This window comes from Python bivittatus, unplaced genomic scaffold, assembly GCF_059951505.1.
Source record: "Python bivittatus isolate LINGU-HERP-01145 unplaced genomic scaffold, Pbiv_v1 ctg000190_np1212, whole genome shotgun sequence".
NCBI classification, from domain to species: Eukaryota; Metazoa; Chordata; class Lepidosauria; order Squamata; family Pythonidae; genus Python; species Python bivittatus.
Window position 1 is genome coordinate 19,899,392 of NW_028277042.1, and position 495,349 is coordinate 20,394,740.

Sequence of the window (495,349 nt, forward strand, 5' to 3'; positions counted from 1 at the left end):
AGGAGGCGAAGGATGAAATCAAGATCTGATGTTGTTCCGGAGAGGGAGAGGCAACAGGGACGCTGTTTCGCTCCACACCTGCACCCTCATGTTTTCGGCCCCTTTGCCATCCGCAGCCTGGCTGATTTGCCCCTGCTTTTTAAGCAGGAAGACAGTGCCCTCAAGACAGCTGGTTTGGTGCTGTGGTGAAGGCACCAGGCTAGAAACCAGGAGGCGGTGAGTTCTAGTCCTGCCTTTAGACGCAAAGCCAGCTGGGTGACCTTGGGCCAGTCCCTCTCTCTCAGCCCTAGGAAGCAGCTGAGGGCAAGTCGCTTCTGAAGTTTTGCCAGGAGAACTGCAGCGACCTGCCCAGGCAGTTGCCAGGAGTCAGGACTGACTCAAAGGGCAGATGTTTGCTGTATGAGACTCCCTCAGATGGAAGAACCTTGGGTGCCTCCTCAATGACCCTGTGCCCTAAACTTGCTGGCAGCATTCAGGGCGGTCCAGCAGGGCCCCCACAACATTGCCAGCACTGAATTAAGATTCACCTGGTCACCCCATCAGCATCATGGAATGGAGATACGTCCTGAGGCTTTGTCTCAGGGAGCAAAATGTCTTGGCCCGAGCTGGGATGTGTCTCCTGGATATCTAGAACAGCGTTCCTCAACCTTATCAACTTTAAGACGGGTGGACTTCAACTCCCAGAATTCCCCAGCCAGCAAAGCTGGCTGGGGAATTCTGAGAGTTGAAGTCCACCCGTCTTAAAGTTGACAAGGTTGAGAAACACTGGCCTAGAGAGTTGAGGGACCCTGGAAATAAATAAGATTGGCTGGAGACCAAAAGGCGTCATGGCTCAGGGGCTGAGATTCTGCTTTGCACACAGACTGCCCTGGTTTCGTTCTGGTGCTCTCAGCTGGCAGGTGCACGTGGCAGGAAAGTCCCTCCTGCCATAACTGGGCTTGCAGATGAGCTCCTCGGTTGGCCTCCTTGTGGGGAATCCTACGGCGCTTCCTCCAAAAGGGATCTGATAAATCTTCTGAAGACCTTGACTTCTGTTTAAAGAGGTCCACAGCGTCTCTGTGGCAAGACAGTGGGGGGGCAGCCGCTTCCCCCCCCCCCATTTCTCACCACTTGACAATATTCTGGGTCTGCGTGCAAGGCAAGGTGGAAGAACTCACCTGCGCGACACACGGTTGGGTTCGAAAGCAAGGTGGTGAGAGCTGTCGAAATGGTGAGACTTTCTTCTAGAGATGTTTCGGCCAATCTGGTGTTCTAAAGGCACGATATCCTCCGGCTACGAACAGCAGGATAACTATTCCTTCCCGTTGCCTCGAATCCGGATTCTTTTCCATCTTCCTCCATGCCATGCAGACAAATGCCGCCTTTGTATGCTCCACACGGTAGGAGTTCTTCCGCTCCTTTAAGGAAGAGAATAAAAGGGTAAAGTCACCTTCCAGTCCAGCTTCGCCGGTCAGTGGTCATCTCCATGGAGTTTTATTGACAGTTTCGTCATTGCCTTCTTCTAGAATATTCCCCCCCTGCACAACTTCCTAGTTGATTTCGCAGCGCCAAGATTTCCTGGTGGTCTCCCATCCAATACTAACGCAGCCTGGTTAAAGGTGACGCATCCTCCGATTCAGACTCGACTCCTGGTGAGTTCAAGGAGACATCCAGGCAGTTTTCTTGGCCACAGGGCAAACGTGGTTGGAGGTGGCATTCTTCCAGGATGCATTTCGACTTCCACACCTGGGAATTCCTGGTCACTTCCCACAAGGAGTTTGGAAATGAAATGTTAGGCTGAATCCAAATCCTGGCCAAATATAATATTTGGGCTGCAGTGACCCTGGGAATGGTCATTCTTTGTGTTTTCAGTGTCAAAGTTGACCGCCAGGAGATAAAGGGGAGTTGAACGGAATTGAAGAAAGGGACAAAATAAAAACTGACTTGTCACTCTTTATTTTTTTAAATTTTTTATTTATTATTAAATTTATATGCTGCCCATCTCCCCCACAGGGTGACTTAATATGACACTCTTAATATTGTTGGAAGGCTTTCTTTTTCTACAGCGACCTGACCAATTAACCCCTTGGTTGACCCCATGCTCTACACCTGTTTCTCAACCTCAGCAACTTTAAAGAGTGTGGACTTCAACTCCCAGAATTCCCCAGCCAGGAATTCCCCTGGCTGGGGAATTCTGGGAGTTGAAGTCCACACATCTTCAAGCTGCCAAGTTTGAAAAACACGGATTTATACCTGACCCCTTTTTAATTGGCAAAAAAAAAAAAAAAAAAAATCCCCAGTTGGAAACGTCCCGTCCAAAATCGAAGCGCAATTTTCGCTGCAGAGTCGGTCCAACCACGTTGCTTTTAGGCCCCGCCCCCGCCCCCGCCCCCGCAGGCTTTCTAATGAAATTCTAATACTCGGACCAGTAACCAATCATAAAAGGCGTCCGGAGGACGAGCCAATCAGGAAACAATGCGACCGCTGTCAGTTAGCAGGAAAGGGCGGGAACAAAGGGTTCACTCGCGCAGGTGAGGTTTATGAATGGCTGGTGGATGGGCGGACCTCGTTTTTCCTCTCCTTCCAATGGTAGGTCGTGTTGCCTCGAGTAATGAGAGACAGACGTGGCTGGGAAGCTTGTAATTGGCTAAAAGGAAAAAGAGGGCGGGGCTTCCCTTTAGGTTTCCCTCAATGATAGAAACCGCTGCCTCCGGAGGGCGGGTTTAGAGCGCGCGAAAAAAGCAGACGTTTTCATAGGGTGAGAAGTAAATAGTGGGCGGGGCACGGTTTTCCCTTCCAATGGCAGGAGGAGGAAAAAGCGCGCGCGAGGAAAGCCGAGGCGGTCATAGGAGGAAGCACGGATTGAAGGCGGGGCTTCTTCTTTCCAACCAATAACAGACACAATCCTCGGGGTGGGCGGGGTCGTGGCGGCCATCGTCCTTCTCCTCTCAGTCGACGGCGGGACGTGTTTCGGGGCATCGTCTTTTGGTCGATTCTTCCTTCCTTCCTTCCGGATGGAGGCCGCCGAGGTCGAATTCCTGGCGGAGCGAGAGATGGTCACCATCATCCCCAACTTCAGTCTCGACAGGATTTACCTCATCGGGGTGAGGCCTTCGGGAGCAGAGGGCTCTTTCTCCCGGGTCGACGGACTACAACTCCCATGCTCCTTTGCCCCATGCCGGTGGGGTTTATGGGAAATGGAGTCCAAAAACAAGTTGTCCATTGATGCCTGGAGAGGGGGGGCTGCATTTCATCTCCCACCACCCCAAGCGTGGCTAGTGGCGGGGGGTTATGGGGTTTGTAGTTGCATGCGTTCAGGGTTCCCTCAGTTACTCCCATCAGCTCCAGCCAGGATATATGTTGGCAGGGAATTGTGGGATTTGTGGTCCCCAGGTTTATTCCATTTGATGCCTTTTGTGCGGGGGAGGGTAATTTCCACTCCCATCAGCCGCAACCAGTGTGGCTGGGGGTAGAGGGTTATGGGGTTTGTGGTTGAATATATTGAGGGTGCCCTCAGCTACTCGCATCAGGTCCGGCCAGGATATCTGTGGGCAAGGGATTATGGGATTTCTGGTTCCCAAGAATATTCCACTTGGGGGAGGATTTCCACTCCCATCAGCCCCAGCCAGCCAACTTGGGCCATTTCCTTGGACAAGCCCTTTGTGGGCACCAGCTTTTAAGGGGGGGGGGGTTGCAGATAACATGGGTGCCTGTGGGCCATTTTAAGGGCTGAGGCCCCTTCCTGAGTTTCTCCCTTGTGGATGTTTTTTCCAGGGAGAACTGGGTCCCTTCAATCCCGGGCTGCCAGTGGAAGTGCCTCTCTGGCTGGCTGTCAACCTGAAACAGAGGCAGAAGTGCCGGCTGGTGCCTCCAGAATGGATGGATGTGGGTAGGGTGTGACTCGCTGGCCTCTCCACCTGGCGTGGCTGATGTCCCCTGTGCCAGTTACCCTTCGGTCCTTCCAGCTGCCACACAGGAAGCTGGCGAGCTAGTTTTCCTTCTCCTCTCATTGCATGTTTCGTTTCTTTTGCTAAGCAGGGATTTTAAAACAAGTGGTGCAGTAGGAGTCAGCCGATTGTTGATAAGATCAGGGGAGCTGTATTCTGAATGCACTGAAGATGTTACTTAGCTGGGTAATGAAACGTTTGCAAGAAAACGACCAAGCTCGGAGATCCCCAAGGACTCCACAGTTCATCCCTGAGCTACACATATTCTCTTCTAGTGGAGCCATACCTGCCCATTACCTGCCTCTTCCCCTTTTTTTACCTTCACTGTCTCATGAGTGGCAAAACCAAAATGGCCTCAAAAATGAAGAGCCTAGGGAAATTAGTTTAGTCCTGATTCTGTTTCGGGTTAAAGGTAATCCTTCAGGGTTAATGGGTAGTCTTGTAATGTGCACTACACGCTTATCACCCCTTGTCTCAGTTCAGTGCAGCATCTGGTTGCAGAGCGTTGGTTTTTGCCACAAGGATTTTTAGCAGGTTTCTTGTCAATGGCTCAAATATACTTTTGGTTCTTTTTTGACCGGTTTAATTGGCTACATGGGCACATATGTACTGATATGTTTCTATAGAATCTTTATAGTCCTGACAGAAGTTTTTTAAAAAGTTAATATTTTAAAAATAACAGATGCATTTAAAAAGATTGCCAACAGTTTTATTTTAATCAAATACATGATCAGGCGTGCTTGATCAGTGGGTATCTCAAATACCTATAAACAGATTACATTGCTCAGTTGTAAGTACTGTAGTGACTTTTAAGACATCAGAAGTTGATGTGTTCCACCGTTATGACAAATTACAATTATTTTTTTGCTGCAGTTGTGGCAGTTGTAACACCCTTTCACCTGTAGGCTTCTGTATCAAGGATTGTGCCAGAATTGGTGGCTTGTACGCTTATCATGCCAGAGCTAAATACTGCTAGAAAATGTCTCTTTCTTATAAATGTACTAATTTATTTTAGAAACCTAAACCGTGCATGTAAAGCTAAGACAGAGTGAGAGAGATGAATAGAAGCTGTTCTGCCGAAATTCAGACTCCTTTTTATTTTATGTTTTGTATCTGTATGTTCCCGGCAAATACAGTATTTTTGATCAAATAGTTCATCCAATAGTATTAATAACATTTCTGTTGGGTGTGGAAAACTGCAGCACTGTTCTTTGGCGACTATTCTTATTTTTTAATTGCCTTATAGAAAAGCTGGAGCAAATTCGAGATCAGGAGCGCAAGGAGGACACCTTCACCCCAATGCCTAACCCTTTTTACATGGAATTAACTAAGTTGCTGCTGAACTAGTGAGTAGGGTTCTTATTCTTGACAGTATTATTTGGGAATGCAGCAAATTCTAATTCTGCCAGAGCACAAAGAAACTAGGATTGCCTTGGATCTGAAACTGGAAACCAGCAAGAACTCTACAAACTGCAGATGCTCTAGAGCAGTTTTCTAATCTATTCACACATATTAGTTCATATTATATATTATATTATTATGTAATAATATATTATATGTTGCTTGACTTTTGGGGTTTAGAAGTTAATACTGTTTATATCCAGGACTTTTTTTTTTTACAACATGCACGACTATTAACTCTTTGCAATCTTACCAATCTATTTCTTTTCTATATTAGTGCTGCAGATAATATTCCAAAGGCAGATGAGATAAGAACTTTGGTTAAGGATATGTGGGACACTCGAATAGCGAAACTTCGTGTATCTGCAGATAGCTTTGTCAGACAGCAGGAGGCTCATGCCACGGTAAGAGAAATCTGCGACGAACGGGCTGAACTCATTGGAAGACTATTTGTGTGGTATAAACGAATGCAGCATTTCTGTGAATTGATAGTAAAAGGGATAATCGTATGTCAGTTCTAGAATAGCTAAGAAGGACATTAGGCTTCATTTTTATTACTTGATAGCAGTGGTAGAGGAGCTGTAGTCTTGCAGACATAGTGAAGTTTGGTATACAAACACTTACAAACATACAATTGTTGTGCATACTCAGGGATTGACCACAGCCTACTGAAAGGACGTGTGTTGATTGCGTTGTATATGTAGCTATGTAGAATTCTACCCAAATGCATATTCCTATTGCTTATGCACATAATGTAGGAAGTGTGTGTTTTACAATGTAAATACACATTTGTGGCTCTGCACTCTTTAGTCTAACAAACTAAGATTTACAAGTTGAATCTAATTAGAATGGTGGGTATGTATTTTGTTCCTGCACAGTCTAGACCAACTTCCTCACTCAGGTGCCCTCTAGGTATATTGGACTGCAACTTACATCATCACCTGTCACTCTAAACTGAATGGGCAAAAGCTGGTTTATAACATTTCATTATGGGTGCAGGTCACAACTGTTGATCCACCTTCCAAATTCTTTTAGCCAAAATGGAATATAAATTGATGGAGTGTAATAAACTATGCTTGCAGAAGACTTGTTCTGGTGCATTTTGGGATCAGTTGTTAAGCTCTGGGAATCAAGAGGAAAATAAATGTATAGAGAAGTTTACAAAGTAATTAAAGAGGGTTTAAGGGAGTGCCTCTAAATTCTCTTCAAGTTATTGTCAGATGCTGCCTTATTGTTACCAAGCTGTCTGTCATGGGAACTAAAGACTGGCTTACTTTTAAAAAAGTGAATGGTTCAATTCTGAGGGTTAATTTTTGCCATTTATACTTCTGCAAACTGTGTTGTTTTCTTGTCTCTTATAAGCTGGATAACCTGACTCTGATGGAGATCAACACCACCGGTGCTTTTCTCACCCAAGCTCTGGATCACATGTACAAGCTCCGAACAAACCTCCAGCTGGGAGAGAGTGTCCAGTCCCAGGACTTTTGACAGCAGGGTTTTTTCATGAAGAGAGTGATATTCTCTTAAGCAACTACCTCTCTGGCATTACTGGCTTCCGAGCAAACCTACTCTGTGCCAGATTGTGACGTCATGTTCTTCATAGCATTTGCTTCTGGGAAAAAGACTATCTGCTAAATGATCAACAGCCTGGTACCTAAGCCAGTCTGCCAGTGCTACCAAGGAGTTGGTATTGTCCTTGGCAGGTGAGGAGGACTGTTGACTTTCCTTGGCAAACAGGCTCTTGCCCAACAACACTCCAAGCACTGCACGCCTGCCATTCCAAGATGCATCGGATATAACTATTCATGGCTGCCTTCTGTGCTAGGTTGTTTCACTATCATTTGTACGTTGGAAGAAGGAAAGAAACTACTTGCATCTCTTAGGGATGCTGCTCCTTCATGGCCTGTGCCTTCTGATCTTTGTGGAAAAGAGGAGAGAGACTATTTTAAACTTCTGGCTGTGTAGCACTCAGCGGGCCTACTTGGGAAGTGATTTGTGCCTGCCCTCCCATCTTTCCATCCAACACTGGGTTCGGTGCAGTGTCACTCACTGAAACCTCCTTGTCAGTTAGCCTCAGAGATAAAGGATTTTTTTTTCCAGAGGCCATGACAGGGACCACTGAGGTACAGTGCCTTTTCGTATGTGTCTGCTAAAACAGAAAGAACATCTCTGTGAAGAAATGAAGCCACAAAACCCACGCGGTTTGGCTGAGGTTCCATTTTTCTTTTAAATGCTTGCTGTGACTAAACCAGTTCTTTGCAATAGCCAGACTCTATTTATGTTAATCATATAAGCATTCTCACTGTTAGTCGTAATAACAAACATTAGCCATCTAGTTTTTGAATATTTGGAGACTGCACTTAGGATGGGGGAGGGCGCTAGAGAGGTTTGCTAGTCGCTGTTTTATTAGGCAACTGTAAAATAAATATTTTTAAAAAGCAGTCCTTTACTGCAGTTGTAACTCTCTGACCTCTACTATGGGGTAGCCTGTGGGACATTTCGGATCTAGAAGAATGTACAAGAAAATGAGTTGCTTAAAGTATGGTGATTTGTCCCTCTTAGTGAAAGACTTCTCAAAATCTGGAGGGTTTAATTTTTGTAATGTAGAGCCTCAATGTAAGTTCCACCCTTTGCCTCATACAGATCCTCTTTTTCTTTTATTACTTTCATTTTTCAACCTTGGCATTAGAATTTCAGTAAATGAATTTTACTCAGCAAGTAGCATTTTTACATTAGACTGTGAATTTTTTGCAGGTAAAAAATCTTGTGCATATTAAAAAAAAACCAACATACACCTTTAACTACCCTAAGTGTTCTTAAGCCTGGGCCCAAATTAGCCTCCTCTGAGGAATCAAAGCTTCAAATATTAAGGCAGTGGTTACGTTTGTTCAGATAGACAGATTACATCTAATAATTGTCCTTTCAATTCACTCTTGTATGTTTTTCCACTAACATATTATCTGAAGCCTGTTTGTCATCCAGCTTGACTGGGTGCTGATTGGGATTCCTGTCCCAATTTAGCCCTGGCTATCCTAGTGATGTGAATGTATTTCCATTCCTTCAGAGGAGGAGTACAGTATTGATGACCTACCTTAACGATGTGGCTGTGAGGCGCTGCATAGTAAATTCTTACTACAATAATGTCCCAAGTGAAACTGTGCCACGAGATTTGACCTCTCTTGTCTGAGGTCCCATTTCTAATACAAAGAGCTGATACAGCTTCTATTTAATATTGGGGGGGGGGGGCGGTAGTCTGGGAAAATAATCCTTTGTCATGATTTAGGAACATTTTATTACTTTTTTTTTTTTTTGGATGTTGTCAGAAATTACAGCAATATATTCATAAATACCTAATAACTACATTCAACAAATATATTACATTACATTTAAGTCAAAACAAGTACACTTAAAACAAGTTGAATTTGTTTCACAGCATCTACTTGCCCCAGCAAGGCCCGGGCCTTTGCCCTCCTCCTCCTCTCCCCTCACGCTCTGTGCTTATTCGTGGAAGAAACCCTACACAATACACCAAACAATCAGCGTGGCCCTCGGTCCAAGGGAGAGCAAATCGGTTATTTCTCAAAAATGTAAGCACTGGGCCAGGACATTTGTGAAGGGGGGTGGGGAGAGGGAGAGGGAGGAGAACAAGATTAACGATCACAATTATGGGTAGAAGAAAAGTAAAAACATTTGCAAAGATGGATTGGTCCAAAGTGGGCTATTGTTTTTTTTTTCCATGTTAGCACCTTTTTAATCTCTGTTTTTATAGTTCTGCGTCATAAGCAGGAAAGTATTTCAAATGATGTCGGACCTGCTTTGAATGGGAAATAGGGGTTGCTCTGGCAGTTTGCTCACCAGTGTCTGAAGCTAGATTGGACTCCAACCAAGCTTGACTAAGTGTACATTCCTTCTTTAATACACGGAAATCAAGCCAATTGGCTCTCCTGCGTGTCCTTAAAAAACACCTGTTGGGCTTGCGAAAACTGAAGCGACGTGGTACAAAATATAGCCCACATTCTATTCATTTGAAGGGTTGGGGGGAAAATAGTGCAATTACGTTTAGAAGAATGATTGCAACAGCCTTGCTCTTCCTATGTCCATATTCCCCCCACCCCACCCCCTTCCCTTATTGGGAAAAACTTGGCAGAAACCATGATCACTATCATTTGAAAGACATTGCTACTGTAGCTGATCAGCATGGTGTGAAAATATTTGCTTTCAATGAAACCCCATCTTGGTAACGTAGGAGTGGGGCAGTGGGTTTCATTACTGAGTCAGAAATTTAGAGTGCCATTTTTCTTACATAAGCTTTTTTAAAGGCAGTCTTTACTACACTGTATTACTGCCTCTTAGATATATTTGTTGTACTAATTTTGCCTTCTTTCAAGGCTGGCTTTTGTAAATCCATCACAAAAAGGCCTTCTGGATGGAAGTCCTGAATGTACTGTGGTGTGATCTCATAGTTGAGTATGTTTCAGCAGCCCTGAGACCAGGGATAAAAACTTTTCCAAGTTTTGCTTTTTGGTAAAAATCTAAAGAATGCCAAGACAAAAAAAGTTTTTCCCCCTCTGTTGAAGGCAAACATATGGTAACATCCAAGTTATCATCAGAGGCAGAAAAATAAATTGAATGACTTTCACATTTTCTGTTCTTCGTTCTCACGCTCCATCAGAGCTGATTGTCTCAGGTTATCATGAATGGATGTTCAGAAATGGGCAGGCTTGGCTGTTGGTGGATCATTTACTCATGTAAAGAAGTCAAGAGTTCTTGGCTGCATCTAAGAACAAGACTTTCTAAAACAGGCCACTAAATTTGCTCTTTAATGTTCCTTCCTTGTCACATAGTTTCTTCTGGAGAATGGCGAGGACTTTGGTATTAAGAGTTGCATAGAATTGGGAAGCGTGCCAGGCGAGGCTTGGTCACCTAGATGAAGCAGCTGCCCCAGCTGAATTTGTATTTCTAAGCAGCCATGAAAAGCGTCAGATTATCTTCTCGTGTGACTGATCACACAATCCTATAAGAATGCTCTTTCCATTACCAGTGAGTTTGTTTTAGTAGCGCTAGCAACGCAGCATTGCACATCAGCCATTAAATCAAAGGATAACAGATATGAAAAAAAAAAACCCGGTAAATCTTTGCTGCAAAGAGGCTAAAAATTCCAGCATTCTCTTGAGTGTCCTTTAGGTAGAAAGGTGGGCTATAAACTGAATAAATAATATTCAGAATATTGAGATTTTTATCACACTTTGTCTGCAAAAATTGTTAGGAAAGCCATTTTTAACTTAAATCTCTCCAGACAGTTTATGAATGTATAAAGGGGTTGGGAGACTTAAGAGGGAGAGGTTTACCTTGAAGAGAGCAAGACTAGGAACAGCCTCTGGGAGAGGTGGTTCTCCCATCATGTCTGAAATGTACAATGTGGACAGCTCTCCGTGGTATAGTGGTTAGTCAACACAGGAAAGCATATGACAGCTCAGTATTAGGTAAAATTTCCTAATGGTAAGAATAGCTCAAAAGGCTTGCCTCCACCCAGTATACTGACACAGGTGGGGCAATCATCTGTTGGGGGTCATTTAATTTGGATATTAACCAATCTTTATACACAGGTTGCTTTTGCACATTGCAAAAGACTTGTGCGGCTACACCTAAGAAAGATGTAAAATGAAAAACAGTTTTGACATGAATGAAGGAAGCTTAAATTAGACCTGGAGTTTTTGTTTTTTTTTAAACAGCATATGCCATGCTAACTTACCCATCTTGTCTCTAATGAAAAGATTCTGCTCTGGTACTGTCAATTTCATGGTTAATTCACTGACTTTTGGAAAGCATAGCTAGAAATCTGGATAGGGTTGGTTAAGTAAATCTGTAGGAATGCCGTCAGTTTAAAATGTCACCCAGGTCATACTTAAAGAAGAAACAAAATGCTAATCCAAACCAATTCTTTATAACTATTCAGAAGCATTGAAATGTTGGCAAATGTGAGCTGTAGAGTTAAGATGGCTATACAAAAGTCACATTCCTGTCCTGTCCTGTCCTGTCCTGCATGACCTTTGGGGGATTCTGAATTCACAAGAATAAGGAATTGGACATGTAACATGCTGAGACTCTTAACATTAGAAGCACAGGGCCTGTTTTAACATAGGCAATACTGCAGTATTTACTAAAGGATGTGGAAATATTTTAAAAAAGGTGCTGCAAAAGACACAGGAGAACCTGGAAAGTGTTTCTTTTTGAATCATTACGAGCAGGGGGAGAAGCCCAAAGGGGACTTTTAGAACAGCTTTCAAAGCAGCTACTTTGGAAAAAGACGCAGCTACTTTAACAGGCCCAAAAGAGGTACTTGACACAAGCTCTCCCATATTCCAAAGCACCTCTTCCAAAGAATTAGCACAGCCATACTATATACTTCTAGATCATTTCACTTTTGGGACAGAGGGTTGTAATGAGTACTATGGTGCCGGTGAAATGCAAAATATCCATGGAGTTTGCTGGGGCCCATTTACAAATACCCCATTGCAGAATGGGCTTTTGTTATACCAGCAGTAGCTCCCATGATGCTGGGTGTTTGTGTGCCAACAATTCTAGCTTTAGATAATGTAGCATAATTTTTTTTTCTCTTCTTTTTCATATACTCTTTGATGATTCAGGATAGATCTTCTAAAGGAAAAAAAAAAAAAGAAACCTCAGAAAATCGGTGCCACCAATGTGTGATTTTAGATGTTGCAGGTAAAACAAACAAGTACTACATCCACTAAATGTTTTAATGTTGTAACTAAAATCTTAGCTGTCTCAGATTCTTGTCTTCTCAGTAGCAGTTAATCACAGTTGGTATTCCAAGTGCTTTAAGAAAAGGAGGAGGGGAAGGGAAAAGACATTCCTGGTTTTTAGCAAGAGAATTTTCTGTGCCAGTAACTGGTGCTACACACCACAAAATACCAAGAGGTGATAGCAGTTGCCCCAGCAGAAAGCTTTCCTTTAAAATTCTTTTCAAAAACACTTCATTATTTTTTCAGGTCCTGACCAGCAGCTGTAAAAACAGTAAAGCAAGCCCATTTTTTTTCCTTTTGCCAAAAAAAAAGAGAGAAAAAAAGCAGAAACATATTGAAAATGGCAAGCTTTTTATAATAATAATTAAAGTAATAAAAACATACAAAACTTTTTAAAATATATACACACTAAGGCTGAAGCACCTTTTTCAACTCTTTAATTGCAAAATCTTTGTATGAAAATTCTACCCACTGGGGTACATAATCTATGCATTGTATGTTCTATACATCTTCCCCTCCCCAGTAATAGAAAGGTACCTTCAGTTTGTTTATTCACTTTTATTTGTCAAGTGAAGTGCATTTCCAGCCAAAAAGCTGATTGATGCATGGGAAGTCAAGTTTGGAAGCTGCATTTTCTTCTGCTAGTTTATTACTGTGCAGGTAATTGTTATCCAAAATATCCAGTTCATTCTAACAAAAATGGATGTATACTGGTATTCTCTTGGACGAAGAAACAACGTATTTCAGAACAAATGAAACAGAACTCAAGTATAGCAACTGAACCAATATGGCAACGAAAAGGAGCAGAAACCAGGATACAAACCTGGCGGCCCCTTCAACAGGAGGCGAATGTTAGTGTCATTGATGGAATCTCTGGATTAAACCAAGATCTTCAAAAAAGGCGAGAGAGAGAAAAAAAAGCAGACGAAGATGCAGAAAGAAAATAACCCTTTCAAATGTAATGAAAACTAGAGTTCTTCTAAATGGATCACTCGCAGAGTTTTAAAAAGGTTCAGTTCAGTTGCACTTTTTAAGAGATGGGTTCAGATTTTTCTGGATCCCACCAAATCCTTTGCTCCATGCATGGCACATTCTTTTATTTATTTATTCTTTTATTTATTTATTTAAGCTTCAAACCTCCGAGTGAAAAATATTAAATATTCCAGGTAATAAAATAGACTATTATTTCTATACTCTATGTTTGGCCTAGTGCAAGGGAGTGTCACCTGGGATACCCCTTGAAATAACTCCGGGACCACTGCATTGCAGGCAACGCAAGGCACTTTCTCAAGTGATCTAGTTCGGCCTGAAGTCGTTCCCTTTCAGAGACAATCTTCTGCTTCTGGTTCCTTAGCTCCTGCAAAGGAAGAGAAGAGGCATTTGAGACTGTCACGCTCTCCTCCACAAAGGCACGCTGGATTTAGCCTTCCAGAAAACACAACTCCTGGACTGAGATGCCATGGAAACCTTCCCTGAGACGTCCAAAGTTTCTTCCTTTGCTTTAGCAACCGCTGTGCTGTCTCAAAGGGACCAGCACCCATGGCGCCCAGCTGACCAGGGCTGATCTCAAAAGGAGCTACAGCCGGGATGGGTGGGAGACCATTAGGAGATTCCAAGACGAGCCTTAAATGAGGAAATCAAAACACATCCCCAAAAAAGGCATGGACTTCTGTGTTGTGGCCAAGATAGCTGATGAACGTGTCACCCCAAGTCAAGCTGGACTGAGGGAGTCTTTACCTTTGAGCTGTTTCCCGGGGTTGAAGCCATACTCACCGTCATGGTGTGTGAGAGCTGTTCTGCCGTCAGACTGAGACTATAATGTTGGGCCTCTAAGCGTCTGCACTGAGTCTGCAGCACTTGCCGTTCCAGGTTTTGCTCTGCAATCAAATTTTAACTTGTTAGTCAACTGCTACAACCTCCGGTTTAGGCTGCTGAGACGGGAGGTAGCCCATTTCTCGGCTGTTGGTGAAACTAAATCCATGCCCTTCCTCCCTTGCAAAACTGCGCCCAGAGAGAACGTTTCCTAATCTACATCAGAGCGTTCAGAAGTACCTGCTGGCCTTTGTGGGGGGGAAAAAAATGTCTCTGCTTTCTCCAGCAAGAAAGGAATACTCCAAAGATGATTTTCTCTTTAAAAAAAAAGAGAACGGCTTTTTAACGTCTTGTTCCTTTCAGATTTAGTTGACTGAATATTATTCCGTTGCAAGTGGAATTTGCAGCGGATTGCAAAAATGAAGTTCCTGCCGCCCCCCCCCCCTCCATTAGTCTGCCGAATGTGCACTTGGGGATTATGTGTGCTTCTAAACCCTCCTCCCATTTTTTTTTCTTTTTTTGGTAACTCAGCCAACCGAATGCTCAATACCTAGAAAACAAAGAATTATTGTTCTCCCTGATTCTTTGGTTTACTAGGGTATTGCTGCTGCAATTGCTGACGAATCTAAGCATTGTCTATACCCAACAGCCATAAATCAGTAATCACAACTGTAAATAAATCAGTAAATACATAATTGTACATGTGTTAATACCATCCTCCAAAAACTTAGTTCTTTCCATGTCAGATCCCTTAAACTTTCCTTCCAAAAAGAAAACAGAACCTAGTTATTTTCTATTCCAAAACACTTTAATTTTTTTCCTTCCAAAGAGAGAAAGAAGATCAGTAATAGTTATTTAATAGCCCTTGAGGAAAAAGTTTCATTTTTTTTCTCAACTAAATAAATGCACGCGCACACATTTTCTCAAAGATCAAACAGTACAAAAACAAAATTGCACAATTCACCAATTTTACAAGATCGATTGCAATTCCTAATTTTTCAGCATATGATCTTGAAAGACCAAACCCAAGGAGGAAATCCATAGGGATATTTCTGGTAATTCCTAATTCCTTTACCCAAGACGCAAACAAGTTAGAGCTTTAAAGGTAAAGGAACAACTGTTTTTTTCTGAACACCTAGCTAGAGGTTTCAGGAACCAAAACCTGGGGTTAGCTCGATCGCAGAAGATGCCTGGACTGGGTTCATTTTCAATCACAACACTTTGGGGTGCTGCAAATCTGTCCCATTTGACTATCTTCTAGAATCCAGAGTGCGTCCGTTGTGGGGAAAAACATTCCTTGAGAACTGAAAGGTGCTGGAATTTAAGGTAGCATAATCACTGTCTATGTCTAAGAGTCAGAGCTTATGAAAAGCCTTCGCTAAATCTCTGACGCTCCACATAAAAGACAGTTTAAGTCCTGGTGAAAAGGATAAGGGTGAGATGTAACTTGCAAGAAATCAGAAATGCAAGATTTATGCACGGGGATAAAACTAGAAAGTATTGCAACAGCCAATGCACTGAAAGCTATTTACTTTTTCTATTCTACAGCAGCAGGAATAAGGGCAGAGGTGAAAGGAAGGGAGACCATCTGGAGCACTGTGGATGAAATGCAAGATGAAAACCAGTGAAACTTCAGCTGGACATGGCACAGACATGTAACATGCAAAGCTGGCCCGCTGTCGGCACACAGACTCCTCAAAGAGAAAACTTCCCACAGATTAAAAGTTCCTGATCACAGCTAAAAGTAAGTGTGCAGAAGAACAGCTCTACTTAAGATTCCAAAAAGTTACACATTTCTTCATAAGAATTACCCAACCCCCTCATCATTTTAGTTGCTTTCCCCCCATCTCTGCACCATTCACTTGTAAGGTAACCTGCACACTGTGTCTGAAACATGGACACACAGGAGCTCATGCATTATACAAGAGAACTCTCCAGGACAAAAAGCTCCCTTCAGACCTGGATAAAGAATATCAAGGATGCAACAGTATACAGGTAGTCCTCACTTAACAACCATTTGTTTAGTGACCGTTCGAAGTTACAACGGTGCTGAACAAAGGGACTTATCACCGGTCCTCGCACTTACAACCGTCACAACATCCCTGTGGTCACATGATCGTAATCCAGGTGCTTGGCAACCAGTTCGCATTTATGATGGTTGCAGCATCCCGGGGTCACATGATTGCCACTTGTGACCTTCCCAGCCAGCTTCTGGCAAGCAAAATCAATGGGGAACTGCATGATTCACTTAACGACCATGTGATTCACTTAATGGCTGCGATGATTCACTTAATTACTGCAGCAGAAAAGGTGGTAAAATTGGGTGTGACTCACATAACAACCACCCCACTTAGCAATGAATTTTCTAATCCCTATTTTGGTTGTTAACGGAGGATTACCTGTAATGGAAAACACCATTTGGAAAAGGAGTCATAACCTGCTCCATTTTCCCTGTGTCTCACTGAAAAACAGATATACAGCAAAAACTTAGGGAGGAAAAAAAAAACCTGAACCACTGTAGCTTACCGTCTACATGTTCTTGGTAAGCCTCAAAGATTGCTTCAATCCCATGCCATTTTGGTCTGGGGTACTCCTCTTCTTCCTCCTCTTCTTCCTCCTCTTCTTCTGAATCCGAGATCTTGTCATGTTCTGGAGGAATAAATCCCTTATGCTGGGAATCTTTCTGGCCGTTCTGCTGTGGCAAAGACCCCCAGCTTGAAGTCTGCAATTCTGGAATGTTATAATGGATGGAAGCGTCCACTTTATGGTTCTGCTCTGCCGAATGAACCATTGAATTACCTAAAGGCCAGCAGACAAGAAGGAATGCATTGGCACCAAGCATAACAAGGATTTGATCTGTGTGTCAGGACCAGCTGCATTATAATTTCTGAAGTGTTATATGAACATGTAGATAGGTACGGGAAGGGAGACATACACCAAACCTTTGATTTACTGGACCTCCACTGAGTGGACTTCTAATGCCAAGGACAAAATCCATCCCTGGTTTTACACACGTGTAAAATCCCATTTGGGGTCTGATGGACATTCTTCCCCGGCCCCATTACTTCATTAAACCCAGGGTTTCCTGTATGGCCTTTCTGCCCACCTTACGTATCTGGGATGGGCCATTCCTGGCATGAGAACTGGATGGTTGTACCCATAGACCCGTGGGCACCTGCTGCTGGAAATGCAGTTAATGTAAGCCTAAATCTGCACGAGACCAGGACACGGCGGGAAGCAAATCACGAGAGAGAAAAATAACTGCACAGTCAACCACTTCAACCATGCTCTAGCGTATTAGCACTTCCTTGTAACTTAAACCAACATTTGTGGAGAGATGCTTAGCCACAATGCAGTCATTACCCAGAGGGAGGTACTTAAGGTAAGATGTTGTCAACAGAGGCTGTGTATATCTGGGGAAGGAACAAAGAATGTGGGGATTATTGCTGATGATTGCTATCATCTATCAAACTCGCAGAGCAACCAGAATCTAAAACAACCCAAGTTGGCCAAAAGTACGGTGAAAAGCCTGCTAAACATTCCATCACCTTCTTCAAGACAAGGCTGCCCTAAAGGGTTTTAAGAGCATTAAACGTTTCCACTTAAGGTATGATCCCAACGGAAAACTATGCCAGTAAGATTAATGTTCCTTACTCAGCCCAAGAGTCATTTTCAGGGCGGTTTACTGTCTCTCTCAGAACCAGCTGGTGGAACATTTATGGTCCATGAGTTCAGCTGCTAAACGGGCTGCCACCATTGGCTGCCTTGATTTTTTTTTTAATGCCCTTTATATTCCACACCCACATCCACTGCAATTCATCAGCTTTTCACCAAAGGAGCCTGACTTCCAGCCTATTTCATGAAGTTTGTCATCTTTACCTACTGGAAACTGGTCTGGTTAGTCAGTAAGGGAGGCAAAGGACAATATTAAATGTCAAGAGAATGTTAGTTCCTGATGTTCACCAAATGGAATTCAGCTGGGCACTTGGCTAGGTCCTTTTTTTCCCCATAATGGCAATTTATTTCTTTTGTGGGCACGTGGCCTGGAAGGTGATCTAGAATAAACATACTCCAGCATGGCTGGCTGGGGAATTCTGGGAGTTGAAGTCCACACATCTTAAAGTGGCCAAGGTTGAGAAACACTGCTATAGAGGGTTTGGACTTATTCTCACTTGCTCCAGAGGGTAAGACTAGAATTCATGGGATGAAACTTCAAGGGTATAGATACAGATGAGGCATGAGGAAGACCTAAATAGGAAGTTTTCCATCAGTGGAACAGGTTACCATAGGGAGGGGTTTCTTCAAACAGAGGCTGGATCGTCATTGTTCAGGGATGGTGTAGAGCAGGATTTCTCAACCTTGGCAGCTTTAAGGTGCGTGGATTTCACCTCCCATGCTGGCTGGGGAATTCTGGGAATTGAAGTCCACGCATTTCAAGCTGTCAAGGTTGAGAAACACTCGTGTAGAGAATCCTGCAGTGTGCCAGGGTAGAGTTGGACTTGATGGCCCCTTAGGTGCCTCCCAAGTCTATGATTCTAGGAGATGTTCTTTCTGAACAGAGATGTAGGAAGCCTTCCTTCACATTCCTAAAGGAGCTGGAGTTTTCTAATCCCAGCTTGGGTCCCCTTTTGTCCATAAGCTCCAGTTAGAGCTACTCCTGGAACTAACCGGTCTCTTTACCTCTCGGGTTTAGTGGCCCTCGTTTTCATTACCTTTGTGTTTCTGTAATGCCTTCTGGGTGGACTGCAAGACGGACTCATGGAACTGATGGGCAAATTCCTCAGCCAGGAATGGTTCCCACTGCTTGTTCTTCCCATTCATGCTGTGGGAGAGTGGAACAGGGACATCCTTCGGCAAAGAGCCCCGGACACAATTCAGGATGCTCAGGTTTTTCTTGACCGTGGGCCCGTCACTCAACCTGGACTTCTCAGCTGGGAGAGGAACCAGCTCTTTGGCTCTTGAAAACTCGTGCGGCCTCAGATGATTTGTTCTGCAGGACTCAGCTGTCTTCTGGGCTTCTGGCAGGGAAGCTGGAGCAGCGCTGACCGGTTTATCCAATTCCAATGTTGTTGGCTGCACTGGTGGCTCTTTGGGAAGAAAAAAGCAACATGTCAGCTGGAACCAGGGAGATTTTATACCCCATGACGCTTCTGGAATTCATTTCTTGTCAGGAGATGGATGGCGAAACCCAGTCATGTGGAAAGATACCTTTCCAATTAATCCCCGGCAGAGCTGATGTTCATTTTCTGGCAAATGAAATACAACTGGAAGCAAAGCAAAACGAAAACTATGTTTGCTTCTAACATGGTACCCCACCCTTCCCAAAAATAGTTTTGGGATGAGTGAATTGAGGCACCATACTTCACATGTTACTCTCTTTGGCAGCAATTCAATTTCAAACATTGCTTTGAGGTAGCTTTAAGCCTATCCTTGAACAGGAAAACTGCTACTTGCTGGAAGCAAATACGTGCACAAACAAACAGTGGCGTGTTGGAGCCCAGATCAGTGATTTTATTTGACAAGTGGGTTACTGGGCACCACCCAAACTGCAACTGTCCTCCTGCAGGGGCATTTAGCAGGATTCTCCTGTGCCTCCCATATTCCCAACCTTCGACTGTCTTGGCGTGGTTTCAGAAGCAGTTGGAGATAATGAGGCTCAAGGGGCGTTTTTTTTCTTTTGAAATTTCTGCAAAAATTGCAGAAGGTTGCGTTCCAGAAGACGGTTTCCTGGGAAGCCCCATTGAAGCAAGTGCCCTCTTGCCTTTCTCTGATGGGAAAATTAAGATAGATACACCGCCCTTACCTACAAAGCAACCAGCAGACCAAACAGGTTTCTGTGAACCTACACCTGCCCCATTTATGCCAGAAAAGAGTTAGGTAAGGAGATTGGGTTCCATCAGAAGCATCTTCCAGCCTCAGGAAGCCACTACCCATCCCTTCAAGGTCTTGCCAAGAGTCGCTGCCATTTATAGCCACTTACCAGCGTGAACAATACTAGGACTGTCCCGTGGGGAGCTTTTAACTGACGATGCTGGGCAGATATTTTTTTGTTTCATGGCATGAAGCATCTCTACCAGCTTCTCTTTATCTGCAAGGCAGGAAGCAGAGATGGCTCTCAAAGGACAATTGACAGGAAGCAGGATCACTATTGATACCGTCTACGAGAAGCTCCCAGGTTGTGTAGGTCAATCAACAGGACATACATGTGTGAGTCAATGAGTATTCTGCACTTTCAAGAAATTAGTAAAGCACTTCACAAAGAGGGTTCCTTGGGTAAAACTAGGGCTGGAAGCGTGTTCTAGGTATTTCAGAAGCCATCTGCAAGGGATCAATTATGACTTTTAGCCCAAAGCAATTTCTGTGTTCCTTCCATGAGGAAGGAAGGCGGGGTGAAGTGTAGGTTGTAAGATGGGGGGAGAAAAGGTATTAAAACAAGAGTGGATGGGCCCACCACTTAGGTTAGGAATCACCACATTTGCAATTCTCTACAAGGAAAAAAAATCCTGCCTGTTTGGTAAGCTGTATCCAGTCTCCTGGATCACCCAGGATATCAACAAGAGGGGAAGACCAGTTCAGGTGATCAGTAGTAGCATTCCCTGAAGTAGTTTTCAAGACCCAGTACAGGCAAGCAGACTATCTAAGAGAGCAATATTGATTTGGCTCCTCCAGAGAGCTACGGTGCTTGACAGCCATGGGGAAATACTAATCTCTACAATCTGCAGAACCCTGGACCAGTACCTTTCCTCTTTTCCGCAGTAATGTGGGTTAAATTGAAGGTAGTGAGGAACCTCTTCTTCTCTTCAAAGTTGGGACTGTGGTTCATTTCATCAGGGCTGTAACGGGTCGAGAGCACAAAACGGGGGGAAGGAGTTGGACGTTTATTCTGGATGGTTGGTGGGGAGGGGCTGCTTTCCCGCAACATTCTCCGTCTTTTCCTCCGTTTCTGGATCAGCAGCTCCTCCTTCTGTTGCTGAGTGGTCAGCCCAAAAAGCTGTAGGAACTCCAGCTTCTGGAAGAACAAAATAGATGCGTAAATTTATTAAGACCTTCTCTTTTGCTGAAAAATACATCAGCCAGGGCTTCCATTCCATCAGAGACCTAGTTTTCTTGATAGCAAGGAAGGTCTTGTCATTTGGGACAGATGGAAGAAGAAGAAAGGCCATGATAATACTTTAGAGCATCTCATTTTTAGAGAAATACCTAGCTGGTCAACGCTTTTTAATAAAAAGTGTATCAACTGTGAAGAAAAGGAGATAAATATCAATGACCTAAACAAAGGTCTAATGTTACTCGTGCAGCCACCTGAAAATATGGAAGAGTCCTGTGCTTGAGTAGTGCATGCGCCAAGAATGCGCATGACTACACCACCACTTCAAACTTAGATTTGTGACACTGATGAGAATTTACCTTGTGGTATGGAACATCATTTATCTTTAAAGGCCAACAATGCTCAAAGCAAGCGTGTCTGTTAGAAGAAAGGTTCAAGTCGTGAGCAAAATTCAGATCTCTCCTCAGATCTTTCTTCTAAGCCACATCTTACATTAGGTATAAGGCAATGCAAATCCTACAGATCATACGATGTGCCTGCCCTGTGCCTCCCGGGGTAGTGAATGCTCTGTTACAAGCCAGAAGACTTCGACTTACATCATTACGTGAAACAGGAGAGGAGACTTACCTCAGAGGAAGTATCCAGCTTCAACGGGGGCTGCTCTGCAACGCAGCGCAGATGGGCCCGTACCTCCTCTTCGTCGCTCTCATCATAGGAATCATCCAGATCATAATAATAACCTGCATACAGCAAGTACAGCAGATGTGAAGTTTGATGGCAACCCAAAACCTCCTACTGACTTTTGCCAAGATGCCATCTTCTCCCTTCAAAAACCCAGGCGATGCCCCAAGAAGCGTTGATGGAGGTTCTCAGGGAAGAGCTGAATTAATTCTCATTGCTCTTCTGGGTTCACAGGGCAGCAAGGGCAGCTGGGCCTATTACGCAGGAAAGAAATGGCTCTGCAGTGTGGTAGCTACACATCTGCAAAGACGGGCACAGAACCTGAGCCAGAGGTTTCTGCCCGAGGGAACGCTCAGGTCCTGCAAGGAAGGAATTATGCAGAACAGCATCAGATTTGATGAGAAGGAAGTAATGAAAGGGGAAGCTCGGATAGCTAGCCAGCTGTTCGCACCCATGCTTAGAAAAAGGAAATGGCAGCTGGGACTGTCCCCACAGTTGGACGCTCCTGTTCTTCTGCAGGATGGCAGGCTCTCTCTTGCAGAGCCAGAAGAGACCATCAGGCAGACACACACATGGGCTATTAAGGACCTGGCCTGGGGACTGTATGGAGCTAGTTGCAGGCCAGTTTCCAAAGATCGGTCCTTCCAGGTGTGCTGTGGAACCATCTGGGGCATTAAGGAAGCAGCACACAACCCTTTGGCCCAGGAGGGCACTCACGCCCCCAGGCAACCACACTGCTGGCGAACCCATTCCTACGAGAGAACAGACCGAGGGAGGCAGGAAAAGGACGCTCTGCGTAAAGAGAAGGGAGCCAATGTCCAAAGACAGAGGAAGCTATGCCGGCTTGTGATGGAAGGCTTTAAGCTCCCCCCTTTCCGCTTAAATGCTTTGTTTTCCTCCCTTTTGCGAATCCCACTATGGCTGTACATTCTAGATTAATATTTAAAGCTGCTTTATTAGTCTCCGTTCATCATTTATTAATTGGGCCTGTCTCAGAAAGACAATTTACAGAGCAGCTTGAAATGTGTGTTCAAAGCGAGTTGCAGATGTAGGGAGGGAACCTGGCTACTCCCTTGTTAAGGGCACGGCGTTTTCTGAAAGAGAAGAGACCTCGGGGAGCAGGGGCTCGGCACCCCCGCAAGACTGGGTTCCTTTGATTTGACCCTCATGCTTGGCACAAGAAACACAAGTCTTGGGCTGAACATCGCGCTCTGTCCTGTATTTTGCTTTGTTCCTTTTATCGCATCGTTACGATTTCTTTCCTTATCTTTTTGGTCTTGGACTTTAAATTGGTGAAGTCCATCTCCCTTGGAAAAAATGCTTTTTAATCAGTGGGGTGCAAAGGGTTTCAAATTCCAAGTGCCCCATTTCGAGTTCAAATAGGCTGTTCCAACCTTAACCGCAGGTTTCCACAGGTGGGGTCCAAAAAATCAAGAGGGCAGCTGTGATGCTGCAATCCAAGCACTGCACATTTTCTTAATGTGCCTAAAATGGGCAGAGCTTCGACTGCAGTGCTGTGGCCCCCATCTTGACTTTTTGGACCTCACCCCTCAGCCCCCCCACCGGCTTCCTGAACCAGTCCTGATCTGAAATGGCCAGAACTGGATGGGCACCCTTTGAGAAGCTTGAAGCCACCTGCCTCTAGCCTGAAATTCTCCGCAATCACCTCCTTTTCATCCTGTCTGGACCAGAACCCCCCCCCCCGCCCCCCATCAAAGGGCAGAGCTCAAGATCATCTCAGTGTCTTTGGTCCTGCAGAGAAGGCTACCACGAGCTCCTTTCCCCGTCCTCATCTGAGAGATGAACCCCCGAAAAGGGTTTACTGGGCACAAACCTTTCTCCTGGGCTTCCCGCCGCTTCCTCTCCTCCAGGTCCAGCTTGCTGACCAGCTTGCGCTGCTGCAGCAAGAATTCGTCATAAACGTACATGGGGTCATGGCCCCTGGCCAAGAGGTGCCTGTAAGGGGAACCGGGCTGGTTCTTCAGGGTCTCGACAAACGGTCCGCTTTGTGGGAGGGGCGTCCTCTGCTGCAGGGGCTTCTCCCATTCGCCTAACGAGGGTCCGTGGGGAAACCCACCGTGCTCCAGCCCGCCTGGTTCTCGGCCCGGTTGGTATTTGTCCGAGTGTTCCTTTTTCCGGGCGCCGTCTTCGACCTTCTCCGGACAGTAGACTCGCTCCACTTTCACTAAAGGGACGGCCTGGCGGGCGGACTCATACTGGTTGGTGTGGGAGGGGAGGGGGTGGCTGTCCTGTAGCCGCCGAGCTTCCGAGGCGTTGTCAATCAAGGAGACCGGGTTCCAGAGGGAGGTGGGGACCGGGTGGGGCTGCGGCTTGGGGGATATGAGCGGAGGGGGCCCTCCAAAGTGCTGGGGTTGGTCTCGGCTCCCCAGCTCGGGGCGGCTTGGTCCCAGTCTGGAGAAAGAGGAATGGGAAATGGTATTAACACGAGCCACGCTACAAACAGGTCGCTTTCATTGCGGCCCATCTCATTATCTTCTTGCCAAGCAGTGATCTGAAAAACACTCGGCTGCTCTTTTTCATGCCATCAGCCTTATGGAAATAAAAGATTCTTTAATGGAAAATGCTTTAGGTTGTGCCTGCCTTTTATACATTATGCAGACAGAGCACAGCACTCCGTATCTCAGGTTCTACTCTGTATTACAATTCAGCGCAGCCAGAGCTGGACCTTTTTCCACTGGACCTCACTGTCCAGTAGAGGGCGCCTTGGCCAGAGAAGGTGTCCCATTCATGCCTGTGGAAGGCAGAGTGAGTGACATCTAGTGGGGTTGCCATGAAATGCTGCAGAAACCAGATCTTTCTCTCGTTGTCAAGAGTGTTGTGCTTAATTCTCAGCTGCACAGGGATTATCATTCCAATTTCTCCACCTCTACCACCACCCAAGGCCTGCAGGAACCTCCCAAAGACCACCTGGTAAGTTTCACTGCTGTGTACAATGTGGAAATTCTCCCTGTGAAGCATATTCATTCAGGGAAAGTGAGGAGTTCATCTTCCCCAAACACTGAGATCCACCAATAAAGGCGCTGAATTTATTTAAATTTAAAGCTCAGACTGTTTAATTTACAGAGAGCTCATTCCTATTTAGGGAATAGTACGGTGGACAACAGTGCTTTCTTTGACGTGCAAACCCTTCCTTTTTCTGCGGTTTAATTTACGGGGAGATGCTTCTCAGGAGAGACATTGACCACTCTAATGGAGTCTAAAAGCAGTTTCCGTTTTGGTTAACCAAGCTCAGTTGGCTATTCAAAAGCTTCTTGCCATGTATTTAATATAAATTACTCAAACCATGGTTCACAAACTGTTGAGCATCTGCTTCAAGCATCAAACTGCTGGATAATATGGATTCTATGCTGGCATCCCTTCCAGGTTTTTACATGTTAGCACAGTGTTTTTCAAACTTTTCCCCAGCATACTGGCTGGGGAATTCTGGGAGTTGAAGTCCACACATCTTACAGTTGCCACGTTTGGAAAACACTGTGTTAGCATGAGTTACAGATTTGAGTTTGACTATATTTCCCTAGCACCCCAAGCCAACCTTCTGCCACTGGAAAAATGAAGGTTTCACCTTGATACCCAGCTGGAAGGACACTGACAAACTGGGGAGGGTCCAGAGAATAACCAAGATGGAAAGGGGCCCGGAAGGAAAATGTTAAGGAGAACAATTGGAGTCACTGGGCACGTTTAGCCTGGAGAAGAGAAGATGGTGGGGAGACTGATAACCATCTTCCAGCGTCTGAAGGGCTTTCATGGAGAAGACAGGGCAGAATTGTTCCAGAAGACAAAACAAGAAGCAATGACTCAAATTACAAGGAAGCAGATTTTGGTTGGACATCAGGAAGAATTTCCTAAAAACAAGAGCTGTTCAGCCACGGAATTCAGGAGGTGGTGGGTTCTCCTTCACTGGAAGTGCTGAAGAGAGGCTGGACGGTCATCTCTTAGGGATACTGTAGTTGTGGATCCCCGCACTGGGCTGGGGGTTGGACTAGCTGATCTCCAAGGTCTCTTCCATCTTTCTGCTCTATGATACCAAGATTGTAATACCTGGAGGGTTACAGATTATTTCCACCCCTGCAGCGTATGAGGATGAGGTAGGATGGATGAGAAAAACCAAGTGGCCTTTCCATCAATATTCAGGAGTAAGAAGCTCACAGAAGCAGTGCACAGATTCAAATGTGAGCAAACCCCTCCCAAAAATTACTCTCAAGTGGCACAAAGAGAACGGCACCATGTAATCCTTAAATAAGTAGCAAAAGGACAAAAACGGTTACGCGATAAGCACCCCATTTGCTGGAGCTGCGCATTTAACAGCTTTCCACTCTAAAGCACCAGGGTGCTCGGCGCTGAAGGCGCGACTATGGTTTCCCAGCTCGATCCGTCACACAACTGCTGGGGCAACGGAGTGTCTCTTTACCAAGTGCTTGCAGGAGACACAATTTAAGACGGGGGGAACTGAAATGAATGCCAGCCTTCCTGGGCTCCGCCAAAAGAGTGCTAACTGAATTAAAAATAGTTCCTTAAAGAAAACAAACGGAGACATGAATCGCACTCACGGATCCACCTAAACCGGGTCCCAAAAACACATGCTTAAAGATATCAAGATGGAGAGCTGAGGAAGTATCCACCCGCGAGAACAAAGCCATGGAGATATTGATTTGCAATGGCTCTAGTAACTTGTGGGAAATGGCAGCGTCCGCTGCACCCAATTCCCTTATCCAGCCCAAGGGGTTTAGCAGCCGATCGTGGCTTTTTCTGGAAGCCACCCGAGCTGCTGGGCTTCTCAGCATTTGCGATACAGGTGACCAAGCTCCAGTGCGAGAGGATGAAGAAATGAGAATGTGACACGGCCGTGCACACCAGCAATCCACTCCTCCTTATACCCGATTAGCTTCTCTAATCCCCTGGATACCCAGAACCAACAATGGGCTCCAGCAGAAGTGCTAAAGGGATGAGTCGAATCAGTTCTGCTTAAATAGCAGAAAGAGCAGATCTTAGCAGAGGCTCTTAACCCAACTGTGCTCTTCCTCCCTCAGTGCCCGCTTGGAATCGGCTCAGCTTCAGGCCGCAGCCAGGGCAGACATGGAAGGATTGGCTGGAAATGCTCCACCACTGTTGGGTTGGTGCCTGATCTCCAGCTCTGCATCAAAAACTTCACCCCAGAGGGTCCAAAGAGACTGCTGTCATGCTGAAGAGCAAGCATCTTGCTCTTGGCCAAGCATATAATAACGCTCTAAACTCCAAACTTGGAGCGCTCAACCCCGCCGGGGCCTGCTGTTTGAGGCCAGCAAGCAGCAGTGCCAACCGCGCTGGTAACCCATTCAGATTTAGAAATCCCTCCATCTGCCAAAGATGGCTCAAATTAGTGACAACTGTCTCAGAGACACCTGGTCACCGTGGATGGCACAGAGGCCACCTCGCTCATTCTGCCCAGGCCTCCAAGCAGCTGTCATATGGCATTACATTGTGCCTGCTGAAATCTAGGGCGCGTGGAGCCAAAGGAAGGCTCTGGTCTTGTGGATCCTTTGGAGGCACTGGGTCTTTGGTGGCAGGTGGCTGCTCCCTCCCCAGAAAGCAGCCACCCAGCCGCTTCCTCCTCCCACAACGAGGCCAACGCCACCAGCCGGTACCTGGAATTCTCTGGCCGATGCTCCACTTCCATCTGTCCGGCTGGGCGCCCAATATCCAAATGCTGCTCCAGGACCTGCTGCCGAAACTCAGACACCTGGGACTGGCGGTCCTCTTTCTCTTGTCGTAGCCGCCGCTGGCGTGCCAGCCATTTTTCTTCCTCGTTGGTGCGCTGGATGAGGAGCGCGGTGGCTGTGCTGCTTCCAGGCGGGGGAAATATACTGTGGTTGGAAATCAAGCTGGGCACTGGGTGCTGTGAGGCAGATGGCTGGTGCAATGGAGGCTGGACTGGTTTAGGGGTCTGGGCAGCAGAAGAATCCTTTGGTTTTTCTGCAGGAAAAGAAAAATACTCCACTGCTAACAGGCAAAAGGCACCCTGTGATTTGTTAACATTGGAAGGCTGCTGTCTAGACGTGGAGCATCTGTCCAGTCTGAAAATTGCAGGAGGGCAACTGGGGCATAATCCTGCATATAATGTCTTTGCCTACAGCTGTTCACACAGTTCTGGGACAAATCATCTAGGTTAAGGAAGAAAAGCATGGCTTGGGGCCTACAGATCAATTCTAGCAGCTCCACAAATACACACACACACACACACACACACAGAGCCAATTTGTAGGTGGGCTTCATAATTCAGGTCAACCTAAGCAGAAAAGAGAATAAGTGGGAAGAAAGATGGTTATTGGATGGCCAGTCCTTGGACGTCGCAGCTTCTCGGAGAAGACTTATTAGAAAATGGTTGCCCAGAATCAGCAGAGGTGAGCGCTTAAAGGAAAGTCAAATTCTACAGCAGCAACCAGATTCCACACCTGACTGGCCAATCCATAGATGCACAGGACGCCATAGGCACAAGCAAGCCTCAGGGGACGTTCAACCGTGCATGAAACAGTGCATGAAGTGAAAACAGCCCAAGTGAGATGGACAGATATGGCAAGAACTTCTATGGAGGAATGACATTTCAAATTGCAAAACCATCCCATGGATTTATCCCAATTGAGACTGTTCCCTGCCTCCCTGGAAATAGGCTGGGCGTTTCTGAATGTCCAGTGCAAAGCTGCTGAAGGTCACCTGCTCGGTTTGGCGTTAGCTGTTCCGATGGTTTGACACGTTCTTCAGGTGGATGGGTCCTTGGCCCCTGCAATTCCGAGACAGGCAGGAAGGGGCCTTCCATGGCTTTGACGATGCTCTGCTCCTTTTCCCGGGCTCTCTCGCGCTGTCTTTCCAGCTCCCGTTCCCGCTCCCTCTCTTTCTCCCGTTCTCGTTCCAGCTCCTTTTCCCGCTCCCTCTCCCGCTCCCGTTCACGATCGGCCTCCCGTTCTCGCTCCTTCTCTCGCTCCCGTTGCCGCAGCTCCTCATCCAACTGCAGCCTGCAAATTCAAGAGGAGAACAAAGCTCATGGAAAGCTAAAGAGAAGCTTCCCATCAACAGACAACATATTCTGACATTCCGTACCTTTCCGCAGTCAGGCTGGATATGCGTTCCGACTGAAGTGCAGAAAGAGATGAATGGGACAACTCGGTGGGGTATCTCACTCCAGATAAGTGGAGATGCATGGCTGATGGGTGAAGGGGTGGGAGGGAACCAGGGGTTGGAATTGGGTAGAAAGGAGAGCGAAGAGCTGAAAGGCAGTAGGAGTCATCCATCCTGGAAAAAAACAGAGTTGTTAGGCGACTTTGACCCTGCCACCACCCCACGAAATTTAATCTTGCAGTGTTTCCAGCTAAGCTTCAGCTTGGCAAGATCTGGCAGAAATTATCACTGTAAATTCTCCTACCTCCCTCACTCCTAATTTGTATTGAATATGTAGTTGGATTCTTCCTCAACCATAAAATCAAGATGGCTAAAATAATTTTAAACAACAACAACAATAAAGGAACAACATCACTTAACATCAAATGGATAAAACCACTACCCTGGCAGAGTAGAAGGGCATAATATTATTATTTAGAAGCTTAGATAAATAAAACCTTTTTATCTATTATTATTATTATTACTCAAAATCTGTCAGAGTGGATGTTGAGTGTGTGACCCCAAGAAGGACATTCCAGAGCTGGGCCACCCTGGTGAGAAGATGCAATCCTTGATCACCACTGAGCCAACCTCACTAGATGGGGGTCTCTCAGGGCCGTTTTCAGATGATCTCAAGGAATGAGCAGCTCTTTTTCATGCAGTATCCCTCTGCGTTCTCACGTGCTACAAACCCAAATCCACAGGCTCCAATACACGGCTGACTCACTAACATGGAGAAAAGCTGGAGGCAGATTCTCAGTTTTCTCTGAGGCTCTTCAAGACATTTGTTTCCAAGCCCTCAGATCTCCATGGACATAGCATGTCTTGCTAGCTGGGGTGAAGCTGGGCAGGAGCAGACTCTGCTCAACAGGACCTCATTCAAAGAAGAAATTAGTGGCCCATCATCCGAAGTCCTGCTGCTCTTTAAGTGACAACCTACTGTGCTTTATTTCATTATGTGAAAGCCCTCAGAGAACCTTCTACTCTATGGGCCAAGAGGGTTCATTAGTCGTGGTTCTAAAGGACACGCCTGGAGGACAGACTACTTAACCAACTGTGGCTCCCCTACAAGATCAGGACTGAAGGAGCACAACCTTCTTCTCACACAACTCTTCTCTTACCTGAAAGCTGGATGAGGAAAAGGATGGTGAGCCAGGTAGCTGGGATGGTAATAAGCAGCAGCCGTGGCAGGGTCCAAAGTGATGGGAGGCAAGGACATGCGAAGCTCCTCAGCTGTGTGATAGGGCCGGAAGCTCCGCAGGTAGTCTTCTGTGACAGCACTGGGAGGCACCACATGGTGGACAGGACGCTGGAGGCTGGAAGGAAGGAAGGAAGGAAGGAAGGAAGGAAGGAAGGAAGGAAGGAAGGAAGGAAGGAAGGAAGGAAGGAAGGAAGGAAGGAAGGAAGGAAGGAAGGAAACAAGGAAACGAGAGAGAGAGAGAGAGATTCCAGAAGTCTGCAATAACACTTCCAAGCTCATTTCCCTCATGGACAGGAGGCTCCTCTTTTAGGCATCCATTGTTACATGTCCCAGCATGCACTGAGCCAGAAAGAAAACAGGCAAATGGGAAGCATGATTCCCATTAGGAAAGAAACAGTCTTTACTAGGAGCATTTGTAATGCTCTCTGTTTAGGAGTATCATTCAACTGGGTCTATCAACTTTTATGGCTGCTTGGGAGGCCAAATGTTCCCTCCAACTTGAAAGCTGCTCCTGTTTTCCAAAAGTTCAAGAGCAAAAGGTAGCAGTCCTCTTCCTTCATATGCAACACACACAACACACATACACACATGCTCAGAGGTACCACTATCTGGGGGAAAAAAACTTTTGGGAACTATCCTTTTGCTGACTGCAAAGTTTCCCCTTGATTATGTTATAGGAGGCATATGGCACCCTTAGGCCCCATGGACTGATGGCACCACCTCCTGCCAGTGCAAAGATGTGTGTTTTGAGAATGGTTTAGAAGTAGGTGTGGTGTTGGCACCTCCTAAGGTTTGGCCTTAGCCTTCAGCCAGCCCTGGGAGCCCTTGTATTCTACACAAGTTCCCTTGAAAACAGTCTGCAACCAACGCCATGTATCCTACCCTTCTGATGGACTTGGAGAAATATGACGTGAAGGCGACATCAAGAGCCAAGCAAGGAGGGGTGAGTATTGCCCCAACACTCATCCATCTCACTTACTTGAGAGGTGGGAAGCGAGAATCCTGGACGATGGAATTGGGCGGAATCCCAAAGGAATAAGGGGCCCCAAGCAAATGCGAAGGGACGGCCGGGCCACTGGCTTTCTCCTGGGGCAATGGAGCCTCTGCAATCAGGCGGTCCCGGTTACCGTTGCTGCTTCCGCCACCACTTCGTGAGCCAGCTTCTTGCTGAAAGGAACACATGCCTGATTATGCCCCTCCACAGCACGACCCAGAGGGAAACAGGAAGGATACAAACAGCACAAACAGACCACAAGTTCAGCACATCCTGCAACCACAGAAGGATGCCGGGACAGCAAGTCACCCAAGAATAATCTTGACAGATCAACTAAGAGTGGAGAACTACAGTAGATCTCTTTGGCTCTGCACACCTTTAAATGCCATGACACTCTTCCTGTCTGACCAACGCTCCCATCCCGTCAGCCTTGCAGCATAGGCCAGACAAGAAGCACACCCAGAAGCACTAGCTCTAACTTTATTGTAAGGTTACATTAACAGAATCTTGTAAGTCTGAAAGGACATGTCTCCTCCCTCACCTTTCCAGTCCAAGAAACTAGGGAGGGTCCTTTCTGGGATGTTTGCCATACTCCCGTCCCTTCTGTGGGCTCAGCAGCCTCTTATATGACCGTTGTCTAGTCTGCAGCTCTTCCTCCTGTCTCCCAAGGTCATTCCCACAGACCTTTACAAATACCAACTGGCCTCAGGCCACGAAAATGGGCCAGAGTAGAAAATCCAAACACAGGAAGATGGTACAGCTCTTAAAAATCATATGGAATAGTCTGACCAATTTTCACAAACCAGGATTTTCTGCAGGCCAGAAACTATTTCTGAAACGTTCCTGTTGGCCAGCCCAGTAGAGCAGCAGTCATCACCTGGGCTATCCAAGGGATTCTCACTCAGGACCCAGGATGGTCTCAGCTGTATTCCCCAAATCCCAACCATCTGCAGGCATTCAGCAGGTGGCCTGACAATGAGATTTGGTCACAACTTAGCAGCTTCCTAGTTAAGGGCTGGGGAGGGGAAATTCAAAGTCTCATTAAAATGGATGCCTAGTGTGGAAAAAATGGATAGGGATCATTTTAACTCCTTTCTGACCTAAAGCACGGCTATCCAATAAAATGAATAAGGAGAAGATTTAATATTGGCTAAACTGTACTATTTTCCCCCTAAATTGCACCATTAATTCATTGATGGATTGACCGGTTTCTTTTGTACAATTTATCCACCTCCCTCCTAAGGGTCTGTAGGCCGTTTACAGGTATTAAAGTATCAGTAATAAATAATACTTTATACCCAATCACCTAAAGTACAATAGCAATTACGCAACATGTGTTGTCTGTGAGCCACCCAGTATTATGTTGCATAAGATGGGGGGGGGGGGGACACATAAATCTTTTAAATAAATAAATAAACATTAAAGGGCATATCTGTATATACACTGACAACCTTATCCCAAAATGCACAAAGATGGCTTGGAAAAAAGGCATTCAGTAACTTACAGAGAAAGTTCTTCCCTGGTTTTTAACCATTTAGCGACCTGAAGTTCCCAGCAGCATTTGGCTTAGCACATATGGGACAGGGTTCTGATCTAGCAGGGCACTTCTGGGTCTACTGGGGGCCAAGATGCCTGATGAAACAGCCAGAGAGACCGTCCTATCTTTGGTTCAGCTACAGCTCTCCCCAGGAAAAAAACGGGCCCTGTGCCAGATGTTCTGATGGGCAAGCCTAGTGTCAGCTGAGAAGGCAGCTGTTGCTGCAAACCCAGATAATGCAGTAGCGTACACAAAAGCCGTAACGGCATGAGAAAGCTGGGGTAGAGAAGAATGGTCTGTGACCAGTCATTCCCTGAAGTGGCCAGCTATGGCATCAGCTGTATGAGCATCTGCTTGTCTTTTGCCATTACAGTTCTTCTAGCAATACCACGAGTGATGGAAGTGGAAGAGTGAGCAGCAGCATCTGGTTTGAGCCATAACATGGTGCTCTCTGCTCCCAGCACCCTCCCCGCTTAATCCCAGCCAGATATTCTCTGGGCAGCCACCTGTGAGTGACGGGGGAGAAGAAGAATGAACTCTGGCCTCCGACAAAAGCTGGTGGTGCTACTTTCAGGCAAGGACCTTGTGGATGCACAGACATGTTCACACACATACCCTCTTGCTGACTTCGTGCAGCGGTGCGAAGAACAATCCCAAGTGGGGCAAATTTATGCCAGGGGAGATTAAGCTGAGAGATGACTCAGCGCTGTGCACATGTCTGCATTTCAAGAAGATGAACAGAGGCCCTCAGCAAGCCTCTTCTATCTGCCGTAGCACTTTCTCTCTTGGGGAGGAAACACTGTGTTGAGTTTAGGCTTCCCTTAATTGGTTAACAAGACTGAGCAAGATGGGCAGAGAAGGAAAAACTCCCAACAGCTGAAAGTAGCTGGTATGGTGAGGGCCACCCAGGCTTAGCAACAGAGGGATCCAGCGGTTGGCCAGCTCCACCTTCAAGCCCAAACACTGAAGAATTAAATAGGAACTACCAAATGGACTGTACAACTGACTGCTCTTGTTTTATGGGCTTCCCTCTGAAAGCATATTCCATTCTGGGGGTCCCTTTCTGTTTTGAAGGACCAGACCGAGAAATTGACTGTGGACCTTGGTAGGTCTACAAGTTGAGTCTGTTTAATGAGTGCTCTGCCCCGCAGAGAGCTTGCAGAATGCACTCTGCCCCCTTTAATAGGATAAAAATCTCCTAAGGGTTACCAAGTTCACAAAGTTTTGTGGAGCCAGATGTTTACCTCTATGATCTCTGCTGATCTCTAGTGCACTTCTGGGTCTCCTGGGAATTTATATCTTTGTAAAGTTACAAGTTTCTAGCTCTCCCTGCTCCAGGAAGAAAAGATTTTAAAATACCTGACAAAATCCTGAGTGGAAACTCCTTTAAAGCTTTCTATTATTTCTTTCTATTTGTACTCCTAAGGCTGATATTCCAAATCTCCATGCCCCCTTCAAGTCTCTGCAGTTGGCATATCAATTACAGAGAGACTTCAATCCTGAAAGCAGGATATACAATGCAGATTAAAGAATGTACTTTTGCCTAATTTATTCCAATTGCAGAATGTGTGTACTTGATGAACAAGGAGTATATCCGGTCATGGCTATTTTTTCACAAGAAAACTGGGAAAAAGGAACTTCTGCACTCCAGTGTATGGTATCTCACAGAGAGAATAAGGGCACGTTCTTTTGATTGTTAGTCAAGTAATTCACTCAAAAAGGGGCTGCTCTGAGCTCCTGAGAGTGCCTTCCTGAACTCCCATCCTGTGATAGTTCTGCTGTGAAACATCTGTTTTTCTAATGGCAGACAGGTCCTAAACAGTCTCTTATGTTCAGGGCATTTGTCGACACAGATCATGGCTACATGGACATCAAGCCATAATTATCTCACAGGGAGCCATTGGCAAAGGTTCTTTGGGATGGGATGGGAAAGTCAAGAAGAAGAAAAGTGGAGACAATGACCTGGTCCTGGCCCAGGGTCAAATCTTCATATGAGAGGTGCTAGATATTCAGAACATATGGGCAGTTTAAGATGATCCACCCAGATGACTTAGCAACCATCTACCGGTTGTGCACAGATCAAATCTGAAATCCGTAGAATTCATGACACTCAATTATACTTCTTCACCCCCACCCCCCAGACACCGCCTATCCTGTTCTACGTGCTGAACGCTGATTTATTTACACAGCTATGGAAGCAAGATTTTGTTACGGTTCTAAGCTAATTCCTTGCTTGCCAGTATTCAGGGGTTAGCAGTTGGTATTCCCTGAATAGGAGCTAATGTCTACTTTGGCAGTCTTCAGAGGGGGAAGGGGCAGATGTTGTTCCACTCTGAATTCAGGAAGCTACTCAGCTGGAATGGAAGCAGATGGGGCAGCTCCAGGCAGGGAGCTGTTGTTTTGAGGGATTTGATGCAAGATCACAGAGTTTTTCTGTTTGGTTAAAGCTACTGATAGCACCAAGACGCTACAAAACTCCCCTATTCTCTCGTCAGAAGAAAAAGGGACCACACCTGTTCCCCACTTGGACTTAAAAATGTCCTTTTCCAACAAACTGCCACTAGGGGTTTCATAGGCTTGGGAGCCAAGCCCAAAATAGAGGTAAGACTTCTACTTTGCATTAAATGCTCTTCCAAAGGTGAATTCCCTGTTTCGTGTCACCTTGGAAGATATGCCCTAGTTGGGATTCACTAGCTCCAAGCCAACTACCACGGGAGACCATTCAAGTGTATTGATTAAATATGAATACAACAAACATTCTGCAAGCAGCTGAGAACTCCTCAAGACTTGCAAATCTCCTCAGAAGATCCATGGGCCATAATTAATTCATTGAGATGGGCCACTGATTGGAATTTTTAATGAGCAGGAACATCTGTTTGCTCTCAGAATGCAGCGTGCGCCTGGGGCGCCACACACCCGGTCCTCTCCCACAGCCAGCCAACAGACAAATCCTGACCTTCTCTGTGCGGCGTTGATCTGGATGAATCAGGCATCAGGGCCGAGGGGAGCAGGAGAGGAGCAGAAGATGGCTGCAGTAAACAGGGGCCAGGCATCTGAGCGCGCTGGAGATGGGTGTCAAGAAAAAAGGGAGTGCACTGTGTGTTCGCTTGCAGGAATGGGAAAAGATCAAGGGAGAGGGCTGTCTGCAACTGCACAGACAGGAGCAGAGAGATCTCATCTGCCTTGTAAGAGACTTGATTTGCCTATGCAGAGGATCGCCAAGTTGGAGGTGACAAGTGTGTGTGCCGCCTGCATGCAACCCCCTGCACACAACTACAGCTTGGCTGTAATGAGGAAGGAGAGCCAGGAAAGGAGGGGAGGAGCTGTGTTTTCTCTTGCCTTTAAGATTTACTAGCAGCTTTGTTCCCTGGAGCTATTAATCATTCCAGGAAGATACAGATGCCTAAGGAGACTGCTGCAGCACAGCAAATATAAATCCACTACCCTTTTGATGGTGGCCATAAAATAAACAGGTTAGTCAAGCATTTCATTGGAGGCACAGAAGAAACAACACCAAATTCTGGGCAGAAATCAGGGCAGAAATGACAGAAATTCAGCAGTAAACCATGCCAGAAAGATGATGGGCAGGGAAAATAATTCCACAAGAGGTCATTTCCAAAGGGTGCTAACTATAATTAGCAAGACCCAGCATAAGCTTGTTGCAAGGAAACTGTGCCAGACCAACCTGATCTCCTTCTTTGATGGAGTTACTAGCTTAGTAGATTGGGGAATGTGTACCTGGATCTTAGCAACGCTGTCAACAGTCTCTCAAGAGATGCTCCTTAATAAAATGATTAAAAATGGGCTATAGGATCCTCCTACTAGATGGACTCACAGATGGCTGAATGGCTGCACCCAGAGTGCTCATGAATGGGTCCGTGTTGGCTTGGAAGAAAGGATCAAGTGGAGTGCCAGAGGGCTACACCCTGGGCCTCCTGCTGTCCAACCTTCTTATCAATGACCTGATGAGGGAGTTGAGGAAACACTTATCAAATCTGCAGAAGACACAAAGCTGGGAGGGATGGTTAATACTTTAGAAGAAAGAAAGAAGACTCAGAAAGACCTAGACAGGCTGGAGCAATGGGCTGAAATGAAGAAGGTGGATTTTAGCCAGGAGAAATATCAAGTTCTGTCTCTGGATAGGAAAAATGAAAGACCCAAGAATAAGATGAAGGAGACCTGGCTTGACAATAGTGCCTGTGAAAGGGACTGGGGTCTCCTTGCTGACCCCAAGTTAAACATGAGTCAGCAGTGTGATACAATTGCTAAAAGGCAAATGCAAGGCCACGGTGTCCAGATAATGGAACATCATTGTTCCACTCTAATATGTCCTGCTAGGTGTCCAGCTCTGGGCTCCATAGTTCCAAAAGGGCAATGGCAAATTGGAGGAGGTTTGCAGAAGGGCTACCAAGATAGTGAAGGGTCTGGAAAACCACCACGATTGAAGGATCTGGACATGCTTAGATACCAGAAGAGAAGACTTGAGGAGGGATGTGACAGAAGTCATTGAATAATCTGAAAGACTGTCCCACAATACAGGGAACAGGCTTATACCAGAAGCAGTGGGTTAGAATGATAAGGGAGTAGGTGCAGGCTAGATGTCAGGAGGAACTTGCTGACGATATGAGCTATCAGTCAGTGGCATAGGCTGCTTCATGAAGTGGTGGGTTCTCCTTTACCGTCAATCTTCAAACACAGTTGGTGCTCAACTGCCAGAGACGCACTACTGGACCCTGCACTGAGCAGGGGGTAAGACTAGGTGGCCTTTAATATTCCTTCCAACTCTGTGACTTCGCTCACTAGTGTTATGCAATTGGAATAATCCACCCATGAGCCAAATTCTGAGCTCCCCCCCCCCCCCCCCGCTTTGGCTCTAAGAGAGAGAAAACCTCTTCTTGGGATCCTGGAAAACTGCTAGCAAAGAAGACAAACGGTGTGCTAGGCGAGAAGAGGCATTAAGGTCAGGGAGGAAAAGGAGCCATTTTATGCCCCGGGAGACGGAACTGGGCTGAGCGGGGAGCGAAGGAGCCAAGGCAGGATCCGCTTCAAGAAAGGGGATGAGAAATTCCAGGCCGCAGGAACAGCCCTTCCTGCTGTGTCTCTGCTTTCCATCGTAGCTTGAAATGCACCGGCACCAGCCAGAGGGTGACAAGATGGTGAGCGGGGTGGGGCAAGGAGAACGAGGGCCATCCGTCATTCTCTGGCGATTAGTGTGCAATCTCTGCCAGCTAGGCCACGGGACATGCCCTATTAGCTTTAAAATAGACCATCCGTCATTCCACGCAGTCTTTCAGAAGACTCCGTATGATCTCTGAGAAACGGCTCACCTCTAATGGATTGGCACCGGCAGCCAGCCGCCACTTTGATTCTAGCGCTTCCCCGAGCCTCCTTCCTCTCCTCCCTCCCCGTCTCCCCTTCGACCAGGCGCTCGCCTCTCCCCAGCCACCCGAGAAAGAATTAAGGCTTCCATCAAAGGTCTGTACGAGGATGGATTGGCCCTATCATCTGTTGAGTCAGCTCCCGCGCTCTCATTTCAGAGCGCTCCCTGGTGGCATTAGGGCTTCATTAGCTGCAAATTGTTGGAGCAGATAAATTATCGCCTCCTCTCGAGGGTGACGGAATATTCCACAGACGGTGGCAGACAGCTTCCATCCGAAGTGATGGGTTTTGGCAGAGGGAGGAAGAAGGAGGGGGGACCCAGCCCAGCTGAAAGGCTGGGGGCAATCATGGCCAGACGGTGGACGGTGAACAGCCGCCTAAAGAGATGCGGGTGGCTGGGAAGACGGATTTGGACCACGCCGGGCAAAACGGGTTTGGAAAGTTCTTCTTGGAAAAACGCAAGCAACGGATGGTTGCAACCGAGGGGGGTGGCAAAGCCTCCCGGAGCCCTGGACGCTCCAGTGGCCTCCGAGGGTCACAGCTTAGGAGAGGTTCTTTGGCTCCATCCCGCCTGCCCAAACCACCCTGAGCTTGTTGCTGTGAAACAACTCAGAATATTCATGCAGCTCAGAATATTGCATTTCATTAATCTAATTTCTTTTTTACAAATTAATCTAATTTCTTTTTTACAAAGCAGGTCCGAGAAAGCCACCTTTCCATTTCGACAAGATCAAAGCGCGTGCTGTGTGTGTGTGTGTGTGTGTGTGTGTGTGTGTGTTTTGTGCATGTTTGTTTCTCTGCTGGGGCATCATCTGTGCTGCTTGCAAGCACTGGGGATACGGCTCCCTCGCCCCCTCCCTCTCCTTTTCTCTTTGTGGTTTAATTAGTATTTCCAAGAGCTGTGATCCCGCTGGGAACCTGGGTAAAATATAAGGAAAGGATAACCACCAACAATGATTCTTAATTAGCGAATGCTTCAGCTCTCTGCTACTGTCTGCAAAAGAGTAAGAAAAAAAAAATACAAGCAGCAAATACAGCCAGACTGTCTGGGCCAATCCGGCAAGAAGCCTCAGAGGACGGGGTGTGTGTGTCTGCACAGATGAGAGATGCTATTATCCTCTACTTGTTGCTTAATCCAAAACATGGGGTAGCTGGTGTTGCGTCCTCCCAGCTGGGAACCTTTGCCATAAATACATGATGTGCTTTGTTGCCTTACATTAGGCTTCCACAATCTGGTGTCCCTCCAGATGTGTCGCTGCCCAATGCTCAGCCCCTCTAGTTAGTCCAGCGCTCTTAACCCAACACTTTAAGAGGGCATCAGGTTGAGGCACGCTGTACCAGGTGTTCGATGTGCTGGCTTTGCTCTTCTAGACAATCAATAAACCTTTGTGGATAGAAATGAGAAACAGGAAGCCTTTTGTTCTGAACTGAGCCCCAAACTCCACTTCCTCTGCTCCGCGTTTCCATAGCTGTGGCCGGGGAAGATGCATGAGCCGAGACAGATGGAAACCAGGGCGGGAAGAGCTATGAAATCAGCCTAGTTCCAGAGGACTATAGAACCTATTCTCTTCCATAGGCCCTGAAGCCCCATGAGAAAAAGCTGAAGGACCCGGTGAAGGAAAAAAAATGGAAGGGGGACGCAGTCACACTGAAGATTTATCAGCATAAAGAGAGTAATTACTTGCTCTCTATTACCTGGAAGGTCAGAATAAGACTAATTAAGCTATAGGATGATGCCTTTGGGTTGAATGTTAGGAAAAATACAAAGATGCTTTTTTCTAACATGATGTAATATTAGAAGATGGTGACCTAGAGGATGGTAATTGACTGTGATGTAGAATGCATCAGTTCTCCTTCATGGAGGTCCTCAAGAAGATGCTGGAGAGCCATCACTGGGATGACTCTGGATTTCTTGCATTCTTCAGGGGGGTGTATTAGATGGCTAGAAAGACCCAATGTGAAGATGCTCCGTTCTAGAGCAGGAGTAGGCCACCACAGGCCCTCCAGATGTTTGCTGCAGAGCAAGGGGCCTCGACCAGTGACCCCCAAAGCTCTCTTGATTGCAATTTTTAATACTCTCCACCTTCCTGCTACTTCAGTTGCAAGTAAAGGTGTCCTTGTATTCCCATGTTCCTTGGCAAAGAGTTCTACTTGAGTAAGGACTCCCTACCCCCATGCCCTCAGCTGATCTGCCAATGTCAAATGTCTTGGTTCAACACAGGGAAAAGGATTCTAATTCGCAGAATAATAGAGAAAAATTGAAAAGCGTTTGCTAGAACTGAGGGATATATTATATTTTGACAGAGAAGTCAGGCTTTTGCTCAAATCTAGCTTACGGTTGCCTAGTCCTATCTTGGGACATCAGTTCTCCTTCTCCATGTTCTTCATTTCCCTTTCTTGCCCACACTTTCCCTTTGCCTGTCAAAAACAAGGAAAACCAGCCCCCCAACCCTCTGCCCACGGGAGCATGCTTGGATATGGGAGAATTACCTGTCGCCCTTCGCTTCTCCAGACGCCGTTCACAGTTTTGGTGGGTGCAATGGTTACCACAGGAGGTGTGTTCGGCACACTGTGCCCTCCTGGAGGAACGATGAGAGGCCCCATAGGTCCTCGCTTGGGCGTGCTTGCAGGAGAGCTGTGGTTGGTGGCTGGCGAGGAAACTGGAGAAGACTCGCTGCTTATTGAAGACCCTAAGACCAGGAGAAAAAAATGCATTAGGTTCTTCATGCAGTTCCTAGTCAATACTCAACTGATGGCATGAGAGCAGGATCTGAAACTGAACTCTGGCAAGTTCTTCTACTGGTCAACTGTCAAGATTTGACCCCAAAGAACATCTTCCAAACACAGGTTCAGAAGCATCAAAAGCTATTTGTTAATCAAGTTGATTTCACATCAAGTGTTCCTACTCCACTGGCTTTAGGCATCTGCTGTGATCTAAGGGGAAAAAGTGTTGAAAGCAGTCTGGATTCATACTGGAAAGAGTGATTTGAAACTCCCGGGACCTACTGGCACCTTCTTTAAGGAGCTGCTGACAGAGGCAGCTGGAGTCCTCCTGAAAGAAGGTGCCAACAGGTCCCCGGGAGTTCCAAATCACTCTTTCCAGTATGAATCCAGACTGCTTTCAGCTTAGATTCTTTAACAGTTGGCAAGAGAGAATGGCTTCCACTAGGAAAGGGAAAAGATGGTAAGATGAAAAGAGCAATGGGATGGAAATGCTCCTCTAACACCACAGACATCTCTCTCGGCACACCAACAGAGCATCACAATCTAGAGTTGGTATCTGCTCATCATAAAGGCACTGAAAGAGACAAGATTTTGGATAAACATAAATCCTCCTTTTTTAAGCCTTAGGCAAGACTTAGCCATGAACTGCGCAAAATAATAGATGAATCTGAAGCAGATCCATCTTGGAGGTGCTGCAGAGAAGGACATATATAGAGAAGAGGATGGTTGGAGCAGAAATACTAGCAGGATGCCAATGAGGACACTCCTGCTACATTTCTGTGGGCACTTCAGTGCAAGCACACTGCAGGGAAAACAATATATTCCAAGATATGGTATGTGTGTACAGATATGCGGCACTGAAGTAGAGGAAAAACTGAGAGTTAAAGAAAGATAATTCTCTTACAGAACAAGGAATGACAAATGAGTCACAGAACCGGTTCTTTCATCATCCCACGTATGTACATTCTTGAGAATAAATGCCTTTATAACCAACTCCGATGCCCCTGGACATTTTCAGGACATGCCAAGTTGTAGTTTCCAAAACACTGGCTGGGTCTTCAAGAAATAAAACACTAGGGGGCGCTAGTGGCAATTGACCAGAGATGGCCTGGTCAGTTAGAGAATGGCCACCTTTGCAGAAAGCCTCATCTCCACAAAGCTGGTGGAAGGGCAGTCGCTCCCTCCTGTTTTCAAGAAAAACATTCTGGAGATAGATGGATCAATGGATGGATGGATGGATGGATGGATGGATGGATGGATGGATGGATGGATGGAGATAGATAGATAGATAGATAGATAGATAGATAGATAGATAGATAGATAGATAGATAGATAGATAGATAGATAGATAGAAGATATGGATATGGCAGGTAGGCAAGAAAGCAAAATATGTTGACCCTTTTGACAGAACAAAGATTTTTATTCCCCTATGTAGCTGTGGGATATCTGAAAAGTAAAATTGAGAGAGTGAATGCTCTGAACACAGCTGCTGATGGTACAAAAACAATTTAGTCCTCTGTTAACCCTCAGTCATGTTCAGTCAACACAGCTGAACAGTGGAGGGTAGTTAACCCAAAACAACCCCAGGCTGTTTCGATTAAAATTACTCCTCCCTTATCCCAGTACTCTCTGGGTGATATCATTTGCACGACACACTGACCCCCTCCTTAACCCAGTTGAGTGGGTCACAGGTTCCAGCTTTGGGGAGAGAGCAGGCTATGTCCCTTTCCTTCTTTTGGTCCAGGTTTGGAGAAAGCCCGAGGTGTCCTTGATCACCAGAAAGTGGTTCGTCCCCCTCCTGGTGAAGTCAAGAAAGCAAATGGCAACCTGTTTAGCAACCTGGCCAGCAGACAAAAGGGACGCAAAGCATAAAAGCTTCAGCCCAGGCTGAAAGGGATCTGCAAGAACTACTCACTGTGAAATTACAACAAGCCAGCGTAACCTATAATTGCTCTCTATCAAAGGCCCTCGAGAACTTGAAACCCCAAATCTACAGTGCTTCTCCTAACCCACAAAAACACCTTGCTGGAGATCTAAAAGGGTACGGGCCAGATTTTATACTTCTTTCTTGGGATCTGATCTTATCTGCGGCTGGGGAGTCAGCTCGCCATTCTTTAGGGGTTCCTCCATGTTTGGTCCCCAGCCTCAGTGGAGCCCCAGATGACCACACATGGACATACTTGAGAGAAGCAGAAGACCCCAAAGAACCACCGAAAGCGCAACAAAGGAAGACACGTCGTCAACCCTCTACCAGTGGTGGCTCCAGTGCTTTATTAATTATTCCTGGGCTATTGCACCATACCTTCCTTCTGGAGAGCAACGCTGCTGCTGCTGCTGCTGCTCTTGACAAAGGAAGCCGCAGATATGGATTTGACACCCACCAAAGTCTATCTTGTCAGCGCGAGGCCGACAACAATTAGCAGCCTTAATCCCCTTTGAGCTGGGAAGCCATTACTCACCACACGAGAGCCTTATCAATCAATACCATCACAAAGAACCGGGCAATTAATGAAGCTAAAGTCTTACTTCAGAACCCTTAATTCTCACTGTGTGGCTTTAAAAGAGGAGGGTTTGTGATCGTTATAATTAACTGGCGGTATTCAGCCAGGAGTTATTCAGTGAAACTAATCTGGCTTGGAGATGACAAGAGGCACCGTGTGGCACTGTCACCTTTGTTATTTGACCTCCTACTTTCTATTCAGTGATAGCAGATTAGCAGGCATGGCTGACAGGCAAAGGTAATTAACAGCTGAGACCCTGAGGAAGTCATACAGGCGGGGAGAGGGGGGGGAGAACAAGACCCAGCATGGATCTGAACCTACTGAAGCGCACCATCTGCAAACGGGGGCTGCCCACATTTGCCCCAAATGCCACTCCTCCTAATACGGAACACCTTTCAAAACCCCAGATGTGCTCCTCACGCTTCCAGGAGAAGTCAATCCATATATGGATCTCTGGCCTGGGCCCCTAGAGGGAGGGAGGGAGGGAGGGAGGGCAACCTGTGTCTCCAGCCTCTTCCTTGCCCGCCCTGGACCAAGAGGGCCGAAACTGGTAGCCTTGCAATTGTTCAGAGTGGCCTTCAGGTTGTCCATAAGATGCCAGAGCTCCAGCCCCATTTTTGGGTGGACCGTGGAGCATTTCTTCCCTTCCTCCAGAGCAAGAAATACAGGCTTTATTAATACCAGTTTGAGTTCTGCTCTTGGAGACATACCATGGCAATTCCTGGGGCCAAATACTAATGGGACAATTAAGCCACAGCTTGGAACTGGAGAAAGCCCTGGGAATGTTCTTCCCAGAGGCTCCTGGATAAGCCACACTTTCCTTTGGAGTAGGCTTTTCATACCAGATCGGAATTTTTAATTTCCTGCTTGCTAGGATCAGCAAGGGAGGCTGAGGCCGGGAGAACAGAGCCAAGCCATGTTTCTCCCCCACCGCAAACCCTTGTGTGGTAAGTAGGTAGGTGGAAAGGAAGTGTCTCTCTGTGTGGGTGTGTGCAGGTCTGTGTGTCTCTGAATGGAGGATAACTTTTTCTGAAAAGCATTAAGGACTCCATGTGTCAGAGAACAGAGACCCTGCTGTGTCCCCAGGCCTCCATTTCACAGGTGAAAAAAGGGAGCCCTAGTGCTGAAACCCCTTATTTCTAGAGGTCCAGTGATAGGAAAAAAATAGGGGATTGTAGAGAGTCCATCCCCTGCCTCTCCAGGTCTTGCCCCTCCCGCTGGTCACCAGCTTAGAAGAAAAACACCCCCCCCCCAAGTAATACTTGCTTCCATTTCTTCCTAGCCTACCCAACTAGCAGCTTGTCCCCAGCATCTCATTCTTGGGGAGCAATACTGTATTGACACATTCCCTCTGACAACCCCCCCAACCCACGCAGAAACACACACAAAATCACTTTGAACTCTCTGAGCTCCCAGAACTCAATTAACATCCATTTGATATCAATAAATATGTTAAGCAGCTTCCTGTTTCTGAAAGGCCCCACTCTCTCAGCTGGCAGGGACCCCAGACACACCAACACACGCCTCTCCCTGCTGCTTCAGAAGCTCTGCTTTCTTCCCTTTCGAGATGAAAGAGAATGAATTTGCAAGGAAAAAGCTATGCCCTTCCAGTCCCCAAGAGGTGTAACCCCCCTGGTTGTCGCGTTGGATCTACACGCCATGTTGTGTTCCTGTCTCAAGGTCGGAGTAGCCTTTCTATGCTCAGTTGGGCTCCAGAATGTGCTCTGGACCTCTTTTGACCTTCTCAGAACCACGCAGTAGAGAGTGAAATATCGTCTTCTCTGCCTGCTTCCTTTTTAAAAATAATTTTATTAAAAGTTTTTTTAAAAAGAAGATAAAAGAAAGAAAAAAGAAAAAGAAATCAGAGAGAAAGCTAGAAGTGCAAGAAAGGAAAAACAGAAAAGAAAGAAAAAAAGATATAAAGAAATGGCTTCCAATCTTCTTTACAGCAGTTATAAGTACAATTATAAATTTACCTCTTTCTCTAAAGTTACAACATGTCTCTCTTCTTTCTATAATCTATCCTGTCTAATCATCAAAGCCATAAATCATAAGTTCATTTTTTTCTGTTTTCCACAAAAAGTCCATACGAGGTTTCCAGTCAGCAATAAACATAGATAATTGTCTTTTCTCTAATCAGAGAAGTCAATTTGGCCCTCTCAACAAGTTCCGTCTTCTTCCCCAACCATTCCTCCATTGTGGGGAGTGCTGAAACTTCCCATCCTTGTGCATACAATAACCTTGCTGCAGTTATCATATTCAGAAACAAAGTTCCATGATTTTTTTCCAACTGTTTGTCCATCAATCCCAAAAGAAAAACCTCTGGTCTCAGTTGTCCATTAGTCTCTAACATCCTCTAAATCAGTGTATGTATTTGAATCCAGAGTTTTCTGGCTTTTTTACACGTCCACCAAGCTTGCTAAAATGTCCCTTCTTCTTGTTCACATTTCCAACATGTATCTGAAGTGTCTTTATACATTCTAGACTTCTTCTCTGCCTGCTTCCATTATCTTGGCTGAACCCCTTCTCTTAACTTGGGGTGGTGGTGTACCCTTAATTCCTTAAAATACTCTTGAACAGAAGGTTGGAAAGTGGTTTCATGCTGTCTCATTTTGCTAGAAAGAACTTTTCTTACTGTTGGTGCCCCTTCAAGCTGGAGTTACCAGAACTGAATTGGAACCTTTTTGAGGAAAATCATGTTCTTGGCCCCCAAACCGTGGTCCCCATCCGGTTCTCAAGGGCTTGCCACCCAGGAAAAGTTGCCATTTTTACTGTCATAATATTTCTTAATTGAGGATCAGAATGAGGAAGAAAGAGGGGAAGAGATTCTTGGTTTAAATCCTTACAAGGCCAGAACCTCAGAAGGTTGATTTTAGGCTTAGATGGGGAAAAAGGCTGGTCCAAAAACTTCTGCACTGCACTTTAAGATAAATGCAAACAGGAGATTTGGGGAATTTGGTTTTACGTTCTGCTTTTCATGCTCTCTTTTTCCCCATGCTTTGGGTCCTGGAGGATGCTGAAGTTGGTTTACTGCTCTGTGGTATGTCATCTGGCTTCTGGATTCCCAATCTGTGAAATCCAGAAGTCAAAGTGGGCCAACCACAAAAGGCCTTCTCAGCTGTTCCAAACTCACAGCCTTTTCAGTGGTGGGGCCGTGGCTGCAGAAATGAAATGCGCCGCTCCGTCTGTGGAAACCCATCCAATTCCTTCTATTTTTCAGATGGGATTTGAATCCCCTTCCATTCTGTCAAGGTTTTTAATGATTGATTTTACTCTTTCCATTGACTCTTCTTCTGTTGACTCTCTTGTTTTGTGCTGATGCGCTTTTAAATAATTCGATCGCGAGCCATTTCAAGCTGCTGTTTTATTGTTTTGCTTCCCTTTTTGAGAACCGTCTTGGGAAAGATATATATTGTAAAAGAGGAGGTAACATTCATTAGAGTAAATTAAACAAGCCGTCCCTGGCAAAGGTCTGCTTCTGAAAATGTTTCCTTTACCTTGGGGTAAGGCAGGGAAGCATTTCTTCGAAGTGGCTGGTTTCACACTTGCACAGATACTAGCCGCAAGGGGGTCTCGTGAGTTCACACAGCAAGAATTCCTTGCTCGTGCAGGTCACAAGGGTGGGATGTTAACGCAAGAGGTCCACCTCACAGTGACATGAGACCACCGCTCTGGACGTCCTCCTGTCACCCAGAGTGGCTGTGCTACCAGCACAGCAGGAAAAAAGATGGAAATATGCAAAAACCCTAAAGGGGCTCAAATCTGCATTCTCCTCATCAGATTTACAAGCCCCAGCTTAAGTAACAGGTAATGTACCTGCCAACGATTTGTGCATCTCACTTAAGAGTGGCATTGTTTTACCTGTTTTTATTTTCAAAACCAGGACAACCCCAATCGTTTGCTTTTTTTTTCCTTTTAGAAAGGCTTTTGAGGGTCCTAAGGCAACCCGAGACCCTTCCTACATTTGAGAGGGTCCTTCTGCGCGCCTGCAGGCCCCCTCCCACCCACCACTATGCAGATATGATTTCAGCAACCTCCGCAATCTTTCCTCCCCCTCCTGCTTTTCTCTTTTTTAAATCTTCTCAACCGACGAAGAGTTCTTGGAAATTACAAACGTATTTGTCTAATCCGAGTTGAAATATATGGTCTGGGCTTTTCTGTAATGCCTGTTTTTGCTTTTTACCTGGGATTTTCAATTAAATCAATATTTTAGAGAACAACCTCCCTGTGCTGCAGATACAGTCCCTGAGTACTAATTTCCCCTTTAACGCAAGAGGAAAGGTTAAATCGTGAGACCCCCAAATAAGAGCAAAACAGGATTGACCAATCTGGAGCATTCTCTGCCATATGTCAGGTTATTATCCCTGGATTAGCACCTGAGAATGCAGCTTCTGGATCTTTCTTTCCACCAAGACTTTTAACCTGGCTTGATACCGCACACAAAATAACCCCGTCACTGACCAATGCGCCTCGCCATCCCTTCTCTGCAAATTTCACTCTTACCAACCCCGTCTTCCCTGCTTCCAGCATTCATAATCTTGCATTAAAAGTCCCTAGATTGATCCATCGCCAGAACCCAGACAGGCAGAGAACTCTCAAGGCAGAAAGAGAAATTCTTTCCTCCTTTCTTTGCAATCAAATTACACAGCCATTACATCTAAACCAACAGAGAAGAAAAGCCTTCCACCGCTTTTCATTTCCAACCGAATCTTGCAAGGGTAGATATTTGTATATAGCTTGCAAAGGGGAAATTACTGCATCCGTGGGTCGGTGCTGGGGCTGGAGAAGGGAGGCACACCTCAGGAAATCAATGTCAAAATCCTCTAATGTGGCTTTTGATGGGCTGAGCAGGAAGCAGCGGGAGAGGGAATGGAGAAAGGGGATCGGGAAGCCAACAGCTCGCTGTGGAGAAAATTGGGGAGGGAATGGAAAGATGAGAGATGAAGAGGTGAAGCATCTTCTAATCTATAGCGTTTCACAAATTGATTTCCCCTTTAGGGAGAAGAGAAAAGGAGGGAGGCTGTACTTCGATGATTAACACTCTCTGAAGAAAGAACCGGTAATTTCCACCACAATAATACATTTTCTGCCTCTATCAAGCCTCCCTTTTCCTCTGCTCAGAGCATTTAAGTGTCTGATTAGCTTGGCCTGCTTTAGCCTCCCCTTGGCGGACGGAGCGCTTCAAACCGTTCTGCTTCTTTGCAACTCAGGCGACCGACAGCTCGCGCTCCCATTCTGGGGGTGCAGAGCCAAAGCCACCACGAAGGGGTGCTTCAGAAGGGGGGCAGGGTGCTTTGCCATCCCCTTTCCAAAGCAGAATCGCTCCAACCCGCAAGCTGGGGAGATGGGGAGAATCCATAGAGCGGAGGGGCCCCTTCTCTGCGGACACTACAGAAATTGCTTTCTTGGGGGGGGGGGAAATGGCCCTCTTCCTCAAAAGCCTCCAGGTTGTTCCCGGATCCGTGAAGGTAGCATTTTGCTCACCTGCAAGGAAACCCCAAAGGCTGCATTGCAGCCACTCTTCACTGACTCTCTCCTCCAATTTAGATAATTGCCACACAATGAAACCTCTGCTTAAAGAAAGCCGTTTCTGCAAGGAACAACAAAGCCTGCTGGAATAACAAAGCGGCCCCCTCGGGTGCCAAAACAGTCTCCGAGATGCGAGGGAGAAGGTGGGGGGGTCGCGGGGAATCCCCAACAGGGGTCGGGAGCCACCCAGTTCGAGGTGGCCTTGTTCGTACAATCCGGAAGGAGACAGGCAGCTTGAGCTGGCAACGGCAAGCAGTGGCTTTTACAGAGCCAGGAAGAACTCGATCTCCCATCCCGCCCCTGCTGGGAAAGCCATCTGTTGACTCCTGGGCTCTAAGGAGATGAAGCCTCCAGCTGCAGCCGGCCTATGCAGGACCTCTCGCTCTCCCAAGCAACGCAGCAGCCACAGGTGCATTTCCTGGGTCTCCAGTCCCCCCCCCCAACTTTCAGAAAGAGCAGGAGAGCCACTAACCCTCCTCGCCCCCCCCCCCACGTGCCCAGTCATAGCGTTCTTCCTAGCTGCTAACCTTGGGAACCTGGGGGTGAAGCCTTGAACGATGCGCCTTGGTTCTCCTGCTCCATTCATATCTACACTCCAGAGGGGGAACCAAAGCCCATCCTTTTACCTTCAGGGAGCCCGACAGAGCTCTTAAAGGGGATGTGGAAATTTGCCATCGGACCCCAAGCTGGCAAAGGAACAGCCGCTCAGCGATAAGGTCATCGACTCTCCAACCCTCCGTGCCAAAGATCCGTCGCTCAAGGCTGCTGCCTCCAGTGAGAATGGGTCTCGGGTAGCAAGTTGCCTTTGAACATGGGACCTTGGGGAGCATCTGCCAGGGTGAAGAGCCCAGCCTGGACACTGCAGCTTTCTATAGGTTTTCTTCTAATGTGGCTGCTGCTTGGCATCTCCTCGGGAGCAAGAGGGCACTTCTGCTTTCAAGTGTCATGGCAAGTGATGATTTAAAACTGAACACCAGGCTCTGTCTGACTTGCAGTTCTGGCCTGCACTAGGCTAAATTACTCCTCCTCCTTAAACTATTCTTCCTCCTCTTCCTCCTCCCTAGATCAAATATTCTTCTCCTTCTCCTTCTCCTCTTCCTCCTCCTCCTCCCTAGATCACTAGTCTTCTCCTTCTCCCTAGATTAAACTCCTCCTCCTCCTCCTCCTCCTCCTCCTCCTCCCTAGATTAAACTATTCTTCCTCCTCTTCCTCCTCCCCAGATCAAACTATTTTTCTCCTTCTCCTCCCTCTTCCAAGATTAAACTATTCTTCCTCCTCCTCCTCCTCCTCTTTTTCCCCTACCAAGTTTCTCTCTGCTGCTCCACTGATTTCCTGCTGGCTCCAAGATGCCTGCCTTCAGCCGGGCCCCAGTTAAACAGCCCATTAAAGAGAAAAATATTCCGATGTACATTTCACCATCCCGACACCCAGCAGCAGCCGACTTTTGTTATTTAGCCGAGGAGCTTTCGATGGTGAAAGAACAGATTTAGGAGCCTTAGGAAAAATAAAATTTCAATGAAGCATGGCAGCGGCAACGAGACCTACATTTGCAGGGGAAAGGACAAATTCTTTCCTCTGCTCGCTCCAGACTTTCTCTCGGGGTACAACAAATGATATGGCATTTGGATTACTCTGTCTGAATTGAATTTTTAAACTGCCCCCTCGAGACACAATGCCGAGGAAAGACATTAGCCCATCAAGCGGCGGGGGAGAGAACAGAATTCAGCGGCTAAAAATAAAGCAAGCACTTGAGCAGGGAGGAAGGAGCGGCTGCGAGGAGCTGAACGCGAACAGGCGAGGCGGCTGGCTTCACAAACGACTGGGCTGGAGAAGCACCCAGGCTTGGGCTGCTCCGCAAAACGCTCCTGCTGCCGGCGATTCCGAGTCCTGAACTAGCAATTTCCTTCTTCCAGAATTAGACACCCGAGCGCTGGATGTCCTTCTCGAAGGACACGGCGCTCCTTCGTTCCTGCCCCTCTCTGCCTTCAGAGGTGGGAAAGGCCAGCTGACACGCTCCCCAGGGGATCCTCGGCATCTCGCCATTCCCTTTGGGCGTCTAGATCTATTGGAGAAGCGGGGGAAACCCACTGCGCCTTTTCTAAAGGGCAACGTTTGCCCAAGGAGATGAAGGAACACGCGTAACGACGTGGGCACGGAAAGCCACAGAGGACAGATGCATGAAGAACTTCTTCCCAGTGTGATTAATTAGAACAGCGGTTCTCCAACCTTTTGGTCTCCGGACCCTTTTACGTTCTTAAAATGATTGAAGACCCCAAAGAGCTTTGGTCTAGTGGGTTATATCTATCAATATTGACTGTATTCGAAATTAAAATGGAGAAATTTTGAAGTATCTATTGATTTGATTTCATGGACTCCCTGAAAGGGTCTTGGGGTCTCAGACCACACTTTGAGAACCACTGGCTTAGAATAACTGAGGGTGCTGAAAAACACTAAGGGGTAAAAGGAGGGACAGAGAAGAGAGGTTTGAAACAAGTAATCAAATCTTCCTTAAATCACTACATGAAGACACAGAGTTTCTCTCTCCTGCATCTCTCCTAATTCCTTCTCCTTCCTTGTCAAACCACTTCACCCTCCAGATCCTTCCAACCAAGGTCATCCTCTGGTCCTCACCCTTTGCTTGACACACTCTGACCCTACTGCGCGTTCTCAGCTTGTCTTCTTACAAACCCTTTGAGTTATGTCACATCTACACTGACCTTAACACTTGGCACTCTGAAGCCCTACAAATGATTAACCAGCAATAAAAGATGGGAGTTTCTAGAAACCAGGTGGGAAAACCCCCATATAAAGCAACCTCTGTTCCTGACAAATGTTTTAGGTGATTGTCACAAGTGAGGAGGGGCTTGTGAAAATCCTGCCGGATTTGTGAAGGACTGAGAATGTAGTAACGCCAAAGAAAGACAGTGCTCAAGGGAGGTCCAAAAAGTCAAGATGGCAGTTGTGATGGCCTACCTGAAGCCCTACTCAACTTTTCAGGGTGTTGTACCTGCAACATACATTAGAGAAGGGTAGAGTTTCAACTGTGTGGTCATGACTGCCATCTTGACTTTTTGGACCACCCCCTGCAGATGCCCTGGCTACGCTGCCTAGACGGCTGCATAACCATCTCTAGTTTAGAGGGGTGCAATCTCCTCCAAAGGAGCAGAGAAAACCTGAATGTTCCCATGGACTTGCACGTCTCATGGCCTAGAGATGATCTTTCCCTAAAGTTGGCGTGTGGCTCCCTTTTTAACACTAACTTCTCTTTCAAAGGGTGTCTATAGTGCTTGGCCTCTCAAGGGTAGAGCTCTCGTATTTCAAGTGCACCTTTTGCTATTCATCTTTCAATGCGAGCAACAGCAAGTAGATCATTTGTGAACGTTGAGGACTTACGAGAATGCTGAAGAACGAGAAAGGGACTGTGTGGGCCACCTCCATTGAGATACTGAACCACTGAATTGGTGGGGGGGCTGGGGTCCCTTCTGCCTCTACCAAAGACGCCCTACCTGGCTGGCACCCCTCGACCTCTGAGTCAAAGGACCCCCATCCTCCCTCTCTCTTACCTCTGGGTTCCTCAGCCTGTTTGGCAAGTTTGCGCAAGGCGGCCGCAAAGCTGGAGGAGGGCACGGCTTGGACCGATAAAGTGCTGTTGGCTGCCGGGCTGCCGCTGGGCACAAGGGAGCCATTGAGAGGAGAAGGGGTCAAGGGGCTGACGGTGGCGGTGGTCCGGGTCGCGGTTGAAAGCATTCCTAGAGAAGGTGACTTCGGCTCATGGCTCATGCCTGAAACAACGAGAAACAGAATCCACGTCACATCAGTCACATAGCCCGGAGGGTCCAGCAGGCGCCGCAGAACCACGCAAAGGGGAAGGAGCAAGGGCGGAGGGGGAAAGATAGACCTCTTGGCTACCCAAATAATTGTGCATCGACTTTCCAGGAAACCACTATGCATTTTTAAGGGACAACCTGGAGGAATGTAGCTTGGAAAAGAAAAGGTTCCTTAACCCAAGTTAGGTGGAAGACAAGAGGGCCCATATCTCTGAGTGAGGACTGTACAGGACAGTCCTGCCATCCCCATCCCCACTTAACCTCTAGGACTCTGTCTGGCTCCCACCCTGTCCAAAAGATAGACTGTTCCAATAAGCTGCTTTGCTTGAGGGGATCAGAAGAACATAGTCTGACCTTTCCCCCTGGGATCGAGACTCTTGTTTTTCCATCTGCAGAACCGAGGTTGTAATATCCCTCCTTAAGCCAGCCTTCCCCAGCATGGTGGCCTTCAGGAGGGAGGGAGTTCAGCCCCTAGGATATTGTACAGCCCCTCCCTTTTTCACATACAACACACAAACAAGCCTGCAAGGAAGAAAGACGCCTCTCTGCTCGTTCATTCAAGCCAGGAGAAATGTGTCCAATCTAACGCTGCCCAAGGATTTCCTCTGCCACACGAGTCTCTGTTGGAGAAGATCCATGAGTCTATGGAAACCCTTTCAAAACCTGCTTCATCTACAAAACAATGCCTCAAGTCCAGTCCAACAGGCGATGCAGAAGGAAAATGCCAATTTCAGGTGTGCATGCAGGACAGCAACATTCACAGAGCGCACGGGTCCTGCCACTGTCTCCCAACACCTCACTGGTGCCCTGTGACCTTCCTCCCGCAGCCTCTGGAATCGTCTACATAGCAACGTTGACACCACAGCTCTATCCACAGAGGGTTGCAGCCAGGTGGAAACCCACAGTGTCTTTCCGTTCTGATGACCAGAACCCTTCGGGTGGTGAGCCTGTTGCAGACACAGCAAGAAGGGAGTCCCCCACCTTTCCAGTCAAATTAAGAAAAAAGCTCAAGATGAAACAGCAGGGAAAGAAAACTGTTTGCAGGATTTCAGCCTGAGGCAAGAGAATCTCTCTCTCTCCCTCTCTCTCTCTCTCTCTCTCTGTCTCACTCTTTTCTGGTATATTTTTTTTCCTTTGCCTCCCAGCAATCTTCCTTCAGAGGCTGAACCCTTTTCAGAAAATGTCCCCAAAGAACGGGGGCGGGTGTGAGGGCCCAGAGAACAATGAATCGATGCCTCCTGTGAAGAACTGTGTTAAGGAAATCAAAAGGCTGACAAGGGCTCAGCCTGGAGGTAGCTGATGGTTCTTCCATCTGTTTGGAAGGTAGGAAAAGAAACAAGGCTGAACGCAAGCTAGCGAGCCTTTGATTTTTGCAGAACGTTTGGAATGTAGAGGAAGTGCCAGCCAGCCCAGGTAGTTTCTCCTCGGGCTGAGAGATGTCCCCACGTGCAAGACCAAGTAGGGAGTTCAGATTCAGAGTTGTGTACTGTTCGGGCTTGAAACAAAACACGTATATTCCTAGCATTTCATTTCGGGCACGGAACAAGACCTTCCGTGCCCGAACAAAAACAAAACAAGACTCTTAGAAGTTCCCCACCGCTCCGATTATTAGGGAAAGAATCAGAAATGGCATGTGTGTGAGTGCTGCTTAGAAAACCCAGTTACCTCTCATCTATTAGCTAAACTTCTGGGCTAAGGAAATGGGGAGGAAGGAAGTATGGTGGCACTTTGCAGAATTACAAGCACGGTGTACGTAGCTGGAGCCAGAGAAAAGATGGCCCTGGGTCTTTGCACTACACAGTTGCACTTCAGCAACCACAGCATCTCACGGTTCATTGAAAGAAGTGTCTCGTTCTCACAGCTGGGGAGAACAGCTTGAAGAGAGAGATGTGATGGTGGAATTCCAGAAGCCAGCAAAAAGTAGCCAGTGGAACATGTGCAGGTGTCTTGGGGAAAAGTTGCCTTCCTTAGGTACCAAAGGTTCTTTGGAAACAATATTATTTAATATAATCTAATAAAATGTCTTCTTTTAAGCATCTAGGCCCATAAATCATGGTTTCAGTTGCAGCTATCTAGTTGTCATCTAAATGTAAGGAAAACATTCCTGAGGGTAAGATCTGTCCAACAGTGGAATACTCTACCTACAGAAGTTGTGGGCTCTTCATCTCTGAAAGTTTTTAAGATGCAGCTCGGGACAGCTACCTTTAACTGATTTTATAGCACATTGCAGAGAGTAGGATTAAATGATCCTTGTGGTTCCCTTCAACATCACAATTCCACGGTTCTATGTATCCTCTGGATATGCCATGACTAGAACACCCGGAATTGCCTGGTGTGTCTCAGTCCCAACAAGGGAGCTTTCCAGCCACCTCAACAGTGAACTACTCTCCAACCAGACAATAAATATCCTGCCATTTTCAGCTCTATCAGCTGTTGAAGGGTCACCCCATACCAGATCATCTGCAGGATCCAGATTACCTGCTATGATGATCCTTCCCAGGTTCTCTGCTGGGCCTTGTGACTCTTGCCATCCTTCCTTAGGATGGAGACACTGGCCTGCACCCCCTTTTTTCGCCCAAGGATTCTCTCTCTTGGAACCTTGGGGCAAGATGTGTATCAGAAACTTTTATTCTAACTCTTCTGGAAGCTGCCCCCTGGAGAAGACAACACACTTCTCCCTCATTTCAAACTGTTGAAAATAGAGGGAGGAGATCAAGTTGTAGAAGGTCTCCTAAGGGGATCCAGGAACTTTCCCAGCCCTCCCCAGAGAGGCCCTTAACACCCCAAATTAGGGGCCATCAGCTGGAAGAGCCCCAAGGTTGGCATTTTCAGAACAGATGCCCACCCAATTCTTCTGCAGGTCTTTCCACCAGTTTTGAATTGCCTTGGAGGACACAGCCACAGGCGAATGAAGATTCCACCCAGCCTGGTGCTCACCATGTACAAAGCAGAAGTCCTTTGGATGTGCTGGATTTTGGAGACGATGTATATGGGGAATAACAGCAGATACAATTCAACCCTCATAGAGGGCAACAGTTTGGGGGCGGGGGACGCTGTGACCTAGCTCCCCAGCTGGCTGTCCTTGAAACTCCTGCCACAGGGGACTTCTCCTGAGCTCCACAATTTTCAACGTCCTCCCCCAGGATTTAAAGGGTATGTTCCACCCCCTCCACCTCCCCCAAGCATTGACTTTCTGTAGCACCAGAAGTACCTCCAGACTTGGGATACCAAGAGGTGGACATTGGAAACTCCCTGGCGGGGCGCACCAGTCAATCTTCCCTGACCCCCTTCCACCATCCACCAGCCTCTTGGATATGCTGTTCCTTCTACTCTCGAATGTCAGAGCTGCGGTCTCCTGTCTTTGAAAGAGGAACTGCTGATGCTGGGTCACTTAAAATAGAATTGCCAGTGAACGGCTTCATTAGCAAAGCTAAAATTAGCATCCCTCTTCAGCTTGTGTTGCAGGATGAGGGGTAGGGGGTGACTCCCCCCGCCCTTAGCAAGGGACAAAACAAGTACAGCAGGAAGATGCAAGGCTGTGCTCTGCTTGCACCCTTGCGGCCCTAGACATTTGAAACTCTTCACCCCCGAAAGGAAAAGGGCAGAGCAATTATCTCCCCCATGGGTTGGACTCCAACTTCTACCACTCCCATTCATCTCGGGAGTTGAACCCCTTAGATCAGAAAGGTATCCAATAGGGAAGGCTCTTTTGGGACCCCACATGGATTTGGATGGCAATGCCATCTTTTCTCCCAAATTCGTCTGCTAAAAGAGCGGACGGCCAACTCCTGACCGGCCCTCTTTTTCCACATCTTCGCAGACGACAGCAAATTAGCAGGCGAGTGTTTTCAGATGCACGTTTGAAGGAGGCAGGTTCGCCCAGCAGCAGTGAATCCCCTTGAGAAAATGGCAAAGCCGTCTGCAGGAACACACAGTACAAGATCCTGAATGCTACCGATTCTCCTCCAGCCTTAAGGATTCTGCATGTGTTTTAACTTTGCCTTTAAACCCTGGTTAGGATCATTTATGCCGCCCTACCTCTTCTTCCCATTTCCAGGAGAGCAAACCAAATCTTTGCACCTTTAAAAAAAAATGCATCCTCTAAACAAATTTCATCTACTCAGTAAAGCAGTGTTTCTCAACCTTGGCCGCTTGAAGATGGGTGGACTTCAACTCCTAGAATTCCCCAGCCAGCCATGCTGGCTGGGGAATTCTGGGAGTTGAAGTCCACCCATCTTCAAGCGGCCAAGGTTGAGAAACACTGCTGTAAAGCAAGGAGAAATGGCTTCAATGCTGAGAGACCAAGACTGCAAGAGATTCGAATCTGAGGCCAACCTGTCAGATCAACATCAGGGGTTCTATATATGAGAACTTCAGGTGCTTCTGAAGCGAAGGTGCTTTGAAACAGGTGCTAGGAAACAGCTGCCAGTAGACAGCTCCCCTGCCAAATTCCCAAAGCCCTTGGGTCACCTGCAAAGGTGCTGCACAACGTTTCAGAATCAGCTTCCACGTTTTTGTTTTGAATCAAGTTCCTAGGCCTTGAGACTATGATGCAAACTGGGGAGTCGAAGGCTTGAGAAAGTCTCTGAAATAAGGGCCTCTGGGTTTAGGATGTAGAGCTCTGAAGAATGCCTTCTGCACCCTGTTTTTAATGGGCTTGCAAAATGACTGAATTCTTGGCTTTATTGTACGCCACCCAGATCTCTTCGGGCAAGATGGGCGGCCATATAAATGGGACAAATAAATAAATCATGAACAAACTATCAGGAGCGGGACACCCCAGATGGAAAATGAGAAAATCCGCTTCTCTGGTATTAACAAAGGCAGTCATTTTTGGCCGAAAGGGAGGGGTTCCTTGATTGGGAATTTGCACGAAGGGCATCTGCGCTGAAGATGCAGCTGTGCTCTGCGCAGGGTGATAGATGATAAAAACAGGAATAAATCCTTGGAGCTCAAATCCAGAGACCCGTAAGATGACAAGACATAAGAAGCCATCAATTCACTCGTGATCTAAGAGGGTTCACTGCTTAGCAGGAAGTCCTGATCACGGTTTAGGCAGAGGCACCCCAGTTCTCTCCTCCCTCCGGGGGTCCCCCATTAAAAAAATCCAATTCACTTCAAAAGCCGTCAGGGCCACACAGTATCTAGGTCCTCGGATCCAGCGATGCTTTTAATCTGGGGCTTGCGGGGGGAGCCGCGGTTGGGAGGCGAAAGGAATTGGGCTGGCCAGGGGCCAAGTCTTCCTGTGCAGAAACATATGCTGTGTCTCTGCAAAAGAGGCTTCAGAGAGGCAGTCATCCAAGTGGGCTTGTTAGGGAAAGGGTGGATTAAACTCCACCGCTTCCCCTGCTGGCCAGGACCCGGACTCAGCCTCTCTGCCCTCGTTACACCCAGGCGTTCTTCGGGTTGCGCTCCTGTCTGTTCCTTCCCACCCCAGCTGGGAATAAAAGCTGCACCAGCAGGATGGGAGGGGGGACTGGGAAGTGAAGTTCTCCTTATCCAGCTGCTGGATAAGAAGAACGGGGCTGTTGCGGTTGAGAGCTGCAGCGTCTGTTCTACCCAACCATCTCGCCCAAAAGGTTCCATCTCTGAATGCCACCTTTTCAACGTTGAGTCTCCGGGTATAACTGCAGCTCTACGTAAACATGATACCGTTGGTCACGTCTAGGTTCAGAATGGCCAGCCCTCTCCTCCCACTCTCTCCTTGAAGGTGCCCTCCAAGCTGGTGGCTACAACTCCCCTTGTTTCACCCCATGTGGTCAACGGCTAGGAATTACAGGAGTTGCAGTCCACCCACCCAGAGGATCCTGGTTAGGGACGGATGCTTTAGAATCGAACCGTGCTTTAATGGTTTCTGGATATTTTGAACTACAACTCCCATCGCCTCTTTCTCATTTTCTACCTCCTTGGAAATCAGGGTCCTTCCCCTCTCCCAAGGGGTCCATTGAGGTCCACAACAGCCTGTTGCAGTTCGGTTCCAGATGGTGTCCTCAACTGGTGCGTGCCTTGTTGGGTATGAAAAGAGGACATCCATTTTTCCACGTGCTGGAAGATCCAAGAGCTTCTCCTGAGCAACTGGTGTTCAAGAAGGAATGGGCATGGGAGGAAGAGGTGCTTTCTGGCTGGTTCAAGGCACAAGGCCCAGTGCACTTTCTTCCCCCAGCCCATCATTCGTGGCACATGAAGTTGCCATACAGGTGGACTAAGGACCTTTTCTGCAACAATGGCCAGCTGAAACATCAGCTTGCACATCTGATCCACAGATGCTTCAACCGCACCCCTGGGTGCTGTTGTTGGGAAGCTATTTGAGTCCTTGTCCTTAGAACTCCAAGGACCCCCAAGAGCAGATCTGTGACTCCCCATCTTCGCCTCTCTCCAGACAATGTTTTCCTATCCGAACTCCTCTTGTTTCTCCAAGCTTCTGACCTTCCCCACTGAGCATAAATCGACCAGCATCTCTGGAAAGCGAGAGGCTTCTACTCCGTTACCTCCAGTCCCCATGTCCCTCCCCCTTGCAAGCTCCCAACACCCCATAAATGGCTCAAGAAGCATTACTTATCAGTGCTCAGCCGGCCTCCTGTGGCTTCCATAATTACCTCTGGCTTTCATCTCCAGCTCTTCACAGACACCCAGCTCTGAGTTTGTGACTTTGGTGCTTTGTAATTACCAGTTAATAGCTCCGATGAATTCTCTGCTGCCAGCCCCTTCCCCCCTTCAAGTGCCAAATCCAGCCCCCTCCTTTCCCCCTGACAGCCCCCTTTGGGATAATTATACCTTGGGAAGCAGAGCTCAGCAGGATACAGCCCCCCCCCCCCAATTCAGCTGCAGGCCCGAATCTCCTAATCACCCCTTCTCGGTAATTTTTCATTACTAGAAAAAAATGTTTCTGAACAAGGACAGCTTGCCCTCGGCCACAGGCACTGGGGTCTCTTGTCCCCACAAAGACACATCCCCACCATTCCTTGGGAACACACCTAGCTTCGGGGAGACCCAACACTCTTTCCCACCCTTTTTGCTGCCTGTAGATGTACACAAAGCCACAGAGAACAGCACATGAGGTTCATTTGCATTGCGTCGCCCCACAAGGTGGTCATTCTCTCTGCAGCAAGAGAAACCTGCAAGGTAACACAAGGTCCTATCACAGCCCAGCTGGACTACTGCAATCCCTCTGAACGGGGCTGCCTCTACATTCCACTCAGACACTGCGGCTGCTAAAAAATGCATCAGCCTCTGTGTTAGCTGGCACTAGACACCATGAACACACTACACCTGTTCCAAAGCTGGTTCCCAACAGTTTTCAGATACAGTGGAAAGTGCTGGTGTTGACCTCTAAGCCCTTATACAGCTTGGTACTAAGATACCTCCAACCAGAAATGATCCTTCAAATACAGACATCATGGAAAAGATGCTGTGGGATCCCTCACTTCTGTGAACTGAGGGGGGCTGAGGCTAGGAGATGTTTCTCCATCATGGTCCATGGGCTACGGCAGATAGATTTGCCTCAGCAGCGATGGCCTTCGGAAGCAGGTCAAAACAAATGTCTTCTGGAGGGCCTCTGAAATTTAATTAGGCGATGACCCCATCATATTAAGTTTTTGTAGGCTGCTTGCATTTTACACTGAATATGGATTGTTTCGATTATTTGTTTATTGTACCGTGGAGGTTTTATTGTTGTGCTAGGCATGCTTGTGCTCTGCTTTTTGTGCAGTGCTGAGAGTCTTATGATTAGTGACAGCACAGACAAGTAATAAATAAATTTCTCTCCAAGGTTTTTCCAATTCTGGATGCCAAGTCTCTGTATCACGAAAGTGCTCAGCTCAAGGAGAGCCATCACCAAGATAAGGGGGAGGAAGAATGGTGGAGCCAGAAGACAGGCACTGCCTCAAAACTAAAAGCCATTTCAAAGTGATTTTACTTAGCAAGAGTTCATTTAAGTGCTTAAGGTGTAGTTAGATAGAGTGTAGGAAATTTGGGGTAGCAAACTCTGTCCCTTCCCTTTCCCTGGATAGGTTCCATGACAACGAAGCACCTTGACACAGCACTTCAAAATACCTGATGCGCACAAGCTGGAAAGAGTGGAAACATCATTGCCAGTGTAAAGTGCACCATGGAAGATGATTGTGAGGCACCCCCACAACCATGAATCCCTCTTTTTCCATTCTTCTTTGCTTTCTCTATCCCAAAGAAGCAACCTTTATGTTTGACCTGTTGGCAAAAGTCTAGATATCCTAATCATAAGAAGAGCCTTGTTGGATTAGGCCACGGTCCATCTTATTGCTGGATTTCATTTCTCACAAAGGCCAACTGTGGGACTCTTGCCAGAAGGAGATGGGAAATAGTCCTCTCTCATCACTGTTCCCCTTCAGCTGGTACCTGGATCATGCCTCCAGCTCCAGAGATAACACAGAGAATTCAAGATAGACTTATCCTCCACGAAATTATCCAGTCCCCCTTTAAACCCATGCAAGTTAGTGGCTGTCACCATAAACTGTGATAATGAGCTCCACAGGTTAATTATGTGATGTGAAAAGATGTACTTTCTTCTCCCATTCTAATCAGCTTCACTGAATGACTCCTATTCCTAGCGTTTTGAGAGAGGGAGAAAACCTTCTATTTTCTCCATACCAAATTTGATTGTACAGACCACGAGGGAATCTTCAAAACCCAACTCTTTTCTTCTTTTGGTAATGTCCGTGTCTTCACAGGTTCAGCTCAGGAACTGAATTCTAGTTTATGCAACCTCTGGTCTCCATCCTAAGTCAGTTAAAGTCTCTAGAAAAACATAAGAGTCCATGCCTTGGGTGAGAAACCTCAACTGAAGAAGGATGGCTTTCTCCACCCATGAACAGGTCAAGCCATATTTTGCTACATCTTCCCAAGGCCTACCAAGCCAGTTTGGTGGCTTTAGTTCCTACTTATTCACAGTTTGTCCTAAGGACAGGAGCTTCTAAATCTGCTTCTAGTTGACAGGGTTTCATCATCTGCTCACTGAAATTCCTGGCTTTTCTTGTGCCACAGGCTGCTGTACAGCCATTGTGGTACAGAACAACATACTTAAAGCTTTTCCACCCAGACAAACTGAGAAATGCTGCTGGTTCTTATTTGACAGCAACATAGAATCATCTCTCTCTTGCCACAGATTATCGCAAGCACCCAAAACAACCTCTCCATCAGTTAAGATTTATCTACCCAAGAAGTCCTCCAGGTGTAGAAATTGCCCTGGAACTTCCAACACCATGCAGGAGAAGACATATTTTGGGAAGCCACAGAAGAGGAAGAGAACAAAGACAGCTGGAAATCCACCAAAAGACCATTTAAACACACAGAAACTCGGCTGGTCTGGGCTTGAAGCCACAAGGACTCTGCTGAAGCAACTCGAAATCTGAGATTTAACTTCTAATACAAAGTTTTGTAGCTTCCAGAGTTCCAGTATGTTCTCTGGTCTCTCCCTATACTGGGGCCAGCATGACCCAGGACTTAAGTTGTGGACCTGGGATCAGGGAAAGCCAGATTCATGTCTACCCTCAGCCATGGAAGTTCACTAGATGACTTTGGGCCAGTCTCTCTTTCTCACTAATGTAGTTTACAGAATTGGGTGGAGGTAGGGGAAATTATGTTATATATACCACTTTGAGCGGCTAGAGGAAAGTCAGCCTGTGAATCTAGCAAATCAAAGAATTGGATAAATAAACATGGTTATCCTATCTCTCCAGTCGATAATGAAAGGACAGTTCTACTAAACCGACTGCCTAACGTCTTTCACAGAGTCTCTCCTTGGACCCTCCTAGTCACGTCTAGTCCACTTTACCTTCTTATCTTCCCCATCATTTTCTAGGAGGGAATTTTCTTCTTGGAAAATTCATAAGGAAACTCTGCAAGCAAAATCATACAACCCTTACAAGGCATCCCACACAGGCAGGCACAAAGTGGCTGTTTGCTCTGTACGTGTGTGTGTTCTCCATGCTTTGTGGGGCTGGATTTTTTTTATTCCCACTAAAGGTAAGAAATTCCTGGCGAGGCCTGCAGAACTCTCCTGGCACAGGAGGGGTGGGGACTGTAAATCACCAAGACCCAGCGGTGATGACATCGGTGGCTCTACCAGGCAGCCTCCTCTGCAGAATAAACCCTGTTTTGCAGCCCAGCTGAGAAGTCAGTCTACAAAATACATCCCCAGGTGGGTCCCTCCAGGGATGCCACCACCCACCCTGGTGAAGGCCAACCTTCTGAAGAACTTAGAGAGCCGCATTTTAGTCTTAAATCACTTCCCTCCACTACAGAAGCATGGCGCCGCCTTCCTTTTGTTGAGGAAGAAGGAGCATTTCCATGTCATGTAAAATGATCTGGACTCACTGCTAGCAAAGGGCTTCCCACCTTAACCATGCTTGACTCCCGGGAAACGGTGCTCCTTACTGACCCGTTTCAGAAACCGGGGAACTGGTTGTCCTTTGCAAAGAGAAAGTGTGTGTGTGTGTGTGTGGACACGCTCACATACATGTGCAGCCCATTTATAGGAGTGCAGCTTTACTGCCAGAATCCCAGGTGGCAGGCAGTTCATGAAAAGAGAGAAAGATGATGCGGAGAGCAGGGCTGGGAAGTCACGCTGCCTCTTCTGCAAATGTCACCCTCTCTTTAATAGGGACAGGAAATCACTCTGTGGATGCTCAGAGTTGCTTCCTCCCACAAGCACGTTCATATGCTCCAGAGCCGTCCAGGTTTATTATGGGCTGCATTGACTTGAAGCATTGATTTACCACAAGATGACCTCTGGAAGTATTTCTATCAATTTTGGGTTAGACAAGAGGTATGTAGTGGGAAGCACACACACACGCGCACAGACACACACACACAACCATACCCCTTTAGGAATTAAATCTGGGCTGGGCAAAACATCTGAGTCCATGTTTCTATTATTCCTTGTATAATCCAATGGGAGGTTAGATTTTTTTTCTCAGCACAGCATCAAAACACGAGTTTATTCACACTGAAAAGATAACCTAAATTCTCGCAACCGAACATGATTTAGTTCTGGAAATACATAAGTGCACATGCATACATTCTTCCTGATGAAGACGTAAGCGTCAGGGTTACACAGAGCACCTCATCAACCACGGGGCAAGGTGGGGGGAGACATGAATAACACCTGTGGAAGCGAATCAGCCACATGACCTCTTCATAAAACCCTTAAACCACTGATGGTCAGAAACTCCAAACCCCAGCCCACTTCTGCCGTGCAGTTTCTAAGGCTGAATTATGCAAATCTGTGCGATGCTCTAAAGGTCTAGCCAGCCAGCCACCTCATTGTTCCAGGTAAGCGAGCGAGCGCGGCATGTCACGTGCAAAAAGAGGAAGAATTTCAAGTATGTAAATGCGCTAAAGCCTGCTAAGAGGAAGAGGCAATGCCTTTCATCTCCCACCTTGCCTTTTCTCTTCTGGAGACCTCACTGAAGGGCCAATCAAAAGTCCAAGGGGGGGTCTTTGAATGGATTGCTCCCGCTCAGCCATCTGCGAGAGCAACAGCAGACTTCGGGATGTTCTCACAGGTGACAGCTGTCCAAAAGCGGCTTTGATAGAGGGCAGCTTTGCTCAACGGTAAGGCGATAAGCCCCAGATAATTTCTCTAACTTGTACCCCCCATGCTACTGTTCTTCGACTGCTATTGCATTTGTTCTTGTGCTCCGCTCTGCTGTCATTCAACCTCCTGTCCAAGCTGGCCAACCATCACCCGAAGCCAGAGAACTTAAGAGCTTCGCACAAGCCGACAGAATACGAAAAGGCCAGCCAGCTACCACACGAACCTGGCATTAGTCCTTGAAAAAATGGGAACTGCTCCGATCTGCCCAACTAAAGCCCCACGTAATGGCCCCAGCGGAGAACTGATTATTCTGAGGTCCCTTCTTCTCCATCGAGGAGGCACAGGAGAGGCAACTGCCTCTAAACCCAACGGACACTGGGGCAGTTGCTGGACAGGTAGATATGTATTTCTTCAGGTCTTGACGGGTATGCCCCCCAACCCCGCTGACTCCTTTGTCATGGGGAATTCTACCACCATCTCTGCCCCCATCTGCAAGGAGTGTCCACTCACTGCACGGAGCCCTCCACCAGCAGGAACAGAGGTGTAGCAAGCCACCATCTCCTGTCCCCGGCCCCGGCCCCTGATAGCTCTGGATGGAGGAGGTACCCAACAGCTAGCAAGCCTTCCCGTAAAGCTGGAAGGTTTTGCCTGCGATGAGAAACCTGCAAGTTCCTCAGCAGTTACCTGATGGCCAAAACAATCAGAGGAAGTTCAGCGAACCCATCTGCAGCTCCCTCAGCAAGGGGAGGGAAGGGTTTTGGCTCTGGAGAACCTCTGAACGCCTGCAAGGTCTTGATGCGTTTCAGCACATTCTGGAGTCAAGTATCTGTAGGGCTGCATGTGGGCTATCACGCTGCACTTATTCCAGGGTCCGGTGGCCAGGGCCGCACTCCGTTTCTCATGTCCTGCTGGCGCCGGCGGCGTTGACCACCTTCTGGTCAGGCAATATGATGCCAACCACCTGGTGAAACTCTGCTGCGCTCAATCCAGCTGACTGCTCCCTTCTAAAGTCTTGCCAGCAATGCTGGCTTAGGGAAACTCAGCAATGAGCTCCACAGCAGTTGAGGCTTAATTGTTCTGATCTGCTTGCAAAACGAGAGGAGCTATTTGCGGAGCACGTAAATGGACTTGCAGAACAAGCACAGCTTGCTGCACTCAAGAGCGTTTCCACAGTCAATGGAGCTGGAGGATTCAGTTCAGAAAGGCTGGTCTCCTCCGGTGAACTTCGGTTTATCCTATACAACCATCAAAGTAGACAGAAGGAGTAACTGAGGACATCCACACCACAGTTCATGGTGCCAGCAGGGCCTGACCTAGCACCCTCTAGGTGGGAAGGCCACAAAGCCAGCTAGCCCAGGTTGGCCACTGCAGCCTATCTGGAAGCACCTGAACAGATCCTTCAGAGCAGTGTTCCTCAAGCTTGACTAGTTTAAGCTGTGTGGACTTCCCCAAGGCTGGCTGGGGAATTCTGGGAGTTGAAGTCCACACAGCTTAAACTTGTCAAGGTTGAGGAACACTGCTCCAGACCCTTCTCCAAAGGCACCATTCATTTCAACCCCTCTCCTCGCCAGTGTTTGCAGCCCGGCTGACGCGGCCGCTTCATCACGTTGCCCACAACCGACTTGCAAGCAGATGCATTTCCAGGAAAACCCGCCCATCATCATTTTTATTGTGACATGCAGAGCCACACACACTCCCCCCCCCACGCACGCACGCAAGGTGCCTTTCTGTACAAAGCAGGGCTCTGCTCTGGAACATCTTCTCAACTCGTCTACCGCACACACATTTCTGCAGATGACATCAGGGACATTTTCAGAGCTCAGAGAGGCCGCCCGGCCTTCCCTCCCTCTCTCCCTCTGCCAAGGTCCTTCGATGGCACACGACTCACTCGCCCTGGATGCAACTCGAGATGCTCCGGCTGCATCTTTCTCGCCAAACTGAAAGCTAAAAGCAAACACGGTCGCCGAATCCAACATAAAGGGAGAAATGGCAGAATCAGCTCACCTTTCTAACCAACTTCAACACATCCAGTTCGGGGACGGAGACTTCTCTCCCAATCCAGCCTGCCCTGCCCTGCCCTGCCCGGCCCTGCCCCTGGAGCACAGCCAAACACTAGCAGCTGTTGTCAGTGCCAGGTTGAGATCAGAGGGAAAGAGATTTTCTGGCCATATACAGAACGCTTTTTCCTTGACTTGCAGAGGAAGAAGCCAAGCTGCTTCCTTACTTTACAGCAGTGTTTCTCAACCTTGACCACTTGAAGATGGGTGGACTTCAACTCCCAGAATTCCCCAGCCAGCATGGCTGGCTGGGGAATTCTGGGAGTTGAAGTCCACCCATCTTCAAGTGGTCAAGGTTGAGAAACACTGATTTAGAGCACAGAGATGTCTGGGGACCTCTTTGTGAAATGTAGTGGCCTGCCCCCAAAGAGGAGGAGCGCATGGGAGTCGACACCCGCAAACTGGGAAAGGAGAGTGCGTACATGTGTGTGTGTGCGCGCGCGCGTGTGTGAAACCTTTCCAAACTCACCTGTCCAAAAGCAAGCACCCCTAAATAAGGAAAACTCCTCACCTTTCTCCAGCGTTGGCACCCACCGGTTGTCCCAAGAGCGAGCCAGGCAACAGAAAAGGGGAGGGACTTCCTGTTTGCGTCCCTGGCCAAAAACCACCTGCTGGCGCGGCGAGCCACACCCTCGGTGCCAGTTCAGTTCACTCTCCACCCCCCCGCCCACTTCTGTTCTTTCCTGCATCAACAGTCCTGAAAAAAAACCACGCCAAACCAGAACTGGTGCTGCTTTTCAGCAAACAAACCAGCTGGCTGTCTTTTCTTCTGTAAGCACGCTTTCTTTCTGGCCGGCTGCCCAGTTTCCAACGGCTGCCCGACAGGCAGACATCCAACAGATGAAACTTCCACAGCATGGGGGTGCCGTGTTGGGAAAACAGCCTCCGCCTGCCGCCGCCCAAGGGGAATGGGCGATCGCCGTCAGCACCTTGCGATTTTGCTGAACTTACAGACTGCCTCGTAGCACCTCCTGGAGACAGACTGCCTGTCTCCTGTAATGCAATGCTGCAGTTTTGGCTCTGCAGGAAGCGACGCCTCTAGGCGCACGGAAGGCTGCCTTCCACCAGGTCCGGCTCTTGGCCCACCTAGCCAGGATCACCTGCCTTGCAACACCACCGCTCTGCCCACACTTGGGGACAGGACACCTTCCCTGTCCTTCCACCAGCCCGCCTCCCGCCCCTACTGGCCCTCAGCCAGCCCCACTACCTCCCCAGACCTCTCTATACTCTAAGTCCGTGTTTTTCAAACCTGGCCACTTGAAGATGGGTGGACGCAAGCTTTCCAGGCCAGGAGCAAGACCAGGGTGGGGTGGAGGGTGGGCTCTGAAGCCAGGACGGTGGGGTCCCACCTCCCGTACACTGCAGTCCTGCCATTCACGCACTGGGCAGGAGGGCCAAGTCAGCACAAAGCCATCTTTCCCCAGAGCAACAGCTGTCAGGGCTTCCTTGGGCAGGGAAAGAGACAGACGGGTTAGAAGAAGGAGCAAATCCATGCGGAGAAGTTCCTCGCACAAGCCACCCTGAGGGACCCTGTCCTGCTGGGGTACGGGGAGGCAAGGAAGAGAACCATGTTTCTAAACGGTACCAATTTAGGGAGGTGGTAACCCCTTCCAATGAGACCCCCTCCTTCCCAAAGCCCCTCAACGGGAGGGACATCCCAGGGTCCTTTAGAGTCAAACGTTCCCCAAGGTCTTGCCCAGATCGTCTAACGTGCAAGCGAGGGCGGTCGCAGGCCTGTGAGACTGCAAAATAAAGTGGAAGAAAAGCTTGATTTCAGAGCTGTCTCTCTCTCTAGGGCCCAGGCTGTAGCAGCAGCGTTCCCTGAAAGGCTGGCAGTGCCCAATTAGCACCTGGCTCCCTTGGTATCGCTTTGCCGTTGCAGGTGTGTCTCTCCAATGTCTTCGGCTCCAAGAACCCGGAGCGCGTTTGTCAGCACTTGCCAGGCATCACCCTCAGGAAGGCGCTGCACACGCCCGTGACTCCGCTCTCGGCAGGGAACCAAGCGCTGGGAATCAGCCACCCTCTCCTCCATGGCTGGTGACGCTGGCGGCCTTATGGCAAGGGGAGACGCCCCGGGCCAAAGAAGTGAAACCTGTCTGTCGGCCTTAGGTGACGGGGGAGGGCATGGCTGTTGGCAGCGGGTGGGGGGTGGGAATGGCAAGCTTGCACACCGTCAAGGGAGAAGAGACCGGGTGGGGAGGGAACAGTTCCTCTCTGCAAGGCTGCTTGCTTAGACACTTGCTAAGGTTAGGAGACAACAAAGCATCAATTCTGACGTTCTGCATCAGCCCCCCTGGGATGAGTGCAGTTCAAGGACAGACGCTTTGATTGCTTTGGGGAATGGAGGTGGAGCATAAAGGTCCTTCAGGAAGGCAAGAACATGAGGAGGGAGGGAGGGAGGGAGGGAGGGAGGGAGGGAAGGCAGGCAGGCAGGCAGGAAGGGTTAGGGTTATATTCTAGAGCCCACCCTTCCCTCCCTCCCTCCCTCCCTTCCCTGACTTCACTCCCAGTTGAAGTCCACACATCTTATGGTTGTTGAGGTTGAGAAACACTGTTCTAGAGCAATGTTTCCCAACCTTGGCAACTTTAAGATGGGTGGACCTCAAGTATTTATTAATAATAAGTATCAATAAGTACTTGAGTGGGTGGCTATATTAAATCATCATCATCATCATCATCAATTTTTAGATTTATATCCTGCCTTTCCTCTAGGCCAGTATTTTTCAACTTTAGGAACTTTAAGATGGGTGGACTTCAACTCCCAGAATTCCTCCTCCAGCATGCTGGTTGGGGGATTCTGGGAATTGAAGTCCACCTATCTTAATGTTGCCAAGATTGGGAAACCCTGTTCTAGAGATTCAAGAGAGGCATCCCTCAATCGCCAAAACTTCAAAACACCATCAGGGTGTAAGGACACAATGTTCATCTCAAGATCCAAACTTTTCTATTCTGAAGACATCTGCTCAGCTTTAGCTCACTGGTGGAAGCACAACAAAAGGATGCAAAGGCCCCTGCCAGAAATGCTGGCAACCCTACTGTCTCTGATGAAGGCTTTTCTGCTTAGCTCAGAATACCCTGGAAGATCCCTCTCTGGGATGAGATCAAAGTTCTGTCTTACTCTTCTTGTCCAGCTGCCCACAGCTGGGCAAGACCAAGGAAGCCAGAATTGCAGAGATTTCAAAAGGAGATCTTTAGCATTACATGCAAAATCTTGGAAGTGGTAAAGGAATTTCCCAGCCTCGTTCATAGTGAATCCATCAAGGATTCACTATGGGTGAATCAAAAAGGGTTCTTACCTTAGTTGGGCTAAGTTGCTATTGGTGAGACAAGCTATCAGCTCATTTATCTGCTATCTCTTGATTCAATTTTCCCAGCCTCCCCATAGTCTCTCAAATCTCAGAATCCTGCTTTCCAAGGGTGTTGTCCTACTATTCCTTTCACAACTGACCTGTTAATTTTGGATGATGGGAGTTTCACTAATAGCCATCAATAAAGCTTCTTCCAAGTTGGAATTGTCTAATGCCCTTGTGGTCATCACTAATGACCACAGCTGCAAATCTTGACATGTTTTTGCCTGTATTTCTGTTTGGGAATCCATTGTCCAGCTTGATTGCCTGGCCTAGCAGGTCTTTTGCGGGAGGCTAATGTTTGCATCTGGAATATGGAACACTGTCCGGAGGCCACAGTGTGGTTGCTACAACCCGTCTCTAGGCCCACAGGTCCTTCAAGCTCAGTGGCCCTATTGGGACAAGAGTTTTCTTTCTTCAGATTTTAATTCTTTGGTCCAAATAATTTTGGAGCTTAAAATGGTGAACGGGCTACCTCATATCTAAGATTAGTTGATAGGACAGAGAAGCAGCATTACCTCTAGCCACCACTAGGAGGCAGCGGCTGGCCAGCTGTTGATCTGATCAGCCCAGCAGAAGCAAACCAGGGCAACCTGTGGTCCTCCAAAGGTGACTGAACTACAACTCCCAGGAGCCCCACCCAACCAGACCAACGAAGAGGAATGCTGGGAGATGTGGTGCGGTCACCTCTGGAGTGGCACTGGTTCCCCACTCAAGGTAAGCTTTCTCTCCCTAGGAAGCCCCCTTCAGGAGGGCTGGGTGCTGCTTTCCTTCTGGCCCTATAACTCAGAATGGCACACCCTCATCCTCTGGAAGGCCTGTGCTGTAGATGCTTCTAGACAAGGGTCAGAGCATTCATGCTCCATTCATTGACAGGACCCCCAGAACAGACACACAAGAACTGGGACAGCCGGGATCCCCTTGCCAAGATTCCCTGCCGTAGGGTACGGAAAGGAAGAGCTAGTGGGAGGGAGCCCTGCAACCCCCAAACTGCTCTCTGGGGATGGCACTGTTCCAACGGATGCCACAAGGCACCATTTAGACTAGCATCCCGCAGAGCAAGCTAAGACAGCAGCTTCCTGCACCATACAGAGAGAGGTCATCAGCACCAGAGCCTCCAGGTAAGCAGGACACATCCACACACCTGCAGAGAAAGCCTTGGATGGTGTCAGGGAGCATCACATTTAAAAATGAAAACAGCAAGACAGGAAGACCGACCTTGCTGATTCGGAGAGGGCATCGGGAGGATCCTTACATAGTGAGGTAACATCGGGGCTTCAAAGGTGCAAGACAGGCTGCAACTGCCATGGTCTAGGGCTCACTTCTCCTATTATGCTAAGCCATAAACCATGGTTTCCAAAGCACGACAGGTAGTCCTCGCTTAACGACTGCCCTGTTTAGCGACTGTTCAAAGTTATGACAGTGCTGAAGAAGTACCTTTACCACCAGTCCTCCCACTTCTGACTGTTGTGGCGTCCCCGCGGTCACGTGGTCAGGATTCGGGCGGTCACGTGGTCAGGATTCGGGCACTTCACAACCAGCTTCCGACAAGCACAGTCAATAGAGAAGCTGGCACTAAAATTGCAAGTGGCAGTCATGTGATGTCTTGCTTAGTGACCACATCGCTTAGCAACAGCATAGCCAGTCCCAGTTGTGGTGGTTGAGCGAAGACTACCTGTTTTCATACTACTTGCCAAGCCAACCCCAAACAGAGCCACAGGATTTTGCCTCCATGGAAACGGAGCCACAACACACATTGACCAATGATGGTCAGCTACCTGGACCCAGCCCAACCCAAAGGACATCTAGTCAGTGCTTTAATGCAGGTCCCCCACCAGCCGCTTTGCCACCCTGAGATCTTATCACCAGCCGGTCTGAATTCAGGGCGCTGCCGTTTTGCTTCTAAGGACTCAGGCGTTCAAACAAAGGAGGGTTTGCAAGCAGAATCTGATCCCTGTGAATCTGGCTCCCTTTGCCAGGAATGATCGAGCGGAAGAGGAGAGCGTTTCTCAGCATGCACGGAATATACTTGCCCCGCCGTTAAATCCTGACCCGCCCCACCCACCGAGAATCCAACCCAGCCTTCCGGCCCAGCGACTCCAAGGGACTCTTCAACCTTCCTGGGCGCTCCTCCTCCTCCTCCTCCTCGGCCTCGGCCTCCTCCTGCTGTGCGGCTGGCACCACTTCTGTTTTTTCCTGGGCTTATTTCTCTGGGGGCGGGTCTGCGCCACCTGGCCTCTGGATGTCCTGACAGGCCCAGCACTAACAACTCTCCCAGGCTCATAAAATATGGAGGTCAGGCTCTCCGAAGGCCTGGCATCTGAAGGATGCAGCAATTACCAGGCAGCGGAGACAGGTGCACGGGGAGATTTATGGGCTCTCGCAAGAAGCAGCAAGCAAGGTAAATGTGCTCGGAGTGGAGGGGGGAGGCCATAAATCAGGAGAGCTCCAGTGCCTGCCTTGCCCTTTACCAGCGAGGCAGGCTGGTGCAGCTGGATGGGCCTCAGCCCCTCCAGGAGTTCACAGCTGGCCCCGAAGAGGGGTTGCCAAGAGACCTCGAGCACATCTGAGTTCAGCACCGCCATTTAAACCCCCCGGCTGGCTCGGCAGCTCGCAGGCACCTCTAAAAGCCGTGAATAATAGACAAGCATCCTTCAGGAATCCGCCACTATTGAACCCAACCCGTGCCACCCACCGCCTGCTCCAAACGCAGCTATTTTGAGCTTACAGGAGCGAAAGCAGCGGAACTAATAATATATTACCAAATGCAATGGGGAGAGATTTTCTCTTTCTGGCTTCTAGCAAATGGAGCAGAAAAAAGCAGAAAGTGAGGCACAGAGCGCGGATTTCGCCTGCCACACTCCTCTGGCCGGGGTCTGGAGGAGGGGGAAAAGCCAGGGCCCTGCAGGGAGAAAGGAAGCTGAGTCTGGGGTACGGGAAAGGGCTGGCACAGAGAGTAATGAAGAAGGAGTCCTCCAGATCAGTAGAAAGAGCAGAAGAGGAAGGTGCAGGGGATCTGCGTCTCATGGCCAAGGGTCCGTTCATCTGCCTTGTGGGAAGAAGCATTTCAAGGGACATGGGTTGTTTTGGAAGCAAGAAATGCAGGGGCTCAGGACTTCCCAAAAGCAAAGTAATCCCCAAATCTGAGAAGTGTGTTAGCATGACAATCCTGGCTGGAATAAGGCAGTCTACATTAACTATGGTCTTTGATGCCAAGGTCAACACCCATTTGCTGTATATTCCCAAGGACTTATAAACACACCTCGTATCTTGACAAAGATGGCAAGCTATGCTAACATAGTTTATTGCTAGCAGAATACACCCATAATACTGTGAAGCATGGATGAAACACGCTCCTCAAGTTACCTCTGACCCAAACCTTAAACAGGAGTCTACACGCACAGCCAAGACCTGGAGGCCTCTAGAATAGGATAGTTAAGGCATAAAGGTTTGAACATGAGCAACACTGGGGATCCATGATCCTCTCAAAAACATGGTAGCCAGAAGTGATGAGATCCTTTTGATGGATCAGGAGATGTAACTGGGTGACGCAATGCTTGGGAATATTCATGCCATGAAGTCTTACGAAACTGAGTAACCACCTAGGCATAATAAAATAAAATTATGAAGGAGAGATTCAACACCTAACCATTTTGCCCCTGGATTCTCTACGGGCTTCTGTGCTCCTAGGCAAGCTGTCTTAAAGCCATTCCTGTCCCACAACTGTGTCTGTCCTTAGGGGTGGCTGTGATATAGTGGCAAATCTACTAGACAATGGAGGAAAAAAGGGCTCCCTTCTGTCTCTCACCAGTTCTTTTCTCAACCACATGCCTTCTGGTGTGCAATTCAGCACAAGGAGCTCTTCTCGGAGAGAATCTTCATCCAAAAACTTCCACAGACTAAGCCAGAAGAAGCCTACCTAGGCCCGGTTCTCCCTGAGTTGGTTTCCCTGCATCAAAGCATCACCCCCTAGCATCAAAACATTTCAAATCACATCAAGGAATCTCTCTCTCTCTTCCCCCAACTCTGCCCATCAAAGCAGGAAGAAGTATTACATAAATAAAGTAGATGAGTTTGAACTGGACTTGTGTGGGTGAAATTAGGCAGGAGTACCACCTTGTTGCAACAACAACAATATTTATTATGGCAAGGATGAGGAAGATGGTGATGATGATGATGTAAAGACAATGACTCTTGCCAAGCTGGTTGCATCATTTCAGACTCTTGCTTCGAAGTTCCAAAGGATATCTACAGCATGATTCATTAGCAAATTAATTAGGCGACTGCCTGGAGCCCAGAGATCACATCTCCCCTGATCATGTTCTTCCAAGGAAACTTGGCTGGGACATCCAAGCCAGGGCAAAAGAGAGACCCCAAAGAAGCTGGCAGAAGAGCCGGGGGCTGCTCGGAAGGGCGCTCAGGTCAGGCAAGGTAGCAAATCACCACCCCTTCCAGGCCTCCCGTTTCAAAATTCATATCCTCATAAGCAAGTCCCCCACCTGTTGCAGGTACAAGCTCATGATTGCCTTCAGAACCTGGGAGCTCCTGAGAGTCTGCGATGGCAAGGAGGGCAGCTGGTCAAGCTGGCAAAAAGGCTCAAAAGAGGCAGCGTCTCAGCATCTTTGGGCCCAATGGCTGGCTCTCCCTCCAGCAAGGTCTTCCCTCTCTTTTCAAAACGGAGGTAGCAGGGAACCAGCCTGGAAATCGCCATCTACAAAATGTCTCCTCTTTCGCTCCCCATAACTCAGAGCTAACAGGCAATCTCTTATAGGCAAAACACAGTCCGTTTCCAAGAGATCGGCTTATCTGCCTCCTAGCTTTGAGTCTCTCCAGAGAATCAAGATTTTAAAGGGGGTTACTCAGGATCTCTGGCCTTGCTGCTCTCGGAATACCACAACTCCCAAGATCCCTTGGCCAGGAGCAGGGAGCACAGTGGGTCCCATCTGCCGTGTTGATCCTTCCTAGAAGACTGGGTTTTTCTTCAGTGGGGAAAGGCCAGGCTGATTTTCTCTTAGCATGAAGCAGGACTATGATAAAGCAGCCACCTTTCTCCAAAACTACAAGGAAGTGGGAATCTGGTGTAGTTGTGTAGAGGGAAGAGGGAGCGGCCTTGAAGGACAGGAGGAAGAGCCACTACCAAGGCAATGGTTGGATAAGAGGTGCTTGAGCCCCGGCCGAGAAAATAACGTGAGAAAACATCTCAGGCAAGCCCCTCCCAAGTTCACACAGAGATAAAGGGAGAGAGGGGGGAAGCACATTCAGATTTGCAAGATGCTGTTGCAAGAGCTGTTACAATAAAAGTACAGTAGTTCTGACCAATGTGGGATTGGTTTCTTAGTCTGGTCTACCTTGTAGGGCTGACAAGTTGCTGCATATTTTGGATAATGGATAATCCAGCCTGAAAGACAAGATTCAGGGCACCCTGCAGGCTAATCTAGGCACCTGCTTTAAGCAATATAATCTTGGATAAGTCTCACTTTTCCAACAGGGTTTTCAACCAAAATGACTGGCCCCAGATCACAGAAAGCTAGACAGAGGGTGGCTTCATCCATCCATCCATCCACCCACCCACCCACATAAATCCAAAGAATGACATGGTGCAAGGGGGGGTTGGGTGAGTGTTCCTGACTCCCCTTCCCTTCTCAATCTCTGCTCTGATATTTTCTCAAGCAATATCAAGGAAAGGGCTCCCTTCACTGCATAGATTTTGCCTTCCTGCTGGACCAGGACTGTCAGCCTTGTTTATTTCTCCTCTTCCGGGCACAGCAGCGCTGATCCAACCTTACAAGGGCAGGGAGAAAAAAAAAACATTCTTGGAATAATCTCCCTCTTTAGGCAGGCTTTCAATTAGACAAACTATCGGAGCAGCTTTAATTGACTGCCCGTAAGAAGCCTCCTCATCAGAGATTAACCCGGGGTTTCAGCCGATGGCAAGTTAAGATGCAGCAAACAGCCTTTCTCAACACTGCCACGGGGCCTCCAAAGTGCCTTCTGGTCTGAATGCAGCACACGGCTGATTGTTCTTGGGCTCCCCTGACTTGTCTGTGGTGCCAGGTGAGGCCATCTCGGTTTGGCATTTGCAATCAATCAATAAGAAATCAAGGCAGGAAGGCCTTCGTGGCTAATAGGAGGCAGTGCTGCCTCCTTAAATGCAACCATCTCCCTCAACAACCCTGGCCATGGGCTACATCACTCCAAGCTTCCAACACTGGTGGTTGTACCATCACCTTAGGTACGTATTGTCTCATCCAACAAAGGAGCTCTCCGTATCTAGCTTTAATGAACATCTGCAGAATCAACAAGAAACTTAGGGCTCGGCCTTGGTCCATGCAAATCACTGACCTGGCCTGACCATTGTGCCTGGAGGAAAACAACAGCTGTTGTCTTGCTAAGGCTCCAGGAAGAAAGGACTACCCTACTGAAGAGTCCACAATAAAAAAAAACTCTGTCTTGGGCAAGCATTAGCTGGTGGAAGAAATGGAATTGCAAATCTGGCTCTTGCTGGACAGTACCTAGGGAGACCTCTGAACTTAGCATCTGCTCTGGCTGTTTCTATCCAAATGGACAGCTCTTCTACGGCTCCAGTTTCCCCTGCCAAAACCTGATTTGGCTACCTAGAACCTGCTGGACCCTAATAAAACAGGGCATTGTGTACTGAGGATGCCCCTTGGAATATCCCTGGTTGAAGGGGAAACTCTATCCTGGCTTTAACTCTACTTCTCCAAAGCTGACCTTTGCAGGAAGAACCGCCAAGGAGTTCCTAAGAGGCCGAGATGAAGTTTGGAATTCCTGGGCTAAGTAAACTGCGATCATTACCTCGCCTGCCCTGTTCCTCTCTATGGGAGCTGGGGAGATGGTTCCTCAGACATATCGTGCTATCTGTAGATCCTTGCTAAAAGGCTTCCTGCCAGCCTGGAGAAGAAGAGATGAGTTTTTTCCACCTTCCCCGGGCACAAGCTGGAGTCTTCTGCCTTTGCTGTGCCTCTGGCCACCTGATTAGCCCACTCAGTTTTCACAGGCTCTGTCATTGATCACCCGGCTGTGGATCACTGATCTGCTAAATGACGACAAGCCGGTTTAATAAGGGTTTATTTTGAGAGCACCCGGAAAAATGAGAGTCAGGCAGAATGCCCGTGTTGGCAAGCAATTTGCAGAGGGCACAAGATCACAAGGGGAAATGTAACCACCCCTCCCCACTCTGAGCCCTCTGTATGCGCCAAGGAACAGGCGGGCAAATATCACATTTGGACAGAATTACTCAGATGACTTCTCAGAGATGCTTTAATTCATGTTCCTGCACTGAGCAGAGAACCGGACTCAGGGGCTTCACCCTTTCCCACTTGAAGATTCTATCTTTGCTTTTCAATTATTCATTACTATATCATCAAGTACTAAGGTGCTCATGCATTTAAAAGGGGCAGGTGGGGCCATTTCATTCCTATTCAGGCTGCACCTATTTGCCACTGTTCGTAATGGGAAGAAGGAATAACCTTGAGGAACAGGAGGAAGAGCCGCAACCAAGACAATGGTCTGAGAAAAGGAATCTGGGTCCGGGGCAGAAATGTAATGTGAGAAAGCATTTCAGACAAGACTCTCCCTAATTCTCACTAAGATAATGGGAGGGCGGGGGGAAGCACATTCAGACTTGCAAGACTCTGGGACTTAACCATATAATAAAAGTAGTATTAGCCTGCATGATTTTGGTTCCCTAGTCTGGTCTGCCTTGAAGCGCTGATACCATTTCAGGACTTGCAGCCACAGCCAGGCCCCTGTGCTGGCAACTGGCTGGGCAAAGGCACTATGTCCCTCCCCATCTCCACTTGGCCCACAGCTTGTTCCCTGCAACCACTATTCAACTACAGATTGCCTTGAAACATAGAAGGTCCTACTTAGCTGCCCTAAAAAGACAGAAGAACCACCCCTTTTGAAGAAGAATAGATCTCTTTCCCAACAGAGCACTGCATTGCCAGAGAGTTCATCTGCAAGAATGACAGGCCATCAGTGAACAAACCCTGGAGAGTAGAGCAGCAACACTTAAATGTGGGAGCCCACCAGTCTCAGGGCTTCCACAGCATTATTAGGGTTTCCCAACCTTGGTGACTTCCAACTGGGTGGATTTTAAATCCCAGAATTCCACAGCCAGCATGGCTGTTGATGGAAATTCTGGGCGTTGAAGTCCACACACTTGGAAGTCACCAAGGTTGGGAAAGGCTTCTGTAAATTATACTGAGGAGACTGGAAAGGCGATAGCTACTGGTAGAACTGGCAGGGCAAAACAGCAGGGCATGGAGAAGGAGGAGAAGACAAGGCCCAGGAAGAACTAACAAGATACTCCTAATTCCCTTTGGGGTAGAGTGGATGGACGCTGGGATCGGTTACCGGACTCCAGCCCCAAGGTGAGGAACCTTCACTGTACTCTGGGGCCAGATGTCAACCTGGGGGTGGGCTGCATGTCCGAGCCTGGCTTTCAGGAGCAAATGAAGGACTTCTGAAATTGCTCCTGCTGTGATGCAGCTAATGTTCCAATTTTAGTCCGCATCACCTTGCAGGGAACAAGGCTGGAAGAGAAGCGTTGCGAAAGGCAAACTGGGCTTTAAAAAAGGTCCTTGGTTTGCCAAATTGATTTGGGCAGGTGAATTTCTCGACAGAGAAAGAAATAAGGCTGCTGGAGTACCTTTGTGGGAATCCGGCTGGTTTATTTGTTCACAGAGGATTTTTTGACATGAGAACTTCACATTCCCCATTGAGAAAAGCTCGCCTTGATCTGTTCGTGCTCTGTAGACTCCAAAGCAGAGCCATCATCTTTGTACCCATTACTGCAATGATAAAACTTCTGAATCTCACCCCCTCCCAACCTGCATGTTCAAGCTCCTTGTGCACTTTGCATCACAACCACACCAGTTTTGAGGGACTCGGGCTTTCTGGCCCTTTCTCCTTTGGAGAGGACACGCTGGGAGGTAGGAGACAGTCAGGAAGGGAATACAGCAGATGGGCACTCCAACAAAAGATCTTGGTTTTGTGCAAACATCTGCAGTAATAAATTTTAAAAAGCAGGCGGGGGGGGAGGGAGAAGCGACGAGGAAAGCCAAAGAAATGCACGCAGATCTAAAAAGGAGCAAGACATTTCGAGGCATGAAAAGAGAACGCGCCTCCCTGCTTTGGAGAAACGCGCTTGCAAATTAAGCTGGACTTGTTGAACCATCGCTCCCCCGCCACTCCCTTAAGCTCTTGACCCACATACATGTCCTCCTGGTCTGGCCATCGCTCCGCTCTCAAGAAAGCCAACTCATTGTGAACTCTGTCTCGCTTCTTTTCTCTGGCCAAAGAGGCATCATTAGATGACCTCAGTAGCGAAGGAAGCTGAGAGAGCCCAGGCAAACATTCACTCGGGTGAGTCCTGGCACCCCGCCTGGGAGAAATGCCCCCGTAGAGGAAAGTTTCCCCAAGCTAGGAGCACCACCTGTAAATCTCCCTGCTGGCAAGATCTCAGATGATGGAGAATTGAGGTTAGCAAGGACTCAATGCAATATTGGGAGGGGAGTTGAGCAAACCACAAAAACACTTCCAAAGTCAGCTTCTCGGAAGCCCCAGGAAAGGGATTTCTTTCTTGGCCAAGGCTTTGGGGGACCAGGTGAGGTAACTTTCCACCCAGATGATTTTCACTCCCAGCTGTCTCTCACCACACGCACGCTCACAGAATCTGCCCCTACGGATCCGCCGGTGATGCAGAACTAATAGGAAGACATGAGGGCTATACATTTCCCTCCTGGCCCAGCCGGCCCCCCAGCCCCTGCTCTCCCTTTTATGCAAAGAAGTCAAATTTCTCATTCTGATGCATTAAGCCAGCTCAGTTAATGAATGGCTAATGCCTCTGTGAAGGATGCAAGGATAGGAAACAGCAATGCACAGAGAGGCCGGGCAGGGATCCAGGTTCCTCATTCCCACCCCCACCCGCATCGCCCCCTTTGCAGATAAGAAAGGGGAGGTGCCATCCAAGGCGCATTGTTCTAATCGAAAGGGGGGGGGGCTTGCCCAGCAGATGGCAGGTATAACAAAGCAGCTTGCTGTGGCCAAACCAATTATTTATCTAATTATGATTTACCACTTAACCACATGATCTTTCCGCAGAGTTGTGGGCAATTAAAACCAGGGTGATTATGTGGATTATGTAAATCAGGCTGGAGCTCTAACGAATAAAATTGGAGATTAGACATTCACCCAGGCTTCAGCTGGCACCGGGGATGAAAGGGGGCGGGGGCAGGGGGGGCGGGGGAAGGGGCAGGAAAGAGGAAAGCCAGGGGACCCTGGGGTAGGTGCCCCGAGGGGGCTGGTTCTGGCAAGCGCTTCCTTGAGGGAAGGGCAAGTTCAGGTCAAAATTCCAGGTGGAACGTGCTCTGCGCCTCCTAACAAAGACCCCCGTGCAGCGCCGCGAGCCACACGCCTCCGAGGACACAGCAATGGCACCCCTGCCACGGCTACGCTGTCTGACCTGACCCGGGCTTGGAGGTTCAGAGGGACGTTAACCCCCAGGAGATCTCTGAGCAGTCCACCTGCCGAGGTCAAGGCTACCCGCCCCTCCTCCTCTGACTTGCACATCACTTAGGGGAGCATCTGGCAGCCTCCCTCAAGCCCTCTTGCGTTTCCTGGCAAGCCCCACAGAGCCATCAGGAGAGTGTCGTGTTGGGGTGTCTGACCCTCCCTCTGCTTGCCTCTGTGCCCCCCTTCTCCTCCATTCTCTGGTTGCTCCACGTGAGCCTTCTCCTCTCCTCTGCCAATGAAAGCCCCATCCTGGGTTCGAGCTGTCTGTGAGGGTGTGCACAAAGGTGGGCACACACGTGCAGCACAGATTCTTACATACAGGAGAGCAGGAAGTACCAAGGGCCTGCTGGGAGCACGCCAGCCCGGACTGTGCACCCCCCACCCCACCCCGCCCAGCCAGGTCTGGCTGGGGGCATCGAGGGCAAGAACGGCGAGAATGCCGGATCAGCAGGCTGGGCATCTCGGAGGCATCCCACCGGGGGTGGAGAGGCTGCGCCAGGCAGCAGCCAACCTTTCTGCCTACTGAAAGGCAATCTGGAGCCTGGCTGAAAGAGGCAGAAAAACAGAGGGCAGGAGCGCATCTGTACATGCAAACACACAACGGGGCCTTGACGAGGGAGGAAGATGGTGTCAGCTGCAACTCATCTGCCAGTCGGAGGTGGGGGGTAGCATTCCTGTTGGCCCAGAAAGTCCTGGACCGTCTTGAAATCACTAAGGGGGCCCAGAAGAAATGGGAGATGACATCAGCCCCACGGCAGACATGGAGGCTTCTTTCCCGCCCCCCCAGCCCTGCCTTCCAGCCTGTTTGGCTGCCCCGGGAGCCTCTCTGAAATCCTCGGTCTTCTCCCTGGTGGCCAGCCCCACCAAGCGCTTAGTGAGAAGGGTGGGGCGTGTTGTTAATGGCGCCTGGCAGACCGGGCTGCCTGCCTGAGTTGATAGGAGATTTATGTGTCACACGAACCCAGGGAAATACGGGAGTATTAATGATAATGCTTCCTGTCCTCACAAAGGTCAGCAGCAATCTCTATCAATCTCGCCAGCGCAGGGTGAAAAGGGTGCTGGGAGGTGCAGGAACGAAACGGCCTGTTAATCGCCTCGTTTGGGGACGGGGAGGGAGGAGCTGGCCAGCCAAGATATAGCCTCAGCCTTGACCAGGGAAGGGGGCATTCGCACCCTCCCGTGCGAAGAGAATCCAAACAGCTTGCTCCTGTTTCGGTACCCGTACAGAGAGGCGTCGAGAAGCGCTCGGAGAAAGACCCCAAGACAAAGCGGCATCTCCAAGTCCCCTCGACTGAGCGGCAACACTTCCTATTTTGCACCATGCCCGCCCGAAACGGCCTTGCGTTCAGTCCATCAAGCTGTCCCCGGTCGATACTACAGTGCCCACAGTGGCTGGGAATGATGGGAGTTGTATTACAGCCCATCTGAGGAGTCTGGCTCTCCAAACCCTGAAGCGAAGGCAGGCCGTGCCCAAACGTTGAGGACCGTGCAGGTAGAAAGGCAAGACGCAAATTACAGTGGTGGTGGTGACGATGGTGTCTGTCTGTGGAGGTGCCGAGACCTTTCTCTATGCAAAGCAGATGTTTTGCTACCATGCAACAGTCCTTTTCAAGAGGGAAGTGGGGCGCCATGAAGGAATGTAGACTTGGCCTTGGGAAGGGGGAAGGCATGAGCAAACCTTTAAGGGAGGGGCTTTCAGAAAAGATTATCCAGTCCTGAGAAAGAGGAAAGTGTGAAAAAGAAACTCTACGTAGCCCCGCCTTGATTTTCCTTGGTATAAGACGGAGTAGAGAGAAACTCTGTCATGCTTTCTAGGTTCTGTTATTTCACCCTACAGCAATAAAGAGCGTTCCTAGAATACTTGCCAGGCCTGTTTCTTGAGCTGACCTGCCTTGCAGGCTGACACACGTACCGACAGGGTAGCCCAAACAGGAAACCGAGTTAAGATCCAGAATGTGCAGGTTGGCTGGCCCTTGGCATCACCCGCTTCCACCTCACTCCCCAGCAGGAATGTAAAAACAACTTTCCACTTTTGGTTCGAGGGAACTGAGTCAACACCACTTTTCTGGAGAATTATACCCAGAATCCAATTGCATATTCAACACTTGCCTTTGGCTCCCTGTTGCTCAGAAGCAGGAGCTCTGTACTTCTTGAGGCCCAACTAATTTCTGGGGGCTGTTTGCAACTGCTTGGAATAAGGTGTCAAGAGAGCCCATTGCAACGTGAACCGCGCCCCGAATCTGCTGAAAGGAGTGAGCTAGGAGGACGAAGGCGATGGGGACAAGGGATCTGCCAGAAAAAAAGGCCCAGATTCCGACCAAAATTCCTCCGCTATATTTCCTCACAAGTGTGCTACAGACCAGGCGTGCATGAAACACATCATGCTCACACACAGCCCATCAGTTGCAGCATAATGTATTTTATGAATACGCAGATGGTGTGGTGTAGGCCAGTGGGAAGGTTTTACCTAGGGATAAGAAATTAACTCTGGCAAATAGCAAATTTATTGCATGTATTTTCATTTTCCTAATACCAGCACCATCTGCTAACAATTGCTGCCCCGCATTATGGGGAAATAGTTTTGTGTATTTATACAGGCGCATGTGCAAGCATGTGTTGTTTGCGATTCCCGGAAAAAGACGTGACTAAGATCTTGCCACATCGATTCAGTACCTTGCATCCAGGTAATCATGCAAATCAAATCACCAGCCTGTCTGGAAAGCACAGCCATCTTCAACCGGGTGCCCTCTGGAGGTGTGGGAACTGTATTCCCCAAGTAGTCAGAGAATGCCAACTTGGGTGAAGGATGGTCAACAATTTTCCAGGCTCCCTCCCACCCTCATGGAAGGGTTTTTCCATCCCTTCCAATCTGACTCCTTTCCATTAAAAAAAAAAAAAAAAAAATTGGAAATGCTGTTTACTGAACTCGAGATACTCCACAATATAGAGTCACTGACCTGCTCTGTGGCTAAAGGATTCCTCTGACTTGACATGGCGGCTAGGTTTTGCTGACAACAGCCCTGTTTAGCACCCAGAAAGAATGTTATTACATCTGTAACCTGGTTAATGAAATCTTAGCCTATGCCATGAACTGACTGATCAATTAAATCTGCATACATTTGCATACAAATGAAGCAATCCAATTCTTCTGAAGAAAAGGCATCCTGTTTTTTCCCCCCCTTGGATTTCAAATTATTCATGAGTCTCTGGCAGAAGACGCGGCCTTAAAAGAGGCATTCCGTCCTGCGTATGAGAGAAGTGCAAACGTCTCTTCTGATATGTCCTTTGCCACTGCCACAGGTCTGAGTACCTATCACTTTAAAAAGTGTGGGTGTGTGTCCTCTTCATTATTTAAGTGGCAAAATGCAGCACTTGCAATGCTGTATCTGCTTTCAACAGGGCGCTTGTGAGTTTTTCAGGTCTTCTCGTGCAGTGTACAGTATATTGTGCATGGCTCAGCTGAAGAAGAGGAGGCGCCTAACTCAACTACAGAGCGCAAGTTATATGCACGGGAGGTTGCAGGTTCAGTCACCAACAACTTTAGGTGACTCAGGAAAATTCCTTTTTGAAACTCTGGTGAAAAGCTGCCAGTCTTTATAAACAATACTGGTTCAGATTACCAACCATCTTTCTGGCATAAACATGCCTTGGGCTTGGAAGCGTAGATTGCGTGGGTCGATCTTCTGGGTCACTTGAACAGTCTTGCTTTGCAATGAGGTGGCCTTCCACTTTCCAAACCCAAGATGTTTCATTTCTAGGAAGCAATTCTGCAGGTATCAGGAAGAAGCTGGCTCAAATAGTTCAACAAAGAACTTGGATAATTAATCTGAGCCTGGTTCAAGCAGAAAACCCATATAAAGGGAGGCCCCCTAACCCTTCTGCACTTGATCCCTACTAGTTGCTTCCCTGCTCCACCCAACGGCTTACAAACAGAGATTCTCCAGTAATTTGCAACCACCAAGGATCTAAGCCCATCAGTCTGGAATCCTTCTGCTTGCTTCTTGTGAAACAGTAATCTTCAGCAAAGGACTGAGGAGATGTGGAAGCAGATTAATCCCAACTTTCCTATGGAGGAGAAGTCACTCTTCTCACTCCTTGTCCACACCTGAGATTAAAAGGAAGAGCAGGAAGAAGAGTGGTTTGTTGGCTTGATAAGCGTAGCGTGGGTCTTTCTGCATCATTATGAAGTTCCCTAGTGCACTGGGCAGCTTCATGGTTGACCTGGCAACTCTTTCTCCATCTTGCTCTACAAGGTGGGGAGCACAGTGGTTGCAGTCACAGCAGATAAAAGTGATGGTCCATCTGAACTCACTTCTATGTCCCTGGAGCATACAGCCTGCTGCCCTGCGAATGGTTTGGGCCACCATTCCCATAACCTCCTGTTACTCACTCACTCAGCTAATGGTTGCCTCTTCTTCTCTACTTGATTGTCAGTATCAGTTAGATGAGATTTTTGTCTACCACACACCAGCCCCTTTGTTTTACGTTTTAAGTAAGTTCAACCCATGCCTAGGCAAATAACCCATTGCAATTCTTCTTTGCACATAACAAATTCTGGCTCACAATAGGCATAATTACCCACCCGTGCCAACACATACACACACAAAAATATGAATTTATCTCAGCTCACTGAAATCAACACAGCAAACTTCTTCCTTCCCAACAAAAGCGTTTTGCGTTCCAAAATGCAAGAATGGAGAAGTTCCCCGTCTAAAACGTCCATCTGACTAGCAGCCGGGGAGCAGCATCAACCAAGCTGCCTTGGTGTGCAAATGATGGCTGGAAGCAAAAGGGGGAGGGGGAGTGCAGAGATGGCTCAGATAGGAGGGCCAGATTTTCTCCCCTCCCTCTCTAAAACCACGATGATCCAAGAGCTCCGGATGGCCAACAACGAGCAACAAGAGGCTGCCCAAACTCCACAGGCACGAGAATGGAAAAAGCACGAACCCAGTGCTGGGAGCTGGTCCCCCAAAGCAGCTGTGACTCTTGGCCAGGGCTGGGGCCAAGCGTAGCAGGTGGCGGATGGCTTTGCCCACTGGAGAACATGGGGGAAGGAAGCATTGAGAGAAACTGGTTCTCTCTAGGCAGGAGAGGCCCACATCCAGCACGGAGGGTCTGCCAGGAGGAGGAGCAGATCAGTGGGTGGATTTGGGTAGGGGGAGAGTGTGCAGGTCTGCGTGGGGAGCAGCAACAAAAAAGACAGAGGTTGGCTAAGGTTCGTCCCTGGAAATGCAGGGAGAAAATCTGTTTTAACCCAGTTCTCTAAAAACCAGGTGGATGTAATTGCCACCAGCTTGCTTGCAATTACTGGAACCTGCAGGAACAATGCATCCGTCGCATGTTCAGGGACGCACCTTCCCCATTCAAATGTTTCTTCTGTCCCCAGACATAACACAGATTGGAAAAGGTAGCAATGTGTAAAGAGGATCTGGGCGGCAGGGGAAGGATTTTATTTTGAGCATGGCAAAATAATATTTCAAAAGGACTGCCAGCCCTTCCAGGTAGACAAGGCCAAGACACAGAAGCGTCAGGGGTTCCAGGAACGCTCTTTATCGTTGTAGCGTAGAATAATGATGTTGAAAGTCTATCAAGAGTTTCTCCCTGCCTGCTGTTCCACCAGAGAAAATCAGAGCAGGTTCGGGATTATTTTGTGTTTCTTTCGCACACTTTCCCATTTCTCCAGATTTTTCCTCCCTTAATGTTCCGTTGCCTTCTTCTCCCAGATCTACCTTCTTTCCTCAGCATCCAATTTCCCAAGGACAACCAGAAGCCCCTGAACGAGGGGCAATGAAGGAGCCCCTTCAAGCCCAAATGTAGCCTCCGCTCTGACCCAGAACGAACAGGATTTGCTACAGGGTACAAAACTAGACTGGGGGTTGAATTAGCCACCAGCAAGTAAACAAACCCACACAAAAGATTTGGGCTTTTCACTGAGAGCAATTTGGAGTCAACCTTTTTCTGTCACCAGGGCAACCAAGCCAGCTTCTTGACAGACAGGTAGGTGATCTTGGCACTACATGCAGGAATCAGCAAGATGGGAACTGCTTGGCATTAGTGCCCGTTGGGCAGCCTGAAATCCAACACATTTATTATGGTAGGTGGACACTCCAGTTCTTTCAGGAAAATGAAGGGCGGAAGGGGTAGGTCCACGGGGTGCCAAACAATGTCTCTAGGCATCACAATTTGTCACCACTTCCGTGCCACGAGAAAGTCAAAATGTACTGCTAGCTTCTCCCATGTGCTGTAACAGTGGAGGAGAAATTAAAGGGGCAAGGAGGCCCCTGCAAGGCGAAAATCCCAAATGGGAGTGACAGAGACGAAGAAACCCATCGAAGTATTAGAGAGGATGGCCCCAAAAGCAAGTCCTGTGAACATCACAGACGTTTAACCGCGCATTGGCGAGAAAGGAAACTTCTCTATTACAGGCAAATGGGCAACGCAGACATCAGCCAAAGTGAAACGGGTTTAATTGGATGGTTTTCCCCAAATAAAATACCCTAGAAATTTCTGGCACTCATCATTCACTGATAATGACTTCCTGATCTTTGGTAGAACTGGAGTTCACAGGCAACAGGCAACACAGCAGAGAAACACTCTTAAAAGTGGAGCAAGCATAAAAGGAAGTTTGTCCCCCAAGTAACTCAGCAGGGCTGCCTAAGGAAGGTTATGGGTTTGGGGCTCCTTCAATCACTCTGTGGCTGATTCTTGGCTACAGGCCACCAACGGTCCAGGTGCCAGCATCTCAGATGGCTGAGATTTTGCCCTTTGGACGCACAGTTAACCCTGGCAGCTGAGTATTTTCAGGTTGGCAAGAAATATGTAAGATGGACTGGTGTGAGTGCCTACAGGAACACCCCTCGAGGTCTCTGGGAGAAGACTGGGTAAAAAATGCACATGGAATAATTGTGGGGCCTGAGAGTGCCAAGTGGGTTGTGTCCATTTATAAAGAAAGGCAGTCACACCTTCTGGAACTTGTTAGAACTGCCCCTCTGGTTCAAATGCGATAGAAACAGGATCTCTGGGTATCTTTACTGCTTTGAAATAGCTACACAGCTATAGATCCCACTCGTCACACCAATGTTTCTGATGCGCCAAGCTCCCAACATCAACAATTTCCAGGAAATTAACAGACACGCATTCTAGCAAGTAGGGTATCAAAAAACAAACGTAAATATATAGCTGGGTACACCAATCTGCAAGTTCTAAACCCATCCTAGAACTCCCCCCCCCCCCCCCAATATCACAAGGCCCGATTTATTTACTTGACTCTGCTGGAATGGGACAGCAGAGTATCCTACTTTTCTAGGAACTAGCTGTGATATATACAATACTGTGAAAGGTAATCTGAGAGCTCCTGCAGAAGTTCTTCTCCTATCCAAGTGGTCTTGTGACAACCAGTTCTGCAGAAGCCACCTTGAGTTTCAAGAGGCTTCCAAGGAATGTCCCTTAAGGCCTGGAGCTGTCATTTAAATCCGAGCAGGGCAAACGTGGCCCTTCCTTCTCCTCCCTGACCTCATCCCCAAGCAAAGAGTTAACGAGATGAATTAAATTCGGCCAGCGATCCCTTATATTGGTGCCAAAAAATATCCCCCCCCCTTCACGTGAGTATCATTTCTTCCCATTCGCCTACAGTAATCCTCAGCCTTTAAAGCAAATTATTAAAATTCAACTTATATTTAATCTGCCTTCTGGAATTTAATTGAATTTTTATGCTCAGCAAATGTCACTATTTGCACTGGCTCCAAACAGCTAAATGACAAACTAGCCAACAGATCACACCGGAAGGCCTGGAGAAGGGAGGAAGATGGGAGTGTCAGCAGCACAATGAAAGAGAAATGGAAGAGGAGGAGGAAGAGGAGGAGGAGGAGGAGAACCACAGAGTGGGTGTGCTCTGGTCTCCTCAGTTTGACAGTGTCATTTTCTGGGACCCAGGAAGTGTGCCCTCTCTGTTGTGGCACCTGCCCTCTGGAATGAGGCTCCCCCTGAAATCCAGATGGCTCCCACCCTGGTGGATGAGCCTTGAAGACCTGGGTCTTCACCCAGGCTTTGGACTAGGATGGCTGGAGCTCCTACCGGGGGCATGATATTTGTTTTATGTGTTGACCAAGTTTACCATCTATTTATTATTTTATGTAGATTGTTATTTTCATATTGCCTGAAACTGTGAGCCATCGGGAGTCAGGCAGCATCTAAACTGAACAAATAAATAAAACAAAGGCTGGAGTCCCACGTCAAGCTAAGCGGGGTTTGTTTTAATTACAGTTTACAGAATAAAGCCCAACTGGCTGGTTTTTCACTACATGCTCAGAGATACATCAGCTTTCCACACCTTGGAAATCTTCCAGATACGTAACCTTCAACTCCCAGAATTCTCAGCCACAGCCGAAATGGCTGGAGAATTCTGGGAGTTGACGTTCATGGACCTAGAGGATATCCATGTTGGGAAGATCTGTCACAAATCATTGAGGCAGGATTCGTGCAAGACACTAAGCCAGTGTTTCTCAACCTTGGGAACTTTAAGATGTGTGGACTTCAACTCCCAGAATTCCCCAGCCAGCAAAGCTGGCTGGGGAATTCTGGGAGTTGAAGTCCACACATCTTAAAGTTCCCAAGGTTGAGAAACACTGCACTAAGCGAAGGCCAAACAAACCGCGCTACCCTTTCCTGATCTATTTGGTTGTCTTCTTGCAAATGTGTGGGATTCTTTCATCATCAACATCTCCAGACTGTTCCCTTAATGGAAGCCACTAACAGAGACCATAGAGGACCAAGGGAGGGGGGAAGGTCAGCCAACAAACAGAGCCTAGGCTCAGCCTTTCCCAACCTGATAATCTCCAGATTTGTTGACTGAGCCCCCACACAACCATTGTAGACGAACATCACCACCCCACCTTCGACACAGTTGGGACAGAGGAACGTCTGTTGCAGACATCACTGAGGCACACCTGAGAACTTTGGACACACCAGCCCAAATTGCTTATAAAGCATGCTATGGGGTGGGGCTCCACCCTCCCCGGATATTGAGGGGTTATGAGGCTGCACCTTATCTCAAGTTCTTAATGAATATGCTCAACCAAAAAGCACTCGTGTCAGCTCAAGAAGGTCCTCCATAACGCTTGCTATAGGTCCTTCCACTGGGACAAAGTTTTGCATCCTCAGAAGCCACATGGGAACTGTGAGGCCTGGGTGAGGGCAGAAATCCAAAAAAGCCACTGGGTTTGGGATCAGTTTCGAGCTTTGCAAAACAAAAAAAAGATCTCAGGCTCTTCCTGAGGAGTTGCTTGCAAATCCCCTTTACTGACCCATCCATCATGGGCTGACTTGTAAAGTTGTTAAGCATTTTTGGACTGATTTTTTTAAAATTACAATAGGACAAATCACGACCCAGGCCAATATATTAGATCCTCAGTTGGCCTTGGTGAATTTTTTCGATAGTCCAAATGATACCTCCAAACATAAAGGGTTGATCCTATCGGTTGCAGCCAGACAGGAAGTAACAAGATCCTGGAAAATAGGAAAGGATTTAACTCTTCCCATAGGGTGGCAAATATTGCTGGAAAATTACTCCAATTAGAAACATTGGCCAAAAAAAGATGGCGATGTCACAATAACACCGAAGATGATTTTTACTTCACCTGGTTTAAACTTATTAATTATATGCAACAAAGGCATGATGATTGCTTAGTACCCAATCCAGCTTCCTAGATAACCTTATTCAATCAGGCTATATGCATTTGGTCTCTATGTCTACATTGCTGTATTGTTCGCGGTTAATAAATTTAAAAAATCACAGGCCTGATTTTGGGCACGCAAAGCCAAGACGCCCTGCAGTTTCGTTAAGAGACATCCACTGAGATGTAAGGAGGCTGATTCCATGGCCCTTTAACGCTCGGAAGTTGCACTTATGTGGCCCAGCTGGTGGCCTGCACAGTTCCAAGAGAAGGTCTCCGTACAGCCTCGGAGGGTGTCTTTCTCTGTGGCCAGGGAAAAAAGGGAGCTAGTCGACTGCAGCTGGAAAGTGTGAATCTTCTTCTGTCTTCGACCTGCCCCTGAGTTGAACTCTGGCACACACACAGCAAAGGCCCCACGGGGGTGCCACGCTGAGCATCACCTCATGCCTGGCTCTCGCGTCTCCTGGAAGAAGTCTTCCGCGCTAGATTTGCCCCTTCCAGTCTCACCTTCCAACCGACCCACACGCGCGAGCTGGTTTAGCAATCAGAAGCTAAAATATAATAATAAGATAAAAAGAACGGGGTGCACGCACACACACACACCCCTCCTCCCTGAACCTGACGGGGAAGAGCGCTTCTATTTTTCCTGGCCATAACTAACCCTCGCTAGACGAAACAGGTGCAGGCATTCAAATCGGATTTCCCAACACGGCAAAGGGCAGGCGCTGTCTGGATCCCCAAGGAGCCCATAACGCAACACTTCCTCAGATTACCCACGGCAAAACTACTGTTTGCCTTGAGCAAGGGATGGGAAAGGAAAGGAGCGAGGAGGGTGGAGGAACCAGTCCTTCCTCCACTCTCTTTCCAAGGCTGCAGCCCCTCGCCGGGGTTCGGATCCCCCCATGCCCTCATGCTCTGCAGCCAACGTCTTCTGACACTCAGCCCAAAGGGGAGGAAATGAGGTTAGCAAAAGAATGAATGAGGAGGGGGAAGAGGGAAGAGGAACGAGACTGCGAGGTCTGCACAACAAAAGGGGCGTTGGGTCTGTCCCCGAGCGCAGGGTCTCCTTCCTCTCCACTTCTGAACGGGCTCATAAGTTGGCACCATCAAGCCGTTTCTTGGCAGCATTTGTAGAAGACAAGATTCCCTACTTATTATTTCTCTCTTCATGGGAGCCAAGAGGGTTCACGCTAGATGCCGAGGAAGGTGACCCCTTTGGGGTGGTTTTGCTGGAGGTTCAGTTTTGTGGATTCTCTCCCCCACATTAATTCTTGGGTAGGCTTCTCATAGGGCATGCCTGCATGCACCTTAGAAAAAATGCGTGTTTGAGGAATGATACACTTTCCCTAATAAACAGTAGGCTTTTGTGCACGTGCCCTCTGAATCAACACATTTTTGTGCACACTTCAGCCTAAGACATAGGCAGTGCTTGGCTGAGCTGCAAGCTCCATCATGTAGTTCAGAAAACAGAAAATATTTCGGTATGCCGCACACCTGGAGCTCAGAAGCCACCTTTTCTTCAGACCGGACTGGGGTAGCACCGTTTCCAGCTAACAAAAGGGGTGAAAGCCACAAGCTTTAATTAAAATGGGTTAACCAGAAAAGGTCCTCCTGATTTTTGCTACCACAGACCAACGTGGCTGTCCTCCGACAATGCCTAGGCTGGACTGGTCACCGAAGGAGGCTCCTACAGGGGACTGGGGGGCCAAATGACAGATCCGGGATGCATCACGTCGATTCCTTTCATGACTGCTGTCTTCCTAATTTAGCAAACAGCAGCCAATCAGCCCTCTGCCTCCTGAAGTTCAGAAGCAAGTTTTTGGCATTCAGGGCCTGCCTGACGCTGGAGAGGGAGGCCCCATCATGGCTAGCAGCCACAACTGAAGCCTATACGCCATTTTCCGAAAGAGGATCTGACTCTCTTATCTTAGTCCAATATGAAGGATGGTTATTACAACACAGAGCCTTCTCCCCCCACCCCCCGCTTCAGCCCGCAGGAAACACAGATGGAGACAGCTGCCAGTGCCCCCATCGGCTGGCACTGCTCAAAAGAGCCCCTAGTCCTTGCCCCATCATTCAGATGAGAAGAAATCCCTTGGGGGAGACAAGAACAGGTGCCTCCCAGCCTTGACTCCTTCCTGCCCTCCCCTCCTGGGATTATCATAAATTAAGGCATAATTATTCGGCATACATTTGCAACCTGAAGATTCCAAAGGCGATCAGCAACCCTTCACAATCCACCAGGAGATAAACACGCAGCCACCCTGGGCCACTTCTCCGTCCCTCCTCCAGAACGGTGGCCAACGTTTGACGCCACGTGGTGGCAAATCTGCTGCCCTGCCATTTTTAATTTGGCTCTCTGAAGCAAGAACTCCGCTTCTTCCTCCGGCTGGTTGGAAACTGCAATCACATCTCGATAGGCCTCTGAGGAGTGTTCCCTCACCCAGGCATGCTTTGGTGAAAGGGGGAGGATGCACTTAGCCTGGCCTGGAGCCTGCGCAGGTCCTGAGAGACCACACGTTCATGCTGCTCTTGAAGTAGGTGGCTGTGGAAGCCAATTGTTCCCAAGGTGGTGCCCTCCAGATGTGCTGGACATCTGGGTGGTGCAAAGCAACGCTCAACAAAAACAGTCTCTGTGGAAGGGCAAAGGTTGACCTGCGAAAGGTGCAAGATAAAACCAGCAAGCTCTGGTCCCAAGTACGTGTAGACAGAACCCTTGAAAACAACTTCTGCATTGTAGGAACAGGCTGGGTTCAGCCAACTGATTTAACTATGGTTTGTCAAATAAGCCAGAGTTGACAGGGATCCCCCAGCGCTCTGGGCCCAAAACAAATTCCATCTCAGCATTATTTATTCAATGACTTACTGTTGCTTGTACATCACTCCATTGCAAATGTCTCTGAGCAGTTTACATCAAGCAAAAAAACCCCACAGAACCAGAATAATCAAAACATTCTCCCCTAATGCAACAACACAATGGGGATAGGTCCTCAAATGCTTTCCCAAATACCTGGCTCCTTTTTCAACCCTTCATCTCTCCATACTGGACAGGCAAATCAGTGGTCCATTGATGGAGAAGGGGTGGAGAAGGGCCACCCAAAACCACCTTCCAGCCAACACACATCAACCAGCTTTAGCTCAAATCTAGTGGGCTTCACAGTCTTCTCATGAACTTCAAGTGGGCACATTAATCATCATCATCATCTAATATATATGTGCCAAACATCTCTTAAGGAAAAGTGGTCTTTAGGCTTTGGAAGACCAAGGAATACAGCTGCCTACTTTCCAATTTCTAATGTATATAGTCCTGGAATTTTTTCTTAAGCATTTGGATATTTTTCCCTTGTGTTTGAAAGAAGTTGACAACATTGGCAGCTTGCTACATCGTTGTTGTATATACTAGAGCAACAAAAAACATCTAACAGTTGTGTACTAGAAAAAATACATCAGTACAACCTGTTTGAAGACCAATTTCAACTTAATCATCACCTTAGCTTCTCCAACCAGCCCGGGGATAAAAGATTAAATGAGATGAGGAACCGGGAGTCCTAGTAATGCCTGAGAAGCCGAGCAACATATCTAGGACAGGAATAGATGATGAGGTCCTATCTACCACATCAAAGGACCATTTCAGATTCTCACCATAAATTACACAGGCTGACCAAGGGCTGTCCAATACTCAGACAAACCCAAAGTCGTACTCGTAGTTACAAAAATTTTCAATCTGATCAAAATCAGGGTGATCCCCAGCCAATATTTTGATTGACACAACTACCAGTTTCACCGGCAAATGGGACATTGGAGTAGGATCCTTGGAATAAAAAACTCCATATAAATGATACCTGGGCAGTCTTCTATAGTACAGCAGCAATAACAACAATGCAGTGATAATAATGGATGGATCCAGTAAACAATCTGGTTTTCCTTCTTACAACCAAGACGTCCCTAGATTGAAGAAACGTGTATTTGGATTAACCATGGCCCACTGACCTGGGGGTCCACCTGACACTCCTGTCTCCATCCAGCTGCTGGTTAACGCCAACCAAGAACACTGACTTGCCCAGCACTGGGGCAGAGAGCATATGGTATTGATGTTTTGGGTAGCCCATGCCAATGAATTGGAGAAACTGATGAGAAGGTTATTTACCCCTGCCTACAGAATCTAGATGGTGAAATCCAGGCAGGACATACCTCAGCAGCTATTCCAGGGGCGCGTCCCACTTTCTAGGTGTCAAACAAACATTGCACACACACACCAGTCTACCTGCCTGTCTGGTGAGCTGCTGATGAAAGCCTGCAGAAATCTCCCCTCCCACTGGCAGTTCATGGGGAAGAACAACAAGGTAAGAAGAGAACAACTAGGACTTTCTTCCAAGGGAGACCAGGGTGGAACAGAGGTCCTGTGTCTCTCTGGCCTTCTGAGGCCCTTGGTCCTGATGAAGAGCATCCAGTGACGTGCGCACAAATCCCAAACAAGTTCACCATCCCCACTCCACACTTCCATCTCTCAGCTGCGGCCCTGCAGTTGTGTGCACGGCCACCTGGGCACCCTAATAGGCATTGCAGCACACACAACGCAGGGCCACAATTCAGGTGAGCAGCCTCCTGAACCAGATGGAAATCTGAGTTTTCCCACCAGGCTTCCTCATCTTTCCCACTGTCAAGGGCAGACGAACTGGACAATTGTCCCACTTTGAAGGCCAGATGCTGGGAAAGAGAAGCACCACCTGTCCGTCCCTGCTGACTTACACAAAACAAATAAACAGCCCTGGGACAACAGCAAGCAACCGTTTGTGCTGTTAGCGAGGCACGCTTTCCATTTCGAGAGCACCACCACCAAAATCAGCTTCCAAAAGCCGCAGGGCATGGCAGTGATGCTACAACTGCACTGGAGAGCAAGGCCAAGTGTTGGCAGGCTGCATGGTTGCCCTTCGGCCCCTGGACTGCCCACCTCTGGCGCACAGCAAGCAGCTTCTCCTACGTCCCCGGAGTCAATCGTCCTTTGGGTGCAGCTGGCCCCATTCAGTGACAGCCAAGCCCCCAAAGTTGAGGATCTGCATCTCTGCTCAGCCCCGAGAAGAACTCTTAGGGAAATGGGGTCGTTTCCTGCCCTCTCCTATTGTGCAGGCAAGGGAGATCTGCCACCCCAGCGACCCACCCAACGTTGGGCCTCGCAGGGCCAGACGGGCCCTCGTGGCAGTGCCACTTGCCCAACCACCGGGTTCTGCTGGCAGTTGGTGGATCTCTTCTTTCCTTAACTGCTCAGAGCCTTGGTGGCACCTCACGGTCAGATCAAGAGAAGCGGGCATTCGGGAGGAAGAAGCACCCAGCCCGACCTGCCGGCTGGCCTCCCTCGTACCCAGAGGAGAAGGGAACGCATGGTGCACTGCCACCTTGTAGAAAAAGCATGGAAGCCCCAGCTTCCTCTCGAGGCAATGGAGCCGATGACCCAGTGAAAACCTTTATGTCTCTCTCTTCTTTCAGTAGCTAAAGGAACAGGTCTCTGAACAATAAGCTGGGTGCCTCCTTTTATATCTCCTCTTCAAGCGAGACAGACACGTTCTGCTCAGAGGCTTTCATCTCTTCATGCCGCCTGCGTGTTAGCGGCTCAGCTGTTCAGACTTTTTTGTGCTGAGTGTATGTCGTGGGGAGGGGAGGACGGGGAGGGGAGAAAGAGACGGTTGTGCTTGATTCTTGCCAATAGGATCTGATTGACTGGCTTTTAATCTCAGGACTTTATCTCCCCGCTGCCAAGTTACGGTGAAGTGGATTCTTAGAAGCCGCAAGCTTGGAGCCGTGGGTGGCTGGGATTCGGTTGTTGCTGGGGGTTTTTTTCCCCTCTCCGAGGGATGTGGGGATTGCTCCTGCAGCCCAAATGCCTTGTGCAATTGAAGGCATCTTACTCCGGCAGCTGCAGTTTTGCAAAACGCTTCAAATTGGGGTGAGAGGTACAAGGAGAGGGACTAAGCTGAGAACATGTGGCCACCTGCTTCCCTGCAGAAAACTACCACGCCTCCAGGAAACCCACAATTAGCGCATCGGTGTAGTTGCTTGCTCCTGCCGTGGCTCCCTTGGCAACTGGTGTGCAGAGGTATGCCACCCCTGAACACGGAGGCCCCAGCACGGCTGGAGAGGGCTGGAGCCAGAGGTGGAACCGGCTAGGAAGGGAGCTTAGCCAAATGTCTCCTAACAGCCCCTTAATGGTGAATCAGGCTGCCTTGGGGGAGGCTGGCTCTGTCACTATGGTGAGAAAGACAAGCTTCGCCATCTATTAAAAGAGAACCTGGCTCCTGGGCCCAAATACTCTCTGGGCCACGTGCTCCCCGAATTTACTGAACAGACGCGTCACAATCGGCGACTGTGACACAAGCATAACTCCTCCCTTGGGAAAAGTCAATCCAGAAGGCGCGATCCACAAGCCAGACCTGGACATCTAACACCTGTGCAACCAGCGATCCCAAATGGCTTGTGGATGGAAGTCAACCCAGGTCTTCCTGTGATCGCAGCCCATCACCACCTGTTCAGCTGTTGTTTTAAAAGGGGGCTGGCCAGACACCATGGCAAACAAGTGAGTCCGCAGTCTTTGCCCCTTCTGAGGTCAGCACGGCCCCTTTCCCCCTCGGCCCAGAATTGTGTTCTCCACCAAAGGACTCATAAATCACCTGTTGCTGGATCCTTGAACTCGAGCACAACCTTGAACTTTCTGCACAGGCAGCCTCTGCCTAATCATTGATCTACGCCCCCTCCCTCCCCCGGGTCCCTGTCACTTGATAAGATGATGCTCAGAGGCAAAATTCAGCAATCCTCTAGCAGCTGCCAGGTGCAATTCTAGTAATTGGTGCCTCAGATGACAAAAAGGTGGGGAGGGAATGTATGGAATTCCTGCAGACTAAAACAAACGCAACCATTAAAAAAAAGAGGGAGAGAGATGGAAATGCAAGAAATACGCTTTCTCTCCCTCTCTCTCTCTCTCTGCAATTAAGCAGTTTTCTGCTGTATAGTGATAATCACCTAATTATACTATTAATGGCAGTTCAACCTGCTCAGAAATAAAAGGACATTCTTCCAGAACAAGACGCCAGCTGTTTGTTACAGATGTCAAACAACTTTAAAGGATTATTATTAAAAAGAAAGGAAGGGGGGGGGGAGGCAGAAACTCACATTTTGAACCTTCAGCCGTACCTCCTCTGGGCTCTGTTAACTCGTCAAAGTGTTCTCGGGGCGTGTGTGCCCCACGCCGCCGCGGGGAAAGGAAGGGGGATGACTTCTCATGGAAGCAGGGAGAGAACCCTCCAGCATTTTCCTCCAGATTTGGAAAAGGAGGGGGGGAGAAAAATGTTGGCTGCACCCTTCATTTCTTTCCAATTAAATAATTCATTAAGGAAGGAGAATGTTGATCCAGCAAAAGAGCAGGCTTGATGACTCAGACGGCACGCCCCGGGTAAACAGAAACTGTAAAAGACATTGTCATCTCCAGCCGCAGCCAAAATTAGAGTGCCCCGGGCTATTTGTGGTGGGCCTAAGACTGCCGGGCTTCAAGTCTGCACACATGTTCCAGTTCTGTTCCAGGGCCAGGACCCTGTTTCGACCTCTCTGACATTTGAGCGAGGGAAGGGAAGGAGGGCTTGTTCATGCCTGCACGCAGAGAGAGGCGATGGGAAACTTCCCCTCTTGGATAAGCGATGGCCGGGGTTGAGTTGGAGTGCACCAAAATAATAAGGTGAGGGCATCAGGAAGACCAAGGCCCTGTTTTTCCAGCCTTCTGCATAAACAAAAGGACCCACAACTCTGTTCTCCCTACAACACCGGGTTGCAAATAGCACAGAACGTTTCTCTCTGCTCTGCTAATACGTCCCTGGTGCCTTTGTGCCATTCTTAAGAGTCAGAGGGGTCTGCCTCCTCCTGCTCTCGGAAAGCACTTCTGTTCTTTGTCGCCTGCGTGTCTGCGCGTGCACACACACACAGACACACAGAGCTCATTTGCAAGTCAGCCTAAGCGTCCTTCAGCAGCTTTTTGGAGGTTCAGATACAGGTCTCTCTCCCCTGCTCTCTGATCCTTCTAAATCTGGAGGTAAAACTGGCACCTTTCTGAATGCCAAAGATGTGCTCTGCCCCAACGCCACAGCCCTTCCAAAATGCAAACGTGCTCTACTCCAGTGTTTCTCAACCTTGGCCACTTTAAGATGGGTGGACTTCAACTCCCAGAATTCCCCTGCCAGAATGCTGCCTGGGGAATTCTGGGAGTTGAAGTCCACCCATCTTAATGTTGCCAAGTTTGAAAAGCACTGAATCAGCGCATCATCTATTAAAAGAAGCTCTAAACCCAAAGGTCCAGTGCCTATAGTAATATTGTTCTTGATGCCTTCAACATTAAAGCAATTTTGCCAGGGCCCATGGAAAATAAAAGGTGGTTTTAGTGCTTTCTTCTGGTTTAAGGGATCCGATTCCAAGTGTAATCCTGGTGGGTGACCATTCCAAAGTAGCAGAGGCAGAGGCAGGTGGGGAAAAACCCTTAAGAGTGACTTTTAGTACATGGGAGGACGCATGACCCTGCCTTGATCATCAGGTCAAGTGGACAAGGACATGATGTCTCTCACATAACTTGGTGTGCCCACAGGCAAGGTGAAAGTAAAGGCTGGTTCTCCTATAATACAGATGGCTTTAGGATCTGACCTCGGCAGCCAGCCTTGGCAGAACAGAACAAGTGAGAAAATTCTAGGAATTTTTCAGGATGACGGAAGAGCAGATAAAATCAACTTTGGGAGAGAATGACAAGTGTAATGCTGGAGGGCATTCTTGTCTCTTGATACCTTACAACTGCCCTCAGAAGCCAGGCAGTGTTTCTCTTCCTATTTCCCAGATATGGGGAGAGCATTCCCAATTTCTGCCATGTCTTGTTTACAGCCCACTGTGGGACATAAAAGGAAATACATTCTCTCTCCAGCATTGTTCATATACAGTACAATGATGGTGCCTGCTGCCCTATTTCACAGCAGATGTCCTTGCAATCGTACACCTCATTTATATTGCCCCGCATTTATTTATTTCATTTATATCTGGCCCACTTCCAGGGAAGTTCAACTTTTGATCAAAACTTGCAATCCTTGGATGAGGAAAGACCACTAGCTCAGGGCAGGAACCTAAATTAATATCTTCTCCTTCTAATTCAACCCATTCATCTCTGATCTGAAGACCGAGCATTTCCAAATGTATATCAAACTCTCTAATTATATTTCAGACACATTATACAAAGAACCAGCTCCCTTGAGAAGTCCATATTGCTGGGAAAGGTGGAAGGAGAGAGAAGAGGACAACTAGCAACAAGGTGAACAGACTTGATATAATGGCGATGGGTGCACCGTTGGAAGACCTGAAGGACAAGGTTAGAGACATATGCTCCTGGAGAAGGTTTATCTTTGTGGTCACTAAGAGTCAATGCTGACTTGATGGCATATAAACAATCAATCAATGCAAAGACCCAGCTCCCTTGAGAAGTTCATAATATTGGGAAAGGTGGAAGGAAGGGAAGAAGAGGATGACCAGCAGCAAGACAGATGGACTTGATACAATAGCACTATTAGAAGATCTGAAGGGTCATGTTCAAGGATTTGGGGACAGATCCTGGATAAGGTCTATCTCTGTGGCTGCCAAGATACAACACCAACTTAATGTCCCATCAAGTCAGTCTTGATTTTTAGCCACCACACAGATACATAATCAATCAATCAAGCTGCGTGTAGAGCTAACAACTGTTCTGCTAGATTCTGGGCAGTACAATGAAGCTGGCCTTTGCTTTGTTAGATGTGCATGTAAAACCTGGAAAGAAACAGCCTTCAGTCTCCCCTGAATATGCTGGCAAAAGTGGATATTCCTTGGCCCTAAAAACCTACTGCCCATCCCCAACTGATGGGGGATGCTGGGAACTGTGGTCCTGACCCATCTAGGAGGGAGGCTGGGGGACTGCTTTGAGACGCAAAAGGCCTGAACAATGGTAGATGCCCAAGAAGCCTATGGAGACTGGCATTCCTTCTTCTGCAAAGGCGTGCCAAGAAAGACTTCCACCCTTTGCAAGGCTATTGATTTCTTCTGCCTGACCACCAGCAGGTCACAGCCGTCCTTCTGTCACCTTCCAGCTCCGGGGAATGGGGGGGGGGGCACACTTAAGAGAGAGAGAGAATAAAAGCGACTTCTTCCCTACCCATCTGCCTCTCGTGGTAATTAGACCACTGAAGAAGATCCACTGCTTTTTCCCTCCCCTTCTCCCTTCGCTTCTTCCTTTTATGTTTTCCCCTTTTCTTCCTCTCCCCCCTCCCCTTGTCAAATTATCACAGGGGAAGAAAAGGGGGGGAGAGAGAGAGACCCTCAAAAGTGGTTGACACCGTTGCCATGCCAACGGAATTTAGGACCTGCCGGGAAGGAAAGGATGTGTGTTCAGTGTGGGGTTAATATGGAGCTAATCCTGGGTGAACTGAAGTGGGAGATACAGAATACCTGCCAGAACAAACAAATAAATAAATATATCGAGGGGGCAGCTAAGGGATGCAAAGCAAGATGAAGGGCTGAGGGAGGCCACGTTCCAGTGGCAAAACCTCAGGTGTCCTCAAAAGGGGAAGAACCACATGCATTTCTGGAGAGATAAATGGCCTTGCAATGGACGTTGGCCAAGGGGGGTGCCTTCGCCTTGTCAACCCGCTTCCGTTTCCCAGAAAACCCACGCGGTGGCTCCCCCTTTGCAGGATCAGGAGGCCACCTCCAACTTTGTGGTCCAGCAGGGCCCCTCCAAAACCTTCCCTGGGCCTCTGAGGGAGACAGCTGGACCAGGCTGTTCCGATGGGATTCATGAGCCAAGCAAGTCACCCCAAAGGGGAGACCTCTGGACTCAGAAGGACTTGCACTTACGACCTCTTGTCTACACTTATGGCAACTGGGGCAGGGGGGTGCTTCTGCTTCGGTTGCAGAGGTGGCTCTGTGTTTGTGCGTGCACGTGGGTTACGCCTGCACTTACTGACTCGCACTTCCTAGAGCAAAACACCCCCTTCTTCATCTCCTACCCAACCCCACTTTCTTTTCTGCCCAATCTCCTCCCACTAGCAGGGTTACGGGAGGGAGGGAGAAGAGGAGGCGATCACAGCGGCAAGTCAAAGGCTGTGGCCTAGAACAGATCGCAGCCTTGCAGCCAAGCCTGACCCACAGCAAATTCAGAGGACCAGAAAAGGCAGCTTTGCTGCCAAATCAAATTATCATCACTCTCCAGCTTGCTGGCAACCTTCTATTCTTCCTCAAGAGAGAAAACTTGCAAGCATTGCCTTTGATCTCCCCAGATAAAGGATCCCCCCACACACACACACTTTCCCAGCTCTCACTCAAGCCTTTAGAACAAATTTGGGTCTCTTTGAAACCAGCCCCAGTCAGCATGCTGATGGCATTGTTAATGCTCCCTTCCTCACCCCTCTTGTGCGGAATAGAATCTGATTGCAATTTCCTTTTATTAATGACTCACTGCGCTATATGACCTGGAGTGGTTGGGAAGGTAATTTGAGTACAGCCTCCCTGTGCTGGAGAAACAGTTTGGGGGCTGACAACAGCTCAGAGATGCATTTCCTTGTCACCTTTCTTCTTCTGCAAAGGGGGGAATTGGCTACGAGAAAAGAAACTGGGGGGGGGAGGGAGAAGAGAGATGGAAGCGCTTCGATGAAATCGTTCTTCTAAGAGCACAGTTAAAGCAGAAATCTCACCTCCCTCTTCTCTCTCTCCTTCCGCCCTCTCTACTGTCCAAAGCCTCAGATATCCAAATTCCTTCCCCCATAATGCAGAAAGATGGAAGCAGCTTGGAGAGGGGCACCAGTTTCTAACATGCCCCTCCCAAGCAGCCCAGCTTGAAAACGGGCACTGTCATCAAATGACCCTGAAAACAGGTTGCCATTGGAAGGTTGCCCTACAGTGAAGCAACGTCCCCCCATGCTGGACCACTTGACTTCAAAATGCTCAGAGTTATTTTCCGGCAAAACATCAGATGTGTGGGTTGGGGGGGGGGGGGGAACCATGACAGACTGCACATGAGGACCTGAGATAGCAGTGTCTGAGAGGGGAGCATGGGAAAGGAACTAAAATTGGGAGAAACACAACATTCAACATATACTCTTACTTCAACAAGCCTCTCTAGATATGGTTTCAACAGAAAGGTGGAATATAAACCTATAGAGGCAACTGATAGAAGGTTAGAGTTTATCAAGAAGTACAATAAAGCAGCTTTCACCAACTTCTCCAACTGGTGCCCTCCAGATGTTCTGACGAGAACATCCATGGAGCCAACTCTGGTCTTCGCAGGCTTCAATCAAACCTTGAGCTGCAAGTCTGAGGGCAGGAGATCTCCAAGTTCAGGGTCCACATTTATAAGAATACCAACCATCTAAACCTTCTCTATTCTGTCTTTTCCAAGGACAGAATAACTATCACCAAATAGGTTTTTTTTTTTTAATCTTCAGTCTTTTTTAGCTATTGGTAACACACTTCCCCCTGATGGCTCATAACCTAAAACAAAATGTCAGGATGTTCAGCCTTAAGGAAATCTGGTCTTAAGAGCAAACCAGAGAGGCAAACAAGTCCAGGAGGAGATACAGGGTGGGGGAAAACAGGTCTGTGTCAAATTGTACTTACAGGAGCACAAGGAGATATCCCAACCTGGATACCCTCCAGATGTGAGGAATCCACTCCCAGAATGCTCACCAACAGACAGGCTCTAAAGATCCAAACATCTGTAAAGAGCTCAGCTTGTGGGAGCAGATCTGGTCAAGCAGTGAAGGACCTCTCCAAGCCCTACAACCTAAACTTCTGTTAAGCAGGTCCTCTACTGCTGCCCTGCTGTCTACAGTAGAGGAGCTGCTTAACAGAAGTTTAGGTTGAACATCCAAGTGAACTCCATTTCTCTTTCCTGCCCTTGCCAGCCATGACCCATCAGAGCCCTTCAGCATGCAGTAACAACTGGGAGCTCCAGCCAGCCATTTCCAGCGTTAGCTCTGCCTTTTCGGTTCAGAAACTGCCCCAAAGGCAAAATGTAAAGAGCTGCCCTGACTGGTCTCACAACCCATTTGTAGTGTGATCAGGAGCCCTCACCCTCTTGACCTGCGGGGGTAATTAAGAGAAGGGAGGAGGCCGTGTGAGACGCCCGCGACTGGCTTTGCTAGCTAAACCTCTGAAAAGATGGAGAAAATTACGATGCCTGGTGGCTCTTTCTACAGTGGGAGACATCTCTCATTGTCGCTCCCTCTGCTCTATCCAACCTGGTGAAGGTTGAAATTTCTATTTGTTATGACCCTACCTGTGTGATTAGCATTTCTCGCATCTTCTGATAGCCTGGAATGGTGCATAATTTTCTTTAATTGCTTTGGTCCTCACAGCCTGACACTTTCCCTTCTGCTTCCACTCCACCTCTCCTCTGGTGCTCCAGAGAAGAAACCAGGCTACGTGATGGATGGAAGGAGGAGGAGAAAAGAAGGAAAAGGAGGAGGGGGGGGAGAAGAAGGAGAAGAAGAGGAGTAGTAGTAGTCTTGAATTAGGAGGAGTTTGAGTACTTTAGAGTTTCTGGGAAATTCATTAAAATGGTGTCCTTTCTCCATATAGCCTGACCTCTCTCTAGCTTAAGCACTGGCTGGTTTTAACAGGGAAGCAGAAGTCAACGTTCAACAATTACAGTAGAACAGAGAAGTTTCACACAACAATTCCTGTTGGATTGGAGCGTGTGAATAAAAAAGAAGGATGGAGGAGGTAGCTGGGAGAGCAGCCAGAACGAAAAAATAACAATTCTCATTGCACCTGCCCAGGAGCCTCTCCAGAGCCTTTCCCACCTGGTTTTTACAGGACAAAACCAGGGACAGTCTTCACTGACTTCTGTTTCAGGTGCTGAGAAAGCCAAAAAATGCAATTCAGGTTCTGTCATCTTCAAAGAGAGGAAAGGGTTTGTCAAGACAAGAGAGAGAAGCAAAAGAGCTGTACGTATAACAAACACAGATTTTTCCCTATAACACAAAAATGTTTTTAAGAGGGACGGGATATATTAGCATCAGAATTCCTCTGCAGTCTAGTTCAAAATAACCTTCTAATCGCTGACATAGTAGGTCCCCAACAATAAAGGTGCCCCAGACCCTGCTCCCAAACCTGGCACACCCAGTTTGGAAAGAAACAGCTGTTTAGCACATTCAACCCCCACAGAAAGAAAACCTGCCGGCTTTCCTACTACTTCAAACATGGTGATTATTATGAAATTGTAACAAGGTCAGGAGAAGGGACAGTGGGCATCGTCCAAGCGTGGAACAGATCCCAGTGGCACAGACAGACCAAAGTTTGGGCCCCTTCGCTTAATATTCAGAAGTTGGGATTATCCATCAAGGCAGAACGGTGGGACTTTGAGACATTTAAAAAATGGTTAGGGTATGGAACTCACTACCACGAGTTACCTGGTCACCACCCACGTGGCTGGCCTTCAAGCAAGGGCACACTCTTTCCGAAGAACCACACGGGGCTTCGTGCCCACCACAAAGAGGGAGGGAGAAGCCCATGGAAGGGGTCATTTCAGGGGCTTGAAGGAGAATGGGCAACGCCAGGCTTTGTGGAGCAATGCCAAGGGGCCCCACTCTCCAAGAGGCATGGCCCACACCATTGGGGGGCTGGCAAGTTTTAAGGGACAAAATGAGTGCCTTATGCCATGGCACAGCTTAGGACACTAAGTTTTCTCCTCACTCCCCCAAATAGCCAAGAACTTTGCCCCCACAAAAGGGGTGCTGAGTGCTACAGGTGAAGTCTCTTGGCCCCACTGTTTTAAGCATCTTCAGAGATAATACGCGTAATATTACTTTCAGCATCATAGCCCAATGAACATCAGGAACAGAATACTGGGCCTTTGAACTAATCCAGCCAAGATCCTCTAGTGTCCTTCGTCCTGCTGTGCATACAGCTATATTACGGTTGACTGTTGGTTCCAGCACCAGTTTTGCACATCGAAAACCCCTTCTCCTCCCCATTGGTCCTTAAAATTATTTAAGCATTCTTTAAAAGAGAAAAAAAAAATTGAAAGGAAAAGAATGAGATAGAAAAAGAAAAGAAAATACATAGCAAATACAAAACACAGCTACTACATGGAAAAGCTTGCCGAGTAATCTAAGACAACGTTAAAAGAAAGTACAAACTATTCCACTGGAAAAACCAAATCCTCACTTTTATACTTATATATCCACTTGAACTAAACACATACAAAGATAGTTTCATGACAGTTTAATACTTTAGCACTTTCAGGACTGCCGTATTTATATTTAACTGTTACTAAAATCAAAATTTAGATTAGCCAAGAAATCTAAGTCATAAAAATAAACAATCATAAAATAAGCTGCCCTTTATTTAATGGATCCCCAAAGTGTACAACAGGCTCTTACTGTGATACAAGTGAATTGCAATTCAACAATACCCTTCATACAAGAAGTCTAGCCTACTGTTGGAAAGAATGCAAGGTCGGTGCCCACATACCTCTTTGGGGACCATCGGGGGATATACCACTGTTAAAAGTTTCCTCCCTTTTGTAGATGCGTTCATGTTTATTCCTCCCTTTGGTAATGCAAAGCCAAAGATTCTACATGGCAGTCATGGTAGTTTGGGAGAGACTTTAAGAGAAGTTGGGTTTTAAACCCTCTTGGCCCTTAAGAGCAACTCGTGGTACCTTGACCTGGACAACTAACGATGCCAGTTTAAAACTGGAGTGATAGAATTACCGCCCAATTAAAAGGGGTGCAAAGCACATGGCTTAGGAGGATGAATAGCCCCAGCAATGCTGCCTCCTCCATTTTTTCCCTCCTTTTTTGGATTTTGGAGGTTTGGGGGGGGGGTTAAGAGGTAATATAGGTGTCTGAGCCCCTCCTCCCACCACAAAGAGACCCATGCCCTACAAAACCTGGTTGCAGTCCTTCAGCCAGCTCCTGAATTAACATTTTTGCCAGAGTTCTGCACTAACTGAAGCTTCTGAGTGGTCTTCAAGAGCAGCTCCAAGTAGGTGGCACTGGGTGCCTGTGAGCTGCTTGAGACAGGAATCTATACTTGCCTCTGTATAGATTACTCTATACTGGCATTACTCTATACAGTGGATTCTACTTGGAGCTGCTCTTGAAGACTTCAGCATCCTCACCATCTCACCTGTCTCAGGTGTCAAGATCAAAACAGAGCTGGATTTCATCAGGATATTGACAAAGCTTTGGGTGTCCTCTTCTAGTGTGTGACAGGGAGGGCATCAATGTTATCACCACACCTGGGACTGAGCAGAAGTCCTCCATGCTATTGATTGAAACTGCTTCTGCACTAAGGGCTGAACCACAGGACCATCATGTCCCTCACACTCAATCCGCAGAGACCTCCCAGTCACCTTTTGGGGTCAAGGCATCAAGTTGAGGGGAACTGGCAAGCTGCAGTTTCCCATCAAAGCTGACCAGGTTTGGGAGCCAGGCCTGATCCCAGATTCAGGTAAGCAAGTGACATGAGACCACCTGCTCCATTTCAAGCAGACAGACAGATGGAAGAAGAGCAGTTGCTCTGTCAATGATTGTGGTCCTCATGAAATGGCCCAGCATTAAAAAACATTACACTATTGGGTCAGAGAGCAAGGTGAAGGCAGCAAAAATACGCTGGGACACAAAAGCAAGGACCTATTACAGTCGGGGCTCCAATAGTGGGTCAAATCAGACCACCCTTTCATACTTTTCTCAACCAAGAAACCTCCACAGAAGTGGGGACTCCATCAGTGGCTGTACTTACTGGCATCAAGCCAGTAGCAAAGTATGGCAGCTTATCTCTGGAAGGAAAAATGGTGGTGGTGGTGGGGACCTCACAAGTGCCAGGTTCTTCTACTGAAGTCCTCTGCCCTGGGTAAACCTCCAAGACAGACAGGATTTTTATTTATAGGCCTTCTGTGTAGAAGATCATGGCTTTGCTCACACATCATGTAAGATGTAATATGGCTTAGTGTGCTATACAGACAACCATGGTTTTATTTACCAGTAAATTATGGTCTGAAACCATGGTTTATTGTTGGATTACTAACTTCAATTTCTGTTTAATTCAACCTTTCATAAGGATATATTTCTGTGGCTCATTTTGGTCTCATCTAAGCCTTCCACAATTCCTGACTTGCTTTTGGTTTATTCCATCATGGTTAACACTGGTTTAGCATAACACACGAGTGCAGTCAATACAGAAGCACCCTTGATGATGTCATCTAGAAACTTTCAGTCTTCTCAATTCACCCTCTGCTCTCCTCCAGAATAGCCCTCAACTTGGCAGAGCTGACCCATCCCAGGGCTGAGAAAGAGAACTTCAGTGGATGGTGAGAAAGATCAGGTCCCCCAAATCCAATAATAAAAAACCAGCATGATATTTTGGGTTCCCCGTGAAGATACCCAGTTCCAATCAAAGGTTCTTTCTCTCTTGGCCAGCAGGATAACACCCTTCCCCCATGTGAAAGATGCAACTCACAACTTTCTACAACTGCAGGTTGATTAAGCAAACCACTTTCTAGAGGCCCGTAAGGATCATGTTATAAACACTCTCAGACTTATGGAAAGAAAAATTAAGTTGCAATTCTGTATATTTTTTTTCTGAGCACAGTCCCAGCTTAAACCTCAGTCAGAGACAACAGCAACAACAACACATACAGCCCAGGTTAGGGATAAGCAAACTGTTATATTCCAGATATTTTGGACTGAAACACCACAGTTTCTTGCCAATGGCAATGCAGGTTAGGGCTTAGGAGAGTTGAAATCCAAATAATCATTCTTATTGTTTGCAACAACAGCACACTACTGTTGGAGACAACACATTTAACACTGGGGGGAAAAATAAGCATCATTCAGTAACTACAAGAGTAGCACTACTACAGGACAAAGCATCTATCAGATTGATCTTCCCTAGGGTAAGCTTATAACTGGGAAATCTCTCTCAAGTGAGTTCTGCCAGACGCTGACCCTGCGAATGTTGAGGAACTATGTTAAAAAGATAACCAATTTACACACACTGGGAACTGGGCAAAACTCATTCACTGGAAGGTGGCACACCACTGATTAGAGTTGGCTTGCTACCACAGATTTCATCACGCCCTGACTTTATAGGACAAACAAATGCCATGATACTGATCAAGTACGTCGGTGGGTGGGAAGGGAGAAGGCCTGCCCCATCAAAGCCATTGACATCTTATCAGCTTGCAGGGGAGCTAAGTCAACATGGAAGTTGACCTAGATTTGTTCACCTGCGCACTCCGCTGCATCACGAGCATTGCTTGTTCAATTTGCTCTCCCAAAGGTGGCCAAAGTCGCCTCCCTTAAGGCAACCTTTGGCAAGCCAAAAATGTTATTACGACATGACTTTAATCAGATCTATGACGGAACTGACTTGAAGAGGTGTAATGGTATGTGGGAAAGACCTTGGGAGACTGGGCATGGAGACACTGCCTAAGGAATGGTCAGATAAGAGGGAGCACAGCCCACAGCTGGATACTGGGCAGGGCAAGAGGCTCAGAAGGGGCCCTCCCTAGTTTCTCAGGCTGTAAAGGAGACGGTGGGAGATTTGTACTTTCAGACTTGCAAGATTCTGTGAATGCAGCCGTACAATAAAGTAGAATTAGAACATCTGGTCGTGTTTCCTGTCTGATCTACCTGGTAAGGCTGACAAGAAGCCAAAGAGGCACACGGTAACAGGGGTCACGTGGTGAGCCCCAGAACGAAAAAAGCGCCCGAACCCTTAGCGTGCTTCCAAAGTCTTGTTGCTATTTACAAATTCATCGTGGTTGCTCACCCTGTCGGAAACTCTTCCCCGGCCGCAACGTGCTTTACACGGGGAGAAAGAAAAAAAAGAAAGAAAAGTTAAATTCTTGGAACCAACTGCCACACGGAAAAGGCACTTCCTGATAGTAAGCCTGCACAATCGGCGGGGTTGAGAAAACCACAGCTGGTGTGAGATGATAGGGGTGGCCAAGGAAGGGGGAAGAGCTCCTTCCTCCCCCTCCCCACACCCCCTGCAAAACCACGGAAAGAGCCACTCAGCAGACGGCCACCGAGGGAGGCTGTTCAGCAACTGCTCTAGGCACTCCTGCTGCACCGGAGTGGATCCATTTGGTAGCCAACTCAAGCAAGGGGAGGCGAGAACATTCTCCAGGTTCACTCCCGCCCCTGTGTTTTGTTCCCCCCAAAGCCTCTGCGTTGAAAAGATCCTCTAATCTGCATTCATGGTAGTTGAGACCCAAGCTGTTGGTTCGCTTTGGGGAGAAGAAAAGCTCTCCGCTGAGTATCAGGGCCAACTCAGAAGGGGAACGGTTCAACAGGGACAGCTCCCCCCCCCCCCCCCCCGCCGATCAAGAGGACGGGGGAGGCTGTAGAAGAAAGAAAGAAATACAAGCAAACAAGGAAGGGGGGGAGCGGCGACAGCAACCATCCAGCCTCCAAACCACTTTGGCTCTTCCTGCTTCATGATCAGAGCTTACTCATCCGTGAAACAATATTAGGCACCAACTGGAAAGTAACTTCACACCATGCTTCTTAATTCACCTTAGATTACTTAAAGTGCTTTTTCTGCTCACGCTCCTGAATAAAACAAGACACACCACTTAGGGAGCCAAACATGGTGAACAAAGGGAACAAGGGATGTTAGGCACCCCAAGGGCTGCGTGAACCCCCCAGATGCCCTAATGGCACAGCACTTGGAACGGAAGAGGGCTGGGCTGAGGGTCAGCCTTGCAGCCCCTCTGGGGTGGACCTACGGACACCAGCCCGTCACCTCCGAAGATGATGACCCCACCACACCTCCTCCAATGTACTCCCCCGCTGTGGCACCGGGGCAGGATTATCTGCCACGTCCATGTTCCTGCCAAGGGGACGGCAAGCGCGAGAACACCTTCGTTCTTCCCCAAACCGCCCTTTGCCAAACCCAGAAGAGCAGGCAGCAGGGCACCAAGATGCCCAGCTCGAACCCTCTGCCAACGGCTGCCAATCTGCAAGCCCCTCTAAGCCCGACCATCCCACCCCCCCCCCCCCGTGAGGCTCCCCAACGCTACTTCAGATCAAAACCAGGCTGCACTTCCCAGAAGTAGAGCAGAAAGCATCAACCCCTTACATTCAAGAAAAGTTTCTTTGGGATGACTGACTGAGCCTGCAAAGGACCAGACTGCTGGAAAAATAGAACAGAAAAACAGGAAGGAAGGAAGGAAGGAAGGAAGGAAGGAAGGAAGGAAGGAAGGAAGGAAGGAAGGAAGGAAGGAAGGAAGGAAGGAAGGAATAAAACATCAAGAGCCACCTTACCTGGTAAGTAATAGAGTGGTGGTTTCAGTCCAAACATGGTTTAGGTCACTGACCCAAGGCATCCAGAAGAAAAAATAAACGAAAACCCAAATGCAGCAATTAAAAAAAAAAAAAAGCAGCTGGAGAATAACAAATAATAATAAATGACTCAGAGGAGTCTGTTTAAAAAGCAAAGCAAAAACAAGCTGCACCTGGATTAAAGGGGAAAAAATTAAAACGGGATCACAGCAGATATAAAAAGGGTCTTTTAGTCAATTTTGTGTTAGCCCAACACTCAGCCTCACTTCTGGAAACTGCTCTAGCCAGGCACCGCTTGTCTTCTGGACTTTTCCCTTTTCCCTTCTTTTTTTCTTTTTCTTTCCACCTTCCTCGTTGCCTTTTTCTGAGTCCAGAGAGAGGCAAATAGAGAGAAATAGGCACGCGCACACGCACACGCACACGCACACACCGAACACAGAGAAAGAGAAACTAAAGAACAAGCAAGGGAAGGCAGAGGAAGGTTGCAGCTCGTCTGGTTTTTTTTTCTTTCCTTGTTCTTTGCTTTCTTTAAAAAAATAAAACAAAACAACAACAACAACAACAACAGAAGAAGAAGAAGAAGAAGAAGAAGAAAACCCAGAGAATCTCCTTTAGGGATTACTCATTTGGAGAGCGCCGAGGAAAAAAACAGCCACCAAGGGGAAGAAAAGGAGATCAGAGCCCCTGTCATGTTACTAGCCTTTCCTCCATTCAGTGTCTTGAATGTCAAGGGTAGGGGGTGTGGAGGGAGGAGGGGGAGAGGGAGTCAATGGGTTTGTTTTCAAAGGGGCTCCATGTTCAGCCTCGAATTAGAAAGGAAAAAAGGGGGGGGGGTCTTGTCAGAAGCGAAGGCGAGAAAGGAAGCAAACTGGAGTTGGCGCTCTCTCTCGTGCGCGCGGTGGTTGTCAAGCAGAAATGAGGCTTTGTTTTAGCATTCTCCTTAGCTACTGGTTTACAAAAGGGAGAAGGGGTGGAGAAAGGGTGGCGGCAGAGGGCGGGCGGTGTGGGAAGGATGCGCGGCACCGAAGGGTCTTCCCGGAGGGTCCTGCGGGAGATCGCCAGGTCCGGAGCGAGCCAGCCCCAGAGGGCAGGGAGGACCACGGGTCCCCAAGAAGCAGGTGGCACCGCTTCCCCAGGGGCTGCCTCGGAGGTTTATATGGCCCTGGCACTCCGTCCCACCCGCGACTCGGAAAGGAGGAACCGCAGGAGGAGGAGGAGGAGGAGGAGGAGGGAAGAGCAAGCAGGAAGGAGGAAGGCTGGCAGCCAACGCTCCCTCCAGCTCAAGAAGGCACGCGCGGCAGGAAGAGCGGGGAAGAGAATGGAGCGTTGTGGCGGCGGCGGCGGCAGCAGAGCCCCCCCCCCCCCTCCGATCAATTTTCATGCAAGAATCATTATCGGTAAATTGGAAATCTGGCGAACTGACAGCAAATTTGTCTCTCCTAATGAAAGAGCGAGAGCAGCGAAAGCATCGAGCATCTGTTCTTTGGAAGATGAACCGTCCTGCGCTTTCACGCCGGGGTGGGTCAGCCGGTCTTTTCGCATTCATCTTCTTAATGCTCACGCCAAGGGAGGGGGGCAGGGTTGGGGGGAAAGGGGAAAAAAGGAAGGAAAAAAAAAAAGGAAGAAGGAATGTAAAAAATGCCTCTTGAAAAGAAAAAGGGGAGGGGAAAAAAAGCTGGGGCGGAAGAGGCAGACGGCGAGGGATCGACAAGCAGATGGCTCTGGCGGAGTTTTTTCACTTCTGGCCTTCCAGGGCAAGAGAAGGAAAAACCGTGGTGGTGGTGGGGGGGGGGGGCAAGGCTGGAACTGCAAATAATAGGAAAGTCTTCCTCCTCCCGCCCACCTTCTCCCTATTCCTCCACCAGGGTGTCGTCCTCCCCCCCTCCGGAGCGTCTGTTTTCCGTGGACAGCAGCTGCTGGTCCAGGAAAAAAAAGAAGACAATGCAAATAAATGCCCCCCTTCATACGGGGCACCCCCTAAACATGCACACGCGCACGCACAGAAGTTGCTGCCAGTTCTTCTTCCTCCAGAGTGGCAAACGAAGAAGAGGGGGGCTTGGCTTTTCCCAAGGGACGCCCTTTCTTGCTCGCCCCTTGGTTTGGACACCCCAAAAGCAGCAGGGCCCCCAGAATCCCTGCCCGGCCAGGGAGTGAGAAAGATGCAGCCGTTTCAAAGCAAACCAGTCCCAATTCTTAGCAGCCCGGCGAAACCAACTCCCTTTCAGACTCATCTGCTGTTCTCCTCTGGGGTCACACGCCTTCCTCTTAGCTTCCAGTTTGGCAGCACGAGCCGAGAGCCAAAGGCAGATTTTACCCCTCCATCCGACCTGGATCTCTTTCCGTCTCTCCCATGTACCAGTTGCCCTGTTGCCCAAGCTGAATTGTGTACTATGGGTTTTAAGTAGAGTCACAGAAGGTCCCCAGGGCCCCCTGAAACTCATCTTAAGATGAGCCCACCCGAGACAAAACAGGGCAGGGAGGCTTGTTCAAAGGTCATCCAGGCTTCTGATCCCACAGATAACTCTGTTTCCTTTTTAAAGTTTTGTTTGCAAACCAGGAACCTTCAGCATTTAAATCAGTGTTTCTCAACCTTGGCAACTTGAAGACGTGTGGACTTCAACTCCCAGAATTCCCCAGCCAGCCATGCTGGCTGGGGAATTCTGGGAGTTGAAGTCCACACGTCTTCAAGTTGCCAAGGTTGAGAAACACTGATTTAGAGCCTCTTGGATCAGGCAGGTGGTGGGCCCAGGGAGGAAAGAGAAAGGATATCCTTGAATCTCCAGGCAGAGCCCGTGAAACGGAAAACAGAGCTTTTTTTCAAAAGTATCCAACCTGCTGTGATGCAATGCATTAAAAATGCATTTGGCATGCAGGGCTGGCTAACTGAATCAGCTCCTCTCCATTTTGGCCGGGTGGAAAAAGATTACAGAACTGGGCAAGAACAAGTTCTAGATTGGACCACCTTAAAAGAGCCACCGCAGACATTAAAAAAGGATTTTAAATCCTTTTTTATTTGTTGGATTGTTGGATTTCTCCCCCATCCATCTCCCCCACAATAGGGGACTCTGGGCGACTTACAAAAAACATTAAAACTATAAATATATATAAAATACATAATACATCTAGAATTAAGAACAATACTAAGTATTTTAAGTATTCAGGAGTATTTTAACTGAACAAAATGTCTTTTTCATTTAGACCGCAAGCGTAGGACGCCACATGCGACAAACCCTGGAGCTCCACAGAAGGCTTCAGGTGGTAGCATGAAAAGTTGTGGTGGAGAAGGTTGGTGCACCAGCTAGCATTCACAACCTGCTTGCTCTGGGGACCAAAAAGCACTGTGTTTTCTCTGGTGTGTTGAGTTCTCCCCTCTTAAGCCTGGAGTTCAAGAAGGCGAGCAGTATCTCTGCACTGCAAAGAGAAGCCACATCCTGTGCTGATAATGACCAGCCTTTAGAAAAGCTTTAAAAAGGCAACAGGATAAACTTCAGAGAAACTTAAATAAAGGCCACAAAGCAAAAACTGCTAAGGAGGGTACGTCTCCAGCTGGCCTACAACCCAACTCCCACATTCAGAGGGCATTCTGAACTGGAACGAAGCAGGCAACTTCACGGCATCACCGTTCTCGCCAGTTGGAAAACTCTCCACCCCTCCAAACTGGAGGGCCATTCAAAAGAGAGGCGGGGGGGGGACAGGAAACCAATTTTTGTAACCAAACAGCAACAGAAAGTCAGGAGGGAGGAAATTATGCTGCTTAAGAAGTAGACCTCTGTCCCATCGTAGCCTCTAGTAAACTAGGTTTGCAGGAATCTACCAAACGTTTAACAGCTCTCGGGAGCGAAAAGAAATTGGAAGAACCCCAGCAGTTAACTTACAAATATATTTTGTGGAAACTTCCTCTGCAGAGGGCAAATGGGGATAAAAGAGTCCCCCATCCATGCTGACCCAGACTTGCTTACTTTCGGCAGATGAGCAAAAGGCATGTCCAGAGGCTACAGACTGGATGGGAGGAAAGAGGACTTTGAGAAAAGTCAGAACGTTGGTGAGGAGGCCAAAGAAAAATCCATCCGGGCACCCAAAGGACTTAAGGACCATCCAGATCAGACCCTGAGAAACTAAGTTGGGTCTGTTTTACTCATGAGTCTCTTAGCATCACATCTAACTTGGACACTTCTGTGTGAGAACTTGCCCTTTCACAAAACGTTGACCACCAAGCCGCAAGTGCAGCGGCTTGAACTTTCAGGGAAATGTGATGCACGTTCAAAATGAGGCAGCTGAACATCTTGCATCAGTATTTATATTAAGGAAAGAGTTTCTTGTTCTTGCAGAGGCAACGAAGGATCATGCCCTTGACAGTAAAAACCAAATTTGAAGGGGTTTCTGAACATGTGAATTTTGTTTTGCCCTGTAGTGTTCAATCAGGTGGCACCATCAAGCTGAACTTGGTCCGTCTTGGAAACTAGCAGGGTTGTGCAAGGCGAGTCTTTGGATGGGACCAGAAACTACAAGGCGGCCTCCCTAAGGCACCAGGAGTTGAGTTTGACATGAGGGAGCGAGTCTTTTCCTTAAACAAATAGTGGAACGTATCAACTCCCTTTATCAGATCCCAGGAGAGTTTTACTGAGGGCACCACGATGACTCAGATCTTTCCAGGCTGTCCCTTCAAAACTGATCCCTGGGGCGCTGCCCTTTTGGATTCAGAGAATCCTTAAGATCACACAGAGCAAAAGCACACACACTTCCTTAACGCTCCCTATTTTCACCCCAAGCCCCAAAATGCTGGAGTTCCAGTGCAGCCACAGAGAAATGCACATCCTTTGAGGGGAATCTTCCCATGCTTTTCTCTGTGTGCCAGCCCTGAGACCCGATTCTGGAATGGGCAAATGATTTGGAAACTGATGTAGCCTCTAGAACTGGGCAGTGTGTCTAAAATGTGAACGTCTTACGATGAAGAACAGACAGGATCTTCTTCCCGACGCTGAAGACGCTCTCTGTGTCTAAACGATGCACTAAACTATGCTTGGCCCTTAACTATGACTTGCTGAATAAATCACAATTGGCTAGGCTCACCAAACATGCTCCCCAAAAGCCAGGAAACCACTGAACCCGGGTACAAACTCAGGCGATGAGCAAGCTTAGCAGTCGAGTCACACCGGATCTTCCAGACAGACATCTACTGGGTTGGCTGGGTTCAAGCCACTGCACTAAGCCACTTACCAGTCCACCGGTAAGCTAGCAGACTGTTCCAACCAGGCCAATGATGGTTTGTCTAATAAACCACAGTTTGGTACTGCAGTTGAAACCTTTCATTGGGCGCTGTCTGGGCACATTCCTTCCTCTTCAAGGGAACCTTCACTGGGATGTTATCCAGTTCAGAGCCCTCTGCTTCCTCAAGATGATCTCCATCACCAGGAAGAGAAGCTGAATGTTGCCTTCCCCTGGCACTCCCATTTCACCCACCCACCCACCCAATTGTTCCACCACCAACAGCCACCTCCAGAGCACTTCCTTCAGCAGCGGATGCCAATCATGCACCCATGCTTCCCCACCCACCTTCCCGATCCCGTGGTGCCTTCAACTGTCATCCTTTTATACGTTTTTAATTCGCCAGGATTACCCTAACAACGGTGGTAATTAATACTAACCCCTCCTCTACCGTATATGCTAATGGCATGAGCCATAAAAATTAATTTGCAAACATGTCATTACACAATAGCTGTACAGCCAATAAACCTGCAATTATAGGCCAATCACTGAACAGGAACAGAGGGAGGGGCTCTCTGCCAATTTGGGCTGGCGCCTTCTTCGTTCTAATTACGTAAAGCTCAAGAGGAGACACACTTCTCTGAGGAGGAGCCGACTGATCTCCAACGTGACTCTTGCTTGGCCTAAGTTGGGCAGGGCTCCCGTGCCCATCAGACGTCTGAGCTCAGAAGGTCAAGGAAAGATGGGGAAGGGACGCTCACCCAGCCCTTCGAGCCAGATTCCTGCAGACAAAACCCTGCTGAGAAGTGCACACTAAGTGCTTTCTCCATTATTCCCAGGAACCGCAACAAACCCAAAGGGGAAAGCGCTTTTCTGCTGGAAAGAACTATGGCAATGCTTACCGCTGGGATACCCCTTTAATTAATGCCTTTGTTTATCTATTACAAAAGCTTACAGGCTACTTCAGTCATAAGCTGACTCCAAGGGGCTCACCCTCTGGTCCAAGAGAACCCAATCTATCACAGTATAAGAAGGAACGATTGAGACACATAAATTACTACTTTATGATCAAACACCCTGATTATTAAACACATAATCATGACGCTGCTTAAGCCAAGCAAGGAATCTCCTAAGATCCACGTCCATCATTCAACTTCCTGGAAGACCGGTGTATCCAAAAGGCCGAACCTGGAAATCACTGTTTTGCTACCCCAGAATGCCAAAGCAGGAGGATCCCTAAACTCCTGGGCACCTCTACCCCACAAGTGGCATTGAGGGTTCCTCACGCCCACCTCTTTTCTCCACAGAGTGATCACAGCACTCCCTGAGGGTGCTGCCATCCGTGATGCACGGATTAGCACAATGTCCTCAGGGGAGATGCCAATTGCAGGAAAGCAGAGGACAAGAGGTGGCAACTCCTTCACTTGTTTTTCAGGAATGGCCAGTTTTGCCCCTGTGCTGTGCCAGCTTGGAGCCCTCCCTGCCTCCTTGCTGTATTATTTCACCCAGGCAGGCCTGCCTTCTCTTCCCTTTGCAGCAGGAAGAAGGTTTAACAGCCACCACACAGAAATGAGTTGGTGGGTGCTCAAGGGATGGAGGGACATCCTTGCTGGAAAGCCCTCTGTGGGATGGACCTGAAGGCCAACCAGAAAACTTCCCTTGCTCTTTCCCCAGCGACCTCTGGACATATCCCAAGTGTACTGGAACACACTGCAGGACTCTCTTAGTTGGTAGGCTGCAATAAGATGGTGGCTTGCAAGGTACTCTCTAGATAAGAGATCTGGCTTGCCTAAAATAGAGGGAGCATACTTGGGGTGAAGGTGGGCTTTGGTCACACTTGTGACACCCTGGCCAAATGTGCCCAGAGTGAGAGAGATTGCTCCTAGTATTAGTAGGGAAGGCTGCACGTGGCACGGATATGACTAGACTTGTAATTTAGTCTCCTCTGTGATTGTTCTTCTTCTGACTCCCGCTTGCAGGCTCCGCTCAGTTCACACAGCAAAGCTCGCCATGCGTTGAGGGGCTCATTTTTCAGCTGGCTTGTCACAGAGCCTGACCCTGAATAAGGCTGAGAGGGAGGGACTGGTCCAAGGTCACCCAGCTGGCTTCTGTGGTTGAGGGAGGAGCAGAATCTGGGTTTTTCTACTCCTGGTCCAGCTCCTTTGCCGCTACCCATGTTGGTTCTCAACATTTTCTCTGTCTTATTAAAATCATGTGAAAACTCTTTGGACAGTCGTGGGAACCCTAGAGCACTGTTTCTCAACCTTGGCAACTCTAAGATGTGTGGACTTCAACTCCCAGAATTCCCCAGCCAGCATGGCTGGCTGGGGAATTCTGGGAGTTGAAGTCCACACATCTTAGAGTTGCCAAGGTTGAGAAACACTGGCCTAGAGATTTGAGAATGAGCAGGAGAGAAATGATCATTGTTGCTATTTTTGTTGATGATGGTGATCATGATGATGATGACAATAGTCAATCCCTGACATGCATTTAACTGGGTTCCCTGAGCAACAGCCACAAGCTCCCATCACTTCACAGTCAGCCAAGAGGAGCATTGGACAGCTTGGTCAAATTCTTGAATGTTTTAGGTAATGATGTAGAATGGGTGGCAACCATCCCGCAGAGCTGGAATGGTGGTGTGGTTCAAGTGTTGGACCAGGGACCCTAGAGAACCAGGAACCAATCTGTACCCAACCACAAAATTCACTGGAAGCCTTGGGGGTGATTTCTCATCTTACCTGTCTCAAGAGCTGGTTGGAAGATAAAGCAGGGAGCAAGCGGTCTGTGGCCTTGAGGAAAGGCAGAAGATAAATGTGATGAATCTCTCCAAAAGTCCACCGAGCCAGAGACCAACAGGACAGGGAGGGACCTGACCTCACGTTTCAGATGTGAAGGCTAGAAGTTCTAGTGGACTAAACACAAATGACTTCCCAGCCATTATTTATCCAGTAGACCCCTGCTTGGGATTGTTAGAGTGGGGCAAAAAGATGGGAAGACGACAGAAAATATTTGTGTGACACGCAGAGAGTGGAAGAGACAAGGCAGACATCAACCCAGAGCCACCTCATAAAACTTTTAGGCAACAAGGGGAAAATGCTTCTCACTCTAGATAGAATTAATTTACAGGAAGTGGTGGGGACGGCCACAGACTTACATGGTGTTAAAAGATGAATTCATGAGAGACAATAACCTCCTGCAAGGTCTATGAACTAAGTAGAGCCTCCATGTCCTGCTCTAGATCACCTGCTGGAGAACATCCCAGGCTTCTCTGCTCTTGTTTGTTCGTTTCCTAGAAGTACCTGGCCGGTCATCATGGTAAAGAGACTGGAGGACTAAATGAACATTTTGACCTCAGACAACCAGGTTCCCTTACGCTCCTAGGCTCACAGCCCACTCCTCCCTTCTGTGCTGTAATTAATCACCTTCACCACCACAATAATTACAATATTAACTAGCTTTTCCACTCCTCCTGGCAGGGCCCCCAAGCGCCCTCTGGTGTGGAGGACGGTGCCACTGCAGAAGGGAGAGCAAAAGATCTGGGTGCCGCAGGGGAAAACAGGCAGCAGTCTTTCAGATGGCACACACCTTCTTCTGCAGCATCTGCCTGGCACCTCCCTGAACAGCGGGCACACTTCCAGCCCCTCCTTTCTGCCAGAAGGCCCAGAACTCACAAAAGATGCTATGGGGCTCCCTCGGATGATATTTACAACTCTATCTCTTTCCAGCGACTTGTGGCGGCAAAATGAACACTACAGAATAGTGGCAAACACACGGAACAAGTAGCAACGTTCCTTCAGCACATCTATGCACAAAGCCGATGGGATGGAGAAGCAAAACAAACACTCTTTCTCTCTCTTCCCTCCATCATCAGCTGTCTGAGTTCCCGGAGCTCAGACAAATCCCTCGCTGACCAAGCTGGGCTGGAGTTTCTGCAGAACGAAGCATATCAGGACTCCTATCTGTGGTTATTCAAAGAGCTCAGCGTGACAAAGCTAGAGTAGGCCTTTGTCCAAATCATGGGGAGTCCTCTGGCAGAAGTGAGGGTGCGGAGATGGTGACAGAGCATGCACGTACAGTGGACAACCATTTCAAAGCCTTTACTGGCTTACCAATGCTAGGTGATGTTGAATACTGTTGTTTTTATGGATGCAACCACAGAGAAAGAAGAAGAAAGCTGGCAGGTAGATGCATTTTTCAAAGTCCGGGGTAGATGAGGACAGGGCAAGTTTATCTGCACCCTCCCCCTTCATCGACCCACCCAGCAGTGCCAAAGAGTGGTGGAACAACCAGGCTTTCATCCTGGATCTGCAGAAAGCAGCTTGGCAAGGCCTATGACAGCCTACTCTGCTCTGTTCAACTGGAAGGGAAAAATCTATGAGGAATGGTTGGGGGTGTTGGGTAGGTTTGGCCTGGAGAAGAGAAGGCTGCAGGGAGACACGATAGCGGTCTTTAAATGTCTGTAGGACTGCCACGTAGAAGATGGGGCAGAATTGTTCAGAGCTGTTCCAGAAGAGACGACGAGGAACAATGGGCTTCAATTGCAAGGAAACAGATTTTGGTGGGACATCAGAAAAATGTTCAACCACAGAGCAAGCTTCTTTGGAAGGTGGTGGACTCTTGCTAGAGCTGTTGAAGCAGAGGTTGGATGGCATCTGTCTCGGATGCTGTAGTAATGGGCACCTGCTCTGGATAGAGGGTTGGACTGGATGACCTCTCAGGTCTCTTCCAACCTTTATATTCTAAGTCTTGATCCTTCATCCTTTTCCACTCCCCACTGCCAATCTTTAGGAAGAGCTGCCCAAGGCTGCCTTCTGTCAAGTAAGCCAAGAGGTTTTCAAAATGTTAACCAGCATCGGCCCAACATCCCTGCTCTACTGTAGCCTCTTTATGAGTTTTCTAACTAATGGCTCAAGTCCCATCTAGAGGAGCTAGTTTTCTACAAGCAAGATTGGGGTGGATGCTGGCCTTCCACAGATGGGCTGAAAAAGCAGAAATAGTAGGAAAGGCCTAAAGTTTAGTTTTTTGAGAAGTGTGGTCTCCACCATTTTGCAACAGAACACCTGCTAGCCCCTAAGGTGGCCCAGGCATGGGGGAGGGAGTCATGTAAGTTATTCAGTGGTGGAAGAATAAAATTGGTGGTTGTTAGGCTTTAGTTTGATCATCCCTGCCACTCCCATGATGACAAAACCAGTTTCCCAAAACCGCAAAATAAGCAAAGTAGCACATCCCTCATGCAGATGAACTTTGCACTGAAATCTCTCCAGCTATTTCAGAAGTATTTTTCTTCCTGTGAAGCAACTTCTGTTTTTCTACCTTGTTCTCAGGTTGCTTGAGAATTCTTTTCAAATTTCTTTTAGTTGTGTTTCTGAGTTCAGTCTCTGTTGGAGATGGGAAAAAAGGCTCATGGGAGGTCTCTCTATAGATCTTCCCTCCCAAGAAGTGTGAAAGCTGGGGAAGCTACAGACCCCACTAGTGTTTCTCAACCTTGGCAACTTGAAGTTGTGTGGACTTCAACTCCCAGAATTCCCCAGCCAGCATGCTGGTTGGGGAATTCTGGGAGTTGAAGTCCACACATGTTCAAGTTGCCAAGGTTGAGGAACACTGTGCTAGACAGATCACTGAACAATGGGAACAGGGTACTTGCATACAACCTTTGATTAAATAAGTGCAAGACCCAGTTCTCTTCATGGAAAGAAATGTCAAAAAGGAAATGTCTCTTTTTTCAAACTCGTGAGAACCAGCAGGGGAAAAAATGCAGGGAAAATCTTTCCACGCAGCACCACTGCCTGTATCCTGCCATTTGTTAGCTGGAGGTTCACGCCCCTAGTTTCAACTGATCCAGCAGCCAGAAATTCTGAGAAAATGCAGAATCCCATGAAAAACTGGGAACGTTTTCCCAAGAGGCTCAGGAGCCAACTCTTCCTAGTGAATTTAAAGATGAATCCAGCTACGCCCGGCACCCTGCCCTTCAGAGGGCACCCTGAAGTTAAACTTGCCCTTGCCTTCTCTGACCAGCCCTGTCCTCCTAGTTTTGGTTCCCTGGAGCAGAGATGAAGTCTCAATTGCTGAAGAAAAGCAGATGCTGCTATTCTAATGCTATTCGAAGCCAAAGGAACATGCCATTCGGAGAGAAAGCGAGGGCTCGCCCACACCCACCCTCCTCCCAAAGTTTTCAGCTCCTGGAAGTCTATAATTTGGAGAGGAGACAGGAGCTTCTCCGCTTCGGCGGACGTCCGGGAGCCGACAAGACGGCGAAGATTCATCAACCCGCAAGGGAGCAAGACGCCACCTCGCACGTTCATTACGGCAAAGACGCTGCGCGAAGATTTCTGTCTGCTGCTGACCTCTGATTAAGTCAAATGAAGACATCATCCAGGACTGCTAAATCCAACTCGAAATGCAGCCAGGCCCAGAACGCGACTGGCAGATCTTCAGCTTGGCCAGGTGTCATCCCACGAGAGGGAGGACCACAAGGGTTATTTATATCAATCAGTCCCGGGGTGACCCCTGACCCAGCCCGTGAATAAAACACGGCTGTAATTACGAGATGAAGAGACTGAAACAAGGAAGGAACATGGCTTGTTCGTCACCCATGGTTCTCCTCCAGGAACCCCAACCGAGCCTTGTGCTCCAAGGGGAGCTTCAGAAGCCCTGCAAACTTCACTGTTGAGCCCACCGCAGGAGAAGTGCCCCAAGACCAGCTCCATCCCTCGGCAAACAGAAGCATCTTGGAAAATGCCAATGTTGGGGAGCATCAAGAGGTTAAAGAAAGAGCCCACGAGGGTTCTCGAGAAGCCCCAGGCCATGCTCAGACACCACTGGCTGGGAAGATGGTGAAACCAGTGTGTGGTTAATTTCACCCCATGGCGAAATCCTAAAGGTTCCCCACGCCCCAGGTTTGCATCAGCCTTCATCCTGGTCCCTGAATTGCCTAAACCAATCATGCAGCTCTGTCTTAAAAGCACACTTCAGATGCCTCATTGACAGGAAAAAGATGAAACACTCAGACACTCCAGATAATGCTACAATTTTGAAAAAGAACCCCTCGAGTTCTTTTTTCATGGGTCTGGGAGCGGGAGAGGCAGGCGGAAAGGAAAGAAAATGGTCTGGAGGCTTTGTGCAACTCCTACACACACACAAAGCTGGACCCATTTGCCAGCTGCTGCAAGAAAGAAAAAGGGGGAAATCGAAGTCATTATCTCCCAGATCAAGAACCACCCCCTGGCTTAATAGCCCGTTGAGCAGCAAGGCGATTCAGGATGGAAGATGCCTCCTTTTCTGCATACAAAAGACGGGTCCATGGGAGATAAACTTTTACCAAGTCACTGAAAAACCGGCTCAGCCCAGCCTTTTTTACCCAGATCAGCAGCTGCCAGGGAGTTGGAACCGCGGAATTAAACATGCAGCAGGGAGGGAAGTGCACGGTCCGAGTTGCATACTGCCCACCATTACGGTATATTTTCCAAACTAATCTCCAAGAATGCATTCTTTCCCCCTCTCTTGTATTTGATGTGGATTCAGAGATTTGAGCTGCAGAATCCTGGAACCGGGAAAGGTCCCAGAACCTGCCTTTGCAACGAGAAATGTCTGCGCTTCTCTCCCCGCGAGCCGTGGCCGATCTGGCCTTTCTCAGCTCCTTGGTGGCCCTCCAAGATGCAGTGCAAGCCAATCCTTGGCCTTTGCTGCTTTCGAAAGGTTAGGTCGTCGTTTGCCTGGGCCTCAGCACGGAGTTAATCAGTAGCCCCTACGTCTTGGAGACAGGAAGGGGGGAAAACACTTTCTGATCCCCTAAACCGTCTTTTTCCTTCCATCTTCTTTTCGGTTACCGTGGAGAACCGATAGTGGGTCCTGTGGAACGATGCCAAGGTGAGTTTCTGGAAGATGGCACCTCGTGCTGAAAGGACTAGGTTCCCTACTTCTGAGAGCAAATAAAACTGGCCTGTTCCAGCACATCTGTCCCTCTAGTTCAGTGTTCCCTCTCATGACTGACAACAAGGTTTGGGGGTTCGGGATTGTAGTTATATCTGGAGATACGAGGGTTCAACCCAGGAAGCAGAGATTCCCTCTTGTTCCTTCTCAACTCAGAGACATTTCTTAATTTCTCATGCCCTGCTAGCTCTTTTTTTGCAGCCTCATGACTCCCTCCCATTCCCCTTCCCCAGAAAAAAACCCCCCAAACTCTAAATAATGCATGGCTGCTAATCTCCAGGCCGAGGAGATTGGCCAGGAGGCAAACGCTCTCCAAGGAGCGCTGATGTAATTGCCACCGGATTAAGAAAACACTGGCTTGCATGCCCTTTACCAGCCTCCCTTGGGGAGGCACGCTTCCAGAGGCACCCAGGGTGCAAAAGCAGCTTGGCTGCAATGCCCAATTACAGCCAACGGGTGTGAGTGTGTGTGTGCGCGCGTGCAAAGCTTTCAAGATAACGCTGTGCATTTGGGACTGCTACTCCAAGACCCAGCTTCAAAACAACCCCAGGAGCAGGACGTGCCATAAGGAAGGGGCCCTGCCTGCTTCAGGGCCCACCAACCGTGGCTCATGTTCGGGGTGCAGTGAAGAAGTGAGACCCTTCCCACTGGCTTCAAGAGAACCATCAAATGAGGGCCCCTGAGGAGGCACATTACTTGTTGAGGGGGGCATATGCCCCTCTGGATCTGCCCATGCATAAGAAACCAACTTATTCTAGATAGGTATGAAGTCTTCTTGGAACTGGGCGGCCTCAACCAATTCAATAAAACGAATGAACGAATGAATATAACAATAAATCAGTAAAATGAATACATCAATAAAATGAATGAATCAATCAATAAACAGAAACAGACACGCCCTGCTTTCATGATCAACTGCTTTTGTGCAATAAGCTGGACCAGACTTAAAACACGGTTGGGAGGGCTGGGCTTAACATGGGTATAGTGCATTACGAGCTCAGCGCACCTGCTTAAGGCAGACTGAATAAACCCATCCTTAATAAACCCCTTGCATCATTTGCTGTTTTTATTCTCCAGACACCCCTCCAACTTCCTGCCTCCAAGACTTCAGCCAAACTCTGCCCTTCAGAAATGAACCTCGCCCCCCCCCCGCCCACACCAAACCCCAATCCCTGTAGGGTTGCTCAAATCTGAATTAAAACAGAACTGCACTTTCTGTTCCTGCGTTCAGCTATGCGTGCAAGGGCACAAGCCTATATGTTTGAGGGGGGTCTCTCTGCCTCCCCCAATCTCTTTCTATATCATGCTGGGCCCTCTGAGATGCAACAGCCGTGGAACTGGGAGGTGCTACAACTCTGCGGAAAGCCTGAGCAAAGCATGGCCTCCCTGCCAGTATTTCCCAAAGCAAACCCAATAGTGGAAGGGTGAGAACAAGAACGCAAGGGCTTGGAAACACTTTAACCCTGATCCTGACCCACTCTCCACCCGTGCACCGCCATGGCAATGTCTCAGAAACCCCACCGAGCTGGCTGGCCCCAGCCACTGAAGTGACCGGCGTGCGCTAGGCGGCACAGCCGATGCCACCCAGGCGGGACCCCCAATCTGGGGCTGCTTCTTTGGGGCAAAACGGGCACCCTTTCACCAACCCAGCAAACTGGCCCAATCCTGCTTGGGGGATAAACTAGGCGCTTGCCAGTCGTGAGACTGGTTCATCTATTTCATGAAGCAGCAATAGGGGGGTTCAATTAAGTTAACGGCCAGCGTGCCGAACCAAGGCGCTAAAAGAATAAAAGCCTTTCCAAGTTCTTTTTAAAAGAACCCCGACCCCCAAAGAGATGGCACTCTCGCCAACTGCCAACTTATCTTTGCCCATTGCCCCTTCCTCCCCCACTCCACTTCCCATGTGCCAGGAGGGCGTGAGAGTTGGGTGGCAAAACCAGCAGCACTAACTCTTCAACGTGCTAAATTTTAATCCAAAAGTTGCTACCGAGTTCTGATTTTTAAGGTATGCAATTGTACTAACTGCAATTATGTTTTTTGCCTTGTCTCTACTTCCAGCATTGTCCCACTGTACCCAATTTTGGGCTGCAAACACATGGCCTGTCATTCAAGAGCTGAGGGTCCACATTCTCACATTACGCGAACAGATACGGCCGTGGCCTTACGGCCTTGACATCCAGGGCAAGATTTGGCATGCTTAAGATTTAAGCCGTTGTGTTTAAAAGCAACTTTCCAGATCTCGGTGACATCTTGGGGACATACCAGCCAAGATATTGTGTCTAAATGCTTTGCTCTCCTTGTCTGCCCAAAAGCAGGATAAATGCTATTAAAAAAATAATATTTAAAAAATAATAGTAACTGTGTGCAAATTAGCCCAGTCCCCTGGGTTACAGAATCGTGTACCCATTTAACTTCGTTTCCTTTTTAGCACAGATTCCAATCTATTATCAATTGAACCTGCTACTGTCGGCCTTGGCAAACTCACCCCACTCAAAATCTGTAAAATCTAAAGCCCGTTCAGAAGAATTTACTGACTGCAGAATACACCGAAGAGATCTGGAATAAAACAGCTTGGCCCCCAAAAAATAAAAATTAAAAAGAGAAAGGTGAGTTTGCTAGGGGATGGTGATGGACAAGAAGGAAGCGTGGTGAGGGATAAGGAATGATGGGAGCTGTAGTCCAACAGGAACCGAGGGCTGGAGCTTCCCTCCTCAGCTTTACATCTTCCTGTAAAATCCCAACAAAGCCAAGCTTGAATGGGCCAAGTCCTACATTAAGGGCAAGCCGCAGCTTCCCAGGAAGAGAAAGGCTTTGCAATAGTTGTTTGCAAAGCTGCCAGAGTTTGTGCCAATTAGGGGAGATGGCACTCTGTCCAATCCAAGTCCCAGAATCCTTTCCCGATCTAGAATAATCTCTCTTGGTGGGTGGGTGGGCCATATGCAGCATGCCACAACCCGCCACCCTTCTAGATGGGAGGGAGGGAGGAAAGAAGATGGATGGATGGATGGATGTCTCTGGTGCAGCCTACTCTTTTCCGCATTCCCAGGATTCTTGATCCTCACCCCAAAACTGCATTTTCTCCAGCCAGGTGAGAAGCAGAAAGCAGATTCTGGAGATGGAAGCACAAAGCCCTCGGGAAAATCCATTTCCATCTTCCCCTCCCACCAGACGTTTGACAAAGAAGGCTTGTGGGCTCAGGTTGAAACTAAACCGTTGGTGATGCAACTCCACCAGCCTCATTACAGCAACAGCTGTGGCTCCACTGGCAGAAGCCAGTAAATCATAAGAGTAGGAGATCAGGCCAAGACGTGTGTTGCAAGGCAAACAAACCCAGCCTTGTTCCCACGTAGTAGAGCTTCACTGGCTTCCCCACATGGTGAAAGCTTAAGACGGTGCTTCCAAGCTCTAGGAAACGTAGAACAGCTGAGCAGCATCTTCCAGGAGAAGGCCTTCCTCTTAAAGAAAAACCCAGGGGACATGCAATTTGGTGAGACGCAGCAAGGCAGCAAGGCTAATTTGGTGGAGAAACCCATGAAAACAACTCTAACATCCAACATAAAGTGAAGCTATTTAGGACCATTGGCTGCAACCAGTCTCAGCGCACTCCTGTCAGCTAATTCCAGAACCGCAAAGGCAAAACTTTAATTTATAGAGCTGCAAATAAAGGGACCCTGTTCTTGTTACTGTAGAAAGGAAGGACAAAACCCATTAAAAGGCAGTTTTCTTATCTAACCACGAGTGGGTAAATTGCAAGCTATCTTGCTCCTACTTTAGTGTTTCAAAAAAGGCCCATCCACTGAAGCTCTGATCGCTGCAAATTATGAAAACTGAGCTGACGACAGATGGGGGGAAAGGCTGAGGATCATCATCTAACTAGCAAATGGTCTGCTACTTGTTTTTTTGCAGATTGCAAAACTTAACTTTCCTTTGATGCCGATTTGAAGGGTTTGATGCAGATGTGCGCAGCTTTCTGTCCCGTTTCTGCAGACCCACAGCCTCCCAAGTTAAAGTCACAGGGGGGGAAAGCTCATTTAGACTGCAAGGTGGGACCAGAAGGGAGAGCTGGATTTCCAGACGGGAAAACAGCAGCAGACCAAAACAGTTGCTGCCACATCTGCTCCAAAGCCCCCCCCCCTTAAAAACCACCACTTCCCAGGGATGCTGCAACAGGGAAGCAGAACTCCCAACCCAAAGTTCCCCTGGGGTTTGGGTGTGTACAGTACAAAACTCCACCAGGTAGAGCATGCGCAGCGCACGGTAGGCCTCGCACAGGCAGAGGCAATGCCAGGGGCATCCATCTTGACGCGGCGCACGAGGGCCACGTTCCACCAAATGCCACAAGCAGCACAGAAAAGCAAGCGGGTTGCAACCCGGCGGCTGCACCCAGTGTGTCGGCTTCCTCCTCTCGCTGCTGACAAAAGGCGCTCTACCTGAATAAACGGCCCGGCCACCTTTGCTGAAACAGAAAGCAAAGTTCAGCCAGCCCCAGGCATCCAGCTGGCATTTTGCCCCTCGCCAGCTTGCCCCAAGAAGCGCTGCTGTTGATGAACAAAAGCAACTACCATCCTGGTCTGCGCACCTCACCGCTGTCGGCAAAACGGTGTGGCCTCGTTGTTGGGAGCGATTTACCTACAGTCTCTTTTTGCACAATCGAGCAGCTTGTGGCTAAGGCTCTTTGGGGATGTGGGTGGACCAGCTACAGCAGTAACAAGCGCAGCAGGGAAGGGAGACTCCCAGGCCAATTTTCAAAAGACAGGAGCCACGCCACCTTTGCAAGGAGGGTCGAGGCCTGGAATTCTCCAGTCGTCCATGGTGGCAGGGCTTCCGGCCAGGCGATGTGCCTCGGCTTCCACCGTCAAGCAACCAGCAGCAGGTGGTGGGGCCTGCCAGCAGCTTTGCCCCCTGCCCCACTTCCCCCAGCTCCAGGCTGGGAATCAGAACTTCTCTGCTGAACAGACAGCTGGGAGGCAGGAAGCTCGTCTGCCTCAGGTTGGGCAACCGGGGTGGGATAAATCTTGCAGCTGCAGGTGTAAGCAGGAAGCCACGGTGGCTCCAGAAAACCAGATATTCAGGGAGAAGGCCTTGCAAAAACGCTTTCCCCAAGACGCTAGCTTTCTCACGTGTGAGGAGTTCCGACCTTCCTGTTCAGCTTTCCCTCCCTGGGCAAGGATGATGAATGATTAATGGTCACCAGTTTAATGGAGCCAAACTGAGCCAGGCACCTGCATTCTGAGGAGAACAAACCGCAGCCCCCTGCAATTCAGCCAAAGGCTTCCATCTTTCTCCGAGAGCGGTTTGTGTTTTAGCAGGTTCGCGTTTGTCTCTCTGGAGCCGCACTAAAAGGACAGAGCGGGCACGGCAGGAGTTGCATCCAGCACACCCAGAGGGCTGGAGAAAGCTGGTTAAGCTGCTCCGAACTTGGCACCGGGGCCAAAGGAACCCTGCCAGCTCAGCCATGACGGGCAGGTCCCCTGTTTACTATGCCGTGGTGAGTAATTCCTTCCTGTGCACCACTGCCAGAAGCACTTTAAGCTTATAAAACAAACAAGGAAAGGTTTTTAAAATAGCTGTTTTCCCTCGAGTCACCTTTCTAATCTCCTCTCTGTCCAGGAGCTGGTTGCAGGAGCCCCGCTTGAGATGCCAAGGAAGAAAAGGGAGAGGGCGAGAAAAGAAAGCGGGAGCTGGCGCCATCCTGCACGCGACGTCCATGAAAGGGTGCTGCTGCCGCCGCCGCTGCCCTCTAATCAAAGCGGGCACCTTTGGAAGGGCCGTGGGAGGGAGCCAAAAGCATCTCAGCTCTGTCCGATGCCAAGACAGTGACTCACGGAGGGCCGAAGCCCTGAAGAATAATGAAAAAGCCAGCAAACAGTGGCCCGAGGCATGTGGCACCCAGATCCAAGGGGCAGGAAGAAAGCACGTCAGGGGAGTCTCGAGAAGGCAGCACCGTCAGAAAGGGGGGTTGAGTGTCGCCTCATCCAGGTAGTTGGGAAAGCGACTCCCCTCTTCCTGGCTCGGAGCAGATTTGCTTCCCGCTGGGAAAGGGGCCCGCCAGGAAGATTCCCCAGCCACCTTCTGTCTTGGAAGCATCAAATTGCTCCACCAAACTCTTTGCGGAGGCTGGGCACCCCCGGAACCACACCGCAGATGCAGAACAAGGATGCCAATTTTTTTCTCGTGTCTACAGCTATCCTTTGGCGCTGCAGTTGCACCCCCAAGTTTAGGCCGGGCCAGGCCCCAAATGAAAATGGATTTAATGGGCCAGTAATGGGCATTACATTAATTAAATGACGTTACTATGAGGGATCCCTGGGATTTGATAATGGACTTCTGTCTGTCTGTCTGTCGGTCTGTCTCCTTCCTTCCTTCCTTCCTTTCTCCCTCCCTCCCCTCTCCCTTTCTCCTTCTCCCCCCCTCCCTCCCTCCATAAATTGAATGTATAAAGCTGCCCAACTCACAATGATTCTGGGCAGTGTACAAATTAAAAATACTCCAATGCAATAAAATAGAGAAAAGAAGACAACGATCTGGGGGCCAACATGTCCAACACCAAGGGACATCGTCCCCTAACCCAATTCCTGGGGAACAAGCCAGGTCTTTTAAAGCGCAGCTGAGCTGGGGCTACTCAGAGAAGCGCTGCGACAGAGAAGGCATCTTTAATTTTCACCTTCAATCATGTTAGAAAATATAATTCGTAGGACATTTTTGCAGCGGTTTTGGCCCTCAAAACCCAGGTTGTGCACCCTTGTTCAAAAATGCCTTTCAAATTGTGCAAAATGGATCCAGAAGCTTAAAAATGGTTCTTGATGGGCCACCCACGTCGGGAAATAGTTGGGGCGCTAAGGTAACACCCTTCTGAATTTTTCAGGGAGGGGGGAAACAGGGAAATCACTGGCACTGGGTTGTAATAGCAAAACTCTTATGCAATCGGAGAGCGAGAAAGAAATTCAGCGGACGGACGTGTGAATTAGGACTGCAGAGAGCATCATTTTAAGCCAAACGCTTTTTGGATTATTAAACCAAATTAGGCGTGGTCCTAGCTGGAACACACCAATGGACCCTGATTAGAATCAGATTTTCCCAGCTGTAGCTTTTTAGCTTCTTATTCACTGGAGCCACCTTCCCAACCAGGCGCTCTCCAGATGTGCTGGGAGGATACACCTACAGAACTGGAGGGCACCAGGTTGAAAAGCTGCAGGGAGATTTGATTTTTTTCCTTGCTTGACCCACAGAACTTGTCCAAAGGGTTAATTTGCTGGACTAATTTGCTCTCTCCCAGCTAGGAAAACGCCCTTCCTTACGCCTCAACAGCCCCAAATCATCAGGCCAACGGCAAATTGAAGCCAATATTTTATTTATCACGTCCTGCGGCCTTTGTCCCTCTGGCCTCCCTGCATCTGGTCTCCCTGGAGTAGCTGCTAATATTTCAAAACCTTTGTCCAAAAGAAGCACCGGATCAAGTCTCTTGGGATCCATCCTTCTCCCCACCCCCCCACCCTCGATTCGCCTGGTTCAACCAAATTCAAACCACAGGAACTGCTTACACCACGTGGGAACTGAGATAAGGGCTCTCTGCACGGGGCTGATACTTAACCAGGAGGAGGAGACGGGATTTGGGCAGAAGAAAATAGGGGCACCGTCTTCCCCAGCGCAGGAAGCCGCCGAACAAGTGAAAGTCCAGCTGCAGGCTGGATCCCAGCCGTGCATCCTCTTTGAGCCCTGATAAATCCTTTTGGGGGGGTGGAAACGGAGGGTGGTGGGGAGGGAAGCAATCGCGGAGGTTTGTACACCTGCCCGGGCTCTCATCTGCGTCTCTTTGCAGCGGGGGCCGAGCCAGCTGTATCTCACTCACTCGGTCCCCAGCACAATGCAGACGCGTGTACCGCAATGTGTTCTGATGCTCCCTGCGAGGAAAAATATAAATATATTCATGTCAGCCTGCCAAGGCCAGAATGAAGGCACGCAGCCTTCGCCAGCGCGATAAAGCTTCCCTACCCAGAAGGGGGTGGAGAAAACAAGGGCAAAAGTGATGAAGTTAATGATGCCCCGGGCCTCGCCAGCACCTTTTCCATCCATCCGTCGGGGAAACGCACAGCCTCCGAGGGATGCTCCCAATTCACCCGGGTTGGTACCTGGGCGTCTGTCTGCTTCCTGAGGTGCAGACAAACACTCTCTGCGCCTGGGCCTCCGAAAAGCCACCAAGCCAACTCAGGCAGGATCCCCCATCCATCGGAGCCTCAACCCCCAAGCGCCGACGCTCCAACCGGGTCAGCGCTCTGCCTGTGAAGATGCCGGACCTCTACCGACGCCTTGGCGGTCCCAGCCTGCAAAACTCCCCCGCCCCGTGCAAAAGCGGCCGTTCTCCAGGTTAAACCCATTCCGCGTTGCCCGTCTCCTTTTGCAGCTCAGCGACTTCTATTTTTGATTCTGACCCTTTGTTTCCCTTCGAGGGCTGTGTTTTGATTGATGGTTAATTGCACATTCTTTTGTTACTCCTTATGCATTTGCTACCTGCTTTGGGAAAAGAGGCTACTTTTCTGCAAGAGAGAAATGCCCTTAATAACACGCAGATAAACAGCGCGGTGGTAAAATTAACAACGCGGCAGGCAGATTTTCTCAACACCGATATTCAGCAAGAGAAGAGGGTGAGGGGTGTCGCTTCCACCTGTTGAATTTCCCACCTGTTGCACTTCTGTTGGGAATACCCCTTTAAAAGCCAAGGCCCTTCACATTTCCCAAACTAGCATCCTTCAGGTACTAGGCCACAACTCCCATCCTTCTCAACCCGCATGGCCAAAGCAGCTCTGGATGATGGAAATTGTAGTCTCAAAAATGCTAGGTTGGAGGAAGGCAACTTATAAATTAAAGCAAAGTTTCTCATCCTTCTGTGGAGGAGGATGGTGATTAAAACACACACGTACACACAAACTGTAGGTTTCAACGTCGGCCAGTTCTTTACCTTGCCGTATTTATTTTCGCTGCACAATTAAACTGCTTATCTGTGGCCACCTTCCAACTCCACCGAAGTCACTCCAGAACAGGAGTTTTGCGACGATCCCATGCTTCCTTCTTGGTGGCCCTTGCTTCCTCCAAAACCCAGAAGGGACAGGAAGGAAAACCCTTTGCAAGTTTGCAAGATACTCCAGCAAGAAGCAGCAGGGCTCACGCAGGTGGCTTGCAACAGGTCTGGAAAATGGAGCATCGCATCCATTTGGGTGTATCAAGCGCAAGCTGGGTTTAGCATGTTATGTGAACGCAGCCCCAGAGAGAACAATGATTGGAAACCAGAAGTTGAACACTCCTGTGGGGAACGAGAGGGTGAAAAGATTTACGTATTGAGGGGGCAGCAACATTTTTCTCTGACTGGAACGAACCCAACCCCAACGCCATTCCTGGCCTTCAAAGTCTGAAATGCCCCCCGAAATAGATCGAAGGGCCTCTGAGCACAGCCTTCTTCCCAACAGTGAGGAAATGCAAGGATCTCTTCCCCAAACGAGCAAGAAACAAAAAGAAGTCTTCTTGAATGCATGGTCAAATCCGCCAGAGGAACTCCCTGCCACAAGACACAACAGCCAGCAAAGTACGAGTCCAACTTCTTGGAAGAGTCCTGAATGAATAGGCCAACTGTCCTCCCCATTTCAGAATGGGTTCAATGTGTATATCAAGCAGTGTTTCTCAACCGCGGGAACTTTAAGAGGGGTGGACTTCAACTCCCAGAATTCCCCAGCCAGCTTGGCTGGCTGGGGAATTCTGGGAGTTGAAGTCCACCCCTCTTAAAGTTCCCGCGGTTGAGAAACACTGATATAAAGGAACCCTTACAGTCCCCACGCTGGAAATGAAAAGCCATCCATCGGCTAATCGCCTCTGCAGGAAAACTGGAGAGGGGAGGGACAGCTCTGCAAACGCTCCCATTTCTGCACATATCATTTTTCTTCCGAAAGAGAAACGGAGGGATTAGCATCCTGGGCCTGGGAAGCAGAGAAGGAGCCGCCGATGCTGAGGAGGGAAGGGGCTTCCGAAAGAGAGGAGCAGGAAAATGGGCGCATTCCCCGCAGCAGGGCCCCTGTGCAGGGAAGTGAGACGGGGGGCCTCACCCACCTCACTGCCCGCTTCCAGCTCCGAGCCTGGAGCCCCCAATTGGGGACGTGTCAATCAGGCTCCCTTGACGGCGGCAGAGGCGATGTAATCAGTGTCACGGTGGGTGTGCGCCACGCTTGTTCTGCTAACCTGTGCCAGAATCCCCATGGAGACCGGCTGGCAGGCAGGGGCAGCCTTCAGCTCGCTGGAGATTTAGGGGAGCAGTTGCCACTCCACTCTCCGGCCCCCAACTCAGCACGCCACCTGCCAATACCGAGGCTCACTGCTGGGGAAGGTCGGGGGTCTGTTCGTTTTCTTTCCAAAAAGCCAAAGCTCGGTCCGCCTTTCGCTCACTTCTGACATTCTCCTGGCCTCTCCAGGCGGAGTTGTGGCCCTCTTTTCAACCCGGCTGTTTGCAGAACAGCTACAGGAGGGCAAATGGGGCAGCCAGAAAGGTTTCAAGCCCATCTGGACAGCTGACAGAAGAGGGAACCAACAGGAATTTTAATCAAACTGGGATTTCGTTTACAGGGAATCCTCAACTTACGACCATTTGTTTAAAGACTGTTCAAAGTTATGATGGCGCTGAAAAAGTCAATGGGGAACTGCATTATTCACTTAACGACCGTGGCAAAAAAGATCGTAAAATTGGCCATGATTCATTTAACAATCGCATCACTTAGTGATGGAAGTTCTGGTCCCAATTGTAGTCATAAGTTGAGGACTACCTGTACCTTGGAAAACGATAGGGCAGCACAGACACTTAAAGCTGGAAGGGGAGATAGAGGACTTCCAGTCCAACCCCCTGCTCAGTAGCCTTCGTCAGAACACAGCTAATGAAAGGAAGCCCGCCACCTCCCTTGGTAACGGGCATCACTGCTGGACGGCTCTTACCATTGGGAAGAGTCTTCTAGCGCTCAACCAGAACCAGGAACTTCTGTGTCCTATATAAGAGGTAGAGTTAGCTCCACAGCTTCCGCACTGCAAGAATCACATGCGTGCATGCGCACACACGCACACTGGCCCTGGGATTTAAAGGTCCTGGGGCTGGAATGGGAGATATCCATCTGCAGACATCAATGGTCACCTTCTGACTACTTCCACGACCTTTCCCAGAATAGAAAGCCGCTTTTCCGGTTAAACAAACTGCCTCCACTTGCACAATGCTCTACACCCCAATAAAACAAGGTTACGGCTTTCTGCAAGGCATGAACTCGGCCATCCAGGTTTGTAACACGGATCGCGTGGCTTAGCGTGTGGTGCAACTCTGCCCATAGTGACTTATTCTGCAAACCAGGAGGAAGCCAACTAGGGCTTCGTGTAATGTGTGAACCCAGCACATACAGAGCTAGGCAAACCAATCGTTCTAACACTGCAGAAAAGCTGTGGCCCACATTCAATCCCTCGTGCTTATTCCGTCTCCCAGTGGCATTTTTCTGCTGGGGACAGCACAGAGAAACTGCTGTATCTTCCTGTACAATGGGAACTGGGGGTAGGAGTGACTCTGCAAAGTTGTTAAACAACCCCTGGAAGAACAGCGAGCCAACAAGGCCACATTCATTTATGCACGTGGAACCGGGAGGATGTGCCATCTAAGCGATCCATCAGGGCCACAAATCAGTTGTTTCAAAAAAGAAATTCCTGGACTGCTCACAAATCCTTCAGGCTCATGATGGCCCGCATGCCGCTATCAAAACTCAGCACCAGGGAGCTGCATTGAAGGCAGCTCCAGCCAGGAAGATGCTTCTCAGAAAATCCTAGCCCAGCAAAATCCATCTTCCCAAAAGACAATTCGTGGACTTTCCAGCCTACCATCGTGCTGCGATCCCTTGCATTTTCTGCAACTGGTATTCCAGAAGAGGGTCGCTGCCACACTAGTGACTTTAAAGTGTCTTCAAGAGTCATCCAACCAAAATGTGCCAAAATGACAAGAATGCAGACAGGCTTTATCGCACTTGAAACGGTGGGGTGGTGCTAAATGGCCAAGAAAACTTCAGGGACTAGTCCAGACGGTTGTTAGAAATCCAGGCTGTCTTGCAGGCACAACATTACATAAATGTGAAGCACACTTTGCCTGGTGCAGAGGAGCAAGTGAAGTTGGCCACCTGTGACCCGCCCTCCAGCAACGGTGCCATTTTCAGGGGAGGACCAGACCCCGCAGGCTGATGAAGAACATCCTACTGGCAGGGTTTGTTCAGAGGAGGCCTCACCGACAGGTAGCCGAATCCCCTTGGCACAGCCCGCAGACTGGCAAATTAAAACGTAGCCTATGGGGAAATCAATCCCCTGGCTCCAGGGGACGGGGGGGGCAGCGAAAGAAACGGAGCCAAGGGATTGATTTCCCCAACAGCTAGACATTCGAACAAACCAAATATGTCACCAAGACAGGCACTCTAAAAGCCACTGCAGGAGATTTATGCTCCAACCAGACTCCGATCCATCAACGGTTCCCTTGGATGCTGACGGGAAAGAGAAAAACCGGCAGGGCTGACCAGCAGCAGTTTAACTCTATTGATTCCTAGCAAATGACATAATGAAATTTGCACACAATCTCTCCACCCTCCTGTCCCAGCAGACAGGAGCGGTGCAGGGCACAGAGGGCTTAAGACCCCCGGGCCCACAGATGACCAGAGGGGCGTCCGACTTCAAGCCAGCCTCCGGTGACAGTCAATGGTATGGCACGCGGTGGGTCTAGATGGCTTGTGCATTTGGCTCCCTTTCTGTCCCCAGCCCCCTCTAAATCATCAGAAGCGGTTGCGGTTGCTGCAAGAGGATCTCTCCGGCCTGCGTTCCCTTGGCTTTCAGGGCCTTTCTTTATGCAATCAATATGACACATAACACAAACAATCATGATAATTCGGGCTTTGAGAGCAGAGAGCCACAGGATTAAGCTCCAGTTAAAACAAGAATAATGCTCTGCTCCGTGGCAGCACCTTGCCAACCATGGCTTGTCTTGGAAAGATAAAGAGGATTGGACCTGGTTAGCCCTGCATGGGAGACCACCAGAAATCCCAAGTTTGGGAAGTTAAAAAATAATTTCAGAGGAAGGCACGGGAAAACCCCTTCTCTAGCATTGCAACAAAACTGTATGAATAAGTCTATAACGTCACCAGCAGCTGACTTGCCCTTGAAAAACACAATCTTCATGTCTGAAAAGGAATCAAGTGTGGGCTGGACCAGTCTTTGCCAAGCTGGGCTTCTCCAGGTGTGCAAGGCTGTGATGCCCATAATTTCTGTACCGGAGTACAGAAAACGTGGAGAAAACGTGCGGTGACCGTTAGCAAAGCATGAGCTTAGCTCAGGAAAACGGAAAGTGTGAGAAAGAAACTCAAGAGTGCCCCGCCTTGACTCTCTTTGGTGTCAGGGGGAGGGAAGGGGAAAAGCCCTCAGGTTTTCAAAATTCTGTTAGAAATATCAATAAACCAGAGCTCTGGTCGTGATTCTGTTTCCTTTCTAGAGCCTTTGGCCAATGGACAGATCAAAGGGACATCCATTGGGAGACCCTTGGAGTAAGCACCCAGAGGTGAATTTCAGGCTCTCGGCCTTTTCCCCAACCCCAGAAACAGAGAAAAGGCAAAATAGCCCTACATCCTTTAAACGCAGACAGGAAACAAGGATTCCATTTTTCAGAATCTGGAAGATGGCTTCATCCGCAGAAGTACGAAACGAGGAGCAGCGTCAAGAGGGGGCAAAGGGAGAGAGGACAACAGTGCAGATCAGCAAAAGCCACCGAATTGGAATTAAAACCGCCAGCTCAGCACCGGCGTAAGGAGTCCTGAAACTTCTGCCTAATGAAGGAAATTAAGGGATGGAAAGCCATCCATCTTTTGCCCACAGCTCCTAATTAGAAGGCTGCAGAATTCCCCAACCTGCCTGTTCTCTGTCCTCAGCCGGAGGGGTTATTCACCTGGAGCTAACCCACTGAGCAGCCTCATAGGAGAGACCAGCCTCAAACCCGACCACCTCTCTTCTGACACCTGTAAGGATCTGTCTCCCAGACCCAGGGGGGTCTAATGGCGAGCTTGGTCATCTGCAGACTTCAGCTCAACCCCCACCGTTTCCTCCAGGTGACCCGTCTGCCCGGGTTAGAAATCTAAACATGGCTGCAAACCACTGAGGTTAAAAAGACCAGACTTCAAGAGGCAGGAAATCATCATTTGGGTCATTGTTGTGCTTAATTAATCAGAAAGGAGCAATCAGAAGGGCTGTGTTCCAACAACAGCAGAAGAAAAAGTTTCCAAGAGCCCCCCACTTCCCCCCTCCAAAGTCCTTATGAGTATATCCTTGCAGAAGGACAAAGGTCCCTTTGATCAAGGGATGTGTTTTAGAAGAAAAAAGCGTGGGCCGTACAAAAGTTAAGAGTCCATTAGTTTTGTACTTAGATGATTTTCTCGCACAGGGTGCAAAATCATCACAGCTTTATTTTACTCATCCCAACATTTTATGCTTGCTCTTCTCCACCATCCCACCCCACCCGTGTGCTCTTTCCTGACAGTTTGTCCACAGTAACTAATTAGTTTCACACTGTTTTCCTGTTGCAACACCTTAAGCGGAGTTGCAATATCAAACAGAGGTTTCATTAGATTCCAGAAAGGTAGGCAGCAAAAAAGGAGGAGAATCGAGATAGAAAATTTGACCCAAGGGCCTCTCAAGGTCTGGGTCACGTGCTTTACAGGGACACAGAACCGAAAACGTCAGGCTGCAAGCGTGCAATCCCTTTTAAGTGCTCCTTGTGTTGCAAGCCCCTTGGAAGAGAAGTCCAGCTGGATGTGTGTGTGTGTTTTCTTGCAGAAAGGGGTTTTATTTTGGGCCGAGTTTCCTGATCTTCAGCCCAAGATGGAGACAAAACACTCTTCCAGCCCCAACTATCTTAACCATATCATTTGTTTGCAGTTTACAGGTTAGGCCCTTGGCTTCCAAAAATGTGTGAAGGAAGATCCTTCTGAAAACCACTGTACAAGTACAGTGGAACCTCGAGTTACGAATTTAATCTGTTCCGTGACTCTGGTTGCAACTCGAATTGGTCACAACACGAGGCAAATTTTCCCATAAGGTTCAATGTAATTACTGTTAATCCGTTCCGGCGTCCGCAGACCACGGGTCAGGGGCGGAAAAACGGCCGCGGACCACGCAGCAAGGCGGAAAAATGGCCGCGGACCACATGTCAGGGGCGGAAAAATGGCTGCGGACCACGTGGAACGGGCGGAAAATGGCCGCGGATCTGGTTCGTAAGTTGAGGCGAGTTCGCAAGTCGAGGTAAATTTTTGGGGCCGGAGCTGGTTGTATCTCGAAAAATTCTAAGTAGGGGCGTTCGTAACTAGAGGTACCACTGTATTGTTCACGACTAATACAGCCAGAGGTTTTCTGGGCCAGCTTAGTCTGGCCCTTGGCTCGGAGGCTGTGTGGCAAGCCACTCTGGGCTGCACAAGGGAAGGGAAGGGAGATAAATGATCCCCAGCAAATTTCATTTCTTGATCATCCCTTCGCTCTCCCTGACCGTCAGACAGGCCCCTTGGAGCTCTGGAAAGAAAGCCACAAGCTACTCCTTCGATGAGGCAGGACGGATGATTTTTTGATATGCAGGGGACAATTCTATCTTGGGTGGCCAGTGGGGTGTGTCTGTGTGTGTGTGTGTGTGTAGGGGGCTTTCTGTAGCCCCAGGAACATCGCTCTTCTAACTGTGGTACCCATTCAAGCTCCAGCCAACCCCCTGAAGTGACCCCAGGGCTCTGGATACGGGACCCACTTTGGCAGGCAGGACCCAGGAGCTGGCAAGCAACGAAAAGGGCCAAGGTTGGGCTGGCACGATTTCAAAGCCAAAGCGCACGCGCCCTCCGCCCGGGAGCCAAAAGCAGCAGTTTCTCCAGCCACGAAGCACCTCCACAGGCACTTCATCCAAGGTGGGAAAAAGGCCAACCTTCGCGGCCTGCCCAGGCGGGCGCGGGAGCAGCCGAGGAGACGGGCGGGAAGGCAGCTTAACTGCCTTGTCAATTTCAGCTCCGGTCTTGATTTCTCAGCTTCGCGCTCAGTCACACAAGCGCTGCTGCTGAGCACAACGTCCAGGCAGCAGAAAAGCCTTAAAGGTAGAGGAAATCTGGGGGGAGGGAAGATGGGGGAGGCGGAGGAGAGCCAGCCACAAAACGGGGCAATAACAGCCTGGGATCCGGGCGCTGCCAAGCCATGGGGCTGGGCCCAGGGCAGGCGTCCTCCTGGCTGGCCGTGGCCGTCCAGCTCTCCCGTGGCCCCCTCCCCACCCATAACCCCCCCCCCAGAAGCCAGCTACTCTACATGCCTCCCTGTGCATTGATTAACAACTCGAGTCGTCTCTGTCTCAGCCACGGCTGCCCAGGGAAGAACCAAGTGATTTATTTTAGCCAATTACTGGTACACTGTCCCCCATTCCCCAGGACTGCATTTAATTGATTGAAACCTATTGAAAACAAATTAAGCAGCCACCAGATGCAAAGATCTGTTTATTGCTTTTTCTCCACAAAGAGCTTTCTCCATGCATGCGTCTGTGTGTGTGTGTGCATGTGCGTGTGTGTGCGTGTGAGTGCGCGTTGAGAGCCATATGAGGAACAACATGCATTCAGAAAATGTGAGAGAGAAGGAGGAGGAGAAAGGGACATCTCTGGAAATTGAGCTGCATCAGCAAGAGCGAGCGAGGCCCCCTGCCAAACGCCAGGCAAGGACAGGACCCCCCCGGACCCCTCATTCACCCCTTGCTCAGAGGGCAAGCCCAGCTCCCTCCCCCCACCCCAGCAAATCAGACAGATTAAATCCCCCAAGCGGAACATGCCACGCCATCCGCAGAGAGCGGGTTTAGAGCAAAGGTGGGAAAAACAGAGATGTGACGAGGGACACTCGTCCAATAAGTCCTCCCAAGTTCTGCCTTCTACTGCAGAAGCCCCTTCTGTTCCACGAACATCCCCCAGGACAGACTATTGACCAGGTATGTCCCCCAAGCCCCTTCTTGTGGCCCTCAGAGGTGTGGTGCTGAAAACCAGCAGTGAAATTGCTTGAAAACCAGAGAAAACTGGTACCACCCTGTTGCTTGATGACAATGCGACCAACACCAAGGGTGCTCCCACCACCATGACCTTACCAAGAAGCTGGAAGGGAAGAGAGAGAAGGCTTGGCCTCCCAGCTTTATTTCCCAAATTTGGGGCATGCAGAGTGTGGAGTCAGCTGCCAAGCCCTGCTCTTCCCTCCCTGCCCCCTCCCCAACCCCGTTCGCTTCTCCCTAATGGGACGGGACCTACGCTAGAGCTTGCTAAAGCTGTAATTATAAATAATTGAGTGTGCAAGAGGAATTCAGTCTGCAACGGGTGGGGAGGATGGAAAATGCACTTGGCGATCTGCCACGTGACCAACAACGGAAAGGGAGGCTGGGGTGTGCAAGGAAAAGGAAGGGAAGAAAAGTCAGGCTCCATCCGCAGATCTCCCAGGGTCTCGGCCAAAAGTGGACACACACACCCCCGGCCATAATTTCTTGGAGGCTGCATTCTCTTCCAACAGGCTTCAACTGGTGCTTCTCTGCAACATTGCATGAGTATTTCTGGGCCCCTGGTTCTATTCTGCAGTGGTGGAGGGGGGCATTCTGCCACCCAAATCAAATTCACAGCAAACTTGCTTCACCTTTCATAATAGGGGTACTTCTGCACGTTGCTGGAAAGAGTAAGTACCTAGCTGAAAGTGCATATCCAGACCAGTGCTGGCCTGCTAAGGCAGATCATTTCTTCTACCCAAGCAGGTGGTATCATCCAACGGCTAGAAGAACAGCCCAGTCCTGGAATCCTACAGCTGGAATGCAGCTGTGAGACCTTCTCTTCAGTACAGGAATCCAAATGGAAGTGTCTCAAACACCCAACGAGGGGGGTACCTGCTTGGTTCCTGGTTCAGCCATCAAATTGTTCTTACCATGCAGAAGGTTTTCCTAAAGTTCAGCTGGAATCTTAGAAAGACATGATTCCACCACCCTTGGAAGACAGAAAGCAGGTCGTTTTCTTCTTCTGAGAGACCCTTCAGAGTCAGCCTATCCCGCTGTAGCTCAGAGGTCTCAACCAGCTCAAATGCTCTGACCCACATACTGTCCCCAAGTCCACGGAGGCACTGCCACGGCTGCTGAGTCCAAGGAATAAAGCTGGGGAGGCAGAGGAGCACCAGACTCCTTGGCTATAAATGGAGAACATCCATGCAGCAGTAGAATATGACTCCGAAGCAACTCCATTCCTGCAGCCAATTCTCACCTGCTCAAGTTACGGGAAATGGCGGAGCTTTCCCTAGGTAAATTTCTGCCTGACAGCAGCGAAACGCTGGAACAACTTCTAAGATCACCTTGAATGCATTAGGCTTTGTACCTAATGCTGGCTGTGATGACCCAAATGTCTTGACCGCGGCAAGAATCATGATGGTCCTTCGCTGCTCCACACCCACACCTATTATGGATGCCCAGCAGACTTGGAAAGAGCAGGACCTTGGCCAACTTGTTGTATCCTGATTCTGCTTGCAATGCCCCATGTCACTTTTGACCTAGACTGTCTGACTGTGCGCCACACGCTTACACTGTGGACCCTGGCACAGGACGAGGCTGCATGTGAAAATCCCAAGCTTCAAGGACAGCCATGTTTTGGAGAAAAAGAGAGAAGAAGGATGGGAAGCAACCAGAGGCAGCCTTCACCTTTATCCTTCAGGAATTTTTGTCTTGATGTTCCTGACCCCTCCTTCCTTTCACAGCGCTTGACACGCTGTGGCTTATGGGAATCTCATGGCAGCAGCCCACGGAGCGAACCTGGACGAGCATCAACGTGGCCATACAGACACAGCTCATCAGCTGTAACTGTGGCATGCAGCTCAATCCAAATTGATTTACGGAAGCTTGAAGTGGATACAAATGTAATTAAGGGCTTTTTATTCGGCATAGGGTGCTCTATAAGATGATTTCAGTCACTGCTGGACAGGACCCTGGCGTTATTAGCACTCAGGGGGTGCCCCTCTCTTGCCCAAGAAGACAACAACCAGGCCAGCAAGTGCCCCCAAAGCATGAGAGACACATCAACCAACGATGCCAAAGACCTGAACAAGGATTCCTCCACCTTTCGGTCTTCAGTGCAAGCCAGAATCTCTCTGGGGAGGGCCCCAAATCTCCCCAACCGCACTTCCTACTGCAAGTATTTTATGGGCCTTTGTTTCACAAGGCAGGTTTGCGCAACTTCCTGCTATGGCCCAAACTGAGAAACCTCTAAGCCACCAGCGTGAGTAGGATGAGAAGGACAGGGTTTGGCCCCATACGCTCGTTCTCTGCCCCGATGCATCTGGCCAGTCTCTGGCACGTTTTGCTGCCTGCCCCCTTATTTCTTCCACTTTGGGGGCCTCTGCTCTTTCCTGCTTGCCCAACTTCTGGAGCTTCCGCTCCTTTCTGGGTCAAAAACACCACCTGCTGCCCAGAGCACCCAGCCGCAATAAACGAGGGTCATTAGCCACCCAGCCATGCAGTGTCAGCCCGAAGCCATGAGCAATAAACTAGACCAAGATACGCTACAGTGGAACTCGGTGCCTGGCGATGGCACGTCTGTCATTCTCTTGGCAGTGCCACGGAAACAGCCCGCCACTGCCTTCTTCCAGGATCTTCCCGTTGTTTCTCGGCCCCCAAAGCACCCGCCGCTCTTCCGCTCAAGTCCCGGTGACATTCTCAAGTGTCTGTGGTGCAAAAAGGGTCATCTGCTCTCCACGCACACAACAGAGGAAGCCTGAAGATTCTCACACCACTTCAAAACCGAAAGCCCTTCTCTTTCCACGAAGCCTCGCAAGGCTGGTGCCCGGGGGGAGAAAAGGCAGAGCGAGTGGAATAAGAAAGAGAAATTACGCTTTGCCACAATGACTCACAAGCCCGTTGAGTGAGCCAACCTTGCTGTCTGTTCCTGCTCTCATGGAAAGCAGGGCCACGTCTCTGCAAAGCAGGCGCTTCTGGTCTCCAGAAAGCAGCTAGAAAATCCACCACAGTTGTCTGTCCTGCTCTTCCGCTAACTCTCTCTTTGACCCTGAGCAAGAGTCTCCATGACTCTTACTATGCTGTGTTGTTATTCAGCATCCATTAGTGAATATTTACCAGGCAGGAGGCGCAGGGAGGAGAACTACTTTGGGATCATCCCAGAAGGAAGGGCACAAAATAACGATCTTACATTACAGGAAGGAAGACTCTGGTTTTGAATGTTAGGCAAATCTTCGGAAGGTTGAGCAGTTCAACAGTTGTTGAGCTATGGAGCTGCCTTCCCCAACTTGGATGCTCCAGACTGGGGATTTAAATTCTCCAGAATGGTCAAAGGCAGCAGCCATGCTGACTGGGGAATTCTGGGAGTTCGAGTCCACACATCTTCAAGCTGCCAAGGTTGAGAAACCTTGGTCTCATCATTAGGGCAGGGAGGGGATGAAGGGGGAATTATCTTCACCTTCAGTCCTCCGCAGAGGCCTTTCCCCGGTTCACATCGTCAGGGACGGAGCAGGATTGCCGGGGTATGTCTCGTTGTGTTCTCGCTACAAGAAGATCCCCATCCATGAGCAAAAATGTGGACTTAACTTGCAGAGTGCCCCTGTAAGTCTCATTCTGAGGCCGATGCCTTGACGCCAGCTAGGAAAAGCAATGCTTTCCCCTCCCTCAGCCTTCCTGCCAAACACGTGGAGAAAACTGGCAGAGCCACGGAGACCAGTGCCTCTCCTGTGGCAACAGCTCAAAGCCCATTACACTGAGTGCCGAAGCGTTGCCCGTTGTTCGTCAATTATTCAGACAATAATTGCACCCTTATTTAAAGTCTAGCCTCGTGTCCGCTGCATGCCAGGCTGCCAAGCGCCACATTGATAGGCTTACCCTGCAGACAGGCACGCTCCCCACCGCCTGCCCCACCACCGGAACTTAAACGCATCCATAGACGCATCTGGTGAATTCGTTAAGCCGGCACGTCCGGGGGCTGCATGTACTCAGGTGTGAAGTTGGAGAGGCTGCAATTAAACACTCTTGCTGCTTCTTGTAGCCCCAGTCATTTAATCCCAACCTGATCTTTAAAGGCTCAGGGATCAGTGGAGGATCAGTTGAACACAAGAACACAAAGAGGAAGACGTAAGTGATGGGGGGGGTCCTTTTTTGCCATGGGTTCCCCTGCCTCTAAACCTAGCCACAGCAGCACCTGATTGGGTGCAAGTGATGGAGGAACACATGAATAGGACAGTTGAGGTCAACTGTCCTAAACATCTTCACTTACAGAGTCCCCACTCAACCTTGGCTGGTGTCTGGACTTCAACTCCCAGAATTCCCCAGCCAGCCATGCTGGCTGGGGAATTCTGGGAGCTGAAGTCCAGGCATCTTAAAGTTGCCAAGGTTGAGAAACACTGCACTATGGTTTTGCAGAACTCCTACCAGTTAAATCAGTCCACTTCACTGGGCATCTTCTACAAGGCAGGACAGCAAACACCAACCAGCTTCCGTAGGATTCTGAGCACAGGTCCCACCAACCTCACAGGAAGGGCTTGAGAACTTCAAAACATAACCAATCTTCCCTAACTAAGTCCTCTCCCAAAGGATTGGATGACAACTCCCAACACCCCCAACCCAACACAGCCAGAAGCCTAATTGTAATACAATCAGAGAACATAATGTGTTCTCACTCGAGACACAAATGACCAGGCTCAAATGGTCATTTGGACCCATTAGGCAAAGATCTAGCTTTCTGGAAAAGGCTCTAACGCTGGGAAAAGTAGAAGGAAAGAGAGGAAGAGGACAACCAGCAGCAAGGTGGATGGATTCAGTTACAGTGGCGATGGGTGCTCTGTTGGAAGACCTAAAGGACCAGGTTGGGGCCAGATCGTTATGGAATAAATCTATCTATATGGTTGCTAAGAGTTGACACTGACTTGGTGGCTCATTATCCATTAATCCATTTATCTTCTACATTAAAAAAAGTCCAAATTATTAATAAGCTCATGCCTAAGATGAACAGCACTAGGGATCCATATGCTTGTCCAAACACAACACGTGTCAACCAATAACTTGCTTTCATTTCCCACCAAACATACTTTCTGTGGAAGAACTGAAGCCTGCCTAGCTTTGGTGTCTGTGAAAGTGTGGAGGTTATTCACAGATTACTAGGGTAACCTACAGCATCATAAAATTAAGGATTTGGAAGATATCTTGGAGATCTAGTCCAACACCCAAACTTCACACTTGTTTGCATAATTGCTTTGTGCAGAAGTACAAGCAAGGACAAGAAACAGCACTCACCCAGACTTTTTCTGCTATATTACCTCTGTGAATAGACAAAACTGCATTCACAGGGACAGTTAATTTGCAAGAACTTAGGTCCCCCAATCTTAGCTAAAAACAAGAGTTGACCTCTCTATAAGTGAAAGACGCATGCAGATCCTCAAAAATGGTTTGCTTACACAAGCAAATAAGATCCCTCTTCCCACTTCTCTTCTACTTTTGTGAGAAACCTTCATGACTCCAAGGCTGGAGCAAGTTAAAAATCGGCCTTGCCTTTTAAGCTGTTTTCTTATCAGAATTTGCTGGATAATGGTCTCAGTTACTCCAAAGAGCCGGCAGCACCCACCAAACTAAAGCTTAGGGTCTCCTCATTGTGGACAAACAGCAGAAAATCTCCAGTCTTTATCTGAGCTGCTAAATTCAGCCACTCAAGACCATCCATTTCAGATCCTCCGGTTTGGTTATTATGGCCCTGCACTTTATATCTGAGCATGGTAGCTCTAGGAGGAAATCAACCATTCTTGTTGTAACCCATTTTAATGGAAAGAGGAGGCAGAAGGAGAAACATCTTGAATAAAGAAGAAAGAATAAAACTAACCCACCCACCCTTGCCACCCATACACCATCCTGAGCTCTGAGAAATGGACCACGGATACAATAAATATATTTCTCTCTCCCAATTCCAAATTATGCCCCTAAACCATCAAGTAAGAGCACTGGGTCAACTGCAAGGTGGCCAAGGTAAGTGATGTTTTTTCCAAGACGATAAATAAGGGCCTTCTGCTGATGGTCCCCTGGAGAATTATGGAGTGGGTCAGCAGGCAGCCAAGTAAGAAATGATGGAAAACTTCTTGGTGGTGGCATCTGCATCACTGAAGCTTTGTCTACTGGTTTCTGGAGAAAAGGTGACACAGCTCACCTAATTGGAGGGAAGGCAAAAGGAAGGTGAATTGGTGCCAGGGGCAGAACCCATGGCATCATCTTATAGTCTAAATCTGTTCAGTTTTGCTACGAGGAATTTGGTGATACTGGCTGTTGGTATATAATGTGACTCCAGAGAAATTATCAGAGATGAATAAAGGTGCTTCTAATCAATGCTGGAAAGGTGGAAAACATGAAGAGACATTTTATCCTGCACGGTGGACTTGCGAAAAAAGGGGGGGGGGAAATTGGATATAAATACATATAGTGATACAAAGAATTTTAAAGACCAATATTCAGATGAAACCAGAACTTTTCTTATTGGGACTTATGGATTACCAACTGGATAAGACTTATGGAAGATTGATTTTGTATATGGCAACTGCAGCGAGACTATTATATGCACAAACATGGAAAAATACAGAAATACCCACAACGGAGGAAGGGATTGGGAAGATAAGACAACAAGTATCTTTATTAGAGACTGGAAACCTCTTATGGACTTTTTGCTGAAAATGGGAAAAAAATGAATTGGTGATTTATGGATTTGCTGATTAAAAAGGGGTGACTATGGGAAAAAGAGAATACTGTAATGATGTAATTTGAATGAGGGAGGAGAGAGGATAAGTTTGTTTGTAACCGCTGTAAAGAAGATCGGAAGTCGCTTCTTTATATAATTTTTCTTTCTACCTACCGTCTCTTTTCTATTTCCTGTTTTATCTTTTATTTCTCTTTCTTTCTTAATTCCACTCTATATAATTTCATGTTTATCTTTTACTTAGGTGAACATCTTTAATAAAAATTATATTTAAAAAAAAAAGAATTTGGTGATAGTGGAGGAAAGGATCATCCTGCCCTGCGTCACCAAAATTTGCTTTTTCTGCTTAGCAGGAAAGGGAGGTGGGTCTGGTCTCCAAAAGCTGGTCTCCATAATGAAGCAGGGTCTTACAGACAATGTCCAGGATCTCTCCAGGAGCTGACCTTGACTAAAAGGAGCTTTTATCTTTAATTTTAGGCTAGAAAAGGGTAAGCAAAGCCCCTGGAAAACATCTTCTGACGACCATCCTCTCCTACCTCTCAAACAAAACCTAGGCAAGGCCCTTGTTTTATGCCTTGCCTGCACCCTGAAGAGGAAGAAAAAAATTATAAATGGACGAAGAGGAGAGATGGGACACCTTACAGCAGGGAGAGGCTCCTGACTCTGTTCCCTAGAGGGGCAAGGAGGGCCAAGGAAGCAACTGTCACTCACAGTTCATTCATCAGGGACATATCATTCCAAGCCCAAATATATCATCAGCAGGTCACACAAGAGCTGGCACCTAGGGACTCAGCGTGGCATCCCTTCTAAAGAAACAGCTAAATCAAAAACATCTGGATGACTAAAAGGCTGAATGTATTAATGCAGAGACCTAGAAGCCCAGCACCACCAGATTATCTCCTACCAGGTCAGAAGATCAAGCATGAATAAGGCACCATTTGTGGCTGAATGGCCATGAGGCTCTGGAACACACTCCTTCCTAAGGAGAGTTATTAGGGGACCACCCCCGTCCCCAAATGCATAACCGTCAACCCATAATGCTTTTGCTCAATCTTGGAACTGTAGACAAGAATTGGGCGGGGGGGTGGAGGGAGAACTTTTTTTTCTGGCTGGAACAAATAGACCCCGCCCCCAATATTCACATCTTCCCCCATTGCCTAAATTCTTCCAGACACCCCCAAAACAAAGCTGTTAGGGGTTCTTTCCCGAAGTCAGAGCCTTTACGGACCTTGACCCACCCATTCTTCTCCACATCCCTTCCTGTTCCACCAGCCCGAAATCTTACTTTTAAGTCCCAAGCAGCATCACTTTGTACCTTTGATTCAATTATTCCCAAATATTTATAAATATATTGCTTCTGAGAGAGATGCTTGTTCCTCTTTAAACCTGAGGTTGCTGATGTCAGGAGAGCCCAATGGATCTCTGGAGGCCTCTACTTCAGTCAGGGACGGGCGGTGGGTGGAGCGGCTTGGAGTATTTCCTTTGTTCACTTGCTCCAGGGTGGGTTTAGCCTGAATAAAGATGTCTCTTCCTACACACCAAGCAGGAAGTTTAGAAACTTGACTTTTGAGAGGTCACAGAGCAAGGGTTCAGGAACTATGGACTTGCCCAACCTAGACCAGACATGGGAGACACTACAGTGCCACACAACAAAAGTGGTAATCGAGTATGGATCCGGATCCAGACCATTCCAACCTGGGAACTGGTGTTTTTGCTAGCTGGCTATCAGCCTCAGTTAAGATGGGATATTTTATTAGATTCCAAAGCCAGGGGCTAGACCAACTTTGTTATTTGCAGAGAGATACAAAGGTGAAGACCTGGAATTTGACACTCCCGTGCCCTCATGAGCTTGTGGGAACCAGCAGGTATTAAAATGATTTAGAAGGGCTAGCAGCTTCCTGGAAATCTAAATAGCCCCCTTCCCGTTCCAGACGAGACATCCATCTATACTCTGCAATTAAGGCTTAGTGACCAGTTCATGCTCCAGGCCAGATAACTACTATGGCCTTTGACCCCTGCCCTTTTCCAATGCTAACTCTACAGGTCACTCTGGGACTCATAAACATGCCAAGCACACCCATAACCATCAAGGTGGACCAAGTCCCTAAGAGAGATCTTCTCCTTGAGACCAAGGAAGAGGGTTGTTCTTCAACTATTTAGTCATCTGACTCTACTACAATCTAGCTTTGCTTTTGTCTTCATTGCCCAGTGGGATATGGAAAAATTTAAAGGCAAAGGCCAAGGAAGTCACAGCAAGACGAGGGAAACACAGTTGGGTCCCATGTCCTGTAATAACAAATGTCAACGCAATATTGATTTAACAAGAATTGTGTGCTACTGAGTTAAACACAAAGCGTCTGGGAAGAACTAATCAGCAAATAGGCTGATGGAGGCATTACACGTCATGCGTTCTCAACCCAGGCAAAAGAGAAGCAGTTTGTAGAGCTGATATAGCCTCCTGGCCAAGAGGCATGACCACTGACGCTATCTACTCCTGTCCTTCCTGCTTGCTTATCCATAACCTAAAGAGTATTTCAAACAAATCAAAGTCACTAACTACAAGCGTGTTGTCCTTCAACTGAGAATGGAGGACCTCCGTTTGGAGAAGCTCACATGAACCAGTCTAAATTTGTACAAAATCGCCTCCATTCTTGGGACACTAGTCAAATCACTACCAGGTCTTGTGAGTAAAGATCGGAGAATGGCATACCAGCATCTTGCTCAGAGGGTGTGCAGACCACAAAACATCTGACAGGCATCCAGTTATTTATTTCAATCTACATTTTCCACTTTGCTAGGTAACACAAAGGCAAGACCAAGGGTGCAGCTTAATGAAGGCTTGGCGACCACCTGTCTGGGCCTGCATGGTTCTCCTCATGCCACTGGTTGACTTTCTGTGATGTCACAGACTACAGCCACTGAACCATCCAGTGCGAAACCAGCAGCAATGGAATAATGCTAATCTGCAAGTTCTGCAAGTGAAAAAACAAAAACAAAATGGATAGAGGAAAAACAAATAAGTAAAAAAGGGTGGGAATGTTTGATAAGAAAAAGACAGTCTTAGAAGCTCCATTGCTGGAGACTTCAAGTACACATCCATGCTTTTTTCTTGAAAGCAATAAAAAAGTGTTTCTGGTGGAACGTTGTTTCAGATTGCCTTTCTCACAAACCTGAGGGTCCTGGAGTCATCTTAGCTTTTCACAATCAGCCAAGACTAGCTAGGTGCTGTTCTCTGATGAAAGCAGAGATTCCCTCAAGTTGAATTCAACCCCTGATGATTTCACGGATACATTCATATAGTCTTCAAGCAATAAGGAGATCGTTTGCCACTACTTCTTCTAGCAATTCTCCCATCCAACTACTAACCAGGCCTGACCCTGCTTAGGTTTCTGAAGCTAGTAACCAATGCAGAGGGGAAATGAAGATTGGAAAGAAAAGAGGCAGAGGATCAAATGTTTCCCTCTGGCATTAAGATAGCGCTAATGAAGCCAGATGTTGAATACTCTACATCTACATGCTCTTCAGGTAAGGGTTAGCAGAGAAAAAAGGCTCTGAAGAAGCAGGGAACTTTGAAGACCATGCAGTGCTTGGCTACTTTTCACTGAACTCTGAACGTGCATATTCACAAGTATCACCTAACCCTGTTTAGCATTTGCTTTGCTTCCATCGTCCTAAACTTTCATGGTCCATCTTTGCAAATCTACAGGCTGCTCTTCCTATTTGGATCATGTTGAGTTCTAAGATCTTTGTGGCCTAGTTTCCAAGTAGTCCCTTGTTATGAAAGCCACCATCCTAACCACCAAGGCTTCAGAAACAGTCAATGTGTTTTCTAACAAAGAGTCCTCCAGAAGCTTTGGGGCCGCAACTCACAGGATTCCCAGCCAAAAAGAGAATTATAGGGCTGCTCTTCTCATGCTTGGAGGGTGCTAGCTTTGGGAATGCTTGCATGGAAAAAGAACTTGCAAAAGAACAAGCAGGGGGAATTGAAGGAGGAGTGACTCAGAGGCCCCGAGGAGAGAAAGCAAGAAATGGTCGAAGGTTGGTTGGGGGGAGCCCCTTTGCAAGCCGAGAAGACACACCCTCTAAACCAGGGTTTCTCCACCTTAGCAACTTTAAGATGAGTGGACCTCAACTCCCATGCTGGCTGCGGCATTCTGGGAGTTGAAGTCCACCTATCTTAAAGTTGCTAAGGTTGAGAAACCCTGCTCTCAACTACAGGATTAACAAATGCTGTGAAACCGGAGCACATGTTCTTGCCTCTAGAAAGATGCTGACCCTGGTCAACACACACTGAAATTAGTATACACCATAATAAATTCCTGTTCCTAAGCATTATCTGGAGAGGTTGCATTCTCTCTCTCTCTCTCGCTTTCTTCTGCCCCCCCCCCCCGGCTTAGGATGCTCTGCTTTTTCCCGCCGATGCCGGGCATGAAAGGGCAGGGGGGGAAATCCACTTACTGTTTCAAACTGACACCTAGATCTTGGTTCGCAGTCCTCCAGTAGGCTCAGCACTCTCCAAGGCCATCTGCAGGAGAGCACGTCACCATCTTCTTTCCGGGAGCCCCCCCCCCCAGCCCTTGCCCGGGACAACAGGTCCCAGATGCCCCGTGCCTTAAGCCTCCTACAAGAGGCCTAATGCAAAATTAAACCCTGACATCACCCTGGTAATGGAGAAGCCCAGCACATGATAAAGTTCCCTTATGAAGTCAGGCGGCTTACAGAGGCACGGGCTTGGGATGGGGGAGAGGCGGAGAGAAAGAGGGGGCACTGGGCATCCAGACCCCCACCCCTTTTCCTCGGAAGGTTGCTGTCTAAGCCGAAAGCAGGATTCTCCCTCCTCTTTCTGGACTGGGTGTTGAGCTGTACGCGCGCGCACACACACACACGCACACACACACAAGCTCAGATTACAACCAGCTCCGGATGCGTCTGCCCGACCAGGGATCTGCCTGACCTCTGCCTGCTAATCCTCCCCAGGGGAGGGAACTCTGATGCCATTAGAGCTTAGTGGGCACCTTTTGGCCTTCTCTGCAGGAGAGGGGCACAGCGTGCCCTCTGCCGATTAGCCTGAAGCCCCTCTAATAAGCAGCCCCCTCCCCAGCCACCCACTGGCTTTGTTCGTCAGAGGACCAAGCTGCAGAACTGCTTCATCTCCCGGGGAAGAGCGTTCTCGGAGCTGGCGACGGCCTCTCTCCATCCACCTTTTCAGGGAGGCAGAGGGATGCTTAGCAGCCCCCTCAGTCCGCCCAAGTGCTCGGCATGCCCCCAGCCCCATTGCCCTAGACACTAGAACCCTTAAACTTCTCTGCCCCTTGGAAGAGGTCCCCGTTAAAAAGAAGCCACCAGCAATGACTCACAAAGGAAGGCCCGGAGGCTACTAGGAAGCTGAGAAGAAGCCGGGGGCGGGGAGGAAAAAGGAGGCCCAGCTGCTGAAGGTAGGCCCAGGGGAGCAAAGGGTTTTGCAACTTGGATCAACTCAAAATCCATTCTCATGCAATGAGCTTTATTCTCCACCCAAAGCCTCCTTCGTCACCAAAGGAGACAGCCCCTAGTTGACCTTGCAAAGCTAAGCTGGCCCAGACTTGGCTAGTCTTTGGATAGGAAACCACCCAGAAGTCTTAGGGTTGCAGACTAGACTAGGAAGTTAAAAAAACATCCCAAAAGAACCATTTCTGCTTTGCAACCAGGGAAACAGGAGACGTGTCCAGGCAGTTTCCGGCCCATCTCCGCGTTTCCCTTGTAGGGCTTCTTTCTGTCTTCCAGATTTCTGGCAACATGCTACGTGGTCTTTTCCGCCATGGCACCTCCTTATGAAACCATCTCCCATCTCGTCCAAGCCAGGACTGAACGCCGATGTGTTTTACGTGCCTTCGAAAACCTAGCCCGTTATGTGCGATCCCCTGTCCGTGATGAATTCTGAATGGATTCCTAAAATTCTGCTTCTCCTTGGTTTGCATTATGCTCCTATGGCGTGATAAACTTTAAAGTAAGTTGTGATGTCTAAATGCTACAGTGGAAGAAGAGTGGGGGGCGGGGGGGGTTATCCTTTGGTTCGGGTGGGGGCAGGAATGCCCTATTCTTCTACTGCTACTATGGAAAGAGGAGCGCAATTTCTTAGGGTGTTTTTGCTTAACATCATGGATTGGAAGGGTTGGGAGAGATCTAGTTCAACTAGTCCACCCTCTGCCCAGTGCAGGAATCCGCTACTCCGGCTTAACATTCTGGTTCCTGATGTTTTAGACTGGACCCCCTTTCTAGACACACAGAGGTATTTCTCGCTCCCCACCGACCAACCACGAAATTCCTGCATGTCTAATCTGAATTTAGAAGGTGTGTAGATTCTTTTGGCCCATCGAGGGCTCAGATCCATGTTTTCTGCCAAGGGGCCATCGTGTTGTGTTCCAACTATGCAACTTTCAGCATCACACCACGTGAACCTGTTAAGGACACGCACCGCCAACCTCTCCTAGGCCTTGGCACCGAATTGGGCAGGTAGAAGGCTAAACCTCTTTTGAAGACTCGCAGAATCCCCTCTGACTAATACGGCTGGAAACAGAAGAAATGTTAAGCTAGGAATCAGATGAATAGGACTGAAACTAGGCAGAGCATCCGAGAAACACCCGTTCCCTTGAGGGATGTGGCCCTGCCTGCTTTGCAGCCCTCGACTTCTCCCCTAGTGTTAAGTGCACCCCCTTGGCCATTACAAGATTGCTCCATCTTTAACAGCACAGCGGATAGCTAAGCCCATTTTCTTCAAACGTCTGATCCTGCAGAAGAAGAATTCAGTGTCTCTCGAAAAGCTGCTGGCTCCCCTTGGCATATTAAAAAATGTCGGGGATCATCTGCCATCCAACGGTCGATTTCTTTCTCCACTAACAGCCTCTCCTCCTTTTCTCTGCACAAAGGAGGAAGGGAAAGAACAAGAACCAAGCAGGCCAACTTTCCAGCTCCCGTTAGCTATCAAATAATTTTGCATTTAAAACCGTTCTCTCTCGTTCTCCCCTCACCCTCTTTGCAGAAGGCCAAAGGCCAAGGGGTTAAAAGTGAAGCCCGACGGGGTCAGGAAGTCATCACCCATTGGGACCTTTTTCTTTTCAGGAAATGGTTGGACAGGTAGAGTTTCATTAGTGTGCAATGAATAGAGCAGTGTTTTTCAACCTTGGGAACTTTAAGATGTGTGGACTTCAGCTCCCAGAATTCCCCAGCCAGCATAGTCCACACATCTTAAAGTTCCCAAGGTTGAAAAACACTGGAATGGAGTGACTTGCTATAAAGATTTACCCCATCTTCCTGAATGCAAATCAGACCAGATCATTCTAATTTGGGTGATCTGAACACACTCCGTCCCCCTCTTTCCTGCTCCCATCACACATCACTCACTCACACGCCCACGCCTTCCTGCCACTTTCTAACTCTGCTTCTGACTTGGGGTGGGCAGAACCTAAGAGACTGCCCCGAGCACGCCACGCCACGCTGTATGGGAGAAAAGCAAAGCGCCCGAGGAATTCATCCGTGGGAGAAAGCGAGAAAAGGTCTTGCGTGATGCTGACTGGCAAAACCTTCCAAATGCCACTTTGAAAAAGGAAGGGTAGTTAAAGCACCAGGCCCCTGTGTATGAGACCCTGAGCTGCAGGAAGAGGGTTGCAATTATTCAGAAAGGCACGCCAGGCGTGGGCCTTTCCACCCTACTAATGAAAGACTTCCAAAAATCAGAGGAGCACCAACACCTGGACTTTCCCATAATGCAGCCATCTCCTCCCCAGGAAAATCTCCTGGCAGCACAGAAGACAGTGCTGTGGCCAGGTGGCCACAGAAACCCAGGAGGGGCCACTGCGCTTCCAAATCCAGCCCTGAGGCCATGGTCCAAGGAAGTCCAAGGGGCTGCCTTGGGGCTCCACCCCACGCCAGACGCCGGACGCCCACCTAGCCAAGGAAGAGAACTTTCACTCACTCAGGCTCTGAAGCAAAGAGGACCAGGTCTTCATCCCCAACATGACGGCCTGTCAGCTGAGCTGCGATGTGAGCGGGGGCGCCTGGCCGCCGGGCTCCCCCCAGCCTCGGCTCTCTTGCAGAGGGTGCCCCTTGAAGACAGCAGGGCCCCCACCCCGGGGCCACCTCCAAGCAGCTGTTCCCGGGAATGCTCACCCCAGGCGGGGAGCCCGCCGAAGCTCAGGCAGAGCCGGGGCCCCCATCCATCGTCTTCCCTCTTGCAAGCATGCCCTCTCCCCCTTCCCCCTGCCCGAGCTCTTTTCCTCCCCGGTGCTCGGGGGCCTGTCCTGAGTTGAAAGAGCTCTTGCTCTCCCCCCACCCGCCAACGGCTGGTTTGCTCGCCAGCCAGCCAGCCAGCCTCTGCCTCCGCCTCCTCCGCGCCTCGCACTTGATAGCAACCTTGTCAAGGCTGCTGAGTTGTAGCTGACCCCTCACCCGCAGCTGCTAATTAAGGTTCCTCCGTGACAGTTCAAGTGCGCTTCGCCTCGAGTTTGCAGCACCAAAGCCTCTAATTGGAGGAGATTTTTCATTTCTCAATAGCTCTGGATTCCTCCTCTTCTCGCCCGCCTTCCCCTTTTTGATGGCTATTCCAGGGTCCGGGCAAACATTGCATCTCCTCTTTGTGTTTACCTCTTTGCAAACACTGCATTTCCTCTTTGTCTTCACCTCTGGGAAAGAGAGCGGCAAAAGGAAGGTGGGACCAGAGGATGGGCAGGGGACGGAAATGGGCATCTGCACACTGGGCATGAAAGGAAGGAATGGGGTGGAGGGAAAGGGCCCCTGAGCCTTCGATGCTCTCATTGGGGCCCAGATGCCTAGGATTTTGGAAGGTCTCATCATCCTCAACATCTGCCAAATGCATGACTGTTTCTTCGTATTTGCTTCAAATATATATCCATATATATATTCATATATATATATATGCTGCGCAGAACTCTCAAACTCTCAGGCCTCTGGTAGAGGACCCGAGATTGAGGAAGACACGTACCACCCATAGGGGTGAGAGGGGAAAATTAATTTATATATATATAAATTTTCCCCTCTCACCCCTATGGGTGGTACGTGTCTTCCTCAATCTCGGGTCCTCTATATATTTTTATATATATATAAAAAGTGTGTTCAAATCTATGGGAACAAAGGTCCCAGGATTAAGACAAGGTACTTTTTTGCACATTAAAAAAACTAAAAACTGGATTTTCCTAAGATGCACTGAAGAAAATTGTGACTTAAATCATACACAGAGTGCTTTCTTTCTCCTGGAGGGCCGCATAGGATAGGAATGGGTTTCAGGAAGCCGTGAGCCCTCTGTGGAACCCTGTTCTTTCACTTAAATTATAGAGTGATATCTGAAAAATGCAGTCCTCTAAGTAAGATACAAATTGGAGGCATTGCCCTTTCTGTTTTTATTTTTTAAGTATGTTTTTCACTGTCTTTCTGCTTTTTTATACCCATGCTTTCAGTGCTGGTCTACCAAGCCAACCTCCAATGCTGTTTTCCCCAACCTGGAGCCCATCAGGAGTGCTGAGGACACAGTTTCCAGAACATCCCACCCTGCAAGGCCAAAGGGATTCTGGGGACTGGATGCTAGCTTGGAATTCTGGGAGATACAGCCCTAATAAATCTGAAAGTAACTAAACTGGTGACGGCTCTACTCTTTCCAATCGCTTTCTACCCTTCGTTAACCAGGACAGGCATCAAAGACAAGGAAGAGCCTGGAAAGAAGTCTAGGAGAAACATCTTCCTAACTGACAAGAACGGCAACCCCAAAAAGAAGTCCAATTCTGGTGAACATTTAAGAGGAACTTCCAACACTTCTCTTCTACTGAAGAGTGGTATGGAACTAGGGGGACATATGAAAGAAACAGATGATCTCTAGACTAAACGTGAGTTAGCTAGGAAGAGAAATGCAAGTTGATACAGCTGAGTGGACAATCCAAGAGACAAACTCTCTCCTCTCCTAAGTGACCTTCATTCCCTTTATCTTCCTGCCCATTGTTCTCACTTCGGCACAATGCTGGGCAGGTCCAATTGCTCACGGTCCATGGCCAAGCCTTCCTCAGCTGGGTGCCCATCTGACAAGTGGGCCCATCTCCCAGAACGTCTCCACCAGCATGGCCATTGCTGGGAATTCTGAGAGTTGAAGTTCACACAACGGAGGAGTGTCCTGCTTGGGGAAGACAGTCCTTTAAAGAACTAGGTTCCTAAGTTTGCCTTCAGGCACTCTCTCACAGAGCTAAGTCACCCCAGAGCAAATGGGGACAAGGTTCTTTCACAACCATGAATTTTGGATTCGTTCTACTGAGTGCAGGATAGCATCCTGGCACTTTTTAGTTAGTAAGGCGCCAAGGGCTGCGTGTGAATCTCTCACCGGCCATTTCCTGCCTCCTTACCTTCCCACATCTCCATTCCATCACAAGGCAAGGTGGTTGGAGGAAGCCCTTCCATACAGCCTTTTCAGAACCTGAGCAGTAAGGGGAAGTCCTACTCTTTAGAAATCGCTGAAGAATGTCTGTCTCTTTTGACTTGGCAGTCTTGGGAGAAATCAGCCATCCCGTTTGCCCACAGATTTGGTGTAGAGTTTCGAAAGGCTGCTGCAGTTCAACTTCAACTGCCGTTTGCACAATGGTTGCGAAGCAGAGTAAGTCCCAGGTGAAGAGTTCAACAAAGCAAGAGTGCATGACTGTGCCATTCCCCCGTGCTTTGCTCCTCACCTCCTCTGGCTCCATCTCTCCTCTGTTTCTGGCCAGAACCTGACAGATCTATCGGGATGAGAGATGTTTTATCAGGGAGAGGATGGGGAGAAACGGGAAGAGAGATAGGGAGACCCACTGCACTGACCCCATAATCTGTCCGAGGTGAAACAGAAGAAGGCTTGTCTCATCCTCGGGAGTCAGAGGTCAGCCGTTTCTCCTCCAATGTGGCCACATTCCTGGAATTCATGCCTGGCCAAGCAGCTGCTGTCAAAAGGCCCGGCCCCTCTTCTCACCCTGGAGGGGACAATGGAGCAGGTGGTGCATGTGGTCTGGGGAAAAGGCTGCACTGGAAACATGTGCATGTTTGCACATGCACCAACCAGAGAAACACGTCTGGAGAAGTTAAACTTTCCTACAAAAGTTTATCCCCAAATAGATCTTCCAAAAACCACAGGAAAAGCATCTCAAGGTTCCTCACTGTTTAAAAATGGGTTATGTCAGATGGAAGACCCACAAGGAATCATTCACACATCCCTGCGCCCAAGCCGGATCTCCTTCCTGCAGTAAATCTCCAGCTCTTTATGTCAAAGCCCCACCTTCTCTAGCATGTAAAGCAGGCAACTTTGGGAGGACATCTGAATGTTGAGACAGCGTTGTAAGCACTCTCACAAAATGGCTGCCGGGGCCATCTCCATTCACTACCTAACAGCCATGGGGAACAAAGACCCTTAAAAACATGGATTGAGCGGGATGTGACCTGTCCCTGCTTCTAGTCCCAATCCAAGGCGGGCATACATTCAAACAAAGTCCTGGGGCTTGTAGCTACCCATTGTTTCCATTTCTCAAAAAAACTTTGGAGGCCTATTTGGGATCGAGAGGCATTCCTGAAAATGCAGAAAAATGCTGGAATCTGGGCACTGCTCTATAGTATATGAGAATTAAAATCAATCAATCTATCTGTCTATCTGTCTATCATCTATCTATCTATCTATCTATCTATCTATCTATCTATCTATCTATCTATCAAGCAAGCTTGGTGGGGCAGAAGATGTAGTGGGCATCAAAGCAGGGGTCCCTGAGCACACTGGTGCCCCAACTGCCACATTGAGAAACCCAGAAGGAATTTGCAGGAATCTAACCTCAATTAGAGCATGAAGTTAAAATGCCCAGGATGTGGCGACTGGTAAATGAGACTCCAGTCCTTTTAAAAATGCTGAATGTGATATTCCATATCCTCTCCTGGATACAGAAACTTTTTCCATATTAAAATACCCCTGCTGCTTTCCTTTAGCCATGCTTTCAAGCTTTCAAATGCTACTGAAAATAAAATAATAATAAAAAAAAAAAACAGGAAAGGGCATCACAGGCCTCAGGGAAGACTTGCTCTCCTTGCAAGTGCTGTAGACATATGGGTTAAACTTATCCCTCCTGGTGCCTCATCTTTGGGGTTACATAAGCCCCACAGGGAGACACGGAGCATCAAATGAGCTTTAATTCTGCGTGCCTGCAGAAAAAAAGGGCTCTAACTGGTTCTATATTCTGAATTCTACTTCTCTTTCCAGCCTCACGGAATCATTAATTCACTTTCCAGAAAAGGAATAATTTGGATGGGCGATATTCACTCCCCGCCTCCCCACCGCACATTTGGTGATAGCTCATTTCTGATCAAGGTCTACTGAAGCACCATTCTCATTTTTCTTCAGACATCAAAATCATCTTTCAAGGAAGAGGGGAGGAATCTGAAAAGAGAAAACCTTAAAAATCTTGCAAAAGGTGTGTTGCGAATCAGGACCACCCAGTGCATGCAGAGGCTGGGTAAGAAATCTGGAGATGTCCTTCTGGCACCTTCTCGCACAGATACAGGGCACTTAGGAACAGGCCTCTCCTCTTATTCCTCTCTACCCATAGGTCCAAAATGGTTTTGCTACCCCTTACCCAGCAGATCTGCCAAAAAAAGGCTGAGTTCAAAGAACTCCCGTGACCCTGACCCACCAACGTGCACACACACCAAGCCAAGGGCAAAACGGCTCTTGCTTATGAATATTCTTCTTTCAAGTGGTGAAAACAAACCCTACTCTGCCCCTGGGATGCCAATTCATCAGGAGGGATTCATGGGACCTGCCTAACACGCTCCAACCCTTCCAACTGGAGTCCGGAGAAGATGGGGGATCCCACGCCAGCCTTCTCGCTTGAAACAACAGCAGGAGCTTAACCAAAGTCACTGGACCAGAGATGGGCTCACCGCCAGAGTTTCGTTCCCACAGCCTCCCGGGTGGTATGACTGCTCCTCAAAGAATGGGAGTTTGGCAAGTGAGGATACGTGCCGAGTATCAGCAACGCAAAGGGTAGAATCAGAAGGGTTGCAACGTCCTACCCGCTTCCATCAGATAAGACGGGGTGCAACTCGATGGGGGGGAGAAATAAGGACTGCATTGGGTCCCTTCATCAGTGTAAACTGCTGTTCCCCAAGTCGAGTAACTTCATTCCACATCCTGGAACAGATTTAGACCCTTTTCAGAGTACTCACCGCTGCCTTTCATCCCTGCAACCCCCACCCTTGTTTCATATGTGTGCATGTTATTTTTTTTCGGGGGGGGAGAGCCTTTTGCTGCCTTAGAGCACTAGAGAGATGCCTGAATGTTAATTCCAGCTCTTAGCAACCTCTTGAGAAATGGAATTCAAACAGCTCCTCCTCTTGTCTGCAGCTCTGCAGGGCAGGAAAGGGTGGGGTGGGGGTGGTACATAATATTAGATACATGGGCAGAGAGTCTTGGGCACACCACCAAAGGTGGCATGCAGATGGACCTCTGGCATGGCCCAATGAGAGAGAGACAGAGAAAGAGACTGAGGGTGAATGAAGATCTCATTTTAATGGACCATTTGTGGGGAATTTCTGTTACTCCTGAATGTCTATCCAACATTACAGTATTTTACACCAGTTACATCATGAACGTATTATAGAAATCATGCAAATTGCTGCAGATGTTGTAAATCTGAATGTAATTGCTTCATCTGGATTGCTTTGAATGCAATCAACTTAGCCATTGTTTCCACAAATGTAAAGGCAGTAATGTGACTGTTGCATCAGGTCTGCTAAATGGGGGTCCGTTAAATCAAGATTTCACTGTGTTAACAATGGCTAACTGACATGAGGCCTGTACTGTCTTCAAAAATGACATTTTACCTCATTGGGGCATGCTCAGGTCTATGAACACCCTCTCCCTCTTACTGGATAAAAGTCATGGTTTGTGTGACTGTGGTTTGTTGAATCTAGCTACATTCACACAAAGCGTTCGGCCAGTTAAGCCAGGCTTTTCAAACCTCAATGGTTGAATTTCTGTCTAACCCAAAGGCAAGTAGGCCACACTGTTGTGATGCAACATGCAAACGGCTGCCTTTGCCTTCACTCACACCCACCAATTGAAGGGCAAAGAGCTGAGGAAACAGGACGTATTTCAAGGGTAGGCCAAGAGACTTTAGTTTGATCTCCACAGCTGAGATGACTCCTCTGCATCAGGACGTCTTCTCACCCTCTTTAGATCAATATTGGCTAGAAGTCAAGCCAGGAGGAGCAGAAGCTAAGAAAGCATGGGAATGATTGCTAGGCAACTGCCAACAAGGAAAAGACATGAAGAAGTTGCTAAGGAATCAATTATTACCCCATATTCCACCAATCTGGAAGCCAGGGGGGGTTTGGGGCTGGGAAGGAGAAGAGCAGTCCTCCTGAGAATGGGAGAGAAAGGGAAGTGAACACGGACATCAACCATTGAGGCTGGCATCTTTCTCAGTATCAATCCCACCTCAAGATGGTCCTCTACAGCCCTACTGTATGCTCTTCTGTCCCACACAACCCTAGTTTCAAGCTGCATCTCTCAGACGGGTTCCATCTGGATTTCCTGTCTTTTATTAGTGTAGGCCACCCATGCAGTGAAGAACCATCATCAAGTACAACAAGCCCATTTATGGCTCCAGCTTGTCCACAAACAAGATGCAGGAGGTTACACGGACCAGTCTGCTCCCTTTATTCAGAACAAGGAGGAAGGTGGTAGAAAATGGGCAGGTCCCCAACCTAGACAGCAGCTCACCATTTTTCAGGGGGATCAGAGCCTCAAGACTTTTGGGAAAGGTCTGTACCTCAGCAAGAAGCAGTGATAGAACAAACTGTCCCAAGATTTAGAGATACCAGCCCAAGAAAAAGAACTGTCCCCATCTCGTTTTCTGCAGTTTCATTTTTCTGCGTCTGCAGCTTAAGAAGAGATCATAGAGCAGGTGTACGAGCAAGGCCAATACCAGGGAGCTGTGGTTGTTGATGGACTTACAAGCTCTCCTGGCTTTCTTTGGGCAAAATACCTCATGTCCTAGAAGCTGTGGGGGTGGGGGCTAGGCAGCCAGGATTCTCTCCCACCCTCAAGGGGAAGCATTTGAGCCTTGCTCCATTGTTAATCCTCATCTTCCTCTCCCCAACAGAAGTGACATTTCCAGGGAAGACAGACAGGAGCCTGGCTAACATACTTCCAATTCAGCAAAGTTTGAAAAGGGGAGGTACTACATCAAAGGAACCAGCTGTTTCCACTTCTGGGTCAATTAAAAAAAGAAAGTCAAAGGGACACCCTTCTCCAAAGTAGAGGTTCAGCCTTCTTCTCCCTTCTTGAGTATCTGCCCCCAAGACAATCGAAGGGCCAAAAGCCACTCCTAGCTTCCGAACGCTCCCGATGTTTATCTTTGCCTCTTTCAGCAAGGAAGCTAAATAAATAAATAACAAAGGAGAGGCCATCAAACACTGTCAAATTACGCATGCAAGGAGTTAGACGGCTTGACTGTTTCACGACATAATTGTTTTAATTGCAAACCCACATAACAACCAGGGATGCAGACGGTGGCTGTTGAAGGATCTGATTCTTCCCCATTGCACTCTCCCCCTCCCCTTTGATTACACCCTCACTAATCTCTCATGTGGCTTTGTGGGAAGGAGCACGCCTTTTCAATCAGACCAAATGCAGAAATGCATTTGCACGATCAGTCACTGATCGGCTCCTGGGAAGGGAAGGCTTGATGGCGTTCATCTCCTGATCCCTCAAAACCAGTGCTGATAAGCCAAGATTTGCTTAAACACGCTGGACAGACAATACCCCACAGGTCTGTGTTCACGCATTCAACTATAATGTTCTGGTACTGGGCAATGTGTGAAACCAACATGTGACTTGGACGATGAACCACGACTAGGCGCGATATGGGATTTGAGGCACGGGGTCTGCAGAGAGGGATTGTCAAGACCCCTTGGGCATCAGCAGCCACAGCCTGCCAAAAGCTGGTCCATTGTATTTGTGTCTCTTCCAGCTTCAGAGCCTGTTGAGCTTTTAAGATGAAAGAGATGGAGTGGAGGGTTGAGGGAAAGGGGAGGCAGAAACACGTCTCTCCCCAGCTCCTAACTCTTCCATTCAGTGTCTGTGAAAGCAGATGAGAAATTGGCTTCCTGACCCCAAACCCAAGTTTAGAGCTGAACTTCACTGCAGACTCGGCCATCCAGCAAGGGCACCCCTATTAGCAGCAGCTGTTCTTGGGCTTGGAGGGACGGGGTTGGGGCAAAAAGGATTGTCATGGAAGGAAAAGAAAATGGTCTGAATGTGGAAGAAACACAGCTGGGCCAAAGCTTTCTGAAACCATTTTCTGACAAGGAACCAGGCCTGCAACTCTTCCAAGTTTTCAAGGAACAGAACCTCTGTGAAAGGATGGCCTAGCTCTCCCTAAAGTCAGGGCCAGCCTTCCTCATCCCAGATGGGTTGGGGTACTCCCAGAATTCCCCCCAAACCAGCTTTGAGTTCTGGGAATCATCCCACCTATCTAGAGGGGCCCAGACAGAGGAGGCTCCTCTATTTCAACTGAAAACATCGCCAGGCGAAGAGAGAGGAAGTTGCTTGTATCCAGGCAGACCCTGGTCTGTCTCACCCAGGACCTTGGACAGAAGAGATGCTCCTCAGGACCTGCTGAAGATCAGAGTTGGGGTCTTCCTGCAGGCCTCTATACAAGGTGCTGGAGAAGGATGGTGGATAAGGGCCAGAGCCCCTGTCCAGGTGGTGGCCCTCCAGAGTGGCCGGCCACTGCGTCATACGGAGCGTGGGATCTGATGGAACTTGGCCTGACTCATCCTCCTTCCTGCTTGTAAGAGGGGATCGACTAACCCTTCAATCACCCACCTAAACAGACCTGACCCAAAAAATCCAACCCGGGAAAATTCTAGCCTTTTCAGGCTCTTAGCACTGGGTGGTTTAATCCAAACAATAAAAGCATCATTTGCCACTGCTGACCTCCGCACTTCGGCTCCCGTAAATGTCTTGCAGGGACAAGAATTTGCCGAGATCAACAGAAGGGGAGGCGCCACCCTGCCCTCTCTTTCCCAGCCTGGCATTTAACAAGACTTGGCAAGGAGCGGCCTTTCAAAAGGGAGAAAGGAAAACCAGGGTCCCCGCCCCACCGCCTTTCCAAGCTCCTGGCTGCCCTCCCTCCTCCCTCTGCATCTCAGAGCAGGTCCCCACAGGGCAAACACGCTGCGGAAATACAAAGGAAACCGCCATCCATTTCATCTGCAATTTTCTCTTCTTTTATTGACAAACAGGCTGCTCCTTGCAGGTGACGCTCGGAAGGCCAGCGCAGGCGCCCTGGAAGCCGTGGGGGCGGCGGGGAAGCGGGGACCCTTGGCCCGCCGTCAGGCCAGCGGGCTCTTCCCTTCCCACTCAGAGGCTGCTCCCTTCAGGAGAAGAAACAACCGCAGGGCAGCACAAAGGGGTGGAGGGGTCTGGATTAGACAAGCGGGGTCCCTGCTTGGCTCTGGAGAAATCACATTTCTTCAGCCTCAGTTTTCTGTCTGTAAACTGGACTGGGTGAAAGAAAAGAAACATGACATTCGGAAAGGTGAGGAGGAGGAGAGGAGGAGGAGGAGGGGAGATTTTTTTTCATAAAGAAGAAGAGGATAGAGAATGAGAAAGAGAAGAAGGAAGGGAATGAGCTAGCTAGCTAGCTAAAGAGGGGTAATGATCCCCCTTGGCCAAGCTACAGAGAAGACAAGCACTTAGTCCTTCTACAAAAAGCAAGACCGGGCCCACAGAGTCTTGGTCTGTCAGATCTGGGGAGCACAAAACCAAATACAATAAAAACCACCCAGCAGATCACACGGGCTTCTCATACCGCAGCCTTCCTTAACCTGGGTGCCTAATTCCCAGAAAGCTCAGGGAGGGACCCATGCTGGCTGGGGAATTCTGGGAGTTGAAATCCACACACCGGGTGGACCCCCATCTTTGGCCGTGCGGCCACCGAGGCCCCAGGCAGGGGAAGGAAGTAGATTGAGGCACCTTTTGCCTGGGTCCTTCCCCCACCCTCCATTTGAAGGGGGGGGAGAAGAATCAAAAGGGGTAGATGTGGACTCCCCTCCTGTCCTCGTCTGCACTCCAGGGGTCCCTCGGTCTTATCAACAGCCTGCCCCACCTTTGCTTCCCACCCACCCCGGTTGCTGGCATCCAGCAAGGGTGTGTGCACGCGCGCGTGTGTGTGTGTGTGTGTGGAGTTCCTCCAGCAGGCTGCAGCCCGGGGGGGGGCCCCAGGGCTGGCTTTTGCCCCCCCGCCTCCGTGCTCGCTTTCGGAGGAGCGCCATGCTCTGGGGGACTCAGCGCCCCTCCTGCGGTGACTCCCCCCTCCCCGGAGGAGCGCTGCTCCAGCAGCTCCTCCAAACAAAAGGGACGGCGCGTGCATCTCGCGGCGCCCAGCGCAGCCCAGGCAGCCTGTGGTTAGCGCCGTGCCAAACCCAAAGTGGCTGCGCCAATCACGGCAACCCAATAAAAGTGCTACTTGTCTATTTATCATCCGCGGGCTTTTTATCGCAGCGGCAGATGGCTGCTACCTTTAGAAAGCACGGCGGCCTGCTGGCATTGGCGTTCCTCTCGCTTGCTTCTGCCCCCCCTTTGCAGAAACAGCTGAGCTTGCCAGAGATGGCCCCCGGCACCTGCGAGGAGGCGGAGAGCCAGCTGACCGCTCCGGCAGGCCTGGGCCGGGCAGGCCCCGCCGATGGGGAGGAGGGGAGGAGAGAGGGGGCGACCTGCCCGGCGGCCCTCGTTTGGGGGCGGCTGTGCAAAGGCCCAGGCCCCCACAGAGGGGGCCCTGAACCCGGCAGGGCAGCGCTCCAGCACACCTCAGGGCAACGGGGCTGCCAGCGAGCGCTCGATGGAGGGAGATGGCAAAAACCGGGCTCCAAACGGCCCCTCCTCCCACTCCTGGCAGGCCAGCCGCAGCCACGGCTGGAACATCTGTTTCCAGGCCTTAAATTGCCCCGAACGGGAAGGAATCTGTTCCAGAGCACGGCCTGGCAAGGCGTTCTGAGAAGCCGGGCCAAAAGGTGACCCACGGAGGGAGGGGGCAAAGTCGGAAAAGGCGAAGGGGGGGAGCAAGAGAGGAGGAGAGATGCCGGGGGCCTTTTGGGAGGGACGGAGAACAGAACAGCCCTGAGCAGCCAGCGGGGCAAGAGGGCGGCCCTATTCTCCGCAGCAACCCCCCCCTTGGGAAGGGCCTGCCTCCCCCCAACCAGGTTAATATGCCCCCACCCTTTTATTTTCCAGAAAAAGGGAGACAACAGTCCTCTGCAGGGGGGGCTTGGGATAGGAAGACCTTATCGAATGACCACAACCTTTTTTATCTTTATGGTTTGATTTATCCTTGGCTGTTTTTACAGTCAGCTGATTTCTTTCTTTCTTTCCTTCTTTCTTTCTTTCTTTTTTTTAAGCTTCACCTATCTTAGGAAGCTGCCTGGCTTACTAAGGTATGCAGATAAAAGCCGTCAGTTGGGAATCCTGATTGCCACGTGATGAGCAACAGGTCAGAAAGGGGGGAGGCCGTCAAGGACGAGAAGGTGATCGATATCAAGAAAAGAAAACGAAAAACAGAAAGAGCTGAATGCATCTTTGTAAATATAACAGGCAGAGGTGCTCACGCATAATGCTTCAATACACCTGCCTGGGAATGGTAAGAGATGCATTCCCTGCACATCTGGAAAACAGCAGCGCAGTTAGCACAGCTGTACAACTGTTCTAGGCCAACAGCCACTTTTTTTGCAGGAAGCCGACTTCCCCGTCCACACTTCCCCCTTTGCTCGCAGCCGTGCTTCCCAAGCGCACGGACACGTTCCGGAGGGCGCCTCTATTTGCTCTGCATGAGGAGGGGCAGACCGCTGGCCAGCCTGCGGCCCGGCCCAGCTCTCTAGCTGAGCGGGGAGGGCGGCTGATCGCAGTGGAAGGCTTTGGGGGGGCAGACCATTCAGTGCATGGCTGCCCCCTAGCAAGAAGACTCAGGGAGTCCCTATCCCCGCCCCCCCATGAAGGACTGATGCACTTGAAATGTGCATGGAGGCTAAGCAGGAGAAGCAAAGGAAACCTGGTCACCGTCCCAGCTGCAGGGACGAACCCCCCTTGTTTTTTCTCTCTCCTCTTCTCTCTTGCTCCCTTTCTCTCTTCCCCACTTTCCGCCCCGCCCTCAAGGCTCCCTCGGAAGAAAATGTACGCTCTGCACCTCTAGGAGCCCACCGCCATCTGTGCACAAGTGAGCCAAGGCGCTCGAGAGGCAGATCGCTCTGTCCCGGGCAGATGGCGTGACGGGGAAGGCCTGTCCTGCGCCCCCCCACCCGCATCCATGTGCCTAGCAGCCTAATGGAAGGCGTGTCGCTTGGGGTCTTCACCGCCTCTGACCTCCCCCTCCCCCTCCTCCCCAGGCCGTCCATTATCCGCCCTGCCCAGCAAATAACCTCCCCACCTCATTATCCCAGATGCCAACAAAGCACCCCCCATGACTTTTGAACCGCTGTGACCCCTGCTGCCCCCTGCCCCTGACTTCCAACCTGGGGGAGGGGATTCTCTTTTTTAGAAACAGGAAGGGGAGCAATCAATCACACTGACCGTGACAACCCCAGCTGGAGGGGTGGGACGACCGTCCCCTCGTCTGGTACTAGATAGAATCATCTCCTGCCTTTCGTATTTCTGTTTTTTTTGCTCAGAGACATGGGGGGGGAGGGAGAGACCTGGTAAATTAGCACAAGCAGACACGACCGGCACAATTATTTTTGCACACATTTTTCCCACACTGTGACCTGTGACAATTAATCAATCGGTTGACTGATTGCATTTAAATATATTGGATCTCCCCAAAATTTAATCTCTGCAAATGCAGGGAGTCCCATTGACTCGGCGAGCCTATTTCTGAGCAGACCCACCGCTTTTGGAGACTATCAGAAGCAGGACCAGATAAATTAAGAGCAGAAATGGCTGGTACCCCTAGGAGCACAGGGGGGCTAGAAAATACTGCCCCTCCTTCTGTTTTTCCCCAAGTAATCAGCCCGTTAACAGAGAACCTTGCTGCTGGTTTTCCCGTTAACAGAAAGGAAAAGGGCCTACTCTTGAGTAGGAACAATGAGGCTTTCTCCCCCCCCCCCCCACACCACTGCAGAGCATGTTCAAGACCACTGGTTTCCCAGGGCCACCCAGAGCTTTCAGCAAATTGATTCGCTTGTACTGAACATCCTGGTGTGTTTGCAGGTGAATGAAACGGTGCCCTGATGCACGCAGTTCACAACTGGATCGCCCGTGATGTCTTCGAGGCCAAAAAAATTATTCCTGCAGTTCAATCCATGAAAGAACAGTAGCAAAAGGAAGATTTTCTCTGGGTTCTGCCTCATGATGCCGGAGTAAAAACACACACAACGCACACACATATGTATCGGCAAATGCGTGTCTGTGTCTCACATTATTCATAAGTGGGATAATACAGAGGTAGTGCCACCACAGGAATGCTAAACTATCCAAAATTGCTCCTTTTCATCTTTTTTTTTCTTCTTTTTTTGGAAAGCTGCTGCATCTTTGCACCAGTCTGTACAGACACAGCATTAGGAAGCCACGAAGCAAAGGATTCAACACTGTCTTGGATTAATCACCGACTCCCAATCGAGAAGATTCACGGGAAATTGGGCTTTAGCGAGCATTAGCCGCGCAGATGGGCCAATCAGTTCTGATTTGATTCTGACAACTAAATCGATTCGAATAATCAACCCAATTTGACTCGGTCGTCCATTCGAGCCTCCAAATCCTACCCCGTTTGATTTCACCTAAAAAAAAATGAGCCCAAATCAGACATGCTCAGTCTGACAAATAAAATCAATCTGTCAATTCGATGGGTTGAATCGATTTGATGCTCCGGATGAGTCCAAGTGGGTTTAGAGCAAAGGAACGGCAACGGCCACTGGCTTTCACTGATTCTAGTTCCTGCACCTTTTTCTAGCCATCCTCCTTCAGTTCCTTTCAAAGAAAGAGAGATTTTGCTAAAATTCTCCCGGGTGGACTCCGGTGGTCCTGAGCTTCCCTCTGTGACAAGGGGGCCAAGGAGCCTGTGCGAATGTCCCATCCATCATTCTCTTTCTTTCCCCCGCAGTCCGTGGCCTCTACGATTCCCGCATTTCCATTAAATCCCAAGAGAAACCATTAAGACGGAACGTCTCCCAAGGCTTTTTCAAGAGTGAAAACGTGGGCCTCCAGAAATGGAACGACGCAGAAAGGAAAATCCACCCCAGGAGCGCCTTCTACCACTTTCCCCAATAAACGAAGCTCAAAAAACCGGCAAGAGAAACTTTCGAGCCAGAGCAAAAGGGGCTGCCTGGGGTTACTTTCACTATCCAGACAGGGAAGGGACTGGCTAGTGAAGCCATAGAAAGTTCTGGGGTAGAATTGGAGGATGTTCATCCGGGGCCCCTTAATCTGCATTCCTTTCCCGTAAAAGGAGCCAGAAATGGGGGAGAGGAAACAGAAACCGGGAGAAGATGCTCTGATCAGCCTCTTGTTTCTTAGGCCAGCGCCCCATCGTTGGAAGCCTACTTGTAGGAGCGTCGGGGCCTTCTTGGACCCACACAGAGCTGTCCGTTGTCTTCTGCCGAGCTCGCTCTCTCCCCTTCTCAAGGTTTTGGGCTGGGCAGCCACGTCTCCCCAAAGACCCTCCCGACGCTTGAAGGGGGGGCAGGAAGCCCACCCCGAGCCAGCCAGGAGAGGCCTTGGCCTCCTAATGGGAAATTTCACGGCTGCGCTATCGCCGAGACAGAGGCGTGTGACAAAGCCATCTGCTCTGGAGCCAGAAGTCACCCGCGCCCCCAGCCGGCGTCGGAGAGCCCGCTGCATTGCAACAACCTGGGCTCTGAAGAAAAGACTGTTGGCAGAAGCAGCTGTCGCCCCCTCCCAGGACGACAAGGAGGGAGCCAGGCCGTTTTTCTGTGGCCACAAAGAAGACCCCCAAATTCTTCCATTGCAAGTCACCTGCCGTGCGAACCCCCCTTTGGGGAACGCGTCCAGAAGCACAAGTTGTTTCCAGCCCCCGCGGGATCTGTGCCAGGGCCTTAAGTCACCTCCTTCCATCACGGTGAAGTGGGATTCGTCCCCCAACTTTCCATTCTGGAAACCAGCGGGCAGGACCCCCCGACTCGCAAGTGGCCTTCAAGTTTACTTCCCGCAACCCGCAGGGGAGACCTCTGCAAGTTGGCGCCGGGGGAGCAACGAAGGGGCGCCCGGAAAAGCAGAGGGAGTTCTTTTGGCTACATGGTGCTTGGCTACGGCTCGTGCCAAGAAGCGAGCCAGCCTCCAGAACTGGAAGGGCGAAGCGGAAAAGCAGGGCCGCGTGCACGACCCAAACCACCGAGCGGTGCACAATCCCTGCCAACACCTCTGGTGCCCATTATGTCGCGGCACAAAGAGGAGGACTCTGAAAAGGCAAGTGGGCCCGTCATTAGAGAGAGATGCTCTTAAAAGGTGTGAAAATCTCTGTGTTCCAGCAGGGCCATTTAAGGAGCTCGTGGTCTCCAATCAACCCCCCCCCCCTTTTCAGAGCGAGCCTCGGATTATTCTCTCTCCTAGATGGCAGCAAGCCACCCCCCCGCCCCACCCCACCCCCCTGCACCTTCTGCAAAGGCTTTTGTACGTTTGGGTGTTTGCCCAACCAGATGAGAAACCCTCGCTTCCTCTCTCTGCCCCTGGATTTGCCAAAAAAGAGTCACCCCTCCTGTCCCTGCTCCGGCCCCGGGTTCCGTCCCACTTCCTTGAGCCCCCACAGGAAAATCAAGGCACCTTTCCTGGGTTGAAGCCCCCTTCCTGCCAGGAGGATGCAGGGGCTATAGGGGGTGCTCTGGACTCATTAAAATGCGTCCTGCCTGTCTTCGGGTGCAACCTGGGTGAAATTGCTGAGCTCTGTATCAGGAGGGAATTCGTGTCTTTCCCAGAAAAACTCACCCCATCCTTGTTGCAAGAAAAGGAGGGGGGCCGGGCTGGGGGGCCCTCCAGGAACAGAGGGGGGTGTTACCTCAGCCCCAGCTCCCCACTCAGCCAAGCCAGCTCCCACCTTCCGTTCCCTGCAACGCGGCGGCCCTCCTGACAACTGCCACCACTCATTAATCTTGACGAGTTTTCTGCTGAATATTGTTCCACGGGCTTTCAAACTGTTCACTAATTGCAATTAATCACTTACTGAAACAGATGTCAGGAACAATGGAATTTGGAAATCAGGAGCCTTGATAAAGCCGTCAGGAGGAGAAGGGGGCCTGGGTGCGTGGCTCCCCACGCCAGAAAAAGGGCGCCGGTCGCAACCTTCTCCCCCTCCCCGCTCGGCCAGAGGACTCACCTCGCCCTCCTCACCGCTTGCAAAGACCGTTGGCAGCTCACCCTAGAGCTAAGCGTGGGGAAAGACAGAGCAACAAAGCGAAGTGTCTCCTGGGCGAAGATGCAAGCTCCGTAGAGAGACATGTGCACACCCACTGCTACAAGGTCTTCACCCTGTAGGAAGCCATCTGACATTTTTGTGTCCGGCTTACTTTGAAACAAGTCTCTGCTTCACGCGTTTTAGCCCAGCAGCATCCAGAGAATCAACCCCTTGGGAGTTTCTGGACCACAATGGGCCAGAGGAAAAGTACTGAATTACTTCTACCCTCCCCAAGTAACTTTACTGGAGCAAAGTCTGGAACTGGCAAGTCGCAAAAGAGAAGCGAGAAGTGCTTTTCTCCCTGCCAACCCCCCGTGCCTTTTGCCCTCCCGTTTCCATCACTCCCCAGCCAACCACCAGCCACACGGCTAGATAGTGGCGACTGAAGTCTGGGTTGTGCAGAGGGCACTGAGTTGGAGATGCACACTGAGGGGCAACAGGGCCCAGGATGGCTGTGTGAATGCTGCAGGCTAATCGGGGCCTTGGAAAGCACGGGGAATACCAGCCCAGGACATGCTAGGTCCTGGATTCTATATACCACAACAATCCCATCTGAACAGTGGCAAAAACCACCTCTCAGTGAACCATCAGAGTCTCAGCATGCAACAGCACCTGGCTGACTTGGGGTGGCCCTGGAAGCCAGCCTGGTTGATATGTGGATGGGAGACCACCAGGGGAACCCAGACTCTCAGCTAGACCAGGCAGTCCACAGGAAAAAAAGGCAGTGCCAATCCCCTCCTGCATTATTGCCAGGAAAACTGCATGGATGTGTCAGTGCTCCAACCTTGCTTATTTCTTCTTAACCCAGAGATAGTCAGTCTCCTGCTGGAGTTCCCCCGCACAGCTAAGCACCAGCGCTGCCAGCACGGAGAAAGCAACCTCCCACTGGTTATGCGCGCACACCGCCTTTCCTGAAGGCTCCGTGAGACAAACAGAAGCTTTAAAGCCCAGCACCCTTTGTTCAAAACCCACCAGCGCACCAGCAGGACATTTGGGGTCAATGCCACCCACGCCAGGCCAAGAAGAGAGGTGGAAATGTGGTGGGCTCCCCAATCAAGCTCTTGGTGGAGGAAGTCAAGCCAAAAGAGTTTGGCAACGGCCCCCAAATCTGCTGTTAACCAGAATCCTCTTCAAAGACACCTCCTTCCCGGATGGCTCAGTGCATTTATAGCTCTTTCCTACTTCATCTTGGAAGAGCTATATTCCTGGGGATGCCAAGAGGGCATCACCTAGGTGGGCAGACTAAGATTTCTGGTTTGTTTTTCCTGGCTTGGAGAAGTTCTTAGAAGGTTTTAAGCCGGATCAAGCACTCAGACGTTGTATCTGTTTCTTCCACCCCAAAAGAGTAAGATCACCCTGGCACTTCCTAGAATTTGGTTGCTGAGACTGGTCAGGGTGATGGTATCCCAAGCGGTTGGTCTTAAGGTGACAACCCAGTGGGGGACCAAGGATAAGAGAGGCATGGTTGCCAGTTACTCAAAACTCAACGTCTCTCTCCCTCCCACCCTCCACAGCACCTTGACTCATGTCTGATTATCTTGGCTTCAACCATCACAACCACCTTGAGTTGAGATGGCCTACTCCTTTAAACACTTAGTCAGCAGGACTCTTGCACGTCTCTCCTCTCTCCATGAAACACACCAGCAGGAGAACCGCACACTACCAACTCCGACAAATCATCCAAATTTACATGCTGCCCCCTGGCGCTCATGACAGGACATGGACATCATGAGATTTCCATGCTGAAAACCAAGCTTGCAACCAGCCATGAGAGAAGGGGTTCCTGTCCTCATTCACCCAGAAAGAAGCCATGAGGGACGTTTCTGGTGTTGACCATGGCTTGTTCAACCCACCAAAGTTAAGCTAAGTACAGCTTAGTGCAGGGTTCCTCAACCTCAGCCACTTTAAGATGGGTGGACTTCAACTCCCAGAATTCCCCAGCCATGCTGGCTGGGGAATTCTGGGAGTTGAAATCCACGCATCTTAAAGTGGCTGAGGTTGAGAAATGCTGGCTTAGTGCAATGTATGAACCGAGTCTTTGGGTCCATTCAGATGAGCACTTGCGACGTCATGAAGTCTACACCTCCTTTGTAACATGATTGTCCCCAACACATTCTCTGTGTCTCCGCCATGGTGTAAAAACCAACTTGGCTCGACCTCACCCCAAGGATCCACACATCTTCTTTTACCAATAGGAAGGGGAAGAAGAGAAAGGAAAAGAGCAGAGAAATCAAAATATTGGTCCTTGCAGCTCCCTGGAGAATGAAGCCCAGTCCAACATCTGCAGCTAAAAAGTTTCCCTGAAGTTAGAGAGGGAGGTGTCCAAGTCCTGGACCTGGTTCTCCCGGGTGCTTCTCCCAGTCAGACAGTCATCGCCCTCCCGGGTTCATGGGTGGGCTGCAGTGCAACTCCCAACAGGCCAAACCATACCTGACCTTCTTCAAATAATGCAGCGGAGGCAACTTTGGTGTGATCCAACCAGTAAAGCCCTTTTCAAGGGAGCATCCTACAAACTAGGCATGAACAGAAGATTAAAAAACCAAGTTTTCCCCCAAGTTGGACTCCAGGGGAATTCACAGACACAACCACTTCGTTTTTGGGGAAAACCATTTCATTACTTGTCATAGTGTTTTTCCTGGGGTGTTTTTCCAACTTCCCCGTCTAGCCTATGACCCTGGGATTTCCTGCCTAACCAGGTCCAATCCGTCTTAGCTTTCTGAGATAAACTAAGGTTGGCTATGTGCTACTTAAATAAAGATTACCTGTTCCCCAAACGGAGTGGCCCCAGACGCTCGGTCACGCTAACTCCCGTACAACCGGCTGTAAATGCTTCCCACTGAAGCCCCACGGCTGGAATCTGGAGGTCATCAGAAAAGGTTTGGAGAAGCCGCAGAGCAGCTAACAGATCCTGAATGCCCACGTTGTTGTTTTTTTTGCTAAACTTAACCTATATTACTGGGGAATGGAAGAAAGGGAGCAGCACGCCAAACTTATTGCTGATGCCTCAAAACTGGAGTATTTTTTCAGCACTGCAGCAGAAGATGAAAGCCCAGGCAGTTAGCAAGTTGGATCCGTATTTTGGAAGGTCACTTCTGAATCCAGGCTGCAGCCTATGTCTCTCCAGGCTGTGGAGGAGAGAGACCTTATATATCCCCCCCTCCCGCCAAGACGCCTCTGCATAAATATTCTGTCCCCCTCGCATTCCATATGCATGACTGGGTGGGGTGATGATTTTTTCAATGACGGCGGTGGCAAGTGACAGATGCGCGGCACTCGAAAGAAACACAACCGGTGCTCTTCCCGGTTCCACTCCAGTAGAGAAATGATAGCCGGATACGGGCGGGAGCATCTGGCGGCTTGCACAAGGCGTGTGGAACCAGGCGGTCTGTTAGTGTGCAGGAAGGGGAGATGAGAGATTCTCGGGGACAAATGAAGCAGGTGCTCGCACAGAGCCTGTTCGAGAATAATTATATGGAGGCTGCCTTGGCACGTTCCAGAAAAGATCTGGGAATTGGCGGGGGGGGGGGCGAGAAGAAAGGAACAGAAAGGGGAAGCTGGACTCCAGCGAGCCTCTCGTACCCTTGGAGTCGTGTAGGGTCAGGGCCCTAAAGACTTGGGTCCTGCAAAATAAAAAAAAGGAAACCTTCATGGTGGGCGCCCGGAGGTGCAACCTTGTGCTTCTGATCGCAGGCGTGGTAAATCACGGGGCTTCGGGGCTGTGGCATTACCACCGTCCTCCAAGAATGCTTAAAAGGAGAACAATTCCCGGGCACTGAGAAATGTCATGCCGCCCTGCCTACCGAAAGAACTGGCTGAGTTGGCTGGCGACACACGCTTCCTCCGCTTATGGAACTGACCCATTTTCTGCATTCACGCAACGGCCTGAGTCATAAACTAACAGGCTAGGCTGAAGCCCCACGGCATGTGAAGCCCTCCTCCCAAGCAGCCAGGATTAAAGATTGGCTAATCTCAAACAAGAGTTAGATGTTGTTGCTGCTGTTGCTCCGAGGCGGAGGACGGGGCTACGCCCGACTTGGTGAAAACGTGGCTATGCGGTCCAGCCAGCTGCCCTGCAGAAATCCGAACCGTATTTTCTCCAGCCTCCTCAGGCCGAGCACCAGGAAGCAGCGCACCTCCTCTGCCCTCCAGCGACCCAGTTAGGGCCCCACGGCTTGCTGTGGCTGAAGACAAATGATTCCCTCCCCCCTCCTCTAACACCCCTCGGTTGGTTTCCCTCCCGGATACACAGGACCCCAAATTATGGGCAATGGGCTCTATTCCCCACAGCTGGGGGGAAAAAGTCTTCATAGCAATGTTTGAGTGGAGGTTTTGCCTCTCTAATTTTGTTCCAAAAGTTTCTAGCCCTCATGGCTGCAGGGAAAGAGAGATGCGCACAGATTTTTTTTTTTAAGCAATAATACTTTCTCTGGTCAAAGGCCACCTATCTGGACAGACGCAACTTCCAGAACAGCACACCTGTTTCCATAAACCTGAGGCACCTGGAGACATGCATCTCGGTCCCCCGCCTCCCTGTCCGAAAAGGCCGGTGCAAACGCGCTCAAATGACACGGAACTGAAAGGTTCCGATCTGTCGCACGTCTCCCACAGCCCCAAACCTGATTTCAACGGGAGCGCGGATGCCTTGCTCTGACACCTCGCCTGGAGCAATCCAGCCAGATGGCACTTAGCCGGGGCCCCAAAGTTCGCACACTTCAGAACAGCCAGCCTGGCCAACACCTGTTCACTAACATCTGACAGATGTCCAGGGAAGGGAGATGTGAGCCTCGTTTGCTTTGTTTCTGGAACGCCCAGCCGGGCCCCATATTTGCACTGGATTTGCAAGCCCCCGATAAGGCCCAGCGTGCGGTTGACACGGGTGGGGCAAGCGCCCATCCGGGTGAATGATTAGCCGGGTACATGCAAATCCTTTCTAGGTGGGACGCCAGCGAAGGGCACAACTCTAGAGAGATGAGCAGGCCTCTTCCTGGTGCAAAAGCCCCCCCTCCCCTGTTTATTTAGCTGCTTTGAGAATCACCCACACACACGCACGCACGCACACACACACAAAATCAGCCTTTTACTGTGAAGCAACAGGAGAAGCCTTTCTACTCAGAAGGAAAAACACACGCCTGACAGCTTCCCAGGCACAATCATCTTTTATTCATACCCGTCAAATAAACTGCATTACCTCGGAAACAAAGGCATTTAACCCGGGTTACCTGGGGCTGGGAGGCGGTGGCATCACGCGCAGAAAGGAAAAGAAAAGGCCAAAGGCGGGGAAGGACACGCTCCCGCAGCACCACAAGGCCCTTAGACCGGGGAGGGAGAAAGGAGACGGCTTTTGCAGTTTGAGTTTTAAGGTTCAGCTGCCTGGTTTCTGTGCTTTGCCAGGCATGGCTCGCTGAGTCAATTCACATTTTGCACCAAGCCACAACCCACAGCGGGCAAACCACAGTGGCTGTGCTCATGCAACATCTTAAACCTCCATCAAGCCAGCTCCAGTGCAGCAGTGCGTCCGGGCCTTGATCCCGGGCTGGCGACGTTTTGAAATGGGACTGTACGCCACCTTGAGTCACATCCACGGGGTGGCCTTATGACCTGAACTAATAACAGCAACTATTACTGTACTGCTGTATCTACTGCGGGTTTTCCAAAAAAACAACACTTTGCTGGGCAAATGTTTGCTGGGCAAACTGATGAAGTTACCTGGATAATTCTTTGGATAATTTCCAAAGAACAATCTAAGATGTGTTTCTTTGGGTTGTTCTTTGTACTGTGCTCCTCGGTGTAACAACACCACCATCGAACAACATCTGCCTATCCCAGGTCCTTGGGAAAGACTGATAAGTGGATAAAAATGCCAGATCCAGTCTAAACATCTGGCTGACTGTGTGACCAACCATTATATCTTAATTCAGTTATAGTTTTCCCTTCTGCAACTTACAAAGTCTACAGATGCAAGCAAAGCCCCCCCCCCTCACACACTTAACAACTCTACTGCCTTCACAAACTGACGTGCAAAGTACACGCAGCGGAGCATGGCCGATCCTGAATCACCGCTGGATTCAAAACCAGGAATGGGTGCCTTGAGGAAGAGTTTGCCCGGAAGGAAGGAAGGAAGGAAGGAAGGAAGGAAGGAAGGAAGGAAGGAAGGGAGGGAGGGAGGGAGGGAGGGAGGGAGGGAGGGAGGAGAAAGAGAGAGGGAGGGAGGGAGGGGGAAGGAAAGAGAGGAAGGAGGGAAGGAGGGAGGGAGGGAGGGAGGGAGGGAGGGAGAGAAAGAAGGGAGGGAGGGAGGGAGGGAGGGAGATGTTGTGTCGATATGCCCTCCCTCTGAACAGGGTCAGCAAGGCCTCTGGCCTCCTCACCCCACCTCCCAGGTTCATCCTCACTGCCTCCCAAGGCACAGCAGCAAGGCGTGCGGCAGCTGTTTGCTGATTATTCTCTTCTGCCCTGAGCAGGAGTCAAGCAAGACGGTGTAATGGCTGCATCAGAAGGCTCATTATGGAGTGCTACCTAAGAGACCGTGCAGCCGGAGTTGCTGCCAAGAAGCAGGTGGGCTCCCGGACCTATTTCCTTCCTTCCTTCCTTCCTTCCTTCCTTCCTTCCTTCCTTCCTTCCTTCCTTCCTTCCTTCCTTCCTTCCTTCCTTCCTTCCTCTTGCTATCCTTCCTTCCTTCCTCCCTTCCCCTTCCTCACCTTGCTTCTCTGGCTACGCCCTCAACCCTCCTCTCCTAGAGCAGTCTTATATTCAGGAGCATCTTCACCCTAGGGAAAGAAGAGGACCAGGGTTTAGCAGCTCCAGCATCCAGGCAGTCCCTGGGAGCATCCAATGAAGTGGGCATCAACGGCCCCAGAAGACAGTGACCTACAGCAGCCTGGTTGGGGGTTACGTGCCTCGCAGAGGCAACGTGGGGTCCTAATTTGGCTGCCACGGTAAGGGTGATAAACAGCTCTCGTTGTCCTCGTTGCCAACAGAGACGGCGCTGGATCTAGGAGAACGTCTAAGCTACGGACGTGTTCTGCAAGGGCAGCAGATTTCCAAAGTCCTAGTCTAGGTCCCCTCATTAGCCCATCTGCAACCTTCCAAGTCTCCAGCATGCCAACTTCTCCCAAGCCTTGGGTGAGGGTGGTTGAGGCCCTTGCTGGACTGTGTGTGGGTGCGGTTGCCAGCTCCACCATCTGTTGTTGTCCTTTACTCTTTTATTCTTTTACAATTACTGTATTCTCCTTTTACGTTTTATTGTACACCACCCACAGTCGGTTGGAGTCGGGCGGTGTCTAAATCCAATACATTAAAATCAAACCAAGCTTCTAAGGAGTCTTTTTTCCTCCACAATCCTAGATGCATGTTCCACAGGGGGGAGCCTCCTGAGGAGGCTCAAAGGGGATGGGGGAGCATGGCAGGACAGTTTTGCAAATGCAAAATTCCTCACAGCCAGGGGAGTTCACTGGAGTGAAGTGTCCAATTCTTTCTGTGGTAGTTTCGATCCATACCGGAGTTCATGGAAGAAGAGTGATGCCTCAATGGCTCTTCCATGGCCATAATAATGGGTCCGTCCAGGGTATGGGGGCATGCGGGGGCTCCTTGTGAAAAAGCCGCAACTGTTCTGCTCTCCGAGTGACTTTAAAAAGTTCTCACTGCTTCCCGACATGACACCAGCCAGCGCATTACAAAAGAGGTTCATATTTAATAATGCAATTTATATTCTCTTCTCCACATAAACTATTGTAAAGGCACACTAATGTAAAAATACATCTGACTTGTCAATAGTTTATCTTCTGGATCTGCATCTAAACGCCTGGACAGTCTTGACTTATGGCCGCTCCAATGTCTAATGAATAAAAAGGTGCAAATTATAGGCCCGGCTTTAATGCCCATCATAAAATTAGATGATAGTTGCAAAAAATGCATTCTCCAGCCCACAGTACAACAACAGTCAGCCATAAATACATGGTATTTAATGTATTCCAGCACAGGGTGAAGCTAGGAAAGAGTGCTGTCGCACAGCCCTTCAGTGGATCTGCCACCAGCTCAATGAAGTGATAACCGATCCATCATGTGAATTTATATCCACTGTCTGATCACAAAGTCGTGGCCTCAACGCTCTAAACAGCCTCGACGCTTCCAGCTTCTCCGCACGCCAGTAAACCTGTCAAATTTGAAGTAAGCACCTTCAGGAGCACAACTAACCCAGATCATTCTCCTCCCTTCCAACTGGGTTTGCACACATCCACAAACCCCTCCTTTGCTTAACCGTGGTTTCATCAATAAGCCACAATGACACAGGCCCTACCCAGCAGCAGCCCTTTTTCCCATCCCTCCTGGCCTCCGTGGACTTTGAAGAAGCAGGACAGGTAGATGTCTTTGATGTCTTTGAACTCTGGTGTTGGAGAAGATCCTGAGAAGACCGTGGAGAGCCAAGAAAACAAGCCGATGGATCATCAAACAAATCAACCCAGAGTTCTCACTCAAGGCACTAATGACCGGGCTCAAATGATCCTACTTTGGACACATGATGTGAAGACCCAGCTCACTGGAGAAGGCCCTAATGCTGGGAAAGGTGGAAGGAAAGAGAAGAAGAGTGGAAGGAAAGAGAAGAAGAGGACGACCAGTAGCAAGGTGGAGGGACTCAGTTACAGCGGTGATGGACGCACTGTTGGGAGACCTGAAAGACCAGGTTATCTATCTATGTGGTTGCTAGGAGTCAAAAACAACTTGATGGCCCATAATCAGTCAATAACCAACCCTGGCCTCTGATGCTGCTTCAGAGGGTTCCCTTTCGCATGCAGAATCCAGAGCCTTTTGCTGAGCATTGGATTCTGAAACCCAGCCCAAGGTCTCACGCTGGGCAGAGAACTTAACTGGGTAGGACACACGATCTCAGTTCTTGCCCAAGGACAGAAACTGCGTCTGCCGAGTCCACCCTGGTCCCAACACGGAGGAGAGCTCAGCTCCACCCTGCACAGAACCCAACCCTCTCCGGCCAGGGTCAACGCATCAGGTCAGCGTCCCCCGGTGCTAGAAGACGCAAAACCACAGGCCAACCGCGCGGTCCGTGTCAAATGGTTCAATTTTCCATTAGCTGTTACCGCCCAGGATTACTTAAACCCCATTCCGAGGCTGCGCCAAGGCTGCAGAGGAGGAACCGCAAATTAAAAACAGCTCCTGGGGACAACCCAAAATAGATGGCTCAAACAGAAACCACCTCAAGTCAGATGCATGGGCTCGATTCAGGCAGGAAGTGTGTTGGGGGGGATGAAAAGCTTTGGAGGAGAAGGCAAGCGTTGGTGAGGTCTGCTCTGCGAAGTGCCAAGCAAGCTAGACCCGGATTTCTTCTCTGCACAGATCAAAGCACAGGAGGGAGGAAAAGGGGCCAAGATGAACTGCAGAGTCCTACAAAGCTACCTGAAGAGCAAACTATTGTTAGTTATGGGGAAAACAAAAACAGCATCCATCCATCCATCCATTACTGGTATCTGATTGCAAACCTGAGACATGACTAAATTAGATAATAAGTTGACCTAATCCTTATTAACCCATCCAGAGCTAACTTCTGGGAGGAATTAATTGCAAAAAGCTATAAATGCGCACACGTGCAGCAAAACATTAGCAAGCCTATTTTAATTTAATCCAGGTTTGTGCTGCTTTCTTTCCATAGCAGCCTACAAAGATTAAAAGCCTTAAACAAATTGAAAGAGGTCTCCTGGGGTCCCCCCTTCCTTCTGCATTTGAGGACACCGGGACCCCTCCCTGAGCAGCCACTGTATATCCTGCCCACCAGTTCAGGCCCATCCCTATAAATAATGTAGAATGTTTTTATTTACCGACAGGTTGTAAAAGTATCACAGAGAGAATAATGTGAAATCAGGGGACGGTGAATAATTCATCAGCCTTCAGACTCCCCTTGCTTCACCTCTCTGTTGCCTTTTCAACAGGATACCACCTTACGCCCCATCTTTTAATAAAACCAAGACTAACAACTTAGAGCTAATCCTCTTTAAACGGGGACATTTATGAGTTACAGAAAGAAGGGGTAGAATTAAATGCAAGTCCCCACTGTGGTCGGGTCAAGCGTCTGCAGAAATCCCCAGGAATGCGCGGTGTCGCAGACGCATGGAGTGCAGAAAACGGGCGAGCCTTCGTGGCTTCTGCCCAACTCCAGCCGCCACAAGGTTGAGAAGCAGGAGGGGAAATGGGCCATTTCGTGAAAAGCCTCATAGCAGGAATGTGTCAGAGAAGGGTTTAAGCACATGAACCCTGAAAAGCTGCACACCCACGCCCACACACACACACTCCTGGTTTCCATGAAGCTCAACCACAGAAATCTTCATTAGGTAGCAAAACGTAACCCAGGCCTCTTGTCTCTATCAAACCCCCTTCCGAGGTGGCCCTGAAAGGCACAGGCACGCCAACGTCCAAGGTGGTTCAGCCCACCGCTGACCCACAAATCCTACATTCTGCCTGCAACTGTGGGAGATGTGGGACAGCGGTCCAGGATGAGCAATTCTGTTCCAGACTGAATACAGCGAACAGAAACTGCAACCAAAGAATAAAGACCTAGATAAAAACAGCAGATTTCCTGGAATATAAAATGGAGACTTGGGGGGGCGGGGGTATTCCCAGACAGTTCTTCTCCCGGGCCATAACTTCTGCTTTATCTGAGAAAGAGAAGCCTTAGAAGATGATTTTATATACCTTCCCCTTTGTTGTTTGCGCCCCCCTTTTTTTCCTTATTTTAAGGAGTTCTGAAAAATTGCCATCCGATCTGTGGGCAGGGCTGCAACCCTGTGCCTCTCGATTGCTGGAAGCAGGTCCTTGTCTTCTCCCTCCGTGCTACAGATTGGAAGATCCTCTGTCTTCTTCTTTTCCTCTTTGTTCAAGCCCCTGCTGCGAATTCCGGATTCTGCCTCTCCAACAGGCTGGGAAGCAGAATGCAAAAATGAGCACAAGACCCTTTAAGGAGGGAAGTCCGCTCGAATCCCTGCCCTGGGATGGCCCAAACCCTGGCAGAAGCTGTGCATTCAGCAGACGCTAACAGGTTAAGAACCCCAAGATTGGCGCAGCCCAAGGGGCTTTCAGTTGCATGCAAGGGGCAGCTCCTTCTGTTGGAAATTAATTTTAGATTTCACATCTGTCCTCCCTCCTTTTTATTGAAAGAGGCAGGCCAAAGCCTGCTTTTTTGCACTCTGGGAAAAGCCAGCAGAAACGCTGCCCATCTGTAGCCGGGAGCTGGTCCATCACGTGGCTGCTGCAGTTTGCTGCTCTGTGCTCTAAAAGCCCTCCAGATGTGTCAGCCGTTGCCCCCACCATCCGCCGCCGTGCCTGCATCAGCGTTTAAGCCGCAAGAGGACCCCCGCTTCCATTTGTTCAGACTTCTCCGGGGGATGACAAATGGAAGGGGGAGCGGGGAAAAAAAGACGCTTCAGGCTGTGGAGACGGCTCACATGCGCCTGCCTGCATCGGGGTGTGCACGCGCGCAGACACCACTTGTCAGACACGCACAGGTATTGGCTCTGCGTCTTTGGAGAGCGCTGCAAATCCCAGGGAAAAGGAAGAGAAGATGCTACTCCATCTTTTTCCCAGGGCAGAGGGGAAAAAAGAACGCTGACCGGGAGAGCCCTGCTGCCGGAGGGGCTTTGATGTCCAATGCCAGAGGTGGCTCCTTAAGGGCAGTTGGCACATCACCAGGAAGAGAGCAATGCCAGGGTTTTCAGAGGACGCTATACTTGGGTACAACTTGGTGGCAGGACACCCACGTTGTGTGCCAGAAGTCCTGGGTTCCAGCCCATCTTGGCCCCTGAAATGGACCACGCAAGAAACCAGGGGAAGGCAGCTGCCTGGTGGCACTGGGGCTAGCAAGAACGTTAGAGGGCTCAAAGAAGCGAGCCAAGCCACATTCTAAAAAGAAAGGCAAATGAATGAATTCAGTAAAACCAAATCTGAGCTTCTTTTGCCTCCCACAAAGGTCTCTGGGAAAGGTCAGACGCTGCATTTCCTGCAGCCCCGCGACCATCGTGTCGACGACGAGCTGAGATTCCCTCAAGCCATCCCTCATCCGTGCCAGAGAACCGCGAGACATCCTCACCACCCTTCTCAACCCGAGCGCCCTCCAAACGACTTCAGCTTCCAGAATTCTCAGCTGGAGAAATGGCCAGCTGTCCAAAACGGTCAGCAAACCCTGCAGAGGAGAAGCGCCAGCGTGGGTTGAGCTGGGTCTCGGGCCTACATCAACTGGGCAAGGACATCCAGACGGCCAAATCCAGCCGGGGGGACTCTACCCCGAGCCCAAAGGCGCAGAGGCCTGGCAAAGGGGGCAAACGGAAGCACCTGAAACCCATCCCTCTCTCAGAACCATGCCACCTCCCCAGAGCTGGCTTGGATGTGCACAAAATCTGCAAATACTTTCCACGTCATACGCTAAAAGCCAGTCCCCAGCTGGCACAATTATTTGATAATTCTCCCTTAACACCCATCAAATTAAAGCCATGTCCAAGGTCTGCCTGAAGTGGCTCTGCTAGGTATGAAACTTTAATGAGATTTAATGGGTCTGCCCTACATTCTCCGAGCGCTCGGGCCAACGTTTATGAACGTTTAATTTCCCAGGACTTGACCTCCTTTCTCTTTTTCCGCTTGGTCTCTGATCCCTTCCTCTCCCCCTTCCTCCCCCGCTCGGTCTTTTTTGCACACGGACTCCCTCTCTCTCCACTTTCCCCTTTGCACACAAGCACACAGATGGTTTATGTTAACACTCGAAGCTCTGCCACCCTTCGCCCGCCCAGCCCCGCAGCTTGTCAAAGGCGATTGAAGAGATCCTTCGCAGGCCCTCTCCGATACCCATCTTCCTGCACTCAGAGAGAGACTGGACAGCATACAGCTAGTCCAGGCTCTCTCTGATAGTATCAGGCGGGGAGGGGGGGGGAAGGGGGGTGAAAAGGGGGGCTGCTCCATGCCAAAGCAGCCCCGTTTGCTCCTTGTCTCCACCACGGCAGGAAAAAAGGCTTTGCCTCCCCCAAGCTGCAGACTTGGTCCCCCTGTCTGGCTTCCTAGAAAAGGAGATGCCCAGCCTTTGCAAAAAGCTCCAAAATGTTGGATTTCCATCCCAAACTCGGGCCTAAGAGCACACACAAGAGTTGGTGCCCATCCTACAAGATGCACGGTCAAGCTTAGCCTGGGTGCAAATGCTCCCAGCTCTAGCAAAGGCAAAAAATTAATTATTGTCCAAGGACTGGCGAGGGTTGGGAGAGGACTTACTGGCCTCCCAACCAAGTCTGTTTGCCTTCTGGCCGAGCCGCCCTCTCACAGGGTCTGACCCCTTCCTCTTCCCTGGGAAGAGGAATCCAACCCGTTGCACTAGACCCAATGGCTTCCTGCTTGTCACGCTGGGCGAACCAGCAATCAAGGAGCTTCAGGAGATGAGTCAACCCAGCCTTTATCTATTTCTCCTCTTCCCACAGGGATGGCCCAGCAGCACTCAAGCTGACCCACGGAAGAGTGAGATTTCTGACCACATCCCTCCACGCTGGGTGACCCTGCAGCCTCGTTGTACCTCTCCACAGGGAATGCTGGGAGCCAACGTGGCGGATCACCCAGCAGCTGCCGTTGAGCAAGCACAGCCAAGGCACGCTGCTGCGTTTGATTATGCCCTTACATGACCCTTACATGAATCTTGTGGAGATGCACTGAATCTAGGAGCTGGAGGCCAGAACGCAAAGCCATCTGACCCTATATGGCCAACACTGACTGGCAGCAACTCTCAAGGATTCAGGCCAGAGTTTCTTCTCCTATCTCCTACACTCCTACAGGGGTGTCTGGGGGCGAATTGGAATTTCCTGCGAGGGCAGAAACATGGGAAGCTGTGGCATTGTGCTATTGAGCTCCTGACAACCCTGACTGGCAGCAGCTCTTGAGTGTTTCAGAATAAAGATGGGGGGGGCATTGAAGGGGGGAGGTAGCCCTCTCTGGATAGGCCTGGAATCAAAACATCACACATGCAATGGAAGGAAGGGGGTGGCTTTGCACCAACTATCCCTTGACCCATATAAGCCAGTATTGCTGACACTGTTTGGCAGCTGCTCTCAAGCTGTTTTTCCAGCCCTGTTGGACTCTGAACCTGGGGCTTCTTCATGCAAAAGGACACCAGCACTTTCTCTACTCGAAGCCAGGGAAAACAGCCTCCCCTCTTCCACAAATTCAAATTATTCTACCCAGCACTCCTCCTCTGCAGCTTTTTTGGCCAGAAATGGGAAATGAAAAGGGCCGGCAAGGGAGGGGGGACTCTTATCAGTATCCTCCGGAGAGCGAAGGAGGCAGATCTGAGCCAGGGGAGGAATAAAGCAAGTGGGAGGGAGGGGAGAGAAAGGGGGAGAGGGAGGGAAGGAAGGCAGGAGAAAGGGGGAGGCAGGGAGGGAAGGAAAGGAGAGAGAGAAAGAGAAAGAGAGAGAGAGAGAGGGAAAGAGAGAAAGGGAGGAAGAGAGGCAGGCAGGCACAGCGTCAGGGGCTCACTTATCATTCTGGCTGCGTCCTGCATCTTGAAAGCGCAGACACAAGAATGTAATGTCATAACATTCGCGGTTCAGCGACCTCTGCGTGGCCAGGCGTCTTCGCAAACCGTCAGAGGAGTCGGAGGTAAACATCTCGGCTCGGGCTGAGCAGCGAGTGCAGGCGCAGATAAGCCGAGGGGAAGGGAAGAAACGGCCTTGGCACCCAGCGCCGGAGGGGCCTGCGTGCGTCTGTGTGTGTTGTGTGTGTGTGTGTGTGCGTATTTCTCCCCTTGCCGTAAATCCGAGGCTTGGAGGGAAGCGACGGGGCTGGAGGAAGGCCAGGATAAAAAATGACCTGATCAACAGCCAGACACCTTTATTGTTCCGAAATGTCTCCCTGCCAAGTTATGAATCTGTGGTCTGACCCTGGGGCTGCCGACTTGTTCTGAGGCAGAAGCAAAGACGGTGCGCTGAGCGGAGAGCGGGCCAGGCTGCCCGTGCGGGCCTCCGCAGCCCACGCTAGACGCCCCCAGCAGAAAGCTGCCTGGCCAGCCTACCGAGGGAGTCCTCACCCCGCCAGCCTGCTGGCTGCAAGGCACACGAGACTGCACTGAGGACGCAACCTCGCCGGGTAATGCAACCTCTGCAAGCAAACGAGCCAGCTCAGAGAGCCCCCAGGACTCCGCAGCACGCAAGACCACCCATCCGCCCCTCTGGGATGGGCACCCCTCTTTCTGCAGCACAGCACAAATGGGTTCAGCAGGAGACAGATTCTCAACTGCGATGCTCACACACATACAGGTAGTCCCCGCTTAACGACCATTCATTTAGCGACCAAAGTTATGAAGGCACTGAAAAAAGCTACTTAAGACCGGTCCTCGCACTTACGGTCATCACAGCACCCCTGCAGTCACATGATTGCGATCCGGGCGCTTGGCAACCAGCTCACACTTATGACGGTTGCAGTGTCCTCTGCAGATGATCGTCATTTGCGACCTTCCCATCCGGCTTCCGGCAAGCAAACTCAATGGGGAACCACGTGATTTGCTTAACGACTGCCACAAAAAAGTCATAAAATTGGCCACCCTGCTTAACAACGAATTTTCCAGTCCCTATTGTGGTCATTAAGCGAGGAGTACCTGTATTGGGGCTGCAACCATGGCCACTGTAAGCAGCGCCAGGAAATACAATCTGAACAAGGCCTGCCTTTTGACTCCCTGCTGCTAGAAAGACTTCTTCATGCTGCGTTCTGCTCCATGGTTCCCCTGGGCCTTGCAGGGCTTCGCTTTCAGCCTGCAAAGATGCCCCCCGCCCAATCTTGCAAGCTCCAAGGCGCCTTCTGAAGAATGGTAGCAAACGCTGCACAGACCCTTCTTCTCTCCTCGCCTTCTACTTTGTCTCGCCGCCAAGATGTGATTCACGTGGCACCCCTCACTAAGCCGCTAGCATCCATGTTGATCAGCAACACAGGTTTAAAAAACAAACCAGCATGGAAACCTACGGAAAGCAGCACGGAGGGGAGGCCGGAATCGGCATTTCCTCGCCCAGAGAAGCCACATAGGGAGAAGGGAATTCTTTTGCCAAGGCCCTACAGCTGAAAAGGCGCCCTTGTTCTCATCTACCCAACTCGGCTCCAAACAATTCGACCGCCATAATCTGACAGAGGGAAAAGCGTTAGTGGAACTCTGCCAAGGCTAGGAATTATGGGAGTTGAAGTCCAAGATATCCGGAGGAAATCAAGTCTGGAGGGCTGAGCTACGCCTTTAACACAGGCCTCCCCAGTCCCAGGCTTTGATCCCCTCCGGTCCCGCTCTAATGCTCATGAGGACTAACCCCCTCCTCTTGTTTTTCACCGGCTTAGAAACGGCTGTGGTTATGGGATGCTGCTCGAGACAAATTCCAGAGGGAGAGAAGGGCACAGCTCTCGGGGCTGGGGTCCTTAGCGCCTCGAAGCTCCCCCACCCCAAAGTGTGGGCAGGTGGTCTGTTCCAGTCCTGTAGTGCAATAATGCTCCAGCAGGGGGTGCTCGGAAGCTATTCCCAGATTACTGGGTGCAAAAGGCTTTTGGAATTCATGGGGGGGACAGCAAGCCCCGCCCTTCAAACCCATCTTTTCATCTGGCCAACACTGTTCATTAGAACAAAGCCACAGGAGGAGCAAAGATCGCCCTAATTCTTCCTTACTTCCTGGGTCGACACTTCATGCTCAACTTGATATTGGATTAACCTATTTTCTGGGGCTGCAGGATACAATGAACCATCGACTGATGAAAGGGGGATGGGGGCAAACCACACATTAAGCTACCAAGCAACCTAAAATTAAAACCAGCCGGGCTTCAGGCATGCACAATTAGCGGCTAGAACTTTACCTGGGGAAACATCAGACTGATGCTATTCTCAGAAATACTAACACCGTCCCTGCAAAGTGGGACTGAGATATGAACTTCTCTGCTCTCCATTCTTAGGGCTCATCTCATGCAGGGGAGCTTCCGGCTCAACACAGAACTGAAAAAACAAGGGTGAGCTCCCATGATTTGTACCGAAACACCCTGGAAAGCATCCATTCCCAGGTCCAGTTTCTACATTCTCCACAACCAAACTCTAAAAATCACACTTTGAAACAAAGAAAAAAAGTTCTGCAAGTCAGAGAGAGAATGACAAAAAGGGAATTAAGGAGTACAGGTAGTCCTCAACTTACAACCATTCGTTTAATGACCGTTCAAAGTTACAACGGCACTGAAAAAAGTGACTTAACACTGGTCCTCGCGCTTACGACCATCGCACCATCCCACCGTCACATGATCAAAATTTGGGTTCTTGGCAACTGGCATGTATTTACAATGGTTGCAGCATTCCGGGGTCATGTGATTGCCATTTGCGACCTTCACAGGGGGCTTCCAATAAGCAAAGTCAATGGGGAAAACTGAAGTTGCTTAACAACCGAAGCAAAAAAGGTCGTAAAATCGGGCATGACTTACTTAACAACTGCATAGCTTAGCAACAGAGGTTCTGGTCCCAATTGTGGCCGTAAGTCGAGGACTACCTGTAGCACTCTCATCCCTCAAGGCATTCTTAAGGTATGCTTTTTAGCTACCAGCTGAGTTGTCACTGACGTTCTGCAGGGTGTAATTTTAGTCTCCAGGTATGCACAGACACCAGCAGCCACGAAGTGGCAAAAATGCATATATTTAAAAAGCTGCTTGATGCACAAGTTGGAACTGCACATTCCAGATGGCGGTGAGCCATTCTGCTGGCTAACTGGCTCACATTTTAGTCTCTTCTGTGAAATCGACCACTGTGATTTATAAGCAGCAATGTGGGGCTTCATGGAGACCAGTGTCTCTCAACCTTGGCGACTTTCAGAGGGGTGGACTTCAACTCCCAGCATTCCCCAGCCAGCCAGAATGCTGGGAGTTGAAGTCCACCCCTCTGAAAGTCGCCAAGGTTGAGAGACACTGATGCAGACAAACGCAGTCAATGATGGTTTAGCCAATAAACCCAAGTTAAGCGAACCATGGCTTAATCTCTTTTCCTTCTAGTTCCCCACTTCCCCCTCAAAGAAGGCCCAAGCTATCAGCAGAACCAAGCCTGACCCCAGAGGGGCGCAGCTGGAAGGACTTTGAACGAAATCCCTGGCCGAGTCCCTGGGGCACCAGGGGGATGACCGAGGGACTGCCCACTTTCCTGGAAATTTTCCGAGGCAGCTTGTGGTCAGAAGAGGCAAGGAAAGCAAGAATCTGCTATTCCCAATTAGCCCTTGGCTGGACAGGATGACCAACGGCTCGAGAGGGATGGGCGCGTGTCCTCACCCTTCCCACACTGGTGCCCGCCTTGGCACACCCACCCTCCCTTGCTTGCAGGACCGGTGCAAGCCTGGTTGGCCCCACGTCTTGCCTGTGGGTCTGCCAGGCAGTAGGAGGAGATGTGATGGGGGGGAGATGCGACTGCCCGGTCACAAGGCCGGCACGGGGCCCTGTCCAGCAGAGCCAGCTCAGCCCAGCTGGACTGCAGCCCAGCTTCAGAGCTCAAACAGAGATTACTGACAGCAAGACAGCCAAGGGCTTGGAAGGGGGGAACCCTCCAGGAACCAGAAAGTGGGGAGAGGAAGTGAGCCACCCCCAGGGCCACTTTGAAGGGGCAACCTGAGCGCCCCCCTCAGTAAGCCCAGATCTCCTTAGATGCCACCTTGAACGTTCACCCAAAATATCGTTTGGCCCAAAAGCAAAAAGTGAAACAAAGCAACAACTCCAGAATAAGGGTTCTGGGGTTTTCCCCCCCTTTGTGAAATCCTGCCTTCAGTGTAAGTTTTCCACCAAAATGCAAAACCATAGAAAAAGCAGAACAAGGCAGATCTAAGGGATCGTCTCAAAACGAACCAGCAAAGCAACAAAAGATGGCAAGATTTGTAAAAGGCGGCAGAGAACGACAACGGAAAGACCACCAAAACAAACAAGCTTGCAGGGCGAAAGGTCTGTGGACACGTTCTGCAGAAATAAACATGGATGACGTCCCCTAGTCGGGCAAGGAAATGTCTGCAAGCGAACCGCCAAGCTCAGAGAACAGCAAGGACTCCGCAACGCGACCCGGAGCTACAGAGGCTCTCTCCTCTTGCAATAAACTCTTGAAACTTGCAGGCCCGTCAGCACGGAAAACTGGTCAGCAGAAACCCCAGCCAGGTCCCAAGGAGGCAGGCCGGGAGGGAGGGGGACAACACTGCTTGGGAGACAGGCGGGCCTGCCTTGGGAAGCACTGCAGATCGGAGAGTGCCACCCCTAAGAAGGCCCTGTCACGGGCTGGTGGGATTGCAGATCCCGAGCAAGCGGGCACCCAGATAAGGTGTCGGTGCACAATCGGGGAAACCCAGGCTCACGTCCGTCCTCAAGCACGGGGGACTGGCCCTGGCAATCCCCCTCTGCGACCCACCTGCCAGGGTTGGAAGCTCCTGGACGGAAGGAGGGACAGAAGAATAACGAAGAAGCACGTGCATTTATTTCACGATTTGTCCCAAAGGTTGACATGGCCACCTGTCTTGTGCAACAGAACCCTGGGCATCTAACAACACCTATGTAAAGAAACAGAGCCCCCCCCCAGCCAAATGGGTAACCTTTAGCCAAATATGGGGGGAAGATCTGCCCTGCGCCACCCAGATCTCTTCCCTCTTCTTCACACAAGCACAAACCCCAAACTTCAAGGTCCGAAGCAGAGCCCAGATCACCCAGAGGTTTCTCCCAGCTGCTGTGAGATAGGGAGGTTTCCCGGGGGGGGGATACGATGAGTGAATGGCGGTGGGCAGAGGCCAGCTCCTTTTAATGCAACAAAGCTCCCATCTTTGGAAGCAAACTCTATTTGTTTTAAAGACATAAACACCGAAGGTGGTAGAGAAAGGGGATGTTCTTCCTCAGCCAAGCACCCTCCAGCTGCACCGGACTTCAGCTGCCCTACTTCTCCCCTTTCCTACAGGACACTGGAAGCGGCGGATGGAAGGAGCCAGCTAAGCGCACCATTTCCATGGGGATCCCAGGGCTCCTGGTCACCCTCCGCTCGCCAAGCAGCAGCAAGCGCAAGAGTTCTTCACCACCCCTTTAATGCAATGCCAGCATGGGGCACTACCCTGGATCTCCTGATGCCCTACAAACATCAGTCGTAGGCGTGGATTAACGTGCGCTGAATTCCAGAGCGGGCTGCCCTCGCTCCCCGGGTCAGACCTGCCAAGCCTCTTGCAAACCGAGCCCATGAGGGCCACTCTCTCCTGCAGAGAACCGGGGGGAGCACCCCAGCACCCCATTTCCTCCCATACCCACAAATCTATGGCTAGGACCGAAGGATCCTAAAAGTTTGGGGACATCATCCAGCCCTGTTGCTGGAGAGAGGAAAGATTTCACAATGGAGGCTTTGGGGTTGAAAATGGCCACACGCCAAGGACAAAACAGAGGTAGCCTGGCTGCTGGATCTCTGCTTGCCACACCAGGCTGGCACCTGGCCATCTTGGCACAGAGAACAGATATCAAAGCAGCTGGCGGGGGGTGGCGGAGGGGGTCGCTGGTGCCCTCCCACAAGCCAGGAGGAGCCTGGCACAAGGACCCTAGTTGTTGCTGCGGCAGCTTGAGGACGTGTGACGCCGGGCTCGCTCTCTGAAACACCTGCTAAGGTCGCGGCGCCCCAGGGCAACTGTTCCCGGCAAGGAAAGAGGGCAGGAGGCGGGAGGGGAGGCAGCCACGGGCCTCGCAAGAAGACGCCCGCCCCTTGGCAGCACAGCGCAGCCGGCCGCTGGAGCTGCAGCTGCCTGGAGCAGGTGACAGACCCAGCGGAGCTGCCTTGATGAACAGGAAGCAGCCAGCCCGCCGGGCCCGAAGCAGGCCAGCGTTGCTGCAAAAAAGCCAGCGTGCCCCCCACCGCAACGGGGAGGAGGCAGCGCCACCCTGGAGCTTTCTGCAATTAAAAGCAAAGGGTGAGCCTTCCTCGGCGGGCGCTCTCCTGACACAAGGAGGTGCCACGCTCAGCATCTTCCGAATCCGGCGTGCGAGGCCACTTCCACGTGAAAGGGGACGAAAGAAGGGGAGGGGAGGGGAGGGGGGGAGGGGAGGGGAGAGGAGAGGAGAGGAGAGGAGAGGAGAGGAGAGGAGAGGAGAGGAGAGGAGAGGAGAGGAGGCAGGGCCAGCCACAGGAGAGGGTCAAGGCGAAAGCAAGCAAAAGGGGTCTTCCAGAAGGGGGTCTCCCCACTCAAAGGGTGAGGGAGCTCCGAGTTTAAAAAGTGAAATTAAAGACCCGTTTCCGCCCCTCCTGGACTGCTAAACCCGCTGCCTGGGATGACTTCCCGTGGATGGCCCACGAGCCCCACAATCGCTTTGCAGGAGGAGCTGCAGCCGCGTTTGTTCTTGAAGGCGGCCAACACAGCCGCCGGTTCACACGGCACGCTAAGCCGCAGCAGACTGAACAGGGCATAGCGGCTTGTTCCACACGTAACCGACCCACCCTGGTTTACAAACCACGGTGGTAGAGTTTCCACATTGCATTTAGACCAGAAGTACAAGGTGCAAAGCAGGGCACAACCAGGTCTTCCCTCGCAGGCCGGGCATGATGGGAGTTGCAGTCCAACACCTCTGGAAAGGAGAGCTATTGTAGAGAAAGCTGGGCTTAGTAGCTACTACAAACCCCAGCAATGTCCCCGCAGTCAGCACGCCAGGCACTCCTTCACCCCTTCTCCAGGGGACGTGCCACACACATACACACACACACAGCCTGCCTTTGTTGACTTAAGCGCCCATTTGCTCAGCTTTTACAACTGTCTTTCAGAATGTTAATTTTTTACTAAGTCTGCAAATACTGAACAAATGTGCCCGCACAGGCCACCTGAGTTGAAACGGAGACCTTTCTGCCCGCTCCCCTCACCCAGGTTGGCAAGGAGAGGCGAGCACAGCTGGGGTTAGGCTCCTGATGGCCCGGGAGGACTGCGTCTCCCAGAATTCCCAACCGGCATGGCCCATGGAATTCTGGGAGCTGCAAGGATCTCTGCAAAGCTCCAAAGGGTGTGTGTGTGTAAAACAGGGTTTACTTTTTACTTTCTTACTCTGACAGAGACTGAAAAAGGACAGACACCTCCCTTCAGTTGCACACTTCGGAGCCCCAGATCTTAAAAAACAACGCCAGCAACAGACTCCATTATCCTGGTCCACCTCACGTTCATCCAAACACGAATCATTCAGCAATCTTTTCCCGTGCTAGCAAACATCTAAAGCACTGTCTGTCAACCTTGGCATCTTTAAGATGCGTGGACTTCAACTCCCAGAATTCCCTAGCCAACAAGGGAATTCTGGGAGTTGAAGTCCACGCATCTTAAAGTTGCCAAGGTTGAAAATCACTGATCTAAAGGGAGCCTCAAGCCCACCTTCAGAAACCATTTCATGTCTCTTGAGAACTGTGAGCCCAGGCCTGACATGTGAATCCCATGACGAGAGGTACGGTTGGCACCACCAACCTATCTGTAGCAGCACCACCCTATGAAATTCATGTGGTATCCTCCACTGCCTTCCTTTCCTTTTTTAACCTCACATTGCCTCTGACATGACCGTTTTTTTCTTACAAATTTGTTTTGCATTTATTTAAGTTTCATTCCTTGTTTTCTCTTTGTGACAAATCTTGCAACAAGCTAGAAAGGCACAATAAGGTATTTATAAATAAAGCAACCATAAAATAAGGCCTACTGAATTTTTTGGGGGGGAGCAGAGAATTGCCGTGATAAAAATGAATGTCCTGCCTAGAATGATGTTTTTGTTTCAGACAATACTGCTTCGACAACTGATGCACCATTTAAACAGTGGCAAAAGGATATATCTAAATTTGTGCGGCCGGGGAAAAAAACACGTTAAATATAAGGTGTTACAAGATGCAAAGGAAAGAGAAAGATTCGGTTTACTTGATTTGAAACGGTATTTTGCAGCTTGCTGTTTGCTGGTCTGGATGAAAGAGTGGGTGTTGCTGAGGAACAGAAGGCTTTTGGAGTTAGAAGGACGCGACCTGAGATTTGGGTGGCGTGGATATTTGTGGCACGATAAAGTCAAGGTTAATGTGGATTTTAAAAATCACTATGTTAGATGTGCCCTATTGAGACTATGGAATAGATACGAATCCAGGTTGCGCCCGAAAACACCTTTGTGGCTCTCCGCACAAGCAGCATTTTATAGGCGAGGAATAATAGGCGAACACAAACGGCTGACTTATCGTGAGATACCAGAAGAACTGGTGGCAGAGGGACAGAGGCGCCAACGGTTTTCTTACTTACAGTTATTAGAATGATTTGAAGTGGACAAAAGAGTCGATGCTTTGGAACATGGTAAGACTGAGTTTGAAATGGAATGACGTACACACGATGAACATGTAGTTGCTAAAATGCAAAAATGTCTATTGATTTTTCTTTCTTTTTGGCCATACAAGAGGGACATCATATGGGTCAACGTGGCTATGTGAGTTTCAGATGCCCGGGACTCCTGGACGTGCCAGGAATTGCCAACTGACAGGACAGAAGGCAGTCCTAGGAGTGGATGCTGAAGGTGAGTTCTACCTCCAGGTATTCAAAAGATGCAAACTTAGTTCTGAAAATGGGGGTGTTCGCTGGCTTGGTTCTTGCACGGAAACCTAAAAGCCACCTGGAGGCAATCATTCTGTTTGGCCAATTGCAAGTCCCCCCACCCCAATTTGCAAGCTTTCAAGGTTCCCAGGACTCTTCGCCAGGTCAGCCGTCCACATCACTCAGGTGGGGACGACCGTCCGCAGCCACGTTTGCCAACTGGGTGGTGCTCTTGGAGGGCGGGCGAGAAAGCGTCCCCCCCCCCAGCGGCCAATCTCGGAGAGCTGAAACTCTCCCGCCCTCCTCGATGGGGCAAAGAGACTCTTCAAGGGCTGGAGGATAACAGATTGCATCAACAGGCCCAGAGCGTGCTGTTTGCACAAGCGAAGGCCTTGATGGGTTTATGATACTCCCTAGAGAACAATAGCTAAAGAGGCACTGCAAAGAAAGCATATGTGTAAGAACACACTTCCTCTTCCCCGGCAGGCTTTGCTCACACCCCTGCGCTGTTTGCTTGTTCCAACCTGCCTGCTCAAACCCTCCTCTCTTCTTAAAGATAAACAGCTCAGCTTCTGATAATGACACAGCCCCAGCAGCGCCACAACAGTTCACAACAGCTGCCGCCTTCGATGCTTCTGGCTTCCCCATCTAGCCTGCGACGAATGGTCTCCCATTTAAGGACTGACCCCATTGGATCCTGCTTAGCTTTTAAGTCTTAGCCCGAGGGCTAGACAAGCCCTGCTGGAAATCTAGGAAGATCTCTCCACCCCGCCAGAACCTAAGAAAGCAAAAATTATCTGGCGCAGAAGTTCCTACACCTTCACCCTTCCACCAAGGGCAACTCCCCTTGAATCCACAGCGCTTCTAAGCCATCAATTAGAGGCACGCAGTTAACATTTAATCTGGCCCACGACTCTTGCGGCCCAATTAAACTCTGAATTCCCAAACAAAGAAGCCAACTACGAGCAGCGGCACCTTCTGGGCGTGATCTTCCGAGGGATACGGCTCCAGTGCAAAGGATGCTATCAAACCCAGAGGCGCACTTAAAACTGAGCCCACACTGTTCATTGGCATCCTCAATCCTCAACCTGAAAACAGCACTTCCTTTCTGATGACGGGACCAATTCACTGCACTGCCAATTTAAAGGTGCCCTACAAAGGAAGCACCGCTCGGAGACACACAGGATCCAGATTCCTAGGATGGCCAGATTCTTGCAGCGTGGGGTGCTTGTGAAATTTCCGAAAAAGCTCTGACTAGTCAAGCTGCTAACCCTCATGGCCTCTGTCTGCAACCTACGCCCCCAGAAGCTGCAGAAAATAAATGCACAAATCACACACACACACACACACACACACACACACACACACACACGGCCTCCACCTCTGAGTCATTAGTGGGGGACTCGGTCATCTTGCAGAGCTAGGGTGAAGAAGTCCTGGGCTGGGGAGATTAGCAAGAGGGCTGTGTGTGGGCGTCTGGGAAGGGACAGACAAAGGAACAAGGAAGATTGCTCTCCCGCAAGGTCACCAGGCCTGAAAGGAAGATAACAAACAGGGAAGGAGGAGGGCAGGCGAGGGGGGAGAGCTTAAAGGGCCATGGGGGCTAATGCAAGAGAAAGCTCTTTGCTGGGGGAAGGGAGGGCAGGGGAAGGAGGAGGCCCAGGGAGATGCTCCGATCCTTGCCCGCTGCTCTGGTTCTGGGTCACAACCAGACGATTCCCCTTCCTTTCAAGGCCTAACCAGGGGGAAGGGGCTCACCGCCCACAAACCTGAAAAACACAGAGGTAGAAAAACGCCAGGATGGAGAGAAGGAATTCTGGGGGGCAGAAAAGTCGGATGCCCAAGCTTGGATAAAGGCACGCTGGAACTGCCTGCATCAGGGCGAGGGTTAGGGTTGCCCGCTCCTCAGGACCCTGGCTCTCTGGCTCAGCCCCTGAGCATTGAGCGCATCAAGGCATCTGTGGGGGATGTTCTCGCTCACCCAGTCACGTAAGGCAGCATCTGCAGGGCGGTTAAAACAATCAGGCTCCCGACCAGAGGAGCAAACCCGATGGGGAAGGGAAGCGTGAAAACTCACTTTCCAGAACGTGCACCTTCCCAGCACCAAATCGTGGGTCTTTCTGCTGCTTCTCCTAAGCAGCTTTCTAGGACACGTCCAGCTGGCATGTCTCCACCCGACAGCCCCACGCAGACCTGCAACGGGCAGAGGCCCACACTTGCAAGAGGAGAGGCGGTGTGCAAACCGTGCCGAGCACTGGAGTTGGGGGACCCTCCTGCAGCAAACCTGCAGGGCACCTCTCTCCTCCTCCGCCCGAGGAGGCGGTGAAGAAGGCCCACGTGCCCCAGAAGGCCATCAACCACAGAACGGCAATGCCCTGGGCAGGCTTGCTTGCTGTTAGCCTGGTTGGCTGCAATTAAGGAAGGCTGTGAGCAGCAGGCAGGAGATGCCAGCTGCCGCCCTGAAGGGCCCTTCTCCGCCCTACCTCCTCTGCAGCCCGAGACCCAGCACTGGCAGCTTATGGGGGGAGAGGGCCTCCTAGAGCCCTACCGATGCAACAAGTACCCCTGTGCTCCTCGGATGGGGGAAATTAGCCTCCTTCTCCTCCGTTCGAGACATCGCCATCCATGAGCCTCGCTGGAAATGCAATCTCTCCCTTCCCAGGCCTTGGGAGAGACTCACGCATCCCTACAGCCTGATCGCGCTGGTGCTAAGAGACCGTGGTGGAGCAGTAAAGAGGATTTACGGTTAAATGCAAGGGGCCTTAGCAGCCATAATTTCTCCTCCTCTTGACTTAAATGGATTTTGAACTTCAGAAGGGAGAGGCAGGGGAAGAGGCAGCTGCACACCGGGAGACAGATGCCTGGTGAATAGAGGAGGTCAACGGTGTTCTGCAAAGAAAGGAAGCTTTTCCCGCAAGAAGGCAGGAAGAGGCGGCCATTCTACCCAGGAAGATGCTGGGGAACCCGCAGGCAGCCAAACCTGGACAGAGTCTGGATCAGCGCGAAGCTCGCCTCCTTCTGAAAAGGATCCCAGCCACAGAGCTGCACCCAACCCCCGGGCGCGACCAGAAACATGACCCAGTTTTGCACCCGTACTCCAGAGGCTGAGAAAGGTAAATTCCAGGGTGGAGAGACCAAATTGCAACTTTGCACCACTGCCTTTTCACGCTTCCCGGGCGTGGGTGAGGTCTGGCAGATGCAGGGGGAAGATGTGCGTTGAGGTTACTCCTAAATTAGAAGAACTCCCTGCTCTAAACTCTGCGTGTTTCAGCCTCTTCCTTTCTCTTTCTTTTCTTTCACACCCACCCACTCGAGGCTCATGAACTTCTCCTAATGTTCACCAACAAGTCACGTCAGACACACGCGCGTCATTCGCAGCCACAGAAACACACTTGGGCCATTTTCACCCTAGTGGCTTCACAGCATCTCCTCAGTGTCGCCCAGCCCTCGCTGAACAGCTGCAAAGCCCATTCATCCGCATCGCTGCTATGCTGGCCCAAGGACGGTGGGTGGACTCTAGAAGACCCTGGAGCAAAGCGTGAAGATGGAGCATGGCTCGGCCACTGGACGAGGCCACAGGTGTATCTACTTCCACTGAGATCAGAGCAGGCCTCAAGACGGGCGAAAGGGCTGGGAGGAAGCGTCCCTCCACTTTTCTTCATGACCACATTCTGAATTCTCAGTAAGCAGGAATAGTGCCCAGAATAAATCAGCAAAGCCTTTACACTTCCCAGGCTGTCCACAAATGAAATGTCCACTCTTATTTGGGGCCACAGACCCCTCCTTTGCAGGGGCTGGGAAGAAATCCGCAACCTGTTGTCTCTGCAAGAGGCGTGAGGGTGGCCCGGCTCACGTGGCTCAGTGATCTCCCCTCTTCCGGCCACGCCACCTGCTCCCTAGAGCTGGAGCTGCCGAAGGGATAACAGTGGGGCTGGCAGAGAGGGAGAGAGGGCCCTTTGGCTGTATAATGGGTGAATCGGCACACTTCCCCCGCGTCCTGGTTAGCCTGGCTCAAGAGGAAGGGGCTGGATTTGCACCCGTGCTAAGCTTCGTTACTTCCAATGTTGCTCTGCTGAGGCTTTCTGGGGGTCTCCCCCACTGCCCACGCATAGCCTCTTTATAGTCCTGTGAATCTGCAAATTCAGAGGAGGAGTTAACCCCACAACTGGATTCCCCTTGTCATGAGAACGCAGCTGTTCTGGCTCAGAGTTGCAGAGTTGCGCTCATCCCTCGTCCCTCCGGAGAGGCGAGTTCTTTCATTCAGCCCCGTTTCTACATCTCTCCTGCCTCCCCTCCCATCCTCGCCCTTTGTGTTCCCTTGCGGTCAGCGAAAATCGCCAAAGGGCTTGCTTCCGTGCCCCCCTCACCTCCTCCTCCAAAATCAGAACGCCCCCGCCTCTCCCTGAAGCAGGAGTGGAAGAAGGCATCTGCAAAGCTCTGGAAGAAGAGGGGGGATCCAGCTGGGTCTTCCCACCCGGAGCACAAGGGGGGCTGTGGCAACCTCTCCCCCGAGCGCCAACGCTCTCCATCCCTGCCTCGCAGAAACATCTTAATCAAGGGGCTGTTAATAAAACAAACATCACAGCTTGCCAAGAACGTGGCCCGCCTTTGCCACTTGGGACGGGTGGCCAGTGTTCTGGGTCCCACCGGGGGTGGGGGGTGGGGTGGTTGGGGGGGACGGGGGGCGGCCATCCCAGGGCCTTACTCCTCAAATTCAGCATAAAAAGGGAACCTAGCTCAGGGCTGCTGACTCACCCAATCTGGGGAGCGTAACCTTGGTTCAGCTATCAGCCCAAGGCTGCAAAGGACGGAGCAAAAAAAAGCACCCTCCTTTTGAGAAAGACTTTTTCCAGCAAGAACCCCCCCCTTCCCACAAGCAGGCAGTGGGGCGGAGGAGCAGAGGCAGAGCACCACCGGAGGGACTGGGGCCAGCCCCTTTCCCTCCTCCCCAGGGCTGGGGGAGGATTCTTAAGAGCATGCCAGAAATTCTGTTGGGACAAGCCACAAAAATTCCTTCTCCCAGTTCAGTGGCCTCCGTGTTCTTGCCCAGGTCTCTCGCTCCGCTTGGAATTACGCCGTGCAATTACCAGCACGCCTGTCCCTACAAAGGAGCAGCCTCATCAGCTGCCTGCGCAACCTGTAACCTTAGAAATGATGGAACCACACATCCCCGGGCCTTTATCAAAGGCGCAGTTTGATTTGCAGCCAGCGTGCGTGTGTGTGTGTGTGTGTGTGCACACATACACAGGCAGGAACAAAGGCCCACAGAACTCCGGCACACGCGTTGCACGCACGCAGAAGCCCAGAGGGACACCGTCTTGGGCGCACACAGATCCACAAAGCGTCTTTTTAAGGTCTGTACAGCTTAGCATACTGACATGCATCAACCTGGTATAGACACCGTAGTTTGCTTTAATAATGGCTCACTGAATAATATAAAACTAGCAGGGTTTACGGAATGCACTCAACTATAAACCACGATTTAACGTTTGCAACCTCTGAACTTTGGTGGTGCAAGCCCAGCTTTCTACCATTCGCATGAATCCTTTTGAGGGAGTCTGGCAGCGACACCTCTCCTGACTAACCCATTTTCTCCAAAGACTGGTTTACGGCTACCCTGGGACAAACCCAGCTCTCCTCCTGCAGCTCACTCCGGAGACCCCATTGACAGAGCCGGAAAATGCAGTGCGGGCAGGATGAGGACAGGCACCTGGCCCGGCCACCATGGGGCCAAGTTTACAAGCCAGGTCAGGTCCCTCCCCCTCCCCTAATTCTTCCTTCAAACCAAACCAGAGTGGGGAAGGGGGGCTGCAAACGGCACAAAGGCAGATGGCTGTTTCCAACCCTTGGCCAGAATGTGGCCCTTTACAGTCACAGAGCTCAGGGCACGGCTATTATCTAATCGCGCGTGCAAAGGCCGGGCATCTTCCCTCCTGTCCCTTTTTGCACTGGGACTTTTTCAGCCTGCTTGTCGCCCAGCCCAGCCCAGCCCAGCCCAGCCCAGCCCAGCCCAGCCCAGCCAGCCTCCAGTTGGCGCAAGGCCCTACACAAGCTCCATCTGCAAAGCCAACTCAGTCCTGGGCGTCCTGTCTGCAATTTCCTGCCAACGAATCAGAGTTCCTCTTGTTCTTCTTTGTCCAGGACGGCTTGGTCCTGCTTCCCTACGTGTTGGCCAGTTCTGCTGCACGTGGTTTCTGGATATCTCTTGGCTCCCCCCCCCGTCCCCCCTTCACTACCCACATCAAGAGCCTTGTTGGCTCGGCACCGCTGCCAACCTGGATCCTGCGCAATTCCCCCACGTCTGCACCCCAGAAAGATTTTGCCCGTGGGGTTACTCTGACAAGAGACAGATCCTCTAGGTTCCCATCAAAAGGGCATGCCAAACGCAGCGCCCGCCCTTTTGATCTGCCCAGCCAAGGTGCCCACTCTGGAGGGCCTTGCGGTTTTCCCTCGCTGTCCCAAAGCTTTCGAAAAGCTTCTAGATTCAAGCTCACCTCTTATTTATCTCCCCCCCTCCAGTAATGTTTTCAAAGGGATGAGAGGCTGCACGCTGGGTAAAAACCTTGCTCTGTGCAGCACTCCCGACGGCGTCTCTTCTCTAATTGCGGATCAGGGAGCAGCATCAACAGTCTTGGCAACTGGGGGCAACTCCCAGCATAGCTGTGCCTGAGCGCAATGCTGCGTACGTGATTTTGCACAATGCAAAACCTGGACCTCAGGGGAGAACAGATGCTCTGCAGGCCAGGTTCCCAAACCCCGCTCACTCCAAGTTGCACTTTTCCGTTGCTTTTATTGTTGTGGTCGGTATAATTATTTATTTACATTGCCCACTCCCACAGACTCTGGGTGGCTCACCAATGCAAACCCAAAACAATAGAAACCGTTAAGAAACCCGGGAGGTTTTACTGCATGGTTGGGAACTATCCTGGCCGGCGACCTGATTCCAGACAGGCTTGCACTTCACCCTATTCCCAGCCAACCAGCCTCCTGGTGGCCCAGCAGGATGTGAACCGAGACCCAGCACTACCTCCTCAATGACCCAGCCAGGAATACCTGCCGGCTTCCAGCCCCACCCCGGCCACGCACCTTTCCAGGGCTGCCCCCTCTCTGACTCAGCAAAGCCCCTAAATCGAGCTGAAAGAAGTCATGTTTGGGCCCTTCTCATTATTGCAAAGGGGCCAGGGAAGATGCAGACAGGGTGCCCTGCAAAGCAAGAGGAAATTCAGGTCCCCTGGCCTGGAAAATGGGAAATGCTCCTTTTGACTCAGCCTCCAAACTTCAACTGAAAACCGCTGGAGCGTCGGCGATTCAATTCCACCAGAAACATCACCGCACGCCACCCGTACTCTGAAGACACAGATTTCTTTCTTTTGATGACTTAGAGAACCACCCATATCACATGCCCACGCATCCTGAGAACTGGCAGCAGAAGGCAAGGGAGTCATGTCCTGCATATTCTGGCTAGGTACACCCATTGCATTAAGCCATAAATCATGGTTTGCTAACCACAATGACAACGTTCCAATACCACGCTGAGCTGGAGTCCAAGAAACGGGGTGTGGAACTAGCAACTTGGACTCCCCTAATCCAAGGACTGCACAGACGCAACTCTCACAATTCAGGCAGCTGCAGCGCGATACATTGTCAGGGGAGAAGTTGTACGTCTTCATTTTTAACCACAGCTTGTGGACAAAGCCACAACCGGCCAGGCTTGCACCCGCAAGTAATCCGTAAGCTATGTTTTACAATCCACCAAAGCTGGATTATTAACCACGTCTGTTATACCCAAGGCTACCTGATCATGGCTAAGCTCCTGCCATCTTCAAAAGTAATCCTCTATGCCACGCTGACGATTCTTCTTCACAACATCAAAGCCACCTGGAAGTCAAATGTAGGGGCTAGCAATGTTATCTTGGTTTCTACAGGACACCTAAGCCTGTTTGACTGTCAGCCCAAGGAGGTAGGAAACACGCCACAATTAATAGCCAAACTCTATTTTACTGATACAGGTAAGTGTTTCTCAACCTCGATGACTTTAAGATGTGTGGACTTCAACTCCCAGAATTCCCCAGCCAGCGAGGTTGAGAAACACTGCAATGGAGACTGATTGGCAATCAGTGGGCATAGGTGGCTAAGGCTACACATGGCTCTACCGATGCCCCCTCCTAGCCATCTTTAAGACACCCCCTTCTGTCCCATAAAGCTTTTTCCTCTTCCCAATCCAGTTATGAAGTTTAGTAGTAAAAGGAATAAATTACATTATGAAATTAAACTGTGAAAGAAATTTCGGAAAGGGGCTCAGCACTTCAGTCTATCCGTCGGTAGGGTAACTCTCTAAATACAAAACAAAACGGGATCCGATTTTTGTGGGGGGGGAGCTAGGAAAAGAATGCCTGCTTTCAAAATTGGGCTGGATCGGGCCCAGGGTGGCGGAGAAAAAAAATCCTGGAAAATCCCCTATGGAAATGAGGGTTGGGAAAGGACTCAGAAACTCGCTACCTGCCCTTTCGAAGCATTGCCTCCCGGTCACCTGACCCACAGCTGAGAATACACAGCTAGCCCTGGGCTTCCCAGTGCACACACGCACACACCCACAATGCGCGGACTGCCCAGAAGAAAACACAATGCTCCTTAGAGCCACTGCTGGTAAAGGGGCTGGAAAGCATTGAAGGGAACAGCTCTGCAGCTTTCCTCTCCTTTTATACCTTCGTGTTGGCTCTTTAGGATTCATTTATTTCCTTTTGAACACAGATGTACGGGAGGATGTTCTTTTAAGCCCGCTTTGATGGCTGGCGTCCTTGCTCGCATTGTACACCCCCTTGGACACGCTTTGAAGGGAAGAGGTAAAGGAAGAAAAACTACCTAGGAATACTACTCTCCAACCATCTCCCCCCCCCCCCGCATCTGCCTTTTAAAATCTGCTGAAGGACGCCTCCAAAAATGGAAGCCCCTTTAAACTGGTTTCCAGAAAACGCTCACCTACGCGTGTTACGGTAATGAGACTATTATCCACGGCTGTCCAACACCAGCAAGGCTGATGCCAAGACCATCCCTCCCTGATATGATTATTTCGCATAGCTTAGAAGCAACGTCGAGACGACGCCAAGTTGGCCCTGAAAAGACACGTGGAGGGAAAGGCTGCGCCAGGCAAGCGCATTCAAGGTGGGGAGGGGGTATTTCTCCCCCCCCCGTCAGAAACTGGAAGCCCCAGCAAGAGAAACAGGACGCGGCGGTGGCGGCGACGCCACGCTTCGAGACATCCTGTGGCAGGGAATTCCCCGGGGAGCAGGCGCGCCGGCAGTCCCCTCGGGGACGCCTCTCCAGGGCCGGCGCGGGTGGGCGAGCGAGCGGGCGGGCAGGAGGGCGGGTGCGCGCCGGGCACGGAGAGGGCGGCCTCCCTCACCGCCCCCGCGCAGAAAGTGCCCCCGAGGGGCTGCTCCGCGACAAGCCCCGGCCCCGCCGGCGCCCGACCCCAACCAGGGCGCCCCAAGCCGCGGAGCTCTCCAAAAGCGGCGGCGGCGGCGGCGGCCGCGCGTCCCTGGCCGCCGGCTTTCCCCTCCGCTGGGAAGGCGGCCAGCTTCCCCGGCTGCTTTCCAACCCGCCCACGCCGGGCTCGGGAAAGCGAGCGCCTCTGAGCACGCACAGAGGTCCCCTCCGGGTGACGTCACCCTCCCCTCCCCCTCCGCTCCCCGCCCGTCTCGGGGAAGCCGCTCCCGGCCCGCCGGACTTGGCCGGTGCCGCGAGCGCCGAGCATCCTCGCCGCGGCGGGGCATTCCCGGGCGGGCGGGCGCGCGCGGGCGGCGGCCCTCACTCACCGAGGCTGGGGGGCCGGGCGGCCCAGCGGGGGCTCCTCCGCTCCTCCATGGCCGGCACAGCGGCGCGGGGACGCCGGCGCAACTTTCCCGGGCGCGCACCGGGCGGAGCAGCAGGGCGCGCGGCAGCCCCTGGCCTCGGCTGCCTTGCCCGCCGCCTCGCTCGCTGGCTGGCTGGCTGGCTGGCTGGCTCGCTCGCGGCCCTGCCCCACTTCCTGCTTCTGGCGCTTCTCTTCCCCCGCCCGCCCGCCGCGGGGCCCGGCCCGAGCCAGCCCAGCTGCTCCTGTTCCACCAGGAGCCGCCGCCGCCGCCGCCGCCGCCGAGTGACTCACCGGCTCCAACCGGGCCGCGGACGCCTCCCCGCCTCCCGCCCCGGGAAAAGCCGGGCACATGCGGGGGGGCGCCGGGCGAGCCCCCAGCGGGGGGGTGAGCCCTGGGCAGGCAGCCCCGGACGCGCAGCGGGGTCCCCTTCGCCAGGGCCCATGCGCACAGAGGGGGCGCCCGGCCGGGCAGACTGGCAGACGCCGGCCCGCCCTTGGCAGAAGCGCTCGGACGGAGCCCTCTGCACCCGCTCAGGAGAGCTCTCGCCTCCTTCCCGAGGCAGCTTCAGCCGGGCACGCCGGGCGATGGTTGGCCTGGCTCCAGCTACGCCCGCCAGCCGCGACGCATCCCCGAAAAAACGGGATTTCCTTAGGTTGGCGCCTGGCGCACGGGCCACAAGGGGCAGCTGGGGCGTCCCTTGGAGACGCGGGTGCCCTTGGCTGCCTCGCCCCCACCTCCTCGGCTGAGGGTTCAAGCGGCAGACCTCGCTGAGCAGCTTCACGGGTGGCTCAAAGCCGCTCTTTGCAGAATCACGATCTGCTCAGCAAGCCACGCCGTGCTAAATCCTAAACCAGGGTTTCTCAACCTTGGCAACTTTTAAGAGGGGGGGCTGGCTGGGGAATTTTGGGAGTGGAAGTCCCCCCCTCTTGAAAGTTGCCAAGGTTGAGAAGCACTGTCCTAAACCCTGGTTTACAACCCACCAACAACTAGGTTGACAGTAAGTGGCCAAACCCCAGAGGGAACACAGCTGAGTGTGCGGGTGAAGCCAGCAAGCGAATTACAACTGTGGGAGGAGAGGCATTTCCTGGACCCCCCTCCCTCCAAGAAGAACGGCTCTGGGCCGAACTCTTGAGCTTGGAAGCTCCCCCAAAGTCGACATCAGAACCCCCTGCGGGGTCTGGATCTTTGGGCAAAATTTGGAATTTTTAACATGGCCTTAGGAAAGCCTTATAAACCGCCCGGAGGGGCCGCTGGAAGCCGTTCGAGGAAATTTCAGCAAAGACGGACTTTCGCCAGGACTCAGATCAGCACAGCAGCAGGGTGTCCACACAGATAAGCAGACCTGGGGGGGGGGGCGGGCAAGGAGAGGGGGCCAACTTTGCATTTTGGCAAACTTTGCTGGATTATTTACTCAGGGCACGGACCTGCCATCTGCTGGAGATACTGAAAACTGCAACGCCTCTCGGGACTTGGAGAAAGATCAAAAGGATTTGTCTGCACACTGGAGGGGTCAGGCCAGCCGCAAAGGTCTCTATCACTTGGAAAAACTCCCCCCCCCCGCCCCAAGGATGGTGGTATTCCCCAGCTCTTGTGGGAAAATGCTCAGGAAAACACACAGGGGGAGATAAAATAAATAAAATACAAAACAAAACAAAACAAAACAAAGCAAATAAACTCAAGATGCCACATGGAAAATCTCCCTGATGTCATGAAAGGGGGCTCCCATCCTGCAGCTCTCCGCCCTTCAAGCCGCACCATGGCTTGTACTCAGCGCCAGTTTTTTCAAACAGTGGGTTGGGATGCCCCTAAAGGGGGTCACCGACACCTTGGGAGTGGGAGGAGGGTCGCATTTAAACAAAAATTGATCCAGCTTACTTGGCGAAATGAGAGCACTGTCAACATTTGCTCTGGATAGCTGCAGTTCTGCAAAGTTTAAGATCTCTGGAGATAAAAACTGAAGTTTAAAATGACATGGTGCACAACCCTGCAGGCACATGTTCATTCACTGTTTTCTTAGCAGTCCCTGCATTGCAACGTTTGCAGCTGCATCGTACGCGGCCGAACTGCAGAGCAAAGAGTTTTGCGGCACCTTAAAATACAAATTTCACATGCTGGGAACTTCCTAAGGCAAAGGCAGGAATGGAAGTGATTGCCCGGATTCCCAGCGGAGCATCTGAGATCTGTTTCAGAAGTCAGCAGCTTCGTTTCAGCCCGGACAGGGCGGTGGGGGAGGCGGGGTGCAAACGTTCAGAGGCAGCAGCGTCCACCCAGCGCAGGCCAGCTGCGGTCCGGCCAGCTGCACTGCAGCCTAACGGGCTGTGCAAAATCAGCTCCGTGGCTGGCTGCGTGGCGTGAACTCAGGAAACGGGGCTAGCCGAGAAACCCGGGTGAAGGTCGCTCTGGGAGAGCCTGTAATGGGAAGGCAGCAACTGAAGGGGGGGAAAGGAAAAAAAACACTCTCTGGAAAAGTGCCTGCTGGAATGCGTTAGCTGGTCTTGAACTTCCGGCAGAACTCTGCAGTTTCTGCTTCAACGGGCCAGCGCAGAAACTCCCCCGGGAACACACCGCCCATCTGTGTCTCCCTCCGAGAACTATGGACGCTTCTAGACAACTATTTGGTTGTGCAACGGCATAGCTTCGTTCACAGAATTTTAAGGGGGGGAGAGATCCAAAGGAGTCTTCCCCTTGCAGATTTCCTGGGCCATCCCGTCCTCTCTTCCAACATTTCTCCACAAAGGGTGGGGGTGGGGGGAAGAAGGCTGTTTCATTGCTAGCCCCTGTGCCCGTATTAAACGGATGCGATCTCCCACACCCGTGTGGTTCAGTGTAAAACAGGCACCGGCTAATACCTTCTATAGGTTTGTTCCCTGAGCTCCATTTCCCAGGGACAAAAATCTCCTGGGATGGCAAGGCAGCCTCTGGGCCCGGATGCAAACCCACTCCCTTGACGGACTCAGAGTGCCCATCTCAAGAGCCTTGCAGCCTTTTCAATTCTTTTATGCCGCAGTTTGGGGGTTGTCATTGGGAATCCGGAGAAACGAAAAGCGCCCTTATCAGCACTTCTCACCAGATACTCAGAAGCGCTTTTATCTCCCTGCCTTCCCCCATCTAAAGCAAGCCAATATCGACTGTGGTAGCTTCACTGAGTTGCAGAGACTTGGTGGCATTAGCGGGGATAAGCCAACCAGCGGCATCAAGAAAGTCTTCTGAAGCAAAACACATTCGCATGTGCACAGAACTGATCTGTTCTTGCCTTCTGGAGGCAGGGATCAAGCCCTCAGTCTGGGAAAGATAGGACCCGAAGTCCGTAAACGGGGAAGGATCTGTTTGGAAAAGCCACGCTATTTCTCTGTGACTTGCATATTCCCTGCGGCAAATGGCAAGGTCTTCCAGATGCCAGTGTCGAGGGAGGCAGGGCTGGGCAAACCATCCTTCATCTTCCTCTCACCTCCTCTGCATGCATTCTGCTCCTCCCTGAATGCTGACGGAGATCCTGACACTAAGGCGCTTTCCTCCCCACCCTTCCCAGCAGATGACGGGCACCCTCCATTAGTGTCGCCTCTCTTAAGCAACTCCAGTCATTAATGCAGAGAAGTTCCCCGCTGGAGCTGCGCTCCCGGCTAGCTAGCAGTAAATCACTCCGGAGTCCCTTTGCAGCCTCTCCAACCCTTGATTCAAGACGGCCATCAAATATTTTGCTTCGGCTCCCAGGGAGAGGGCTCCAGATAGCAGAGGAGACAGGGCATTTGTCCAGCACCCACCCTGGGGTCCTCCAATTGGGCTGGAGCTCCAGGTCCTAGAATTCTTAGCCAGGAGAGAATACTGGCCCTGCCCAACCACACCTCTGGGGAGCACCAGGTTGGAGATGGCTGATCCAGCTGCATCCCGAGTTCCGGAGGAAAGGATGAGAGATCGGGGAGCAATGCAAAACATCCCAGATTCACCTCCAGGGGAGTCTCAACAGTGCACAGTAGACTTCTTGCTTGAGGCCAGTTCTGCTGCCTCAGAGCGAAGGCAATGCAGGCTTTGCGGTACGGTGTATTTGTGCAATTTCAGAAGATGGTATTGCTCTGCGGCTCTGCTCCCCCAGCTCGAAGCATTTCTCTGCTCGCTTGATTAGATGCGCCGAGTGACTGAAGCGGGCTCCGAAGACAGCGGAGACCTTTTAATGAAACGTTCGTGCTGAAAGGGGGCTACCAGGCCCTTCCCGGTTTTCAGATCAAGAGACCAGTTCTTGCTTCCTCCAGTTTTGCCAAGCCTCCCAGAGAAAGCTGGTGTGTGTGTCCGCATGTGTGTCTGTGCGCGCGCGTGTGTGTGTGTAAGAAGAAGATCTGTAGCACCTGAGCCAGGAGAACACCCCAGAGATGGAATCCAGCCAAGCCCAACTCTGGATCACCAAAAGTTCCTCAACCTTTTCTGATCCAGCAGCAAGTCGCTGGTCGCACAAGAAAGAAGCAGGAGGCCGTTGGATACCCCGGGGTTCTGCCCCCTGTTCTAGAAAAACCCTCCCAAGAGCAGCTGCAATGCACGAACAAGAAAGGCCACATGTTTTTAACCACCACAATGAGAAGGCAGGTTGGTGGCCCCCACCACTGCTGGCCCCTTTTAGCCATCTCTTCCCATCCTAGTGCTTCCCCGCTCACACGGGCTGGGCCAAAGCTCCCATCATCCCCAGCCAGCATCACCCCGTGCAAGATTGGGAGTTGTGCTTCAAGTGCCTGGAGGGCATCAAGTTGAAGGAGGAGGATTTAGACAACCAGGCCCTCCTTGGAGTGAAAAGGATGCTTAACTATCACACCATCTTCACATCTTCCTTACAAAAACGCAGAAGGACCAGACATCATACTGTCAGCCACTGAGGAACGGCTCCAGATTAAACCATTCGCATCCCCCGAGGGTGAAAACAGTCCTTCACACTTGCCCCTTTTACTTCTCCCTGGCATCAGAAGCAAGGCACCCCCCCCCCTTCGCCCAGTCTGGATGCTGGCCCACCTCTGCATGGCGTGCCCTGGGCAAGATGTGTTCTCTCACCTTGCGCATCTCCTCGCTGGCGCACAAGCACACACACCAATGTGGATGCGCTCACCCGCACACATCCCCGGGTGTAACAATAAACACAGCACTTACTTGTGGCCGGTGGAGCTGCTCCCTCCACATTCAAAGCTGCCCTGTAATTCAGCGTGGCTCCGTTCCCCGCAGCCGTGCCCTCTGCGGTGCCTGGAGGACGTTGGGCAGTCTCGTCTGCCGCGGGTTTTGCAGCAGATGCCTCTGAAGGCAAAGGTGATGCCTAGAGCAAAAGAAGGGAGAAAGGGGTCAGCGGGCACAATCTGGACCCTGGAGGTCAAGCGCTGCACCTGAGTCCTCCGAAAGGAAAGAGAAGATGATTTTTTCCTGCAGGTGGAAGTGGGAACCGAAAGAAGCCGCTGGCTAACCCAGAAGTTGAGGCTCCTTCCAGCAACTCTCTGACAATGGCCAGAGCCATACATCCCATGAATCCTGCTTGCTTAACCATCGTTCGTTGAACCAGCTGTAGCTGTCCAGGGTGACAAGTCCTGCTAAACCAAAGCTAAGCCAGCCACACGTGAACCAGGCCCAGGAAGGTTCTCAGGGCTGCGCAGACGGCATGGAGAACTTCAACCAGACCACATCTCTAAGCAAAATCTTTGGCAAGACACCATGGTTCTTTGCAACGTGGGGCCTGTTGCATGGCACATGACATGGAATCGGCCTGGAACCCCAGCGTGGACACAGTGGAGAACTGGGAGCATTTGCAGCGCGGGATTAGCAGGCCCATCTAAGAAGTTAAAATGTGTCTGCAGAGACTTTTCACAGCTATGAACAAACTCCTTCTTTCCAATGGGCAGTCCAAGGTGAGACCTCTGTGGAACCCTCCCCAAAGACCCCTTTTCAAATGGAAAAAAGCAAGACTCAGAAAGGAGGCAAAACCCGTGGGCAACCCGTCCTGAGGTGGGATTCTTCTGAGTCATCTAACTTTTGACGGAAGATGCCCAACTCCTCCCAGTTTAGACCTCTGCAGACAGGAGCACCTTGGAACCTCATCACCTATTTGGTGAGAACTCCAAGTCCTGTCCCACATCCCTTCCAGGATCAAAGAGACAAGGTGTTCCAGGCCAGGTGAGCACAACAAACAAAGGTGTGGTGTTCCCAGCTAGTCCTTGCTTCACCTTTCAAAACCACCTTGAGTTTGACACAGGTGTCCTCTCATTCTTTCCAGCAGGAGTTTGGTTGTGTGGGTGGGTATGTACGCACACGTGTGAGTGAATACTGGACTGGGTGGCTAAATTAAATCCTGATCATCGTCACTGTCATCTTAATAAATCTGTAGATTTATATCCTACCTTTCCTTTAGCCAGTGCTTTTCAACCGTGGGAACTTTAAGATGTGTGGACTTCAACTCCCAGAATTCCCCATCCAGCATGCTGGCTGGGGATTCTGGGAGTCGAAGTCCACCCAACTTAAAGTGGCCAAGGTTGGACAACACTGCTCTAGACACTCTTCTTCCTATTGCGACTCGTAACAAGCAGCCTGTGAAAAAGCCACTGGCTGAAGCCATCACAGCTAGGAGTGGACCTGAACATGGTCTTCCCCAAGTTAGCGTCCTGTGGCTTTCAGCTTTCATTTTTCAAAAGGAAAAAACAACCAGCCTTCTCAACCCAAGTTTTTCAGAGAAAGGTTTCACAGCAGAGGGCAAAACTTCACCTTGCTACAGGATTACTGTTCCTCCGGCCCCTTCTGGGTCCTTGTCTCAATTACGCAGATTAAATCATGCAAATTTGTGCACATGGACTTAATTAGCCTGGCTTATCCCAGTCAAAGAATGCCTCTCATTTCTTTGGCTCCAAATCCTACAAAATCTGGCATGGTCATTATTGTTGTGGTTCTTCCACTGGCTTGCACAAGGCCCTGATTTTCATAGTAAACGGGTGTGCCTCCCCAAAGAAACAAACAAACACGATCCTCCTCCCCAGCCTCTCGCCCTGCAAACCCAGGGCCTTTTCCAAAAGGGGATCCAAAAATAACAGGCAGGGCGAGCTTTCCTATATAAGGCAGGACCTGGACGCAAAAGCCGTGAGTTGTGGGGTGAGAAGGGAGGCAGGAGGAGATGAAAGGGGAGCTCCCTGTCTCTCCCCGAGCGTTTTGATTTACGACGGCACAGCCCTTAGGTTGATAAATAGAAAGGATTTTTTTAAATGGCTCATCCAATTTTTTTTAAGGATTAGTCCTCTAAAACCGGAGCAGCTAAACAAGACGAATGGCTTGCACGAACACTGCCGCAAAGCTCTTAGGTTCAATGAGGCACGCATACAAGCAAAAGCATATAAATCTACCATTTGTTTCCTGGAATGGCTTAATTTATGGGGGCCATACGGTAATGCCTCGTGTACGCGGCTAGCACCAACCCCCAGAATGGCACTGCCGACTCCCAGCGAGCGGGACGGCTCCTGGGGTGGCCCCAGAGACAAACAGGGGCTCCGCTGTCGAGGAGAGGAAGAGGCGAAGCGAGGGCCAAGGAGCGCCCCGGGGGTCCACCGCAGGGGCCCTTCCGAGCTGGCTTCGCTCTTGCGCAGCCCTTGGAAGACCACGATGCTGCTCTCCCGCGGGTCCAATTTCTACCTGCCCACCTTCCTTTCCTTGGAAAGCAAGTGGCAAGAAGGCGTTTATTTACATCTCGCCTTCCTTTGTCCAGAAAAGCACACGCGTTCCCAGAGATGTCATTATCCACTCGCTGGTTGGTCCCACTCAGGGGTCTAAACAGCTAACAAAAAATAAAACTTCACTGCAGCAAATGTGCCGGATCTGAGGCTGAAAAGGATCTTAGGGAGGAAGAGTGGGCCATCTGAAATGTTTGGGTTGCCAGGGGCTTCTTCCTTCCCAAATTCATCCACGTTTACAGGTGGCCCAACCTTGTGCACCTTCATGAGCCAACTGCGGAGCCTGGCTTCCAACTGCAGAAGTCACAAAAGATGCCTAACCAGGATTAGCACGCATTAACAGGTGGCAGAAATTCAACGGGCGAAGGATATTGCGGGAACCTAGCCCCTAACAACCTGAAAAACAACCCCCCCCCAAATGGTGGGAGGGAAGAATAGAAAAATATGATGTGCGTGATATGGCCTCATTCCTCTTCTGTTGTTACAAGACCTTCACATCACTGCTTGACCCACTGTGCCCCCCTCCCAATTAATTGTTCCTCCTTTCACATAGTTACCCCCCCCCCGACAAGTAAGGAGAGAGTTCAGGACTATGTCCCCTTTGCTGCTCACTCTAAAGGGAAACACTCAATGCACCATCCTAGGGTTGCTTAATTCAGGAAGCAACCACAGGCCTCCCTGGGGAGGCCAAGTGACATCACAGGCATCATGACCTCATTGTTCAAATGACACAAATTATGTAATCTGCATCAGCTGCAGGCAGGCCTAACGTTGCCTTTTCTAACTCGCTGTCCATCTTCAGGAGAAGAGAAGGTCCTCCTCCTTTCAGCGGACAGCTCTCCTCCAATTTCCAGAAGGGCCGTCACGTTTTGCCCCACTGCCACTATTTGTGACTCCTTGGTAAAGGTTTAATCCAGATACACAGCTGGAAAATCCAGACCTTTATTCTCTTTCTTCCTCTATGCCGAAGGATCTTTGGTCATTGAGGGTCAATAAAGAGGAGGGCGTTGATGGTGGTGGCTCCTGCTGGACGCCTCCAAAAACAATTACTCAACCGATTGAGCAAAACACCTCTTTGGGCCAACGCTGTAAACAGCTTCATGGGACGCCTTCACAAGTGGAGCAGAACAGAATCCAGGTCAACAAGAAGGAAGGCGGGTGCTCCAGTGCCAGGGATCAATCCCCCGCTTAAAAACAGGACAATCGAACTCATCTTCCAGGAAACCCCTGCCTCATCTTTGTCTGAAGGAAGCAAAACAAAGCTAAACGAAAGTCTCTAGTCCTGAAGATTTGGAAGTTGAAAACAGGCTTTCTGGGGAGGGGGGCAATTTCTGGTCAAGCCTCAGACCCTGAGGAGGGCCCCCTCCCCCTCCCCGGGGGGCAGAAGCAGAGAATCAGCGACTTCAGATCTGCAGAACCAACGCCTTCCCTCGGTGTGCGATCCAACTGGTTCTGGGGCAGAATTCACTCATCCCTCCCCATCTTTGCCTCTCTTTCAAATGGCAATAAAAAGCTTTGCCCGCTGGAGAGGTGTTGGGAGGTCATTTAAGGTAAACTTTGGGAGAGATGGAGCTGGTAAGAAATGAGTCATTTGCCATTTATTCCTTGAGTTGAGTGGGAAGGAAGGAATAGACCTCCAGATGGTTCACTGCCCGTTTCCTTACGGCCTATGCAACTGGAACGCAAATTCCCAACCTTTGCAGGAAGGCAAGTCCGAGATCTTTTCTGGGGGTGGGTGGGGGGGTTACAAAGGTATCGCAGGGCCAAGAGAGCAAGCTTCATACCGGAGAGGTGAACTGTGCTCCAACACGCGCCAGCCTGCAAATCTTGTAATTAGAATGTTCACAGCCGTGAGGCTACAAACTCCCGGGTTCAAAGTGGGTGGCTTGTTTTCTTTTAAACATCTCTTTTTTAAAAAAATGAAATAAAAGCAAGGGAAGGAACGGAGGGCCTTGAGCACCGTATGGTTTGAAGAGTTCCTACAAGGGGCTGAATTTCTGTTGGAAACTCACCCACGAAGACTCCCAGGCTATGGTCGCTCATCCCAGGCTTGTTCTGCCCACCCTGGTTTGCAGAATAGGGCACGGGGGGTTCATCCGCTGGGCTGAGCTACATACTGGCTTACAGAACCACACGTGGCTGAGTTCACCACCACACACTCATCCCACATCATGGCTTCGGGCAACGGGAGAAGCATTCATGACTGGAGATTGGTAGAGCAAGCAGGTTCTTTGAGAAAATCTCTACATTTCCATGCGCTGAAGCAATGTCCCTCCAAACACTATTCTCTTCATGCCACAGAATCACAGAATGGAGGGTACCTTGAAGATCTTCTAGTCTACCTCTATGCCCAGCACAGGGATCCACCACTTCAGTATCCTGGTCAGATGGCCATCCAGACAACGTTCAAACACCTCCAGCAAAGGACAGTCCACCATTCCCGCCCCCCCAAAAAACTCTTCCACAGGTTTCACCATTAGAGAATTTTTCTTGATGTCCAACTGGACTTAGGGTGCCTGCCCGATAGACTTTCTGGACCAGGTTAGCTAAGAGGGGAAAGATGGCTCTTTTCCCCAATTGTTCTCTTGGCGGTGATTTGATCTCCGCTACCGTTGATTCTGGCCAACCTAGGATTATTTAATTCCAAAGACACAATCCGTACATGGTGCTAAGCCATAACTTGGCTTGCTTTTAGCTTAGTGAGGTGTTTCTCAACCTTAGCAGCTTGAAGATGGGTGGACTTCAACTCCCAGAATTCCTCAGCCAGCATAGCTGGCTGGGGAATTCTGGGAGTTGAAGTCCACTCATCTTAAAGCTGCCACTGTTGAGAAACACTGGCTTGGCGTGATAAGTGAACTGAAGCCCAACAATTACAAGAGATCCTGGTTTAGTGCCAGGTGTAAATCCAGCCCAACTCTGCCTCCTATCTTGTAACCCTAGCAGGGCAAAGCGATGAGGCTGATCTGCTTGGAAAATTTGGCAGTGTAGAGGAGATGTGATGTATCGGTGGTGGGTAGTGTGGTCCTTTCGCACACCCCACACTGCCTGACTGTGGCTTGTCTTTCCTCAACCAGAGAAGGCTCATATCTGCATCTACCACTTGGACAACACCATCCGGGGTCCTCTGCTTTTTAAGAGACATAGCTTAGTGTCCCACATCCCCCCCCCCAAAAAAAACTTGCACATCTCCTGCTGGAAACCCATCTCAGTTTTCACTTCAGGCAAGAATCCATTCCGGCTTTTAATTTATGCCCTCCTTTCGGAAGGCAGCCAATCTGTTGGCTAAGATCTGGGAAGAGCAACGGCGCTTCTCTCTTCCGCCTCCAGACAGAATGCTGGAAAACACAGGAGTGGATTTAAAAAAAAAGAAAGAAAACCTTTTTTTTTTTTTTTTGCACCACAAGTAATCAAACCAGTTTTAGCAAGCCCCAGGCTGAGGATTTCAGAAAGGGAAGAAAAAAAAAACTGCTTCTGAATACAGCCCGTTCTGCCTCCATCAGACCATGCAAATACAGCTGTGTGGTCTCAAGCCCTGCTAACTAGGGAAGCTGCATTAGATGCAGTACAGACGTGATAATGGCTCATGTTTAGGAGACGTCATGTTTTCAGACTGAACACAGGAAAGGCCCTCAGTACCCTGCGGAGGGCAATGCCGGAGGGGGAGGGGGAGGGGGAGGAGGAAGAAAGAAAGCACAGCTGCCCACCGACTGCTACTCCTGGTTATCACTGCAAGCAGGCCCTCTTGGATGGCAGAATGACCAGCAATGCCACGGAATATTCAAAAGCACTCGAATTGCTCAAGGGGAAGGCAGAAGGAACATCTCAACAAAGGAAGAGTTGTTGGCCATTAAAGCAGCTTCTATGGATAACTGGATTATGGCGATGTTGGGGGCAGGCAGGCACCTTCGGAAGACCTGAAGGGCTGGGTTGGGGACAGATCATCCTGGAGAAGGTCTATCCATGTGGCCGCGAAGAGTCAACGCTGACTTCGTGGCCCCTCCTCCTCCTCAACAGCCACATCGTCATCCATGGGATAATTAGGCAGGCTTACTGACAGAAGGCGCTGCGTTCTAATAAGTGGAAAGAGGCCCAAGAAGCAAAGGACGGGAAGTCAACCCCAAATCGGGACGATGGTAAAAACCAGAGGAACTGAAAACCAAACAGCTGAGAAAACAGCAGAGCACAGAGGTGTTTCGAGAGCGTGTCGAAGTTCCTAACTCATTTCCCCAAGGCAAACTGTTCAGATGGTTGCATGTCATGTCCTCTGGCCTCTCAAGGAGCCTCTCAGGATCCCCTCAGCTCAGCGTTGTCTTTTTTCTGGCAAGCAAGCACATTTCCCAACAAAACACCAAGATCCAGGTACATCTCGCTGCACATGGAGCAATCCTCAGAAATCAGGAGGACACTAGAACCTCATATGTGCGTTTGTGGCGTGCCACCATCCCCTTCCTTTATTTATTTTAATTAAAAGCATGTTTTAAAAACGATCATCCAGGTACTGGAAAGGATGTGGAAGCAATGCTGTCTCTGCTCCGGGAAGCAAGTAGAGCGTCATTGCTGGAGGATGGGAGGAAATTAGGGCACACCACGTGTCTGAGCAAAAACTTGGAATGAGTTCCCTGCAAGGCTTTTGCAACCAATTTGGGTAGGCGATGCTGCTAAATGTTCTTGAGGTACAGATAAGCCTTCCCCAACCTGGTGTCCTCCAGATGGGTTGGACTTCCACTCCCATCTCTCTACCCAGCATGGACCATGCAAGCCAAGGACAGTAAGAATCACAAAATGAGAGGGTTGGAGGGGACCTTGGAGATCTTCTAGTCCAACCCCCTGACCAAGGCAGGAGTCCTCATACCACCTCGGACAAATGGTTGTCCACTCGTTTCTTGAAAAGCTCCAGCGATGGAGCACCCACAACTCCAGGAGGCAAGCTGTTCCACTTCTTAATAATTCTCATTGTCAGGAAAATCCTCCTTATTTCCAGGTTGGATCTCCCTCTGACAAGCTTCCACCCATTTCTTCTTGTCCTACCTTCAGGTGCTCTGGAGAATAAATCGACGCCCTCTTCCCTGGGGCAGCCCTTCAAGTATTGGAAGATTGCTAAAAGGGCTCCCCTCAGTCTTCAACCCACCTGGAGAGGACCAAGTCAGGGAAGGTTGGTCTAGACAACCCCTTCCTGCAAGAAGGAAGATTTATCTCAGCTCCATGATGCTGTGAAGGCAGACATGTCAGAGCTTGATCAAACACTCAACCTGCCCTGCTCCCTGGATGGCTTTCTTTGGTAGCGTCCAGACTGGCACTTTCTCACCTCACCATTGCAGCTAGGCATGAACTCTGCCACACAGCTTCTATCCTTTGCTCCCCCAATGATGCGAAGCCATGGATTCTCCAGCAGAAGGGTGAAGGCCTTCAAAGGTGCCAGGCTGCCAGGGAATGACAGACAGCAGGAACTCACAAGGAAGAATCTCCCCTCCAAGTCAATGGGACCCATCCTCCCCCTTTGGAGAACACAAAGGCAATATTTGGGGCAGGAAAAAGAACCAAATGCCTCTTTTCTTTCTTGTTTTCTCTCTCTTCCTCCTCCATTCCCTCCTCCTCTTCTTGCTATCTGTCAGAAAATCATCCCCACTGCACAGATAAGAAATAAATGATGCCAAGGAGCCATCTGTTTGCAAATGCAAACTATCTGCTCAATTAAGAGAAATCTGTCCAGCCAGATAACGCATCTCTCATCCCCTCCTGGAAGCCAAGGGCTTCCAACCATGTCCTCTAAATCTCATCACCAATCAAAGCCCATCGGAGTGATGAGGGTGCTAACGTGTTACCTTGCACCCCGCCTCCCCGGCACTTCAGGAAAGGAGCGTGCCCATCTCTGGACTCACACGTGAAAAGGAGGGTGGCAATTACGAGCACCGATTCTTTCCAGCACCCAAGTCCAGCTGAGGCTTGCTGTCCCCGGTGAAGGGAAGGAGAGACCCCTGAGGTTGCTCTGATCCTTGCAATCTTGCCCCACGGCAGTTCCCTCTTCTTCCCACCCAGGCGCTGGAACCCAGAATGATTATCCATATCTAAGAATGCTAGGATTGATTGCTGCAGATTCAGCAGGCAGAGGTCACCATCAGCAGATGGTATATATATTCCCTCACTAGTCTACGCGTCAAAACAACCAAAGGATTATTTTAGTGAGCAAGTTTGGCGGTGTTGCTATGATCCCCGCGAGACTGAGTTGCCAGCCACACTGGTCATGATCCAGGCAGCACGTTACTTGAGAGCCGGCCAACCTACTGACCCTCCTGATCCCTGCTTTCAGGAAATATGTCAGCCTCCTTCTGGAGAATTGGAGAGATGATGACTTACTTGAATTCTCAAAGGGAAGGGGAAGGATGAAGGGAGAAAGGCACATCCACGTGGAGGAGCTTTTAATCAACAGAAGGACAGCCGGGTAACTGGAAGGAGAACCAGGGACACGTCTCTAGAAAAACGATCTGCAGATTAAGAAAGGCTGCCTCAAAATGATCCCAGGTGGGAGGGGCAGGCTCCCCCCCAAAAAGCAGAGAGAGAGACCATCAAATGTCAATGATTGTAACTTGAGAATAAAGGACCAGCTGCTTGGTGTGAGAAGGGGAGCAAACATAAACCCACAGAATCACAGAGTTGGAAGGGAACTCAGAGGTATCAAATCCACCCCCTTGCTAAAGATAGACTCAGAAGATGGGAAGGGACTATTGGGGTCTTCAATGCCCTGCCCAGGGCAGGAATTCTCAGACCATTCTAGACAAAGGGCATCCAGCTTGCCTGAAATGTCCAGCGATGGAGCCTCCATGCTTCCAGGAGGCAGTCCATTCCACACCTTCCTCGCTCTCACAGTCAGGAAATTCCTTCTGATTTCAAATTTGATTCTCTCTCTCTCTCTCATACTTCCTCCCATGGGTTCTTGTCCTATCCACAGGCACTAGGGAGAATAAATCCACACCCTCTTCCCTGCAACAGGGAATTCAACTGAGTGAGAGTGGACAGAAGAACATTGCAGGCCACTATTTTTGCTATGGCCCCGATGGAGTCAACCGCCTTGAGATGACAACAGGCTGTGATGGGCTTCAGAAGGAGGTAGACCACTTCACGGCCTACCTGGGGCTACTGCTCAGAATGGCTACAGTTTGCCACCATAGCCAGAGGTTGCTGGAGAACACCAAGAAAAGGATGCTCAGGAGCTCATGCCCCTCTCCTGAAGCTTCTTGGAAGCACTGGCCCCCCAGCGTGGCTCCAAAAATGCTAAGTTGGCTTATGAGAATTTCAGTGCCGCCCTTGTTACATTTGTATGACTTGTTACGGACCTACGCGAGAATTAAGCAGCTGAGTTTTCCCACTATAGCCAGCTTTACATACCAAATTCAGCCATCCATACTTTTTCCTCTCCCCCCACTTTCCTTTCTGAAGCACATGCATGGCCTTGCCTTTCTCTAAAGCATAAGCAACTCAACGTTGTGGTTTGCACATCACCCAAGGCCATGATGTCACTTGTTGGATTCCAGATCAGAATTTTATGGAAACCCACCATTCTGGTCTGTAGGATTTCAAGAGTAGCCTAGGCCTGTCCAACTGGGACTTATTCAGCAAATGCACTAAAGCAAACCATGACTTAGTGCGAGGTGCCAACCCATTCAAATATAGCACAACCAGGAGAAGGCGCATTACTTCTGTTGGGCAGAAGGGAAAAGCCACTTGCTCTGAGCTGCAAGGAATGTTAAAGGCACAAAGAGCAGGAGTAGCTGTCAGCCTTTCAAGGTAGGCCAGGTCAGAAACAGACATCACAAGAATATTGGAACTCCATAATTGAAGAGTAACTCATGTAGTCCTCGCTGAACAACCACAGTAGGGACCAGAAAATTGGTTGTTCGGTTAGACAGTCATTAAGAGAGTCATCATGTGACTGGACCCAATTTTATGACCGTTTTTACGATGGTCATTAAGTGAGTCCAGCTTCCCCAATGGACTTTTTTGCCAGAATTTGCTTAACAACCACATGATTTGCTTAATGAACATCGTAAAAAAGGTTGCCAATCATGATCACATGACTGTGGGAGAGTTGCGACGGTTGTAAGTATGAGTACAGGTTGTAGAGCACTTTTTCCAAGGTCATTGTAATTTTGAACAGTCATTAAAATGAATGGTTGTTAAGTGAGGACTACCTGTAATAGAATCTTGAAAGCCTGAGAGAATTTTTCTCTGCCTCCTCTTGGGTGCAAGAGGATCAAGGCGGGGTGATCTTGAGTTTGTGTCTCACCCCCTCCTCTTTCTCAGGGCTGAGCTGATGGTTACATAACTGCTGTCACATTCCTTCAAGGTTATCTCCATACTCCTCTACATTGAGACACCAGCCTATGGCCGTGTTTTCATGCAACTGAACAGGTTGGGTCAATTCCTCCAAATCATGTGGCTTGCCCTCAGCAGGCTGATCCTTCTTACCTTGCTGGTTTGAGCATGAATCAGATCTTCTCGGCCTCTGGGTGAGCATAACCCAAGAAGAGTTATGTTCGCCCGAGATGCACCACTTGGGGCTTCCAAGAGACCTCTACGCAGCTCCCTTCCTCAAGCCTTCCTCTCCTAGGGCAGCTCTGTGAATTCCCTTCCAGGGTGTGCCACGGGGGAGCTGTGGGAGAGAGGAACACGACTCATCTTGCCTCGAGAGGCCAGGAGAAAAAGCAAGCCGCCCACGCACCGCGGTGCCTTTCAACTGATTCCAGGCCATGGGATCCTCCACGCTGCCAGATCTCCCAGCCTGGGCCAACCAGAGGTGTTCTCAGGAGAGGTGGCAAATCCTTGCCAAGAAGATGAATCTGCCTAGAAAGGATTAAATCCTGCCAGGGCTCCAGAACAGCATTCAAACGGACCTAAACCACAACCAAGGGCAGAGCTCCCAGAACGGGAACCGCGAGGATGCTTGGGGGCATCTACAAACCAGTTCTGCCCTGCCCTGGTGCTCCCAACCATCTTGACTCTTACGAAAGGCTCCTGGAAAGAGATGTTCAGGGCAAAGCAGGGAGCTGATTCTTTAGAAGGGGGAGACTCTTCTCTCCAGCAGTGGTTCCTGCAAGCAAGACCCATCGCTTCATTCAGCACAAGGGGCTGGGCTATTCCCGGGCCGGGCCCAATTTGGCCCGCGGTAAATCTGTGTTTTCTTTTTAGCCATCCCTGCACCCTGCCTTTTCTCCTGAGACCTCAGTGCAGGTTACCAGGGGGCTCCCCCTCCTTGGTCCCCCCAACCGTCCACCTGCGAGGTCGGCTGTCCAAAGGGCCACCTCTTCTCAGACGGCAGAGGGAAACATCTGAACACTTTCTGGCTTTACAGAAGCAAACTCTTACCAAGGAGAAGCCAGCCGTTATCAGAAAAGATTCTAGCCTGGATGATGAGACGGAAAGTGCATCTTGAGTGATCGTTCCTCGCCCCAAATGGTTGTCTTTTTTAGCACCTCTGGATTACCAAATTCCCGTTACGCTACGCTGCAGAGACAGCCTGGGATGAGCAACGGGTGCAAACGGGCAAGGGGGCACTCTCTGCATAGGTCATCCGACTGCAACTGGCAAGAGCTGAGGAGCAGCGCACCCAAGGGCCACTTTTTAGCCCTTTCTAAACCACAGGCTTTTGTAGTCTTTCTCTGCCACCAGAGCAGAGTCTAAAATGGGCAAGTTGCTATGTTTAGTGCCCCCTGCTGGCCCAAATACTAGCTACAGCCTGACTCAACCCAGATCAACTTGCACGCAAGAAGTATTTTTCTACTTTATCAAAACATGCTTCCATTCAGTAAGTTCTCAGTGCAGTTTAACTGGAGAGATTCAGATTGAGATCAGCAGCAAACAAAACAAATCCGAACCAAACTAGATCAGTGTTGCTCAACCTTGGCAACTTTAAGAGCTGTCGACTTCAACACCCAGAATTCCCCAGCCGTCATCATCATCATCTTTAGATTTATATCCTGCCTTTCTGCTAGGCACGTATTTGACAACCTTGGCCACTTTAAGAGGTATGGACTTCAACTCCCAGAATTCCCCATCCAGCATGCTGGATGGGGAATTCTGGGAGTTGAAGTCCACACCTCTTAAAGTGGCCAAGGCTGAGAAGCAGATTATGATACAAATGCCTGGCAGAGCAGCAACTGCGTTTCTATGGTCTGGCACTCAAGGCATCAGAGATGGTGCCAACGTAACCTCCCTTCAGAGGCTGCCCCCTTGCCAAACACCACCTGCTTTGGGCCCTCACCAGCTGACTGATAGGAGGTTTGATCAGGAAAGGCAAATCCTTCAAATATCTGGATCCCGACTGCTTCCGGATTTAGAACTTGCAATCAGCTCAGAGTTGTGAGGTGGAGGCTTCAGACTGGCGCAACGTGTTAGAAAAGGAGGTTCTGTTCTTTTTTCTGACCTCATGACTTGCTCCAGCTGAAGTTTTCAGATATTCTGCAAGAGCAGATCCATCCATCAAGCTAAATGAACCACTTCTAGAGAAGAATCACAGGGAGGGAGGAAATGAGAGAGACAGAAAAATGAAGGGAAGAGGGAGGGAAGAGAAGAAAGGGGGAGAGAGAGAGAGAGAGAGAGAAGAAGGAAGGAAGGAAGGAAGGAAGGAAGGAAGGAAGGAAGGAAGGAAGGAAGGAAGGAAGGAAGGAAGGAAGGAAGGAAGGAAGGAAGGAAGGAAGGAAGGAAATTAAGTTTCCAATCCAGGAGCAGAACTGTTGCCGCCGGTCATCCACCCGAGGGCTTGCATTCCAAGCCAGCTATGTTTCAAACAAGGGAAACTGCCATTAAACAGCGCATCTTACCCCTCTGCCCTCTTTTCTGACCCTGATGAAATGAGCGTAATGTATTTCACATTGCTGGAAATGTGCTGCACCCTCCCAGAGAGCGAGGGGCAGGAAAAAATCAAGAGCCGTTGCTCATTTGCACCAATGCAAATGCATTTAAAACACTTCCAAATTAATACCTGCCGGTGGGGGTGGAACTGAGGGGGGGGCGAGAGAGAAAGAGAATAGGAACAGCCCAGTAAGCAGCAAGAAGAAACTTGACCAGGAGCGGGCTTTCCTCGCTTCAGTTTTTAAAATAATCCACTTCCTCCCCCACCATCGCTTGCTCTCGAATACGTTCCTCTCCTGAACGAAAAGGGACGTCTTTCTCTGCGCCTGCCTGTGTGCTGGAGAAACAGCACCCAAAATTCTGGGGAGGGCTGCCTTAGAACGGCTGGGGAAAGCAGGGGGCATTTTCTCCCCTCCTGCTCTGCCTCTCACTTGGCAGCTGCCAAGCCCTTATTCAGGCTGGGCCTTCTGGGCACGCCACCTCTCCCCATTCAGTGGACTCACTGGCTTGCTCGGGGCTGGGCACGGCACTGCCCTTCAATGGGACGGCTTGGGGGCTCCCCTGCTGATCTCAGCTGCTGCCGTGTATCTGAGTCACCCCCTGCCGGCACGTGGGGCCCTCGTTCGCAGGGCCTCTAGATTTCGGACGCCCAGCCTGACCAGCTTTGCCTCCTGCTCGTGCAGAAGTATGTGGCAATGCCTTGGGCGGTTTGAAAGGCTCCCCAGGGGCAATTCTAGCTTCTGGGCCTCCCGCTGGGTTGAAACCAAAGGGGCTGCCCGCTCTGGATTCGAGCAAACCGCCGCTGAACCCTTGGCCCTGGTTTTGCACCCGGGAACAGACAGTTGCAGCAACAACGGAGGATACGGGCAAGAATAACACCCTGGCTCCCCGTGAGGTCTGCCCCTCTGGCCTGCCACCCCTGAACCTGTCCCAGGTGATTCCTTTATTCCACAGATGGCCTCGACTTCAGAGGGCATTCCCAACCAGAACCCAACCTCACGAAAACCCCACTAACCAGACAGACAGCCAGAAAGCCCTCGGCTGAAACTGGCTTCCACCAAACTGTTCCAAAAGCCAGTGCAAACAGAGGTGCGGTCACATTTTCAAAGAACCAGGATTTGTTTTCATGCGTGCGATCCGCACCTTCGGCTCCTGTTGCTGTCCCCCGAGATCATTTAGCTCAGTGTTTCTCAACCTGGGCAACTTGAAGATGCCTGGACTTCACCTTCCAGAATTCCCCAGCCAACCTGCTTACCAGATCGCCTGCCTTGTCTAGCCTAAGCTGGGATGCTACTTGGATGGGAGACCACCAGGGGATTCAGGCTTTAAGATACGTTGGGAAACTGCCTCCATGCTGTTGCCAAGCAAACCACACGGAGTTTATGGACTGATCAGGCGTTGAGCTGGACTCAGTGGTGTCTTCTCCCCTTCCCCAACTGCAGAGCAAGTTTATCCACTAGCTGCACTGGCTAAAGATTCAGTGCCCTGTGGCCAAGAGCCAAGAGATTTGAGGAAAATTACACCACCGTGCACATCAGCAGATAAAGGCCAGGATTCTCCCATTTCCTTGCACTTCCTTGAAGCAGCTGATGCACCCATCACATTGCCCTGATCCTCTATGACTCCCCCATTCCAACTTCTTCTCTATTTAAGGTCAGGGGATCTGGTTTCAGCAGATGGAGAGCAAGGTGTGGCTTGGATGAGGACAGCCTCTCCCACCCCACCGAATCCCTCCCTCCCTCTCTCCTCCCTCCTTCTCTCTCTCTCCTTCCTTCCCTCCTTCCCTCCCTCCCCTCCTTTTCTCTCTTCTCCTTCCCTCTTTCTCTCTCCTTCCTTCCTTCCTTCCTTCCTTCCTTCCTTCCTTCCTTCCTTCTTTCCTTCCTTCCCTCCCCTCCCTCCTTTTCTCTTCTCCTTCCTTCCTTCCTTCCTTCCTTCCCTCCCTCCCCCGCTCCCCTCCTTTTCTCTCTTCTCCTTCCTTCCTTCCTTCCTTCCTTCCTTCCTTCCTTCCTTCCTTCCTTCCTTCCTTCCTTCCTTCTTTCCTTCCTTCCCTCCCCCTCCCTCCTTTTCTCTCTTCTCCTTCCTTCCTTCCTTCCTTCCTTCCTTCCTTCCTTCCTTCCTTCCTTCCTTCTTTCCTTCCTTCCTTCCCTCCCCCTCCCTCCTTTTCTCTCTTCTCCTTCCTTCCTTCCTTCCTTCCTTCCTTCCTTCCTTCCTTCCTTCCTTCCTTCCCTCCCCCCCTCCCCTCCTTTTCTCTCTTCTCCTTCCTTCCTTCCTTCCTTCCTTCCTTCCTTCCTTCCTTCCTTCCTTCCTTTTCTCTCTTCTCCTTCCTTCCTTCCTTCCTTCCTTCCCTCCCCCTCCCTCCTTTTCTCTCTTCTCCTTCCTTCCTTCCTTCCTTCCTTCCTTCCTTCCTTCCTTCCTTCCTTCCTTCCTTCCTTCCTTCTCTTCTCTCTTCCTTCCTTCCTTCCTTCCTTCCTTCCTTCCTTCCTTCCTTCCTTCCCTCCCCCTCCCTCCTTTTCTCTCTTCTCCTTCCTTCCTTCCTTCCTTCCTTCCTTCCTTCCTTCCTTCCTTCCTTCCTTCCTTCCTTCCTTCCTTCCTTCCCTCCCCTCCCTCCTTTTCTCTCTTCTCCTTCCTTCCTTCCTTCCTTCCTTCCTTCCTTCCTTCCTTCCTTCCTTCCTTCCTTCCTTCCTTCTTTCCTTCCTTCCTTCCTTCCCTCCCCCTCCCTCCTTTTCTCTCTTCTCCTTCCTTCCTTCCTTCCTTCCTTCCTTCCTTCCTTCCTTCCTTCCTTCCTTCCTTCCTTCCTTCCTTCCTTCCACACAGCAGTTGGAGGGGGAAGGGGAGGAGTGGGCATTGTTTTTCTGCTTTTCACAAGGGGGACCTTGCAGACAGATCGGGGTCAGGGGGGAGAGCAGCAGTAAGTGGCTTATGGCTGTGGGGAAGGTGCAGAAGCCACAGCCTGGGGATTAACAAAGACGTCTTCTGTTCTCCGGCGGGTCATGTGGAAAGGCCCGGCCAGCCCCGTCACTTGGCGAGCAAAACCATAGTTTCTTCCAGAGCAAGGCGGGGAGGGGGTCTCAGGCAAGGGGGCCAGGCAGCATAAAAGCAGGAGGGGGGTCGCGGGGAAAGGGGACGCTGGCCGCCACCAAGCTGGCAAGTTCTGCGTTGCCCACAATTCAGCCAAGGAGAAAAGGACAAAGCTGGAGTCGCCAAAGGGTTTGCAGGGGCCAGTGACCTGTCTCAAGGCCAAGGGAGCTTCGCAAGCCGAAGGGAGGAGGAAGAACAAGGCACGAGATCGGATTCCCCACCTGCTCCTTCCTCACAACTTGGTCTCCGGAAAACATGCTTGCATCACCAGACAAAGGGAAGACGCGGTGGCCCTGAACCCTGCTTCGTGCCACAATGACTGAAGTTGAAGCAAATACCAGTCTGGGGTTCTGCCCCCTTTGCAATAATGCCATGTGGCTTCTCACCTGTTAAAGAGGACCAGCACCTTCCTGGCCCTAGAAATGGTGCTAACCCCGAATCCCAGACTTCAAACACAAGCCCACCAGCTTCCCCAGTGGAAGCTTAGTTTGAGATCCCAGACCCTTTGCCTATGCCCCAAGGTCATGAATGCCCTGCCCATTTCACCGGTGTCCCCATCCACCCCCACGCCCAGACCATGTTTTCTCTGTTTTAACCCTCCCACTGAAGCTGCAGAGAGGAGGGCGGTGATTATGGAATAGACAATTCCCAAAGCTCTCCCCCCCCCCATTCTTCCTCCTCCTCCTCCTCGCTGGGTGATGAAGACGGAACAGCAGATGAAGGGCACGGATCCCTTCCTGCCCAGAACGCAAAACCATGGGGTGTTCCCATGCTTGGAAGGGGAGGGTGGAAAACAGATGCACACCTCTACTCCTTGACAAGCCAGGCTTAAATGAAACCAGATGTAATGGTCTGTGGGAACGACCTTGGGAGACAGGAGGAAGAGCCACAGACTGGACAACAGTGATGTAAAAGGTATCTCAGCCCACAGAAGGAGAAGGGGCATGGGAAGCATTTCAACAGGGACCCTCCCTAGTTTTCCAGAGAGTAAGAGGAAAGGAGGGGGAGAACGAATACTTTCAGTCTTGCAAACTACTGTTCACCTTACAATAAAGACAGAGCTCGTACTCCTGGTTGTGCTTCTTGTCTGGACTACCTCGAAGGGCGGACACCAGGAGGGCATCTCTTGGGAGAGGGAAACAAAGGCAGATTTGGGGGGGGAGCTGTTTTAAGAAGACACTCCTGGCTCAGAGTTGGCCACCTTCCAAGGGAGTCTTCAATTCCCTGGACTTCCCACCTTCCCTCCCAGAGACCTGGTCCCACCATGGATTTTTTAAATATCTATTTTGGGGTGGCGTTGGAAGGAGAAATGTTTCCAGTTGCTGAGGAAGCAGAGGTGGTATTCAGACAATGTGATTAACAACGTTAATGAATTCATCCATGTTCTGGCTTTGCACCACACAGTCAACTAGCAACCGCTCCCCAACCCAAGCTTAACCACCAAAGAATGCAGGTGTGAGTCTTGTAAGGTGAGTCTTGCAGGGGAGCCAGCTGGGGAATTCTGGGAGTTGAAGTCCACCCATCTTCAAGTGGCTGAGGTTGAGAAACGTTGAGCTCATCCATTTTAAGAGAAGTTAAACAGAAAGAGGTTCTCAAACTTTGCAGTAGTGAGACCACCTCTGTAAATAAAATGAACGATCTCCCTGGGGGCGGGGGGAGAATGGGCAAGACATAAATCTACCCCTTTTTATCATTTCATCTACGCATCACAGGGCCTCTCAAACTCTGCAGCATCTCAGCGGCTAACAGGGGCTCAGGCAGGCCCAGCGAGAAGCAACGTGCGTGTGTTTTGATGGCGCTTCGCCATCTCTGACCCCCTCCAAAGGTGTCCTGACCCACAGTTTGAGAACCTCTGGGGTCAGGAGTTTCAAACATCGGAAGAGCCATGAAGCCAAGGACCTCTGGGTCACGCTGTGGCAAATTCATGATGTTGAGGCTGTAATTGCACCGGGAAAGCAACAACCTGGCACCCTGCACCACTGATACAACAAAAGGCCAAATGAAAGAATTCAGCAGGGAGGAATCTAACTGCAACAGCATACCCGAGTGATCTCATCTGGGCTTGGAAGCTAAGCTGGGTCAGGTCAGGTTAGAACCTGGATGGGAGATGCTCCCAGAATCCCAGGGCTTGTGGGCATTTATTTATTATACTATAGTTAGTCAGCCAATTTATATGGCTGCCCATCTCCTGGAAGAAGGCAATGGCACGCCAATTCCAAAATCTTCCCAAGGAAACCAGAAATTAAGTTTGACTCTGAGCGTCTACCTTTAGGATAAATCGCTGAGCCTTGAACACCACACGTGAAAGGTGCGCGCTCGGCCAGTGGACTACTGCGTGGCAGCCATCGCTATGCATGAGCAGCAGCTGCTGTGGCACCCCAAGGGACCCAGGCGGGCTCTCTGGCATCGTGCGCTGCAGCCAGGGAGCCGGCGAGGGGGATCGTGACCGCCGGAGAAAGTGCACCTCCTGCAAATTGGGCTGAAGGGAAATTCGTCAGTGCGCGGGTCTGCATGACAACAGTCTCCTCAGCACCTGATAAGAGCAGCCCCCCCCCCGTAGCTGGGGGAGCTGCCCTGCCAAGTCAGAGTGGATTAAATTAATACTGATTAATTGGGGGTCCTGAAGAACAGAACGGCAAAGTGGGAGATCCACAGGAGACTTCCTGGGTCAGGCAACGGGATCCTACAGGCTCTGCCAGATCCCCAGGAACCCCCCTTCCCCCCCCGCAGGTCTCCGCTGGCCTGCTCAAACCGCGACATGCAGACCACAGTGGCAGAGTTCACCCAACGCGCTGCCCGAAAGCAAACCGACCGTTTTACAGTTTAGCTAGTGGCGTAAGTCCCATCATTGTGGTACGTAAACTACGCTTTATGGCTTATTGAGTGGGAGAGCCCAGCCAACTGTGGTTGATGCAATAAATCACGCGGGGACAAACCATGGCTTGGCTGATGTGTGGAAAGGTCTATTTCCCAGATGTCGGCGATGGCTGCCAGACATGTGCAGGGGTTTCCTTAAATGATGTCTCTTTTTCACACAGGGAGATACCGCATAAGCTGCTCAATAAGGTTTCGCGTTCTGTCCATGGTTTAGTACTACAGGGAGACCTCGTGACAGCGCTGAAAAAGTAACTTTATGACCAGTCCTTGCGCTGACGACCATTGCAGCATCCTGTGGTCACATGATTGCCATTTGCGTGCTTCACAGCCGGATTCCAACAAGCGGTCAATGGAGAAGCCGGCAGTAACGTCGCAAGTCATGATCATGTGATGTCTCGCTTAATGACCACAGTGGAAGTGAGATCCTAAGTCTGTCATGGTCACATAGTGTCTCACTTAATGACTGTGTCGCTTAGCAACAAAGCTGCTGGTCCCAACTGTGGTCGCTAAGTGAGGACTACCTGTATGGGTGAACACAGTGGATGACATAAATAGGGCAAGGGACACGGCTGCTCTTGTCACATTTTCCCAAATGGCTTTCAGATGCTAGCTGGGGAATTCTGGGAGTTGAAGTCTGCACATCTTCAAGCTGCCAAGGTTGAGAAACCCTGATCTAGAACACAATGTTCTGGTAGGTGAGCCCAGCCTCCTCCATGCTTATAGGGTGCAGGGAGGGAAAGGATCTCGTGCCAGGAGGGGGCACCCAGGAGGCCCAAGGTAGGCTTTCCTTTTGGGAAAAGGAGATCAGCCTTGAACAAGCCTTCTTGCCCACATCAGCCCAGCCTGTCCATTCCGCACAGCTGGATTCACCCTGACCGGCGTGGCCCTCAGGCTGGGCGAACGCAACACCACGGCAGCGTCTCATCCCAGGCAGCTCCTAAGCCCTTGAACCACCTGATGGCCCTGATCCCCCAACATGCTGAAATACAATCCATCCAACTGCATGGTCAGCCTCCTCCAAGCGTTGGGGGGACCCAGCTGTTCTCCGCCGCAGTTTGGAGAACGGCCTGTTTGAACGCCCACAGGGTACAGGGGTTATCTTAAGCGAGCCACGGGTCTCGGATGCCAAATGAGCGTTATAAAATGCTCCTTTTTGGGTTTTTTTTTTTTTTGGAAAAACAGACATGAAAATGAGGTGCAGAAGGAACTGCAGTTTTAAGCCTAGATGCGCTCACATGCCCCATGCACTTAGGGAGAGGAAGTGGCTTTAAAGCAGGCAGAGGAGAAAGGGTGAATCGCAGCGCCCTTGCCAGACTTCCTTGCAACTAGAGACACCTCCCTAGGTTGCTTTTCATTAAAAACAAAACCCGCTCAGTCACTGGCGCACGTACACACACAGACACCCCCTTGCCATCTTCCATTCCTGTTTGGCAGAGGCCGGCCCTTAAGCTTCCGTTTTTTAATCTGCTTTACAAGCAGCCCACAGCCGCTGCTGCGTGAACCCCGGAGCACATTTCTGCAAAGCCAATAAAGAGGCCGGGGAACCAGGCGGGCGAGCAGGAGGAGTCGCAGGAAATGTGTGACATGCGAAGATGAAACCAGACCCCGCTGGTCTTAGCAACCTGACAGGAAACCCCATTACTTGCACACTCCATTAAGTGCTTAAAAGCCATGTGAACAGGACACACTGAACCGGCTGCAAGGGACAATCCCGTCTTCCGGGAGGGAGGCTGGGGAGCTGATAAAGCCATGCGGATGGGGTGGGGGTGGGAAAGGTGGGGGAGGCACACAAATTTTCTTTAACAAATCTGGAAAGGGTTCTCTGCAAACTGACACACTGAGATGCAGGAAGGGTTGGGGTTTCTTGGCCCTTCCAAACGGCCGATCAATCTTAATACGTAAGAGAGACACGGAGTCCTGGTGTTGGAAGGAGTCACCAAGACCCTGGGAGACATCTCTCTGCTCGGAGCAGGAATCCAAGCCCTAACTCCAAATCTAGGCAGAAGTGAGGAATGGATCTCCTTCTGGGTAACTTCAGGCTGTAACTCCCCATCCTGCATTCTGGGCTGGACAAAGGGCCCCCCTGAGGAATCGGCCTCCCAGTTCTCCAAAACGGGAGAAAAATTGTCCGTTCTTTCTCTTGAAAGGTCAAGTCTTCTTCAAGGCAACTCAACTGCCCCACATCAAGTTTGTTCCCCCCCTCCCATGCAAAAGGCTGTTGCTGTCTTCCAAGAGGTGTTTCCAACTCTAGCTTTTCAGCCTTGGGGCCACCTGGTGGTCTTCTAGCCAAGTATTAAGCACGTCTGACCCTGCTAAGCCAAGCTCGGTAGATGCAGCCTCTGCTGGGGACCTTCTCATCCTGTGGCCAATAATATGGGAACGTGGCAAGCAATCTTACGAGGCTTAGAGTTTGTCCTCCTGCCCCTGTGCTGTCTTCAAGGTCTTTGGAAGAGCCTTCTCCTCGCCCCTGACCGCTGACCCTTTGAACCAGAGACTGAAACCATGGCTTTTCTCCAGTAGGGCTAAACCAACAGTTTTGTTCGCTCTTGCACTGCCCCCTGGTGGCACTGGGGAAGACCCACATTCAATTAGGCCAGAAGTGGGTTTCTGCCCCCCCCATTTTGCACCCCTGAGAGCACTCCTAGATTGCACCTTCAAAGTACAGACCGCAGAAACAACGCACCATTTTGCATTTATCTCTTGCAACCCAGAAAATAGGAAAACCAAAGGCCCAGAGCCCGCATCATCCCTTCACAGGGCTGACAACCCTCGGCTCTCTAAGGGGGTCGCAATAATCATGGGGGAAAAAGGAGGGCAAAGACGGCTGCCCACCCCTCAGCTCAGCTGTGGCAGAGGAGACCTCATGAGCCATCCACTCCCAGTCCCCAAACTGCACAGGATTCAGCTGGTCCCCCCTACTTTCAAAGGCGCCTGGCTTCAGAGGGGCCCCTTCCGGAACCACTGGCACCCCCTCCTCAGAGCCAGTCTGCTGAGAAGAGGGCAAGGCCCCAGGAACGGGCCCAAAGTCGGCAACCTTGCAGGAGCTGAGACCATGGAAAGCCGCCCCCCCGCCCCCGGTTTGCAGAAGGCCAGCTTCCTCCAGCTGGACCGAGCCAAACAGCTGGCAGCATTTAGGACTAGCTCCTGAGCCCAGGCCAGGAAAAGCCCCGGGGAGTTCCCCTTCCTCCACCCCCAGCAAGACGGTGCCAGAACTGTGGTGTGACCAGACAGTGCAGAACAGGGACCGTCAGCGGGCACAGGAGGATGGGCACAGCCGCCCCCAAGAGCGGAAAGGCATTAGGTACTGGCAACCTCACGCACCAAGCCGGGGAGCAAACCCAGCTGCTTACCCCTCCCAGCTGCTTCTCCTGCGCCTGCTCGTCACCTCCAGCCCCCCACACGTGTGCGCACAGGGGCAACTGCAGGTGTGACCCACGCCACTCTCGGAGCCCACTTGACGCTGCAGTCGGAGCGTCTTCTGAAAGCGCAGTTGAAAAGTCCCGGTTGTGACAGGCTGAAGGTGAAGCCCCAAAGCCATGAATCAGTTTCGACATGACATTTTCCAGTGTTATTTTGGATGCACGGGGGTGTATTTTCAGCTTGCTTTCAGCCCTGTAACTTGAAACTTGGACCTAACAACTATATTACTATTAATCATTTCTATAAAGTATTTCGTGTTGCAATGTGTAGACCTCCCTTAGTGTGACTTATAAGCATCAAAACCAAAGACAAGAAATAAAAATGAAAAAAAAATAAATGTGGTGCAAATGTTAAAAAGCCAACAGTAAAAGAAAGAAATACGACGAGGAAACGGCTGGCACGTGAGGAAGGTCCTACCCTGGTATGCTAACTATACCTACTGAGGATGTATTTTCCCTACAGAGATGGCTTTTGCCTTAAGTAACACCCCTCAAGCCCAACTTTGGTCAAGGTGGCTGGAATTTGGGGAACTGAAGTCCAGCACACCTGAAGGGGAAGGTACTTTTTACTCCCTGATCGGAAGGTTCTCTAACTCTGTTTCTCAACCTCAGCAACTTTAAGATGCATGGACTTCAGCTGGCTAGGGGATTCTGGGAGTTAAAGTCCACACTGGCCAGGGAATTCTGGGAGCTGAAGTCCACACATCTTAAAATAGCTGAGGTTGAGAAACACTGCTCTAACCAAATTTGTTAGATAGGTGTGTTATGGGAATGTGGAGAAGACACTTCCAGGCCATGGAACTTCTTCATCTCCCATGTATTTTACATGGACCATCTAGGCTAGACTACACAATTTTGTTTCTGCTCTTGGCCGACCCCAAAACTTGCAGGAAACCAGCCGGGATAGAGCCAGCCTCTGTGTTTTCAGAGCTGGGGAGAGCACAAGCCTCTTCTCTGCCCTGGAATGTGAAACTGGCCTGAGCATGGATGAACTGACCATCCAACACACGGTCTCCTCCTCAAGACTCTTCAAACTGCAGTTCCCAGCTGAAAAACCTGGACTAATGTTAGGACTTTCTTGCCTATCCTCTGTCTCCTTTTTGCCACCTCTTGCCTGATTAAAGGTTATGGGGAACCCAAGAGCTGGCATTTGACGTTGCCCCACCATGGCTCTTGACTAAGACAAGTCGAGGGCATGGTTTGATCACGGGTGCACAGGAGGCAGGGGTGAACTTCCTATCACCCTGCCTTGTCTCCATGGAACCTTCTGCCATGACCTCACCTCCCTGCCTCTCCTTTCAGATACAATCCATTGGTTCCAACAGTTTGGCCAAAGTGTTGGCCCAAAGGTCCTTCAGCGGGCAGAGCAGACCAGATGCAGGGCTGGGGAGGGGTGGGGTGGAATCAAGAGCTTGCTAAAGGGCTGGTTTTGGCCTCAGAAAGCTGGAAAGGTTGGTAAGCTAAGCCAAGACCACAGATCCCCCCCTTGCTTCCTCAGGGAAGAGTGGGGAGACCTTCTGAGCTCAGGCGATGCTCCCTTGGAGGAGGCAGCAAACAACAGACCCATTGCCTCCCTGCCATGTTAGTGCATCATGGGCTCTAACAGCCTGGGTCATTGATGGTTTAAGAAACCCAGTTACCCAAGGGTAGACAGCACTTCCCATAATCTGGCCATGATCCAAATCCTGTCCCTTTTTGCAAACCCACTTTCAGCACCAGGAGACCTTCCTCTCAGCTAAGGAAGCATCCATGAACCAAAACGGTAGACTTCTGAGTTCCCTCTTCCCCAAATATTTCTCCTTCGACTTCCACGTCTGGCACTGTCATGCTTGGCATCATGTCTCTGGCATCCTCCCAGCCCCACCTCTGCCCTGTTGGGGAGCTAACCCACCCCCCAAAGGGAACTGGATACAACTGAGTCAAGCAAATCTACCAGTGATGCTTTTAAATGAAACCTTGGGATTCAATGGAAGTGGCAACCGCAGTTCTGAAGAATCTTTTCTGACCCGAATTTTAAGAGGGATTCATCACCAACATCAGCACAATGGAACCTCCGCATGACAGCACACTATACCTCCAGCTTCCAGACACAAGCGAGGGAGGCCTGGCACCATTTTCAAACATCTGAGCAGCCTCTTCCCACGTGGTGCTTTCAAGAGGCGCTGACTACAAGCCCCATCATCCCCAGCCAGCACACCATACACATCTGAAGAGGACCCAGTTGGGGGAAGGGGCACTCAAAGGGATTCATCGGGAAGAGGATGGTCTTACTCCTCCACACGCCCCGATCTTCCTCGGTTCTAATGGGAGTCACCTGCAGCCAGCAAGTGGGGGTGGTTGCCTAGACAGCAAGAGGAAGGTGGGCTGCCACCCCCTTTAATGGCTTGGTCTCCAATTCTCTGACACCAGTGTGCCTTCACACAACACACAATTAATTTAGAAGGAGACGGTATACTGGGAAATAGCAGCAGACGAAGGAACCACGTCCTCACCTGTCCTGCTGGTGACAGGTGTCCCGGGGGACCAACTGAACTCTCGGGGACCCAGGATGATGGACGAAGTCGGGGTCCAAAGACCCATCCACCTGGAACAATCAAACCTGCAGAGGCTGAGTCCAGAAAGCAGATGTTTTCCAGCCTGACTTTATCCATCTCCATCACGGATAAGGTTAGTTTTTTACAAAAAGCTTACAATGACCCTGTAGTACTCAGTGTTTCTCAAGCTTGGCAACTTTAAGATGTGTGGACTTCAACTCCCGTGTGGGCTGGGGAAGTCTGGGAGTTGAAGTCCATACTTCTTAAAGCCTGCTGGCTGGGGAATTCTGGGAGCTGAAGTCCACTTAAAGTTGCCACTTAAGTGTCAGAGAAGCAGTCTACAGAGAAAGTCTCCAGACTGCTTGCTCCCCCCTCGCTTTGTCAAAAGGCAAACGCAAACCAGAATTTGCATTCCCACAATAGAGCTTGTGGACCCACATGGCATCTTCAGGTATCTTGGTCAAGGTGCTGATGGAAAGGCTGGAGTGTTGATCTTCTGCATCCGACAGTTTACTCTCTCCCATCTCTAGCATTAATACACAACTGTGTACCCCGTGGCAGCGCGATCCACAACAGAGTGTTTCAGTACAGTGGCAATTCCATTCACACACACAACCAGGAGAGGAGCAGATCCTCAAGGCCAGCTATGCTACTTGGAGCTCTCTTAATAGCCACAGAAACCACAGGGGGAATCTCGCCATCAATCTCTGTGAGATCCGATTCTCACAATGTTCACGTCAGAGAATAAACCTCAGGCAAAGACACACACACACACACAGACTCACAAAAGCAACCGTGAAGCTCAGCTGCACCTGTACGTATATCTCTTTTTCCAAAAACACATCGGTTGGCAAGCAGGTTTGTAAAACACTCGAATAAACGCTTGTAGTAAGTTTCTCAAGCCAGTGCAACACAAACTCCGAAAAAGGGCACGTTCTTGAATGCACACCGGCATCAAAGTGGGGAAAATCCTACCCTGCAGGAAAGAACTGCCCCCCCAACCTTCTACCCCAAATTTACAGGAAAAGATTTGATTTCTGCCAACCTGGATGATGCTGCCCCCTCAACTTAAAAGATTCAAAACTTTGCCAGTTTCAACAGGGAAAGGTAGAATTTCATTGCCCTTCTTCCCCGCCCCCTAAAAAACCCACTTCTCCATCACAAGCAAGCAGGTGCAGTTTGTAAACTGAGCTTAGCCCAAACTTTTTCTAACCCTGGAAATCCCCCCCCCCCCGGTAAAAAAAAACCCAGACAAATAATTTTGCTCCAACACCAAGCTACCAAAATACATTACAAATAGGAAATAGGGAAAGCCTGGAACCTAAGCAACAAGTTTTAAAGTGGGGGGGGAGAGGCTGGCCTTATAAGTACTGCCCTGCCCAAAAGAGAGATCCAGACACAGCCCCCCCAGTCCAAGAATTTTGGACTTCTCTTCCATCTATCCGGCTCAGTGTGCGAAGCCTTTAACAAAAGCTGCAGTTTCTGAAGAAGGTGGCAAAGGCCCCTGTTCCCCCAAATCCCCCCCCCTCTGCAAATCAAGGGAGGGCAAGCCCTGGACAATGAAAGACACCAAAGTCTACGTTGCACGTACCTTAGAAACAGAGAAAGAGAAAGGGAGACTCACGGGGCACGAGACGCAGCCAAACCGCCACTCTCTCCTGGAGTGAACTGCTGACAGATTGGGGAGGGGGAGAATCACGAAGGGGAGGGAGGGGGAGGAAAGAGAGTGGGGGGATCTCTTTGAATCCCCCTTCCCAATCTGGAGGTGATGGGAGCGCAGGAGGAAGGGAGGAAGGAAGGGAGGAAGGAAGGAAGGAAGGAAGGAAGGAAGGAAGGAAGGGAGGAAGGAAGGAAGGAAGGAAGGAAGGAAGGAAGGAAGGAAGGATGGAGAAAAGGGAACCCTACAGATCCCAGCTAGCAGAAAAACCACACAATGATCAAAGGGGGGGAGGAGTTGGGGAAGGGGGGGACAGGACCGAAAGGGAATTTCCTGCAATTGCCTCGTGTTTGGGGTGGGGGGGAAGATGCACAGGAGGAGGCGGATTTCTGCGCGAGAAGCGAATCAGAAGAGGCAGAGCCTTGACACAACAAAGAGACAAACACCGCAAGAGCAGCATACGGTGGCGGGGCAGGCAGAGCCTGTAAATTAAACATAAAGGGGACATTAGATAATTAATGAGTGCCCGCCCGCCCGCCCGCCTGCAACGCCGCCCCCGGGGCAGAGCCAGCCACTGCTGGCACAAGAGGCGGGGGGGTGGGGAGGCAGCCTGGACTGCAGAGCCAATGGAGCTGCAAGGAGGCATCTCCCAGCACAAGGGAAAGTCACCGGGGAGGCTGAGAAGCAAACCACCTGTAAGTCTGAGTGGCACTGCCCCGCTCCGAGGACACCAGCTGCTCTGGCTGGCATCTGCTGGGTTTCTCTCGAGAAAGAGGATTAGCGAAGGGGTGTCAGACCCGACTCCGGATCAGCCCTCGGATTTGGAAGCTGGGAAGGAAGCCGGGCTGGCCGAACCAGATTAACACCCCTCCCAAGGGTGCCACCCCTCCACCCACGGGGCCAAGTGCTAAACGCTTCAGTGCTGCTGCCCAGAATGCCAAGAGAGGTCGGTCAGGGTGGTGCGATGGACTCCGAGTCCAACCACCCAGCGGAGCCAGAACATCACTCAGATTCAATTCCGAGATCCGAGTCCCTTCCGGCTGAATCTGTGGGTCGGGCCCCATTCGACCGGAATCACGCCGGGCCTTTAAAAAGCTTGCATCGACGCACTGAGGGCCACCAAATTCATCTGAACAGGCGCAGAAGGGTTCCAGCTGAAAATCAAATCCATCTGTCCGTTCCGTTCCTGGAATCCAGTCCAAGCTCCAAATTGATCCAAATCGATCTGAAACATCCAATATTCTCACAGGCCGAGAGGCAAATCTGGAAATCTGCTCAGATCCAGTGCAGGCAAAAACCAGCAAAAAAAATTGCTGCCCATATAATTCTGCGATCGCATTACATAAACAGGAGTCAGAAGGCGCTTGGTAGGGCCTTTTCAGACTAACAAATCTGATTAAAAGCAGAAGCAAATGTCTAAAAAGGGGTTACCAAGCTCCTTCTGATTTTTGGCTACCCGGGATTAAAACAGCTCCCCTCAGACAAGGATGGTCCTGCAACGGCCAACTTTTAAAAGAGAAGTTTCTGGACCTTACGAACACAAAGACAGATTGAATACGATGGATGCAAGCAAGCATTTTGAAGTCTCAAAATCCCAGTCAAATCACACCGTGTTGGAATAAATAAGGTTGGGATAATAACGTACGCAAGAATGGATGCGCGACTTTGCTACCCAGCAAAGTCTGGGAGAGTTATATATACGGTAAATACTGGAGTAGGAGCATTCACAAGTAAGTAACCAGATAATGGATTTAAGACAGGAAGCTTCACTCTCAGAGGAAGAGGTGAAAAGGTGCCAGGCGAGACGGCAACCCATTGCATATTGCAAATTTGCACATTGCTTGTGGACGTGGACTAGAGGTACTTTCGCTGCTGTGCCAGATGACGGCATTCCTCACAGGAAGAAATCACTTTTTTTCATCGTTTCAAGGGGCAATGGCAAGGTTCCAAAAACAGCCTGACCTCTGGCAGAATCCAAATCACCCACCTAGAAAGGGTGCCCGCCGTAGGCTGGAGAATGGGAAGAGGTGCGTGTAGCACCTTCGTTTCCCTCTGATCCACACCTCCCCGCCACCCATCTTCCTTCCCTCCTCCAGCCCACGGCAAACGCTCTCCAAAACCCAAGCTGGAGGGCAGGAGGGCAGGCATGTGGAAGCCTTCCCTCCATGGTGGGGCGGAAGACGGGATCGCCCATCCCTCTTTGCTGCATCTGCTGGAATCTGGGCAAAAGCGAGAGTCACACCCAAGCCCCATTGGTGCATCTCCTCCCTCCTGCCCCGGATGTTTGAGAAGGTGCAAGAATGCCCACACGCCATGGCTCTGCACCCTTTCAGGCATGCTGAAATCCAAGCCCCCTTCACAACCTGGCAGGAATCTGGCCAGCGCAGCTACTGAAGTCAAGTCAACCCCCATGCCCCTTATCCTGGACCAACAGACGGACCAAGCGCCTTGCGCAGGCACCGTCTACCAAAACTGGCCCCTCTTAAGAGAATCACAGCTTGAGCTGGCCAATGCAAAAGTCTTCGGGCTACTCTCTCCTTTCCTGGCATGGCTTTGCCCCAATGCCTGGCACACTGGGTTTGCCCTGCAGCTTTGTCCATGCAACAAAGAGGCAGGATTCTTATGGGCGATCTCCCCATCTCTCTCGCTGTCTCCCTCTGAAACATCTTGTTTTCTCCCTGTTCCTCATCTGGTGGTCTGCAAACAAGCAGATGCCAGAAGGAACCTGATCGGGATCCAGACAGGCAGAAAGGGGCGGGGGGGGGGAAGGCACACAAAACCTATTCCCCCCTTCACACACACACAGCACCTTTTGAAATGCAAAGTGTGTTTGTCCTGCCTGGTTCAATTCAAGCCTCCTTCACCCTTTGAGTCACATCCAGGCGCACAAAGGCGAAGGCGAGGAGGGGGCCCGGGGTGGGCCAACACGCTCCAACCAGCCCGCCCGCCCTGGCTCTAGCCTGCACATTGTCCTATGCCGAACAAATGCACGTATTAATCTCTGTCCCAAATGCAGGCCCCAGTGCAAACACAGGAGTGAAGGGGCTGTGTGTGTGTGTGTGCACACACGCGCATTAATTGTCTCTTGAGCATCCAATGACAGCCGGGGTGAGTCACAGAGCAGATGCATAGCACAAGAGTTCAAGAGAGATGGGAAGGAGGGCACCATGGAAATGCAGCTGATTTCTCTGCAGGTCAAGATGGCTGCTAAGTCAATACTGAAGCTCTGTTTACGGAGCTGGGGTTACCGAAGCAGCTGTTCCTCCCATCCCTCTACATCTTTAAAAAAAAAGACAGCAAAAAATAGGGATTAGGGAGCGTCTGCAAAGGTTGGCCGCCAGCCGAGGATGAAAAAAGGGGACGTATATTAGTCACGCAGGATTTGCAGCTGTAGAGCGAAGTCGACCGCTGGTGGCGGGGAGGGGGAGACCAGCGTTATCACAAACGGAAGGGGAGACCCAGCTTCACTTCTCCAAAGCGCCGAGCCATAGCCAGGATCTGGGGCTTGCAAACGCCACGAGGAAGGGCAAAGGCGCTGAAGCACGTTCTGCCCGGGCCCCCATGCCAACGAACACAGCAGCGGATTCACCGACGCGGCTCCTTATTCCTGACGGTGCAAAGCGCCTTGCCCTGAAAAAACTCTGCACTGGGGGAAGTGCAAAGTAGTGCAAAAATCCAGGATGTTTCCTGCGTGCACGCTCTGTCCCTTTGGGCAAACCTGCCTGTGCCAAGCACACCCTGGAGTCGTGCCGAGGAGCAAGGGCTGAAGTGGTGCCCTCCAGTCCCGTAGTTCACTGGTCTCCAAAGCCGGTTCTAAAAAGCCGAATTAATTGGAGAGAGAAATCTGCTTGGCAAGCACTGTCCTCTTCTTTAAAAGTCCTGATACAAAACCCAAACAAACCATTCCTCTTAGGTTTACAGAGTGACAGAATAGAAGAACACGCGTGCTCACACTCAAAATGAAAATCCAAGCCCCTGGAATCCATATGGGGACTCCGATGGGCCTTGCACACCCACACATACCCACACCTCCACATACCCCCCCCATTTGTTTTGTTTGAAGGAACTTCCACCTGGTATAGTTACAGTGACCATATGTCCTTTATTATAAAGGAAAGTCCTTTATTTCAGAAAGCTGTCCTTTAGATTTATTTATTGTTCAAAAACTCACTTTTGTTCTTTATTTTGGTCGTTTGACCATACAAATGGTACCACTCCATGCCCGGCCTTTCACATTCATGTGAAAATTATGGAAATTGAATTGTCTTTTTTAAAATAAATTTACATATACTGTTTGACTGCAGATATCTTTATTAGAATGGGCGTTTCTGTAAAGTTTTTCTTGGTCTTGCTCTTGAATTCTCCTTGGTAAAGCAAAGTTATGAACACAAACAATTAAAATGCTTTACCCTTGTGAACCTCTTTCAGATTTGCCCCTTTTTCAGGCCTGTCCTTTATTTTTTCCAAGAAAATATGGTCACCGTAGGTATAGTCCAACTCCCGAAGTCAAGCCAAGGCAGTTTGGTCATGGTTTAGCTAACAAACCATGATTGGCTGGGTTTGCACATGACAATGCAAGGGAGGGAGGGAGGGAGGCTCAGGCATGTCTGGAAGAGGGGGCAACAGCTGCTCTCCCCCCCCAGCAACTCCCTCCAGCCCATGGCAGAGCTGGCCCTGTCACCTCCCATCCACTCACAAGTTCACTGACCCTCCAGAACCCACCCAGAGGCACACACACATTTTGGGAGGTGGCCAAAGCAGAAAGCACACGGGCACAGAGGGTTGCTCTCCTGCCTCTTCAACCCCCCCACCCCGTTAAGGCTAGCCGGGCCGAGTTCCTGGCCCACCGTGCCCCCCTTGCCCAGCCAGGCCCTCCCAAGAGACCCCGGGCGACAACACAGCCAGGCCAGGGAGATGCCCAAAGGGTCCCACGGCAACTGTGGAATGCGAGGGGCAGCTGGCCGGAATGTGGGGAAACCGAGGCAGGGGTGGGTGGGTGCCCTCCTAAGGGCAGGGAGAGCAGAAGCGGGGGAGTCAAGGGAGGCGTGTGGGCCCCCCACAGCAGGGCCAAGAGGCCGCAGTTCCTTCTCCCACATCCGTGTCTGAGCTGGAGAGATTCAGGCTGGGCTCCTCCTGCTTCACACTAATGACTATTAAGAAACACCATCCTTGTCGACAAACGCTCCCCACAACAGGCACTGCATGGAGTTCGAGAGATTGGCTCCACCCAAGGGTATCCAGGCTACGATCTGTTACCCCTGCAAGGGGGTCCAGGCAGGAGCACAACCAGGAGCACCGGCTCTGTCTTTATTGTAAGGTGACACGAACACCACCTTGCAAGACTGAAAGCGCTTCTCCCCTCCTCTCCTTTTACTCTCCGGAAAATGAGGGAGGGTCCCTTCCGAGACGCTTCCCACGCCCTTCTCCTTCCCTGGGCTGAGATACCTTTTACCCGTCGGTTCTCCAGTCTCCGGCTCTCCCTCCTGCCTCCCAGGGCCATTCCCACAGACCATTACACATCTAACATGGGGGAAAACAGAGGAAGGGGCCATGTGAAAAGCAAATATATATTTATCATTGTTAACCATTACACTTACAATCGCAGCTAATGTATTAGAGCGCATTAGGGCCCTCAGTGACCTACAGCCAGGAGATCAATGCTTCTGCAAACCTGGTTGTCACCCGTCTTGTTAAACCAGGATTTGCTGAACCAACCTCCACTGCCTGGTTCACCCATTATGCGAAGCCGATGTGGCGTGCCAAGCACATTAGGGGAGCGCACTTCACCAAGCCAAACCACCACCAAATCACGCCTTGGCGTCAGTGAGCGCCTGGGAGCCAAGTTGCTTTCCTGCGGTCTCCTGTTACGAGGAAGTCAGAGACCGGGTGCAAAAATATCCAGGGTGCTGCCTTCCTCACAACAAACAGCACGAGCTGAACAGGCGAAGGACTGACACACAGAAGCAGCCAAACCAGAGACGCCTGGCGTGACGTCTGTGATTTGATGTGCTCTGTACTTAAGAGAAGTAAGTACTCTAGAAAAATATCCCAAAGCCTTTCTGCGCTCCCACTCCTGGGCCACAGGCAGTTCTGCTCACCCGTGACTTCTCCTGCGGAGCGCCACCCCTCCTCCAGCCTGGCAGCCCAAAACCCTCTCTGGCTGCATCCGCGCTCCTGGCAGGAGGGCAGCTGCTGTTAACGTTTTGCACAATATATCCAGAGTTATGAATCAGAAACCACAGGACAGGCCAAGAAACTCAAAGGGAGGTGCCCTCCCTGCACGGAGACCCCCGGAACAATGCAGGAAGCCAATGGCTTAGCTTGGAACCAGACCAGGGGAAGCCCTGCAGACAGCAGAGGGCAGAGGGAGGGCCTTGGGCCAAAAGCAGATGCCACTCCAAAGAGCTCCGAAGGCAGAAGACCCAAGGCTGCTGCACACAGGAACCCTTTTATTTTTTCAAGCTGTCTGGGTTGCCCCCCAATGGAAGAGCTGGCTGGAGAACATCTGAAAGAGGAACCTGAATGTGCCAATGTTGGGACTGAGATCTTCTTACCTTGGTCTGCAGTCAAGAGGAACGAAACCCTCCTATGTGATTAAGTTCGGTCAGCAGAGACCTGATTTGGGATCTACCCCGATCTTCACTCAGTTCTGCTAGTCACTAGAACCAGCATCACCAGTTGCCAGCTACACCGCCAGCCAGAAATCCAGCTGAGGATCAAAGCCGGCCTTGCATTCAGTGGCCAGAAACTCGACTTTTTAAAACCCCAATTTCTTTGGTATTTCTGCCCTGTTGGTGTGCAGTGGTCCTAAAACAGAGGCTTTATGGATGCATTCCACAGTTCAGGAGATGTAGCCATTAAAAACTATTCCAGAATTACGCCTCCCCACGTTGCTGCTCTTGTACCAAAACTACAACTTGTTATGAATTCCTTAGACCAATGTTTCTCAACCTTGGCAACCTTAAGATGCCTGGACTTCAACTTCAAGCTGGCTGGGGAATTCTAGGAATTGACGTCCACACGTCTTAAAGTCGCCAAGGTTGAGAAACCCTGCCTCAGATGATCCAATGTGGAGGGGTAATATAAATAGTTATAAATGGAAAATGGCAAGAACCCCATTAGAAAAGGGATTTTCTCTCAGATTTTATTCTCGCTACCAGAAGAGCCCCTCTTCTGATATGGCACCAGAGTGTCCTCTTCCTAACTGTAAAGATTGGCTCGCTTTCCATTCTAGTTTTAATTGCACGATAATTCATGAAGACATCGTCAATTAAGGAATCCATTTGCTGAGCAGAAGCTGTTCTGAGAGCTGCAAATTCCTCAACCAACTGATGGTCCTTAGTTCGTCTCCAACCAGCTCTGTGGAACAGCAACTGGGAAGACACCGTGCAAGTGTCCACACGGAGGCTTTGGGAGACCATTTTTCTTCCCAGACCATCTGCTTGCCGGCTGTTTTCTGCCTTCTCGCACAGTTCAGTGAGCCTCCACCAAGTCTTCTGTCTCCATGAGACCCCAGAGATTCTGCCCCCCCCACACACACATGCAACAACAGGGGCTGGATTTGCAGCTGCTTTGAGAGCAGCTTAAGCAACTCGACAGGAGGAAAACCCCACCGTCTCCAGGATCAGGGACTTTTCTGGGAGAATCCTGTGATAGCAGCAAGGGTTGAAGTTCCTCCTCCTCTCTTCCCAAACTGTTTCTCATCAGCCAAAGGAAAAAGGGTGCCCCACACACTTCCACCAGCTTGCATCATCATTCCCAGACCCCCTTCTGGCTGTTTTGAGGAAGGGGACACATAAAAAGTAGAGATTGATTATGTGCATTCAAATTAGCAACCACATAGACAGATTTTTCTTCAGAAGGATCTGCCCCTAATCTGGTCCTTCAAGCTTTCCAAGGATGCACCCATCACCACTCTAACTGAACCCATCCACTTGCCCTTGTTTTCCTCCTCTTCTCCTTCTTTCTACCTCTCCCAGCATTATAGACTTTTCAAGGGAGCTGGGTCTTTGCACTGATTGAGTATGTGCCATCAAGTCACTGTTGACTCTTAGCAGCCACACAAACAGACCTTCTCCAACCTCTAACCTGCCTCCTCAAGACTCCCAATGGTGCACCTATCACCAATGGAATGGCTGGTCATCATCTTCTCTTTCCTTCCACTTTTCCCAGCCTCAGGGCCTTCTCCAGAGAGCTAGGTCTTCGCATAAATGGGCTTAGAAGACGGAAATCCTAGCTGAACAGGATTCCTGGTGACTTTACATCCGTGCTGGAATTTTTTTGGCAACGCTATGGGAGAGATTTGCCACAGCTGCTTTCTGGAATTGTTTCTAACTTCCAGTCTAGTTTATAGCCCTGGGATTTCTTAGTGGTGTCCCCTACAAACACTGACCAGGTCCAATCCTGCTTATCTTCTCCTAGACCAGCCAAGGTCCTTCAGATGCTGTCATCTGCTGGGCCTGCAAACTCTTCCTTGAACTGACAGTGAATCCTGAAAGCTACATTAACACACCCATGCCATTTTCATGGGAATTGCAGATATTTTGCCCCTGACTTCTTCCACACGTTCCTTCTAATCTGCCCAGTCTTGCCTACAGCTCTAGGGCTTCTCATCCAAATGCCAAGTCTGACCTTGCTTAGCTTTTTCAAATCAGCTAGGCGCTGAACGGTACTCATGACTGGATTTTAAGTAAGCCCCATGCAGGAGCTGGGAATTGGAGAAATGTAGAGAAATAAAAATGTATTAGAAACTCAACTGGAAACTCAAACCAAACTCTGAACCGAAAGTGAGGCATTCTGAAGGTTGCAGGCATGCAAACACAGCCGTGTGTTTCCAGCTGGAGGGGGCCCGCAGCCACCCACACTGCATCGAGCAGAACCCCGCTTTCCAGGGCAGATCCAGGATTGTTTCATGTCATGTAACGTCCAGCGTATGGGTGCATAAAAATCCAGCAGCCAGAGCAAGGATGCCTTGGTGCCCCCCAAGCCAGAACTCTGAAAAGTGGCACCCCACTTCTCCTCCAAAGTCAGCCTTACTTTTGCCAGTCCTGGTCCTGGCATGTAAGGGTAACAGCCTCTTGATTCCTCTGGTACTTGTTAGGTAAATCACAGATATTCTTGCACTTCTCTTCTTCGTTAAAAGCTCATTAGGGAGCAAGGACTTAAGGAGAGGGAAGAAAGCAAGTGGGGAGGGGAGCCTTCCCCCCATTTTGGCAAGCCCCGTCCCAAGGCATGGCACATGCCCTTTGTCCCACCCCACCCAAAGTAGCAGATGCTTTCAGATCAATACCCAGAGAGGCTTAATAGATTTTGAGATGGTCATCACAGCAGCCTCGCCAGGGCAAATCTGGACCAAACTGCTGGGGGGTGGGGGGGGAAGCAGCAGAAAAGGATTGGTTGACAATGCTCATACCCCACCCCAGGCTACCTTGAACGAAGGTTTGCTTAACCACAGTTCACCAAATAAATCACAACTCCCAGGCACTAAGTCATACCCAAGAATTTGCAAACCACAATGGCTCTACTAAGTTTTGGACTATACCCAAACTAGATAAAAGGAATTGTCGTTGAGCAAGAAGTGTGTGACCAAGGGGTAAGATTTTAAAAAGAAGAGTATTAGCTGGGGGGGGGGGGACTATCTTGTTCCTGTGTCTAGAGTAATGGCCAGATGATCCAATTTTTGCTTATCAAGCAGACAGTTGGTACTGTAATTCTCCTCCCAAGTGGATAAGGTGCCCAGGGCTTTGAGGATATTGTCCCCCCGCCCCCAGAGAAGAGAGGCAGCCTTGAGGCAGATCTCCCTCGGATGCAAGGGAGGTGTCTGCCCAAACCCCATTCGTTTTGCCTCTCGCCAGCAAAGGATCCAAACCGGATGTCCTCGGCCTGAAAAGGTGAATCCCGTTTCAAGCCACAGCCCACCAGCCAGCCAAGGATCACCTCTCCTGGCGAGAGTGCTGTGCCTGTGGGAAAGAGGCGAGGCAGCCCCCCGGGCAGACGGCGTGGGGGGAATCACTGCCTTCCACGCCTGCTTAAGATCCTGTTTCTTGCAAGCAGCTGGGAGCGGAATGGGAGAAACGCGAGCCACCATTAGGCGGGGGACGGGTGGGCGGGGGGAGACCCTCTACATCGTGGCTGAAACATCTGCTAATAATGTCTCTGGGGGGTTATAAAAGCCCAGGGTTTTGGCCAGGGGCACCCCAAGGGGGGGGAAGCAAAGGGAGGGAGCGGATGCTCCCCTTGCTGAGAAATGTCAGTCGCTTTTGTGGATGGGAGGCTGACCCTCCGAGGGCCAAGCGGGGTGGACGGAGGGGGGCCTCAGTGCCATGAGCAAAACGATTTCCTTAAATTGAGAAAATTTAAGCAGAGAAAAGGGAGGAGGAGGAGGAGGAGGAGGAGGAGGAGGAGGAGGAGGAGGAGGAGGAGAATCAGCGCCCTCTATGTGCAGTGCCTCTGTGGAAGTCTGGTGCCCCCTAGTGCAGGGTGCGAGGTATTACACCGACGGCTTTCTAAGGGGTGAAGCCTACGAGAACCAGTTCAAAAGCAGGAGGCTTCGGGACTGGACTTACCATGTATTAAGCCATGGTTCCCTAAATAAACCACAATTGGCTGAGTTCACACTGCACACCATGCTGAAAGCCGTGGTTCCCCAACTACTATGGCTGGCCGGGGCATTCTGGGAGTTGATGTCCACCCCTCTTAAAGTGGTCAAGGTTGAAAAGCACTGGGTTAAAACAACACACAACCATGAACTTCCGGTTACCAGGTGAAAGCTGGGCATTGCCCAGTGGCAGAACGCAGACGGGCAAAGCCATCAGCTCCAAACCTTTAGGTTGTCCAGCCCTTCCGGACTAAACCTGCTCCCTCCATGCACACATTTCATGGCCAGCCCAGAGGATTGGATCAATATCAGCCCGTGGTTCCCCAACCCTGCTCTGAAACAGCTTGCCTGAGATGCCTCCGTGGGGAGACAGTCCAGCCATTTGGCCTCGGGTTCAAAGGCTAGGAAGCCACGCCGTCTTTGCACGTGTAACGGTTGGGCTCAAAGGAGGACCTTGGCGAGCAGCCGAATCACCTCGGTGCTGGAGAGCCCGCAGGCAGCAGAGCCTCCGTCCTCATCTCTGTCCCTCTGCAGGGCCACCCAACGGGCTCCCTCCCATCCTGCAGTCAAGGTCCACAACCTCCTCGCCACCGCCTGCAGCAGATAGCAGAGGTCCGAGCGAGCGAGCGAGATGACTCAGGAGGCGGGAACCCAGGATGCACGCTTGGAGCTAAAGGCTTTTGTTTACCCTGCCTATCTCAGGCCAGCAGTGACCATAAATGACAGACTAGCCAAACGTCCTTGCAACAACAATGGAGGCAGGACTTTGACCTCCAACGTCCAGCCTTCTCCACCTGGGTCCCAAAGCAATAAGGTGCCCCAAGATGGATGCTTACAAAGCAAGAGGGGGGCAGCCTCCCTGATAGGCAGGGCCTCCCCCCAAAAAAAATCCCAAGAGGGAGTCAAGCTGCTTCTCCCCAGGTCCATCTGCACAACTTTACCCAGAAGAGAACCTCGGGAGAAGTTGCCTGGCTTGGAATCCACTCATGGCTTTGACGGCCTTCAGGGTGGCATCACTGACTCCAAGAGCCAACCGTTGGTTTGGGACCCTGGAAGAACAGAAAATGCAAAATGCAAACCTTTGGGGAAGCTAACACAGGACTGTAGCAAAAGGATGATCTCAAGCTTGTGTTTACAGTCCCTTTGATTAGGCAACCCTATGAATGGAATAATATTAAAGAATAGCAACAATGATTGGATTCCTGTGTGAAGGAGAGGAACAGAAAGCAGCCAGAAGATTATTAATGAGAACTGGAACAGGAAACATTCAGTGGGCTGGAGCAAGTAAGCTGGAAATGGGCAGATCAAAGGGGAACCAAAGAAGTAAAAGGGTACAACAAGGCTATTAAGAGCTTTCCCAGTTAGCAATGGGCTCCCATTGCCCATTCCAGAAAGTCTGCTAGAAACCCCAAAGTCATTTCTGTGCAAGGTTGCTCCAAAGTCGGTCTCATTTTCTGGACTAGGGTTTCTTCCTTAGTCCAGAACATCACCCAGAGAACTGCTGCAGCCTTCACTCGTTGCGGTTACCAAAGAAAGCTGCAAATGCAAGAGTGGTGGAGACAGAAGTCACGCTCAGGTCACCATAAAATATGCAGATACTTCAGATAATTCCCAAAGGTTCCTCCACAATCCAGCTGTGGAGCAAGGCGGCAGCTTCCGCCCACCTTCCCAGCTTCCCACACCGCCCAAGAACAGCCTTCCCACACCAGGCACCCTCCACAGATGCTGGACAGTTTGCAGAAGATGTGCATTATGTGAAGGACCGATCCTTAAATAGGCGAAGGCCATCCTTAACAGATACCCTCACAGAGTCCCCCACTCCCACCTGCAGTCCTCTAGATAGGTTAGTTATGTTGGATCCACCATCCCTCGTAACTTACAGCCAGCAGACTGAGAGCTGTACTCAACCCAACAGCAGTCCACCCGGTGGAGAAGGGAGCAGAGCATCACGTTTGGAGGATTAAGGCCCTCTGGCAGGTGGTCGTGGGAGATGTGGTCCTGGTGGACCATTCAGGAAAGACTGAAGTTAAAGGGAGAAGAAACCAGACCTGGTGGTGATCCTTCGTGTTCCTGGAACTACAGCTCTACCCTGAGCGTCCGGCTAGGACACGAGTGATGTTCTTCCAGAGATGCAGCTGCCCACAAATGGAAACTTGACAATGCAAAACACAGAGGAAAAGCTCTGCCTCCAGTCCTAAAGGGAAGAAACCCACCTGGTGCTTGAGTCACCATGAAATATGCAAATACTTCAGATAGTTCCCAAAGGTTCCTCCACGATCCAGCTGTGGAGCAAGGCAGCAGCCTCTGCCCACCTTCCCAGCTTCCCACAATGCCCAAGAACAGCCTACCCACACCAGGCACCCTCCACAGATGCTGGACTATGAATCCCATGATCCTCTGCAACACAACATCACACGTCCTGCAACACACATCACAAGACAGTTCTTGGCAGCACCCAATTAAACCTTCTGGGGCCAAGCTGTGAAGTTTAACCATCCAGCTGCATTGCGAAGCAGCTGGATGAACATCGGGCAAAGACTGCCCCAGGAGAAACCTTTATTCAATGCGGGCAGGCTGGATGACTTTAACAGTCCCATTTTCCAGCTTGAAAACACTGAGGGACAGGGAAGTTCCAGCAAGACGCAATGGACTGCAGCCTTTATTTATAAATTGGCTGTACTTACATCCCATCTTAAGCTATGTGGACTCCCGGCGGTTTACATTCATAAAAACCACACAGAACATCTGCTTAATAAAGGAAATAAAAATATAAAGCTGAAATGTTAGTAAACCCCCACGTAGTAAACAAATCATAGAAATAAATGCAAATGCAATAGCAATCACTCTTCAATCCCCAAATGTCTTCGGTACAATTGCATTTCCTCTGCTTTTTGGAAGGCCATGAATGAAGGGGACCCAAATGATCCTCAGACCCAAAGGAGCCAGAACAAGCTGACAAGGGGCGAGAGTCCTGCAAGGTCCCAGAATCTTTGATCATGGGGCAAGATGTTGCTGCAGGGAAAGCCCAGGAAGATTTACAATTACAATAAGTCTTGTGGATCTTCTTGCTTTTATTTACTGGATTTATACCCATCGTTCTGGGTACAACTCAAACTGGAATACAGTACATATCTCCTCCAGTCTTCCCTGCAACAACCAGGTGTTGAATGGTTGAGGTGGGCTGGGCTGAGAGCGAGGGACTGGTCCAAAGTCACCTATCTGGTTTCTCTGCCCAGAGGAGGACCAGAATTCACCATCTCCTGGTTTCTAATCCAGCATCTTCACCACTAACACCAAACTGGCTCTGTTTTTGTTTTGAAGCTTACAACTAGGCCTATCCACCAGGAAAGGGTCAAAAAAGTCAAGATCAGTGTTTCTCACCCTTGGCAACTCTAAGATGGGTGGACTTCAACTCCCCATTCTGGGAGTTGAAGTGCACCCCTCTTAGAGTTGCCAAAATTGAGAAACACTGGTCAAGATGGTGCCCATGACTGTATGCGTCTGAACCCAGAGCTTTTTGTGTCTGTGTGTTTTAAACATGTGTCGCTTTACAACTGCTCTGTAAACATCTAATAAGTTTGCTAGCTGTTTCAGGTCTCTGTGAGCAAGATGGGATTTTTTTTTTTTTTTTGCTAAAGAAAGCCAATTGTGTTGAGATCAGGCCAAGCTTCTTGACCTTGGGTGTCATCAAAACACTGAAGCGATGCGTTTGCCAGGCCTCTTCTGAGAAAGCAGCCAAGTCAAATCCAAATAAAACAGAGACCCAAGAGATGCATTTGGTACCCCTCTACGCCGCCCAGACAAGTCGGAGCTGCAGATCGCAGCTACGGCTTCCGAGCAGAACAAACCGAGCAGTCACACAGACGGTGGGAGACTCCGTCGCCCCAGCCCAGCCCCCAAACAGAAGGGGCTGGAGGACTCGGCTCCACCCCAGGAAGCATCAGTTTGCAGTCCTGCAATACACAATCACGCTGCTGACCTCCTAAAGCAAGGAAGATTTAGAGCTCCATGCAGCGCTGAGTGCTCATTTATTAAAAAAAAAGAAAGAAAAGGAATTAAAAGTATGCAACAGGAGAAGCCCCCTGGGATCTCAGTTTTACCTAGCAATCTCCATTTGCACCTCCCACCCATTGGCACGGACCATCAAAATGGGACAACCCAAGTTTCCGCACGGCCAACCTCAGACGTTTGCAAGGGGGAAAGCCCCCCCCCCCCCAGGCCAAGACTAGGAAGAAGAAGAGAGAGAAAAAAAAGGAAGAATAATACAGCCAAAAATCTTCCTCCATTCTTGATGGAAAGAGCGCTGCTTTTTTTCCCCCTTGACCTGTGACTCCAGGAATCTTTCAGATAAATCATCTCAGGAACTTTAGACAATGAGGCTGCGGACGCTGCCGGGCAGGAGGACAGAGGGGGCCGGAGGGGGGCTGTGGGGAGCTGGGGAGAAAGGAATGCTGTTGAAATCAGAGGCAGCTGGTCCTCGGTTGGGGGGGACAGGAGCCGTCGACTCCTGGGGGAAGATTGCAAGCATTCCCGCGCTTCCCAGCTCGGGGCTCCACACAGCCACAACAAAGTGCCCAAGACGAGGCAGGGAAAGGAAAACACCCAGAGAGACCCCCCCCCCATTCCCAGGGCTGCCTTTCCCCCCTTGCAAGGGCTGACGAAATCTGCAAGGGGCCAGACCAACACACCGCGCAGAAGGGGCTCTTTCCTGTCCTGTTCCCAGCTGCCCAAAAGACAGCCTGCCAACCAGGGGAAATCTCCCGGGGGGGTTCAGAGAATCATAGAGTGAGAAGGGACCTCAGAGGGTCATCAAGTCCAACCTCCCCGGCACCCTGCAGGGTCCATTACACCATCCCTGATCGATGACGAACCAGCCTCTGTTGGAAGACCTCCAGGGAAGGGGGAAAACCCCTCCCTGCGGTCAGCTGTCCCACTGATGGAAAACTCTTCCCGTCTAGAAGGTCTTCTTCATGCCTCATCTGCGTCTACACCCTTGACGTTTCACCCCAGGAGTTCAAGTCTTGGCTCAGCCCCGTCCCCACCGAGGATGAACTGGCTGAACAATGGTAGTCAGCGGTTGTGTGTCAAGCCGGAAGGGGGCCATGAGTGGTATACCTCATCTGTTCCCGAATCTAAACATCCGGAAAGTAACAGCAGTGCAATGGTCACAAAACCAGGTTGTGAACCAGGACATTGCTAGCTTGGACCTGTCTTGGCAACCGTCAGTCGGTTGGTTTCTGCCTAGTTTCGGGTATGAAACTAGCAAGTGTGTTCTGTAAGCCTGGCTTTGTGGTGTAGTGTGCTGGTGGATGAGCCTAGCCAACTGTTATTTAACAAGCCATGGTTAAGCTAATCATGGCTTACTGGATCCTAGCAACACAGCCATTAAGAAACCAAAGGAGCTCCTTCATTCACCACAGCTATTCTCTCAAGTCTTTGCGGGGACCAGCTAGTGGATCAGGAAGACTGGATTAGGATCCAAAAGTCCCACATGCAAATCCCCAGCGAGTCTTTTAAGTTAATTCAATATTCTTGAGCCAGTCTAATACTGTGGCCCTAACCTGCCTCGTGGGGTTCTTGCCAAGGGTCAAAAGACAGGGGCTAGCAGGAGCTCTATGCAGAAAAAGGCAAGCCATGCGTGAAATAAATCAGTTTTTTTCAACCTTGGCCACTTAAAGATGTGTGGACTTCAACTCCCAGAATTCCCCAGCTGGGGAATTCTGGGAGTTGAAGTCCACACATCTTTAAGTGGCCAAAGTTGAGAAACACTTAAATTCCTACCAGAGTCCTGTATCTGCCAAACAGCGGCTTAAGGCGAGGCAGAAGTGGCCCTCTGCTCCCTTGAGAAAAGGTGCCAACTGCAATCTCCGCTTGCCCGTTCGCCCCAGCTGGCCAAGTCTCTGCCACGTTGGGCCGAGAAGGCGAAGGCTGACCCAGCACGCCAAAGCAGCTGGGGGGAAGCTTTACCCGCCAGACCTCTCCCCCTGGGCCAAGTCACAGCAGCCCTACCCAGGGCAAAGCTGGCAACTCTTGGGCCGGGAGGCTGTGACCACAATCCAACTCCATATTGCTGGAGCGCGGCTGTTGCGGCCGACAGCAGAGAGGGAAGCCCCAGTCAAACCACCCACAGATTCACCCACACACACCCCCACCCACGCGCGCACACACACACACACACCCTCCCTCCTCCCAGCCGCCTGGAGCCGTGCCGCCCTCTCCCCCCTCCCCAGCATTCCTGCAAGGTAACGCAAAGTTGGGAGCAAGGAGACAGTGTGCACGCTATCCGGCCTGCCTTCCACCAGATGTTTGCATAAATAAGGCAGCTGCCCTCTAAGCTAACAAGGTCAGTCTCTGGCTCCAGCAAGCCGAGCAAACAGGCCGGGTCTTGGCAGCCGCACAGCTCTGGCTTGGCACTCGCCGCACTTCAGCTTCCTGAATTCTTGAAGCATCAAGAGCAGCAAAAAAAAAAAAGGGAAAAAAAGTGGTGAAAAATAAGCATCTTAGCAAAACCCCAGACTCCCTGCCACCGCCCGCCCGCTTCCCCACCGCCTCGAAATCAGTGGCTTCCTTTGAACCACAGCGGGGGGGTGGGGGGTGGCGGCCAGGGTCCCAGTGGCTGAAGGAGCAAGGGTGGAGGGGAAGCTGACCGAGGCCGTGGGCACGGAGAAAAGGGCAAGGACCCCCGTGCAACCCAGGCAGGAAAACACAGGTTGGTCTGCAGGAAGTTGCAGCCCCGATCCTGTCCCTTCCCTTCTATCAAGAGCTGCTGGAGGGTTGTCATTATGCAAAACACAGGCGGCTTCAGAGGAGCGGGTTAAGCCAGGGTATGTTTGGACCCACATCTGTTTAACAAGCCACACAGGTCTTCTTCACACATCCTACTACGTTTTGCAGGCGACAACCAGAGGTTCACATACCACGCATAGCCAAGCAAGCTGCATTACACTCTAACACAGTGTTTCTCAAACTTGGCCACTTTAAGACATGTGGACTTCGACTCCCAGAATTCCCCAGCCAGCATGCTGGCTGGGGAATTCTGGGAGTCGAAGTCCACATGTCTTAAAGTGGCCAAGTTTGAGCAGCGCTGCTGTAGCATATTGTATGCACTCAGCCAACAGGAACCGAGACCCCACCCCACCCCAAAGGAGGTAACCCTGGAACCACTTTCCACTGCCAAAATCCACCATTTGGAAAACTAACTTCAAAACAGAGGGCCGGCTTAGCGTAAGGGGTGAACCCGATCAGAGGCCCCAACATCCCATCCCAGACTCCCCAGATGAAGACAAACTGGGTTTCCTTTCCCTGGTTCAACCACATTCCACAAAGTTCTGTTGTTCTACTGCAAGTACAAATCAGGCAAATTAAAAGATGGGGGGCTGCTATGACCCACTCAGACACCCCAACCCTCTTCATACACCCCAACCCTTAACGTTTGGCCAGAGCTGGCCTGTGCATTTTCCGGTCTTTGTTGGCGACTGAAGAGCTAGACCGGTGTTTCTCAACCCTGGCCACTTGGAGACGTGTGGACTTCAACTCCCAGAATTCCCCAGCCAGCATTCTGGGAGTTGAAGTCCACACGTCTCCAAGTGGCCAGGGTTGAGAAACACTGCATTAGACAATTGTTGGCTGGATCCAAGATGCATTAGCCTGGGCTTTGAGGAGTTCCACCTCACTGGATGCACAGGGTCCTAACTAAGCCAGGAAAGGCAGCAGGCACTCTGCACATGCCTAGAGGAACTTGCTCCTTCAACAAGAGGGAGGATTGCCTGCCTGACAATGCCAGTCAGCCATAGCCAACCCCCCTTCTGTTGAGCCCTTGCAAAACAAGCAAACTCAGCTCAAGTCTGCTTTATTGGCCAGTAAAAAGCTCCAAGGGAGGGAGGGAGGGAGGGGGTGTCTGCTGTTATCACTGCAAATTTTCCCAGCATTTCACCTCTACAAGCAGCCTCCCCACCACCACCCGCCCCATCTCGGCGCCTGCAACTCTCTTTGTTTTAAATATTATAAATCGAGCCAGATGCTGTCTCTAATCCACCCAGCTGGTGGGGATTTGCAAACACGTTAGAAAAAGGCAGCTCTGTTTCTCAGCCCGCCTCTCCGCCGCTACTGCACCTCGCCAGCCTGGGCTTCCTTCCTTCCCCATCTGCTGCCGATGAAAGGCTCCAGATTAAGAGCAGACAAGGTGTCTCTCCCACCTCCACAGGGCTGGGGTGGGGACCAGTGGCCCCAGGGGGTTGGGGCCCCAGCGGAGTGGAGCAGGGAGACCTCTCTTGAGGCTCTAAGACAGGGTTTCTCCATCTCAGCAACTCGAAGAGGGGTGGACTTCAACTCCCAGAATTCCCCAGCTGGCTGGGGAATTCTGGGAGTTGAAGTCCACCCCTCTTCCGAGTTGCTGAGATGGAGAAACTCTGCTCCAAGATCTTCCCAACCTGGCCCGCTCCAGAGTTCTTTGGGTCGCAGGGTGCAACATCCCAACCGCATCCTTGGAAAAAGGCTGGTCCAGATCATCCGTTTTAAGAAGCCACCCTCAGCCCAATCTGGATGGGCATCTGGGAGATCTCGTGCCAGGCACGAACAGATGTTGCAAGCAGGGGAGTAAGACAGCAGAGACTGCAGCTGATCAGGAGGCGCCCGGTGAGTAACAAAGCAGCCACCAGAATGGCAGGCTGGCTCGAAATCTGGGGTCATCCCTGTTCTGGAGTCAAGACTTGACCTCCCCATTTGATCCTCCCACCAGACAGGACACAGCAGAGAGAGAAAGACCACGTCCTGAACTTCACAACCCAAGACACGTCGGAGCGTGACTCATCCCAGTCCTTGGGCGACACCGAGCAGACTCATTCTTTGCGATAAACCCTAGTAAAGTGCTTGGATTGGTTTCTGCTCTGTGTGAACCCCGTCACTGGGATGTCTTCATCGAGCTGAGGCGTCGACTGAGTCACTCCATCATTGTGGCTTTGGGGGGAATGACCACACAGATGCCATTCCTGCTGAACGCTGACATCATCTGGGGCTGGGAAGCGTTCAGTATCTGGGAAATGAACGTATGCTGAGGACGATGCCAGAAGCACTGGGCGCTGAGCTTCATCCTTCGCCCAGGACTACCTTGTCCTGCATCTCTGGCATCACTGCATCTAGCCCTGATCTTCAGAAGCTCCCTTCTTCCTAGCCTTCTCCAAAGCCCGCGAGACCTTTGCCAGTAGACTCTACCCAAGGAAGCAGGGTGCTTAACACACCCCAGGGACACTGCCTGCAGGCTTCAAATGACCTTTCCAGATGGTGTGGAGTCATGCCCGCATCCAAATCAGCCCAGGGCCAGCCTTGCAGCTGCACAAAAACCTGGTTTTAGCTCTTCCTTCCTGGGGAAGGCCAGCAGGAAAAACCTTCTGAGCCAGTTCTTGAATTCGGTGGCTCTGTTTTTCCCGTTATGTCAACCCAGCCATTGTAGCTTGTAAACTCTAATTTATGGCTTAGCATGGTGTGCAATCCAAGGAATGGTGGCTTGTTCCAAAGCCGTGCTAGGTAAATCATGGCTTTGTGAGGGAGTCCAATCAGTAGGTTCTCTAGCTCTAAGAATACAAGGGGTAAACCACAATCTGCAGGATTTTATTTAAAACGTTTTAAAGTCTGTAGTCGCTTTAGCCCCTCTATATCCCACCGTTAAATTTTTACCCATCCTTTCCTCCCTCTCTCTCTGCTTTTCTTCTCCTGAGCTTGCTCGACAAAGGCCGCGTCTTTTGTGCAAAAGCAACTGGGAGTTGCAAAAATGTCAGGGCGAGTTGGCGTGTTGCTTTTTTACCATCGAGAGAAAGGAGGTCAGCAAAAGGCCATTCCTCATGATTAGGGGTCTCAGAGAAGACTGGGGGCACCCAGCAAGGTTGGTATGCTGGTTTATGGGCTAATATTCCATTTGCTGCTAAGCGAGAGGAAAACAGGCAAGCAAACGGCGAACCCTCGGGGGGAAATGTAAATGAAAGAGGAGGTGCAAAGACAGTTAGAGAGTTCAGATGCTCTGCGTTGGAAAAGAAAGAAGGAAGCTCTAAATTTTGGGGCCAAAAATGAATAAAGTATTCCATAACATAAGTCAAGCTATATTTAAACAACTTCCTTCTTTTGCATTATTTGTTTGGCTGCATCAAGCCATGGCTTATAGAATTGTGGTTTGCTGGAAAAAATACTCGAGGGGCTGAGTACACACAACGGGCTTCAGTGAATCACACTTTACAAATTGCAGTTGCTGAGCTGATAAATCCACTCACGGAACTACATGAAAGCTGTGTGAAACATATACCGTAACCCATATATTATTTGAGCTTCCTATGCTTTGCAGTCGAACTACGGGTCTCCCAAGGAACCCAATTTTCGGGTTCACGTGACGCTGAGCCATCGCCTCACCCGCAACCTGGCCCTCTTCTTTTCCCCCCAGAAACCCCCCATCTTGCACCTTCCATCAACAGCGACTCATGGCCAGTCAGCTGCTCAGCAGGAGTTCGAGTTTAGCCAAGAGGAGAGTTTCCAAATTGCAACCTACTTTTCCCTCCCATTATTCTGCGGTTGGGGGGGCATCCTGCATCTCAGGAACCCAAATGCACATCTCCCTGCAGGGGACAGAGACGCTGCCCCCGCGCAAGAGGCTGGCCTTCTCAGGGAGTCTGGAAGCCCCCGGCCCCAATTCCAACCGGGGAGGAGGGAAACGATGGAGAGGAGGAGCCGGCCCCCAACAAGCTGCTTTGCCTGCCCACCCTGGCTTCATTTCCCGCAGGGAGGGTGCCACGGCGGGGCTCATCTGCGCAGCCCCCAGCAGGGTCTCCAACTCGAGACTGCAGCTTCCCTGCAGCGTTTGCCTCACTCCCTCAGCTGCAGCATCTTTTTCTTTTTTGGGGAGGGGGTTAGGAGGAGAGGCCAGCCTCAAGCAACCTCCTTCTCTTGTACTGGGAGGGCCCCTCGGGATGCGTCATCTGGCCGTGCTTCCAAATGCTGAATGTTTCGACGAGTCTGTGCTCAAGTCACAGCAGCCCTTACTGTTCCCATCTGTAAAATGGCACCAGCCCAGCCTCAAATGAAGTCACAGGAAAGTAAGAACGGCGGCCAGGAGGGTCTGCAAGGGACAGCCACGGACGAAACACAGGATGCGACGCAAACCAAGTGTGGCGTCAGGGCATGGCACGGTGTTTCGCACCAGATGCCCAGGACAAGACCCTCCCCAGGAATCCTTAGTAGAGTCCCTGGCCCTGAGAACTGGGGGACATTTTAACCCCCGAAAGCACACCCAAGGGAAAAAGATGAAAGGCGAGAACGGGCTGGAAAGACCCAAACGTGAAAAAAATAAGAAGCGAAGAGGAGAACCACGGAAGAGAGGGAGGAATTGTGCATGTATGTGTGTGTGTGTGTGTGTGTGTTTATGTGTGTGCAAATCCACAGTTTAGCACAGGGGGTGGGGAGGAGAGGTGGTTTGTTGATGACCCAAGCCATTTTGGCAAGCCTGCCCCAGGAACACTGGCCAGCAGCCCAGTCCAGCGCTGAACTTAAACAAACTCCTGTTGCAGCCATCTGCTTGATTTTAAAATAAGTCAAACAATCTGTTGAGCTGTGGGCGATCAAGTTTCCATCTGCGCGGACGCCTGGAGCCTGCCTGGAGCCTCCCCTGCCTCTAACAGCCAAACGCTCCCAGCAGTACATGTGGCTGTCCTAAGTCCTCCGGGCAAAGGAGAAACCAGACCTTGCTGCCGCCACCGCCGCCGCCACCTTCATCCCTGCCTGACTCGTGGCCCGAGCCGAGGGTCTTTTTATAGCCCCCCACCAAAGACAGAGTTTAAAGGGGAGGAAGGGACAAAGGTGGTCCCCTGGCCGAAGAGTGGGCAAGAGGCGGCCGTTCAGCCCTTCGGAGGAAGCCCCGTCTGACCCCGCGTGCAACGAAGCAGGTGTTGTGCCCGAGCCAACAAATTAGGGTAACTGAGGATGGTCCCTCACGTTGCATCCGGCTCTGGATCAATGTTTCTCAATCTCGGCCACTTTAAGACGGGTGGACTTCAACTCCCAGAATTCCCGTGCTGGCTGGGGAATTCTGGGAGTTGAAGTCCACCCATCTTAAAGTGGCCGAGATTGAGAAACACGGCTCTGGATCCATCAGAGATGAAGTTCAGCCAAGATCTCCTAATAGACCCGTCAGAGACCAGAAAGAATTCTGACTGCCACTGCTGAGCAGCAACTCGATTGTGTGTGTGTGTGTGTGTGTGTGTGTAGAGAGACACACACGCAGACAGACTCTTCCAGTGTGTGATTCATTTCCCAGAATCCCCCACCAGCCAACAAATCCAACACGCCTGGAGGACCTTCCTGCTGAGAAGGCAGAAGGATACAGAGGGAAGAGAGGGAGGGAGCGTTATTTTCCCAATTAATTCTCCGCCTCGTTATACCGAACCTGATCAAGGAGAACTAAGAGTTTTCAGGTAGAAAAGCACAAATGAGAAAAGCAGGCACTCTTCCTGTTCAAGGGCGAGGAAGAAAGCCCCATAGTTGCTCAGCAACAATGCGCCACCGTTGTCCTTAACCCCTCTGGGCAGCTTCCCGTGTCTGACAACTGCCAGAGACACCCACAAGGTACAACTACCACGGATCCAGCAAAAGCAGGAATTGAGGGGACATTGTGTCAAACTCGCGCCCGCCTCGGGGGCACCTGCAACCTGCCACCGCCATCTGCTCGTGACAAAGGGCAACAATTAAAAAGAGACATCCAGCCCCAACTGGATGTTGTTCGCTGCCCCAGCCAGCCAAAATTACATCCGGGATTCTCGCATGACGAAAGTGAGCCCTGCAATATTGTCTGAATGTGCAGCCGGATATAAGGAGAAGCATCTGAACCAGGAACCAACCGGTGCTCCCCACCAGTCCTTGCGCCAGAAGAAAACCAAACTAGGACAGGTAGTCCTCATTTAGCGATTGCCTCATTTAGTGACCGTTCATGGTTATGGCGGTGATGAAAAAGTAACTTGACGAACAGCCCTCACAGGTCTGTAAGGCAATGGAAAACTGAAGGAAGATCATAACATTGTGAATTTCCACATACTGACCACTTCGCTTAACAACCAAGTTGCTGGTCCACTAAACGAGGACTCCCTGTATAGTGTCTGCTGCCGCCACTGGCAATCTTATCCTGACACAAGCAAATGGTGCTTCCCTTCTTTCCAGCATAGACAGTAGTTATCAACAGGGACTGGTGGATTGCGCTCCTTTTGTTTCCCCCGCCCCCACCAAAGTGACCAGGCAGTGGTCATTGTAGGAGGAGAGTCACGTTAGTCTAGGGTGGCAAAGAATCCGGAGCCTGGCGGGACCTTCTCCGATTAAGAGATTGTACTCAAAAGCAGAAGCTTCTGGGAGCCGCCGTTCACTTCATCGGATGCATCAAGTGGTTTGGCTGATACAAGATTTAAATTGAGGTGCCCCTCGCCTCATCCCAAATTTAAATCCCACATCCGTCAACCCCCTCAATGCGCTGGATGCAAGGAGATGAAGCTCCCCAAAGCTTCTGCCTTTGAATGATGTGCGTTAGCTGGAAAAAGTGCTACCAGACCCCTGATTTTTCGCAAACAATGAGAAAACTCGTACCGATCCTTCTCCTTAACATGGTGTTCAGGTGGGGGGAGGAACATTTTGAGCGGTGGCCAGACCGGAGGGTTGAGCCACGTGCTTGGTTTCACCCAAGGCCTCCACAGAAAGGAGCCCAACTTCTTAGCAGGTCTCAGCTGACTGCCAGACTCCTTTCTGGCACAGAGTCACGTTATTCCTGAAGAGCGGTAAACCCACATTCAAAAGCAACTGAATATCAGTTGACGGGCACGTTGGATTGTGGGGCGGAAGAAAGATGGATGCTTTCTCCCTTTTGAGGGTCGCCATTGCTGGTCCGCTGCTATTCAGATGGGGGATCAGCCTGGACAGGAATGGCCCCAGAAGACAGCGTCCAGGGGCCAGAAGGGAGGGGGCATGCCAGCACCAGCCTAACCTTGATCTTAACCTTAGGGGCCTGTGCTACCAGTGAAAGGGTGGAATACATTATTTTAAGGCTGGGATGGCTAAGGACATTTAAGGCTGCTTCAAATACAGGCTAGGGATCAGATCACGGCAACGTCATGAAAATACGGCAGAAAAAGTATCTTTGCCCCACAGATTCAAGCAAGGAAAAGCACCCAGTCTACAGCACAGGTTGTCCTCGTTTAGTGGCTGTCCTGTACAGCGACCATTCACAGTTACGACGGTGATGAAAAAGTAACCTTATGACCAGTCCTTGCACTGACGGCCTTCACAGGTCTGTGAAGCAAAGGAAAGCTAAAGCAGAGTTGCCATTTCACTTAGCAACTGCTTTGCTTAACGACTGAGTCGCCAGTCCCAAATGTAGTTGCTAAACGAGGACTCCCTGTACAGGAACTTTGAACAACCCTTAGTTGGAGAAGAGAAAAGCAGCATGGGAGGAGTTGCACATCCTGCAGGCCTGCATGCTGAATTTGGTTGTGCAAGGTAGTCTTTCCAAAAACCATGTTCCCACTCTTTCCCATCTTTGGGGGAACGTGACTAGCTAATGTACCTTAAAGCAGGGTTTCTTAACCGTGGCGACTTGAACATGCTGGCTGGGGAATTCTGGGAGTTGAAGTCCACACCTCTTAAAGCGGCCAAGGTTGAGAAACACTGATGTAATAAGTTGCATTTTTAAGGGAAGATGTCAGGGCGAATCTCTACAATTGTTATTTTATGATACCTGCATTCATATCACACTGAGCCATTGGGGGATTTATTGGGGTTTTTGTTCCGTGTGACAATTCCTGCAGTTTGCAAACCCTAGCTTATGACCTGGCGTCCGGTCCGAGAGCAACCAGCCATTGCAAAATCAAGACCCTGTGTTTCATACAAGCCCGGCTGGCGCGTTGTGTGAACTCAGCCAATGTGCCTTCTTTAGGGATGACAATGGCCCAATTGACAGCTTAGCCTTTTTTCAAAGCACCCTTAAACTGGGCCAGTTGCATGTCGAAGAGAAGAGCGCTGCGGCGTCTGGATCTGGATCACGCTCTGCAGAAAACGGGAAGGCGATTTATACAGAGTTCAGACAGGGGCCATTTTGCTCAATTTTTGCCCACAAGGATCAGCGTGTCAAAAATACGGAGTTGTTAAAAGCACTGCTGTGTTGCCTATCTTCACAGAGGATCCCCACCGCAGTCTGGCCTAAGGGTCGGACATCGGTTTTACCTAGGATAGCAATGTGGTAGAGTTCCTTCCACGCCTTCCCGCTGCGTTTCGACACCACGCAGAGAGCACTTTTGCAGGACATTCGGGGAGGTTTTCTGGATTTCGAAAGGAAGCTTTCTTTTCCTTGATTTTTCTGAATCATCTGGAAATTTTGCTTACTGCAGCTAATTTGGGTAGCTATTAGTTTTCCGTTTTCTGCCTCGTTCCTTCACTAGTAGCACTGTTACCAGATCAGGCAAAGATCAAGGTAATTCTGTGAGTTATAGCCAGAAGGAAAAAGGGAAGAAAAATCTATTGATTAAACGTACTTCATCGCAAAGCGCTGCATAGCAAGAAATGCATTTCCTTAGTTTTTCGTTTCTAGGGCACCTCTGGGTTATGGATGAAAGCGTTGCAGCCCGTTGTGCGATTTCAGCGTGCATTTGCGATTTTAGGGCTCTGAGAAGTCCAAAGGCAAATAAATAACAAATAAACAGGTAAAAAAAGGGGGAACTTGAGCAAAGCAACAGCAGCAAGGAGGGGGGCGAACCAAGGCAATTACATGTTTTTTCATTTTAAAAACTCACACAAATCCCATAACGCAGCACGAAGGAATGCAACAGAGAAAGACAATGAATGATGTGCCTTTTGGCAGCGGGGAGCGTTCTTGGAAGGGAAAAGCCACGGGGGGGGGGAGGGCAGGAAAGACCAACGGCGGGGGGGGTGCAAGGGCCTCTGGACCAGGAAGCTTCATTTTGGCTTTTCACTCCAATTTTCCCTGGAGCAGAAAAAGGCTGGGCTTTGCCGCCAGTTAGTCCCGGCCAAAAAAATGCTTTGGCTCCACACTGTTAAGAGCCCGGGCCAGAAGCGGCATTGGAGAATAAACACAGCTCAGCCTGGCCACGGAAGGGGGCCAGGAACCACCAGTAAACAGCCACTGGGAAGGATGGGAATAGCCCCACGGGTTCTGGAGGCCCAGCGAGGGAGGGGGGAGCCGGACTGTGTGCAGCCCCAAGCGAGCCACGTGTGGTGCAGCCAGATGTGCCGAGAATGGCCTGCGTTGGCCGGGGTGCGGGGGGTTTCACGTGGGGGGACTGTGTGGGGGCTCCTGCCTGGAGCTTGTAAAGGAGGGAGGGAGGCTTAACCCTTCACCTCTCAGCCAGCTGCCCAGGCTAGAAAGAACTGGGGGGGGGGGTGTTTTCAAGCTGCCTCCCCTAAAAGTAGGGCAGCCGGTCAAGTGAGCTGAAGGCATTTGCGCGGCTCCTCCTCAAGAGAAGCACCGCCTCAGTTCGTGACCATCAGTTCAAATCGTTCATGGCATTTTCCACCGCAGCCCAGCCCAGCCCAGCCTTCCCCAAACCGGGGATCCTCCAGAGGTGCTGACTTCCGCTCCCAAAGACTGTGCAGGATGGCATTTATGGGACACGGCACTCAATGCACTCCCATAAAGGGCCCGAGTGGAAGAGACTCCCCCAGACCAACAGAAGCACCAGGGTCATTTGGGGAGGGGGCTTCAGCTTTCCAAGAGAGGGGGCCCAAAGCACACTTGTCACATCCAGAGAAACGGGCTCCCCCATTGCCACGTTTGCTCTCTGTAATGGAAGAATGCATGCAGGAGGGGGGGTTAGAAATCTGGATTTCAAATACTGTTTGGAAGTCTAGTACAATACTCCAATATTCCCAAACAGGCACTTCACTCCTATCTTCTACACCCAAGATTAAGCAACCCTACACCACAACACTTGCAGTGTGAGCATAAGATGGGCAAGTAAGTGAAAAAGCGGGAGACCAACCAGGGGGGAAAGAAGGTAGACGTGGTCTTGGGAAGGAACGAGAGAACCAAAGAATTACTCAGCCCCAAGAAAGAGGAAAGTGTGAGAAAGAAGCTCTAAATAACCCTGCCTTGATTCTGTTAGGTATAAGATGGAGTAGAGAGAAACTCTTGATGGTGTTTCAAGACTGTTTTCCTACCTTAGAACAATAAAGAGTATTCCTGTGTTTGTTCCTTGACCTGGCCTACCTCGAAGGGCTGACACCAGGCTCCTTCATTACCCTGCAGATGTTTGGGAACTGGGGGGAAAAAAGCCACAAGTGTGCCAAAACACTTGCTTCTCTGCTTAAGGGAACGCACTTAAGGGACACCCCCGAAAGGATGTCAGGAAAATATCTGGTGCTGGAGCAGAAGTTCCTTGCTCTAAGGGCTGCTCCCCTGCCAAAGCAAATACCGTAACCCTAAGAGTCTTGTGACATTTTAAGTGACATTGGGGCATCACAAAAACTCAGGGCCCTTCAGGGGCCCAAGATCCTCTGCTGCCTAGGTTAACATGATGACCTTCTGGAACAATGTTTTTCAACCTTGGCAACTTGAAGATGTGTGGACTTCAACTCCCAGAACTGGGAGCTTTGCTGGCTGGGGGATTCTGGGAGTTGAAGTCCACACATCTTCAAGTTGCCAAGGCTGAGAAACACTGTTCTGGAAGCTTAGTAGAGCCACAAAGGCTGGCAAACCCACAACCTGCCATGGTGCACAAGAGAGGCCTGTGTCTGTCCCCAAGAGAGGGCAGTTGCATCGTTGTGGCGTGCTGCCGAAGCAAATAAACTCAGGAACAGCTGAAGTCCTTCTTCCGGGGGGGCTTCTGCAGACTGTGCCTGGTGCATCCAGAAATATTCAAATATGCACGTGCTCTGTCCGTTCCAAAAAGTTTTTCTTTTGCTTCTGGACAACATAGCTGTCGGTGGAGGAGGACATGGGACGGAGAGATGGAGAGAGACGGACTGCGACCAGCAGAGACAAGGACAAAGGCCAGATGTTGACAAGGAGAGCACCCCTCTAAGCCACCCGACGGGTCAATTTTTATTGGCACCGTCCGCCTCCCCACAGTCAGCTGCAGCCACCCAGCAAAAGTCCCTCTGCAGGGAGAGACCTTTGCCCCGTCTGCCCCTAAGGAGTCAGCAGAAGTGCCTCTCCACTCCACCCCCAGCCTCTAGCAGGGTCAGGAGGCACCCACGAGACCAGCACGTGACTCATCATCTGTTCAGCCGGCCAGGCACTAGGACGAACAACAAAAGCTGTGTGGTTTGCTCCAGCAAGGCGGGCATCGGTTTCCAGCCGGGAGCCTGAAACGTTGACTCAGAAGTGGGCCCAGCTGAATTGCACGAGGCACATTTGCAACTAAATACAGAGGAGAGTTTTTGAAAGCAAGATCAGCCGTTGTGGACTCATTGTCGCTTATTTCCTAAGGCAGTTTTTCAACCTTAGCAACTTTAAGATAGGTGGACTTCAACTCCCAGAATCCCCCAGCCAGCATGTCTCCACATGCCATCTTTCAGGGTCCAGTCTCTGTGGCATTCAGAAACCCAATAAAGTGGAGAACCAAGTCCCTCAATGTAGGCTGTTGCAAAAAAGGGTGCCACCTCCAAGAAGCCTTGCCCCCAGGACCCCCCCCCAAGCCCTGTCTTCTAGGTCTCCCTGGGCAGACAGACCCTTCAGCCCCGTTCATGCTCAAAAGGAACTCCTTTCGAAGGAGGGTTGTGTGTGATCCAATCCACCTTTGTAGATCCAGCACTGAAAATCCAAATGAAATTCCCAGCCCCAGTTGTGGAAGTTGTGCAAAAGCGTATCCATGCTGTTCCTGACTGATGCGGTCTATGGAAAGGGTCGAACGCAGCTACAAGGAATAATCAAATCTCTCCCACTCCAGGCCTCTGAGGAGCCCTATTCCCATCTGACTGGTCAGATAAAGTGAGAGACCCAACCGTCCCAGAAAATAGCATTCCCGTTGTTCAAAAAAAAAATCAAGGCTCTAGTCCCCAAGACCATAAATGAAAGTTTGAAAAGTGTGTTTAATACATGATGGAAGGAACCAGGGCTGGAATACAAGTCATCTTTCCCCTTCTTTGCAACAAGAACGTAATAAACTGTACTTAATACGCACAGGATCGTTTTGCTGTCACGTCTAGCAGAAACGCCATCTCACCCTGATTTAAGCGAAGGCTCCTACTATTCCTCACCCCAAAGTGCTGAAATTTGGCCCCTAACCTGCCCCCCCCCCCAGTTCTGCAACCTGCATTTAGCACTTCCATTCAGGTCCAGGGGCATAAACGGTCTCATTCCGCATTATTCCTGGTGGTCTTCATTTCTATTTTGCAAAACTGATTCTGGCTTGGCTAGACCGAGGAGCAGAAGGCTACGCAAGGAAATAGCCCCCCCCCTGCCCTGTGGTCACTCATCCACCCCCAATGAGCAGAAACATTATTCTGCATCTCTCTGGTTTTTGAGGTGCCAGCAGAAAGCACTACCAAGCCTCTCTTCGTAACCCTAAAGCAGAAACCTGCCTATTTAAGGAAGCTGAATCGTGCCAGGGCCAGTGCCAGGGTGTTCTGGAAGGCTGGCATCAGGGTGAGCCATTTTTGCTGCAGCAGCCCTGCAGCTACAAGCCACAGGCTGCAAGTCCTCTCAGCTGGAGCCTCTGAAGCATCTCCCATTTCCAGCTGTTGGAGAAGGAACCCCCAGCCTGCCAAAGCAGAACTGCTTCACGCTCCCCCCCAGCCCAAAGGGCCAGGCCAACAAAGAGAGCCTGTCTGGGCCACAGCAACGGCTGCACGAGCCCAGCTGGACAGTGACATCAGCGGACAGGTCAATCCCCTCGTTCAGATCTGCATGAATGGGGAATCTGTCTCCGTTGGCTCCCGCAACCTCTGCCCGGGTGCCAGGCTCTGAAGCCACCCAAGGACCACCTTCCTCCGGCAGCTGAGCAGCTCTCTACGGAAAGCGAACCCACCAACGGTCACCCATGATCCGGGACCGCAACGCCGAAGCATTTGGAATAGCGAAATGACGCGCTTCCCAAAGGGCAGTCCTGCTCGGGAAGAAAAAGAAGGAACAATTGAAATCAATAAACTGCCCGGAAGACTCGCCTTCCCCAATTCCATTTGCTTCTGTATTTATTTTCCTTCTCAGGAAATCTTCTACACATGCTCAGGGGACGCCTGTTCTCCAATTAAGGGCGAAAGTAACACGATAATGGTAAATTAACAAGCTCAGTCTGCCGTTCCGGCTGCACGCTTCCTCTTGCATAAAGGACCTCAACTGCTTTTTATCTGCTTGAGTAAAGCCTAAGAGCGGAGCCGAGAGATTTACGGGCGAGTCCAGCGATCTCTGCAAAGTTCTAGGACTGCATGTGCAACCGGGAGAAGGCAATCTTACACATCATTACCTGCAAAGATAAGCTGCGCTCCGTCGACCGATCGCTTCTGGGCAGGGATGCAGGGAAAAGGCAGCAGACAATTAAGAGAAGGGAAACTTACTTCTGAGTAGACTTGCAGGCTTGTGCACCTGATGCCCCTTGCTTTTGGAACGCTTTCTGGTTTTGTGTGGGTCTTTTTTTTTAATGCTATCCGTTTCCTTTCTAGCACCATCCGAAGCGGAAGGTGGCGCCTGAAATCTTTCCCAGAAATGGATCATAAATGTTTTGTTGCTGTAAATAGATGGGAGAGGAGAAACTGCTATTCGGTCATCTTGTCCGGCTGGGTCTATAGAATGGCAATCCCTTTAGGGCAGTGTTTTTCCAACTTGGCCCCTTTAAGAGGGGTGGACTTCAACTCCCAGAATTCCCCAGCCAGCTATGCTGGCTGGGGAATTCTGGGAGTTGAAGTCCACCCCTCTTAAAGGGGTCAAGTTGGAAAAACACTGCTTTAGAGCTTCAGAGACAAACTTCTTGGAGGGGTGGGGGACAGAGAGAGCACCTAAACTCTCCCCCCTTTCTATTTTAGGGTAGCAACTCTGAGATCAGCCGAATTCTCATGTTCCAAAAACATTTTCTGGCAGATTTAAGACTCCGTACCTCTGGCCTCATTTGTGTCCACAGCCACCCTGCGAGGTCCACCTGAGCTTCCACCACCGCAGTGGGGCACTGGAGCCCCACTGTCTGCCTTTACATTCAACCCGGGAGGGCCAGGGAGGGGGCTTCTCCCCAATGGTCCACTCAGTTTCCTTTGCATCGATCTGCAAGGCTGCATCACTTAATGGCCTTGGTGGGCAAGTGTGCCACAGCAGTGAAAGAGCAGATGGGCATTAGTGGGCTGTGAAATGCAGAAATTAGCTTGGCTGCCAACCAGCGGAAACACAGCCCCACACACAGACCGGAGAGCTCCAGATTCTCCCCCTTGAATTGCTTCAGTTTCCCACAAATTGTCCTCATGAAGATGGGAGATGGGAGATCTCTCCAAGCCAAAGAGAAATTCCCTACGCCGTCAGTCCCACGAGGACCAGCTATTAAAAGAAAACCTAATTCGCCACCCTGCCCACCAAGACCCAACCATCAAGTTGACTACTGGTAAGTAGAAAAGATAAGGTCTATTTCCTTCCTTCCTTCCTTCCTTCCTTCCTTCCTTCCTTCCTTCCTTCCTTCCTTCCTTCCTTCCTTCCTTCCTTCTTCCCTCCCTCCCTTCCTCCCTCCCTCCCTCCTTCCCTCCTTCCTTCCTTCCTTCCTTCCTTCCTTCCTTCCTTCCTTCCTTCCTTCTCTTGCTTGCTTGCTTGCTTGCTTGCTTGCTTCCTTCCTTCTTCCCTCCCTCCCTCCCTTCCTCCCTCCCTCCCTCCTTCTCCTTCCTTCCTGCCTTCCTGCCTTCCTGCCTTCCTGCCTTCCTTCCCTCCCTCCCTCCCTCCCTCCCTCCTTCTTCCTTAGTTAGTATTTTCAGTCTGATTTTTTACCCCGCCCTTATCATTTTTCATAAATAACTCAAAGCAGCAAACATACCTAATACCCCTTCCTCCTCCTATTTTCTTATTTTTTAATTAAAATTAAAAAGTTCATTTTTAATCATTTAATTAATTAAAATAATTTTTTAAAAATTAATTAAAATTAAAGATTTCCCTATGTTTAATCTTTTTTTAAGGTGAAAGATTCTCTTGTTAATTGTCTATGTGTAAAATAGATAAATAAAAAGAGATGTTTCCCTTTTAAAAAGTAAACAAATATTTCCCCAACCTCCTGAACTAAAGAAACCTTTGTCTCCCCACCGAAACAACAGCCACAATTAAAAAGATTTTTAAAAAAATGGTGAAATTAAGATACCTTGAAAGGAACCCAGGAGTGAATTTTGGTGCCAAAGAATTTTGAGCTCAAATTCTGATACTGAAAATATTTTTTTTGGCTAAGCGCTCCTGTAAAGACACACACTTTTTCTAAAAGAACAGGCCCGATTCTTGGGTTTCCTCCTACCCCTTGGTTGTGGCTGATGAACTCTGGAGCTGGATTACAGTAGATACCATAAGGCTGAAATCCACCCGGCCTGAATTAAGACCGTGTTTTAAAATCTATACTAAAAACAATAACGATTCAGTACAATCATCTCTGTGTCACATGGAAGATCCCATTCTTCTGTTCTGAGTTGGGGGCTGATGAAACCTTTACAGGTCGTCCTCGTTTAGTGACCCCAATTGGGACTGGCAACTTGGTCATTAAGCAAGACGGTCGCGGAGTGAAACCACAACTGGGCTTACAATCTTCCTTTAACTTTCCTTTGCTTTACAGACCTGCGTAGGTCATCAAGGCAAGGATTAGTCACAAAGTTACTTTTTCATCACAATCATAACTGCGAAGGGTCACTAAACAAGGCAGTCGCTAAACGAGGATGACCAGAACTCCTTTTAACACTGTTGAGGCATTATTTTTTTGCAACCAGGCTAGGTTTGCTAGAAGATTATAGGTGCAAATTTGAATTAAAAAAGCAACAAACCAGAAGGGCACAGAATTAAAGCAGGGTTCGCTGTGCCATCTGAAAACCGTTGCCAGTCCCAAACTGCCAAGCTGCTCAAATCCGACATGATGCAAAGTTCCAGCTAACTCCCTTGAACCGCTGGAGCATCTCGGCTGGCTCCACATCACGCAGCCTTCGTGGTCCAGATCTTCACAACTTTTTCTCTTTAGTAAACGCAGAAAAGGTAGCAGGGAAATCACTCTAAACAGCAAACACTTGCGATGGTCAGCCTTCGGACACCTCCAGAGAAGGGATAGAAAAGCCCCGACCTCCCACGTTGCTTGACTGCAACTCCCAGCAGCTCCTCTCTATGGGGCAATGGTGTGGGACGCTGGGAGTTGTAGTTCAGCTGCATTTGGAAGGCCATTAAGTTCCCAACCCCTGTTGTCCAAGCCAGAAGCCTTTTCCTAACACTTCCTGTAAACCAAATCCATTCTTCCCCAAGTAGCTACGGCCCTCTTTTCATCTCCTAACTGCAAACTGTTAAGCATTAACCAGGTTCAGTTTTCCAGAGTCATAGAAGCAAAGAAGTGTCTGCATGTAGCATTGTCCTTTAACTGTGAGGCCCGCCGTGGGCCAATGGTGCGCGGCCAAACGCTTCGCTTTCTCTGGACCAAAAGAAGAACAAATCCTTGCAGAGGCACTGCCTGACTTGCACAGAATCCTAAAGCCTTTTCAAAGGATCGCAAGCCACACAAGCACCACCTGAAGGATGTCAGCTGAAGAAGAGAACAGAAGCGCCCAACTGGACGAAACATTCTCTGAAAGAACCAGGCTCTGTCCTGAATGAAGTCTAGCCTCTTGGACGTTCTGGCCATACCAGACGGTTGAGAAGAGCTTTTGCGAAAGGAAAATGTACAGAAGGGGCGGGCGCAGGGGTTGGAGACAGATCCAGGAAACAGCAGCAGGTGCTTTGACAGTCTGCCCACCCGTTGCCAAAGGGCACTGGCGTTGGGAGGCTCGGACCTAGAAATTTTAAACATTTGTCCTTGCAGGGGCTGCCAAAAAGGATAAAGGTCAGAGCAAGCTTTTAGGAAAACCTAGCGTTACATACGACTCTGTCCCAGCCTTTTCAAAGACAGCATCCTCCAGATGTGCAGGACTACAATACCCAGAAGGCCAGCTGGCAGAGGCCTTTGCAGCTCAATCCAGTCATAGAGCACCAGGCCAGGAGAGGAGATCCCAAGAAAAGAGGGATCCTTTAGAACCGGCAAGGGATTAAACTGCTCGCTTGCTTGCTAGATCACACAGTGGACAAAATCTGACTTCTTCCAGATTAGACACCAAAGGCTGGATTCTGAATTCCCATGACATATTCCCACACTTGTTCATTTTACTAATTCAGACAGTTTTGAGAACATAGCCTTGGGCTTGAATGCATTCCATGCTCCTTTGCACAGAAAAGTGTGAATTCAAAATAAAGCTGCCTTACACAAAGGCACACCAGCGTGAATCTCCACAATCAAGCCTATACTTATTAACTACCCCATGGTTTAACCAATGAACCTAATCCTCTGGGTTTACATGCCCTACCCAACCCCACAGACTGAGTCTGTGCAACACACAGGGCCACTGGCTAGCTTGGAGTTCAACGTGTCTTTGCTCTCCCAGGTTTCAAACTGGAGTTTTCTGATCCCACCCGTGACTAAACCTGGAAACTCTTGAACGCAGAACTGGGAGCCTTCTGCAGAATTTAGAGCCTTCTGCTCTAGCAAAGCGAGGGGCCAGATGGAGCCTTAAACCTGGACCTTCCAGCAGGGAAAAACTCAGCCAAGCTACAAAGAAGTTGCATCTCCTAAGCTCAGAGCTTTTCCTAATCAGCTTTGAAGTCCACAGGCTGAGAATGGCAACTTGTATTTTTCTTCTGAAAAACCCAGTTCCGGAAAAAAAACAGCCTATTCTGTAGCAGGTACCCATGTAAGAGAATCGCTCTTTGCAAAGTATGACCAGGAAGTGTTTGAAACCAGCAAACGGCTGAAACCTGCCTTTACGCCTCTCCCAACAACTGAACCTCCGAACAGCATTTGACCTGCTGCTCTTTATCTGCCAGTCACTGCAAGACGATGCACATCAGAGAGACCCATAATTCAGCCAGGCGCAAGGCATTGTTCGGTGTCCCTAAGTCTCTTTTCAATCAAGTGTCCAGCTTTCAAGAATGTGAAAGTAGAAGAGACTGAAACAAGACGCGCTTGCACCAGGTTGGACGAATCCGTGGCCTTCCTTGAGCAGACCAGGGATGAGTGATCACGACCGTCCTAATCTGAGCCTCTGGGCGTTCTTGGAACAGCGCCTGGAGAAACAGATCGGGGCTCTGGCGCCTGCTTTGACCAGGACTTCCAGAAGCGCGGGAAAGAGTTCCACCTCGCTGCGCTACTGAATGATCCACCCAAACAAGAAGTCCAAACTGCCCCCGAGCTTTCAACCATGTGACGCGGCTTTGGTGAGCGTCACCCGCAAGGCTTTCCAACATCCACACTGCCTTCCCCGCTTCGTTTGGCACTTCCAGGATGTCTTGCGCCAACCTCGGTGCCCCTTGCCCGTCTCCCGCTTCCTCGCGTGAAGGAGAGCCTCGGGAGCCGCCCGCGGTGAGTCAGGCCAGAGCCGAATGGAGAATTTTTCACAGGCCTTTCCCGAAACAGATGCTGTCCGGGCTGCCAAAATAAGCAGGAACTGCTGTTTGGCAGCCCAGCGGCCTGTTAGAGAGCAAAGGGCGGAGAAAACGTTGGGGCTGTGACACAACAGTTTGTTTCTTCCCTCCCGGAAAGTGGAGAAGTTGGGGCATTATTTGTTGGTGGAACAGAAGGCCACCGGACTTCCTAGCCAAGCACTCACTCCGGCGGGCAGGGAGCCACGGGCTTCGGGGTGCTGCGCAGCATTTATCTGACCCTCCCACCCCCTTCCTTCTCGATAACAAATGCTACGGGGAAACAGATGTGGACGTCTCCCGCTGATATTTGTGCGATGACAGACAGGCTCTGCAATCCTTCATGCGGGGGCTGGGGATCCTCTAGCACCACCTGTTCCCTGCCCTAGCAGAGAACACACACGCGCACGCGCGCACACACACACACAGAGCCCTCTGTGAACTCATGACATTAACCAGGGAGGGAAAGAAACAGCAGTGAGTCAAGGATCTACCCCAACCAGCTTCCTCCCTGCCTGGAAAATAAACCGCTGGCCAGCCAAGGTTTGGGGCAGCCCATGCCCATGCCTGTGCCCACTGCTTGTTGCATGCTGTGGGGCCACCACCTCCTTTAGCAAGCCCCCAGGCAACGTGAGGGTTTCAATGATTTTAAAATCACTGGATTTGGTTCTTCTCAACCGGGGAAGCTCCTGTTTGCTCAGAGGGAATGGCTTACGCAGAGTTAGACCAGCAAGCCCACAAAACACAGACCGAAGACACCAGATTGGGGGCTTCCCCAGGCCTGGTATGTGCACTGCACTAAGCCATGATTTAATTGCCCATGGTTTGTTGAAGGAAGAACAGTGGGCTGGGTTTGCACAAGAGGCTAAAGCACAAGCCGTGGTTTACAAACCAGGCAGAGGTTCCCAAAGCAGAACAGGGGGAAGCCATTAACACGGGCAGGGCAGCGTCAGGGCTCACCTTCTCAGCAACCTGGGCCATTCGCCAACATCGCAGAAGCAGCAGCGTCCTGCGGATTCCCTGTCCCCCGGCTCGTCACATTTATCTCTCTTCCTTCTGGCCACCCCAGGACAGCTTCTTAGCTGCTGCTGCTTCAGCAAATCAAAACTGAAACACTAGAGGGGAGCAGGGGCCTGTCAGGGGCAGAAGGAGCAAATTCCGGTGCAACCAGGATGCTAAGATGGCTTGACCAGCACTGAAGACCTCCAGGAAGAAGGCAGAGGAAAAACACCTTGTCCCAGATCAGTGGCTGATCAGCAGCTCATCTGGGGCAGGATGTCTTAGGACTGACGTCACTTCCTTCTCCAAATCTCAGTGAAGGGGACCAACCATTCTCCACACCTTTAATTGACAATGCAGACGTTTGCATGCAAAAGCTACGTTCTGCTCTGGCGGAGATACGGCCCCTTCTCAAATGCCCATGGCTTCAAATACCCATTGCAGGGAAACAGTGGGACCACCTCCTGCTTCCACCAAGAGCATCTCCTGGCCCTGAGCAAAACCAAGATTGGACTTAGATGGGCTTGGCCTGAACCAGCAGTGCTGGTCTTCCTTTCTTCTGGTCTACAGCTCACAGATCTCATCACCGGCCACCAAAGTGGCGTGGTTTTAGTAAACAGCCCCCTAAAGGTGATTCATGGAAGGAGGGAGAAGAAGAGGACAACCAGCAGCAAGGCAGATGGACTCAGTTACAGCAGGGGTGAGTGCACCTTTAGAAGACCTGAAGGACAAGGTTGGAGACAGATCATTCTGGAGAAGTCTATCTTTGTGGTCACCAAGAGCTGACACTGCCTTAACAGCACATAATCAATCAAAGTTTCTGATAGGCTCAAAGCCCCTAACTTTCAAACCACCTGCCCTGAACCAATAGGACCACTTTAAGGTCCCTGACTTCCAAATGAAATCTTCACCGCAGAAGAGAAACTCCAAAAAGCCTCTTCTTCCTCACCGTTCCACTCAACGGTACCATCAGATGAGCCCAGCTCCTGTCCAAGTTATTCCTGTCACAGTCTTCCATTATGGCCCAACATGGCCACTGGTATCGTGAAGCTTCCCAGTTCACAGGCATGTAGAATTCTGAAGGTATTTTAAGGCCCAGAGCTCCAGGTTGGAGAAGCTCTCATTCAAAGGATCCCTGGGTTCCGGTTTCTTTCCACTCCCCAGCAGAACCAGAATCCCCCTTCAATCAAGAAACGGGTTTCCATTGGTCAGGGAAACTTCCCAATGCCTTTGAAGTTCATGGGCCAAGAGGGAGCGGCCTGTCTGCAATACCCCGGCCACCTCGTGAGCAGCCTGAAAGCCTGGCTCTCTACACCCTTGGGTGTCAGGGGCACCACCACCCCGTTTTTCAATGGTGAAAGCAATACACCCTGCACCCTTCAGGAACACTGAAACTGGAAAGCAACAGTGCGCTCTTCCATGGCTACCAAATACCTTAAAGTCTAGACCACTGCAGTGATGGGATGAGCAGCGGAGCAATGCAAAGCGATGCCACACTTCGGGCTTGGTTTCTTTTTATTCACCATGTTGGGCACATTTGGAAAGGCTGACATAAAAGCACACAGAACAATCATTAGAAATGACTGCAGAATGGTAGGTGAACTCTCCCAAATTCCCGTTCCTTTCAACTTTGTAGGCTGCATATACAGGGAGTCCTCGTTTAGTGACTGCCTTCTACAGCGACAGTTCGCAGTTATGGCGGTGATGAAAAAGTAACTTTACAACCAATCCTCGCACTGATGACCTTCGCAGGTCAGTAAGGCAAAGGAAAGCTTGAAGGAAGATTGGGAGCAGAGTCGCAGTTTCACTTAGCGACTGCTTGGATTACTGACCAAGTTGCCAGTCCCAATTGTGGTTGCTAAACAAGGACTTCCTGTACTTTAATATGCTAAAACATAGTAACGGCCATATAAAGGAGAAAAGAAAATGAAACATCTCAGGTGGGTTAGGTGTTCCATCATGGCCCACCTGCAATAGTTCCTAACCTCTCCCACTGAATGTGACAGCACAGCCTAACCCTGCACTAAATTTATTTTATTATCAGTAATACCAACAAAGCTTAAACATCTACAGGTCAGTCCCTACGATAGGTGCCATTCCTCAATCCACCAGGGACAGAGTCTTGCTGATACAGAACAATTTTTCATAATGATGGAAGCTGCACACCTCTCTGGGGGGAGCGTCGCAAAGAGTGGAGGCTACCGCAGAGAAGACAGCCCCGCACATGTTTTTTTCTTGTTAAAGCATCCTCTGTGGCCCGCAAAGCAACTCTCGCTAGACCACCTGTGGCCGCTGCTCAGAGCAATCACGCAAAGGGGCCCTACAAACCGTGTTTCTTGTTTGCTTGCTTAAGAGGGCAACAAAGAACGAAACCGGTCAGATCAACCAGGGCTTGCGTTTGGTGCTCCCTTGCTTTACAGCTGAGCAGAACCGTTTTCTCGCAAAGAACAGAGGGCAACTTTTATGGATTTCCTCTTAAGGCCTTTGCTGTCAAGAATCCAAACCACAAGGAAGTGCTCTGCTCTCCAGCTACTAGGCAGAAAGGAAGTCAGTCCTGTGTGTCTCCATCGCTTCGCTGGCTGGGAACGATGACGAACGAGACTCTGCTGGGGGGTTGCTCTGGATCTGGAAGGGACACCTGTCTTTCGCAGGAACCAAAGGCGGACTGGACTGGCAAAACGTGACACGCTCGCTTCTCTGCTCCCTCCACAAATGATGCCCTGCCCTGAGCTGGACAGCAATGGTGTTTTCCAAGGGGGGCCCAAAGGATGAGTACGCAAGACTAGAACAGCACCCACATTTAGAAACAAACAAGTCTTGCGAACGTGGTGCGCTTATGTGCTTCCTTTAGTACAGATAACACTCTGCCGCTCGCCTACACACCTGGAGAGAAATCCATTGGGTGAACCTCAAAGCCAGAGATTCGTCTTGGCTAAAAAGCCCCTAGCATGGCACCCGCTGGAGAGCCAGGGCCTTTCCAACAGCAGTGCCAGGCAACTGCGCCACCCCCCGCAGAAGGCCAACCAGAAGCTTACCTTTTGGAGAGAGAGCGGTGCGGTTGCAGGCAGAGCAAAAAGATCCCTGGCCACAGCCGATTTGCCTGCGAGCACCAGCACGGCACATTCGGGGCAAGCGCCAATGGTCAGCCGCTTGCCGTCGTCCACCAGCAAACTGCCCGGCCCCCGGAAGGAACCCAAGAAGACGGGCAGCCTGGCCACTTGCACTGCTTTTAATCCAAGGCGCCGTTTCTTCTCTTGTCGGCAGAAGAAGCAAGCGAAGGTGTCCACCTTGTACTGCCGAGACCAGGCGCTGCTCGGATGCTGGGCGCCGCCTCGTTCATGGTGCAGCCACTGGCCCAAGAGGTCGTGGTAGCACAGCACGCAGGTGGCCACAGTCCCCGTGGCATCGGCCGGCCTGGCCCGCGGGGCCGGCGGATACACCACGAGGAAGGGGAAAAAGGGGTCCTTTTCGCCAAAGCGGCCCGGAGGAGGGTTGACGCTGACTTGGAACTCCTTGTTGGGGCCCAGCTGGGCACCGCAGATGTAGCAGCCAGAGGCCAGGCCTGGCTGGGCCGAGCTCGGGGGCCGGGGAGGGCCCTCGGCCTCCCCAGCTGTGGCGAAGACCTGGTGGTACCTGCCCAGGAAGCTCTGCACGGAGGTGATGCACTGCTCATTGCGGCAGGCACAGTAGGTGGCCCACACGTCCTGCAGCACCGCGTAGCAGCGGGGGCAGCTGCGCACCTGGCAGCGCTTGTTGGGGCCCCTGGCGCGCGGGGGGCAGGGCAGCAGGCTGAGGAAGGGGAAGTGCATGGCTGCCCTGGAGCTGCCGTTGGGGGCCCTGGCCGAGACGGCGCGCCCGTCCCGGGTGCAGTCTTCGCCGCAGAGGTAGCAGGCTTCCGGGGAGCGCGGCAGCGGGGCCCCGGGAGGCCCTTCCTCTCCAGCAGGCCCAGCCCGCCGCGGCTGCGCGGCCGCCAGGGGCACCACGTAGAGCCTCTGCAGGACGGGCACGTCGGCCCCCTCGAAGCTGTGCCACTGCTGCATGAGCGAGGCGTGGCAGCAGGGGCAGACCAGGGCGCTGCCCGCGGGGCTGAGCGGCAGGGCGCCGGGCGGCGGGCTGTGGAGCCACAGGAAGGGGAAGAAGGGCGCCGTCGAGGCTCTCTCCTGCTTCTGCACGTGGATGCGCTGCTGCGAGCCCGGCGCCAGGGGGGAGCCGCAGACGTAGCAGGCCAGCGCGCCGCCACCCGCCGCGGCTCCCCCGCCGCTGCTGCTGCCGCACGCCGCCCGGGGCTCCTCGTCGCTGGCGATGTGGATCTCGCTCTCCTCCGAGGAGCAGGAGTCCGACGGCGGCCGGCGGCCGCGGCCCCCCGCCCAGGGCCGCTCGCCCGCCGCGCCCTCGCCGCGCCGCGCTTCGGGGCCGGGCTCCGGCGGCGAGCGCCCAAGGCTGTCCATGGCCGCCCCGCGCGCCGCGCTCCAGAGGGGCTCCCCGCTTCCCCGGCGCCGCGCCGGCCGCGGCCGCTTCCTGCGAGGCTTCGGGGCTAGTGGCAGCCCGTTCCCCGGGTGAAAGGGGATGGCCGCCCCCGCCTCTTCCGGGGGCGGCCGCAGCTGGCCCCCCTGGCGGGCCCGAGCGGCCAGATGCGCGCCCGGCCCGTCGCGCTCTTCCGCGCGCCCGGCCCCGGGGCTGCCTCGGGCGCCGCTGCCCGGCCCGGGGGAGCGCGGCTCGGCCTCCGACAAGGTCTCGTCGTCCGAGAGCGAGGAGAGCGAGGACTCGCCGGCTGGCCCCGCTCCGGGCGCGCCGCAGGGCTCCTGGCCGACGAGCGGGCTGGGGCTGCGGCTGCGGCTGGGACGCCGCTGCTCGTCGGCGCCCAGCGCGTAGGAGAGGTTCCACTCCTGCGGCGCCCGGCGCAGCCCGCCCGCCGCTGCCGCCGCCGCGCCCTCGCACTGGTAGGGCCGCTTGAGCCAGTACATGCGCTTCTCCACCGGCGTCCGCGCCCGCTCGAAGGAGTCCCACTGCTCGGCCAGGAAGCAGCGGCAGACGGCGCAGACCACGGCGCAGCCCTCCGGGCTCACCTCCTGCGCCCCGGGCGCCGGCTCCTGGTGCTGCAGGAAGGGGAAGAAGGGCTGGTTGTCGCGGGGCGACCGCACTTGCAGCCGCAGCTCCTTGCCCCGGCTGATCCCGCCGCCGCAGACGAAGCAGCAGAGGGCCGCGCCGGAGGAGGAGCAGGCGGCGGCGGCCGGGGACGCGGGCGGACAGTAGCGGCTCTTCGCCGGCGGCGCCCCCGCACACTCGTCCCCGGACGCGATCGCGGCCATCAGCCGCTGCTTGCGGGAGATCGGCGCCTCCTTCCGCGGATGGTCGCTCATTTCGCCCGGGAGGAGTCGCCGCCCGAGCAGCAGAAGCGGCGGCGGCGGCGGCGGCGGCGGCGACGGTTGGAGAAGGCTCCCCCGGGCTGGTCGCTCATCTTGCAGGCGCCGGGCGGCCGGAGCGTTCGGGGCGGGGAGTTGGCGGCGCTTAGCGGGTTCCCATCTGCAGCCTCGCCGCCGCTGCCGCTGCCGCTGCTGCTGCCGGTCCCGCCGGCGCTGGGGAGGCGGGTGGGAAGGATCCGGGCGTTGGAGGCTGGCGCGGGCTGTCCTGCTGCGGCCGAAGGCGGGGGCCGCTTGCCAGCCGCGTCCGCTCTAGCGTTAACTTCGCCCGGGCGGAGGAGCCGCCGCCGCCGCCGCCTGTGCAAAGTTTGGCTGCGAACTCGGAAGCGCCATCGCGCCGGCTGGCTGGCTGGCCGCCCCCTCTTTCCCTCCTCCCGGGAGGTGGGTCTCCGCAGCACCAGCCGCGCTGCTCCAGCAAGCCAAGCCCCGCGCCCGCCGGAGCCCGCTCCGCTCTCCCCCCGCCAAGTTTGCAGGCGGTGGGGAGGGTCGGGCTGCTCGCCAAAGCGCGCGGGGACGCCGCTGCCCCCGTCGCCGCTGCGCCTGCTTGACGCCGAGAGGAAATGCCCCGGGGAGGGGGCTGCCCTCGGACCCGCCGCAGAGCCCGGCCCCACTGCCGCCGGAGCCTCGCGGGGGCCCGGCGGCGGCGGCGCGGCCAGGCCGGCCCTCTCCTCGGGAGCAGCAGCCTCGGGGAGCCGGCGAGAGCTCGGGCTGACGGAGGGGGCCGGGGCCGGCTCGCTCCAGCCTGCCACAGGCCGAGCCGTTCCAACGCGCGCCGACGAGGGGGGCGGGCGAGCGGAGCCCCCGGGCCAAAGGCGAGCCCTCCCCGCCGGCGCGCAGAAAGCGGGGGCTGGGCGGAGTCTGACCCGGGCGCCGGGGGGGGGTTGGAGGTCATTCCACCTGGAGGGCGCGAGAGGCCGGGGCGTCGCCGGGGACCCTCCCTGCCCGCCTGGCGCTGCAGCGCCGACAGTCGCGAACGGCAGCAGGAGAGTCGCGTTGGCAGCCAGCGGAATCCGGCCCTGCAGCCACCGGGGCTGGGGGGATTCGCCCCTCTCTTTGCGGGGCCGAATTTCGCCCCTGCTTCTCTCCCCGCGGCTCCTCTGCCGGAAGGGCCTCGATGAGACCGGGAGGGGGCCGCAAAGATCCCCTTCCCAAGCCCTGCCCCAAAGACCCTCTTGCGGGAGCCTCCGATGCAAACGAGCACATGCAATTCCATGCAAGTTCCATTCGTCTGAGTTCCCAGGTGGCTCAAGTTGACCCAGAAGGAAAACAGGCCCAAATTGAAGCTGCTGGATCTAAATTTAGCCCCCAAATTCTCCTGAGTCAAGAACCCAACATCCCTCAAATGTGACAGTTACTTTCCTGCGCAAAGAAGTGCTCAATATCTTTGGCCTCAGGAAGCCTCCCTGTGGCCAAGCCGGGGCCCCTTCCGGTGGCAGAGGCTTGCGGCTCCCAGAATTCCCAGGCAGCAGCATCTCAACTGGCAGGGAATTCTGGGATCTGCAATTCACCATGACCAGGAAGACAAGATGTAGGTTGAATGTATGGTTTTGCTGGGCCTGTTAAGCCCACTCCAACCAGCAACAGCTTTCCATGATCCTGGGCTGGGGGGGGGGGTAGCTCCCAGGCAGGATGGGTAGGTGGTCTCCTGGAGATTTGGGACCTTGGGCATGTATCCCCCCCCCCATAAATTGAAGGAGAACAAGGGTGAGCCCAAAGGCCAGGAGGAATGGCCACAGGAGCCTGGCATTAGCGAAGTGGGGAGAACAAATCTCCAAAGGCAGTGAACTCCCCCCCCCCCCCCCCGTGTCTGGCTGACAAGCTTTCCCACACAAGCGCCACCCACCCACATACAGAGCTCTCGGCCTCCCCGGCGCAAGCTGGGCTGCTCGCAACAGCTGCGCTGCATTTTGCACATGGGAGAAATGTCATCGCTCCCGGTGCTGAAAGCATGATATTCCCCACAACTGGCTGCAAAATCAAGCAGATCGTATGACCTCGTCCCCAAAGACCAAAGTCAGTTCCCTGCTCTGCCAGGGATCCCCCGCCCTGCAGGTGGCCCAAGCCTGCCCACGGGAACCGGAGGGCAGCAAAGGCTTGGGAGGAAGCGGAATGGGAGGCGGGAGGCTCTCTCAAGCCGCTGCGAGAATAGGAAAGATGTTTCGTATTAGGAGGGATCTACAGGCTTCAAGGCACCTAAAAGCAAGGGGAGGGCTAGACGGGAGAGCAAGCCGCGTTTGTGGAGGTCTCGGGTTCTCCTCCTTTTTAAGGATCTGTACTTTCTGCAAGTTTTGCCAGGGCTCCCAACCATGGCAGAGTTAGGCCCCGCATTTTTTCCATGGGCCCTTTTAAAGCTAGAGCAGAGCAGGGCTTCTTCTAGAAAAAAGCTTCACGCAGGCTCTTGGGAGAAGTGTGCAAAGAGAGAATGAGAAATGACTCGGGCATGGAATTCCAGCAGCAGAACAAAGTTGTCCAAAGGTCTGCGTTTTGTAAGCCCTGCCAAGGAATTACACCAATTCTTGGTCTGTTTCCCCATTTCCACTGATATTATGTCCTATAAAGCTTCAAATGGCCTGGGGTGGTATATCCTGGAGTTAGGCTCACAGTTACTGAAAATAACAGCCTTATTTATTTTTCTCCCTCTTGCTGCACAGTGCTCTAACAGATACTGTATTAATATTTCAGTGCAAACTTCCCCAACTGGGAGCCTTCAAATCTGTTCAGATCCCCTCCCAGATTCCTGACACATCCAGGGGACTTCAGGTTGGGGAAGGCTGCCTTAGACACCTTGTCCAACCACTCAGGTTGATTTATAGTATTTTAACTCACCTCAATCAATGAATCAATCAATCAGAATTAAGGCAGTACTGCAATATATACTTTCTTGAAGAATTATCCAGCTTCATCAGTCCAGCAGAGTACCAGCTGGGTTTGCCAATATACTGAACTGTAAACTCAACTAGCATGCTAATCTGTGGTTAAATGAACCATGGTTTACACAACTTGAACCCAAATGCTTAAGTTCCCACAACACTGAGCCACAAAGGATACCACCTCTTCGCCTGGTGTATGAACCTGGCTTAGGCTAAGCCGTTGCAGTTCACTTGGGCCTTGTACATTGCCTAAACACAGCCAGCCTGGTTTGTAAACCATAGTTATGGCTTTGAGTGTTGGGAAATCAAGAGTTGGCAAGGGGGCGGGGGTGGGGAAAGGCTCTGATCCTCAAAAAGGTCTCCACGGGGCAATTTTTCTCTGTTGGCCCCCAACTGGAAGCCTGCACAGCTTTTGCACCAGGTAGAACCCAGAGCCTCCCTTTGTTGAATTCATCTGTCTGATTTCGTTAGCTGAATACCTTTCGCTTCTGACAAATCCAGGCAGGTTTCTAAATCTCGCTTCTGAGCCCTCATCAGTTCTGCCTTTCAGGATAACAGAAGGGTGGGACCCAAAGGCAGGATCTTGATTGGCCACCAAGGTGCTGCGACGCATCTTTAATTCCATTTTTCCCTATAATTACTATGAATTTTGAGATGAAGACAAACTTACTCGGCTCCCAGCTCAGTGGAAAGTTTGCATTTCTATTGCTAATATTCCACACACGGGCTAAAAGCAGCCACATATTTCCCTTCCACCAGGTCACGGGCCACTTACTGCAGATCCAAGCTGTTCTGCTACCTGGCAGATGTTTTTGATTACAGTTCCCACAATCCCCGCCCCGGGCCTTGCTGATTGAAGCTCAGGGAAGTGACAGTCAGGTCCCTGGCCCTGAACAATTCCCGTTGCACCCAATGCTTTCCCGCCCATGCCAAAGGCAGAAGTCTCCCCGTGTGCCGCCTGAGCGAGCAGACAGGACAACGCGCCAGTGTCCGACAGGTGGCCCTCATGGATCCTGTTTGCCAGAGCTGGAACGAGGCAGCGGCATCCAGAAAGGAAGCCAAGCACTCCCCAAAGGGCATCTTTCGGCCGGGCAAAAAGTCGCGTCGAGGTCGCCCATTAATATTTAGCGGGGCGGAAAGCTGAGCTGGGAGGGAGGTGAAAAATAACAGCAAACAGGTGCTGACATTTGCAGAAGGGCCGGCCGTCAGCAAAGGCCAGCGAGCGCAGGTGGTGCTCCTGTGCCACGGAAAGCAGGCTGGGCAAGCCAGAAGGAACATTCTCCCCAAGCCCGGTCAGAGGCTAATTTTACCACCAGCAAAGCCTCCGGCACTTCCATCTTCCAAAGAACAGCCCGAGCTCAAGCCAGAGGGAAGGCTGTGGGGGACAGCTGAGTTTCAAACACGAGCTAACGTGATCCTTCATGTCCAACGTGCGGCTTCTGAAGAATTAGAAGGAGCCACAGCTTGGCCACGGATCACGGGCGGATTCCAAGCCTAATCTCTGGTTGGAAAAAACAGAACAAAACGGGGAAGGAATCCCTGGAAACTAAGCTGGGGTGAGCATGCGCGGGTTACCTGGCTCAGGAGGAAGACAGCTGCAGATAAGATGGGCAGAGAATTTTTTACAGGGTTTCGTTTGTTTGCCTTTTACTCCTCTTTATAAAACAGTATATTTCAGGGTTTGGAGTAGGGTTTCCAAATTTTGCAAATTTTTGTGGGCTGGGACTCCTTCATTCTTTTCCTGGCCTCTGTGGGCCCTGGATAGCACAGAGGAATCTTCAACAGCCTTTCTAGCCATTCTTATTTTAGCTTTCTGGGGCTGGAGAGGCTTCAGTCAAATAACTGCATCAACTTTAGAAAATGCTGGAGTGAGAAGCTGTGCCCCTGAAAGTGGCAGGCTCAGGACCGGGGCGTCTGCAGCACGGGCTCCAAAACGTCAAGACGGTAGCTGCGACAGTGCGATCGAAGCCCTTCCTGTTGGTTGCGTTGACTTTTTGGGCCCTGTCCTGCAGCCCCCTCCCCCGAAAGGACTCTTAAAAACGTTGGAGAAACTGCATCTCCCTTATTTACCCACGCTGCATAAACCATGGTTCATAATAACGGCTTGGATTCACATACAGGTCAACCGCATTTTGGCTTAATGCAACATTTCTGGGCAGATGTATCCATGCATGCAATGGGTCCTTTCTGACGGTTTGCTTGATCCAGCCAAGTTGCCCAGGTGGTTTCAGGTAATCACTAGCAGCCCGGGCACTGCCCAGCCAGCATAGGCATGCTTTGTCCTCTGCAAGCAAGCAGTGTTCAGGAGGCGTGGGCTGCACCACCAGGCGCTGGCCGTGAGTTCTGTAACAGAAAGGCTGGCTTTTGGAGGCATCCTTTCTCTCCAGCTCTTTCTCTTAGAGGACCAAATAAGCAACGTAAGGCTATTTATTCAGTTTTGTGGTTTCCAGGAGTGGGGAGCTAGTTAAACCCTGTGCCAGATTGCACCTGTTTAGGGCTAGACGTAACCCTAACATGTAAAATGCCACAGCCCTTTTCTGGCATTGTCCCAAGATGCTGCGACACTTCCCGCTTATCCATTTAAGATGCTTGTAGGAACAGAACCAGACCGTCTTCCCCATAACAAATAAATACTTTACTGAATTAATTTAATAACCTAGGTTGGCACAACGCAGAGGGTCATAAACTATCCAGCACCATTTAACTTTGGTATGCAGTGTGAATCCAGCTACTTGGGTGTTCTCAGGGTGTGACCAAACTTCCCCTGTTTTTTTACATGCATCACATTGGCGGAGCTTGGATCACACCATTGGGGCTGCCATCTTGATTTTTTTGACACCCTGCAGACACCCCTAGCAGTCTCTGTATAAAAAACAGAACCCAAATCTTACATTCATCAGCTAGAGAACAGTCGCTCTTGAAAAGAAGGAAGGCCCGTCAGAAAGATTATCTCTGGGGGAAGCAGGAGAAGTGGGGTCACTCCCTCCTTTAGCTTCCTGGTTTCTCAATAAATGTTCTTTGCACACAGATTTTTTTTTTTTAAGTTTTCACTGTCTGTAAACTCGACCCGTCTTTTGGGCCTGTGGCAAACTACCTACACAACCAGTGGAGCAGAAAACAGATGTTATCATGCTGGCTTTACTGAATGAACACTCTGTTACTTCTGGATAATTCCAAACCTGGAAGCCGATCATGAATGCATTGTTTTGAGAACATCAGGGATGCAGGCTTGAGATAAGAATACCTGGTCTTCGTCCAGCCCTCAAGAACAGGGTGAGAAAGCAAAAGCTAGAAGTTTGGAAGGGACTGTAAGTACTTTCTCCAATGTGCAAAAAGCGTGTTTGGGTCGCAGGGGAAATGTGAGTTCTTGGCATCAGCGAAACAAACGGCCACTTGGAGGAAGCCTTTGTGAAAAGTTCAGAAAGTGAGCTGAGATGCCCGGGAGGTGGACAGTCCCTCGCCTCCTGAAGAAAGACCAGAGGTCAGCGTGCAGCTGGGGCTCGTGGTATGGCATCACGCCTGCACAGACAGGAGCCAGCCAAGCCCCTCTGTGTGGCGCAAGGTTTTGAAAGCATTTGTGTCAAGTCCTGGTGTCAAAGTGCTCCGTCAGAGCAGAAGAACGAGGGTGACTCTTTTTCGAAACAAAAAATCATCTCCAGTGGCTCCCGAACTGTAACAGAAAAAAACTGAAGTGTGTATAACACTTCACACTGTTCCATTAAGATTGGTCAGGACTAGTTCTGGGATCTGGGGCAGAATCTGGTGTGCTAAAGTCCTCCAGAGTAGCAGGGAGCAGCTAGGTTCCTAGCCCTCATGACCTTGGTACACAGGAAACTGCATCCCCATGAACAGATGCAGTTAGACCCTCCTTCCAAATTTTTTAAGAGGATTCTTCCATTTATCTTGTTCTGCTTGGAATGCAAGAGCAGACACTTCCTTTTCTCAAAAAGCTCAGACACTGCTCACAAAAAGGAATTCCTGGTTGGTTTGGTGTGGGCTCCGTGTGATACAGGAACTGGGTTTAAAAGAGTCTGGGACAGACTTAAGGAAGATACAGACCAGGATGGCAGTAGGCTGTTGGTCTGATCCAGGAGGCCAAGCTTCTCAGGTGACCAACACTGGCACACCGAGCTTACTATTGTCCCACACATGCTTCTTCACACGGTTGTTGATCCCGTGCCCCAAACAGGATATGCTAAATTGGACTGTTCTTGGCAGCTGTGTTCATGCAAGATGATTAACTCTGACCAGCTAAACCAATATTTTTCAAACTTGGCAACTTTAAGATGCGTGGACTTCAACTCCCAGATTTCTCTGGCAGTTGAAGTCTACACATTCTCACAGTTAAAGTCTACACATCCCACACTCTCTGGGAATTGAGGTCCACACATCAAAGTTGCCAAGTTTGAAAAACACTGAGCTAAACCATGGGTTATCCCATTAACACCATTAGGGGGGTTCTCATGAAACCCTGAGCCGTAAACAGACAGCTTGGATGGCTACCGCACATTGCGCAAAGCTAAAATGGGGTCACCTAATTTGCAGCGCTGGGTGCTCTCCAGACCTACCAATCTAGCAAGTTCACAGATGGAAAGATTTTACAGAGCTTCAGTCCCATCGCTGTATCTCTCGTAAAGAAAATGAGCAGGGTTTCGCCATCACACACCAGAAAATGGCGATTAGCCTTTGCCTGTACGAACGAACGGTGTGGGACATTTGCAAAACGTTGCTCCGTTGGCACCTCCAGAAGGCAGAAGGTAACAAATTTTAAGAGAGGAAACTAGAAAAGCTCCCAGCCTCAGCAGCTTCCCTGCCTGGTGGTAGCAGGAGAGCAAGAGTTATGTCCCAGAGTTTCTTTGGCATGCTCCTGAAAGAATTGGTGGAAGTTTTTACTGGGAAAAAAGTTGGCCAAGGAATCCCTCCAAGAGAGCCAAACTTTACTCAGAGAGGAACAAGTCCAGAGATGTGCTCATTGCAAAGCACGTCCCCCGATTGGAAAAGAAAAAGTTCAGGAATACAACTGGGAAAGACAGATGTCCAAGTGTTCCTGCAACCTTGGGATTCCTTAATCTTGGAAACAATATCACGGTGGGGGAGGAGAGCATGGGAGAAACAACTTTATCGGATTGAATGTTATTCGGCTTTCTCTCCATAAACAGGCACGTTATGACTGGGACAGTTTGCTTCTCCTTTTCAAAATGGCTCCACAAAACGCAGAGCTGAGGCGGTTGGTGGGGATTGGACGAACTGCTGTGATGTCACCGCAAGGCCAGCCAGGCAGGGGAGCCTTGAGGTGAGGCAGTGAGCGGTAGGAGAGGAAAAGGCAGGATTCCTGAGAGGGAGAAGGCAAGGCGTGGGAGAAGAGGACTGAGAGTGGGAAAAGCCCTACCTGGCATGGGACTGGCTTACCCGAGGGACTGTCTGATCCCCGTTACCTCAACCCATCCCAGGCAAAGGAGGTGTGTTATGGACCCCGTCGATGAAAGAATGTCAAATGGCAGGGCCCAGGAGGACAGCCTTCTCTGCCGTTGCCCCCGCCTCTGGAATACTCTCCCCCACAAGGCGCAGTGGGCTCCTACCCTCCCAAACTTCTGGAAAGGGGTGAAGACCTGGCACTGCCAACTTGCGTGGGGCGAGAAGAGGGGCAACCAACCCTGCGGTTGCTGGCACCTTGAAGATGCTCCCGTAACCTTTATTTACATCAGTATCTTGGAAGACATTATTTATGTATGAACATGTTTTTTTATCGCACTGTAATTAATATTTGTTCTTGTTTTACTGTAAGCAGCCCAGTCAAGTCAAGCTTCTGGTGATTTCAGGCTCACATCTGTACTGTTTCCCTGCAATGGTGTGGAGATGGCTGCCCCTCCTTCTTCTGAGGTGCTGTCCCACTTCCCATTCGGCCTGACAACCTTGGTGGCCTCCCATCCAAGTACGAACCAGGCGTGGCCCTGCTCAGCTTCCAAGCCAGGCAAGGTCCACCTCAACACAGTATCGAGCCCAAGGGGAGCAGAACAAATCCAGATCTTCAGCGTGGTCCACCACCAAGCAGGAGGAAAGGGAACATCCAAATTCAGGACTCTACTTATGGAGGTGAGTCCATTTTTTTTTCCCCCATGGGATGACAGCCCTGGAGGGAAGCTCTCTGCCCGCCAGCCTGTTGCAGGCCTGATTCTGCAGCATTTTGTAGAAAAAAGGAGGGAGAAAGAAGAGAAAGGGGTGGGATTCTCCAAGCAAGCAGGAGGCATGTCCCGCCCCCATGCCACGGAGAAGCATGCCCTTGGCCCCACCATCCCAGGGGCGCACCCACCTCTGCTGGTGGGAATTGCGTGGACTCAGCATTTCCAGCAAGTCTCCGGGTACGAGCAAGATGGAAGGGAAGTTGTCCCCAGTCTTCTCTCCCCCCCCCCCGCCAAATTATATGTCAGCTCTGCTTTGTTCTTCACACACTTCAGTGACATGAAAACAAACCCCAAGACGCATTTATTTTAAAGGGTTTCTTCTCCCTCCCTCTCCCTTCTGCAGGGCTTTGGCAACCCGCCACTGGAAAGAAGGGGGTGGAGGAGAGGAGAAATCGGGGGGGGGGGGAGTTTTTGCATTTCCAAAGCTCCCACTACATATCAGCTCCCAGCCGTTCCCTTCCTGTGCCGACCTGCTGGAGTCTGCTGTTATTCTTGGCAGCCAGCCCCAGGAAGAAAAATCACCCCCCAGCACCCCCCATCTCCCAGCGGCTGGGGAAAGGCTGATGAGATGACACCCTCCAACATCCTTCAAGGTCAGGAGAGGAAAGTTGGAGAACAGCAGGCAACTGTGAAGTCTCGCTCGCTCTGGCTTGCTGTCGTGCGGCTCTGGCGGGCCCCTTACTCTCCGTGGAGCAGGCTCGCTCTTAAAAGTGCCCGCAGGGCCACAGGGCCATCTTTCCTCCTTTCGCCTTCCCTCTTCGCCCCCACTTCCGTAAGATGGCCCTGAGGTGCCAGGCGCTCCTCCCTGGCTCGCCCAAGTCCTGGCACAGGAGCCAAGGCTGGCGAGGGCTGCGCCTGGATGGAGACACCGAGCATTCAGAGCCCCCCTGTTTTCAAGGAACGGGGATCCTATCCAGGAAAGGAAAAAGCCATCTTTAGGCTGTTGAAGGTGTGCCCGTAAAAGTTCTGCCATCTTCATAACACGTGCTCATCCCCAAATCTTGTCTGCCAGTGTTTCCCACCTTCTCAAGAGGGGGGGACTATTGGACATGTAGACAAGAGCGCATTGATAGCACAAGCCCAGCCTGATGCTGCTACAGACAGCGACTCCTTTTCCCAACCTGCTGATCTTCCTCAAGAAACGTTGGACTACAACTCCCACCTCTCCCAACAGCTTCCTGGTGGGAGGGCTGGGCTGAAAGCCTCTGGAAGGTCTCAGACTACCAGCCTTGTTCCTTACTACCTGAGAACACCTGGGCAAAGTGCCAGTCCTTGCCATTAAACAGGCTCTGACACCCTCAGAAGACAACATGGGCAGCGTCAGAGATAAGCCAAAGCAGGAAAGAGACACGCGGAGTTCCTTTTCAGTCCCAAGGCCAGATTTTCTGGCCGTTGGCCGGAGTAGCTCTGCATCCTCTCCCTGTGTGCTTCTGCAGAATATTCTTGAGATCAGCATCACAAGACGTTGTGTTTCCTCTCGGTCATGGATCAAAAAAGAGAAAAGAAAAAGAGTTGAATTCCGCCCAGAATTGCAGCAGGGCCCTCCAGGGAAAAAGCCGTTGTAAAGTAGCTGCCATTCATCTACCCAACATCTCGCGGTCCTGGCCAGGCCAGCTGGACGCTTCCTCTAGAAACCCAAATCTGCTTTCCATCACAACTGACTCCTGCCATTTCTTGTTGAGCTGTATTAGGATCAGCTTCCAGGGGAAAAAATCTCTCATATTGCTAGAAAGCATAAAGTGATGGTGATCCTACGTTAATTGCACCAAGGTTCGTATCAGCAGGTTTGGCCAACCGCCCATCTCCAGTCAACAAGACATTGTCAAAGAAGACTCTACTTCTAAACCACAATGTGTAGAACAGCTAGATTTAGTACAGATGGTTAAAAAAGGGGGCTACCTCAAGAAGAGTTAGCACAGGCCTAGATCAGATGAATAAATAACTTCACATCTCCTGAATATAAGTTGTTTTATACCCTGAACTACTCTGCAGATGACATTTTATTTTGCATTTGTTACACAACATTAGTAGAAAAGGAGCTAATTTGGGGTGGGGGGAATGTCAACACTGAAATTCCATATCCATAACTCAGTGGGTGGTCTCACTTATTACATGGAGCTAGGATCTTTTAAAACTATGCTCTGTTGAATGAGCCGTAACAACCTGGAGAGCACATAAAGCTAAGCTATAATGGTTTACACACTAAGTCAAAATAAGTAAACCTCATTCTGGCTTACTCAGCTGTCCTAGGAGACCTCTCGCTGTACATATGGTAGCCACACCTGGTGATGGGGTCAACATCAGGTTTTGCCACACTGTTCCATATCCTACTTTTGGGCGCTCAAGAAGGACCTTGCCCAGCTTAAGCTATCATGAACTCAGTCACCCCAATGTTACGGACATGTAGCTGTTCTGGCAATGATATATAGAAATACAGTTCCCCTTCCTTTTTCCAGAATGTCTCTTGGCTTCCCAGTCTAGCTACCACTTTGGGGTTTCCTTCTCCTATCCATGTCCTAACCCTTTCTGATCCAGCTTAGCTTCCGAGCCCAGAGAGTTGCTGCTCCCCGCCAAGCCCATACTTCAGAATAATTCCCACTGAATTCACACCTTCAAAGTAAGCAGAGCATGATTGCAGCCCTATATACAGTATTCTACTTTCTAGTCCCTTTGTAACAGACCCCTGCAGATGTGTGGCTTAGGACTCAGAAATGTACACACAGTAAAATTGCAATATTAAATATCAAGTTAAATAATTAAAATGTACACACAAAAGTCGTTTCCAAACATAGAATTCAAGGAAATGCCTTAGAGAGAACAATTGGGTAGCTGGACCTACCAACCAATTAATTTTTTTAATCAATCAGCTGTCAAGTTCTCCGAGAATCAGAGAGTCATTTCATAAGTGGAAAATAAAAAGTTCTATTATGTCTTGCAGCCAACCCCGCCCCAGGACCACTTTGAACATCCATGTAATATACACATTTGAAAGAATACATTGGTAAATAATGAGAAGGGAATGAATACTTAGTAAAAACTGGACATTGTAGGAGGAGGGCCGTGTTAGTCTATAGGGGCAAAACATTAGGAGAAGTCTGATAGCACCTTTTCCAACCAACACATTTTATTCAAGGCAGAAGCTACCAGACTACTTCTGATTTTTTTTTTTTTCGGATACAGAATGTAAAATTTCCCCAAACCAGAAACTGGGACTCATCAAGGTGGGGAAGAAAAAGCAAAGAGATCGTAATGGGAAACGGTTGTGCCACCAAGGGAAAGACAGACCTACTGGCACCAAATAAAGATAGATTAAATGCTGCTCCATAGCCCTGTATTGCCCTCATCTGGTGTTATGGGATCCATCAGAACAAAGAACCCGCTCATATCGAGGGGGGGGCATCTCCCCCTTGGAGCCTCCAGCTGTGAAGATCTTTACAGTAGCTGGAGAGCTGGAAGTTGTGCCTCGCCAATCTAAGAGGCCCAAGGAAGACACGCTTGGAGAGTGCAAGGCTGAGTGTGCTTGGCCTGAGCGCCAAAAGATGTGGAGGGGCGCTGCCAACCTTTGCCCGGCTCTGAGGGCGGATGCCGTAATGCAGAACAGCGCCTATCCTTTGATGGCTACATCCTACAGCTTTACCGCCCGGGGCCGAGAAGCATTTGGAGGAATCTGTCCCCCTGACTGATGGATGCCATTCCAGGGTGCCTAAAAGCTGCTTTCTGTCCCATTGCCCAGCCCTAAGTTAAGCCATCTGCAATCTGTCAAAACAAGCGAACTTTAATAAAATGCATGAAAGGGAAGAATGTGGAGCAGGAGAAAGATGGTTGAGGGCAGGCCTGCGCTCCTGGTTGTGCTGCAAAAGAACAAGGTCACTTTCTCTGTGCCCAAGAGCGACGCCCACAGCCCCGAAGCCTTATCCTTCCACCCACCCACCCGCCTCAAAGTCCCCCCCCCAACTCATCTGTCTCAAAATTAAACACGTAGAAATTGGGATGAAATTAACAGCCCCGACCTCAGTTCCAACTCCATTTCCCAACAGAGCATCTGCGAGCGACCGGGGTTATGTGAGATCTTACAGCCCATGATCGATCACCATCAGTTGAGGAGAACAAATTTCCCATTCGGTCTCAATTCATGCAAACATGAACTGCTCCTTAATAATTCGGTCCCCACGAACAGACTGGGTCAGAAAGCATGCTGAAATTCGCTCCAAACCAAAGGCAGGGTTACAAACACAAGCAAGGGAAAGTTACTTCTATATCATCTATAAATGAGTGCAAGATAAGTTCTTCACGATGTATCTAATGGCCCTCACCCCGAGAAATTATTTAGCCTATCTGAAATTCCTGGCATGATTACTCTGGCAATTACGCAGCCCTTATTCATGTGATCCCTCGATTTTCCCTAAGCAACCTATGATCCAAACAGGGTACCTCCTGCTTGCTTGTAATCCTGCAGAAAGCGGGGCATGCTTGCCAGGCTAAGCAAATGCAGAATTTTCATGCTGTTATCTCTCGCAACGCTGCCCAGAAGTCTGGTTTCCAGCTCGGGAGTCATACGGTGCCACTGCTGGGGTGGCAAAACATTTCAAGTCCGTTTTCTTGAAAGCCCTTTCTTCAAAATTCTTCCTGCGCAAGTTCTTTGAAGTTCAAGCTACTCTCAGATTTTCTGCTTGGGTTCTCAGCCCACCAGCACAACTCGTGCCCACGTGCTGGGGCCAGACGAAATAAAGGGCCTTCTCCAGAAAAGAGATCCCCTTGCAAAAAACCCCCCAGGTCATCAGCATTTGAAACGTAGCTAGCTTCAAAGCAAACATTCTTTTCAGATGTTTCTTTATAAGCAGCCTCCTCCTTCTCCTTTTCTGGAGCTGCGCTGCGCTAGCCAGTCCAGCTGTTTCAAGAGCCTTCACAGATGTTGAGGACAGACCGCAAAAACGCGCCTTGCTCATCACAGAGAGGTTGTGTAGGTCTTCCTGGCATCACCTGCCACGGCAGGTGTGTGGGCGGCCCCATGCCAAGCCTGGCAGAGGTTCTCGGGAGCATCCTGTGCTGAGCTTCGCCACAGCTGCCATCCAAGAGAAGGGGCTGGCATTGGGGTAGGGTAAACAGAACCACCCCCTGCACCTCCGGGCCCCTCGTTGCACCCAACGCACACTCTCGAGTTCCAATAAGGCTTCCTTTGCAGGGCCTGGAGAACCCGGGAGGACACCAGCTGGTCCAGGGCAAAAAGCTTGGTTTGACTTACCCCGGGTCATTCTGGGGTGAGTTAATTCACCCTTCAACCTAAGGGTGTTGCACAAACAGTCTTAAAATAGCCTTTTTCAGTTTGGTGTGGCCCTCCCTCCTCCCAGACCGAGGCATGTTTCTGCCCCATCTGCTTATAGCATTTCTGGATCATCTTCAAAGCGAGTCAGTGTGCCTTGTCTATTTACAGCTGCAACCCTAATCAAGGCAGGGCACCGGCCAGGGAGCCTTCAGCACTGCCCACCACCATCAGAGGTGTGTTTAGAGAGATGGGCAGCCCATGGGCTCTTTTGGAGTGCCAACAGGCCAGGAGGAGAAGGCAGCCTTCATCTAAGCCAGTGTTTCTCAACCTTGGCATCTTTAAGACCTGTGGACTTCAACTCCCAGAATTCCCCAGCCAGCCATGCTGGCTGTGGAATTCTGGGAGTTGAAGTCCACAGGTCTTAAAGTTGCCAAGGTTGAGAAACACTGATCTAAGCACTAACATTTGGACAGACAGAAGGGAAAAAAGACAGCTCTGACTCCTGGATCATCTGCTGTTGCTGCTTGGAGCTCTGTTTGCACAGCTGCTGGGTGGGCACCCGCTCTGGGACAGACTGGGCAGGAACCTCAGATTCTGCCTCTCTGGCCCACTTCAGCCTTGCAGGAGTCAAGGAAGCGATCCAACCACCCAGGTGGTGTAGGAAGAATCATGCCTATTTCGTTTCGGAAACAGCCCAGAGCTCAGACGCTGCTAATTCCCCGTTCTCCCCTTAGGCTTCACCTCTCTCTTGAGAGATGTTACAAGGGAGAGCCCTGGAGGCTTTGGCACCGTGGTGGTTTCACACAAATATCATTGGAGAAACGGGATGAATGAGTGAGACGGTGCATTTCGGAAGCCGATGAACCAAAAGAACACATTAGAACAAGTCTGTGCATATTCCTGCGGGCTTTGAGCCTGGGAAAGCTCTGGAAAGCAATGCTCCTGGGCTGGCCTGGAGCTGTTCCTTTTGCCCCAACCTGAGCAGAAGAGAAAAATCCCAAACAGAAACCCAGGCTTAGGCGGGGGGTTATGCCAAACACCCACTTGCCTTTTATTTAACCAGCCTTTTTTATAAGGAGTTTGTATTGCAGGCACCACGATATCTAAGCATTCTCCTTCTGTTGCACTTTGCCCCTTCTCATAATTCAAGTTGCGCTGGTGTCTAAAGCTTTCTCCGGTGTCCTCTCTAAAGACCAATCATGGCCCATTTCCAAGGCTGCAGCTAAATCAAGATTAAAGTTAGGCTTTAATCTCCCCTGTTATGTTTTTAACGAAAGCGCATTTACATCCTCACATTCAATAACTTGTTCAATAACTTGGGACTGAAAAGATAATTCAGAAAGCCCCAAATACTCGCAATACAAATGAATTATTCTGATTTGTCTCCTCCTTCTCCCGAGCAAGTAGCAATTTTATTACTTCCCTGCTGAACGAATGAATGCACGCATGTCCTACATTTCTGGCAACCATCTCTTCTTCAGTCTGATGAAAGAAAAATGCTTTAAAAATTTATTCTCAAGGAAGAATTCCATAAACCAGTGTCCTTGATGAGCTGGCCCAGAGTTTATGTGACCTTCCAGTCTTTAAGTAGGCACTTCTCTATCTGTCTGCAGCCTCCCAGATTTTTCCCGTTTTCATTAAATTCAGGGGGGGGGGGATTCTCCCCATGAGGCTTTTCCAGATTGGAAAATAAGGGTAGCCAAGAGGCTGCAGAAGACCACCCATCAGTTTAAACTCCCTCTGCTCTCTTCAACAACACAGTAAACTCAGAAATCCAGCAAGAGAAATTCAAAAGAAATTCTCAAGCAACCCCAAATATGGTAGAAAAACATAGGCCCCCACCCTCCCGGTTTTCTGAAGGAACTGGAGACCCTGCTCTGCCGACTCGCATGGGGCGAGAAGAGACATAACCAACCCTGGGGGTGTCTGGCGCCTTGAAGATGCTCCCCGAGGCTAATAATTTTTAGTTCACCATCAATATCTTGGAACATATTTATTATTTGCAGGAATACTGTGATATTGTATTTTAATCAATACTTATTCTTTTATTGTAAATTGCCCAGAGTCGCTTCCAGCGAGATGGGTGGTGACAAATGTGAAATATAAATAAATATAAGTAAATAAACTAACGCATTTTATTCAAAGGCGGAAGCTTTTGCGAGTGAAGCGCATCCCTTCCTTTCATCTTGAGGGCTGTATATAGGAGAGAATGAGATGCTGATCTGTAGAACTTGCCTTACCTAAATCTCCTACTGTCCAGATGTATTAGATCACCATTCAGGGGTGTCAGAGGATTAAAAGGGTGGCCAGAAACATCTGCCACCTTGACTTTGACCTCTCCTGCAGCTGTCCCTGGGGTAGCTCCCATCATCCCCAGCCAGCATTGCCACTGGATGACAGTCCAAGAGCCCAACATATTTAGAAGGGACCAGATTTGGGGATAGGTACCCCAGTACCATCCTCAGGCAGAATCATACTAAGTTTGTAGTTTTGCTCCGGTGGCCTTGTGATAACCACAGAAGTATTGTAGAGTCCTCCGGCACATCTTTCCCATTGCTGGGAGGAAATCTCTTTATTTGCCAAGAGCATTTACTCATCTTAGAGCTGTCATCCTCTTTTCACACGGACTTTGTGACTTGTTTGGGTTTCCAGTTCCTTGAATGTTCAGCTTACTTATAATAAGCTGTAACTGGCTTCAAAGCCTGGATCTGAAGCAACTGCTAAAATAGAGAGATGCAAAGAAAACCTAAAGAAGCAAAAAGGATAGGTCCAAAGGAGTGGAGGTGCTGTGTCTTCTCCATGGCAGATGCCACCAGAGGTTTTCAGGCGTGAAAATGTGGACCCTCAACTATGCCATTTTGAGTGGCAGGGTACCGAACAGTGGAAAGCGAGAAGCGACAGACTGGAGAAGACTAAGTCTAGATCTCTCCTTTGGGGGGAATTCAAGGTCCTTGTTCTAAGCATTTGGCCTGCACCTTCCAATGGTTGCTGTGTTTACAAAGCAGAATGGGGAACACTGCAGACGCTGTTTTATTGGCCCAGGGGATAGGATGCTAACATATAAGAGCTCTGTTGTGCAATTGCCTTGCCTCTGTCAAAGAATTGCGATGGAGGGTCCAAAATGAACCTTCTCCAACTTGGAAGCCCCCTGTGAGTTCCCATAGTGGGGAGGAATGGATGGAACTACTACACGACAAGCTTTCCATCTGTACATGGCCTTTGTCTTGCACGCTGCACCAATCAGGTGCCAGGTAACTCTGCTGCTCCCTGCCTCTATTGTGTTTTCTAACCTGCCTTGTTTTGCAAATCTCTGAGCACTGGGGACACGAAACTGCTGAGCTTCACAGTTATTCTTCCCAGAAAAGAGAATGAAAAGAGCGCTCTGCTTGTGTTTGCTTTCTTTCCTTCCAGCTGGATTGATTTTGCCTTGGACACCTACACGCACACCCTGTTGTGTGCTGAGCGCTGCCGGAGGACCCACTGAGCTTGCTTCCTTAGCCAGACAGTGAAATAGCTTTCTGCAAGAGCTCAGCTTCACGATAAATAAGTCCTGCCAGTGACAATTCTTCTGCAGGACAGACTTTCAGGCTGGGGTGGTCATGGCAGTCCACGGATTTAATGACTAGACCAGGGTAGGGAAGTTGTGGCTCTCCAGTTGTTACTGAACTGCAACAATGAGGATGCTCCAAATGGTAGTTCACCAACATTTGGAGTAGTAAATCTTTTCTATCGCTCTTCAACTCACAAAACATGAACCAAGAAAGTCATCTCTGTCTGTGAGACAGACTGTTCATCAATGCCAGTTGCGGTCATTACTGGGAACTTCCCCACCAAAAGGTGTTCAAATTTCATCATTGTGGATCATTGACCAAGTGGGTTGGGTCTGATGGGAATTGAACTCCAACATCTAGATGGTTCTACTTCTTCTTCAGGATTCTCCAGTTGAGGTCAGCTGTATTAGGAACCAGAAAAATCCAGTGAAAAGACACCAGTTTTCTTGGTCTTGATAAGATCTCCAATACAGCCCTCAGTTTCCCCAAAGTGGTCTTGTCTTGATTCTCTCAGATCAACTGCAAGAAGTCTATGCAGAGAGCTACTGGAGTATATGAAAGCCTAGAGAAAACCTTACATTTTTCTAACAACAAACTAAAATGTGTTGGTAGACTGGGAAAGACAAAGGCAGGATGGAAGGTTTTGAGATGACAACCATTGCAAACTGGTGGGTTCCCTTTGCGTGTTTTAATCTTGCCCTTGGATGTTTTTATGAGCCTAATTGCCCACAAAGGGTATCTCCTAACTCGCTGAAATTCTGTTTGCTTTATAAACCAGGCTATTTTTCTAAAGTATGTTTCTAAGATGTTTGAAGATAGAACATCCCCAGGCACTTGCAAGCAAGCTTTGGGAGGCATTAAGGGAAACCAAGAAGGCTTGGAATTCTGTCATTCAAAGAACCAAGAACAGGGCCAGCTTTCTGTAAGATGCTCACTGGATTTAAGGTGGGGCAAACCCACATCAGAGATCAGAACCTTCGCCCCACAGAAACACACATCCCAGGGGACTTGCATGTCAGAGAGTCCTAGAGGCTGAGATATTCCAGCTCTTCCCCAACGATTTACTTGTTCTTGGCTTCAACAAACCTGTTCAGATGCATAGGAAATTACACCACTTTCCCTTTTTCTAATGAGATGGAGCTTTTGACGCCCAACCCATCCTTTAAACCACCAGAAACAAATTCCCAGGATCAACTAATCACCTATTATACATTTTGAACAATGTTTCTCTTCCTACAATTTAACTTTCCACAACAAAAGGCTATCGTTCCTTGGTTCCTTGGAAAAAACCATTTCAATAGATAAAACGGGGTGTATGAAATATTCCCTACTGTAGTAATACGCCAAAGGAAGAACAACTTCAGCCTACCATAATTGCCTTGCGTGGGTCTAAAAAGACTCTCTTTGGTCTTCTGGATTAGCCCCTTAATTTTGGCTGGAGAAGTCTGGGAATTTGAATCCACACATCTTAAAGTTGCTGAGGATGAGAAACACTGCCTTAATTGATAAAGTAAGAATAGGGGAATCTGCCTATTTCTAGAGCAGCGTTTCTCAACCTCAGCAACTTTAAGATGTGTGGACTTTGACTCCCAGAATTCCCTAGCCTTCCATGTGGGCTGGGGAATTCTGGGAGTTGAAGTCCACACTTCTTAAAGTTGCTGAGGTTGAGAAACGCTGCTCTGGAGGGTTACCTGATGTATGGATAGTTCCAGCTTCGTCAGCATTGGATTGATAGCTCTGTGAAGGTGGCCTCTCCTACAGAAGACCTCTCCCCAAAGATGTCTCAGCACGAGCGCATCCTGGCCTCAAGCCCACCCCTCCACCCCCGGGGAAAACAGATGGAGAAGTCGTCCAGAGATGGAAAAACCGATCCACCATATTCCAGAGAGGAGATAGCTTGGCCACCCCAGCCTTGAAGGAGTTCTTAGGAGAGACTCCAGGTCCTTCTGCAGACCAGAAAGGAAAAAGGAAGAAAATTAGTACAGCAGTTCTGCCCGTGATGAAAACCACCCAAAAGAAGAAATGACTTGAGAACCAGCAACCGTCTGCTTCTTTCAGGTTGCCCCCTTCCTAATTCCTCCATCCTTGGGGGCGAACGGATGAAAGGTCCCACTTCACAGTGAGAAGGTCCCCATAGAAATCTACCCCAGCAGGTGGTGATGGTGGTGGAGGTTTTGATGATGAATAAAATTGGTCCCAAGAGATAGAAAGCTGTATATATTTCTACCTGGGACACCCTCTTAAACATGGAACGTCTGCTGCTCTGGGTGGCTTTTCTCAAGGGAGGCAGCAGAGAAGCTAAGAGAAGCTATTCCCAGGGTGGGGGGCAAACCAGAGGCACAGAGACCCCCAGGAATCCCAGAAACGATACTGCCGCTGGGTTTTGCAGAGCTTAGAACATATAGGAAAAAACAACCCAGCTTCTTTTCTATAGAAATCATAAAACTGTTGGGGGGAAAATAGGAGGAGGAAGGAGTATTAGGTACATTCGCCGCCTTGAGTTACTTATAAAAATAATAAAGGCGGGATTAAAAAAAAATTCTAAAAAAAATGCAACGTAACAGATGCCAGAGATAACAAGGTGCTATTTTCTTTCTGGCCAGCTGGCATGCTGGGCCTAAAAAAATGGTTTTGAAGAAGCGGGCGACATCCCAGACATAAGCTGAACTTGATTATGTTAAATTAAATTAAATGCTATTGATAAGATTGCTAACCATGTATTTTAGCATGCTCCCTTTTCTGTCACATAAAACAGGGATTCTGGAAGAGACGGGGGGCCACGTCCGAAGCTTTCGAAGGCCACGTGGAGCTTTGGGGCCTTAGAGGGGGCTCAGCTAAAGCGCACGGGTCAACTTGCACCTCCTGGCGTATTGATTCCGTACAATTTGCTATTAATAAAGAGCAAGCAGCTGGGAAAATAATGAATTTAGACAAAGGGATTAAAAGTCCATCCAGAAGTCAGCAAGGCGTGCAGAGCAGTGGTCAGATGCGTCCTCTCCAAGAAGGACCACAGTTGGCCAAGGGACCAGATGCAAAACCACCCTGGACATGTTGCTAAATCCTGAGGAATGTGCCCAAATTAGGAACCAGAGCCCGAATAGGCAGTGCAGCCTTGCCCGCAACAGGACAAATGCGAATTTCCAACCAGATGTTTCGTCAAACCAGCTGAGGATTTCGCCTTTCTGGTTAGGGGTGAGTCAGTTTATTTATTCACCTCTGGATCTCATGCTCGTGCAGAAACACATAGGGTGCTAAATATTTAAAGTATACCTTGCACTAAACACACACATGCACACCAGTTATGGTTGGTAGCAAGTAAAAGTCCACTTTTGCAAGTTTAAACCTGTGTGTTTATTTCTGCTTCAGTGTGCCCAGAAATGGGCACGTGACCAGCGCGTTGGGTCACAACCGTTCAGGGAGTGTTGAATCTCCACCATCAACCACCCAACCAAAATGGAGTTTTCCCAGTTACTTCTTCTGGTTACCGGCATAGTTCTATTTCATGCGACAAATGCATCTTTCGCACCCAGGTTTTCTATCCTAAAATCAAGTTTCTAATGATCTTTTCTTGGCAGCAATGCGAGAAGTTTGCCACTGCCTTCTCTAATCTGTGGCCCTGGGATTTCCCTGTGGTCCCCCCTCCAAATATGAACCAGATCCAAACCTGCTTAGATACTGGGGTGTTTTTTTTTGAGACAGCCAAGTGTGGTTAGACGTCGCTGTGGATGTTGCTTATCCAAAGCAGTAAAAGGGGAAAAAATTCAGGGGATTTGACAAAATGTTCAGCAGCAATTAATTTCTACCCTAGGATACCAGCAACGCTGAACAGTCATTTTGTACATGTTTTCTTCCTTCTACTGGCTTTGGAGGCTGTGTACATACAGACTTGCATGACGTTCTATGCATGTGTGTGTGCACGCAAACTCAGCCTCTCAAGAAGTCCAGCCTAGCATATAGAAACAGGTGGCCAAGGGTTTCAGCAGGCAGTCAATAACTAATGGAGATTTGCCCTTGATATAACTTTGGGTGCCTTTGGGGACACCGGCATATAAGCAGAAGTGGCGAGGGGCGCATTCTCCTCTCTTGCTCCTTCATGTCACAGAGAGAAGCTGTTTCCCGTAGGCAGTTGCTCCAGCTGATGTTCTGAACAGGTCAGTGGCAGCCACAAGGCATTGTCCGCGTTGCACAGCTCCAGCTTTGCACAATCCGCCCTGGGTCCCAGCTGCAGAGAGTCTTGGACAGTGGCTCGCGCAGCTAAAGCACAGAACTAACGAGGAACTGTTTATGGTCTCAGTGGACAAGAGGGAGATTAGTGGATGAACTGCCAAGGGCCAAGACCTTTCTTCTGACCTTGACTCGGCTGCTCCGGGTAAGCCTTGCGGTGCATTCTCAGCTTGTAGGGAGATGGTTCCAGCCGGGGGGAGCATTTTTTCCAGGCCCTGGGCATGGGTGGATCTCTGACATCAGGGCACGTTCCCTCTCCTAAAATGGCATCCAGGGCATAAGAAAGGGGCAAGGTCCTTCGAGTCCAGATGGATTGCTCCTGACCCCAAGCGCAGCTCACGAAGCGGATGTCTTTCAATAAAATGCACTTGTAAAAGAGGCTGCTCCAGATTTTTTGCACAGCTCTTCTCCTACCACTCCTTTTAAATATCCGTGCTTGACACCTGGCTGTTTTACAAACAGCCATGCATAGGCCAATTCTCTGGAGGAATAATACTGCATGGAGGAGGGGGGGAGTATCCTTCCAGCTGCAGATCTTGCCCACAATTTTTGCTATGCAAAAAAAAAACACTGTGTGTAAAGCTCTCCGCCGCCCTCTTCCGGCTCCGGGGTTGTTGGAGTTGAGCGGATAAGGTTCTGATTCTTTGCAAGGCAGCCCTCTGATGTTCCCAGGGTCAGGGGCGTCTGGGGGTGGGGGTGGGGATATCGTCAAAACAGTCAAGACAGCAGCCACCACCTGTCGGCCCTTCAAGATAGATCAGACTAGGAAACCAATGCGATGTAAGTCAGTAACAGAATCTTGCAAGCCTGGATGTGCTTCCCCCCCCCCACCTGTGTGAGAACTAGGGAGGGGCTTTTCTGAGATGTTTTCTCAAGTTACTTTCTTGGCCCCAAGCTCAGGTACCTCTTATCTGACCATTGTCTTGGTAGTGGCTCTTCCTCCTGTTCCTCAAGGCCACTCCCTCTGCCTTCTACATCACCATGCAATGTACATAAAAAAGGGAGGGGTTTTGAGCACATGGCTGTGGCTTGACTTTTTTGACTCCCCCCTCCTTAGAGCCATCCCCTGCCCCAATTCAGGGCTTCATTGACACATGCAAATGAGGAGAAGGGAGCCTTTGCATACTCCAGTGCTGCATTATTATTAAAGACTGACTTGCATGCATGAAGCCAACATCAGGAATCAAAGTTCACAAAGATTTCATTTCTTTCCAGCCTCCATGCCACTGAGATATCTGCTACCTTTCTTAAGGGCCCGTTCCCGAGCTGTTGTTGTTTACAAAGCAGTATCTGCAGGAGCTTTCAAAGCAACAATGACCAAATTATGGCAATCATTTACATGGCCCAACAGAACCTTCCGGGACTTGGTTCCTATACCTCAGTGGTGCATCAACAAAACACGCTCCCCCAAGCCACGGACCATTTCCAATAGCCAGGTGTGAACTGGTTGACTCCCACTCAGGGGTGGACACCCTCCACTCCTGGATCACGTGGTGTCCAAGGTCCCTTTTTGGTCACCCTCAAAAAGCAAATGCAAATTTCCCCAATGGAACCAAGGAATACTAAATACAAGTCTGAAATCAGGTAGAACAGTGGCCCCCCAACTCAGTTTCGCCCACTTTGCAGCCTCACTCCACCTGCCTTGACACTTCCACCAAGAAAACTCCCAGGACGTGTTTGTGAAGCCAGCAGGCGTCCAGTGCAACTTTGCAACAGGTGTATAGCTCATAAATGGCCATTTAGAACTTTGGGAACACATTTTTAATGGCCTGAAACAGCCTCCCCTTGGTGTGGATGACAACAATGGAGGCATTGGGTGATCCTTTGAAGGAAGGTCTTCCATCATGGAGCGTAAACACCCAAAGGCACTAACTCATTTGATTTCAGTTGGTGGTGTTGGGGGAGAGAGAATGGGCTCCTAAAATAGGAGGAAGGTGAGTTGATGCTCTTTCTGTACCTTGGGCCAAACATGAGCTCCAACCACAGGAGCTAATCCTCCTGTCTTGTGAACCCAATCTCTCCCCACACCCATTACTTTCCCTTCTCTCTTTTAACATTCCCACTGCCATGTGTTTAATCAGGAGCCATTTCACTTCCTTGAAACATTATGCCTTTTAAGACAACTAATTGCTCAATGTAGGAGGCCATCTAGAACAAAACCCCATTCCACAAAAGGGAACTGAGGTGGAACTCATATTGGTCATCATTAATGACAAACTAAAGCAGAACCAAAACAAACAGCAGGGCTGATCTCCGGGAGGTTGATCCACATTGTACATTGGCTTAAACAAATATTCAGTCATGCTCAGCTTCAGAAATCATCTGCCTCCAAGAGACTGTGATCCATGGAAACCAGGGCCACTCCTCTTCCCTTGGGGAGATCTTTGTTGATGGGGTTACCGTACCAACCAAGCCAGGAGAACACCTGAGAAGACTTGGGTGCAGCTCTCCCTTCGCCGTGTCACTGCTGAAAATACTGTGAAGGCCAGTTAGATCCCGTGCAAACATGAATGTCATCCTTTTCAGGTAAGATAGGAGAGTTTACTCTAATTAGAAAGATTTCCTCTTGCTGTTGGAGATGCAGGATTTTCTGTTCAGGTAGGAAGGCAAGGTGGTGGGAGGGTGAAGCTCGGGTGGAAGTCCGTGTATATGGTGCCTTTACTACTTAAAAGAGCAACATCAATGGAGACAGTATGAGATTAACATTTGCCCCGAGGAGCTAACAATTTAATTTCTGCTCTGAGAACAGCCACAGGGAGAGAAGAACAGTCATGAAACAAGATTAGTGTTGAGTCCGTGATTTGGGGGATAGAGGTTCAGAGGAAAAGGTGTGAGTTGAGAAAAAATGCTGGGAATTCAATTTATCCATGGTGGGGGTTTGCCTAGGTGTGTCCAAGAGCATGAGAAAGTATACATGTCAGAGGTAGTTACTAAGGTCCATGCTCTCTCTTCTTGATACGTGTGATATACCAAGTTCACTCTGTGGAAATTCTGCAGCTGCTAAAAACCATTTCCCTCTGTAACAAAACATCCACCTGGTCAATTGAATCCAGATGTCATACAGCAGCCCCCGACCCCAAATCTAAGCCCCTCTGCTTTCCTGCCTCAAGAGGGCAACAGAAAAGCCACATCTGAAGGAAAACATCTATGGAGGATCTGCAAGCAGGAGGGATTTCACTCTCGTCTACTTCTGGATCAGTGATTCTCAAAGTGATTGAACATCTGGTGGTCCACAGAGGTCCACCAGGTGGTCTATCACAATCTTCCTACCTTTATAGCCAGTGTCCAATTTCTACTGCAGCCCCACCTCCCTACTTTCACAAACAGTCAGTTGACTAGTCCATTTGCCATGTTAGCCTCCGTCTCAAGTGACAAATACATACTGTACCTAATGTTGAATTATATTTAGGTATAAAATTTAGCTTTAAAAGGCAGGATAGGAAAGCATACGCAAATAATCATAGCTTCCTCTGCTGAAAAATGTGAACTTCCATTCTCTGAAAGACAAAAACATACTGAAGCTTTGTTTGACTGATTGGATGGTCCCCCCCCCCCTTTTCTGAACGTTTATTCAGAGCTCCACAATTGCAAAAAGCTTGAGAAATATAGCTCTGCACAGAGGTTGCATGTCTCCTTCTGTAACTTTGGCAAGCAGACGGGCCAAGGAAAATCTCAGCATGATGCTTTTCTGTAGCATGGAAAGGCAGTGATGAGGAGAGCATGGGAAGAAACTCACCAGTGAACCACCATTTTTAGAAGATCTAAGGGTTTACCAAGGTCTTGAAGCAATGCTCAACTTACAGAAAAGAGATAGCACATCCAGTTTCTTTTCCTTTTGTGAAGGTAGAGGATCTGTCCTTAGCTATTTTCAGAATACAAGCATATTTTGAGTGAGAGGGAATGTGAGTTGGTGCGTGTGAGTTTCGTCATTTCCTTATAATTCAATAGGCACAAGGATCAATAAAGACAACACTACCCAAAGGCTTCTGACGGAGACTAGAGCAAGAGCACCCGCAGAAGAGCTGCTGACAGTTATAACACAGAGGCTGTCAAGAGTTGGAGAAGACATCATCATCATAAAAAAGCAGAATGTAATGGTCTTCTCTGCACTGGGGACAAGAGGGAGTTTCTGAAAACTCTGCAAGTTCAGAACATCTCCTCCCTCACCTTGAAAACAGCTCTGTCCTAGTAAACTTAAAGATAAATGAGATCCTGAAAGCACTTAGTTCTTGAACTGTTAACATCATGGCACTTTTTCCCTTTTAATAAAGTGGTTAAAGTAGCTTCTATGAGAATCTTGCTGTTGGGGTGTAATCAGTTGTCAGAAGTTGGACAGATAGCAAGGGCTGTTTTTTTGGGTTTTTTTAAGAAATTGCTTCCTGTTCCAGAGACACCTACGTGAAAAAAAATTACTTCCTGTTCCCCTATTCCAGAGACACCCAAGTGAAGATAATGGAGAATACAATTGCCAATGCAGAGAAATACTTTGGCAAATTCTGCAGTCTGATGGCTGCCTATACCCGCAAGACTGCCAAACTTCGGGACAAGTCAGATGTTTTGGTGAAACAGCTCATTGACTACGCAAACACGGAAAATCCTGAGCTGAGAACTACTGTGAAGAACTTTGCTGAAGATCTAGCCAGAGTGCAGGACTACAGGCAAGCGGAGGTGAATTTGGTGACCGAGATCCATAGTGTTTAGGTACATCACACACACAAGCATTAAGTCTTAGCCACTAAAGGAACATTTGTTCCCTACAAAAATAAAAATTACGGACTAACATGGTTATGATGTGGGACGGAGGGGTGTTCTCTTATTTTAGGAGATGATGAAACTGTTCCTCTGATTTCTGCCAGTATGCTGTTACTCCAAGGATACGCCCTCTTCCCTGCTTCCAGCAATGAGCAGAGAGATATTGGCTGGAAGATTACAATGCCTAGCAGCTGGCATACAAAGGTCTTTTTTATGCCAGGCAGGTCATTGTCGATAAGAGAATTCTGCTAATCCCCGTCTGGTTTCTGATCCTTCCTGCCCTCCCCAGCACGCTCCAGACTGTTCTGACCGCAACTCCCAAAGTTCCCAGCCAATTCTTGTCATGACACATCTGGAGCGCCACTCGTAAGGGGCAAGCTGCCCTGGAGTTAGGTAGCAAGAAAATTTCAGAGCCACTTCTTCAGCGGGACATCGGTCGGGATTGTCCGCCGGTGAAAAGTGACATTTGAATCGTGACCGATGTAATTTCTCATTTAGGTGGAGAGGCTGGAAAAGAAGGTCATTGAGCCCCTCAAGGTGTACGGAGTGCTTATCAAGCAAGCCAGGGTAAGCAACTCGCATCCTTTTTTTTAGCACCTCTGCACCAAACATACCACAGCTTGACCGTGACCCAGAGAGTCGAGTGTGTGCAGCAGGAGTTGGATGCCCCATTCAGGGCACTCTCCCTACCCTGCCTAATCAGAAGGGTCCGAGAAGTGGGGGGGGGGGATCTCCCATAACGATGAAAGCCAGAGGTTCAATCTCCTATCCATAGAGCCTCAGCAGCTGGTGGCCACGCAGGGCCAGAGAGAAACCTAACAGCTACAGCTGTGCTCCACTGAAAATCACTCCTTAATTTCTCAATTCCTTACAAAGCAGGTGGGCAACTTTTTCAGGGTGCCAAGCTGAAGGGCCACAATGGTGGTACAAAGATGCAAAGTGGGCATGGCCCCAGCCTCTTTTCCTACCTTCTTCCTCGATGTCACTTTAATTGGTGATCGCAGTTCAGTTTCCTATATAGGGAATATGTACTTCTCATTCACTTTTGCACCTACCCCAAACCACAGCTCTCTTATCACACTAAACCATGGTTTTCTTAATCACTTTTCTTGAATAAACCACAGCTGCCTGAATTCACACAACTCAGTGAACTACAGACCCTGGGTTTACAAACCAGGTTTGCCTAACATGTTAACCTGCAAAGAAGCCACTCAGGTATATTGGGCTGTGCAAAATGTTTTCAGCTCTTTGGGCCACAACAGACTTTCTTCCTTGCATTCAACAGGCTGAGATTAAAAAGTTCAACAGCGCCCGGAAAAATGAAATAAAGCAGCTAGAGAAGCTGGAGAAGATCCGACAGAAATCACCCTCTGACCGACATATGATCGTATCCTTGGCTGAGCGTAATTGGGTCAATTTCTCCTTCGGCTTCTGCAAGCGTACCCCAGCCTCCCCGATGCCCCACTACCCGAGTTCAGACTTCCCCAACTCCAACTTCCAGTGCAGGAAGCCCAACTTAAGGTTTTTGTCAGGGGAGGCTCGTATTACCAAAATGATTTCTTCCGAAAGCTATCCACAAAGCAGCAGAAACTATTGGAAACAGACGTGCGCAGGGAACATGTCCCTCAAATGAGAACTGCCAATAGACAGTTAATTTCTCTAGAGAAGGGGAGTGAAAACCACAGGCGCATGGGTTTAAAACCCAGAGGTGCCAAACCTCACGCAGAGATGGGCAAGCTGTCAGTTTTAGTTTCTCATTTTTGCAAAGGTTATCAAGCATGAACTTTTTAAATTCTGCATCAAGCCTGAATTGGCCAACTTAAGAATCTTTCATAAACTTCACACCAATAATGGTGTCGGCACCTTGGTTCACCTTCTCCAAACTTACGTGTTTTTCCTTGCCCTGTTGCCCAGGGACTCCAATTTTGCCTATAATTTCCCCAGCAGTAATGCTTTGGGCAACATTTTCATAAATCCATGCATTTTTTACAACCTTTCCTTATACGCATTGTATTGCAATCTATCACGTTGAACTGAGCAGCTATATTTTGGAGAGGTCTGAATCTGCACGTTCACTGGGTTTTTGATTTGCATGCTAATTTGAAAATGCAAAATTAAATACATTTACATCCAGATGCAAATTGAATAATTTCCACTACCACCCCACCCCGTGTTTCTGTATCACAGAGCCACAAAGCTGAAACAAGGGATAAAATAATATGCTGCAGAATGATAGTTCAGGCAGAGACTTTTTGCTATTCTAGATTTTAGCCATGGAATATAGTTATTACGCTAAGACAAGGAAGCCTCTGCACGTGTGCAGAAGGCCCAAGAAATGGGTTTTAAGCAAAAAAAAAGGGGGGGGGGAAGTACCTTTGATCCCTCCCAAATACTAGCTTCTTTAGTAAGATATATCTCCAAGCATGTTTTTGCAAAATCAATCAATCTTCACCTTCAAAGGGATAAAACTCTAAAAATCTTAGATTTTCCTGCCAATTCCTTGGGACCTGCAATTGTCATCAAAACATCTTTAAAATGCCAGCGAGAAATGGCAGTCATCTTCTTCCATGAAATATTAAACCCAAGGGGGAAATAAGATATTGCCAGGGAACGAGACCACAGGATAATCCTGACAAAAAAAAAAAAGATTTTCTTTTTTTTTGCACCTTCCTTCCTTCCTGCAGATATTTTAAGCAGGACCTTTAAGAACCAAATACCTGTAGTAACACCCAACCCTGAATAAAAGGAAGCATTTCTGGGAAGCAAATCCTGTGGAAAGATCCGCCGGGGTGGCAAAGCGGGTCAACCTGCTGGTAATCCAACTCCAGTTGCACAGCAGCGGCTGCAAGAGCCAGTTTGGTGTTAGTGGTGAAGATGCTGGATTAGAAACCAGGAGATGGTGAATTCTGGTCTTCCTCTGGGCAGAGAAACCAGATGGGTGACTTTGGACCAGTCCCTTGCTCTCAGCCCAACCCTCCTCAACCATTCAACACCTGGTGGTTGTGGGGAAAATAGGTGGAGGGTGTATTATGTACACCGCCTTGAGTTGTACAAAATAAAGGCAGGATATAAATTAAATAATAAAACAGGGGAAAGGGAGAAAGCCACCTGGAGATTGCTAGAGTGGGGAGGGAGACAGATGGTGGCAGGGCCATTGTTGTCAGGTTGCGCTCTGCAAAGCTGCCGTTCTAAATTAAGAAGGAAAGACGCAAACACGCATTAAACCGACATGTCCTCTTCTCCTAGGGCCAATCTTACCAGCTCAGCGAGGTAGACCAGATCAATAAAGACTAGAGCTCTACTTCATTGAGATAGACTATAGCACTGTTTTCCAACCTTGGCAACTTTAAGATGTGTGGACCTCAACTCCCAGAATTCTGGAAGTTGAGGTCCACACATCTTAAAGTTGCTGAAGTTGGGAAACATTGGGCTAGAATAGGAGAATTTTGCAAGTCTGCCCATGTCTTCCTTTCCTTCCCTCTTATACCTCCGGGAGATGGGGGAAGCCAACCCCGAGTCTCTTCCTGTCTCCTTTCCCTGGGCTTAAGGAATGCTTCTTCTGCAGTATTGTCCTAACATCTTCTGGATGCCTTCTCCATCGTCACCTCCCTGGCATCTACATTGTTATACCCTCAGAGGCAGGAAAAACAGCCCCTCCCCTCCCCTTATCACCAGTCCTGGAATCTACAGATTCCAGCATGTTGGCCAGGTCTCTTACAGTCTCCATTAGTCCCTCCCTAGGCAGGGGAACAGCTCAGCTTGGTCTTCAGGGTCAAGATCTGGGACCCTGTCATTCTAAAGGACCATTCAGAGCACATCCAGCATATCTGGATTGTTATAGAAGGCTAAGACCAAGGGCTCTGATTCTGCTTGCTCTAGGATTCATTCCTCATTCCCACATTTTGATAGGAGACAGCCAGACGGAGACCCCCACCCACGCACAATTACAGCCCCTCTTTTCCTTTCTTGAAAATGCTGTTATGCTTTCCTGCCCAAAATGGTGCTTCCCACCCCCAGGGATGCGCATAGTCAACCAGAGCATCCCTGAGACTATTTTCAGGGTCTAAAATGACCCAGCTGTGCTCCAACTCCCACACAATCATTGAATGGATAACCTGCCCATCCTTTACTCCTTCTTCTGCCTCCCCTACCCCAGAAATATCTCCTCCTCCTTCTGTTTCTCCACCCAAGCTTACTTTTTGCCCAAAATCATAAGAGAAATAGCAAATCTTTCTCAGCTGATGCTAAGGGCTCGGTGAATGATTCATGGACACGGCTGCCCCCTCATGTTGAAGTTACAGAAGTCCTCTTTGCTTGATAAACATTATCAGTTTTATTTTAGAGGGATCAGACACCAGTCAAAAGAGCTTACTGAAGGGCAGCGTTACCTAAAAAGGGATCAGGAAGAGTGCTACCAGACCCTTTCTGATCTAATTCTCCTTGCTCTCCCAAAAGGTCAGTGTGATGAGCTACCAGAAAGAACCAACACATTGCAAAGCCTGATTATTTTGTTCTAAAGAAACAACACATTTTAGCAATGGCTTGGTCCAGCCTTGTAAGACTCACCCCATCACACCCAGAACTGCTACCGTGCAAAAAGGTTTCAGCACTCAAATTGGTCTTGCTCTGTTTCCTATTCCATGTTTTGCCTTGACTACTATCTTCAGTCACAGGTAAGGACCTTCTCTTCCTGTAGGATAAGGAGACCACCGCAAACCCAATAATATTGTTAAAACAGACACAGATGAGAATCCTAGGACACAACAGCCGTTTCTCAAAATACACGTCCACTGGATACAGTGCTCAGCTCGGGTACATTCCCAAGAGAAGTCCAGAGATTTCTTTTGGAAAATACATTTCATCCATTAACGTTCCACCCCTCTTTGGCCAGGTTGAGTCTCAAGCACACAGAGCATCAGTGGACGCAAGCCGTACCACTCAACAACTCGAAGAGACCGTAGATGAGTTTCAGAAGCAGAAGCTCAAAGATATCCAGGTAATCTTCTTAGGAGCTTCTGTCAAAGCTTTTAAGACTCCCAATTATTTGTGTGGTTGCTGGAGACTAAGTTCCCAAACTTTTCCAAATTAAAACATGTTAAGATGGGACTGGGCAGTGTGTTATGAAAATGCACAATAAAAATACAGGCAGCCACAAAGAGTTTTTTTTTTTTTTTAAGTAGACCCATCTTAGCTGTATTTCAAAATTGCAACCTTCATCAAGCAAACAGACTGAGAGGAACCTTATTCATTGTAAATTACCATCATCATCATCATCATCATCATCATCATCATCGTTAAGAGCACCCAACTCCAAAATTACTCTGGGCAGCTTACAAAATATCTAATATCGCCTTTGATTCTCTTCTGGAAAGGATTAGAACGGAACATCATATAATGTAACAGAACAGCATGGCAGACTGTTCTGTGAAGTCTCATGTACACAAAAACTGAGAAAAATCCATAATGCGATAATTAATCTGAATGTATTGGCCTAATCATAAATATTGCAGCACTTGATTATTACTGGACTTCTTAATGCGGCTGGGAAAAAATGAATTAAAAATTGCAACGTTCAGCTTCCATTCTTTTCACCAGCAGAAAGTGAGTGCAGCTGCTGAAGGAAACTAGGTCTTGCCAATTTGCAACTTACAAATTGAAAAGGAAGCAGGAACATTTGAAATGAAATATGATTTTGTGTAGCAATCTTGCAAGTATTTATATATAGGAGAGAGAGACAGACAGAAGCTTAATATTTTTCTGCAATTTGTTTTTTCCATTTTCAGCCTTTCTGAAGCTGTTATTTTGACCTCAAGATTACAACAGCATTAAGCTAGAACAAATGCGTATTCCATTTCCGAGCAGCAGTTGTTCGGGACTTTCGATTTTCTATCAAGCCCACCGCTCTCAAAACTTTAGAAGGAAAAGTGTGCTTCCAAAATAACTTATTCCAACCAGTTCTGGGGAAGTTGAAAAAACGGAGGCTTCCAAATATGCCAACCATGATTTACAAAGAAATTGTTAGGAGAATGAGAGAGGCCAAAAAGACTCACATTCAGTTGCACTGTTTCTTTTCTTTACAGAAAATCTTCTTAGATTTCATCAGCATCGAGATGGTTTTCCATGCAAAAGCGCTGGAGGTTTATTCCCAAGCATTCCAAACTGTGGAAAGCTACGATCCAGAGAAAGATCTCGAGGTACAAGAGGTGGGAAAGCACAGAGAGGAGTTGTGTTCCTCAGTGGGCCTTGGTGTCATTTCTGCAATGGCAGAAAGGGGCCTGCCACGCTTCCATCACCAATATTTGCACGAAGGGAAGCCGAACGTTCTGGTTTGCATTGTTCTTGCTTGGGCTTTTGAAAAATAAAATGTGGCACCTCTCTAAGGAGGTCAAGGGGGTGTACAAAGGCAGACCCCCCCCCCCATTTTATCTTCAGGAGAACCTATGAGACAGATTGAGCCCCTGATCCACAGTCCTCCAGCTGCTTCTTCAAATGGCCCGAGTTCCAGCATCTAATCAATACAGCCAAAATATCAACTATTACTTGGTGTTCTTCTCCTCTTATGAACTCCCCAACATATAGACCAGTGTTTCTCAACCTTGGGAACTTTAAGATGTGTGAACTTCAACTCCACACATCTTAAAGTTCCCAAGGTTGAGAAACAGTGACATAGACAGTTCTTAAAAACAAGAAAGTGATCCTATCACAGGTATTATTCTATTACGTACCTTCTGTTACTATAGATTCTGGGAACAGCAGGTGAACAGGAGGTCCTAAGGTGGGGTAAGGAGGGCTCTAAAATGAGATTCTTACCTTGATAGGACTTCAGAGCAAAAATACAAGTGGCTTCTGGGAGGGTCTCCGACTCCAGTCCAGCCACCACCACCAACCCAATCTCCAGCCTTCCGTGGTCCCCAGGAGCACAGGTGAGGAAGGGGCTGCAAAAACCTGACTTGGATGAGGAAGGACGTATTGGGGGGTGGGGGGAAATCCCCATGAAAGGGGAAAGGATGTGTTTTGCCACTCAAAGGACAATATAGCAAAAGAAGAGAGGTTCCAGGAGCCCAATTATTGCTAGGTACAGCCTACACAAGCTGCCCTGTTCTGTGGGCCACAAGAAGGAAACCCGGAGGGCAGGAGCAAGTTATGGGTGAAAAGGAGTCAACTGTCACCCCAGAGGGCAAGAAACAAGAGATTGAGCCAAGAAACGAACCATCATCAACAGTCCTAGATCTCACCAAGAAATGCAATCCACAAAGTTAGCAGAGAAGCTCTTACAGATGTTGGTCATTTGCTTGGAGCTCTGTTTTCAGTCTCCATCCAGCACCAGCTGCTGCTTCTCAAAGGCTAATTGGCAAGAAGGCCTACTCAGGAGCCAATATTTGCTTCCAGGTAGACCCAGAAGAGCCTTTCCTTGCAGCCAGGGCCCCTGAAACTAGCAGTTAAGACTTCAGATCAGAAGAGACTCCTCTTTTGTTGCAGCATTCAGATCAGGGTGGGCTTGTGCAAGGGCAGTCAAGAAAAACGCTTCTGGGTTTCTACCAGCTCTGATTCAATTGGACAGAAGGAAATGTCTCTTCAGGTTCTTTTTTCAAAGGTGAAAAAAGAATGTGGGGGTCTTGCATTATTTTTTGTGGGAAGTGTACAGATGCCTCAACTTCCTTTGTGTGTTTCTTTGTGACTCCTCATATTTCCATTAGATCCGAAGGGAAGCCATTCTGAAGGCAATTTTTCCTTGGGGGGTGTTGTCCAGATGTGGGGAGTGGGGGAAAACAGGGCAGTTTCACAGCAGTGGAAAGTGGTGCCCCATTGGAAAGCTCCCCCCCCCCCCCAGTTGCACCACCTCCAACCACCACCTGAACTCCAAACCTCCACTGAGACAAACTCCAAGCAGATCCTCAGGGACCAAAGAGTGAGGCAGAAAAACAGACCCCTTTTTCACAGGAGAAGGAAAGACCTGCAAAATTGCAGGGTTTAATTTCAGCCCAGCCTTCGATGGCAGGCACGGACTTTGATTTCTGGTCGAGCGAGTAGGCTTGTAGCTTAGGTTTCAAAACCAAGTTGGGAATGAGGGGAAAGGGTCCCTGTCTGAGACCCAGGATGGTGGCTTCAAGTCAAGGAGACAAGTATTGCAGGCCAAGTGGGCACTGATGGAACACCGATTCCTGTCCTCCTGGAGCGACAGAAAGATGCCCAGAGCAGCTGTTGACCAACACAAGATGTCCATAAGATGATGTGTTTTGGGGTGGTGGTGGGGAGGGATGGCTCCCATAGGGTCAAAACACAGCCTTGGTGCTGATGGTTACAGCAATCTGGCTTGGGCTCAAACAGGGCAACCGTGGTTCTCTTTGTCTGTCTCTAGAGCGTCCCTAGCACACTGCAGAAACTGACATTTCTGGAGACGGAGGAAGGATCTGAAGGAGACCAGACCCAAGATTTCAGCACCGTCCAGCACCCCGAGATCTGGCAGGTTGCCAGCAGGAACCCCTGACTCATTTCTCCATTCATGAATTTAGACTTTTTTGTTCCTCAGCTCAACTTTCTCTGCCCCTTTGGGTTTTCCTCCAGGCCAGTCTCATCTCTCTGTCCTGCACTGACGTCAAAATAAAACCTTTGTTTTCCGTGCATCCCTTTATTTTCATGTGGGAAGTGTACATGGCAGTCATGCATTCAAAAGCTGCTTTTCACAGAAGGGGACTAGAAACCTGGATGATGGCAAATCCTTATCCTGGTTGTACGTGGACGGAAGTCTAACCCATCGGCTCAGTAGGTGTCTTTCTATCATCAGTGTCCCACTACACAGAGTCAGAAGTGGTCATGCCCACAATTTGTCCAATTTCTGCCTTTTGGGATTTGCAGGGCAGGTAACAGACATTTCTCCATTAACTTTTTAAACCACTCCTCAGTTATGAGCAGGAACGTGTCATCTGCTCATCAGCCCTCCCCCTCACAAATCCATCACGTCCGTAAAAAATGCAACTTCCCTGGTGATGTCCAGCGACAACGGATGGATTTGCACAAGGCAGCCAACTTGGGGTCTGGCCTCCATGCTGTGGGTCAACAGCACTGGGTCCAGGACGCCCCAAACCACCAGCGGGGATCATTTTTTCAGTTCTCACAGCAAAGGAGACTAGAAGGCTGGCATTTCTCTTCCTGCTTTTCAGTATTTTTATTTTTGCACCAGAACAGAAACCAGGGATGGGATAATCCGGGTCGGCGACATTGCAGGGGTGTGTGTGTGTGTGTGTGTGTGTGTTGAGGCTAAAAGCAACCCCCTCTATTTAACTGGCTTAGTTGGTTGGGGAGGTAGTTCACACGCAACACACTAACCGCCTGCGGTGGCCAGACTGGAACGTCCTGCAAACAGCCCCAGAAGTTGCAACAGTCCCCATGGAAATTCAGATGAAGCTACTTTTTTGGAAAAAGCCCTGAAAGTCTTAAATGCCTCTTTTTAGCATTATGACTAGGCTGCTTCCAAGAAACATGCCCCACTTGTTTATCTGATTTACACCTTTCGTTCCGGAGCAAACGGCAGTGTGCCCCTCCTCCCATTTCCCCCACAACCACCACCTGGTGAGATAGGCTGGGCTGAAAGAAGTGCCTGGTGCCAAGCCACGCAGGGAGCTTCTGGGGCTGAGGGGGGCCCAGAGCCTGGATCTCCCCAAGGCCAGTTCCACACCTTAACCCCTGCATCTCACCTAGCCGTCTTATACGGCCACTGAAGAGACAATGATTTCTGCAACGTTCTTCTTTCATGTTTGCATCTCGGAAAAGGCTGCCTTAATTTTGTTTGCTGGGGGGCTCAGCAGCCGATTCCACTCCCTGGAACCCCCCTTTCTGCTAACAGCTGCTAAACCCCTGTGAAGGGAGGGGGTCATCCTTGGGGGAGCTGCTCTAACAGTTGTGCCATGAAGGTCTTTCTCGCTCTGCTCTGCACAACACAGAGCAATGCCACAAAGCCAGCCTCCTCACCACCGCAGACCACCGCCATTTAAAATCGGAGCCTTGCAGAAGGATTTGGCTGAGTTTCGGCTCTTGAGAAACCTCCAGGGTCCGGGAATTGCCCAGGTGTGCAATTGCATTCACATACGGTGTTTAATCTTACCTTTTCCACAAGGCCACATGGATACCATATATATTCGTGGATAAGCCGAGAATTTTAGGGGCCGAAATACACCCCCAAAATTCAGTTCAGCTTCTCCGCGGATGGACTTCTCTGCGAGTATATAAGGTAAAAAAAATTTAAAGTACCCCTATTTCCCGTATATACTTGTGGAGAAGCTGACCCTTGAATTTTTAAGCAAAATACCATGAAAAACGCTCCACCTGTGGATAAGCCAACTGTGAAAATTAAAAAATATGACAATTTCGAGGGTCGGCTTACCCGTGGGGAGCATACCTGTCATGCCATTTTGCTTACAAATTCGAGGGTCGGCTTATCCGTCAGTATATACGGTAATATACCCGGGTAATATACACCATTCCTATTTTACCCTCCCAACAGCCTAGTAAGTGTGATGGAATGGACTTATGAAGGCCAGGCTCGGGGAGATAAGCGTGTTCTTAGCCCCCAACAGGAGCGTGGGAAGCTCAAGAAGATGAGGCTGGCACCTCCCTAAGGAATTCAGGGTGTTGTGGCTGGCTGGCTGGCTTGGGAACTGGGGTTCAGTCTGGGGAGATTTCTGTCCTGAGGTTGAAGCTAATAAACGCAACAGAACTGTATTTGCATTGTCTCTTGGAGTTCTTTGGGCTGAACCTGATAGTAAGGGAGACCAGGCTGAAAGACAACAGCCCCAATGAGGCCCTCTGAGCTCCGTGATGGAGTCAAACTTGAGCCTCCCAATCAAAATCTCCAGAAAGAAGAAAAGTGGTGGATGAATTCCCCCCCCCCTCCAGGAAAACTGGAGACCCACAGGGACATCATTGTACTGGGAATGTGCCGAGCCTACACCCAGAAGCACACGGCCATCCAAATTAAAGCAGAAGCATCACGTCTTGGTGGCCCCTGGGAGAGATCCTCCACCTACCCTCGCTGTTTCATGTGTTTTGAGTGAGAATCCTGAAAATGAGAACAGGTTCTTCGCAGACATTTTCCTTCCCTAAAAAATGAAACTTCAGAGGCTGAGAAGTCTGGACTTCTTCCCAAACGCATCTGCAGCCTGGTCAACAGGACCTCTCTTCCCACCTGCCGTCGCCCTTAGATCAGGAACTGCTTTTCCACCAAGGTCTTCTCTGCCAGATTTCGCCTTCCGAGCGTGTTGCGCACCATTTTCACAAGCTGAAACACAGACACACCTCGGTTTGTTCTGGGGGCAGCAAAGTCTCCGGTGCTTGTGTTCCCTCTCGCCAGAAATGGCCAGAGAAAAGCAAATGAGGTCCATCCTACAGCCATCACAGTAGACCTCTGGCCACGTTTACTGTGTGCCACTGCCACGCTGGTGGTGATAGCTTTGTAGCAGTGGGCGTGGCTGGCTGAGATGCATCCTGATTGCACATAAAATCATCCCACACCCTCCGCAATACACATATAGCATTTAGGGCCAGATTCAATCTCACATCTTATTTATACCTTGAATGCTCCCAGGAGTAACGTTATCACTCACGCATGGTGAGGCGGCCAGCTTCCAATTAATTAAAAAAAAAAAAATTGGGGGGACAAAAACTTATTTTCCTTTCGCTACATCCTGCATAATTTTAAGAAAATGAAGGGAAATGCCACTTTTCTACTCTTTCTATCTAGCATCTTTTACCTTCTGCACAGCAAAGGTAACAACTGTCGATAGCACAAAGTTCTGTGACCCGAAATCCACAGCACAGAACAGCAAGGTTTCAAAGAGAAGCAGCAAAAACTCATGGCCGTAGAAGAGTGTCCAGGTGAATAACGCACCGTCATCTAAAGGAGAAAGATGCCAGAGCCAAGCTTCACTCAGAACATCGTGCAGGATAATTCTGGACGTTCACATCTCACCTCCATCCACAGCCTGCGTCATGGGGACCTGCCCTTAAAGCTAAATTCCCATAGGAAGGAACAGGGCACGTACCGTTATAGAGAATTGAGAGGTCTCCTGGCTCCTGAAACTCCAAGTCCATCATCCTCTCCAAGAAAAACTTATCCTTCACTACATAGTCCATATCTTTATGCCTCTAAAGGATGGGGACAGAATTAGAAGTTGTTAGAGAAAGGACAGAGTGGTTAAAAAGGAAAAGAGCACACCTTATTCAGAATATACATCATAATAGCTGATATGTTATGGTTGGTCGCACAGTCAGCCAGATGTTGAGACTGGATTTGGCATTTTTATCCACCTATGGAGTCCTTCCCAAGGACCTGGGATAGGAAGAAGTTGTGGTTTGATGGTGTTAAAAGTATCGTCGCAGGATGTGAGCTGTTCCAAGCAAAGCTGCCTTTTGCAACGGACTGATGGTGATTTTGTCAATGCTGATGGCCTTCAAGTGATGCTCCAGATGTTTTGGGACTGTACCCAAGGCGCCTATTACTATTGGGACTATCTTTGCTTTCTTTTGCCACAGATGAAGATGAAGATGATGATGATTCCACTCTTCCCCCCAAAGGAGCTCAATGGATTTGATTTAATTTGATTCTTCTGGAGCAGGCAGCCGTACCAAATCAGATAAATTAAATTAATCTAATACTTGGATTCTAATAAATTAAAAAGTAATACCATTTTGATGAAAAGAGAATAATAATAGGGTAAAATTCCAACAGCTACTGCAGGGCAGATCACACAACGTCTTTGACACCCCTAAGAGTCCCATTGACCACCTTTGGCATCCATTCACTTGGTGCCAACGTTCCCCTCAAACCACATTTAGAGCTCTATTTATTCTGGCCGCTCAACTCCGGAGACCGGGAGAGTGAAAAAATCACTCCCCTGAGCGGAGTTTAGCCAAACATGGCTGAAGACTCACATGTTCCAAGAACGAGACCAGGAAACGGTTCAGCGCATAGTAGCCTTTCAGCCTCTGTTCGTGAAGATCTGGACGGCTGCGGAGCCCTCTCTGAAGCTGCAAGGAGAACATTCACGGACTTTAAAAGTTCAAACCTGTCCCCGGTACGCATCCGTGAAAAGGAGGGGAAAAAAATGGATTTATTTTCCTCTGATCTTCCCTTCGGCAGGAGAGATGTCAGTTCAATTTTCACCTGCCGTGCTTGAGAACTCATCTCCAGCCACAGAGGGAGTTTTCAATTAGAAAGTGAAGTAGGTGGGAAAAAGCAGGACGGCTATGTTCAGCCGCGTGGCCGCTGTTCCTTGAAGGAGCTGAACCCAGAAAGTTCAACCCAGGTTCACTTCTGATTAAGAAGTAAAAAAATAACATGGTTTTGTGGCACCCTGGAGCTAGGTAGATTTATTGGAACATCTGTTTCTGTCATCTGCAGCCCAGGCCTTCAAGAAGTCCTTTTAGTGTGCAAAACCCCTGCCATAATAAATCCAATATTAAATGCTTCTAGGTTTAGGCGGGAATTGCTATTTTTCTCTCTGCCTACCTTTCACAGAGAACACGCACAATGTTTTTGCCACCCTATGGCACTCTTTATCATTTTTCTGAGTGACCTCAAGAGCTTTTTGCAGCTCTAGCTTACAACAATCCCCACCATTGGAGGAGGATGAATTGAGGCTCTTCAGAGCTATTGTGCCTTTAAGTAGAAGCTTCCTTCTTATTGTTTCAGCCTAGCTGCTCCCTCCCTTGCCCATGAATAATCAATTGGTAGTTAATTAGCACTGTTCTCCCCAGAAGTGCTTCAGAAGTGCTTCCACAACCATCTTGTTTCCCATTTAATATGAAGTAGCATGAAAAAACAGCTTCGAAGTCAAAATTGCACAGGCCTTGCTTCTAAGCTAATGCTGAAAGGTACCGCTGGACTACAGAGTTAAAAGCATTATGTATTCGCCAGTACGAGATGCAACAAAATGTGTGTCATTGCACCACAACGTTTGCCCCTTATGTACATGCATGTCACCATGCACATAATAAAAAGGGGGGTGATGTTGCAACATTGCAATACGTGTTTCATCAACTGCATCTACTGCTTCCCCTCACAGATACCTGAGGAGAAAAACGTTGAGTTTCAAGACAGATTTAATGCACTAAAAGCATGCATGCTGGCTGGGGAATTCTGGGAGTTGAAGTCCACACGCCTTAAAGTTGCTAAGGCTGAGAAAACTGGATTAGATGGATCACCGAGTCTCTCATCTGCCGTGAAGGGAAGGCAAATTATTCTTAAGTATGTTTGTGCAGCATTTCTGAAAAGCAATTAAGGACAAAATATTGCAAGCTCTTGTACCTCTACTAACGAGAGGAGGATTCTGTCGTAGAAGGTCCGAGTCCGGTCAGTGAGAAGCACTTCGAATGTCTGCACCTCAGAGTAAGCCTCCAGGCCCCTGAGAGGACAAAGGTTGTCCTGGGGAGAGCACCAACAGGAAGGGGAAAAATTACAGGAGGAAAGCCGAACACACGAATAGCAGATTTTTAAATATTTGCCAGCTCCCTACTCCTCACTTAAATTCTGGAGATTTAATTGATAGGAACGTGTTTGCTCCATGCAAGGATCCAGATTAAAGTATCCGTAAGCACTGGCTGTTCAGCCTCTGTTTGAACACACTCATTGAAAAGAAGCTCACCATTCCTCCCAGTTCTTTGCTTCAGTGTTCATCGGCTTTTAGCCCCGATAATTTTTTCCTAATCGTAAGCCTACATCTGCCTTCCTCTGACTTAAATCCATTGTTCTGCGTCTTGCTCTCTTATAATTTAAAAGAGATAACCAGGAGAAAGATTGGATGAGGAGGGAAGAGGAAAACAAACCCAGGGCCTTTGTTTCCTGGAATCTGCTGAGAAGACCCCAGTGGAGTTGAGACTTTGGAGAAGAGAAGGGGTCCTCCTCCCAACCCTCTGCTACGTCCTGATGGCTACTAAGGAGACCCAATTCAGTTACTTTGGAAGAGCAAGATAAATTCATGGAGGTCAACCGGTGGCTTTTTGTTATGATGGCTCCAATGATCAGCTGAGGAACCAAAGCAGAAGCGCTCATAGGTTGCTATTCTCCTTGCAGGCTTCCGTGGGGTTGGACAGAAAATGAACGTTTGTTAGGAGGCAACAAGAAGGAGCAAGGAGGGGAATAAGTTATGTCTGCAACCAAGCGGCAGATAACCTCCAGCCACGCTCACCTGAAAAGGACCAAAGAGAACGACAAACCTTTGCAAGACGTTGTTACAAAGAGCAAGCCTCCAAGGAACATGATGAAGAACCAAAGACCAGAAGCCAGGATTACCTCCTCCTTCTTGAGATAAGAGAGCATGGTGTCCAAGCCCACATCAGCCTGTCCGTGGATGCTTCTCCCGTGAATGTAGAATCCGTAGCATCTGTGGGTCAGGATGAACACTGATACCTGCAGAGATTACAAAGAGACTCTGGACTGTACGCCAGTGAGAAAAGGACTCTTCCAAACACACCTTGCTTATTTTGTTTAAGAATTAACGTATTTCCCCCCAGGTTGGCTTGGAAGACCAAAGGGCAATTTAGCCTCACTCAGCATACACGGGAGTGGGGGACCCGATTATGAAGTGGCTTGTTCAGATAGAACTCCCTATGCCCTCATTATTATTAATAGTTGAACTACATTATTGTTGCTCTCTTTTCTTTGGAAATCTAAAAGGAGATTGCAACATCTTTGTCTGAGGGAAGGAACATTTCTGGAGCTGAAATCCATCCTTAAAAGATGGGATGTGGTCAGGAAAAGCAGGCAGTTCAAAAGGAAGGAACGGGTAAGAGAAGAGCAAAAAAGAAGAATCCAGAATCTAGTTTCTACATCAGACATTCTCACGTCCAGATGTGTGCAGTTTTGCTTCCAGGATTCTCAGCAATGGTCATGAAGTCCGCACATCTGGAATTGGCCTAGGTTTGGGGAGCACATGATTTAACCTGATGTGGTGACTTTGGTGCATGGGTGTGACTCACATTGCTCAAGGAACAAAGGTCAACGAACTGATGAATCTTGTTCTCCACAAAACGTTGATACAACCCAACAGACACCAGCATCTGCAAGAGAACTAAGAATACTTGAGTAACTGCAACACAGGTCAACTTCCCCCAGGAATTCAGAGACGCTTCTTGCAAAAATCCTTGCTGCCTTTTCCCAATCAATTGGAACAAGTCAATACATGTTGAGAAACCCTTTAGAATACTTTTTGGAGGAAGAAAATGCTGCATGAAAGGTGAACATGCCTCCAAAGGAACGCATAGACGGAATTTAGGTTAGCAGAGTGAGTCACATTTTTTTCTCAACACTTCCAACACTCTTGAGTGTGATTAGGCCATCATCTATCACCCACCTTTCATCTGGTTGCTATTTATTTTCTTGTGGAGGTAGGAAAACTTCCTTTACAAATTTATCAAGATAAGGAGGGGCCACGTCATTTTACATGCAATGGAGCACTCCTTTCTCATGTTACACCTTTTGCTTTTTGCAACAGGATGATTTGGAAATATTCCATTTGCCCAACCTCAAAGAGAGAAGAAAGAAAGGAAAATGACCTGCACAACGCCCACCACCAGCCAAACAGAAGCAGCAATCCCAAAACGAAGAATAGGGCTCCAGGGAGCCTGGTAGGCATTTGGGTCAGGCTGGAGACTGACATCCAGGTCTCTTGATGCGAGGTTTTTCAGTCCCACCACCTGTTGAGCAAAAGAAGGCCAAGTAATTCCCTTGTGGAGAGATCTTCTCTTCAGCTACAGCTCACTGGATGACCCTGGGTAAGTGTTCTCATTCTCAGCTGTAACATGAGATTAATAGTGCACAACCATACAGTTTGTTGTGAAGCTGTTGGCCTAGGAAGGAAATCAAGGTTCTCGTCCACCTCAGCCATGGAAGCCTCCGGGTGACCTTGGGCCAGTCATGGTCTTTCAGCCCACTCGAACTCCCAGGCTGGTTTTTGTTAGGGGGGGAAAATGGTCTTGTACTACAGCTAGATATAGATGCATACCACACACAAATGCTGCTTAGCATTTCCAAATTTTACACGTTCATTGAAAATGTTCTTGGGTGTAGACTAGGCAAGTGCAGAGCTGCCGTGAAGCAACTGTGCCTGCATACCATGCTAAGCTTAAAGTTGGTTCACTGACTAAACCACAACTGGGTTCACACCAGACATTAAGCCATCAAACATGATTTACAAAGTACAAGACCTGGTTTAGGCAACATGCTGAGCCCCCTTCCCCCAATTAGGGGCAATGTGTGAACCAACCAAAAATTGCTTTTATATACTATACATCACCATCCATGTCCCATTGATGGTCACTATCTTAGGTGGCTTCCCAAGGGGATTGGACTAGGACATGAAGGAGAAAATGGGTTGTTGGCTTGGTCCGCCCAGGATTTTCCTAAGAGGATGGAGGAGAAAGATCACCAGAACAGGCCAGTGAGAACAGGGACTGCCTGCCATCAGCCTGAGATTCCAAGTTTCCATTCCTGGCTCTCGAGACCAGCAGACGTTTGCATGCCTGCAGAATCTTTCTCAGGGCTGCAGGTAGAAACCAGCAAAGCTCAGCACAGTGGGCCCTCCTTTGTCTCGCACTGACCTCCAAAACCAACAAAACAGCAAACAGCTGAAGCGAAGGATGCACTTTCCTGTGTGTCTGGATTTCATTCCACTCATTAGCGATCAGAAAAGTCCTCCAGGCACTCACTGATGAAGCTGCCCCTGGTCCTCCTGAAACAAGGTGGGGTGGAGCAGGACGACACATGCAAGCAAACAGAAACAATGGGCTTTATCAGAAGACTCTGCATGCCCCTCTCAGATTTTTTAACAAAGTGCAAAGCTCGGTGTGCTGGAGTTTCCTGGAGCCTTTCCTGTACGCTCATCTGCCTCTCTGATAGCAAATCATTCAGTGCAGCTTCCAAAAAGGGTTGGAGCAATTCATGGATGTCCTGGGGATCCATGGCTATTAGCCTTGATGGCATGGGACCACTTCTGAAGGCCATTGTCTGGGAGACTGATGGACTTCCTTGGGCAGTTGGGTGGCCACTGGGAGAACAGACTGCTGGGCCAGATGGGTCAGGGGTCCGATCCAGCAGGGCATGGGTGATGTCTCAAGTTCTGAACCTGAGGCCCACTGCTTTCTCATCTGCTGATCTGCTGATTTCCCAGAAGAAGCTAGCCCTTGGAATGATTTAATATTGTGGCTCATTAAATGAGTGACACCACAAAATGGCTGTGTGATGTAACACTACCCTTGTTCCGGGGGAGTCAAACCTTTGGATCTTTGAGAACGTCCTTTAGTTAGGCTAATAGCAAGTGTACTGGATCAGACCTTGCTCCATGAGCAGAAGAACCCCATGTTACATGAACAGCTCTTTCTGCTGGAGGTCTCCTCGCAGCCCGAGACACAGAAGGCAGAAGACAAGATGATGTTCTCTTTGGATCATGAGTAAAATCAACACGCCTGAGTATAACTTCAGATATAGGTTACAAGAGACTTGGAAAGCTAATGAACGACTCCTTCTGGCCAATCAGGGTTTGGAGGACAGAAGGTGAGTTGGCTTGCTGCCCTGATTCTCTCCCAACAGGGAGATGAAATCCAAACTATTCTCATTTCCCATGGACTAAATCTGCACCCAAATATGTTTTCTATAGTTGAGAAACAAAGATATGGGCATTATCCAGATAGGAAATCAGCAGAAAATGGGATTAGAGACAATAAAGTCTCTTGAGAGACAAGCAAACTTATATGTATGGTTACTCCCTTCTTCAAAACTTTGGGATTTAGTAGAAATGCCCACTCTGCTTTATATTTTCTGTAACTGTCAGTCTCTCAAGCAGTAGGAAACCCAGAAGCATCCTTCAACTCAGGTCCCCCCAAAGGCCTGTTGGGTCTGGATTACCTTCTTCACTCACTTAGGAACTTCTGACTCTCACAGATTCTTCTGAGCACCCCAAGGCATGCCTTACTCTCTTACTTTCTCAAAGGAAAAAGCTTGTGTCAAATGCCCCACATCTTCCAAGGTTGCCTCTGAAGCCCAGTTCCCCACAACCTTATTTAAGCACTTCTTTGGGCTAGGTCCTCCTTTAAAAAGAGACCTAAAATGCTATAACCAAAGCAATAATAAATAATAACCTTTCGCTGATGGTCTTTCCTTCGGCTTCTCCCAGTCTATCAGGAAGATGGAGATTGTTAACTGGGTGATCATAAGATGGAGGAGATCCAGGCTCTAGAACAAGAGAGTCCATTGGGAATTATGTCTCTGTGACATGGAGATAGGTTTGGCCTAGCTTAAGAGGGTGACCTCTCCTACAGCAGTTTGCAAAGCCTGCGCCCTGAGTATCTTCAGAGGAGGAGCAGAGCAGAGGTCATCTTCAACTCAGACGCCTAACACTAAGCCGATGGAGATTTGCACAAGTGCCGGGGTCCTACTGGCCACTAAGCCTTCTGGGGCTCAGATTTGGGGCATGATGAATGAGCAGTCCAACAGGGAGCAAAGGTTTCTGCCCTTAAGGAGGACAATGGTCAGCCACTACCACCCTGCTGCCAAGAAAACAACATGGCACATCTGCCATGAGGTCATCAAGAATGAAGCTGGACTTGGGGGAGGTTTTTAAAGAAAGGATGTTAAGCCGGTTGAAGAACGCCAACAGTGCTGCAAAGAATTAAGCAGTGGGAGGTTTATCTACTATGCAATGTCTCTTTGTGGGGGGGCGGGGGGAGGCCTTGAAAAAATGCATGGGATTTTTCATCTGTTGATAAATCCTCGGGCAACTACAATTCCCAGACAACACGCTATAAAATATGCCTTGGTGGAAAAGGTTGGTTTTCTGCCAACTCTTGATCCAGATACAGAGGCTGCTGGGACCACTCTTGAATTGCAGATTTGCATGACAAAAGTCACATCATCTTCCTCAAAGGGAGATCAATCCTCTCCAATTTTCCTGCAGGGAGGCTCTGTCATGCCAGCTTTAAAACCGTCCAGCAGGGTTTCTCAAACTTGCCAAGTTTGAGACATGTGGACTTCAACTCCCAGAATTCCCCAGCTGGCTGGGGAATTCTGGGAGTTGAAGTCCACATGTCTCAAACTTGCCAAGTTTGAGAAACACTGCTCTAGAGAATGAAAATTTTCCAAGACACAGTGCCAAAAACACACAAGCTTCTTCATGCCCAACTCTTCCCAACCTCTTACCTTCAAAACAAGAGCACACGACGCATAGATGATAAAGTTGGTTTCTGCTTGGCTACCGGAAGCTGGGAGTGTAATTTCCACTGTAGAAAACTGCTGTCCCTGCCGAAAAAAGGCAAATGGAAAAGATCTTTCTGCTCATGAACTTCTATAAGCCTCGGTGCAAACCACCTCCTCCTCCTCCTCCTCCTCCTCCTCCTCCTCCTCCTCCTCCTCCTCCTCCTCTTCCTCCTCCTTTTTCTCTTCCTCTGAAAGGAGCCCCCAAACTGTTTACAAAAGCAATACAAGCAATATACACTAAAAATAATTAAAAAATAAACCCACGGAACACTAGGTGCACACAGACGCACATGCACACACCCACACACATCCTTACTTACCTTGAAAACAATCAACCAGTAAATGCTAATTCCCAGAGTGACCACGAAAAAGACATTTGCCAGAGATCCAGTCAAGCAAGCAAAGAATTTCAATACGGTCTGGAGGTCAAAGAAAGATTTTAACAGGAATGAAATTCTGAACCCTGTATGGAAAAAAGCAGTTTTGCACCCTCTTGTTTTTTAGGATCTAGCAAAGCCCAAGTAAAAATGGCTCGTGTCCCCGTCCAAGTAGCACAGGAGCATATAATTCTGAGATGCGACTCCCTTTCCAGAAGATCAAGATCAAAAAGTTCATGTCACCCTTACCGTAAAATTGATGTTTTGCAGGCGAGATCGCCGGGCCCAACTGCTGGTTTCCAACAAGGCACAGAGGACAGCAAGAAACCCCAGAACCCCGAAGGCAATCTGTGCAGAGACGATATGTGTGTGTGTCATTCTCAGCAGAACGCAGATGGAAAATATGCAGAACCATCTTGACGTTAAGTAAGCTGCTTTGCATAGTTATCTTGGGTCCGTAAGAACATACCTAAAACCTACAAAAAGCATCTTTGGGAACAAACTGATTGGAAGAGTAAATAGTGCAATAACCTTCCTCCAGCTAGATGTCTTCCAGATGTGTGGACTTCAACTCCCAGCATTCCACAGACCACACAGCCTCACCAAGAATTCCAGACGTTGAAACCTAACCCATCTTAGAAGGCATACAGGGTGAGGAAGCATGATATGGGGGAAAGGGTTAAAAGCATCTTCCTGGTGTGGCTCTTGTGATGGATTGGAATTATGAAGACCAGGGTCAGGGAGATAAACATTTTCTTAGCTCCCCAGAAGAGCGTGGGAGGAACAAGAGGATGACACTGGCACCTCCCTGAGGAATTCACACTGTTGTGGCTGGAGGACTTTGGGATCTGGGGTTTCAGTCTGGGAAGATTGATGTCAGGCCTAGCCCAAGGAACTCCTCTTGTTCCTCCCACGCTTTTCTGGGGAGCTAAGAAAATGTTTATCTCCCTGAGCCTGGCCTTCATAATTCCATTCCATCACACTCTTTTCCTAAAGAAATAGAGCCATTCTGTTATTTTTTTAAAAAAGGTCCTCATGGAACATGTCATATTGTAATAAAGACTCTTGCAGAACCTTAAGGCCCAGCAGCTTTATCATAGGATGGTTTTCACTCTCTAAAGCTCAGCCGGTTAGTGGCTTTAATCTTCTTTATACCATTTGCCTGTGCAGCAAAGCCAGCAAATACCCTTAAAAGTTCAACAGAGAGTCCAAAAATCTTGCATTGTGCTTACTCACATCAGTTGCAAGCTGAGCTGATCCAGGACTCTGAATATAGGAGACTGAAAATGACACCTGCAACAAAACGGGAGAAAGGTATATCTTCAGTAAGACCTCTTCCGAGCCAAAGAGCAGGGCAGTGTGGAAACCAGGGGCGAAGGGAAGAAAGAAATCCCCCCCCCTCCGCAGCCTTGAAATTGGAGCCAAGTCCTTGTCTGCCTCGGGATCTGCAGAATATGAAGACCGTGGCCATTCCCACCACACGGACTCACCTGGGCAACTCCTGCAAGGTTGTGCCTCACATATTTGACTGTCAAGAAGAAAGGTGGGTCTTCTCCAGGAACAGTGGTTGGTAGGTGGACACTGTAAAAGCCAGGAAGAAGAAGGGTTTTTGGCTTGGGGGAAGGAGGGGTGGGGAGAAACTGGAGGAGAAAGCAATTGATGGGGAGGTGAGCAATGCCTCCTAAGCTTATAGGAGGAAAAGGAGTTGCAACAGAAGAGAAAGAGGTTCTTGGCTGAAGAGAACAAGATTTAAAAGGGCTCAGCAGCTCCCAGTGCAGAGGTCCTTTAGGTCCTAACCAAGTGGCGTGTCTGCTCGGTAAACGCAATGGACGTTTGTATTCACTGTTATGCAAAAGGATGCTCCGAGAGAGAATCAGAACAAGGATAGGATCACCTGAGCAACTAGGCACCCATTCTTTCCTCCTTTTTTCTTATTTTCTTATTTTCTGTCTACAGCTACAGCATTCCTGAGAGATGGCCATCCAGCCTCTCTTCAGCACTTTCAAGAAAAGAGAGTCCACCACCAGCTCTTATTTTTAGGAAATTCTTCTTGACGCTCCACCAAATCTGCTTCCTTGTAATTTGAGTCATTGCTTCTTGTTCTGTGTTCTGGAACAATTCTGCCCTGTCTTCTCCATGAAAGCTGTTCAGATGCTTGAAGATGGCTATCAGTCTTCCCACCATCTTCTCTTCTCCAGGCTAAAAGTACCCAACACCTCCAACTGTTCCTCCTAAGATCTTCCTCCCATCTTGGTTATTCTTCTTGGACACTTTCCTGTTTCTCAATGTGGTGGGCATATATTCTGTCCACCCCAACCAACCTCCACCCTTCATCAGGCCTTGGGGAATGCTAATGATGTTTTTTTACCTGAGAAGCAATTCTTTTGCCAGTGTAACAGATGCTGGAGCATTTGACAAATTCCCTTTTCTGTTTGACAGCCCATCGACCAGAAAGAACCTTCTGAGTGCTCGAGTCAACGGGGGCACTAAATGTCAAAACAAAACGCAGGGGGAAAGATTTTAGCAAAGGTTCTGGAGTTGTACTTTCAACACAGCATGCAAAGCTAAGCAGAATAGCTTCAGCGGAGTTGTTTAATATCTGTAAGGTCAGAAGGGGTTGAGATATTTTGCAGGGGCTGAAATGAAACTGCAGAACCGAACGTGCGCCTCCAAGGCAGGTTCAGACATGACATTAATGGACACGGTTTGTCGCCAACACATCGGGGCCCCGGCTTGTACAAGCTGTTCCCCTTGGAAAAGGCGGTGTTTGAGGAGAGACAGTTTGCAACATTTGGAGAAGAGGAAAATAGAAAATAGAGGGATTCATGAATAAAGCTAAGTTTCCAGAAATGGGAAAAAAGAAACAGGGTTCAAGGAAATGCCAGTGACATTTTAATGACAATTTGGAGACAATGCCTTTGATCTAAACCACACACACACACACACACACACACACACAAAAGATTGTTTCACCTTGGTTGTTTGTTACTATTAAAGGATTGCCTATAGGAACGGGCCACAATTGGAGGTTCCCCTTATCATCTTCAAACTGCAAAAACATCTCGTAGAAGATGGGTTCTGGAGTCCTTTGCAGCAGTTCAGAGACTTCGAGGGTGCACTAGAAACAATGGAGATCAAGGCGGGTGCTAGGGAGCTTCTTCTGCTGGGCCAAAGAGGTCTGTTGAAGCCACCCTTCTGAGACCGCCATATCCAGTTAATCATTTGGAAAGAAGACCCCAGACAGACAGAATCAAGAGAGATGCGATCTATTACTCAGACCCAGCTTCCCCTGAAAACAGGGGACACGTTGAAATGGCCGATGTCCTTCAGATGTGCTGGGCCAACTAGCTGGACCCACACCTCTGAAGGCCACCAACCTGGAAAAGGCCCTGCCAGAGTAAATCAAGTGAATCTCAGTTTGATGGGCGGCTTGTCTGCTTGGATCCAAACATTGCCTTTTCCCCAGACTGCAAAATAGGGCCCAATCCACCCAGAAGCTCTTCCAAAGGTTGAACTGCAGTAGAGGCATCGCTTACAGACTGACGGTACAGGGTTCCAAACACAAAGGCAGCGTCCAGGACCTTGTGGCTGTTTGGACAGAGCTAAACGGAGCAAAGAGAAAATAGGATACACCCGTTTCTAAATATTTTTAAATGGTTTTGTTCAACATAGTTAGTAAATAACCTTAGCCTACGTTTTCCATTTTTCATGATTTAGTTACACTGATGAGCTGCAGATTCAGGCACAACAAAAAATGTCTTTGCGTGAATGTGGCACGAGCGTTTTTCCTTTCTGTTGTCTTTTCCCTTCCCCGCCTACCTTTTTAAGTGAATATGGGCTTTTTATATCACTTTTAACTTATGGTTGTTTTACAGTCAAACAATGTTTTTCAAACAGAGATTTACGATAACAGGAGGCATTGTAAAAAAGAAAAGAAAAGAAAATCAATCAATACTGCAAAATTAACATTATTTGCAGCTACCACATGTACTGATGGCTCCTGATTTAAGACAGTTTTAAAAGGGAATAAATGAAATTCAAGGAGGACTAGCATAATGAAGCCCCTGGATCAGAGGCAATCTACTGCCAAATATCATTTTATGGGAAGCAATAGGATGAGACACTACATAACCCATCCTTCTCTTCCCCTTTTTGGTAGGCCTGCAGGATTCTTAGTGATTTTTAGACTTTTCCCTAGAAGGCTACACTGGAAACAAGTAACAGGCACGCACAATTCCAGGGACTTCTGATAAGGAATTTTTACTGAAGAAAAATCGAGAAGCCATTATGAAAGAATTCCAGTGACTTCTGTGTATCAAAAGTGTGTTGTGAGATGTGTGTGTGTCTGTGTATGAAGTCAATGTTCAATTTTTGCACCTCCCCCTCCCACCAGGACTAAGCCTGGTTTCCATCTGCCTCTTGCTTTGTAACAGCCAGATATGATAGCAGGTCGTTTTCAACTGACAGTGTGAGGACTAATGCTTGTGGGGACAACGTTTAAAAATGAAAAGGAATTAACTCACCTGCAGTGTTGCTCCTTTTACATCCTGCCAGCCCATGAACTTTCCTCGTGCATCGTATTGGATGACCTTGAAGTCAATCTGCAGAGAAGGAAAGCAAATTCAGCAGTGACTAGGTCATGCATTTTAAGGAGGTCTCTCTGGTTCGCCAATTTAGTCCAAAGGTCTATTCAGCAAAATTAACACGTCTGTCCGATTGAATTGCCCACAACTAACAACAAGGAATGTATCAGGCCTGCTCTGAGTCTAAATACCATCCTAGCATAACTTCTTCATAATCCCAGGTGTGTGGAGACAGGTGAGGGCTGCTCAGAAAGGCCTCTGCAGATACTTAGAGATACCCCATTATGACGTCTGGTGTTTCCATCACTTGCTTTTCACATTAACAGCCTTACTGCAGATGAAATCTTTAAAAAATGGTCTTCAGCTGAGATTCCCATTGCCTCAGGCAAAGATCTCATGAAAAACCTGGGAGAACATACCCCTCAGGTGTAAAGATACAAAGCAGACCCTCTATTCCCCCTCCAAGGATTTCATTGCACGTGGCTCCTCTGAAGCTCCTTCTTCACTGAGATGGCAACCCTCTGCAGCGGGAGCACGCGCACCATTTGGTGGCAAAACCCTGCTTGCTAAACTTCCCAGGCTCCCAATCTTGCTAAGCCATAACCTTGGCTTGGTTTTGTGAATCTGGCCAACTGTGGCTCATTCAAAAGCCATGATTAAGCAAGCAATGGTTTATGGGGACAGGGGGACTTATTCATTATTTCAGTGCTCCAAAGGGATTCTCCCCAAACGAGGTGCCCTCTTGATGGAGAAGGAATTCTTTGAAAGGGGGAGCTGCCAGGGTCAACTCCTTCCTTTTCTTTACTCCAATGTAAGCACTGGCATTAAATTCACCTCCACGACATCTAAGCAAAGGAGGTGTGTATAAATTGAGTTTTGTTGCCTCTGGATCAGAAAAAAAAAAAGGAGAGCATTTGAGCAACAGACGTTCCTCACTCTCTGACACACATGGGGGGGATGAGGGACACGTGCACTGTTTTTCTGGGTCTGCTTCAACTTGCCTTTGAACGCTTCCCAAAAGCCAGGGAAGGGAAAGGTCTGGTGGCGCTGCTGTACCAAAGCTTTGGGAGGTCTTGGCTCCTGAAAAGAAAATCCATTCGCCCTTTGCAAGAGACGGCAGACGCTCCTGCAGGAAACAAAGCCCCACAAAACCCAGCGGACGCTCTGAGCAGACACAGGGCTCGCAGGGGTCAGCCCCGAGCCAGGGTGATGCCGCGAAGTCACTGCACAATGACATAATTTATGTCATTCACATGACGCGTAGGAGGCCAACTGCTCCTCGAGGTGCCACGGCAGCAGCTGGAAGACCAGAACCGGAGATACTCACTTGGCCTTGGCGTAAAGATCGTGAGCCCTGGTTTGTAAAGAGAAAGCTCCGAGGATGACCGTGTTGGTGAGCATTTGACAAGCCGTTGTGTTGCAGGTGTTCTGCAAAGAAAGAAAACAACGAAGCCAGATGCAGATGATCAATGCCTCGACGGCATCTACAACGGGTGGGACGTCAGACCATTTTGGCGCACGCGTCTTTGCAAAACTGAGCCCCTTCACAAGTTCCTAGCTTCCCTCTGCTCCCCATGTCAAGGTTGTAACCATTTTTTAAAAAACAGCACGTAAGGATGGGGCTGGCGCGTCATCGTGCTAAATGATGCACCGAGGCTTGCACACCACAACGGCTGTGTTCACACCACGGGCCAAGCTGACACCACCCCGAGCTTCAGCCTGAGACGGGCAGCAGGTCAATGAAGACGCCCATCCCTCCCTCCGAATTTTCAGAGTTGCTTCCAGTTCACGTGGAGAAATTCACTCTAGGAGGAGGCAACAGTAAAGGGTGGGGGGAGAAGAGTGCTGAGTTCCAGTCCTGATGAGAAACTGCTGCTGAAAGCCCAACCGACGGCCTGCGATTCTAAGAAGTCCAACCATGGTTAAAACCAAAGCCACCGCATAGGGTAACCACAGCAAGAGGATGATGTGCGCAACGGTGCAAGAACAAGGCAATTCCCACAGTGGAGGAATGGATGGTGAAAATGTCAGAATTTGCAGAAATGGCAAAACTGACCTCTTTGTTTTTTTTAAAAGACTGGAAGCTTTATAGGGACTTTTTGCTGAAGGAAGAGAGAAATGAAAGGATGATTTACAAGTTCAACAATTAAGATGCACTTGGATTAAATGAGGGGATGAAGGGACTTATTTAGTACCTAAAGGGGGGAGGGACAATTAGATTGAAAAGAAGGTCTTTTCTTAACTTTAACTTTTTCTTCCTTTTTCTTTTCTTGCACTTCCTTTCTTTCTTTCTTTCTTTCTTTCTTTCTTTCTTTCTTTCTTTCTTTCTTTCTTTCTTTCTTTCTTTCTTTCTTTCTTTCTTTCTTTCTCTCTTTCTTTCTTTCTTTCTTTCTTTCTTTCGATGTGTCTTTTATTGTATGGAAAAATTCTTAATAAATATTTTAAAAAATGAAATAAAATCAAAGCCACCAATGCCCTATTTGGCCTAGCAAGGAGATGCGGCAGAAATCCACCCACCTCGCACGCTAGGAAGCTCTCATCAAGAAACTCAGATTCCCAGAGGGTACCAGGTGGTACATTGCTCTGTGGATAAGGAGAGAGAAAGATCGTGTTAACTTTCAACGCTTCTGCCCACGTCTCCGAGAAAGAACCGAAGAGGTGTGCTCTTACGCAGCCGGGGCACGGAAGAAGATGGGCTCCTCCGCTGGACTCGTTCGATCCAGGTCTGCAAACGCAGCTCAGACCTACCAGAAGGAAAACTGAGTCAAGACAGGGCTTCTATAAGCTGCTTGCCCACTGTACGAGCCTCAAAGGTTCTCTCACAACATGGGCCGGCAACAAGGATTTGGTAACCGACTCTTCATGAGTAGGTGAGCTTTAGCATTTTAAAATAAAGAAACCAGGAAGCAAAACAGGTGGGATTTCAGATGAGAGGGGACAATGCTGGAACTCTGCAGAGCAGTGTTTTTCAACCTTGGCAACTTGAAGATGTGTGGACTTCAACTCCCAGAGTTCCCCAGCCAGCCATGGCTGGCTGGGGAACTCTGGGAGCTGAAGTCCACACATCTTCAAGTTGCCAAGGTTGAAAAACACTGCTGTAGAGCATACCTCTTCTAACATTTAAAACCATGTATTAGCGACAGAGCTGCAGGTCTCAATTATGGTCGTTAAACAAGGACTACTTGTACACTTGCAGAATACATAGACAACCCTTTTTGGTTTCAGCTATAGGAACAACTAAACACATCCCTTATTATTGAGTGAATGTTTTTACACAGGCAAAGTACAGGTAGTCCTCGACTTACGACACAATTGGGACTGGAACTTCTGTCGCTAAGCAGTGTGGTCGTTAAGTGAGTTGCATCAAATTTTACCACCTTTTTGCCACAGTCGTTAAATGAATCATGAAGTCGTTAAGTGAATCCAGCTTCCCCCATTGACTTTGCTTGTCAGAAGCCCTCTGGGAAGGTTGCAAATGGTGACCCTCGGGGCCCTGCAACATTGTAAATACAGTACATGCTGGTTGCCAAGCACTCAAATTTTGATCACGCGACCACGGGGATGCTACGATGTTTGCAAGTGTGAGGACAGGTCATAAGTCACTTTTTGCAGCATTGTTGTAACTTGGAACGGTTGTTAAATGAATGGACATAAGTCAAGGGCATTTTGTAGCAGGAAAGGGAAGGCAAGCAAGAATTAAGACTGCGGCAGGATCCTGCCACAAATCAAAAGGTTCCCCCTGCAAGCCTGCAATTAGCCGTGGCACATAATTTCATGCTCACTGCACTGCCCCGAGGGTGCCCTTTGGACGCACCGATGTTCTCCTTCCCGCAGATCTTGCATTTTGCTCGCTATAAACACGACTGTTAATAACTCATTAAGGGTTCCTGTCTCTGCAGCTTCTTCACCGAAGGGAAGTCGATGAAATTTTCCAAAGGGCAAATTCTTTCCCCCGCCTGGCTCCTCAATCACCATCTTGCTCCTGGCTGCTTCCTCCTCTTCCCCATCCCTGGCCCTCCGCCTCGGTTGACCGCTCACCATCAGGACTCTTGACCCGCTCTGGGGCACAGGAGCTGCACTGGCCAGTCTCGAGACTGAAGACTCTGTCGGCCCCACATTTGTCAGGGAGGACTGGGGGGGGAGGCGGGTTCCCTAGACGCGGCGTGGAGCACCGCAGGGGATTCAGGAACAGCAGGAAAAGGAGGGCGCAGGTCTTCAGAGCTGGCATGTTGGAGGGAACTGGCACAACGGGGCTGAGCGCATCCCACTCCCCAAGGCGATTCCTCTGTGGGACGAGAAGATCAGGACGGCCTGCCCGAGGCAGAGAATCGGCTTATGTGTAGAGCCAGGTGTATCCGTAGTAACCAAACACAGGTGTGGCTTCTCAGGAGCTGGAGAGAGGTCTCCGGCTTCTCACCTGCAGCTCTAACGCGTCAGCACCCACTCCCGGAGCCAACGCAGGAGGTCACCTCGGCTTGAGACAGGGTAGGAAAAGTAGGCGCCCGACCTGTTGTTCAACTCCGGTGCCAATTCCACACGGAGAGGAGTAATGCGATATATGGGTTTGACGATGAGAAAGGGTAGATTATGGAAAGGAGGGAGCCGTGGTGTCACCTTAGCCAGAGAGGATAAAATTCGAACGCCTTTATAACCGCTGTCAGGAAGATCGGAAGCCACCTCTTTATCTTTTCCTCCTCTCCTTTCTCTTTCGTTTTTTTTCCCCCCTCACCACTTGTCTTTTTCTTTCCCTTATCCTTTTTTCTTTAAATGTTTTTATTCTGCAAAGATTTCTTTCATAACGATTAATTTATGCAACGGAGAGCTTGAATCAGTTTTTGCAGAATAGGATCCTACAGGATAGGATCACCTAAGGTTGCGAGTTTAGCTGATTTCTCTTAGGCGTTTCCCGGTGGCATTGTGCACGTGCTTTAGGCAGTTTCATTCAGCCACAGCCTTCTGCCCATCCCGGGGGGGGCGGGGCTGCGCTCTTCCACTTGCAAAGGATGCTAGGAGAGAATAGACCCCCCCCCCACTTCACAAGGGAAAAAAAATCAGCTTTGCAAATGCCCACAAATAGCATGGAAAGTCTACCCGAGAAACCACTTATGACCTATGTAACGGAAAGGCAACTCATTAAGAATATTTATTCCGTCTCTAATCCACTCAATATAATCTGAAAAAAAGAAAAAACTCCCCAATAAAGTGCATTAATAAACAGCACAAGGAAGATAAAAACACATAAAAGCAACTCTCCTGGGGCAAAGAAGTTTAGGATGAAAAGTAAGGATGAAAGTGTCAGAAAGGAGAATCTGTGTGTTAAAAATACATTACTTGGAGCACGAGGCAGACCTCTGTAGGAAAAGGGTTTTACGGCCTCCTGCTTAGCTTTGCTTGGAAATCACAGGGTTTCAGTAAAAGAGGCAGAGACACGGGATTCCTCTTTTGCTGCTGGCTGGGAATCTCTTTGGAAAGGGATCTGAAAGATGACGATGCAGTGGGTGACTCTTAATCCAAATGTATTTCATCTAGAAGAGACAAGGAGAGAATAGCACGGCAGACGGGACCTGGAACAAACACGAGCTGGGTGGGGAAAAGAGTGAGGGCATGGTTCCGTGTCTTTATTTAAGCTTTATTTTATCTGCCCTGGTCCTGTCGTGACCAGAACTTGAAATTTTTCAGTACATAAGTTAAAAACAACAATATTCCACAAAGGACAGGAAGTCGCACTCTTGCGACAGGGCACACAGAACTGCACCCAATACAGCAGGACATGGTGGCATGAAATATTCAAAACAACAGAACATGGATGAATCTCTCTCTCTCTCTCTCTCTCGCTTTCTCTCTCGATATATATATATATATATATATATAAATATATATTAAACAACCAAATACAGCATTTTAAAAACTCCAGTGAAACTCACAAGAAGGAGATGCCTGGTTGGGGCACCTCAGATTTACAATCATATGATATGCAATTCTGGGCTTTCACTTTTTAAAAGGGTAGACAAGAGAAGAAGGTCCTGAAATTACATATTTAGCAACCCCCCCCCACACACACACACACAAAAGGATCTGTTGCAGACCTCTCTCTCTTTCCCTTCCAAGAAGGAAAGTTACTTTAAACTTTTCATTGCAATTACCTCCCCGCCCCTTAAAGCAAACCTCAGAAATGCAAGAAAACATCTGGATCCAAGTCTTTGCATTCCATGAAACACAGACTAGCCTCCTCATTCATGTTGGCTCAGTCCTGCTCTCCATCTCCTCCACTTTAAAAAAAAAAAGTTCAAGATTTAACAGTGGAGTGGAGAAGAAAAAATTCACATGAGCACAATTTACAAGAGTCCTGGAAAGATTAAGGTATAAAAGGAGACCGGACAATATGCATAACAGGAACGTAACCACTGCAGCCTTCGTGGAACAGAGACCACATCCTGCGGGAACCCGGGAGAAATCCATGCAAAGCCATCTTTAAATCCTACCCCGTGTTTTCAATTGCCTACAAGAGGGAATTGGGTTTCAATGACATTTTGCCCACTGTGAAACACCTTGGCCAATCCCCAGATGTTGGTCCATCCCTTGACACTTTTTTTCACTCTGCGTTAAGCCGATGCAAGCCTGCAGTGAGAGTTTTACGTCTTCCCCGAGGGCAAAGTGGAAGAAAAGCAGAACTAGAAAAATCAGCGGCAGCCCCTCCAGATGTGGTGGTTTGGGCTTCCTCCACTGGATTAAGAACAGCAAAAGCCAATGTTGCAGAATGCTTCCAGGCTGAGCCTCCTCCAGATGCCTACGGTAGCTTCAAAACGCTCGATTTTCAACCGGGGTTGAAGCAAAACTTTAAACAGAAGCTGCTACTGGCAGAGGACGTGCTGCTAAACGCAGCCAGCTGCTTGCTTTGGAAACCACCAGAAAAGGATCTGGTTAACAAGTGGAAATGTAAGAGGATTTCACAAGTGGAATGTCCAAAAACTCTATCAATAGAAGTCCCAATCGCTTCCAGCTTCAGCTATTGGACAGATTCAAGCTGAGCAGCCACCGTCTCTGAGCCAGAACTCTTCCTTGAAACCCAGAGGAGGAAGCCTGCCAAAAACCATTCTCTCGGCCCCCTCTCCTGGTGACAAAGGGGACTGCAGGGGCTCAAAATTTGCACGGCCTGCAAGATTTAAGATGCAGAGCTCGCTGTCGTCCCTGAATAGCCCAGATTAAAAGGGAGAAAGAGAGCCCTGAATTTTCCTATTGTCTCTGTCAATCAACCAACAGCTCGCTAGCAGCTCGGTCTTTTCCCGGAGAATGAGAAACCAGGATCCATCCAGCAACACAAGGCAAATGTTGAAAACCATCCACTGGGCTACCCCGCCAAAAGGCAATCCCCCCAACATCAACCTGCCTTTAAAAACACACCCACACCCCAGCTACAAAACCAGCAGCTGGAGGACCATCAAAGGTACCAGGGGCAGCACGGAGGAAACTTCTCCAAACAGGACGTTGAAAAGAATATTTTGGTCCCCCCAAGATGGCTTCAAGTTCATGAATGGTGGAAATCGGGCAGCACCCCACAGAAAATCCCCACCAACTTCACACGGACCAACTGGGCAAAGACTCCAGACGTTGGCCAACCAGACAGACGGGATGTGGCAATCAACTCACGTCAGCCAGGCTGTTGGGCTTGTTCTTGTATACTCCAGGAAAAAGCCTCCCCTCCTCCAGAGATCTCTACCACGTTCCTGGTTTTATCAGAACGGTTGCCTTGAAACCACACAGGAGGACCAGAACTGCTCCAGGGAAGCAAGAATCTGGGTTGGCTTGCACAACAAAACTACAAACCTCAGCTACTCCTCTTTCCCTGCCTACCTTTTAAATATTTTTCTCCCCCCAACAGGATGATTTGTCCCAAGCCTCCTGGGTCTACAAATGCCTTGCTTTTCTCTAGGATTAGCAGCTTTGCAGAAAAATCCAAAGATTCTCTCTGCCTTTCCATTCCACTGTGACGCGTGCGCACATCTTCTTTTATCTTTCACGGCTGTTGGCCTCTTAAAATATTCTGCAGTAATACATGGAGGGTTGTTTCAGCCCGCCATAAAAGGCGCAGCGGTCCTCCTCCCCAATTACTCCCCCTGCCTCGCATGGAGGAATTTCCCCCAAACGCTCCAAAGCCAGTGCTTTCATGCAAAAAGGCCTCAGATCAGGAGTTGGCGGAAGAGGCTGGGTGTCCTTGAGGCTGCCAAAGAGGACGGACGTCTTTTGATTGAGGAGCTCTACATCTACAAGCTGCTTAGCACAGCACTACACGGTTTAACAGCTATCATGCAGGATTATTGCAGAGTCTGTGGGGTGTCTGTTGGCTTAAAAGCCCATCTGAAGTCTCAGACAGACAGTCCCGGAGATGGGTTTTTACAGCCTTTCGCCTCCGCCGGCCTCCCCTCTCAATCCTGGTCATGGCAAAGCAGGTTGTGGGGCTATTCGGCAGCCATTTGTTCAATGTGGTCACTCAGGAGCTTGTACTGCTCTGAAAAGAGACACAAAGGAGAAGCAGCTGAGTGTTCTTCAGAGACAGGCTAAATCAGGTCAAGCCAGCCGCGGCGAGAAACGCTCTGTGCTCCAGATCAGCAGGAACTGTTCCACCCCAAAGGCGTTGATCTCCCCCAACCTGACCCCCTCCAAGGTGCTAGACTTTTGACTCCCTCCGCCTTAAGCCCTCTTGGAAGAGGAAGGAACAAAAGGGGTCCACCCCATCTATCACCAGCCTTGCACAAATGGCAAATTGCCCATTTGTCAGTGAGCACCTTTTCCAATTCCTGCCAAAATATTCTGGGCCATTTCTGCAGATTCCTGATGTCAAAGCTGGTGTCCTCCAGAGGCCTGGACTACAACTCTTATCAGCTTCAGTTAGGATGTGAAGGATGGGGGGCAGCAGGCAGGAAGGCTGGTCCAAGCCAAAGCAAAGGGCTAAAATGGGGGCATCTAAATCCCCAGAGAGAACGCCCTCTTCTTCTTATCCCCCCTTCCTTTGCCCCAAGAAGTCTCCTGCTTTAGCTAAGACCCCTAGACACCCCCCCATGCCTGCCCCTACCTTCGTCCAGGTTGCCAATCACGGCCTGCTTCTTCAAGAAGTCGTTGCAAAGTTTCTTGTTCAGCCCAAAAGCCAGCATGTTGTGAGTGAAAGTTCTGCATCAAGGAGAGTAAAGAGTCAGAAGTCAGGACAGACCAGAGAACTGGCCGTGGGGTTGCTGGTTCAACCAGCTGAAGGGAACTTGGGGAACAAGCGCCAGAAACAGCTTTGCCTGAGACCCCGAAGAAGCAACATTGGGCTGGACTGATGGAGAACCTAGCCCTGAGTAGCGCGCTCTCCTGTAATACTTCCTACACAGAAAGGGACAGGGCAATTCACACACCACGCCTGGCATTTCAGCGCACTTGGAAACCCCTTATGTGCTGAAGACTGTGCATGCAGCCTTTTCCCCTCGTAGATTGCACACTGAGGTCATGGAAGTCAAGAGGAAGCCATGCGGTCCCAGCCACGGCGGGGCCACACAGCCTGTGAAGTCAAGGATCAGTGATGACCTCCAGCTACATTTCTGCTGCCCTTAAAGCATGCTCAGAGTTCACCCCTTCAATTCTCCCCAGGCAAAACAGGACAGCAATTTAAGCCCTGCCTCCTCAGTGACATCAATCCATCACCAACCACACCACCACCGGTGGCCCCTGGAGGTTAATTTAAAAAAGAAAAAGAACAACACGAAGTCAGCTGGGGAGTCAAAACATTGACCACCCCTGCACCGTGGGGCTTATGTTGTCACTAGTCCCCAAAATAAATCCATAAGGTAGGCAGTGGTGAGACTTCAAGGAGATCTTCCTAGTTCACTCTTGGTTTGCAGCTGCGAGCCATACCCGGCCCTCAGCTGAACGCAAGCCCACGCCTCCCATGGGCACACGGTGTATATTTATTTCAAAACGCGACAGTCCTGATTTGACTTGTATTAGCGCAGGTGACTCAAGCCCTCTGGTACTCGTGCTGGGGATCCAGACCAAGCTTTTCCAATCTGGATGCTTTCCAGGGACGTGCAGTTCCCATTCCTGGGATTATCAGAATCCAAGTCTAGGCCTCCAGAAGTCCAAACCAGCGGGAGGCTAGCATAGACCATACGAGAACGTGCCGTGCCAATGGCACATGGCATTTGGTAGGCTGGGTATGGGAACACCTTAGGAAGGCATAGGATTTCCAGTAGGATTTATGGCAGGCATTTGAAGGAGAATTACTTTCTTAAGAAAAATGGGGGGGAGGGGAAGAAAGCAATCTTTGAAGGCTGAGAAAGTTCACCTTGCTTTACTCGTTTTAAAATACTGCTGTTTTTTGCACTTACCCCAGCTGTCCGAAGGTGATATTCTCGTTAAAACGGAGGCTGTCATTCCGTTCTTCTTGAGTCATGTGGCACCACTTCTCCCTGCAAGCACAGGGGGGGGATCATGTAACCAGGAATCATGTGCAATCAATAGGCGCAACGTCCGTCAAAAACGGCAGGAGTTGATGGGAGCAAGGTAGAAGGGCGGCTGCCTGTTTTCCCATATTAGCTCCCGGCTGCGGGAACCCCTTGGCAGATGTCTCTAAGCCAGCTTCGCTAGGTGGGCTGCCTGTCGCCAATTTCAGATTCTATATTAGAGCCTGTGTCGCTGCGGGAAGCCCAAAGATGGATTTTAAATAAGCCTCTTTTCCATCCGTGGATTGGATCTGTGTTTATTTAGCTGTTTAGATTCCTCCTTCAAAGAAAGCTAAACATTACAAACCGGTATGTTTCTTAAGGAGGTTATCTCAGTTGCCACCCTAATCATGATTACTGTGACACTTCCAGCTCTTACAAGTCATCTGTTGTGTGGTCTGCAGGAAAGGAGAAAGCCAAACACACAGCAAGAGGTGAGGAATGGGGTGGAGAGGAGAGTGTTTTAAAAGAAAACCCCAAACCCAAAATCTAAGGTTTACTAAGCTCTACCTTTCATCTCATCACCGGATCAAAATGTTAGTTTTAAATCTGGGCTACAACGGTCTAGAGTTAAATGTTCTGGGATTGGCCAAGTTCTTGCTGTTTATCTTTATACCAACCCTGAAAAAAGTTGGTGAGCCCAAGGTGACCATTTCACAGAAAGGAGAGCCCAGGTTCCCCCAGAGGCCAAAGGAGACAGGAGTAGCCCGCAGCAGAGACCAGGTGGACAGGCACACGCCTCATCCTAAAAGTCCAGTGGGTTGTTCTCAGAAATGAGTAAAAAGGTTTCCAAAAAGAGAAATGAAAATAGTGCAGAGCTGAGGGGCTCTAGGCTGGTGTGAAGACAGGGAGGGCACATGAATTTGGTAACCCAAGTGGGCTGTTGGATCAGCTTCCACAACCTTCTCCATCCGCATCTGCTCCAGGCAGCCTGGGACAATAACCCCCAGAATTCCATGGGCCATGCTGGTTGGAATTCTGGGAATTTCGGCCCTGAGTTTTGGGAGAGCACAAGGCGCCAAATCCTTGCCGTTCCAGATGAATCAGGTTCCTTCAAATTCCACAGAAGGTAAAGGAGTGTAAATGTTTCAGACCAATGCACCTTCTGGTCCAACATCCTACCGACTCAGACATTTAAGGAGTTCGTAACAGAAGGTCAGTTAACTTCACCATTACCCTTTCTATATACCCCAGCATACCGGACACCCCTAGCAGTATATCTGTCCTAATACAGTACATAAATTTACCTAGCAATTTAATTCCCACGTTGCCTCCTCCGCTGCTAGAACTTCTAATGGCGCTGAATTCCAAAGGTCAACTCATTCATTCAGAAAGAATGAATCGAGGATGCATGTGGGACATGCTATATTGCATTCGCAAGGCGCACACCCCTCTGCTCACTTCTAACAATGTCAAGAGGCGGACACATTTTAAAAAGGGAAATGCATAGGACGAAGGTGGTGGAGGAAAAGCTGCTGAAAGAAATTAAGGGATGCAAAATGAATTGCAACGTTTGTTCTTCTACGCTGAAAAGAGAATCAGATTGCACGAAGGAAAATAAAATGTTGGTATAAGGATTTCATGGCAGGAGACGCGTGGATGTCGTTCTCAGTTATTCCCTGTAGGACACAGGACTTTTCATTTCATTTTTATTTACAGCTCTTGACCAATAAAGGAAGCCACCTTTTGTCTTGGGTAATCATTTCCAATCCTCATGCACAACTTGAGGGAATCGTTACCTTTACCTTATTAGCTGCGTGCAAAACATTTCAAGTCCGAAGTGCCCCATTTGGGACACGGAACAGCGGTTTCGAGTTCAAAACAGGCTGTTCTGATCGTTTGGGAACAGTCTGATGCTCACCGTGACGCCTTGCTTTGACTTCAAATGCAACATTCTCATGAGTGTATTTTCAAGCTTGGAATGGTTTGAAATTAAAAGCCTCTTGCACACCCTTCACGGGAGATTGGCTGACCTATACTGATCTTACAGAGAAGAAGAGCTTCCCTAGAAACTGACGCTGTCTGCAATTTCTCCGGCTTTGGCCAGAAGGGGACCAGAGCAGGCAGGCAGTTGCAGCTGGATCTCCTGCATTTCAAGGCTTCGCATCGTGGAATAGCCTCCTGGCCCCGTTCTGAGCAAGTAGAGGACGTGCCTCAGAGACCGTGTGTGCAAGGCCTCTAGCACGACTGGCCTGGGTACAGTCAGGACAAAACACAAGTAAGGGGGGGAAACACACACTGTTGTCATCGGGGGAGAGAGAGAACTTACTAAGAAGAGGAGATATTTAAAGTCCAGACAGTTACAGAGGAATGGAAAGGGAGGGAGAGACAGAATATGCCAGCCAGACAGCGTTCACCAGATGCGCTCAAAAGCAAAAGGAAAGAAAGAGAAGGGGAAGCTCAAACACTCATCACTTTAGAACTTCTTACAGACTCAGAACAGCCGCCTTCCAAAAACTTACCCGTTGCCGACACACAGACCTGGCAAAACCAAATTAACCTAAACGTGACTCTGCGCTATGATGTCTTACGGGGACGGAAACGTCAGTGCCCATTCGGCGGAATATGAACGCCGCTCAACCTACTTTTTTTTTTTTTTTAATAAACTGTGGCAGGGAAACAAAACACGGGCTACTGTTTTTAAAGACGATCCAAATGTAGTTTAAGGAAGGCCTTCCCGCCCATCGGTTTAGCGTGCAAATTTCTTTCGTTTAATCCAATTTCTCTGGCAGGTTTCCGACGCAATGCAAAGAGGCGAAGTTGGGGCAGGACGCAGCGCGTGCTCCAAGTGCTTTTGCTCGCTTAAAGATGCTTCTTTGAGAAGCTTGCAGGACTGGTCTTCTCTGAGCTTGGTCCTAGAGAGAGGCCTGCCCGCAGGAATAAAACGGGCAGCCTCACCAACGGACAAGTCCTGTAGTTTGGCTGTGGCGGGCAACAGAGGATTTCTCCTCCCTGCTGGCGGGAGGCAAATTTTTGGACTGGCGTAACCATTTAGAAAAAAGAAGGGAAGAAAGTAAAGGTGGACAGACACACCTCTTTTCCTCTTCCTCCCCAGTATTTCCTCTGGAGTGGCAGCAGGAAGGGCCAACAGAAGTCACATGGAAAGGTCATGCAAGAAGGATGGATGGATGGAAGAAAAGAAGGAACGGGCGGAAAAAATGAACAACAACAAAAGATTACAGACGTTGAGAAAGAGAGAGAGAGAGAGAGAGAGAGAATTAGTTCTTTTCAGCCCCCCCACAACACAGTCCGAGAGCGAAGGTCCTTCCCACCAGTCTCCCCCTTCTCCGCAGCGTTCGCACAGGGGCACTCTTGCTCCTCGACAAAGCACTTCCGAATCCAAAATCCAAAGAGGAGCATCCGAAACGGGCTCGCCCTCAAACGAACGGAAGGAGCGCAACTCGAGCGGGCCATCTTGGCGAGGGGGTGAAAAGTGCCGAAGGAACGCGGGTCCTTCCCTCCACCTGGCATTTCCTCCCCTCGCCCCCCTCCAGGGTCAAGAGGCGGACCCGAAGCCCCTACCTGGTGGTGGGAGACCGTTTCCGCCTCTCGCAGTGGACGGCATCGAAGAAAGCCGCGTTCCAGAACCTCAGGGTGTGCCTGCAGAACCGGGATGAAGAGGCAGCTGGAGTGGGGAGGCCGGTGCCCACGGCGGGCTGGGGCTGTGGGGGCTGGAGGGGCACCGCGCTGAGGGGTGACAGGAGAGAGGCGGGCTGCTCCCGGGGCCATGGCCACCCCGCCACCCCCCGGGGTCTGAGCAGGCTTACCAGATGGGCTGCTGCTTGAGGTGCATGTACAGGTAGATCTTCTCCCCACTTCTTTCCTCCTCCTCCTCCTCTGGGCTGTACAGGGAAACTGTGCAGAAAGGGGCATTCAGATGGAGGAAGTCCTGGGCGGGCAGACCCGCTCCACACCCTGCTCGAGAGAGACCCCCGAGGCGGCTCAGCAAGGCACCGAGCGCCCGCCCGTTGGTGGACCTGCTTACCCGATTTCTGCATCCGCTCCCTCGGCTTTTCTTCGCCATCCCTAGGAGCAACAGCACAGGCAGGATTCAGCCCAGCAGAGGGGCAACCCCCCGCCCGGAGGGCTCTCAGCCCGACCAAGGGCAGCCGGCCTTCGGCTGAACGTCCCCAAGGACAACCGTCTACCACTTCCACGTAGCCGGTTCCGCTGCCAAACCGCGTCCAGCGCTATGAAGTCTCTCCCGATGCTCGGCCAAGCCCTGCCTTCCTGCCAGTTCCACCCCCTGCTTTTTGGAATCACAGGAGACACCCCTGTTCTTCTGGACAGCCCCCCCCTTTTACCAACCCGATGCCGCCCCTCTTCTCTTCCCCAGGACCAGCTTACAAGCGGTCAGCAGGTGGGTGGGTCGGGGACTCACTCGTTCTTCCTGGCCCCGCTGGGCCCCCGCAGCTTGCTTTCGAAGCTCCCAAAAAACCCTTTCATGTTCTCCGTCTTGGCCGACGTGTTTTTCAGCAGCCGCTCCGCGATGTCTTTCTTCTCGGCCAGCCAGCTGTTGGCAGACTTCAGGTAGGAGTCGATGCTGCCGGTGGCCTTCTCCTTGGACTCCAGGGGGAGCGTCTGGGGCTTACCTACCCAAAGACAAGAACACCAAGGGGGAAAGAAACAAACGGCTTAACCCGGTGTTTCTCCAACTTGGCAACTTTAAGAGACCAGGTGGACTTCAACTCCCGGAATTCCCTAGCCAGCATGGGTTATCCCATCCCCGATCCCCCGCTTCTTTTCTTTTTAAAACGAAAACCAAGTTACTGGTCCACACGGCTACCTACACGGCAGCCTACAAATAAAAGAGAGAGAGTGGCAGGAAACCTAAAAGCAACCCCCCAAAACCTACACTTCATTCTTCTTTTCAGTCTCCTGTGTTTCTGAGAGCATATGTTATTTTTTATTTTACCTCCTCTTTTTTTACCCCAGTTTTTTTTTTTTTAATTTGTTTTCTTCTTTTGCACATTTGGAAAATAACAGCCCAGCGAAGTGCTGTAAGAACCCAAAAGCTTGCTCATCTTTCTATGATGTCATGCTTGGTCCTCATAAACCTGTTCCCTGGAATGTGGATGTTCAGGGGTTGGAAGTTTGGGGCTGGACGCCCCCAGGACATCTGGAGGACATCGGATTGGCAGAACCACTTGAACACCAAAGTGCACTAAATTGCCTTTGGCACTCACCCCTCTTGGCATCATTTGCTACTGGCAAGCCAGGAAAATTTATTTATTTATGTATTTAAAAAATTTAGAGGCTGCCCGTCTCCAAAGTGACTCTGGGCAGCTTACATTAAAAATAGGGAACGGTAAAAAAGAAAAACTCCTTCAAATAGAGAACGTAACTGCCAGGTCTCCACAGACACCCCACCCCAAGACCTGGGAGACCAGGCAAGGATTTACAGACGTTGGGAACGGCGATGTGGTGGGAGCTACACAGATCTCTGCAGAAAACGCAAAAAGGATTCCTTGTTCTTATAAAAATACTTTCTCATAAACCTGTTCCCTGGAATGCGGATGTTCAGGGGTTGGAAATTTGGGGCTGGATGCCCCCAGGACACCTGGAGGACACTGGAATGGCAGAACCACTCGAACACCCCGGATTCGGCTTTTGCGGCACTTACCGATGTGGTAATACGTAAAGCACATTGTCATCAGGTTCTTAGCAGGACTGAAGTCGTCCATCTGGTAGCATCTAAAAAGCCACAGCGAAAAGTCAGTGAAACGGGGGACAACAAGGAAGCCCCAGCTCAGCACGGCTAAACATCGAGGGTCTGCGAGAGGCTGGGGGCCGGAGAGAAAATGGAGCGTGACTCACTCGAAGAGCACCACGGCAAAGGATTGCACCAGGCGATAGAAAGTCTGCTCCGAGACACACTTGGAATTGCAGCGCTGTGGAGGAACCGACACGGACAGAGTCAGGTCGCTCCTCCTGCACCTGGGAAGGGGCGCGAGCCCCCTTGCCTTGCTTTCGCTAGGAAACACGCTGCCCTTCTTGCACCCTGGGGGCGACAGGCGTTTGTACAGCTCTTACGTGCATTTATTCTGATATAGTCCTGCCCCACGTACATGGTTAGCAGCCGCTCCGAAAAGGGGACTGTGGAACTGAGGCAGGGCCCACCAACGAACCCGGAGCCACAGGCACAGCGTGCCGCTCTTCTCCAAGGTGCACGGAGATAGCTCTCCGCCCCACAAGGGTCAAAGCTCTGCGTGGCGCAATTTAAGAAGAAGAGAAGGAGCAGCCCAGCCAGGGGCGCAATGGTGCAAATCGCGCTCCTGTCTGAATCAGGAAAATTGTTTTTCTGCAAGCGGTTTCCATCAAGGTGTATCAGGATGGTAGACTCTACCTTCCCATGGAGGTTCACAGGGACTCTTAACAATCCTAAAAGACGTTTCGGAGCATGCTGGAACTGCACGGGCCTGACAACATCAGGAACGTCCCCCCAAGATCTGTTTTATCCTAAAGACTTCCTTACCTGGGCACTGACGTATCTGGCGAACCATTCCCTGCCTTTCGTGTTCTCGCCACTGCACAGCTCCCCAAATTTGGCTTTTTCCTCTTGGTCAAACTCCTCCCTGGAATCACACACACACACACACACACACACAATCACATTCTGCACAAAGATAAGTATATACTTCGACGGTCAAGAGGATGCGGCAGCAACCTCGTGCAGTGTTATCTGCCAAGGTAAATAAATATGTTTTCAACAGGCACCAAAGCAGGGACAAAGTTGGCTACAGTTATTGATCGTCAGTGTGAATTCCCAGCTCTTAAAAACCCAGGTGCACAAAAGCAGCCCCTGTCCAGTGAATTTTATTTATTACATTTATACGCTGCCGTAATTCCACGGATTCCCTGTGGTTTGCATGCAATGCATTCAGAAAATCTAAAAAATCCGTAGTGATTTTAATGTAATATATAAAGATAAGTTAACTCAGTTAAAATGGAGCAAACAACCGTAAGCCTGCATTAGAGGCACAGGCGGCGGCAGGCCTCCTTACTCCCCCAGATGCCCTCCAGAACATCTCTCTCTTCTGGGACACGACCAGGTGGCTAATCTGGCTTCTAGTGGGAGGCTGTTCATAGGCTGGGTGCCATTACTACAGAAAAATCAGGACCTCTGGGGCTCTGCCTTCGCTCTTCCCCAACAACATCTCACACAAGTGAAGAGCCTTCACTATTTCTCTTGGTGAGTCTGCTTGATGTTGGGTTGATGTTGATGTTGATGCTGGTCGGGTTGATGTTGGTCGGAGGACATGGTCCTATGCCCAACCATATAGGACTTTTGGTTAAAACCAACACTTTGAATTGCACCTGGGAATCCTTGGGGCACCGATCAGGGCCTACAGCACACGTGTAATGTGCTTCCAGCAACAGATACTGGACAATATGTGGGATCCTGCACTCTGCACATGTTGCAGTTTTCAGGTGGTCTTCCAAGGCCACCTGGTGGGAGATGGCATCATCAAGACCTACTTTATGGGGTTGTCTGAGACGTCCAAACGAGGATGGAATCTGAGACGTCTGGTGCAAACTGGGTGGCTCATCCTCTGAGCTACAGGCTGGCCAGGGCTCCTGAACTTGCCAGGACAGTGGCATTTCCAGGGCCACGGTTAATAGTCATGGGTGCAGTGGCTATCCACATTATGCAGAAGCGACTTTGAGGCTGTTCCTCTCCAGGAGGAACACAGAAGTCTCTAGGCCTTGGGATCTGCCAAGTCTAGGACTGTCCACCGTGGAAAAGATGATGATGGGTGAATTCATATCCCCAGAACATAAACTGAAAATCCTTGTTTGTTTCTATTGTCCTTTAGAAAGATCTGGCTGGGTCAAAATACATATGCAGACATCTTTCCTCTCCAGGCATCGCCCTGGCCCAGCGAGCTTGCAGGACATATTTCATTATCTCTGTAATGTCTGTTTTTTATAACTTTTAATTGTATTTCTGATTTTAGTTTCTTGTAAGCCGCCCAGAGTCCCCCGTTGTGGGGAGATGGGCGGGGACAAGTCTATTAAATAAATAAAAAATAAATAAATATTTGGCTTCCAAATTCATTGGTTAAAACTGCAGCTCTCTCCTATGTCTTCAGTTGCTTGACATAAATTGAGGAATTAAGTGTCTTATCCATGGAGGCAGGATGTTGAAGCACCAGGTGGAGAAACATTCCCTTGGGCTACTGTAGCCCTGCTACCCAATCCATTCTTTCACAATGGCCATTAAAAGGTTTGCTCCAAAACACGGCCCCTTTCCCCCTTTTGCAGAGGAAATGCAAACCCCCATTGACGTGGCATCCGACTGCAAGTTGCAGAGGGAATATTCTCCGCAGCTCCAGAACCCAGTCAGGCCAGGCCTCCTTTCCTCGTTGCTCCGATTAAATCACATTAATTCGGGCCATGGTGACTCAGAGCGCTGCAAGCTTGCTGAAAGTCAGCGGAATGCTTTCTATCTGAGCCAACGTCAGCGGCTTGCGGGAGGTGCAGAATCGGCCCTCCAGCCATCTCCCAAACCTTCAGGCAGGAACAGTTAAGTGTTAAGTGAAGAGAAGTGGGACCCAGCCCTGAGATACGGCAATCTCCAAGGAGAAAGAGAAGAGACGGTTACTTTCTTTCTGGGGTGGAAGGCGGGTCCCGCAGAGGAGAACCCTCCGTGCATCATCCTGGCCATAAACAAGGAGTGTCTTTTTCCAGCCCACTGAAAATCCCCAAGGCCTCGGGGTTATGCAATGTTTCCTCTGCATACGTTTCAAAAACAGGTTCTTCTCCTCCTCCTCCTCCTCCTCCTCCTCCAGAAAGGAGGTCCTGCCTCCATGGCTAGCATTTCCCAAGCCAATCATCGAAATGCTCCCCTCTCGCTTCGCCTGTCAGACTCGGTCGAATCTTCTGCCCGCCCAGAAGCCCAACTGTGATCAACACAAAGGTCTGGCTGCCGGGGCCACGTGGCTGGCGACACGTGGTGGACCCCCCACGCACCTCCATTGTGCTGCACCTGGCATGAGAAAACTGCCTGCGGTTTGGCAATGCCAGGCCCAGGTGTTGTAGCAGTCCAGGTACAAAAGAGGCCCCCTGAGGACCGTTTGGGTTTTATGCCGCACTGCCCCGTTTCCCCAACCTGAATCCAGTGCAAGAGAACATCAAATAAGCCCCTTCTACTGCTGGCAGTGACAGGGGGAGCGTGTCAGAGGCAGAAGATGAGCAAGGAACATGCTGCTTGAACACATGTGAAAACAGAAGCCAGCGGTTCAATTCTTTCATGTGAAATGAGCGACCGACAGCCATTCTCGACCAACTCTTCTGCCTAAAGAGGAAGATGGGTAAATGCTGATACTCGAGATGACCTGTTTGCTTCAGTTTGGTATGGCTGGCCACTCTGGAAACCAAACTAAAATTAGACATCAAAACATCCACCCAAACATCTCCTAATACATCACACCTGGAGCAGTGCACATACCAAGATCAACCACCTTAAGGGGCTCACTTCACATCCGGGCTTAATGTTTGGGGGGAAAGCCAACTTTTTAACATCCTACAGAAGGGTCAGGGCCATCTGGACTTGGGGAACGGCCTCCCTTTAGAGGAAAGGAAAACTGAGTTGTCACTGAGTTGCAGGCAAAGGGGCACGAACCCTGAAGCCCATGTACAGAGGAACTGGAATGAGAGCGGAGGAGGAAAATCAAGATGGCTGGGGGCCAAGGGAGAACCTGGGGCTATGATTTCAGCCTGGAAGGCCACCTGGCAGGACTGGCTATTTGACAATGGAGCAAACTGTCCGGAGCTAGGATGTCAGACGTGGACGCCATTTTTGCACATAACAGCAGCTATAAGAATTGGCAGAGCGAAGTTGCAAGGGCAGGACTCCCATCACCCCCCCACCCATCCCTTCCACGACTCCACGGGTGCTCCAACACTCACCCGCCCGTGAAGATCTTCTCCACATATTGACTCATGAACTCCCGGTGTTCGGCCATGACTTCTCCCCGAGCTGACTCTGTGCTCTGGTTGGACGAGTAGGACTCGGAGGAAGAACGGCGAAGGTTGTTCCAGCTGTGATGGGTGGGCGAGTCTGTGGTGTCGTTCTCACTATCGGCGGACTCTGTGGCATCACTCTCCTCAGGAGCAGGGCCCGCATTGCAGTGATCCAGTAAGCCGTGGCCATTGGCGGTTGAGGGGGCGGTGGGGACCGATTCGGAGGTGTCAGTGGTCGACGGTTCCGAGTCAAAGTCAATGAGGTTTCCCACGGGGACATCAACCACCTCCATGGTTCATGGAAAGGCGTGGGCTGAAGACTTTGAATCAAGATGGCGAAGGTCTCAAATCCCCTTCTCAGGGAAAGCTGGAGGCCATCAGGAAGAAGCCAGCGTGGGACTGTCCCAGTTCTAGACAAGGAGTCCTCTTTTGCCCAACGGGCTTGAAGGCATCTGAAAAAAACAACACACCGACCAATTAATTATTGTTAATCATTTACGCCATACAGATATTTACAAGTTCAAGGCAGAATTTGGTACCCAGCCCAGCATTCAGCGTTGCTGGCAGTCAGAAGCGTCGCCCGTTTTAAAAGCTGCTTTTCCAGTCCGCGCTCAACAACTTCCAAGCAGGGCTCCAGGCGTTTGGGCAGCGATCTCCCGTCCCTGGCTGGGTCCAGGCAGACTCCAGAGGCGGCAAAAAAACCCTGCAATTTTGGGATACGGCTCAGATGATGAGGACGACGGCTGCTTTACAGGCTTCTTACTTTGAAAGGAAACAAAGGCCTCTCGATAAAACCAGCAAGCAATTTTCAGCTTTGAAGGTCTCACTCGGCTTATTATTTGGGCAAAAAGTTTTCAGAGCCGCCGGGAGCCCGCCATGTAATACGGCCATCTGAGAATTCAGCCGAAAGATTCTGCATCGAGCACAGCCGTTGCATTCAGATTGAATTACGCCTTTCCCTCTTTAGTAATCTGAACAATCTGGTTTTCACAATACAAAATGCCAGTGGTGCCCCAGAATCCTAAATATTGCATTTACTTTGTTCTTTTAAGTATCGCTTTGGGGTAAGAATTTGAGCTAAGGGGTTATCGTCACTTGTGCCGACAGATTATAGGGAATCTGGCCCAGGACGCATATTTTTATTCCAGTTAAGATTTCCCCTCCCACCCCCAAGAAATACAGGTAAACTGTTCAGTCACTTGGTGAACACCAATAAGCGAAGTTTCACAGGGACTGAACACTCCCTCTGAGGATGGCAAACCTATGTATTTAATGCAATTAAGTCCAAACGGAGAGCATGTTTACAGATAATTAGGCGCAACTTCTTTTAAGGTACTCTTTCTCTTGATCAGGCTCCAACGTGCCACAAATCATTTTCATTTTTTGAAAAAGGTAAAAGCAATTAGAGTTAGAGGAGGAGGAGGAACCTTTCTAAGCCTGCAATTCAGTGAAACAGCATTTCCTCATATAAGCCACCGGTTGGTCTTTCTAAAAGGTTTCTCATCCTTCCATCTAACTCACAACCAATTTTTGAGTGGTTCCCAGACTCTGGGGACATTCCCACCTTACAGAACCTATGAAGACTCAGAAACGAAGGCTTTCCTGTGTCAAGAGCATCAAGGGTTGAGCTTTTTGAGAATCAAAGTGAAGAACCTTTTGCATAAAAGCCCACCCAAGACTTCCAAGGAGGCCCAATAAATCAACCCCAAAGACCTCCATCCTCTTGATATATCTGACATGCTGCTATTCAGGTGAGTGGGTGCAGGTGACTGGGATGGAGAACTCCTGTGCAATGTTTCTGCTGTCTTAGACTGAAGATTTGCTTCAAGGCTCTGAGTCAGAAGAAGGGAGAAATCTCCCAGTCTCGCCCGGATTCTCCTTTGGGGAGACAGAAGAAGGGAGCAGAGAAGGAAATGGTTGCAGTGACAGACGCTGCTTCCAAAACTGCTCCTCTCAGGAGACAAAATCTGAATCCAAGAGATCAATTGGCTTTTGATCCCGAACTGCCTTCTCTATCTTCCTCCAGAGTTGACTTCAAAGGCTCATCGCAAAGATGAAAAGGATTACTCCCGAGTTTTGCCATGCAAGTGGTTTGAACCACCGCAGCAGGAGGGATACGATTATATGGAGCTTGAAATAAGAAGAAACCCAAGAGAAACCCTGGACAGCTCCTGTAGACAGTTCTTGGCAGCCTTTGCTCAAGCCTGTGAAAGCCTGTTGGGACCCGTAAGAGTCAAGGGGTGGAAGAGAAACCAAGCTTTCCAAGGACAGGGAATCAACCCCAGAGATATTTGGATCGACCAACTTTTTGCCTCGGTTAGAAAGTGCATGCTTTGAGGCCACATAACTGCTGTGTGCCCCCCTCCTCTCCCAAAGCTTGGGTAACATCCCAGAGCCCTTCAAAAGTTGCCACAGAAAGGCAATTCTTGATGTCAGAGGAGGACAATCATTACACACCTTTCGGAGTGGGATCCCCAGACCATCATACCGGTCCAAAAACCTCCAGTGATGACAGAGACTCAAAACACACCAAACCATTTCCAACACTGCTAAATAGTTGGAGGTGATGGGAGTTGTAGTCCAACATTTCTGGATGAGGAGGACACTCAGTACTCCTAAAGCAAAGCCCTTTTCCATGTTTTGAAGGCTGAGCTGTGCCTGCATGAAAAGCATCGGTCTCTGCCCTTGGGGACTCCACCCCACAAGACAAAGGGGTCCTGAAACTTAAGAAACCAGATTCTACCTCTCTAACCATAATGGGTGGGGAGGATGGGGGCTGAGATGCAGCCCATTGAGAGAGCCCCAGGCCAGGGGAGGCTGCGAAGTACAACCGATCAATGATTGGAGAGGGAAAAGAACAATGATAAATGCCATCTAGTCTAGATTTTCTTAGATAGAGCACAGACGAAAAACCTCATAAGGATGTCGGATTAATTGATAAGGATTTGTAAATTAGCTGGAACCAGTTCCAGGAGAATGAGGTACAGGATTAAGATGGAGCCAAGGTAGCAAATGTCAGCATGAGGAAAAATATCAAAGAAAGTACATGAGTCAGATAGGCTTTTAAAAAAAAATATAGTCCAGTGTTTCTCAACCTTGGCAACTTTAAGAGGGGTGGACTTCAACTCCCAGAATTCCCCAGCCAGCCATGCTGGCTGGGGAATTCTGGGAGTTGAAGTCCACCCATCCTAAAGTTGCCAAGGTTGAGAAACACTGATATTGTCTAATGAAATGCACCGGGAATAGTCATATAAACTACTTTTAATGATCATATTAACATCCCTTTCCCATTCAGAGTGCAGAGGCTGGTCTTTCAGGAGGCAGGAATGACATCACCCTTGGATGCCAATCACCAGCTCTCCAGGTAAGGACAGAAGTCCAGCCGAAGATGCCCATGGGGTGACGAACTAATATTCTGAACATCTGGAACCTAATGGAAGATGAAGAACTTTGCCATGTGCAGGGGCCAGAGTTAAAAGCAATGGAAAATTTTATTACGCCTGATTTAAAACCCTGAATAGAAGGCATGTCTTCGTGTTCTACAGGCCTTTGGTTGATCTTGTGGAAAATCTGATCAATATGACTCCGTTGGGTCAAGGTTTAACTGATCATTTCAGGCCTTTTGATTTATCTTTTGGTGCTCTTTCCATTTCTTCATCAGCCACCTTGTGCCCCTAACATACAGTTTTGCCCTATGTTCTTGCTCCCGTAAACAGCGGGCTTTGCAGCTACTTCAAAATCACGCACAAAAGAAGCCAAGCTAGAAACAAACGAAGGGGCAGAGCAAAGAGGGGCAGAGCCCACCCTCTGAAGCCAACAGCTGCAATTTAAGCTGTTCCACAACCTGTATTTAAAAGGCTGTTGGCCCCACCTCCTTTCTCGCAATGACACTTTTAAAAACAGGCCATCGAAGCCGTTATCACACTTAAGCAAGGGGTGCAATTTGCCTGATTATGGTGTTAAAACCTGCAGGCGCATCTGTGCCCTCCACACGACAGAGGGGAGCAGAGCATCGTGCAATTAAGGCAGTGCCAACCAACTGGCACGCGCCCATAGAGAGGAAACCGGCAACTTTGTCCACGGCCAGCTGGCTGAGTCCTGACAGGCCGATGTCAGCGAGGAAAGGCTTTCCAAGAGATTGAGGGGGCCCAGAGGGTGTGGTCAAAAAAGTCAAGATGGTGGCTGCAGAGGTGCTGTTTTCTTACGGGCATCCTCAATTGCTGACAAGGGCGAACAAGGGGCCTAAAGGAATACAAGTAATATTATTATGTTCTGGTCCTGTAATTAAACTCTGCCCATCCGCCACATTAAAAATATGATTTGGTAGCAGCTTTAGGTCTCCTAACTGGGGGGGGGGGGTTCAGGGGCCCCGTCTGGCAGGAGTTCTCCGGATGGCAGGCTGAGGTGGGGCGCAAGGGCGGAGGGGCAGGCGAGGGCTGGAGAAAGACTTACGGGTGGAATTCACACCACAGGCTTGACTCTCAGCTCGGACTGCTGGGCTTACAAATGAGTAAAATCCTTGAGAGCTTAACACGGTGGCTGGATTCCCGCAACATGCTGATCCACCAACGTCCCAGACCCATTTTAGCCTGGTCTTGCGTGTCACGTGAACCCATCCACGGAGCCCAACGCGGAATGGCTGGAACACACCAGGACGCCATTTCTCCACAGCCCCCAAAACTTGGATTTTACATTTTTGGAACTGAGCGGGTCTGGCAAAGGCCCTCAAATGGCACATTCCCAGCGGCCTGGCTCCATCCCCTCCTTCTTTGGAAGTGGGCTTCCGTTTCTGCGGGGCACTCCTGTTTTTGCTACTGATGCCTCCCACCTCTCGCTGGCACCGGCACCCACGCCAAGCCTCCAGCTCCACTTGCTGCTTTGGGAGCTGAAAGGGCTCACTTCTCAAGCTGAAAGCCTATATTATTTTCCCAACTGGACCCTGCCCTCTCCCTGCTGAGCAGACCCACGTTTCCTCCTCCTCTGCACCAGGCCTCGCCATAAATAATTATCCCCTTTCAAGCCCCAGAAGATGATGCCGGCCCCAGCTGCTTGTGCTGAAGCGACCTGCTATTTGCTGCTGACAGGATGAGCTGTCCCAGACCCCCGTCAGCCTGCAAAGCTGCACCGATGAATTTAGCTGCTTCGGCACGTGCAACGAAGCATCTCACGGCTGCAGCTCTTCCATATCATCTCCCCAAGAAGTCATCTTTGCAAACCATGCGTCCCCCCCGCCCCGCCAATTCCATGCCCTGGAATTCGGTTCAGAGTGGGGATCAATCCAGCAATGCTGGAACTTAAGTCCCAAAGAAGTGGGGAGCAAATGCAGCAGAAGCCTCCTCTCCCCTCCTCATGAAAAGCCCTCCAAGATGAAATGGTACAAGCATTTCCAGGACATTAAGGATAATAAATAAAAGAGAAGAGGGGAGAAGGAAGGAAGGAAGGATAACATTAAAAGCAAACCAACAGCTATGGCTTGGGTCCAGAGTTTACAAAAACCCTGTATCTTCGTGAAGGGATCCTCACCTTCCCACCTCTCGAAGCCCGGCCCCACCTGCCAGAAATGCCCCAAGCACTCCTGTTTTACTTCTTCAGGTCAAAACCGATAAAGAATCCAACAGACCAACAATGGCAAGAATGATACAGAAAAGTTATGCCTGCTTCGTTTACTCCGTTTTCCAGGAGAAAAGGAACACCCCAACACAGCCCTCCGATCGCCGGCACGGAGGAAAGGCGCTGATCGACCCCTCCAGCTAAAACACGCTGCAAACTGGGCATAGTAAATCATGCACCCTCGGCGTTTGCACGTCCTGGCGGCGTCACCCCGTTTCCCCTCCTCCTCTAAGGCTGCTGTACAAGGTCAAGGGAGACAGAATTACCTGCTCGCGCGCTTCCTTCACCCAAGACGAACTGGAGAGGCACACGCAGGAGCAAAGTCTGCCCATTCCAGCCCAGAGAACTGGGGGGGGGGGGCGGGGGGGCGGGGGGAGGATTCCTGCCAGCCAGCTGAGCCAGTCAGCCGCTGCTGCCGGAGCGTGGTGCGCATCGCCAGCCTCCCACGCCTCCTTCCAACGGAGACCCAGGAATACACAGAATACAATACGCCGCCCCAAGCCACCTTGCCCGACCCCGGGGACGACCTGCAAGCCAGCCCCGCGGGGAAACTCCCAAGACTGGGGACCGTCAACGCGAAGACCAGGCCAGCGCAGGCAGTGGGTTTTTCTTGAGGGGACGCAGGAGCCAGGCACATGATCCCAGGGAGATCCTGAGCGACCGCAAAGACGGCACCACGATTCTGAGAGGCACGGGGCTACTGAGGGGCTCTTCCCAACCGGTAAGGTGGCAGATACCTCCACCGGGATCCGGGTCTTGTCGGCTGCTCCCAGCCCACGCTGCCGGTGCCTGAGGAGGGGGCAGACCTCAGCGCGAGGCGTGCAAGAGCTGGACTTACCCGCGAGCCACAACGGGGAGATCTCGAGCCAGCCGGCTCAGGAGAGGCAGCAGGCAGGAAGCCGGCACCGCTGGAGAAAAATCCTGCCCGGGCTCAACTTCCCCCCAGAGAAACCAAGTGCAGATGATCCAGACGCAAACGCAGCCTTCTTCTCCCAGTTAACCTGCTGGAACCACGTCAGAGCAGGGAAAAAATCTCTCTCCGTGACTCACGCTCGGTGACATTTGAGAGAGAGACAAAGAGCCAGCGAAGCCGAGGCAGAAGGAAATCTTATCAGGATTTAGCAGAGCGGTTCCTCCTTCCGCGTGAAATGCCAAATGTGGTTTCCTCAGAGGCCGCCCGGCTCCCAGAGCGACCTCTGACCCACGTCCCTTCCTGCGTTAAGGCGAAGCGAGGCAGCACCCGAGGCAGGAAGCCCAGAGCAGCGGAGAAGCCTTTGAGGAAAGCGCGTTCAGCGGAAGGCCACCCATAACCCGCGCCTCCCGGCTGACCTTGGATGGACTTCAGCGGGAAGACCGCTCGCACCGTGAACGATCCCCGGGCGGAACAAGAGGGTTTAAGCCTCAAGCCCCGGGCCGCCTCTGCCTCGAGGCTGGGCAATGCTCCAGCCTCCTTTGGAAAATGCTGCGCAACATGTCAGATGCGCCCCTGTCTCAGGCAGGGGATGAGTTTGCAAAGATCATAAAGCCCCCCTTCCCAATGAAGTCTGAAGCACTTTGCAGGCCTGTTCGGCCGCTCTAAAGCACCAAGTGGACTTTGGGCCCTTCTGAGATCTGGCAGAAGTCTGGACACTATTTGCACACCACATTCCTGACGCTATTTGCACACCTCATTCCCCGCAGAGCCCAAATATGCCCTCCCTGCCCCAAGGGCCTTCATCAAAGCATAGCGCATCTTGGCTTTGCCTTTGCCTTTGAACAAAACGCTTGCCTCCTGATCCCACGTCCAGATTGTCACAGAAAGGCACCTTTTAAACGATGCGCATGGGGTATGTGCACACCGGTGCAGCTGGCAGCCCTTTTGAAATCTATTTCGCTTTAGGCAGAACTGGCAGATTCAATTTAGGCAAAGGCTCAGCCTCCTCGGTTCAGTTTTAGCACGTGAAAATGAGCAGCACTCTGTTCCTTGCGTTGGTGCAAGCATAGCCAGGTGGACGGGCTACTTGCAGTCTCCAGCACAGCTTGAAGCGGCCACCCCCGCAGGAGGCTGTCGCGCCGAAGGCTGCCTCCGCTTCACGGTGCAAGAACCCCCCAGCACTGGGGGTCTGTCAAACCCTGAACCCGAGCATATTCTGGGAACACACAAGATGTTTTCAGTTCTGTTGTGCTTTTTGGTAGTCGCAATCAAAGTGACTGCAAGCTTCATATTTCTCCAAATGCTTTCTTCAAATGCTTTCCTCTTGATTCTTCATCAGCCAGACAGAAATGCCTAATAAATGCAAACCTAGAACGCAGTCTAAACACCGCATAGCTCCTTAATCTTTGTTGGGGGGGGGGACGTTTAACATCCTCCCCTAATTTCTGATTCCTAGATGTTTGGCAGCAACTCCTAGGAATTTTGCATGAGATGGGCGGCTATATAAATACGATAAATAAATAAAAAATAATTTGGAAGCTAGCAAAAATCCTCGGAGAGAGACTTTCTCCACTGCTTATTCCCAGCTTCCAAGAAGGAGGTGAATCCGCTTCAGTCGCACCCAGGTAGTATGTGACGGTGCTTTGCTGTCAGCTCTTTGCATTTATTATTTTTGGGCTTCCTCTGGGAAATCAACCAAACAGCAGTCGTAGGAGGAGGAAAGCGAAAAAGACCGCTGGTTCCCTATTTCGATTGCTCCACCAACTTTATAAGCTGGTAAAGATAATTAGCTGCAATGAGGCAGGAAATGAACAGCCAGCCAGCCAGTCTCTAATGTCATTCCAGCCTAGCCTGATGAAAACCAGCCCAGCTCTCATCCCTCTTGCCTTGGAGAGACTCGAATGTTGAGTTGCTTCTCGCTGAGGACACGTTCTTTCTTCTTCCAGAGTGCAGGGCCTAGAACGATGCAGGAAGGCAGATTCTGTCCAAAGATTAGGAGACAAAAATAGATTCACTGGTGGAACCAATGACCCAGAGAGAGGGTGGGCTCTTCTTTGTCGGATGTGTTCAAGGAGATGCCAAGCTGGGCCTTGGCTTGCAGAAAGTCCTTCATTCAATTCCAGGCACCTCTAAGTGGTGGAGAAGCATGGGTTCTCCAGAAGTCCAGAGGTTCTCCAGAAGAATTACAAGTCCCAACACCCATGGCCGTGGGCATCTAGGCTGGGGTTCTTGGAAACAGCAGTTCATTAACATCCAGCTCTGGGCACTGCCCTTTAAACAATTCAGTGAAATGGGAACAAGTGTGGAGAACAGCAACGAAGATGACCTGATGAGGGAATTAGAAATCAAGGCCTGCAAAGAGAGACTGAAGGAAGGAGCCTTGAGAAAAGATGACTGACAAGTGACAACAGCTTCCACTGGAATACTCAAAAAACACTTTCCAATGTACAAGAAACTCAACAGTGGAATACAAGTATCGTTGGGGCAAACCCAACATTTTTACTAAAACACACGTCCAGTTCTGCAACTGGATACCTATTTAAGATTCTCTCTCTTCTGGCACTTTAAAGATTGACTTTTTATTAGCAGATGACACTACATTTGGCCAAAGCAACACCGCGCCTGCCTCTGAACATAAAGCAGCTGGACTGGAGATGACCTGCCTGTCCATCAAGGTTCCTCCTTAGCAGAATCTCTTTTGACACTTGTCACAAGACAGTCTCGCATTCCTGTGGCACATGAGCTTGTTGGACAGGTGTTAACCCAAAAGCAGATGGTTTCTCAGAAAAGGCAAGACTCAACTTCACACCCAAAGACAGGCTGTCAAGCATTAAATATTTTTTAGCCAGCTCACCAGAGACTTTTGCTATCTCAATTCAGGCATAACCATGGCACTGCCTGTGAAAAATTGACTATAGCATTGTTCTCTCTTTGCATCTCCTTGGATGAGGAAATAGATAAGATTAAAGTGGTTTTGCTGACCTGACCTGACCTGACCTGACCTTTGGCCCTGTTGCCAGATTTTCCAAGAACTGGATGCCATCTTGGTTTCATAAAACACTTAAATTATTGTGTCATTCATGCCATGTTCAGACATCTTGATTGCCACCCATAAATGTGGGCACAGAAACTGTGGGGAAGAACTAAGACTACCTCTATGAAGAAAGATGCCAGTCCTGCTTTGGGCAAGAGATGAGCTCCCTCATGATCTGACTTGGCAACTGCACAACACTGCGACAGGTCCCTGGTCGTGTGGATGAGGACCTCCTTTCCATAGATCTTGGCTACTTTATGCTCTCCGTAAATTTGCCATGAAAAAGAAGCAGCTGGAAGACCCAAGATAGCTCAGAAGACGACAAGAACCTTCCAGCTGGTCTACAGATAATTAATTCCAGTCAGTCTCACCTCTATCACAAACTGAGTTTTGAAGAAGGAGAAGGAAGGAACACCAGGAGTAAATCAACAATAACCAAAACAGCCTGGATCAATTTCAGAGAAAAGTTATACTAGCATCAGAAGAGTGGAAAGCAGAAAGGCCAGGTGTTTAGAAGGTCCTCAGCTTCTGAGTTTCACTGTCCAGAAGACCAACCAGTTAATCATTCAGTTAGCCACAAAATAAATCACACCAGGGCCTTTCATGCACTATTAGGTGAGATGGGCCATATAAAGCAAATGATTGGGATTCAAAGAGTGGCGATGCTTGCCTGTAAACCAAACCCACACAGTGGCTTCAGCGTTTTCCAACAAGGATTAAGAATTAAAAAGCAATTATAATGCACAAGCACACACGTGACTTCACAGCCTCAGAAAATAGAGTTAGGATGATGGAAAGCAAGCAACGCATAACGTGAAAAATCTGCCCCCCCTGCCAAGCCAGAAAAGCTTTTTCCTGGTTCCCAGCAAAAACGAAAGCTAATTGTTTTTGGAAGGGAGATGCAATGGGCACGTTTAACAGCACTTGAGCATAAAGATTTGTTTCTTTTTAAAAAGTGGTCGCAAAGGGATGGTTATCGTAATCATCATTAATATGGTAAACCCCTTGTTATGACATACTCGGAGAGGGTTATATTAACAAGGTAACTCCCTCACCATCCAAGCATTGGGAGCCAACCTCAGATTGATTCTGAAAAAAAAGGTTTTTTTCCCCCTCTATTATGATGTTTTATCCACACCCTAGTTGTCGGTTCTCCATGGATGGAGGTCACACCCAGGACGTATTGCAGATTCATATCCGCACCTCAGAGTAGTTGAAATGCTTTAGGTGACTCCTTTTCTTTAAAAAAAAAAATGCTCGGCAAAACACCGCTACACGACAGTGTTGTTCGAAAGGTAGGAGATGATCAAGTTTTGCAAAAACACCCGCGAATTTGCCTTAGCGGGTGCATCAAGGTTATATCAAGACGGTTTAGCAAGCGTGTAGAACTCATTACGAATTCTATTCGTAACGTCTCAGGCGAACGTTTCCGCTTTTTCAGATACTCAACCTTTCTTTCAGGAAACAAGAAGAGGAGGGAAGGCTTACAAAAATAACAAAACAGAAGAAGAGCGAAGAAATGTTTAAAGAGAGATTACACAGAAGATGCAGAGAAGGTTGTGCTAGTGAAGATCCACAGTGTTTCTCAACCTTAGCCAGTTTAAGAGGAGTGGACTTCAACTCCCAGAATTCCCCAGCCAGCCATGCTGGGGTTTGCATCTACAAGTTTGCAATATATGCCGGACGGGGGGAAAAAGCATGCCTTGAAAGAAAGGCTGATTCCAGTGCAGCTGGAATTTCCAAACTGGAAATATTGAGCAAGCTGCAAAGCAGGGTCTTGCGTGCCCCAGAAGACCCGGCCTTCTTTCACTCCCAGGACTCGAGATGAAATTTGACGGGAGAGTTAAGTTTATTAAATTTTAAATTTAAGTTTCAGGAAAGGTGGCAGGAAAAGAGCCGAAGCATTGGTGAGTGGCAGAGAAGGCAAGTTATGGACCCCGTCAGCGAGAGAATGTCGGCTGTCGGGGCCCAGGAGGAGACCCTTCTCTGCTGTTGCCCCCACCCTCTGGAAAATCCCCCCCCAGAGGTACAGTGGGCCTCTACCCTCCCAGCCTTCCAGAAAGAACTAAAGACCTGGCTCTGCCAGCTTGTGTGGGGCAAGAAGAGTTTTAACCAACCCTGGGGGTGGCGGGCGCCCTGGTGACGCTCCCCAAGCTACTCTCCAATTCCATCAATTCTTGGAATGTCTTTCTTACTTACTTAAGACTGTTTTTACATTGTATTTGAAGACATTTTATCTCCTCTGTTAAACCGACCAGAGTTGCTTTTTAACGAGACGGGCAGCGACAAGTCTGACACAGACACACACACAAATAAATAAAGAAATAATCAGAAGAGCATTCTGGACATCCGCGTGGGGAGAAATGACCCTGCTCTGAGCGATGTGGGCCTTTCCACGGGTCTGCACAAAAGGGTACTAAGGGTCACGGAGGTTTGAAGAGGGTACCCCGAAGCCCCCCCCCCCCCCCCCCCCGTTGCTCAGGGCTGGCCCATGAACATTTTGGTCTGGCGAAGCTTGCTCACCCGCCTTCGCTTTTCACTAACAGAAACCTCAGCCCCCGTTTGTAACTTTGTTATCTGGTCAGCAACTAGCGAAAGACAGTTCTGGGGCTCCATGTAATGTGCAGCTGTCTTCTTCAAATTAACCCGAAAATTACTACTCCAACAGGGGGTACCCTGAGGCCCCCCGTTGCTCGGGGCCGGGCCACGGACATTTTGGTCCGGTTAAGCTTGCTCACCCACCTTTGCAATTGGACTCTGCCGCCCTTCCACTTTACGGCCCCTGTTTCTGGGCTCCCTCTCCCACCTCTTCCACCCCCCATAAGGATGCAGCTGGCACAGCTCCCCAAAGAGCTTAATTCTGCATCGCCACAGGGGAGCAGAACCCTTTACAAAGCTTTTCCTCCACCTCTTCCCCGTGAAAAGCCGAGGCCAAGAGGGGACACGGTTGCGCTGCGGAGAAAGAGGGTTCAAAGATGCTCTCCGTGCCAGAATCGCATCCTTGCCACTGGTTGAACTGTTGGCCTGGTAACTGAACTACCCAATGGGGACCCAACACACGTTTGCAGCCCGTCACTGTTTTTTTTTTGCTGGGGAAGAGCGCATGGCGCAGGCTTGGAGGAAACGGGGGCAGCGCATGGGGCGCCCGAGGGCAGGGTTAACGGGCGGAACAAGCTGCAGAGCTGAATCCAGCAGGACGGGCTCCCGGGTTGCACGTCCACATCTCCGCTGTCTTACATCGCAGATTTGCTCTGTGCCCAAAAGCCAAGCCAAAGGGGAGCTTCAAAAGAACTCTTTCTGCCCATTTATAGAAAAATGGCTCCCCCCTCCACATCTCCATCTCTCTGATCAGCTCCTCTCATCTTGACCATTTCCAGTCCATCTAGAGCAGTGTTTCTCAACCTCGGGAACTTTAAGAGGCGTGGACTTCAACTCCCAGAATGGCTGGCTGGGGAATTCTGGGAGTTGAAGTCCACGCCTCTTAAAGTTCCCGAGGTTGAGAAACACTGCTCTAGAGCTTGCAACTTAAGTCTTTATTCTGTATCTGCAACACTCTTTCGCTCTTCTTGGTGGCCCAGACTGCAGTTGGCTTGTAATGACGGTCCCTGAATATCCGAAGGAAGGAAGATTATTTATTCCGTTAGATCGAACTTCTCCAGCACTCCCCAGTCTTGCTTGAGACAGTGCGCGGGATGTAGCTGACTCCCACGTGGAAATGAAGCTGGATGCCCTTAGACCACGGTTTGAACTGATCCCGGACAAGCAGAAACCACTGATGTCGAGAAGCAGCGGCACCATCTGACTTCTTCACGATACAGTGCCCTTTATAAAATGAAAGATCTGGCTGCTTTAATTAAAAAGTGTTGCTGACATTGCCTGGGGTCTCCGGTTGAGGATGACGCAAAGGCTGCGTGGTCGCCCCACTCAAGGGCATTTGCATTACGAACGCTTTCGGATTTCCCATCGCTGATTTTTGAGATTGAGAAAGGCAAATTCAAGCACATCAGGAGGCCTGACAGTTGTGTAACTTATTATTAAAATAGCACAACCTTGCTTTTAGTCACGTGCATAACAGCTTCGTGCTCTGGGCCGTTTAAGGCCTCCTGGTTTACATCACGCTTTGCTAATCCATGACATGCTTTCCTCCTGGTTGCGTGTTGCTGATTGGAGCACATTCTGAAATTAAAGATGTTATCTTTCTTCTTTAGATTTTTTTTATCCTGCCTTTCTTATTTTTATAAATAATTCAAGGTGGCAAACCTACCAAATACTCCTTCCTCCTCCTCTTTTCCCCACAACAACTACCCTGTGAGGTGGGTTGGCCTGAGAGAGAGGAACTGGCCCAAAGTCACCCAGCTGGCTTTCATACCTAAGGCAGGACTAAAACTCAGAGCCTCCTGGTTTCTAGCCTGCTGCCTTCACCACTAGACCAAACTGACTCTGGCATCAAACCCTAAAAAAGACAGTTCAATTTCGCTTTAAAATGTATTCAATAATCCTCACGTGTGTCTGTTGCATGCGTTTAATCATCCGGGACGTAGGCCAACTCAAATAAACTATCATTCTTCCCCATCACTTTCAGTTTTGAAAATCACCTAATTATGCATGAGAATAAGGGTGGGTTTATTTAGTTAGTTTAGTGGTTCGATTTATACCGCTGACCATCTCACAGATGTGACTCTGGGCGGTTTACAGAGTTAAAGAGACACCCAAAAATACAAAAGTAACCAAAATAATAACCACAAAAGACCATTAAATCAATAAAAACAATTACTCCAAAGGTCCATAAAGCTCCCCCTCTCATGGTTTTGAGAAAATTCCTGAAGATAGTTTTATTTCACCCATGTTTCAAGGAAGAAGGTTGATTTATTATGATGGTTGTTTTTATAGATTTGATTTATATGGCTGCATTTAAAATCTTAACCTAGCTCCTCCCTTCTCTAAATGAAAAATCAGTTCACATCAGATTACTTCTAGACTAAGCACTGCAACTCCACCATGCTGTAGGGGACTAGACTGCAATTCCCAAAAAGGTCAGCCAGAATAAATTGGTTTCTCTATAAAGATCCCACTAGATCCCTCGCTGACCCAGGTAACTGGAGTTGGTGGAGGCTTCAGGCCAAGATGAACGGCGCATCTTTATACAAATATGAAATGCAACAGAAACGAGCACCGCAAACGAAGTGCAGAGATCCAGCTAAAACAAGCACCACAAATGAAATGATTTGGCGAAGTGGCCCCCAAACGACAGTCTTGCAACATCACGTCGATTATTAACACCACTCGTGGAAAAGGAGACGCCGCCTTTGCAGTGCGCCCTTTCCCACACGGCAAGCGGAAAGGTTGCTAAACTATTACCAAAATCCAGGACGAGATGTGCAGCTGACGCCATTCCTGCTGAGCTAAAGGCAACAGCGTCACACACAGGGACTCCAAATCCCCAAACTGGAGTTGTCCAACCTTGAGAGTTGCCTGCAGACCCGGGTCTTTGCCACGAACCTGCTTGTGTGAAAAGGCGCAGCCCCAAGCCGAGTGGGTGACCCTGTCCTGCCCGGGATCCCTGGGAAATGGTTTCACGTTAGGAGGATGTGAAGCTGTTCGACAACAGGAGCATTTGCTTAATGGGGAACTGCCGGGACTACGCATTGCTTCACGCTTCACCCCACATCCCTTGGCGACGCACAAAAGCTCGTCCTAGCAAAATCAAACTTTCGGTCCCCCTCTTTTTTTCTGCTGTGCGTGACCTGCAGACTTGACATAACCCAACGCACCAAGGCCAACCCATTCCTCAACGATGCCAAACTGCACTCCTTCAGCGTACATGCCTTTCACCTTCCGGACGCAAAGAGTGAGCCAAGAATGCACCTGGTTCGCTTTGCTTATTAAAACGCTGCACTGTGTATTTTGCCACTTCCCCCCTCTCTCCCCTGTTCTACAAATAGGTGGAGGTTATTAAAAAGTCATTATCGCATTGAAATGAGCGGAGAAGAGAGGTGCTTGCCTCCTTTCACCTCAGTGAAACTGGCCCCACTTAATTATTCAAAACAGCACAACCTAAAACCATTGCCACATAGGGACACTGCCTTTACGAAGACCACCGGGGATCTCTTCATTTTGCAAAATCTCAACCACAGGCTCAAGTGCCCACTGGCTACCGATTTAATACTAACAACAGGACGCCACGCACAGATGGGATCTGAGTAACCTGTGAAACTCACAGCCGCATGCTACCGTGAAAGTCTTTTCAAGTTAAAGTTAAAGACCCTGGTTAGATGTCAGATTCCCCGAAAGAGGAAGGAATGGAGTATCTTCTTCCACTTAAACACCTATTTTTCGACCTGAGCTTCGCAGCTGTTTCCGCAAGATGCTGTGCTGAAAATGAGACCAAGCTGGGAGGGGAAGCTAGATTCACTGCTAAGGGAAACATCTTGCCCCAAAAGGCATATCTGAGTATCCAAGAACTATCACAGATGTCAAAAGCAGGCCTAGAGAGAGAAAGAAGAGAAGGGCTTGGTGGAAGGTCTCCAGATGTGGCAAGTGGCCCTGCAGAGTAGGATTAGTAAGCCTGGACAGAAAGAAGTCTCAAGCAGCTGTTTGTCGGCCTCCCCATTTTAGAATGGGAACTTCCAACTGCTCGAGAGATCCACAGTTCCCTTCCTTAGCAGGCAGGGCCCAGATCAGCTAGGCGGTCTTGCTGACGCAAAGTCCTTCCAAGCTTAAAAACTTACAGGGCAAGGTGTAAATCTTCCACTTGCCTGGTAAATCTCCTGGTGGCCCCCCTCCAAGTCCTAACTCTGAGGCTGCTGAGCTTTTCAAGAGCAGCCAAGGCTGGCTAAGGGCTGCCCCTAGCTGGGCCTCCCATTAAAATGAATATATATTTTTAAAAATCACAGAATCTGCCTTCACCTGAGCCCCCCACCAGCAATTAGGCAATATTTTTTTACCCCACTGTTTTGCATGAATCCGGGCTGCGTGTGAGAATCTCATTCAGTGACTTGAGAAAACTGACCCAGCTGAGATGTGCAAACAGAAACTCTGTACAGTAAATGCTGCCCTCCCTGCCTTTACAAGCTGTAAAAAAAAGCCCCACCCCCAGGAAATGCCTAACTCGGTCCATCTCACCTGATCTCACCTGGAGCACTCCTGCCCAATCAAGCCTCCAAACCAGGCTCCGTTGCGAAGGAGCTTTTGAACCCAAGACGCGCCCCGCCAACTTTTCCTCCTCCTCGGCAGGCGCTGCCTCAGAGCAGGGGCCCTTCGGGTGGCTCCTCTGACAAAGGGAAAGCAGAGGCGCAGCGCTAAAGGAAATGCCCGAAACGAGGGCGAGGAAAAAGCCAGCCGCCGCCGCCGCCGCCGCCGGAATCCCCTTTTCTCCGCCCCCGGCCCCGGCCCCGGTTCTAATGGTGCCGCCAGCCAAGTCCGCCAGCCCGGCCGATAAAGGCGCTCCCCAGGATCAGGGGCGACTCGCGCTCATCGAGAACGATCCAGGGGAAAGGTGACCGCGCAGCAGCCGGGGGCAGGCAGCCTTCCGGGGCACCTGCACCGGCCCGGGTGGGCTGCGTGCACACGAGCGGGGCTCCAGCCCGCCTTCCGGCGCAGCCGCGGGCAGGGCTTGCCCGGGGCTGGCACAGCCGGCCTCCCGGAGCCAGAACGGGCCGGGTTGAGCGCTGAGCCGCCCGCGCGCTCTGGCCATGCCCAGAAGCCGCTCTTCCCGAGGCGCCGGGAAGCTGGTCCGGGGGCCCCGTGCCAGGGCTGAGCTCGCGGGAGAGGGGCCCGCGAGCCAGGAGCCCGCCTGGGGGCGCAGGAGGGAGGGAGGGAGGGAGGAGGGGGCTTTGCACGGGCGCTCCTGCCCGCCCCGCTCCCCTCCTTGGCCGGGGAAGGCCCGGCTGCCCGCCCCGCGGCCAGGGCAGGCGCTCTGCACGCGCCCAGGGGTGCCCTGCCGGCCGGCCGGCCGTGCTTGCAAAGGGGAGTGCGCTCCGGCTCCGGCGCGGCCCCGGGCGCTCGCGCGTGCCGCCACGCCGCCCCTACCTCAGCCGCCTCCTCCAGCTGCTGCCAGCGGAGCCAAGAGGGCGCAGAGGCGGAGCCGCGGCCGGGAGGAAGCACCGCAGCTGCCACGTGGGGCGGCCGGAGGAGGAGCTGGGGAAGCCCGGGCGGGCGGGCCGCTGCGCCCCCGACATCTGGAGCGCCCGCGGCTGCCCCTCCGCGGGGGAGCCCTGCTAGGAAGGACCCCCCCCGCCCGTCACGAGGAAAGCCTGCGGGGAGTCCTGGCCAGGCTCAGCTGTGGGGGTGCGACTGCCCGGCGGTCGTGTGAACAGGCTGGGAACGTTACCGTTGCAACGTGTGCCCGGGGGCGCCCCCTTGGAGATGCCCTCCCGAAGCTAAGGACTTCGGTCGTAACACCCCGATGGAAGGATGGGAAGACATGGGGGTGCAAGGACTGAAACGTGCATGATAACGAAAAGAGAATCCTTATAAAACGAGGTACCGTTGGTACGCGACTCCAGAAAAATTATCTAGAAGGTATAAAGGCACTTCAAGTCTAGGTTGGAAGTGTGGAAAACAGGAAGGGCCATTTCATCATGCCTGGTGGACTTGTAAAAAAACCAGAAAATTTTGGGTTCAAGTACACACCACGATACAAAGAATTTCAAAGATTAATATTCAACTGAAACCAGAATTTTTCCTGCTGGGACTAATGGACAGACAATTCGAAAAGGCCCACGGACGACTGTTTTGGTACACAGTGATCGCAGCGAGGGTGTTATATGCAGAAGGATGGAAAGAGTCTGAAATACCCACAGCGGAGGAATGGCAGAATTTGCAGAGATGGCAGAATTGACTTGCTTTATTTGAGAAAAGACAACTTCATTTGTCAGTGATTGGAAACCCCTTATGGATTTATTTGCTCAAAATGGGGGGGAAATGAATTTGTGATTTATGGGGTTGACGATTAGAAAGGGTCGATTATGGAAAGGAGGGAGCCATGATGTAACCTTAGAGGAAGGATAAAATTCGAATGCCTCTATAACTGCTGTAAAGATCGGAAGCCACTTCTTTGTATCTTCTTTCCTTTTATTCCCTCCCTTGTCTTTTGCTTTCCTTTTTCTTTAAATTTGTATTTTTTTTATTTTGTAAAAAACTTCTTTAATAAAAATTAATTGGGAAAAAAATGAAATAACGCAAAAGATGCTGCTGTGGCTTTTGTGTTCTACCTTCAACCTTTAAATCTGGCTCCAACCAAGCAGCGGCTTCGGATAGATGGACGTCTGGACTCAAGGACCGCCTGGTGGCACTGTCAACGCGAGGACTTTTTTTTTAAAATCCAGTTATTATAAGTAATGATCCCGTTAAAGTAGCAACGCCTTCCTTTTTCATTGCACGATTATAATTTTCTTAGGCTTCTTCCTTTAAATTGGGGCTGCAGAATTTCCACCAAGTTGAGGGGGGCGCTTCAGGCAGGTATTGCCAAAGTGGGCAGAACTTTTAAGTTTTTAATTTTTTAACCATTTCTTTATAGTGGGGCGGTAATAGCCAAATACAGTCTGAGCACACGTATGCAGAAAGATTTGGTTGCCCAGTGAATCATTACACTCGCCCAGATCACCCGAGTGTCCTTAAAAGACGGGTGTGTCACACTAGAAGCGTGAGTGTGGGGTGGAATTAGCAACCAGCTGCCACCTTCCATATCATGCAGCGTCTCTCAAACTTGGCAACTTGAAGAGCTGTGGACTTCAACTCCCAGAATTCCCCAGCCGGCATGAATTAGAATTAGAAACTCTTAAAGTTGCCAAGTTTGGGAAACATGGATCTAACGGAAGGCCGCTCGCAAGCCAAAGTCAGAGGACACAAGCTGCAAATTCACAAAATCTTTTATTGTCATTGTCGGTTATTACCATGACCTGCACCTGGAAACGCTAGTGGAAAAGATGTAAAACTGGAGCTCTCTCCTCCAGGGGGGCAGCTGGGACAGGCGCGGAGAGGAAATCCACTGGGGAGCTGGAATATGGGCCATCGGGCACCACATTCAGCAAGGCCGACGGCGGGGAAGGCAACTGATCTTCCGGCTTACCAATGCCGTATCGCGTCAACGTCCTTTCAGGTGAAGCTGTGTCATACAGGGTGGCAACAGATCCCCCCTGAAAAATTCGAGAATGCACCCCGATCCGGGGAACCCCAACATGCAAGACCCAGGGGAAGGCAGGCCCCCACCGGCGTGCAGGACAAACGGTGGCCGAAAAGTCAGCCACCAGCAGCGGGATGCTGGCTGAGCTGAGAATAGCTTCGTCATGCCCAGCACAGAGAAAACCACTCTTCATGCCACGCAGAAAGTGGCCCATAAAGGAAGTGCCCTCGCAACTAAAATCCAGCCTAAATATAAGCAGCCACATTTCCACGTACCATCTCCTCTTACCCTTTCTCTCTTATTTGTACGTCCCCCCGACATGAAAAAAAAGACAGAACTTATCTTTTTATGTCATACATGAAGTAAGCGAGAAAGGCAGCCCCAGCTGGGCCTGCGAAGGCAGGAGCGTTCTCCATGGCAAAGGGTGGTGGTTTTTTTTTTGTACAATTGGGAAGTGGGGGAGGGAAGGCACAGTCCTCACCCCAAAGAAGAAAGATAAAAACACTGCTTTTGGAGAAACGGTAGAAGAGTCAGGAAAAAAACGAAGTGTGGGGCTGTTTTTATCCATGCATTTATCCACCGTGCCTATTCGTGCACGCTTCCAACAGATAAGCATTGCTGCTGCACCCCAGTCATTTTTCCAGTTGGGAGTTTTATGACTTAACTCTAAGCACGTCAGAAAAAAACAAGGCAGGCCGTCGTTCTGGGGCTAGGCACTTACTTTGCACACCCAAGTCCTCTAGTTACCAAGGCCTCAGAAAACAGGGCTGGGGAAGACCCCTTCTGCCCGCAATCCACGGCCCTGGGTTTAACGGGCCAACGATTCCATTCAGGGCAAGGGCAGCTTGAATCACCACCCCTGGCCACAAGCCAGGACGATCGTATCCCTCGCCGGGCATCGGTCGCAACGCTCCGTGTACTCCTGGCACCGGCGAGCCCCACACAATGGCCCCGCGGGAGGTCCCTAGTGCAAAAGAGCAGCCTGGGAATTCACAAGCGGGGCAGGGAGCCAAGTGGTCCAAAGCCACCCTGCCTCGCTCTTTCCGAAACGCCCTGCCAAACCCTCAGCGTGCATTTTGCTGCTTCTGGTGGATCCGCTCACACAACAGAAGAATCACCGAGTGCCCTTTCTCCTGCCTGTGGTTGTGGGCTCCCAAGGTCTGCTCCACACTTCCTGCCTGCCCAGTCTGTGGACACAGTTGTATGAGAAAAAAAACAGAAGGCAACACCGTGACAAAAGCGAAGTCCCAGTTCTTGCCCCAGAGAACTGCAGGAACTGGCTCCCCCCACAAACACATCAGCTCTTACAGGAAAGAAACAAGCACCGCTGTGGCCCTTCAAATGATTTGGCCTTTGGCCCCCAGCAGCCTTGACAAGGAGGCTCCTACAGCTGACTGAAGATCCCCCTGCCCCTCCCTAACCTGAATGGGCCTTGATCCTCCTCCAGCCTCCCTCTCCTCCTTGCTTGTTACGGGACTGAATTTACGGGTGGCCAGAACGGTTCTGTTCTGCTTAGGAAATAGGGTTTACTCTTCCTGGCAGGGGTTTCACTTCCTCCGGCCAACGGTAAATCTGCCAAGCTACCCTGGTTGTTAACAGAAACGAACACAATCCTTCTGCAGAGCAACCTTAATACTATAATCAAGTGGAGGGCAGTTTTCTCTGCCTTAGCAGCCAGGGAGGGGAAAAAAGGCCACACAGTGAACAGGAGGATCTATGGGGGTAAGAAGTGCTGACGTTGGGGACAATCCAGGACAGCTGGCAGGGAGGTATCCATGATAACCAAGCAACATGGCCAACAGGACATGCACATCCCAGCTAGGGCAGAAACAACAGGGGACAGGGTGAGGAAAATCTACAAGCAAGCCCTTCTTACCGTAACTCCCAAGGGAGGAAAAAAGATATCGAGAGTTTCTGCCTGCCAGACGTTACGCGTGCCACCTCTAGCTTTCGAAGCATTGCCAGTTCTGGGAGTTGAAGTCCACACATCTTAAACTTGCTGAGGTTCAGGAACACTGGTCTAGACTAACATTAAGGGAACCCTGGCCCAGGCCTAGCACCGTACAAGGGTCAACTGCCTCCAGAGAGTGCAAAGTGAGACAGGAGCGCCAGGTGTTCACTGCATTTCATTGCGTGGATCTTGCCCACGTGGGGGTCTGCCAAGGAGACGGGAAGCAAGGAACATCGGATATGTCACAACGTCATTGCACAAATGACCGAAAATATGTGTGACATCGCTGTGGCCTCTACCTATGTTCCTACACAGGGCAGAGAAGGTGGGGCAGGATTCAAGAATAGGTAAGATGAGAACCTAAAGCAGGCTGCCCTTTTCGACTCAGCCATCATCCCCAAATGCCTTAATAAAGGCCTCCCTTTTCTTCCAAAGTACAAACATTGCAAGCGAGCTTTAGGAAGATCCTCTTTTTTACAGAAAAACCTGGGGGTGGCAAAGAAAAGGTGACTGGGGCATTATGCTCCCACAGAGACTCACGGGGCTGGTGACTTTTGGAAGAGGGGGAGATTTTATCCCTTGTATTGCCTAACAGACCTCAGTATTAGTATTAATGCTAATAACAACCCTGTGTAAAAATGCCAAGCGTGCACCATGCTGGTTATGTTACCTTTTAAGAAAAGTTTCCTGGGGCAGCCGTGTTGAACAACTGCTGAATCTCAAGATCCTTAGTAGCCCAATACTATTTAACAGAGAGCCCAAACCAAAAGGGGCTTTCAAAGGAGAAGAGCACATTCTGAAAAGAAACCCGAAGCTACGGAGTCATCTTGCTCGCCCGGGGGGACGGTCAAGTGGTTGCGGCTGGTTTAATATTCTCAAGAGCCTTACAGCTGCTTTGAGGCTATTTACATGGTCTGTGAGAGGCTGGACGTGTTTGCCCCAACTCAGGCCCCAAACTTTCAAGGGAAGGGGGGAAATGAAAACACAAGCATGCAAGCGGCCCTCCCAATATATAAAGCTATATTACAAACTATACATGACATATTGGGAAAGGAACGTTAGCGCACTAAGGAGAAGGTGAATACAATTTGATAAAAAGGCCTTATGGAGAAGGACACGTGGTCCCTCGCTCTGAGGTCGGGCGCCCAGTCCCCCGTGATGGGAGAAGGGATCCTTCCTTCCTCGGGTTCCTGGGTGGCCACCATCATGAAGTCAGTAACTGAATGTTCTTCAGCATCTCATCAAAAGCCTCCTGCGATGGAGCCTCGGCGTTCTGGAAGGAGACCTTGATCCGACTGTAAAGGCTGAAGGACTGCAGCTCCAACCAGATGAAGCCGAAACGGTCGTCATCAAACAAGATGAAGACGCCAGGGGTTCGCTCGGGGCTGGTGAAGCCGTGGCCTGCTATGAGGCCAGTCCCATAGAAGCTACCGGTAGAAGAAGAAAAAGGGCACCATGAGCATTTCCCAAAAATTCCCCAAGACCAGCTGTCCAGTTCCCACACTTGATTCAGATATATAGAAGCAGACATTTCCAAGAAAAGTTAACACGGGTCTCAGTTTAATGCGGGCAGCAGATTAGCCTCCTGGAGCATCAGCAATAAATGCTTAGTCCAAAGGCCCTCACTGACAGTGGTGTGCAGAGTTTCACCTGCCACGACAACCTTTTGCAGAGACAACCGTTTTACATTTTGGCCCACTATTTTAAAAGTTGCTTAGGCCATGCCTCCTGGTTTTGACATGCATTACTAAAATCAAAATAACGATGCAGTCCCCGATTAGTTCTCCAAAGTGGAATTTTAAAGCTTTCCCTCCCTGCTTTGACACACAAAATTAAAACCAAAATATTGCTGGTAGGACTGAAGTGACTAATAAAAAATCTGCCCCAGGAAGGGACCCAGAGAACTGTCAGCTTGACCAACTCCCCAAAACAGAACAGCCTCCCATTATCACAGATCAGGACTTTGGAGTCCTTGGGGTTCTCTGAGCTTGGTTCTTTTCTTGCAAACGTTTCATTACCCGGCTAAGTCACATCTTCAGTGTCAAAATGGGATGGGGTTTGCTCTCTATTTATGTGCTGTGGCCTGCCTTGCCAGTGCTGGTGGGGATGGGGGGTTTGTTTTGCTCCTCTGGGAGTTCCTTGATTAGCATGTTTACTGCTTGATTGTGTGCCTGGTGGTAACCTTTGCTTATCTGGGTGATGACTGCTGGTGAGGCGATCTTCTGGTCTTTTGTCTCTTTTGAATAGTATGTAGATGCTGTTAATCTCTATATGCCTGTTGATGGCTGCCTTGTCTGAATGCCAAGCTTCCAAGAATTCTCTTGCATTTTTGGATTTAGCTTGGTCTAAAATGCTGAGAGTTTCCCAGTTAAAACTATGGTTGAGTCTGTCCATGTGTGGTGAGATTAAGGAGTTCTCATTGTGTCTTCTGACTGCTAGTTGTTGCTCGTGGATGCGCTCTGCTGGTCTTCTGCCTGTCTGTCTTACGTAGTGTTTGTGGCAGTCCTTACACTGTATGTTGTAGATGACTCCTGTCTTTTCTTCTTGTGCTACTGGGTCTTTTGGTTTATTTAAGATATTTTGGAATGAAGATCAGGACTTCTTGGCAGGAGAGGAGAGGAGAGGACAGGACAGGCGTTTAAGGGACTCTCACTGAATATCCCAACCAACCTTATCCACGGGAATCCCCTCGAACGCAACCCTTAACATTACCATGCTCTGCAGGTGCGGGGATAATCCTCGTTTCGGGATGCAATCCCGCCTGGCAGGACAAAAGGACAGGGGGAGGGTGGGGAGCCAGAGGCCGGGGCTTCTTCTGCAGCTCCAGGTGCCTCCAATCCAGCCCCGTCCTGCTGCTGGCCCTCAGCTTCTGGCGCCGACTCCTCCTGGAAGCCTTCCTCCTTCTGCTGCTGCTCCCGCCGCACCTGCTCTCGCACCTCCAGGATGATCCGGGAGAGCTCACTGAAGTTACTCAGGTTTTCAATGTCAGGGAGCTGGATGGGGTGGGCCAAGTCAATCTCGACTGTCTGCTGGCCTGCTGGGATGTTGGGATCACCCTGGCATGAGAAGGAAAAGGAGCAGATGAGGGCTTTGCATTCACAGAAGCGGTCGGCCAGGGCTTGTCCCCTTCTGTCCTTGCAGTTCTCCTAGTCCCCCTCCAGGTAGGGCTCTCCAACCCACCTTCTACTTCTCCCCTTCCCTCTTATCTTGAGCCAGTATATGGAATGGGCAGGAGTAGCCTCCATAGCTTTGAGAAATAGGAGGAAGAGCCACAACCAAGAGCAGACAGATAAAAGGAATCTGAGTCTGGGCCAGAACTGTAACCTGAGAATGCGTCTCAGGCAAGGTCCTCCCTAGTTCACGCACAGATAAAGGGAGGGAGAGGGAAAGCAGATTCAGACTTAGGAGACTCTGTTACTACCACTTCACCAGCTCCCGGCAGCAGATGGAATTTCATATTTGAAACTTGAGATTTACGGTTGATTTTTATATTTTGTGTTGGTATTGCTGTACCCGTCTACAGTCTTGGCAATGTTTGTGAAAAGCAGGATGGAAGCATTACTAAAAAATAATAAATGATGCACGGAGCAAGCAACAGTCAGTCTAGGACTCCAAAGGCTCACCGTGATTTTAGTTCCCTTGGCCTTTTTTCCATGGAAGCTAAGCATGACGATTTCAAGGCCGTGGCTCCCGTAAGTCCCTTTGAAAAGGCCTGGCTGGATAAGATACTCCGGACTGCGTGGAGGGAGGTAAATGCGTCGGTATGTCAAGCAGTTGCTGAAACAGAAAAAGCGATGCAGGTTGACAAACCGTGGGAGGACTGGTCAGAACAATTCATGTCCCCTTATAAATCAGAGAATGTGGTGTGAAGTCAGCTTTCATCAGTTAAGACAAAGATGCCCCAAATTAAAATGTCTAGTCCATTACTCAGAGAGGGACGCAAACTAGCAGAGTCCCTGGTAGACCAAAAGTGGTAAACACAAATTCCTTTGTCCCTCCTGTGGAATTTTACTTTAGTCCTACGTGTGTTGCCCTCTCTCCATTTTCCCTGGTGTCAGACCTGCCCTTCCCTCCCTCTTTCAGTTCTTGCTACAGTGGTACCTCGGGTTACAAACGCCTCTGTTAATGAACTTTTCAGGTTACAACCAGCTCCGGCCGCAAAAATTTACCTCGGTTTGCAAACTCCGCCTCGGGGTACGAACAGGATATGCGGCCATTTTCCCTCCCGTGAAACGGTCCGCGGCCATTTTTCCACCCGACACGTGGTCCGCGGCCATTTTTCCGTCCCTGACACGTGGTCCGCAGCCATTTTTCCACCCCTGGCACGTGGTCCGCGGCCATTTTTCCGTCCCTGACACGTGGTCGTAGGGAGGGGGACTCTCCCTCCAAGCAATAGCCGCCTCCCTGTCCTCCACACCAGAACGGATTAACGGTAATTACATTGAACCTTATGGGGAAATTTCCTTCAGGTTGCGACCAATTTGGGGTGCGACCAGAGTCACGGAACGAATTAAGTTCGTAAACCGAGGTTCCACTGTAATTGGAAAACAACAGTACAGAGCGGTGCTTATTCACAGGATGGTGGACTGTTCCAATGGCAGCTTCTCCTCTTTAGGCAGGCTGCTGTTTAATACTCCAAAGGGGCCTCGTGGCTGAGATATGATGGGAAAGTCCTCTTCTGCTGGGCTTAAATTCCCCAAGTTCAAGGAAGGCTACATTCTCCACCTTCAGAGTAATTCTCCTTTGCCTGGTATTTCCCAGATAGGCATGCTAGTGGGGAATTATGGGAGTTGAAGTCCAGGATTGCTAGAGGACACTGGGGGGAGGCTAGCTCAGGAGGAGGAGGGAGATGGGGTGAAGCAAGGGAGAGAGGAGAGCTCTCAGCTGAGGACTGCAGAGTTCCCCCAGGGGTGTGCAACTGCTGCCTTGTCAAGGGGCCACCAGGGTCCCCTTTGCATCTGCTTGTAAACAGAGAAAACGCTGCTCGGGCATTATCAAGGATGCAGCCACCCTCCAGGCTGGGGGGAGGGTTACAAAAATGGAGGGGGAGAGCCACAGGTTTGGGAAGGAAGGGAGCAGTGTCTTCCTCCTGGAAGACAAGACTGCTTGGGTAACCGACTGGCTGGCTAGCACAATTTACTCTCAAATCAGCATCTTGAATCTCTCTGCTGGCTGCCACCGAGGGAAGAAACCAGATCGCCTCCCTTCCACATACTCGTATTGACTTGTGTAGATGAACTTCATCAAGATGAGCTCCTGCATGTGCTCGTGGAAGATGTCTTCCAGCGTCCGCCCCCATTCTTCTCGTAGCCACGTCCGGAACTCCTGCAAAAATGTCCGGGGCGGGGGTTGGAGGGATGACACAGGTTGAATAATCCACTGTGACCCTGTTGGCACCTCCCATAGGCCCACAACACGCGGCGGGGCTCATGAAACAAGCCAGTGGATGGGCGAATCAGCAGCAGCAGCAGCTATTTGGAGGATGCCAAATTAGGAGGCTGGGCTTGGGGGGTGCCAAGCCAAAACTTACCTCTTGTCTCCCTCCTGACATACGGTGGTGATCTGTCTGGTTGCACTTGGTCGAAAACTCATCCTTCTTCACAATCTGTCAATTTTGGAAAAGTGAGATTGGAAGTCACAAGCCCTAAACTTGTGTGATGAAGCCCCTGACTGGGTTAAGCATCCAGGGCTCTGAAGCCCTTTGAACGGAGGTCAGTGGGGGTTGTGGGCTTTCCTTATGTCAGTGGCCCAGGAGAGGGAGAAGAGGGGGGGCTCACCTGGATATGCCCGCTGTGGGGTCCCTTGTGCCCGTACATACACTCAACCGTGGCACTCCGCCTCTCCATTAGGTGAACCCTAAAGAGGGGCTTCAATCGCATGGGGCCATCCACGTGAGGGTCGTGGGGGGTCAAGTACATCCAGCCGATGATGAACAAGCCGTCAACCTGCCCAGGGCAAAAGAGGGGAGAGTCTGTCACTTGCCTTTCAACCCTTCCCCCCCATTGGGATGGTACCTCTGCCCGAGGCCCGCGCCAGGGCTAACTACCACTTAAGCTGGATCAGCTCCATTTAGTGCACCCGCCCAGCCCTCTCCCACTTCTTAATAGCTTCCATATCCTCAGTTCTTCCTGCAAAGTGACTCTCCTCCTCACCCCCCAGAAAACCTTCCCAACTGTTTAAGCGCCGGAGAGCATCCGTGCTGCCAAGACAGAAGCTCCAGGGAGCCTCAAGCTAATGAAGTGGAACGCTCCTGAAGTTGGCAGCTCTCCACCCAGCAGACATAAAGAAGGGAAAGAAGATCCATTCTAAGAGAGCCAGGCAGGGAAAGCTTCTCCCATCGCTGCAGGAGAGAGACCCAGCCTGAAGGAAGGCATGCCGATGTCCACCCAAGGCAGAAAGTCTTGATGCCCTCCACTTCACCCCATGCAGGGCACGAGGCAGGGGAAAGTCATACAAATGCATGGATGTCAGAGGGACGCATTCTCAGCATTTCCCTTCGCAGTATGTTTGCATCCTTCCCTGGTCCTACCTTCAGGCCTGAGGTAGCCATCTTGGATGGCCCACTGAGGGAGCTCTCTGGGTATGAATGGGAGAGACTATGGACAGGCTGGGAAAGCAGGGGAAGAGAAAGCAGATCTAAACCACCAACAGATTCCAGGCAAGTTAATTGACCCCTTATTGGGGAAATTCCTCTTACAGTTTCCAAGAATCTGCATTTACCCCAGGTGGGCATCAAAGACACTTAGCTGACACCTCTTTAGTTCTTGCTTCTTTGATCTTGCCCAGCTGGGGAAGGCTTGACATCAACCTTGGAAACTGTAAGAAAATGTTCCCGGCCTGATTTACAGCATTAATTAAGATGGATTCTCTTTGAATGACTGAAAATGATTCTTTCCAGTTGCTTTCCAGTTGCCATTTATGGGATAAGTTGACAATTGACTCACATGCTATGTTTGATTGTTTATTCTCCCTTCCATTTCCCATCCTCCGCACAATCTCTTATAGTAAAGATGTCCCTTCTCCTTGTCCTCCTTCAAACACCTTATAAAATCTCCTTCAAACTGAGGTTAAGTTCTGGTAACTTCCTAGAATGAGGCCATGTAGTTTTCTTGGCAACAATATCCAGTAAGTTTGCCACTGACTTCTTCCAGGAAGTTTCTCTGATTTCCCAATCTAGCTTACAACCCTGGGGTTTCTGGTGGCCTCCCCTCTAAAGACTAATAAAATCTGGCCCTGCTTAGCTTTTCAAGATCAGCCAAGATCATCTAGATGCCGCCACGTAGCTGAGCACTTAGGCCTTGACTGACTGATTGACCACATGCCATCAAGTTGTTGTCCACACTTCGTGACCACGTAGATAGAGTTTCTCCATGATGATTAGTCCCTACGCTGGTCCTTCAGCTCTTCCAATGGCACCCCCATCACCATTGTAACTGAGTCTATCCACCTCACTGTCTTCTCTTCCTTCCACCTTTCCCAGCATCAGAGCCTTCTCCAGAGAGCTGGCTCTTCGCATAATGTGTCTGAAGTATGATAAGTAGGATATCCCACTTCAGACACATTATGATTAGGCCTTGACCGAAGCATAAATTCCTCCCAGGACAAGAAAGAGAAAGTCATCTTATGCCCAGAGAAAGGCAGAACAGAAAAGCACGTTCCATACAGCACAGGGGCTCCCTGTCCTTGAGGCTTCTGGACTTACCACCACATTTAGGAGACCCCCATATGGTCCAATGTCTGGTTGCCAGAGTCCCAAAATATGCCGGTACCGGTGAAGCACTAGGAAAATGGAGAACAAGAACAAGGTATCAGATGTGAAGGAATGTCTTAGTAGCCAAACTGAGCACAAAGCATGGGAGGGGCAGTAATACAGCGTCCTGCTTACTTTGCCCACACAAACCAATATTCCCTATCTTGCTGAGGTTGTATACATGGAATAATTGCATGTTTTATACAATTTATTCCACTTCTGCTAATCGTGGGGAGGAATAAGGACCGAAGGGCCATCAGGATTAAAGGCCAAAATAGGCACATCTCTCCTCTTCCTTAATAAGGAGCAGGCATTAGGGTGGATAAGAATAGCAGTGCTGGGGATCCAAATTTATCCAACTTCAACAGCAGGCAGGAATGGACCAGCTGGGCATGCTCACAAGAAATCCCAAAACTAGAGAGGAGCAAGATGGATTCAAGAAAAATCACAACCCAAGACCTCCAACAACCTCAGTGATTCAATAAGAAGCCCTAAATACAGAAGCAATGTTCAAGCCCTCTTACACTGTGCCTTCCTTCCCACCTTTCTTGGCCCCCTATCTGAGGCAGGCTGGCTTGGCTCCATCCATCCTTCGTATCTGTAATGGTCCAATTTGCTATTGTGTTGCTTCTCCCTGATTGCAGGAGAACTAACCCTGACACTACTTAACCTTTGCCTCAAACTTTTTCCTCTGACTAAGCCTTCCCACGTCCTGCAAATCTTTTTATTACGAGAGAGGGAGAGAGAGAGAGAGAGAGAGAGAGAGAGAAGAAACACTCATAAACAGCTACTTGTCTTCCTCCATCCAGGACTTGTCCAACTGGAACACAGGTAACACTCTAAGTAGCCCAGCAAAGAAATCCAATGAAATGAACTTGGTGGCACCACAGAGAACACCTTGGCTAACGTAAGTAGAAGAAAGAATAAAAGCAGCACCTCTGTTGTGGTCCACTATCAACCACCCAACCAAGGAGAAGATGTGGAAGGTATTTTTTCAGAAGCCACCTGCCAATCTTGCAAAGAGGCATCCAGTACTAATGCCAAGGAGTGTATTTATTATCTTGACATCTGCCGGGAGACCGACTCAGCCAGGAATGACCCTTCCAGGAAATTCAAAAGGGACTTTGTTGATAAAAGATAGCATATGGGAATCCTGATCAATGGAGAAGTCTTTAGGAGATAAAGTGAAGACTGGGGGAAGTTTCTGTGTAAGCTAGCATTCTTGAGATGAAGGAAAACTATCACTGAGTGTGGTCAATGTGAACCTTGGGAGTTCAAGAAAGCAAGTAATAGACTTGGAGATAACTAAGGTCCAACATGGAGATGTTAATGGGAAATGGAGCCAAGATGGGTTAGAGTGCCTAAAAATTGCTAAGCACAAATAATTCTAATGAGGGAAAAACAGAAGGCAGCAGAAAAGCCAGTGAGGATGCATAGAAGGCTTAGTAAAAATCTGAAAGTCAGGTGGAAAGACAAGGAAGTGTTCCTACAGGTAGCCTGGATTTGAAGAGATATATTAGGGAATCTAAAGATGAGTTGCACTAGGCAAAGAATGTGATTAACAAAAAGGATTTTCTGTATGTTCAAAATAAAAGAAACAGAAAAGAAACATTACACTGGTTGGTCAGAGAAGATGACAAAAGAATAACAGAGAACTACAGCTCTCGTAGCAGCTTCCCTTTCAAAGTAGCTGGACTGTGAACTGGGCAAATCCCACAAGGTGCCAAATTCAGGGATAGGGACAGGATGCCGAGTAAGGACTCCATACAAGAACTGGGGAATTCAGTGCTGGGAGTTAATGAGAAGAAAAGCGCTCTCCTCGTTTTCTCAATGGCATCACAGAGAACTCCTTGGTGCATCCGGGAGGCGGCTGGAAAGGGCTTCCTGGCAGTGGCCAACACATAAGGACATAGTTCCCTGCTCCACCAGTGCTTTTCCCACAAGGGCCTCCCCGGCTGGCAGGCATAAAAAGCCTGATTGGGCCAGAGGGAGGAAAGACCAGAAGTAGCAGGAGGTTCCCTCACTCCTCAGAAGATAATCTCATTTCCTCCCTGCAGAAAATGATAAGAATCGGACGGGCCGCAGGTAGTATCGTCCTCACCAAACAAGTTCCTACTTCCCAAAAGAATTTCACCTAGCTCACTCATCTCTCATCTTCCCCAGATTGTGCAAGCCAAGATTTTACCCACACACAGCGTATCCTATTAATCTTGTTTTTCCTGGATCTCATCCGCGCTTCTTCTCAGAAAAAGATACTACAGAGGGAACCTGCACTTTTCTGTGACAGGTAAACATATCTGGCCCCAAAAGAACTAACTGCAGTGAATAAAGAGGGTGGCCTGAAGGACAGAGGGAAGTTCCAGTATCAAGGCAACGATCAGATAAATGAAACTTGAGCTCAGGCCAAGAAAATGGTTTGCAAAAATGCTTACGTCGCCCCCCCCCCCCCCGCCCAATTCTCATGAAGATAAAAGAGGGAGGAAGGGAGCACATTCAGACTTGCAAGATTCTGCTCTACAGCTGTTCTAATAAAAGTAGCTTTAGGTCTGCACAGCGTCTGTTTCTGAAGTCAGGTCTACCTGATAGGGCTGACATTAACTCACACTGCCTTATCTGTCCCAGGTTCACATCACTGCTCCCAGCACAGGGCAGCAATGCTAGAGACCCACAGCCTTTCCTGCAGCAATGCACACTTCTAGGGCGATGGTCTTAGAATCGCGTCCACACCGCAATGGATCCCACAGCAGGACAGCTGATGTTCTCAGCCGCAGAACAGCCCGGGGTTTTAACTTTGGGTAATTAAATGGTTAGGCAAGCACACTCCATGCGTACATAGCGCAGAAACCATGTGTCAGTGGAAGGTACATACGGCAGGTGTAAACATCCCTGTATTCCATGTGCTCGTAGTCAGGAAGAATTTTCATAAAACGCCCCGACTTCACTCGTGGGTTTATACCTGAGCAGACACAGCAGGGGGACTGTGAAAACGCCGCTCGCTCTCTTACTGCCAGCTATCACATCGGTTACTTCAAAACTAGGATCCTGCTGGAGAAACTGGGGAATCACTTTGCTAAATCCTCTGAAACAATCTGGACTACCAAGTTTAAAATTCCCTGCTTCCTTCAGGTGAGTTTAGATACAGAAATGGCAATCTGCCAAGCGCTTACGTCTACGACGATCGGCACGAAATGCTAAGCTGTACTACGGTTTGTTCGGTTTGAACTCAGCGAGTGGTGGCAAGTTACCATGTAGCTTTATGTGTGAATCAGACCACTCTGGTTTGTTCAATAAACCATGGTTAAAGTAATCCTGACTTAGCGTTATGTGAGATTTTGTCTGAGGTAGGTGTGCAAATTTCAAATAAAAGTCAACCGACAAGTATCTAATTCGAAGCAATGGATGGGTAGGGGACAATACTTCCAGACTCTTCCACACAGACATATTTTTCCAAGGCCGGAGAGAGTCACGATGACAGGAAAAGTGTTGGTGGAAGAACAGCTGCCGGCCACTAAGCCTGTTCAGCATAAACACTCTTCATGGGCGAAACAGCTGGGCCGAGTGCTGATTGCCGCCCATTCGGAGATGAGGAGGTGACTCAGAGCTATTTCAAATCCTGACCTCTCTGGGAAGAGCACCCCAAGGCACGGTCATCACTCTTCCCTGATATGCCAAATGGTGGCTGTGGACATGCCCTCCCCAAACATTCACTTTTAAGATGCGGTGCAAATTTATTTTCAGAGGCAAAATGCAAGCTTAGGACTTACGTTTGGCATACACATCTCGACAGGATACTCCGGTGATTTCCAGCTTCCGCAGGTTCTCACAGACGCCATATTCTGAAATTAAAGGGAGGAAAATGTGTCACAAAGGATTAAGATGTGTTCTAACGCAATGCCACCTGCTGTCCAGAGCCAACACATGACCTGCCTTGTTCCAGCGGAGCCTTGTGGTCTCCACTTAAAGGACACATAAGTTTTAACCTTGGGCTGATCACACTGACACAGCCTCCAACACATCAAAACCCGCTGTTCCCAAATTTATTTTTCAAGTTGAGGCTACTTAATGCCCACTTCCACACCTCTAAGCCAATGTCACATCTATTTGACATTGCACAGGCAAAAGATGCCAGAAGCCAACAGGGAAGGGCACATCTCTTGGGGAGCACCTGGCAGTGAAGAAAATTTCCTGTAGCACTACAATATAAGGACCGTGCCGCTTGCCCATTTCAAAAGCTTGTTCTGAGAATTCATGATAAAGGACAGGAAATGCCCTTAATGCTTGAAAAGCTGTCACAATTCTGGATGTTACGAGAAAAAACACCCTCCGGTGCATCTGATAAAAATGCAAGGAAGGGGACTTTGCATGAAGAAAAAGGAAGAGGAGAATTTTAAAAATCTCTTTCAGCTGCAGATCACCAGAGGAATTAATTATTTAAGGTGTTCTAAAAAGTGAATGCAGATGGAAATGTATAACTTCGGGTCTTTTCCTCACATTCCTCAATCTAGACAGGTTAAACTTCAGGTCCCAGCATCCCTATCCAGCAACAGAAGATGAATATTCATAAGGAGAGATATCCAAGGAGTTACTGACTGTAGCTCAGGAGATTCTCTATTTAATTTTTACTAGCGTGAACTGGAGCAGCTTATCTTGCTGTCACTTTTGCAGGAAGTGGAATCAGTAGGAAGCAGTGCAACATAAACCCAGAACACTGTGTGCTTGGAGGCAAAAGAGGAGAAGAAGTGTGGCATAGCTGTTAAGACTGAAGATGTTCATCCAGAGACAAACATCTCCAGGTAGAAAACCCTGGGGAGGGGAGCAATGATTATGTAGCCCTCCTGTGCTCCTTGATATATAAATAAAAGTATAAGTGTGCACACATCTGGCAGTTAGTGCTCAAGCTTTTGCTAATGGGAAGAAATGAAATGTCCGTCCTGCTACAAAGGAAGACCAGCCTTATCAGCTGCCAATGAACACCCCACCAAAAGAAGCTTGCTCCCCCAGCACTGAAGTCCAGACGGACCCCAGGGGGATAGCCACAACACCCCTGGGGACAAGGGCACTCTGGCCCAAAGGAAATTCCTTCTTGATAGCCTAAATCAGTCCTTCCCAAACCTGGGTAAATTACCCAAAATTGGGTAAAAGTGGTTTTTCTTTGGGTAACAGCACACAAACACACCATCACAACAGGGACGTTTAAACTGACGTAAGCGAAAAGGACTTTCTGATAAACGTTTGGGAAGCACTGGCCTGCATGAACCTTGAGCTTAGTGTAAACAAAACAATGGTGCACTCAGTGCTCTGGGCATGGTCTGAGATCATGCCCCCATAATCTTTCCAAGGCAGTTTTGGGAGGGGGCCAAACCTGTACATTTAGGCCTGAGGCAAGATCCTTGCACAAAGGAGAAAATAGATCGTTGGGCTGCAGCCTAACACTACCCCAGTTGTTCCCCTCGTGTGCCACCCCCCAAAACTTTCTAAATGTTCATGATTCTGCAAGATCAGTTGTTTGTTGCTGGTTCCCTCTGATGATCTTAAGCCGGTATTCAGACTGGGAGGAAGTCCGCTCACTGCACACCAGTTACTGAAGTCAAAGATCAGGCTGCCTAACATTTAAAAAGCAAGCAAGCAAACAAACAAGAGCTAAGGGGTTATAACAGGGTTAATCAAACAAAAAAGCGGGAGGGTAATTTGCTAATTCAGTCTGAAGCCCATGGAACAGTCATGGGCATCTATTTATAGCCTCCTGCAAAAGTGAATTGCAACCTCTGTGCCTGCAAAGTCATATGAGAGAAAGAATGCAGCTATTTATTCCAGAGCTTCGTAAGACTGAAGGTAAAACTACTGGGGGTGACTAATGAACAGGGATCATAACAAATAGACAAACAGATCTGGAGCTGTCAGCCTAGATGCCGAAATGATGGGGCCATCGTGACTAGGAGTCAACATGTGTTTGATGAATTCCACCAAGCTGAAGCAGAAAGCTCTTTGGGAAGTCTTCCTCTCTCAGCCTCAACCCACGATTTCCTGCTCTCTCTCTTGCAACATTTCTGCAGAGTTAAATATACGCAGGATCATCCAAACATCCAAGAAGTGCCGCTGACCTTAAATACACACCCAAATGGAGGTCCAGGGGTTAAGGTGCTGGACTAGAAGGAGCGAGACCCAGATTCTAGTCCTCCCTTAAGCACAGAAGCCAGCTGGGTGACTTTCCACCAGTCACTCTCTCTGAGCCCTAGACTAGGAAATCAAAAAACACTTAGCGACCAATCCACACTGAACCAGCCTGGAAGATTACAATCCACAGCCTCCAGTGAAGAGGCCTTCATCCTGCAGTAGATTGATTTGGGCTGATAATAAAAATACATGATTTCATATATGCATGCATACACACAGACACAGATTTATAAATAAATACACAAAAGTTCATTTCTGTAGTTATGGTGCTATCTTGTAGGACCAAGGGGGAAAACCCCCCCGGCTGGGACATGAACTGACTGATGGGGAGACAGGAGATGCTCACCATTGTTATTCTCAGCATAGGGAAGAGCGTGTGTGTTCAGGCAAAATTTCCTCTGAGGCCAAGGGCTCTGAGGGCCAGTGTACAATAACAGGGCAGTGAAGGACCGAGAACAGCGGGGCCTTCCTCCCCAGCATTTCTGTCTGTGCCATTACTGCACAACAGTGTGAAGGGAAGACCCTTCCCTAAACCACAGTCTCAGTGGCTACTCTAGACATTGTAGGAGGAGAGAATCTATGGCAACAAAAAAATCAGAAGGGATCTGATAGTGCCTTTTCCAATTAACAAATTTTATTCAAAGGCAGAAGTTTTTCGGAGCTGTAGCTCACTTCATCGGATGCCCATTTGAAGCACTGCAATTGTTAATGGATAAGGTACTTATCCTACATCTGCATAACCAACCTATCTTCCCTTCTTTCTCCCCCACCTCACCCCAATTTAAATCCTCCACCAGCCTAGCTACTCCATGCATCTGATGAAGAGAGCTGCACCTCACAAAAGCTTTTGCCTTTTAATGAAATGTGTTAGTCGGAAAAGGTGCCACCAGACTCCTCCTGATTTTTGTGGCCATTCTAGCGAGTCCGCCATCTCACGCTCAAAGGTACTCCTTAAATGGGAAAAGAAAAAGAGGAGCAGAGGAGCGCCCATCTCTCTCCAGATAGGACAGGCTACCTTATCTAGCTGTAGCACCTTGCAAGCCACGAAGCCGAAACCTGCTATCTCAAGTAAGTTAGGAACCCAAACCAGAAGTTCAGAAAGAAAATTATACAACCACTTGGCTTCTTACAATATTTTGCCTGCTACTTTCTCCAGCAGACACCGATCTCTACTTTAGAGAAGCAGGCACCATTTCCAGTCCCCATCATGAAAGGCACGGGGTTCCCAAAGGGACGTATTACAGGAAAAAAGGTGCTTCATTTAAAGACACTATTTAAAAGAGGTGTGCTTTAAAAAGAGAGCCAGTGTGGTTAAATAGTTAGTATGCTGGATTAGAACAGGGCGGGCAAAAGTTGAAATCCCCATTCAGCCATGACTTTTCCAGGATGACTTTTGACCAATGGCTATTTCTCACTTTAAATAACCTCACAGAATTGTTCTGAGGATAAGTGGGGGGAGAGAGGAATCACGTTCTCCTCTTTGTGCCCTGGAGGAAAGATAAATATGGTTTTAGCAAGAAATGGAGAAACAGTGAATGATGAAGACCAGAGCAAGCTGTTCCTGATCATTCCAGTAGGTACTATAATGTTACCGTTTAGATTTTACATATATATATAGAGAGAGAGAGAGAAAGAGAAGAAAAACTGGCCCACCAGATCTTCAGACAACAATCTGCCAAGAGGGACCAGACAATCAAATTCCTGGCAATTCAAGAAGATACATCTCCCGATAATGCTTTAGCTGTGTGTCCAGGAATGAAACAACCAGACAATTAGATCTAGCTGTAGAAAAGGAGGTCTGCTACAGCCTTCAGCAGACCAAGGCTACATACCCTGTCTTGTTTTCCTCACAATAACCATTATGGACTAAGATGGTGCTGGGCACAAATCACCCCAGGCAAGAAAAGTTAAAGCAGTTTGAAGCACGATGGCGTGAAGCCCCTTGAAAGAGAATTCTGGGCCTCCTCCAATCCACAAGGATGAGTCAGTATCGTCAAATACAGCATCCTCAAACGGAGCTCTCCCGTCAAGGAGCAGTGAGCCCTTGCCAGGGCAGACACCCTTAGTGCATCACGCCAGGCTCTGCCTTGGGCAGACACAGCTGTGCTCAGATGTCCACCCCCAACGTTCTCCCTGGCAAGTTCAAAAGGCATGACTTCATTGCAGGCAGCAGATGCAGCTACAGGGAGAGCAAGTGGAGGGACGGGCCTGCGTTAAGGGGCCAAAGGGCAACGATCCAACTGCAGTGCTGAAGAGGATGGAAATGGGCAGAACACGGATTGCAAGAGGAAAGGCCTTTCCCCCAAATTTGCCTTGGGATTTACGCTTTGGCAGCGCTAGAAAAGAGTGGAAGGATCACGCGTGTGGCCAATATTCAATTATCCTTCACCCCTCATACTAAAGCAGGATTACTACTTCCATGGGGATAATCATGGCATAAACATACAAACTGCTTGGATGAGCTGTTTCACGTACATACCCTTTACTACAGATTCACGCAACTACAGCCCTTCAAAGACTCAATTCATCTTCAGGTTTTGGCTAAGTAGCATTACCAAAATGAGGTGCGACGGTAAGGGGCACCATGATTAAAAAAGTCACTGGCTGAGTTCACGCAACACAGTCAACCGATTAGGCCTTGCATCATTGGTTTTAACCTTTTGGGTGTGGGGCTTAGCACATCGCGACAAGCCACCCATATGACCGTTTCCGATTCAACGATGTGAACCCAGAAAATGGGTTAAATCAATAACTAGGTTAAAGGTACTGTGTGAACTAGCTACTACAAATAGCTCCTGAGCTATTTTTGATGTGGCAGGTCAGAGGTCCGATTATTTTTTGTAACTGGCTTATAATCATACAGCTGTTTCTTGTTCTACGGACGACCAACGGGCTGAAGGAAAAGATTTCCCTGCTGACTTCCTAGAACCTACCCGAAGAACAACCCTATCTTGGTAGAAGGGAGTTTCCTGAACGATTCGAGGTCTCTCCCTCACTGAAATTCACCTGCTCCGCTTCGGCTCCTTCCTGACCTCCCTCCCCTGGCGCAACTGGCAGAGGAGCTGGGCAGCCTCCACGCCCTTCTTTGCAAAGAGCGCGAAGCAGCGTTTGCTGGGGGCAGCTCGCGGGCAGCTCTAGGGCCCCTGCAAAGAACGCCAAAAGCGGAGAAGGGCAAAGCGTGGCGTGGGGTGGGGTGGGGTGGGGTGGGCGCACCGTCCGAGGGCAAGGAGGGCCCGCAGGATCGTCCCCCGTGCTTCTGGCTCACTGCCCCCTCCACAGCCCCCGCAAGGCCGGGCCCCTTCTCTCCCTGGGGCTACCAGAACATGCTCCGGCCTCTAGGAGGGGGCACATCTAAGGCCGGGGTCTTGCCTTCCGCTCCCGGGGAGAGACTGCACGAATCTTGCGCAGGAAGCAACTGCAAGAAACCAACGCCTGCTGCTGCTGCTGCTGCTGCTGCTGCTGCTGCTGCTGCTCCTGCTGCTCCTGCTCCCCCCCCCGGCTCCGCTTCGGGCCGCGCACCTGTCCGCCGCTGTCACTCCGCCGCCGCCGCCGCCGCCTCTCCTGGCTCGGAGGCAACGAAGACGGGCGAGTTTCGCGGCCTTCAGTGGACGCCCGAAGGCGGCCGCGGATTTCAGCCCGCCGAGGAGGGCGGCGACCGGGCGCGGGACGCCGCGGCTCGGCTCGGCTGCCAGAGCCACGGCCTCCAGGACGCGCGGCCCGGCCGCCGTCCCTCTCGCGGCCGCGGCGCGGGGCTCCTTCCCGGGCCCGCGACGAGCTTCGCCCCCGGCCGCGGCGCCGGGACGTACCTTCCTTGCACCGCCGGCGCCAGATGGTGTCGGTGCGGAGGATGCGCCGGAAAGCGCTGCAGACCAGCGCCAGGCTGGGCAGGTCGGTGCCGGGCAGGGAGCCGAAGATCTGCACCAGGAGCTCCGGCGGCAGCTCGAGCAGCGAGAGCGGCGCTCGGCCGGCGCTCGGGCCGCCGCGGGCCGCCCCCTCGCCGGCCCCGCTCTCCGCCGCCCCGCCGTCGCCGCCCTCCTCGGGGTCGGTGTCCGGCTCGCTGCTGTCGCCGGCCGCCCCCTTGCGCTGCGAGCCCCGCCGCCGGCAGCCCCGCGCCGGGCCCACCCCGCACAGCCGCGCGCACACCGCCATGGCCGCCGCCGCGCCGCGTCTCCGCTCAGCGGCTCCCGCCGGCGCAGCGACCCCCGCCCGGCACCCGCCGGGATGCGACAGCGCGGCCAATCGGCGCCCGCCGCTCGGGGAGGCCCCGCCTCCCGCGCGCCTGAGGGCCGCGGCCAGCCGCCAATCGCCGCCCGGCTGCTCGCCCGACCGGCCCGCCTAGCCGGGACGGCGGCGCCCACCGGCTTCTCCCTGCCACGCCCACCAGGAGCCCCGCCCCCTGGGACAGCCGGGGCGCGTTTCCGCGCGGCCGGAGCCCCTTCGCCCCGTGGGCCGCCCCGCCCGCGGCAAGGCTGGAGCTGCCGCCCGGCCGCGTGGGGCGCGGGAGGGGCGGGCGACCTGCGGGGCCCCGGGGGCCCGGGCTGCTTCCCTCGCGGGGCCCCGAGCGGCGCGGGGCGGAACTGCACCTCGGCCCGGCAGCAGGCGGTGTCCCAAGCCGGAGCTTCCCCGCGGCTCTCCCCGTGCAGCCCTTCTGCCGCAAAAGCGGGAATCCGGCCGGGCGGGCGTCCCCGGAGGCCTCGCTGGGACCCCCGCCGCGGCTCTCGGCCCCGGGGAGAGCCCAGCCGGGCGGGGAGGAAAAAGTCAGGCTTGCCCCGTGTGAGGCTCGAACTCACGACCTTCAGATTATGAGACTGACGCGCTGCCTACTGCGCCAACGAGGCTCCTGCTAAACGTCTCGCTCCGGAGCCCCCTTGAGGCCCGCCTCTCCCTCTTCCCGGCTCCGGGACCCCCGGCGCCGCCCGCGCGGCCCCTGTTCTCCGGCCCGCGGCTCGGGTCCCGACTGTGGCTGCGCCGGGTCCGACTGGAAAAGGGGGAAAGAGGCGCTCTTCTCTCCCGGGCGGATCGGGAGGCCAGGCTGCGCCGTGTCCGCCCCTGGAGCGGGGCCCGCGGGGGCCGGGTCGCCCCTCTTGCGCGCGAGGCTTTTGCCTCATTTTTTCCAATATTGTTTTGCATCCTGCGTAACCCGTATATTCGATACAGGGCAGGTACTGAAAAAAGCAAACTGTACAACTTCCCCTAGAACCGCGTCCTACACATTTAGAGAACGTTTAAACGAGGTTTCGGAAACGGACGTTATCAGCCTTTAAGTGGGAAGGCTGAACAGGCGATGCGCAACATAAAAATGGATACGAAAGGCTTAAAATATGTCTCCGCGGGAAACAAAATACAAACACTGTATATACTCTGATTTAAAGGCAGTCCCAGTATCAGTAAATCCCTTATTCCCAAAGAATCCGACATGCACATCTAATGGATGCAAGTTGCTGGCATACTCAGTCTCCTCTTGGTGGTCTGTACCGAAAAAAATAAAACACGGTTAAGATAAAGTATTGTAAACTTTATGATTTGTTGTACCCATCACAGTCTTTTATGGTGCAAAACAAGTTTCAGACTACAACTTTCCAGCAGGGAGAGCAGTTAAATGCCTGATCAGAAAAACTGCTATCCGCACACTGTATAGAATCTGATGCATGCTTAATTAGGATTAATCTCCTTTGTCTTTGCCCATATTCAGTGGGGTCCACTTATGAGAAAACATCACCCTGATTGGCTTGAAAGAGTGCAGGAGACTGCAGCTGTGAAAACGCCCAGTTTTGCAGTCCTGGGCACTCTTACTTTGGGATTAAATTCCACCAACTCAGTGGGATTTTTTTCCTGAGGAGTCATACACAAAACTGGGACTGCTGGTTGACAGGCTGAATCTCATGACGTAGTGGATAAGGCAGGCGGCCAAGGATCCTTGAGCGAATGACTCATCACAGCTCTGACTCAATGCATTTAAAAAAATCAATAATCATTAAAGATTCACCAGACTCTGTCACATTGCTGCCATGAAGAAAGCCTTGCCCATCACTATCGGCTTATAGCATCTGCAATATGGGACTCTGTTCAGAGGCAATGTCTGAATGTCTCAGGTTTAACCAAGTTGCCCACTGTTAAACCTGAGAGATCAAAGCCTTGCTTGCTGTGACCCACACACTTTGGTCATCAGGGATGGTCCAAAATATTGTGAGGGCCAAATGGTTCCTCCCCACTTCTCCCCCCACTAGATTGACAGGGACACCAAGCCAGTCAAGTGATTTTAGTTCCCAAAGCAGAAAGTGCCGCTATCTCTTCTTCCCATCTCTCTGAAATGCAGCCACCAGGAGGGCTGTGGGTGCTAAGCCCTTAAAGGCAAAAGTGTAATTTGGAGGAATTTAATGCTAACATCACAAATGCTTTCCACCAGCCCTCTGGAAATTCAGTATCTTCCTACAGCTATCCTAAAGATGATGTTTTCCAGTGGTCACACCTTAATTCTTCTTAAACCAGGCCTTGAAATACATTGAAACTTCTTCTCATTCCACTTCGCAGGTGACCACTGCTGTCCCCCAAATCCTTCTCCTAAAATTCACACCAAGCAAGCAGTTGGTCTCAAACATCTACAAGTGCCTTTTACCCCTAACAGGTGATGAAAGTGGAGAAAGGGATTGAGTTTACATATCACATTTGCTTAATCATGAGTTATCCAGGAGGTTCAGGGAAGATGCTAAACCCCAACAAACCAACTGTTTCATGCTTTAACACTATGTGCTCCAGACTTCTTAATTCAAAAGCAGCTAAATTTGACTGAGGGGTCAATGATGGAGTGGTGGGGAGGATGGAACGGGGAAGCATTATAGCTGTTGGACATAGGTATCCAGAACAATGCACAATGATGTCACACGTGTGATGTCACTGCATACATGACATCACTTACTGTCAGCTCCACTTGGTAGGCCAAACCAGGAAATCAACTCCACAAGAAGGCTGAAACTACCGGTATTGAGATTGACTCAATAAAAAGATATGTTTCGGCCCCTTTTGCCTGGGTCATGGTTCTTGCCTATGTCTGTCAAGGTCATCTTCCTTACTTTCCACAGTCATCTGCCCCCGCCCCCCCGTGACCCTCCTGCCAGGGTAAATATGCCCTTAGTAGGAACTTGGCCTTAGAACAGCCTCACCAAAAAGATCAGGCTAAAGAGTGATCCATTTTGTTCAGCATCTATTTTCCACTCCTCAGATGCAAAGGAAGTATACAAGAAGGCTTTTCAAGTCCCCGTGCCAACCACAGCAGCTTTATGGCTTTTGTGGTTTGTTGGGAGCTGTGCCATCTTTCCTGCCTCTGCGAGCGGGACTAGAAACATTCAGATTCCGCAGCAACCCTGCCCATTGGTTCGGTTTGGTGGCCCGCAGCCCCCCAGTTCCTCTGAAGCGGATATCTTGGCTTTAAAGGTTGTTTTCGACTCTCTTTAGGGCTGTCCTTCCTCCGCTCTGGCACGTTTTCCCAGAGCCAGTTCCTTGCAATTAGCTGCCAGCCCACAGGATCTGCAAGTCCCGCGGCTGATGAATGGATGATGAGCCTCTGTCAAAGCACCTCGTGGAGGCCAAGGATGCCGGATGACGCAGGACAGGAAATGCTCGGCTTGAGTAATCAGGAACGAAGGGCCTGTCCGGGAGGCCTCTGGCCCCGAGCGCGGCAACTGCCCTGTGAATCCCCAGTGGGGAGACGGACGGTGCCAGGGCACCCCACACGGCCAGAAGGGAAGTGCTCTGAGCGGTGCGCAAAAGAAAAGCCAGAAATAAAATAAAGACATAGCACAAAACGGAGTCTGAAAAGCGAATCTTCCAGCAGCACAGCTCCCTGAGGCAAGGCCAGATGAGGATGATGGGCCCCGTAGCCCAGGCATCTGGAAGACAGCCAGGGGGAGTGGATGGGGGGAGGGAAAAAGGCCGCATGCCACTAAGAACGATGGGAGTTGTAGTCCAGGAGCTTGGAAACAGTAAGCTAACGTTTCTGGGGGTGATCAGGAGCCTGGGAGCTGGGGAGGATCGGACCCGTCCCCCTGGAAGGCTTCAGGCCTGGCTGGCTCAGCATGATGGGGGCTGTAATCCCCAACGCCTGGGATGACGTCAGGGCTGGGCCTCCTCCTCCTCCTCTTCCTCCGCCGTCTCCGCCTCAGAGTCGCCATGGCAACCGCAGCGCCGGGACGGGACGCGTTTGTCCCCGACGCGCGCAAGCGTGCTCGCGTCCGGCTCCTCTCCGGCCCCCCTCCCATCGCCAGCGAGCCCGCCGGCTGCGCACGCGCAGCTGAAGCCCGGGAGCGAGCGGGCAGGAGCGCGGCTGCCCTTCTGCTTCCTCCTTCCTCCTCCCTCCTCCCTGCGACGTCAGAGCCCGGGGGCGGGGCGGGCCGGTCAGCTGACCGCGGCGGGTGGGGGCCGGTGAGGAGGCTGCGCGCCGCTGAGGAGGCCGCAGAGACGCGGAGGGGAGCCGCCGCCGCCGCGATGCCCTCGGAGAAGAGCTTCAAGCAGCGACGCACCTTCGGTGGGCACAGGGGCAGCGCAGCCCGGCGCGGGGGCGCGGGGGGCCCTCGGGCCGCGGCGGCGGGCGAGGCCTTTCCGCGCCGCGGGGAGGGGGCACGGCTCCCCTGCGCCCGGGTGGCTGCGGGCGACGGGCGTTGGAATCTTCCCTGAGGAAGGGGGGAGGCGGAGGATGGGGAGGGGGCCGGGAAGAGAGCCCCCCCTCCTTCCCGGCTTATTATCGCTTTCCCCCGGCCTTTGGAGCACGACAGCCCTGCGGAGTAGGCCGGGCGGGCGGGCCGGCCTCCCCCTCCCCTCCCCTCCCCTCCCTCCCTCCTTGCCTGGCCCCCGGACTGCTTGTCCCCCCTCCCAGGAATAGGAGGGGTCTCCGTGGAGGAAGAGCCCCGCACGGGGGACCCAGAAAGCCCCCACGCCCTCCTTTTCCCCAGGAAGCCCCCCCGGCGCCCGGCATCTCCTTGCACCCCTTCGCTCCCCTCGGGGCTGCAAGAGAGGACTTCGGCACCCCAGAAAGACCCTCCCGCCCCCGCCCCGTGGGGTGATGCAAATGGCGGAACGCCGTCCCGGTTTTCTCCTCCCCCCGGAGTGCCCGAGGATGCCCCTCTCCCCCCCCAAAAGCCTAAGCTGGGGAACGCGTCGGGGCAGGGCCTGTTTGTTCGCGGCTGGCCGCCTGGCATCCAGGAGTAAACAGGTCTGGGTGCCAGCCGCTTCCTCCGGGCTCAGAAGGCATTGTCAGCGCGCTGGCAGCGGGCCCGCTTGGCACACCTTCCCTCGGAGGGCGCTTGCCCGCGGGGGGCCCCGGGCGGCTGCTGCTCCTCAAGGGGAGGAGGAGGAGCGGCCAGTCTGTCGGAGCGGGGCCACAGAGCAGGTTTGGGCGCGGGAAGGGCTTGCTTTGGCCTGTCCTTCCTTGGCAAGGGCGGGGGGGGGGGGTTCTGCATTTTCCCAGAGCATCGTTTGTTTCAATAGAGGTGAATAGTGTAGCTCAGGGTTCAACTGTGGAGTCCTTGGGGTTCTCCGAGCTTGGTTCTCTTCCTGCAAGCGTTTCATTACCCGGCTAGGTGAGAGCTGAAGATGTGACCTAGCCGGGTAATGAAACGTTTGCAGGAAGAGAACCAAGCTCGGAGAACCCCAAGGACTCCACATTGTTTGTTTCTCATTTCCTGGGCATTGCCAGGGTTCATACAGCAAACCCGAAGTGAATGCCTCTAATGAGAAGAATTGAACTGCTGGGTTAGTTGTTGTGGTTGTGAAAATGTTGAATCACAGGTGATTATTTCACTAATTACATGGGTGACTGCAAGACTCATTGGAGGATGACCTCTTACAGGCCAGAGGCAGAAGAGTCAAAGAAAATACTTAGCATTCCTCCCCCCACCCCGCAAAAAAAATTGGATTTAATGGCTGGGAGGAAAAGAATCTGCTCTGGTAAGGCTTGTGAATTAGTTTGTTTTTACTGGAGAGTTTTAGGTTCAGCTGTGACTGTGTGTGTGTGTGTGTTGGGTGGTTGATTCTGTTTTTGTTCTGCCTAAACTGGTTTTCCTGCTTCTCTGCTAAGACAGAAGAAGTGGGACTTTGTTTTGTTTTCGAGCGTACTGCTGAAAATGAAAGTAAAGGTCAGATGTGCTGTTTGTTTTCCTTTGCGAAGCCTTATTGCGAAGCCTTATTGCACACAAGCAATCCAGTAGGCCCATATCAGGTGGGGAGGAAATCTCACAAAGAACCTCTGGGGCTTAGCAGGACAATAATAGTCAGGGATGTTTATATTTTTTGAAGAGGTTCATATGGTCTTTTGATAAAGGGTAGCTGATTTTAAACAAGCTTAATTATTTTCTTTTTTTGTGGGATAGAACGTGGTCATGACTTTACTTTTCCCCTTTTAGAACAAAGAGTAGAAGATGTCAGGCTTATTCGAGAACAGCACCCAACAAAGATACCGGTGAGTTGGCTTCCAGCTGTATGTCTGGTCTGTCTAATGGTGAGACCTGATTAACAGTATTTGAGGGCAGAGGGTCTGGGTGGACTAACAATTTCAGTTGATGTAGTCACAATTGGTGAAACATAGTTTGCCCCGCGTTAGGCTTGTTTTCGAGAAGAATAAACATTTCTTTTGCTTCAGAGCTCAATTTCTGATCGCAGCTGGCTTTTCTTTTAATATGTAACTGAATGGAGAAAGGAAATAGACTGAAATAACAGGGAGAACTGGATTCACAAACTTCCAATTTATTTTGAGAGAAGAGGAGGATCTGGAGCGAGAGAATAATTGATTCCAGTCTTTCTCCAATACAGTTTTGAAGTTCCTTTTCTCCAATGTTTCTGTTGACCCTGAGTGAAAAACTCAAGATCGCATACCTCAAAGGGACAGAAAGCATAAATCTAGAGAACCATCGCAAGACAGCAGAAGTAGCATGACCACAAAATAACAGGAATTCAGTCAAATGAATAAAGCCACATTAGATGTTGAAATGTCTGGGAAAGAAGCGATGCCCCTTGTTGATGACAGGCAGCCATCCTCAAAGAGCCTATTTAATAACATTCCCAAAGGCCTGCTCCCTCTTGAATAACTAGTGGGCAAGGAAATACAGAAGAAGGCTTCCAAATCCAAAACTTTGGGGAGCTTGGGTGTTAGAAGACATTTCTTCGGGTCCTTAGTTCTCAAGCTACATACAAAGAGAAAAGGAAGGAAATAGTGGTACAGCTGGGCAGATCAGGGCAGAGGGAATCCGAGGCCCAAGAATAGTTCTGTCCATGAGGATTTCTCAATCCACTTGGAACTCCATCTTCTTTTGTTGACTTCAGCCTTTTGCTGCCCCTGTCACAGAGGGGGCAGGGCAGGCCTGGGGGTGCGGGTTAAGAGTTAGGGATGTTCTCTGAGTCGATGGCCTCTTTCTGGGTTAAACTGCCCATCCTTCTGTTCTATAGGACTGGGTACATAGAGTAGAGGTGGACCACCTCCCAAGGGTCTCCTGAAGTTGTTCCCATCTTTTCCTGAGCCTGTTCTAGGAAAAGATGCAGTTGCTTTAAGGAGCATCTAACAGGCTCAGGGAAGATGATGATTTATTGCATTTATACGCCATCCCAATTCCCAGCAACTCTTGACAGCTTACAAATTGTTAAAAACATTTAAATACAAGGAAACCACCACAACAAAAATTAAAATGACAGAAATGACTAAACCTGATGAGAACAAAGAAAAAAGGGCTTCCATTACCCTCGCCAAAGGCCTGGGTGAATGCAGAATGCCCCTGCGATGCCAAGCAGACCCTTGCCTGCTTCTAGTCCAGTGACAGGCCCAGGGAGGGTGCCAAGTGACTGTGTTTGCCTGATTCGGCTGGTTCAGACGCTTGTGCAGTTATTGGGCAATTCCCGTTGCAGGCAGTGCGCAATTCTGGGAACCTCCTTAGCCAGGGAGTGCCCACTCTCTTAAGTTCTCCGCTCACTGCAAAGAAGGATATGAAACAGTCATTTTCCAGTCATGTTTTTCTCCATCAGAGCAAGGAGCAAAATCCAGAATAGCCTGACTGGGATTGTCAGCATTATAGATCAGCCAGGGGCTTACCCCCCCCACCCCTTTCTCCCCTTCCCTCTGGATTGTCCGGATCAGTGGCTGATTAGGCTGTCTGCAAAACATGCTACCCCTCCCCCCGGGTTAAGGGGGTCTTGGATGTTGGGCCAGTCTGGAGAGGCTTCTGCCCCTGATCAGTTTGCCATTTCAAAGAAGGGAATCAGGCCAACCGCAGGGAACAGACTTCTGAAAGGCTGTTGGATATAGCTGCTGAGATAGTGTTTGCAATTTTTTTTAATTCATTTTTTTTGCTAGAGGTTACACAGCAGTATTCTGCGGTCTTTCATAATAGCCTGTGAACTGAAGAGATGATGGCCAGATGGGGCAGGGTAATTTCTGTCAAATAAGGCAGTAAAAAAAAAGGAATAAGTCTGCATTTATTTTCTTTCTTAACTTACGTAATTGGTTGGTTTGTTCATTTATGTTGTAATACAGTACTTATAATCTACCCCATTTGCAGGAACTCTGGGCAGTGTGTAACATCAGAGGAAAAAAATAACACAGAATAAATAACTAGATGAAAACTAGTATAAGAAAACAAAAATCAAGCATTGATAAAACCCAAGATAGGTAGCAGCAGCAGCCAGAAATAAAATCTCCTAAATCTTAACCTTGACTAATCCATCTAGGAATGACGGTATTAGAAGGGAGTTCTGTGACTGGATACCTGAACTGAGCTTTCTGGTTCCCAGCTATGCCATCGTTCTCTCTTGCAAGATGTCACATAGATGTATTGTTTTTATTTACAAGATGTGGTAGCCTTGTAGATTTATGTTCCTGGTGTTACGTTTGAGTCTTTCTGGCCCAGATATGTTGGACTGCAGTTCCTATAATCCTTGGTTAGTGGTGATGCTGGCTGGGAATTATGGGAGAAGGTTGGAAAAGGCTGGTAGATTTTGCTTCAGTGCATAGATTCTCCCTCAATTACACTCATCAGTCTTGCATAGCATACTTTTTAAAAAATCCACTGTTTTCAGTATAACATACTGCCCAATAACATGTATTTAGGGTCAGATTAAAGTTGTAGGGGGAAAAAAATCTTGTGCAAAATACTGTGCTGTTAAAGTTTCTTTTAACTGGTGACTTTTTTGTAATTTGAAGAATTGTGAATTTCACAGCTCTTTCAAAGCCCAAGTTTTCTTTTTCAACGATAGTAATAACAATTTCATTGAAGGAACAGATCTGACGGAGGGATCCTGTCAGCATGTTTTTGCAAGTAGCATATTTAAATGTTTTTTTTTTCAGTGTCCAATAGAGCAGAAAACAAATGGCACAAAATAATCACGTCTCTTATCTAATTCTGTCTTCTTTCTAAACACACAACTCCTTCTATAGAAAAAATGGAAATTGTTATTTGAGGAACATTCATTTTTAGGTTTGAAGCCCAAATAGTCCTTTTCTTTTCCTTTTTTTCCCAAAAAGAACTAACAATGGAACAAAGCAGTTACATCCAGTTCCATTTTTATACCTGTCATATGATCTCTTTAGTCAAATCAAAGTCATGGCAGCTTTAAATAGGCTTACATAATCTCCTTCAGGAGCATTTTTCTATTTCTGAATGCCACATCTAAGTTGTCCATTTTCAAGATAACCCCCTTTTGCTCGACAAAGAGCCCAGTTACGTTATAAGGTAATAGCAGACACTGTTCTATAAGAGTGTTCAAACTGATTTTTCAGAGCATGCAAACAGTGATTAAAAGATCTCAAATGATGGATTCTTCTGAGCCTATCTTCCTGTATGCACTTTGTCTGGGAGCCAGTCCCACTGAAATTTATACCATGAACATCTTGTATGTGGTGTTTGGCTGATCAGTTTTTTAGAAAACAGAGTGTTACTTTTCAGGTCGAAGAGCTTTTGTCGGGGGCCATATTTACATATTTACAGAGGACTTTGGGGCAAATGTTGGGGGGAGGAGGATGATTTTGCAATGCTTTTCAAAACATCCCTTTTGTTACCCCGACTTCTGTGATTTCTCCTGCAGTCGCTTCGTCTTGTTCTGAACCTATCATGGTAATTCTGGACACACTCCACCAGGATTTTCGTTAAAGTAAAGGCAGCTATGGAGATCCATGAGTTTCAGTACAGGCTTCGTGTTGTTCAATGTATTGGTTTTAAATACCGCAAGTAGGAATTGCTGGTGTGTTGACAATACGAACCCCCTGTCTGTAGTACAAGTGATGTTAAATGGCATCCATTAGAAGAACATTGTTCCATTTTGTGCCAATCCAGTCATAAAATGTGGATTTAAAGTTGTACGACTATGGCACTCCAGCGTTTGCCTCTACTCTTGGCATCTTTTCTAGGTAATTATCGAAAGATATAAAGGAGAGAAGCAGCTTCCTGTTCTGGACAAAACTAAGTTTCTGGTCCCAGATCATGTCAACATGAGTGAGCTTATCAAGATAATCAGGTATCCCATCTAGTATTACTTTAGGCATGGCTGGCTGGGGAATTCTGGGAGCTGAAGTCCACCCATCTTGGTTCCGTGCATCGGAGGAGATGGAGAGTTGGGGATATGGGGGAGAAGGATTTGGTTTTGTCAATTTAGAATCTGTGACGCCTGGATGACTTTGGTGCTGCCAGCTGCTCAAAAGGGAGAGCAACCACCCGGCTGGAAAATGCTTGCTTGGCGAGGTCAACTTAGCTGTACGAGTCATTTGGTGATCCTTTCTGGACGGGATAAAGAGATGGTTATCCAACGGGGAGTTCCCAAGGCTAGACCTGCAGTGACTGCTGCTGAGCTGAACACCGGGGTTCCCGGCACATCGTTCCTGACAGTTTTCCTTTCTCCTTCCAGACGGCGGCTGCAGCTGAATTCCAACCAAGCTTTCTTCTTACTGGTGAACGGACACAGCATGGTGAGCGTTTCCACACCCATTTCGGAGGTGTACGAAAGTGAAAAGGACGAGGACGGATTCTTATACATGGTGTATGCTTCGCAGGAAACGTTTGGCATGAAATCCTCCGTGTAAACACCCTACCCATTGGCTTGTAGCCTAGCCTAGTTTTACACCCCCCCCAGGAAAAAGAAAGGGATGTCATGTCACCGACCTGCTCAAAGTAGTTGTGCTTTGCGGGTGTTCTCAATGTCCTTTCATTTTGTTTGTAAATATTTAACAGACGAGTGCAGTACGGACAAGCAGCCCAGCTTCGTAGACTTGCTATAAATTTGCACAGGCCTATTTGCTTTTTAAAAGCCTCTGGGATTTGAGCAAGACCCTAACATGCATGTTAAGTTGACAATAAAAAGAATGTTTGCGTTACTCACATCATAGGAACTGGGCTGAATGTTAAGTAGCGAACTGAAATACATCTGTGTGATATATCCTGTTAATTTATATTTCAGCTCCTAAAAATGGCTTTTCCTGAAAGGAAACACATAGGAGTAAAAGTCTGCTTCTTTGAATTTCTTGATGTTTGGAAAATCAGTGCATGTGGTGGAGGGAGGGGTTCATTCCCCAATATCAACAAAATACCAGATTGCTCATTATAACTATATATCAAGCATAGCTTTAGTTTAGGAAGTGTGTATTTTAAAACTAGGTTATGTACTTAACAGTTGAAACTTTAATACATTTGTATTCTGTCATGCATCTTTTTTTTTATCAAATCCGTCCATCTCACCCTCAAAAAAAGAGGGCTTCCTTTTATCCTTCAAATGGTATTGAATGCTTGTTTTGAAGAAAAGGATTTTGCAAATAGCAGATGCAAGCCTTCTGGATCAGGTACAGGCAAAGGCAAGCTTCTTAACCATTGAAATTGTGTATTTTTGTGCACATCTGTGCATATTCATCTTTCTACCTGCCACGTTCTTGAACTGGAATAGGTGGAACCAAGATTGAATCTGCATTGCATCCTTACTGAAAACCTTGGTTTCCTTCAATTTAAATTTCACACTGAGCATAATTTCACTTTATTAAAGACTAGGCTGTATCTAAAATTACAAAGAATATGTGTGGATTCTATCACTAAAACTTTGTATCTACTGCATGTTGACTGAATTTTCATTTTACTGTTAACACAATATGCCCTATGCAAAAGGAGTATTTCAGATAGCTGTTTTGATTCTTCAGAAATGTAGTAAATTTACTCTTATATTAATGTGCAGATATGATCGTGTGATAGGAAACTAGCCTCCAGCAAGCAAGAAAAGCAGTGCTAAATCTCAGCACGCTGCATGCTCTCACTCTGATTGGCCATTTGTACCAACGGATTGGATTCACCTGTTCAGGGTTTGCTTTTAAAATAGTCACTGTGAGATCTCATTTTATTGTAAAAAATGTAATATCTTCTGTTCAATTTGAGTTCTTCATGATAGACCGCCCTCTTAAGCATTGAATGACTACATCTTGTTGCTTTCTTTTAAAAAAGTGTTGACGTGGGTAGTTCCGTCCCAAGCGATTGAAAAGTTGTCTTCGAGAAGTCCGCCCAAAACCTGGCCCGTTGTTCCGCTGTGTTTGGTTTAGGTGGCACTTCATTGCAGATTGAATGGGTGTGGCTATGAAGCCTCTGAAAGTCAGGATCCAGCATTTTATGTAAAACGACACCAAGAAATCAGTGCAGGAATAGAACATTAAAGCAGCTGCCTTCGACCTCGTTGCTTGGAACCATGGCTCCTAGGATTCCAGGTCGCCATTGCTGCTAGCTGTGCTGGGTGGGAATTCGGAGTGGCAATTCTAATGCAGCTAGAGAGGACTGGACCGTGAAGGCTGTAATAAAAGAAATGCCTGTTGAGTAGATTATTGCCTAGCCCATAGCCTGCAGCATGGCCCTGCCTCCTCTTGCAGAAAGTAAGCAGAGTTCAGTACAATCTGCCTACGAGTCCCACTTCCAAGGATGCCCTTTGCCGCTCTGTTGCTGAAAACAGCTTGCACCAAGCTTTGCCATCTTTAGCCTCAACTGAGAAGAAAACATCAACTGAGGATAACTGAAAAGACACTGCGGTCTTTTATTTTTTCAGTACATTAAATTTACTCAGATAAAAACATTCTAAAAATGTACAATTTTACCTTTAACAAAGTATAATAAAACATAAAAATCCCAATACCAGAATACTTGACATTTACAATTCAAAATCATATTAGGTAAATATTAAATATTTACAAAACTTTTGATATTTATATAAAGTTACATGCACATTTTGTAATACTAGGTGTAAAAGAAATGGCTCGAAACGGGCAAAGGAGTGTCTTTTGTTCCAAACAGAAAACTGTAACTGGAAAACACATTAACCTGCAATTTTGGGACACGAGTGTTTCCTACAACAGTTAGAATTTAGTTTACAGAGATAATTCCAAAGGAAGATACAGTGAAAATTGTGGATAGTGGTAGCTTTCTGAATTGCTGCCATCCTTAATTTCTGCTTTCGGGTATAGCCTGTTAAGGGGGTTGTGGATAAGGCTACTTGTCTGCAACAAGAGCACCCGTTGCCAGCATAAGGAATCTGGTCAGTTATGATTATTTGGGCCTTAAAATGAAGTATCGTATCTGGTGGAGTGTTTTCTCTGGGTGTTTTGGAGTGTTCACTTCAGGATAATATGAAATACATGATTTTTAACGATTAGAAAGGTTCTCTCTCAAATCAGTTGCTAGCTTGCAGTTTTGTGGTGCTCCATTAAGTTCTTATTAGCTAAACTGCATACCTGGCAGGTGTCCTACAGTACAGTCAGTGAAAATAGTCTCCTCCAATACAGACTCTGTCTGGTTTTTAGCAAGGAAATACTTCATCCCCTCTCGGCTAGGACTTTGGGTGATTCTGCAATTATGTGCTGTTGTTTACAACATGACTTGAGTCACATTCTTTCAAGTCCTTCAGTGCAAAGTTGCAGCCAAACTGAGGCACACAGTTAGTGTTTTAAAAAGGGCTTAATCGCTCCTGCACGTGAGGCCTGCTGTGAGCATCTATTCCGGTATGAAACACTGCCAACCACTTCATGTCTGAATAGTGGAGAATATGAATAAAGTTAGATCAACAAGGCAAACCTAATACTTTCAGAGGTAAAACAAGACAGCGAGCTCAAGCTTTCTTCTGGGGGCTCCGTTGCATTTTCTCTGCAGCTGTATTATAGCAAAGCAGTTCTTTTTGAAAGTGGGATGGCTGACAAAGGGCTTCTTCCGTGGGAAAGAAAATCACACATTTTTTAATCGCACAGATGTAATGGAGGCAGGTTTCTAGAGGCTTCCCAATTAAAATACCCAATAAGGGTTTTATTCTTCTAAGTTTGTGTGGTGGTAGGATTCCTTTTTTTAAAGAATGGACATTTGGCTCTTAGCACATATTCCAGACTACTAGAAGCATTCTCAACTTGAAGAGTAAACATGAACTGAAAGATGTAATGACCATGGCAGGTTGCTTCTACTCATGGCAAGATCATTAAGGCAAAGTAAACTGCTGAGTTCCCATCCATTTTGGGTACAATTTTTCGATTTTCCTAACAGTAACGGTGTATAGCAGCAGCCTCAATAATTCAGGGTATTACAGATGAAGTTTACATATTATGATCTTGACATACTGATTTTAACAGCAGCCACGTTATTACCCCAGAGTTCAGGGGGAATAAAGTTCAGCTAACTGAGTCTGTCTCACACCCATCTAACACTGTTTTGGTGAAGCCAAAGTGAGGATATGGAAGTCTAGTACTCCATTGCATAGAAATAACTGAAGTTAGATGCAGGCCTGCTAGAATATCAGTTTCAAAGGCAACAGATGAGCACAGGAATAAAACTGAATTGCTGCTTTACAGAAAGCAGAGTGAAGTTACTGACATTCCCACTCCCACTGTTCAGAGCGAAGCTCTCTTGTACTACAGAACAGCACACAGCTTTTCACAATTTCATATGTATTCAGTGCGGAGACCCAGCCGATCCCACTCCCCTGCCCAGCCACACTGAACTCATTTGGCAGACCTCTGCAACCGCTTTGCGTGCCCACAGTACGACTACGCCATGAGGCAGTTCAAACTTCAGTCCTATCAATGAAGCAAGAGAGCTGCAACCAATGCAGCAGGTAGAATTGATTTTAAAAACCATTGCCTCCCTTTGGCCGATAAATCCACATTGTCTCAACTCTATTGTATAAGCGCTACTGGCTGCTACCTAGTTATCAAAGCTAATAGTTTATAGCGTACATCGAATGAAGAGGCAAACTATAAACTTTTCTAAGTAATGAAAAGGTATGCTACTGTATTTGACGCTGTGCCTTCTAAATCCCACAAACTCCTGGAAGAGTCTGAATTTTAAAATTTATTACAGATGCAGAATACCATTTCCTATGGCAGAAACCACTGCACTGTTAACAGTTCCTTAAGTTGCAGAAGAGAATTTTAAAAAAAATACCACTGAGTTTGAGTCTCTGGCACTAGACCCTTGGAAACTAAGTTTAATCCATAGCTGGTAACTTAGTTCTACATAAGAGTAATTGCTGACAAGCATTATCATAACTGTTTCCAGAATGAAGCAAAACATTCACCTCTGTTCTTTGGGAAGAAAGAGAGGATTAAGTTTTCTTTATTAGAAGACCACGTAGCCTGCTGGTGCCTGTTTGTTTCCAACGGTTAGAACATCTCTTCCACTGATCTCAGTTTGCTAGAAGTGCAGATAGTCAGAACAGAATTATACATTCTTCTGTAGTGCAACCCTTTAAAATCCCAGAGTGTAGTGCCTGATTTGTTTTGAGAAAAAGTAGATATGTTTATCTAGCTTCAGAAGTTAGGAGTCCAGCAGGTGAATGGCTACTGCACCATCAGCCTCTAGCTCTCGCTCCAGATTCTAACATAGCTGCCCAGGAGTTTAAGTTTCCAGCATGGAAGGTCAAAGTATGGCAACATTCTTCAGCAAAAGTGCAGGAGTTTCTATACAACAGAAAAGACAGTTGGCCAGTCTCACCTAGCATCTGGGAGATCCAACATTAAGATCTGCGTTATCGTTTTGGCAATTCAGGAAAAACGGGCTTGAAAGCCCCCCCTAAAATTTCAGTTCCTTCCTAGTGTTGAAGTAGAGCACCTTTGGATTAAAAAAATAACATTAATAAGCTCAACAGATAAGACTCCTTAGGTTCCAATCTGAAGTTTCCTAATTATCTCATGGCTTCTGCCATCACAAAATATTGCATCTGAAGTTAACGTCAGTCTGTGGACTCTAAACTCTCGGCCGGGGGAGCATATTTTAACCGAAATGTACCTGAAGAAAAAAGAAGGAATGCAAATTAGCATATTATACCATTCAGATTGTAAGAACCCCAATTTAGATTTGGGAATACGGTCATTGCTAATCTTACAGAGAGCATTTCTGTAAGGAAATCAAGCCCGCTTGGGGGCTATATGGAGTGCATTCCCAGGACTTCTGCTGTTTGAGGAATGGGGCAACACATCTCACAAGATTTTCAGGCTCAGCCTCCTCATGCCAGAATAAGCGTTTACCCCTTCAGCTCTTTCTGTACTTTAGAACGCTGCAAAAAATGTTTCTATGTTTTTTTATATTCTGCCTTTCCTCTCAGCGTTCAGGAGAGTACATGTGGGAACCTGTCCTCATCTTGTCCTCGTGCTAACCTTCTAGAGTAGACTGGGCAGAGAGGGAGGACTTAAACCCGGGCCTTCTGCATCCCAGTCTGAGTCCTTCACGGCATCAGATCAGTGCTTCTGCTTCAGGCCATTAGCTGGCCAGGGTCAACCCTGGCAAAGCACAGCAAACCCTTACTTGCGTTTCCAATGGGGCTGTCTGTCTGCTCCTGTGCCCAGAACCACAGTCCCTGACTGCGTATTTTGTGCCCCCGACCAACTCCGCCTTCAGCAAGTGCACCACCCCTCACCTTGTCGATTGAAATCCATCGGTGGCTGCTTGCAGTCTTGAGCTCTGTGGCCGCTGGCTCCGCAATTATAACAGGAAAGGTTCCCAGGCTTTTTGTGCCCTGCGCCACTATTGTTGTTCACCATCCCCTGTGCCTGATACACCCCTGCAGTGCCGGCCATAAAGCTTTGCATCGGGGGCACCGCAAACGCGGACTGTCCGCTCATAAGGGAGTCCGGCGCGGGGCCGCCGCTGTAAGGAGAGTGGACCATAGGGAAAGCTGAGCTGCTGTTATACTGCTGGGTGTTGACGTAGCCGTTGCTGCACAAGGGACTGAAGGGGAGGAAGGGGAAAGTAAACATTGACGGTGCTGAAAAGGGGTGCTGGAAGTAGTTCGCGTAGCTAACAGTCATGCCGCTCGAGCCGCAATTCCCGCTGCAGCCGCAGGAACTGCACACCATGCAGCCGGGCGGCTGTTGCTGGTGGTGGTGATGGTGGTGATGGTTCTGATTGGGGACGGGAATGTTCCCCGCGGAGCTGCCGCCCCCACTGTAGAAACTGTTCTCCGCGGCTGAGGACAGCGTGGGGCTGGAGCTGGGGGGAGGGCAGCTGGGGAGACTGCTCATGTTGGCAAAGGAGGTGGCTAGGTGGCTGCTGGAAGAGGCAGGGTTGCTGTTTGCACAGAAGGTGCTGCTGGGCATGGGGGCGACTGGCATGCTGCTCATGGCAGAAAAGGCCACTTTGGTGTTGGCTGTGTACAGAGCAGTCCGAGGACTTATTATTGCTGGGGACACGCTGAATTGCATACTGTTGGAACAAGACGACGGCCCGACGATGGTGGAGTCTGTGGGGACGGACGACGAGACCAGGAGCTTGATTGGGGGGCGTGCCATGTGGAAGACCGTGCTCGACGTGACGGTGGCCGTGGTGCTGGTTTCCACTAGGATGCCTGGCTGCTGGGAGGTCTTCACCACTCGGTCTAGAGTGGGCGTGTGCACGATTTTGGACCGTGGGCCAAAATGAATGGAAGGTGTGGCGGAGCCGTTTTCAGGGACCCCGGAGAGCACTTGGAGGGGCTGATGCGGAGAGGTTGGTATCCTGTCCACCATGGCGTTTCCAAAGCTCTTCTCCATCTTGACGCTATTTTGAGGTGGCCCGGCGGAGAATTTTGTCCTGTCTTCTAAAGGTAAAAGCGAGTGCATAGATGAAGAAAGGAGCTTCATGTCTGTATTCCCACGCTCTGATTTGTGCATAGAGTTTAATATCCTAATTGGATTGATGTGAGAAGAGCCGGCAGCCATCATCTGCACCGGCAAGGAGTGGTGAGCGGACGGACTAGACCCTGCCTCGTTCTGTACTGGTAAAACCTGAGCGGTGGGCCTGGCTGAGCTGGAGCTGAAGTGATTCAGGATCGTCACTGGCTTCTCCTTCTCGGGGGGCTCCGGGTGGATCTCTAAACCTGCAAGGCAAACGGGATCAGCCACAGCACGTCCACTAAATGAGGCACAGATGCTGCAGCACAATGAAACGGAGGTCCTTACGCCTCTCATTCTCCTCAGCGCTGTCAGAGCTCTCCTCCCGGGGCTGGATTCCCGTGGGGCTGGAGGAAGAGCTGGAGGATGCCGAGGAACTTCCTTCACGGGGCGGGGTGGAGACGGGCTGATCCACATCCACGTGCAGTTCTTGGGGAGGGAAGCAGAAATCCGTGTTAGAAAGGAGAACGCGAGGGCTGCAATTAAACAAGATGCCTTCTAACCGAAGGCATGGTCTTGTAAGTCACAGGCCTCCCTACCGAAATTTGACTAAAGGAACAAGAAAACAAGAGTACTGTTTAGGATAACTTGGTCCTAGATCTCATTCATCAGGAGTTAGATTAGCAGAGACAGCTCAAGACAGCACCAATGCCAGAAGCACGCTCATCCCAAACTTAAGACCCCTTTACCTGCTGTATGGTTCCCACGCATGTTCTGTATAGGGCTGATGTGAGTAGTGGGAGGAACTCTGGCCACCCCAGTGCTCACAGATGGGGAGGGTGCTGGGTTCATGGTCCGTTTCTCTGACTTTTCTCTGCAGCAAAACAAAAAAACAAAAAAAGTTGACAACACAATCATAAAATGTCTTCTAGCCAGATTGCGGTCTTCAGATACACCCATTTCTAATCCCTTTCCCAACTCCAATAAACACGGTTTTTCTGTGAGCACGTGAGATTGTTCAGAACTAGTTCAGGTACACCTCAGCTTATGGCCATTAGTTCAGAGACCATGCAAAGTTGTGACGGCGCTGAACAAATGGTACTTACGATGGGTCCTCCTAGTTCCGGCCATCGAAGCATCCCAGCGGTCATATAATTGCAATCTGGGTGCTACGTGCCTGGCTCACAGTTACGACATTGCAGCCTTGCGATCATAATTTCCGATGTTCCCTGCCAGCTTCCCACATAGTAAATTGGGAAGCTGACAGGAAGTTGGATGGCATGGTCACATGAAAGGGACTGCCAGAATTGCTATCGCTAAGCAACACAGACATGTGATGTTACGCTTTATGACTATGTTGCTTAGTGACAGCAATTCAGGCCCTAATTGCCGTTGTAAGCCGAGGACTACCTGTATTGGCCACTGTGATACAGGAACGTTCTGGAACAGAAATCTAATGACCCTCCCATAGAGGATCAAATCTGTCCCAGTGTGGAGGACAGATTCCCCATAGCCTGACCAGCATTTAAAGAAAAATCAAGTATGCCCTGTTCTATATTAGCTTAATACAGAACAGTACTATTTTAAGAACATAGAATGCATTCCTAAGTTGTTTGGAATTATTTGTTAAAAACCAAGTTTATTCAGAATTAGTTACAAATCACACCGCAGAGGAAAACAGCATAGGTTTCTTTGGCTGACTCTGATACCTACTTTTCCAATTCCAGCTGGGTCTTGAGCTTCTTCTTTGCTCCCATGGTGAGGGTTTCAAACTTATTCAGATCTTCTTCAGTGAGGCTCAAGAACTTGTACAGAAAGGAATATCAATTTTATAGTGCACAGATACTTGGCATGCTTTAAAATGGTGTGCAATTCAACATGAAGCTTCCTTCATTGAGTCCCCTTAACATTGTTTTTAAAATTTAACGCTCCACAAAGGCACTAGTCCTTGGGGAGACAGAAACAACAAATGAGTATTTGGATGGAAGAGACCCTGCCTGAGCCATCAGTCACCAGAGCACATTCAGTACTCTTAATTCACGGCTGTCATGGGGGCAAGTATGCTGGATCTTGGTATCTGCTGAAAGGGTGATAATCCACCTTTCTCAAAGCTACTCCTCTGACTGTTGGGCTGTAACTCTCTTCATCCAGGCTTCATGCGACTCTGTGATCTGCCATGTTTGGAAAAGCACCACTCTCGAGAGGCCTGATGGAGCGATCTCTCTCTTAACCAGACACACAGGTTCACTTGCGGATGCAAGTGAAGTGGCCCCGAAGGCAGAAGGGCACCACTGCGTGTTACTGCCCATTCAAGGGATTACCAGGGACAATACCCAAAGCCACAGGAGCACACAGATAATCAGCACATTTTCTAGACATAAAAACATTTGTCAAACTGAGAATATTAAAGCAGGCATAATGAATTGGGATATATTCCAATAAAATACAGAAAAATATTAAAATGATAAAATACCAAATTCAATTTATAGCTAAAGGTACACCACGATATTCAGATTAAAAACATACTAGAAGATGCACGTTAGAGCTCCAGGTTCAAGCGACTTATGATTAATCTCCGCCAGAGGGCACCCCGGTGTTGTTTTAATCCAGAATAAGGTGGTAGTAGCTTTACAACATACATGTCCGAAAAGAACTGCCACAAAAGCCATTTTAAAAGTGCTGTTCATCTAAGTAAAGCCTACACTGGCAGAGCTCTTTCCTAGATTATCAAAGGACTCTGCCTGCTAGAACTAGAATTTGTGGGTCGTGGAACTGAGTCTGTGTAGTTCAGTTTTTATACAAAAAAGAGAAATAACTACAGTATGTGCTGGATATCACAAGGAAGCTTCTAAAAAACCACTATAAAAAAGCATACAATATTCTGAGTAGGACTCCCATAGAAAGATGATGATGATGATGATCATCATCATCATCAACTTAAAAACTGCCCAAACCAGTTTAAGTTAAACTAGTTAAATAAGCCACGTCAACAATTATGACTACAGTTGTTAAGTCTTTTCAAAGATTTGCTTTTTCTAAATAGATCATGGGATAAAGGCAGCAACAGAAAAGAAAATAACACTATATTCTCCTGGTAAACCTCGCATCTTACCTTCTCCATTGTCAGCTGTTTAAAAACTGGATAGTACTTGTGCAACCGCAGTTTCCGGAGCCAATCTAAAATCCCATTTTGCTCCTGGGCCTGTGGGGTTTGCGGACTCGAAGTCATTAAAACAGGGGAAGAGTTTTCTATCTGGGTGCGGCTGCACGATAATGCAGATCCAGTCCCACCTGAATGAGAGCAGTGTGAGAGTGCAACTGCTGCAGCAGCGGGATGGGGCATGTGATGCTGAAGACTGTTCTGTGCAGACTGGACACCAGCAACCCCGCAGATGGGTCTGTTGAGAGAGAAGGAAAGCCAAAGAGGAATTATTCGTTCTCTAAGAACTAACAGCACTGTTACATCTCCAAGAAGGTTGCTGGACCTTTGATGCTTTTAACTGCGTATTTCTAAAACGTCAAAAGCCAAAGGACTGTAAGTTTAAGGTGACACTTAATCCACCCCTTTAAGTTAGGGAGCCCTTGATCTAACAGCGCTTGATGAGCTGCCTTCAATGGTAGATGTATCATCCCACCATATCCTGCACGCTCATTTCAAGACAAGTCTCTTGCAGACATTTACATTTAGAAATAGCATGATTCAGGATGTTTGTCATGGATCTCCTTCTACAGTAATGCTTATATTTGGGGATTTACTCTCATGGAACAACACACGTAGAAAATACTTCAAGGGAACAGTATGGATTTGCAGTACAACTTCAGATTTTCCAGGTTAAAACTCTACACACGGAAAGCAGCAATCAGAACCAGCTCATAGAATGCATCAGCAGGTCAGGGAGTCTTGCTCAAAACAGCAGAACGATGCAACATTAGCAATAGGAAGAACTTGTACGAATAAAAAATGTGTAATTCATGAAAATGAGAAGGCAGTCTGGGAATTCAATTTCAAAGGGATAGTCAAAGCACATGAACCTGAACTACATAGTTTTTCTATATTATACACAGTCACTAAATTCATCTCACCTTCCGGAAGCACCCAGTGTAGTACCCACTTTATAAAGGGAAGAATTGCCAGAACCTAAAAACAAGGACATCACATATTTAGACAGTCATTACCTGGCTAAGTTTTTTTTTTTTAAATTGGGAGAGGTGGAGGAGGCAGTTGCTCTTTAAACTCACTTGAACTCTGAAACTGTGGGGAGTGACATGAAGTGCTGAAAAATTTCTTGACGTGGTCATTTTTCCAGACATGGGAAGGTAATGATGCCAAATACCTGCAAAATTATTGTGAAATATAGTATTTTCTTAACTTCAGGCACAAAGCTAAGGCTGCAGGTTTTAATTAAAGATTGTCAAAAATGAAGTCACACTACACACAACTCATTAGGAAATTACAAGTATATGAACAGAAGTTGCCTCCCTTACAACACGCTTGCCACAAGAAGTCCTGAGTCCCCAGAACAGAAGCATGCAATGAACAAGATTATGGTAGCCCTGATTATGGAAATCGTACTACAGACAGAAAAATATTCACTAATTTCTGTATTATGAAATGAGTCACGTTACCACATAATGAACAGCACAAAAAGCCAAGCAACATCAACCTGTTTAGAAATTAGATGATTCTCAAACTGACTGTTAATTAGATTCTTTAAATATATGTGTTCACCATACCATATTAAATATCTGACATAAAGGCCAACTTTTGAAGATTCATTCAAGCAGGAATAAAATTACAAATAGCTACAATTTCAATACTGAAAGTCCAACATTTTCTAGTATTTCTTGCTCTTAAAAACAATAGCAATAATAGGTCTGATTTCTATTCTACACATTCTTTTGGCTTGTCAAGTGTTTTGCTTTCTTTTACTAAAAAAAGATGATGCTGTTCTAGAAACATGAATCAAACTGTGAAAGGCAGTATTTTTTAATAAGCAAGCTTCAGTAAACTAAATTGTTGCTTTTGATCCAAAGGTCCTATAATAGATATTTTATTTCATAATGATTAAGGGGTCATGAAAATCATTGAAATATGCCAGTATTACAGTTCCAAATTACCAAACTTAAAATGAATTCAGTCTCAAAGAAAAATCTGGAAACGGATTCATGAAACAGCCATGATCCTTCCTATGTGTGAGTTAAATCTGCCAAAGACAATCTAGAATTGGTCAAGACTAGAACCTTCTTGCCCACTATATCTCCTTGCGAGCAAATCGCACTGACTCAAGTGATTTAATCATATTGCTTCTACCAACCAAATAGAAGTTTAATAGTTTCAACTTATTCTGGCTTTCCACTTATCTCCTTTTATTAATTTTTCAAGCAGATTTGGCTTATCAGTTCTTCAGATGCAGTTGGCCCTTAGGATTTATTTTACCTGCCAAAGTTATTCATTTTTCTCATTACTCTAACCACACAATGCCTCTTTTTAAGTTCTCTGCAATGGCTCCCTGTCCATTCCCAAATCTAGTTCAAGCTTCTCACTCTCAGCTACAAAATCAGAGTCCTATTTAGACTGGAGCAACACATAAATTGCAGTAGACTGATTAAATAAATAAAATCCTCCACAGTGATCGGTCCTGTGATCCTCACTTGTCTGGCTATTATCAACCTCAATCATCTCAAAGTCTCTTGTTTCCTAAAATAACTCACTTTTTCTCCCTTTTTGCTCTTCCTGTCTGAAATTATCTCTACAAGCGGTTCTTACTTTTATGCTTTCTTCAAAACTCAGTTTATCTGGGAAACTTCTCAGATAATCCTGGAGTGCATTTATCTTTGTAATTTAGCCAAAGTACTGCACTTAAAACAATGGTAGGCCTCTTAAAGGGAAGGCCTATTAAACCTGACCCTGCACGCTGCTAATTAGAAAGATGGATCTGCCAAGCAAATGTTCAAATATGTGCCTGACATTCTGCAGTTCCTAAGAACCAAAAGAGCACCCCGACCCCCGACCCCCCAGCGGGACTGCAGGCACTCCTATCGAGAAGAATTGTGTGGGGACTTTCTGGCATGGAATAACAGAACTGGGCACTGCTAGTGAAAGCAAGGTATAAGATCCAGAAGGTAGATGCGCTATCTGAGAATTCAAAGCAGGCTTTCATAATTTGGGCTAAGAAACTATACTAAGTAAGTGCAACCATGGCAAGTGATAAACTAATCATAATTAACTCTGTAATTATTAATAAGAGCTATTATATTATTAAATAATTAAATCTGGAACTGAAAATCACACCCCCACATGCAGATAAATTTCAGAAACAACCAAATTCTTTGACAGAACAATTTCATAGTATACCTAAGGTCTGATTCCAGGTCCATGTGGCTTCTTTCCAAGTAAAATGAATCTGGACCAGCTAGGAAAGGAATGAATTTCTCCAAATTTTCTTCTGGACACAACTGACCTAACTAAGAAAGAAAACATTGTTTTTGATTATTCATATTGTACTTTTTTGTTGTTACCCTGGGAGCCGCCCAGAATTGTCTAGTTGGGCGGCACCTAAATTGAATAAATTAAATATATTCAATATGAAACTGAAATATAGCACTCAAAAAATAATCTTATTAATTCCATTTTTTAAAAAGCTGTGCAAGTTACACTGTACAGTATAATGTATACCTATTTAAAAATGTATTTTAAAAACACCGATTGTACAAAATCATTTTACCTTTGAAATGAAATCAGTCACTTCAGCAGAAGACTTTGTTACCACTGTCACTGAAGAATCAGACCATAAGACCTGAAGAAATGAAGAACCCTTCTGGTTACCTTCATCAAGCAACTTTAGAACGGACTCCCAATGTTCTCAGAATGAATGGGGCTGGGCCATTGTTACAGTGGGGCAATTTTGCCTACGTTTTCAAAGGTTACTGGCCAATGTTTTCCCCAAAGCGGACTCGTGAACTATACCACTGGAACTGTGCTTTATCCCACTATTCCATGAAGCAAAATCTGGTTTTAGTTTATTAATCTGTAATTGCTTTTCTGTACAAAATGCATTCAAAGTCGAATGTTCATTTTAAAAACATTTCAATGGCCATGGCTTCCCTCATATGCCAAATGAAAATTAGCAAACCATAGCGGCGTATTCTACAGCCAACTCCTAATTATAATATCCTTGTTTACTCAATCAGTTTTTATACTACTGTAATCAGAAGACTGCTGGCAACCTACTGTACTTTTGTTGCTATCTTGTATATTCTCCCGCCTGATCCAAGAGCGGGACCACAAGACGATTCTTCTTTAAATAAACAAAATGTGCTCCGGAGGAACATTTGATCTGATATGGATAAGATGGGCAATATATTGCAATCATCACACCCACACCTGCAGGGCATGCCCTTTTCAAAGCTCAGGCATGGATATCTGGTATCCTCCTGACACAAGCTCCTGACCTACGGATTTGGGAGACAGGATGTCCTAACCCCAAAGATCTGCATCCTTTTTTTCCTGCAAGTTCAACAAGCTCTCTGTCAGCATCTCTGGAAAGTCCGTAGGCTGATACATGATTAGCTGAATTACATGTACTCAGAATACAAAACCCAGGCTGATGCAGTGTGGGTTTTGCACGTATTCTAGGTGCTTTGGGGAATGATGAGGAAACGCTGCCATTATCCTTTTTAAAAAACGAGCAGGGATGAGCAGGATCTTTCCACACGATATTAACAACCAAACACATGCATTTTTCCAGCCCTGAGGATACTGCCAGAAGAGCTGGTGGGAGGAAAGAGTTTCAAAATACATTACGTAATTGAGGAATTTCCTTTTTCCAGCACTTGCTTAACTTAAACTAAGAAACAGAAACGGGCAGGCAGTTTCTATTCTTCCTTGGGCTTCGCTGACTTCTTTAGCTTCCCCTCGCTCTCTAACACACAGATAAAGGATGTAAGGGAAAGAACAGCGTTCCTGGAGGGATTCACTACACAGTTTCATTTACATGACATTTTGCTTGCTTTTCCACATTAAAAAGTGCCGTCAAGATCTGATCAGAACTCCACGTTAGGACAGCATCTAAAGTTAGGATATCCTGAAACGCTGGCATGTTTGTTGGCCCCCATTCTGCTGTTAGCTTGCATAATCCTCATGTTATTTATGGGGTATTCTGAAGTAAGGAAGTTGTGCATAAAACTCTTTCTCCTACAAGTCAGCCATATGACTACTTAGAGCCAGCTCCAAATGGCAAACTGAAGAAGGACGGGAGAAGCTTCTTCGTGGAAATCTGCTTCTGCAGATTTAGTTAAAGCTCAGAGAGTACACCTTCCTTATTTTAAGCTCTCGCACTAGAGAGGCTAGTTGTTACATGTCATGCCCTCAGGCTAGAGGTCCAGGGGAGGGAATTTATAGCATAAATATATCAAAACAAAATCACAGGAATTACAGTATTTTCCCTATCCTGTGAATGGAGCTAAATTGTGATACTGTACTATTGCCATCATTTTAGATATTTGGTACTTCCAAATCTTCTCATTTTTCCTCTCACCTCAAGGCAAGAGATATACTCCTAACAACTTAACAAACTATTATTATTTCACACAAGGGCACAGTATAAGGCCCGCACATTAACTTTTCCCTTGTATATACACAATCAGAACTGTTCTTGGGCAAATGCTCGTTATTCTTTCAATGCATCTTGAATATAAATGGATAGTTATAACCTCCTTTCATTAAAAAGATATAAGGAGAGTATTCCCTACAACATGAAGTGGTAAATGTCCAAGACATATAATTTTGGAATCAGAGGTAATGTAAAACTGAATGTATCTTTTGTGTTTTGGGGGAAAACTACTATTTTTAAAAAAGCAACATTCCTAAAGGTCTTAAAAATAGCATTCTGAGTGCTCCACATCTGGTTCCCTTCATGTCACTTATATTTCCTTATAAATCTTTGAAACTCACCTCAAAAGAATATTCAACAATCCTATCATTCTTCTTGTGTGATAATCCCTTTAATTCCACTTTTTCAACGCTCACTGTTAAAAAAGAAATATAAGTTACACATTGAAGAGCCCCAAAGCTATTCTCTTTCTCTGCAACATCAACAATTGCAATTTATATCCCACATCTGGTTGGCAAATTCCATCCAGGAAGCCTGGATGCTTTTTGCTGATGCCACGTAGGAATGAAATACAAGCAACCAAATGTCATGGAACCAAGTTCACCAAGTGTTAAATATGGGCAACATTTCAGAATAACAAAATGTATTTTTCTTGTGATTGATAGAACAATCCCCATGGATTTTCAATTATCTTGACAGCATGAATACCCTAAATACAAGTATTTTTACTTCTGGGCAAACTGCGGATGTGTCCTTGTTCCTGTTCAGAGAGGCTGAAGGAGGAAAAGATACATGTTTGTGAAGGAGTTAGGAAACTGGACATTATCTAAATATCTGTTCTAAAAATGCTACAATTCTATTTCTCTGCCAAAAAAGGAAAGAACTGCAAATCCAGATTCTTAAATATGTTTACTGTATTTGCATACCTGTCTGTTTTTAAGAAAAGTTAAGAAAGCACCTGAGAAGCAATTCTGTGAGAAAGCATAAGAAGAGCCTCAGGTCTTAGCTCTCTTCATTATGGACAAAGGCAGTCCACCCACTTCTGTCTCCCCATCTGATAAATCAGAAGACATGACTCCAGGCCATTTTCAGATGCTTTGGCAAAAGTGTCTCCTCCCCACAGCCACAGATTCCTCCCATGAGAAACAGAATACAAGGTTCTTGCTTATACTTGGTTTTTTTCCTGACCATTCTTGTCTTCTCCAGGCTTCAGGAAGGCCTCAGAAGTGTTGGTGACCACTGACCCTTCATGGGTACTTTAGCCTATATAAGGCAGCTGATTCTGCCTTCCAAATGACTGGGCAGACACTTTCTGAACCACCAGCCAGAGGAAGGAGTACTAGGTATGTTCGCCACCTTGAGTTATTTATAAAAAAATAAGAAAGGCAGGATAAAAAAAAATCTCCTGTTTTACCCAAGTGGGACAAGAAGATCATCATTGCAATCATGTTTTTGAAATTGTTCTCATGTTTTGAATGGAATGAAATGTACTGGGATGAGGAAGAGGAGGTGAAGAAGAAAACAACCACATTTTTGTGATCCCTTAGTTACTTTAGTCTCTCAATTAAAGCTTTTACCGATTCTTAAAGACAAGAGTATACATATATTTGAATGACTAGTGCTCATTTTCCTGAATCATAGTTCCTTTTCTGTTCTTATACAAAACCAAGTTTTGAAGGGCAAGTCCTAGCTTAAAAAACCATGATGGCTCATTATACCATACAAAATATCAAACAATGCATTTGTTAATTGAATTAACAGCCCTCTTTTTCTGCTGCTTTATGTAAGAAGACCCAACCATCTGCTCCAAATGTTAACTTAAAAGTTGCTTATCAAACTTGTGATAAACTTTCATTTTTAAAAACTTTATGAACATAAGAAAAGCCAAGGCATTTGCAAGAACTCATATCCTGTGCAATCTGCTATAATGAAGCCTGGCTAAAGATGAAGGTTTGGAGCTTGGAAGAGATTTTATATTATCTTCTATTGGAGAGATTTTATGTTTAGACTAGACTAGACTAGATTAATAGAAGCATGGGAGGATTTAAATCTAACAAATAATAAGAACTTCAACCTCTAATGTAACCAGTCTTTACTCATGAGTGGTTTTGCCCTTTGCTTTACAAACAATTGAAGTACATTTAAATTATCATTAGAGTAAAAATATTTTAGCTGGGCAATACACGCATGCCAAAATCAATGTTTTAAAGGTTTTTAACATACATAAAATGCTCATCTTTGAAACAAGAGTTAATTGATGATCTCCTACAATAAGAATTCTTAAAGTTTGCTGGATAACATACCAGCAGCTAAAAAGATTGTGGTTAAAAATATCCATGTGTGTATACTGAATATTAATCTCTCTTGGAAAAGCTAACGTTGTTTAAAAGCACTTTTCCTAACTAACATTCCCTTAATGTTTTTCCCACTCCTCCCAAAACACATTTTCTCCCTACATGGTAAATTAACAGTTTTAAAAATGTTAAAGCTGAAGTTCCTATTTATTGTATCTGTCTGCAGAAAGTTGTATGAACTGAATCCAGTTGAAGTATCAACTGTAATAATGCTTACATTTGTCTCATAATTAAATGTTTTTAAAGTTATTTTTCATCTTTTAATTCATAGGAGGTAGTTTTCACCTAAAACTTTATCAGAAATTGAACTAATAGGAAGTAAGTCACGCTAGTCATATATTTATCAGACTGATCATGCCACTGTGGCCAACACCTCCAGGGCTAAGCAAGTGCTGTAAATCAATTGTTATTTAGACAACTACATCACAGGCACGCTAATACCAAGAAAGAATTGAAGTTAACACAGAAGAATTGTTTGATTGATTGATTGACTGACTGATACTTTAAAATAACTGCTTAACTGGGGAAAAGAGAATTATACCCATACTATTAACCTTGCACTAGCCAGCCCTGAAATAGTCACATGGTTTTATTAGCACTCAAGCATAAGAGCACAGAAAAACAGCTTCTTAAAAGTGTCAACATGAAAATGGGGGCAATTTTGAGTGTTCGATAGCTCAGAATTGTTACTAGCCAAGTTAAACTAGTGAACAGGCAAAGAGATAGCGCTTGTAGACTTCTCATAAACTAGATTATTTAAATAGCAATCTAGTACATATCAACATTTATAGACTGAATTACTGACATGCAAAATAGATTTTAATAGGAAAAAATAGAATAGTACTCTCAATGCCAGATTAATGTCATTACAGTCCAATGGTCCAGCTGAAATAAATAACTTGAACAAATCAATCTGCAGTGCATGGGCTGTCAAAAGACATTCCTCAAAAGTTTGTGATTCAAGGATATTTCCTTTTCAAAAGAAAGCAAGTTCAAAATACTGCTTTCCAAAAATACTGTATCTACAGAATTCTCTGCCTAGTGTTCTAGTAACAGTGAATATCTTCCGGTTTGTTTTTGTTTTTTTTAAGATCATCAACAATTTTCCCCCACTATAATGCAAACAATGTGAGAGGAGAACTGATCTCGGTTTATTGCAGGCAGGGGGAATCTCTTATTGGCCAGGTCTGCTATTACTGACTGTTGGGATGGTGAGGACCACCGGGAGGAAGGCAGAGCGGCCATGTCGATAGAGCCATGTCTCATCGGCAAAGCCAGGGTTTCCTGCCTTCTTCTGGGTTTTGAATATGGCTAGGATTTTGGAAGGTTTTGAATATTTAACCTTGTTTTATGCTGACACTACAGTTTTTGTATTGTTCCCACCATAAAATGTGAGAAACAGAAATTTAGCAGCACAGTAAAATGGAGCTCCAAGGGAAATTTTTTGTCTGCCTCTCGTCTACCAGAACTGCTTGTAGCAACAGCAAATCTTCACTATTGCGTCTCTTCCTTCTTTCACTCTGGTCCTAGACCAGGAAACTGCTACATGTGAGATAACTGCCAGAGAGACGTACACAAGGATGGCAATGCTAACAACATATCAAGTTACCACCGTTCTCCTATAAAAGAAACCACAGATATGAAACACGCATATCAACATTAAAAACCCACTAAACCACACTCATGCGGACAACATATGGAGCATTCAGTTCCAATTTATAGCACTAATATACTTAATTTCCTGTCTGATTCTGCAACTTCATTCTTTTTATTTTCAGACAGTGAATAACTTTTTCATGTATTTCCAAAAGCAGGTTCAAGATTAAAAGATCTTGGGCTTCTTTTATTATACTTGGTTTCCTTTCAATATTAAAAAAGTTAAAATCAAAACAAAGTATGAATTCAGTGACTAGACAAGTAGTGAAGTCAGCAACTTAAGATAACCACAAAACTCATTAAGTATCCCAGAACTGTTAGTATACTGGGAATTATGAGAAAAAAATATAACTGCTATTTTAAAAAGATGAGTAATCTCTGGGACAGGAAACTAAAACTCAGATCAACATTATTTTTGCACAAATAGCTGACTTCAACTTATTATTCTCTTGTGCTAGCAGTTAAAATATGACATTTCTAACTGCTGGAGCTATGTACTATACAGACACATCAAAAATCACAAACATTATTTTTCAACGAAAAATTATTTTATCTGCCTAGAACTAAGCACATGCCAACACGAAGCATAACACATGACTTTCAGCCTTAAAGAAAAAAAAATGAAAAAGTGGTTATGTACACATTGCAAACTAGGTCTGCAATGTGTTAGGATGTTGTTCTCAGGTTCACAACCTCTGCGTGAACTACACAAACAATAGGTACTGTTCTGTGTCTTTTTAAAATAAATAAATAACTCAAGTGACATTCTAAGGATGGATTGCTCACTGCTATACTTGAATTTCTGTAATAATTGCTCAACCTGCTTGATATAATTTATCAAGTTAATTTGAGATACCTACAATATCTTCAGCACATTAGAATTCCATTCTATGGGGTCATACTTAGGAACATGTCAAAGGGTTAGGGACAGGCAACCCTTTACTGCACTCAAACTGAACACTGGTTTCATATACATATACATATGCATTAGAAAGGCCCCGGATGATATAAATACTGAAGTCTACAGAAACAAACACACACACACATAGAGGAAGAAAGAGAAGCGCTTCCCACAAAGTTGGCAACAATTGTAATAGCCGCAGGAGCAAATGACTCGGCTACCTTCTGCAGATTAGTTGCAGCAACTCTAAACGCTGAGTCACCCCATGCTGAATGCTGGATCCCAGTAACCTCCTGTGAAACGCATTCTGTGAATTTTGCAGAGATGAATATTTTTATCCCTTTCTGAGGAGTGTGGGAGTGGGCAGCCTGCCCGTAGGGCCACCTGTTTCGGTTTCAGAAGCAACGAAACTCCTCAGTCAGCTGAAGCAGAGGAAGGCCCAGGAAGCAACGCGGTCTCCTGAGCTGACCAAGGCATCTCCATCCAGGGCTGCAGCACTCCCCTCGCCCTTTGTTTACACTGACAAGCCAGCTCCGCTGCCATGGCTTTGGCCCTTGTGGTTCCTGCTTTCAAGGAAGCTAGAAAGACCCACCAACAAACTATTGGGCCGGAAGCCGCCTAATTGGCAAAATCTGTACCAAACACTTGCGCTGTTAAGTTTGTCTCAACCTCAGCATCTTTAAGAGGTCTGGACTTCAACTCCCAGAATTCCCCAGTCAGGTTCAACTCCCAGAACCTCCCAGTCAATTAGACTATTGGTTTAGACAATTGCCTACTAAAAGGATCTCTGCTATCAACCAAGTAGGCTTGCTACTATTTGCAGTAACTACAGCCTTCAACAGGGAATTCAGTACCTGGTTACTCTCATTCACAGTCTTTAGATAACTGAGATATGATCCAGCATAACAGGCATCAGAAGTTATTCCAACCAACAGGGGCATAAAGCAAGGCTATATCCTTGCTCTTCTCCTATTTAGTTTATATAAATTATAGTGGATTATATAAGCAAAGAGGAACATTACCCCCTAAATTAGCATACAGGTAGTTCTCAACTTACAACCACAATTGGGACTGGAACTTGTTGCTAAGCGATGCAGTCATTAAGTGAGTCATGCAGTCGTTAAGTGAATCTGGCTTCCCCCATTGACTTTCCTTGTCGGAAGCCCCCTGGGAAGGTCGCAAATGGCTAACAGGTGACCCTGGGACGCTGCAACTGTTGTAAACACATGCCGATTGCCAACGCCCAAATTTTGATCATGTGACCATAGGGACGCTGTGATGGTTGTAAGTGCGAGGACCAGTCGAAGACACTTTTTTCAATGCTGTTGTAACTTCAAATGGTTGTTAAATGAATGGTCATAAGTTGAGGACCAGCTATATAGCAATTTTCCTGTTTGCTGATGATGCAGTGATTCTACTGCACACTCCAACACGGTTAAGAAAAGTGTTGACAGCAATCGCAATTTTGTAAATTCCATTTGTTAGTGACTGACTCTGCAAACATTATAGTCTTGAATTTTGTAAACCAATGACCAAATAAATAAATAAATCCTCCCAGAATACTGAAGGGCATAGGATACTTTAAATGCTTACGGGTAATTTTTCAGGCTGGAAGAAGCTACAAACTCTGTATCGCTTACTTGTCCCATAATGTCCCCGAGCTCATCTGCTTTCATATCCTTTTTCCATACTAGAGATGCTGGATCGATCCCAGCTGCAATAAAACTATCTGAAGCCAAGGTACTAGTTCCATTCCTCTAGGGATCCAATTAAATGCAGGTATTAATTCTGCTACTGTTGAAGCCATTCTAAGGAAATTGTTTCAGAAGGCCCAGTGTGTCTCAAACATGGCACTCCACAATACAGCACGTCTGGCTTAAACAGGCTGGTTTATCACCTTTAGCTCCTGGCTAAAAATACATTTCTACTTACATGGTTGGGCCCTCCAATTTCATCCTCCTGAATTAGTAGCTAAATTGTTGCAGTGGGAGCTCCCCCCACAACCACTGCTGTCTTTGAACTACAGTATGAATGAGCCAGAGTAGAACTTAGTTTAAAGGTCTTGGATGTGGACCTCAAAATGAACATGACAAAATCTCTACCTTTACAGCATTAGGAAGTTTAAAAAATGCTTTGGCACATCAACTTATGATCTCTATATATTGCAGAACCTTTACAGTACTGGGTTTTGATATATTATGTAAATCTGTCCTAGAAGGCAGACCCCTTATGATCTCTTGTGGAGCTGGAGTAGTAGATTCTTTGGTCCATGTCCCTCTATATTGCTTTCTTTTTATATACACTACTGAATGTACCTAAGATAAACAAATGTAATGCCCCCTATGCAAACTTCCCATTTGGACTGATGAATTCTATGTTTCACACCTTTTATTTGATCATAATTCAAGAATAACTACAAAAATAGATAAGTTCACAACCAGAGCTGGCAGAATAACACCAGCAGTTAACAGCAACTTTCTTATAATCTAGGGTAGGTTAAGAATGGCCTATTTAACATCTTTGTCATCTGTCATTATCTCTTATTTCACTCAGGCACTAAACGTCTGTTGTTTGAACAGTGCTCATGGTTCTAATGCATGATAACTCTTAACATTACTGTATTGTTACTTTGGTCTATGACAGTCAATGAAGATGGACTGGCAAGTCTTAGAGAAGATACCACATCCAGGAGATTGGATGACAGTCTGGTACAACAATATTATGCAGAATAGGGTCAGTGCCTGAAGCGGTAATCTTTTTAAAATTCAGAAACAAATTGTGTTAGTATCACAAAATTAAAACCGTGAAAAGAAGATAGGGTTTTCATGCATTTCAAATGAACATGGCTTTTTAAAAAAGAATTTCAACCCCTAAATCACTTCTGCTTACTATTTAGCCTACTGTTCAAAACTGCTTTTTTTCCCATTAATATTCCTCTTTTAGCCAATTTTAAACTATATACATTAATTCCGATCTTAACAACAACAACCCCACAAAAAACGACTAATTATACGCATTCAGAGACTGGGGCAGAATTTATACTCAAAAGAGCTTCAGTAACTAGAAGCAGAACTAAACAACAAATATTTCTTAGGGGTTAAGTACAACGAAGTCCACGTCTCCGTTTGTGGGCAAGCAATGGCCTGAAATAATGAATTACCATCTCTTTCAGTCTAAAAGCATTACTGCTTCAATCTCAAAGTAATTCACATCTCCCATCAAGCAGTGGTTCTTTACTTCTAGAAATCTAATGGATGCTACACTGTCCTGGTAGCAGCCTTCCCTCCTTAAAAAACAACCATGGATATTAAGCAAAATGAACATCAGCAGTTTGGTCTCATAATATCCTCCCACAGATTATACCTATTTTATGGAACTCACCTACCCTTATCAAAATACAATATAACTATTCCTAATAAATGGCTTTCCAGAAGAAATCTTTAATCAGTAGCCTTATCCAATCACAATCTGAAAATTACATATAAACGTAAATAGTTCAACAGTCATAGAGGGATTCTTGCAATCTTTGTGATCATACCCCTCTCTTTCAGCAGGGTATCAAAATAATGTAATTTCATCAGTACTGTCCCTTCACCTTATTGTTAAAAATAGCATAAGCATGATACACTGATGAAATGGATATGCTCAATGCAGTGAGGTAATGCAATAAATCAATGGTCTTTCCTAAGAAGTGTAACACAAGCAGTTGCAGAGGAAAAACAGCTCTGTATTTTCTGCTTGGTCTTTTCTTCCATTTCTTTTTTTCTTTTTTAGAAAAAAACAAAATGCTGTTTTAGGATATAGCTGCAAAATCAAAAATGGTTTCCAGTTGGGGAAGTAGTTGATTACAGCTGTTGCTCAATTCCAATTCAGCTAAACAAGCCACTTTACTGCCTTCTTCATCTAATGACACATGGTGGTAAATTTCACTGCAAAAGACATGCCCTTAGGAGAAGAGCTGCAAGAATATGTTGTTACCTTAGTCCAAAAGATATTAACAGTCAACGTTATATTCAGCTACAGTGATAATAATGAATACTGATCTTATTAAAAACAGAATTACTCAGCAAACAACACCCATGTTCACATTTTAAAAGTGCAGTCATAGTAACCCAATGCTCAAGTTTAACATTCAGTTTTATTGTAAGCCTACTATCTCATTTACTTGAAATTAATTCAGCTGATCTCAATGGAAGCACTCCAGACATCTGCTGTGTGTAAGCAGCATAATGCACACATATCCACAGGTTGACATCAAAGTAACAGCAGCCAATAAGTTTGCTTACAGATACTAATTCTGCATCATTTTGAATCATATGGGTGAAAGGCATTGTAAAATGTTTGAAATATTATTAGTTTTTGTTCTCTTTTCTGAGGAGTAAACAAATTTATTTATTTTTAACACATTTCCAGATTTCCTGGATGATTCCTTATGAATTTTAAAATCTGCATATTATAGGTACTAGTCAATTCAAAGTCTTCTCAACACAACTTGTTCTAATAATCCTTCACAATTTGGCACTGTACAATTAGCTACTGTAATGAATTAAATGAGTTTTTAATTTTGGAAAAGCTGCAGCAACTACAAGAACATTTATTAATATTGCAGGGCTATGATTATGGTTTATTCAATGAGCTGCAATGAAATCAACCACAGCTTGGCATGACACCTGAATCCAGTCTTGGGATCTATAAACCAATGAGTGGTTTCTCACACTATACTGCATTTTGTTGTAAGTGCACACTAAATAAAACTACTTTTGATCTCCTCTAAGTTTAAATGCATGTATCTTCACTGGATTATGGGCATCATCTCCAAATCATCTCAAAACTTCCAAAGCAGAAACAAATGTCTTTTTCCCTCCATAAGTAAGCAGTTCCAATCTGTACAGTTTTTGTAATTACTGTGTATATATTATTTTATTTAATCCAAGATGTTTTGCTTTCAAAATTTTAGAACAAATCATAATGGGGAAACAGATGTATAAATAAGCAAACACAGTAAACATGTCCCAGCAACAGAACTGCTATTTTGTAAATTACCGCCAGTATCAGTTGCTCACATTCTTCCATCTATTTAAAATGTAATAAACCAATGCAGGAAAGTAGCTTATTACTTTGATCAAAAGATACAAGCCTCATCAATGAGTCTTTTTCTCTACACAGTGTTAACACTGGGGAAAGATTTTAATGGGCAGAAAACCACATGTGCTACCTTAAACAAAATTCCAGGTTTCTTTATCGCTGTGATTTTGGAAGCACTACAGTTTCTCCATGAGAACATACTCTTCTTAGATACACCTTGGAAAAGTCATTGGAGCTTTACACAATAAGATAGTCATAAGGATACTTCCATATGGATTTGCCATTTCACTAAACTATTGTAAGAGTTTATGGAGTGCAGAGTTCATTTCAACATCTGGTTTAATGTATTTTATCCCACACTATGCTTTTGGAAAATATGCTGTGGTCAAGACATCTGGTAAAGTTCTAAAGAGGCATGCTGCACAGAGAATGAAATATGACTTGCTATCCTGGTTGTTTGTACAAGAGCTAAGGATAAATAATTGTGATCTTTTCATTTAGGGGCATTGTTTTCAGGGAAACTGAAAACAATCAGAGCTGAATGTCCATAGTTTATCAAATACTGAACTAGATTTTATGTATCATCTTAGGAGCAAGATCCAAGGAAGCTATTTATAACACTGAAGATTCTTTAGATTATTGTCAGAGCAAGATTCTAGTTGTGTTTTGCACATGATTAACAGGTCTGGATAGTTTTCAATATTTTTGGATGTTACTTCAATATTCCAGATAAATGTCAGAATTTGAACATCAGCCCACACTAAACTCCCCAGTCATCAATAATAAACTGTCAGAATGATTTTTTGTTTGTTTCAAAATGTGATTTAGGAAGCATTGTATCAATATATCTCACTAGCAAAAAAAACAGTATACTGTATTATCTGTTTCTACAGTAAAACCAGGCAAGGCTTTCTGTTGCAAGTGATTGCTCCAGCTAATATATGAATCCCTTTATTTGAATTAGATTGTATACATGGAACATTCTTATCTGGAGGTTCCAAAATATTCTAAGATATTGTTTCAAAAGCCTTTGTAGACTACCATGCCAGACTGAATTCTAACACTCTCAATGCCTTTTTAAGTCCAAGCAATAAAGCTTGCTTAATGAAATGTCAGATCTCAGCACAACAGGACAGACCAATCCTGAATAGATGAACCAACATAACAACAAAAGAACTACAGCAGTGGAAAGAAACACTCTTTTAAGCACTGGAAAGTCAACACAACAGGGCTCTGCATTGCACACGTGAGTTAGAGTGGCAAGTCTAGCAGTTGCCATTCAAGTATTTTCTTGTGGTGTGGTATAACTATAGCAGGTCATACAGCTTGTCAGTAATACTACTTACAGAAAACATATTATATATGATTATATAACGTGTATCTTCTGAAGGCAAAAGGGGAAATGAGTGAAACTCACATGTAATAAATTACTCCAATCCATTAAACAGAACCTTCAAATTCAAAGGCTATCATAACTGATAATGAACTTTCTTTTAGTCCTACAGTAACCCATAATTATTTTTAAATATTAAAAACAGGATCTTCCTTCATCAATTCATAAGCAATTTTTAAGCTATCAGCTTTAAGCTGTCCTATTTTTCTCACAAATAGGAATATTCGGCAAAACTCCGAGACGTACCTTTGGAGTGTTTCCCTGAAGGCCTCTTAGGTAATGACTCCTCAATGGAATGTGCTGATGTATGTAGTGCATTTTCTAAACTGTTACCGACACTGTTTATGGGGGTCTCAGATCTTGGCGCGACCTAGGTAAGAGAAAAATTACAAGAAACAAACCAGTCAATTTGGCTTACGCAAGCTAAAAATATTCTTAAAGTCCAGTTATTTTTAAAACAGCATGCATATTTTCAACCTGCTATCTTTTGGAAACCATCTTTAGGCCCCAAATCTTATTACAGAATGTTAATGCTCATATTTATTTTATGTCTATGTTAATTTGCTTTCTATTAAAAATAATCCCAAAGCATAACAATCTGCTGTGTATTGTAGACATGCTCCCAAGGTAAACCTCACTTCCTCAACATGTCATTTTATTTGAAAACACTTAAATCTTGCCCTGGTCTCATAGTCTTCACCAACTTAGTAATATGGCAACTGACTTTTATCAAATACACAGACATAGACCAAAAGCACTAAGTCGTTCCAAGTGCTGCACTTGAGATATCGACTGCTGTTATACTTGGGGCTGACTACGGCTATCTAAGAACTTCTTCTGCTGAGTCAATAGCCTCTGATTCAACATGTGGTTGAATTTCCTCAGAAGGAAATGCAACAGAAGTGTTGTTTATAGCATCAGTCGTGATTTCTGAGGCCTTCCTTTAACCCAACATGCTCCAAATACTTTTACTAGGTGGTTTCCTTTTTTTAACAGATTATTAGCGAAAGAGGTCCTCTACACCTCACTTCCTCTGTAACAGAGCCAGTCAGCCTATGTTAGGATCCCTAGATGACCTAATCTATGCTTGAAAATTGGCCTCAGGTTGTGTTCAACATCTAAGCCTTCTTGCCAACTCCTTTTGGCCAAGATCAAATGCCTTCCATACAGTATCAAGCACATCATCTCCCCCCATCCCTGAGCCAAGGGGTACATGCAAAGAGCTGCATCTGGCCATTCACCATTACTATACTATAATGCCCAAGGCAAACAGCTTATTTCCAACACATACGTGATTCTATTGCCACTATAAACAGATTTTTTAAAATCATCCAAGCCTTGGCTTTCTACAAAATATACTTGCAATGGCTAACTAACTGAAAGTGGAAACCAACTTTATTCTAAACGATGTATGTGTCCATCAATCATGCAGAAATTGGAATTTACAATCTGGTAGTTAGTAGGGACTCTATAGGTTTTTAACATTAAATAAAAGGAGGTAAGTATGAGATTTGCTACAAAAGAACTTAAGCTACAAGGTTATTTGGGGTAAGGGTTATTGTGCTGGGCTTCAAAGTTAATACACAAAAATGTATCATATCAAGGATTATATTATTCATAATAATCCACCCTCCAATCATTTAATTTCAACTCCATATAGCATTACTGTCTCTCTTCAGCATTATGAATAAACCTACTCAGATTTGGATAATGGTTTTGCAAACTAATCAAATCAGTTACAGTATCTGCTAGCCTTGACATAACACTACCAAACCTAAAGGAAGCTAGAGAAAAAAGGGCAAAACTTATGAAGGATTAGTGAGGAAGGACGCTTGTCAAGTGTGTTTACTCAGCCTGCTTTCTCCTAATATCCCAAACATTATTTGGACTCATCTTTTTTTTTTCTTTTGAGGATTTCAAGTTTAGGACCTGTTAATAGTGGGATAATGTAACCAAATTAACCATGAGTGTCCTGCATGCAACCCTTTTCTTTGGATTAGCCTGTTTTTCCTCAAGTCTTATCATGGATTTTTCTTCATTCTTCTTTTCATTAATATGCAAACTTTTAATTGATTAGATAGCTGCCAAAGTTATCAGAAAATATATTTTCAAAAACTGCTGTTTAATTCAGCTCTTGACAATGAGCTTGGGTAAACTTTAAATTTGTTCCATAGCAAACCCTTAAGAAGTAGGTGATCTGTCTCCCTCTCTCCTTAATTAAGTTAATGCAAGTTGGGAAAGTAATGCTATCTTTTTAGTTTGTTATGATTCAGGATGAGTCTCATAAAGGTCTTTTAAAACCAGAAATGAATACTGACATAAAATAATTCGTAGTACAAAGCCCTATTGTATGCATTTGTATGGTATGAAGAATCATGTTTTTGATTTAGTCATGAGTTAATCAGTGTGTGAATACATTAGATGTTGTTTTACACAATGCCTACAGGGCAATCTTTGTTCAAAAAGACTGCATAGTACTTAGGGATTCCCCTTTAAAACCCAGAGTTCATCTCAGTGAATTTTCTGGCTGCTCCTGCAAGTCCCAGTTCTTGTATAAAATGCTTGAATTTGGCAAAGCTTGAAGATAAATTTTAATCCCCATACTAGATTGTCATAGAAATACATGAAGCTGGCATGCAGATGCTTACAAACAGCATTAAATAAGTATACAAACAGGTTTTTATATCTGACAGCATTTGAGGTATTGTTGGCTGATTCAGTTGCTTATGTAAATTGATATTTAATCCTGTGTTTTTGTTTTAGAAATGAGAAATTGCCTACTGGTATTAAGTTTTGAGAGTTTATTCTAAGCACTGGGGCTTTATTCTTTGGAACACAGGATTGTAACAAAAATGTCCACAATTAAGGCACACTGGGCTCTGTTTGTTGAAATACATGAAAATAAAATGTACTACCAGTACCATCAAAATTAGCCTATTCATACTAGATCAATGTTCCCCATCTTAACCATGGCCTGGTTGCATTGTTCTTTACTCTTATATCTTCAGCTTAAACAGCCTTTGGGGGAAAAAATCCGCCACATCTGTCTGGAAACAAGATTGTGAAGATTGGGTTCAAATTTGTATAGTGCAAATACAGTAGTATTCTTAAGAGTACCTACAGGGCTTATACAGAGCTGCCAGGCTGACATCAGGAGACCGCAATGACAAGAGCAACACGCTTGCCTCAAGCCACTTCTGAGGAATCAAACAACTGTACAAGTTCCTTCCTTCTTGAATTATACCTCTGCATCAGCAATTTTAAAACCACTCATCTCTGCTTACTGATCCCAGATATTTTGAAACACCAAAAACAAATTATGAGAGACCAAAAACCCGTACAAATTAAAAAAAAAAAAAACAGACTTATTCAAAGTTTTACATTTAGGACAATATTTCAAATATACACACTACTGAAAGATCCCTGCAGGAAATTAACTTTAGCAGGTCCACATTGCAAACTTTCAATTGGTTACCACAAGTTGTTAAACAGTTTGAAATACAAGTGTCATTGATTTTGGCCAAAACATCTGTCCAGCCCCAATTCTTTGTTACTAACTCAGTTTCACAAGACCAGGTTGCTCTTTAAAAAATAAACAAAAGCCTCTCCCCTCCCCCACCTGTATTAGCCCAGAATAAAGACAGAATCAGCTCCTTGGGCCAATGTCAATAGCACAATCACTGGGCCCAACAGCTGAACAGCTTCATATCCTAAGAGTGTGAAATTTCTGTGTCTTCTTCCAAGGATTTAAGAGAGACGCAACTCTTGACTGAAAGATGTCCGTTTCTACAAGAAAAGAAAGGTGGAAGATGCACAAAGGCGGAGAAAGGAGTTGCAGATACCAACACGGAAAAGAGAGTCCAGTCTGGGACAGACCTGATGATCTTTGGCCAGAATTAACTGCCAGCCACAGTAAACCATGGTCCGTTTTTGCCAGCTACGTCCCAGCAGGGCCAAACGGTTCTCTCCGTCCATCCCCAAGACGCAGTACCCACCTTGTGGCACCCGGGGCAGGTCCCCACGGTGCTGGCCGCGACGGCGCTGGGGCTCTTGCCGGTGCAGGCAATGAGGTTCTGGATCTTGGTGAGCTCCTGCCTCAGCACCTGCTTCTGGTGGAAGCTGAAGGCAGGGTGGTTGGAGGCCATGGTGAAGAGCAGCAGGAACTCATCCCCGGTCCGGCCCTCGTTGAGCTGCAGTCCGTAGTTGTGGATGACCGAGTCGATGTGGGTGAGGGTCCGGAAGAGGACCCCCGCCGCCTCCCGGTGGGATGAGCCCAGGAGGGCCAGCGAGACCAGCAGCTTGCTGCGCACCACCTCGTCCGTCAGGTTGGTGAGGCTGCCCAGGTCGGCCGGGTTGTTGGCCTTGATCTCCGAGTCGCGCAGGGAGTGGTAGTCCTTGCGGGCCAGGTCCTCCAGGCAGGCGCCCAGGAAGCGCAGCTCCAGCGGGATGCACAGGTCCAGCAGGCCACAAAGGAACTCCACCCGCTGCGGGGAGGGCAGCTCCGAGAACCAGCGGTAGACGCTCTCTCTCTGCAGGCGCGGGCACCGCTTCTCCACCATGCTGCCGCCCCCGCCCCCGCCCGGGGCAGCCCGACCCCCTCAGGGCGCGGGTCCACGCGCGGCCCCAGGCCCTCCGGGGAAGGGAAGGGAAGGAAGCGGGGCAGGCCAGGCGCGGCGCGGGACACCGGCCCTCCGCCAGCAGCGAATAAGGGGGAGGGGGCGAGAAGAAGCTACGGGGGTCTCGCCAGAGGCCAGGCTATCCCGGGGAGGGCGGGGCGCGGCCACAGGGCTCGGAGGGGCGGGCCGGCGGAAGCCCCTCGGGGGGCCGGGGACGGGCTCCCGGGCCGGGGCGGCGAGGCCCGTCTTCGGGGGCGCCCGAGGCCTGGAGGGCCTTCTCCTCCGCCTCCTCCCTCGGACGGATCGCGTTTCTCCTCAGGCGGTGGCGGCGGCGGCGGCAGTGGCGGCGGCTCCTCCTTCCCGCCGCCGGCTCGGCCCGGCTCCCTCCATCCCTTGCCCGCGCCGGGCGGAGGGGAAGAAGGCGAGGCGGCAGCAGCAGCAGCAGCAGCCCACCCGCGCCGCGCCCGCCTGCCCGCCCCGCTCTCGCTCGCCTTCGCTGTCCGGCGCCGCGCCGCGCCGCCTCCGCTGCCCTGCCCGGCCCGGCCCGACCGCCCGGAGCGCGACAAATAATCCCGCGACAGGAGGCGACGCTGCCGGGCAGTGCTTTTCCCCGCCGCCGTTATACGTGGGAGGGATTCCGTAGGCGGAGGGATCCGATCCGGCGGAGGAGCGAAGAGGCCCGGCCGGCCAGAGGGGAGCGGGAGGCCGGATCTTTCTCGCCTCGCCCCGCCCACGCCCCCCTCTCGGGCGCGTCACGATTGGACGGCGTCCCGCTCCGACGCCCGCCCCTTCATTCTGGCCTCCCTCTCACCACCCACCTAACGGGACTCCGCCGGGCGGCCGCCGCTGTCACTCACGGCTCGCCCCAAAGCCCCGCCCTTCGGCGGGTTGCGATTGGCCTGGCGGGGCCAAAGGGGTGTGGCCGAGAGAGGACTGCTTCTGCGCGTGTTTCGGGCGCGTGCTAACTTGCTCTGTCTGACAGGAGGGGGCGGGGGCGCTCCGGTCAATCGCTGACTGGAAAGGGAGGGGCTTTGGTGACCTAGCAACAGGGAGAGGAACGGCTCAGGAGAGTGCAGAGGGATGGGTAGGGGGAGAACAAGCTCGGGTTGCCTAGCAACCGGGCCATGAGCATGTGGGGGGACCCTGGAAACGGCCTGAGGGCGGGAGGCGCCCGCGTGGCCAAGAACCCCCCCTTCAGCCAGCTATCCTTTGGGGCCAGGTTGGTCCACCTGGCAGGGTTGTTGTGAAGCCGAAAGGAAAGGTGACATTGTATGCAAGGAGGTTACATTGTGTCCCCCACCTTGATCGAGTGGAGGATGGAAGATGGAATCAATCAATCCATATAAATCACTGGAAGCAATAAACGCTGCCCGGCCCCCCAAGAGGGCCAAAGGGACCCCCGCCGAGTCCCCCCAAACCTACCAGAGGGGCCAAGGCAGCTGAGTGTCGACAGTGCAGGGGAAAGGCCGCATTGCCTGTTGAACGTGTGCCCTGTGAGGAGGAGGCGCTGACCTGGGGGGCGTGGGGGGGCGACCTAGCCCTCTGCCCCCCTTGCTTTGAAGAGGGTCTGCTCAGAACTGAAGGGCCCTGCAGTTCTTCCCTGGAGAAATCTGCCTGGGGGCCTGGACTCAGTCGTTTGTGGGAACCACAACCGGATTCAGCCACAACCCTAACCCAGATGGAGGATTCACGTTCAGGGTAACCAGCCCTTTCTGACTGCTTGCTTTCCTTTTTTCTAGAATTATCCAAATAGCTGAGACTCAAGCAGTGTTTCTCAACCTTGGCAAGTTTAAGATGGGCGGACTTCAACTCCCAGAAGCTGGCTGGGGGATTCTGGGAGTTGAAGTCCGCCCATCTTAAACTTGCCACGGTTGAGAAACACTGGCTGAAAGAATCAAGGAGATCTGGCCTTTATTTTAGCTGCATAATTTCCCCCCACTTACGGCTGTGCCTCAATATTGGTACATTTGGCGGACATTTTATCTTATAAAACGAAAGAGGAGAAAGGTTTGGTTCTTTTCAACAGTCAAGAGAAGTGATGCATTCCCAGGAATTCTTACGCTCTTAGATAATCCAATCAGCCTCTGTGAGTCCACAGAGATAAGGATGCTTTAAATCACTCAGCTGGCCCAGATCAGAACTGAGTTCACGCATTCCACCAAGTCATAATCTGGTGGGTAAACCACTATTGAGGGTTTCTTCCACAAATGGGGTTTAAAACAAACTAAAGCCTAGTTCAGTGGGTGGATTAAAACAAGACATTGGCAAAGAATGCTGCTGCTTACATGCGTCCTGCCTGATTGGGCTCTTAATCGGCAATACAGTAATGAGGATTTATGAGAGCTGGTTGGTGATTCTGGGAGTTGTAGTTCCAGAACATCAGGATGTTGGCTGTGGATGTCTGTTTTCCATCTTCCTATTTGGCTACTGTGGAAAACAGGATGCTGAATTAGAAAGTCTCAGTCTGACCTTGGCCAGGCGTTTGCATTTCATTATCTCGGATGCAGTTAATATCATAAACAAGAGGTTGTGGTGCTATCTAAATCTGTACACATGTATGTGAGTGTCCTCTAGTGGCTATTTCAGCGATCACATTATGCTACAGTACATATTTTTCCTCCCTTGTCCATGAATAGGATGGGAGAAGACGAAACAAAAAGTCTGCCCATACTTGGAAGAAAACGCTAGAGGAGCAAACAAGGGCTTAAATAAAAAGTAAGGTGGACAGATAGAGCAAAATAGCTAATTCCCACTAAAATCCACATATGAACGTGGCTGAGATGGTGATACATCATTACAAAATATGATGAATGAAGCAGTCATACATCTGCAAAAGGTTTTCTGACTTGGTTGTACAAATCTTCATTTAGACTCCACTATTCCAGTCTGGCAACCTGTTATTACTGGATAAAAATAATGAGACATTGCTGATTACTTAGGTGTGAATTAAGTATCTGAAAATTTCAGTTATAAAAACCTGGTGAGACAATTCAGTCATTGCGTTCTGAAAATAACTGAGTGCATCTCGAACGATAAATTGAGGCTGCAAAGCTAAGCATGCTTAGTAGAGGGTACATCCCAGGGAGAAAGCCTGTGATTGCACAGCATGACATAGTTTGAAGAATCCGTTTCCTTTGGGGTAGTGGAACAAATCCAAACGCCTCTTGAAGCAGTTTTGATGCCAGATGCTCACATTTTGTTTTCCCACGTTGCAGTGAAAAGGTTTGGTCTGCAGCAGGGTTGAAAAAGTCCGGTTGGAGTGCTTTCACATCAGAACTGGGAAGTCAGCCATTAAGTGTTTTGGTGCTATGGAGTTCTTTTAGAAGAATATAACAATTTCCCAATTCTGACGTTGGGCAATAAAAAAAATGTAAAACAAAACATTGATTCTTTATCAGACATTGTCTGACTTCATGCGCTGCACTAACTGACAATTTTGTGATGCTTGTGGAATAAGCCTCCATTGGCTGGATTCACAATAGCAGTAGGCAACCCGTTGGAGGCCAAGGGCCATACTTCGTATTTTGCACATGGGAGGCGAAGGATCGCAAAATGAGTGGGGTGCATTACACCTGCGGATAGAGCTAAAAGTTTGGGTGGAATTTGAAGAGTCTTTGTTTTTTTAATTGCGATGTGGCTATTTTAGTTGCAACACCACAGTCTCCATATTGTACATTTTCCATTGCAAAAGGGTGGGAAACACAGATTTCAACAACTGTGATGAGAACGGGGGGTTCTAAGGGCCCCCAAAAGGGGATTGTAGGTTGCCCATCTCTGTTTTAAAGCACAGTTAAAAATCATAATGGCTGGCCTACACAACATGCCATTCCACAAAAAAGAAAACCGCGTGTGCATCCAGGCATTGTTGCTCAGCACTTTCTAGCTATGATCCAGCAGATGGTTGAACTAGAGCTATCCTTCTTCTTAAAAAAAACAACAACAACAATTAATTCCCCCAGCACTTGTTAACCAGAATTATCTTGTTTGTGAGGTGGAAGGATTCATCGCAGCCTAATCAAGCTTGCCTACTATGCACCACCACCTTTGGTGGGTGGTAGTGGCGTTTCAGTGTCTATTCCACCCTTCCAAAATCTGAAGGGCTGGCTTTAGGAGCAGAGGTGTTTCCTCCACGGCAACTGGTTCCTCTCTTTCTAGATGTTTACCTCTTACCGAGGAGGATCCGCTTACCTGCCACCTCCTCATTCTGAAACCAAAGGGGCAGCTGGGTTCGCCCAACCCACTAAACCAAGATCTGTTTAACCTTAGATGGTTAAATAAACCACATTTGCCTGGGTTCACATGACATGGTGCGTTGCAGCCTGCAAACAACGCGTTATGCTCAAACCAAGCAACTCACATTCTAGCCTTGCAGATTGTTAAGGATTGTAACGGACTTGAGCAGATATACAGACATTGTAGTTTGAGTGGTTTTAGCAGGCAAACTTTCCAAACGTACACACACGTGACAGCTCCAGGATGGGACTTAGCCCCCATCAGTAGCACGATGGCTTCAGATTCCAACAAGATTTGGTGTATGTGTCATAACACCATTTCCTATAAACGAATAAAACTCTTCACAAGACAACGTCTTGTCAAATACCATGTTATGTCTCAGCGAGCTCCCAACTGGAACAAGAAGCCTTCAGTCTGACTGTTCCCACCCTTCTGCCCAGCATTGCCACATTCCCTTCTTTGTTCCCACAGGCGCCTTTTTCAGGGGGGCCCACGTTGCTAATAGCACCAATAGGTCAAGAAGGTATTTATAACACTGGACAAACACAATTGGTTGCTGCCATGGAAACGGGGATTCTAAAGCTATTCCAACAATTTTGTTCAGGGAGATTTAAAACCAACCCGTGTGCTTCAGAAGCAGTGGGCTCGCTTCCACCAACTGAGGTCTGAGTTCAGGAAGTTGAATTTTTTCCCCCCGTTAGGCAGCTGTGGAGCTCTATTAACTGTAACAACAATAACCATAAATATCTTCCTAGGATTTGCATATATTCTCAGGAGTGGTGCATTCTTGGCTGGTGCTCAGGAGTGTACAATGCAGCTGTTACAGCCATTCTAAACACAGTGCGCTGGCTTGCTTCCCTGCGCTCAGCGCATCACGTGAGACGTCTTTCTCTGGTGTCGCTGGAATCTCGAGAGGGGGCAGCATGTTGAAAACATTCTTAAGCGCACCCTTGCCAGCTTCGACCCCTTTTCCAACCCAGTTCTGCCTTTCCCTCCCTCTCTGCATCAATCCAACCCAAACCGTTGACCTTGTGGCTTAGCGCGGAGGTGAGCAGCAGGCAAGGCGTGTGGGGCTGGCTCCCATTTATCAGCACTGCTGGGGCGTGGGGGGAGGTTCCTGGGACAGTGGATGGTGGATGTTTGTTTCACGACGTTAACCGTCTACTACAGTGTTGTCCAAACTTGGCCACTTTAAGATGAGTGGACTTCAACTCCCAGAATTCCCCAGCCAGCAAGTGGCCAAGTTTGGACAACACTGGTCTACTAGGACTTTCAGTAGCGCTTTCAAAGTGGCAGTAGTTAAAAACCATCCCATCCGTGATGTGCGGCCTAGAAATGTGCCAGTGGCTTCCACAGGTAAGGCTGCTCTCCTGGCTCAGAGATGCTGCCCCCTTCTGTCAGTTGCAATGGGAAGAAGCACAACTGGGAGCCTGGCGGACTGGCTGAGGCCTCTTGGTGTTGCAAACCAAACCGTTGGGAGGGAGGCGGCAGCGCCTGGATGAACTCCTGATTCCAAGAGTGCCTCAGTAGTCACTCTGTATGTGGCGTGGGCCCAGGACGTAAACTTGCCTCTCTGGGAGTTACTACTCTGCAGGTAGGAGGAACGTGGGATAGAAATGCTGAAGGTAAATCTTAGAGGGCTTGCAATGGCACTCTCCTTCCATGTGGGGGAGCCTGGCTCCTTCAGCTGCAAGGTGCTTCTTACAAAACACTACTCTTAATCTGGAATAATTACCAGCATCCCCAGAAGAGTTAAGTGCAGTCCTCTGTTGGACCGCAGCCTAGTTCTGTTTATTGTGCCCCCTACAAAGGCCTTAACCAGAGGCCAGACAACAATATAATTCATAAAGAGCATTCAGCTTTATCCTTGAACTTATAAATAATTGTATGGGGGGAGGGGTAACACCATGTCAGGGATGCCTTTGACCCTAAAAGAGGGGTCCAGGAGAGCCTCTTGGGGACTCATGGAGTGTAAACTTCATGATGTGTGTGACTCTACAGTACGTGCAACCATAACGTATTAGCAAAAGTTCTGCAAAACATGGTTTCTATAGAAATCATATGCCACTGTTCCTCAATGGTGTATTCCAGAAGGTTTGGGACCACAGAATTTCCAGGCAGCCACTGGCCATGATAGCTGGGAGTGGTCCCTGCACAACTGAAGGAGGACTCATTGGGGAAGATTATCTTATACCAGAGACAGTTGGTAAGGTAACTGGTACCATCCTTACAAGGAAGAACTCTCATGTGTTTTGAATAACTGTGGGACGTGCGGAATATGAATGGGTGAAGCCTGCCGCACTCTCTCTGCACCTGTATCCTCACCTGTTGAAGTCTCGCCTGTCATGAAATGTATCAGATGGCAGGAAAACTCTAGTGGTAACTCTAGCAGGCAGTCGAATGAATCACCCACAGGAATCCTGCAGCAGTGCCAAGGGTCCTGAACCCAGTGTCCCTGCATTAAGTGTAGGGCTGGCCTTTTTCTCTTTAAACCTTTGGGGTTGGGGTTCCTACTCCCCCCTCCAGACTGTCTGCTCTTGGCCTACAAGAACAGTCTGAGGGGATGAGAACGGGATTTGTATCTTGCAGGCAGTCGCCCATGTGGAAGTGCGGCAATATTTGGGCATGGGACTGTACAACCCACTTTTGGAGTGGGGTCCTACCCTGAATTTAGAAGAAAACTAGAAAAGTTACAAAGGGGTGGTTGTACCCACCCCTTCTGAAACCAGCAAGGTTGTCTATATATTAATCCAGTGCTTCTCAACCTTGGCAACTTTAAGATGGGTGGACTTCAACTTTCAGAATTCCCAGCCAGCTGTGCTGGCTGAGGAATTCTGGGAGTTGAAGTCCACTCATCTTAAAGATGTCAAGGTTGAGAAACACTGGATTAATCTCTACCTGGCCACGTGAGATGACCATCTGTTTCTTTCTTATTACTTGTAATGGAGACATGAACCCTGGAGCAGGCTGATCACCCTGGCCAATCTCTTCTCCAGATTGTTGGCTGGTCATCTTCCCAGGGCCATACTTACTGCAGTAGCTGCTGTAATATATTTGTTATATTTAAGCTACCACCTGACCTTTTGCTGGGGAACAATATCTTGGGAGAAAGTCGGCTAGTGCACCCTCCCCTCAGCCTAATGGCTCCTGAATGTGACTTCATAGAGGTGGGAGTTGGGATTCAACATAACCGGAGGGGACCAGCTTGGGGAAAGCATGTTAAGTAACCTGCTAGCTAGTGCAAGGGGACAAGAAATGGCTTCAAGCTAATTTTACAGTTTGGAGAGCCCAAGGAGAGAGAATCGGAGAAAGAGTGGAGGCTTGGGTAGATAGGAACACCAAGGAGTTCAGAGCAGTGTTTGCAGTTGTGGTGTAAGATGGGTGAAAGTTGTTCTCTATTTCAGAGACACCTATGTTTCAAAAACACGTCTCCATATAAGCCTCTAGCATTTCCTTATCATAAACCATAAAATATTATTCCTGGTACTTCTTAGCAAAGACTGGATTTTGGAATCCAGGCCTCAGGTTCCCACAAGAGCATGATGTCCAGGATTTAATAGTCTATTTGGATCATCCTAATCAGAAAGTGAAAACAACCCATTGTCTAAGAACATAAAAGATGGACAATCTTTACTTTTTTTCCCCTTTCTTGCTAAATTTGGGTGAAACCCAACCTCAGTTCAGCTAATCAGCTTGCCCCTGCCCCCTCCTCACACTCATAGTGACCTACCGGCAATGTGGGAATGACTCACACCATGCTTGTAGCAAGTCCATTCCTTTTTAAACACTTCTATTTTAGTTCTTGCTCCTAAAAGCAAGAAGAATAAGGAAAGCTTGGAACTGGGTGATGCGGAGAGGCATCTGTAGCTCTGAAGAGACTCTTGGCCCACTCTGGTTCCCGAAGCTACATGTTGGCCTCCCAACCTGCAGAAGGATCAGAACAATTAAATGGAACGCAAACACGGAGGCATCTGCAGGGCAGAACTGCAGAAAGGATGCCAAATTCCAACAAGTAGCATCAATTTGGGGTGTCAGCTTTGCTGTTCTTAAATGCTGCACCTGCTGCTGCTTCTCAAAAAATGTTCAAGGAGATTTGCAGGATGTGGGACTCTGACCATTTCAAGGCCTGCCCTGAAATGTATCCTGCTCATGAATTACCTAGGGTGATGGTGTTACCTTTTCTGCTACAAAAGCTATATCATAAAGATCTTCATAGCCGAACATCGTTGAGTAGGTTCTACTTTCTGATAAGCCCATCTAGGATGGCGAACTTGTATTTTTCTAATTCTTCCTGACTTGCAGCACATTCCTTACTTTTCCTTCCCCCAGTGCTGATTGTATTCAGTACCTCATCCGGATATCATATGGTAGATGAGAAACTTCTTTTGGAACCAAGGCATCGATCTACCGTTACAGTTGTTAGCAGAAGGCACAGCTCCACTTCTCCATCTGTTCACTCACAAACAAAAACCCCACATCATATTTATGCAATGAATGTGTGAGAATGCAGCTTCTCTATGCCCTGGGAAGTGCCTTCTCTGCTCTGCAATTCTGTGGTTTCTCATGCACAAGAGACATGCACAACCCCAAACATTAAGTTGGTACCCACAGAAATAAGCTGAATGGTGGATGAGCTGAAATGGGGCTTCTCAGGTACTTCTCAGCTCACCTCCCTCTATGCTGCAATCTCAAACAGGAGGTTTACCAAACCTCCAGTGAGTTCGAATTCACGGCTTCTGGACCGTTTTCAGTGACTCTATGTTGGGTAGTCTCTCTGAACATTGGCCTCCCTGCTACTGGCAGGGGGAAAACTGCAGGAGGAAAATTCTCTAGTCAGGTAGTCATCAAGTGGCTCAAAGAAAGAAGTGCGTAAGTCCTTCACCTTTGATCAAGATACTACTTGGAGGGAAAGCAAAAAAGAATATTTGCAATCTACTCAGTGGCCAAAATTATTTAGGCATTTCTTTCCAAGTAGCTAGCTAATTTTATTGATATGCTACTTTTCCACAATAATCTCCAGCCGAAGCAGATCACAGTAAGCCCTAAAATTGATTGATGTGCTATCAAGCCCATGCTGACTCTTAGTGACCTTTTTCTGATTTTTCTGCAGGGGGATCTGTCCCTAACCTGGTCTGTGAGGTCTTCCAACCGAACACCCATCGCCACTGTAACTGAATCCATCCACCTTGCTGCTGGTGGTCCTCTCCTCTTTCTTTCCACCCTTCCCAGCATTAGGGCCTTCTCCAGAGAGCTGGGTCTTTGCATCATGTGTCCAAAGTAGGATAATTTGAGCCAGGTCATTTGTGCTTCTAGTGAGAATTCTGGGTTGATTTGTTTGATGATCCATCAGTTTCTTTTCTTGGCTGTCTCTGGTCTTCTCAGGAGTCTTCCTCCAACACTAAAGTTCAAAACTATCAATACTCTTCCTATCCTGCTTCTTCACAGTCCAATTTTTGCTTCCATGGAATGTCACAGGCAATACCACGGCTTGCATGATTCTCATCTTAAGCCCTAAAATAACATGGCGTAAATGCCAACAAGATAAAACCAGCAATTCAGCATCCTTGGGACAAGGATGGGAACTCTTTGAATGGGCAAGGACTGCATTTAAGGTGGGGGACTGAGGGCCATGAAAAGGTGAACCCACATCTCATGGGTTAGGGTGGGCTGCTTTGGGGAGAGTTTTCTTTTTAACTGTAATACACTTATTTTAGAACTTAGGTTTCGGTTTTCATATTTTTTCCACCTGAAAACTGACCCAATGCTGTCAGTTTTCAGCAATCCTGTTGGCATTAAGAGTTTCAAGAAAGAGATTTGAGGATGAAAGATTACCTCAGCCATGACTTAGAAAAAATTGATTATGTTTTTATATTAAGTCCCATGGCTTAAATAAATTCAGAGGATGTTGGGATTTCTTAGCAGGTTATATGTTTTATGGCTAGGTGCATCATCTCTCTGCCATTGGAGCTTGCCTAGCAACACCAAAGCGTTTGAAACTTAGCATTAATGGTTTATTTCCCCTCACAACCTCCTAGGTTGTACGTTCACTTCCAAACTGGACTTAAACAAAAAACTCCTGTACTTCCAGTCATCCATGTAGCTTCTGGTCGGTCTTCAGCATGGACTGGTTGCCTCTTTGGTTGAGTTCATGGCACCTCTTCATTTGGAGCTCCTAGTATGACACGCGGATGCTACAATTTTGCAGATCCTCCGCGTTGGAAGAGTCTACCTGGAAATATGTATTGGTTATTGATCCTATCTCCTAGCTAGGCCTGCAGTTAAATCTCTTAAATGATGAAGCATCCATAGAGAAGTAAATTTCTCTGACGGCATTTGGAAAGCTCCATATGTAAGATAATCCATTTAACATACAGTAGCAGTCTCCTCAGTATACTGATTCTTCTTAGCAGCAGAATGTTCCACAGAGTAAATGATTTTATTGAGGAACATTGGATTATTTTTCCCCCCCATCAGGCTTCCTTTTGTGGAAAATGCACACTGTGAGATTATTATTCCTTTTCAGCAAAGTTTGGTATTGGTTTGAGAGTCTCCTTTAGCCTTATGGGGGACTAAGAGTTGCACCCTTTGCTCTCCTAGAAGCAATAGGATCTCAGGGACTTGACAAAGCTTACTAGCCCTTGTGCTTTCCCTGATCAGGATCAACTCTCTGCAGTTGAGTTTCTTGATTATGCATTGGAAACTAGTTCTAGTTTTGGCTGGCTAAGGAAGATCAGATTTGCAGTAATTGGAAAGATAAACACTACCAAGATCATACTGAGATACAGTTAGTGGCCGGCAAAGCCCGTACAGCTCCACCCAGAGAAAGTTAGGCTAATTTACAGCACTTATGCAGATAGCAATAGCAAGAAGATTAAAAGCTTGGATCTCAGGCACCCATTGCACAACCTGCCTATGCACAGAGGGCCCCACATTATATATTGGTGCACTACAAAGCATGTAAAGAGCATGCAATTGTCAAGAATAAGCAGAAAGCAGTTTTTGGCTATTACTAAAGCTTTTAGCAAAATGGTTCTAGAGTCAAACACGTGTCAGAATTTCCATTTTCAATTCATCATGTCCTGACCTTTCTTAGCCTGAGAAAGTGTATTCCCCTCACCCCCATCAGCAGAGATGCTCTTAAGACCATCTGCCCTAAATTTTTAAACTTCCAACAACTGGAAACTAGAAAGGTTTTGAGGAACGTTGTTGTTCGTCTTCTAACTGCAAGATTGCTCAATCTGCTGTGTGAGCAACAGATTAGATTAATAGAGGAAGTTGGTGTGAAAAGAGAGGCAGATTTCTACATTGCATGATCTTGTCTAGTAAAACCTAAATTACTGGAAGAAACAGGAAGTCATGCTTCTTCTCCCAGAATGCAGTGAAGCCACAAATTCCTTCTACCTGACCGAGAGCACCATCAGAGGCAGATGTGAAATTTGCAGTCTGGAAATATGAAAGGTGATTTTGACTTTTTGACTGAAGGTTTTCTGAGTCTTCCTTGGGATGAAGCAAAGTACAGTTTCAGGTCCAGTTCATAATAATACATTTCTTAAAATAGCAATAGGCTTCATAATTATTTTTTAGACTTCCAACAACTGGAAACTATAATAACTGTAAATGTTATATCAGCAGATAGGAAATGAAGGTGAACCCAGCCTTCCCTGACTTGTTCTTCTCAAGAACACTTGAAAATGTTCTTCAGATGTGCAGGACTTCAGCTCCTCTAAGCCCTATGAGAATTTCATCAGAATGGGGAAGCCGATCCACAAGGGGCCCTCCAAGGCTGCCGGTGGGTGTCTTCTCCAGCAGTATCTAGAGACGCTGGTGAGCAGTTCTGAAGCTGCCTTCTTCTAGAGCAGGGTTTCTCAACCTTGGCAACTTTAAGACATGTGGACTTCAACTCCCAGGATTCCCCAGCTGGCCTTAATCCACATTGTTCCCCAGGACAGCTTTTGCACACGTGGGCTTGGTCCTGAAGGTAGACACAGTTTTCTGGATGAGCTACATCTCTTAGACATGACCCTCCACCTCTGCTGGGTATCACATTGGATCAACAGAGCCCCAGTTGTATTGTCGAAGGCTTTCACAGCCGGAATACAATGGCTGGTGTGGGTCTTCCGGGCTGTGTCCAGAACACGGCCACACAGCCCGGAAGACCCACACCAGCCAGAGCCCCAGTTCCTTGTGCAGGCTCACGCACATGCAGAGTTTTTTTTTCTAGCAGGCAAAGATGAAACAAGCACTGAAAATGCACTCACAGCACAATATGGCATGCGTAAGAAGCAGCATCAGACTCTTGCATTTGGTAGAAACCAAATCGATCATAAATAGCAGGCAGAGAGGAGAGAGGCCATGCAAGGAAGGATCTTCTCAGGGCCCCCAAAATGTCCCTTAGTCAGAAATGTTGCATCAAAGCTGCCTGATTGCTTGATCACTTCAAAATGCCTCTTGTGCCAGGAATTCTCAGGAAACCTTGATTCAGCAAACATTCTTTATTTACACAGGAGATTTAAAGGTAAAGCCATACACTCCGGGACGTTATTTTAAGAATGAAAAGTGACTCATTTTAATTTTACTGTGTTGCTCTGACTGCCGGTGGGGCAGATGCAGGAGGCAAATGACCAAATCCAACCCTTTTGCTATAATATCAGAATGCTTAAAATGGCCATTCAGGAAATGCCCACTCAAGTCCTTTCTACCTGCTTTTAATGACAGCATTGTCATTGCTAAAAAGATTGATTGATTGACTGATTGTTGGGTGGCCATGAATCTCTTAAAACCAACCCTATTTCCTCACAGAGTGGATGGGCTGGGTTGGGTTGGGTTGGGACTACCATTCCCAGAATTCCTAGACGGTGTGACCAATGAGAGTTGTAATGCCAAGATGCTTGGAGAGAATCAGCTGGAGGGAGGCTGCTGCGGACAAATTCAGATCTTCACAATATTCAGATTTTGCAGGGCGGGTTGTTTTCCTATCCTTAAAACCCCTGCAGTGTAGAAAGCTGGAGCAAGAGTTGGACTACAATTTTAATTGATACTAGATCAATGTTGCTGCTCTTTTTTTTTTTTTTTTTTAATGGGGAGACTTCATACTAAACATCTTCCAGAGTTGGTGGGGGACCAAAAAGAAAAAAGAAAAAGCAGTCGACAGCACTTATCTTAAGACTGCAGTCCTAAGCATGCTTTCCTCATTCTCCAAAATCAAAGTCACTTAGGAAGTAGGACGGTTACGACTGAGCTATTAATGTGAAAAATCATCCCCTGCTACTTTTCTCTTAGAAATGCCAGCCAGCTGCAGCCTGATAGATTCCATTATTAATATTATTAATGGAATAATAATATTCCATTATTATTATCATCATCATCATCTCCTGGGTGCTGTATCCCTTTGACCTGATGGAGATTTTTGGAGATTTTTTAGCCCTCTGTCTCTAAGGAAGGGAAGGGAAGAGGGGCAGAGATCTGTTTTGGGGGCGGGGGGGACTCTACGTTGTGCAGTTCCTGTACCTTTAAATGCAAGAAGCTAGAGCTGGGGGGGAGGAGAGAGGGAGAGAGAGAGAGACTAGGCTCCCTTCCCCTTAATAAGCAAATTTATATCCAGTGGGGAGACGAAGCGGGTGAGGGGACTGAAGTGAGTTGGGGGCCCAGAGAGAGGAAGAAGGGTGGGAGGATGCGAGGCGATCCTTGCCCCTCCCCGCTTGGAGCTACAGAAAAGGAGCCCCCTTCCCACCCGTCGCTCTTCAGCCTCTCCCGTCGCCGGCACCGCTTCCTTCTGCCACCCTGCTGGAGCCCGGCCCCCCTCCCCAAAGGGCATCTCTGAAAGCCACAATGGGGCACCTCTCCCAAACAGCGAGCCAGAGCCTCAGCCAGTGAGATTTGCCGCGGGGTGGGGAGGCAGCGGGAGGCGCGGGGAGAAAATGGAAACCGTGCTTTGGGGGAAGAGAGAGAGAGGGAGAGAGAGTGGATGCATGTGAGGAGCGGGGGGGAGGGGGGGGAGTGCGCGAGACCGAGACAGTCCTAGACACCGCATTGCTGCTGCCACTGGAGTCTCTCCCGTGAAAACCCAACTAGCAAAATGCTCTTTGGCCCGGCACCTGCTGACCGATCTCGCCAGCCGCGCAGCAGCAGGTGGAAGGCGCAGCGGGGGATCTGAGACCCCTTTGCTCTGGTCTGTGGCATTCTTTCTCTCTCTCTCTCCCCTTTTTCCCTGCAAATCCGGGAATTATCGATCGTATATGTTGGCCGTCGGCCTTTTCCCGCCGCCCGTCCCCTCGCTGGGTCTCGCCCGGGGGGGTTCGAAAGGACACCCGCCGGCGCGCCCCGCACCGGCCCGACTTGCCGCTCCCGGCCACGGAAAGCCTTCCCCCCGGGGCCCAGGGGAGCCCGCTTCGCCCCGGCAGTAGGGCGAGAGGACGGATCCGGAACCGCTCCCCCTCCCCGCGCTGGAGAGAATGTGCAGGCGGCCGAGCGCGGCTCGCTCAGCTCTTCGCCTCTGGTGCATTCTTTGAGGGGGCGGTTTTTGTTTCCGCGGCTTCCCCCCCGCCTTCCTGAGGATTTGCGAGCGGCGTTACATGCATGTCCAGTGGGGGAAGGTTTAATTTTGACGATGGAGGGTCCTACTGTGGCGGCTGGGAGGACGGCAAGGCGCACGGCCACGGCATCTGCACCGGCCCCAAGGGCCAAGGCGAGTATGCGGGCTCCTGGAGTCACGGCTTCGAAGTGCTGGGCGTCTACACCTGGCCGAGCGGGAACACCTATCAGGGCACCTGGGCGCAAGGGAAGCGCCACGGCATCGGCGTGGAGAGCAAGGGGAAGTGGGTGTACAAAGGCGAATGGACGCACGGCTTTAAGGGACGCTACGGCGTGCGCGAGTGCACCGGCAACGGGGCGAAATACGAAGGCACCTGGAGCAACGGGCTGCAGGATGGCTACGGAACGGAGACCTACTCAGACGCAGGTAAGGGGCGGGCTTCCTCAGCCTTGTTTACCTCCTCCTCCTCCTCCTCCTCCTCCTCCCTGGATAGAGGCACTCGAGCCGAGCCGCATTTCAGCCTTCCCGGCACTCCTGCTCACCGGGGACGTTTCTGAAAAGAAGAGACACCCCCGTCCTGCGTTGCCCCAGTCTAGTCCTTGAAGTTCAGCCGGGGCCGGAATTAAATCTTGATGATCGATCTTGGCTGGCGGCTTAAAGAAGGGCCTTTTTCAAAGCAGGGTTTGCAGGATAGAAGCTGGCTTACCGTCCTGGTTCAGCCAGGAGAATCCCCGGCTCTCTGCCTAGCCCAGCTCTGAGGACGGATGTGGGCATAAACGAGATGGGTTGGTGAAGCACTTTTGTGTGTGGAAAGGGTTCACCATGGTTCTGAAGGAGCCGGGGAGGTGTGTGGGGAAGGAGGAAATGAGGAGGTCACATGGAGAGGAACTGCAATCAGAAATATGGCAGGCCCAAAGCATCTTGATCGCTGGAGCCAAAGACAAATAGTCCCCCATTGCTGCTGTGAATCTGGGACATTTGGAAAGGGCTGATGCAAAATTTCCCGAAATGATAGATGGCCTCTGTTCAGTTTTATGAGACTTGTTCAGGAAAAACCACTCCGTGGATTCTGTCTTGTGGGCCAGACCTGCATGTCTACCATTCTGTTCCTCTTAATACCGTTCAACGTCTACCTCCTGCCTCATGAGACGACCCCTGATGAAGGAAAAGTGTGGGTCTCCATTCACCACTCTAACCCTACAGGATCATTAGCAAATACGATGAGGGTGGAATCTTGCCCTAAAAACCCCCCAGTGCTGAGGTCCCTGGTCCAGGCATCTAAATGTCTCTCCAGGGTGAAACAGTATGGCAAACCCTCATTCTTCTTTTAATTCCCCTCCATGGGTCCACGGTTAACTTGATAACCAGTTGTAATTCATAGAGGATTCTTCATGTTGAGAATGTGTAGCTTGATGCATGCCGAGCACCTAGAGGCAGATGGGAACAGCTGTTCTTGGTTTCGGCAAGAACACTTCAGGTGTTATTGCAGAGGGAACGTGGAGATGTGGACTGACTAAGCGGAAGCAAAATTAGCAAAGGCCAATCGAAGAGAGAAAACCACTGTAAGGACTAATTTAACTTTAAAGTCTCGCCCAGTGGAAAGAGCAGCTCTCTTCTCTGATGGCCTGAGTCGGGTAAAGTGGCCGTTTCCCATGCTAAACCTTTCTGTGTGCAGACACTGGGCCTACTTCCCAGATTCCTGGAGGAAGACAGCAGAGTGAGAGGTCTTTGGTTTTAATGTCACGTATCAGCCTCCCAAATGCAATTCTTCCTTTTCCCTGCGCTTCCCCCTCCCTGGCATGCCTGCTTTAAAGCAGTTCGACAGAGAATAGATCCTCAGCTCTCAAGGACTGAGAAAGAGAAGAGATCAGGAAAGGAACAGATGAAGGGGAAAAATTATTTCTGTGAAATAGAATTTGCTGATTTGAAGCAAGCAGGGGAGGGCAGGAACTGAGCAAACTTTATTCAATTTTTATAAGGCATGTAGCTCTGTCTGGGAATCTGTTTTGTATACTGAACTTGTAATGAAGCAGAACTTTCTGGATACACTCTACATGTTTTGCTGTATTTGTATTGCTTCTATTCCTCCCCCCAAAACCTTCATTCCCAGTGCCCAGGTTTCTCTGAAATCAGGGCCGAAGCTAAGTCTGCATTTAATAACTCAGGGTAAATCCTCTAACACTGCCTTCCCCGATTTGGTGCCCTGAAGGAATGTGGGGTCTACAATTTCTGGAATCCCTTTCAGCCCTGCTGGTTGCAGATTCTAGGAATCTTAGTTCCAATGCAGGCACCAGATTAGGGAAGGTGGATTGAAAGTATTCTTGGCCTAACCATGCCTTTACGCAGAAGCCATGCAGACATGATAGTTCAGTACTGCAGTGCTGCAATCCCCAATGAAACCTGAGAAAAAATGCATATATTCGACAAAAGAAAAAATAAATGTGCAGAACCACCATAATTTAGATGTGGTGGCCTGCTTTAGACCTGGAAAGAATCAGAGAAACAAACACCAGACTGATGATGAAAACTGACTACGGAAATATGGAAAAATTCTACCCAACATCATGGAGACATAGCTTGTTGAGAACATGTAGTGTATGGAATAGTACTGATTATCCCACTGGGTGTCAGCACAGAAAAGGGGCTGTACAGAACCCTCACATTTATGTCCCACTCAAGTTCTCATCTCTCCTCTGATTTTCTCATGGTGATAATAAGGAAAAATAACCCAGGTGAACTGTTGAAAAGTGCAAGAGAGGTCCCACTGAGTATGAAATTACAAGTCTCTCTTGCCCAGAGCATCTTCTTAAGGGCTCCTGACAGTGACTTAGCAAACCTCCTACATTTGGAAAATAATATTCCAGATGTATGAGTGGTAATTGCCTTGCACTGGGAAAGAATGGCTCCCCGGCTGCCATAAAAAAAGAGGCAGCTACTGGAAATTAAGATTCCTGTAGCTCCTCAACCCATCTGCTGGAAGCCTTGTTGCTTTCTGAGATGTCAAAAATAATCTACCATATGCCATTTTTAAAAACTACAGAGAGACATCAGTCAAATAAGCAGATCCACTTGTGCTAAGAATTTAGTGATATCAAAATAAAAACTGGCGTGTCTTGAAGAACTCAACTCAAAAGTCTAGGAGATAGACATACGAGCAAGCACCTTCCAGAGGCCTTCTCTTTATTGGCACATCCACGAGGGACTGAAGTACTGTGTCCCTTAACTTGCTTTTGGAATAAAGGCTCCAAACAGCTCTGTTTTCCCCAGTTGCCATGGGAGGTGGTTTCTTCCCCTCCCATGACACACAGGGTGCCAATTCCTGTTGCAGAGATGTATGTAATTTTCCATTTATTGTTCTCACCTCCTTGGAATTCCCATACAGTGATTCCCAATGTTTGGGCATTGACCTCAGTGCTGCCATACGCCTCAGTACATGACCCATTCACAGATGCTCTCATCTCTGTGTTTGATTCAGGTTTCAGAAACAAAAACATGAACCACCATCCTGGAAATGCATAAGAGAGAAGCAGCAACTGTAGGTTTTGACAGGGGCACCAATGCCACAAAGCTCAGGCCTCCCGTCCTTCCTGCTCTCTGGAGGACTTCAGTGGCAACCCATCCAAATTCTGGATCTCATGATGTTTATTTCCATTCAAGTCCATTCTTGATGCTCCTAATCTCCCCTCTTCCCGTTGACCCTTCGGGACAAAACAGCCAGGATGGTTACATAGACCTGCTTCCTCGTGTGCAGATAAAAGGTTGACTTTGTGGCCCCTCCCTGTTCCATGTTTCTAGGCATTTTCACCAGTGCCATTTCTCTCTTTAAAAGTGGGCCTACATCAAGCAGAAGTAAAATTTCATGTTTCCAGGACACACAACTTTGGAGCGGCCCAAACAATAAGGGAGGAAGTGAAAGAGAAGAAGTATCCAAGTACCCATTTATAGGTCTCAGAATTACAGTCTTTTTTTTTTCTTTCAGTAAAGCCTTCAAGCAGTTCATGTGTCCTCACAATCTCTATTTTAGCTGCTTTATATTTGGAAATCCAAGCATAGCTCCCCGAACAATATCAAAAAAGCCCCACTCCTGGAAATGATAAAACAAGACTGTAGTAATTGTGTCAGGCTGGTGCAAGTGATTCAGATTAACCCAGCCAGTTCCCCAGAATATTTAAAACAAGATGAATTTCCAGCAATACGATCTTCGAAAAGTAGGCTTGTTACAGTATTTCTCACTTTCTCCTTTAAATCCTTTTTGATGTCTCAGGACCTTGGAGAGCACCCAACTCACAGCTCGGCTGACAGGGTGTGCCTCAGCTAAGCCTTTTTTTTTTTTTTTTTTTTGGCTGTACGGTACTTTCTCCGCTTATTTTAAGCCTCCACTTCTGAAATGAATGGTGGGTAAAGGCCAGGATGTTTGGTGTGTTGGGACTACAATTCCCCGGAATCCTAGCCAGCATGGCCTTCATCCACTCTTCCTGGGAATCCTGGGAGTTATAGTCTCAACACATCTCAAGAGCATCAAGATGTGGGAGCGGCTCTGTTTTCAATCATATGTGCAGCTAATGACACATCCAGATGGCAGCTGTGAAGACAGTCACAAATCCATGTCGAGAGGTGTATCAGGTGTACTGTAATCCCTTGTAGTCTACACGGTGTTATTTTCACCCTTCACTGGCCTCTGGAGGTGGGGGAACTACAATGGTCCATGCAGGGCTTTTTTTGCAGGTAATGAAACAGGCCGTTTGTGGGATCTCTGGTGGGCTGCCATAAAAGACTGCGCTGAAAATCACAAGTCATTCAGGCCTGGTTTGTAGCAATGTGTGAACATGCTGTTGTGCTTAATTTACCATGGCTTGTTATCACATATCCTTCTAAAATTGTTTTTAGGCTATCTTCACTAAAATATAGCAAGCATGCAAGCTTAAATTCCTCTTAACAAGGATTTAGGATTACCGTATGATTGCCCTACAGAATGCACTGAGATGTTACGGCCAGTGTGTCAAATCCCAACCAAACATGGGAACTCATTTATAATATCTAAATGTATGAATAGTATCAGATAAAAGCAAATAGGAGACAGGCATGTATGGAAAGAGAACCAGAGAGGGGAACCATGTATTTTGGCCATTCAATAAATAAGAGAATCATTCAATAAATAAGAGAAAGAGGTTCTTTTTCTCTTTTGTCTTCTTCCTTACTGTTAAGAACATTTACTTGCTCGCTTCCATGGACAAGGCAAGATATTTTCCGCTGTGTGGGCCAGTAGAACATACCAAGTTTGGAAACATATCTTTGATTTGCAGCTATTGGATGATGCAATACTGAGATGCCAATCCAATCCAGGTGATCTGACTGGCATGTGGTCGGGGCTCGGGCACATATTCCCTCATTCAGAACAGAACGTTTGGTGAGAGAGAACAGGCACCCCTTGGGCGCAGAATTCACGCTCTGCATGCAGTAAATTCCATGGATAAGTCTTCCAGGGGGAGACATGGCATGGGAAGTGGGGTCCCAACGGCTGAGGTTGGGCTGGGAAAAAAATTAAATTTGATTAAAATTAAGTTAATGTCAGTTTAATTAAAATGATAACAAGATTGCCCTTGAATCTAATTTTTTCCCTAATTACGTTCAAATATTGTGGTTTGGTAGCTATTTCTAGGGTGGTTGGCGGACAGCATCGAAAGCTTTCCAGCACCATACTGGGAAGGCCTGGCAAAAAAACTGCCAGTTTTATCTAAGGAAGTTTCTTACCTCTCCGCTACCATTTCCGGGTGGGCAGCAGTACTGTAAAGCCAATGCAAGTTTTTAGGGTAGACCAGCGTTTTTCAGCTTTGGCCACTTTAAGAGGGGTGGACTTCAACTCCCAGAATTCTGGGAGTTGAAGTCCACCCCTCCAAAAGTAGCCAAGGTTGAGAAACACTGGCGTAGATGATATTGGAAGTTGTACGATTGTTTGGAAAAGAATGGTATGCAAGAAGCACTCTGTCTAGCCATTCCTGCCTGTATTTTGAGGCTTCTACAGAGATTAAGAGCTTAGTTTAACCGAGAAATGGGGCAAGATCATAGAGTTTATGATGAGGATTACTGAATTTGATGATTAGCAAAGAGAAAGGGAGAGAGAGAGAGAGAAAATTAGGCAGATTCTAGCGTACTTTGTACAGGAAGCATATTAGAATTAATTAGTTCAACAGATTAAGGAGCTTTCAGCATTCTGCACACTTGAGCATCCAACTTACAATTTGTAGCCCTGATCCTGCTCTCAGAATGGACCTAGTTCATTTTGCAACTGGGAACAGTACTAGCATGTTGCACTCAACAAGGAATGAGTGGCCCCAAGCCTGGGGGAAAATCAGAATTTTCCCATGTAGTCACCTACTATGTAAGTTTATGATTATTACCAGAAAGAACTACAAAAATAATTTGAGAATCAATGTTAGGCTTCAGCAGCATGGTGCCAAGTCTTCTTCTTCCACCAAGAGCTGCTATGAGATTCTTGGGCACGGCTGGCCCATGTGGCAGTCACATTCCCCTTGCACACATGGAGCACCTGGGAATCCATGCACTGTGGCTTTTGTGCCCTCTAAGCAACCTGCTTCTGTAGTATTGCCATAGATACAGCTCGCTCTGCCTCAGCTGCTCTTGAATCATTCTGGTGATGCCTGCCTGAATCGCCCACACTGCTGCCATAGCAGAGCGAAGATCCTTTTGCTGCTCAGCCTCTTATATCAGGGGGAAGATAGTTGCTGAAGAATCACCCAAGTTCATAACAAGCAGCTAGGAGGTACCCAAAGGACGATCACTTTGGTTTGAAGGCCCTCCAACCCCACTGAGACTCCCAGGCTCAACTTTTCAGGGATGGGGAAAAATGACCCTCCCCCCAATGCTCTAAAATGGCATGTTGCCCAGCCTTGGTTACCATGTGCAGGCTGCCTCCTAAGTTACAGGAGGACTTGGCTTCAATTGAGCAGGGAGAATTTGTGACCAGCCTTAAGCCATGTGCACCTGTGCGTGGATGGGGGCAAATGATGGCATATCTTTTGGGATGGCACAATGAGATCATGATCTGCCAAAGACACAACAATATTTGCCATCGAGCTCAGTCAATGTGTACAGGAAGGGGATGGTGAGGCCAGGTCAGCTGCCCCTCCCTTCCTTCCATAAATGGCCACTCAAGAAAATCAGTTCCTGATTTGGAACTGAAGCTAATTTCTTGTAGTTTGAACCGATGCAGTAATTTACAGTATTTGAACTGATACCGTATTTGCAATATGTACAGTGTTGTCCAGTGAACCTTCCAAATGGGGGGGGTTTCAACTCCCGGGATGTCCTGGCCTTAACTTCCAAATTAGCTGTGAGACCATTTCTCAAAGCAGATCTTTCAGACCAATTGTTCAGGTCTCCTCATGCAGGAAATAAAATTAAAAATGGGTGGCCTCGTCTAAAGGAAGGATGGTAGACAGACAGGCTAAAGAAAAAGAGAGAGAAAATAAACCCTAATCCAAACTCAAATCCCACTTAACTTCACAATGGACGACATGGTGTGCTTCAGCTTGATGATCAATTCCAGCTCCCATCAGACCAGAAACTTTCTGGCTAATCAGGGGCAGGATAGCATCTTCAGCCTCAAAATCCCCATCCAGTAAATGAATTCAACCACATCCTCACAGGCTGTGGCAAAAAAGGATAGGCAACTCTTCTAGGGCTACAGAAACAGATTGTGTGATTTACTGAGTTCAGAAGAACCTCCAAATAGGCCTTAAAATCATATTCTATGTTCTGAAACCTAGAGTCTATGTGGTGAGATTCTACCCTACTCTCCCTTGTGGAAACTCATGAAAACAAGCCTTTTCTCGCTCTCTGGAGGGTACAAATCAGTAAGACACATGTGTTTCAGCAAACAAAGAGGATGCTGGAAGAATATTGTCTCTAAGTGCAGTGTGCATTTTAGCTGGAGACTGTACCAAGCAGCAGTTTTTCCTGAACCTGCTTCCAAGCCCATGAAGGAGGGTTGCAGAAAGGCCTTCTCTTCTCCCAGGATTCATGGGACAAAAATGGTAGCTATCTCTCCCTCCCTTCTTCTCCCTCTTCTCCTTCCTTCCTTCCTTCCTTCCTTCCTTCCTTCCTTCCTTCCTTCCTTCCTTCCTCCCTCCCTCCCTCCCTCCCTCCCTCCCTTCCTTTTTTCCATCTCCCTCCCTCCCTCCCTCTGAAGCATCTGTCCTTCCATTAGCAGTGCTTGAGAGTGAATGTCAGTCCTTGGGTAGTAATTAAATGGCACCACACAAACATTCACACTCACACACAACATTAGCAAGCGTGGGAAGAACAATAAGGTTTGTGGGACCAAAAACAAGTTTAAAAATAATTAAGGGAGGATAAGTGCGCGCGCACACACACACCAGCCCAGGGACAGTTCAGGAGAGACTGAATTCTCACTGGACGGGCCTGGCCAGCTATGCTATTTTATGCATCTCTTCTTTCCTGAAAGGGTCTATACGGGGGAGGGGGGCGAGTCCTGGCTCATAGCATATCATGCTGCTTGCTAGGCAGAGAGAGAGAGAGCGCGTGGATGCATGTACGTATTTTAACCAGCTCTGCTTTTCAACAGCTAGCAAGCTCTCAGCAAGTCCCCCCCCACCCCATTCTTTTTCAGCCAAGGTATTCTACTGTACGTCTGAGAAGCTTCTCAATGGCCACTGTTCATTGAAACAAATCCTGCTTCCCAATCCACCATTGGAGGCTGACGCAGCCTATTCCCAGACTTGCCACTCAGAAATCCAGATCGAAGTTCTGGTGCAGGGCGTGCGTGTTTCCCTTTCCACACTCAACAGCGATTCAAGCCAAAGGCCCCTGCCATTTTCTTCCCAGCATTCTTTTCCCTCTGGGCTCGCCCTGGCCCAGGATCCTGGCTGTCACAGCTCCCTGGTGCCAATGATTTCTTCTTTGAGAGCCCATGTTCATGAAGGCATCTGAAGTTCTTGCTCAGCCTCCCGGAGAAGCATTCTCCACTGTCCTCAAGATAGTATTCTCCTTTGCTTCCACCATGTCTTCCTTCTTCACCTTGAATTCTCTCTTTAATTCTCTCCCACTTACTTCAGGCAGAGATGAGCTGTGCCTACACCTCTGCCTTTGGAGTGAGTCTCCTTGGCGCCTGCAGCCCGGCAGCCTCTGGGGGAAGAGAATTTAGTGTGCTGGCCTCTTTCAAAGGAGCAGGTGCCAAGGATGCCCCCCACCTCCTTTCTATGCCAGGCCAGGTGGCAAATCACCTGGAATGGAAGCAAAGCAACGAACAGGAAGGGTGGGAAGAGAAGAGAAGCAACTTATTCCAAATTTGGTTGCAAAGATTCATAATTATGCTCTCTTAATACATGGAGGACCCAGGAAGAGAATACAGCAGGGTTCCTCAACCTTGGCAACATTAAGACGGGTGGACTTCAACTCCCAGACTTTGAACAAGGCTGGCTGGGGAATTCTGGGAGTTGAAGTCTACCCGTCTTAACGTTGCCAAGGTTGAGGAACTCTGGAATACAGCAGCACCAGGGTAGACTATTGGACCACTGAGCCCAACAGTTGCTCTGAATGGCAGCCGAACTCGGATCTCAGGCTGAGAAGAGCTTTTCCTCTGGCTGGACTCACCCAAACCCACCAACCAGCAAGCCACATTTCAGCTAATGGTATTGTGTGATCACAGAAAACAAGTTGGGATGTAGCTCTGTTTATTTATAGTGGCTATGTTTTCTATGTTGGCTGGGCTCATACATTAAAGTATTAAACTTTAACCATGGTTTGTTGAACAAGTCAAAGTTGAAGATTCACATCCCACGCAAACCTCATAAATTATGTTTTATATACCGCAGTGGTTATGTTCATGCAGTATTTTCATCCAGAACCAGATCTACCAAAGTATTACTTCATGTAGGGAGTGTGTTTCAAACTTGGCAACTTTAAGATGTGTGGACTTCAACTCCCAGAATTCTGGGAGTTGAAGTCCACACATCTTAAAGTTGCCAAGTTGGAAAAACACCGACGTAGGGTGTGACCCATAACTAATTTTGGTTTATCCAACCAATCTCATTAAAATAGTGGCTTAGCACCCAGCACATGGTGCTAAGCCATCATACAGTAGGTTGGATTTGGCCATTCATTTTCTGAGAGCCCAGTCATTGCAATTTGCAAACCATGGTTTATGGTTTAGCATAGTGTGGAGAGTTTTAGCCCCAACATAATTAGCAGGCACCAGGTTGGGAAAAGTGGCTGTAGATTTCGCCATTCCAGTCTGAAGCAGAACTGGGACACCCAATTTCTTTAGGAAAATACTACTGGGATGAAAGCAGAGGAGAGGAACAGCAGCCTCCAGTTTGTTTATATTGTCCCCATCTCAACACAATGATTCTGCAAAGCACTGAACCCCAAAACAAGAACATAACATACAAAATAAACAACACAAATAATAACAACAAACACAGCAAATACTCAGGTCTAAAAACAATCCATTTGCAACCCACGGAAGCCAAAACCCACCAACCCACCAACTGAGTTAGCTAGTTTAACCTCCCGGCTCCAGTGCCCAGGGAAACTTCCAAGTCTTTCATATTTGACAAAAGACCAGAAGGGCCCAACCCATCCTGATCTCAGGGGGGAGGCTGTCCCACAGGGCAGGAGCAGCAAGGGAGACGGCCTTCCGGGGGGTGGAGGAAAGGGCGGCAGCCGCCCCAGAGTTCTTGATCAGTCTTTGATGCCTCACCAACTCTCTCTCGGCGCATTAGTTGCCCATCTGCCGCCTCTCTTCCCTTCTCCACTTGACTTATCCATCCATTGCTCTTAGCCACATAATTAATGCGTGGCCTTTCTCTAAAGTCCTGTCCAGGCTGTGGTTAAATGGGCAGCAGACCCTTTGCCAGGGGCAGGTATGGGCATGGAAAAGGGCTGCTCCCGTTGGTGCGGTTTTGCTCATTCCCAAGGGATGATCCAACATTGGGGATGTGCAGCTGCTCTTCTTCTGCAAGAAAAAACAAAACAAAAACAGCCCCTCGGAAGAAGGCATGCTTTTTTGTATGATCCACTTTCTCTGAATTAGGGGTGGAGTATTAGTGCCCCCCTCCCCGACATTGTTCAACTTGGAGGCCCAGAATTTTCCCCACTGCCTTTGCTCCTGTAGAATTGCTGGGAGCGTGACTCGTGACTCGAGAATCTCGAGACAGCCACATATTGCTCCCCGTCATCCTAAGTCCATTGAGAGCCCTAAGTACTTCTGACACACGGAGAGGATTTGCACAGCACATAAAGCCTTAGGTGATATGCTTCCTTTGGGCTTAACATGCTTGTAAATCCAACCATTGATGGCCAATTCTAAAATAAGTATACTGTAAGAACTCAGCTAATTGTGACTTATTCATCCAAATCATGACGAGGCAACCATGACGAGCATGATGAGTGAACCAGTTTCTGACACCTGCTTACAGTCCCATTTCCATCTAAGAAGGGCCTTTCATAATGCTAATTGATAGCTTCCTGTGGAGTCCTTGGTGCTTCTGTGCTTGGTGCTTGATCCTTCTCTTCTATTGATAGTTTCCTGTTTGAAGACTCAGCTTGGTTTGCCTTTTCCCTGGCCAGCATTTGGGGATTATCCCTAAACTGCCCCTTAACTAATCAACTTTTGTCCTTTCATCATCCACACTAAGGGAAGAGGAATACTGTGTTATTAACTTTTTTCAATGGGATGTGCACAGATCTTCTTTCTGTTATAATGAGATGATGATAGGTAGGTAGGTAGGTAGGTAGGTAGGTAGGTAGATAGATAGATAGATAGATAGATAGATAGATAGATAGATAGATAGATAGATAGATAGATAGATAGATGATAGATTCACTCAGTCGTAAAGGGAAAGAAATAAGCTTAACCGGCAAAGCCAGGTTTTCAATTTAAAAAAACAAATCTCCGCTTTGTGATTGTTCTTTCTATGGAAAGTGAACTACCAATCTCAGGGCCTTATCCTTCAGGAAAGTAGATTGCCAAATCAGGTAGCAGGTTTTGGGTTCGATGAAAGTGCAACAGACGTTGTTATTTAATCTCCTATTACTTGCCAGGGAATAGGAAGAGATGATTTAGGATTTCCTGCCTTTGGGCAGCTCGATTTGGATGATGATGAGCAGGCGCACCACGGAGCCTTGCCTGCCATTGCCTCGGCCCAACCTTGATAAATAAATGTAACTGCAAGTCATAGTAGACATTTACCTACCCAGACCTCAGTGCAATTAACATTTTGCAAGTACACAAAATAGTCACATCCCAGATTTTAAAAACAGCACAAAAACGAATAGCATAGGAAATGCCGGAATGCAACAATTAAGAAAAAAAAAAAAAATCTGTGGATTCCCTATCCTGAGTGAGGGAACAAAATACGGCATCTCCCGAGAAGTGTAGAAGATAGAGGAATTGCACTCCCTGATTTTCATTTTCTAAAATCAAGTCTGCATTATTTTTATTTTCTTTGTCTCTCCCTTGCAAAGCTGTATGTTTTCACCTGCGATTCGATGGAGAGATTCAACAGGTGTACACCCTTCTGGCATGCGTGTAGGGCTGCGTGGAACCTTTGAATGTGTTCATGTTTGTAGAGCTGTTTGGGGGTGGAAGAGAATAATAACTGTTTGCTAGTTGAAATATGATACACTTAATTTGAAGATGTACAGTTTCTTTCTGGTGATGGACCTCCAGCTTCTTGAACTCCAGTGCACCATTTTTCTTTTGGTCCAGCAATGCAGCTGAGTCTGGCGTAGGCCTCCATACCACGCCCCCTCCTCTTTTTCCCATAGATTTCTGTATCATTATCAGAGCGTCCGAGAGAGAAAAAGGACAGGTCATGGCCCCTTTGATAGTTGTGGGTAAGGAAGGAAGTGCAAATGGGATGAGCAAAAGCTTGGTAAGGACATTTTAGAGTTGGTGGGTCTTGCTCAGGTTTCAGGAAGAGAGGAGAAAGCAGTGGCAGGATAAGTGTGTCAATGGGTTGGGGTAGAGTTAAGCAGTATGGGCCAATGAGCCAGGAGATTGAATGAACCAAAAGTCACCTTCCAGAACTTTGCAGCTGCTGGTTTGGGTTCATCCTTCTCGGCATAAGCTCGACCACTGATTTTGCAGCACTAAATTTGAGCCCTCATTGACCCTTCACCCAAAGGGAGAGGGCATGGTGAAAACCAGCCTCCTGTGCTGCAGTCAGAGCTGATTACATGAATCCTGACCCAAGAAAGTCATGGCTTGATCCAGAATTAGCTGGAAGACTGCCGAAAATATATATGTAAGCTGGGCTGAGGCGCTCCTTGGAGAAGAACAGGATGTAAATATGATGAATAACTTCTAAAGAGATGGGTGGTAAGCAAATGCTACGAGGTGCAGAGTTCTGACCTCTCCTGGATCAACCAGGAACTGCTCTGCAGTGTTTTGGGTTTTCAGCAACCGAGCCCTGGCACAATCCCCCTCTCGCCCACCCACAGCCGCCTGTCAAGAGCTTCATCCCACATTCTGGTGGCAAATTATTTTGGCTTTGCTTGCTGAGCACAGTTGCCCTCCCCCACTCCCAACTTGCAAGAAGAATCTCAGCCGCTTCCAGCAATGGGAGTTTGAGCAAAATTCTTCCCCACAGCTGCAGAAAAGGCAGCAGCTTTTAAACCATATCACAAATTCAAATGTTAATGGAATGTCCTGAAGTTTGTGTATGTGTGTGTGTGCCCATGCACGTGGAAGAGCTATGCCATGTTGGATGGTGTGGCTCAGAAGGCTTTGTTGTGACCCGTCTGCTAACTCCGTTTCCTTTCCTTTCTCGCCCTTTGCTCACAGGCACGTACCAGGGCCAGTGGGCTGGAGGGATGCGTCAGGGCTACGGTGTTCGGCAGAGTGTCCCATACGGCATGGCTGCAGTTATTCGGTCACCACTAAGAACATCGATCAACTCTTTGCGCAGTGAACACACCAATGGCACAGCGTTGCACCCTGATGCGTCCCCTGCCATGGCAGGAAGCCCCGCCGTCTCCAGGGGGGGGTTTGTCCTGATGGCTCACAGTGATGCAGAGATTCTTAAGAGCAAGAAAAAGGGTATCTTCCGCCGTTCCCTGTTGAGCGGGCTCAAGTTGCGCAAATCTGAATCCAAGAGCTCGTTAGCCAGCCAGCGGAGCAAGCAGAGCTCATTCCGGAGCGAGGCGGGCATGAGTACTGTGAGTTCCACCGCCAGTGATATCAACTCCACCATCAGCCTGGGTGAAGCTGAGACCGAGATCTCCGTCATCGAGGATGACATCGACGCAACCACCACGGAGATTTACTTGGGCGAGTGGAAGAATGACAAGAGGTCGGGCTTCGGCATCAGCCAGCGCTCCGATGGGCTCAAGTACGAAGGAGAATGGGCCACCAACAAGCGCCATGGCTACGGTTGCATGACTTTCCCCGACGGCACGAAGGAAGAGGGGAAGTATAAGCAGAACATTCTTGTGAGTGGCAAACGGAAGAACCTCATCCCCTTGAGGGCGAGCAAGATCCGCGAGAAGGTGGACCGTGCCATTGAGGCAGCCGAGCGTGCGGCCACCATCGCCAAGCAGAAAGCGGAGATTGCAGCTTCCAGGTAGGTCTCTGGCCATGGCTTTGTGGGGTTGACCAGCCAGGAGGAGGAGACTCGCATTCTTACGGTGACTATCGTTGAAGGAGTGAGTTTGGGATCCAGAGGGAGGCCCTTGAGATTCTGCATCCTCCATAGGATCTGAGATTGCAACCCCTGGGGGTAGCGCTCGCTGAGAACTGGGGGAGCTATGCTTCCAGTGAGTTGGAGAAGGCTGTAGATGAAAGCAGTGTAGAGTTTCGGTTTGGAATGGCAGTGCTGGCTGAGATTGAACATTGCCATAATATTCACTCTGAGACATTGGGTCAGTCCAACATATCTCAGTGCATAATTTACCTTAGTGCAGTCCCTCTAAACGTGTGAGATGGAAGTCACATCACCTTTTTTCTGGTATATCAAAAAACTATATCATAGACATAACAGCTATCTAGACATGCGTTTACAGATTGATTCCAAGTATGGCAGTGGTAATTTGAAATATTCTTCTCAACCAGAGAATGAATGTAGAGAAGGCTTCTTCCCGCACTAAGACTAAGACTCAGATTAAGACTCAGACTAATTCAATTTATATCCTCCTCTCTTTCTACCCCAACAATTCCTTGTCTAGAATGGATAGCAGTATTCTGTACCTTGGGGTAAAGCTAAGAACGCCCCCTTTATTTCATTCTAGAGGGAAGTCATAACTGTTCTGCTCCAGCTTGAGTTCAGAAGGGTCTTTGATTATGACTGTGAATTCTGGCTCCTGTTTAGACCACAGCTCCTCACTGCCAGAACAAGGAGTTACTGAAAAAATTAAAAACATCACCTGCATGGCCTAGGAAGGCAGAAATAGTTTCTTCCCAGATAGAGCCTTTCTGATAACTTCCATCATCATCATCATCATCATCATCATCATCATCATCATCATCATCATCATCATCGTCGTCATCGTCATCCTATGCCTGCATTAAACTGACCCAGTTTTACTCCTTTTGTTTAATTACAGGGATATTGTGGATTGAATGAGATTTTTAGGGAAAAAAATGGTGTCCTTGCTCTGAAATGTCTCTTCGTTCCTTCTTTTTCTCCACTTCATCCTGGACAAGCTTAAAATGTGTACACTGTAGGATGCCCTAGAGCAGTATGGTTCAAGTTTTCCAAACATGGAATCCATCTCTAACCAGAACCTGCAGCCACTCTCAATGAAACATGGGTTCCCACATTGGGGAAAGCAATGGGAGTTGTGGCTGAGTGCACCTGGAGGGTGCCAGATGAGTAATGGCTGCTAAAGAGACTATTTTAAAAGCTCCCTGCCTTGTGTATCTTTCTCCGGTGAAATGAAGACGGGGTGGAAAGGGAGAGGACACCCAAATGGAGAGATTCTCCATGCCTCCCTGTTGTTTCCTGGAGATTTTCTGCTGCGTTGTTCACTGTGCAACCAGTAGCTTCCTCGCCCTCTGTAACAGTCTATTGCAGACTGAACTCAGATATGAAATTCAGCAGCCATATTGTAACAGCATTCCTCCTCCTTAGCTAGAAGATGGAGCATGAACAAGGAAACAGCAGCAGTTCCTTGAGTGGTACCAACTAGACCTCATCTTGGAATTCATCACAGTCCAGGAGCAATTTGCTGGGCGGGCTTCTTTTCCCTTGATACAGTTGCTGTCTGTTTTAAAACGTCCTGCTGGGTGTATCCTTCTGCTTGCCACCCCAATCAACTAAAAACCAAGGGTGGGTTTTACCTTTGGTGTTTTTTAATGGTGCAACGGATCAAATTCTACAGAGCAGGAATCAGGCATGCTAGCCACTTCCTGGGCGATTCTGTTCCTTAGCATAATGAACCCAGTAGGGAATGGATTGCTTAGAAGAATCCAGGAGACTACCTTGGGTTGAGATCATCCATGATCCATCTCTTGCATTTGCTTGGAGATGCTGCCTGGAGAAACCTGGGCTGTGCTTCCCCCCTCAGTGGCTGAAGACCTCAGGGAGCAGATGAGCGATATAAAGGAGGCAGGATCCCATCTCCATTTTTTTGAAAAAGCTTGTAGGTGATTTAGAGTGCAGGTCCTACTGTAGATTTAGCACCACTATTTAATTTCTTGTCCCAAATCAGTGGGAAATTGTGCTGTCTACAACATTTCAGTGATACAATCATGGATGTGAATTTAGGGAGGCGGAATAGCCATGCATGGCTTACAGATGGACGATTGAATACTCCTGGTTTGGAGAGAAGAGTTTCTGTTAGCACTTAACAGGTGGTGGCGTTAATAGCAATATTATCATGCATGACAGTTGTCAAAGCCTTTGGATGTGTGAATAAGTAATGTAAGAAAATAGTGGGGTGTCTTCCTCTCTCTGTAACTTATTTATTCACATCTCTGTGCCATTCCATGTGCAAAACAGATTCCACTCACTAGTGCATAATCTTAGCTGGCCACCACACAACTTGGATTAACGGGAATCCATATTTGGATCTCTCCTCATTTTAGACATCTGGGCTGAATGATTGAGAGAGCGGGGTCCGTTTACAGCTAACGGTAACACACAGAAAAGTTTCTTGTGCTCCAGTTAGGGCAGGATCCCTCTGAGACCCAGCTGAGGTCATTCCAGAGAGACAATGTTTAAGGAAAAACAGTGGGACATGCATCCCACCTTGATCTATTTTAGAGGGTAGTGGGAGTGACCATTAGTGCAGGCAGTGAAAGGGGTGGACACAGCTGATGGCTCTGGGTAGGAGTGCCCATTCCTAAGTCATAGACTTTCTTGGTTCGTGAATGTGAATCAGGAGGGATTTCTTCCTGAGGATGTAGCTTGCATCCAGGGTTAGCCACTGTCTTTCCATCAATGCAGCCACACCTCATTTTGAACTAGGATCTTGCAAACCAGTGGTAAAGGTCCCTTCTAAGCATGTCCAAAGTGTTGTTCATCAGCACTGAAAGACCGTAACGAACCTTCCAGCATTCCACCTGAGTTGTGCTTCAGCAACACAAAGCACGTCTTGCTCCTTCTGGCAGAGGCACTTCTCCTCTGACCCATTCCTGGGGTGGCCTGGCCACCCAGACCATCCCGAGGCAATGGAGAATTGTACGAAAGGCACATAGATAAACTGGCATCTACGGCGGGGCTACATCAGTGCTAGAAAGATCTCGGCATGGAAGAGGGCCAGTCTGTCTCTGCTGGACCGTGGACTTCTTTCCCAACCTATTCTGTTGTGCTGCTGGTCAACGTGCTTTTTTGGTTTTATCCATTCTAGCAATTCGGCCGTGAGTCTAAAAGAAAGCGTAATTTTTATTGGGGAGATGCATTAAAACAGCAGGCAGAAAGAAATATAGGGAAGCTTGTCAGTGCAGAAATCAAAACCACTCAGTCAGGGCATGGGATGTCTTGCCCAAAAAAGAAATAAACCTTAGTGTGGGAGCAGCAAAGGCTAGTTTGCCACAGCCAATGTGTGTGTGTGTGAGAGAGAGCGGGGGGTGGTGGTCTTGTGGCACCCTAGAGATAGTGAGATAAATGCTGGTAAGGGTTGGTGAAGAAGAGGCTCAGGCCAGCCGATGGCTGGAAAATCCTGCCTAGGTTTTTCAGGAGACCCTGAGAAATGTGATTCCTTAAGCTGCCACAATCAGAGATGCTGGGGATCAGATACCTGCTGAAGGACACCTTCCCTTGGGGGCAGATGACACCTGACACCTCCCCTGGGGAGGGCGGGGGGTTCTTCCGTCCGCCACCCTCCCCCAGGTGCAATAAGCAGCTCTGTTTGCGAGGCTCCTGTGCAGAGCACCAGTCACCGCCTCCTCGTTCGCTGCTACAGAATACAAAAATAGTGCTGCAGGGTTTGCCCATCAGCCATGCATGGTCTGGAAGAAAAACCTCACGGGTGCCCCTGCCAGTCTTTGTGGATTTGCTCTCTGGTTCCCTCGAGAGGTCTATAGTATGATGTATGGAGGGGGGTGGTGGTGGGGAAGGTGGGGCCGCCCTGCTAAGGGGTCCCACAAAGCTGGAGATGCTGGAAATGGGGAAACATGGCTGGGGAAGGAACAGTTTGGTGCAGAACGTTCTGTCCCTGCGCTCTTTGGGTGTTTTTCAACAACAAGGCCAGATGGAAGCAGGCAGAAGTGGAGCGGCAGGGTAGCGAGACAGGAAGAAGAAGAAGAAGGTTCCAGTGAATCATTCTTGGCAAGGAGCTCCTTTTCAGAGAAGGAGGTCAGGGCGGTGAAAGAAAAAGGGCCAGCCCTGTGCAAGAGAGAGAAATGTGATCCCCCCCCCATCTGGGCTAAACCACTGGATGACGAGTATCCTCCTCCTCCTCCTCCCTGCTCTCTTGTGGTCTTTCCTACTCAGCCCCCATCCACCCCCACGCCCAGCCTGGCAAAGACAGTGCTGTTCAGGCTGTCTCCCTTATGGCACGCGCTCAGCTATTAATCCTGCCAGTTTGGTTCCCGGGAGGAGAGACCAGGTGGCACCAGGGAGGAGGAAGAGATTCAGAGGAGGAGAGGCGCGGCCCATTGCAAGGATCAGCTAGTTCGGGGGGGGGGGTGTTTAAAGCAGGAAAGCCATTCACTTTAACAGCATTTTTGGGGTGTGGTGATTCAAGGGCCAACTGATTCACAGTAACTGCAGGAGTTTTCCCCAAGCTGGTGTTCCGCAGATGTTTTGGGATTGCAAACTCCTAGAATCCTTTGTAATCCAGTGCATTTGACGCCTTAGGAAATTTGCAGAAAGTTGTAGTCAGAAGTCCATGAAATAGGTAGGCGTGCATGATGATGATGATGATGGCGATGGCGATGGCGATGGTGATCTAATTCCCAAAGATGGAGCATTCGGTGAATATACATCCAATTTGATTTTTTTTTTTTGGTAAAAAATGGGATAACAACATGAAAATAGGAAATATCAATGGGCCTTACACAAACTAGCCAAGCACCTTTTAGTTGGGGGTGTTCTGCCAACTCATCCAATGCACTGGATTTATGGTTCCATGTTTCATGTAAGCCCAGAAAGTTGAACTAAATCATGGTTGATATAATACACCCTGTGAGTAACAAACTTCTTAATAACACAGGTGTATATTCTGAAGGAGATTAATTTGAAAAAATGTGGAAAGTTGGAAAAGCCAATCCAGACTGGATATAGTGCTTAAGGTGGATGGCTCAGGTGAAACCAGGTGAAGATCTGTCTGGTGCAAATGCATTTAGATCTTGCTTTCTGGTATGGGTTGTGTCATTCCAGAGCTGCTTTTGGACTGCATAAATTTCTTCTTCTTCCTCCTCCTCCTTCTGCTCTTCCTGCCGCTTTTATTATGCAAAAAGCAGAGACAGTAAACTACTCTCTCTGTAATTTAAAGGAGAAGAAGAGCTACTTTCAGCCCCCCAAGCTGCTTGTTTTCAGGCAACTTGGCAAGAGCATGTATATTTCTGCGTTTCTCTACTCTCTTCTTCCTTCCCTCCTTACGGGGGCTGTGGAGCCCTGAAGCTTGCTTTGGAAAAGGCATACCCTTGAATTTTCCTCCTCCTCCTCCTCCTCCTCCTCCTCCTCGTCCTCCTCCTCCTCCTCCTCCTCCTCCTCACTTTCTCTCCTCACCCCCAACTGCCTGGCTAAATGAGGCCAGATGCCTAGTTCCCTTTATCAGACAGACCTTTTTCTAATCAAGCTGCAGCCATGAGAAACTGTCTTCTTGCTCTGTTCTCCAACATCTGCGGGTAGAAAACAGAGGCAGCATCAAGACGCAACAGCAAACCCTCTCAATACATTTGGGCTGCTTTCATGGAAATTACTGGAACAGTCTGCAAGAGCTGCCAAACACAGATTTAGATTAGAGGGACCACCCCAGAATTGAAGCATTTTGATTTGTTTTAGCCCTTCTTCTCTGGGCAGGCTCCCCACAAAAGGGTTCTGCAGGCATGGATTCTTGTGCCTTTAAGAGTGTTTTGATGGGCAGTACAAAAAAAGCGGGGGGGGGGGACACTTTTCTTGCGTGGATGGAGTGGTGTTACTGGTGGATGTGGTGAACTCTCTCTCTTTGTGTTATCTCCAGGCAGCAAAAGTTTATCTTGTGGATTCTGCATCTCTGGCAGATGATAAAAGAGGGCAGAGCCCATGTGGGAAGCAATCAGAGCAATTCTGCTGCCCTAGGGACATCTGGATATTTGTCAGTTAGCTAGGAGATTTTGGAGTTTTCAGGAGTTGCTGGCATGGAAATACTGTCATGAAATAAATGCATATATTTCTCAAGTCACTGGGTGGATCTAACTGTATTTTGTGAGCATGCTACGTTCTAGAAATTAAACAAGACAAGGGTTCCTGAAAAAATGGGCTGGTTCTGTGAAACACACTGCAGGTAGAATATTTGTACTCCTTGTGCTATAGTGTTGTGACGGAAGAAAGGACAGATTCATATTTGCCTGAGAACACTCAGATTTATTAGCGAACCATGATTCTCCAGACCAAAACATTCTGCAGTGTGGGACCAGATTTTTGACTGATCGTGACTCTTCAGTGGTTAGGATATTGGGCTCGGACCAGAGACTCTATTCATACACCCAAGGTGGTGGTCGTGAAGATAAAATGAGGGGAGGTCTCCATCTGTGCTGTTGCATACTCCAAGAAGAGGTGGATTATAGATGTGGTGCCTTCCAAATACGTTGGGATGGCAGCTCCAGGAATTCTGGGGTGTGTCAACCTCAGGCACTCCTTTGAGGAAAGTTGCTTTTTCTCCAGCACGTTGGCTGGGGAATTCTGGGAGTTGAAGTCCACACATCTTAAAGTTGCTGAAGTTGAGAAACACTGGCCTAGAAGTCCAGCCCATTTTGCTTCCACTGTTATCTGTTGTTTGGGAAAAAAAAAACATTGTACCAAAATAAGTACAGATTTAAGTGGCTATAAGGTCAGATTTAGAAACGTTTTCTATCTCTGTTCTCTCAAACTTTTAAAAATGGTGTTTTGATCTGTTTTGCAACTCAAAAGCTGTATTTGAACATTTGGAAAGCATAAAAGCCAAGAGATGATTACATTCTGATCAAATTATTTCAGAATCTGCCAATGTCAGATTCATCCAACATCCCAAGCTGCACACCTCAAAATGCAACAAACAGAAATAAAAGAATTGCTCATGATAAGGAAAACATTGGTTGAATCGCCCACTTGCGCCATTACAGGCACAGGAATCTTGCCAGTTAGGACATAGTAGGTAACGTAGCATATGACTGATACAGGCTAGTAGATCTTGACCTGATTCGCACTTCATGCTAGGTCACGGCCTCTTTATTCATTAGATGCTGAGGAAAGTAAGGTACGGATGTCAATAATGCATAACTTCCTCTCCTGTTGGGAAAAAAGTAGAGAGATAGTAGAGACTAGGCTCCTAAAATGTTGTAAGATGCTGTGTAAATGCTACCTCTCTTTAAAAGGCCCATCATGGCTGTTCTTTACACTGAAAACCTCCTTTCCATGACCTTTGGGAGGAAAATGATCTGAACCTATACTTGACTTGGGTGACAATCTTGTAGACATGTTTCTCCCCCTATTTCAGTTTCTTCTCCTGGTGGTAACCTCCAGATGGGTGAGAATACACTGCTGGTATTTCCATGCCATTGACCTTGTTGATTAAGAATTATGATATCGAGGCTCCCAACTTCTCCAGGGGTAGCCAAGTGGGCAAGACCACTGCCTAAAGGATGAAGGAGAAAGGTGGAGAAAAGGACGCCGGAAGCAAATTGATGGGGGCGGGGCAAAATTTTAATCAGGAAAGAGCCTTCTTGTTGTCAAGGCAACCACAATTATTGGAGGTATGGAGTGGCATTTAAATTGAAAAGGGGACAGAGGCTGAATTCTGGGACCGCTTGTGAACAGAGATGCAGCCAGCCAATAATTCCCATTCTGAGTTTAGCAAATCACATTTCCCTTTGCTCTCAGATTGTGCTAGTTTCCGTGGTGCCCTGGTTAAGATCTTTCTAAAGGACACACTTGACATGTAAGACAGGAGATGAATTCTGCTAACTCTTGACTCCATCCTGTTATCTCCAGTAGCATTGGGACAAACCTGTCTGAAACTCTAGAGAGAATTTGCTGCTCGGTGACTGGCTTCACCCCCATCTGTATTTATTTCTTTATTTCTTATTTCAGTTGATATGGTTGTCCACTTGCCATGTAACTCTGGGTAGCTAACAGAGGGTGAAGAAGACATTTAAAAATACAGCAAAGATAATTAAAACACATTGTGCTGGAGGGTACTCACACATAACATTCTGGCCCAGTGAGGAAAAACCAGGTCTTCAAGGCTTTTCCAAGGGCTGCCAGGGTTGGGGCATCTGAATTTTGGGGGAAATGTTATTCTCTAGAGCAGATGTGGTGACAGGGAAGATGTGCCTCTTGGCCCCATAAGATGCTGCTGCATAATTGTTGGGACCTGGAGCACACCAACCCTGTCAGATATTGTTGGATGAGGAGAGATAATTGGAGACAGGTGGTCCCACAAGTATCCAGGCCCTGTGCCATGAAGGGCTTTATAGATGACCACCAGCACCCCTTGCAAGACTATGGCTTGTTTAACCATAGTTTATTGACTAAACTGCAATTGGCTGGGTTTAGTTGACATACTAAGCTATACGTCATTGTTTACAATATCACAGACTGAGCCAAAATGAAGTGTTAGGGCTTAGCATGATACAAGAACCTAACATTGTTGGTGGTCTTGGATTAGAGAGCTAAAGATCTGATGCTGAAAGGAAGTTCCCGATGTATCTGGGGCCCTCAAATGAACTTGGACCATACAAACCCAACTAGGATGGGTTTTCTTTAAAAGTTGTCATGGTGTGGGATGGGTGTATGCAATTCCTGTATTCTTCCAAAGATTCACTTGTCAGTTGTCCTCAGTCACAAGCATTTGCATAGGTCCTTGTAGATCTGTTTCTGCCTTCAACTATAAAGCATGTTGGTCCAGTCCACACAGGGAAGTAGTCGATGGAAAAGAAACCAGTGGATTCAGAGAGATATCTACAGAGCTTGATTTAATTCATGTCCCTTTCCTTGTTAGCATCTGATATTTTGTAAAAAGAGAATGCAGATGAAAAAGATAGTCCTTGCAGATGCAGCCTCAGTGACTTGATTTCCTGCCCCCCAGACATTTCCTGTGTATAATTTTTCCTGCCTGCCTTGTCTTAATCAGTCATTTGTTTGATGCCCTTGATAGTGTTCCATTAGAAGTGACAGATGGCGGGAAATGCAAGTCCCTCTCCAGATGTTAATTAAGTTGCAATCTGTAAATAACCAATATAGACATATTCAGTAAACAGGCTTTGCATGGCAGAGCTGTCATCATGAAATAACCAAAAACCAGCTCCTTGTATCCTGAAGCCCACTTACATCTCATGGTGAACATGTGCTTCAGAGGAATGTCACTATGATATAGGAATTCATTTGTGTTAAACAGATGTGACTGGAGACCACCAGATGTGCACCTTGGGAAAAAGCTACATGTGCAGACTGGTTCTTAACTCATCCTGATGCTCCTCTTAAGGCTCTCACACTGGATTTAAAAACATTTGCACCCAAATGAAACATACTTGGGCACATATTTTTCATATACTGTAAAGGAAGGAAGCCAGATAGACTCCATGTTGCCCTTTGGGGAGGAGGTTGTTCCTCATCACTCCACATCTCCTAAACATTGCTTTGTCTTATGCTGAGCACATACCTGTGACTCATCCTGAGCTGAAAGTCAAAGGAACTTGAAGCACAGCCCCATATGCCTTTCCTCTGAGTTAGGTACACCATCTTCTTTGATTCATATTTAATTTCACCTTCAGAAAAGGTACAACCACCTAAACTAACCAAAGAAGCATAAACTTAATTGTCTTCCTCCACTGTGACTAAAAATGCAGGTCTGATATTTTAAATTCAAAAATGGAAGATGAAATATGTATATGATCTAATCTTATTTCATGAATGAGCAGAGAATACAAGTTGGCTGGAAAGAAAGGGATTGCTGTCCCACTAATGGGGATCTGGAGAAGAACCCAACCGTGTCCTAAGTGAAATTGCACTACAAATGACATGGATGCTCTCAGACGCCAGAAGGGAGAAGGGGCTGAGCCAACATGAGGCATCCCAGATCCAAACTGCCTGGGGCAGCATTTGTATTCCTACAGTGAGAAGCCCCCATGGTGGAGATGATAGCTACCATCCCACCAATGTTCCTTGCTACCCACCATTCAGACCCATACAGTTCTTCACGTAACCAACCAGATGCTCAGGGGAATCAGGAAAGCAATGGTGCCCAGCAGGTTCCTCAACAATTGTTACTTGGAAGGAGACTGTCTCTGATGTTGCATGTTCATATCTTTATCCTCCCTAGAGTTGGTTACAACAGGTTGGAGGAACGTCCCTCCATCTTGCGCCAGGCGGATCATCATAGCTGATGTTACAGGTGCTGTTGTGATAGGCTCCAGTAAAGATGGGAGAGAAAAGTCTGTGGAAATCTGGGAGCATCTTCTTTTAAAAGCCCCATCTGGAAGCTGAGCTGCTTTACATGCGCTCCAGTCTCCCTCCACAGCATCAATTAAGATGGGATCTGCAAGTCAACTGTCAACCAAGAAGCAAGGCCTTGCTGTTTGTAATTCAGGGCACTTGCTTTTCTGTCTGGTTTCAAAGTGCTAGAGCAGGTGTTTTCCTTTTAAATGGTGTCAGGCCAGAGGGTGCATTAGCTGCTTTTCCTTTCTTAATTAGAGATCCAGCTAAAGTCCATGTTCCAGGGAGTGAGCAGGGAAGAGCACAGAAGTAATGAAGAACGAGATTTGGAAATTGTCTACAGAAAGTTAATGGCTACAGCTAATAGTTTACTCCCAGATCCTGACATTTGATTACTAATTTAATAAATTATTGATTAGATGCTGATGGCAATCTGCTGAGAACGGGGTGAGGTCATAAATATAGTTAAAGATGGAATTTCAGAGATAGGAGCACTTACCAGACAGTGGCAGTTTTTCAGAAAGTGACAACCAAACTATATGGACTGAGGTGCCTGGCTTCTGACTTCTCAAAGTCCTTCTCTTGTAATTATTCAGCTGGAGCATTCTCAGAACAGGAAAAGCCAATTTCAGGGTCTACAATTTTTGAAGATTTTTCTCCCTTTCCTGACATGCATTCTGAGGTCTGTAGGTCCATGAGAAGACCATACCATGTGAATGATGGAAACGGTCTCTGATATCTTAATCTTTGAGTCCTCTCTCAGGTTGTCCAGAAAAGAAAGATATCACTGCAAGAACAAAGTTTCCTGTCATGTCATGTACAATAGCTATATTCACCCAACAAAATTCAGAAATAAGGGATAGATACATGTAAACAGAGTTGGACTTCTGGGCATCTGCAGAATCAGAGGATGAGTTGAGAGTAGGTGATAAATAAGACACCCAAATAAACCTCAAAGCTCGAATTCATGTCATGCATCTGGCAGCAAAACTCTTGAAACGAAACCTGCCAAGAAGTTCCATCAAGGCCAATTATCACTTCCTCGTTTGTTGTAAATTTACATCCCTACAAGACCTTACGGGTGGGGGGGGAGTATGGATGGGTGAAGAGAGTATGCAAACATCTTTGGGGGTTGTTAGAAGTGTGGACCAGCACAGGATCAACAAAGAGGTAAATTCAAGATGAGAGAAAGTAAGAGAAAAATTCCTCCTTGAATTTCCTACAAAGGCTGGACAACTCTGGTGATGTTTAGATGAACCAAACATTCAGAAACAGTCATTTTCAGCAAATGATGTTTCTCTTGAGCCAGTTAAGGTCTCTCTGAGTACAGAAGTTAAAATTACTTTTTAGGTTCTGTTGAAGTGTTGATTTAACTCTTCTGAGAGCAGGATGGCTAAAAACAGCCCTGAGAGGGGCTGCTGAATTCTGGATTGTGGAACTCAGAATAAGTTCTAGCCCCCATTCCACCCCAAGAATGTATTTACAGCAACTAGTGAGAGTCGCTTACCTATCTAAATCACAAATAATGCTGTATCTTCTAATGTTGCTTCTTTCTGGCATTGTGTGATGTCACTGTAGTTAAAAAGTCAAAAAATCATGGTTGAACTCAACTATTGGTTGGAGTTCCACATCATACTAATCTGTATCATGATTTGTTGACTTTGGGGTCAGTGTGATGTTTAAATTTAGCCAATCTGGTTTGTATTTCATGGTTTATGTCATTGTCTTACATGTGAATCAGCCAACTATTGTTGGTCAGGAAGGTATGGTGTGTTCATATGTGAACTCTTGTTGGTTGAGAAAGTATGATGAATACATGGCGTAGTAAAATGTGTGAACCTAGCTCATTGTAAGGGTGGCGTATTACTTTCTAGCTTAGTATTGTGTAAATCCAGACAATTGTGGCATATTCAACAATCCATTGTTAAACAAACTATGGTTTAAAATGCTAAGTAAACCAAACCATTCTGTAGAATGATCCAGAAGTCAAGATTAGAGAGAGTAATAATTCTGAATCATAGAATACTGGTGTGAAAAAGGGTCTCTGATGTTTTCCAAGCAAGGACATAGAAAGCTGCTTTCTCCTTCCTTTGGCCCCTGTGTTGACCTGCCAGTGTGACCCCTGGTAAACAGGATGCCCTTTTTGCCTTCTTCCTCCTCCTGAATGGATGGCTCCTTAAATCTGCAGACAGAAGCCAATGTCTGCAGTGGCAATGAATAATTCATCTCCCACCAGTCTTCTTGCGCCAAAGCCCAAGATGATCAAGCTACCTTTCTCCATCGATTACTTCCAGAGAGAGCCAGAGATGTTACCCTTGAACCCGGACAAGGGCTTCTACATAGAGATGCTGGTCTTAAACTGGCTGATGGTTGTGCAGAGAAGCACCCAGTGCCTGCCTTCCACTAGCAGGGCTCCTGAAGGTGATCTGATCATCTTTGGGAGGGGCCCCCTCTTGTCTTTTGCTCCTTTTGGTGGAGCAGTACATTTGATGTCTCTGTCTGATCCCAAGCCTGCTTTGCCTTCTCATCCCTCCTTCCAAGTATCCAGATCCTGTGCCTCTAAGCAGTCAGCAGTAGCCAACAGTCTACATTTGGAGGTAAAACGTCCCCCAGTGTGGCTTGCTCTCCTCCTCTCCTGTCCCTCTTGCCTTTGGTGGCTTTGTTTCCAAGAGAGCTGTCTAGGAAAACAGATGATTTTGTGCATTTGCTTCTAGCAGGAGCTTCTGCACCTGTTGCCTCTTCTGTCCCGTCTCTATGGTAACTGCCTGACATCACACAGGTCCTTCCAAAGGGAAGGTTTGCCAAGACTGGTCCAATAAAGGTTGGACCATGAAGATAGTCCTAGAGCAACTGGTGGGTGGAGGGCTCCTCCATTTGATGGCTTTTTTCTCTGAACCTGCATCTAAAGCAAAGCTTAACTCCAGTGGCCCACTTTGGCTGTGGGCTAGGCTGGTGGGGTGTAATAGCAGGTGTGCTGCAACACGCTTGGAGGTCCCCAGTGTGGGGAAGATCATCTACTGTATTCTTTTTGCAAAGTGACCACATGTTTACATGAAGCAGGAACAGAATTATTGGATGAAGTCTGGAAAAGCTGTCAAGTCATCATCAGCTCCCTTCAGAAACACTGGGCACCACCTCAGCATTTCCCACCCCAAACATCTGGCTGCAAAACAGAAGAATGGATGAAATATAATTGACCGCAGGGAGTTTCTGTCTATTACTGGCCCCTCAAGGTCAGAGAACCCAGACAAGAATTGGATTTCACTTGAATCCTTGCTTCCTTATCCAAAGTAATTTGTCAAAGAAGAGAATCCTGGAAAACTGACCTGTCTGAATTCTCCTTCCCCCATGCAAAGCTTTCCTGTCTATGGAAAACAAAATGATGTTTTCATAATTGATGTTTCTAAAGAAGCACCCCACCCCCCACCCCCCACCCACATGGAAGCTGCAATTGCATTCTGAAATATGAACTCACTGTAGATGGACCTGGAAGGCAAGGAACCAGCTAAAATCCCAGAGGAGAAATGCCAGACAGCTGATAATCTATACAGTGGAGTCCCCTGTATTTTAATTCCTGGAATTACAATTCCTTCACTGTAGATAACCTTTGGAGATTCGTCTGCACCAACAAAAAGTATGGGGGGGGGGTACATCAAGCTTGCTGGTGCCCAGCTGACTCTTCTCCACCCATAGTTCTTTCATCCTTTGGACAGCATATAGTTTTGGAATGCTTTTGCAAAAGTTTGCTTTTGAGACTCCTACATTGGCGTGCCAGAAACTGACTCTCCTTTGTCTTAATATAGTTGGAAGTTGAACTTGGAAAAGACTCTGCTTTTACCTCTGTGGCTTAGCATGATGTATGAACCAGAACACTATGGCTTGGTTAACCAACCACAATTAAAACAAATGATGGCATAGCATGATGTATGAAACCAGCAGCAGCAACAAAAGCAGATCTTCCCAGATCTGCTAGCGAACCATAATTTATAAGCCGTGGTTTATGGATTAGCTTTATCTGCAAAGCCAACCAATTTGCCCCTTGTTATGTGAACCATAGCTCAGTCTCTGAACCATGGTGGGTGTTGCTTGGTTCTGGCTAAGCTTAATGTGGTTTCTTCAGAGTTAAGCAAGTTGTATGAATCCAGCTGGTATGGTTTGTAAACCATGGGTTATGATTTAGCCTTCCAGATGAACTGGTTCATCAAATCTGGTGGTCTGTATTGCTGTATTTTCAGCCCAGGCTTGGTGAACCTATAGCCCAACTCAGTAGCTCATGAGAGGGAGAACCTGTGGCCCTCCAGAAATTGCTGAGCTATAACTCCCATCAACCTCCACCAGTGTGGCCTGTGGTGAGGGATACTGGAAGCTGGAGTTCAACAGCACCAAGATGGCCACAAGTTGCCCCACATCTTCATTGCCTCCCAGCAATGCTCCAGAATCCAAACCTTTGGCCTATAAAGGCCACTCTCTTTCTGATTCAAAGGCAATATTGGAAGATGTTCTGGTCTCCTTGGTGGCACTTTTGAAGAAGATCAGAAGCCAGTTCCTTCTTGCTGGTGGGTTACCGGCAGACATGCTCGTTTATTTATTTTTATTTATACATAAACTTATCCCCGCCCATCTCCCCGCAATGGGGGACTCTGGGCGGTTTACATCAAGTTAAAACAATAAATACATGATTAAAATTTATAAAAAGACAAACACATCTACACAGATGGAAAGAAAAGAAAATCCAAGAGGCTGATGGAAGCCACCCTAGGCCTCTAGGGGGCTAGTCAACCCCATTTCTGACAACCTCCCTCCCCACCCCAGGCCAGATGGCAGAGCCAGGTCTTCAAATCCCTCCGAAAGGCCGGGAGTGAGGGGGCCTGTCTCACCTCTGGGGGCAAGATGTTCCAAAGGGCGGGGGCTACAGCAGAGAAGGCCCGCCTTCTGGACCCCGTTAGTCGGAGTTCTTTTGCCGAGGGGGTCCGGAGCATGCCCTCTCTGTGAGATCGGGTGGGACGGGTTGAAGTCGTGGGGGTGAGGCGGTCCCTCAGGTAGCCTGGCCCCATGCCATGTAGGGCTTTAAGGGTGATAACCAACACCTTGAATTGGACCAGGAAGCAAACTGGTACCCAATGCTCAACATGGCTTCTGAAGGCTTGATCATAGATCCCAAGAGACAAGTATTTCAATCTGCATTTTAGTCAGTTTCAAGCCAGTTCACTCTGGTAGCATGTCCAGCACCTTAACCATTGCACCTGCTGGCTCACAATTGGTGGCTTTTCTGGGGAAGAAGATGTGCCAAGCCCCAAAGTTGCCGTCTGCAGGATGAGAGCGTGCCCTTCTTTAAGCAGCCTTTTGGTTATGTGGAACGGAGCAACTGCTTATCATGAAGCATTTGAAAAGCAGACCGCAAAGGAGTCTTTCTCTTCCCTGGGCATTTATGCCATTTCTATTCTCTCCACCTTCTGCTGATGAAGCACTTAGGGAGGGAGTGCTTTGGAGCAGCTCCCTGCTTCGCAGCTGGATCAAGGATCAAGCCTCCATCATGGTCAGGGCAAAGTCACTCCCATTGCTCTAAAACAGTGTTTCTCAAACTTGGCAACTTTAAGAGGTGTGGACTTCAACTCCCAGAATTCCAAGAGTTGAAGTCCACACCTCTTAAAGTTGCCATGTTTGAGAAACACTGCTCTAAAACATGATCAGGCGTCTGAAGTTTCCATCTGGTGCAACAGTCGTCGAAAAGAAGAGATTGGCAGCCTATTTTGCAGCTTTTTCTGGAAGGCTGCAGGACTCCGGTTTTGGCAGGGCATCACCCCTCAGCCTTAATAAAAAGACTGTATGCCAGGTACAGCTGGGAGTCCTCGTTTAGTGACCCCAACTGGGACCAGCAACTTGGTCATTAATCAAAGCAGCCACTAAGCGGAAAATCACAATTTTATGATTTTCCCTCAGCTTTCTTTTGCTTTACAGACCTGTGAAGGTTGTTAAGGCAAGGATTGGTTGCAAAGTTGCTTTTTCATCACTGTCGTAACTGTGAACAGTTGCAAAACAAGGCAGTTGCTAAACGAGGACTCCCTGTAGAGTCTACCAGTCCCTTAGTAATGATATCCAATAATCTGGCTTTAGTGCCAGTACCTAACTGCCTAACAAGTGAAAATAAATTAATTTCAGCCTGCAGGCACACCTTATATAAAGCCTTTGCCTTGGGAAGGATCATCAGCTGTTGCAAGCGAAGGACAGAATCGGTAGGAATTGTACGTGATGCTGATTTTCATCTGTGGAGCTGATCAGCATGCAGAAAAATCTCGTGGTCTGGGCATGCTGGGTCGGTCGCATTTTGGAACACAAAGCAGACTGTAGCTCTGGATATTCTCTCACTTCTCCAGAAATTGCTGCACATAGAAAAATGGGAGCATCGGGTTGGAGGATGGCAATCTTATTTTTTACCTCTTAGGCCAATCTTCTGTATGCAAAAGGTGGATGTCTTGTCCAAAAGGCCCTTCCTGCAACTGGGTCAGCAAGTTGTACGAATAGAAGAACTTCCCAGCAGGAAGAGCGGTTGGGCAGAAGACCCGTTGTGGGGAGGGGGGCTCTCTTTTCTTGGAGGTATTTAAACAGAGGCTGGACAGCCGTCTTTCTAGGGATGATTTACTGTCATTTGGTTTCCTGCGTCTCTCCAGGGATATTTTAATTTTGATTCCTGAACTGAGAAGCAGGGTGGACACGCTAACCTTGAGGGTCCCTTCCAATTCTTAGATTCTGGGCTATTCTTGAATCCACAGGACTGAACTTGCCTCACTACCCTTTTTATTTACATTTTTTTAAAAAAATGAATTAAATCTTTACATTTAAAAAGGACATTTGATCCTTTTTAATTTTTTTAAAACTTATTTTACACTAAAAAGGTACAAAGGAACCTTTGGTCTAAGGCCATGTGTTTAATTTCAAGATAGGAGAAACAAACTCCATTTTATTCCCACAGCTATATTCAAACTGTTCAAAAAGAGAAAATACTCCTTCTTTCAAAAAAAACATCAGGGATGAGGGAGGGTTTTGTTCTTTCAGGAATCTGAAAGCATTTGCATGTGAGGGGATGCCAATGTGGGGAGCAAGACCAGTGAAACAATAGTTGTGGGATTCAGGATGACCGCCACGGGCACGGCTTTCAAAAGATGCGCTCTCCGATCATCATGCGCCAGACTGGAACATCTCTCTGGACCACTGGTGGTGTTTTCCCTCTGCTCAGCTCCAGCAAGACCTGTTTTCTCATGCCTCTGAAGCACTGGCTTTCTCTAAAGTTGGTTTTGCCCCCCAGAAAGTTTGTAGCGTATGTGAAGTAGGTGAAAAGCAATTAGGCAGCATGTAGATGTCATGTCCAAGATCCTCCTTTACAAGGAAAATACAATCAAGCAATTAACAGGGGAATGAAGAGGATGAGCTAATATCAGGCTCTGTGCAGAACACCTATGCAAAAGGAGACAGCGAGCAGCAAATACTTTGAAAGCGCTAAATGGATTTCTTGCATTTATGGGAGGGGGGTATTATACTTAATATGGTAATGGGGTACCTATGGATCACCATCTTAATCGTGTGATGAACCACATGATGATTGCCAACTTCTTTGTGCTAGGAGAAGGAGAAGGAGGGGGAGGGGGAGGGGGAGGAGACAGACTTGTAATTCTTTCAGCACTATCAATATGCCCTCTTCTATAAGTTATATTACTGCAAAGAGATAAACTCATATCATTTCTGCTGTGGTTGAGATCTGAGTCAGTTCGATGAAGTTGGAGTCCTTATTAAACTAGCCAGAGTCTTGGATGGCTTGATATCAATAACTCTTTAGAGCACCACAGGGCTAGGCTGATGAGTTACCTTTGCCAGAACATGGTATGTTTTCACAACAAGGACATGTATCATGCCCGGGATGTGGATGAGAGCACGCCTGCTCAATTTTCCTTCATATTTTGGCATTATAACTGATTCCTTCTACCTGAAAGTTGTCACCAGGCCAGTGTTGATGGGACTTGATGGGAAGGTCAGAATAGGGCCTGGATGCTGAACTGTAGGGCTGCTGAGCTGAACTATCCAAACAAGCTGATGGGGCAGGGAGTGGATCTGGCAAGCCTAGGGTTATCTGATGTCTGGCAAAAGGAGGACATGTCCTCCTCCTTGTCCTCATGTCCTCCATCTGGCTGGCATAGCCTTAAAAACAAATAGTGTCCATCTTTTTGAGTGTCTTCAATTTTTAAAATATGGACTGTTTTCACAACAGTAGTCATTCAAATGTTTGTGTATTGTGACCTTGTAAGCTGTCTGCTTCCTTCTTTCTTTCCCTCATCTGTTGACAGACTTAACAACCTAGATTTACATTATTTAACTTATTTCCTGATTCCAACCATCAACTTTGATCCAGCCCCTTCAAATCTATGATGACTATAGTCTGTAGATCCCATGATGTGCCATATGTTCCTAGGGTGAAATTTGGAAAGCATATTGTGGTTGCTTCTATATTATTGCTAGCCTATGTTCTTGACACTAAAGATTGGTTGGAAAAGTGTTGTGATAGAAAAACCAGGAAAAAATAATTTTACATACACGTAGGCCTAAGTACTTTTTTGCTGTAATTTTTGTCACAGATGCCAAGGAAGTTCAACAGTTCGTGTGTCCTCCTTTCCCCCCCATTGTCCTGCTTTCCAATTGACTGGGTCCTCCTCTGCCTGTCCAGATCTCTGCTTGCCCTACCCAAGCCAAGCACCATGACCACTCATGTCTTTGTCTTTCCATCTTCCACAGGACGTCCCACTCCCGGGCGAAGGCCGACGCCGCCGTGACGGCAGCACAGAAATCTCAGGAGGAAGCGCGGCTTGCTAGGATCACTGCCAAAGACTTTTCACCTTCCTTCCAGCACCGAGAAAACGGTCAGTACAACCTGGAGGCCCCCAAAGAACCTTGGCATTAGGCTATGGAAGCAGGGCGGTCTTCCCTCGGCATGGACCAAGCCATGCTTTGTGGATTCCTCCTTGTTTCTCCAGTTGGGATGTAGAGTGCTCACCATCCTGATTTCCTGTTGCCTGACTTCTTTTGAGGGATGGAGGCATCTACCCAGCGATAATCCACTGGGGCAGCATGGTGGGGGAGGCTGAAGCCATCCACCGCTGAAAGCAACAGGGAGGCTAGAGGATCTGATATGAATTCATTAGTAATGACCTATTGACATACAACCCAGTTTTCTGGGCTCTGGGTGGTTGAGAATCATGGACATGAAAACATAAATCAACAAAAAGAGAACCTGAAAAAAGACAAAGCAATCATTGTGCAAAATTCACTCCTTTTGAATGGAACAACCCACATCAAAAACAGCAGCCCAAGTCACCCCAAACTCTCATACACAGCATTTGGAAGCATAATCCAAACAGCCTTAACAGCTCTGCAGAGTCCGTATCAGGCGTCTGCAAAGGCTTTGGTATAGGGATCTGGCTTAGCTGTGTGTGTGTATCTCTGTCTTCTTGGGTGGGACCAAAAATAGGGCGGGAGAAAAGATGTAAGTTGCCTTCTTTAAGCAACACATTAATTAATACATGTGTGCCTCTGGAAACAATACTAGTGCTTTGCACTTTGAGTAGAAGGCTTTTGTTAACTTTGTAAAGCATGAAATATTTAAGTAGTTTTAATTCAGGCTTCTTTATCCCCCTTCCTTTTGGCTATTGAGGGTTTGACAAGTCATTTTGCATTGTGGTTAGATGTGGGTGTGGGTTGTAGATATGTTCAGAATCTACCAAAACAAGTGTCATCTAGAAAATGCTTCACTCCTGGACTTTTCTTGCAAACAGGGCTGGTTTTCCAGTGGATGGGATTATTATTTGTTTCTTAAGCTGCAAATATAAGAATGTACTGGAGATTTGAATTGTTGAAGGATGTGTTCAGGAGTGTCCACAAGGTGGGGGTCAAAAAAGTCAAGACCATGGCTGTGATGATGAGACTGAAACTCTGCCTGCTTTTGATGTGTGTCTGATGCATCCCATGAAGTGAGTGTAGCTCATGATGCCTTTGAATACGATTTGTTAGTTGGAAAAAGTGCGACCCAACTCTTTCTGATCTTCACTGGGAATGGGTTCCAAGTGCCACCCTACCTACAGAGCCAAAAAAATGGGTACAAGTTTCTTCTTTCTTAATCTTGTCTTCATCACGTTTTAGCAGTCTGCCCACTTTTCAAGTACCGAGTATGTTTAATGGTTTCAGCATTTTCTTTTTCACTCATTTTGCTTTTCCTCTTTAGTAGACACTGTTTTTTTCCCCCCATTTATTTGTAAGGTCAGCTTGAAGAATATGGCAGAAATGTCATTGTAATTACTTATTCATTAATTTATTTCCTAGATTTATATCCCGTCTTTTTCCTCTTGGCATTCAAGGTGGGGCTCTCCTGTCCCTAAACACTTGTTTGTTATAGCCAATTGACACTATGCAAATGCATAACAACAACACCAGTAGATTTGCTCTGAGTTTCATCTGCAGCAGAAGGTTGTATATTGTTAGTATGGTATCATCCATACACAACGGTAGGAATACAAGATTGGAGACTTCTTCATAAAGAGGAAAACTCAAAAGATGATATAGAAGATTGCAATTCAATTTTTTAAAGTTTCACTATCATAAAGACACAGTAAAAATACAAGTTCTTGGAGATTCAGCACCACAAGACTGTGAACTGTTTATGACATAGAGTGTACCCTATTTTTACTACCAGTCAGATAACAAGTACATTTTTATGAGAAGTCAGAAGAACAGGACTGTCTTCAAAGAAAGCGATACTCTAGCGTCAACCTTCACAGAGTTATCATCTCTCGTGCAAAGTGATAACTGTCTGGATGTCTATGACTGGGACATTTTGACAGGTCTCCAAAATGTGTGCAGTCTATTTCACCAATTGGCAATGACTCCTTCTCTTTATATGTAATCTCTTGAAAAGAATGTTTATCACTTACCTTTTTATCAAGTTCTAGACCTGGCTACCGGATTCTGATGACGACAGGGCTTATTTGTGATCGTGGCTCAGAAGGATTTAATATACACTCCAGTTTGGGGCACCTTAAAAAAATTCAAAAAGGCTAAACAGAGAAGGACCTGAGGAGATCAAAACTGGAGTTCTTACTGGAAATAATACTTCAGATCTAGGAGATGTAGTCATCAATCGATTTTTAAAAATCCTCACTCTAGAAAGAAGGGATTATGGACAAGAGAGATGATAATCAGTTGATAATGGAAAGTTCTGGAGAAAGCATACATGTTCTTTTGTGAAATTTTGATTGGTCCTAACAAATGTATTGCCGCACAGAAGATGGAAGCCCCTACATGACCTTAGATAATTTTGGAATAGTTAAACAGGGTTGGACCTGGTTAATACTTGGATAGAACACCAGGAGGAAATCAGAATTGACTGCAGACCAAAAAGGAAAAATACAAATCCTGGAAGACAGCAGCGGCAAACTATTTTCATACTGGTCCCAAGAAAACTACATGAAAGCGTGTGTGAAGCTACCAAGGACTTTGGTACATTTTTGGTAAAGGAACTATACAACAATTGAGTTTGGATATTTTTTCTCCCATGGAGCAATATGATTGTGCAGTATGTTCAGGGAGTCTGATGGCGAGGGGTGTTCCATGAAAATGAATGAAACCATTAAACTGGTAGTCCTGAAGGTGTTCCGAGACACTAAGTTGTGTTTTTGCAACAGGCTAACACTCTTTGCATCAGTTACTAAGATCTCTGTTTGATGTAGGACATATGTACTTATTCTCCTGTACTGGGGGCAGGGAGGGGGGCCTTGTGGAATGACCACTTTCTTGTTCATCTTCTGCTGCTTGTTCATCTTCTAGGGCTTGAGTGTCAGAGGCCAAAGCACCAGCATTCAAGCGATGAGATCGAGGTCCTTTCTACAGGGACTCCACTCCAGCAGGAAAGCCCAGAACTCTACAGAAAAGGAACAACACCTTCGGACCTCACGCCTGACGACAGCCCCCTGCAAAGCTTCCCTGCCAGCCCTTCCTCCTCCCCACCTCTGGGTCCTTCCTGTCGGAACAAGAATGCCCACTTCTCCAGGCAGGTCTGCATGGATGAGGAGAGGGGTGGGGAAATCCAGATGTTGCTGGAGGGACGCAGTAGGGAATACATGAGGCCTAACAGCTGGGGCGAAGACAAGGAGGGCGGGCCTCATGGCATGAGAGGTGGGGCCTTGCGCAGTGGCCAGTTGGAAGACTACCGAGGCCGGAGTGGTGGGCACAAGCACGTTACCGCCAATCACAAACCACGGGAGAGGTGGGCAGATCCTCCAACCATGGTTTCGTGGACTTATCACCGCCCACACCACCACGGCTCGGGGAGCAACAAGCTCATGGAGCTGGACGAGGAGAAGCTGAGCAATTATGAGATGGAGATGAAGCCCCTCATGAGGATGGACTCTTATATGCAAGAGATGCACTCCCAAAAAAGGCATTATGGCAAAATGGGTCTTAGCAAGAACCTGGCTGAAGAGCACCATGGGGAAGAGCGGGGATTTGGTGTCCAGAGGCTGAGGTCAACATCCCAGAACAAGGAGAACTTCAGGCCAGCATCCTCTGGTGAGCCAGCAGTGCAGAAATTAGAGAGCCTGAGGTTCGGGGATAAAGGTGAACCCCGGCTGTTGAGGTGGGACTTAACTTGCTCTCCACCACAGAAATCCTTACCTGTTGCACTAGAATCAGAGGAGGAAAATGGAGATGAGCTCAAATCCAGCGCGGTAAGTGGAAGACTCTGGCTGGGCTTGTCTGTGAGACTTCATAAATAGTGACAGTGAATGACTGGGTGGATGATGTCCCTGGCTGTGATGAGTAGAAAAGTTGAGGGAAGTTGGGCTCTGCATGCATACAGAGTATGCATGGTATGTGTGAGCGCACACTTGCGTGCTGGGATACCCGCAATTATTAATTCATTTTCTCACTAGTTTTAATTTATATTCTTGAACTTTTCATTGAATTTATCTTCTGACTTTCTACTCAGTCAGTTGGTGGTTATCAAACTAAAATAAGGAGCACAGAATAAAAGGTTGTGGCAATCTTTATTATGGTCTCTGCCATGCTTTACAATGTGAGGCTGAGACCTGCTATAATGCTGTGTGGAATTTCAGAAGTGTGACAAGGAAGCACAAGTATCAGCCACCTTCATGGTGGTGTAGGGGCAAGTTGAAGGGTCACGCCTGACTATGCCTCCTTGGAAAGTAGTCCACAAGTGGCCTTCTTCCTATTATCAGGCCTTCCCCCCTTTGCAACTGGCAAGAAGTTCCATGGGCAACAGGATGGAATGCTTTTGAGGTGAAGGCGCACTGGCAATTTCAGGTGTATTTGTCATGCCTGTTTTAGATGCAAATATGCAAATAGCAGACAACAGCTCCCCTAAAACTATCCCCTTGATTCCAGCTTAAAACCCTCAGCCTTCCCTGTCTGCCTAAGAACTGAATGGACAGCCCCCAGTTCTTGGAGTGGTGAAGTTGCTTGTGTTTGCATCCCACAAGGAACCAAGATGGTAGTCTGTGGTTTGTTGATGGTTTGGGGTGGAATGTATAACTTCTAAGTCAGCCCCCGTAATCTTCCTCTTAAAAGAATGTTGGAGGCAAGCAGGCTTGCTCTCCTCTCAGTGGTCCCACGTTCAGTGCTGGTGTGTGTGTCTATGTTTTCAATCACCTCTAATGACCAGTTAGGAAAGTCCAATTTAAAAACAAAGAGTGTTGAGGAAAACAATTTTTACAAATTCTTGTCTATTGTGCAAAGTGAGCAAACTGAGAATCCTCCTCCTCCTCCTCCTCCTCCTCCTCCTCCTCCTCCTCCTCCTCTTCCTCTTCCTCTTCCTCTTCCTCTTCCTCTTCCTCTTCCTCTTCTTTTTTGGTTTAAAATAAATAAATAAATTGGTTTTCTTAGAACAGGTAGCACAGTGTTTTTAGCAGAGGCTTTTGATCTGAGAAAGCTTCTGATGCAGTTGAATGGGTTGCCTTGGTTTAGCGAGCAATGAAATCTCTCAGTGGCCCCTGTTCCTCGGCCAACGATTGTTCCTCTGCCAGAGGTCAGACCATGGGTCTCTGCGTGGGTCCATACCTTCTTTCAGTCACAACGGTTTGATGGCCAAGCAAAGTTTTGCTGGGTACTCACAAAGATCTTTAGGATGTGTTAGAAGTTAGGTTATGATTGTATATACTGTATGAATGTCAAATAATGCTAAACCATAAGCTCTGGTTTACCTGATGGAGTTCCCACACTTGTGCAAGATCAGCCTTCCCCAGTGTGGTGTGAATGTGACTTCTGTCCAGGGGAATCTGTCCGCTTGGGGACAGGATCAGACTCTATGGGGTGCTTTCCTTTTCCATGGCCGTGGAACATAAGGACGTGCTGTGGAACATGGGGGGAGAGGGGGATGGGGCAATGCCACTCCGCTTTTTATTTGTTGAGCCACGAATACTAGCCCATCATGGACCCACAGCCCCCTTACAGAAAGTCTTTTGGAACGGCAGCCAAATTTCTCTTTGAGTTTGTGCCAAGCATAAACTGCCCCTTGTGTTTACTTTGGAGTGAGCACACTTAGGCCTTAGAGTTTGTCCGGTGGTTTATTTTTTTATTCCATTTATATACTGCCCAATCAACTAGCCAGCTTGCCCTTGTAATCATACTCTGGAAGGGATTTGTTTCCCAGGACACCCACTTGCATGTGAATTGGGTTTTAGCCATCAGAAGGTGGCCCTTGGGAATTTTGAATCCGGCCTTGGGTGGTTTAAAGTTCCCCAGGCTGGAAGCGTAGGAGCTAGAAGAAAGAGAGAAGAACAAGGACAAGGAACGGTGGCCAAGATGAGGACTGGTCCACCCGTAACATTTCTGGACTGCGTCCCTGTTTCAGAACTGTGTTTCATATTGTCATTCCACAGGGACATCCTTGTAGCCCACCTGTTCTCATACTAAAACATCACTTCCCACCTCTTCTCTTTCACACACTGCTGAAAGCCGTTCCTGCTTCCATTCTGTCGGAGGCCTTTGTGACGGCTGAGTTTGTATTGCAATCTGGTGTTGTCCTGTTCAGAATAAGTCTTGCCATGGCACACAGAACTTTTGTGAGCCTACATGTTGTAGCAGAGGCATATTTTAGTCCCAAGCTGCCAGGTGAAGTCTGAATTTTTAGAACAGTTTTCTCAACCTGGCATCCTTCAGATAAATTTGGATTGCAGCCCAGCCCATTATCCTCAGCTAGGATAAGATTGGATGGCTGGGAATTCTGGAACTGCCTCTCCTGAATACCTGAGTTTGTGTAAATCATCCCCAATTTACCAGCCTTGGAGATCAGGAAATAGGGGCTATTTCTGCTAAGCAGAAAGACTACAAATAGAGATTTAATGGTCATATGGATTCTGCCCTGTTTCTTCTCAACAAGATGTCCTGGATAATGTGACAATACCCCTAAGGATGGAAAGTATCTATCAGTTCTGTGTAATTCTATTTCCAGAGATGGCAATATTTTTAAAATATTTATTTTTTAAAAGTGCATGCAAAATCAGCTGTTTTTAATGATTCAGGTTCAAGAATACCGTAAGGCAGGATAGGATTGTATTTTCATTTATTCCAGTAACAATAGTCCTCATTGTATGATAAAACAAATAATAGTGCAATGCTTTCAAGTCAAATAGTAAATTCAAACCTTTTCTATTGTGCTTTGTCAAAGAACGGCGGATATGAGCAGACACATCTAGAAGTCTGGGTGGAGAAAAATCTCCTTTACAGAGGTGCTGCAGTGATGTCTGGTTTTATGGGGCCTATTAAACTGATATGCAAAGGAAGTGGCCAAACGATTTGATTTGATCTAAAAACTTTATTCCTTGGATACTTCATTCAACCTGACTGTAAGAAGAGTGGGAAACAGGCTTGTAGGCAAAAGTAAAAGTACAGTGTGTGTATGTGTAAAGATGTGATGCTAGCTTGCGTTCCCATGGCCCATGATGCAGTTTGCAACATCCACCTTCAACGTTCACAGTATGTGTCCATCAGTGTGTGTTGGACCCACAGGATGAATACTGTGCGTGCATCTCAGATCCTCCTCAAGGACCTATGTCCAAGCAGAGTTTGTACATAGTTGTGTTTTGTTTAACCATGGCTGATTGAAGAAGCCCCAGTTGGTAGCATTGCACAACAGCCATCCATCCATCCTATTTACAAATCCCAAGGGTGGGCTTTGCATCCATGCTGTTGAAAGACTGTCAATCTAAAAGGGTGCGGTTGCTTCTTTCCCCCCAAATGTCCAACACTGCTAATTCTTTGTCAGTCCTCCCAAAATATGAATGGGAAATGACCTTTGGGAAAATGTGTTAAAATCCAACGCCCTTCTCTCCCAATTCAGAGTATCTTCCCTATATCTGAGAAGACTTTTTCCTAACAATGGCAGGAAACCAGCCCAGATTCACCTGCCTGCCTGAATATCTTTGTAAGAAAGGGTGGCGAGCAGACCGTTCTCCTGGCCTCGGCTTCATCCTTGACCAGGCGATCTATCCGAGCTGCGTTTCAGTTCAGGATGTGGGTTTGGAGTTCGCCCCGTTGGGCCAGTGTCCTTGATTTCAGGCCACCCAAATTAGATTAAATGCCAGCCACCCACTTTTAAAGGTTGGTGGACAGACCGTCGAAGGGATGTGCATCCACCTGTATAAAGCCAACTCTCGGCGGCCAGGTGTGATGGAGAGGAGGAAGAGGTGTGTGAGCTGTTGATGTGCTTGGCCAGCATCCTTGCACTGTGTTGCTATGCAGCAAGAAGGGTTTTTTTCCATACGCTGGAAAACGGGAGTGCTCTTTCAGCCTCTCTCCCCCGCACACCCACAGAGCTTTTGCCATGTCCCTTCCTCTTGAAATGCCCATCCTGCCAACACATTTAAGAAACTCCCAAAAAGCTCCTCAAAGGCATCAGCAGGACGCTGCTGCTATTTGTTTATACCCACCCCAAACTGCTGCTTCTCATGGATGAAGAAAAGAGGAATAAAACGAATCCTTCCATTTGGAGAGCTAGCAGATTTGGGACAGCTCCCAAGGCCTCCTTTTTGCTCACCCAAACTCAGGAAGACAATCTCTCTGGTGGAGAGTTTGGGCATTTGGAGAGTATGTTGTGGGCGTTCTCACAAAACGGTGCAAAATAACTCCTGAACAAAAGCAAGAGGCACAGGTGTCATCCTGCCCCTTTGCCTCTACTGCCCCAAATCCTGTTAACCCAAAATGTGGTTTATTTGAGTTTGGCTTAGCATGATACAAGAACCCAACCCCTGTGGCTTATGGCTTAGTTGTATACGTAAGCCCAGGCGGATGTGACTTCTTCAACCAACAATGGCTTAATGCAATCTGTTCCATCATATATGGTGGGTACAGAATGGGGACGTCACAACTGGAAAAGGGGCAAGACAAAAGGGGCGATCTTTAAGGGTCTTTTGGCCAGGCTTCTGCACCTGGTGAAGAAACACAGTGACCACGCTGTGAAATGGGAGCCCAAACAGAGCCTTTTTATTGGACTTGGCAGTGTTTCTCAACCTCGGCAACTTGAAGATGTGTGGACTTCAACTCCCAGAATTCCCCAGCCAGCATGGCTGGCTAGGGGATTCTGGGAGTTGAAGTCCACACATCTTCATGCTGCCGAGGTTGAGAAGCACTGGGACCTGGGAACCATTGATCCTGGTACGCCCTGCAGATGCGGGAATTCCCACAGTCATTGACCCCCCTCCTCCCAATTGACCCCAATTGATCCGGGGGACCCCTATAATCCTCTCCCTCTTTTTCTTTCCTCTCTTTCAGGGTTCAGCTCCCATTCTAGTCGTCATGGTGATCTTGTTAAACATTGGAGTCGCCATTTTGTTTATTAACTTTTTCATCTAAGTCAAGACTGTCTTGTTTGCAAAACTCAACCGATTAATAATAAAAACCAAGGTGTGTGAATGGGGATAATGCTGCGAGAGACAAAAGCGAGAACCATGTCGTCTTTTTGAACTGTCCTGCAACAACTTTAAAGTCTTTTCACAGAAGACCAACCACAGATTGAATCTCACTCACAGTTTGCCTTCCCCCCCTACCCGCCCTTCCTAGGTAATGTTTTGGATTTTAGCCCAAATTCTTTGCTTGCATAACCCTTTTGCTGTGTGGCATGGCAGAATGGTAACAGTGCTCCCATCCTCCCAGCACCAGACAGGATGGAAAGCGTTCCTCCAGGGGGGGGGTGTTTAGTCAGATCTCCACAGATGGTAGAAAAGTGGTTTCACGTGGACTCCCACGATCTTCAGATTTTAACTGAAGGCAAAATTCAGAGAGATGCAGCGGGCCTGGAATCGCTTGGTGATATGCAACGGCTGCCCCAGATTGCTAGAGGTGCAAGATGGGGTTACTCGAGAAAATCCCAGGGCGAGTATTTGCACCGGACTGGGAAATTCTTGAGTGGCGTCTCATCCCAAAACAAGAACACCCAAAGCAGATGGCACTATTAAAAAAAGAAGTAATGTTTATGGTAGAGAAACACGTCTTGAAACATTTGAACAGCCATACCTAGAAGAATAATCTGAAGCCCCCACTCCTTGTCTCTTCCTGAAGCCCAAATTTAATTTTCCCAGGTAACAGAAAACTGGCAAAAGTTATGCATAAAGTCACAAAAAGGATGCTGAGGCTCAGGTAAAATCCTGTACCTACTAATTGCACAATCTTTTTTTTTTTTTTTTTAAAGTCTTGCTCAACACATTTTTCATCATTTCTGGCACGTGTTTAAAATTGACCCAGAAAGGCTTTTTTTTTTTTTTAAGATGACCAGATTGCACCGGGGTCGGCCTCTCTATTGGGAATGATGCTTGAATGTCCCCCAAGAGCCACCGTGGCCCCGTGAGGAACGGGGCACGGTGGCCATCCCTTCTTCCATCTTGCCATGAGCATTTCCAGATGTCAAGCTTGGCCTGGAGCATGTAATAGTTTTGCATTTTGTCTGCAGGATGTATATTCCAGCTTCCAACATATCCCTGTACAAAAAACCAAAACCAAAACTAGACAACAACAACAACAAAAACATTGTCAACAACAACAGCCTCTGAGTATGTAATGCTCTTTTTATAATTTGTTTTCTCTCCTCTATGTATCACTTAATTTTGGTATGGTTCAAAACATCTTTATAAGATGCCTGCCTTGTTCTTCTTTCTTCTTCTCCTCCTCCTTCTCCTCTCTCTTATTTTTGGGATGGGGCGGGGCTCTCACCCCCTCCCCCCGGTCATTCACTGAAAAGACACCTTCGTTTTTATGGACGCAGTAGTGCCTTCTGAGTTTCTGTTATACGGAAAAGGACAGAGTATCAGTTGAGTCCTGTTCAGGTGGGTCTGCAGGGTATGGCCAAGAGTTGGGAGGGCAGCTGCAGCACTGCAGTCAGAGCGCCAACTGTTTTCTATGTGCATCGCATCCCATGCGCAGGCGGATCTTTGCGCGTGATGCGCAGGCAGATCTTCATTCACGTGTGATGGGGAGATGGATCTTCATTTGTGTGTGATGCACAGGCAGAACTTTGCTTGCACTGTTGGCTACCACATCGACTGTTTTGGCCATGCCCTGTGGATGTCCCAGTTCTATCGCATAAGTTGGGAGGCCATTCTGTCTCCCATCTGCTTTTTGTGCAGCCGAGAAGGTCGACCAGGCCTCCAGCATGACGCTTTGCTTATACGACTTCCGTGGCATGCGTGGGGTCCCCGTTTCACTTCCACATGTCCTGTTGGTTGGGACGTCAGCTGCAAATCCGCATCCTACCCAGACAGGCACCACAGCTCCATCCGTGTCCCTACTTGTATGGAGGAAGCCTGGAGCTTGTGTGGACGCTACGGGCCACTCAGAAGTCAGCGAGGCTGGAGCAGCACGCTTCACGATTACAATTTCCCCCTCTGCAATTCCAGGGATACTCACCACAGGAAGGCAGAGACCTTAGAAGGCGACACTGATGTCGTAACACTAACTAGGCTGGCTTAACTGGGTGCACCATCCCTTCATGTGGCTGGCTTGGCTCCCTGTGGCTCACATTCTAGCGGTCTCTTGAGCAGCATTTTCTACACCAGGCTTACGCTATATTGGGTGACCACACTTAAACCATCTTTTTCCCTTCTTGATGTGCTCCACACGCATATCAAAAAGCATCAAAAGCATATTGGTTCAAGCTGTGCATTAATGCCCCCCCCCATCACCACTGCATCCCTCTCCTTGCTAGGAATCTGCACAGCAACTCATTCTTTCGCTCCGTAAAATGGATCAGCAGTTTAGCTTCGGGGGTCTGTACCTGGGAGCGCTTGGCCTCCTTGCTCAGTTCTGTTTTGCGGATCAAGCCCCCATCTTTTGGAAGAACCCCTAAGCTTGGACCAGGTTCCAGATAGGCAGGGGTATGTGTGGCTTTGGCTCACGCGGTCTAAGAGCTTTGGGGCACCTTAAAGACTAACCATTATTGTGGCAGAAACTTTCATGCGTTTAGACAGGCCTTTGCCAGATGCATGAAATGGCCCCTTTATTTGGAAGATGACAGTAACTTCACAAAACAGATGAATAGGGCATCTGTTTGGCTTGCCTTTCATTTCTTCATCCTCTGTGGTTATGTGTATACACCAACACATATGTGACAAAGTGGACTGAAAAATATATGCCCTGGAAACATACGCTATAATAAACCTGTTTGTCTTTAAGGTGCACGAAATCTCTTGGCTTTAGATTTGCACAACAATTTGGTCTTGTGAACACATGCATCCACTATTTAATACATCACTTAAAAAAAAAAAAAAAGAACCTCGTTCACATACACACCAGAAAGACAAATCCATCAAGGAGCAGGTCCATTTGGGGGGTGTCAGTAGCATTAGTGAACACAGCTTCCTTCTTACATGTCAGGGAGGCATCTGAGTAGCTTTGCTGCCATAGCTGGCTTGTAAAGCTGGATCCAAGATGCCTGGTCAACAGCTGATGGTGGACCTGTGCCTGGGAACCGTGCAACCGAATTCCCATGCCTTCCCCACAATGCAAAAATTTCCAGCAGAACCTGCTGGGATTGTGGTCCCACATTGGCTGTCCAGTGAGGGGAATGCAACTTGATCCCTACTCAAGATGCTGTGCAATTATCAAGAGTAGGACCAGCTGTTGACCCCCCTCATGTTGCTCAAATCATCCCCATCTTTGGCCATTATCTAAGTTGGCAGGGGCTGCTGGGAGCGGCAGTTGGACAACAGCTGGAAGACTATGGCTTAACTACAAAGACTTTTGGGGGGAGGGGACAAAATAGTCAAGATGGCAGCCATGAATTTCTTTCAGATATGTTTCCTCTGAATTATGGGTCTTGG

At 48.8% G+C, this 495,349-nt stretch overlaps 9 protein-coding genes, 1 long non-coding RNA gene and 1 other non-coding gene across 26 annotated transcripts; 4 read left to right on the forward strand and 7 right to left on the reverse strand.

The window, feature by feature from the left end:
• Nucleotides 1-2,901: 2,901 nt before the first annotated feature.
• On the forward strand, nucleotides 2,902-7,768 carry GINS2 (GINS complex subunit 2). The gene is made up of 5 exons (XM_007431212.4): nucleotides 2,902-3,083; nucleotides 3,754-3,868; nucleotides 5,173-5,272; nucleotides 5,605-5,731; nucleotides 6,690-7,768. The coding sequence occupies exons 1-5, from the start codon at nucleotides 2,994-2,996 to the stop codon at nucleotides 6,813-6,815; spliced, it is 558 nt and encodes a 185-aa protein (XP_007431274.1). The 5' UTR covers nucleotides 2,902-2,993; the 3' UTR covers nucleotides 6,816-7,768.
• Nucleotides 7,769-8,577: 809 nt separating this feature from the next.
• GSE1 (Gse1 coiled-coil protein) lies at nucleotides 8,578-279,814 on the reverse strand. Of its 10 annotated transcripts, XM_088136181.1 has the most exons (17): nucleotides 277,091-279,813; nucleotides 209,889-210,048; nucleotides 52,213-52,431; nucleotides 40,386-40,585; nucleotides 30,965-31,152; nucleotides 29,906-30,100; nucleotides 28,728-28,919; nucleotides 28,344-28,642; nucleotides 27,278-27,605; nucleotides 23,470-24,047; nucleotides 21,582-21,694; nucleotides 20,645-20,915; nucleotides 19,887-19,994; nucleotides 18,619-18,993; nucleotides 16,433-16,705; nucleotides 13,868-13,971; nucleotides 8,581-13,451 (listed from the first exon to the last, which is right to left on the reverse strand). In XM_088136181.1, exons 1-17 carry the CDS (start codon nucleotides 279,413-279,415, stop codon nucleotides 13,317-13,319), a joined length of 6,063 nt encoding a protein of 2,020 aa, XP_087992307.1. In that variant the 5' UTR covers nucleotides 279,416-279,813; the 3' UTR covers nucleotides 8,581-13,316. The 10 variants fall into 10 exon arrangements, with proteins under 10 accessions (XP_087992309.1, XP_087992308.1, XP_087992307.1 ...); XM_088136183.1 differs by lacking the exon at nucleotides 52,213-52,431 and having other exon boundaries at nucleotides 8,578-13,451; nucleotides 277,091-279,814; XM_088136182.1 differs by lacking the exon at nucleotides 19,887-19,994 and having other exon boundaries at nucleotides 8,578-13,451; nucleotides 277,091-279,814.
• Nucleotides 279,815-303,897: 24,083 nt separating this feature from the next.
• CIBAR2 (CBY1 interacting BAR domain containing 2) lies at nucleotides 303,898-314,933 on the forward strand. Its single transcript, XM_088136372.1, has 9 exons — nucleotides 303,898-304,091; nucleotides 305,999-306,233; nucleotides 306,816-306,884; nucleotides 307,603-307,704; nucleotides 310,985-310,990; nucleotides 311,209-311,313; nucleotides 312,398-312,511; nucleotides 313,136-313,240; nucleotides 314,677-314,933. The coding sequence occupies exons 1-9, from the start codon at nucleotides 304,072-304,074 to the stop codon at nucleotides 314,803-314,805; spliced, it is 885 nt and encodes a 294-aa protein (XP_087992498.1). The 5' UTR covers nucleotides 303,898-304,071; the 3' UTR covers nucleotides 314,806-314,933.
• A 526-nt stretch (nucleotides 314,934-315,459) lies between these two features.
• On the reverse strand, nucleotides 315,460-332,064 carry LOC103064665 (meckelin-like). The gene is made up of 20 exons (XM_025176328.2): nucleotides 331,999-332,064; nucleotides 331,460-331,537; nucleotides 330,473-330,538; nucleotides 329,910-330,054; nucleotides 329,305-329,422; nucleotides 328,427-328,517; nucleotides 328,173-328,229; nucleotides 327,186-327,284; nucleotides 326,880-326,978; nucleotides 326,503-326,601; nucleotides 325,446-325,539; nucleotides 323,910-324,040; nucleotides 322,866-323,006; nucleotides 322,290-322,370; nucleotides 321,604-321,720; nucleotides 320,620-320,736; nucleotides 319,245-319,340; nucleotides 318,356-318,458; nucleotides 318,065-318,207; nucleotides 315,460-317,592 (listed from the first exon to the last, which is right to left on the reverse strand). The coding sequence occupies exons 1-20, from the start codon at nucleotides 332,062-332,064 to the stop codon at nucleotides 317,512-317,514; spliced, it is 2,022 nt and encodes a 673-aa protein (XP_025032096.2). The 3' UTR covers nucleotides 315,460-317,511.
• A 464-nt stretch (nucleotides 332,065-332,528) lies between these two features.
• On the reverse strand, nucleotides 332,529-334,425 carry LOC148216503 (uncharacterized). The gene is made up of 4 exons (XR_015795333.1): nucleotides 334,190-334,425; nucleotides 334,037-334,102; nucleotides 332,847-332,947; nucleotides 332,529-332,599 (listed from the first exon to the last, which is right to left on the reverse strand). It is a non-coding gene; the product is annotated as an uncharacterized LOC148216503 (long non-coding RNA).
• Nucleotides 334,426-336,241: 1,816 nt separating this feature from the next.
• KIAA0513 (KIAA0513 ortholog) lies at nucleotides 336,242-369,598 on the reverse strand. 5 transcript variants are annotated; one of them, XM_088136194.1, is made up of 13 exons: nucleotides 369,546-369,598; nucleotides 351,907-352,412; nucleotides 348,470-348,569; nucleotides 347,812-347,885; nucleotides 347,618-347,688; nucleotides 346,376-346,586; nucleotides 345,980-346,020; nucleotides 345,762-345,849; nucleotides 345,517-345,594; nucleotides 345,028-345,057; nucleotides 341,881-341,961; nucleotides 340,590-340,684; nucleotides 336,242-340,025 (listed from the first exon to the last, which is right to left on the reverse strand). In XM_088136194.1, exons 2-13 carry the CDS (start codon nucleotides 352,251-352,253, stop codon nucleotides 339,976-339,978), a joined length of 1,266 nt encoding a protein of 421 aa, XP_087992320.1. In that variant the 5' UTR covers nucleotides 352,254-352,412; nucleotides 369,546-369,598; the 3' UTR covers nucleotides 336,242-339,975. The 5 variants fall into 5 exon arrangements, with proteins under 5 accessions (XP_087992320.1, XP_087992321.1, XP_007422187.1 ...); XM_088136195.1 differs by lacking the exon at nucleotides 369,546-369,598 and adding an exon at nucleotides 368,640-368,793; XM_007422125.4 differs by lacking the exon at nucleotides 369,546-369,598 and adding an exon at nucleotides 358,409-358,802.
• A 1,769-nt stretch (nucleotides 369,599-371,367) lies between these two features.
• On the reverse strand, nucleotides 371,368-391,807 carry FBXO31 (F-box protein 31). Of its 2 annotated transcripts, XM_088136192.1 has the most exons (10): nucleotides 391,322-391,806; nucleotides 385,106-385,177; nucleotides 384,211-384,297; nucleotides 381,294-381,370; nucleotides 379,369-379,536; nucleotides 379,122-379,196; nucleotides 378,807-378,916; nucleotides 377,215-377,368; nucleotides 376,304-376,647; nucleotides 371,368-375,018 (listed from the first exon to the last, which is right to left on the reverse strand). In XM_088136192.1, the coding sequence occupies exons 1-10, from the start codon at nucleotides 391,662-391,664 to the stop codon at nucleotides 374,796-374,798; spliced, it is 1,653 nt and encodes a 550-aa protein (XP_087992318.1). In that variant the 5' UTR covers nucleotides 391,665-391,806; the 3' UTR covers nucleotides 371,368-374,795. The 2 variants fall into 2 exon arrangements, with proteins under 2 accessions (XP_087992318.1, XP_087992319.1); XM_088136193.1 differs by lacking the exon at nucleotides 384,211-384,297 and having other exon boundaries at nucleotides 391,322-391,807.
• A 473-nt stretch (nucleotides 391,808-392,280) lies between these two features.
• Nucleotides 392,281-392,353, reverse strand: TRNAM-CAU (transfer RNA methionine (anticodon CAU)). The gene has a single exon. It is a non-coding gene; the product is annotated as a tRNA-Met (tRNA).
• A 3,546-nt stretch (nucleotides 392,354-395,899) lies between these two features.
• On the forward strand, nucleotides 395,900-403,542 carry MAP1LC3B (microtubule associated protein 1 light chain 3 beta). 2 transcript variants are annotated; one of them, XM_088136198.1, is made up of 4 exons: nucleotides 395,900-396,036; nucleotides 397,910-397,965; nucleotides 401,896-402,002; nucleotides 402,390-403,542. In XM_088136198.1, exons 1-4 carry the CDS (start codon nucleotides 395,997-395,999, stop codon nucleotides 402,562-402,564), a joined length of 378 nt encoding a protein of 125 aa, XP_087992324.1. In that variant the 5' UTR covers nucleotides 395,900-395,996; the 3' UTR covers nucleotides 402,565-403,542. The 2 variants fall into 2 exon arrangements, with proteins under 2 accessions (XP_087992324.1, XP_007422184.4); XM_007422122.4 differs by lacking the exon at nucleotides 395,900-396,036 and adding an exon at nucleotides 397,412-397,454.
• An 882-nt stretch (nucleotides 403,543-404,424) lies between these two features.
• Nucleotides 404,425-434,873, reverse strand: ZCCHC14 (zinc finger CCHC-type containing 14). Its single transcript, XM_007422121.4, has 13 exons — nucleotides 433,566-434,873; nucleotides 429,817-429,940; nucleotides 418,523-418,596; nucleotides 416,295-416,366; nucleotides 415,925-416,034; nucleotides 413,809-413,903; nucleotides 413,653-413,707; nucleotides 412,682-412,967; nucleotides 411,283-411,374; nucleotides 410,319-410,443; nucleotides 409,918-410,058; nucleotides 408,399-409,835; nucleotides 404,425-407,770 (listed from the first exon to the last, which is right to left on the reverse strand). The coding sequence occupies exons 1-13, from the start codon at nucleotides 434,127-434,129 to the stop codon at nucleotides 407,715-407,717; spliced, it is 3,231 nt and encodes a 1,076-aa protein (XP_007422183.3). The 5' UTR covers nucleotides 434,130-434,873; the 3' UTR covers nucleotides 404,425-407,714.
• Nucleotides 434,874-448,994: 14,121 nt separating this feature from the next.
• JPH3 (junctophilin 3) lies at nucleotides 448,995-491,891 on the forward strand. The gene is made up of 5 exons (XM_007422120.1): nucleotides 448,995-449,376; nucleotides 462,779-463,556; nucleotides 482,772-482,896; nucleotides 485,853-486,751; nucleotides 491,811-491,891. The coding sequence occupies exons 1-5, from the start codon at nucleotides 448,995-448,997 to the stop codon at nucleotides 491,889-491,891; spliced, it is 2,265 nt and encodes a 754-aa protein (XP_007422182.1).
• Nucleotides 491,892-495,349: the final 3,458 nt, after the last annotated feature.

Bases quoted from the DNA above. Each gene is read 5' to 3' on its own strand.
- GINS2 (XM_007431212.4), top strand. From the start codon at position 2,994: ATGGAGGCCGCCGAGGTCGAATTCCTGGCGGAGCGAGAGATGGTCACC. The intron at 3,869-5,172 runs GTAGGGTGTGAC...ATTGCCTTATAG, and splicing joins TCCAGAATGGATGGATGTGG to AAAAGCTGGAGCAAATTCGA. The intron at 5,273-5,604 runs GTGAGTAGGGTT...TTTCTATATTAG, and splicing joins ACTAAGTTGCTGCTGAACTA to TGCTGCAGATAATATTCCAA.
- GSE1 (XM_088136181.1), bottom strand. From the start codon at position 279,415: ATGAGCGACCATCCGCGGAAGGAGGCGCCGATCTCCCGCAAGCAGCGG. The intron at 31,153-40,385 runs GTAATTCTCCCA...TGTTCCTTTCAG, and splicing joins GGAGAAGCGAAGGGCGACAG to CAAGAAGCTGGCTCACGAAG. The intron at 20,916-21,581 runs GTAAGTCTCCTC...TTGTTCTTCCAG, and splicing joins AGCTGGATACTTCCTCTGAG to AAGCTGGAGTTCCTACAGCT.
- CIBAR2 (XM_088136372.1), top strand. From the start codon at position 304,072: ATGAATGTCATCCTTTTCAG. The intron at 304,092-305,998 runs GTAAGATAGGAG...CCCCTATTCCAG, and splicing joins ATGAATGTCATCCTTTTCAG to AGACACCCAAGTGAAGATAA. The intron at 306,234-306,815 runs GTGAATTTGGTG...TTTCTCATTTAG, and splicing joins AGGACTACAGGCAAGCGGAG to GTGGAGAGGCTGGAAAAGAA.
- LOC103064665 (XM_025176328.2), bottom strand. From the start codon at position 332,064: ATGGTGCGCGTGCTCCCGCTGCAGAGGGTTGCCATCTCAGTGAAGAAG. The intron at 326,979-327,185 runs GTAAGGGTGACA...TTTGACCTCCAG, and splicing joins TGCAAAACATCAATTTTACG to ACCGTATTGAAATTCTTTGC. The intron at 319,341-320,619 runs GTACAAGAGCTT...TTCTCCTTGCAG, and splicing joins TCCTCCTCTCGTTAGTAGAG to CTTCAGAGAGGGCTCCGCAG.
- KIAA0513 (XM_088136194.1), bottom strand. From the start codon at position 352,253: ATGGAGGTGGTTGATGTCCCCGTGGGAAACCTCATTGACTTTGACTCG. The intron at 346,021-346,375 runs GTGAGTCCCCGA...TGTTGCTCCTAG, and splicing joins AGCGGGGCCAGGAAGAACGA to GGATGGCGAAGAAAAGCCGA. The intron at 345,058-345,516 runs GTAGGGGCTTCG...CTGCCACTCCAG, and splicing joins AAACGGTCTCCCACCACCAG to AGGAAATACTGGGGAGGAAG.
- FBXO31 (XM_088136192.1), bottom strand. From the start codon at position 391,664: ATGGCGGTGTGCGCGCGGCTGTGCGGGGTGGGCCCGGCGCGGGGCTGC. The intron at 381,371-384,210 runs GTATGTACCTTC...CCATTTTCCTAG, and splicing joins CAGGGATGTTTACACCTGCC to TGCTTCACCGGTACCGGCAT. The intron at 375,019-376,303 runs GTAATGTTAAGG...TTCTACCGGTAG, and splicing joins CCCCGCACCTGCAGAGCATG to CTTCTATGGGACTGGCCTCA.
- MAP1LC3B (XM_088136198.1), top strand. From the start codon at position 395,997: ATGCCCTCGGAGAAGAGCTTCAAGCAGCGACGCACCTTCG. The intron at 396,037-397,909 runs GTGGGCACAGGG...TTCCCCTTTTAG, and splicing joins CAAGCAGCGACGCACCTTCG to AACAAAGAGTAGAAGATGTC. The intron at 402,003-402,389 runs GTATCCCATCTA...TTCTCCTTCCAG, and splicing joins GAGCTTATCAAGATAATCAG to ACGGCGGCTGCAGCTGAATT.
- ZCCHC14 (XM_007422121.4), bottom strand. From the start codon at position 434,129: ATGGTGGAGAAGCGGTGCCCGCGCCTGCAGAGAGAGAGCGTCTACCGC. The intron at 416,035-416,294 runs GTAAAATGATTT...TTTCTTTCTTAG, and splicing joins TGACTGATTTCATTTCAAAG to TTAGGTCAGTTGTGTCCAGA. The intron at 412,968-413,652 runs GTGAGATGAATT...CTCTCTCAACAG, and splicing joins ACACTGGGTGCTTCCGGAAG to ACCCATCTGCGGGGTTGCTG.
- JPH3 (XM_007422120.1), top strand. From the start codon at position 448,995: ATGTCCAGTGGGGGAAGGTTTAATTTTGACGATGGAGGGTCCTACTGT. The intron at 449,377-462,778 runs GTAAGGGGCGGG...CTTTGCTCACAG, and splicing joins GGAGACCTACTCAGACGCAG to GCACGTACCAGGGCCAGTGG. The intron at 463,557-482,771 runs GTAGGTCTCTGG...CATCTTCCACAG, and splicing joins GCGGAGATTGCAGCTTCCAG to GACGTCCCACTCCCGGGCGA.